Below are 576,716 nucleotides of genomic sequence, written 5' to 3'. Positions count from 1 at the left end.
CTTAGGAAATATAGCGGTGACAAATGTTGACTCAGAAAACCATTGTGTGATTTCAGTGTCTGCCCACTGTGCGTTGTGTAACGACAGAAAACTACTTGATAGTAGGGAGCGATGCTTTTCTTTAAATAGGTACAGATCTTTTCTTTTTAACGAAAATGTTATTGTCAGAACATAAGTACAGAAATTCGTTTCACTTTCCGATATTGTAACGAATATTTCACTTTGAATTAGATTTACGTTGCATACTACACCCCCGTTCAAAAGTTTCCAAATATCATCTCAATTATCTGCATGGAAATTTGTTAAATTTTGCTAACCGTTAAAGACATAATATCACGCGACAAAGAAAACTGTTAACGCGTACGGTGTTAATATGCCAAGAATTTTACTAAAATACGATTTGAATTTCGTAATTCGAATCGGATACTGACGTTTTATTAAGAATAAGAGATCTGCCAAGACTTTGTTAAGGGCTGCAGTATTATTACACGATATAACAATATTAAACGTACAAAGCGTTCCTATTAGCCCCTTGAGCAATATTTGTCAAGTGCGAGAAGCTTCGAGTTATTAGCACGGCATACGCGAAGGTATTAACACACCAACGTCAAAGCCCGAACAAAGAGGCTCGTAAAGCCCAACGTAGCAAGAGACATCGGGGGACATTTGTCCAAGATTCTTTTCCACATCATCAGGGAGGTATTCTGCGGTTCGTATATTGTCAACACGCGATACCCCGTCGCGAGCGTCGCGTTTCTCGATTTTAGGGTGTGCCTGTCGTTGGCCGCATTAAGCTCATCTTGCACGCTCTTGTAACACGCGAGCGTACCCACGCCAACCGACGCGCTGTCACTGCCATTGTGAACGGGGAACGTGTGACACAGGCATGCGACATATCGCGCACACGAGATTTAGTGGTAACACCCACATGGCAGATGCGTTCAACTGCGCGAAATTTGCGACTCGTTTATGTTCCGCGACGAGTGTAAAATGCGCGTCGTTGACAGCCGAGAAGAGAAATTGATTCGTGAAAAATCGTCGAAACGATGCGTAACTTTGTACAATGTAACTTCTATGGGGAAATATTCATATGAAGCTTTTACAGAAGATTCGTTTTATAAATGAGACATTTTGAAGTTTAATCGTTACGACACTCAGCTACTGTGATTATTTTACAGTTTGAAAGGAATCTAGAAATGATTGATAATTTGATGTTATTGTAAGCTGCATTCAGAATAGTCTTGAGATATTGCTTTACGATTATATAAGTACTTAATTAATGCTTGCAGTGAGCTGAAAATGTATTACGAATAGCTGTAAACGGTTTGTTTTAAAAAATGAAGTGTGGTAGGTAATTCTATATAATTTTTGGAGTTCTCGCGGATCTTCTAAAATACGTACCTCGATAAAACATTTGAACCTAATTTTATAAGTTGTAATTAAACTGCAGACGTTTATGCAAATTCGTATTTTACAAGTAGCTAGAAATTTGTTTCACCTTCTAAATACTATAATCCTTTACTTTTGGAAAAATTTCCATATCACGTATACATGTTGCCTACTTTTGCATCTTTAAATTTCCTCTAAATGCATTAACTTCCGCGGTCGAGTTATAATTATAAGGCTCGGTCTAATTGAAGATATACATAGATACAGCATCACGTATCATTTGAGAAATTATAACGATATTTCTAATATATCTGAGCATTCCAGGATTCAACAGTAGCAATTAAGGACTAAGTTGCTTCACTCGCGCCAAATTATGACAGATTGCTGTATGTGTAGGGTGGTCAACGTGTTCGATATGTTACAAATTGTACTTGCGCCTGTCCACTCCCTTTGTGTTTGCCCACTAACAATGATGATAGTGACATTGCTTGACACAGTGCATGATGGATCGTGCTATAGATCAAATCGGTACGGCTGAATGAATCGTGATAGACTCGATACGATACGCGCAAGTGGTTCAAACTGTCAGGTCATGTTACGAATCGAAAGAGTCGATAATGTGCGATTTGTAATATCAATAACGCGTTTCAATTCGCGCAATATACTGCTACCTTTCGATCTGAAATTCAACAGTCGATGATATCGATTAGCGGCCGTAATAATAATCTCGTTTAAACTGGTCTCTCGAAACTAGACAAAGATACGGTAAATGAAAAGCATTCTTAAATGAAACGATCTTTTATCCTCGGCGTTTTTCTAACCGGTCATCTGACTATGGATGAATTATGGGTAACACTTAAAAGAAGATTTGCCAGCCGGTGCAAAAAACTAGAAACGCTCGTCTTAAACGGCAAACGCCGTTTCAACTCGATTACTGTGTCCAGCCACAAATTGGCCGGTCGAGAGCTCCGAAACGTTATAAAACCAAACTGTACGAAAATGACACGTTTGTCCTTTCCTAACTGGCTACGGTTTCGAGAACGATTCCCAATCGGTCATAGAAATCGCTAGAAAGTCTCTGTGGTAGTAGCTCACTGCATCGACGATGCTCGATCCGACGTTATTTACATGCGGACTGTAATTAAGCCACGGCGTGGAATCGACGCGAGTAATGGGATTATAATGACACCGCGTGGATTTCCGCGCCGACATCGGCAACTCGGACGCCGCGCGTTGTAATCCAGCGATACGCGTCGTAATCGTTGCAACGATACGCGTTGTAATCGTTGCAACGATACGCGTTATTACGCTCGAACTTTTAATCGATAAACAGATTTCACGGTTTTCTGCTTTAGTTGACGACGTAGCAAGCGGCAATTATAGCAATTCAGAGGCGAGTAACAAAGTAATCGATCGATAGGATGATTGCACGTTGAGCGTAGCTTTCCTCTCTCTCTCTCTCTCTCTTTCTCTCTATCTCTATCTCTATCTCTATCTATCTATCTATTTCTCCTTTTTCGAAATTGATTAATATGTTGGAAGATTATTCGATCGTTTCGCTTGGATATGAATCGGCTTAAGATCCTGGAATCATTACACAATCGCGTAAAGAGACTCGGGAAGCTGGGAGAATAAAAGAAGAGAAAGAAACTAGTCATCGAAATCGCGGCTTGTTCGCCGTAGAATTATTAGCAGCGTCGACAAGGCGAGTTCATAATAATTCAGAACTGTCGACGCATCGTAGTTTCTACGTAGGAGAATTAACACCTCGTTTCGTGACGGATGGAAACCAAAAACACCCACTAAACATCACTTTGCCAGACGCACGCATCTATGAACGGCTGGGTTGAGATATGTTATTGTTATTATGCGTCATCTAATTTTCCCGCATGAACGCCGCTAATGAATGGAAACGACTAACCGTACATTTTCACGGTTCCAAGACGCAGCTCCGACAAACACATCGATTAGTCGACGTTCTCTTCGAGAACGCGAGATGCATCTTCGTGTTGCCACGTTTAATAATCGACTCATCTTACTCTTTCAAACATGTGATCCTTCACAGCAACTTTCCATAAAATACATTAACATTAAATACTTTCCATAAAGTCGATTACAATTTAATTTTCTCTACGATTTAAGATACTCCGAACGTACGTGTGACATATGGTTATTGTCACATGCTGTCAATTTAAATTCCGTTATTTCAGCAAATGATCCTTCGCTTCTGATAGATATTAGATGATGACAGATATCAGACGCTTTAAAACTAAAATTTAAGCACTGCACATAATTCACTGAACGAACTATAAATTTGCTTTACGAACTTACTGAACTAATCGGTAAGTTACGAATAAAGTACGTCCCTGAAAGCATTGACGTCAAGAAGAAAAATTACTAGTCCTTCGAAGCATCTGTTCGTAAAACGCAACTCAAAAATGAATCGAATCAAAGTGCAAGAAGGGTTAGAGAATACGAAGAACGTGATTATTCGGTATTCGGAAGAACGGTGAAAGATTGATTACTCTCCTTTAACCTTTCGAGGAGGGTGCATCGTAGACTGCCACTAATGGCCCGGAATCACTCGCAACAGCTTCTTCATCGATGTAAACAACCGCTAAACTCACCGGGTGCGGTGTGCCGTGCCAAAGTGCAGTCGTATTTTTGGAACGCACTCAGCGTCATGGCGTCCCACGTCAGCACGCCCTCGCTCGAATCGCCAGCGTGGTAAGTGTTGGCAGAAAGAGTCGCATGAAATAACTTTCGGTGGTCTCGTTCGTCGATCGAGCACACTTTTCAACAATATACGACGATTCTTTGCGAACAGTAACGAAAAACCAAAGAGACAGAGAGAGAGAGAGAGAGAGAGGGAGAGAAAGAAACACGAGCTAGACAGAGGAAGGAGCAGTCAGACAAGACGCAACAAAATTCGTCCTGAGTTCTTTACCATGCTCGTTTCGATTGTCGTGTCCGCGTTTAATCAACCGAATTAAAAGTTGGACACGAGCCGCGTCACGAATTCGTTACGTTCGGCGAATTCGATGTCTCAATAATTTTTCACGATGCCGCGAGACGCGGCTCGACGTATATCTTTCAGTAAGCAGCGCCAGCCTTTTTCCCTCGTAGCGGACCATGTCGCTTTTTATCGGAGCTGATGCGAAGTTAATTGGTTCTCCGTGTTGCCGCGGAGAACGTGGCTACTGTGAAAACCAATATAACGTTTACGAGTGCGCGTATAAGACGGTCATAAATCAAAGCGCTGAAAACGGACGGAACGATACCATTCGTTCTGGCTGTGTCGCTTCTGCCCGGGTTCTGCGGCTGCGGACCTCGCGGCGCGCGATGCGTCAAAAATTTTATATATCGATACGTCGACGGTGGAAACGAAGCAACGAAAGAAGGAAGGAAGGAAGGAAGGAAGAGGAAAAATAACTAACGACCGGTGGACGATCGTTCCTCATCCTAGCCGGGGGAAAAAGCGCGCGCGTAAATCATTTCGCGGGGCCGCGAAATCGCGAGAGGAATGCACGACTAACGAGGCGTCGATTTCAATTTTCCTCTTTCTAAGGACGCGTATAGCCGGTTAACGAGTTAACCATCGATCTTGGTAGCGGCTCTTCGAACGACGCTGACGAATTGCGCCGCGAAATGTTAAAGGTTGTTTAAAGGGCGGCAAATTTCATTTCCGAAGTGTTGCTTCTTACGTAAGTTTTGTTATAAACGAGATTACGTATTACGAGAGATTATAGGGGTGTCTTTTTTGAAAGTGACGGACAGATTGTTAGTTTAGGAGCTAGTTAATTCCGAAGTCGAAGAATTCGGATGCTTGTTGGTTATCAAGTTAAAAAAGGAAATAATTTTCGCTAATAAAAAAGTTTAGTGGATCGGTATAAGTGTCATTGTGAAGAATCACTGGAATGTAGCTTTGTTCTGAGCATAGGAAGATTATGTCTAAATTGGTGCTATTTTTTAAGCTCAGCCTTCCAGAACGTAGCCCGTTGAACCGCCTTCTGACGTTTACGACCGTTAAGAGAGCCATAAATTTCGCGGACGCTTTTTGCGACGTACTGTATATACATTTAAATAAACTTCTTTCAAAGGCGTCCTTTTAACCCCGTGATTTGTTATCAATGTTGCAATCTATTATCCCAAACAACTAGGAGATAACTCTATCAATTATATTTAATATTCCGTGCACGGAATCCGATATTCTATATCTTTCTACCCAAATAGGCATTAGAATTTTCTGACACAAAAATAAACATTTCATTGTGGCATATTATTTTACAAAAACGCTAGGAATTATATCAGGGATTCGTATACTTAAAAATAAACTATATTAAAATTATTAGTCAAATTACAAAATCAATAGCGCGAGTGTACTATAAAAATGAAGTGAAACATTTATTCGACTAAATAATAACAATAACAAATATGCGTGTACCTATAAACGAGGAAAGAACTAAAATAAATGGCATTACAAAAAAAAATTGTAAAATTTCTGATCACCGAGACATTACCGTAAACTTTCAAAGACATCGATGTATCGTATTTTTCTTAATTTTAGATATTCATAATAAACATCAATGAGATATATCAACAATACCATTTATAAGATATCAACTCCCTAAACTACCAAGCAATCCTGAAACCTTGCAATTCCACTAAAAAAAAAAAACGAAGAATCGAAAGAAGCAGAAAGCGAAGAAGTGAAAAGGAAAGTAACCGAAACTCTTCCATTTGGCAGACCAATTAGGTCCGATTTTCGAGCGCGTGATCCAGTGGTCGTCGGTTTGGACGCGGTCGTAGACCACCGGTCCTGTCTATTATTGTCATCGGAGATGCAATAGGAGCGCGACGAGTCCTCCGCGTACATTCATTCGCGTTCAAGAGACCGTCAGCAGACGGTAGCTCGTTCACTGAGACTTGCCATGGCGATTCATAGTCTCGCGGGTGTTCCATTAATGAGGGGTTCCTCGTCGCGGCTAGCCGCCACTGTTATTATAGCTGCTCATAACAGTGAAACGTGTTGACCCGGAGGATCGAGGGGAGACTTCAAGGCAGGCGTGTCGCACGGCGTCTCGCGACTATGAAGCATTGAGCGTCTATTTTCACGCGAGCGTCGCCAACAGCGTCGTTTCTTGTTGCGTGATCCACAAGTATCCAGTCGTGGACTGGTACGTTGCTCGTGACGGCAATTAAAGCTACATAGCGGAAGAAATTTCTGAACCCGAAACAAACGTCGAAATGGTTACATGCTTTCGAAATTACACCGGACAAATGGTTTCTGTGATATCTGGTGTCATTGTTTCGCGATACTCGAGCTTCCCGGAAGCCAAGCTTGGCGCCACTTTTTATTAATTTCGTATGCAATTCTTGAGAAACGGATGACTTTCATAATTTCACTTGTTGTAAGGGAACCAAATTTGCAATATCTTCGCTTCAATTTTCAATTTGCGCTTTTCAATTTACGAGATTGATCGATGTGGTTTCCAAAAGATTCGAATGACACTTAAAAATAACTTATGGGAGCAGTGTATGAATCTAATCTGTGTAGGAGTCTAGAAATTTTTAAACGCCATCTAATGAATAAGAAAGACACTTCGATTGTATGAATTTTGGGTAAAACGATCACTGCAGTTGTAACTCTCGAGGACCACTAAAAGTAACCAGAACAGTCAAAACGATCGATTCGTAATTAAAATTGAAAATTGAGAAATAGATTATAATTGGGAATAAGAGTTTGCCCAAACTCGAATTTTTTTAAATTCCGCAAATCTTCTCTCGAATCAACATAACATGTAGTTTCCGTCGTCACGCGGAAGCACCATCGTTTAACTAATTATTTGCCAAGCTTCGAGGATTCCAACAAAAGTATCCCTTGTTTGTCTAATACAAACGAATTGCTAATTGCAAGGAAAAGGGTCGTACATTTTGTTAATCTGTAGTAACTCCGTGATAATTCTTCCATGTGCGATCACAGCCAACGAAGCGGCTCGTTCGAGCGTAGTCGGCTGTCGTAAGTGTCGTTAAGTGACCGCGAACGTCCGAGGAGTCGAGAGCCGGTTGTCAACCCCCGACGTGTGTCTAACTACACCGCCGCTAATTATACGTCTTTTAATACTTCAATTATAATTTTATTAGCGAGCTCGCACGCTACTACGTTTCTCTTACTCTTTCGCTCCTCTTGCGACTCGTTCCAGCGTTTTAATTTACCGCGTTGAAGCTGGGTGTCACGATGAATTAGAACGATAACGAATCTACTTTACGATTTCAGCCACTGGAATCACGATGTGATACCCTGAAATCACGAGTTTAATGGTTTAAGCAGACAGCAGATGATAAAGACGGGTTTCTTCGTGTTTAATGAAATTATAAATTCCAGGGAGAAAAGTAGGATATATGTAATTATAACATTCCAGAAACTAAGATATGTTCGATGTTGATAGGGCGGAAGTTGGATATTAATTTTACGCGATAAAAAACGATGATCATGTGATCGTATGAGGATATATGAATTTCTTGCATTCATCAAGATCAATAAAAGACAAAGACGTAAAAAGTCGAACCATTAGAATGTATAAAACAACAACCATATTCACGCTTTACACGCGCAAAAAACGGTCAGCTTCTTCTTATTGCGCATATTTATTTTAATCAATCTTGCGCATTACCTGCATCATTTTTTACTTGTTCCACTCGAGTCTCAAATTAACGTCCTTTGCGAACGATTAAAAAATACTGTTACTCATAAAACATACCTGTCAAGCATACACACATATACGTATACAACCCTGACAGCGCTGGTTAAAATGTCAACTCCTTCTACTATCTAACATCCACCATATGTACCAACACCTCAAAGATTAATTCGCTTGTTTTAACAGAAATTCACTGCAACGATCGTGTCGGCAATAAATTCGTCCTTTAACGACATCCAACGTCTTCGTCACTTATTTTCGCGAGTTGATCGCATTAAAACGTCCAAGTCTCAGCCTTTTTTCTCTATCGCTAACATTCCCGAAGCACATCGACGCGCTTTTACTCTCGAAGAAAAGAATGTTTCGAAGCAATCTTCTAAACCGAGACACCGACGCGTTCCATCCTCGAAACGGAGCGTAGAACGAGGCAAAGAAGCAAATTAATTTACCCCGAGGAAGCATTCGCGCGTAATACAACGGCGTAGCGACGAACAGAAGCCGCGAGGAGCGGCGCGTGGCGACGAGCGGAGAAGCAAAGAGAGAAATCCGGCCCAGACAGTGGAGGGCGTGGGAGATACATTTATAAACTCTCCTCCGTAAGCCTTGGAATCGGCTGATTTACTGGCCACGGAAGGAGATCGTCGCGTCGTTCGCTTTAGAGCGCGTCGACGGCCGCGAATGAGCACCCAGGCCAACTGGATCCTTGGCGTCGAATCACGCCTGTTCTCCTTAATCGATCGCCCGTGACATTGAGCGATCAACGAATTATACGCTGCAAACGCGTTTTCAATCTTGCCTCTTAATAGAAACTTTTTGTATGGAGGTCTTCATGCAAATTAATTTGGTGGAAGATATATGTCGGAGGCAACGGAACTTTGTATCTTACTGAGAATTTTAGATTTTAAGAATGTTTGGTTCTGCTTATACGATTCGTATTATTTTTAGCTTTCGAACGAGCTATAGAATGTTTTCTCGACTGAATAATCAGAATACACCTATGATGGCGGTAAAATAACTCGCGATCAAACATATCTTCAAGGTATTAAAATATCAAAGTGTCGCTTGACTTTTGAATAATCTAACTGTAATGTCGATGAACTTGGATATCATTTGATTTCTTGGACTACTGAATTTCTCTCTCTTTGATTTTAATTACCTTGGATATTACATAATTCCTCGTAAACTTAAGTACATCCACGCCTTACACTCGCAAGAATTAAGTTGATCGGCCTATCGGAATTTCTTGCTTCACTTCCAATAAATATCACCTTAATCGTACGTATTGCTTCTAAAGTTGGGAAGATTGTCAGAAAATGAAATTGACTTTTAAATGGTTCGTATAACCATTAAATACATATATATTAGGTTGTCCGAAAAGTGTCTTTCTTTCGCAAATGTGTTTTTTACAGCAGTGCACCTTTATATAAACGTAAAACCAAGTCTGTGAAATGTCGCGGTGTTTATCTCAACATAACAAAATGGATCGTACGCAATTCGACAAAATAATATAAAACAAAAAACGTTGTGCGTCAATTATTTCCTCATAAAACGAAAGAAACCTTCCGACAACCTAATACATATCAGTACACGAGTAAGATCCTTTATAAGAAAATAAATGTCGCCGATAAAATTGTTTCAAAAATCCACGGTAAATCGCGAAGACAAATTACCATTTCTACGATCGCTAAACACCTAACCGCACCAACTTTAAGCTTTTGTAACATTTACATCAAACAAGCCATATCTACCCTCTGACAACATCTGGCGCTCGTCTCGCTCCCAGTAGGCACAGTAACGATCCACGACGGTTGTTTCTAAACTGGTCGACGGGTTCTTTCGTAGGAGGCACCCGGAAGCGACGGTGTCGTTGGATTCCCCGAGACCGGGGGAGTGTCCTCGGCTACGAGAATATGGATATTCTACGCTTGCGAGAAGGCGCGTGCAAGTAGATGGTAGAGACGTGGTCGCTTTGTGCCGGTCGCGTCTCAACAAGCGTACTCCATTATTTTCGGGCGTATTGTAATACACATGTTGGATTCCATTAAGCTAATAAATGTACGCGTACATAATCTCAGGGGAATCCAGGGCGTTGGTGTCTGTTTCTCGCGGGCATTTCTCACAGAGGGATCGTTCTCGATTGTTTCGTCTAGCAAGCTGATTGTTGCGTCTGCCGTACATCAAGTTCAAGCGTTACTCGCTGTTATTCCATTCCAAAACAGAAAGATGAGAATAGCGTTGTTGAAAGGATAAAATGTTTTCTTAAGATGAATTCAAATTGGACAGGATTGGTATGTGCTTGGTGGTATTCCTTTGGCATGGAGAATGAAAGTGTTGGTATTGTGAAGGATAAAGAAAAGGGAATGTAGACCGTTGTCACTGGCCTGGAGAAGCATGAGAAATTAAATATTATGGTCGAGCCACCACTAAAGAAACGATGTCTTAATAATTTGATCATGTGTAGGTATTAAAATGTCGTGACGAATAAACTCGTCATGCGTACCACGATACCGCTTTCGTAATTCTCGGCAGGTTAAACTTTCGCGCACCGTGACGGTTCCATGAAATCATTGGACCTGTTCGCTTTTGCTAAACGAGGCGTTTCACGCGTCTTTCATTGCCAATCGAAATCTCCATTCAAAGTATTGCGTTACAACGTGCACTTTTTCTTTGTAATTCTTCTACGTCATGTCTTGCGTTATCGATGAAAGTATCTGCGTTTAAAAAATCGTACCTACTCGCTCAACTTCGCCTAATAAACTTTATTGCAAATTTATTGCTAGAAAAATTGACAAATAATTTTATATTATCATTCGTGCGTACCAAACTGAACAACCTTACGAATTCACCAAGAACATAAATATATTTTTACCTACTCTATGCATCATATGTCTTTCAACGTAACAATAAACATTATTACACAGCTACCACGAATCTAGACGAATATTTCCTATCCCTGTTCGTCTCCCTGATGGCTCCTTTGATCGCCTCAATCTGCATTCCCGGCAGGCGGCCACGTGATGTTTAATTACGTTGACTAATTTCGCCGGCAGCTCCAGATCCGTTCACTCGATTACCAAGCAAGATTGAAACTCGACGATAAATTCGAGGACGAGGAAGAGCAGGACAAAATACGTAGCAGCGATAACAATTTCGTCGAGGAACCGTTACAGGATGAGAGGGTGTCGTCGTAGCGCGGGAGAACACGTCTCAAACGCTTGTGTCACGGATCGCAGAAATAGCTAAGCACGCGTCCAGCAATGTTAGGGCTTGTGAAATATGTTACTACGTTGACAAAGCGGCCTCCGCGATAGAAACTTCGAAAATTTCGACCATCGTTTGTTACCAGGCTTTCGGTTTAATGCGCCATCGCGTCATCCTTCGCGCGTTTTCGATTCTTCGCCGCGAAACGCGTCGGAATCGTGCCGCACCGCGTATCAAACGCCGCTTCTTGGAAAATTATGACGGCGGATTAGCGTGAAAAATGGATTGTTTTCGGTTGCCGGCGGACGCGTAATTGTGACACGCGACAAGATTATTCATTGTCGCGTGTGCGTCAACGTTGCCAGCGTGGAACGTAAGCCATGGTTTCCGAGACGCATTTCGCTTGTCCGCCCGCGTGATGCGTGCCCTAAATTATGCTGCGAGAAACTGTGATTCAGGGAAAGACAGCGTTTCAATACCAGGGACATTGCGTTGAATAAAGACGAAAGTTATTTCAATAGTTTACGAGACTTTCAACTTCTTCTTCGCAGGAACATTATTCCTTAACTATTAAACGATCTTCTGTATCTTCAAAACTTTACAAAGGATATGTTTAGTAAACAAGAGGAATGCTGCATAATTTTCTAATTTAATTCTCCGATCTATTTTCTCCGAATCATAAATTATAATAAAACATGTAGAAATATAATCATAAAAATAATGAAATACATTTCTAGCAACCGTACGTCCAAGAATTCGAGACATCGTCAACAGCAACACAAACAGGACATTTCATAAAAAAAGTCAAATTTTCCATTCAACCCACTGGGACAAACACCTAAAAAGTAAACCATCGAAGTTTAAATAATGAGAATTTTGATTCCAAGAACAAAATACTGATTCTCTGATAAAACGTCACAGTTTCATCCTCTGGCAAATGCGGAAATTTTCATTCAACTTTCCATACGACCTGAAAAATCCATAAACCATCGTCGTTTCAGCGACGAGTACCATAACCTGAATTCGAAGAACGTCGCGACGCGACGAGACGCGTAGATCATAGAAAACGAAGCAGCCGTGAAATCTCGCACAGTCATCGGTAACGCCTAACTAGGTACAAGATGGGACACCCTCGTTATTATATCGCGGAATTCCTTTCCGCGTTCAGCGCGTCCGCGAGAAGCGTACGGCGGCCGCGATGCGCGTAAATCTTTCAGCGTGGTTACAGCCGCCAGGCATTACGTTGATGCACTATTTATAAACACATGACATCGGGCCGAGTGGTTGGTGCGGGTGGGCCGAGCAGTTTCGTATTCTCGCCTCTTCTCGTCCACCTGCTCGCGTGTACGACGACCGACAGTAGCCTCTTACGTACATATTCTCTTCCGTGCTCATCTGATTCCATATTTTCCTTTTGCCCTGTCCGGCTTATTACATTCCCGACACTGGTGTCTGCTTCCTTCCGACGCGAACTTCTCTCGTTTTCGCCGATACGAATATTTCGAGTGTTTCCTCGGCGTTTCGCTTCGTTTAGAAACGTTCGATCCTCGTTCGTTTCTTATCTCAATTGAACGTGTTGCGATAAATGTAAGGAAACATATATCTGTCGTATTTGCGAGGAAAGAGAATAATTTATTTTTAATTGCTATAATAATAAGAACAGGTGTCGTGATTAGTCGAATTTCGTGTCTATCCTAATAGAATTAATAGGGGAACTGTATCTTTCATCTTTGATACATAGGTTTTCATATTTAACTACGTTATATAGTATTAAAGGAATAAATTAAACGGAGAAAACATGAAAGAGAAGACGCTCGAAAATTGTAATTGTAAAACGAATATCGAAAAGTTGAGAAATCAAGAAAGAAAGAGGAATAAATTCAGGAACTTGCAAAACTACGTCAACATCGCTACGGAACAGACGAGACTGTCCTTCGGCTAATTATCGTATACTTTCTGTACCTTTTTAATGGATTTCGTTCCAATTAGGGTGGTCCAAGAGTAAGGGAGGACAAGAAAGAAAGAGAGAGAGGGAGCGAGACTGGGTTGGAGGACATTAACGCGATCCTTTATCGGCCCACTTTTGCGTCGGAGCTTAGCCCTTCGATACGCAAAAATTATCGCCGGTCGTGGCCGTAATTATCTCGAGGCTACCGCGATACGGTGCCCACACCGTGTAGATCATATTTCTTGTCGGCTTCTGCCTTTCTTCGTATATGTATATACTCGCCGCTCGCGAACGAGTGAGACGTTCCAGAGCCGAGTGCATTAATCTCCGGCGACGGTTGCGTTAATGTAATCGTTTAATAAGTCCGGTTTATTAACTGCGCCCGCTCTCATCGGCATTAATTCACCCTTTGCCGCGAACCTCGTGCACCGAAAATCTGTCTGGTGTGCACGGACGACGAGAAAGAGACAAAGAGGGAATGAGGGAGAACGAGTGGATAGGGAGGATCGCGCGAGCTGTCCCTTTGCTCGCGTGCATCGTCCCACGTGTGTACCGTTCCAGACTCAAAGGCTGCCGTGATCAAAGGACGCGGGAGATTCGAGGAACCGCGGAACAGGTTTAACGCGAGCAAACTGTTTCGCTCGGAGGGAGGAACACTCGACTTCGAAGCTTCGATCGAGCTTCCTTGCCAGATTTTGAGAAATAGATTCGATGAGAAATTTCATGAAATACGGTATTGTAGGTACGAGGAAGAAGGAGAGGAATAGATAAATGAACGAAGAAAAGGAAAATTCCTTCCAAAGCCAGGTACTCGTTTACTTGGATGATTCACGAGGAAGACCCGTCTTTGACTATTAGATGGGCAGTGCCGGGTCAAAAGTTCACTGATAGCACTCTTGCACGAATAGTAACTATATAATTTAATCTTTACAGCTTTGATCGATTTTACGACTACGCAATATCGGTTCCAGTTATAGGAAACGCTTTCGATGACGAGCATGGGAGAACAGTTGTAGAAGAATCGATAACCGTATTTCGCATTGTAACGAGCTCCATTTTCCGCGTAATTGATGTCCAGCCGACAGGGTGAAACGAGCGCAGGAAAAACGGAGCGACAGTACGCTGCCGTGGAATTCCACAAGGTGAAAACGATCGTACGACGATCGACGAAAGAAAAACCAGAGCCACTGGATCCGGCCTTGGTCGCTGGCAATCAATTCGTCTGGTTGCGCGGCCTACCGCGAATAATTTCCTTCGGCACGCCGTGTCTCGGTGCCGTTCCCAACCTTCTAATGAATACAAAACGCGGCGATTTATCTCGGCTCATTCGCGGAATATTAATTATTAATTGCGCCACGAATATTTATAAGCTGATATACGAGCGCGCACCGGCCGATCGATAATTTCTGTCGCGCGGTACCTAACGATCCTGCGATAATATAAGCAAAATGGCGAACGACGCGGGGCAAAAACGCAGCGATAATGGACAGCAAGGCGACACAGGCTCGCCTCGATGCAATCGAGTATGCAAAACGGACAGTTTTCTGTTACGGGTTACGCGACTCCCGGCCACCGTTTGGCGATCGGAAAGGCCGTTAATCAGCCAATTGCAATCATCGCGCGGCACAGGTACAATGCCGTTGATTGGTCGATCGACCAGCAGCCGTCTGTTCGCGTGTCGCCCCTGTACACGCGACAGCCAGTATCCGCTTTTAAATAGAGGCTAAGCCTCCCGGCTGAATATCATCGATACGCGACGGGGGCACCGTCAACTCGTTCGCCGAGAAACAGTTCACTCTCTACTTACTTGCATACGTGGGCAAAGTAGAAAACGCGTTGACTACGACACACGTAACGTCGATGCATACTGTACGTGGTGCAAGAAAGAGAGAGAGAGTACGATTCCTGTGATACGACTGGAATTAAATAAGTCGCTGTAAAATGGCAATCAGCAGCTGGAAAAGAGGCTAAGGTGCAGATGCAAAGGATCTTCGTTTCCTTTTATCGAAGCACGGAACAAATAAACGTGGTATTTGAAAATTGGATGTATTACGGCGCCCGTAACAGTCTGTCCATATATAGGTCAGTATAATTTCCATGATTTTCTTAAATGTACGAAGACGAAGTATGATCGCACCTTGAACTACGATCGTCTTAAAATTCTTACGCGATACTTTTTACCACATTTATAACAGATTTCAAAAAATGGAATCGTCCGCTTGTTGCGGTCACCGCGCATCGTCGTCGACTGTAAACGGTCATAAAATGTTGAGCGTTGAATTGTTTCAGAAGCACGAAATATTAGGATGGAAATGTATCGATCGAATACACGGAGGTGTGCAAGTGGCGTAGGTGTAAAAATAGCGTAGTAGACAATCGTCACGGTCAGTTGACCGCGTGTCCATCCAAACGGACATCCTGCGGCGAAGGGTGATGGCTCCTACATACAGAGGCTACGCTCGAACAGCGGCATTTGCTACGATCGTATCGAGGCCACGAGATTCTCTTTTCTGGCCGCTCGTGACCCGGAGAACTCTCGTGGAAGAGGAGAATTCCGCGCGGTAATTACGTTGACGCGTGACATTTGTTACACCAGCGTCGCCATTGACATGATTCGCGTCTTGAAAACAGGTGCACGGTGGGCATAAAACCGATGGAACACGAGAATTTGCGAGCAGATCGAACACTGTGTACCATAATACCGTACAACAAAATTCTCCACGCGAAGAGGATCCAGTTTTTGTCGGACGCTCCGGTACATGACGCCTCGATGAAGCAATATCTCGCGACTGCCTGGAATAATGTCCCGTGATGACGGTTTTATCGGTCACGGAATGCGGCTGTGAACGTGGTATCGGCTCCAGGTAACAACAAATAGTCCTGCTACGCGGAGATATCAATAAATGCTGGCGTTTCTATTCGTCGAAATAGGATTGTCGCTTGACTAGCTGGCCGCTTGGATGATGCATGATTGCGATGGAACGCGGTATAAATTTCCCTTCCGCGTCGCTCGTAAATATACCGCGCGTGAATTACCGTTTCGTAGGGTTCGTTCAAAAGAAGCTGTCTATGTAGTGGAAGAAAGGGAAGAAAAGAAGACAAGAAAGAAAAAGGAAGAGAGAAAGGTAAAAGGAGAAGAAAGGAGGAATGGTGGCGAGGATGAAATCAGCGCGATGAACGTCGGTGAATCGGAAGAAAAGGGGACGAAAGTGGCGGCGATTACCGAAGCATGCGCTCCGGCTGACGACGATAAAGGAGCGTAAACGCGACGTTCAGCCCGTGGCACCGGCGCGTTCCTCTTGTCTAAGCGCGACGTTGATAAATAATCATTGGTGTATAGACGCGAGCATCTACATGCAGGTGTGCAGGTCCGGGGCGAATGCGCGGCGACGCGACGCGACGCGCGACACCTGGTGCTGATTAACGAATCGGGGAATCGGTTCTGGTCAGGTAGAAGGCTAAATGGTCGGCTAAATTGCCGCGTTATTCTTGTAAACCGCGACGTTCCCGACTATCCAATTACTGGACGAGGTGGCAAGATGTCTCGAGCTGGATACACGCGTTCCAGCCACGGACTCGGAATCGCGGCTTTTTTAACGCTGCCGACACCATTAAGGGCGGCTAATGAGCTCGGGGAAAAAAATTAATCGGCAAATTTGGCGTGGCACCGAGCCGGCTGCAAACTGCCTTCGTTACCATCCGGATCACCGAATTTAACAACTAACGTGTACCGCGACGAGGCCTTAAAGATCGCTCCGCTTGCGCCTCTCTCTCTCTCTCTCTCTCTTTTCAGAAGAGGACCTCGTTGTTATTAATCGATCGCAAAAGTGAGTGCCCGTCGGAGACGCGAACTGGGTGAGAAGTTCGAAAATCGATCGATTAGTGAAAATTACCTGGAGTTGGGTATTTATGTCCGATGCTCAAAGGCGTGAAACGGTCGTTTGTATTCAGTGAAATGCTCGTATTTCGAATTACCTACTTGCAATAACGAAACTGATAGCGTTGTTGACATAGTTAGATCTCGGATTAACATTTGACGTTATATTTTACCTCTTCCTGCGTCGTTGATAAATTTGTAATAAGAAAGCTTGAGATCGATAGTTAGAAAGCGCGACCGCTAATCGACGAAAAGGAAGTGCAATGATTAAGTAACATGACATTAGAACAAAACGAATCTAAAACGGAATTCTTACACTTTGAGATAAAGTGCAATCGAGTCAGATACGAGATACGCTCGACTATTTTAAATTATTATCATTCCCGTTATATTGTAGCCATAATGTATGCTAGAATCAACTTTTCAATTAATTAATCGACACGTCATTCCTGGTGGAATCTAACGTAAAACGATGAAACGTCCAAAGATATGCTTCAAATGGAAGCAAAGAATCTTCAGAAAAAAGACACCTATCGAGAGATACTAAGAGAGGAATTATCCAAAGAACAGCGAGACTCCGGACTGTTTAACGTTAGCGAAGGCGTACTACGCTTATAGAGGTTCGTTTGACAGGCTGCTATCTTTTCGATTTCATTTCTCTTTCCTTATTATTTCAGCCGTGTAATTCGATTTAACAGCGGTGTACTTCGAAAATCCTTGTATCCTCGCGTCAAACAGCTCCACTTTCCCGGTCATCCTGTAGACGAGATAAGCTCGTGTTAAACTAATCTTCGTACTCGTCCAGCCACAAACCACCACGGAACAAGTTCTCTTTTTCTACAAAATTTATATATATGCCATTTTCTGGCAAGTGTGACAATTCTTTCGTTACATTGTATGACGTTAGTGGCGAATGCGATCGTTTTCGAGCGAGAAGCGTGGCGTCTCCTGACAAAATCGAAACGCGGATACCAGAATAAACAGCATCGTCAATTAATTCCTGGATCGCTTCCGAGACGCAAATCGATTCAGGGTCACGATGATTTTGGCATAACTTCTTCAAATTTTCTCGTGATATTAAAATCCTAGTTCAAGAACACTAATAGAGCGATTGTCAAAATTCCACGTGAAGATCAAATGAAAATTACTAGTTTTGAGACTGGAGGTTCCTTCAGAAGTGACCCGAGGGTCAGTGCGTTAAAGATTCGTTCGGGTAAACGAAAGAAACAATTGGAAAATGGGGAAACAGGCGCCGAAAATGTCAGCCAGAGTGGTCAATGCCATTAGAAATCTACGAGAGGCTCACGGTTCCACGTCGAAGGAGATCATGAATTACATCATGTCACAGTGCAACGTCCCCGAGACGACCGTGCAGAGACAGGTATTTTTGAAAAATATACGTTTCTTTAGATGCCATACTTTGTTAACTCGTTGGTCATCATGCTGGTCACCGACGACTACCATTACTAATATCTTTGGAAGGATTAAAATAAGAGTAATATCATCGAGTAAAAATACCATTTATTTCCTATTACTGTGATAAATGTAAATCAAACAACATTGATAATGATATGACTGCAGGTGTTTATGCAAATTGGTATTTTTATGAATGTTAAAGGTCATATCTATGGTAATGAGTACTTCCGTATCTTTCCGCATATCATGCACATGCACTTTGCTCATGTTTACTCAATTCGATTCTCCGCAGACCAATAATAATGAAAGTTTTATCATAATCCATACGGTAATCTCCCTTGACAGGCAATGTCTCCAGCAATCTGAAACTAGTAAACAAAACCAGACTCTATCACCTTATTGTAAATGATGTATATGTTGCTAACAAGATGGAATCATTTGCCAGATGCAAGCAGCGTTAAAACGTGGGTTGGATTGCGGTATCCTGAAGAAGACGCAGGGCCACTACTTCTTGAACACGGAAGTCGAGCCGCAGCTCACGTCGAACCTGACGCCAACCGAAAGGTACGGAAGACGAAGAAGCAGACGACGACGAAGCAGCAGACGACGTAGTAGACGCCGAGGACGTCGACGTAGCAGAGGCAGACGTAGAAGTCGTCGTAGTCGTCGTCGCTCAAGACGAAGAAGACGTGGCGCCACTATGAGAGCCAGGCGAATTGGTTGCACCAGATGCAGGTGTACCAAGAGAACCAGGAACGTGGACGTTCTGAGGAACAATCCAGTGGAGCCACAAGAGCCAGATAACGTGTGCATGTGCGAGAAGGAGAGCAACGAGGAGAACCGAAGCAGGCAGAGCAGAAGTCGTGATCATAGTCTGAGTCGTAGTCGATCATCGGCAAACAGCGATCGAGATGGCGCCATAACCGATCGACGACCGATCCATGATCAAGATTAATCGATCAGGAAAGTCGGTTCATACACTATGATGCGTGTGTGCATCGTTAACGGTGACAATCTCTCGGCGCGTTGTCAGACAACGCTCGGCTTGTCGATCGACATCCCCGTGATGATCGACGCCGAATGGAACCGCTCGCGTCTCGGAGCGTCACCTGTCGTTCATCACCTCTGTCTAAATTGTGTAGCTCACTGATCGTATTACTAGATCTATTGCTCGTGTCAATCATTCTATCAAGTAATAAGTGTACCTTGATTCAGTTTCGTCGTGTAACGTTCGAACGAATAAATGGACACTATGTATCAATAGATGTAGTTTTATTGCTCTATCTTTAGACAATGAAAATTTCGTTTATCCGAACTTGATAGGGATGAACAATAAGTACATGACAATTGGATAATAAAAGATTATACAACGCAAGTTTACGTTCAGATACGAGGATTGTATACTGATAACATGGGTAATCTTTTACAGCTTTGTTAGTGAAAATACCACAAAATCCTTCCCGGATCCTCTGAGTATTCTTACGTCGAAATCATTAAAGCTTCAAACTTATACACTTGTTTCCCATTCAAGGGAAACACTAGCTAATCACTAGCTAAAGTTTCATTTGAATAAAATTCCGATAAATACGGTTCTCCTAAATAGAATTCCATTTTAACTCGAATATACGGCTGTTCTGAATTTTAATTCGCAAGAATCGCAAACGAATCGCATCGTCGACGGTTTCTCTCCTCGACTCTTCAACATACAACTTTTCACGACGTCTGGCGAACCCCGGCTGGGGTTCCAGGCGAGAACGGAGGTCGGGGCCTTGGCCGAGGTAGCCTGAATAAAACCAACGGCCATAACTCTTCCAGCGGTGGGGTCAAGGTGGGTTAGAAAGGATCGAGAAGTGATTAGTGGTATTTACCGGTCCCCACTGAGAGAGAGCCTGCCGATTCCTGGTACCGCTCGGACGTCCCGCGGGGACTCGCGTACGCGTCACAATACCGCGATCTAACTGCTCCCTATTCTCCAGCAGGACTCTCTCGGAGGTCGACGTGACACTACCGGTCAATTCATCGGACGATATTAATGTGCTTCTAACGGTGAGTATCGGTATTGTACGAAAGAGTTTTCCCTCCACGTCCGCGGAGTACACCGTTCGCTTTCCCGAAATTTCTTCGGAGGTCCATCTTCGGTAGCTAGATGAAAAGGATTCGTATCGGAGGATCTAAGCAAGGTTATCTCGATCTCTGTCGATTTGTTTATCGACACGACGGAACCTACTTTTGCGTTTCTCTGCTATTTTCTGTTTCAAATATGCTACACTTTGAAAGCGATCAGGCAGGCACAGTAACATGCCATAGAAAAAGTTGAGGTCAAGAAAATACGAAATTATTAAGATCAATTGAACCGTTTAAAAGCCAAGTATAGAAAAGTAAAAATATAATACAAACACTATTTTGTTAAGTTTACGTTAGAATTTACTATTGCTCGTCTTCTTGCGATAAATGAACTTATCGAGAATTGAACATTAGTCGTTTGCTTACGAAATTAAGGAATAAAAAGAAAAAAAAGTGGAGTTGCTCGATTCGATTTCTGAGAGACTCGATTAATGTAAATAAATAGGGACAATAAAGTTTTGAATATAAAATTTCCACGAAAGAGATAAATCTCAACTGTCGCGATTGAAATCGCAAACAAGCAAGGAAGCTGAGAAATGAGATCGTCCTCAAGTTTCACGAGATGATTACCTGTGTCCAGGAAACAACGGTTCATAAAACGGACAGTAGTTCGCTGACTCATTTTCTCGCTCATTTTCGTTCTCTTATTTCGTGTCCACGGATAACGTAGAACGAACAAGGTCGCGATTGCTTTAAATCGGCCCTGGCAGCCGGTAGTTTCGGGGCTCAGCATGCGACCCATTGTGCGCGATAACGAGTAAGCGCCCGCGCATTATAATCGCTCCCTGTGTGTGCCATAACGTAGCTTATTATTTCGTAAGAGCTACAAGAGCAACAGCAGATCGTACTGGCCTATTCTATTCTCTTAATGAACGGATCGTGAATGAACCTATGGGAGGTCGATACATTGGCATCCTGAGATTACAAGCTTGAAAAGCGTGAGTCTGTGGATTTTCATCAACAGGTGTCGTTATAGCAGATTCTTTGAGATCTTTGAGAAAGCCAGATCAGATTTGAAATTGCCTGTTTCAAATTACGAGAAGAAGCTATGATCTTTGAAGAAGTTAAAGAATTTCGGTTATAGTTCTACTTTTAAACGATGGAACAAGCGTTCATCGGTAAAGACCATTAGTAGTGAAATTCCAACTCACTCGAATTTTTCTAATATTATTCGTTCGTGTCATTTCTAACCACTTATCTGCTTTTTATCGATAACTGTATCGTAACGCACAATTACAGTGAAAAACATACACTGGGTGAAATTTCGCCTATGACAGCAATAACGTTATATCCGTTGATGGTAGTTCTTAAGAGATACGATTTGTACATAGAACAAAACGACATTGAAAAACATTTTCTGATTGCACAAAGAATTCGCCGTGCATTAAAACTTTTAAACCGTCGATATTTCGTATTATCTACGGTATCATAGTACTGATACTCTGACGTGAATTTTCGAAGATGAAATTATTCTTTCTTTGATGACACCACAAATATCATAACATCGTTTATTACACACTCGGTAGAACGTTGCTCCGGCACGAAATCGTTTGTCACGGGTTTTTCACCTAGGAACCTTCTGGCAGATCGTTTCGACTGATGCCACCCTGAGCGGAACGAACTTCTCTTTGGTTTAGCACGACGGAACCTGCGCCGTGCCTCTTCGACGCACAAGCCAAGGGGTCGAGCACTGGTTCGTGATAAGATAACGTCGAGAGAAAGAAAGGAAGAACCTTTCCTTCCTTCGTTCGAGCGTTACACCTTATCTACTATTTAACGAGCGCGACTCCTCGCCTCCGCGTCGATAAGGGGAACCGAACAAATTGAAAGGGGGGATAATTTGCAGAAGGGAAGCGGCCTAAAAATCCACGATACAACCCGCCACTGACAAATTTACGAGTTCCACGCTGAAAGCCCCGTTATCGTTTCGTGTCCCGCCGTATCCCAGGCCCTTCCACGCCACCGATCTCACAATTAGTTCGCAGGAACAGCGTCTCCGGGAAGCAGCGTGCTCGGCCACCAACTCTTTTGGCTTCCTTAGACCTTACACCTGCCAGCAACTCGTGCTTTCTGCGTACACTCCTCTGAAAGCTCTTTCATATTTTTAGCAAATTCTCAATCGGCTCTCCATTCTTATATAGAATTAATTCGTTAATTCTTCGCTTGAATTCTTAATATCACGAATGTAACAATTTGTAACGTAGTGTTTCCATGATTTATTTATTCGAGAATGCCCCATTTATTTCGATGTTTCTCTAATACAGATAACGACGACACAATTTCGCGTAGCTTATGTTAAAATTAAAAAATTCGCTTCATCGAAGCAACGAATCTGTATAAACTATTAATTACGCGATTATTAACTACAGAGTGGATAATTGCTATCAGCAAGTTAATTTGCGATCGAAAGCAAACCAGGATGCGCTGAATAAAAAAGGTCGAGGATCGTGAAAGGGTTTCGTGAAAGCGTCGAAGAGTCGTACAAAGTGGCGAAAGTCGAGATACCATCTGCAACGTGGAGTGTGAAGCAAGCGTACAGAATAGCCGGTAAAGTAAATGGAGAAAAAGTTGAAGGAAGCGCGGGCGACGCGAATGGCCGGCGGATCTCCGAGCTATCTGAAGACAAATCGCGGCTGGAATCATTTCTGGCTGTCTTAAACGAGCAGAAACACGAGCTGGCGAGGAGTGAAAAGGTTGAAAATTTCGTGGTTGAACGGTGCAAACGAGGTCTGGCGAGGTGGACGGGTCATCGCTACGCGAGTTCCCTTAAACGACTACGCGAAGCTAAGCAGGGTAGGGCCGCAGAAAATCTCGACGATACGATCTTTCGCGCCGCAATTCCTCTTACGAAGTGCCGTACGAAACGGTGGATCGAGGTGTCAGCCTTGTTCTTACGTGTATCAACCTGCGAGATAGCGTCACCCTGGCATTACGTGCGATATCATTAAGGTAAATTTATGTTCTACGTAAACGGAGGCAGCTCGAGGTTAGGTTAGGCGTTAGGCTGCACACTGTACGCTGCACGCGAATATACGCGTATTGAAGTAAATTGCTGCCGAGTGAAAAACCGTTCGGTTAATTTACCGAGTACTCCTAGAGAATCGCTATATATTTCCAGGCGTATTTGTAAATGAAATTGAGGTTGCGAAGCGAACGGTTCTTTGCGTTCTTGCAACTTTATTTCTCGGTTTGGATATTGAACTTTCAATAAGGTAAATTAAATTAAGCGCTTCATCCTTCAAATCGCATTTCCTTGAACTTTGCAATCAGGAATAAATCATCGAAGATGCTGTATAGATTAAGCATAGAGATTGACTACGGAAGAAGAAACCACAAGAAACTTAAAGTTCTCTTTCATGACTTGGATAGACACTCGTACGACGCATCAGGTCGATTAACGCGTAAACACGCGCACGTGTACGACAAAGAAGAAGAAAGACAATTGAAAGTTCTCTTTCAAAGAGACATCGTCGCTGGTTCTGATCCGTGCGAACCCATCTAGTCGAACCTAGTTGGAGGAACTTAATTAGTCGCTACCTTCGCGGCTAATAGACCAGGACCACACGCGAGAAACTTTAATTCGAGCGATCTACGCGTTCGATAACTACCGGCAGTGAACTACCGGTTGCTCGAATTAGGCTAGGTCGATGATGCGAGATCAGCAGGTGGCGATCTCAGCGCCCGATTACAGAACGATACCTCGCTTTCTCGCGGCGCGGTAACCAGCGAAGAATCTCACAGCGACGCCACCACGAAAGGTGACCGCGCTTAATTGCGGCGCAGATGCGACCGCAATTACCGTTCTTTTCATTTTATTTCGTAACGGATTTTCTAAATTCCTGCTTTCTAAAACCTTCGTGATACGTACTATACTTATTCGTTCTTCAAATATTCCGCGTACGCTCAAAGATAAACTTTCATCGAGGCAGGAAAATCTGGAAATCTAATCGAACCTAAAATCAATCGGCCACATCTACATTCCAGAATCGGAGTTGAAGATCTCCGGATAATCGTAAGAAACGATGAAATTACTCTCGCTACTGAGATTCTTCTTGTATCAAACACGATTCCATCCACGCCTAAAGACCGAAGAATTTCTACACGAATAGAACAACGGTCCACGTTGCGGTAGAGTTGCATCTTCGTGGCGCAACGAGCGGAAGAAGATTTAGCGCGTGTTCCAGGGGGTTTTTCGTCGACATTTCACCGGACCGCGCGTTCATTACGGCGTCGGCCCGCGTACAGAGCAAGCGTACAACCGCTTAACTGTTTTGTCCCGGCTGATGGATAGCGCGTTCGCACGTTATTACCGGACACTTGGCCAGTTTTATGAGTCTAGATTGGTACACGGTTCTGCAGGCCGGGCAAAGGCTACCAACGGCTGCGTTAATAGTGTGTTTACCGATAATGGTCTCCGGGGCTAGTCGCCGGGGAAATGTCGGCCGTGTAAGCTCAACATTATGATTATTTTCCCGTCCACTTTATCTTACTTGGGACATTATAAAGAGATGAGCAAAGCTCGCGGGCCGAGTGTCGGGATTTGTAATGAGTCTCGCTATTCATTTACGCAGATGCATTTACGCGGCCAGGCTCGCACCAACCCGTAAATCGAGTGTGAGTTCTTTGCTTTAAAAATCATTCTATAGGAATTGACCGTATGCGAAATGAGCTATCTGGTGAATCCTGTTATACGCGGTTCGAACGTTTCTCATAACTAGACTGCGGTTATTTATGCATTTATGGCAAAATTTAGAAATGCGAGAACGTATACAGCGCGTACTTATAGCCTGTAAAAATACACGAAATATTCAAAATAAAGAATTGGTCATAAAGATTGACATAAATCTCCACATGTTCATGAAAATATGAATTTACATAAGTCTACGGCCTACTCATAACTCAAATGTAGCTTCACGAGCGTATTTGGAGCATGTTGATTTGGAAAGTTTATAGCTTCGGTTAAACACGAATGAAACATAAATATTCGTTAGTGATTTTGCCATATGTTCGTCTGGAAATTCAATAATTCTTCGTTTCGCTAATTTATACTCTTTCTTCGATCGAGCCGGATTAATTCTCAATAGGGCAAACGAAGGCAAGATCAGCACAAAGATGAATAATTACCATTCGAGCGTGTTCAAACCGGTAATATTCTGAAAAATCTACACACGTTGAAAATCTTCGTTCCGGTTTGATAGATCGCGAGCAACGACGAGCCGTTAATTCCGATCGGTACGATGATTATCAATGGCTTCGTCTCATGGTCGCTTTTTCATGACCGATTTGTCGAATCGTAGTTTTCTATTAAGGATTCGCATGTAACGAACGTGCCAGCGTCGGCGGATAATATCGGCGCAGGATTTATAGCGAATTAGTGAATCGTTAAGATACGATCAGACGTTTATAAAAATGGCCGATGGGTGAAGGTAAGTCGGCGGCCTCGATCGCGCGTTTTCCATCAAAATGAAAACGAGACGACGCGTAAAAGCTCCGTTTCTCCTCGAATGGTTACCTGGATCCTTATTATTCTTACCATCGATAGCGTGTTCTCTATATAGAGCTCGACAGGGAAAAAATGCGAAACGGTGTGCACCAGATCGACCACGATAAAGCTTCAAGGTCTCATTAACTACCTGTTGAGACTACGCTTCGAAGATAGAAGGAAAGGAACGTCTTTCAGAGCGGAAGCGTTCTCTCACATACTTGCTTTTTCTGTTGTCATAAATGGAAATTGCGTAAGATAGTGTGAAAAGTCAATTCAGTACATCAGATGGGGTGATTTTGTGTAGAAGGTACTGTTTCGAATAATACACACGGCCAATTTGAAAAATTCACGGTTTAACGACCAAAGCATATTTATAATTACTTTTATTTTTCATTGTGAATTCTTTCAACCTGGGTACACTTCAACGAGACACAAAGTAACTGTTCACTGTAGTTATCAGTTCATCAGCTTGATGAAACGCAAACATCGCTCGACTGTTAACAAATTTTTCAATTCTCCGAATAATAATAAAGGTAAGTTTGTTCAAGTCTGGAAAATAGAGAAGGCAATTAATTTCTTACATAGTCACGATAATTTCATAGCGACCTACAGCATCTACATATTTCGATATAGACACAGGATAACTTTATTTTAATTAACTTTCACGACATACTATTCGACAGAGACAATATTTCAAGCTCGCTAAGTATCTTGCTGCATTTAAAATAACAACAAATTATATTCTATAAATACAAAAAAAAGCTCTCCCTTGATAATTAGTTAGACGATACAACGAAGATATACCGAATGAAACGAAAGAAAACTGGTACCACCAGTGTCGAGCTCTCCCAACCCTTCTCCAAAGCAACGGTATAACATTCACCCAGGAAAGGTGCATGGAATACGCGTGAGGCCACAAATTGCGGTACACCCACCCGATTTCGAGATCCAGAAAGGCAGATCACGAGCGAGGGCACGGTGAACGTGACAGCCAGAGATATTTGTCTCTTTGCAGACTGCAGCTGGCACCACCCCCGGATGTCGTGCGTACGCTCGCCGGAAGCCCTATCGATAATTATTTTATCTGGAGGCCTAATTAACTTCGTTTTAACGGTGCTCGAGATAAAATTACGTAGGCTGCCGCGGCGATCGCCGGAGAGCGACGGTCGACCGGAAGGGAAGGCTACACCTGCGATGCAGCCGCGAATACACACGGGTGGCGTTTTTGCGCTTCTAGGTGTAGGCGTCTTCGTCCTGCAGCGCACCGGTCCTCCTTCCGCGTTCTTTCTTTCAAGCGAATTGCATCTGCATCGTCATTTAACGACTGAAATTGGATGTCGTTCGCGATAACGTCGTCGACCAACTCTGTTTTTCAATGATCTAGCACCATGAATTTTAATTACGCGCGTGAAAAATTACTTGATCGCGATTAATTACCGGTTTCGCGTTTGGTCCCTGTTTCCTCAGCTATTCCAGTATTTTTCGGTGAAATTATTGGCTATCAGATCGTGTATCTACATGGTAGACGAGCTACGAGTTATCGATATAGGTAAATAACATTGTATAATATCAACAAGTTTGATAACGAAATGAACGAAATACTGCAAGGGAATTTTACAAATTACAAATAAAATTATAATAATCCCGTGAAGCTAATAATTAGGTGGAAGATTTACGGCAGAACGAAAGTATACAACTGCGGGTCGCGACACACACCGAAGGTAATAGCTATCTGATCGATAAAGCGCAGAGCTCCATCTCGTTGGAGTAACGAGTCGCGTGGACTTGTGTTAGGCTGGAGCCGGTTAATTAAACGTTTAATAAGGCGCATACCAGGTCGATCATGTAAATAAAATCGATACAGCCGGTTTGTTTATGATGTATTAAACCATACTCCGTTTAGTGTTTAGCGAGCTCCTGCGAGCTCGTTTTTCTTCCGCCTTGTTCGTTAGGCGCTGAATACTCCGCGTACGATCGTTTATCACGCGCGACGATAAGCGCAAACTAAAAAGACAGAAGTGTCATATCAACCACCGAAGATTCGCCTATATGTAGTAACTTAACGAAGTGATTTTCAATCAAAGAACAGAAGGTAGGGGAAAAGGATGTATGAAAATACCGACTCGCCTTCCGATACGCGGGAAACGGCAACCATCCGCACGGAACCGCCGGGGTTACCGGTCTTGTATTTATATAAAGTATAAACCAACAGCGAACGCGAGGACGTAACGACGGATGAGAGGAGAAGGAAGGATAGAGGACACGAAGGAGGAGAAGAAGGGACCTGCAGGTTCCCCGGGTAGCCACAATGGATCCGTGCAGCGTACACACGGCTCTATTCAGCTCCAAACAATGTAATCACAACTCAGCGCTTTCCGCGCCGTCTGCGACGTTCTCTTATCGATCGATGAATCGATCGTTGATCGACGGATCCCGGTTTCGATTCAACGTCTCATGGTCCGTGAATCCTCGCGTTAATTAATTAACCGCTTGTCCACCGTCTCGTGCTCTCCGAGTTAGAGCTGCACGTCCGCGATCCCTTTTGTGAAATCGGACTGATTCGCTCGTGGGAAGTCACACGTGGAGGAAGTTCGCAACCGATCGACGTGGGAGATAATGGTGGCGATTATTCGAAGAATAAGTTAAGACTAGAGGCATCTAAAGTTCGCTGGAAGTGTGAAACGATCGCAAGAACCTCTAGCTGTGATAGCTCGTAAGTGCTATCAATCGTCAAAAATTTACGACCCGAACCGAGTTCTATAATGTAAGACGGGATGGAACTAGGACGGCGTAAAATCTAATTAGAAACGATTTCGACGAGAATACCGGTCGTTTTCACGCTTCGCATCAGTCCGAGAAGTGAAAACAGCCGGTCGAATCGAGTCGGATAGCGACGCGTGGGGCGGGGGTATGATGGAAAAAAAAAAGCCGAGGAATTAATACTTTCGGCGCTGGCACGCAACACGAGAGCCGCATACGTAGGCACGCGGCGCGGGCCTTCGACCTCTTTCGAATTTGAATTATCGGCGAGTCAGGTGAGCAAGCTGGCCGTTAATCGAGCCAGGTAGAACAAGCGTAAGCCTCCGGGGAGTTGGTTGACCCGAGATTAGTCCATTTGGTAGCTGAATGATGCCGCGACAACGATCGTTAATGGCCAATAATACCTCGCGATCATTATCGCGAAACGGGATTCGAGCAAGGTGGAAGGAGGAACAAAACCGGGAGGTTCTTTGTTTCGTCGGTGAACGCGGCGACGCAGGCTGCTGGTAAAGTGGTGATAATTTATGGGCCTGTCTTTACGAGTCGCGGAACGTTCGATGTATACGTCTTCAATGTTTTCTGCTGACTGATATCCGAGAACATAATTGCCACTATTACTATTCGCCGCGTTTTTACGTCGGCTCAGTCCTTTGAACTCCGTCGAATCGAATCTGTCGTTCTATAAATAGGTAATTTACCGTTCCCTGTCATAATTTCGAGAATTTTACTCGACGAACGAGCCGAATCAGCGCCTTTAATCGCGTTTCTGATGAGGTATCGTCGTATGTCGGAACACGACATTTCCGAAATTGAAATACGAATATGGATGACCGGGAGTAATTGAACCTTGTAATCTTCGATAATCTAATTACAGATCGATTGATCGGTTGACAAGCGATCGATGAAATTATCGGGACGCTACTCGATACCGTGGAAGAGGAGTGAGACAGTTTCGCAAACGTTATCACAAGGGTTATCGGGTAGAGCAACGTGTCATCCGGGAGCAGGAAAAGAAAATTTACGATCAGGCCAACTTCTTGGTTCTCGGCGCGTTCTTTCTCGGTCGGCGAGTGGCGTGATCGAAATCAATTACTCATTAATCGTCCTCGTTCGCCACGCCACTGCCCCCGCGCCCGTAATTAACGGTGATTAATTGGATTGGATGCCGGTCGGGCATATTTTACCGTGTACGAAATTTGCCCCGGGCAATGGACAGCCTGGTGCTTGCAGTCGAAATCGAAGGAAACGGATATCGCCGAGGGTCGATGCTGACGGGATGCCAGGATTTGAATAATCATTGATCGTCATGCGATCGAGAATTCAGAAATTTTTCCAGGTAAATTTACGTTTTTACGTCGTACGATACGAAGCAATTGGTGTACCTGTGAGATAGATTGTATTATCAGAATACCAAAGGGCGAAAATTGAGAGTTGCACGTTTCGAAATATTTCGTAAGTATTGATACAAGCGTTGATTGTATGATAAAAGACGGCGATAAGAACAATCGAAGTATATGTCCGCATCTTAATAATTTCGATATGCGAGACATAGTGGAATGTCTTTTCCCGAGTGTTTTAATTTCTGAATTCTTCTTTTTATAACGTCAGTGTCTGTCTGACCTTTAAATTGGATAGACATGCTGGTTACATTTGCATATCACTGTTTACTGTCCCATTTATTATTCCAACTACGCAAACAGAAAAATTTCTTTAGCGTAAACGCTACTATGAAGAACAACAAAATTGGTAGAAAAATTATCTTGCAAATTAAAGGCAGTATAGGTACATCTAAATTAATTTAGCCTTCGCTGAGTATATCTTCCAATATTTTTAGACACATTGTCAGTAGTAATTTGTAATCAAAGTTAAAAACAAATGGTACAGAGTCGAGAACGAATATAGTATCATCGAACATTATAACCAACGCCAGCTGATGCAGTTTATCCTGTAGCTACTTTCCTATATCATAGATTATGATTAATACAAATTACGGTTATCGAATAATTCGTATCTTCAGGTAAATATAGAATAATTATATTTCTCTGTCCACAGATCGAGGAGAAGAACCGCCACCGAGAAAAACCTCTGAAGTAGACGCATTAAGTTAAACGTATCAAAAGGTGCGAACGATGCTGTACGTTGTCGACGAGTGACGGCTGCGAATAAAAAAAAATCTCACGTGATCGAAGTTACATGCACGAGGCAATTTTCTATTTGCATGGTCGTCCTTCCGACTTAATCACAGGCTGACAACACGCGACCGACAGGTGACACTTTGATCCTCGTCCTCATTAACAGAGCGCCGATGAAAAATCTGAAACGCCTCTTTGCTCGTCCAATTTATACGAAAAACTAGAACGTTCCACGTAAACACGATATATGGAAAAAGCGAGAGTTCTATGAAACGGGACGACAAAAAAAAACTACTCCATTACGAGAAATAAATCGACAGAGCGCATACTCGGTTATTTACATTTAGAATGCATAAAATTACTTTTGCACATAATTCACGGTGAATGGAAGTAATTTATTATTATTGTAACGCAAAATAAAACTACGATATAATTTTCTGATAATTTCTAACCAGACCTTGATATTATCTTCTTCAAATCTTCAAGAATCGTTTCAAGGTTATACCACTTTACAGAAAAATTAAATAAATCAAGTATCAACTTCCAAAGTATTAATTCAAAGACGCGTTAACGAACAAATGTTCGTTATTTCACCCTATTTCGAAATAAAAAATTGTCAAATTGAGCACAATTATTTAAACCGGCTTTTATCCAGCATACCTCAGCATAGCTTTTATACAGATACCTCAGAGTGAATCGTTTCGATCGGCAGCGAGCCACGAGGATCTATAAGCAATCGCAATCAGCGAGTCGTCCGCACGCAACAAGACGTACGATCTTACGTGGACGAGATGCACGGCGAAAGGGTGGCCTGAAAAAACAATTAGCTGATCGCAGCGCGGAACCAGGGCATAAATTAGCTGCGCGATCGGTCGGCACCGTTGAAAGCCGAACAAACGGGACGACCGGACCGAGCGAACAGAAACACTCGACCCGCCGTGTCTCTCGGCGAACAAGCAAATCATACGTTAATTGCCACAAATCATGGGTCAGGGTACGTAACAATAGGCTGCTGGATAGTATTTATTAGGGCCTGGAGCAGCGGGTGGTGTCAGGAATGCGAGCCACGCACTGGCTTCCCGAGTTCAGCTTGTCAAAGGGAGAATCGTTTCTTTCAATTATTGGCTACAAGAACAACCTAACTTTGATTTCAAAGCGTGACATTATTCGTGTACACTATATACTATGTCTATATATACGTGTCACTATATACTATATATTATATCCTATTAGGTTGTCCGAGAAGTGTCTTTCTTTTACAGATACGTCTTTTACAACGATGCATCTTTATACAAACATGAAACCTAATCTATCGAACGTGAGTGTGTCTTTATTTTGACAGAACAAAATGGATCATACGTAATTCGATAAAATAATATAAAACGAAAAATGTTGTGTATCCACTATTTTCTTATAAAACGAAATAAACTTTTCCGACGACCTAATATTTACCATACAGGATGTTTCAGGAAATTGGAGCCAAACTTCAGGAGCGTGCAGTATCTCGTTAAAGTAAGCAAAAAACTTGTAACGAACCGGCCTCCAAATATCAATAATTATAACAACTTCGACGTTATAAGACGTTTTTACCAGAGAAGCCTTACCTGCTTACCTGATGTTGTATGACAAGAAGACACAAATTAGTCATGCACGATTTTTCAAACGGTGGAACAAAGTTATCAGACTACGTCGTCTCATAATTCTGAGACCGATGATATTCGCAGCCACGTTGCTCGAAACACTTTTACCTGCTTTGATGCTTCTGAAGTTTGCCGGGAACTTTGGAACACCCTATACGCAGTGCTCGTCTATCGATGTATTCGAATGTTCGTTTTTCTTCATCAGTTGCTACTGTACTTGTGGTATGCGTTCAGTGATGGCGAATCGCGAAGAAAATATGTATTCGAAGAATGATGAAAAGGAAAGGGAAAGCTGCAGTGCAGATTGGTAGACGTTTCTTCCGAGATAACGAGGATGGTGACTATTTGAATGACAACGATCGTCGGTGTTTGCATAAGTGGACACTCTATGGCTGGGGGACCGTGACTCGCCAGGCTCAAGATAATAGTTATATTGAGAGTGGGCATCGTTACCGCTGGAAATTGTAACGGGGACCTGGCCGCGAATAACTTTCTATGTCGGATGATCCTGCCGAGGTATAAAACGAATGGTACACCTGTCGATGGTAATTTCGCGCTGAATGTCCAGCTATACGGAATTATTTAAGCGCGTTAATTGACGTTAATTAAAGTCGAGCCATTTGGACCCGCCACCGTTTCAAACGGGCACGTTCCAAAGTAACATTAAATTTGAATAAGGAATGCCGAATATACGAGTGCAAAGCGATCGATACGTATTTAACTGGGAAATTCGCGTAATTCACAGTTGTACGTACATGTACAGTGATACAAATAAACCAGTCTCTTTGATGTTTCTCTAAATATATACCGACGAATTACCACCGGTATCCTAACTCGCGAAATGAAAAGTTTCGATAAATAGAGGAACGATTAGGACTTTCTAAAAAGAGAAATATCCTTAATAACGAAGTATCATTAACTGTTGATAAGAAATAGTTTGCCAGGAAACGTTGTAAAAAAGATTGCGGACTAAGTGGTAGACGACAGTCGATGAACGTGTACGAAAGCGACAATACGCGTTATTAGGCGCATAATCGAAAGACTGATAGGTCAGATCCGTATAAAGCGTAACAGCACGGTTTCGCAACGACGCGACGGGGGCGATTCGTAGTAGATGAAGAAAATCGCCTATGACGTGACCCGGTCGAGACATTTAAATCACTAGACACCCACACGTTCGCACGTGCAATTGAAAACTCGATGAAACATACTCTTCGAACGACTTCGATAAATATAAGGTGAAGTCAAACCGCAGACAAACGTTATCTTTGGAACAATAAAACTGACGACAATAGGTATTATCGGAATATGTATCGGTATCGTTAGCTTAACTCCGCAGAAATCGCAGTCTTAAAAATTGTATCATAGGTCACGGTGTATCTATAGGAACGCAGTGACTTTTAGATCTAAAATCTAGCGGGAAAGTAGAATATAAAAGCCGTACGTCGGACCGACATTAAGTCATCCTTGCTTGAAGCATCGGAGCTTCGTTTTTACCTGCCCTAACCGTTCCTCCTTTCACTTTTTCCCGTATCTTCTTTCCCATTCCTTCCCTTCCAATTCTTAACAATTTCGTCGTATGAAATTGCAATTTTCTCCTTGACGGGACACTTTTACAACATCTTGAGTTAAATGTACACTAGGAATTCCTGGTGCTAAGGACGCGAGCATCGAAGTGAGCCATGAGTGACAGTGTTACACATGTCACGACATCGGAATAATATTTTCCTTTTCTCGTGGCTGAAAGAACTGAATGGAGGTGGACATCTTAAGCATCGAGTTCAACCGCGACACATAATGGGTTACGTCGGTCTTTTCGACGAAGGCACACTTTAAGGCGTGCGCACGCGTAGGCGACACTAAACGCCCACGTAGGCCGTACAAATATTGAACAAATATTAACATAATGTTTGTACGTTAGACTCCAACTATAAATATGAACGACCCACCTGCGGAGGAAGCCGATTCCGAGAAAAGAACGGCGACCAAGCGAAGAAAGAGGACGACCGAATCAGGCAAATTATCACGGTTCGATAGGTTGTCACGTCGATTTTCCGATCAAGAACGTTACTAGCGAAATTTTTCATCCTTCAACTCCAATCCGTGATCGAGTTTCGCAGACAGCCTATCATTAAATTGCATTATATAAACTCGGCTTAATTATGGGATACATAAAATATAAGAAACGTGGCAGGTGACAACGAATACGGAACTACGAAACTAGAAAAAGAATTAATCCATATTAAATCACAACACGACGCGAAGGCGATTAGTTATCGATTAGGTCTTGGAAATATCTTAAACAATAAATTCTGTCAATGTGCGTCATGGCGACCGAACCTATATAATCGTACATGTGAGAACGTGTACGATACAATTATGCAAATATTCGCAAGAAACACGTCTGGCAATCACAATAAACCAGCGATCGGTTTATTGCGAGGAAACTCGTGACAGGGCAGTGTCGTCTGTTCGAGGAAAATTGAATTTAACGGAGTGTGAATATTGGCTATAAACGCGGCTGTCGAACCTATATAGCGATAAATTTAAACATCAGCTGTTTGTAAAAAGGAATATCATAACCCAATAATATCCGCCAGGCAACGCGAACGTAATTTATTATATAACGAGTCGTCAGTTAACTTTTAACGAGTTCGCATTACAGCACAGTAGGCAACCGCGATTTCATAATTCTCTATAATCGTTCGAGCGATCAGAATTAAGCGTTTACGATTCAACGGCATCGATTAACAACATCGGAAACCCGATTTAAAGAGGAAATTTACGTCGGAGAGAGAACCACGGTTATTCTTAAACAAACGCGTAATGCCTCTCGAGCGTTGGCGCCTCTAACGACATCTAAATGATCCCCATGGTTCACGTTCAGTCGCGGCTGTCCTATCAGCTGCGCCATAGTTTTCGCGGAAACAATCATAGAAAGGCTGGCGTGCAAAAAGCCTGCACGGTCACGGTGCTTTTTGAGATTATCCGGTCGCGCCGGAAACGACCGCGCGTCTCCTCATCTGCGTTAAAGCGTCGTAAAAGACGCTAAGTCGCGGCAATACTATCACGCGAGCTACGTACCGGCTATAGGAAGAGGACAGAAGGGTAACGGGAGTACGATAAGCGTGCTGGTTCGTTTCTTCTCGCTTGGCGACTAATGACGCGATATTACACGCAAGAAAACGATCCACTGGCCCATTACGTCGCTCGCGGCAGCCGAAGAAGCTGGGTGAAGACTCTTTAATTTAACGTCCGCCAAACGAAACTCTCCTTCCGCGGCTCGTGGGCCTGTTCGTTAAGAACGCGGGCGAAAGAGCGAGAGAGAAGGCAGAGAAGCGGACGATAAATAAGTAAAATCACAGGCGACGTATGATAAACGCGGAGAAAACGTCCAACACCGCCCTTTCGAGCGATCGTAAAATATCTTCTATGTGCCTCGAAGTCTCGTTTTTCCCGGTTATCGAGGCGGTTCTCTGTCGCGCATTTTAAATACAATATTAAGTGCGAATATATTGAAATCTCGTTTCTGGGCCGCGCGACCACTAATCGCGTCTCGTTAACAGGCTAAACGAGAAATCGCGCGGAGACTGGCATTGCGTGCCGTCGAGAAAACAGAAAAGTGCAACAGGGATCGAACGTACTTTTATCTATAGTTCTCTATCTAATTTCTTCGACTGCTGTTAGAACGCAAGCGTTACTTTCAAACATTCGTAACATTGACGGTTTTCAATAGATTTTCATTTTCATGCGACAACGTTGTACATTTTATCTCTGACTGTGGTTAGTCAAAGCGACGAATTCGTAATTTTTTATCGAAATTCTACGCATTTACAACACTGTGTTTTTAGAAATTTAACTAACTTGTTTCTAAAATATATTTGACGAAAGGCTTCATTTTTCCTTTGCATACATATATCTCTTCATATCTTCATACGTATATTCTTTATTTTGATTTCTCGTGTACAAAATTTTGGCACGGATACTTTAATCATCGGTCGTTACAGCGTTAATCGGCGATGTTTAATCGGATTGTTCGCAATAAACGAAAGGTTTATCTCGTTCAAGGGTTCAAGGCGACGCGATATGTGAACGAGTGATGAAGTCTACGTGTCCTGTCGCCATCCACGTAACGACCTGTAGCGCTTCGGAGAAACTGCCGCAGTAAAAAGGTGTAACGAGGAGGCGCGTAAGCATTCGCACCCTGTACGTTGCTGGTTCATACGTCCTGGTTGAGAGTTACTTGGCGAAACAGCCAGATAATATTCTCGCGTATAATTATAATCACCAAGTTCGCTCGTGAACGTACCCCGCGGACGGACTTTCAACTTGAAAATTAGTGTGAAAGATGATTTCCTTAATTCGTGATTTCGTTGAGTGTTTTTCACGCTGGAACAGATGCTCGTTTTAAGATCTGTCCTCTTTAGAGAAACGTAAATGAGATTTCCTATCATCCATCATCTTGGTTCTATTAAATCAAGGAATGTTTATCCAGGCACTGGAAGCATTGCTTCTTGTCGTAGAGCACTCAACGTATTTATCTTTTTGATTAAGAGATTTATATATTATAAGTGTTTTAACTTCCAGAGATTTTCATGGTACCGTTAGAAGGGAACAATTTGCAAACGGCATTGTAGCCTACAAATATGAAATACCACCGTCAGGTTGCCTTTGCATAGCCCTCATGGCGATGCATATTAATTAATATGTTTGGTATTGTGCGACCGCTCGTCGAGATGCTATCTCGCGCTACGGGTTCCCGCTTGCCTCTCGATGTCTCACGATTCACCAACTCCAGATCCTCGCGATCATAGCGATCGTAAAATGTGACAAGATCTCTGCCAGATATCGCGCCAAAGTAAGCCCTTCGTCCCTAGTATTTCGTACCCCTGTCGCTTGATCCAAGTTACAATCGTACATTTGATTCAGGCAAATTAAGACAATGAAGACTCTTGCAAGGTATGGAATACAAATGGAAAGTAATTTGACTGAAATCCCATGATATCAGTGGAGAATTAAGGCTGGAATTCTTTTAATCTTTGTATCGCGAAATTCGACTTCAACCCAAGTTCCACTAAGGTTTATTCTTATCTACTACGTAGATAGACAACGGTACATATGGTAGTAACATAAAAAGCGAAAAAAGGGAAACGGCGGGAAGAATTAAAAATGAAAAAATCTTTTTTCCTTTCAAAATAGTAGTTGAAGAAATTAATTACGCAACACGGAGACTATGAAAGCCTTGTTGCCACGTTGGTATTTAATTTCCACGTTTTAAATTCTCATTACAACCTCGAAACTCGAGTATTCTGTAAATATACAACTACCGCCTACGCAAGGAAATTTCTTTTCAATTACCAAAGGTGTCGACACACAAATCACCGTTCAAAGCCGCACTACCGCAGGCCGCATTCTGTTCCGATGTTCTCGACGTGGCTGCTCGTCGGAATTGCGTATTCCGACCTGGTCGGCCGGGTCAGGAATGCGGCGTGGGGGATCGTAGGAAGCATTGCGGGTGTACGATGTGGTAAGTTGTGGTCAGCAGGGTCGTGGGTCGTCGCTAGGCCGTCCGGCCTCATGAGAACAGGCTTAAACCCGGTACCATGCGCACAGTCGGCTCTTACACGCGGAGACTAGCTGATGACCATCGTCCACCTGACTCCTCGAGATTTATCGCGCTCACGATGCGTGCGTAGAGAGGATACGTACGAGCGTACGAACGCAGGTGGACCTCCGGTGCCGAGTGTACGCGCCTAATCGACCCTCCCTAAGCCAGCCTACGTGGAGGAAACCCCGAGCTTCTACGTGGATAATTAAACTCTTATCTACCACCGGGCCTGGCCATTTTTTCCTACCTTTCCTTCGCTTTCTCCTTACCACGGCCGCTGGTAATAACGTTCATGATACATTTACCACGGATGATATAATACGCGACGTGGCGTATGAGTAATGCTCACGAATCGCCCTGTTGAACCTTTGTCGTGTAATAAGCGGGATTATCCGCTCGAGGAAAGCGCATTTCACGCGGTACGTCGACCATTTTCTTCTTTTCGAACCTGGAAGAGATATTAAATTATAAAATCCTTTTATCGATAACAAACGCCTACGCTATATGATATCGTTGATTCTAGTTTATATTTAACCCTGCTGCGGTCCTCGAAATTTTTATGTCTCAATCTTTCGCTTTTAGCAGAGCAAACAACTTCTACGTACAAAACTAAGACAATAAATCATACATTTCGATAACAATTCTTCCTCATTCTTCTCAAGCTTAGAAAACTTTCTAACGATGGAAAAATGCAAATTAGATCGAAAATGAGCGTACGAGGGTTAAGGGGAACGATCAACTCCGAAGCGATCACTGAGATAATCCGAATGCTGTGGGATAATCTGGATCTATGAAAGTTGTGAGAGACGTCGATGATTTTAAGAACTTCAGGGTGGTATCCTATACGACCCTCGTTACTACTCCTCATGACTACAAATTACTGATATATCCATCGTACAGCATTCTATTTTCTTTCGTATCCAAGATGGACGTTAGTCACTGCAAGCCCAGGCACCAGCAGCTTATCAGAGTCAGCAGAAAACGTTAGACGGACAAACGTTCCACATTTTAAAGGCTCGTGATCGATTGCCACGGCGACGTATACTATCGACGTGCCGGTCGTATATCTCCGGTGCGTAGGTACCAGGATGCGAGCATGGAAGGTTTTACGTAACCTCCGCAGGTTTGACGACCTCCAACACGCAGGGGAACGTGTTTCGTCGTCTCTGCCGCCGCAATCGATTTGTACACTCGTCAGGAAGACTTTGTTGGCGCGCACCGTTTCTCCTGTCGCGCGACAAACACCGATAGCACCGTCGACAGGGCGAAATAATTTATCGCGGAAGTAACGTTTTCTTCGCGCAACGCGACACGTCCACAACCGTTGCAGACTCCCTCGAGCCGCACGATCTGCGTGACCGTCACGTGTGGGCAGGCCGACACGCATAAATATGCCATATCGCGTCTATTACAGAGATACAACCAAGCAGTCGAATGTGTTGTACCATTATCTGTAACTACTTATTTAAACGACGTTAGTTTAGCAGATATCATTTGGATCTGATTCACTGGGAAATCAAACCGATTAACTCGACTTTCTGACAAATTCTTAATTAATTACCAGGATATGGGCTTCATTCCTTAGAAATCAACCTGTTGGAATTAACAGTTGGAATTAACTGGTTATCACCTAACAATCCTGTTTCGTAATGGTATAAAACAAGCTAATACAGATGATAAAATACTTATTCTTAAAGTGGCTTTGATAAAAATATGTTACGTACATATTTCCGGTTTTCAACATCCTTTGTCGAAGTTGGTTCATTGTTCGAATTCAAAAATGGACATATTGCACGCAACAAGGTAGTACGTAATTACCGCATAAATGTGTAAAGTCCATCGTTGTCTCCTCCCGTTGCAAATTCCAATAATAAGCGACGGTTCGTGTCTCGTAAAACCCGATTTCTCCCTGAATCATACACTTAACGCGAATGGAGGATTTATAATGTATGAAATTAGAAATCTCAATGAGTAAGTGAGTTGCCCATGGCCAGGGTGGAACGGCTTGTCGTTCACGCATCAATGGGCCCCAAGATTCCCTGCCATTGTAAGATACGTCGCCGAACGATGTACAAATAGTAGGACTCTGTCGATCGATGACGATCATATCCACGTTTGATGCACAGTTATTACCTCGTAATGGCATCCTGTCCGCGTTGACGTCCGTGGCTCGTATCAAAACTTCGTCTCGTTGTAATCCTTTTAAAAGGCAATCTTCGTCGATCGTTTTGATAGTGCCGCGTCTATTTTGCATCAGGAAAATGTAAACCGCGATTCGTGGTCACGAATGAGCGTGATGCACGCCCCGCGATTTTTCCTTGCAATTTGCAACAGTCCCGATATCAAGACGTGACATTCTAACAGTGAGTAATAACAGGTTGCACACCGATGGTGTGTCGATGAATGCAAATTTCTCGTCGATACGTTGCCATCCGGTTCCGGGAAATTTTTGCTACCGTACGATTTGAAATTATCGCTGTCGCTCGTGATATAATCGTTGCAATTCAATTCATCCTGCACAAATACGTACTTCTCTCGCGTGAAATTTTTAAGGGTACCTTCATCGAAGAACGGTTAATGGTCAATGGTTTGTGTAATAAGCGCTCGCGTATAAATCGTAATTTTCTCGACTTTTAATGCGCACGGACACGAACAGATACTGCTTTTCAATAAATTTTATTAGAGGGAAGAAATTAATCGACAGCTACGTTGATCACAGCCAACTGCTGAATACAAACGATAAATCATTCACTCATGTGCACTTCGCATTGATTTCCTCTTTTTCATTCCACACTTTCGATCCTCACGCGTCAATTTGTAATTTACGAGATTTACTTTTTTATGCGGCTTTCCCTTAATTGAAGACGAGATTCTCGATCTCGATCTTTTTTTTGTCTTCGTCTTCTGTTTCAAGTTTTCACCCACGGTGTATATATATGAGTTTAAAGGTACATCAGAAGACGACGCAACGATGTTGTCGCGTGTTACAAATCATGTGTCTCACGAGGGTTTACGTTTTAATGTGTAATCTGCTACGTGGTATACATTATACTTACACTGTACTTAATATATGTATAGTTCTAATGCTTCGGGCGATGTACCTTAAAATTTTACACTTTACTTTACTTTTATTATAAAAACCAAATAAGGTTTCCTTATTTATTATGCTATTGGTAGCACACACGATTCTTCACCAGAAAAATGAATACTGTTTCGTACTATTAGTTAAATATTACACGTATCTCAAACTTAAATTATTTAAGTAATGTAGTATCGTACTACCATAATTAGTTTATTTACAATAAATGGATTAAACAGATGTTGATTAAACAGGAAACGATGGTTGTTTAACGTGAATCAATCACAATAACGTATTATAATTAAAACAACTAGATAATTAATTTGCAACTCTCCTCACCACGGATTCAACTTTCTCTCGACAACGCTAGCAACACTATCTCGACAACGGAATTCGCACTCTCTGGCTTCTCAGCTCATACTGCTGCTAATTCGTTTATGTCCCTTAGCAACCCCTTGTCTTTTGTCTTCGCCTCATATCTTTTGTCTTAGTCCCACCACGCACATGCTCAGCAACCGCTTGTTTATAATTCGTACGACGCCCCCCAGGCCCCTCGTCCACGATACTACAGTAATATTTCAAGCCGATCTAATAATTATCGTACGTAAAATAATGTACGTATGTACAATATTTTCTCTCTTTAGAAAACGAAAAGAAAAGAAACCGGAAAACGAGTTTGGCGAAGCTGATGCACGTAAATCAGTAGTTTTCACAGAACAATTTTCAGGTGAACGTCGTCGACAGGACCCAGCGTGAGAGTCGAACGTCTGCGCACGTGTCGCCAACGTGTTTTACGACGATTTACGAAACGTAATCGTCGCAAGTATGAACGCAACACGCGTGACTCCGGTGCGCGGATGCAGCAACCACGACCGAGCAAACGAGAACTTCGCGATGAAGACGCACGATTTTCGTTCGCGAATCCAGCAGGCCGCGTTATTTAGGACGTCATTCGTTATACGTCTGGCTGGGAAACCAACGTGCAACGGAACTGCTCATTGCTTCGAGGAACACGCTCGCTGGACTCGTTAATGGTCAAACCAGAAGATACGATGCGATGGTAATTTCTTTCGCAAATCGTCCACTATTTTTCACTGTACTAAAATGACTGATTACATGACTGATATACAACGCTTCGTGAATTACGCATCAGATAAACTTGAAAATTCTGCTAAACGTTCCTTCCTGATGTGTTCCTTTAAAACAAACACTCTTTGATATTCTTCCTATGGATAATAATACCGTCTTCTTTATTTGTTCCTTTTATTCTTCTTTTCTTTCCATTATATATCCGATATCAAAGAACTTGTGCTGTATAATAAATAAATCGTATACTATAGACAATAATATTTACCTATTCAAGATATATCTACATTCAGCATGAATAAATTAAATAAGTAACATTTGTAACAGATCCATTCTCTTACACGTTACCAATGCTACTAACTTTCTACAATAAACATCCAATAATATAAATAATAATATATTTTACACGAAATTGTAAAATCATAAAAAAAACACGAACTCTATACAACAAGCATTTATAATCTACGTACATTCCTTACTCACCAATTAACTAATGTTATTAATTACTAAATTATTATGCAAACCTAACGAGCTTCAACGAAAATCACTTCCCTCGCCTTATACGCCCGCAGCTTCAAAAAGACGGGCGCGTATCCGCCTTTCGTCGAAACAGCGTGAAACCGCTGCTCCGCAAGCGTAATGTCGGTGACGATTAAGAAACGCGCGAGCGGCTAATCGGCAATTTCCCTTTCGTGCTTTCGAATTACGCGCGTGATTACACGCTACCAAGTTGGCCAGAAACAGATGTATCCTGTAATAAAGCAACGAGATACGCCAAGTCCTCGCTCCGAGGATCGTTTCTGCGATTCGCCGAGTTTAAAGATGATCGAGACTGAAGAGCGACACGTCGCGCGCACAGTTCGGCGACGAAGCACAATTTCCACCGCGCATTAAGGATCGTCCCGAAGGCGCGACAGCTCTAACGAATGGTCTAACCAGTAATTACTAGACATACCGATGGGATAAATACGAGGAATCAAGTGATAGCAGTCGCTCGTCAGAGCACAGCTTCAGGGCGAGTTTCTTCGACTGTAACCCACGTTGGGATTCACCTAATCGTTTGTACAAGGGAGAGACGATCGGACGTCGAATTAACCCTGCTGGTCTCTTCGAGTCAACATCGATGAAGTTTTACCAGATACGAGTAACTCGATTTACATATTGTGTCTCTTCTCGTTACCACGTCAGTCACAGGGACGTGGTCACAAACGAAGCAAATAATCTGTTGTCAAACACAGACACGTATTAAATCTTATCAATGATATATTAAGACTAAACACACGATGAAATAAAGCGTTAACCGGTTTTATATATCATTACTGGAATCAATTACGATAGTCTCTCTATTAATTTGGAAGAACCTCCTCTATCTTATTTATAGCTTGATGTCTAAATTAGCTAAGGATAATGAATTCCTTAAATCAGAAAACTGCTCCATAATGCTTACCACTTATATATGTAAATTATTTTATGGTCTATGAATTTTGAAAAATGAACTTCATCGGCTTATGATATTCTACGGCAGCGCTAATCAAAGACCTCGAGTTCTTCTGTCTGTAATTTCGTAATCAAATTACATTTTTTATTTACGTTTTAAAACAAGCGTACCTCGACATAGTTTTGCGCGGTAGCGTGTACTTAACATAGCAAAGTAATACAGTTTAACAAGATCTAGAAATTACATAACAGTTATAGTATTTTTGTTCATGCAGTTACGGTGACACGAAAAGAGATACGAGCAACCAAGAAGTACAGCAAAGACGAACGAGAGGTATTTTTTCTTCTTAATCAGTAGTTAAGTCTTAGTACGGAATTGATATTGAAGATCGACGATTTCAGCCTGACAGTAAGTGAAGAAGTCTAGAGGATACTCGTAGTTAGTTTAATGCAAAGTATGATAAATCGAGTTTCCACCGCTATCGCTGCATCTGTGCGAGCCACGTCTCGTTATACCATCAGAAGCTAGCAATTAAACTTTATGCACGATTCGATTTAACGATTTCTTCTAGTTATTACCATTCCAACTTTTCCACTAATAAAATCACATTTGCTCTTCTAACTGTTTCTTCCTTCGTACAACATCTTCTACCTAATCGTCATAATAATCTTAATTTTCTCCAGCGACAAAAACGTGATATACAGACATTAAGTACTTTCCACTTCAACTGAAAAACAAACGAAACTTATCAAAAAACTGACCATAATTATCGTCATGATTGCCAGTCGACGCAAGAACTCTGATCACGGTAAAATCGACCGTGACGCTTCGATCGAAGCTCGCGAACATAGAAAGAAAACAAACGAGAAACGAGTAAACTCGATAAATAAACGTGCTAGAGTAACGAGTGGCCCGTTTCGATGTTCCTGCTCGTCGAAATTCGAGCGATCGCGCCGTGTTCCGCATTTGTCACGAGGATCGTTCAGGCTCGCGTGGCTGAGATTAATATCGGTACGTTTTCTCTCTCGGTTTTCGTCTTTCTCGCTTCAAGTTCCTCTTCGTTGCTCCCGTTGCACCCCGTAGGCGCCAAATATAATTGTTGTTCGGCGCAGCCTAGGCAGCCGCGCAAAACCAGGTCATCGGTTGCGCCCGAATTCACACGGAAGGAAAGTTTCATGTTAATCGCCACTGCAAACTGCCCTAAAGTGGAAGGAAATTGGTTTCACCGTTTGCATTCATAGAAACGACGTGCTTTTGCTTTTGTCTTTTCGTTGGAATTTCAATAGTTGACACTTTGAAAATTGTCATGTTACTTAAACGTTTGTAATGGTTTTGAATTTAGTGTTTCGAGTTTTCATTTATAATAAAATGGGATTAGTCTTGCGATGAATTACGACAGTTCAGCGATCGCTTTGAAAGTAAATTACGGAATCTGTAAAATTGTGTTTAGATAGGTGTGAAAGGCGTGAATGTGACAATGATCGATCTTCGCCTGTCAGTTGTACAAACGATTTATAAGTGGCTTTCGCACCGAGTATCAAAACATTCGGCGTACTGTCGCTGAAAGCTACTGTCGCTCGCTATATTCCCTGTCATTCGTCTTTTTAGTCAAGCTTATGCCAATTAAATTCAGAGAGTGTCCGTATTAGTCGCGCGTATATTCATGCTTTATTGGGCTTTCAAACGCGAACATTAAAGGGGAACATAGGTAAAATTTTGTTGATCCCGCTTTTACACGATTTCGGTATAAAAACATTTTAATCTCTTTATTACGACGAGCAATACATCACGCGAGGATAATGGTTTTGCGAATTGACAGGCACACGCTAATGAAGCAATCGTGACGATTACGATTTCGTCAAACAGGCTCTTTTATTTCCGATTAAAATTGGCCAGAATCATCCGAATATAATGTAACAGATAATTTCAGCCGGCGTATTGCAAATTATCGTGCTGGCCGATTCGAAACTCTAGAAAAAAAGATAAAAAAACAGGCTGCTTAATGAACTTGCCAGCTTTGTCGATCAACGTTCCGATCGAATAATTTTAATCGGTCTCCCCTTGGTCGTCGCGTCGCCACCATGGGATCCAGACCACAGACCTCTCACAGCCAGATAATGTTAATTTGCGTTTCGGGGTCAGCAAGCAAGAATGCGCCGCGATACTCGCTTCCTGGTATTGGACAGGCATAATAATGATCATTTGTAGAATCTTAATCTGCGCTTCGAGCGAATCGACCGTTCGCCCATACAACATTCGCTGGTAAAACGATAAGACACCAGACCAGATACGTATTTCCTTTAAAACCGTGTGAACGACGAGCGGATCGGTGGATAAAGAAAAATCTACATACGCCGATATTATGGGAATGCCAATTTCCACCATTTCTATGAATTCGAAATTTTGTGTAATTTCATGTAATTTTCGTGAAAAATGTAGAAACTTAATCTCTTTGATACATACGTGGAATCAATCGCGATCGTGTGATTCAACCATGCACGACTGATCATTTTTTGATTAAAGTTGCGAGATGGTAAATTTATTGTACTTAGGATTGAAAAACACGAGAAGAAAATAACAGGTGCACTCTCGATCTCGAATTCGTGTGATTCACAAACGTAAGTTTCCCGAAATTAGCGATAAATCTATAAAGTTCTGCGATTAATCAGATAGAAAGGTAATATCGCTTAACAATTGTTCATATTACTTAGCTTGACTCGGACAATCCTATCTTATTCTACGCATAAAGTGTAACTATACAATAGCTAATTTACGTATTCTAAATCAGCTGAGAAGAGAGACGAGCTATTATTCTCCAAGTCTCGCAGCTCGGTTTCTGCGAGTCCGTTCAGGACGTGGTTATTACGAAGACTGGAAACGGGTCGGTCGCAAGGGTCTCGTAAACGCAATAATGTTCGCGTTCAACCTGCGTGAACAGCCTGTTACGAGTTGTGGGTGCTATTACTATCATTAGGGACCGGTATCGACCGGTGTCACGTATCGTAGCCCGGAATAAGTTAATAATCCAGAAGCCGAGACACACGATACCCGTCGCACCGAACCGACCGAACTACGCTCAATGGGGGATAAGATTTAAGGCGTTTCGTTCGCCACTCGACAGCCAGAGAAATATGCGACGGCTGCGCCGCTTGCTCAATCGCCGCGCGAAATAATCGTAGAACGATCTATGCGTTCTTTTTTTCAGCGGCGACAGCAGCAGCCTGCACAGCTTGCAACGGCAATTGGCTACGAATTCTTTCCAATGCTGTTTGCTGCTGCCTGATGCAATTGTCCGACGCGGAGTGCGCCGCTCGGAGAAACAAGAAAAATGTTGCCAATTAGGAGAAAACGGACCTTAACGCCCCTCTGGTCCAAATACGCACCTGTGCCCCACGAATGCACGCCGCTCATTGTTCGCCGGACAACCTCGACGCTCAACCAAGAAGAAGAAGCCGGCTGAAGATGGCGTGACTCGAAACAATGAAGCACTTTTACCCTTTTACCGAACCGTTCGAACCGCGACGAGACGTCGAGGTGTCCTTTGCGGCGAAACATTCTTTTACGTCGTACCGCGTGTATCAGCGATCAAGTTCCTAGCTTCCTTCCAATCTGATCGCTGGAATTTTGACGACGAGATAAAGCGACCATTTTTGACGATTAGTTGCTTGGATAGGGGATACGACGGGCGTGAGACTTAAGACTGATTCTGCGTGACATGCGTATCTCCTAGTTAACTGGTTCCTCGATTGATGACTTATCAATCGAGGATTTTAACTATCGGAAGATTTAAGATATTATTCCATTTAATATAGAATCTGATTTCTGTTGTTCGCTACTGCTAAGGCATCTTACTTTTCCTTGTCACAATTAATCTACTATTAAGAGGTAATTCACCAATATGATGGATTTCACCGCCTATGTATATTATAAACAAAACAAATATCGCACACAAATTTTCATCGCAAAACCAACGCCTTGGATTCTAACAACGCAAGTACTGATACTCGAAGAAATAAGAAATTAGCCCGATTTGATTACCCTCATTGTAACCGTACCAGCTGCAGCTAATCTTCGATTAAAGCCCAGTGCATTCGGCCGCGATTTTGTTGATCGAAACAGCATACGAACTCGTCGAAGGGGAAAAAGCACACCAATTACGAATCAAGATGCCAAAGGTAACTTCCGTGGCGGTATACTATGATCGCAGACGTACGAGCTACAAAGAACGCGATCCGCTCGAGACTCGCGCGTTGTTTCCCCGCGACAGTAAAGAAAGAAAGGTGGTCGAAGGTAGCGGGCAAGCCGGCGAATGAAAGAGGAACAACGCGTTTATAGATTACAGCACGATACCGGGTGGCGAATAAATAACTGTATTACCGATGGAGGAGCACGAAGAAGAGATAACATCCGCGGCAGCGGGAGAGAACAGCAGCAGGAGGATCGCAACCCCCTTTCGGGGATTACCCGACAAAGCGGCACGCATCAACGCGCATATTTCTATAATTATTGCCGGCGTCCTTTGATGTGCCTTAAACCGACTGTGGCCTCCGAGTCCCTGCCCTCACTCCTCGCAGGATTCTGTCGCGGTGCGCGTCCCTGAATCTCCGTTTCTCGCTGAAAAGGCTTAACCCGTATCAGCCGCGAGCTCTTGCTCGGTCGCGATCGCCAACCGGCTGATAACGAGATTCCAAGGCACGTCTCTGTGGCGCTATATGCTCCCTGGCTTTAACCAACGGGGCCGACAATGAAATATAAAGTGGCACGACCGTTCCCTGGATTCTCGTCGGTGTATTTCTCGTCTCGTGGATTTATACTTTCACCGATCGCGTTCCTATTTATCACGCTCTCGACCACGATCTGCAGGATGCTGGTATCTGTTGCGCGATCTTCTTCGAGTGCCACAACCTGCGGATGGAACGTAACCGAAAGGGAGAAAGCGTTAATCGTTCAGATAAGTGGAGACTGTTTAATTGCTCGGGATATCGTGACGGAGCTACCAGTTGCTCTCGAATCCGTAGATCGGGACCCGAAGGACACTTTCGTTGATAAAGATTTCAGAAACGGGGAACAGAGAGTAGTATTGGGATGGAATCGGGAGTATCGACGGGAGAGTTGGGTACTTTAGTTTACACGGATGGATCGTGGCCCCGGCTTCGTTCCGTTTCGGGGCAGGTAGCGCATGGGCCAGCGATAAATAACCATCGTACCGCCAATTAAGCGAATTTCGAAGGGACCGTGTGGCGAAGGGGTTGGACGTCATTAGGGGCGCGATGGTGATTAGGTCAGCGTCGCCGACTGTCGAGTCTGCCGTTCGGGAGAGAACGGTAGCAGGATTCACCTGCTCCCGATGCCGGGGAACAGCTGCTACCGATTCGTGCTCGTACTTCCAACAACGTATATTCCCCCAACGCGAACGTGTAGTGTTAATTGCCGATCAGAACTCGTTCGCGTTAATGACGCAGAAAATCCTTCACTGTGGACACCGTCCATGCCCGCGTATTAATCGAGCTGTTTCACTTGTAGCGCAGCAACATAGTTATAAAACGCTATATAACGGTGCATTAAATGAAATTGCATCGTTTGCCGTGACGTCGATGTTGGAAGGAGGAAGGAAAAAGCTCGGAGCTTCGTTTAATGACCGGTCCAGGTCGCTCAACAACATTCGGACGCTTCAATTAATCGACCGGTAACGATGAATGATTATACGCTTACATTTCACACAGTCGCGTACACGACGCGCTTATATATAATTAACGCAGAATTCACTTTTTTATCCACGGCTTCTTTCGCGGAAAGAATGCACCTCGCGGTTGATTCGCCGCCGCACAAATTTCTCATGCTTAATGCATCCATTTTTCTGTCTTTTTCCTCCCTTCTCTCTCTCTCTCTCTCTCTCTCTCTCTCTCTCTCTTCTTATATTTTACTTATTTTATTCTTCTTTTCAACGAACCTACTCGTTCAAGGTCCATATTTCACACAGGGTGAATATGTTCGAGGTCGATTCGTTCGTGAAGTGGTTGGCCGCGTCGATAGACTTAGTCGTAACATCCGTTCCGTTCGTCATCACGCGGGCTCGCGTGACCCGGTTACATCGTTGTACACGATACGTCACGAATGGAAGGGATTACTAGAAAACACGTTTATATTTTGCGTGTGGCGAAGGTGATAAACGACTGACCGCTCCCAACACCGGACACGAAGCTGGCCAGCAACCGTTCAAAGCGCTTCCTCTTCTTGAAACGTTCTCGAAACGCTGCTACGACTCTGCCACGAGTTACCAAGTTGTCCGTCACCTTTTTTAACGCACCTAACAGCTTGGATCGTATATGCACTTCATTTACACGCACGCGAGCATCATTAACACATCCTTTTGACGCTATCTAATAAATGTTACTTGATCCCAGTTTCTTCGTTTTTATCGCTGAAAGTATACGCTATCTGGAAACTTCGTGGAAATCGAGTAAAATGCGTTTAACCGTAAAGGGCTACAAGCTCGAACGATTTCTTTCGTCATAGTTATTTTTCAATTTCGGCATTCAAGGCCTGCGTGTCAACGCGATAGGTCAAGCTAGCAGCGATTCGTGGTTCGGTTAGCATTCTGGCGAATCTATGCGGATTACGTCGATACGAGAAATTCCAGGAGTGTCTCCAAGTCGGTATCCTCGCTTTCGTCCCATGAATATATATTCGTTCGGTGTATGGGGAGCTCTTTAATTTTAATCGAGAAGACATTGTACGCGGACGGTGACCGTGTGCATGGAATAACAGATTGTTTGGTAGTTTATCTGATACTCGTAAATACATCGCACGATCCAAGCTGGACAGGTTGGTCAGATATTAGACGAGCGGTAAATACGTTTTTCTTAGGAAAATGAAAGCGCGTATCTCGTACGGGAGACGTTAAGCGAGTCAGATAGTAAAACGACAAACGATGCAAACGAAAAGTACGAAGAGATAAATTTTTCGTGACTTTCGAACGCGAAACGATCCGTTAGTAGGTTAGATTTAGAGAAACCAATATAGGTGCGTGCATAGGTAGAAGAAGTGGTTGAAAGTCGAAAGAAGTCAGCGTCGACGTTTCGAGCGATGACGACGCGAGAACGCGGTCGTGGCGCGATAATAAAAATGCCTGGGAGCGATATGAGTGTACGAGGAACGAGAGATTTTACACTTGTCGTCGATAGATCTGGTCGTTACGAGCGGCTCCAAGTCGTTATGCAGGTGTATAACGGCGCTAACAACCGCCGAGAGGCAAGGGGAGAAATAAAAGAAACGACTGAAAAAGAAAGAAGACAAATCGATTACCTCCGATCCCTAATAAAAAAAGGAACACGTTCATTGCGCAACGAGGCTGGATCGCGCGTCCACCGTGATCGAAGCGCATAGGTTACGCGTGTCTCTCTCCCCGAGTCTTTCGCCTCACAATTAATTCGACCATTTATATACACGATCGACAGACATACACAGTCGCGGTCGACTGAAGAAATTGATTTTTTTCCATTTGATCGGCGCGGCGTTGCGACGATGGAAGGAGCTCATATGCATACGCGTGAAACGAAACCGACCGCGAGATTCTCAACAGCGTATCGAACCCGTGACCCGAGATCAATTAATCACATTCCCCCCGGGTCGAAGCTTTATGAATTCCCTCGATGCGTGTCGATTCTCTGGCACAACCTATTCGACAGGCTGGCCTGTCAATTAAAAACGAGTCGACCGACTCGCTCAACTAATTCCGTTATTTTCTCGGCAGCGGCCGCTTATTACCCACGATAATGGATACTATATCGAACAATGTCGATTTCACAATCAGCGAGAATATTATGTCCTACGTGTGTATATAATAATATAATCGTGTTCCAAATGTAACGCGACGTTCTTCCAAAAGGAAATTTCCTGCGTTCGAAGGACAGGTAAAAGTATCTTAACAGGTATACAACATCAAACTTCCGTTCCCATTTTCTGCCTACTCTCGAAACATTCTACCACTTTACAGGGTTCTCGAAATAGGTGCGCACCTGCGACCGAATATCAGGTACGCCCCATTAAAGAGGCGCCTATTTTCAAAGAGATGAGCCGAAAGACGGCTTCGACGAACGCCCACGCGTCCGGACCCGAACCAACCAGTCTCGCATAGTTGGCGCGTCTCGTAGAACGATCAAAGCGTTCCAGACGTTTATGGTTTGTTAAAAGTTTCTCACGGTGAAATTAGCTGATCATAACCGACATCGTCTATTCGCGAGAGAATTCGACGTGATTAACAGGCGATACGATCGAAGTGGACTCAAAGCGAAATTACGCTCGTTGAATGGAAAAGAGAAATTCCGCTGCGTCGCTTCAAACGTCTGACGAACGATACGTCTTCTTATTAATTATTTTAATCTTTTATTCCGGCAAGAGTTGAATCTCCAGAAAGAGAGAGAGAAAGGAATAAAGAAACCTTTGATCAATCGTGATTATTGGATCCACGCATCGGGATCACGATAAAATAGGAAATCATCGTTCGCGAAGGAACTTTGAATGAGTTCAAAAGAGCAAAGCCGACCTTGCGTTCAATTGGTTCGTTACATCGGCGAAATTGCGGCACGCCCGCTGTTTTATAAAGTCGCGGCGGCATTAAACGAGTCGGCTGTTTTCCACGAAGCCGAGCTTTCACGCGAAAGCACGCGGGTGGATTAAACGCGATCACGAGAAACGGGTTCTTTCTAACTGTGAACCGGCCCTGATAAATCGGTAAGGTTAAGGCGCAGGTGTGAAGGGCAGACGCCCCCCCGTGGACCGTGAATTCGTGAGTTTCATCGCAAAAATCACCATTAGTTCCGCCGGCGTTCGTCCTTCTCTTTTACTCTATACCCTCCTCGTGTTCTTTCCTCGTCCTCTTTCTCCCGTATGCGTCAGCCCTGACAACGACCTCGTCGCCGTCGTAATTCGCTCGCGTCGTACGAAAATACCGGTCCTTGGCCGGAATTCCGGGAAATTATTATGAATCTTTATCTTTGAATCTTGTACGCTACATTTAACATTCATCGCGGCCTGCGTTTCACTCTCTCGAAGCCCGGTGCTTAATTGCAAAAGCCAACCCGGCTCTAATGACAATATCGACTGCTTTCGTAATCGCCTTTCCAGCTTGCTTGCGATCACGCGTGTACAGGGTGTTTCTGAACGATTCGACGGGTTTCGAAAGCGATGAAATCTTAATACGAAACGTACCATCGTGGAAGGCATTGTCGTTTCGCCTGACAGAAAGTAATCAGGTGCACGACGATATCTTATAACTGAGATCGCGCTACACACGATTCCGCGATTTCTACGCGCGGCGCCATTAGGAGCAACATCCTGCGCGTGCTATATTTATTTCTCGTAAGCTGCAATGATCTACCCTGGAAGGGAACGTAGCACGAATTACATATAATAGCCACTTAATCGCAATCAAGCGTTCAACGTTGGCGGGCCAAAGGACGCACGAGAGTGCGACTGAATGCACGCTAAATAAAGTTATCCAGTCCGAGAAGGAGTCCTTTTAAAGCGGGCAAATCGAGAGAGTACGTTTTCCATGGCTGTCGTACGACAGGGGCCATTAGTCGATGCGGATCAGGCAGAACGTATTGAACGGCTGAAAATTACGAAGGCCATAAACGATTCCGCTGGAACTGAGCAGAAATCGCCCGTAGGGAATCCACCAACAGGCGGTAGCTACTTGGAGCGCGAACCATCGCATGGATTATTCCCGCGTTACCAGCGGCTGCCATACGTCACGATAATGAGTATAGTGTACGTATCTGGACGAGGCGTGCTTCGAGTGTTTCGCTACGAGTCTCCGAGTCGCAATCCCGTATAACGTGTTCGCATGATTTACGCGATCGTGTCCCCGAGGCATCGTCGAAATCAATATCAAAAATTCCAAGAAGGAAGATGGATTGCCTTTAAATCGATTCGATTTCACCGGTTCATGGACTTTTACGAGATACGATCGGAACGAAGGAAAATTTTCCTGCTTCGCCTTTCCCTTACATCTACTAACGAACAAACTTACGCCACGTTTTACACCTGTTTATTGCCACCAAAATTCTAGTAACTTTAATATCTCTGTATATCATAATACTCTTCGCATTACCATTTACCATTTTACGAGCACATAATTCTGGGATTCGATATAATAAAGCGAACGTTTACGAACCCTTCAGCCATACGTAACTAATCGTCCTGCTGCCTACGAAACACGATTAGTAACGTAATTTAATTTAACGATCGATTAATAATTACCCTTAAAACGATTTACCGACGATTCAAAGATACCGAGGACACGGAGAAGACGTTAAACCGCCCTTCGTGCAAACGAATAATTCGGGGTGGTCTTGGTCTTTCTTGGCGAACGCAACCGTAAAACCGCGGCTCTTCTTCGTGATCCATCGCGGCACAGCCGATCGTGCGGCTGTTCACGGGCACGCTTCTCTTCCTTCGGGCCGTGTCCGTTCCGGAGCTCGTGACCTCTTGACCCGAAGGAGGACGCCGCCTGCAGGAACACCCGTGTGGATAATATATTCCGGGTGTATTCCAGGCAATTTTCGCGGGGCGGTGTTGCGTTGATTGCGGTCGTTCATCGCGGCTTCGCCTCCGTTCCTCTCTTTTCTTTCTTTCTCCTTCTTCCTGCACAATCTCCTCTTTCTCTTCTTCCGTTTCTTCTTCCTTCGCCTTTTCTTCTCCGGATCTCGTCGTCCTCTTCTTTCGTTGCTTCCACTACCGGCTTTGTCTCCTTCTTGTTCTCCTTCTTCTTCTCGTATTCCTCTTTTCTTTCACGTCCTCTCTCCGCACGTTCGTTTTCACGAGGTGCAGCGGTACACCGCTATACTCGCAGGTCTAATTTGCGCACAGCAGGAGCGACACGAACTAATGCACGTTGCGCACGCCGGGAGGGAATCCGTAGGATCTTTGTCTTCGCGCACTCCCGCGCTAACGCGCATCCATCATCGTGCGACCCTCCGACGAGCGGCCTGTGTCCTTCGTCCTTTCTAGGACGAACTTCCAACACCAGGGGAACCAAAGTTGACCATGAACGAGACGACGCAAGATTCGAGTCCTTCGGTTCCTCTTTCTTTTCTTTCCGAGCTAGATTTAGATTAGTAAACTTTCAGAGAGATATATATTTCGTTTCTATTATTTAACTGATTCAATCGTAGCCTGAATTTATATTGCGACATGATTGATCTAACAGAGTTGCAGGATTCAAATTCTCCAAATGATCTTCTTCTCTCCGGTTTAATTATCGAACTGAATTTAAATATATAATTCCTTAGGAGAACTTTATTTGGTCCAGTTTATTTATTTATCCACTTTATTTAGTTTCTGTAGGTTGGACCATTTCTTAACTATTACTGAATCAACAAGATTAATGTAAGATTCGGCTCTTTATCAAAATTGAGTTTAGCTACCCAATTTCTTTGAAAATGCTATTTTCTAGTCGTTCGTCACTTAGTAGACTGAATTATTCGCTGATAAATTTATCAGCGATCCAACTTCTCCAAATCGTCTATTTTTCCAAATTCGATACAACTGCCTAATTTATACGGAAACGCCGCATTGTTTACGACTTGACAGATTGAACCGCGTCTTGACGCGTGCAAGATCGATCGAACGGAAACCAATAGCCACGGTATCCGTGGGCAAGGCTCCAGGCTCGAAGAAAATCGGCTTTAATAACGAAATTGCCAGGGTTTTACAAGGAATAATCGTCGAACAATCGCGGCCGACCACGATGGAAAAAAGGGAACAATCACTACCGAATCTTACAGGCAGTTTTGCGGAACGAAGCACGAGTTTCAGAGCCAGAAGAACATGGCTGCGAGGCAGTCTACTACTATGTCGGAGACTCGAAGTAACGCTTCATCTTCGGTCTTTGAATTCTGACTCCTCAAGGTCTGGACAGACAGCCACCTGACTCGCCAGCTCGAGGGTGCAATCATGCGCACGCGAGCCACAAAACGCGACTCGCCCATCCTTCTTTGCTCTTCTTTGCTTACGAACATTTGGTTGCAGGCCCGCTTGAAAATTCGAATTGCATGGCAGTTTAAAGAGCAACGTCACCCAGGGCTATACGTACGAGTTACTAACTTTTGATTTTGTCTCCGTTATAAATTCTCCATTCGTTTCGTTTGATCGTATCAATGTGAAAATTATAAGCCGCAATTTCATCGAGACAATTTATATGCACAATCTAGAGAAAGCATCTTCCAGCTAATTGAATAAATTTTTTTCATCAGACTTTACACCTTGAAATTTCCACGAACGATTCTTCCATCTACGTTTCAATGTATTCGCTGATACGCGGCGAAGAATCAATTAAACTATTAAGCGTACGAAGTGAATGACCAGAAATCTATGCGTGACCAACGCGTTTAGACGGCGAGTAGCGCCGCTGGATGCAACATGTGCGCGAAGCACGGCACGCGAGCACCAGCCCGACAACATATGGTCCCTCGTGGCGTGTATCGTCGCGAAATCGAAGCGTCGCGCGTCCGCCAGCTTATCGCGGCCAGACGAGAAAAAGAACGGTCGTTTGTCGCGTCTCGTGGTCGCGAGAGACGTCTTACTTTCGACGATTCCCATTGAAAGATTTTATCGAGGCGAGAGACAAAATGCGACCGGTCGACTCGACTCACGCGCGCTCGACTTCGCACGCGACTTACCACCATCAGCTTCTACTTGTATGTACACCTGTGATACACCGTCCGTAATAAATATATACTTATCGAATTCACGCACCCAAACACCATCCGGCGCGATTATCGTTATGATCTTACCGATGGTCCTCGTGTGTACTGTGTGCTCGTCCTTGCACATAGCGCTTTGCACACAGCTGCGATGACGTTCGTTCGAAACTCGTCCTTTATTCGCCACTCGTTCTTGTTAATTGATCATCGTTCGTGTCCGTGCCTGTTACGAAACGCACACGGTGCGTCGTTTTCCTTAATTCCCGAAACAACCGATCGGAATTTTTTCTTCAACGCACGTATATGTATATAGGCGTTCACTAAGAGAGAGAGAAGAAACAGCGAGGAAGGAGCAAGAAGCGAAATTAAACGACTCGCATTATCGATGCGCGTAATTTGCAAGAAGAAACTGCTAATTACGAAACGCTGATAACGACGATTCATTTACTTTCCTCCCTTTCGTCCGTTCCGTGTGCAACGTCATTCCTCTCTCTCCCCTTTTCGCCGTGTTCCCTATCTCTTTCCACCAGTTCTTTCTCAACCTTATTCCGGGACAAGGATGATGATGAAGCAGCTGCTACCTGGTCGAAACGAGAGCAGTCCGTGCACGCACCGAACGTCGGGCGCACACAGGTTGATCGATCGATCCACGGATCGACGGATCGTACACTGGGAACAATATTTGCCGGCGTTTTATACCTACCGATAAAGGCATTACACTGACGACTCGGTTCGCGGTAATTAATTACATCGATCCGAAAGAAAATGAATTACCGGTCGCGGCAATAACACCGGTTAATGCGCCGATAATTATTGATGATGCCGCAATAAATGTTGCTTGTCGGAACGGCAATTCATTCGAGATTAATAATCGATCGCGGTTTGATTTTAATCTAAATGTTCTTCTAAACGGACCACTTAATATCCGGCCTGGCCACGAGAGGACATCAGAAACGACTAGCACCTGGCTTACTTTTCGTATACCTTGTGTCTCTGTGGACAGAACGATAATCCCTAGATGGATATAAAGATCATCGTATCGATATATACATAATACGTTTATACGATATTATTTCGCAAAAGAGAATCTTTCATATCTTAAGTGGTTACGATTCACTAACTTTGTCAAGTATAATCCTTTCCGGCGGTGATCATTTAGCGTTTATAACTCGTATCATAAGCTCGATGATTCCATATGTATGTATAATACGCTGTAACACGTAAACACGTACGAAACCCTGAGATATTATTTTCAGCGATCTCTCAGTTTTTAAGAATTCAACGCTAATCGGGTATGCTCGTAATAAAATTTAAGAAGTTACAAAATGTAAGGTAGATCGGCAAGTTTCTGAGTAATTTAATTAAGACAAATGCTACGAAAGCACACTCGGATCGTAAAAGAGCGATGAAAATTCCGAATCACCTGCCCGCAGCGAGCACGTGAACGTCCAGGTAGTAGCACCGTCGCGACGCGACGCGACGTACATGAACTCGCTGCCCACGCCACGAGCACTGTCTAGCGCCGACCAGTCGCGCGTGTACGCCGCTAATTAATACGTGAAAGTCACATAAGCCGTGGGCAGAAAGGAAGATCCCGTTCGGATAAGGTGCGGCGTGATTAAGACGCGATCATTTCCAAGAAAAATCCGAAGTCAGTACAGGCGAACCAAACTGACCAGTGATGGTGTAGTAAATATACGTTCACGTGGTATCCACGGAGACCGAACAATTCCTGACGTTAGATCAGATCTAGCGTCGAATTATGGAGGATCCTAAACCATCGAGCTTCCGCTTCGTGGGGTACACAAGGACAGACATTCTTTGCCTCGCTGTCTCTCCAATTACTGGCCTTTGACATTAATTTGTCGACCGTCTGACCAACGGTGGCTAGAACGCTGCCGCGTCACGGCGAGAAGAGACGGTCGTTCGTTTAACCAGGAAATGGAGATGTCCACGGTCCTCCGGTTAAACATGCTTACTCGCGACGTACTTCATCATGCTCGGTCAAAGACCAACGATATTTTTCTTCTTTAAATGAACAGTCGTGTACGAACGACGATGAGCCTTACTCGCGCACCCGAGCTGTACCGTTCGATATCCCGATTCGACGTCTCGAATGTTTACGTGGCTAAAGATGTAGAGATTTGCATTTTAATAATTCGATAACTCAATGAACAAACAAATAAGATCACGTGAGTTTTCTGTGGTGAATGTTTTTCGTAAAATGGTCGTAAAATTGATCGGATTATAAGACGTGTAAGTTTAAAAACTACGAATAGGTTAAGAGTGATTAAAAGATGGGACGTGTAGTGCTATTTACAATGAGATGATTGCATGTTCCCCAGATTTTCCCCAGTGACGAAAAAAGATACGTATCTGCAATAATCTAGCAATTTTTGTAAAAGTTACTTTCAGATTATATCGTATTAACATGGGAAGGATTAAATCAACAAATATAAATACAGTATGATGCATTTATACAAATAAACGATATGAGTTTCAGTGTATATAATAAATATTGGGCTGTCTGTTTCGCAGAAATCCACCTATTGTAGTTAAGAAGGAGAGCGAGTCGTCAAAGGGTGAGCCAGCAAATCACAAAACTGATGGATCTAAGGGTTATGTCTCAAAAGTGTGCATTAACGTCGATTAAAATATTTTTACCTGAATACTACATGCTCTGGTCTTCCGAGTTTATTGTTATTACGTACTTTATCGAAGATTTTCAAAAGTCAGGAAATATTCTTCGAATAATTTATCGTCGCGTTACCGGACACACACAGCGTTCTAACATTATTCTCGAGGTCTCGGACGGAGAAGTGCAGTGACGAGTTCATCGGTAATCCTCGGTGATGTACGAGCAAGACACGCTTTCCTTGCAATGAGGCCAACTTTTACCGAGAAACTCGGATTTCGTCCCAGTCACGTGGCGTACGAACAGGATCGAACCAGCTCGGCCAGCTCGATGAAGAGTTTTTGTTTGCTCCGCGAAGGATACGGAGGACGAACAAATCGACCGGCGCTTTCTATACGCTGTAATCCGTAAAAATGCGTCGTTGGATTCCTGAACGCGCGCCCCATCCACAGTGTATTCATCGATAAGAGCGTGCCGCGATGAGAAAAAATTAATCTACGAATATAACGTGGAATATTTGCGGCAGCGAACGTGGCCGGTTAAACAAACCGTGAAGAACGAGACAAAAACAGAAGTGAATCGAAGTGGTTCGAAGCACGAAGAGAAAAAAGGAACGTGTCGCGGGGGAAAAAGCAATGACGACTCTCTTTGTAGTCGTACCTCTAAGAAATCATACAAAGAAGCAACTAAATAGTTGAATGAAAATTATTACGTAAAAACCGATTGCAAATACTTGCTGCCTTTATACCTATCGATACTATCGATGTGAACGAACGCGATTAATGGATAAAAAGAAAACGCTTGATGCTAATAAGAAGATTCCGTATAGCAAGAAATTCACAAAAACAGAAATACTTGGAAGGTGTCGCAAAAAGGAGATAATAGAAAATTCGAACATAGACAGATAGTAATTCCTCCGCTCGTAATTACTGCGTTGTCATCTCATTATCGGTAATCAATGGACGTTCGCGTTTCGATTCATATACGTCGACTTAGGAATTACAGTAGACTTCCATTTACATCAATTTACGGGGAAACAAATAGTTTGTATAATTGAAGTTCATATGATAGAAATCCACTGATTTCCCTACTATTATAATTTTTCGTTTATATAGTAGAAGTTCACGTTTATGCATACAAAATATAAGTTGAACTCAACTCACAGGAAATCATTTAATCGGGCATTAACCAAAATTCCGTTCAAATAAATGGAATTCGTCTAAATAAAGTTCTACTCTATACCTAAAAACACATGCCTTTCCGCAATCTGAATATAGGGTGTCGCAAAATACGTGTATATGTGGAAGAGATCCACGAATTTAAACAAATGACATAAAACATGGATAGGATTTCGTCTGTTATATTAGAGCGAGAAATATGAATCGCGAAATAGGTGGTCAGTCCATTCGCTGATACCGGTATATGTATTTCTATCATGAAATGTCGACTGTAATTTGAAAAATAAGCCTCGAACGGCATTTTTGTAGAACTTTTTTCGCTGTTTTAACGTCTGATCTAAAGTCGAGCCCATAAATATCCGCCGCATATTTTATATCTTGTATAAATAATTACCCTTTCTCTGAAAGTCGGATGGAATTCGATCTGGCTGGGCTCGCGTCGGTATGCTCGATGCGGCGCGGCGTAGCACGCACTCGTCGCGGTGGCGATTTTCATGCAAGTGCGTGCGCGCTGCGTGGAAGCCAGTTTCTTCTTACCTTTTAGGTCTACCAGCCGTATAACCCAGGGCTGCGGTTCGCCACAGTATCCAATAGTTACGAGCGCGTCATTATATCCAATCGATATCGAAAGTTTTGATCGGCACGGCAGCTGGGAAGATCGACGCATCGGGGTTCTGCGTCGGATAGAGGATCGGGCTTTTTCGAATGCACACGAATGCACGCTCTATCGAATGAGTGTACACAAACAGGTATACCTGAATGAGGTATATGTATGAGTGTATTGGTATACAAGGCGATTGAATGTGGCCACGCGGCAAGAGAAAGGACTATATGGTGATCGAAAGACGTGTGGCGTTCAAAGATGCCTCTGGTTCGCGTGATTATCTGCCCACACCATCCATTCCGTGCTCGCTTATCCCGCGTAGGTTATTGGTTTTGGATCTGATAGTCGCCATTAAAGCTGCTTTCCTCTCTTCGTCCCTCGCTTGTCCGCGTAACAGAGTATGAGATAACAAAGAAAACAGCGAGTGTCAGAGGCAGCTTGATTACCTGTCCTATTCGTCCTGCTGGAACGAACGATCGTTAAGTGTTCATCGGCTCGATAAACAAATTTAAGACTGATTCAGCTGATGGAATACCTGAGTAGATTTCTGAAAATAGTTTGACGGCCATTAGGAATTTTTGAGCACGCCTTGATGAAATCGCGTACACGTTTTAATCTGCAGTTAGTCAAAAGGATACGGTAAATATGTTAGAATTCTAGCTGAATATTGAAACAAGTTAGAAATACACGTATACATAACGTGTTCTTCCTTGAATCATTTTCATTAGTACTCCACATTTCAAGCCAGATACAGTTAATTTGTGTAACGAAAGAGAAAAACGTGTTTAATAACGTTTCAGCTTCTGCGATTAAGGAAATTAGAGTATCCTACAACCTCTTAAATCTCACTTTATTCGCCAATTATCCCTTTCGTACAGGAACTTTATTGATTTTAACGACTACTACAACAATCTTTTTTTTGTCCATTGGCGGTGTTGAAATAACGCTGAGTTAATACAAGGAGACCAGTGCCATTCCAATTGAAAGTCGAAACGATCGAATATATTCTACTAATCAAACGCGCGCACGTCACTAGTCGCCACTTAATTACAAAATACAACATCCTTGTATCAATCTGTATCCTCGTAATAACCCTCATTACAGGTGGATATCGACTCGTAAGCGGTGGAAACATTTTAAAGAGTTTTAATCATTAGGATAGATCTGACGCGGGCTGGAGACGACGAAATTCGATGAAGATCCCACGAGTTCCTTCTGGTACGAGGGTACGGATGGCAGCAAGTGGGCGGAATGTTCACCAGGCCGTATCGAATCGAGATGCGTATACGAGAACCGAGATCCTATCGAAATGACGCACTGCGTACGCACCTGATACCGGACTGTGCGTACGCGTACGCGAGACGGCGACACACGCGGCCAAAGACTTATTCGTTGTCGGGTTTATTTTAGAAGCCGAAGTGCACGGGACGAAACTGGCCTGTCCAGTTCGATCTCTCCACTCTCGGGGTGTCTCCGACTTTTAATCGGAGCCAATGCTGGACGGAGAAAAGCGAGACCCATTGGCGTAGAGTAAGCGTGGTAGATATGCATGCTTCACATAACCAAATAGGACATTCTTTTATTATTTTCAAAGACTTTTCACTCTTTCCACATATTATTTAAATTCACGTTATTCTAAATATAATTATAGGAGTTCCTGTCCATTTCTATCATGACAATTAAAAATTCATAGATTTTCACGAACTAATATTTGTAACACGTTATGAAGAACTTGGTAAATATTTTTTTTTATCAAAATAAGTTATTTTTAACGTAATATATGAAAGTAATAACGCGTAGCATTTTTTCTGGAACATTTAGAATATCTATTCAGAATAAACATTGTACTGTTTCAACGAAGCCAAGTTGTTCGAAACGACGTTTCCAATTTATACAACGCAATAACGATATCTTTTTTAAGATCGACGTGTTTGATCTTGATCTTCAACATCAGCGTTCAATCTTGTCTTAGTTGCGCGTCTACTCTCATCTACGTCGCCGGAGCGAGAACGGATAAAGGGTAATTACAAGATCGTAACGTTACGATGGAAAACGTACAAAAGAAGAACCGAAATGTTGTTGGTCGTTGGGAAAGTTACGTACCTTCCAGGGCAGTCATAACTCCCGGACGCCTAACGATGTTGATAGATGCCGTTTAATTGGCATCGTTTTAATAGCAGGCTAGCCGAGAAAAACATCCGTTAGCTTAATGCGCCACGTATAATTAGCGACGTATCCAGGGCTTTATCGCTTTGCATGAAACACTCGGCAGGGGAATCCCGCGGCGATTACGTCTTCATAAGTGAATCGCTCCCCTGATAATAACGCTTCTTCGGGCCGCAAGACCGAGCCGATAATTTATCTAGTACATGTGACCGGCTACGAACGTTAATCGAATAATTCCAAGGCATTTATAACATGGGAACCTTTGACGATATAATTGGTTCATTCTTCATTCTTCACCTTGATTTTCTCGAATCGCCCGTTTCGGGACGCGAGGTATTAAGCTCTCTCGTTGTCGAGAAACGTTGATAGAGGAGCTACACGAAGTCTCCGAGGAACTTAGATGTTTTATCTGGTAGCAGCGAGAGACAGTTACGAATCGCTGCTGGTGGTAAACCTGCGTGTTGCGTAGATTACCGCCTCTTATATGGCATTAAACAGATAATGACAGACGAGAAAGGTCAGTTGTAACACAGATGAGGTTTATCATAGATCTCTAACATTCTATGAAATGTTGTATCGCATGAACTAAAATACATAGGTAGAAATCGAGTTTCAACTTTTATTTTCGAAACAAGTACTGTTCATCGTGTCTTCTTTCGATTTTCATCGTAAATAGCGTCGTACGATGGAAACACGTTTATCAGAACAGCAATTAGCAGGACATCGATTAACATAAGATCTAGGAATGGTTCTTTCTTAGAGAAAATTAAGATAAGAGTGGAGATTGAAGAAGATTATAACACATTTATTCCAAAGTGCTTGTTCCTGTTTAGTATTAACGTTTATAAATTAGTTCCAAATTAGTCAATGATCCAAACAGCGTGTGTGATGGTTAGTTTGAGCAATGGAAGTTCCACTGTATTCTCACTTCGTATTCAATCAGTCACTGTGAAAGTAGCAGAAAAATGTAAAGAGGATTCTAGTGGCATTGTTATACCATATGACACAAATATGCATTGCTGTCTCCCGTTTCTCGCCATACACTCTAGCACGATAAGCTAGCTGTCACGCAAACGAAGTCTAGCCTCGGCGACTTTACGGCTTACGATGCTCAGCTGAATGAGTTACCGCGAAGAATGGGCGGAGAAGGAGGAAGAAGAGGAAAATACGGGAAGTATAGTTCGTTTCGGGTAGGCCAGTAAGCTCATCAGGAAGCGAATTAAGTAGATTCTACTTTAGGTGCAAGACACTAATGGACATTTACAAATGAACGATCCTAATTTAACGGATCTTGAGATTGATTCCACGTTTCGTACTCCTGAAATTCTTTCAAAATCGTAAATAACATTGCGAGATAATCATGATGGGCATACGGAACATACGAAACAGAATAGTAATAACGAGGAATCTAGTGAAACCGGCTATTCTGCGAAAGACAGTATCGCAAACCACCGTATCAATCCCTCAAACAGATACCATATCGTTAATGACAAAACCAGGAGCTCATTACGTTTACTAATCCCACGATGGAAGCTACACCATGGTAAGAACACGGTATTAACATTGGTAATTAGTTCGGGCAGAATGAAATTTAAACCGCGGTTCGACCGACGAAATTAGTGACGCTAATCTCTCTGCCGCGGTTGCAGCTCGTAGCTGGATAATCCCACGACGAAGGGTCAGCGTCGTTATACCGACAGTTTCTACCGAGGATTTTCATCGACGGTGACGAATTTCTTCCTTGATACGAAACTGTAAAATAACTTTGCATCGCCAGATTATTCGCGATCCAGCGGCCACGCGAATGATTAAACAGCCGCAAAACACAAGACTCTAAACACATGTATGCATAGGCAAGAAGAAACTAGCCAACTATAAAGAGATTCTTTGTTACATAGTTGCTATATCTCTCGCGAGTCTTCCTTATGTAAGCGCCGATCCAGTATCAATTTTATAACCTACACCAAGCGGCTCTTCGCTTTTTCTCGATTGTCCATGAAGAAACCTGTATGTTACTATAAGAATGCGAGAAGAAAGGTTATATAAACGACGAAAGCAGAGAATCGACGCGACGCGACGATGAGTATCGACAAGGAAGCGACGATCGGTAGCGTGGATCGCTCATTATTATCGAAACGAAGCTACGTTGTAAGCTAGCTTGTAATCGAGGATAACGCCAAGCAGAGGCAGAAGCGAGCCAGGAGGAAGTTTCTGTGATGAAAGTTAGTAGTCCTTTGAATACAACGAAGAAGGTGGAAGTTGATTATTATTTACGCTCGACAAGGGAACGTAAATCGTGGCTGATGATACCGGTGAAACATCGAAACTGCGAGTAAATGTTCTGCTGACTAGTGGCAATATGTTTCGCTAAACCCGAAGACGGACATGAAAACATTCTAGAAACGTCGAGATGCTTGAGATATGTTGAGATTCCTTGATTTCACTAGGAAACGATCTATTAATTCCTATGTCTATGTAACATTTTATGTATGCAACTTGGCTAAACCAAGTAGTAGTTGATGTTGATTATCCTCAAGATAGAAAGACCCAGATATAATAATAAAATAATAATTTTATCGAGCATACTGGACATAATTCAGTTTCATCTAGCTTGTTTATCACTACGCGTTGGAAGAAGAGGATCGTTGACAGGACACAATATGTTGACGACACTTTCATAAATAACGTCATGAAATCGTCTAGAATACCAATCGTCTAGCTACCAAGATACACAACTCTTGGTTACATAAAATATAACCGTGCGGAAGTTCAATCTCGATAAAATCGGCACGCGTGGCGTTAACACCGATTCGTAAACGGTTGTTTATAGAAATGTTAGAAGACAAAAGAGAAAGAAAAATAACTTATATGATGGAAAGCCTTTATCAAATACCTTTATCATACCTTCGCTTTAAACTTTTAATAATAAGGATGGTGTATGCGATAATCCTTCCTCTTGCGTTTTGTCATCCATTTCCACATTCAGTGGAAAATTCCGCGCAATAACGATACGCGTGATAAGTAATCCGCGTGTCTGAATACGTAATACGCGTATCTGAAATTTTTCGTCGAATCGCATTCTATCATCGTATGAGTCAGGAAGATAAAGCGTAATATAAAACCTAGGATAGTAAATGCCAATTCATAAACGAATAGTAGGATATCTAATTTAATTCATCGGGCTGTTCATCGAAAGGCTTTCTTCTGCCGTGATGCGTCGTTACGCATTCACTCTATTTCAGTTTTGTACAATAAACAACGCTTGGTAACAATGGAAACTGGTTACGTTAATTGGACGAGCGATATTACGCATCATCACGCGCACTGAACGCTTCGTATAAAAGTCAAGATCACGCTGAGCTACCTTTAATAAAGTTCTGCCAGTTCGTAACTCTGCAAAGGCCGGTTGCATCCCCTTAATTCCTTCGTTAAACCGATCGATCGTTTCGTAAACTAATTCACGGTTATATTTCCGCGTACCGATCCGTGAACTCGATATCGGTGAGCTTGATCGCATAAAATTTATCTTCGTTATCGGTCGATCCGGCAGTGCATCACAGTTTCGCCCGTTGATAACAGATCCCATCGAACGATAAGCGGACGTTCTTTTCTCGATCTGCCCAAGCGACCACTCTCGATCCCCTGACATCAAGGGACTGACTAAATATCGACTGCTTCTCGCGAAATAGTCGATGCTTCTTCCATTCGAGATTTAGTGAAACGAGTGGATCTTTCGAGCGACGACGATGTTAAGCTGCGGTAAACGACGTCGTTAACTCCACGAAATTACTCCGTAAAATCACACTGAACCACGGTAGTAACGTTAATCCTTATGCCTTTGGTAATCGCGCCTAATACACGATCCAGTGACGCGTCGGAGGCTGCCGCTATATTCCCCGTCTCTGATTTGCAGTGCTAATTACGAGCAACAAGCGACATTCACTTAAATGAACTTGTTAGTTACAACTATTACCGTTGACAAAATATTCGCCGCTTGCGGAGGAATGTTATCGGGAATTTACATTTTGTGTTACGAGTATTTGTGCTACGACGCATTTTGGAGCGAATAAGCTCTTGTAAGACGTTTAAATGAAATTAACGATTCCGTATGATTAGCTGCTTTGGTTTCGGTTCAAGCAAATGTTTCGTCAAGTCGATATTCTTTTTCCATTTCGCCGATTTTTCGTCTTCGATATGTCTGGAATAATTTACATACTCGAACTTATATATTTACAGAAGAAGAGAAACCAAATGGTAAGGTCTGATTCATATTAAACAACCGATGATTCATAAACACAGTTTATCTCCATTTGCCAGGAATTATATCGTTACAATGAAGGAAAGAATTTACGAGATTTAAAAGCCATGGCAACGAGTCAAAAGAAGGAATTATTTGACGCAAACGGCAACGGAGCGTCGATAAACGAATATCTCCGATCGAGGATTTACGTCGATGTCGATCGCGATCAGTCCATCATCCGCGCTTCCTTTTAACCACGCCTTGAGTTTCCAGGTAAGAGCTCACCACGATGGACGATTCATTATGCATAATATTCACCTGCCTGTGCGAGAAAGAGAAAGAGGGAAGCATCACACAACGTAAGGGCATACGTATACAAGCGGGCGACGAGTTTCTAAGGAGAAAAAGAGAAAGTACGCGAGGAGGTGGAGAAAAAGGCGAAGAGGAAGATGATGATGAGAAAACAGAAAGGAACGAGCAAGAAGAATAGAGAGAGGTGGAACGTAGAAGGAGACAGAATAGCAGCCATGCAATAACGAAACGGTCTTTACGCTCATCCTTACGAAATAATTACGACAATACGAGCGTAAATACCCCTTTAAGGTACCTACACCTGTGGGAAGGGGAATTTGCTGCGGTAATGGACTACGCGCTTCAGTTACCTAGCTCGTTCGTTGATGTTAATTATCGGGATAATCGTCCCGGCCTTTTTGGTCCTTCGTCGACTCAAATACTCGTGATACCCTTCTAACGATTACCAGTATCAGTTCTATTCATTTTAAGTTCGTTTTTCCGATTTCAGAATATCTTTCTATGGAAAATGCAATGCAACGATTCTTGCTCTTTAGAAGAACTCAAGAAATCGTATCATTCCTATTCCATAGTTTCTCAACGTTAAGAGTCGAGGTTGATCCACCCTGAGCTTGAGCTGGATCCACCGCGGAAGAATAGCCATGCATCGGATTCGAGCGCTTGTGCGCTCACCGTTTGACGATTTTATACTTTCATGAAGGAAAAACAGTTTCCTGGATCGCATCGAACCGTCACGGGTAAGAAACAATGGTCGATGAACAAAAGACGTATACGCGTAGCAGGTGCGCGGTGAATTTATACGTGAGACCGACGGTGATGAAACTATGAAATTCCAAAGTGGTTCCTCTACCAGAACATGGTCGCATTCTATTGTTCCGAGATCGGCCAATTGCATCGTACGATCAACGGCGAGCATCTGCTGGTCTTAGGTACGAGAGAAGAAGGGGACCACTCGATTTATTAAGTTAACCTGTGGGAACGATCGAGCGTTGTTACAAATATAACTAATCGATAAAGTTTCATAAAAATCCAACATAGATACTTTCTACTCGTTAAACGATCAAAATAGTAATAAAATTCTGTGGACACGGCGAAGGCGAAGTAAAGCAAGAAAATTTATAGAATTTTCGCCCCGAAGATCAAAACTTCGATTACTAACCATCGACTTGGGTTAACGAACCGATCGTCTCACGGGATGTGTCCCTCTTTTGCAAAGTCCCAGAGAGTATTGCAGTCCACAGGGGAACGGCGCCATTATTAATATTTCATACGGTTTATGGACCGCTGAGTGGCAGCGCCCGCTGTTTCTCGTCTTCGTTGTTTTGTCCCTCCTCATCTTCTTCTTCTCCTTTCTCTCCGTCTCCCTTCTTGTCAAACTTGTTCTTTTTTTCTCTCGTTGCTAGTCCTCCTCTTACGGTGTGTCATTTGCAGGTACACGCAAGGTGTGTACAGCACGCGCGTGTTTCGCGTCTAAATTCCTCTTGATGGTAGATACGTAGATTTCTTGCGACAGCTCGGATCGAGAAACTCGTCACTGCTTTGGCAATGGCCTTGCCCACCGTGTGTGAAAACGCCCATTATTTACCCTCTTCATTAGCGAGCGTGTTTCTTTTTTCCTCGACTTCTCCACTTCCCTCTGTAATTTTGTTCTCGTTGAAGCGTTTCTCTTCACGGTTGCGAAGAAGTTGTAGCTCGATATTCATCTAGCTTGTCAGTTCGTTCGGATGCTCAACCATCCATTGCAACTCTAGGCTAAATCGTACTTACTTGCAGAACACGTTATCCGTGCTCCACATCTGTTAACACTTCATCGATAATTATACCGTTGGTATTTTTATTCGGTCATACGCTTGACTAAATCTGTAGCCACCGACCATAATTAAAACTATATTCAAATATCACGCTCGAGTAAAAAGAATCTATCGGGAAATTCAAACGGTGATCTTGCATTCCGGATTTAATAACGCTAGACTTAACGGTACTTGTGTCTCTCCTTTTGTTCTTTCGTATATTATTCGATGCTCAATGTACTCGCGTAAAAATGAAAAAGGGAAAGCGTGGCCGATGATGATGAAATTATTTTGTCGCGCGGTTAGTATGGCAATCTACATTTGTCTCGCTTAATATGCGTAATTATAGCACAGCTATACAGTCGTAGAAACGCAATAGAGTCTCCATAGAAGGGAGTGGATAATGAAAGGATATTTCTTTGTTAATCGTTAACACGAGGTTCTGGTAATGTAGCTACACGCTAACTAATCGATTTAATTGTCTATTCTTTCCATTACTCGTATATCATACTTGTTACGTATTACACATAATAATTTGTAACGTAGATGTATTTGATAGATATGAAATGTTAACAACCGACTGCTTTAACTTCCGGATTAACAAAAGTCTCGGGTAGTAACGTTGTAGCAGCTCTAATATCCACATTTGTGAAATAGGAGGAAGACAAGTTTCCTGTCAGTTTGCCCGCAAGTTTAGTCAATTATGTCCGAAATCGTCGAATGGGAATTCGAGGAAGAATTTTGCAAAAATGAAATTTATATACCAAGAATGTATTACATCGTTTGTTTTGCTCGTATTAGACGCCTTAGGTAATGAAATCGTTGGTGAGGAAAGTAAACGAGCGATAGTACGATCGACGTTAACACGGAAGCCAACGAGCGAGTCGGCATCTCGCCTTTTACCAAACTTTTCTTCGCTACGCGAGAGCCCTTCACTTTGAAGCGAACGCTCGACACCGAGGATAAATCGAACATTATAACGATCATAAAGGACCCACTTTCACCATTGGGTACACAGTTAATGCAAGTCACCCACGCCAGCACTGTTGCAAAAAGACTTTTCCCTCTTTCGCTGTGGTGTAGCAATCAACGAAAGAAAGGCGACCCTCGCTGTGAAACTGCCGAACGAAAGTGCGAGATTCGTGGCCGTGGCGTGATTAACGTTCCGCAAGCAGCTTAATGCCCACTTTGTACATCATCATCGGTACTGACCGACCAAACCGGCCAGAGGACAAATGACCGTTAAATAAAATACACGATCATTATCACAAATCACACCGACAACGAGTGCAACTATGTTACAAGTAAAACGATCGAGAGTTTCTCTTTAATATTCCAGCCGATACTTCCATTTAAAATATCTTGACTAGATATCGATGAAACTTATTCACGATATTCAATAATCAATTAAATAATACCAAATCGCCGACGTTAACCATAAAACTAATCGATGATTAGCATCGTCTGATTTTTCTCTCTCTAATTATAGAAATTGATATATCCCGGAGAACCATAATATCTCTCGCACAAAGTACAAGTTTACTTCGCCGTCAAATTACTTAATTCTAGATATCGCGAAGAGGATCTAAGATTGAGTTGCTATCACAAATAGTATATGACAGATTTTCAACTTTTCATCACCTACACGCAACACGCTGCACATACAGACATGTCTGCCTTACACAGCGATCTCGAGCTATAAAATCCTTCATCGCAACAACCGTTTCAATGTTCTTTGGAATGAGAAAATGACCGATAGATTCTTCTTTAATTGAGTCATCTTAAGTAACTCCGAAAGCTAATTTTTCTACTTGTTCTATTCCTATATCCAGGTATCTACTAATTAGGTACATATTATCCATTTAATTTTCAAAAATAGAAAAATTGCAGGTTCTTCCCTTCGAGTCTCAAAGTCCGAGCGTTGACCAAGGGGTTCAGAGGTCAACGTGCAAGTGGTAGGTTGATGTGAAAGAGCAGAATAGATCATGGAAGGGACGACGAGGAAAGATCGACTCGCATCGATGCGTTTTAAGGCATCAGGGCTCGCGCTAGTGAGGAGAGGGCGGTTCGTCCCATTTACATCGAAGGCGGACCGCGGAATGGCAGTCGAAGGCACGAAGGCCGGCAGCGATAAATAACGTAACTCCGCCCAAAATATAAATTGAACGCTACCGGTGTGTGGTCCCGTATGGGTGCGTCTATACGCGCGCCTCGCAGCCACCTATTAAAACCATGCGATCGTGTGCGCCGGCAACAGCGTTATCGTTCGTCCCTGCTCACTACGCTCGAGTTTATACGAGAATATTAATATCGGTTGCGTTACACGCCACCAGATATATCCAGGGCCTTTTCGTAACCGCAGGACCTGCGTCACGTCGCGTGATCCTTGCTGGCTGCGATATATATGTATATATAGCAAGGTAGGGTTATTCGAATCAGCTAGGCTTCAACATCTCAAAGTTCAATCTTGATTTTTGTACAGAATAATCGAATTTGTTGTATATTATAGGACGTCATTAGTGCTTAATATAATAATGAAAGCATGAAGAAATATAGTGTTCTGGAAGTGCAGCAGGAAAAAATATAAAAGACAAGAAAATGATTGGAATATACCCGTAATAGAGTTATTTGACTCGGCGAGCAGGTATTGTATGAGAAATGATAAAGTAAATAACAAAATAACTTCCAGAAATAAAGTAATACGATACACGTGCTATTGAATTATGTAATTACAATTGAGAATATTAACATTAGTTGAAATTTTCCTTTTCACGAGTAGAAATTTTTATTTTCATAAAATGCTAGTCATCGAATTGTCTTTGTAAGAGCACGATATATTTCATTGTTTCTCAGGCCATTAACAACAAATAAAACAATCTTTTTATTTAAAAGAAAAAAAATAGTTCTTTTCAAACTGGGATCCCTTAAAAGTTGCTCATAGTAATTACACGAATTACGGCTTAATTCGAATAACCCTATCCTTACGCTATGAATAAATTGTCGATGGATAGAGAAATGGCCTGCAGATACATGTGTTACGTACATCACTCAGGATAGATTAGTCTTCATGCTTGTAAATTGAAGAGTTCGTAAGAGTTATAGCGATAGAGATACAGTGATATCTTGATTATTGAAAGTATTTTTGGTATCGGCCGAGATACGAATAGGGTGATATGATATATACATATAATAGATATGAATAAGTAAGTGTATTGTATCGTCATGCTTGAATAAGATTGAGGACTTATATCGTAGAACGCCAAGTAATAAAGCAATTAATCATACGATACACTAACTTTTTAATAAGCATATGTTAGCAGTAAATGTTTGGTAACTTTTATATACATTTTCAGATTGATATCAAGTTTGTTCAAGGTAATTATACAAACTCGTAATATATTCATAAAAATTCTTCGTAGTAGGTGTTCAAATACATTCATAAGTCGCTGCATATCTATATATCTGCACTTGTGGACAAACAGTTCATATAACTGGAGTTCACCTATGCTTTTTCACTGCCTGTAATTTTCTATCGAAATAATAGAATACACTTTCAGATCATCCGATACAATCTATAAGAGTTCGTTTAATCGACTACCAACCGAAATGTAGTTCTATCATAAGTCGATGATCCATAACTTCTATATGTAGTAGTACGCACAGTGTGACCAAGACGCTCCTATTTTCTCTCCATAGTAATCCTGTTGAACGTTGAGACCCATCGTTGAACAACGAATAATAGACAACAATGGTAGAGCATTAAGACGTTCGAACTCTTATTGTTTTGCCACGATTATCACGTCCGCTCGTGGCACTTTTGCATAGCACGAGGAGAACAATGATACTGGTTTAATAAGAGCTGCGATAAAGAAGAAAGTACAATGGTAGCGCCAGGCTACGTAACTGGCTGGCTACAAACCACCGAACCAATTCCGTGTGTGTATCGACTAATAGAAGATAATTACGCGGTACACCTTTTGTTCGCGTTATAGCAGGCCTTTGGGTAACTACGTGTTCAACTTTATGTGGGCGAAAAACGACGATGGTATATCGATGTTCCCGATAAATATCGTGTCGACATAAAATTAGTCTCCCGCAGAAACATGGCTGGCTATCGCTGCGGGGAACGAGCAAAACGTATTTATAAATACTCCCGATACTTTTTCTCCCGGTTGAAAAGGGGAGGAGAGAAAGGACACGATAAAGCGTCGATTCAATGGCGTATTATCTCCTTTGTCACGGACGGGGTAAAACTTGCGGAACGCGTACCGCTAACGAACATTTTTTGCCGCGGGGTCATAAGGTTCTAGACAGCGTTTCACCGGCCGTTTGTTCGTACGATGCAGCGCAGCGGTGCGACGCGGTCAAAGCCAATATCCTGCCTGCCAATAACCGTTTTCTAGCCTCTTTGTCCGCGACGATAGGTATATAGGTGCGCGTACACGGAACCCGTTTACGCGACGTGTTTACAACGTGGAAGTGATTCTCGAGTGATTTTACACGCTGCGAGAAATTCGCGCGACCGATGCCCGGAACGAATTTACGAGTCTCCCATTCTTCGCGAGTTCAGCCTCCTCTCTACGCTTGGCTATTATTTCCTCGACACCGGTAGATTTCCCTTCGATTATACCTGCGTTGCACCCGTGTGCGTGTATCTAGAATAGGAACAGTGCTGTAACACGTTCGTGTAGGTAGATGTATACGTTGCAGTAAGTCGCACGAAACGCGCGAGTGGCTTCTCAACGCGGCACCGCGAAAACCTGAAATCGAGCCGCGCCCCCGTGGATCAAGCCAACGGGTCCCGATAAACTGACAAGCGGGCGCGATCGCGATTAAATGAATCAAACCGTTCGAATTTATAAGTGCTAGCACGCCATATAGACGTTCAATTAAAATCGTTGTAATTTCCGTGACGAGGATTTTTCCCGCGCGTCTATGATTTAGGAACACACCGTTATCAAGTCGTGACGGAGCGATAGCGGCTTCGCAACGTGGTAGCAACGTTAACCATTAACTACCGTACAACACCGGCGATCTTTTAAATCGCCGTTTGTCTTAAATACACCTTGCTCTACCTGTTGAGTGCATGCATCGAGGATTCGATCGAAATAGGAGTAGATATCATCTATGGAAGGTACGAAGAGCGGGCAAACGAATCGAAGCTGTGAAATTAGAAAAGAAAAAATGGGATCATTTACGAACAAGGAAGAACCCGGACAAGAAGGATCGATTTCGTACAAAGGGAATCGAACGATAAAGATCGAGAGGTAGAGAGACAAGTTGAAACGAGAAATCAACTGACGAAGATGAGAAAAGAGAATAAAAGTCGTCCGGTGATCATCGGTTCACCTTAATTACTTCGCTGGGTTATTAGTTTATGGATGTATACATACTCGTCGGTGTAAGTCGGTATCAGCGGCAACCGATAAATGATTTGTATTAAGATCTCGCTAGGCGTGGTGATAAATTACACGGTGACTTACAGAAGGTTGTTTGTATGCAACAAAGTCATGGCACCATTCATGCACAGCCTTCGGCGAAAAACCATCTGCATAAAGGCTCGCGCCGCTCCGCAACTTCAGGTAATCTGCGATAATTGGATAATCGATTTCTACCGTTAGTCTGAATATCAGCCGGACGGAAAAGCTACGCGAGATGATTTGTTCGCGCGATTAATATTCGTTACGAGTGACGCGCGAGTTTGGCTGAAATTTAAGTTACGAGTCTTGACCCGTTCGTTCGTTTCGATCATTTTTCGGACATTTCAATTTATTAATTTCCTAGTTACGCTATATCGTACACAGATTCAAACTCTGGTCTCTTCATTAACGATCTTTGCAAAAACAACGATTAGCTAATACAACTTCGTATTACGAACACACGCTACAACGATCGACCAAACAAACGCAACAACACATCCGTCTTCCTTGTTGGCTCACGATGATCGAAGTAATTAATTCTTGACGACGAGCAAAATAATATTAACAAAAAAGAAAGTGGACTGAGATGAAACGCGAGAAGTCACGGTATCAAGGATTACTTGACCCATGGTTCGAGACTCATTAATAAACAAATTATCAGCGATCTATCGACGCAGGCCGTAGTGGTCACTGACGGCTAGCTAGATGCAGACGCTGTGATCGTTCCCTGTGGCAGGTGCACCGCGTCATAACTTGACGAGGTCTCGACCGGCAGGAGGTACCAGCAGATTACCGGAGGAAGACATAAGCGGCCTGGCACCACTCCGCTTTTAACCACCGTCCACCGCCACCTGGTGCGAGCCTCGTATCTCACGCGGTACCACGGGCTGCATTAAAAGCCTGCTAATGCGAGGTAGCCTTTTTTAAATATGTCGTGCGCGTTTCGCGGTACCGTCTAAGCCTGGTCAATTAGTAGTCACACGCTGCCGGCGTGAAATACAATCATCCAATGGAGTTTCTTACGCTGCATTCGCTTATTTGGCGCCGATAATTCGCCGAGTTATCCCGCCTGTGCAACTAGCTATAAGAAACTGGAAAAGATGAAACTTCCCTCTCGTATCTTGTTCGCTGGGAAATAAGCGATACCTCGGTGGCCGTCGTTACGCTTCATTATCGTCGGTTGTCTTTACATTTGCATAATCCTAATTAAGTAAGAGCATGGTACTTTGTTGCGAGAGAAATTCTGAGCTGAGTTGTCCAATTCTTTAACGATGAACGACGTCGTAGCGCAACGAAAAGTCGACCATGACGTAGAGAGGAATGCAGATAAATCGGCTTGTGTCAGCGTATACACTGCCGTTTATAAATATTGGAACACTCGAGAAAAATTATACAAGTAATAAAGCTGAATAATCACGGAGAAATAATTAAAACCTTGAAGAATTACTATCTCGTTTTAAATCTTATATTCGACCCTCGCGAACAGTTTCTGCCAATTGATATTGTATATTCTAGATCGTTATCTTACGAGAACCAAAAATTCTGATGGATCAATCCTTTTCCTGATGCCTAATAACGAGTATCGCATTTCGTATGAAGCCAACAGGTGCCCTGATACTTATGAACCATGTTAGTTTCTGTGCTTGTCATATCAAAAGTAACAGTAGGTATCAATTCCGAGGAAGTTACACGGGACGAAAGTAATTCACAGAGAGATTATTAGATTGGAACTATACTCTTGGTGACCAAGCCGCCTGTTATTTCGTTCGTTGATAAAATCTATCGATCGACCGGCGAAGAATTTACCACGTATGCGATGCCAGCACCATACACGTACGTCGTCGTTCCAGCGTTGCTTTCGTACGTAGGTGGCCCCGCCTAATGGACGACGAGGCGATGCGTTCCAGGGGCGGAGTAGGCGAAGGTGCAACCAAAGGTTTTCAATTTGGAGCACCTGCCGTCAAATTGTTCCCGAACATGATTGGGGCCGACCCAAAAGGGCAGAAGGAGCGTGGAATATCGATGAGATATAAAATGCACGCACCTTACACCCTTACAACGTATCTCTCAACGTTCTATAAAAATCATACTTTACGACATATTCAATTCAGAATATCATTATCACATCGTCTGAATCGCGAAGCAGTATAAACGTGACATGTAAATCGACTATAAAACGATTTAAAAGGCCATCGAAGAATAGGTTTTCGCGACACGTGAAACTCAGCTCGGGAATCGATTTATCGAATCTTTAATGGCGAATAAATATTTATCGTGGCGCGTGCTCGTACGAAGGGATCGTGATTTATACGTGATAGACGCTTATTAAGTAGCGCCGTTGTCAATAGAAGCAGCTAGATTAACTCCAAGTTAGATTAGCGTAACCGAACGAACGTTGGTGAAACAGAAGGCTGACGTATAGAGTATATGCTATACACGCTTGTCGACTACTTTCATTCCACGCTTACACTGTGTCGGATCAGGACCATGCGGACTGGATATTTAATTAACGGCAACGAGCTAAGTTATGAAACCAGCTGCCGCCTCGTTCGACTGCTCCATTTCGAGTTGAGAGAGGCTGCAAGGGAGAATCCGCTGATACAAACACCGAGGGAAACGATCTTATTCCAATTTAAATTGCATCGTCACGCTATTCCAAAATTAATGAGAAGCACACGAGGTCACTTTCACCGCCTCGCGACTTTCTTCGTCGAGGCCAATCGATCTTCGAATCGTTACGCTCACGAACCTTTCTGTATACGAATCTATTAGCGAGAAGCATCGTTAAAGGAACGGCCAGACAATCATTTCACGGTGTGATTTTCACCCGTGAAAGGACCGTTGTAAAAGGACGCGAACGAGCGTACATGTTCATTCTCCTTGAACGTTTTAATCGGAAGTTCCGCGCCAAAGACTAGGCTCGATAACGGGCAATCGGTATGTGCTTGGTAATTCCACACACGGTGTCCCGATTTCATGCGAAAAAATAGGAAATGAAACCCGTCATAAAGGACGACTTAACGGAACAACGATTCGGCTCGGTTCCGATCGACTCATCGAGCTTCTATCACGCGCACAACCAGAGTCGGTCTCTGAAAAGCACACCTTTATTTCTAGCAGTCGGGTGGACATTAATGAGAATCGGCTGGCAGGAACAGTAAGGGTAATTACATTGACTGTCGGCGCACAGACGCTTCAATGAATTCCACGCGGCAATAAAGCCGCGTTAATACGAGGTCTAACAGCTCGCTATTTTAATTAACGAGTATCGGTTGGCCTCGATGGATCTACGCGCTGTCCCTCGCAATGAGTAAAACACGACGAACGATCGCGCGAATATAAAGGTATACGCGTGGCGATGCGTTTTCAGCGAGTCGAAGGCGCACGTGAAACGCCAGGAACGTGGATTACACGCGGTGACTGAGCGATCGTACGTTTTACGCCAGTCCCATGAAAGTCGTCGTAGAGGAGAATTAACGACATCGCATTCGATATACTGCCGTCTCGCGAAATACATCCTCGATAATTTCGTCTTAATCGCGTATAGAAACGTAAATACTGCGAGGATCAAAAGTTAACTGGTATTTAATGCTTTTTTTCCTGCCAAGGTAATCGGCCATTGCAAAGCAATCTTCGCGTTCTACGATTGTTCGCAATCTGTTCAATGGCTGTTTCTTGCTCGATCGAGACCTTGTGTCGTTGTAATGCGTGAAAATTAGATTTAATTGAATACCAGATTTGACATTTTTCCCTCGTTTATGCAAAAGCTTCGACAGGATTTTCTTTTTTATTCAAAGCTTAGTTAAATGGGTACAATCAGCAGATAAATAAACATATAGTGATAAATGAATGTATGATATCAAGAATCTCTCTTTTCGCCTATCATAGGAAATGCAATTAATCGCAAATCTCCAGGAAGAAACGAATCGAGGTACTATTGGAGAAACACGATGTCGATTAATATTTATTCAAGGAGACGTGCAATGTAATATTTTGTCGGTCAACTTGAAAAGAGTCACACGGCGGAACGCAATGGTCGAGGTTGGCAGTAAATCGTGGAATCGCGGATGCATTCCTATCATTGTATTTGCCCGGGATAAGGCTAGAATTTCCATAAGTCACTCGGCGCGTTGCAGCGATTGGACCTCATTCCTCGAATATTAACCGCACGGATGTTTCTTCTCGACTTGACGACAGGCATTATTTCATTCCGACAGTATAACGACAATTTCGATGTTCGCCTTAAACGACTGGTAGGAATATTTATTCGCTTCCTACGGATCACGCGAACGATATCTCGCGGCCGATTGAATTCAATATACCACACAATAGAGATATTACATTCGGTATAGGTAATTGGAAAATCTACTGAAATGTCTTCATCCTTTGACGTAACATTCAAACGTTGAATGGCAAACTTTGTGTAAAAATTCTGCCAAGTATTTATTCTTTCACATAGCAGAAATATTTCTATCGTATGTATATGAATCATTTATTCGTTTTTTCATTCATTCGAGATTAGCGACATAGATGATATCGATAGAAATTTCCCTTATTTCGCTAGATTTATAATAGAATTCTAAGCTGACATCCTGCCAAATTTCTAAATTCTCTGATAAATTTTATACTGTATAGAATTTGATATTCTACTGAATTCTGTATTCTATAACAGATGTAACGAACTTTCAAACTTTTAGCAGGTAATGTACAATTTTAACTCTTCCCTGAAATGAAAAAAAGATGAAACATAAAATTTATGATCTTCGATTGTGAATTATGTTCGACGACTATATGTTTCCTTGTTCGCTCATAATAAATCACCGAGAAGTGTGGGAAGATGGTTTCGTAATCACGTTGAAACGAATCAGCTGAATTGTTAGAGGAACAGTGGAATCACAAACCTAAATGGTTACATCCGTCGTACAGTGGCATGTGTCGAACGAATGTTCACGCAAGGTGTCTTTAAGGACAATAGAAGGAAAAATCCCGGTTCTATGACGACGGTCTTATATGTGCCAGCTGGTAATCGTCCACGCTTCGATGATATAAACTCTAGGGTAGAAATATTAAAGCCATCGAACTACCTCTAACGTTCTACGAGGGTGTACAGCATACACGTTCGTGTTTTCGTATAGTTAGCACAATGAGACGACAAACAACGACATAGCACGCTGACCGCTTGACCAGCCACCCACGGACATTTGTCAACTGAAAAGTGAGTGTGTCCAAACACGGAAACCCTGCGAGGGTGGTCGAACGTGTTACATCGTCTCCAACAAAAGCTATTGTCGTTAGCTAAGACGTGATTGTAACCAGGTGTACGGGGAAGATTAATTTCATCGATTTAGATCTGGAATCGATGATATTAAACTTTCAATGTACCGTTGTTTATCATCTTTCGTGCTCTTCCATTAATTATTTCATTAAATCTCCTAAATTCTTTTATCGAGTCTTCGATATAAAATATTTTAAATCGTGGATTGAAAAGTTATGAAAATATGGATTCGATGAATCAACAGATTGTAGAAATTTACAATTGGATGTAAAATAAACAATTTGTAAGAAGTAAGAATAATAACGAATCAAACTTGGAGTACAATCATAGTTCTAATATCAAATTATTTGTTACGTCGCATTGAAGGCACAGTAATAGAATGATTTTAGTCTAAAGTAGCGTTTCCTTAAACTTAAACTTCCCTACATTTGTTTTCTTTCGATAAACACATCAACAAATTCAGTAGCAAAATGAGATTTCATTTGTTCCTTTACCGACAGCAATTTAACCATCGAATACGGTTCCCTCGAAAAATATATATATATATATATATATATATATAAATCACGAAGGAAAAGTGACATAGTCGCTTTCTAAGGAGGCCTCCAGGGGAGATTCGAACGCTGTCATTCGTTTTCGGATGACAGCGGGCAGACTACATAGTTCGATACGATCGGGTCAAGATCGGCTGTGAGCCAAGCAAAAGACCGCTTGGCAGCCAAGAGCAAAACCGAAAGCGCAGCTGCAGCTGATCGGGGCCACCTCCTTCTCGCTTAGGTTGGCGCGTGCCATCCCCCTGCCTTCTATCTACCTTTTTTTTACCTTCTTTCCCTTCGAAGGGGCTCCAGGTAGAAGACTCTTATACGTTACTGGGTCTCTTGCATAACGTACGTTTTACGTACCTGCTAGGAAGAAGAACGCACCAAAGCAAAGAAAAGGGATTGTCTATCAACGAGAACGTACCCTTTAAACCAATTATCGGAAGCCGTTGGGGTGGAGCGTTTGAAATTTATCTCAAGTATATCTCACTGCAAGTTGTGATATAGAAGATAACGAGTAACAGCCTGATAAGATAATCGGACGAGTCGCAAGTCAATTTCAGTTTCTTTGATGATGTTTTATTCTACTAGAGAATGGGTCAACGACCTATGACATAAGATTCCCTGTTTCCAACTTGCCTTCAGCGTTAAATGCCTTTAGCAATTTCTTGATACATTTTCAGCCGTTAGAGAAATAGAGTCGTCAGAAATGAATCATCTCTATACGAATTTATTAGAAATTAAATTAATCGATTGCCCTATTTGTAAATTTCTCATTTTTGTTATACAGGTACATGAATAATTTTCAATTGCCGAGAAACAAGATATTTATTTTTATATACGTATCTGTCGAAAGCATGATATAAACAGTAGTACATTCTAAGGAGAATTAAACATATTTTATTTGTAATGTCGTTCTTTTTTGTAATTTTCAATTTGTGGATTTGGTCAATATGGCTCCTGAACGACTCATATAATTTAATCTATATTCTCCTAATTAAAAAGCATGGTTATCAAGTTTCATCATGTTGAGGTTGACTGATAGAAGAACGAGTGGATATATTTGTAATAGAAAAATATATTGAAATAAATAAAGGTATAAGTATACTGTATTCAGATCCAGATCCTCACTCTTACAGTGTTACAACACAATAGAAGAAGCTATGATAGGGAGCACGTTTATATATTTATAACAAAGGGCATTACCAAAAAGTTTACCTTGTAGCTCTAGCTGAAGGCTACAAGAAACAGCAATAGAAATCTACTTATAGCTCTTTTGTTTCTAGACCTTGTAATCCAAAAGATAATTTATATTCAAGAGCACAATAATATGGATCTTTCCTTATTTCGAATTTTTTCTGTTACTAAACTTTATTCTCTTCCTAACAGCGGTTTCCAGATCACGGATATACAAAAGTAAAGATGTAGAGTTTTTCTTGAAGCAATTACTTCAACAATCATGACCATTACTACTTTCGTATTAGCACATATTGAGAATCTACATATACGCGGTTGAGTTTCATTTCTCAACCGTCTCAACGCTTCGCGGGATCCCGAAAAAAATCGACTCGTTCCACGCGTGTTCGAAAAGGTGCTCCGTCAACGGATTTCAACGTTGGCTGGGGACGCGTGCCAAAATCGGAAGTCTGCCGGCCCGAGACAGGACAGAGCCACAACGAAAAAAAGAAGATGGAACGGCAAAGGAGAGAAACAGCTGAGACGCTTTGAATCGCGCCGCGTGTGTGTGCTCAAGGCATTCGCCAACGGTTCAAACTCGAATTCGACGCATAAAAGGATCTTGTCCCGTGCCTTCCTTCCTTTCAAACGATCCTTATATTATATTCCCTGAGCCTGACCGAGATAGAGCCTGAATTTCAGTTGGGCTACCCTCGGTGGACTTACCGTTGAGATAAGTATACTTTCGCAAGGACATGATGAGGGGAAACACGAAGATGCGCGCGTGTCATAGCGCCCTCCAAAGAGAGCATTCAACGTTGAAACGAAACGTTACGCGTGCTCGTGATCGATGATACAACGAATCGGATTACTTGGCTCGGTGAACGTTTGCTTGTCTCACGAAGGAAGCATTTAATTTGCAAGTTAATATTATTTGAATGAATAGCTTTAAACTCGAAATTTTTGAAGTTTTAAACCCGGAATTTGAATTTTTTCATTTGAAAGCTTCAAATTTGAAAGTATTCCATTTCAAAACCGTAAATTTAGAGCCTTAAAATTCGCTTTTCTAAATTTTAAACCTCTAATTTTAACATTTTTTAATTGTTAATTTAAATATCTACATTTAGATTTATATATCTAAAACTGAAATTTCTTAACTCGTAATATTAGGTACCATTTCAATCAATCGAGATAATAATTTGTCAAATATAATTAATACAAATAGCCATATGGCGAACCTCGCAAGGCGACTAGACTCCCACGTCTGACCTTTCGCCAGTCGTGATTAGCATTCACCGCGGTGTTCTCAGCGATTCTTCCTTCTCGAGACTCTCGTTTCTATAGTCATCGAGGAATACAGCGCGTATCTTTCAAATGTTCGTTCAAGTAATTGAAAGTCGCGTGGTCCCCAAGACCGGCAACTCCTATTAATTGGAATGCAGTCATCCTAAATATTCACGGGAACAGAATTAAACGAGAGGCCTAGGAGGAGACATAAACCTATGCGGATCAACTTTATTGCTTGCAGCGATCGCTAACGAGAAGGAAAGAGGAGCAAGAAGAAGAGATACGAGAGGAGGAGATAAAAGCTAGGCTTATTCGAAGTACGTTCGTGCGGTTGGATAAGAAATTGTCCATTCCACATGGAACAGGCAGAGATTCCGATTTAATTTTCATTCGAGCACAGAAAGTGTCGCGAGAGCACGACTCGCGTGTGTCCCTCCTCTCTTACGACATTGTTTCTGGAATATGGAAATCGGTTTAATAGCGTAGTGATTCTTAGATAAGATAACGATCGATGGTAAAAGCATCCAGTAGAACAAGTTCTCGCGTTCGTTCGCTTGTTGCTCGTAGAAAAGTTGTAAACGAGCGACTATCGATAGTCGAAGAAACATAACGTTCGTTTTTAATCCGGTCGTTGCCAAATACCCCTGTTTGACCGAGTAAACCAGGCGATAGACTACGTTGACTTTGCGGAGCATGTTGCGCAAATGTAATCGAAATGGTGTTCGACGTACTGGAATGATGTTTCGTGGCTTGAAATGTCTGTCTAGCTAACCGGGTGTCCTACGCCGAGTGAACGTTGCCACTGCGTGCTCGACTCCTGGAGACAGTCGATCCTAATTGCTAGTAAAACCGGGTTATCTCGGTGATCAAAGAAAAATAACGCCGCTGAGATCGATGGACAGTCATATTCTCGTCGATGGTTCTCGCTGCTCTACAGTGCGGTGTCGGAAACTCGTGTTGCGCCCCGTATTTTCAGTTTGAATATCATTATCATACGAAATGAACTGAGCACGCTCGGAAGAGGCCGCGTTCATCTACCGAACAAATAAACGACCTTTTTCATCATCTCCCGCTGCTTTCCCCTTTTGTACTGTATATCTCACCACCCAGCGATACACAGAATACGAGAGCACTCGTTTTGAAAATCGATCAGGCAGGTACAAAGCAGATGCGCCTAACCCTTCGGCACGATAAAAGCTCGAGAGGAAACGTCTTGATTCTTTGAAGGTTTTCAACATCGAAACAGGTCCTTTGGCATATTTATTAGAAAGCACCGGCTGATACTTGCCAGGAAATCGTACGTGCTTCTTCGTGCATCCAATGCAGGTGATCGTTGCGTTCTAACACCGATTTCCGCCTCATAAATATTCCACGTGTAACCTTCCATCACCCTCTTTGGTTACTTTTGGGTCGAAGATAAACGTGCAAGGATCGTCCTAGTTTGTATAGAACGATCTGTACTCCGGAAAGAAGATACTGTATACCGTGTACTATGGAAGATCCGCTTGATAAAAGGATACTGTACCTCAGAGGTCGATAACAACAAAGAGCAATATCAATTTCCTTATATCAAGCTCCGTAGCTATCAAATTAATTAACACAAGGTGCAAACGAATAACTGCTTAAACTCATTGAATCTTTAACGAGACACCGAACCAACTACCTCTGAGCAACTCTCCTATGCTATTCTCGCAGCATGCACCTCCTTCTCCGCATCTACATATTTGTACCCGTGGCGTATCTTCCTTATCTCCTACTGTTTCGCCGTGTCCCGATGTTATCGCCACGAATTTTACATATCATTCCTACACCCTTATCTCGCGCTGATCTCGATTTATCGTAATTGCTTATACGATCCGTTTACGAACAATAAATAAATACATTATCTCCTATGCAAACAGCCAGCGTATACGCGCTATTAATTGTACGCATATACACCCTAACGAACGAAAACAGCGAAAGGTGGGGTTGCAAGAGATACGGAGGTGGCGGCCGAAAGAATCGAGACAGCACAATGTACGCTTCCTCGTGCGGCGTTGCTCGTTTTGCCGCAAATGAACACGACTGTGCGCGCGAGCATGCGTCGCTCTTTCGAAATCCCATATCGTATATCGAGCCCGGCACCTTCGAAAAATTATCGACTGCACGCGGCGTTACGGCGTTGAAGCCGCGCAGCGATATCCCGTTTATAACCGTCCAATCAGATCGGGATATTATCTCGGCAATATACAGCATCGTGGCCGCCGATTGGAGCGAGCCCACGCACTGCAATCGTCTCATATGCATATCTGCACGCTTAATAGTTAATGGTCCGCCTCGTTGTAACGCTGTGGCAACACTTCCCCACCCTCCAGCACACACGGTTTTGCCCCTCTTCCAGCGGTGCCAACCGCGATTTCCTCCTCCACCGCGTCTCTCGTAGCTCGTTCAACAGTCGCCAGCATCGACGACCGCCGCTTCGAGATCGATATAATCGGGCGTTTGCTATCGCCGGACCACCGTGCCATCGCCATTAGCTTCATTACGCCTTTCCTTCGACTCGAGTCGCGGTACCGCGCCGCGATAACGCGATTCCGTCCATTCCCAACGATCACCCCGAAACCGGTGATCATTGCTCCGACTCCGGTTTTCGATGTTGCACTGTTAACGACCGATCGAATTCGACCACGACGGATCGATACACTTTATCGTAATCGTTAGGCACTACATGTTTGCCTCGTATGAATTATTGCGAAAGCTTTTCTCAAGATTTCTCATTTGTCACCCACGCGCAAACCAATATCGCGAGAATATTGTGAAAATATGTGCCGATACGGAAAGTGAGCTTTTGTTGGAATAATTTTATAGGTTTCAATTGGAATTTCGTGGAAATTAAAAAGAAGTAATGTGCGTATCGAGCGATGGCTTTTTGATTTAACTTTCGAGTCTGGAAAGTTATTTTATCGAAACATTATCTATGTGCGATTTATAATAATTAAAGCTATAAAATATAAACTAGAGATTTTGAAATTAATACCAAGACCGAGACTGCAACTGAAACACGGACTGACTCTGACTGGTACAGATTTGAAAATTATACAGTAGGTAAGTACATCATTCGCGCAATTTATGAAATATTAAAACATTTCCTGCGAAAGACTCGTTAGGGTGATCACGTGTAATCGATTACTAAGTTGAATATTGAGTTTTTTGCCTTGATATAATTTATCTTACGTGCGTGATATCTAGAAAAACGAAATCGTCAAAATATGTGGAGAATTCACACACGGAAAACGGTTTGCAAGCCGATTAGAATACATCCGCGCTTCTATCTTTGTACCACAAAAACGACTAGAGCAATGTCAATTCGGTAGATTCAAATCCAAGCGACTGGCAAATCAATCAACCGCTAATCTACCGTTAACACCGGCCAGTCGTTCTAGGAATATCAGGAATGTCGTTTGATCGGACAAAGAGAAGGAACAACGAGGTAGAAAGGAGAGAATTCAACGGTGAATGGTATCTGGTCGAAATTAAATTCATTCACCCCCGGGGCTGGACCTTTCGCGTTCTACTTGACGCGGATATTCCATGAAACCAATCTCTCGCAAATCACGGTACGATGCACGGTCGGTTGCGAAGCGAGAAGAACAATTAACGCGCCAAAGACTCGACGCTATCCCGATCTTTCGTTGTGGCGCAGCGTGGCCTAATTTTAGCCCGATTCCCGACTTAGTAAAATATCTGCGAACACAATCGCTCGTCTCGGTGGCATCGCTCAATGTCCAACGTTACAAGCCTCGATGGCTAGAACGCCTTCGTCCCTTGTCACCGATGAAAGAGGTTAGCGCGTTAAACGGGGACGGTTGCATAAGGTTGAACCCTAAGTACGTAGCAGCGAAGAGGAGATCTTGGAACGAGCTTAGGTAAGGATGAAAGCAAAAGTGCTCGTTTTCTAACGAGTATAAAGGTTTTCCATCATCGAAGATTACCGTGTAAATGAAAAATAATATTATAGTCACACTGGAGACCGTATTATATTCAGATTAGAAACGTTAAAAAACGAAAGAACTTGGTAGAGAAGCAAGAAGGAATGAAAGCCGAACAGGAGAATGAAAATCGTGAATGAAATTTTTGGTATGGACAGACGCGCCATTTGTACCGTGAAATGCGGTGAAAATTTATTAGGAACTGCATTAGGCCACTTTATGGTCGAGCGTAATTCCCAGGGGATATTCTCATTATTCTCAGGCAATTATAATCCCCGATGCACTGAGGCGTCGAGGCTATATTAATTCGCGGCCGACGCCGTCTGAGAATGTCTCGCGTATTAACTCGTGAGGCCAGTGGACTCGCTAAGTCACAAATTTTCTCCAATGAAAACCTGCGTTCTTCTGTAATGTTCCTTGGTCTGGCCAATTCTGTGACCCGCTCGTGGAACGATTCAAAGATACTTTCGCTTTTCCCTCTTTCACTGCTTTCAACTACTTTTATTTTTCTATTTCGTACTTCTGCAACCGTGTTCGTTCGTTAGCATCGTCGTTCCTCTGTTAACCAATTTCATCGATGAATTCCAAGGAAGATCCTAACGAGTCACATGATACGTAATAAAACTTATCAGACACGCCTTATTAGTCGAACAAAAAGATGAATTTGCCACGTATCAAAAATCAATCGATAGAAATCAATGTGTCAAGATTTGAACGGTTTAGAAGATCGTTTGCGTTAATTCAATAAACGGGAGGACTAGTTTTTACAATAACGATCCCTGATACGATCACGATAAGTAGATACTTTGCGAGGGATGAACATCGCGAACAATCTTCAAAAACAAAAACCTCAGCACGTCATTCACAAGTCGCTAATAAGGCAGGTCATCGTGATAACATCGACACGGAATGTATCCACTCATGATGACCAACTATAATGGGGCAAAAAACAGTCCATCGTAAAAGTATTCATGCAAAACGAGATTGCTTTTCCGGTCCATTGACTTTCACTAAAATTGATCTAACACTCTTCACGCTGGCTACTTTAAATGTTTCATTTACACTCCAACGTAATTTTTGCATATATCGTAATGCACGTGATGCTTAAATTTCTCATGTCGATGTAAACGTACTTGGAAATAGTTGATAGTATTGTAGGCGCGACACAGTAGTCGTTCTTTGTTATAAATCATCTCCAATTAACGGCGACGCACAATTAGCTAACAGCGACGATTTGACTTTTCACATAAATACGTCAAATTTGTCATCCGTTGCCATCAGTTTCGATGTACAGTGTTGCGACGCAAGAATCTAATCTAAAGATCTTCGTTATGAATTACAATCGGCAAGGACCACGAACGATAGCCACGGGCTGGTCAAGTCTCGATCCCATTTTCTGTCAGGCCAGGAGTAACATCCATTCCCGCATGGATAACAGGCGAACAGGATCTGAAACGCATCTCGAGTGTCGTCAGGACATTATCGTTCGTCCTTCGAGCGCTCGTGACTGCTGCCTACGCAACCGAGACTGCCGCCTGTTCACCATTGGACGAACAACCGCTTTAATCGTGGAAGAACCTGGTTCAACGTTATCCCCCCTTTTTCCCCCTGACAAATGAGCAGTACGCCCCCTTCTCGTTAAACATCATTTTCATGCGGGACGAAAAATGCGCGCGCCAAACCGGGCGAGCGTTCGCTAAGCCGTCGGTGTTTAAAGGTAATTAATAATTTCCTTGAGTACCTCGAGTCATCGAGGTTTTCGTTTCGAAAAAAGGAACGAGGCGACAAATTTAAAAATATTCGAACAACTTGCTCGTTAGATAAGCGACAGATAATTTTACATTATCACATCCGGAATATAATTACGATTAATGACTTGCTCGTTCTACTTTTCATCAACGGTTATATCTATGCGTATTTATAATCTACGTTAACACAATGTCCACAAAACAAAAAGACTTATATCTACGTGTCGACTAGTGAATGTAATAGACCATCGACGTCTAGTCTAACAGAATCTAATAATCAATCGAACTAAAACTTTGCTATGTACGCGTTCGAAAGTATACGCAAGACGAGCAACAAATGAGAATCACTGGAATCCGAAGAAGTCGGCTGGGAACAGAAACGGAAGGTACCTCGAGCTGCCGTCCTTAATGTTCTAACGAACTGCGCAAAATGATGTCGCGCGTTAGGCCGAGTCACATATGTGGCTGCACATTGCACGGGCTGGCGGTGCACCGGCTAGTAATATAGCGATGCAGATGCATCGAACCGTTCTCCAATGAGAAAACCGCGAGAGATCGTGTCACGATCCAAGGAGCACGATAGTTTACGCTGTCGCGTTGATCAGATGCCCTGATCCCGGCTTAAAGTAAAATTGCCGCTCGACTTGCAACGTGTCAGTCGCTACTATGCAAATTTTCCGCCAATACGCGTTACGTTTCCACAGTTTGGTAGCCATAGCCTGGCGAACTGACCACTTCGCGAATATGAAAGAAGTATTTGAACGTCTATGAGCGTTTTCGCAACGATGCCTTCCAGATACCTATATCGTATAAAAATAAAAAGTTCCCCGTAGATTTTGCAATTGACGACAGTGAGAAGGAACTCGGTGATACGTAGCGAACAGAGCCTACGTAAAAGTCTACTCGTTAACGCCGACGTTAACCGGCTCTGCTTCCTGAATCGGCGACGATCGTCGACCGGCAATTGGTTTCTCGAAACGTGCACTACGACCAATTGGAAAATTATTCTAATTCGCCTGATTCCCGTAACTTATGCTTATAAGACGACTCAAGCCGCGGTCAACCATGAGAAAGTGGCTAGGAAACACCCTCGACCACTCGAAAAGTGTTTCGAACGATCTCTGGTGTTACTAGCGTTACAATAAGCGACGCGCGGTCTTCTACGATCTTGCCATCGAACCGCCTGTCTATACACACCTTGCGTTTACTCTCCGACCAGTTTCCCAAAGAGGGTCACCGTAAGGACACGAAGTAGCAATCTAGCGAAGAGGGAAGGAACGTCGTCGATAGGTTGCAGGATACTTGGTTTACACGGACAGGGTACATACAACCCGCAGATATGAGGTAGAAGGGAAGGGCTCGCGGTGCAGCAAGTGAGCGAGGGTCGATATTAATCTACATCCAGCGCCGCGGCGAGGGACGGCCGGGCATTCATCATCTTTATTTTAACCATACGACCGACCAGGCGGTATATCTGACTGCGATCTGCACTAATAACATTCGCGTTATGAATGGCGTGCGCGATCCCTGAAACACCGCGAGCATTAATTCGCTAGGCAAAAGCGTATCGAAAATTGCGAGTGACCGACGATGGAGGCGGCCACCGTGGACCGTGAAGCTTCCAATATAGTACCATAAACAACCGAGGACAAGAATTCCCTACTTTACGGAAAAAAAAACAGAGACCAGGTCTTTGGAGGAGTTTCCATCAAGCTGTAAGAACGTTCTCCGTTTCTTTTGCCGCTACCAATGACGGAAGATGGGAATCGTGGAATGACTAATGACGAGTAGCAAGCAAATGGGAGGAAGCCAGGCAAGAATGACGACTCGAGTAATGAGAAAATTATATGCGTAAAGCGATTGACGGAATGGCTTGAACGGAACTTGGGTTAGGTTAGACAAAAGTTCATATGTACAAAAGATACGAAAAGAATCGGAAAAGAGAGAAACTTGCATCACATTGACAATTACTATTCAGACGAACAGATGCGTAGAGCATTTCTACGATAAAAATGAAAACTGTTGAAAACGAGTAGCGGGAAGCTTCGAGCATCAGGCCAAATCGAAAATATTAAAACGTGAAAAAGGAAGCAAACGATCATTGGTTGCCTCGTAATGAGTCGATCCGATGATCATTAATCTGCAGTTATCCGGTGGATTCATCGACATCGATAGAAATTTCCGCGGTTCGTGACACGGGTGAGGCGTGAACAAATCGACTCTCTAAAGTTAGACTGACGCGAACATTGAGGACCAGTGACGGTAATTAAAAGTACGAAGGTACAAACAACCATACATCATATCGACCCTTTTATCGTATATGACCGATAATAATCGTCGAAAATACGTCTTTGTCCGATGGTCACGAACGAGCACTCGCCGACGATAGCACGCGCGAACGACGGATAACCGACGATGTACGTAACATATCGTTCGCTTGCCAAGGGTGTGGTCAAATGAGAAAGGAGGAATACCGATATGGATGGCGTTAATGAGGGGAATAATCGAGCTGGCTTCCACCGTGGAAAAGGAACGAGAAGGAGGATCCGTCGGCGCATAGCACGAGAAAAGGACGATGCGTGACTGAGAGGGAAAAAAAGGGAGGCAGAGTCGAGGAGTCGAAGAAGACGATAGCCTCTACCTTCGTGTTGGAGTGAAACAGGAAAGGAACGAAAGACAAGGACAAAGCGACTGAGAAAAAGAGAGCACACGCACAGTGGCGGTTGAACGCGCACGCGGCTAAATTAGTCCGCAGAAAATCGCGCGATCTATTCTGCCCCGCGGGGCTTTCTTTCCTCACAGCAGCGTGTCCCGAAATAATTGGCAAAAGAAAGCACTGGACTACCTACCATTCCCGACGGACAATGTGAATTATTCGAGTTGGCGGCGTAGGGAGCACCGCGCGTATGTTACGTCGTCGCCGTCGTCCTCCCCCTGTTGGCCGCGTACCGCGATGCGCCACGCCATGTCTAGAGCAAAACGAACAGACGCTATTGAGCAGCCGAGGAAAATCGCTTCCACGCTCTCCATTCAGCCGAGAATGCATTAGGGCCCCTAGGGACGGGACGAACGCGCGCTAGAAGCCAGCAGGAAGCTGCCACGGTGCGCGAGTCGCACTACTCGCGGAATAGAATAGCGTGGAGCGCGTCGAACAAATCGAAAATAGCACGGTTCTTGACGATCGGGCAAAATAGACCGCGCTGCTCCGTCCAACCTCTTCTCCGATCGGAGTCGTGCGACCAGTATTCCGCGAGGATGCAAAGAAAACGATTTACGACCATGACTCTATCCACATCGACGAATAGAAAATAACGAAAAGAAGGAACGCGTAATCTTTAAGGCTTTGAAAAGAGAAGTGGGCTCGCTTTTGTCGTAGAGGAGGTTAAATCTGGCGCTGAATGTGCGTGATTGCGACTTACGGTAAACGGATGGTACATTAAGCGAGACGCACAAGATGCGTCGAACATTGAAGGAAACATAGATATAGGTAAATGGAGCAATAAGAAACGGAGACGATAGTGAAAGAAAAAGGGTTAAGAACGGCAATGCAGCCACAAACAGGAGAGAAGCCCAAGAATTCTCTTTTTGCCGGCAGTTCACTCACTGGAATATTCTGACGTTCCCTTTTGCCCTTCTTCGTACATTTGATTACCCACGAAAGCTATCTCACTTTATCCCAGTCTGTATAAATGTACGCGTAAATAATAGTGTGCAAAACAGACGCGTGCCACGCTTCGTGTTTAGGTTTTGCTACACGAAAGAAAAAAGACATGATATACGCTAGTATACAACAGTTGATCGATATTTGATACAGAGAGTCTCTATTGTGTACATATTGTAACGTATTACATATACATCGTATTACGTCAAAGTATTTTTACACGAATAATAAGCGTTATACGTATTTATTTCATATTACTGGTAATAATCAGTCGCACCAATGATAATAATTGTTCTTGATTATCAATAAACATGTTCGTATATTTGAAAATATATCATTATATGGGAAATTAACGAAAAATAAATTCAAACTCACCGTTCCGATGTACTTCTTCTGGGATGACAATATGGCGTAGAGCTGATTTTCTCCAAATCCAGCAAATTCTTTTGATGCTATCACAAATCGCTACCACATGATATCCACACACACGCGTATTATTAGAATAATATAATTAACATACGATGCACTATAATTAAAACCAAAATTTGACCGATAACCGTACAAAACAAACGAAATCTTACGTTTTCTACAAAACGAGCAAATATTCGGTACCCGAACGTGTCGTATACTAAAGAGTGATCATATGACTATGCGCAGTGCAAACTGACATGTCACGTGACTATAACAATCGCGTCGCCCTTTCGTTAAGCTTCTAAACGAACAGTTATGTTATATATGTTATATAATATATTATATGTCTATTGTGCTACGATACGCATCCTGAGATTATAAACAAATACATTTTTTGTATTCTTTATGCTGGTTGGTGGATTTACTTGAGTTGATTTTCGCTGTTCGTACTTCAGTACTAACCTCGTAACGGTATATCACAGAAATGTATAAACAGTAACAGGGACAGCAGCAGTTTATAATGCATTGTGAGAATCCTCTTTCTTTGTGTGACAATACAACTTAGTTAAACGAATGAAATGTTTAAAGCGGGATCTGATTGTTCAAGGTAATTATACTTAATCTTATCATTTCTGTATAAAACATAATATATGAGTAATCACGAGAATCAAAACGTCATTATCTATACTTAAAAAATAGAGGTTAGAATGGTAACTTCACGCACGAGACAGTCATTTGGATGGTCCATCGCGAATGACTCATCCCGACTAATAATATAATACTGAAATTTAATCGATTACATCACCGTTATATAATATGATTATTTTATGAAGTAATATTAACAACATACGACAGAAATATTGCTTCGTTTTTTCGTGTTATTTTCTATTCCTGAATCGTAAATATTTATTGCACACAGGTGTCTACATGTATAGCACTTGATCGTATCACGTAGTACGACTACCCACCGGACGAATGTTACATAATTGCGCTTACATGTTTATCTTTTGATCACAGATGGGTGTTGTGCATTTCTTCGATCCGATCACGACCATGGAAAAGGGGCTGTTAATTGGAAATCAGATTCAACAATATGACACTGCTCGTGCATGTCTTTTTTGCGAAGAAAGAAGACGGTAGCCAGATCGAAATAGATGGCCGACCCACAATCCATACAGTCACACTGGTCAGTTAATCACCCCGTCTTCGACGCAATTATCTCAAGTAGGCGCGAGATCGGTCAGCACGATTCACAGGAACGTGCGTAACGATTCAGTTTGCTACAATTCTATAACTACACCTCAACTCGCTGTAATCGTATGGAGTACCATCGCCCAAGAAGTTGTTTCGAATATCACACGATAGTGGCTGTACCAGTGTGTCGTGTATCTCGTATCACCGATGGCGTTGCGTGTAATTTTTAAACGAATTCTAAATTCAAAGTAACGCGACACCGTTAAGGGGAAATTTGTTCGTGCTCCGTTGCTAAGCCACGATAAGCTCGCGGACGCATTTGTAAATGTTTAGCATTGACATAATAAATGTTCACTAGCATCGCTGCGTGCCGTATTATCTGTACAACCACCGATTGCTGCTGAAATACGCGATGAAAGATCGTGGCGCCTGTTTTATTATCTTGGCACTGATTGCCCGACTAAGTGCCAGAGTAATTATTTTTTCCCGAATCTAGTTTATCGAGACGCGGTCCGATACCGTATAACGGGTTGATGCTTTTTGTCTTCAATGCTGTATTTCGAACACGTGAAATCTGAATTGGTTCGAAGGGATATATAGTTGCATACGGAAGAGTGCAAATGACGTTGCATAAATTAACTCGGACTAATGATACGTTCAGCACCTGCATTTTATCGAACATTCAAAATTATTGGAGCAACATTGTCGCGACCGTGCTGCGCTTATCAAAAGAAAACAAGATTAAGATGAGAACATTGGTGAAACTGCTTTACTGCTAACTGAGAGAAAGTTGAATATCGTTTAATATTTCATGTACTCATTCCTTCCCCTTGATTCGCATCTCAACATATAAAATTCCGTTTAGTTATTCTTCCATTTATTTCATAAAGCACTTAATTGCCACTAGTATAATGCCGCGAATTTCATTATTTTGTTTCTCGCCAATTACAGCTGCTTCTTTTCTCGCAAGAGAAATCACGTTTATACTTTTTCATTTGTTGGTAGAGAGGCGATAGGGAAACCACGGGCAGTTCCGTTGATAAATAGAAATAGAAAGGATAAGAATATCTTCATTCGAGAACCGGACATCACGGAATTCCGCAACCGGGAAGGAAGCATGAAAATCGCCACGGTAGCGGGGCATTTGAACGTAAAACAACTATTATAGCGTAAGTATAGTACGAATTATCGCTAAAGCGGGAAGGTAGTAACTGTACATCGCACATCAATTCGCGTGACTTTATCGCTAACATTTGTCTTCGTGATACTATTGTGGGACCAAAACTACTGCTTGCGCGGTGCGAGAGGATGGGAAATAACATGAAAATACGTTTGGTCTTGGACGGGAGGTGGGTAAATTAAATTCGCGCGAGATCGATGCCCCTTTTGATATTTCGCGCTTGACAGCGTGTAATGGACTAAGAATAACTAAAAGTAACGAAGGTACGTTTTATTGAAACGCCACGGCTGCGCGATCCGTGTCGTCGAGTTCCGCGAACGACGATAATCCCAGACGCGTTGTTCCACGGTCCATTGGTCGCGTGGAATTTATCATCCTGACATGAAGCCACGGCGACTAAATACCATAATTACGTTCGCAATGACGCGCCGCTTACGCTGACTCAATTTTCGCGTGTTCGCGCTGATCTCTAAATCATAATGATTTCAATGCCAGACTCAAAGTCAAACGCGTGCTATCCGACGCGCAAAACATCCACCAAGACCGCTCACCGGTGTAAATTGTGTTTTCTTAAGCGCGCTAGCGTCTCCCACAAAGGGAGCCACGGTAAAACGAGCATTAATCAAATCCATTGCGAAGCAGCCAGCGAGGGACACAAAGGACTAATTAAGATTTCTGACCGGTGGACCAGCTAAAAACTAAGAAGCGACGACCTTGCGCTCGTTATTTAGTGTTGATTTACGATTATTTTCAATGGGCCACTCCACTCTATTATTTTCGCTTCTCTCGCGGTGGTCGCGCGCGGATTCATTTTATCTCATCGGCCAAGTGGCACGATCCGTCTCCAACGAGCTCGTATCGGATTTTACGCTGTGTCACTTTTGCTGCTCGCATCGGATTGCCGCGCGTTAATCACTCTTCTATCGTGCGATCAAACGCGTTCCTTCGTGCTTCTATTACGATGGCTAACGTTTTCATCGTAGCACGTTCTACGATACAAAGTAAGTTCGATCTCTTTTTCCATCCTGCATAACGTGACAACAGTTTCGAGATGGTGCATACGTAGAAGCCACTGTTACTGGTTTCACACGCCCAATGCGACACAGCCTGAGCGTGCATAATGCGTTAGTGCTAAATTTACGTTCTGGCGACGCGCATCTAGACGTACGTGGGAGGAGTCCGCCTCACCCTCTTTCTCTCCTTCTCTTTCTTTCCGCGAGAGCTCTCCATCTCATTTTCACCGGCCGCTGTTTCTCTCTTTATTCCCCACTTGATCTTGCCTTCGAGCCCCGCTTGCGCAAGCTGCCAACGGTGTTGCCACTTGACTGGCGATTTGTTACTCGCAACCATACGCGATGAATAATTGGCGACGTCACGCCGCCTAGGTGTAAGACGGCGTTTCCACGTTCACGATGGAACGGAACCGTTTCCTGCACGAACGTACGGGGGCGTCCCTCATCCAACGAGCCTCGCATCTCATTTTGAACTGAGACGTCGCGGTTAATCAACCTTCTTCAATAAAATGAACCGAAGGTATGCGGATTTAGTCGCGCGATCCTTTCTCGATCACGTTAATCAATGTTTCGCATCGTCATTCTTGAACTATCGCTAATCTCATTAGAACTGGCTGCATATATAGATAAACACCTATGATTCAAAGTCATCTCATTTATTCCCGATTATCCTATTGCCTGCTAACCGCGGCTTGTTCGACGCGAACGCCATTTCCCCGACCGAATAGAGTTATCACCTGCTACCGTTTTATTTCATCGACCGTTTAAGAACTCATCTAATCGTTTCTATCTACGATCTATCGTTTCGAGAGGATGAAAAATCACGAAACCAGAATCGGCTCGTTTGTAGATCGCCTTCTGCTTGTGAACATTGCCAGACAGATCAACGTCTTTACGCGGCGCGGTCGGTGATGGTAAGCGAGAGCGATTATAAGCCGGTGAATAAATCATGTATCGAGCGACACGACGTGACTAATGCGAGAGAATTATACGCGGTACACGGCGGAACACAAACGTGGATACCGGATTCGTTTAATGCGAGTGACACTCTCTCTTTTCGAATAGAGCCGTCTGCGAGTCGCGGTACGCGAAGAAGGGCCGTCTACATGGTAACCGAGTGTCCGCGAGTCATTAGCCGGGCAAATGGCGTTACGGTAGCTGGAGTACGTGGTATGGGGTATCGTGCTCTCTCCCGCAGTCGCGACCAACATCTCATAATCAGCTGGCTGTGAAAGCGGACGGAGAAATGCGCAGCCCATTAGGCGAACAACGACGGCCACTGTTCCGCGACGGAGGCGGCCGTTTCTCCTGATATCGCGACGGCGGACTCAGCCGATGAGACCAGCATTACAACGCTGACAGAAACGTGATTGGCGAACGGAGTTCGCTCAGTGGAGGTGGCTACGCTTCCATTATATGCTTCTACGAAACTCATTCAACCGTTTTCGAACGCTTTCAATGAGATGGCCGCTGATTCATGGAAATCGTTAACGAAAATCTTGCCATAAATAGGCACGAGAGATAGTCGTTTAGTTGTCGCATTGCTACCAACGAAAATAATAATCTGTTGTTTAATTACCATTGTATATCTCGGCGCATAGCTGTCTCAATTACGAGTTCTAAACCGAATATTAAAGAAACGCGTTCTCATCATCAGATCAGGAACGTTCTGTCTTCCACAATATGTCGTCTGAACTCTTAGATCTTGGTAGATACAGCTATCAGGTTCAATGAAATTATTTCTTCGTTCGTTAGACGAATTTATATAAAATATACAATTTTGTTCTTCAGACATTCAAAGCTTCTTATATTGAAACTGTTACGCTAATACAGTCATAGGGAGCTACCTCATTCTCAAGGGAAATACGTCTGCTCCCTGTTTTTCCCTGATTCTTTCCTCCATTACTCCCACGTATTATCAAGTATCGTTCTCATCATGCTCAGTTATCCGCCACGATGGAACACGCGGCGCCCGCTCGTATGGAGAAGGGCAGAATCGACGAGAGACACACGAGCGACAGGTGGTGTTCTCTCGGTGGCTGGACAAACCGGAAGTTTTCCCTGTGGCTGGCTAGTCGACGATGGAAGTAGAATTTTCGCGTGCTCTCGCCGTTCCGTCTCCCTCTTCCTCCACGTTTGACGTCTACCAGCGATCGATGACAGGTTTGCGGTTGTCCTTATAATAGCGACTCCACACCGCTATGACGAAACCACCATCGCGCAGCCACCGTGTGCACCATCACAGGGCGAACGAGTTGCCCGTCACCGTACGCGATCTATTAATAAGAGACGCGCAACTCGCGCCACGCTCATATTCGAACGTTATTATGCTTAGCTGCTGTATGCGGGTGTCCACTTTCGCGTGCGAAGGACTATAGTTACAGTGAGTGGTAACAGTTCCTGACGGACTAACTTCTTTGTAGCAAATATACGTATAATTTACTTTCTAAAATCATTCTAGACATTCGAAGTCTCTTATATTCATAGAAATCGTTACATCAGACAGTCATAGTCATAGAAAGTACATTGTTCCAACGAAATACGTCTTCTTCCCTTTTTCCTCTCGCGACTCTTTCCTCTAGTACTCTCACGTATGGCAAAACAATCGGATATTGGGTTTCGTGGAAAAAACCTGACAGGTATACTACAAATTTCTATCACATAATGACATTTTGCAACGAAGATGCTAATTTTAGTTTGACTTTTATTCACTTTCGCCACGAATTTTCTGAACAACTTAATATACATGTAGGTTCTTATAAGAATCCGCATCTCGGTCTTCGGATGTCTCATTCGTTGAAACAACAGTTTATCAGAAGAACTGACTTAGCACATGTATCCATAGTCTAACAAACCACGTTTTCATACGGGATATTATTTTCATATTGCGCACCGTCGAGTCGGAGCCGATTCGTTGGGCAGGTGCTACCAGGTTGCGGTGACCACAGGTGAGTCGAAGAGATGAGACCACAGAATGATCTCCGGCCGCGAATTTATTGCCAGACGATTCGCGGAAGCGAGACACGAAACAGGAGTTCGATTTTGATGTAGTACTTGTAATTACGAATGTCTTTGGGGAATGTATGGTACAATGAATGAGATAAGGGAAATCGGACGACGAGGATCGATCGGATATCGGTGATGTCGATGATGCCGCTAATTTGAAAATATGCACCAGATAATGTATGGATACTTACGAAGAGGTCGTAAATCAGCCCGCCGTGTTGGTATGAAATATGCGAGCCGATCGATCGTCGATCGGGATTTCTGTAAATATAAGGCGAAATACGCACATTGCGGCGTCCATTGGTGCGTTAATTAACGCAACAGCTGCGTTTAGTGACGTGAAAGGGTTGTGAAAATTTATAGACTGATCCAAATTATAATTTTAAATTGAAGCGATCGATTAGGAAATTGGCTTTCATCTGAGCGGTGTAAGATATTGGAGGAAAAAAAAAGTTCTGCTTATCTGGAGTATTTGCACCTTGATAATAATAGCGTACAAAGTATTTTCCAAAGTCTAATACCCGAAATGATTCAAACCTGTTATGATAATTACAAATAACAAGCACCTGTGTGAGATTCTGGTAATTAAACGGTTCAGTAAAAATGTCATGGTTCGATAGTCAGTACGTACTTTGTTACTTGTTCGGAAAAATTAGGGTTTGTAAATATATCGTGTTACCGACTTTTAGACTGTTTGCAATTATCACCTCGTGACATAAATCACGGAAATGTTAATAATTCAAGGTAGCAGGCAGAGTGGTTGTTACCGCGAATGGAGTTCACCATCGCTGTCGCAGCTGTTCATTAGCTTAATGGACAAGTGCTTCAATGAGATATGCTATTTCAAGCGGCGATAATCAGTAATATTTTGGTCCAGTTTATCTATATATTTATCTCTATGATTATATCACGGAACCGCTGCAATCAACATTGTCATATTGCACTTCCGATCAACTATTTTCTCTTTCACCCAAAAAATTTTTCGTTAGATGAAAATCTTATCTAGGCTTTGCAAAGCACGGACGATATTAGAAATATAGCTGTTGATCGCTGTCACAGTGCCAGAAGAACATCAACGTTATTCGTTCACCTCCTCTTCGTGGAATGTGCTTTTAAACTACAAAATGCTGCACGGAAATATAGGAGAAGAACGTAAAAATGACAGAAACTGATTATTTATCTACATAACACGGAAACTATGCAACACACGGTATATTTAGCTGACGAATCCGGCTGCGGGTTAATTTGAACATTCTTCTTACATCATTGTACAAGAATGCCGCGAAATGTTCAACAAAAAGAAGAACATTTCCTGCATCAAGCGCGTTGTCTTTGTTCGAGTAAAAAAGTTCCTTTCGCGTAATTAGACAAGCGACCAAAAATACGAACAGACAATGAGTCATAAAGCATAGCATCCGCCACCAAATCCGGAGGATGGCATTCTTCGTTCCCATCGATGCAATCGTACGGTTGAATCATCTCAGAAACCGAGACCCGTCTTCCACCTACACCTCCCACGTTCGAGCCGATAAAGAAACGCGAGTCTCGCTAATTGTTACGATGATGGATCGCCCGAGGAGAACAGGGGATCTTTGTTCCCCCCTTGCTGCGCGATGAATTATGTTTGGTGGGATGGTCACGGTAGGAATGCCAACCGGCCAACTGACACGGAATTCTTGTCGCAAGCAAGAAACAGGTAAACTCGTTTCTCGTTAGATAACAGATAATCGACGCTGGTTTTCCCGGTTGGTTAGTCGCGGTGTGCGTTGTGAAGCAGGCGACAACGAAGACGTCTACCCTCTTCGCCATCCGATTTAATCTCGATCTTGCCATATCGTTCCTTTCTCTTCCAGGCAACCTAACGCTCATCGCTGCTGCGTAACGGCACCGACATTGATACCCCATAAACGCCGTGTAAAGCGTTCGTCGGGTCAGCGACGACAATTTATACGAACGGTATTCTTGCGCCGCGAGATCCAAGAGAAACGTCGAGTTATCGGGCGACATCGCATCGCGGCAATGCCACCACCACTTTTGCGAAACCTCACAGTCACGAATTAACATACTCGCGAGCCGATGTATCGTCGATCATCGGGTCACGATCTCCGGCAAGCTAAAGAGGAGCGGCCTCGCAAGATTCCTTGGCGAAGGAGGCGCGTGGTGTGCGCGTACGATATTCGCGCGCAGGCTATTAATTCGTCGAAGGACAATGGAGATATCATTCCGCGGCAGGGGATCTCGCGGGGCGCAATAATAATTTATTAACGTCCCACGTAATGCGACGCGTTATCTCGCGTCCACCCACGCGTTCGGCTACCTCTGCGCTAGCACCCCTCGCTAACCGCCTCACCCCGCTCGTAGCAACGCAACGGTCTCGACACTCCGGACGGCAGCCGATCGTGTCAGCCGCAATTGTCATTTATCGTCCCAACGATTTACGGTTCCGTTTACACCAGCGCCGATACCAGACCGTCCCAGAGCGTCCCGAAGTTTCAAGCGATTCATCAGCGCGCGATCGCTCGTATATCCTCGCCGACGACAGCGCAGCACACCGCTGGTACTTGCTTACCGCGTACCACCTTTTACCGGACCGCGTATCTCCGGTTACCTCGCGCGAGTGCCGTGCACACCCTTCCTCCTGCGCTCGCTCAGCCCTCAGAGAACACCGCCCTTCGTAACATCGTCTCTGTGCATCAACCACGTTCATCCTTATTTTTTCTTTTCTCTTCTCATATGGCGACGTCGTATAGTATGCAGTTACCAATCGGTAGTGTGATAGGGAATATGTTATCCAGAACAGCAGATTGGAACAGGAAGATTCGAATGATTTTCCTGCGTCGTAAGTCGAAATATTGGAATTTATTTAGTTTATTGTAAATGAATTCGACGAGCTTTCGAACGTTCATAGATCGTACAAGAAGGACTAAACGTACGCACGATAGAATAACAAAGAGACAAAATCCTTTGCACGACTCCTATAACGGATAACAATCAGAGGCGAGTATGTGGTTGACGGTTTCGTGTAACGCAATAATTAAGGTCTGCCAGTTGACACCGACAATCGCGCGATCGAACCTTGTAATCGAGTTGTAATTGCCATGAAGCGATGGAAGTATCCGGTGTGAGCCTCCTCGTTGCAGTTCGTTTCTCTTTACGAGAACCGTACACGCAAACGAATCATACGTATCACTGCGCGATACAACCATCAAGGTTTCAACGAACAAGAAAAGAATCTCAATTACTACGAATCGTTTCTAATCACAGCGTTCGGTCGCTGAACGTATTCATCTTCGAGTCAGCACCGATTACATAAATCGCGATCAAAGGCGGATCAGATTAAACGAATGGAGGAAAAGGTAAGAGACCGCGATTACTCGAGGCGAGAGAAGTCGAGCGAAGTTATAAATTCGAAAGGAATTCTGGCGAGCAACGGGTCGAGAACATGGGACAGCGATACGACTTCGAGAAATAAACCGGGAGACCTCTGGGGCCAACTTTCCTGAGATTCTTACGTCCGGTTATGTCGTAATTGTTTAATTCTCCGCAAGCCGGTGCAGCGGGTCAGATGAAAGGCGACAGATAGGACTTTGCCGTCGTTTTATGGACGGCACGAAAAAGAAGAGTCTCGGAAATGCACGTACGCACTGCAGGCAGACGCCTCATTAACGAACCGCGGCCAGGTAACTGGTTGCGAGTGAGCATTTACACGTGGCAACGTGTTACACAAATATTATGGCAACCCTTATCCACGGTTGGCATGTGGTTGAACAATCTTCGAAGACGCTCCGCGACTAGTACAAGATACTTTTCGCGAATGTATTCCAAGAAACGAACTTATAACTGTCGCAGAAGGGACGAATTATCGAGATCGTTCAGTAACGTTTTAAGGAGAGTCTATATTTCGACAACGAACTCGTTGATAATGGATCGGTAAATTTATTTGTACGATGGCAAGATTCACCATGTTAACGATCGTTCTTAAGATTGCTCTTAATAGATTCTCGATCGATGTAACAAATGATTGCCTGCTGTAATTACCTAACACGGTACATATAAAGAACGTTGATATAATTTAGCTTCGCCATCGATCATCGTCATCTTTTCTACAAACGTAACTTCTATATGTCTTTGTACAACGTCCATCATATGACACGGATCAGAGTCTGTCTAAAAACGAGACCGGAGAAAAGAGAGAAATTCTTAGAAGTAGGGTACAACATCATAGCGGGTAGCATTCGAGGCCCACGCTCGGAGCGAGCGTTCAGACCCTTGCTGTCCGTGTTCTGCTACGATGTCTGACTGGATCGAGTACCACGAAGAACACCATGACCTAGAACCATGAATCACATCACGGACGAGGAACTTGAAGATCTCCTGTGGTATACCTCAGGGAACAACACCGTCTTATCCGCAATGATCTTCGTACCGGTGAGTTTCAAGGAGCGTACTGGTGCTGGTTCACGGCGACCAGCCATAACACCTGATTTTTCTTATCTGAAGAATTAAGAGCTGGCCTCGATGACGGCACAGCCATGCGCCGAATACGCTGCATGGAAGTGATACCCTTCGGCATGGAGCAAAAGGGCCGACCGTACAGGGCGAGGGTGTTAAAATTCTCGTTATGGGGAGTGCAAAGGGCCGTGAGTAAGTTCAACGACCAACCGGATTCATGATCCCATTCCGGATCGTCGTATCAGATTCTGAGAAGACTCGTTCCCTGTCGTCCTCACGATCGCCTTCACCACGAAAATCTGTTAGAAATTTGACCTTTTCTCACGCTCGCGATTACGACAGCAACCGAGCATTTCCTGGTGATAAATTATCACAAGTTTGTTCGCGAGTCTTCGTACACAAAATCAATCGCTTTACGCGAGGGTCTCTATGGTATTCAGATTACCTCTGTTACGTTGCAAGGTATGATGTTTCTGCTCGTTGAAATCGAACGACTGCGATCGACACAAAGGCTAGCGTGACGAAATCTAGATAACTCTCGAATAAATTGATTTGTTAATTGCTCGGAAATTAGCCAAGAAAGTCGGGATGTTTTCGATGTGGAGGTAGATACAATTCGTTCGAGGAAGCCCGTCAGCCCGATACACGTCGTTGGGAGTCATGCATCGCTGGTTAGGATAGCTAGAACGTGGTAGAGCCGATGGAATGAATTCATTTTCGATGGCAGAGTAGAGCGTTCGAGGAACTGCTCTCGCTCGTATAGATCGTATCCTCGCGAGTAGACTGGAGAGGGCTGAGGGAAAAAAACAAGAGAAATAGAACGTCGAGGGGGGAAACGATCTGCGTACGCCCACGCGGCTCGCCCACAACCCCCGCGAGCACACGGAATTGCCTGGAAGAGTTCTCTCGATAAGCCTCCTGTTCATCGGTCACGTCTTAATCGACGCGCGGCTCTCCGACAGCCGCGGTTGGGGGTCGAGCATCGACGTAACCGAATCGTTCGTCGAACCGAACGATGTTTGCCGCTCGTGGCACTCGTGGAATGGACGAAACGAGAGAGAAAGGTATTTAAGAAACGGTCGGTCAAAGCGGCCCGGGCCAAAGGGCAAGGCCCCTCCTTGGTTGTTCTACATGGATCGGCCATCAACGATCGAGTAAGAACTACGCGACGACCACCTGTGTGCGTTCGATTAGACCAGTCCTCTAATTGACGGCATGGCTTATTAAGTTTCAAGGGAAAAGTAATTGGCGATGGACACGGATCGATTAATCGACGAGCAGAAATATCAGAGCTGCCTATAAATCAATTCACCACTTTGCCTCGTTTACCGTATATTCATTCGATACCGACGTTTCAGGATCGTGTACATAATCCACGTATCTAGTTGAAAAAGCGTCGAGTCAGGCTAGGATAAAGCCGGACAGACGATAATCCTATAGCAGTGTAGCAGATGTGCGATTACCGAAACGAATCGTACGAACAGTTAGCAAACGGTGTCAATTAGCTAATCGAGGCTTCCACGTTCCATACTTGTATCGAGATGTACGTTTGTAAATTAATAGGACCGCCTCTGTGCAAGCAGTGAGACCGGGTTCGTTTCGGTACGCCTTTATCGGGTATTATCCAGCCGATTGCTCGTACGATAAAGTTTTTTGTCGCCGGCTGCGTGGTCGCAGTCAGGTAGAAGTCAACTGGACCGCTGCGTTGTTCTTCTTGTTGTCGACCGCGGACCGACCAAGGAAGTCGTGGCGAACGGGCCACGGTCGTATATTTCCTCGGCGGATAAGCGTGGGCCTGCTCTGGACCACTTATCGCGACCGCACCGGCTCGTATTATTAATTAATGAATACTCAATCGGCGCCGATTGACACGCGGCGATAACTGTTATTACGATTTTTACACGCACGGGTGCCGGGGAATACGTGTCCCCGCGATACCACGCGATAACTCATGCGACGTACAAATGGAATCGTGGGACCACTTAGGACTGGAGAAATCTCCAGCACGACCGAATCGGACGACCTAACGATTCCTCGAACTTGATTTTCCATTGCTTTCCCTTGAGAGAGCGTGTTGACGTCGGCTGGCAGTCCACCACGGACCGTTCTAGAAGGAACCGCTAATCGGTGAGAACTGTCAGTTCGTAAAAGCTAGCTAAAGAACGGCCTCTTAATGGCGTGACTTCTCTCGTTATCTGCCTGGAGACATTTCAATTATCCAGCTTGACGGGAAGAGGTTTCCATGTAGTTGATTCCTTCACCGCTTTGTAGTTCCAAGCAAGGCAAACCTTAGCAGTTTAAAATTAATTTCGCATATGAACAGGCGCGTCTGCTCGTCTGAATAAAATTTACGTAAAAAAGCAAGAATACGAATGAACCGATCTGATGGTATACTTAATCTACGTATGTATGTTAGGAGGTAGCCTTTCTCATTACGAATCTCGTTATAACTAAAAATATTAAACGATCATCATCGGAGTACACAATAGCGCCATTCAGTAATATGCAACAGAGTTATTCATCGGTATTCGAGGAACATGTAATAACAAACGAGTAAAAGTTGGACGTGCATCAACCGCACGACTTTTATTAACGATCCGGTGGATCCGGACGGCAGATTTCGTACCCGCGGAGTGATTCATTACAAATCCATCGAAGGTTTCGACATGCACCTCGTAAAATCGATATTCCCTTTCTGGCCGGATCCCCTCAGCGGCGTTTTAACCCCGTGCGGACCCCGTGAAATAATAATCGACAGCTGGGGGCGGGGCAAAGGGGCACCGCTCGCGTGTGACTCGCGTTAATTACGCGCGACCATTAGCATTTAAATCGTTTTTTAATTGCAAACGCCGCTGCTATCTCGCCGATGATGCTCCACGTTACATTTCATACCTGTTCACGAACTACGAGAGCTTGAGAAGGATTTCGTCCGTGTCTTCGAAACCGGCCATCGCTCGATTATTTATGATTCACTACGAGATATTAAGTACCGTGAGACTGTGGCCACTCCGAAAAAACTAATCCTCCTCCGAGTGTCACCATTATTCCCCTCCTCCTCGTTCCTCCCCCTTCCTTCGTCTCTTTTTTTCCAGTTTACACTCTACCATATAGCTACTTCTTTCCTCTTTTCCTCGCATCTTTTTTCTTCGGTCGTCCTTCTTCTCTGAACACGCCGACTGATCATAGCAAGACCTTGATGACAAATTCAAGTATTCCGGATAGAGTCGGCAGGTGCTTTAAACGCGCCTCCACGAGATTCGACATTCCCTAAGAAACTTTCGAAACCGCACGGTGATGTAACCTCGTATAATACAGTCGTTTTTATTCATATATTCTAACGAGCTAAGAATCTAAGGTCGAGGAACGTCCGTGGTTATGCTGACCATTTCGCCTGTACCACCCACCGTCGGTTCACACGTGCGAAATTTCCAACACTGAAAAAGATCAGAAATTTTTCCTCCAGTTTCCACCGTTCCTCACTCGCGGTTGATAAATCAGCCACGTTTCAACTATCGGTCGTTCCCCACGAATTACGTTTCGGTGTAAAGCGCATACGTGCGTAACGATTTTCTCAAACGGCTAATTAATAGCCAACGAGCAAAGCGTCCTTCTTGACCGCGCGTTTCTTGCGGTCAGCGCCTATTATCCGTGGCTCGGCACGGATTAACGCGTGCGAACTTTTTGCGCGCTGCCACGACGACCAATCCCTTTCACCCGTATCGATTAACCGCACCTGTCGCTCTTTCCACCTTCCACTATTCAAAGGGACACCACGTCGTCGTGTTTCGTCCATCGTCAATGATCTATCGTCGAACGATAGATGGTCCCACGTCGAGACCCTTAGACCGGTTTCACACGGAAATACGCGATACTGAATATGCACGCAAATTAAGGGAAGCGTTCACACGACGATTTTCATGAGACGCGATATCACGATAGTTATTTTGTGTATCTTGGCGACGATATTTTTCGTACGAAGACGACAGACGAAAAAAAAAACGGCGTTATTCACACGGTACGCAGCTCGCGATACGCGTATCTCCGTGCAAAGCCGGCTTTAACTACGTTTCCTTCTTTCTGCTTCCCGTATGATCTCTTTCTACAACTTAAAAGCGTAATACGGTGAAATTCGTATACGCCGCACAGAACGAGTTTTTAATACGGCCAATGTGAAATTTAATTAAACGCGAGTTCCGTGGACTCGAGCAAGATAGTAGCGATAAAGGCAAAACGATTAAAACACGATGAATCTTCGATCGACGATCTTAACCACTGATAGTCAGTGAGATGGCAGAATTTCGATCGGTTATCGTTTACGGAATTAGCCGGTTCCTCGCGAGCAATCGAATTGCCCAATCGAACGATTGATCCACGTGCACTGGCATGGTTATTTCCAGGATGATAATTATGATAAGTCATGATCACGGTATTCGTCACCGGCAATTCGTTACTACGTTGTACGACGTTTTCCCGTGAATTGCTTGTCGTCCGTTTCACGCGGATTAATTTCCCGTAACGCAGGTAACTTCCCGCGAATAGACGAGTTAACGCAGCGATAATAACTCCCGGTGGTCAGTTCGCGTTTACACAGGTGCATCGAGCGTGAACGTGACTCGGGCAACGCGATGCTCTGCATGCTCCTTCGGTAGCTACGAAGCCGTGTGCAGGCTGTAACACTAGCTATATTTACGAGAGGCATTACATCGCGATGGATAACGCTGGTCCAGGACGCTGACGATGTTTTTTATATAACACGTCAACCTTTACGTTCCATTTTCGTTAGGTGCGTCGACGCAACGGTGAGAGATACAGTCGCGGGTCGATTCCACATTCCTTAGAACCGATCACCGACGAATCTGCTAATTTACGATTTTGGAATATTAATTCATAGCGTACGCGTGAGATTCATGGTGAAAGACGAAGAACGATCTGTCGTTCTGGTTGAGGTTTCGATCAGATGGTTGAATTATGTCTTCGATAGAGCTAGGAAGCGAGTCGTTGATATTTCGTCGAATTGAGACGAGATCATCGAGATCCGCGTTACGTAAATATCCTGTCGAAGCGACAAACAATCCCGTTGTCGAAGGAAAAATGAAGACAATCGCGGTCGGTGGTTGTTGGAAAAATCGCGACGCGGTGGAATTAGAATCGATGAAGGAACGTCGAGGAAACCACAGCGTTCGATGAAACGCGAGCAAAAAAGGTGGGCGGACACGATTGTCTGCGGAGAATCGAGAGTACACCGACGCGCCACCGTAAAATAATGAAAAATCAAGAAGCGTGCAAGAGCCAGCACGCATATAACTGGAACGAGAGATCGAATCGACGCACAGGCTCCCGAGATGCAAGAAGAAGCTGCATCGCGGCAGGGACCGCTTCTACATAATAAACGTAAAGCAAGGGGTGAGTAAGAGCGAAAGAGAGAGAGAGAGAGAGAGTGGAAGAAACGGTTTAGATTCATCGCCGACAAAGTTGCTACAGTTTCACGTAAAAAAGTCAGCGCGAACGAAGAAAGAAAATATCGAGGGCCTTGAGGCAGGCTTTTACGCTGAATAGACCGATCAAATTAGCGTATCGTTTGATGCTCGATCATTCATCGTGGATCACCAGAACACAACAAACAGGGCGTAACAACAAAATGGAAATTTACGACGACTCATCGTCTCGATATTTACCGGGCTCCATAAAACGGAATGGTCCAAGGAAGAATAAACACGGGCGTGCAAGAAGGCGGAGAATGAGTCGGGCTTGTACAATGTACACGAATCTTGACAGGAACGCGAAGAGAGCGAGTAGCTTGCTTTCTGATAACGGATAGAGGTCCGTGCTCAGATTACGCGAGATAATGGCGATATTTACATGACGTGATTATCAATCAGACTCCCGATGCACCTTCCGCGAGATCTTCCTTTTCCGTAACGGCGTCCCTTCTAAACGTATAAATACGGGCTGGGCAAACCGGATAGGCAGGGGCAATTACGTCGGCCGTTCGAGAAAATACAACAAAATATGTAATGAGCGGCTAAGTGAACGGTTCGCCGGGATTCATCGATCGGACGACCGTTGTTCGTTGGGGCTACGATAAAGTAACCACGAGCTAATGCCTGCTCGCTAGAAAGAGAGAGAAAGAGAGAGAAATGCCACGGCAAACGGTCACTAAAATCGAACGACCGTGCGTACACTGTCTTGATGACGGTATTTATGTGACAGGGTTATCGTGTCGGTCGTATCTATTACCATTGGCGCCTACTTATTGTTCCTCCGTTCTCGCGAAACCTCGAAACTCAGAGATAGCACCGCGACTCTTTTAACATCCGGATCGTGGAACGGATCAATAAACTATCGCATGTCAAACTTTGTACATATCGAGCAACGGGCCGCATCTCGAGGAAGAGTAGAGCCACTTCACGATCGCCATTAGACCAATTTAATATTCACCACGTCGGAAACGAGTAGCCTACCGTTAGATTATTCAAGGAACCTAAAGTAGATACGTATTTATGATCGTCGAGTCAGTGCACCGGCAGCAATGCGATAATCGACGATACTCTACCGGCCATTATCAATAGGACATCCAGGACTTTTTTCCAGGTTACGAGCTACCTGTGTTTCAGACTTATCTCCACCTCAATACCGGTTGTCCAATCTATACAACGGCCGATTATTTCGCGCGTGATCACGTACTCGCGAGCGATACACGGCTCACTGGTACGGGTTTAGTGTCCACGTTCCCTCGTTTCTGATTATTATACCTTGGCCGGACAGAAGACTGGAAACACTATTAAAACGCGCTCGCGCGGCCTCAGTTTCCAATATTGTGGCGCGCGTACACCTGTTCTCTCTCTATCCGGCTTCGTTAAATTCGTTATTTCGCAATCCGCACGCGCCTTTCCCGCGGCGCCGCGCCGCGTGGACGCACGTGCGTCGATGCCGCAACTAACACACGCCTCGCGCCAGTCTGCGCAATGTCGCGGATAATCAACGGCAGGATATACGAATACCTTGAAGCGGGGAAAAAAGGCCAGCGATAGCTATCTCAAGCGACTAAATTGAGGCAATTTTCTGTAGACCGGAGCGGACAGACGTTTTATCGGGATTAATATTTCAGGCGACTCGTTTCTTCTCCGTGCTTTTTCTTCCCGTCTTCCTGCCCGGTGTTTTCATTTTAACGCGGTCACGCTACCATGACCACCGCAGGTACTAGAATTAATTATCGATCTTGGTTCAAGGGTGCTCTATGAACCTCTATGAAGAACTATTAAACATTCTAACTTCACTACGGCTACTAGATCTACCCTGAAGTACGAAATGCCCAAATTCGCATATATTTGTTTCACCTCGACAGCAAATCCGCCAGTACCGGACTTAATCGTCGATTTTGATTCAAGAATATTCTACAACTTCTTCTTTATGGTTGTTAAAACCTAGCTCGTATCACCAAATATTCAAATTGGTAAATATATATCAACTGCTTTCCATCTCCCTTCCCATCTCTTTCCCTGTCTCTTTTTCCATCTCAAGTTCACGGTTCGCGATTTCAATAAGTACAAAGACATCTAGCCCCACCATCAACCACCGTCATTTCAAATTGAATTTCCGCTGGTCAACCCGGTTGCTTCCCGCAACCAATTCTCAAATTCACAAATAGACAAGTAACCAAAGGTATTCCTTTGTTCCCGGGAGCTTTGGCGTTCCATCCGATACAGCCACCATCTCGCGATCGTGGCGGCGATCATCAGCCCCGGTCGCGGGGTTCATAAATCGACGCCGTGATTTCCCTAGTCTCTTTCCGGTCAGACTCTATCCGCTGTCCTTACTCGGACGAAATCAAAGCTTAGATACAACTGGAGCCTGATGCGGCACGATAAAGAGAGGACGTTCTCGCGATGTTAATAAACAACAGGAATCCATTATAAGAAACACCTTCGTGCACAATGTGTTTAATGGTCATAACGATACAACGATGGTGGACACGCACACGCGTGGCTCGCGCTCGTGTATCACGGTCGTGTGTCGTAACGTGGAAACACCGTGCAAGGGCATGTATGGTAGTTTGTGCACCTTATGCTCACTCTCGCCGCATATCTACGCAGCATCGTTCCGCGCCACATACCGGGTGACTTTTTCCATTGGAAGATGCCAGCAGCCGATAACGCGAGCCTCTAATTGCCGCCGCTTGATCCAGGCGCGCTTGTCCCATCCAGTTTCATCTAGATTAATTGCTCGCCATTTAACGAGGCTTCTAAACGAGCCGGGCCCGTAACGCGGTAAAAATACCAGCCTACGCGTGTTCTGGCACGTGTCGTTAAGACGGTGGAGCAAGCGCGAATCCGAGAACCTCCGCTCGCTCTCTGTTCGTTGAACCGGTGTTCGCGATCAAACGAACTGCGTTACGCGGTGGTTTCAATTAAGCGCCACATTCATCCGGTTGAAAAGTAACCGATTTACGATTGACTCTATGGCTTGTAGACTCGTAGAATACCTTGCGATATAACTATACGTGTATAAAGTTACCGGTATGTATTCATTTCTACTCACGTAACGAAAATTGTGTTATTTATACTTTTGTAAAATATAGATTAGAATTCACGTAGTTAATTATCAGGTATTTGTAAACGCCATATGCAACGTAACGTTTCGATGAAAAATGCGTAAAAGAATCGAGGAAAAGTATGTAAGACAACCCGCTTTCCATGAAACAGAAAAGAGCACAATAAGGTTCGTACACGAACACCCGTTAGACGTGGCTCTCAATTCTTACGGTACGCGGGTTAGGTGTATCTACCTGTCCAAGGCCCCTCCCAGCTCACCTGTAGTGAAAAAGGGTCAATAGCACAAGGAGAAGGCGCACCGCGAAAGTCTGGACCGGGATGCTGCCTGGAAAGACTTGCCGCCGGAACAAACCCGGCTAGACAATATTTCTCCTGGCCCCTGAACTCGTGTCGTGAAGAATAATTAAAACGAAAGGAGAATAGAGGGAAAGTGATAGCGGGCGGCAGAAATCTAATTGGGAAATGATCCGTTCGTCTTTTTCGTCGTGTTACGGGGCGACCGATCGCGTCGTTGATGTCATCCTCGTGATTTTTTATACTACGCTTGAGAAGGGTGGTCTATGGTAGGTCGACGATTTTTCGAGATGACACACACCGATAATGTGGCACACTGGAACTGTGGGAAAAGAAATCCGTAACTAATAATATGCACGGATTGCGTAACGGGATAACATTGTAGAAAATTAAAACTTCTGTTCGTGGTGAGCTTGAATTACCATAAACATGGAATTATCTTCCTCCCGATTTCGAGACTCCTCTTTCAGACGGTCTTCCATGCCGCGTCGTGGGCAGTTTACAAGATTCTTTTTCCTGAAAACTTGCTAAGAAGCTGCCTATCTTCGTTTTTATCTTTTCGACTAAAATGTTCGAATATATTTAACTGTTGTACACAGCCAGTGTTCATCGAACGAAGTTAATTAAGATACCGCCCTGTGTTTCGATTTGTTCAGGAGGATTCCGATAATCAGCGTATCGTACGGAGCAAGTTCGCTTCTTGAAAAAGAAGGTTTCGAAGGCAGAAGTGAGAACGGATGAGAGCAACTTTATCGGAGAACCAGTAAGGAAAAGATTATTGGATACTTCGTGACTTAATGCGGGGGTGTTCCTACGTAGATAAAAGAAATAGCCAGGAATGCGAGTTTCTTTTAAGAATAATTTGAAATTGATTCAGATTATAAATATATTTCTTCCTCTTCATACAGATTATCGTGCCTCGATACGCTACAGGAATTTTCTTTCATCCTTTTTTCATTCCAACGCACTTTTCTTAATACAATTGGCAAGATTTTTTTAAAGACACAGAAATAATTTGGAAATTAATATCTGGAAATTTTGTTAATTCTTATTACGATTTCACGCTAAATACGCGTTTCAAATAGAAAATTTAATCGTTTATCATTTTTCAGACGTCAAATTTCATTCTATCTCGTAAAACGCACGTCTTTGTCCCGATGCAAACAATATCATGTTAAAATCGAAGTAAGGAGAGAAGCTGTTAAAGGTTTTCACGACGCGTCACGGGCATCGTTCGCGGCCTAACGGGTCCGCGTACGCATAATGAATGGCCCGGCCGTTATAACCGAGAGCATAATGGACCTTGACCGAATAAATTAGCGCCTGAAAGTTATCAAATTCGTCACGCCGCGAAAGAGTAGCTAATAACGGGTAATAACGTTGGGTAACACGCCTGTCGCAAGTCCGTCCCACGTCTTTGAGCCACGAAGATGCAAGCGTCATTCGCGATACGATCGATCCAGGCAAAAAGCGTAATGATATCGAACATTCTGGGTCGATATGATTCAGGTCACTCGGTGGGGGGAGGATTGTGATCATTCTTCTCGCATAGACTCGCGACTGGAATGCTGCTAAGAACTTATGTACGTAGTTTGTTAATTGAAGTTGCGGAAATTAATTACATTGTAATTCTTTCTAATAATCGTTACTCCAACACTGGTGCAACTTTATCTCTACTTTTACGAATAGGAATACAAACTCACGATTTTATCAAAATACAAGAATAGAGATAATTCTAGAGATTCTAACTCCTAGAGATAATTTTCATGATGAAAAGCTTCGAATCCGACGGAGAGAATCCCGTGTACCGTAAGAGGGATGCATTACGAGTTCAAAACACCTGAACCATGAAGCAACAAGTAATAGCACGATCAATGAATGGGATCTCACTATGGTCCGACACGAGTTCGCTTCCTGCTTTCACCTCGTCCCTCTCGGTTCTCCATCGCACGGCAAAAGATACTCACGGCCGAGGACCACATGAAACGTGGAATTCTGCCGGTCTCCCTTCGCGTTATAAAGATTCGACGATTCTGGACAACTGTACACACCTACGTACTTTCTCTTAACGACCGTTTCGCATACTCCACAAGAAACCAGTCTAACCGATCCGCGTGCATCGTCAGGGCTTCGTGGGAGAACCTAATAACGAGTCAAGATGAACACGAGGAAGAACCAAGAGGGAACGATGAAACCCTGCATGCCGGATTATATAAAGGCCATCGTTTAGGGTTTACGAAGAGAAAGATAACGGAATCGTCAGTGGAACGTGGCCCCGAGTACCGAAAGTAATGCGCGAGCGCCGTTCTCTGGAACGGTGCCGTATTTTCTAACGGCACTGCTCGCAACAAGTGCACGAGGGCGTCACGGGGTCGGGCCCTTGACAGGAACCGAGCTCGACCAGCTCGCGAACGATCAAAGAAGAAAAAGAAAGAAGGAAAAAGGAGGAAAAAGAAGCAACACGATGGCGACCGATCGATTCACCCTCGTCGATACTAATTCGACTCCCCGTTAACAGGCCTGACGTTAACACGGTTCACTTGATCGGGACAACCGGTCGACTCGTCTTTTTTCCCCTCATCCACCTCGTCATCCACGACCGGCAAGATGCTATCGATGCCTGGTATCGACTGCCACGCTCGCCACGAGTCCTTGAACCAGTGGAAGAAGAGAAGGTGGAAGGTGGAGGTGCGTGCAGCACGCAGCGAGAAAACCTGCGTTATAACGAACGCACGATCCATCTTGATTTCTTCGGTTCCTTTCACTTTCGACAGTCTCTTCGGTTCTCTTACCCGTAGCTAAGCATATCGCGAAGAAGAGAGAGATGGAATGGTAAGGGAGAAGAAGACAGCAATGGAGGAGGCAGAGAGAGAGAGAGAGAGAATAAGGATATCACAGATTCGATACGTGAGATGGATCCTGTGGAATTGTTTATACACTCAAACTTAAAACATTTTTTATTTGTTAAGATAACAGTTTAAGATACAGCCTAAAAGGAAAAGGAAAACAAGACGAATTATTTGAGATCGTTGCGTTATTTGTATTCTTACGTGATGAGATAGCTGACTCGTTGTGAAGTTCGGTTTATTCATTTGCAAATAACGAAGGGGAAACAAAATACCGGTTAAGAGACGAAAAAACCGATGTAAGACAAACGTTAAATGAATTCTTTGGAGTGGACCGATCGACCTGTTGAACAAGAACGCGTTCGATTTCGACGGAGAATACACCACCACGTGATGCTTCGCCCATTCGTCTCGGTTTGAATTCAATTCGCCGCTTCCGTTCCGTGCGTGACCGACGCGCATCGGGAAATCCCGATTCGACGTGCTCGTTAAAATTATTCCATTATAATTCGAACGCTCGCCGGATTTCTGTACGAAAGGAAACGCGAACCGAGTACAGAAATCTTGGCAGAATCGCGTGAAATTTGCATGCGCAACAGGTGCTGAAATTCTATCGTCAAATATCACTTCGATCTTGGTAAATGATTTTTATTCGATAACGATTTATCTTCGTCGCTGATTAAAAAATCTATTTCCCAAATTTCTATTCGTAAATTCACAAATTCTAATACTTCTACATTCTAAGAAACACGTAATTTACAATATCCAAAGCTTTCTTACTTCCAACTACCAAGTATATAAAAAAACATAATGTAAGTTCTCCGCCCGTACATTGTTCAAACTTCGAAACCGAAAAAAGTTATCTCTTACAAATCACAGATCTTGCTATCGAGCGGACAAACCCGATTTCCGATAGAAATCCAGCTCTGAGCGAAGAAGGATAACGATCACGGCGATAACAGCGTTCATTACGACAATACCTGTCGTTACGAGCCAGAGCTAGTCCAGGAGAGGTCTTTTGCTTAAGGCGTGCTCTCGCAGTTTCTTGCTCGACCCCTTCTCGTTCGTTCCCTCGGAATCGATTTACGAGCAAACGCGTGTACACGGTGCATTGCGTCAGTCCCGCTGAACAGCGGCGTGGCGGCACACCATTACATCGAAGAGAAGCCCGCGAAACCTCGGCGCAGCGCCACTTGAACGGCACGTGTGCACACGCACACGCGCACACCACACATCGCCGCTTAGACACGCTTCGTACAACGCTAGCGTGCACGCGTGCGCACCACTAGACGGGAGGCAAGTGGCCTTACAAGGACGTGCCGCGACACGTACGGTCTGCAACAGCACGAATGCACCGCCGCTAACGCCACTGCGCATAGTCGATTTACATGAACACCGGTGCGCATGCGCGCTCGCTACCGCCTACCCGGCACGCGCACATGCGCGCTGACTCCACGCTACCTGCGATGCCTATCTGACACCGCTTCTGAAGACCGGAGGAAGTCATCTGTTGCGATGCGTTGCTCCTTTTTTCGTATTAAACGTTGCCCTTTTTTTCTTCCCTACAACTTTTCCATGCACTTTTTATTCGTTTAATGGGCTCGTGTTTTTAAGTAATTTACCAAGTTATCAATGGAGAGATTAATTAAGGAAATTGAAATTAATTATAGCTGGTGATGGTGCACGAACCGAGCAAAATCAATTAGTTTGTAAAAATGGAAAAATGGTATTCGTATGAGGCGACGTTTAAATTATACGACAATCCCGTTGGTAGAAGAACGTTCACATTTATTATACTCCCAACCGTAATAAAAACTTTTTCACTTTTCCACGCATGGACCATTCGGACAATTCGAGCAGGAAGGCCGCCGGCGATTAATAAACTGGCCAATCCCACGTGAATCAGCGTGTCCGTTGCACGGTTCGTCTCAGAGACGCGAATAATGAAGACTTTTCTCTTTAAATGCATTTTAACTACTGTGCACCTTTCTCTCCAGAGAAGGGAGAAAGAAGCAGAAACCAGCAGGCTTTAAATGAACCGTATAATCGGTCCGTTGAACGATGCATCGTGCGATAGGTAGCGTTTTCGTGTCGTGGCGACGATAAGTTAGAATTTTCGCTCCGATTTCGATCCATGTAACGGACATTGGGATTCGCGATTCGAAATTACGTAAATTGCACTGAGCTAGTTATACGAGAGCAGAAACGATTTATATCGCGAAATTACTACCCCGTAGCGGCACAATACAATGTGATAAATTAAACGCTGTACGCAGCTACAGGGATTGGCAACACTTGTGAAAGGACGAATGGTAATTCGAACGTTACGCGTTATCGGCGCAATCGGAACCGTACAGCTCTTGTCTGTTTCTGTCCCTCAGGCTTTCCTGGTTTTCCAAGGGAAAGCGGCGGGTAATTATTAATGTTTCGCCGTTTCGCCAACATCGTGCAGCATCGAGAGCAACGTGCAATTCAGAGCTACTGTTCGTGTTCGGAACGGTGGTTGCGCGCAGATGCAGAAAAACGGTAGCTCGCGTGAAATAGTTAGTAAATGTTCCGACGGTAGAATTATAGGGCTATTGAACCTTCGATGCTAATAAAGTCGATCGGAATAATGGTTCAACTAACCGAGACTTTGCACGCTCGAGTTTCGATTCGAATTGGTAATGTAGAATATATCCAGGTTTTTGTTTCAATTTACAGTTTGTGATTTTCAGTTAGAATTATCATTGAATATCAGGAAATCTTTAAATCGCAATAAGTGCAACGCGGCGCCTTTCGTTTTAATACTTGCCATCATGTTTTTAAGCGAATCGATTTTTGTTCAAAGAAATTTACACTTATGCGGCTCACTATTTTTTATTTCAAAACACACCTCTCGCGAACGCGTTTGCTCGTTATGTCTTCGTTACGCAAACACGAAAATCAGCTTGAAAACCATTAATTTGTTTCATTCGCCGTATCCTACTACGTTCACCAAACGGTTTCCCTCATTTTATGCCCGGAACGTTTAAACAAAGTCAAGCATTCCTGCGCTGAATTTCACAAACGCGCAGGCGTACTCGCATACTCGACAAAGGAATTCTATGCATGTCAATACTCTTCTCGAACGAACGGTGAAAGTATCCAAAGTTTCGCGAACCTTTCATCATTGATGACGTTCACCGTGCTCGCGTACATCGATGTTTGCACAACCGTACTTTATCAACGAAAGAGAGATTGATGTAAAAATGTACTAACTTTTTCTTCTGCCATTCGTTAAAATTTATCTTACATTAATCTTTGCACATACGAAGTATGAGACTGTCGTCTTTAAAAAAAAAAGTCCTCCGCAATGTTCGATGTTATTTCAGTATGAATCAGATTATTTCACGCGATTAACAGACGCGATGTTGCGATTCGATGACCATTTCTGAAAAAAAAAGATAGATCGTACAAAAAATATAATAGCTTTGTAAGGGAAATGATAGGATTCTCTATACGTCAATCAGAAATTTCCTTTCCAGTTATACACTTGAAAAGACTGCCGGCCCGTTAAGGTATTCACGATACCAGAATCAGATGTGAAATTGACGGTTACAGAAAAGAGAGTAGCTGGTTGCAAGGTCCAAAATGCACTTACGTCCTCTTATTAATGCGTCGCCGAGACGTTAATGTTGAAAATAATGCTTTTTCTAGCGAGGCTGATCTGGCACAGGCAAGTATGGGTATAGCAACAGCTATAAATATCTCGTCGAGCGCCGAAAAACGAGCAAACACGCATCCCTTATTATATGCACGTCGATATCCCGTGCAGTTTTGTTTCTGTGTTCACCGATCGTTATCTGACTCATCATTACCATTATCATTATTACTCGTCTATCGATATCCGCGCTTAAAAACTATACCTTCGATCCTGACTCGATCCATTACCACCGAAGCCACTTGTCAGACATGGGCCACCCTGTCGCTATTTCATATGTCCAGTATCGAACTTATTCGATTTATCGCGCCGCAGCGTGAAGGTTCGTTCGAAAGTAAAGCTGCACGCTGTAAGGTTGTTTAACGTCACGTAAAACTTTTCATTTTGAAGTTTTATTCGACTGAATGGCGCGAAACGAGACTAAAGATAATTTAATTAACAAATTTTTTATCCTATTTTGCAATTGTCTCTCTTAATAAATCGCGTAATTTTAATTAATCACGGACCTTTTGTGTTTCACGTGCATTTAGATTTATCTAGATTTTTTCTATCAATATCGAGTTACGTAAAGTATCGCGACATCTACGAGCAATTACACCGGCCACGGTGCTTCTGGTATCGCTCAAAATCGCATTTAAGTCTAATGGCGAACGGCTGACCGTGATTAGGGGGCATTACCGGGTAACGTCGACGCCAGGGCCACCCACGAACCTCAATCAACCTGGAGCAGAAGTACCGGCCACTGCCCCCTTCACATTCTCCGTCGCAATTCTATAGCGGCCTCGAAAAACCATATACTCTGCGCTAAACCACGACAATTGTCACGGTACCGTATATCCTGTACATGATATTTAATGTTTGTTAGTACGCAAACAAGATCATTTTGTATTTGTTTGTATAATTTCAATATTATTCTATTTCTTATTACATAAAAATAACAACGGTGGAAAATGACTACTACAAGCCGAATTTTCAAATTTTCGAACATCTCATCGATCTAACCCTAATATTCAAATCTCTTGAATATGTCATGCTAAACTCTTGAAACTCAAGATCGTTAGGATAGGTCAAGATGTCAGAACCCGAGATACCTCGGATACGATCCACGAAATCTGGGCAAGTTCCAACAGTGTTCTTCGAGTTTAGGTAGATTCCAATTGAATTTCTCACATCTCTGTGAACTGGTCGAGTCTTTCTTGCTTAAGCTTCTAGTGTCTTCGATCGAATCCTTTGAGATAGAGGTGTCAGGATTTGAATCTTCCGAATACTCGAGTCTCTTGACTACAATATCGTTCTAACCAGGCTTCTCAGATCTGTTTCAATTGCACCCAGGAATCAAGATCCAATAACCTTCATTTTTAACATCACAAAAATTCCATAGCTGGTATACGTTATCGATATTACTCATCGTTCTTCGCCAGGTTACCTGACTTAAAAGTTGAAATACTTTTCTAAACCGTATCTACATTCATCTATGACCCTTGTAACCGCATTCTGGGTACCATACCCAATATCGTAGAGATGGACGCAAGTATTCGCAGATCGGTGGAGCCGCATGCAGTCACGCACGCCAGCCAGTTGCCAGGTAATCCGAGACAAGGCGAGTCGCGAGACGTTCGGTTCGCGTACACAGCATCGCAGGTGGTGAAGCTGCGCGAAATTGAAATTGATTCCGCATCGGTAATAAGCGGCTCCCTGCAGCACAGGGTTCCGTGCGTTACAAGTACACGCCTCGGGGTCGTCCGGCACTTCACGCCGTGCTGGTTGGCTCACAAGAACATATCAGACACGTTTGTGTGCGGACGCGTATACCTGCGTCCGTCTAACGAGCCGATCGATGCTCCTCTTCGTGGCTCGTTTCTCGCTGCTCGATCCACCTTGCGCCATTCATAAGTATCGAACTCGCGTCGATCGCTTCGTGGCTCTGCTTTATCGTATGCATGCGTTTTTTCAGTGTCTATGGAATATTCCAAGATGAAGATAATTTTAGAAATGTCCGAATTCGATGGTCTGTTCGTAAGTATCTTCAAAACGCTTGGGAACAACGTACGAAAATAAGAACGATTAAATATTGAGAAAATATTGAGTGAAACGAGCAGTCGTAAACAGGAGGTTGAAACATCAAATGTATTTTCTACGTGAAATTCTTCCTGGCCAATAGATCGTAGATACTCGTACAATTTTATATCATTGTAAATATGAAAATGGAAAATTATTTCATTTACTAGACATTACAACAATCTGAAGCTTTACTTCTTAAGATATCTTTGCTTATTTCATCCGCCGTTGCATATTTAAATTTCCCATAAGAAGTCTACCGATTAGTCCCTCGATATTAGCTCCATTTGTCCAATTTCACGTTATAACTTTTGCATCTAAAGTACAGACATTTATAATTTGTGCGTCATGCATCGCACTATACCGTGGAAATAAATCTACTTATACTTCGATATGCTTGTCAACTAATCAACTGAAAATCCACGTCCATGCTGAAAACGTCAAAACAAAGGACTTTGTAACTCACGGCGAACAGAGTGGCGCATCCCGAATAGCGGCATGTGAAAAAGCTGGCCTCGTCGGTGGCGTCTGAGAAAGTCGTCCACGACGGACAAGATGCGTTCCCACGGGGGTGAGGAGGCAGCCTCGGTAAACCATTAACTTCGAAATGTTCGATTTACGGTCGGTTTCTCTCGCGTTTCAACTTTACGCGTGCGAACAATGGCCGCCCACGCCAGGCATTATATTTATTCGCCAGTCCACCGGTGTACATATAAGTACTCCTCCCGCGTCGCACGCGTCCACGTTACACAGACACGCCGCATCCCTGCGTGTATACAGCGTGGCGTGCATATATCTCCTTCGCTTCCTCTCCGCGGCCATAAACTGTCGGAGCACCTTTCTTACCAGGACACGCCAGAAGCGAAACAGAAAGGACATGCGCGTCGACCACCACGCCGAGCACGTCAGTGTCGCGCGATGTCGAGGCTTCGGAACAGACCACTTTTACCTGCACCGCCCGGGTACTTTGTGCACGAAAAGGAATACAAGGTGGCAAGTACGAATAACGAATCGGGAACACGATGGATGAAAATGAAGAGTGACGCATATCGATAACGTAGAAAGTTCTTTCAAGTAATACACTCTGCGTAGATACGTATAGTTTTTAGAATATTCAAGTAAAAATGGAAATTTATAGTTCGAAATAAAAATGGAAATCTGATGTGAACGTTTATAGTGAGTGACTAAATTCCGAATATCAGAGATACGTATGTATATGTAACATCTAAAGACCTGAGAGCTTGAGATTAGAATGTTAAAGAAGGGATCGTGGGTCATCCAATGTTTTAGCTGAATTTTACGTACGAACGTGTCGCAGGAATATCTTTGTACTTTGCGTGGACTAAGAGAAAAGATTGTACCATAAGGAGAGAGAGAATGTGCAAATGTAGATATGAATATACGTACATATTTTGAAGAAGATACGTCACGGGACGATGTTTGAGCAGAACTGAAAGTGAAAATTAATGTACCTGGTTGAATAATTTTTAGCAGCGAAATTATCTTGTATTGTTTCATACTATCGAGTGGAATAGGTATAATATATAAATCTTCGTCGATAATTTATATCAATATATTTATAATGGAAGAATTTCTTGTTTAAAAATTTACTAAAAATGAATAGAATTTGGAACAACGTAGAGATATTGAAACCAATACATATTGGATGACGAATAGACATTAGAACGATTCTTAGAAACCAAAATACAAAGCTTGAAATCGTGGTTTCAACGATGAAATAAATTTTCGTTGGCGAAACGTCTCGCTGCGCGACCCGTGTGTTTCTGGCGATGCGGCGGCGCGAGAACGGCCAAAACGCCCCCGTTTCATTGTCTAACGCCACAACGGAATACAATACTCGTGGCTGCCTAACATGAATAAATGTATTTACGATTTGACGTAGGTGTGCCCGCATACCCGGCCCCGGCAAAAAATCGAAACGAGCCCGTTGTCGGAGTCCGCGGTCGGATCGGTTCGCCATCCTCCTCTTCGTTCTCCGCTTCGTTCGAGGAAACGCACGGCCACAGGTGGAGGATGAATTCCACGGGGGAAGAAAAAAAAAGTTCGGTATCGACAGCTCGCGATCCTTTTGATCTCGCATAATTGCTCTTAATCGTCCTACGTCCACTTTCGGTTCGAGATATCTCGGCAAAACGTGATTATATTACTAAAAATGAAAACTCGTCAGGTTGCTTCGTGAAAGAGTTGCGAGATTGCAGTAAACGTTAGGAAATTGTTTTGATAAATATTCTTCGACTTTGTAACATAAATTCGAATAGATGCGAATTCTTATTATCATTCGATACACAATTCAATACTGAATTGGCTATATACGCCCACACTATTATTCTACTTGACAGCACAAAACAACGTAAAATAATTTTACTATACGATTACTCGACGACACAATATAGCTTTCGCTCTTACTTTCAATTCAGTTGCTCGCTATCGTTCGTATCAAACGGCTGATTCCACAATTTAACTTTCTTGAAGTATAGAAATCTCATATTTGTAAATTCCAATAAATCAAATAAATTGAGTGTGACGGGCATTCAAATATTACGATTCAAGCCAATGACACTTCTCTAACTTTTATAATTAACAATAAATATTCGAATGAAGCGTAGTTCTCATAATAAAGAGCATAGAAATCGAACTTCTCTCTGTGCTTCCTACGCAAAATCACAACGCAACGAATATATGTATGTGGAAATACGCAGAAGAAGGAAGTTACCTCGGGATATCCGTAGTTTCGCAACCGGGCTGCCGAGACGATCGATGTGCGGAACGTTTAATTGGCAATTATTTGTTGAAGCAGCGAGACCGACACCATAAAGCATTGTAAATCGACGAAGAATAAATCCTCCCTTCGCTGGGACGAATGCCGACGATCCACTGGTGAAATACGTTCGAGCTACGCCGACCTAACTGCGAATCCTCTTCTTCAGCGAGTGTTGGATCGCGTGCGCGCGTAGACACGCTCGAAGAGGTGCATTCTGTTTTCGTTTATATGTAATTCAGGCTATGAATCGCGAGAGAAATGGAAAATGATTTCAGATGGAAGAGAAGGTTCGATATTCGGTTCTCGTCCTGGGATTTTACGTTCCCGGAAAAGGATTCGTGGTGTGATGAATAAAACAGGGACCATCGATGGCAAAGAACCAGTGCGAGAGGTGAGCCTTGAGAATACGTCCACGAGCTTAGAATGTGGGGATGGTTATTTCTGGGAAGGAAGAATATTTTGGAAATCTAGTTGAAGTAGGATCGCTTGTTACGTAGTCTCGTGGAAGTTGCACGAGTAGCTACTTACAAATATACTAGAGAAGATATCGAGAATAAGTTTAGAACGGAATCATAAGTATTTAAAGTAAAATAATTCTGGAATTCCGCTACCTTAGAAAATCTCTTTGACCATACCTTTGTCGAAACTGGAAAATTAATATTCGTATTTGTACTATTGGCGTGAAATTGATAACAAAAGTTAGCAAAAGATTCGTTCCAGATACGACTCGAAGAATGACTCTGCATTTCCAAGAATTAAGTATTAGATATATTAAACTACTAAATAACGTTAAAACTTTCTACTTTGTTTTCTGTTGTTTTCGTTATTTCAAAATAAGAAATCATCGACTTTTCGTATCGCGAATCTAACAGTTCCAAATGACATAACAGTACCTAGGCTATCTCGTAGTCAAACATGGCGAACGATTTCCCACTTCCGTCGATCCGCGCGTGCACGCATTGCAAAACCGCGCGACAAAACCGTGCAACAGGTCGGCTACTTTATTTGTAAATAAGAATCCTATCGACGACCACGGTAATTATAATGACCAATCGGGAACAACAAACAGGCTGGACGTATCTACGACGAGCACGGCGAGCGTCTCCCATCGAGTCGAACGTGGAGAGAAAAAAGAGCAGTCGAGAAGCGTGTAACAGGTCGATTGGAACGGACGAGGAGAGCGTTATTAGTTTTGCGCGATTTAGCAATAAATCCCGGCAATTCCACGTCTCGCTCGCTCGACACGTTGCTTTTTATTCGTGCTCGCGCTCTACGCTCTTCTCGATCCGCTTCTCACCGACGTAGACAGTAATTAATGGGAAAATCCTAGCCGATAGACTGAGGCCTTCCTCTCTGTCTCTTCGATGGAGTTACGAGCGCAGAAATAACGCTTTTTCTCGCACCGGTATCGCCGGTTATATATCGTTTGTTTCATCGAATATCATGAGCGAAAACTTGGAAACTTTGTATGGAAGTGTTCTACAATGTGCGAATTTCGCAGAGTATTGTCTCGTTTTGTCATTGAATGATTACATAGGTATATATAAATTTGTATTACGAGCACTGATTCAAACGATAATACCAGGACAAGGAAGAAAACGCGAAATGGAACAGCGGTGGTCGAGAAACAAAGTAACGCTTTCCCCCGGGGACAATAAACTCTCTCGAAGAGAGGATACGGTTTACTGGACCGAGACTCGGGTCGAGAAACAGGCACCTTCCTTTTGCCAGTCGACTGCGTTAACCAATCGAACTGCCAACTTGTATACGAACTTTTGATTCTACCGATCGCACCCACCATCTACGGCTCAGATTATCTACACCATCGCGCCGTATAATCTACGATCCTTTCGACTATATCACGGAACAGTTGCTACAGTCTATACGACGATCCACGGAAGAAAACCAACCTAACCGAAATCATGTAAAAGATGGAAACATAAAAACAAATATAACGATGAAACAGTCGTAAAAATAGAATATCCATCCACGTCACGATACGATCGATTCCTCTGTCTCAATCTATCGATTTACCAGCCCAGAAAGCAAGAAGCATCCGGAAATGACGCGGAACGGTAACGAGATTCACGTAGCATGGTCATGGTGGTACCGATCGATCGGCCACCGTAAACGTTCTCCAACCGCGTCCTCGAAACGCGGCGAGGAAAAACGCGACCGTTTCTTTGCCGGTGGTGGCCGTTTCTTGTCTATAGGCTCGCGGTTGTAAAGTCGAGTTAAACCGCGCGACGCACGAGAACCACGGACTCACCGGCGAGAGCAATACGGGCTTTCCCTAAAGGGTTATTACGAATATTGCCAGCGGTATTCCCGATAGACACGAGGGCCTTTCTTCTCCAACTCCAGGGGATTTCTTGCCGCGCCGTTGTCATCATAGTGGCTCAGCGGCGGTTTACGGAGCAGTCGGCACGACGGCAAGAAGCGGGCGCGTACGAACGCAAAAGCGTTTAGGGCCGTTGATAGAGCGAGCGATGTTTTATAGATTGGCCAAGGCCTGGCCATTTTAGGCGACCACCTTACGACGCGAACGTTCAGCTCCACATCTGGAGAAAATCAGCAAGCGACCGCGCGCCAACCAACGTGCACCGAGTGGCTCGGGACATTCCGCCGCGGCTCAATAAATGTCGCAGGGTTTGACACACTCCTAATGGGATAGCCAACCAACCGAGCAATAGCCGTCGATGCGTGTGCGTGCACCTATCTACTCCACGCACTTGATGGTCGATCGCAGGAGCGTATCTAGTCACCTGTTTCGTAGAGTTAGATTTTTGGAAATCTGCGATGTTCTACTTTTGGTCGATTAAACTCCTGTACGTTGGTTTGCAATTGAGATGATTCGGTTGGAAGTTTTATTTGTACCGAGTACGTGATCGGTATATTTAATTATACATTTCAAGGCCGATATAGAAGCTCGCAAAAGACTTCGCTGTTCGGTTAAATAAACATCGTGGATAGCGATATACTAAAGTCGAATCTTACTTTCTTACTTTACTGGAAAATTATATGTGCAAGTGTACCGTATATTCTTTTATCATCGATTTCATACGCGTAACAGTATCTTTATAACCTCAGGAACTACCCCTCGGAGACGCCACTGAATTTCCCCAGCCAGAACCAGGAAAGAGTGCACACAACGTCGATCAGAGTCCCCATGGGGCGATTCAGAACAGCGGTCGGAGTAAACGGAAGCGCTGACAGGTATCCCGCGGACGTAGAACCTGGCGTGCCCTTAGCCGATCGGTCGTAAGTAAACCTAATCGAAGCGTACAGTCTCGCGAGAGGGGGCAATGCCAACTTGCCAAATAGAGAATCCAGTCTCGACGTAGGCGGTCCCCGCTCAAGCACCGTCGTTGACGCTGTTCGATCTACGCGGAAGGAATTATCGTCGTTCGGCTCTCTACAACCTGCATGACGATCGTTTGGCGCGATCGATCGTACGACGATCGATTTACATACATGCTTGCCACGAGATGATCGATCGACTCGTCGCGTCGCCGAAGAAACGTCGAAAATGCTGCTTTCTCGCGGTGGGTATCGGTTCGTTTCTCGATAAAAGTCCCCGACCACGATCGGGTACAACCTGTTAGCAGCGCCGTAGCCGCGCGAAAAATTGGCGAATCCTCAGATTAATATCGCCAGCTGGCAAATATTTAAAGCGGCTGAGCGCAGGATCGTGTTGCGCGTCAGTGAAACTGTCGGGGTGCTAAGACGTCGCGCCGATCGACAGCCGGTTGAATTATCTTCCTGAAACGATCGTGTCGCGAACCGTTCCCACAGTCGATGACTCGTTATTTACGAACCGATCTTCGCTACGCATTTTACACGCTCGTATATCGTATCAACCGATACTTGATCTTTTGTTTTTGACTAGAAAGGGGAATGATTTACCGACTAGTTCCGTTCATTTGGTTTAATGCTCGTCTGCGAAAGTGCGAATATTCATTACTTTCGTGAGATAGACACCTTTTTTCCTTTCCTTTCTCGTTTCCACTCATAGTACCATTGAATTTTCCAATATCTTGTCTGGTACCAAAAAGTCAACTATTTTAAGTATATAAAATAAACTGGTACTCGTATTTCGATTAGCCAGTGCCACCAATATGCTATTAATTATAAAGTGTGATATATATTTTTTAGAGGAATAGAATTACGGAGGATGAAATAAAAAATCAAATAGTCGTATACTATCATCGCTCGGCAAATAAAAAGTCACGATCGAAATCAATTTGAAACGAAGAAGAAAAGGAAAGGAAATAAATGGCTCGATTTGCGAGCTATCTCCTTTCACCTGAAACGCGAACTCGAAACAACAAATCTATTTATCGAGCATTTCCTGAGGCCGGTCGATCGCAATCGGCGTCCTTACGACGACAAGCGATCCTGGACCACCGTCACCGGTTCGTTGACTGACGTGGTCGTCGCGCTACTCGGCAATCTGTCCCTGAATGAAAAGCATCCGGTCACTGAAGAAACGCGGGCGACCAGGTAGCTCTTTTAGAACTAACGACCGATGCCTCTACATTATTTATACCCAGGTCTGACTCGCCGATCCGATCGAGTCGTTCCTACGAATCGGGAAAACGAAAGGACGAAACGATCGTATTTTATTAGCCTGTGTACCCGGAGACGTGTTCAGAGTCGGGGCTAGTTCATCCAGCGACGAACATTGGTGTCTAGATCGATGCTCCGTGGTTTCATGTCGCTGATAAACTATCATTATCATTAATGGAGGAAGCGCACCGAAGATGTTACATATTCATTTCGATGGAGTTCTTTGAACGATTCGATGAAATAAATGCCTTTCGTTCGTCTATCCACCAAGTATCATTTGCATATCAATTACCTGCTGTACACCGTACATGTGACCCGAGATATCGAGACAAAGTTTGACTATCTCAAACCTTCCGAAATTTGAGCTTATAAATTTGAACCTGCCGAATTCTGTAAATTTTCTCGCTACTGAAAATTTAAAGAAAATATTTGACTAGGTACCGCGTGTTGCGAATTCTCAACTTACAATCGATCGGTTGTAAATTAAATATACCGAGTAGTAGTATGGTTTGGTTATTTATTTGCACTTTTCAGTATACACGAAGAGTTTGACGTTCTGATGAAAACGGTTGTAAGATTTTGTTGATACTGTCACCAGAAGCTTCGTCTTGTCCTTATATACTGATTTTCCATATTGACTTTTCCATGGTTTAATTGTGTACACTAGTGGAGGCATATCCTCTGGTATTACCGATTGATACCAACTGTTTACCTTTGACCTGACCCATCGGGTACTTGAGGTGTTTTTCAGCCTCTTAACGAGGTCCGCATCGTAAGCTTTACAGCTTGGGAGGTAGGCAATTTGGACTTTCCCGAAAAAGGTTCACTGCGAACCTTTGGAATTTTCGACTTTTTAACTTTTTCGTTGCAGCTTCTCTACCATTGATCTACGAAATAAAAAATTCAAAGTAGCTGCGAACGAACTCTGGAAATAATCTAATAATAATCAGCATAATGATAAAAATTCGTAAGGAAAATTACCTCATTCTGGGAGAATAAATATTTATACACTTTTTCTAGCATTTGTCTATTCGTGGTTCGATTTAGCAACGCTGTCAGGTTATTTGTGTGCATCTGACGCGCTGTCAAGATATAACCCTCATCCTCGACAACTGACGTTTCGCCGGTAATGCAATTAAGGGGGTTGATTTATTATTGAGGGCGCACGTCGTAGAACGGTTCAAATAGGTTCGAATAGTCGGCAACGCCCGCGCGAAATCGGGACCAGGATATTTCCGGGGTCGCCAGAATCGGATTAATTCCCGAGCGACGACCTGATTCCGAATCTCTTGATTGACGTCGGACTACGACGACCAATCGATCCCTCTCTTCCGTTACGTATACGGGACGACGCCGGATCGTGGTTCATTTTGGCAAATGTCCGGGGAGATTCGATTGCATTCGGAGGAATTTGGTTAGCCGCGAGATTAGAGAGATACGTACGGCATAATTTATGCGTCACTCCGGCTTGAAATTCGATTCGACGAGGAACTAGTGCCAGTCCGTTTCCCGAAAATGTAGAAATGACGTGACGGTGTATACGTTTGGAAAATATCTGGGTAAATTTGGCAGGGCGAATAGCTTAATCGTATAAAATTTGTGTCATCTGTGAGATATGTAGGGGAAGTTCGTCGAATTTGGACCACTCAAATATTTTTCGATCTAGTTAGACGATGCAATATTTGACAAATTAATGGATTGAGCGTAAGAGATTTTAACTGGCCAAAAGTACAATGTCGAAATGCAAAATACTTTATTTTTATTTACAACGTCAAGCCAATCGACTGGTTTAAATTCGATTAATTAACCTGTATCATTTACCTCAGACTTCAAATAAAAGACGAAGAAAATTATTCTCTGAACTCCTTCTATATTTCTGATACGACGTTCAGATAGAATTATTGTGTCGTTGTTCAAAGTACAGAAATAGCAACTATCGACTCGTTGCGATGACAAAGCCATGTACGTCGGTGCATACAAGAAAGATACGATATACATAGCGGGCACTAAATAAGAAGGTTCGTAAGTATAAACAAACAAGAAACGACGCGTTCGTTCTAAGAAGCTATTAAGTCTTACGCGCAGACAGTATGTACGAAAAAAACGTTTTCACAAAAGAAAGCCTCACCTGCGCCATAATTCCTTCGATGTTAACTTTAAAAAAACTCATCAAGTCGTTCTCACCGAACGAAACCGAAAACTCGAGTCGATTTCGGAGGACACGCAGAAAGAAGAAGGCGCGCTCCGGACAAAGAGGAATGGGTGGAGTAGGGCATTAAGCCGTATTTACGCCTGACGCGATTTCGCGTGGGCGAGCGCCAGCAGCAATTACGGGCCTGGCGACGAGCCGATGAGCGAAGCCGCCTTAACGAGCGGTTCCTCCCTTCTTTCTTCTCTCGTCCCTTTTTCACCTTCTCCTCTCCATTACCGATCGAAGTGTCCCACGAATTTTAAGGAACACCTTTGTGAGGACGGCAGCCGCCTCTCCTTACGTACGATTTTCCCGATGATTCTCTCGTTCGTGGAGCCGAGGGGGATAAAAAGAGAGAAAAAGAAGAAAAAAGAACGACAAAGATAGAGAAAGAAGGGAGCGAGAAAGGAAGAGAGAAAAAGGCAGGAAGAATCATTCTCGGGAGTAGCAACCTGTGGACCGGGCTTTTTATCGCGCCGGTCGGAGCCGGCTTTACGAGGAGTCCCATAACGGAAATTTACGATCCTCCCTTGCACCCTGCCCTTCCTTTAGCCCTGTCTTCCCGATTCTCTGTCTCGTACGAGCCGGACCGTGTCCCCACCGAGTCTCGATCGAACGTTCTCAAGTCGATCCGCCTTCGACTCGACCGCGATCGCCTGGGATCCACGCCGTACAGCCGGAAAGAATTAACGCCGATTAATTAAGGCCGCCAGATTCGGACACTCTGTGTGGTCCCACGGGAGGACCGATCGAGAAGGCCGAGAGCACGGTCTTTAAAGTACCGGTTATATGTACGACAGCCACGGAAACCGACCGCCTACGCTCCCTGTTTTCGATGATCCTTATTGATTCCGGACGCCGCCGGTTCCGTTAAAAGGGACCGTTCACGCTAATTGGGATGGAAAGCGAAACCGCGCGAATGTTTCGGGATTTCGGAGTCTCGGATCATTCGCATTGATTTTACAAAGGGAAAGTACGAGTATATTGCTCGAATGTTCATGTTGTTTTCGCACTGACATGTGATGTAAGTTGTTGTATACAGTACCGGCTATAAGTATGTCGGAGACGAAAGGCCACCGGAGCCTCCCCTCTGGAACTTCGGGAAAATCCGTAAGATTGTAATTAAAGTTTACAGTTGTAACTAAACAATTTGCCGTCAGTCTGCCCAATTGTACTTGTTGGCGATTGGTGATAATAAACTTGGGCTCAAGGCGACCATCAGCCGCCGAACGTAGCCGCGGTCAACGGGGCGGGCGCTTCATCTAACAAAGGTATGGGGCGATAGTATGAACCTCATTAAAGGAAATACCCATAGAGGTATCTGACAGTAAAACATGCCAATGGTTCCTTCGGACAATGAATACCTGATGTTGAGGCACGTACACAGCACAAGTCCAGTTAGCCCGAGGACCCGCTATAAAACCTGGGTTTTTCCGGCAATTATGATTTTTGCAAACGGGCAGGCAGCTTGTGTCCCAAAATCGACCAATCGACAGCGACGTCGATCCGAGGATTTTGTGTACTTAGACACCCCACTAGAGTTTGTCTCGGTGGCGTCGTTGGGACGAAGATTCATTCCTGATTGAGACCTCATCGAGGAAAGGAATAGCGTCTTACGATCAGTACACGTTTGAGTTAGAGTAAGTATATCTATCCTCCCGTTGACCGTGGATTCGTTATCGAACCTAAGACCATTATCACTAGTATCACGAGTGCCTAATCGCCGCTGTTGATCGTCGAATCGGTAGTGTTCATACTCGTAGTATCAGACCGTACCGTCGTTATAACACAGCGATGGCCATTCCAATGGAGATCTAGCAAATGCCCACAACTCTATTCCTGACGCTTCTCTGACAAGTATTAGGATACCTATTTGTTGTATTTACTGGAGAATTTTGATAAATTTTATTATAGATTTATAATAAAGTAACGAGAAAATGGATGATTTTTTAGATAATTTAATATGTATCGTAATTGAAAAGTAAGGATAAAGTTCGGCAGAAATTTTAATATTTTCAGCGTGTTAATGTCAGTGAATATTACATTCAACTTTTGACGAGGCTAACCGCGTTGGTTGTAAAACATTGGAATACTTTTCTTATATAAAACATTTTATATCTGAAATGATCAGGTTTGATAAATGCTTGATAACTGACAGTTTTATGCTTTTGCTATAATTATATTTCACCGATCCTTAACATCGGGTGAAACACTTGTATCGACTTTCCACTTTCACCGCAGAATCTCTCTGTTTCACAAATATCGACTCCTACTCGTCGACCTCTTCGATTAAATCGCAGTTTTGACTCTTAACCTACAAGCTACTTCGTATTTAACATACAAATCGCCGCTGAATTTTATTCACAAATCTGCTGTACAGGAAGCTGTTGAGAAGGAAAGCACGTTAATTCCCCTTTCACCCAATCTCGATTCTACACGCCTACTTCGCGGCTCTCAACTGCTTGATTCTTGCGTAGTCAAAGCTTCTTCCTTCTTTCGGATTAAAGTTCACTGTGTCGAACTTGCAGGAAGATCACGTTGATAAATTATTATCGTCTTGGTGACAAACGATCGATCCCATAGTCACAAGTACAGCACTCAAGTAATAAAATTAAAAAAAAAATTGAAACAAACTTTTCGTTATTTATCACCAGAAAAATACAAATGAATCGAAGATTCATCGCGGTGTAAATATTCCTTGAACTAAGGCAACGCTGTGTGCAGCTTTGATGAACGTTGGTCGGCAGTTTTCACGTGTCGACCGGTTGATATATTTGCGACTAATGATGATAAAGAATAATTACGACTTCCGCAGCGGAGATTTCATTTGGATGCAATTGACATATGCCGGCGGATACGACGATATATATAACGAGTTGTACTCGTGACGCGCTATAATTCAACCGATCTCCTAGTCAAGAGTTTAATCGAACGGATCGGCATGTCAGATACACGATTGATCTGTTTGGCGACCGACTATTCCGGGAAATCTCCTTTAACGTCAACGTCTCACGATTATATCTTCTCATCTATATCTTTTTACACGTCACGGAAATCATTATCATATCTGAGAATACAAAGACGTCAAGATGGTTAGGGTTTCAATTAGCATCGGCATGAGATAGCAACAGAATCGGAAATCGTGTCGCGTACCTCGATAAGTATCTTTGTTCGTCGATCGATGATACGAAATTAATAATCGGTATGGTGGACCAATTTCGCCGTGAAATTATATGCTTGCTTGTCGTTCGCGAATATACGTAACGAGTGATTATTCCACTTTGGTCGATAACAACCCTCAAAAATTGATACCTATCTACGCGAAACGCCAATCTGTCCGTGCGATCGATATTTTGCGAATGCATGCAGAGTATAGACTCGTTGCTTGGACGCTTCGAGTGGCTGTAGTTATAGAGACGTAGACTTTATTCTTCTCGTCACAGACTTGTCCGTCAGTATGCAAACGCTATACGGGTTGAATCGTAAATTTACTCAGAAATTAAATAAAATAATTTTATAAAAATATTAAAGTTGAGGGAGGTAAAGTTGAGAGAGAGTTAAAAATTTAACTAATGTAAAATTATGGCAAATGACTGTTGCAAACTTTGCTAGGTATATATATAGTGAACGCTCGACAATTGGTGACCAGTCATTTTAACGATGAGAGGGCTAATTGAGTGAAGAGATTCGGGGCGGAGTCATAATTCTAAAAGACACGTGTTTGTTTGACTCGACGTGATCGTTTTGACATGATCGTTTTGTGGAGATATAGGGAAAAATTGACGGTTACACACAGCCTGTGTAGATAAATAATACGATGAAAAATATCCAAAACTAATAAAATAATACACGTAATAATTCGTACATTTCGATAACAGTTCCTCTTCCACAAGATATTAATTGTCGAAAGCAACAGGTTCCCTCGATGGAAATTAAAGAGGATTTTCACTGAAATCGTACACAATAATTTGCATTCGGGCAATTGCTTGCCGATCAATCTGTGCAAATATAATTTGATAAATGATGGTCACCATCGTTATTCATGATCTCAATTTCTTCCCGAATATAAATCCACTTACTGAATTCAGGTGAAACTTCCGCTATAAATTATGAATCTATCCATGAAAAGCTGTCAGAAGTCACGCCGACCATAAAATTCGACTGACATAAAATTTATTTTGACATTTACAATTACTTATACCGTCTTCTCGTAATAAATAAATTTACGACAGCGACTATTTGTTTCTTGACGTGCACCTTGTTAATGAATCGAACGTCGATCAGTTTGACTACCGACAACGACAACCGTATCAACCACATTCATTACCACGTCCCATTACCAAACATATTTTTACATTACTTCGACAATATTTAAAAACTACTTAACACGCGATCAGTATCATTCGCATTTGAACATAAAAGACGTTTCGTTCGTCGTTATTTCTGTCACAAGTAATAAGCGCAACAGTTAAGTCTTTCGATTTCACGCGACTGGCGAACGCACTTACGCACGCACGCGCCGTGCCACGCACCTGTCGCGACATATAAAATTAGCCACGGCGTTTACATTTTTCATAATTAACTCGCCGTTACCGCGATGGGGGAACGGGTTCTCCCGTTAATTTCAGACTCCTGGTCGCCCTACCCGTTCTCCTCGTCCCGACCAAACGACACACGCTTCGCGAACGCGTCACCGCCAGAAAATTAATCGTCTAATAAGAGACAAACCTACGACGTATAGGCTCGTGATCATTGTCGAGATCGTATCTACGACGCCCACGCGATGAAAAATCGTCAAGCCGAAGCTGCCGTGGCTCGATGCCTGTTTTGGAAAAGTTTGAACCGGGTGACGGATCTGGTACACGCCTGGTGCACGCCACGCGACCGCCAGCCACTCGACCGATAAGATCATTGTTCTACAAGCGGCGAAATGCGAAAAAGCCTGTCCGCCGATAGCGGCCGATCGGTTATCCCGTCCGCTTCCTAGTCGGACAGATACAAGCGAGTTTTTCGCCGGTGTCGGCGTAGCACGGGACGCTGGTACTCGCTGTGACGTGAAACTTACTATAAGGCGACTGGCGATCGATTCGCGATACGATCTATGACTACGCCCACACGGTCGTACGTCGCGTTAATACAGGGCAGTTTCCTTTTCGGGTGGCGCGTCAATCGAGGTTTATGCGGCACGAAACACGTGCTTTGTCTAGCGCGTGTACGAGATGTTTGTTTAGCGGCTGTGTCAAGGAATGTTTGCGATTTTAATGAAGCATTGTTCCGGAATTGATCGCTGTAAGAGGTTTATTTGGAGATTGGCTTATTGGAGCGATTGCGTTAGATTTTGCTTTGGTTGATTTGCATGGATAAGTGGTAATGGCTTTATTACGGCTATGGGTAGGTGTAACGCGCTCGTAAGGCGAATGGCAACAGAGATGAGATACTCGGAAGCTAAACTGATTAATTCTAGTTTTTGTGATTTGTGCATTTTATTATGACAATATATTTCTGATTATTCTTCATGGAGATACGATGAAGCCACATTTGTACAAACTCTATTTATTGAAACGAAATGTTAGTTGCTGATTAAATAAACTCCAGCAAGTTGAAGTTACTTATCTGAACGTAAACTTCTATTATGCGAACAAGATAGTTGGTAGTAATTAGTGAAGTTGTACATTGCACAAACCATTTGTCCATCGAAAAATTCATATAAACGGAGTTCTGTCGTAATCAGTTTGTTTCCCGTGTGAAACGAAGATAGAATATAATAGAATAGAAGTGGAAAATAAAAAACAGAAAACAAATATGAAGAATACGAAAACTATGGAAGCGAGCTCTCCAGCTGTACAAAACTTCGCATTATTCATAAATGTTTGTCTCTGTACTAAATGAGATACGTCCTGCCGCCAATAGCACGTCATTTAATTTCAGTTTCAGTCTTACCGTTCGTTTAAAAACGCTTTCAACGTTCCCCAAAATAATTCGCAAATAGTATTCCATCGGTCGTTTAATCGAACCGATTCTCTTTGGTCGTTTAAATAGTTAAAATTCCCGTTAAAGTTTCACGAACTCTTTTTTCATCCGTCTATAAAAGGCGCGGATCGTCGAACGGAGTCCAGCAACCAGTCGTTGGTCCCCGATAAATTCGCCCACGCCACGCCATCGACCGCGTTCCGGCTGATGAATGTTAGTTTTTCCACGTAGATTTTCTTCGTGATTTCGCGTGCGCTCGATCGATACCAGCAATCGACATTCCACGGACAGCTGCCGTCTGCGCAGGATGACGCAGTAAATCTCGACGCGGAAAGAACGCGCTCGAGGAGCCAGGACGAACGTGTCCTGCGAGCGCACACGAGATTTCATATAACGAAGCTAGACGCAAGAAAGCCGTGTGTGTGCGCGTGCAATGCACACTGTGCAATCGTCCCACGTCAAGCGACTGGGTGAAAAACGAATTCTTGCCGCTGGTTTGTTGATAAGTGAAAGATCGCGGATTGATCGTCGTCGAGTCCCATCGGGTGTCTTTGTATTGAGACATTCTAGGTACACGATTTTGTTGTGAACTTTCGATGTGCGGCTTTTGGGATTTCTACCATCAATATCGTTTAACAAACGTCCACAGATTCTCAAATGCTCAAATCTACGAATTTTTAATTTTCTGCTATTGAAGTTCTCACCTATTTTTCACAAGATCTCGCTTCCTGTCTCACAGGTAATATCCTACGTTGGCTTCCTGTCATTCTTTACACCGAATATTTTGTCCTCCCTTATCGAAAGGTCCTGCATCTTTTCGTTTTTCAAGATATACCGAGATACTTGAAGTTGTCGAAGTATCTTGTAAGTAAATTAATATCATACGGGCTGCTGCTATCGACTAAATTTTTTAAATTGAACAAAGACAGAAGGACGACAAACGCAAAGAAAATAATAAAACGTTAATTTTCTTCAGTTCTGAAATAGTATAAAGAATGTTACGAATAGTATGCGAATGTTAGAAACCTGTTCTATCAATACGGTTCTCCCATAACACAATGCTACACAGCATACTATGCACACAGTACCGTACGCGGATCACCGAAACAATCGCTCGGAATCCAAGTCACAGCAATTAGCGTTTCGAGATGGGAAGAGGAAACGAGGTACTCGAACGACCGTGAATCGCCGCTCGGTCCGCTGTCGGAAGGCTGCTCGAGGAATTAGTATCCTCCGGACGTCGGGTCGTCGACAGTCGAACGGTCGTTCCTCGCCGATTACGCCGACCAGGTGATCTATTGCCTCGAGATGCCGCATAACGCCGTGTCCTCATGGCCACCGCAACATACCGAGCTTCTATGGTGAACCGTGCTGGTTGCCGCGTCCACGCCGCGCGCCTTTACTCTGTCCTCCGTTTGTCATGAATGACAATTCATTGGGCTCGCGTATTCAATGGGGTTCTGGCTTTCCAGAGACTCGCGTGGAATCGATGCTGCATGCATCGGGCGTCCGGAATTATTCTTAGTCACGCGTTTTGCCATGACTCTCGTGGAAGATTTTATGTCGAAACAGAGTCCGTTTTTGCGAGTAGTTGTATAAAAAAATTAAATCCCTGTAGAACGAACGTTGTACGAAAAAATTAAACCTTCGTGGCGTTAACATTCGAAATTCTATTCCAATTTTATTATTTGTTACTCGATATCTGTGGAAGCTCGTCATAATTTGGATGTACTCGTACAAACTGTCTTTCAAAAAATTGTAATTGACCAATTCGCATATGTCTCGTTGATACAGAAAATACAAATTTACGATAATACGATGATAAATTTAGAAAGCAACAAATATTCTTTGTAGTGCTAATTTCGCATAATCATATTAAACTTCGTAAACTCAATTTGCAAACTAGCGGAGCTAGATTATAGAACCAGTCGAAAACCAGAGCGACGATATACGCATGATCGTGGCCAATGACGTATATGCAACATGATGATATATTTCTATCAAATGAAGTTATCGAGCATATCAAATGATATATTTATCTTATATAGCGTGAAACTGGACTTAACTATGTAACAGCTATGCAAACTCGTACAAACTTTCTCGCGAAAGCCTAAGATTCTCGATTGCCTGTAACAATTTTCAATTCCGAAAGCGTGTGGACGGATAGCCAGCGAGTTCTGTCGCGGCGTGGCACGATCAGCGGCGGCGTGGCGCGATTCCCGCGAGCCGTCCCCGTCGTTTTCTCGCTTTTTCTCGTATGCACGCCGACGCACGCGCGACGCTGTCCCCGCGGATATAAATTATTGCGGACCGTTCCGGGCCCGCTGCAAAAAATACACCGGTGCCCATTAGAAATTATAAGCGCTGCCGGTCGACGCGGCTTCGAGCAACTTCGCCGACTTCTCTTCGCTCTTTTTTTCCTCCCCCGCGCGTCTCTTCCCCTGCATCGACCCCCGCCTCCACCGACGTCGTCGCTGCCGCCGCCGTCACTGGCTCACGCTCTTTTTCTTCCTCTTCTTCCCTCGATCAGCTCGGTGAACCGGCTGATCGTACTTGTCACTGGTCCTCGTTCCACCCACGCCACGCTCGCCTTTCTACGCCGTGGACCGGTCCAACTTTTTATCGCGACCACCTTCCCCTCCCAAACCCCCACCTGGTCTGCCCCCTTTTGGTCTTTCCCCTTTTTCTTCTCCTTTCCATCGATTCATCCTGACCGACCATCCTCGTGCTTTCGTTCTTTGTCTTTCGTTCCTTCACCGTGTATTCCCTTCTTTCGAGTCGCGAAGATTGAAAAGATCGCGGATTAAATACCGATACGGAACGTGGGGCTGAAACGAGCTGGCCGCGATCCCGCGAATTGGCTATCTCGTTGTTACGCTTCGCGATAACAGTTTTCATAGTTTTGATTATTTCGTCGTGTGACATAGAATTTTAATACATCGAAGAGCGGTTGATATATCGGTGGGTGTTCATTTTGTTTGGTTCTTGTATCGTTAATTATGATTCTTAGGTTTCGTTGTATCGGAGTTTAATTATGTTCGTGGGTTTAAGGGAAGACAACTGGTGAATCGATGATTTTATCCGAAATGTTTCCCAGCAGTCTGTCGACGCTTTGCCATGTCGAAAATTTTCATGTCTAACTGGCTTCTATATTCTCTTTGATTTTGTTCCGATGTTTAGTTTGCTCCGTGGCTTACTAAGTTGCTCTAAATGACATGCTGATATGATAAATTGCGAGATGACTTCAGATTTCCGGTCTTTCATACAATTACATTCAAGTTTGTAAAATGACGAAGAAATCGATATAGATTTGATCGAAAAGTTGGATACTCAAGGAAATTAAATTTTAGTTTCATCTATTAGTCGTGGTATACGTTATAACAAAATTGAAAACATTTTTAATATATTATCAGAAAGATGAAAGGTAGAATGATAGAAAAAATGATATAAAAGTGTACAAACATTCGTTTATTTATTAGCTGTTTAAATAGTCTGAAAGAAATACGGTATCACGAGGAACATAGTTATTTAGGGATAAAAACCTTGATACAAGAAAAGTAAAATTCCATTTCGTTTATTAGCCGTGTTAAAAATTGCAGTAATCTTTAGAGTATTGCAGAGTATGATAGAAAAAGTAGTTGGCGATAAAAAGATATTAATATCGTGCAAAGAAGAGATGTATATTACCTACCGTAAGATTCTGCTGAGGAAAGATTGGAGGTGGATGACCCGGATCGTCAGCACTTTTCCAAGGCGACGTCGTCTCGCACTCCCTCGAACATCGTAATATTGTCACGTTCTTTTCTAAGGTAGCTAGATCCTCTTCTTCTTCGCCGCATCTAATAACGATATCAAAATACCGAAAGCGAGAAAGGCACGCGCAAATCTGTAACCGAATCTTCGTAAACTTGCAAGCTAGAGCACCAGCATATATCAACCGAAATATTACAACAACGAACGACTGTTTAATAGACGATTAGTTTTATTTTTATATCAACCACATCAAGAATCATATATGAAGCATGATGTCAGAGATTTTTAAAATCGAAACGCCGATAATCAAAATCGAAGAATAACGAAAATAACGAAAAAAGGACACTGATATCGGCAAAGGAAAATTCTTTTTGCTTTAAAAGAAGCGTACGGAGCGTAGAATTAAGAGCATAGAATTTTCTTCTAAACCTAACGGAGGAGTAACAAAACGTCGTATCGTAAAATCGTTAGTATCTACGACTTGATCGTTGGCTGTACGAAATGTCGATCAGCAATTTCCAGTCGTAAACAACGCGCAACGCATAAAAGGCGATTAAGATAAGACTGACAATGGTCCGTTAATCCAATTACAAGTTTCTCCCTCTTCCGGTAACCGGTTCGCGGGACGGTCGACCGGTCGCGCGGTGATTCCCGCCGATAGTGTGCGAATATTTGAAAAACTGTGTCACCGGATATTGCTATAGAGATATGGCGCATCGGGATGCCTGATTATCCGAATATCCTTTACACGGAACGTCGATTATTCCATTACCACTTATCCGGGCTATCGATCGGCCGGCGAACAGGATACGAGCGCGCCGATATGCGTGTACAATGTACACACCTATCTCACGTACACCTTGAGCCGAGCGTGCATATAATACGCGGTATAATGAGATATCCACCTGAAATCCCAGGCGTAACGTAAATCAAGCCGAACGTTATTATGCGTTCACGCGATAACAACCTTGTACATCCCTTAATGCCCCCGTCACCTGTGTTGCTTTTCGTAAAATTTCGAGCATCCTCGAGGCTGCCGCGCTGTTCTTTTTTTTATTCCGGGTACGTACACCCTGGTTGCACCCTTTCTTCACTTCCTTTTGCTCACAGTTCTTTTTATCTTTATTGCTGTTACTTGTATTATTATCGTTCGTTATTTTCTATTTATTACATTTATTATTATTATTATTATTATTATATTATTTTGTTAATTCTTTGATCAAAGGTTTTGCATTCATTTCGCACCTATTATGCTTTACTTTGTGGAAGACTTCAAGACATGAGATTCAATGTGTGTAAAAATCGTTAGAGTGCAATTTAGCGTTTTGTTGGACATAAGTATGCTATTATAGTACATACATATATCGTTACAGCAGTCAGCGCTCAAGTTACTTGAATCTTACGTAGTACGTATTTGTCTTTTGTGACATGTTCGTTATGACATTGTCTTACATCGTTGTACAAAGATGCTACAATTTCTTAATTTCGTACTTAGCTGATTTGTATTTTTACGTAGAAATAGAACCAACGATATGTACTGTGAAGTTGTACAACGAAAGCTCCGTTTTGCTTTTGCTTTGTACGCTCGTTTGAACAATTTCATTACTTTTCTTGTATTTTGTTTTAACGATGCATCGTTGATAGCTGTCATTGTATCGTATAATACCCCGATACCTGATATCTAAGTTCTTTATCGCGCACAATATGAGAGTAATCAGCGTGTTAAATAGAGATTCGTTATTTATCTTTACTTGGTTTTCACGAGCTGAATATCGATCGCAAGTAGGAAAGGTTTTTCATGGAGATTAGAATAAACGTCAATGGATGACGCGTTCGAGTTGATCGCGATAGGTGAGACTGCACTTTCAAGCAATAATCACTCCATTTGCTATCCATCGCTCTTACTTGGTGTTTTTAAATGAGATTCGGACAACCGTTGAACGTTGCTATTGATCAAATAGAGCAATCGCGGTTTCTGTCGGAAGTCATGGTCTTGATTTAACGAGAACAGAAAGCCGCTTTGATGAACGAGAAGTCGAGGCTCGGGTTATCGATCGAGATATCTCGCGGCGGCGTAATCGATCCCATAATTAAACGTGTAATCTACCGGCGAGATTTAAACACTGAGGTCGAAAGGTGAATGAAATGCACTCTGCGATTGGGCGGAGATAAACTCGTAAGAATATTTTGGACACGTACGATGAGATTTCTCTCGTTGAAGGTGGAATCAGTGTAGCATTAAATTTACTTACACGCTTCCAAATTTTCAAATATTCAAATATTCAAATTTCTTGCAATGTAAATTTACAAATCTTCTGCTCTTCAAATTTATGTCATCCACTACCTTGTTCGATCCTATCACCGCCACATTTCATGGATTCTCTTACTAATTGAAAGTAATGAAGTCCGACTTACTGATTCAAATACGTCTGACATTTATCCACTCTTCCTACAAACTATGTATATTTCATTCGTACCCTCGTACAAATCAGCAAGGCTATACCATCTCGTTAAATAGAAAAGAAACAAATTGAATCCACCACCGTAACAGATTCGTTGAAGGACCGGATACTATTAGCGTGTATTTCGTCAGACGATTATATGAGATGGGCCACTCGAGTATCAACCGCTTGAGTAACGTATTCCCGGTTCCCATAAGAAAAATAAAAAAAAAAAAACGTGTTCGTCTAACGAATTTCAACGTGGTTACTCGCGCCCCTGCCTTTCTCTCTCGGCTTCGATTTCGGCTCATTGGAGAGTTGGGCGCGGAGAAAATAAACTGCTGCGCGGCACTCGGTGATCTCGTGATGCTGTTCGGTCCCGTGGCGCGTACACGCGAATCACGGCCACGGATGTTCGCGGCGTACAGAGAACATACTACCTGCCGATCGCGTGCATCGCGAGAATTAATCATCGAAAACGCAGCGGAATAATATTTTCGAGCCAAGAACATCCGCGCGTCGTTTTATTTTCATCGTGCGTCCACCTCGGTAAATGTATCGAGTCAGCACGTTGTCGAACGAAATTTTATCCGGCTAACAATTCGCCTCTTGTATTCTTCCTTCACCGATTGTGGTTGGATTTATTTCGCTTCCTTTTATTCTTCTTCTATTATTTCTTTTGCAATTGTAATTCGAAGCATGTTTTTTTTTTTTTACTACATCTACTGGCGTTATTTTGAGAAAATCGTGCGATTGATTTATTAACGATAGGTATGTAATTATTTGGAATTTGTATCTTTTTTTTTTATAAATAGAAAGATTTTTATTTTTCGAAATATGATTGGTTTGTTGAACAATTTTAGTCCGGTAATTATACCGATACAATATTACGATTTTCCAATGACGTTTAGTTTTACAATTGCACTGATATAGTTATGATGTGAAATGAATTAATAACAAGTTTTACTTACGCGCGTATTCACAGCAACTCGTGAAAGCTAATGAAGTTTGGTGAAGTTCGTTGATAAATCACAGTCAATGTAGAAACAATTAACGTGTATATATATTTTCATCGTAAGAGTGCAGCAACATACAGATTCAGTTTGTTGTTCGATGTACAGATACAAGGATTATCGACTCGTGATCGTAGAAACGGGTACAAAGGGAACATCGCAAAATCCGTTCGAGCCCTTTCCTTTAAAAAAGGCCGTGAAGACATGCAATCGTCGATTCGTTTTGCGCAACACCGATCGTACGCAAGCGATAGACAGATACAGTTGCTAAGTTTTTCCTGTATTATTTCACCGACCATGAAAAAATATTTCATTTTCTACGTACGTTCTTACCGTGTATCTTCAGCCTTAAAAGATGATATGTATTCTATGATTCGACGAGGCTCGGCGACACCCCAATCTCTTTCCAAACGCTACAACGATGAAGGCACGGCACCGTTTTCGTGATAATTTTCGGATTAAATAAACCCACGAATAAAAGGAAAATAAATAAAAAAAGAATCGAATGGAAAGACCTAAGTGAAGAAAAACGAAGATGAAAATAAAGAGGGAAATATCGGGGAATACATTGGAATGATTCGTGATGGACTGAATGAAAACGCGCGTGGCAGTTCGTTGAAAAATTATATTTTTTTTCCATTCTGGCACGATTCGTAAACACAACATAATTTATAAATTAACATACACAATCGTCGTCGGCAATAATTTACAGAAACCCTTGTGAGCGCTTTATTTTTATTCTATTTTTGTTCCTTTTGCTTTTGTCGAATCTCTTGTTCGTCGTTATACAAAACGTAAACAGAATGTCACGGAACCGTAAAAATCATCGCGGGAAGGACCGTTCTCGTCGTTCCTTGCCATTTACTTCTTTTGCGCAGAATGTGCAGAAGAGGAAATGACGCGGAAGGGCGGAGAAGAAGCCGGAATACGAACTTATAAATGCGACGGATGTTTGTAATTGAAACCGAGCGCTCTTCTTCACCTTGAAAAGAACGAGAATCGGACAGGATTTTTCGATGAAACGAGAAACAAGGGAAAAAGGGTAGGAAGAATGTAAGAATAGGACGAAAAATAGGAAGCTTGATTTGCGAATAGGATAACAAAATAAATAATAGAAGCATTAAACATGATTAATCACTTAACAACGTAACTAGGCATAATAATTAATAATAATTAATAATAATAATAATAATATAATAATAATTAATAATAATAATAATAATAATAATAATAGAAATAATTATAATCATACGAATGGCTAAATGAGTGTTAATAATTACAAGAACAGGTTGTCTGGCACGGCGATCGCTTAATTGCCTGCAGACACGACGAGCGTGTCGCATCTTTCTTATTCTTTTGTCTTTCTTTTACTATACAATTATGTCCCTTCTATATCGTTTCGTTTCAATCTACATATGTCTCATCAAGCGAAAAAGGGCTCGTTGCGCGAGAGATTCTCTCAGGTTTAAGGCTGAATCGCGCGAAGGTCAGATATCGAATCGGAAGTTTCGATACAACGAAAATTTAATAGATCGGACAACCATTTATGTTCCAATTTATGTCATCCAAATTTATCCTTGTGATTTCATATCGAAAAAAAAAAGAAAAGGAAAGAAAGTAATTATGCAAAAAAAGGACAAAAATATCATTAAAAAAAGAAAAGTAGAAAATAAAAAATAGCAAAAACAAACTGCACAATTTCTCACGATATCAAAATATAAGTTTCTGAATTTACAAAACGTAATTTCAATGTTTCGAAATACGAACAATCTCCGCGAAGAAAACGTCGAGGCCCATCAAACGAAACCTTCCGCCTCGAGGTCTCTCCTTCGTGTATCCTTCTCTTGTCACTCCGACAAGCCGCCTTCCGAGTAATCGTTCGATCGACAGAGGCAAGTTAAAATGGCAAGCAGAGAGCGACAGTTTCCCCTTAACGGCTAATTACACGTTCCGTTCCTTCTCGAAACGCTTAAAACGGTAGACTAATTAGAAAAAACATCGGTATACAAAAATACAGCTATACGTACCTGCGCGTGCGCGCGTCTTTCAACTACGCGCACCTTACCACCGTGTATTTCCTGAACAACGCGTCTATGGATGTACAATATTGTATTCTGTCTCTGTGTCTATGAGCGTGTATATGCAATATCATGTGTGGTCGCGTGTGTTAATACGGATGAGCATCGTGCGTGTTTACACAGGGCGTGACTCGCGATATTCGTCACTGCCCGTTTTACCGTGGTCACGAACGGGAGACACACTGGACAGCGGCCGAGTTATGGCAAGGAAAAAGGCGAAACGGTCGAGGTTGAGCAAGGTTGAAGTATATAGCTGACACCGCGTGTAGTCTCCGATGAAACGTCATACGCGAAGACACTGTGTCGTCGACGCTTTTTTCGACACATCTCTATCACATTTGATATTCGCGACAAGATTATTTATGACTCGCTTTGCGATTTTAATTCTAATTAATTCCGATTGCCGCGTATTTCTTTTCAATTTTAATAGAATTTTTCTATTTTCTGAAATTGTAACAAGCTTTCACTTAAAGCGTCTGTCGACAAAGTGTTCGATAGTCGAGTACACGTTTGTCATCTTTCTCGCGATCGCGAGAACGCGATCCGCCAGTCGAACCAGTGAGTATTTTTTTCGAGGAATCGTCCGCGCCGCAAAATCCCGAACGGTCGAATTCAGACCGCGCTTCGACGAAATACACTAGTTAATGAATTGGTCACCGTGGACCGGAAACGCGAAATGGTCGAAGGCGTTTCGTCCACCTGCTTCGCGAGAGAGCGCCACTTTGGAAGAGAACTCCGACAGTGGGCTAGTCCTTCCCTTAAACAGGAGAATATACCCTTTAAGTTCGATCTTGAATTTTTGCAAATTTCGATACTAAATGAATTTACAGTTAGATAACACGTAGCCCGCGCTCGGTGTTCCTTTTCCTTTACCTCTCTCGCGACCCTTTCGCAAAATTTCTTCGTATAAAAAAATAACTTCCTCTCTTTCTTACGCACGCTTTTCGCAACATTCTCACTCCGAACAGTTTACAATATGAGAATGATGTTAATAATAATAATAATAATAATATTAATATTAATATTAATATCCATAATAATAATAATAATAATAATAATAATAATAATAATAATAATAATAATAATAATAATAATAATAATAATAATAATAATAATAATAATAAAACGCAATAATAATATTAACGTTACCCACTAATTAACGTTACATCTAAACGCTTTTATTATGCTTTAAGTTTCTTTCTTTCTGCAGGTACGGTTACGTTCGTTCTCTTTCTTTTAGTTTTTATTTCGTTTCCTTCATTTTCCTTCGCACACGAAGAAAAATCGTCGCGTCTCGCGGTTCCATCTGCGTCCCTTCTCTCTTCTCGAGACTGAAATCTTCTCGAAAGGCAGCGTTCAAAAGTGCTCGACTGCCTTCCCTTTTCACGCTGTTTTCGCGAGTAACAAACGAATTTTCGATAAATATATAACACGACGCTGTCGACAGGAAGTTCACAATACCCAATAAAGCAACATGCGCACACTCACACATACACACACACACTCTCTCTCTCTCTCTCCTGTTTTAATAGTCGTTATAATAGCTAACAGTGTTGTTTTCTCAACAACCAAACGATAGTCTTCTCAATTGAGGATTTCGTTTTTGAGTAACAACGTTTGAGTTTCGGAAAGATCGTTGTTGACGAATAAATATTACTTTCACCAGCTTTCCTCGAAGCGTCGAATCTATTTTCATGTGTGTCTTACTTCTGAAAGAATCGTTACAAGCCATCTAGTTTTATTTTAAAACCATTTTATGAAAAAATAGTTTAAAATAACCGAGAGTTTAAATAATTAATTTATAGTCGAACCAAAAGGGAAACGAGCATGAAATGATTATGGTATCAGATTCAGAAAGAGACAAGTGTTCCTTTACTATAAAGATAACGAACATCACCAACGATCTTTTTTTCAACGTACTCAACTCGACCGATATGTAACCATGTGAACGAGGCTTAACAACGGATCGACCGTGAAAATTTGGCACAAGTTTCTCCTCTTTTCGTCTCCTTTCTCGCGAAACAACGATACACTTCGATGGAAGATTGACATCGCGAAAAGATCGCGAGTATCTCGAACATACCGAAGTTTCTTGAACATACCGTCATGTTTCGAATTTCGAACCTTCGGAGCGCGGATATGCGTGAATTGCGCGTGCAATTCCCCGCGGGAATGCTTTCAAATCGTTTCCGTTTCGTGCGCAAAAATGTCGTCTGAGAGAGACTAACCATCGTTTAACAATGATCGGTTGTTCGGAGAAATTCCGACGATGAACGATACTCTCGCGGATCAACAGAAAATAGGAAATAAATAAAAAAGTTTGCAATGTCGAAAAGAATCGATCTATTTTACGCGAATAGAAGAATCATTTGACAGTTTGTTAAATTTCCAGATACAAAACGAATATTTCACGCGAGATGACAGTCATTTTCGAAATGATCTCCGAACAGCCAAGTTTTCGATGAACAATAAAGGACTTCGGAAGATGAACGTCGCACGAGTTTCTAGGAGAAACAACGGGGAAGACGAATATCATATAATACTGTTAAAAAACGCGTAAAATTTCAAGACCGATAACGCTATGTATTTCGTTATACGATAACGACAAATTTTACGAAAACGACAAAATAACGAAAAATTTCCTTAATTCTAACCGAATCGTAGGGTCTGGTGAATCGTTGGGCCAATTCCACCCAGACGAATCGATCTTGCCTTCCGTCGTTGTCCTCTGCGATCCTCGTGTCTTGTCATCGTCTCTGTCGAGACCTCGCAACTTCGGCGCCGAAACCGTTCGTCGAAGCTGGTCGAAGCTCACCTTCTCGAAATCCGTTTGGAGTCACGGGCGAGAAACGCGGCGGTCATCCACCTGGCCGTCGTCATTCGGCCTTGATCGTTGCCGAAGGGGAGGCTAGCTCCTGCGCAAACGTGGGGCTATCTTCGCCAGCAAGAAGGCCAGGTTCGCTCTTAGGCGTCTGAACGTCGGGAAATCTGGCGTGGGTCCTCAAGTGCCTGGTGATCATGTCTCTGCGACAGGCGGCGTACGCGCACTGCGGACACTTGTATGGTTTCTCGCCTGTGTGCGTTCTCTGATGGGTACTCAGGTGATCCGACCTGCTGAATACCTGGCCGCAAACCTTGCACGTGTACGGTTTGACGCCCGTGTGCAGTCTCATGTGTCTGGTGAGCATGTCCGACCTGGCAAAACTCCTCTTGCATACGTCGCAGAGGTACGCCTTCGCTGACGCGTCCTGAGGACCCTGTCTGCGATGCCTCGAGGCCATGTGTTTGGCGAGACGATCGTGCAAGCTGAACATTTGCCCGCAGACCGGGCAAACGTACGCCACGTCCGCTCCGGGCGGCATCTCCTCCACCACGGGAGATACCTCGAGGTTGTACCTCACGGCGACGCTCTCCTTCGTCGTCGGCGACGCCACGTCGCCTTTTACTACTGGAACGCTCACCGAGCCCCTCGACACGATCCCCGGTGGGAGTAACTGGAGGGCCGGCGGTCTACCGGAAACTGCCGCCGCGGCCGACGCCATTAGACTCTTCATCGAAAGATCCAACGGCGACTCTTGAGGACTGGTCGTATCGCTCTCCAAGAAACCGCTCCTCAACGGATGGTTGAAGAAGACTGACGAGGTCGAGAGCGGAGGCTTCTGGTCCCATCCTGGCACCAGGTCCGAGTCCGAATGACTGCGTCCTCTGAAGATATCCGGCAGGTACTTGGTGTGCATGTAGTGCTCGAAACTGTACGACGATAGGGATCCCGGCGTCAACGGCGGCAGAGTGAGCGGAGTTAACGGAGTGAGCGGTGTGAGAGGAGTCAACGGAGATGTCGGCGAGGGTAGCACCATCGGAGGGGTGGTCGATTGGGAACACTGAACGCAGGTGCATCCCGCATATTTGGGCACCGGGGATCTCTGATGAGGCGGGTGAAGCTGATCGTACAGGTGATTGGCGTTGCTGTTTCTGTGATGATGCCTGTGCCGGTGACGATGATGATGCGAGTGATAGTGCGGATGATGAGGATGATGATTCTGCTGTTGTTGGTCGGTGGTGTTGGTCTCGTTCGCGTTCGACTCCTCCTCGGTAGACGTCACGGGCTCCTCGCTCTTCAGCCTCAGGGGTAGCAAACTGATTCCGGACGGTGGATCCGTGGCTGATCTCGAGGACGACCTGGGCGAACCGAACACGTCCTCTTCCTCTTCGGACGCTGGTACGCTTCCCTCGAACTTCAATACTTCACCCTCCGATGGCGAACTCCGGTGTTGCAGAATGTCCAAGACCTGGTCGAGTCGTTTCCTTCTGCGGAGGTTCCGATGGTTCCGGTTCGCAGTCGCCGCTAGGGTGTTATTGTTGGTACAGGAGGGCGGTGGCGGCTTGGCCGGACCCGGGGGCGCGGCTGCAGCGTCCTCCACGGCGCTCTCGGCCATCGTCATCGAGGATGCGCGGCACCCGCCGCCTGGGCCCTTTATGCCGCCTACTACACCCTCGGCTACCACCGTACTGCCTCCCACCTCGTCCTGAAACAACGAAAACCACGCCACTCTTACTTCTCTTTTCCTTCCCTGTAATCTCGGATATTGTTAAATTACAGCCTCCGCGGCGCGCTCATTTCCGATTGCTTATGAGATCGCTCTCGACACCGCGTAATTTCGTGAATCATCCTTTTAGTGCCGGACGCGAACGCGGATCTCCGGCATGCACGCGCTACGCTTACGCGACCTTATCTCGCGGTTATCCGCCCGACGATTCGCCATTACGCGCGTTCAAAGGATCCGCGTCATTAGTCCAGAGTCTCGGACAAGACGGAGAGCAACTTCGCCTTTTACGCCTGTAGTTTCTTGCTTACCGAATGGATGCGACGAACCAGGGACGCGACAAGGGAACAGCAGGACAGTTGAGCTTTCGATCGGCCAACAGGTCGATATCGACCTATGTAACGAAAAACAGAACGCGACGTCCACCGTTCGCGAAAACTCGCGTCGCGGTCGCAATAAATCACGATTAATGCGTCCGCGCTTTTTTTCCGCCGACACGGTACAGGTTGACCGCCCGTCATTGAGCTTCGCGTAGCCATTAAATAAAAGGTGAGACGATCGCGCGATCGATCGATTTCGCTTACCGAGATGGCATCGATGGCACGAATCGAGCGTGGCTGCGCGATCGAATAGACGTTACGCCGCACGTGTCGCTGTGAACGATGACGTTCGATTTCTCGCCTCGAACGACTTTTCGCATATTCATTAAAATTGGAAGACACCGTTGAAAGGGGAACTCGTCGATCGCCAGATCGTTCAAGCGTAGTTGGCTAAGTCGATCAAAACTTGTCGAAGGATAAGAATTCGTGTAATTAGACCCCCTTACACGATAACTTAGCAATAAATAATATTAGTCGATTTATAAGTTGCAGATTATAGGTTATGGGCTTGGATTTTTACAATTTTACAATCTTATGTCGAGTCAGGTAACCAGATTTATTTGTTTTTATTCATTTCTAACTTTCCTGATAATAATTTAATAATTCAATGGTGCAAAACCTAGACTTTGTATAGGTTGTATAACTATCGGTTGAAATAATAGAAATTATGTCTCATACGTGGATTCGATATATAAAAATTCACGTCTTCAAAAATGTTAAAATTTCGTTCCGACGAATGGAAGATAATTAAAGATGAATGTGATTCCGACGAGTAAGCGAAAGTTCCCACGCCGCTTACAGTTCCTTCTGCGGTGTGTTTATTTTAATGGAACCATGCACGGACCAGAGGACTCGTCTTGTTCGATGCGACAACGGCACTTTGTCATAAAACCACGTGCAAGTCGAGAGGTGTATCCAGCGGACTATTTGAAATTTAAATGGCGCGCGAGAGAGACAGACGCTGCGAGCGCATGAATCAACGTGTACAAACGACGAATCGAGCTGAACCCCCCGTTTTTCGGTGTAGGCGACTTTCCGTTTCTGACTGGAGAGAAGTTACAGGGGACCCGTCCAGGGACGCCATAAAACTTGTAATATCGCCTGCCGCGCGTCCACTGCAACCCGCCTATGGCGAAATAATTGATCACCACGAAATCATTGTGATCGTGATATCCAGGATGTTTATCGGCTATTCTACGAAATTAGGTTCTCGGAAAGTCTAGCTATGAAATTAACGAACAATGAGAAAGATAAGTTTACGTACAATACACTGTCATTTGTCATCTCTGTCGTTTTTTCTATCACAGAAAAGAGAAACTACGTTATTCGTCAAAATAGTTACTTTCATATGCGCTAATCTCCTCTTAACGACTGTAAAGGACCATTCACAAAGTCTTTTTAAGCCTATACCGTTATCTGCAAAGTAAATAACTTTGAAACACGCACAGAAGCTACGTCAAAGAGGTTTTTCGCCTCACTGGATCGTCATTCTCGTAAAGCTAATATTTAGACATTGGATTTCGATTGACAAGAAATACCGCATAAGCGATCAAGTATTGTAATAAAAGAAATGATTCCTCCGCATATTTTGTATCTTCCATTCGTTGCATGTCGCATCGATACCCGAACGATACAGCAACCTACGTAAAACAAGATTCCGGTGAAAAACTAGAGAAAACTCGTAACTCTATAGGTCGTAAGTAACCTCCCTCTTTACCATTCTTTCCATAAACTGAAACGGCTCGAGCCGCGTCGATTATCTAAATAACCTCCAATAAATTAAACAGGGAACGTGAATCGTTGAAATTTCCAATCTCGATTTATTGCGGCGATTATTCGTAAAATATATACCCGGCGACTAACGCGGATGAAACGTGCCGCCCTTTTACGACTCGCGTAACCTGAAGCATGCATCGGCGCGTGAAACCGACGCGTTTGACGTTGGTAGCGCGAAGAAGACGACGGGAATGACGATTTTCCAGCGCAATTAGTCGCATCGGTGGAATAGAAATTCGCGTTCCCGGAAGGCGAGGCCGCGACACAGATGTCCCGGCGAAGACTTTCCAGCGATTCCAGCCTATCACATTCCAGCGCGTACACGCGCGCAGTTACCGCGCAGCTCTTTCAATTCGATTTGAACCACGCGTGCTCCTCTCGCCGCGGCACGAATCCTTTCATGGCGAAGGCGTGCGAATGCCTCGCAGAGTATTAAGCGCGCGGAAAATCAACTCCGCGGAAACTTGCGGCAATGCCCGCTTCAATTACGCAGAAATACTCGACGGCCAACGCTTGCGACACGCGGTGAGGCCGAATGGCCTTCAACTTTACGCCTCCGCGAGGCTTCTTGAATTTCTTTCCGGTAGAAGGATTGAGTGACGAATGGGTGACGTTCGTGAGATCGTGAGATTAATTCGAGTGTGAAAATTGAGGTTGGAAGTTTGGTACAGAATTTCAACGAAGGTACGTGGGTGCAGACGCGGTTGGTTAAGACCGGAATTATCAAATCTGTCGAAATTACCGGTTTCGGATTTTTAGTTCTTGCGATTGATTAAAATGTAATTTGTATATATTTATTGGGTTCCGTATGATCGCTTTAGTCATATAGTTATTTGGGTATGATGTATTCGTGGTAATATATCATTCGCGGCAAATTAGCTAGTAGATTATTTATGAGAAGTAGTTGCAAGTGGTAAGAAGTTCTAAAAATAATATTGACCGACTGCTTTTATATAGAATAGGAATGTTAGAGATCGGTAGCTGTAACGTTTAAAAGTATTTTCTAATTTAATTGTTCTTTAAAGTATCCCTTAAACGCTGTTCGAAAAGAGTCGGCCTTTCTTCCTCCGACTACTATTCTCGTTAAAATTTGTCGAAAGAAAAGCACGAATTTAGCGGAAGTATCAGCGGAAGAATTAAACAAACACGATCAACCCCTAATTCCTAAAAGGAATCGTCTCGACTAAATCATCTTACATCGGTATATCACAAACAGTCTGCTTGTAATACAATCGTAAACTGCAGTTTAAGAAGATGAATCACGCCCGTCCTATTAATAACATACAAACAACCTTGCTCCATAAGACTACATTGTAGCGTAATATACTTTTATCTTTCGCATCCGACCACTCAAGTTCATCGGTCAGATATACGCGCTGGCCGATGCACGCCGTAATCCCTATCGACGCGATCTCCCTTTATACAGAGGATCGAGCATCGATGCACTTCCATTTTCCATTTCACAGGAAGATATCCGCGATATTCGGTATCGGGCATCGAAAGATCGACGGCGGATAACGAGTCTCACGGCGGTCTTCGGCGTGCCTGTTCTTCCTACCGTGATGATCGTCTTGTTGTTTCCCTGGATCCTCCTTTTTCCCTTCGCTTCGGCCGAGTACGGTCGGTAGAATCTCGCTGAGAGAAAGGGCCCCGATGATCGGTCGTAAAACGTAAAGGGGACTCGTAAACGGAGTGAAAAGATGTCAGAACGTAAAAGCCGAGAACAGGTCCCCGACGAGGAGGTGTGGGCGTGCGTGGCTGCCATCCACTCTTCCCCTTTCCGTTTCTTCGTCTTCTATTTCTTCCTATTTCCTCCTGCTTGCTGCTTCTTCGTTTTTCTTCTTATTCCTTTCCTCGTCTGCGTTTCTTTCGACTCTGCCCATCACGGGACACCGAAGGGTCCTGCTCCGCGTCCAACGATTATATTCCACGCTCGCGAAGCCTACTCGGCAGAGATCGACGCACGAAACGACAGAGAGTTTCGTGAATCTCGAGAGGTCTGCTCGCGCCACACGTCCACGCGCTTCCTTTCTCTCTCGGAGTATCCTGCCTCTCCGGTACCACATCGTCGAAGGGCATTTAGAATAACTTAATGGTCGGCCAATTTCGTTTTGAGACTGATTCGACTGGACACGCGTCGGTGTTCGAAGAAATCACCACGGGCGTCGCTTTGCGTCACCGATTACGCAACGCGATCACCGCGTGTTACGTTAGAGAGAGGAGAAACTTAATCGGCTAGTTAGATTCCTTCGAGTGGCGCATTCGACGCACCTCCGGTGTCTTTGACAACGTATCTCTAAAGAGAATACAGCGTGTAATGGATCTCTAAATAGAAGCGAATACAGAGAATATTAAGGCAAGGGAGAAGGTAAATATTGGATAGGAAGAAGAAGGAGGAAGAGGAGGAGGAATGTTTGGGGACGATTTGAAGCGAAGTCGGTAAGCCGCGACGCAACTGCGTCACGAGAATTTGCAGGAGGCCCGGGAGAAGATCATGGGTGAAGAATTCCAGCAGGAATGCCCTCAGGGAGGCACCTGTAACCGCGGCTCGACGGGAGAAACAGAACAGGTTGAGACATGGGCGTGGGTGTAGCGCTTGATCTTTCTCTCCCGCTCGATCTGTCCATATACCGGGTGCTCCGCTGTTCCGACGATGGATACGAACAGCTTGCGAATCAATTCAAGCACACGATTATATAAAATGGATATATGAATTTTTCTTTCCTATTTCTGCAATTAAATATTTATATATTCGCGGTTTATATAATCGTGATTTCCTGGTCTTACGATGGTCTTTAATAATTAAGTGGTTCTTCGTTATAATAGCAAAATGTCAGCATGTCACCAGACAGATAATGTCAAACTATCAAAAATAATTTCTATATACATCGGTCCGAGATGAAAGTTTCAAATCAACTTTCATATTGTATAAACTGAACTTTGAATATATCTTTGTTAAATTATAGAATCGAACGAGGTATTTGTATATCGTTGGGTTAAGGTTAAAACACCAAGGACAATTATATTCATCGAAGAGGGAATTTTATAGGCAACCTTTTACTCAGCTGGTCGAGCGGTTCGAACAAGACGACGAGACACCTCGTCAAGCAAAACGAAAATCAAAGAAACTTGTTCCGGCGCCCGCATCGAGACACGTTTCTCCCACACCGCAAAGGGAACCCTTCCTATACAACCTGTTGTCGTACATCGTCAAATTAGCTGGAAACAGCTGTAACTTTCCCTTCCATTCTTAATTACCTTCACCGAAACTCACCGCACGATGTACAAGTCATACGTAATAAGTCGATAAATTCGTTCCCTCGCAAATGCTATTTTATTCGTATAAGAATCATTTTATTCGACAAACGTAAGAATAACCACAGACATCTGCTTCGTTATTCCGCAGTCGCTAGGTTAGAGTCTCTAGGGCTCTGCGTTTGATCGAAGAACGTAAACGAGAACAGTTCGAATCCATCCCTACGATCGTCCATCCACCGTTCCTCCTTCGGAAGGAAAGAGTGGCCTTAGGGCAGGCAAGCTGGGTTCGGTGGCGGTGGGACTCCGGCAAACTGCTACCAAAAAACCAGACGGGCTACCGAAGAGAAGCCAATCGTTCGTATCTACATAGGCCACGGGTAGAGAAACCCATCGTCGGATTTTATGTTTCTTCGCGATCAACGTTCACAACCATTGCTCACGATCAATGGGAATTCAGCGAATCAAAGTAAAACAGAGAAAAAAGAGCAACGTTAAAAGTCATGGAACTGGCAGCCAGTTAAGTCGCGCTGCACCACGTTCAATCTCGCTCTCGTTTCCAGGCTATCGATCGTCCGACTTCAGCTGTTCGTCCTCCGAGACGTCAAAGGGGAGTTCCGCTGCTCTATTTTCCGCCGCGAATACGCCCACGGACGCCGCGAAGAGAAAGTGCAGCACACGCGGAAGGGAGAAAAATCTATATGGAAGCAACAGGATCGCTCTTTGATCGTATTCCGCGCGCGTTTTCTCCTCTTTTATACCACCTCCTCTGCCTCCTGCTCGCTCTTCCTTTTTCCCTTCCTTTTCCCTTTCCACAGCGGATCATCCTCTTTCCCCGTGGACAGGGAAAGGGCAAGGAGAAAGAGCAAGATATACCTCGTCACGAATACGCTGCTGCTGTTGGTCGCGGCGTACGCGAGACTCGGTGTCGTGCGACAGATTTTATCGTTGCTGGAAAATTACGGGTTATCGGCGTGGTGATTAATAGCCCCCCTTCGTATATCGGACGGTAATTAAACGCGTGGTAATTTGTGCGCCGCGAAAGGGAACGCGCGCCGCTCGGTTGACAGGCCAACTAGGGTTGATTTAAGGAGCTATACGACGAACCTATCTCCTCTCCCTCCGTACGTACATCGTACATGCACGGAACTAACACATTCGCGGATTCAGTCTCGATCTACCTCCCAGTTTTCCTACCTTCCTGTACGCCTCCTATAAGACGCCAGGACATTTGATCGGCACAAAAGGGTTGCGTCCAAGAAGCGTTCTCTCCTTCTTTTCCCGTACTATAACGCGTTTCGATCGTTAAGGACTCGAAAACTCTGTCGCGAGCTCGCGACAAGTACTTTGCTTGCTTTTTAATCGCGACTACCATCGGCCAATAAATAACGTCCGGCTCGTCGCCGTTCCCGGGAGATGCAAAAACCGACTATCATACTTAACGTCACCCGGGAATGGTTGTAAGCATTTTATAAGGCTCGTAGATCGCCAAGTACGCGCTCTTCTCCAGTGCCTCTTTTCGCGAACGATATATCCCCAAGCGAGGCCGCGAGAACACGAGGCTTCTTTTCCACGAAAACCTGTCTCTGGTCCTTTTTCTCCGACACCGGAACGACGACTTCCACGACGATCAACGACTTGATCCAGAAAATCCACGCACTGCACCGGTTGCGGTCTGCGTGAGCGCAAGAGGATGGTGTCTCTAAGTCGCTCGATGAGTTCTGCTTCGATTTTATGCGCGCGACACGTCGTCACGCCGCGGTAAGGTTATTAATTATCCTCATGCCCGCGCTTTGATCTCGCGGATAGCGAAATTAATTTATTCGCCCTGTAGCGACGATCGACTCGATGGGGTAACAGCGATTATCGAAGCGCTCGATCTCGAGTTCTGCCTCGTTTAACTCTTTCGCTGCGTACAACTTGAAGATAATGGATAGATGGCTTTGTTCGAAGTTGATACTTTACAAATCTTACTTTTATATCTTAGATTTATCGAAGTAGAAACAGATCACTGCGTTGATGTTCGCGATGAATTACGATGAAATATTCGTTACGAATTACGACTTGGATTTACCAAATTTCACCTTCGATTCTCCAAACTGAAGATCTTTGAATGCAAATTACACATACGTACGTATCGTTAGAACGTTTCCATATATCGTATCAGGCACTGCATCGACGATTCATTTAATTGAGATATCGAAAGAATTTAAGAGGTTGGTCAAGAAAAATTTGTACGTTCAATTAAATGTTGTCCAAGTGAAAGCTGCGTGACGAGCACACGCAAAAATATAATACACTGAGATGTCTCGATAATTTACATTTCAATATTTTTTCTTATAAAAACGAGCTGCAACAATATGACTTCCAACGATTCATCTATGAATTCGATCCTCTATTGTCGCGGTAGCCACGATTACAAGTCGATATAGCACCGACCTCCTCTTGCGATCTAGTTAGCGCGATCCATCGATCCGATTGGCGTGTAATCGGTTGACCGGTGCCGTTCTAAAGGGACGCTGGGAATTCGCTGAATCACTCGAGCATCGGGACGACTCGATGATAACGGACGATGCCCTTCGCCTCTGCCTGTTGACGCTCCAAATGACTAGCCGACGTTATCCGTCGCTTAATAAGACGTCAATTCTCCTCTGCTCCCTTTAGTGACGCGACAACTTCTCGTCGCTCTTCTCTTCGTCTTCTTGTTACCCTTCAGATTCGCGACGATTCACGTACGAAGTTGAATTTCTATGAAAACCGGTTGTATATGGAGCATTTTGAAGTTGCAAGTTAGCGATAACCACAAATATTCCTCGCGAATGGAGCGGAATTATCGACGAAGAAAGAGGATGAAAGGAATCGAAGATTTTTAACTTGCGACTCTTTGGATTAAGCGGCGATTACGATATTTTAAGTTAGATTTCTGTAAAATCGGTTGATTTTAATTGCTACGAACTGAAGTAATTTAAGATTATACGATTCAAGCCTAATCGTTACACGTTAGCTATTAAAGTCGAGGGGTATTTTTATCGACCATCGATCGAACCACATCGTTCGCGGTATCACGTTGAAATCGATGCGTTTAGAAGAGGAAGCGGCATATAGAAACGTGTGTTCCAAACAATACGAGAACTTTCTTTTCTAAAACCAACCACGAGAAACGACCAATATCAAAGAACAATGTTTACGATACTTGCTCCTCTTCGAACAGTTCACTTTCCTCGCGCGCTTCGCTTTCTTTCGAGCTGGTTTAAAAATATTATAAAAGAACGTGGACTTTTTGCCGTCTTTTACGACTCTCTTTTATAGCTTGTTTAACTCGCGCTCTGCTTAAGAGCAGACGATAAAACATCGGCAAAACGAAAACTCGTCCATCTAATTTGAAAAGGAAAAAATACCGATCTTTATAATAAACGACTACGCAGCGCAGTTTCTAATTCTATTAAAACAAACTCGGGCCCATTCGAACGCATTACACGAAATAATTTTCCTGTAATCTATCGAAAGCTGTTCGCGTTTCCCGGTATAGCGTTCGGGCCCCTTCTAAATCGATCCATTTACCCGATCCCGACTGTTATTAACTTATCTCCATTTCCGCTGCTCGTTTTCTTCCCCTTAACCTCTTCGAGTAACCGCTGGCTTGTGCGCGTGCACCGATCCTTCGCGCGTTAATATTTAACGCGTCATTTCGTTCGCCGCCATCGGCAAGATAGACGAGCCTGCGTAAACGCGTTCTTATTTAAATACCGACACGCTGAACCGCCACGTAATTATTTAACCGGCGCTCCCTGCCATTAGAGCGAACCATCGTACGAAGATGGAAGACGCGCGAACGTCAGCCATGCGGCGCCGCCATTTGAAAACCCGCGCGCTACTCTCCAAAGCGATCGTTATCGAACTCGGTGGAATCCCTTCGACGGTCGTTACGAACTGGGATTGACATCCGCAGCGCGCCACGCTGCTACCTACGCTCTCCTCTCCCTCCATCTCTCTCTCTCTCTCTCTCTCTCTCTCTCTCTTTGGTAATTAAACTCTCCCGCGATTTTCCCGTCAACTTTTTACGCTTCGCACCTTTCCAACCCTCCTCGCGTCTCCGCGTCGCCGACTTCGACGTCCGACTTCTCGCGCGGGCAGCCGTGAAACCAGCGAACGATCATTAGCGATCCGCCACTCGACCGGAGAATCTAAAAAGGAGCCGGCGAGAAGCAGCAGCTGAGAGACCTCGCGTCCTTCGAACAGCCAACGATTCACCTGTACCGGCTGCGAGAACGTTTCATGCGGGTGGATTTCAGGTCTTCAGGCTTCAGCGAAGCCTTGGAATGTTCAAGCCCTCGGATTCTCCGGATCATATTCTCTGTTCTCCATGGGAATTGTATTGGTGAGAGATGGAAGTTCTCCTACGATGCGACGACCTCGTGCAAATTTCCCTCTTGTTACTTATGATTTATCGTTCTTTCTCGCGTAGATACTTCTCGTCCTAGTAACAACGTATTGTGCTTTTGATTCGTTGCTCTTTGTCGTTATTTCATCGAGAATCTCGCGGATAGGCTTCCCAATTACTCGAAATTCAGTTTATTCAATGAATTCTATCGTTGTTTGATGAACGTGATGTGTTTTCAATGATCGTTCACTTTCAACGAAGACGTGTATCTTCGAAGGCTGTTGCTCACAAGCTTTTAGTTTCCGAGGAGTCCAAAAACGGCCGCGAGTGATGTATCCAGGCCACGAACGTGTCTTAGCATTTTAAACACTTCGTCGATGTTAATGCGTGACATAAGAAACAATCCCGTAAAGAGATAATCTACCATTGTCTGTCATCATTATTTAACATACGTCTCTCCTTCACTTTCAACCACATAAATCTAACAAAATAACGAACCTACGATTGCAACGTTTAACAGTATTGAATTAAAATAATTAACTCGAGGCTTCTAAGAACAATGTATCGCTCTGTACATTTGTAACGATCGAAAATTAAGAGAAACATCAAGGAATGGAAATTAACGAAAGGAAAATAGATGTTAGAAGAAGCATCTCCTTTGTTAACCGAGCGTGGGGCCAGCGTGGTTCGCTGGTCGCAAACAAATAGCTGGTTCGTTTAACATTTGCTCCTGGTTGCCTATTTGCTCTCGATTCTTTGCGTCACGCCAGGCTAGAGGCATTCCACGAACTAATAACATTGACCGCGTAACAAGCAGCGTCGTTTGCAAGCGTTTACTTCGAGCAACGACGTTTGATAATGCGACCACGCTCGTAAAATCTTCTCCGCGTGCAGATAACGCCGGCTGTAATAACTGGAACGCGAAACCCTTGCTCTTCTGTCTCCGTCCCACCGGTTCGCGATGAAAATTCCTGAACCCCGTCACTCCACGCGAAAACTTCGTATTTTATCGAGATCGTTGGAAAATCCTGCGTCGCGATTCGCAGACAAGGGAAAAGCTCTCATACGATGAGTAAGATATTTTTGCACGGGGTTATATTCGATGAAACATTTCTCGTGTATAATATTCTGTAACGCGGCTACCACTGGTAAAATATGAGATTCGACAGGTATCCTGGCAGTATTATTTCTTGTTGCAGCGAAACATTTTTACGAAGATATTTCTTTACGTCTGTTAAGAGCCACGCATCTTTGTGACCAATTTTTCGTTTCAACAAATGAGAAGATTTTTTATGCTTTGAGTGGGGTTCTGGTACGAGATTGAAACGTTGAGAATCAATAACTATTCTTGGAAGAAAATTTGGTTCCTCGACTTAAGTTTGTGATGGAAGTAAAAAAAAGTAACAAGGGATGTCGTAGGAATGGTCACAATTCTCTACATTATATCAAAATTTTGCATATTCTTCCTATTTATTTTATTTTAATTATGTATTTTAATTTACACGTCTATACCTACAAATTACGTAAGTGTAATTTTGTTACATATCGTGATATCGTTTCTGCGTATGGGTAATGTATTAATGTGGTAATATTTGTATTTGATCGAGTGTCCCTTTTAAAAAATTGAAATTCCTGATTAACATTAGCACGCATATATAATGTACTAAAGTGTCCATAGCAAACTAATAAGTAGGTAATGTATAAAGTATAAAGTATACGATAAACTGACAAAATAAGACTTGGCGAGTTCCCTTACACACTGTAAAATTTTCCACAAATATCATCGTAGTGCAACGAACCAACTTCAGCCAGTAAAAAATCTCTTCGTAAACTAATCATTTTTCATGGGACGTTTGAAAGTGGTTGCCAGAATGCGGAGGATTTGTTGCGCAAAGGTGTCTTCGAGCCGCATTGGAAGAAGTATGGCACCGCAGTGCAGCAGAACTGCAGATTCACGGAATACGGATGCACACCGTAACGCTTGTAACGGCGACCTTAGCTTCTGCTGCATGCCAGTACCAGAAAACCAGAGGAAAATCGAGAAAAATCAAGAGAAAGCTAGTTAAAATCTTGATGGACGGGAGGGAATGGACCGAGGAAAGCGGCCGTACAGCCTGCAGCTACGTCGACGATGATAACTAAAAAGTGAAATAAGCTCGGCGTAACATGTCTACACGGTCGTGAAGTAAAAAACCTGTATCGACGTTCGATGTTCGACTTCGTTGAGAAGGAAGTGTCCATAAAGTATTCATAAAGCGTTCAACGATGCAGAGAAATGAAGTTTAACTCCGAAGTTTTTCTGTTGAATGATCTTCGCGAAGAACTGGAATGTCAGAGATTGATGCAAGTTTTCATCGTAAACGCGATGGTTTAAATTAATATATAACACGAAAAATATAATTACTACCGGTTTGTAATTACCGCTTGAATTGAAAGTTTGTATGCCATAAATTTCTATATTAAATACTAAATTTGTATATTTATCAACGTGTGCATCATTTATAAAATCGCACGAGAGATAGTAGATTAGCATAAAAACAATTTTTCTTTGCAAGATATGAATCGATTTTCGTTGTTTCATGCCAGAGAAAAGAAATTCATACATTCGATATTAGAGCAAGAATTTAATCGATTGTATTTCTCTAATCGATCCTGCTAGCTGGATTATTAGCTTTTTTATCGTATTTCGCTATACATGTACGACTGATCCTCCCCTTAATAATCCAAATTAGTTATCATATGCAACTATCCATCCGAATACTTTTAAACGAAGAATTACGTGTCACGCCATGCATCGAAAGAATCTGGCGAGAAACGTTATCGCGTAATTGCGGGTTAATTCGAGGCTGGCCGAAGCGTGGGCAATTCCTCGAGACACGTCTGCAAAGTTTGTCGCCGGACCACGCTTTTGCACGCAACATCTTCTCTGAACAAGATACATACTTCGTAGTTTCTTTCGTGTACCTCCGTTTACCTCTAAGAATCGCCGTATACTGTACGACTGACGTGGATTCTTTCGACGATCGTTTCTTTCTTTGGCACGAACTGTCGAAGCACGGAAAACTGTGGATCGGCGCAAGAAACGCGAGAAAGTACTCAGGAACGCGGTACAAAAATCGTTAATAACGATGAAGAAAAAGGTAAGGAAAAGTAACGCGGTGTGGTTAACTATTTAGTTACTATACCGTTAGACAACGTTCATTTATTATCCAGCCATTCTATCTCCCTTTCTCGCGTTTCGTTATTCGCTGTCTTCCTGCAATTTCCCCGAACCGTTACCGATAAATGACTGATTTAAGTTAATTCCAGCGTAACATTAGGCTAATAACTTATCCGCGACGTATCCGTGATCAGTCGCGCAAGACAGAAACCATTCCTCGTAAATTAGAATAATAACAGCCGCGAGGGAGAGAAACGGCGGAAAAGGTGAAATGTAATCTATGGGACGGAAGCGCACCGGTTTAAATATGTTTCGATGTATTTGATCAGGTTAATGTAGAGTTCAGGTGTTGCTACGTGGCCGTTGAACGCGCGTTACTCCATAGCTATACATCTACATGTCCCTCTAAAACTTTGTTCGATGGTAGATTGGAATAATGGATGGAGAAAATCGTGCTACGCGTGTTTTATGTGACTTTGATTTTGAGTTACGACCGCTTTTAGTGCCACGATAATTTTCACTTTCGACTAATTAGTCGTTTAAACGTCATGCATGATTTTACCACGCTCGAGATAGCGACTTTGCGGCGCTATTGACAAACGTCGCTTGCGTTCTGCACACTTTTCTTGGAGAATTCGTTCGGGCTTTCGGTTCCAGTAACTTCGCTTCGGCCTCGTGTTCGTACCAATCCGATTGACCAAGTCGAAGCTGTTTGACTTTAATTACCTAGAAATAAATACCGAAAATGTTGCAACAAACCGGAAACTAGAATAAAAATTACGGTACTTGTCAATTGTTCTTCCTCTGTTTCCAAATCGAGGAATAGTTGAAAAAACCTTAGTTTCGCTTGAAATCGGAAACGATATTTCAAGTGGATAAAACGTACAATTTCAAGTTACATATATACGTATATAATCAGTCCGAACGAGCACTCGAGAAACTCAAAACAAGTAGGCGATACTCGACGTTTATAAACGATCGAAGTAGATTCGAGAAAAACAACCACACGTCTTTCCTGTGTCAATTAATCAGAAAGAGAAGACAGGAAAGAACGGCTAGGAACGAATAAAACCAAATAAAAACGGCCGTAAAAAGCAAGAAAAAAAAAAAAGAGAGAAGAAAAAGCGACCGACAAAAGCAAGGTAGGTAACAGCCATGCAAAGCTGAAAGCAGAGGGAGGAAGAGAGTAACAGGGAGATCCATGGCTCGGATAGGGCAACGCTTATCCATGCAGGGCCTGGCTGTGCGCCTTAATAGAAACACCCACGCCCTCATTATGCGGATATCGTAAACATTCCCCTCATATGCGAACCGCGCGGCGATCTCCCGTATGCAAATCCTCGCCCTCGCCCTCGCCCTCGCCCTCTCTGTTTCCTTGTTTCCCTCGGCAGCGGACTGCAGGCAGTTTGCACGCCATCGCGTAAAGCAGTCCACACCGGTGTGTATCGGTAGCCCCGGAGAAGTTGGCCGAGTATAGAACGCGGCCAACACAGCTCGGCCAACCGACCACAGCTTTTAGCACTTTAGCCGGCCGTGGCCCTTCTTTGATGTCAGCCCCCGCACTTAACGAGCCGAGCTATCTAGCCAAGCTGAGCAATGGCATTTTCACTCGCGAAAATAATCGCCCCGCTATGATTCGCGAAACGAGCCGCGTCGCCGGCCTGTCCCCCTCGGTCAGACGAATCGCGCGCTTCTCTTCACGCGGATGAATTACGAGCCGCGTGGATACCGGCCACCGATTAAGGCGCAGATTTATAGGTTTCTCGAGCTCTTATACATACAGTGGCTACAAAAAGTATTTGCGTTGCTTATTCGACGAATCGATCAACAACGCGAAATATGTAACGACGAGATTGCGTAAGATAAGGATCGATGAAACGTGTTTTGGTATTAAAATTTCTAAAAGTTCAGTTGTAACCACTTTCACCTTAGGGAACGGCTCATCTTTCAACGAAGCGTTTCTTCATCAGATTCTATACATCTCGTTTTCGTAACAAGAAATTTTTGTATCGATTATACGGAATTATTGGTACTAAATAATACGAAATTTAATATATTTAGCAGCATCTGGTTAATTAATAAGCGAAAACCAAGCCGATATCTATACACTACGAATTTCATTATAGCGTACAGTAAAAGGCAAAGCGTCTTGAATTATCTGACATGCTGAATCTTAAATTTTCTACAGAATTATCAAACTTGTACATCGATATGAGATGTCGTTATTAATATGACAACGAAAGAAGGAGGAAATGTCGCGTATTTAAGGTGTAGCAAGTGCAAAATATCAAAAACGAGAAAATCACTCGATCCTATGGCAAAATTATACGAAATATCGAGGAGGTGCGATATAAAAACTAATAAAACAAACAGCAAAGCAACGCCCAGAACTGAAATACGCTACTGAATTATAATAATTAAATATACTGTACAGATTCTACTATATTAAAGTAGTAACTATATATACGGTATACCATATATATACATAAATAAACGCACGTGGGATCGAGATGAGCCAAATTCGTTACGATCAATCGCTTTCTTTCGAACACGTGCGGTAACACGGTTGAAGAGGACAGGATCGAGAAAATGGCAAGATCGAACCGAGTTGCCTCGGCCAATGCGATAAAAGATCCGATTCGAAATACACGCGACTTCGCTTCTTTCCTCTTTATACTTCACGAGTACAGTCACGCATGAAATTTTCGTTTAATGTCAGAGTAACAGGTAGTCGTTTGTGATTAGCATGGAGGTTACAAATGGAAGACTGTCGTATAATCTGTGTCGCGATGCGGGTTACGTAAATACGTGGCTATTTGTTATCGGCGGAGAGGCGAGAACAAACAGCCGCGACACACCGTGCGCGCACCGGCTCGTTTAACCGAGCCGGTTAATCAAAATTATACCCGTCACGTTCGACCAAAAGGGGGGAACTGCTATACGTGTACACCACGATACGAATCCAGTTCCCTCGAAGCTTAATTGCTCGCGTTGCAGCGGCCTCTCGGTCTCGTCTAATCCCGCTCATTTAATATCCATCGCGGCGCGGGGCTGCCGCGTTTACAAGCCCATTACGCGTTATTTAGTATCGCCCCGCGTCGGTGAAATTTTCCGTCCACTATTCGTCGCGATTAGTCTACAGGACGTAGTTAATAGTTACAGCTAGTAAGCTCCAGCAGCATCGTAGCGACGACTTATTGGCATGTGCCGCGTAATCGCAAATGGATGACGATGTTCTCACGGATACGAAGAAAGAAAGAAGTGGAACTTTGTTTATAATTAGTCGGATACCTGATGATATCGTGCGTAATGTCATACTTGCTAATGAAGTTTCAAAATGTCTTATATAACAGGCAGAAATTTGTATAAACCGTCTGCAGGAATTAACGAACCGAATGATTAATCGTGAGAAACTATTTACTAGAAATGGCGATTTAAAACTTTCGGTTGAAAACTTTCTGATATATTAAATAGAATATTTAAAGAAATTTAACCTACTATCTGAATTTGAACGGTTTGCAGCGTGCATTGAACCAAAATATACGATGAAATAGACTAGAATTAATGAAACTTCATTTATTTGAACTCATGGAGCAAACAATTCGTATAAAAGTACAAGTTCACATGCAGATAAATGAGTCGAGATGCATAAATGAGTTCAAGAAAGTGTCAAGATTGAATAATCGAGAAACGCGATTTAATTCGTTTTTTTTTACACGAAGGACAAATTTAACTCTATTACGCGTAATTATCGAGATTTTTATTATTGCGCCACGCACACGCTCATTCCTTACGATCTAAACTACCCGACGAAACAGTGGTCCTCGCAGATTTGAATTTCATATCAATGTTTCGCATTTACCTCGTTCTTCGTAAATATCACTGCCGATTATAGTCATCGGTGGCCGTCTTTAAGAAGAAAATATTCGCTACGAAAATAGAGAAAACATCTATATGCGACCGAATAAAGGAAAGAAGAAGAAAACGAAGAAGAAACGGGACGGATAAGATGAGAACATGGTAAGTAAAGTTAGAGAAAGATAAGTACGAAGATAGAACGAGAATGGGAGAAGGAGCCGAGTAATAAGCCGGCAGAGGATGATGAGTGGCCGGTGCAAATTAGCCAGCACGTAAAGTAACCACCCCCGACGAGACGGCGGTGAACAGCGGTCGGGAACGAGAGGGGACGTAATATCGCACGGGGCACCGTGCCTTCCAGTAAAAAAGACCCACCTCGTCAGCCGGCCTTGGAAGGCTTAATGAACGTCGCGTGCCGCGCGCCAGATCTATCTTTCGCGGCTGCGGGGCAACGTTAAAAGCTGGGAGTTCGTTTGTGGCTGAATTAACTATTAATTTTCGACCGTGTTGGTTGCCACGTTCTGCGGTCTCCATGACTGCAATTGCTGTCGAGAATATGGACTCGGTAGTTTCGAGAGTTTCTCGAGAGGCCGAAGAATTCACGACGGTCGTAGAAGGGACGTGTCATTAAGATTGATTAGATTAGACCTGCTTATATCTCTTTCGTCTTTTTCTTTCTCTTCGCCTGTTTCTTTTTTGACCTTGGTCGTTTCCGTGTTTTAAGTTTCGCACGCACGCGAATTGTCGGAATGCATACACGCGGAATCGTTGCGATCAAAGTCGTTTGTAAACCGATTCAAGGTCAGCCGACGCACAAAAGTTAGCAAGAAAACGCCTTTCCGCGTAATTCAGCGACTCGATTCGATCGGCAACCGCATCGATGTTGGACGCGAGGCGAGGAGCGCAGAGTCAAGTGCACAGCCGAGACGGAAAATGGAAATTTCCAATTAGAGGCGGTTGTGAACGGGGCCGATTAATTAACGCGACGGAACCACCGATCTGACCCTTTTAATCGGCTTCGGACTTCGTCCGTTCCTTTTCCCCCTCTGCCTATCTAAAAAAAGAACACTGTATCGAGAACGAAACCATACCCGGAATAGAAACTAAATAACCACGACTACGAAATTGCTCGTTTTCCCAGTCCGTGGAATTCAACTGTAACGCTCCCAATACGGATCGAACGGTTATTTTTCAAACCCTTCTCCCTCATCTCCTCATCTCGCTTCTATTTTCCCTTCGAGGAGGACACACCCATCGTCGCTGATCGTTTCGCTCGATAATCAGGACTTCGTTCTCTAATAAATATGGATTTAATCAACCTTCGTGTCGCTAATCAGCATGTTCGATAAGAACGGTAATCGCGATCTCGATTCTCTTTTTCTTCGAGGCACACTCAAGGAATCCTACGATTATTATACACGTGTCGTGAATACCAACGTGCTTGTAACGGAAGGAATTTCTGGTAACGCAATCGTGTACGCACGCGTGCGTATGATAACCGAAACAACAAAGACACGCATTCGATACGCACGCATTTCCGCAACATTGTTATTGTCGCATTCCTCCGTTCGAGCACGAGTCCAACCGCGATGGAACGTCGAATCATCGTTTTTTCGTCACCTTCGACGGTTACGCTTCCTGATAGAATTTCTTCTTTCGTGGCGCTTGAAGCGTTTGCATATCAAGCATTGCAAAAAAAAAAAAAAAGCTACGCGAAAATGGGAAAGAACGTCAGAGATCGACGTCGGTCGAGAAGAATAATAAATGTTCGACGCTATCGCGGCTTATATCGACGATTATAATAGACGCTGGTATAATTAACTACAAGAGTGTAACGTAACTTAACTTCGTTAATGTAATTTCATTGAATTAAAAAGTTATTTCCATTTAAAATATAATATTATTTAATATCTCTCCTGTGAAAGGGAAATATTTTTATGTTTCAAATATGAGGACTAATTAAAATCTAAAGAAATTTTGCTACTTTAAAAATCATTGTATATACACGCGTATAAACATTTTCACATTGTCCGGTTTTCGTCGTCCTGTTGCAAATGAATGTTGACCGACTACCGACTGATATAACGCGTGTTTTCTACGCCGCGGTGCTATTTAATTCTTTTTTTTTTTTTTTCTACTATGCTTTTTTGATGCCACACGATTATGCGCGTAATCGGCACGGCAGCGTAGAAAACGAGCGTTACACCAGCCGGTAATCGGCCAACGTTCATTTTCAACCGGACGACGAAAACCGGATGGCGAAAACCGGACACTGTAAAAATGCCCTGTGACTGTTATCCAACTTATCTGTGACTAGATAACCGCTGGAATCTTCTACTAACAAAGTGTTCAACCTGACTTGTTCATCTCTACTCACTTACATACATCGCTGCGTTCTTTATGCTTGAACTATCACTTCTGTATTTAGATATTATTTAAATATTATGTAAATCAAATTCCTAATTTAATAACATAACTCGTGTGCGTTTGTGTGTATTTTATACTGTTAAACACATAAATAAAAGGCGTCTAACTCGTGCATCGTGAATTATATACCATAAAATGAAACATTTTGAGCGTAGCGATAATTCGTTTAACGAACCACGCTTTCCACCGATTTAACATCGGACAACCTGTTCTCTAATTGATTATTGCCATCCGTGAAACGTTGCAACTTTTACTTAACCGGCTTCTGCTAACTATCCGGAAAATCGAGAAAATTCACGTACAAAATCATCGGAAATAACAACGATCACGATGATATCAATAATAACGAAACAGAATAATAGTTGATGAATATAGAAATTTCAATTTTCTCACAATTATTAAACGTTCTTTAATCGAACGACGATTTCCTTATTTCGAGAAAAACATTCCATTGTTTTTTTAAGCGATGCAGTTCCACGCCATTGTGGGAGAAAACTCCATTTAAAGTATTTTGAAAGAAACGACCGATATAGACGATACGAAGAGTCATTTTTTTTATTTGTGACTCGAGATCTGACTCGATCTCGGACGATCGTCTCTGACAGATTGCAGTATCCAGACATAATCATTTAATAAATTACCAATCATTAATCGTTATTGACTATTTAATTGTTCCCACGGCGTTTTATGTTTCAACGTTGCCACAAAAGGAGGCAAGCAAAATCCATCGAACGGCATACAGACAATTGTATCCAACAACGATGTCTCTATTCGCTGACAATTCTCACGAAACGAAAACGTCCGCGCAACGCGATAAAATAGAATATGCTTTTGGGATTCTTTCCGGCTTTATACTAATCGACGTTACTATGATTTATTCGCGGCACGGAAAGAAACACGAATAGAAAGCGGAAAAAGGATGGAAAAAGGATTGAATGGCACGATAAATATTTGTCGATGCGCTAAAACGCAACGAAGTGTCGAGAGCGGCAGCGGGGACCGTAAACGTGAAATATACCAGAGTTTATAGGATTATCCGCGGCAGAATCGAACCGTGAGTATTGGCTATGCTCGTCGACTGAAACACAGTTTCTGTGCGCAACCTCAACACGCGACGCGTTTCTACATAAATCACCGGCAGACATCGAAAGAGCCTTTTAAAATTATATAGTTCGACCGACGAGAGCATACCCGCGGATTTTCAAAGTTTCTCCGAACGATATCACCGTATCTAGATATCAGATCGCACCGAGTCATTGACTGTATCCCGTTGCCATCGACGTATCGATCTTCTTTATCCGGCTCTTCGTGGTTTTTCACCCGCGACTCTGACCGAGCGCTAGCAATTCCAGGTGTTAGCCACCGTCACTGGACCGGAAACGCGTTGCCGCCGATTACTACGCGTCCTCGACTAGAAAACCTTCCGTCATTATGGACGACGTTCTTTGGATGCCCGAGGAAGGAAAGAAATATCTTTTTTTTCGAAATTCATTTTATTGGATCGATAGAGAGGGTTAGGAGATTGTTTCTCACTTTATGGCAAATGTACCGTAGCAAGAAGAGAGTGGAAACGAAAATATGAGAGTAGATTTTATTTACGACTTAAGATTATACAAACATCTAAATATTAAAATTAATTGGAAGAAATAGAATAACAAAATTGTCAAATACATACGTGAGAAACGTACGAAACAGACTATGGAATATTGAACAGATCCATTCGACAAGCGAAGGAAATACAATATCGAACGTTTTCCCATCTTCCAAGTATTTATATCATCTAAATCCCAACTTTGCTACAATTAATTTCTGAAAAACTACGTTTCGATGGAAGCCAAGTACAAGTTTGCCTTATCGCGTACGTGCACATCGGATTATCGAATCGAGATACGAGCGTGAACACGTCCGAGAACACGTAAATCAATACGGGATAATCCTCGTTCGACATTCGATACAAGCGGCGTGGGTGTCCACGGCATCATTTCGAGCGTATCCTGTCTCCGTTGAAAGCCACACCGTCCACGATACACTCATCACCACCGATCTGCTGTCTTTCTCGAGTAAATAAATACACCACCGTTGTAGCGCAACGAAGTCAAAGTTACGAAATGAAATCTCATGGTGCAGCAAGAAATTAACAGGGGAACCAGAGACGTGACAAAAAGCGATCTGGTCGAACGAAGTGTTGATTAACCGCACGCTGACAGAGTTCCTCAAACGTACCGCCGAAACGACGTTACGGAGACGTTCCGGAGGCTCGTCCTATTACGCACCCGCGCGAAATTACTCCGAAAAAACATCGCCGTGTCCATATTGCAACGGTGGAACGATTTCCTGGCGCCAGACGATACGATAAAAAATTTCAAAGAAATCGGTTCTCGGTCTCCTCTGCGACCACTCGTTGATTTCACGTGCCACTTCGATCGTCCACTTAAAGAAGCTCTCTCGAAAACCGGTGATTTCAACGCCGCTGGTATCTCGTCGCACAATCTCTCAAACGTTTTGTCTCCAACGTAAATTTCCGCTCTCGAATTCTACAAATTGGAATATCGTTAGAATTTTTTCTTTATAGTTGCGTAAAAAGACCAGGAATACGTAATATCGCAATAAATACGGTATATACGACTGGCTACAAAAGGTATTTACACGTACCCTTATTTTCCAATTCTACATTTCACTCTCATAGTATCAAATTCTTACAGCCATATGAAAGTAGTACAAAATAATATGAAATTCAATACGCTTGCTCCTAATTAATTGCTACATAGAAGCCGCAATAAACGAAGCGATGTACAAATACTTTTTATAGTCACTGAACGTAAACACATCTAATACCACTTAACTTTACAAACCGATAACTAGAAACCTACGACTGGACGTCACTTCTATTGGGCTCGTGAATCGAGAAAAATATATTCTTATCTTCGAAAGATCGCATTCCGCCGACGTATCAGCGTGTTCCAACAGTGGCGGCGTGATCTCAGCCGAATTTACGGGAATATCGGGCACGACCGCGCCCGTAGCCGCGCTCCAGCCTGGTTACCGTTAGACAAGAAGGATCGTTGCCCACGAACAAATCAATTTTATTACCGGTGGAATTATTGGAACATGATAAATGAAGGGACCAGCCGCAACGGAGAGGCCTCCGTTAAAAAGACAAACGGTGGCGAACCGAAGCAGATCGAGAAGGACGAAAAGAGAAGGAGCGAGAGAGCGTCCGGCGGGGACGGAGAGGAAGACACGTAAGGATGGATGGACGGATGGAGAAGGTATTATATGGCGAGTACGGGGCCGCGGTAAGGCGAGTTTTTATCGTGGCCGCCATCTGCCGACCGATCGTCATTACCGCGCTAAGTAATCCTTCGTACGATTGTATGTGCCACACCAGGAGCACGCTACGGCCGAGCCGCCACTGCACCTCGTTACGAACGCGTATCCTCTATTTTTTCGCGCTCGCTAAACGCGTCGATCCGTTCTTCTCTGCAACGATCCGCGTATGGACAACGAAACGTATATAGGACGAACCGAGGGGGTGTGTCCACCGTTTTTCGTGAACCGACCGCGCGCGAATTACAGGGAGATACTGACCACGACCGACCGAAATAGGTAGCTGACACGGCCGTGATTAATCGGGCCGGCGGATGCACTGTGAATCTCGGGGAATCAACTGCGGAGAGAGGAGGTGGAGCACTCTGATACGAATGCACACGTTGTATTTTTCGAGAAGCGTACGGTGACTTGATAGCACGCGGCTGGTATATTAAAGTCAACTTTAGGTCGAGGCGACTTTGCGAGTTTACGAGCTACTCGAAACGGAGCACGTCTAATTTGATGGATGTTACGCTGTATAAGTCGAGTTTGCGTGCGAGTTTACAAAGTTGCGATGGATATCGCGAGGTGGTACTTAGGTTAAAGTCTTCTATCTAGTCAATGATTTTATGAAGGAAGGAGAACGATACCTCTGTGATTATTCCGCTATTTGGTTGTTAGTCGAATGGCTCATATAGTTTTCCAAAGAGCAAGGTTTTGTAGCTTAGCTTTTAGTATGATTATTTCGCAAATGACTATCGCTATCCTCGTTAACGCTACACGTAGAAATATTAACAAAGTAAAACTAAAATGTATACTGCTCTCGTTGGTAAAAATGTCTCTATCTTGCATTTTCTCACCTTTCGAGATACGTCGAAATATTCAAAGTTTCCCATGTTTTTCACGTTCCAGGTAAAGTTATATCGTGCAGATTCTTGCGAAATAATGACAAACGATAACGAACGACGTACCATGAAGAAAACGACGAAACTTTGGTTTCCTTCGGTTTCGAAATGGCAGAATATCAGAACGTTTTGATAGAAGATAGTCCACATACGTAACGTCAAATTTGCACAAATTACGAAGTTTTCAAACGATACGCTACTAGCGAACTAAGATTAAATCGCGCAAGAGTAAACGAAGTTGATCGTTCGATGTTACCAAGCAGCTGGAAAAAGGAGGAACAGGAGGCACGGCATCCGCGCTCGATCGGGATTAGCTACGAAGAAAATTTGCGATTAAAGTTTCTTCTCCGCCCACGAGCGTCTTTTCCGGTCGTTGCTTAGCCGTCGACTCACCACGCGGAACGATTAAACGCTTCGCTAGGATCGTATCTGGTATAGGTGAATGGGAAAGGAATGTCAGAAAATCGTGGTGCACGTAGCAACGAGGGAACTTCTTCGCGAGCGCATCGCGTCCATCCACCAGGGCGACGTTCTTGACACGGCACACGACGTCTCGCGAGAGATCCTCGCGTGGAATCGAGCGACGCATAACGGATACCGATTTATGCCAGTCACAGGCATATCCTTCGGACTATTTGCTCGTGACCTTCAAACGTCAGCTTGGACCTGCGACGACCTTTTCGCTTTTGCAGTTTTATTGCATTGCGAATTAACGCGTTTATTGTTCGAGCATTTTAGATTATATGTGCGTATATATACGTCGTATTCGATTCTACTGTCGTACGTAGCATTAAAAACCTAGGTCGAATGGTAAAACAATTACTTTTCATCAGAAAGATCATTATTCTAAGTAATATTATGTATTTCAATATAGTCGTCACTGTTTTGTCTCTCTTCTTAAGTCATTTTATCTAAACATACAATCAAACAACGCACCAGCTACGTCAGCAACAGCATCACTTACACTTAGAATCCATATTTTTATGTACAGGACTATAGGAATAAAATTTAGAGACGTGGGAAAAGTTATAAGCAGTATATATAGCTTACTTTGAATATTCTATATACTTTTGCATACCATATTCGTTTCGCGAATTTTTACGTCTTTAAATTTCGCATAAGTTGAAAGAAGTCGTAGAATATTCATCGATAGTAACGAACATGTTAAAACACGGTGCATGTACATGGTATAAAAATTTCTACGAATTGCATGTGCTGCAGAAAATGCGGATGAAGCAAAGGCTATGGCATCGTATATGATGCGCCGAACGTGTTAATACGGAGTAGTCGATCGGTTTTCGTATGGCCGTATGCTCGTAAGTTTCCGCGCGAAGAAACGCGGTTTGATTGCCGCAATAAAAGCGTTTCGCGTGGTTTCCTTTCGTGGCCGGCTACGGTGTACACCGGCCTCGCTCCAACGACGAACCAAGAGGAAGGAAAAAAGGTCGTGCAAGAACGGGAGGGATCGAATACTCGTGATTCCCCGTCAAGGATCGGTTGGCCAACTCGGGAGAGGCGGCACGGAATTCTGGGCTGCGCCAGCGAGGACGAAGACGCTCGAAACGCGCGGCACGGACGCGCGTTACAATGTTAACGGGAAAAACGCGATCAACCGCGGTACGCCGCGGTGCGCGAAATTTTTGCCACGATAAAAATCAATGGAACAAGGCTCTTCCTCCGACAACACCGACGGAAAAACCGCAAATCGAGATACAGAAACGGATCTTGCTTTGAACGCGCGTTTCCCTGCTACTGAACCAAACAGGACGATTGTTATTTCGTTGCCGAAGGGAAAAAAAAAAGAATTACCGTAATCGTACTTCCTTTACATCGGACGATACCCTTTTACTATAGCAATGGTAGATCGGTAAATGTTTCGGAATTATAGACACGGTGCTTTGTAACGAACAATAAAATAAATTATGGAGAACAATTTTTCTGTTAGAGTAGTCAGATGCACTTGTTGTTAGAGGACTGTAAAATGAGATTCTTATCGAGTTTCGTGCTTATTAATCCTTTAAAGTACGTGATTGTAGTAAAGTATGATTGTATACCTATGTATGTAACGCGTATAGGTGTATGTAGTTAATAGGTAGGTATACGAACATTATGAATCGCTGAGCAGTTTGTTATAGTGACTACAAAATATATTTGCATTTACCATTATACCACTGTATTTATTATAACAGTCAGATGATAATTAATTAGGCCCAAGAATACTAAATTCGATATCATTCCCAGTAATGGTATTCTTATACGATTAGTTTGTCAATAATGGGAGTTAAAATATCTTTCGTAACAACTATATCTCATACAAGATACATCGCGTCAATTAATTATCACTGTCAGCTATTTTCTATCATAAAAAAATTTAATCTTTTTCAACCGCTGAATAATGAAAAGACGTATGCATTAAGGGGTTAAATTGTATACATAAAATACGTTTGTGTTTATCGAACGATGAACACGATAAGAGAAGTATCCGCGCAAAAGACAAGAACAAAACGCCTTCACAGACAGGTCACTCTCGAGTCAATTCTGAAAACAAATTTTCAAGAACGCTCTTTAATACCCGCCACTAACGATTTAACCGCGATAACCGGTATCAGACAGTGGTTAATTATCGCGAGCGACTTTTCGATCGCGTCGCGTCGGCTAAAAGAGGGCTGAACGAAGAAGAAATACGGTCGTGGGCGTAAGTAATTAAGAATATTGGCAGCGTGCTCTGGCGGCTGTGATTTCGTAAGCGTCCAGCTTAATTGACTCGAATTAACGTGTTTTAATTACACGTCGTACGGACTCGTCCTCGCCGCTTCCTTCTCAAAGCCGCCGATTTTTTCGTTCTCCCTTCCACCCAGTTTCGTCCACGGTGGAATACGCCATCGATCGTTCCTCAGGATGGCATTATTTTTAGCCTCGTTCGCTGTCGCAAACTTCGTTATTACTTTACGGCACGATATTCATCGAGTGTGCGTGTATTTTTAAAAATTTCTCCTGCCCTGAACGCACGCCCGACGAACCATCGAATCGACCGGCTAAATGCCGCGACTAATTATCGGCTAACTCATCGCTAATTTACGCTTCCCTTCGGCTCTTAGGACAATGAGACGTCGATTTCTCTGCACAAAAGCATCTAACAGGATCAATAAAGAACGATGTTGTATTGCTTCAAGCGTGCATTTTTTTTTTTTTTTTTTTTTGTTTGCGTGTTGAATGTCAGAGAGCTTGAGCACACGAATAAACAAATGATAAATAAAATATTGAATAATTCGAAGATCCTTTCTTTTGATTTGATAGACACGTTATTTGTCCTGATCACGAAGTGGTTATTCGAAAACTTAGAGTTTATAGCAGCTAGTCAGGATAATCTACGGTGGTTTGCGCATCTATAAAAATATGAAATATGCAAAGTAAATCTTCGTCTAGGCATTACGTTCTCAATTGCGCTCATAAATATCCTCAACCTGATAATCCAAACGCCACGACCTAATCTTTCCTATCTCTATATAGGTACATGAATAATATCATTAGCGATATAAACCATGTCGATTATTTTCACAAGAACAACATTTAACATTTTTACGATTCGTGTGATCGACAACGAATATCACCCCTTAGTCCCAAGACTCGTTCTTTCTTTTCCGATATCCCGTTTTCGTTCGAAAAGTCGCGAGATGCCGGCAGAGTTAACGATCCCCATTCATCGACTTTCATCTCGCGTGCATCCCGAAGGCTTCGTTAATACCGAGGATTTATTGCTCGTGACGAAACGCGGCACTTTCATTCGCGGCGTGAAACGAGGAATGAGAGAAAGAAGAGAATTCCGGGGCGAGTCACCGCGACTTCTCGTTACACGGCAGCCCGGACTTCTCGCACGCAACAAATTAACGCGTTGACTGCCACGGTGGTCATCGGTCAGCTATGTTACTACGTTCTTTAAAACGATTAAAATTGAACGATAAGATAAATTTCATCGACTGAAAGATCATCAACGATTTGAGTAACATTGATAACAATGTCAGTGAAATGTGCGCGAATAAAATATAATATTTCGCAAGAATCAAATGTTGTGATTAGACTATGGATTTTTGTGTATTTACGGCATATAAAGGATTTAAAAGTGGAAAATTGCATGCACGTACGTAATATCAAAAAAATATCTATAAAACACCTAAAGCATAGTGCCATCTATAATAATCGATAAGTAAAACAATTTTCTACAGAAATTCTGTCTTTTTAATTGTATTCGTGCAAATATAAATGTGCACAGAAATCCGCAGTCTATAATATAATTGTGATATTTCAATCTGTTGCAGCTTCCAGGGTAAAATATATAAAATTCGCGCGGCAATCAACGTGTTAAACAGCGGACCGCCTCATTAAGAGACACGGCCTGTTGCTACGCGCCTATTCGCCGCCCATCTGCGGATGAATATCGCGCGGAATTAAAGTGGCACCGCTCGTGTCCGAGTACAATAAGTTTGTTGCGCCGTTACACGGCGGGAAGCCCTCGGTCAATTACCGCGGCGGCTGCCTGTTACCGAGGCCCTGGTAATTATCGCTTTGTTATGCTCGATCGTTCGACTCGATCCGCCTTATCCACGGAATTGTTACACGACATAGAAAATTGGTACAATGGAGATCGAAAATCGCGAGATCGCTATTTCGTTTGATAGTGACTGCTATTTTGAGCTGAAAAGATTTTCTTATCGAGTCTGAGAACGCAGATTAAAACCGTTAAGATGAGTAAGAAAGATACTGAATCTTCGAGAAAAAAGTTCCAACGTATCGTGAAAAAATGACGTAGGGTAGTTTAAGAAAATTAACGAAATTAGAGCATTTCCCTTTTGTAGTTATGAAAAGTATGTTTATTAAAAATACCGATAATTGGTCAAATATTATATATATATTGATGTCAAATAATACACGTTAATTTTTATTTTTTTTTATTTTTTCATTTTTCATTTCGACTATTACTAAAAGTTGTCTTCTTTCTAGCAATATATATCCTGATCCTTTAGAAACTTTCTTGGATAGTATTGATTTGTTCAATTTTTTAAGAATTTTCTAATGTGAGAAAACCGTGTTATAAATGGCTTGGCTGTATTATGATCGCAAGGAAAAATATCCAAGGGATAAAACTATTTTTCTTCACGCTTTACGATATCCTTCGCTGCATCCCTGAACAGCTGGGCTAAATCATCGCTACCTCCAGACCGTAAACCCTTTTACCCTAAATCACAAACCAGAAGATGTTAAACTTCTTTTTTAGGGCCGGTAAGGGCTTTTGAAATTAACTAGACAACGTACGTACACTATCGAGAAATTATAATACTCGCTAACCGAATAGACTAATGGAAACGTTCAATAAACAAGCGGTTTTTAAGCTACACTGTTCCATAAGTCTCAAACGTCCAGCGTGTTTCAATTTCTTGCGTTCACAATTATATCACGTTCTGGTTAAATATCTGCGACCTATGAATACGATCATCGAGGACTCTAGAACTTTTGACCAAAATATGCTATAGATCCTTATTCCAGGTTTCTACACAAATATTCACATTAAACTACTGTCGCGTTAAACTACACCAGAGAAATTTTCCAAAGACAAAAATTCTCCACCCTATAATCGTGCCTCTGTATCCTTTCCCTAAAAACACAGATCGTACATCCTTTTTCCGTACTCAGAAGGAACAGAAAGAAACAGCGACAAAGAACAGATCGAATCGTGTTTCTAAAACAATACAGAGAACAGAGGACAAGGATTGTCGACGGGAGATACGCAATTCCGGACAGGTGCCGCACGCTGGGGCGCCCACCGTAGCCGGTTAATGGGATCTCACTGGTTTCGTCGTCTTTCTACACCCATGAACCGTTGCGATAATTGTCGCATAAAGTCGGCACATTATTGCGTTATAGGTATCCGCGGTGGTATCGCGCGATATTACGGCTGTTCCATGGGGCCACGTAATGGTGGCCCCACGCGACGTCTCGTCTCTCCGTGGAATTCCTTGCCTCCGCTCGTTGTCTCTCTAAATTGGCAAAAATAAGCGCACACGAGCGAAAGAAAAAGAACCGTCATGGGAGAAGCTTAGGACGGCTGAACGCTTAGAATGTCCGCCCCCGTCGTTTACTGTCTCTAGCTCGATAGACCGGCACTGTTTACGACTAATCATTGCGAGGAATTGTCCGTGGTGTTCGTGACAAGTTCGTAAATTTAGGTCCGCTCGTCGAACCAGGCTACGGCTTATAGACGTCAGTATCTATTCGAGATTCCAGTCGTGGTCCGTACAATCGAACGGAAGATTATTAGAAGACGACGGTTTCTTGGAGTAGAAGAATGAAGTTTGAAATGCTTTAATTGTTGCTAACGGATCCTGAAGCACTTTAGATATCGTAAATAATCATTGTTATAGTTTTGAATTTCGAATCGAGCGTCGTATCAGTTGCGAATTCAAATATCTATAATCAATAGCAATAAATCATGTCACTGCTCAAACAATTCTAGCCGATGTAATTCGATATAAATTCATCGTTGATATATCCCAGAACGTTATCTCCATCGCACCAAGTTTAAGGGTTAACTCCAATCAACGCGTCTATTGCAAGCATTTTGGTAATCGAGCTGAAGAGTATCGGAATCAGGCGACACGTTATGATAAGATACGAAAGCTTCGAAGATTTTTAATCGGTTATATATGACGAAAGTATCTCGACGTTAACAAACTCTAAAGCTTTAAAAATCCACGCTAGATCAGATACGAAGCAATTTGATCGTGATTACAATTGAAATCCGATAAGGAGAAGATACGTGACGATCTACTTAGAGAGTTAGCATTTATAAGTGAGACAATTAAGTGAATCACGATTACGCACACGGATGCGTAAAGGGAAGGAAAGCTGGTTAGTTTCGGCAGGACATCGACACCGCGACGCGTAGGACGAGAACTTTTTATCTCGGGGGATCGAGCGCGTATTCGCGCGGTTTCACGCGTTGGCGGACGGCGTAGCTTTCTAAATCACTCACTGCCACTCCATACGCTCGCCACGGGCTTTCTCTCTTTTTCCTCGGCTCGTCCTCGTCTCTCATCACCACTCTCTCGCCCTCGTCGCACATCGAGAGTAGTAACAATGTCCCGAATGACCGTCTATTTTCGAGTGGAGACATCGACCTCCCAGCGAATCGTAAAACCGTCAAAATGAATCCATTAAACCGGGAACAGGTACACCGACCAACTGACTAACAGCGTGGCCAGCGGGCTCGTTCCGTCACCCCGAAGAATGCGGCAGGAATAAATCTTCCCCCGCATTTCTATATGCGAATCCGGAAGTGTTCGCTAGTGAAGGACGAAATTGAGATACGCTATCGGCAATGGTATCTAAGCAAATTAGAAAGCAATATCGGAATTGATGTAAACAGAAATCAGAAGTGCATATAAGGAATGAACATAAGCAAACGACGAACGAAGCGTACGAACGAAGTGTACGAACGAAGCACCTTCTCCGTTGTTCTCTGTGCAACGAAGAAACAGCTCTACGAATCAAAAAGCTATTTAACTGAAATACCACGTCCATGTTTCGTTATCGGTATATTGTAATAAATTAGGAAAAAATATCGAAACGACTGCAAAGAGAAATCAAAAGTTCATGTAAGAATCAGACAGATAAAACACTCGTCACTCTTGACCTGAACGTTAACTGTGAACTGATCGGTAATAAACGCATCTTCGATTTTATGTAATCATTGTACACTTTATTTTCGAACCTTATCGCCCGATTTTATCTTACACTTATACACAAAGTAAATATAACGAGAAAAGGGAATGCTGGCTGGAGAAGTGGCTTAACACGTTTGCGACGTGATCCCCCGGTGTCGCGCTATACATTGTGTATATATACGGCTGCTCGTGACCACCGATGGTAAACTCATCCGTCAACTTTCTATACTATCTGAGATCTTAAAGTTACTAGCGAGACCCTCTATGTTGGTTATATAGTTGTTGAATAGATATGAGTTGATCAATGTGGCATTAATAAATATCCTAGCGTAGACGTCTTCCTCGTGAATGTGCTAAGTGATATATGACATTCATAATAACGTTGTATTGTCGGTACATTTAAATAAATTAGAGAAGGAAAATGAAAATGACCGAACGAACACCAAAAGTTTCATTGTATAGAAACGAGAAATGTAACGATATAGGAGCAGAGCTACCTGGCAAAGTAATCGAACGAGGATCGAAATCTTATCTGAGAATGAACGAGCGAATGAAAAACGTAACGATAGAGAAAGTCGACACGCAGGATGACTGAACAGGAATCAAAATTTCGTGTGGAAATAAAAAGCGTAGCGATAGAGGAAATCTAGTCGCGGTGCACCGTTCGTGCAACAAGAGAAGAGCACCGTGGACCAAGAAGCAGCTTATCTACCGGTAACGAATGGGACAAGCCGCCTTCGACCTCCTAGATGGACTTTCGTCGTAAACCGAGAGTTCAGGAATTTAGGAATTCGAAAGGTAAAAGAATCGGCCGACGAAGAAGATTAGGGGTTGGGATCGAAAGATAAAGTCTGTGAAGATGATAGCACGATGCCACTGCGTAGCTCTCGCGTAATTAGCGACTTCTATGGGGCAGCTGAATGAGAAACTCGATGGTTCTCAAGGCATCGACGAGTCTCGTACTTTTTAGATGATCGGACAACGTTAGTGGAGCAAGTAGATCGACCACTTGATCCATATCACTCGATCATTGGTATAAATGGAACGTTTAACAGACGTTACTGTGATAAATAAATCGAGGCGTTTGATTTAAACTAACCGATAAACCTTTCGCGTTATCTTATGAAGCCACTTACAATTTTCAGGGACATTTCCATAGATTAGGTCGTTCCCAAGTGAGAAATACACACACCCGCAGCACTGATCCGCTATTGTTACGAGTCAACCTATTTCCGTGTCTGGTTAGCCGCTTCCTTAGAGATTACACTTAATTCCGAGTGTAAGGCATTGTTATCGGAGAAGGACGTGGTCGAGAGGCATCCGGAAGACCAACAAAATAGAGGCTTCCGAGTTGATCCACGACAAAATCTGAGATCAACATTGGTAGAGTGAGAAGTGAAAATTTTCATTCTTGCAAAGTCATCGATAAAAGACTGGAGAGAAACACGGCGATACGATGACCGTGGAATCGTAGAAGTGGAAATTTTCCAAGTAGGAAAATCGAGATTTTAGTGTCGATGAACCAGATTGAGAACCCCTTTGGCAGAAGGGTCTCCCAGGATTCCGATGACAACGAGACTTTAGGAGGACGACCTACTTCGCTCGTTTGCATCGGACCCGAGGCGGCGCGTTCTTCTTTTTTCTTTTTTCTTTCTTTCCTGTTCCCTTCAAGACTGCCGGTAGCCGAGATGACGTAATGCAACGGGCCAATCGTTGCAAAGGGCAAAGTCCCGGGTAAGAAAGCCGGGAATGTAACTTTTCTTATTTCGCGACAGTGGACTAGGCGTGAAAGGATGGAAGAAAAAAGGAAGAAATGTTCGCGTGGATGTATATCCTCTCGAAGAAGTCGGAAATTGTATAATATCCGCAATAGCGTATTAGTTACTTGGAATTTCGATTTCGATCGAAATTCGATATGGAGAACGTGAAATAGCGAGACGAACATCGATCGCTGACGAAAAGCAGGTACACGCTTAACCATCATCGTAGCAGATAATCTTTACGGCTTGGTGTGCATGACTTTATGTATGCAGATCCGATTAAAGAAGATCGATAGATGTAAATCATGAACAATAAAGACATACCTATTCACGTATAGGTACGCGGAAAGAGGAAAGAGGAAAAAGGAATATGAAGGAATATCGTATGATCGAATCGATTCAAATCGATCATATCCAATGGCAAGTGATCGAATTCACAGGTTATCTATTCAGTTAGAATAACTCTTACATGTCCTCTTTTGAAAAGAGTACATCCTATCATTTCCTACTCGATAGATTCAATGTATTTATTAATGTTGGCTCTGAACGGAATAAAAGAAAACAAGGCTCGATCACCCTTGTATGAAGCGTATGTAATTAGCGAAACTCTGGGACCGCGTTAAGTATAACGCTCCAGTTGCAGCTTTTTGCTCGCCGGTTGCATCGAAATTCCGAGCAACGAGAAAAATACAAAAAACGGGGATTACACGCGGCTTTACGCGCGAACCTGCTATAAAGGAAGTAGTAAGTAACCGTAATGAACGCTCGTTCTCTGTATCGAACGGCGTTCTCCTTCGATGTAACGACGTGCGTATCGAGAAACAATTTCGAAAGATCGTCGAATAATCGGTACGTTCGATGGGTGTCAGTCACGCGAACGATTCAAAAATCAGGAAAAAGAATCACGCCCGTTGGTCCTCTGTTATTAACGTAACACCTGTTTAGAGAAGTAGCAGGGGATTTTTCAAGATGATTCGAAACCAGAAGAAAAATGTAGAATACGCGTTCGGTTTGTGCATCTGTTCATGCGAGTACCGCGTGTCTCTCGATAAGACTCGCGACTGAGATTCAATTAACGCTCGAATATTCCACCGTATGAAACAAATCCGTGAAATCTGGCGACACGGGAAGGTGTATAGATTCTATACGTTGTAGGTACATGAATTCCAATGAAACGTGTCTCGACGATTAGCGTCAATTGCGCGAGTTACGATGGCGCGTGGTCGGCTCGACTTTGTAATTACCAGACGCATGTAAGTATATAGTGTACGCTAGACGAAAGTCGAATTCAGACCTGGGCTATTCATAAGGCTCTATGTTCTTTCATACGGTCCGTGAGATCATTTTTGTAGCACTGAAAACATTGATATAAATTTACGGAAACTGCACCGTTGCCACGCTATAAAATATTTTAGGCCACTCTGTACATAGATCTGTATCTAAACAAGTAATGAAAAATTAAAAGTTTTCCCACATAAACCGTACAGCCAGAATCAGTGAAACGTGACATAAGTGTCGTGCTACATGTATTATGTAGAACATATACCCAAAGGAAATTTTAATACCTTGCGGTTTTGTATATTTACATATATATTTTTAAGTATAAAGTCAACTGCTTTTTCTATACGTTCATTTATTTAAGAAAAAAATCGCAAAAAATTGAATATTCCCTCAGACGATCGTTAAAGTGATTACTGTCGTGAGATTCGTATGCAGAGTTTACAAAAAATATTTGTGTAACAATTAATTAGGTTCGAGTATATCTAATTTTCTACCATTTAACAGTATCCTCGTGCGACTACAAAAATTTAAAAGTGAGACATAGAATCTCACAAAAAAGCATTGTAAAAATAGGAATACGTGCAAAATTCTTTTTATAACCACTTGATGAATATGTACTAACACCTAACTGAAAAAAAAAAAATAAAAATTTGCAACTCGGACTTAATTCGTCGCGCAAACCGAAAGTTCATTCGAGCAGCTTTTATATAATAACCGGTTGGGATCGGTGTAATTAACGCGGCTATGAGTGGATTCAATCAACGTTCGACAGCATCGTCGCGCTAGCGTTCGAAACTGGTTGTCAGCATTAAAGCTCGATCGTTCTCGTTCATTCATGACGCCGATCGGAAAATCCATCGATCGAAACGACGTAAAAGTGCGAACGGTAGATCGATCGACGCGATAATTTCTGCTGCACGGGCTATTCTCCGCAAAATGACGAAGGAAATCGGCGAAAAGGAAATCGCCAAGGAGAAAAAAGAATGAACTACTTTAATAAACCCTTATCGTGGTGCATGGTGGAACAGGTTGATTAGAGTCAAGTACCGATTATTTTCTCGCGGTCTCCCGATATTTAACGCCTCTCTATCGCGCGCTATCGATCGCAGGAATCTTGTATCGACACCGTCAATTCGAACCGATAATTATCGTTTGATTTGTTGTAGATACCCGCGAGGTTGATTTAGACGCCACGCTGGGCGAACCTCGAATTTCATCGTTGAATAAATCCCGGCAGTTGACAGCTGACGTCAAAGCTGAATGTCCTTCGTCGAGTAACTACGAAAACCAAAGGCGGGGGTTGCAAAAAAAGAGGAATATTACAAACAGATAAGAGAAAAAAGGAAGGAAAGGAAAAATATAGTGACATTGCCTTACGCCTTGCCTGACGCGGTTGTTCGAACCGGTGGCAAGCAGCGGCATCAACGCTTTCGTAGAGAAACTATCGAAGATCGATACCCTTTCGCTGGAGCCTCCGGAGGCGCATGAAAGTACCTTTTAAAGGCGGTGTGTAGCACAATGGAGAGTCGCGGAGACGGAACATAAGGCGAAGAAAAACTGTCGGTAGAATATGGAGGGCCAGCGCGGCGGCGGACGAGGAGAAGAAGAAGGTGGAACAAGGCGAAGAAGTAGCAGCGGAGAGAATTTATTGCCGCGCGAGAGACCGCGGGTCCCCGAAGAGAGAAGGCCGAGCATAAGCAGTTAGGGTACCTGCACGAACAAATAACGGAGAAGTGGGAGGGCCGCGATACCTACAAATGAGGGGCGAGAGAGAGGACCTGAAAGAAAGAGAAACCTCGAGGTCCACGCCGCTCGTAACAGGTGTACCAGAGTGAATCTCGGTGGATTGCCCTCTACGCCACCTGAGCCACGTGAAACTCGGATTTACTCTTGACAGTTAATGGCATAATTTTTTCCGTCCGCCAGGTGAGGATAAGGATTAATTAAAAAAGGAGAGGGATGGAAAGAAAACGCGCATGGATGAGTGGAATAACGTTCCACGTTGTTTTCGCATCGTACTCCAAGGGAACGAATAATCTCGATACGAGATAAATCTGACGTAAGATACTCCGACGGCTTAAACACCGTGCAATTTATTAAGAAAAAACAAAAATCCCAGCTGAGAGACCATCCACGCAAAATTACTGTTTTTCGCGATTATCGGATTTTCACGAGACAGGTGTCGCCACCGATTAACGACGCAATAAAAAACGACATTGGCCAGCTCGAAATAACTTGTCAGAAGTATATACTGCACACGACCATCTTTTTGGGAACCACTGGCTGCAACAGGCCAGAGAGAACGTCGAGCGTAGTAAGCCCACTTCGAGAATCAGCAGAGTACCAAGATTCGATCGTCGATAACGACCTTCTCTCTGTCTCGCTATACACGAGCATATGTGCAACAGCGCGAGGGGGTAGACTGGTCGTTCTTCATTTTCGGCCAAAGGCGCGTGTTGTTGGCGACTATCGATATCTCGATTCGTTTTCATCCTGGCTGGATCTATCTATCTGCCCACGCATATCGGTGGTAGTTCTTCGACGTGAGAGGAAGCGAGACCAAAAACTTGTTGGCGCGCGGATCTTATAAACGCGAAAAAGAAGAGCGGCAAGGAAATAACGTCGATGAAGAGACTCGGAAAACGAAACAGCGATAGTCGAAGGGAGAAGGACGAAGACGGGACGATCGACAACGACAGTACAGGCATTGCGGGGACTCGTTAACTCCGGTAGCCAGCCTCTTTGGCGACTTCGCGATTGCGGCAGGTATGTACACCTACTTAACGACCCGGCCCAACCCAGCTACCTGTTCGACCATAGAAAATGATCGTTTTCCTAGCGCCGGCGATCGTTCAGCGGTCGTTACGGAAGCGAGTAACCGCAACTGAGGAACAAGCACCTCTGCAATAACCGGACGAACACGCAGTCTTCAGCATCCAGACGAAGGGAGGCCAGAAATTAACTTGGAATTACGATTATCGATCGTGAATAGAATAACGATGCTAATCGATCGAAAACGCATTTTTCACCTGACACCCATCATTTTCCTCCCTTCGTGTTCTCCTCCATTTTATACTTTACACGTTTATTCTATACGTATTTTTTGTCGTTACACGAGGAAGATGTTGGTCGATCCAAATAAACGAAGAAAGAAAGGCAGGTTCTGAGAGACGCAGGTTCGACGATGACTCGCGTACGGAGAGCCGGCAACGTAAAGCGAAGGGTTGCACGGGATTGCACGTGTGCGGGCCGCGCGAGGCACAGCCTCTGAAACGAGATGCGCGACCTTGAACTCGAACTCCAGGGTCGATCGATAGGCGCCACGCGCCTCTCCTGACCTATATAAACACGAGGAATTCCGGGAGAGAACACGCCGCCGGGAAAACGTGCTCGTGACTCGTTCTCACGAGCCGCACGAGGCTCTTTCGTATCGTCACCTGATCGCGAGTACGTAAGAAGACGATCCTGTAACCGAATTTAACGCTTTCATAATTTGTTCATAATAAAAGATTTTGATGTCTGGCTCGGCTTCGACTCGTTTCGCGTCTTTTATGATTCTATCGCTCTGTAATATCTTCTGGCGTTGAATATAACGCGAGAATTTGACATATACGTATGTCGGAGAAGAGTCAGGAACAGGGTTGTAGGCGTTTGATAGGCCTCCCTTGGAGTTGGCCATCGTTGTGTGATAACGAAGATACGGCCTGATGCTACGAGTATGGACACTACCGATTCGACAATCAACAGCGGTGGTTGGGCACTTGCGATGTTAGTGACGTTGGTCTTAGGTTCCATGACGAATCCACGGTCAACGGGATGAAAGGTATACTTGCTCTAACTCAAACTCACTGATCGTCAGGCGCTGCTCCCTTCGTCGGTGGGATTTCAAGAAAAAATGAATTTTCGTCCCAATGATGCCACAGAGGAAAACTATGATGGGGTGTGTCTGAGGACACGAGATCATCGGATTCCTCGGGTATAGCCCTCGTTCCGAAAGTAAGGGAAATTGGAAAGTAAGGAAAGTCGCTGTCAATTTATCAGTTTGGGACAAAGACTGTCTGTCCGTTTGGAAAATCTTAATTGCCGGAAGAACCCAGGTTTTATAGCGGGTCCTCGGGCTAACTGGACTTGTGCTGTGTACGTGCCTCAACATCAGGTATTCATTGTCCTCAGGAACCGTTGGAATGTTTTACTGTCAAGTACCTCTATTGGTATTTCTTTTAATGAAGGTCATACTATAACTGCACACCTTTGTTAGGCGAAACGCCCGTCCCGTTGACCGCGGCTACGTTCGGCGACTGATTGATAGTCGCCTTGAGCCCAAGTTTATTATCACAAATCGCAAACAAGTACAATTGGGCAGGATGACGGCAAATTGTTTAATTACGACTGTAAACTTTAATTACGATTTTACGGATTTTCCCGAATTTCCAGAGGGACGGCTCCGGTGTCCTTTCATCTCCGACACGTATATCCAGTGCAATGGTAGAGAATCGAAGTCAACGATAGTAAAAGTTTGAACGGTGAAAACGATTGTGTTGATCGACACGAAAAAAGGTACGAAAGGCAAATCATTCTGTTTTGAAAGCAAAGTCAATCGCGCTTGGCAGCTAACCGGCTCGCGTGGGTGTTAATTACTCTGTTAAAACCGACTCGCGTTAGTGGGTGTATTACACGAGATCGTGAACATGAAACATAGACGGATATGAACGAGTATCGGTTGGCTAACTTATACTACGCGTAAGGTACGCTGATAGATACAGTTTTCGTGATTTTTTCCCAAGTTGATACGAAACCTCCCGCGTCTCTCGATTCAACCTGTCGGCTATATACCGAGTAATATGTACATAGTTTCAAGCGGCCGTCACCCGTGGTACATGTTGCAAAACGGAAATCTACGTCGATTCGATCGTAAATCTTTCGCGAATATGAAATCTCCGTACGTTTGTTTATGGTTTGACGTGGAGATCTACTGCTATATGTAACGTGACCTGCACACGCTACTGTGCGGTTAATCATGTATTTGCAGAGTGCAATAAAGATTTGTTACACTGGCTTCGACGAAATCGTACCACGATCTGCAAATAACATCTTAATTCAAACGATCAGTACAGCGACATAAAGATAAACGAAATTTCCGATAATAACAGACAACCGAAAAGAAAAACAGTCCGTCGATAGAACAATTAATTAAATCCACACGCTACCCAGGCTGTTGTTGAAGCGGACACTTATTAACTGCAAACTACGCTCGTCGTAAAATCTGCATAATAACACGGTAGATTTAAATGCCCCTTCGTTGAAGCGCGGTTTGCCTTCGAACTTGCAACATTAACAGTGGTTTTAAACGACGACAGTTTGTCAACGAAATTGTTAATATCGAAAAATCAGACAGATTACGTGAGTTATACGGATTCGTGGTGGAGATCTATCCGTTTAGAGGCTGGCACAATTTCCTACCGGCAACAAACGAGAACGCTATTGATTTCTAGAGGAGCAGAGCACGAGACGAGATAGCCTCCGGTGTGCATCCTACCGTACGACCCAACCAACCTGCAGGCTGGCTACCGTACGGGGATGATTCACGGTCAAGGACGTCGTAGCAACCCCTCCAGCTTTTCTCTGGCGCAACCCTCGCCTTCATCCACCAACGCCGGGTAATCCCTGTGTAACGCTTCACGGTACGGTTAACAACTCTATCCTCTTGCCTCTGTGCTATCGCCGCTTCCATCTTCTCGAAACTCCACCTCTTTCGCGTACGTACGCCGGTAACGCGTATATACGCACCGTACGAATCGAGAGATCTGAATTTATAAATTGAGATAATAAAATGATGAAAAATATATATATGGAAATACAGGTTTTTATATCGCGGTGAATTTACAAAAGTATATTTAAAGTTTTATCTGTTCGTAGTTTTATCGAAGTTTCGTTTTGATAGAAAGGAAGGAAACAAAATGTACGTGTCGCAGCTGAGAAAGGTGGATTAGCATAACGGTGAACGTTGACGTTGCCTCGAACGAGAAGAAACGAGAATTTATGCCACGTTTCCAGCACAGATTCACGAGGACAATAATTCGACGGCACGGCGAGTCCAAAGACGGGTCCATTCGCTCGAGGACACAGAAATCGAGAGAGAAATAGGCAGCACTTTACGCAAGCCAGTACTTTCCACATAATTCTCGTCGGAGATCGACCAGGGACAACCGGAGGATAATATATCGTCAAAAGGGATTGGTCGTATGTTAACCAGCGTTACACCTGCGAGCCGATGAAGAAACTCCATGGCCAGCCACCTACGCGCGCTGCCTCGTCCGGGTCTTTTACCATCTGACCGACGAATTAGGTAGATAAAGATTCACACGGGCTTCGCTGTATGCTTCTACCTGTTTCCCCGACTCGTTCTTCTGCTTGTTTCGTTTATAACTTTAGATAAACTGTTGTCATCATCGCTGTATCAGATTGCGTTTTGCATTTTACCAAGTTGATATTTAGAATTTTTTATTACTGTAAACGTAAATGTTCGTGTAAATATCCGTGTATTTGGTTATTTAATTATAACTATGTACCATGTTTATACAAACGAAGACCACAGAGGAAGAACATAATAAACTATATTTTCCATTCTTTAAAGGCTAACAGGTTTAAAAGTCAGTACGTTATCATAATTGTTCTTGGTATGTAATTTTCAGACTAAATATATATTTCAGCATCCTCTTCGTAATTTAACAAATATTGCTTGTCATAACGTGAAAACATTGAAAGATATTCAAACATTGAAAGTATTAAAACACCAAAAAGTATTGTTTATCTCAACAATTGTATCCTTGATCGAACATAGCTTCTTTCCAGTTTTAACTATTTTATATGAAAATATTCTTGTTTAGCCGTAAAGTGATATCAAAATAAAAAGGTCAACAAAACTGTATTTATCATGCTCTTTTCCTACGATCTTCAAATGTTTGCTATCGAATACGCGTATTTATATTTATAGATACCGTGTAGGAAATCGTTCGTGCAAACACCGTGCACCACCTCTAACCTAAATTTCGTGGTGGGTTTTTCACCGGCTCCGCCTCATTTCACGCGGGTCAAACGTATCATTCGATCCTTTCTTCCGTCAAGACGTTGTTCAGTTCATTAGACCATTAGTCTAACAATGCAGAGTGTGTCCTTTATGTGGCGTTTACATTTGAAACGTAATAGCCACGTAGCTCTAGCGTGAACTACGAACGCGAACCAGGCTACAATTTGCATGGCATATCTTTCTCTCTCTTCCCGCGATGCGTACTGTCTTTGTACACGCAGGTGACAATTCACCGCGTGTGTATCATCGTGCGAGATTTATCCTCGCGCGCGATTAGCATAATGGTTGATCATTACGACGCCGTTGTCCAATTTCCGTGGGCGTACATTCGAAATTGCACCAGCTACGGGCCAAAGGACAAAAGATCGAGCTGATATTTGCTGCAGATCGAAACTACGATCGAGTAACGCTCCTTATAAATCTTGTATAAAGCATATCCTGTTAACTCTACTTCGTTCTTTCCAGCCAATCGTATATCTTTAACGTTGGAAAAATATCTCTAGTTCGAGCAAAGTACGATAGAATTATTATTGATGCATGATTCTTCACTTCAATCTTATGTTAAACATTTTTCGAAAATTTTTATTAAAAGTCTTTTCAGTTTGAGAGATCAAAGGAAGATTGAAATATACAAATTTAACGATCGCAGCAGGATTAATATCAAAAGAACCAACGAGTCTTCTTTGTGCTGAAATAGACAGAAAACGGGAGGATTTAGAAAAAAAAAGAAAGAAACGTCTAATTTAAAGAAAACAAATCTCTACTTGTATTTTCACAATCTCGAATTCAAGTTTTAAAATCACATCCCTATCTCGAAGGAAGTACATACCAGAATTGTAAGTTCCTATAATTTCAATAAAGAGCGACAAATCGTTCTGATCCTTTTTATTTTGCTCTTGAAGCCGGTTCTCGCGTTAAACCCACTATCAAATTTCCACAAACTACCTTGATACAATCACATCTTTATATAGTCAGACACGATCCAGTTTCAACATCCTGTCCATAGCCGCGAACATACCTACAATTTACCGTAGTCTACCGAACGGGGGTCGTTAAGTCGTTAATCGGCGGCCATTACGATCGTCGTCTTTGTTATCGTCTTCGTCCTTCACAACGCGTCAACGATTGGCTACCGAGATCAGCACCGATACAGGGCTCGGTCTCATCGAATCCACACTCGAATGGAAACAACGATCGTCCTGTATTGCCTGGAAACCCAACGATCGGCATACCCGTGGGGGAACTGCAAAGACCAACAGATATGGTCGAAGCAGGTCTCGATATCGGTCTATGAGTATAGGTAAATGATCAAGTGGATGACTACAGGCGTTTGATTAACCGCGGTAGCCGAGAAATGACCAACCAGCTACCAGGTCATCGCGTCGTTCGCGCAATTACATCAAATGGATTTCCTAATTGCGATGCCGCGCTGCACCGCGAGAGATTGATCATGTTCGACCGTGCCGCACAAACGGAACGCGTACGATTCTGATTCACCAGAATGCGTCTTTTGTTTCACTACGTAAGTCTGCGACCGTTAAAGAAGACATTGTATCATTTTGGTCTGATTCAATCCGAGTTCGGTATACATTTATCGATACAATGTGAATACGTTTCTAGCTTCTATTGTCTATAAATGAAAATACAGAGCTCGATGATCGAAGATGATATCGGAATGGATAACGAGTACTACTCGATACTGGATATACGTTACTCAATTCGATACAGACGAGACTCTAGAGGATAGATCGTCGAATTTCTATCGGAATGCGCGATTTGGTCACGTGCGTGAGGTAATGAATTCGGCAGAATTTTGCGAAGCAACGCGAGTAAAAAACACGGAAACTGAAAAAAAAGAAAAGTAACGTACGTTCACATACCCATTATTCTCAATGTATGTTTCTCGATTCGCATGGTCTAGGAGAAGAATCATTGAATATCTTTGGACGAACTAAATTCGCGTGTCCTAAACGAACGAATCACAAGAATAGACTTTCGCGAACGCAGACACAGCAGCGTCCGAGGAGTGCGTTGGAACGTACGGGAAACAAGAAAACTCGCCACGAACGACAAGACGTGTAATCGTCTTCAGATCGGAGCCGGAGTATAATCTTATCGTGGCGATAGCGCGTACTTTAATCCTCGCTTATTCTATTTCTGTACAGTGACTGCTCCCGCGTGTCGGTGGAAGCGAGATGGCCTGGCAAGCACGATGGAAAAGGGTGAAAAGGGTGGAAGGGGAGGGAAGATTGCAGGGGCTGCGTCAGGGAGCTCACCGAAAGGCCTTGGATCTGCATAGCAAATTGGCGATCGATATACGGTCACCGTACGGCGAATCGCGCGAGCCTCGAATTAAAGCTTATAACTTTCATGTCCGGCGCAATGTATCATTATGCGCAGGGCGGCCCTGGTCTTGATGCAGCTGCCCGCATGCGGCGCGCAAACGCTGCACCGCCAGCAACCGGCGGGCGCGAATATGTGCATAAAGCACGATAAATCGTCCGCATAGATACGGATCGACGAATGACAAGTCGCCCGATGGGCGGCGCTCCGCGATCCTTTTTACACCGTGGCGACCTCTCGAGAAGATCGGTCCTCGAAGAAATTGCGCAATTGTCAGGAAACAGCGAGCGACACGTTTCTCTAACCTAGCTAAGACCCACGAGGGAGACGAAGAGGCGAGGAGGCCCACTTCGAGCGGACAATTAGACCATTAGATCGATGGAATATACCTATGCTATACAATCGTGTTGTGCACGCCTGTCGCACGGATCAACTATGCACATTGCAGTAACGTGGCGCACAAAAAACACTGTCGCGCATATGTTCCCCGGCGTAAACTGTAATAATAGCTCTTCGTTGGTATTAATGATCAACGAGTTCGCGCAAGTTAGCTTGTATTGAATTGTGAATTGAAAAAAAAAAAGAAAAAAAAATAAACAGGGTTCGAGAGCGGTTTACGAAGTCGACGAGCAAAAACAATATTTTCTCGCAGCGGCACTACCGCCGTTCGAGGAACCACCTGGAAAGGAGCACTCGAGAAGGATCGACAAGGAACGTTCTTGTTGTTCGGCGTGTTTGCAAACGAAACCGGACAGCCGTGACACCTGACACCTGGTATACCGTCTCGCTTTTTCACCCGCCGAAAGAGAAACGCTGGACTTCGTCGCTTATCGGTGTACACAGGTCCGATTAAGACAATAGAGCCTACGGTTCGCACGATTTGCGTTCCATTGGCCGCAGCACGCGTGAATAAACTTTGATTACACTCCAAGTCGATGAATACGTCACCATCGGCGATTTTCTTTCACGTGATGGGCTTTAATGCGATTACTAACGTCAATCGTAGAAATGAGTAGATATATTTCTTATCCTAGACTGTATGTTATATGCGTGAATCAGTTACTGAGTGAATTCAATCTACCCGATGTAATATCGAACGTAGAAAAGATAAAATAGTATCGTTGGTGCGATAAAATCGGAATAGAGATGTTATACATTTGTGTATTATATATAGAAGAGCATGGAATAATTCTTTTACGCACGTGAAATTCTTAAACAAGGCAATATTTAGCGAAATGCTCGCACGTTGGCAACATCGACACAAAGGATTAGCACGCGCGCGTCACGCTTAGCACGCGCATCAGAGTCACGAGCCGTGAAGGGACACGCGTAAAAGAGATTGGTCGTAGCAGATCGTTCTACGTGGCTGGGCTAACGCGCGTGTTCGCTCCACTTCCGATATTAAGCCACCCTCGCACGTGACGCTGCTACCTACGCCCGAAGATGGTTAACCCGCGACAAAAAAACTTTTTCATCGACACGTACACGCATGCACGAGTGCACAAGTGTAAACAGGCTAGCGGTGGAAAAAAGGCAAGCAAACGAACGAACGAACGAAAGATCCACGGTTCCATGACCACGTGAAACTTCCACGAGAGAGAAAAAAAAAAAATACATAGTCACCTCGGAACGTGAGTCGCGAGAAGTTTTGATCTGTCGATGATAAAATTAAACGAGCTTATAAATTCGTTGCGACGTTATAGGACGGAAAAGGTCGTGCGTGAAAAGAGATGTTCACGCGCGTCTGCCGTAATACGCGCATCCGCTCTACTTCCGACGCTTAGCGCCGCGACGCTTCAACGAGCTCGACGCGTGGCATTAAACCGCCCTCGCACGTGACGATGAGAGGAGAGTTGTGTGACACGGATTATAAATGTGCCCGACATTGTCGTCGAGGGTGAGAAAAAGCGGCTTTGATATCAATTATTGGTTATCGTATCGCTTCCACAACGTTTTTTACGTGAAATTTATTCTCCTTGGATCGTTACTTTACTGGTGTTCGATATACCCATAAAGGATAGCGAAAAACAACGCTGGAAATGATTTCACGAACAACAAGTGAGGTTACACACAAAAGGTGAAATAATCATTCAACTTTATATAAGTACATAATGTATATGAAAAACTTACATAACCTTATTGCTTGTAAAAGTGACATTCGTTAGAAGTAACTGATCGAATTGTTTACTTTCGAGAATCGGAAGGTATAAATCGACGGAGATGTGCGACGCGAACCTCTCATCGGAAATTTGATAAATACGAACGATTCGTATCGGTAATTACGTTGTACAGATTTAACGATGATCATATAACTCTGTCACATAGTCACTCGACTGATAGATAACGCGTGTATCTCGTGGCCGGCGCGGCGCACAATGTCAACGTAACGATGTAAAAGAAATTCGCCCTTTATGGCTTACCCGGTGATCGTTAAAGGCTCCCGCGCATCCGATGCTTTCAAAATTCAACTCCTTCTGTTCTGACACTTAAACGTGGTGATCTAGTCGACGGTTTCGAGGTATACTTCCGACGGTAGTAATGTCACGGATCACAGAGGCAGGCACTGAACATAATTTCAAAACGAATATCGTTCGTTATCACAGTAGCGATCGTCTCCGAGCCGTCGCAACGAGTTTCTTTACACGGTCGTTAACACAACTCGGGCGGTAGATATAGACGACTATCAAACAACAATCAACACCAGTAATACTACGATGATCGATCGTAGATGGAATATCACACACAATCCACGCTGCGCCCCTGTTATCTTTCCTTTTTCGTTTTCCTATCTAAACGGTAATACAGCGGCACGACACTCGTTTTTCTGTCTCTCACTACTTTAATTTCATTAAACAAAATGGCACTACGATTTTAAAGAGGAAAAGTTCCTCGTTGATCGACGATCAAAGTCGTCAAAAGCGTATCCTTTGCTCGGTAAACACACACGTTCCTGCGAACGCACTTCTTCCCAGTTCTGTTCGTGAGCTGCGCATAAACACGCTACGAACCGATACGTTTCGTAAACAATATACAACCAGGCACATCGAGATCACAGACTTCTTCGGTCCGTCGGTATCCAACCGATCGTGTAACTTCTCTTCTCTAAGATCACACCCCTGGCTCACCGTGTTGATATCGTACTGTGTAAATTGTCGTACAGCGACGCTGTAAATGTATGTGAAAATTTCGATCGCGTGTACTTAACTTTTGGACGCGGTTTGCGAACGCGGTCGTCTCTCCTCTACGTACGAGATGAGAAAAAAAACTGTTTCTCTGCTTCGGTCACTCGGCGAGCGGGAAGGGGTGGTTCGCGACACGCAGCCAACTTCGTCTCTTCTTTCCTCGCGCGTTTTCTCCTATACTCTGTCGTCTAATGGTTTTGTTTGTCGTTGTCGGTATTCTCGTGCGAGTGAGGTGAATATAAGGTGAGTGCGGTGGAAAGAGAGAATCTGAGAGAGGCGTTTGCGTACATTCACATATATGACAACACACCGACCCTTCCAGTAGCGCGGTCTCGCGCCGACTGCGAGACTACGACGGCTCGCGGGTTTCACCTTCGGCCGTGTTCGACTCCCTTCGCCCCTCTCTCTTTCTACACGTGCACAGGCCGCGTCCCCACTGATTTTCGTGTGTGCGAACCTTAACTCCCCTTCTCTCCCCACTGCTCGGCCCGTGACAGCTATCCCCACCACCTTTGTTGTTCGGCCAGACTCGCCCCCCTTCGTGTTCACGTCGGCCTAACCGAGCTCAGTAGGCGCGAGGTGGGCACACGAACACTATCGTTTCCGAGTGCACCTACGAGAATTGAACCACGCCTATCCCCCTACTCTTATTCGCGCGACCGGCCACCTCGTGCTGTTTTTACCGGCAAGGTAACCGATGACGAGACAGAGAAAGAGAATCGTGGTGGATTCGCTCGGCGGAAGAGAAGAACGAGACAGAGAGGGAAGTCTCTTTTACTGGTTTCTCTACTCGGGCCTGCCCACGCGCCGAGGATGCGTGCTTGCGCGCGCAAAAGCTCGTTGATAAGGAACACGTTGCGTTGGATGCTGAGAATCCTAAGACTCGACGGGGATCGATGCCTTCCAGACGATTTGCTCGTTCTTCTTTCCTTCTTCTTGCTGCGACGACGTGAGTAAAACAAGTAGCGTCTATTATTTATTGGCGCGTTCTTTACACGGTGCGCAACAAGTGTGCGCGCGCCGATGGGGATCACGTGACTGCTTTTTCTCCGATGACCGTTCGTAAACGTAAACTACGACGATACTGGAAAACAATTTCTCGCGGAACTGATACCGTGAAACGACTTGGAAAAAGCGGGCAAAAAATGAGCAAGCTAGAGTTCCGGTTTTTGCGAGTCTCTAGTGTTATTCATCTCGTGAAACGGGTACGGTATGTCGTTCGGTGGAACGAACCATGAAACGTATTATGTATACGCGATCGTTGTAGCTCGCGCATGGTAGGCATAGCAAAGTGTTCGGCAATTTCTTTTTCTTCATTTTTCAACGTCTTGGATAAAAATGTTTAACGTGTCTCGCCTCGTCTATGACTTTCGTAAACAAAACGTCCCTTGAGATATTGACACGTGGTTAAGGTTCTAGCCACGCTTTAGACACGTGTCCACTACGTCGAGAGTACTCGCTAAGTGGTCGCTCCGACCATTTGAATTTTTTCTAGACGCTCGTGTTTACCATCTTTTTCCTTTTCTATCCTTTTTTTTTCTTTTTCTTTAACGGAAGAACCGAACGACGCGACGACGACAGTCCGATACCACACGGAGAACCGTAAAGTGCAGAATACTCAAGTCGATTTATTTTAGGAACTCGTGTGCCATGAATATATTCAACGCTCGTCTACTTCCTTTTAAGCGTTACACGCAGACACCATTTGCGACGTATTAACTACGCGTTTCTATATTAATGGACGCGCGACGCGACGGTCCTTTTTACCGGATAGTAGGATCCCGTTTTATTAATTCAATAAGAAGAAGAAGGAGGAATATCGGTTAGATTAATAAAATTTCCGGTGACCCGAGTCTCGTTCGATAAATCATGATCTCCTTGTTGCACGCCCGACTGCCGTGAGACGTGTAATTTGGTAAAAAAAGTCCACAGAAAGTGGAACGTATGCTTCGTATAATTACAATGAATTGATAGGTTCGGGATGGATGAATTACCTCTCTCGTATTAGAATAATTATGCCATCTACGTCATTAGCCTTAATGAGACGCGATCGAACTGATGCCTTCTAGGAAACTCGCACTTTCGAACCTATCTCTGCTATATTTCGCTTCCAAGCTACCCACGCTTCTTCGGCGACTGATCCGTAAAATTTAAACATATGATAATTACATGCTCGATGCTTGGCGCGTGCATAGCTATTCATATAGCTATTCATATAGGCGCGTCATTCGCTTCGTTGTTTCCTGATTTCTTTGCCAACATCGACGTCGCGTTGACGTAACTCCTCTGTGACGTAGCTGCCTCATTCTCTACCTATACGTTTATATTTTATATCCATTGTAACTTCCTCACCACGCATCTGTCTCTTCGTGGGAAAATTGCATAGTTACATCTCTTCCCATTGAAATGTTATTGATAAGTGGATATTAATGAAATTACACGAGAAGCTATCGTATTTCATACGTGGTAGGTAGATTCTTTCTGTTTTTCATGTTATACTGGTCGAAGGGAAGCCGTGCCTTCTTTTTCTTTTTTCTCTCTCTTTTCTTGTTTCGAACGACTTTCACGTCACGACGAATCCCACACGCGCATACGAGCATTGTCACGCACGCCTTCCAAGGTTTCCGAGGTTGCACCTGGGTCGAACGTGTACCCACCTTTTCCGCAAGAAAAAGATCCTTACCTAAAGGTACGCACGCACGAGATGATCCAGCTGTTTGATCTTTGCCACGTGCTCCCTTTTTATCCCGTATCTCGTCGATGGGGTGATGGCTCCTTAACGGCATCTGCGTTTACACAATTTTCACACGATTATTCAATTTCGAATCGCAAGAATCTATCGATCTTCCATCGTGTTCTGTTTACATACGTTACTTCACGAGGAATCATAGATTTTGAGCTTTAAAGGCAGAGATTGTAGGGCTGACGCGATATGAAATTAAATTTTTTGAAGCTCCCAGTTTAACTTCTTCAAGCTCTTCAACTTCGAATGATTAACAATTCAGTGATATATTTTGTCTATTCTTTTTTTACGAAAAGCAACTACGGAAGCTTGAATCGTTGTTTGGTTTAACCAGTTTCTGCTTTTCGTACACAAAAATTTAAACATATTTATTTACAACATCTTTCAGCAATGCGTTCACTTGTCTTTTCGATTCGTACACGATTTTCCACGTATATTTCTAATGAATAATATTTGACATTAAGATGATACTCTATAAGATGATACTTCCTTGTCATGCTCACTTTTCGAATCACGTCTCATTCACGACTATATATATGTACCTATATGCTTATATAGATGTAGAAGTTAAAAACCTTAAAGATCACAATCCGTACACATCAAAATTCGCATTTAGGAAATCCTAACATTTACTGCTTCAGCGATGATCTCAAGCTTGAGATTCCAAGCTTATTCTATCAACGCTATGACAATTGATAAGAAAGTAATATTTAAAGAACGAAGAAGTACGAAGAAGTCCGAAGACTCGTGGAAATACAACGGCAACCTAAATATCTCTAGAGTCACCGGTTTTCCTCTCTTTGACCACGCAATCTCCTAATTATTTCTGGATGTCCACTTTGCAGTGACGGCGAAATTCGAGTTTTGAGAGCATTCCGTGATCATTATAGGAACTGACGCGCAAGCAGTCCGACGAAAGATGCGTTCACGTAGAATCCACACCGTAGAGGGAAGGGCCACAGAGACCCGTACAAATCCCAAAATAAATGTCATCGTGTATCATCGTGGTAACGTAATCCCGGATCGCGAAGACAAATGGCGGCAGAATACGATACGATGCACCGCGGTCGGTCGTTCGAGATGAGGAGTCGTCTCGTTCCACGTATTTACATACCGCGACGAACGAAGGTCCCTAGGACGGGGCTCTGTCCTCCTCCGAAGCCGGGGAGTCAACGTACAAAGAGGATCGAGAAGAAGGAAACGAGACGCGTGTGTCACCAATAGCGTAACGTCCATGAAGGACGGACGATGACTCGTCTCCTGGAAAACTAACAGGATCGGATTTTGAATTCATCGATAACTTGGATATTTGCATATCTAAAACAGTCAGAGAATCTAGAATAAAAAATTGTTCGTTATAATTTATTATCATAGAGAAACACTCCGAGAAGGTTAGAACCTTATATCTTCTCTTCTGTCATTTCCGAAACAATCAGACAATCTACGATAGAAAATTCTTCGTTATAATTTATAATCATAGAGAAATAGCTCAAGAAGGTTAAAATGCTATTCTTTTTCCTCTTAAGAATTTTGTAATTTATTCTCTCGTTGTTAACAGTATTTGACAGATGATTCAAATTTTCACAGAACGAAGTAACAATAACGTATAAGTAATGAATGGAAACTGAAGGTACATATTAGATTCTATAATAGAACGTGTTCGATTAACACCGTGAGTAGCCGCGGCCCTGCGAATGGAAAAACAAATCGGCCGGTCATGCGTCAAGATTTTAAGCAAACACGTGGTGCGTCCGCACGTTCGTGCGTGTCCACGCAGCCGAGGTACCGGCCAGTGTATTAAAAAGCGCGCGCGTTTGCTCTGTCTCGAAGACCACTTCACGGCCACGTATATACCCTAGAAGAGGAGTCTAGCTCCGAGAACTCTCCTCCCGATATAGCCGAACATGTCACCGCGTCTCCTCACCTTGAGAAGGTCTTTCAAGGTTGAAAAGTCTAACGACCGACGATGGTCGAACGTGCAAATCACCCTGAACAGATCGGTCCTTCAAATATCCTACCATCACATTGTCGCTACCAAAATCGCTGTATTATGTTAATTACCGAGATACACAGGATTCATTGGCAACATCGAAAAACCAGTCGCAGATTAACCGACACTGTAACAAGTTCTCAACATAAAAATCTTGCTAGTACGACGTTGCAACTCGCTAACGAAGACACGGTGTCCCGACCCTTTGAAAAATTAATCCTGAATTATGATACCGGCCCGGCCTAATGCGCCCTAATGCAATCGGTTCGATCGATCGAGAGACACGATAAAAATAAAAAGGGAAGAAAGGCAGAGAAAAAAAAGATATATACGAACATAATCTGTCCGCGGGTTTGTAGACTTCGGCAGTATATCAAGAACCACTTTTCCGCGACACGCTCGGTCTGGCTGCGTGGCATGGAGAGAAAAAAAGAGAGGAAAAGAAAAAGACACCCGAGAAACTCGTGGTGGAGGACAAGAGCAAGTGGAAAGCGTAGGCGGGGCGCATACCAGAGGCACCTGCTCATTTACTTTGCGGCGGCCGGTCGGCAGTCTATGGTAGGGGATCCTCATTAGGGTTTGCCCCTACCAACCTATCGCCACAACCACTACCAGATCCTGTTTGTACACGCGACGACTATAACGAGAGGGACGCGGCCGTGCCCGGCTGCCACCACTAGAACGTTTTCCTCGGTTTCTCGAGGAACGGGGCCAATTAATGGCTATCCACGGCTGGCCGCGGGGATGAATACCTTCACGACGAGAACAAGCTTGGTGGGAGTTGACGCTGTCGGAATCGCTTGAAAAAAGACACGAGTTTTCTGAGCGAGAGCTCTTGTAGCTACAAGATCCTTAATGACCGACGATCGTGTCAATAATTGTCAACCGTGAAGATTGGGAGCGAGAGCCAACGATCGTACGTGTATGTCGGGATCGTGGGGAGAAATATGTGGCATGATTGATCTCGTTTTCACGACACCAACAAGAACCAAAGTGGGTCTGTTTTTTCAGATTTCTGGCTGATAGTATTACATATATGATACTTTCCTCGTATCCTCGTTTTGAGAGATTTCTCTTGGTTAATGTTTCTTTTTGATACCAGCGAAAATTGAACAGAGACCAGGTTGTGTAAATTGGAAGAATGTCGGTCGTAACAGTGTGACAGGAGATGAATGGAGATCAAATAAAGGAGATTTGTTTCCGTGATTGATTCTCACGCGGCGGCAGATCGCGTCTGCTTTTCCTTGCCACCTGTTGCTGCTTTCGCTTACGGGACCCTCTCGCCACGATTTCCCTGTACATCCAATGAGTCATCCGTTTCATCGAGATACCACGACGTATGCAAAAACTGTTCAGGATTTTATGTCAGGGATAACCGATTGGAAGAAATCGGTTACGAGGTACCCATAGCCTTCGATAAATTGACGTTAAGTCGGTGTACGTTAAATATTAATTTACGAATACGTTCTTGACAATATCGTAATTTTAAATCTGTAACACACTTTCAAAAATATACAGAAGCGAACGTGGCTGTATCGATTAAATAAAAGTTTATCGAGCCAAAGAAGCCGAACGTTTCTTTTTCGACGTGTTCTCCACCCCGTGGCATAAAACCCGTTCTACGTCGAATGTTTCAACACCTGAAGAGATTTACGAGGCGGCAAAAGGGAGGGAGAGGAAAGGACGAGAAGAAAGATTACGGTGCTCCCGAAGGAGGAAGCAAGAAGGGAAGAAAAATAGTGAAACCACAGCCACCCTCGACGGTATGGGCGTGCGCCGCAGGACCCCATGGGTCTCTCCCGTGTAAGATCTTACATAAAGATCGTCGTCCGTACACAATAATGGCCCTGGCTGCTGGCTGTCCTGTCGCCCGTATTCCCCATAACCTCTTGGACGACCGTTATGACGAGGTTCGCTGTTGCAGCTTGCCTTGTACGTTTACTTCTCGTGTAAACCGAGCGTGTGTGTTACGTGCCTATACGTGCCTTTTAGACCCACGTCCACGTTGCACGTTACCGCGAAACAATGGCGCAGGAATAACGAAACCCGTAGGGGTGCGATGTAACCCTCCGCTGTCACTATTTGTTCTCTTTCGCCCCCGGAAGAATAATGACACCGGGAGTTATATTAAGTTACCCACTGGTCGAGGGTGTCATTCTGCGATCACAGGTTCTTAAACGAAACCGCATTGAATCGTAGAAGAAGTCACCTTTAAACATGTACTTTAATTATGTATGGAGGAAATTCATACAGCGGTGTAATATTACCATGAAATCCGTCAAAAATCGATTGATAATTTTTGATGGAAACTTGACGAAAAGGAACGTATAGTTGAAGTTCAAGTCTTCAACTTGTGCAATTAAATCGGTCCCGACGCCAATGGCAGCGACTAGGAAAGTACAGAGAGGAGAGGTGAAGTTGAAAAAGAAAGCAACAAACACGCGACGCCTCTCCAGGTATACGTACACACAGAGAAGGAACGGGCGTTCCTTTTTGGTCACCGAAGGCATCCTGCAGCGTGACGAAATACGTTGACGGAATTGACACGTAATTGCACGCTACACTTTGATTCCGCGGCTCATAATACACTCTTATTATTAACGATTGCCCGCGGCATCGTTTCGATGGTTTCGCAACCGGAGAGCCTCCCTTTCAGCGCAACAGCAGCACAAAACGCTTCCTCGCCCCTTCCCTTCCTGCCGAACAGTTTCGCGATCCTTTCGAGACGGCATTGAAAGGAAGCCTCGAACCATCAAAGGGAACGTAAATTGTTCTGCCGTTGCGTTACGCGCCCGGTAACATCCAATAAATATTATTATCGGTGGCTTACAGAGGCGGCGCGACGATAATATAACGCTCCGCTGTATGTCAAGAGCTGACACGGAAATTTTACGCAAATACCATACGGTAATTTAGAATAAAATTCATCTCCAACAGGTTGTAATTAATACGTTCGCTGCGTGCGACGTGAATTTGATTGTCGCTATGTATATGATAAAAAACAACAAGTTGTGAAAAAATATATAATAATTCACATCAAATGTAGATCATAGCGAAAACACACAAGTCACATTTTTTCTCTCTTCGTTAAATCTGCCATGGGGCTCTGTTGAAAAATATTTTGGTCTTTTTAATCACCAAATAATCAAAATCAAAAGGCCATTCATATAACCATACCTTTTCCCTATAATCTTCGTACAAAAATTGTACAATATAAAACAGGTATCGGACATCAAACTCGTAGCAAACTGGTTAACCGAAAAAAACGAGCAAATTTAATAATTAAAAAATTAATGGCACATTGCTATCGTTCAAAAGAATGTCAGTTTTTGGGAGTAATTACTAGCGAGGAATATATCTTTGCTATATACATGAGTAATTGCATAATTAGACTCGATCGATTTTCATAGAATATTGTATATGATTATTTATTCACAGAAAATTGCATGAAATAGCTTTCTTTGTGGATCTAGTTATAGCCGAAAACAGAGGATAAACGTGATGAAAGAAGCTCGTAACAGATTAAATGGTCATTCTTGGTACACGTCCCTAAACGGTCGCCAAAGTGAGCCTAACCTGGTTCGAAAGAGGTCATAAAATTCTTTATTCTCTTCGAAAAGCGTTCGATCCGCTTCTTCTTTCTGTTGATGGCGATGAGATACGAGCTTGTATATACCATTTTCGACTGGTCAGTGGTCAGTGGCATTGGTGTTCGTTACAAGCTGAAGGCGTGTTGGCATTGTTGTCGTTCTTAAATGGGGCAAACAGCAGCGGCGGGTGGCCGATTCTTACAAAGCCTCTTGGCACTTTTCGCCTCCCTCTGAAGAAAACTCGAAGGAACTGCGAGTGGCAAAAGCGGTACCCGCTTCACAAGACGCTCGTAAATGGAGTCCCGTGGACTCTGAAGGGCGTGTAAACGGCCTAACTATCCGAAACTTCCTGTGATTTATGTACACGAAGGAGCGTGAAACCGTTTGCCACTGACAAATTGCCCGCTTAGTGCGTGGCTCCCGATACATAAGCAGAGTTTTGAAGAAGCGCCCGCACGACAGACAAGGAGACGAAAGTGTAGTCGATTCTCCTTGACGTTTATTAAAGATCGTTGCCCTTTGAAACATTGAAAACGATTACGAGCGGATGAACGACGAGATTGAAACATCGATATCTCTAATACGATATTTAGAAACTTGTTGCAATTGAGAGGCGGTTCAGCAATTTTTGAACTTTCGTCACTGTTGTCTAAAGTTCAATTATATGACTTGTATCAAAGAAATAAAAATGAAAGCTACTTATAGAAAAAGATACATAATGCAAAAGAAGAAATAAAGCTTTATCAAGATCGTTCGTAAGAAAACTTGGAAAAAAATACCGTGGTACATTTATAACATTTCTATGAAAAATTACAAATTACTCATTTTCAGAGCTTTGATTTTTCTAGTATTAAATCATCGACTGCGAAAGTGAATGATCTTTGCTCGAAAACACGAACAGCTAGTGTCGCGTCTCCTTGTCTCTCCTTTATTTCTTCGTCGTTTCATCCTAATTGGCTGTCTGAATTCGAGAATCAAAAGCCAGAGGTTCGAAGGGCAGACGTTATAACTTCCTGATGCGTGGCGCGATAAAAAAGTGAGAAAGCCGTGGTCCGGGAAGGAAAAAGGAGAAAAAGGAACGAAGATGGAGAGACGTTTGAATCGCTGGCTCTTGGATTGAACCTGGGTCACAAAGAAGCCTGCCTCGTCACGGTCTGAATAGCCACGGCAAGGAGGTTGGATTAGGTTAGGTTAAGTTACGAGGGTGGTTCCCCTTCAACTTGTCTTGAATGGGGCACGTGCTACCGGCGCGGCGTCGTAATCTTTTGGACAACCAGGACCTTCCGCCTGTCAATCTTTCTCTTTCTGTTTGTCTGTCTGCTTGGCCATCTTCCGTCTCCTTATACGATCTAGAATTTAACGTCTAGGATGGTTGTTTCTTCAAAGTCGATAGCAGCTGCTCTTAGGACGATCGAATTTGCAAGTCTGCTTACGTAACATATGCTTCGAACGCATCCTTTCTGATCACCATCATACTGTCATTCACGTAGATATTAGATACCTAATCGGAAAATTAGAAGATCAGAATCTTGAATCGAAAAAAGTTTACCAGTTCAGTTTTTCTGGGTTCAGTTTATCAGTGTTATCAACCGAAATGTTACGACTATCCGACAATGTACCTATAAATATAATGGAGCTTCGTTTATACAAGGATCACCTAGTTGAAAATTAAATTTTGATTAGTGGCTGATTAAATAAAATCATACTGATTGAATCCACTCGTCTGAACGTGAACTTCTATTACATGAAATCCGATTATACGTAAACTACTTGCTCCCAAACAAGTTTATATAAACAAAGTCCTAAGTAAGTTTGGAACTTTAATGTTTGAAACTTTTCTGTGAATGTCGATATAGAAGAATAAGGATCCAGAGCAATAGTGTAACGTCTTTTAAAAAATAAAAAATTGTCAAAAGATGGTCTAACTTTAAGAGAGAAACCTAGCGATCTGTAACAACTAGTTTGTCTGAAACGTATTCCTCTTGACTTTACATCCCATAATCGAAACAAATTCATCGATCTCTGTGTACTCGCCTGTACTTATACACGTTTATCATGAATTTCGTAAATGAATCCGTTCTAAGCGACAAAATTCTTCTGAGGTCCGTTAATTAAGCCAAGAAGCTCGATATCCCGCGCAAACTGATTTCCCCAATGCTAAACAATAGGTCAAGGAGGCTGATCGTAGAATAGAGCCAAACGAGTACTTGCGAAGAGAGTACAAGAGAGCACGTCAATTGGAAAGAGAAAGAGAGAGAGAGAGAGAACGAGAAAAGAATCGAAGGGGTCTCGCGTGTCGAGATGTAAATGCGTGCGCGCTATGCATCTGTCTCCTCTAGGGGTACGCGTGTACACGCACACGCGTTCTTTGCACGTAGCACGCGTGTACGTAACTCGGTACGCGCGAGCCGGTGTGAGCGTTCGTGTCGGTGCAGCTCGCACACGCGTGTCACCGCGACGACGAACGAGTTCGTGCACGCAACAGAGCTGCATAGTGATATACGACGGATATATGTATAAGGTTGGCTACATACAACCACTAGTCACAGCGCTACCGGTGCAGGAAGAAACCAGGGTTACGGCGGCGCTGGAATTTCTTTATGACGCGTTGCCAGTGAAATTCTGACCGCCTCTGTATATACCTATACGTCGATAATTCAGGAATGCTTAATGATTGGTGGCAAAAACCGAAACCCGTTCGACGCCTAATCGCGCACCAGCGTGTATTGTGTATGCGCGTGTTTGCGCGCTGACGCGGCGCACGCGAGTCCGGAGATCCACCAGCGAGCTAAGTCTATCGTTACAGCGAATGCGCGAAGAAGTCGCTGTTCTGATAAATATGACAGGACAATTTAATATGAGTCTCTCGAAAGACAAATTGGCCGACTCCAGTTTTTCTTAATTCTTTAACTTGACTACATAAACGCGCGATTAATATTCAATGTTTAACGAAGAGAATGATAAATTCTGGGGTACATTAGAAAACAGCGTAACATCGCTTTTCTGTACTTCTCAATTTACGATGTTGATCAATGGTAGCTTCTGTACGGTTCGTGTAACACATGTAGATATATAAATAACGTAATCGTGAGCTTGTATCAATTTTTATTTGAGTACAACCGTTCGTGTGTATTTCCTCGCATAATCCGATAGACTGCGGGAACGCGCGTGGAACTATCGCGCGACAAAGTTCGCTCATTTGCATCAGACTCAAAGAACGAACCAAAAAACAAGCTGGCGAGTGAGCATCGTGTAATTATCGCGCGATTCAGCCGCGATCGAGAGCGGCCGAGATTTTCAGGAAGTGTACGATACGCATCTATGTACCTAAAGTAGTTAGGGCTGTTTGCGCCTGCATGCGCGAAGAAATTTTCCAAGCTTGCTTCCTCCGGCTGACGACGCACGGACTCGTCTCATCGCAACACAGGAAACAGGCTCGATGAGTATCTCTAGCCGAGCGTTCCGCAGGAACAGTTGTTATTAACCAATTTTTTAAAGCGGTAATTTCCGAAGTAATTATTACTCGCTTAGAGAGAGGCCGGGCGCCGTGGCATAATTCAACCACATTGCATGTAAAATCAAAGACGCGGACCCTCGCTGTACTTGTACACGCGGGTCGAAGCGAACGACTTCGGGCACGCGAGACGATTCCTCGCGCGGCGCAGCGCGCGTTACGTAGCGCGCGTAATAAATGCCGCTGTCTGTACGCTGCCGGTCACTAGTTGCTATGCTACTGGAATACCAACCGGGGTTACAATGTTACCGTAGCGATGTCAGACCGTGGAATTTCTTTTGCAACGACTAACATGCTGACCGCTCCTCCATGTATTTTAATGCCCGGTTTTCTAACTGTCCTGTCGCGTCTGGATATCCTGCCGCGTACCAAGGATCAAACTGATTACGTACTCGTATTCCGATCAGGTGCTTGCCTCTGTTAACGCTACGTACATTGACAACCCGCTGCCTCGAAAATAAGTTAATTAACGATATTAAGGTATGGGTACAACTTCCTACGCGGGTGATTACGAGACGTCTTACTACAGCGTGTACCTGGCCAACCCACTTGCCAATTAATCAAATTCATTAATAGCTGGCTAACGTTACGGGCTTCGGCTTGTTAATCGACGGTAACAATTACGTTGCTCCAAATGGAATAGGAACAGAGATATAGTTGGGTGAAAAGCTCGATTCATTTGGATGGAAAGAAATTAATTTCTTTGGTCTGTTTGGTCGGAATGAAATATAGATATATACATACTTGGATTGACGTATTGTGAAGCGGCACATAGTAGAATAGCGGTAGTCAGTGGATCATAAGCGTGTGAAAGAAAATCGTAGAATCGTGCGACAACTGGTTTCAATTCTGAGACGTTCCACGGATATTTGCCAGTTACGTAACGTCTGAATCGCGCGCGCACGAGAATTATGAAAGTATCGTTATTATGCGTTACCCGTGGCACGCATATCTGCATTGTACCGCCACTATCTCGCCTTTTACCTTTTTTTCTACTCCACATACCCGGCATGTGATTTGCACAGTAGTCGGTCTGCGTACTGGCTTCGGGAACTTATCGGTTTGGAACTTAATAAAGTACCTTGAGATTTTTCTGAACTAGCCATTTTTTGGAACGTTTCGTGCTCCTCGCACCTTTCGGTACTATACGTATCTCTTCTATTCTTTTCTCTTTGAGAACTTTTACTTGCTGATAATTATAGCTGTGAGATAACTAGACCGCGAATGCTTATGTATTTTTGCGAAATTTAAATACACGAAAATGTACAACGTGCACATAATATATGCGTAAGAATATTGCGTATAAAATATGCAAAATGAAATGCTCGTTGCGATGCTTAAAGGCAGATATTTCTATGTGGGTTTTATTTCTTTGACTCGTGTTCCATAAAAATATGAATTTCCATAAAGATGCGCAGTCTAGTAATAACGAATGAGTAGGAAACAAACGTTTGCTATATAATTTTACGAGGAGCGTAACGGTCGGTGCCTTAAATATAATTCCTGGCCCGATGACCGCGATTAACGCCATCGTTGGAATTAATTATTTCGCCGGTTGCTTATTAAATACTTTTATTACCGCTCGTTAAACGCGCTGCCCTCGATAGAACGCTCCACGGTAAATGATATCACTCTGAAGGTATTTTCTCTCCGCCGAATAGCGTTTTGTGGAAAGGTGTCGTAAAGTTATCGCTCTTATCTCGTTGACAGTTTTACGCCGCTCTTTCTCCCCGTTGTTGTAACGGGGGTTTGCGCGGAGGCAAACGTTGTAGAGAACAAAAGAGTGATTTAATTGCCGACACGGGAAGGAGCACGTGGTATCGATGATCGAAAGCGAGATACCGCGATGACCGTGGCGGTAATTAGCGATTCTCGATAAGTGAAACAACCGTTCGTCTTAATGACGACTTTACTCGTTAAGCCAGACATTCCACCCCCGTCTCGGAGCAATTAGTACGCCATGTCTCTCGATAGTTGGCTCTGATAAGACTACTGACGTATTCAGCAACATTTACACGTCAACGAAGACGATCGCGTGGATCTAGCCTGCGGATTTCTATGTGATCGTGGAACGACTTTCTAAAGGGGGAGAACGTTTTACGATGATTTCTTTGTAACGGATCAATTGGAAGATGGTATTCCGTAGGTTATAATGGAACAACGAGATAGTAATCGAGGCGGCTTAAACCTTAGGTCTAAGGATTAAACTTGAAAATCTGCGAGAAAATGGAGGGAAGTTTATGCTATATAGGTTAAGGGATTTGAATGCAAATGGTGGAATTGTCTCACCTCTTGTGCAGACGGCAGCGTGGATCTGTTAGTCGACGGTCGTTCAATCGTGGCGACGAGAGACGCGTTCGACCAGGCACACGTCACTTCTATCACTCCACTTCACTCGTTTCATCAAACTCGTTTATGTCTCTTGTTCTCCCAAACACCATTTAAATAATTTTATGTCGGTGATCGTGGTTATGTAAAAATGTACGCGCGCAGAAGCATGAATTCGCGGAATTCTTCCATCTAAATTATTTTAATTCTTGATTTCCTGAATCAATAAATGACTAAACGCAACGTTGAATGTCATGACGGTGTTTTTGTGTTTTACGCACAGGCGATCCTCCTCGATCGAACACCACCTTCGTAACTAACTGCCTATTCGTAGTTCCAAGTATCCACACTTTTGTTCATTACCTTCGTTAATGTCCTCATAATATTGTCGGTCACCGTGTCACGAGTTATATGAGCTAGCGAGTAGACAAGTTCCTGGAATTCGATTGATTACAATACGCTACGTAACACCGACGCTTTCGAGCAACGATTCGAACTTCTGTCGTTACTGTTGTCAATACACCACGACCTTCCGATCCCTCTACGTTAATCTACATCGTTCCTTTCAATTAGTCTCTTACTCAAACACCTATCTTTCCGATACAGTCTCACGATATAAATATTCCATCACTTTATCACCCTTCTCACGGATTCAGTCCTCCGTACAAGAAGATTCTTCTTCTCGATCCACCGTCTCCCGTATCACTCACCGGGTGTAGCTCGTTCGAGGCGACCTGGTGTTCGAGAGAAAGTCAACCCCCGATATCCTGCCGATGAAAAGAACATCGGAGAGTAGCGAGATGATCGACGAGATTTCTTGGTACGGTGCGGGGCGGCGAAAATCACGGATTAAAAGAAACGCGCCGCAACAGGTGAGAGAGACACGCGGAGAGAGAACGGAAAAGGACTACAGGAGGAGGCAGCGAGGATAGACAGAGAAGGACAACGATGAGGATGGCGTAACACCGCGCGTAGTAGCGGACAGTCGGCAACTAAAGGCCCCGAGGAGAGTCACCTCTCTCTCCTTCGTCTCTTCTTCTCGTCCTCTCTTCTGCCGCGTGTGTGTCTCTCTCTGTGCGCCACACGTGTGTGGCCGCCAACACACGAGTGCGTGCATGCACCTCGGAACACGTACGATGTTCCTTCTTCTCCCCCTCCCCTTTGCCACCGGTGTGTACCCTCTGCCTCTGTGCTCTCACTCTCCTCTCCATACCACCTTCTTCTCCTTCACCCCTCCACCCTTAACCCACCTACAGTACCCTCCCCCTTTTTTTTCTCCTTCTCTCTTACCCCGGCCACACGTCCTTGTCCCTCTCCAAGCACGCCAACACCACGCACCAACTGCAACCGCTCTCGCAGATGCACACCGACTCTCTCCGTTCCTTTGCACGCGCGCTTGTGTGTGTTTCGCTGATTCGCGTCGGTGTACGGTACGTGTGGTAGGAGGAGTGGGAGGTAGGACACGCGACACAAGCCGGTGGTGGGGGAGAGAGAGGGTCATCGGAAGAGGGGATCACCTCCCCTCGTTCCTCTTTCCCCTACTCCGAATGGTTCACGCGGGGTACCGTCTTCCCCGCGCGCGCTTTTCTGCCCCGGCCACTGGAACGACCGTGTCGCCGTTCTCGTTTTTCTCCAGGCGCTCACTCGGTTTTTCGTCCCGTTTCCAGTCTTGTGACTGGAGCGGTCACTTCCAATGACGAATCGATGAGACGCGAGTATAGGTGGACTTTTTGATAGGGAGATTTGAAATGTTTAAGTTTAAGGGTCGAGGATACGTTTAGGTTACGTAATTTAAGGTTTCACCATAGAAGGGAGTGAATTTCATGGTTAGGCTATGATTCGATAGTAAATAGGGCGAAGATGTTTACTCACCACTTTGAGCCTTTTTTCTTGACTCGCCGCGAAGTACGTCAATTCCACCATTCTAACACCATTGCGAAAATTCTATCACTGATCGTTCACTAATATTCGTTGTAAATTGAACAAACTTTCAAACCTTATGAACGATCACACCGACGTGTCATATGAAAAACACCCCGAGTTAAAACATCCCTCATTCACCGTTTCTTTCACAAAATCTCAAATCACCAGAAGATTGTCCGACAGAATAATCCCGTACGTTCGAATCAAAGGAATCACGTTTCGCGAATCGTGAAAGTTACAGTTTGCTATTATAGATGGCATCTACGAATTCGCGCGCATCATAAAGCCAAGCACATCACTGGTAGCCCACGCAGCGAACGACTACGCAGTAGCAACGGCGATTACTATGGTAAGCAACTGCGTCTCGAAGGTTGCAAAACTCGCCCCCTGAAGGGATCCAAAAAGAGGGGTGGCGAGGCGGTCTCTCCCTTCTGATTCCCACGCCACGACGTGATTCCTCTCCTCCCCTTTTCTTCCTCTCCTCCTCCTCCGCTTCCTCATCGACGTCACCGACGAGGACTCCTCCCTTGAAAGAGGTATTCGAACAGAGGAGACCAAAGACGAGCCCCTGTTTTCGTTCTCTCGCCCTCTCTCTCCACTGCTACACCTTTTTCTCCCCCTTTCGCGTGTCTCGCCAACAGTTCCGCCACCCCTATTCGAAAACGCGAGGGACGCATCGCGCCACGTTGCAAGAAGAAGCGTCGCGCAGCTCGTACGATTGACTCGCTACTCCAACTGGATGCAACTGGTTGCATCGCCGACTACGCCGGGACTACGTACGCGCACGGTTGTTGCATCGTGGCGGCACACGCTCGCGGCTAGGAATCTCTAGTCACTTTTGATCACGTACTCGAGCCTCGGAGGATGTGGAAGACCGTTCCGTCCGTATCGAAGAATTTATGACACGGTGCAGCGGTACGTGTCCCGACACGTACACCGGATATCTTAATTAGTTCTGCGTTAGCGTTCCTTTACTTTTGGTTCGACTGAGAGCTCTTGGGTTTATCTGCGTACACACGTCGAACGGACTTGGTGCAACCCTTGTAACAGAATTTCTTTGATTAAACGATCGTTGGTTCAGCAGCTTTTAATCCGAACTTAACGACGTAATTCAGAGTTTGCACGTTTTGAGACGTATCTCTGAGTAGAGACAGAGACGGACAGCGCAGAATCATCGCGAAGATGCGACAGAGTTGCGTGATTAATTCACGCGGAAGACACGCGCGATCATCGTACACGACACCGGGTAGAAAGCGAGAAGTCGCGGTGGAATGCGAGCGAACGGTAGAAGGAAGAATTCGTTCGGGGGAAAAAGAAAAATTGGTTGCGACGAGGAGAAATAAGATCGGTGGAGTACGAGGGATGAAAATAAGAACTCTTATGTTCGGGTGATCGAGGCTGGGCGTGAGCGCGCTGTCAGCCGCACCCGTGCACCGATGTTTTAATTAATGTATTGATAGCAGCCGAGCACGGATTTATCGAGCTTCACCGAAGACGATACATCGTCTGGGAGTGAAACCCACGCAACGGTCCTTCGATAATAATTAGGATCTTCGTAGCCTTCGTAGCGGGCCGATTTCCTTGAACGAATCCAGCTTACGTCTCGTGCGAATGTTTCATTCTTGTTCGCTTGTCCCTCTCTTGCCTTCGTTCTGACGTGAAATCGCCGCCATCGTCGGACCCGATCCGATTAATTATACCAGAGTAAATATAATATGTTAATCAAACGTATATTGCAGGTGGTAATTGAGTGGTCGGATCGAGTAGCCGTTTCACGAAACACAGCACGCGATCGGCACGCGATGATCGCTTGACGAGTTGTCGAATTCCGTGTAAGGGTTCTTCCAGGTCCGGTTGTTCGTGAGAGAATTCGCGATATCGATTCGATCCGTGCGCTTTGCTTATTTTAGAAACGTGTTAGCGAATGAAACTCACGCTTCGAAGCGGGATAAACGATCGACGAGTTTCGTAAGAGGAAAGAGGTTAGCGCGTCGAACACGGAGATTCCGTTTCCACGTGAACTGGAACGCGTTTCTTTGTTCGGCATGAAAAACCCGGTGCAAGCCGATCAAAGGAATTGTTTAACCCAGCCAGCCGACCGATCTATAAATAAATACCGATATGGAGGGATTATCGTTGTTTGCGTAACTTTCGGTGTGGGCGTCTCAGACGTTGTTCATTGATCGCGCCATTCCCTCGTCGGTAGTAGCACACGTCGATATCGGAACAGAAGAAACGATTTTTTCGTCGTTTCTCTCAAAACTTTTATCGCTTTTGTATGCGAAAAATATGTGTGATTTCTCATTTCAATCGTATCACTTCTTGTTCGTTCTTAAAATGATGCAACGTGTCATCCATTAGAATCACTGTTAGACTCGATGAATCTGTTGTAGTTAAATGAATTTCCTTCTGGAAAGTCACATTATGAAACGCTGCTCTAAACATAACTGAAATACATTATAAACAACTCGTAACCCAAGCATTCTGTTATTTCTCCGATAATAATTCATCGAATCAGCACGGTGCATCGCTTTCGTCACGATACTTGTTTGTCTCTGTCAGCCACCCACTGCGAAAACATTTCTCCCGACAGAAACAGCGGTAATTGGCTGAAATCTAATCAATCCTCCTTGCATCGACCGTGGAAAGTTTCGCTAAAATGTCTCGAAAGATCAAGATCGCCGATCTTCCTAACGATACATCATTTTCTTGCGAATTTTTATTATCATCGTAGTTCTATTTCCATCGATGTGACATTGTCACGGACATCAATGATGATCGATATACGTAATCGACAGTGTTGGTTCTTATAGATACGATTGTGCTTAAAAAATTTCATTGATAGGAAAGAAAAAGAACGCATCGGATCGGTTGAGGTTTAGCGTAGACTCGCGTTGCTTTCGCAAATATTTTGCATCGAGCCGATGACCCGGAACGACCCAGACACACGATTCGAACGATTTTCTCCCGTTTTGTCTCAGTATCTGTCAGTCAACGACAAAAGCTTCGATTTTCGGCCAGTGGAATATTTTTGTTCCGCGATACGCTCGACGCTTGCGTTATCGTGCGTGGGCGTAACGCTTGCCCATGATAAAACTACGCGAATCTCGTAAATACGGTTGTCGGTTCGAGCAAAAAAGAGTTTCGATTTGCTTCGATTTGCTTCTTTGCGACAATATGCCGCTCTGGTATGGAACTACTAAGAAAACAAGACAATAAAATTGTTTCCAATCGAACTTTCTTTCGCTGTTTTCATAGACGATAATCTCCCTGACGCCCTTAAAACTATGACTACGAATTTTAGATTTTCTATTTTTGCAATTATTCACGATACGCAGATACTTTCCGTGCGATTAATGGCGACTTTTATCGAGATAAAATATAATTGCATTTATCTGCTTGTTTTCATTATATCGCTTTAATTAGCGTGTGGTATATTTATCGTAGTAGGTATCTATCTTAATCTAAGTACGCTCGATCGACCACGCGTTTGAACTCGTTGTATTTTCTTACTGTCTATCTTAATCTTTCGTTCAGTCCAGAGAGTACGCGAATGGATTAAACGGACAGAACCCTTAAGCTAAGATCAAATAAAAATACAAAGCTTGAACGTAGAATAATGATTGCAATTTGTTACAATTAATACAAAGTTTGGGTTGGGAAGGCAGTCCGATTCGTTGTTGGGTTAGACCAACAAGACGTTCGAAACACGTCTAACTAAGGGTCTGCTAACTTTAAATCCGATAATGAATGTAATTAGCGAAAATAACATGGAATCTACGTAGGTCTCAGCCAGTCCGCGGCCAGGTATATATTCTCTGGCCACAGCGTGACTAATAATTATACTTGCTGAGAGACCCTCATCTCCTACACCGTCGTCGTTCTCCAGCGAGAACCAGAGTTAAGGTTACGCGGATGAAACGTCGAAAGGACGCCGTGTTCCTTCGACGCCATGTCCTCGAAGCACGCGTCCGGTTTTTCAAGCTCTCATGGCGCCACCTTTCTACCTCGGTTATCGTTTCGTGTTGCGTAGAAAAGGTAGAAAACCGATCGACAACCGGTCGAAAACCGATGTGCTGTTATAATGACTCTCGTTTCTACTCGCATATCGTTCAACTGACCCAAATCCACGAGGTGCGGTCGTCGAGGGTTTCGAGAGTTTCGTCTCACCAGCTGGTCAACGACCGTGACAGAAGAGAACGTATAAATTGTTGTGATCGTCGGAATTAACGCGAGCATCTGAAAGACGCACTTTCAAGCAGATTCAAACTTAGACGAAATAGGTTTGAGTTCTTTCAATCTGTTAGTCGAGTCATTTCTTTTCTAACCGCGAGCTTTTATATTGCGAGATAAATGTTCTTAACGAGATAAAACGTCCATCGAATTGGTCGACTCTGATTCAGCTTCTGAGCACCGCAATCTGTTCATCTCCTGACAGGTTCATACAAACGGAATTGTACTATACAGAAAACCAAGTATCACAAGTAGTCAATACCCAAAACCCAATAAGATGAAACTTTTCTACGAGAATTGACTTGGATTCGTAATCCTGTAAATGTCGATCTTGTTACCATCACTAGCTAGAATCCATTACACCGACGCAATAGTAAGGAAACCAGGCTGAACGCAATATGGAATGGTACCAACAACGACTCTCTCTCTCTCTCTCTCTCTCTCTCTCTCTCTCTCTTTCATCAAGGCGAGACTAGCGTAGCGGTAGTCTTAACTGAATTATTGTTTCGGTTAACATCGAGCATTCATCACGGATGCACGGGTCTCGCAGAGCCGCGTAGAAACACGCGTCCCGCCCAAGGAGCACGTTCGCGAAAGCGTGGAGCATTCATCTTGCGTCGCTGTCGCGTTGCCGGGCCGCGACCAACGACACTGTGTAATCTTCCTGTTGCAATGGTAATGGTCAGGCCAGCGTGAAACAGAAGAGAAGGAAACGGAACGATAGGCCGTGTGCGCATTGCGCGCGTTGCAATGGCAGGCACGCGTGAAATCCATAGAATCGTCCCAGCAGCTAGATGTGTTCTACGGGCCTGGAATATTAATATAATTTGGCCGATATAAACAAACGAACCTCTATACGGCCGGTGTCACTCAGCCGGAGACGTTTCACCCGTCTGCAAATTGTGAATAGAGAAGAGAAGTTCGCCTCGACTGAGCGTTTCCCTTTTGCTTTTCTCTGGCTTAACAGTTTCTATATGTTCTATGGCGCCGCCGTGTACCGTATTCCTCGAATGCGTCGGAGGTAAAAGTCTCCTTTTCTCCCCTTTAAAACATCTCTCTCTCTCTCTCTCTCTCTTTTTGTGTGCTCGTGTCTGCTTAAATTGTTATGGATGAATGGGATTCAATGGACGATTTGAAAAGTAGGATAAGCCTTTTCTCACTTGGTTTGTGTTTATGTTTGACGAGTCTTTCGAAAACTCTGTTTTGAGACAAATATTCCTAGTTTCGCGGAGAGCTGTGAAGCAGCGTGGCGTAATTCATGAGTTGATATGGTAAACGATGCGTGAATGCCGGAAAAGATGAAGAACGATCCTTTTAATAGGAAAACATAAATGTGGGATATAGTAGAAAAAGATATAACTGGTAGAATAATTTATTTCAGTTTCTACGTTCGTTGCAACATAGAGCTATAACCGTAAATGCCAATTAGAATAAATTTAATTAATTCGATAAATTTTTTACTGTAAGGGTGGTAATATTGAAAATCTGTAACGTTCAGGCGCTAAATGACCCAAATGCTAAATGATCCAAAATTAACAGAAACGTATATTTTTATTTCTATTAAAAATTTTCGCATACATCGTTTACCATCCACTCCTCTCCATTTTTACACGAATTAAATAATAGTTATTTCCACCGTGTTTCGTGGTACTGTATAGCGTTAAATCAACTGACGAGTATCGAATCCTTCGTCATGGTAGAAAGTTTATTTCTCATTCATTTGCTGGCTCTTCAGTTAATTAACCATCGCGTCAAGGGAGACGCGGAGCTCTCTACTCTGGGTCAGAAGAAGGAACAGGAGAGAACAAGAAGCAGCGTCCCTCCTCGAGTATGCTCGATGATGGCAATTAAATTAAAGTGAGATCTCACCCGAACGATAGACCGACGATTAATCAGCATCGCGACAATTGGACGTTTCATTAGCGGCTGCGATCGACGTGACAGTTCGAGTGTCCATGGGATCGGAACCAACTTTACTCCCACACTTTTGAACAAATTAATCAATCTTTCCGTTAATAACGTCTATCTAGAAACTATCTTTTCTCACGATCCCGTGAAAGACGAACGAAATTCGTTTTATTCGACGATCGGTTATTAATCAAAACTCGTGTTTTAATTCCATAAGAAGAGAATGCTTAATGTGTTCTTTGACGTCTAAAAATAGAAAATGTTAGAAAAATTAGGAAAATATGCTTATTCAATTTTGTAAGTTATACTTTGTTTCAAAGCTTCAAAGTTTCTAAAAGTATCACTTTCTTACTAAACGATGCTCGCTGTTAATAATCTTTAGCATTAGTAAGTTAATAAGTTAGTGTACTGTTATGCAGTTGAAGTTTTAAGAGTTATTTGTATCTAATTGTAGCTTGCGTAAAACAGTGAAATTTCTCATTTTTTAAATTTTCAATTAAGAAATGTTATAAGATAAAATGAGATAAACGAAGAAACTTACACGACTATCGACTATCACCGACAAAGATAGGGATCGACGACGTTAGATTTCTCGCGTCAAATATTTTGGTGGTTCATGAACGAATTGGTAGCGAGTTCGATACGCATCTATTCGATCTTCCAGTCAAAGTAGGTCCTTGACCGTCTGACTATTATTCGTCTGGGTCACAGGCAAATCGTCGCTGCAAAAATTCCACGACACAGTGTCACTTTCAATTTTGTTGTACTTTCGATATTAGAACCTCAAGCGACAAAGTCTCATGCTTTAAAATTCACCAAAAATTAACAGGCTGATTAATAGCGAACATGGCTGCACATAACTCCAACAACCAGGTGTAATCAAACAGAAGCCTTAATTTTTAGTCGGATGTGTTTATTTAAAGAACGAAATCTCCGGTGAGATTATTTGAGTTTTTAGCCATTGGATAACATCGTGGCAAACGCAATTTATCGTCGGGGAACGAGCACTTGGTACCGTTGCTCGATAAATAATTATCACGACGAGTAACATAGCTACCAATACTTGCCACATTTATTGCGTTTCGCGTGTCGCCACACCACCAGTAATTAACCGTTTTTCGCGTTGCAATAATCCGCTACGGTCACGTAGCGATTAAGTATGCACAGATATTGCAGTTGCGCGCCTTCTCTCGTCACGTTATGCGTATACACGAGAGGGGCTGTGATCAAGATCGATCGATCACCGTGGATACTCGTACGTGTCGCTTATTATGTTCTGCGAGCCTCGTGACAGAGAGATTTCGATGCAACACGTTTATGGGAAACTTATGTGAGCCACAGACTGCAAGGGCGAAGGGGTTCCGAGGTAAAAAACAGAAGAATTAAAAAAAGAAATAGGCTGCCGATGTATTAAACGGTATACATTTGTATTAATTTATTGCCAACGATATCCGCAAAACATTACGCGTATCGTATAAGCTTGAAGGAATTTTTGCCACAGGTGTAAATCGAATATCACGGTTTTTCATTTTTGTAATTTGTTGCAAACCGGTATCGGTTGAATCGATTTACCTCGTGATAGCACTTCTTAAATGCTGTTAAAATGAGGTGGTATGTTGACAACTGGACACTATTCGCGAGAAAAGTCGTTAGAAAATGAACGGTTTCTTGAATTATTTTGTGTTCGTTTTTATCGACAACGAGGTATAACTGCGTAAAATTGTAGGAAATAAAGTTCAACCTGTATTCTAACGGATACACATTGTGCGACAACGAAATGCTCCGACTGCGATAATACACAAACATATATGTAAATACATCAAATAACAAGTTATATTATTTTATGCTTAACAGATATTTGATATAAAGTATGAAAACTTCTTTCGAACCATTCGTTCGGTACGCCGTTTAAAACGTGCGTTGCATTTTTCTGAACGTACGTAACGTCTTACAAAATTTCTCCTTTCATAATAGTCTTTTGTTATGGGTAAAGCATAGACTCCGAGAAGGATCAATTTTACCGAATAAGAAATGTAACCAATCTGTATAATCCCTTTTTGGCTAAAAACTGTTGCGCTAGAATGCCCTTGCGAGCAAAAGCTTTGCGATGCTTTGAAATTTTAGTGCCTACACGTTTCTTTTTGCTTTGCCAAATTAACGTATTTGGCACACAAGCGTCTCAAGTGTAACTCGTAATTTGAAAAATTACGTATGTTTTAAGACAAGTAGAACGAACTTTAGCATCAATCCGGGAACTCTGTCGTCATATCGTGTACGCAAATATTCCTAGAAACGATGTTGGACGTAGAAAGGTGGAGTGGGAGGCAATTGCAAACGGACGAATTGCTATGCTTCGGCATTAGCATCGTTTGCGGAAATCGGACTGCGCCGATCGGCGCGGCCGAATAAATGAATTTCGATACGCGAGTCTGTTCAGTGCAGTTTCTACTCTTGGATGGGACCTAGATTCGCATAGCAACATGCTCGTGTTGCCGGCCACGTGAAAAAAAAAAAAAGAGAAGAAAAAGGTTAGAGAAAGAGACAGTTATCTGCGACTTGTCGCCCGACCACAACAAAGTTAATTGCTCTTGATCGAATCGTGTGTGTGTCGCCGGTCATTTTCCGCCAGATTCGGTCCACCGATTTTTACCACGTGAAACATGACTCGCTAATGCGATAATCAATCACGCTTTTATATCGTTACTGCAGAAACTCTTATTGGTCTGAATACACCGTAACCATATCTCTCATTCTGTTTGGCTTTCAACGATTCTGAATCTAGTTATCGAATGGAGAATTTCTGATACTGCTGACGACAGAAATCATATTCAAGATACACTACATGGTATTAGAGATTTTGTCGAGGGCGGTTTTAAATAGCCCACAATATAAATAACGCAAATAGTATATACATTTTCATCCATAAGTCATCGAACACTTGCTAATTTTAAACCTAAACTTTAATAAAACAAGTCTATAATAAAATCTTCGAACTATAGTATAATTTAAATTTAGTTTTCCTTATTAATACGAGAAGAAGCAATTAATAAGCATCGAGTTCATTTCGTAATTACGTCCATTTATACCTACCCGCTATAATAAACGTATCGTGATGTACGAACCATAGTATATGTTTTGTTATATGATATTTGTTCGATTATCTTTTTCAAACGACGATCTATGCAATACGATTATATGTATCAAAGTATATAATAAGAATGAAACATGCAAATACGATAAAGTTACAATTAGCCATATGATAAAGGGACAGTTAACTATAAGATAAAATAACAAAGTCCATGATGATGATTCGAATGATTCGATGAATGAAATGATTCGAAAAATATATTTGGTCTGCGGAACGACTCGAGCTTCCTAGAATCCGACTCCTAGATTTTAGGTTCTAGGTCAGCAGGAGCGTGCAACACGCAGCGTGTGTTGGTAGAAGAGAAATAAAAAAGAAGAGAAGAAAGAGAGATCGATGCATAAAGAGAGACTGCGAATCGAGTCTGTTTGGATTCTGCATAATTCATTCGGTTGGCCGGCGAATGCATATTACCTCAGGACTATCTAGCCAGGCCAAACAGCGGGATCAGGATGCAAGGACCTCTGCTCTGAATATGAGACCGAATCGCCGAATCGTCTGGAGATAGTTCGGTATCGATAAACGCTGGCCAAAACCGTCGGCCCACCTTGATCAGGATCCAGAGATCCTGAATCGAAGAGGAACGCTTTCTATACGCGCAGCCTACAAAAAAGAATCGTGACGGAATATTCGACGATGTTTCCGCCAGAAATCGGGTTGACCTCGCGAATAACATACAGATCGCCGCGATACATTTATGGAATAGTTCAAACTGCACGGGCTTTGAATTTTTTTGCTGAATTTCGTGAAACCCATTGCGTATCTGAGCTTCGATCCGACTTACGCAATTTTATAGTTTAGATAGATGAAAGTGTTTTTGGGAACGATAACGGTACCAAGAGGACTATCGTAATACAGTATATTATCTTCGTTGGAACACGCTGATATATCGTTATAGAATCGAAGCGCCGCTCATTAAGGATAGGAACATTTGTTTAATCTGTAGATGCAACAGTGCTATTGTGATTCGTTTCATAAGGCTAAGTAAGTATTTTATAAACTGTCTTTCAACCTGCTAACCGGGGAAGACGAGTTAACAATAAGTTATAAAAATGAATTATTTTGAAAAATAAATTATATTTACATTTGCAAGGATTAAAACAAATTTGTTTAACGTGCGACGTAACACTGCAACGTGTCAATTTATAAACACTACAATTTGGATGGATATGATGGAAAAACGATGAACCGCATCCAAGAAATTTCGACCACCCCTCGTGTACTTGCGCGTTTCTCAGGGAAAATCACGGGACGAACAGATGACCGGCCGTCGAGAAGATCGTTCGGATAGTAATTCGCGACAATAAAGTCTTCCATCTAGAAGGAGCATTAGCAACGTTCTCCCCGCGAGGGGTGACATTTCGATTACATCTGCTCCACCTGTCTATCGATTTTTCCGGAAGCAAGAGGGACCGGTTCCACGGTGTAGAAGGAAGGTGCCCATATGGGTGGACCTTCGCTCTCTCCCTCTCCTCCTTCTCGTCTCACGTATACGCTTTGAAGGAGCCACCACCCCGGGCGAACCGGAATCAAGTTCAATTGTCTCGCGATGGCTTTTGGGCGCGTGAGAAATCGCGAGCAGCTGTTCCACGCTGTGGGGTGGTTTGCTTCCAGTGGCGGTGACGTGACGTCACGATTACTCGTCGTTTACTCGTCGGCCCAACAGAGAGAAGGAGGAGGAGGACGAGGACGAGAACGAGGACGAGGACGACGCGGAGAAGAAAACACGTGCGAGAAAAGAGCGGCCGATTGTACCCTGCAAATGCAAATTAGAGAACGTCCACGTCTCGAAGGGGTCGCCGCGGACGTCGAGAAAGGGTTCCTACGACCCTGAAGCATTCACCGCACACTGTTGCTACGTGTCCTGTGTTACGAGAACGCACAGAGTGGAGAGGAAAAAAAAAAAGAGTTTCTCGATATCCTTTTTCGAAAATCCCTTCTACGCATTGACCCTCTCGCGTTCCCACGACCGCCCTCGGTGGCTCCGCTGTTGCACCCTGTCTCGGTCGCGTATTTTAATTAAGTTCCAATACTGTCGCTGTTCTTCGCGAACAATGCGAATTGTAAGCTGTCAACCTTCGAAAGTTGTAATTGTTCCTACTTATAAAAGACGCCGGTAAGGTCGTTGCGGCACAAGGTTACTCAAGAATGGATTCTATTTAGGAACGGAGCCTGTTTTGATCTCGTGTTCGTTGCTCGGTAGTCGTTGTTTAACATCGTGAAAAATAATCTTGGCAAAGTGGCACGGATATCACACGGTACAAATGCAAATGTTATAATGGTCCCGTTATAACTGGATCACGACGAAGACGACGAAAGGGGAATGATGAACTCAAAACGAAATCCGTTACGGTCCGAAATGGATACAGAGTTGGTCAGGATGTCGTAACATCGCTCGATTGGCAACGGGAGAGCTAGCGCACCGGCTGCATCACTCACCGGGACTCCCGCATAAAGGCGGATGTACCCGGTTCGCCGGCGTTGTCGTCGTCTTCGTGGCATTTTGAATTGCAGATAATCAAGCACGATCGACGAGGTTGATAATCGTCCGACGCTTAGACATGCAGTGACTTATCTCCGGGCACCCGAGGGTTACCTGTCTCGGATACCTTTCCCTGTGCAACGAGAGAGTCGACAGGATCGATAAGGATCGGGATGAGTCAGAACCTCGTGACCTCGGATTTATCGCTCGACGACACACGAAATCCACGGATTTCGAGCTCATATCCATGCCTGTACTCAGATTTTGTTCTTACAAATCTATTCGCAATTCATTTATTACCAAGTCCTTGGAGCTATATTGGTCGATCGAAGTTGACATATCGAAGTTACATATACGTAAGTATGTGGTAGGCAGTTGGTTTTGATACGTCACGTTCGCTTTTTTCATCTAGTGGAATGTTATACGAAACGAATGGAAGATGTGATGTTTCTAATAATGAAAATTTTCCTGACTTATCTTTATAATTGTGTGGCAGAGGACAAAACCATCGATGTACTTTAGTTTGGCAATGAAACGTGTCTAAATATCTTCTTCTAGATACCAACACTTATTGTTAGAAGTATGACAAATTGACAATTTACAATTAGACCCCTCTGCTACAATAATTTTCTAACTAATAATATTAGCAAATTACAGAATGTAGGTTACAGACCTCCCATTTTACAATCTTTTTTATTTTACATCAAACAGGAATTTATAAATACCAATAACTTATTATGTCTGACTTATTATTCTACTAGTAATACAGTGTCTATAAAGAGTATTTGCGCACCATTGTACTTACTATAGGCATTTATGTGTTAATAGATTAGCTACAAGTGTGTTAAATTTCCTATCATTTAGCAGTACCTACTTTCATACGAGCACAAAAATTTGATAACTATAAAAATGAAATGAAAAGAACGCTTCATCGGTATGTGCGAATACTTCTTGTAGTCATTGTATTAGATTTTTCGTGCAGGCGAGTCGAGGCATTCAGTAACGAAGAATTTTAATTCGAGTTTCTTCAACCTGACATTTAACGCAAATTCCGAGGCAAAGGAGAGTTTAGTTAGCAAGAGAGGAATCGTTGGTTTTTGTTTGGGGTGGCATAGGCGTGGGGCTCCCACGTTGAAGCGCACGGTGCCTCCAGGTGGCAACTGGCAATATCCTTCCAGTCAGCATCCCCCTCTCTAAGAACACGAGAAGCGGTCGTTCTATTGTCGCCGAGGGAGTTATTAACGAGGAAAGACGTAGGGGATTTCGAAGCATGCAGCCTCCTCGTGTGGGAATCTCGCAAGCTGCGCAGGCGTGCTCCTCTCTCGAGCCAGGACACCTTATTCCTTCCCGCCAAAAAGCCGGTGGAGACCCATTTACGTCATCGTTCCTCGTTACACACTTGCATCGCGTCATCGCTTTTCCCCGAACAATGCCAACGATAGGACGTGTCGGGTCTATTAAGAGCGAAGGTACACGAGGGTGCAGTTTCCCGCCAAAACTTGTCACCCTATGTACACGCGGAACGTTTAGAAACTAGATACACCGGTCGATATTAGGTCATCCAATAAGTTCCTGTTATTCGTTCTTATTACACCATTTTGTTACTTGGATACTTTCAACTTTGATTTTATTCTGGTTTCTTTTCTTTTCTTTTTTTTTTTTTTTAATGTCAATGGATAGTTGATTCACGAATATTCAAGGTTTTAAACATCTCTTGTATCAGCAAACTTTCTATCATACTTAACGGATCATGGCTTCCGTCTATGTTTACTGAAATTTGTTCATCAATAGAGACTGTTTATTTACGAGAAATTGAAAGAGAGAAGAATGCACAGAAAGAAGATACAAATAAAATAGACGAAATATATTACTCGTTATAATAGTTCGTGGATGAAACAAATCTTTCAAGATTAATATTATTTTCGAGAATCATCAAACCATTTTGTATGGTGATAAAATATTTGCATCTCGTAAATGTATCTCGCTCACAATTTTTTAATATATAAAAACCAGAATACTTGGTATTCACCGATTATTTTCTCTCGAATACCATCTGTAGGCTAATTTTGACTTCATAATATATCGCGCATCTCGATCGCTTATGGTTTTGTATTCGTGAAACACAATATAGAAAGAATTTATTGGACGACCCGATATTTATCGGAGACTCGGTGTATTACAAAACGAACACATTTAACACGAATAAGTGAAGATGTTATTTATAAGAGGAATAAAAATCTTATGAAAAGAATAAAAATCTCGAGTACAGTGTCTTCGATACAATAGACATTTAGCTCAGGTATTATGGAGGGAATGCGAAAAGTACGGGCGTAATCCTAGAATGCCTAGAGATTCTTATGGGAATTCAGGCTTTCGCGTTCAAACAATGCATAACTGAACGCGTTACGCGGAGGACAATGATATTTCTTTCTTGGATCCGGGCTCCGTGGGGGAACGAGTATTGTGAAAGAATTTTTCAAGCATGCACTCCCACGTGGGGTATGTCGCTACCCCCAGTATATTCTCTACGGAAGGGCGAGCACGTGTGGGAATGCAAGTAAGCGGCTTCGAAAGATTCGTGCCGCAAACGAAGCCTGACAGAGGTGGCTGACTTTTTTTCTTGGCACACCCTCGTTCCTCCAAGCACGTTCTTACCCTACCGCGCGAGCACCACTGCTGGGAAATCTGTCGTTTACTTTAGCCCGGTAAATCTTCTTCGAAGTAACACCTGCATTTTTTGACATTCGTTGCAGACGATGATTCGTATGACTAGGACTATAAAGAAATAGAAAATAAATCAAACAAGTTCGTGCAACATTTTATTTCAAATTCTTCTTTTTTAGTGGTTATTACGTTCTGGTTTTCAATGTTGAAGTTATGAAAAAGAACTTCAATGGTAAGCTGGACATTCATTTCACTGTTTCTTCTTTTATTAAATCTTCTGAAGTTTGGAGAAGTTCAAATAGTGATAATTTATTTTTCTCTACCAGTTTTAGCTCGTTTTTACTTATCGTTAGAATTTTTATATTTTACATCTAATGCGTTTCATTCGATCAACTGTACTCGAGAGAGACGTGCTTTACGAAACTAAATGAAAGTAAATGACCATATATGTTTACACCGGTATAATAATAGTAATAATGCAAAAAGAACCATAATGCAAAAGATAATAACAGTTAAATAACCAGGTTAACCTTAATCGACAAGTTCCTCGGGAAGAATTCCAAAAGGGACATTCAAATTCCACAAAAACCAACAGAAAACTAACGAATGATTGTAGACGTTGACTCGAGAATAATAACAAGAAGCAAAAAAAGAACTAGAACGATCGCCAGGTACACCGAAACGAATTCTAAAATGACCATATTTAAAGTTCGTATAAATGAACGAGAACAAATTTAAAGTAAGCTACAAAAAAGATCTAAAAGGTACACGCTGGAACCTGCTAAAAGAAACTATAATAATCGCCAGGTATGACAAAAAATTCCGGTTTGTACACGATTGGGATAGAAGCTGCGGGATACGAAATTAACAAGCGGAACAGTCTGTTCGCACAGCGTGCTCTTAAAGCTCATCCTGCGCGTGGGTGGTTGACAACGCGGCGGACACAATGGTGCGTCTGCCACGCATCGGTGTCTCCTTGCGAAAGGACGCAAGCATGAGAAAGAAATCTGTTTACCCACGATCGGAGGTGTCTAACCAGCGGTATACGCGTCGTGTTGCCAACACCATTGTTCTACTAAGAGGTTCCATTATTCCGTCGTTATGGCGTGCTAACCAAGCTCGTTACAACGAGAGTTACACGCGTGCTTTCGTTGAATCGACTCTCCGGTATCTTTAACGAAACGTCGTTGCCAGGGAAATATCGTAGTTGAATAATACCAATCGTCAAATGGCGCGAAATGATCGCGCGGATTAAGATAGCAAGGTGCCAGTGTGTGCTCGACCAAGCAGATAAGTTAATTGGAGGCGAAGGCTCGTTGTAAAGAGAAGAATCGTTTAGTCGTACGGGGCCAGGTTCGATCTAAACCGGATACGAGGCTTATCGAGTTGCTCGTGATTAACGTGGATCGTGATTTTATTCGTGAAGTTAATTGAGATTTGTAGGCGCTCAATCGTTCGTTGGAAATATTCGCGATAAGTACACGTCGCTGGAAAAATCGTGGATCGATTTAAAGTGATATTTCAGGATCTTGTTTGAGATCCCCTCTACGATGTACATACGTTCGTTCGTAATATCTCTCGCTGATCGGACTCAGTGGGCGATGGATGTAAACCTTATAGACTTTCTACAAAAAGCGTCTATTTGCGTTTCATTTTAATTAGCTGTTTGGCCAGAGATAAAGCAGCTCAGAGGTTTGTTGGAAATTGTTCACGGTAAGAAAAATCGTAGACAAATTTTGCACGATATTTCAATATCTTGATTACCCTGTCTACCGTGCAGCTGGTTAATTTTTTTTTACCGATCGAATTCAGTGGACAATGAATGTAAGCTCTATAGAAGTTCAGCGATATACGTTTGTATTTTATATTACACTTTAATTAGCCATTCAATCGGAGAAGGTGTGTACACGGTACCCAGGAATTTGTTGAAAATATTCGCGATAAGAAAAATCGTACACCGACTTTGTACGAGACTCCAAGACTTCGCGTACCTGCGAGACCCTGACAAAATCGTTCAGCAATTTTTCATGATATTTCAGAATCTCGTTTGCCCTGCCCACAGCGTAGTCGGTTGTAGCAATATTCTTTGCTGATCGAACTCGGTGGACGATGAATGTAAACCTTGTAGACGTTCTACAATACGTCTGTACCCATGTTACATTCTAATTAGCCATCCAACATGAAAAGGTGTCTACACGGCGCTTCTGCGTCTTTCATTTGCGAGAGCGAGTCTGGCAAAAAAAGAAATCCCGAATTTTTGCTATCCTGGTCGGCTCGTCGAAGAGGCGTCGCGTGAATCATGCTGAACGCGTGGGCAGCCGAGACTTTGTCGCACACACGAGCTCGACAAGCTGTGTTCCGTGTATAAGTACGTGGCAGCAAACAGGACCTATTTCACGAAGTTGTCGTCGGTACGAAACAACTATTAGCGTGTCTTATGGCGTATTATGTTGCGGTGTGCACGCGCATTAACGAGCTCCTGGGTTTATATCGCGAAAAAATACAAATGATCCTCGTAAACGCCCACAACAAATTTTTCTATCCTCCTTTTTCACGTTCCCTTTTTCGTTCTCAGCCGCTTCCAACAGCGTTGAAAACGTGGGGCGCACGCTCTTATCTTCGCATCGATATCGATTCTTCGCTCTCGTTTGCCTGGCTATGTCCTTTCCCGAGACAACGCATCGGCTATCAATATTCACTTTCCGGTTCCTGCATTATTCAAGCGTGGCCTGTTCGACCACGAAGGACCTTCGAAGGTAGGCAAGTGTTTTAGTCGAGGTCAGGCGAGATAGCAAAGGCTTCGCTCAATTATCGTCGCACTATTTTTAAAAGAGATCAACAACGAGGATCCGAGCGAACGATTCGTATCACGGTGACTGATCGATTCGTAATTTCTAGATAAATTTCGAAACAGAAGCTATATAGATTTACAATGGCAGATTTTCTTGGATTCGATCGATTTCTTGCTAATATATCCGGATTATTCATTCAAATTATTAGTTCAAACGCTGATCATGTTTGTAGAAATTACTTTATTTCAAGTATATATCTTGCATATGATGCAACATTGGCTAATCGATAAAGCGAATAGTTCCTGGAAATACGTTTTTGCTGTCGCAGCGAATATCCTTGTAACTAGGACGACATTGTACAGATGCAGTTATCTTCTTTACGAATTTTCTATTGGAATTCAGCGTCTTGCAAATGGGAAATATTTTGTTTCACACGAGTATGGAATATTAATCACGCACTTACGTAATGAGATTAAAAAATGAATAATCTAGAGGCTCGTATCTATCATATTTTTTCTATTCGTCTTCAATATATAAATCTTATATAATACCGGTCGATAATATTCTAGCGTTAATTGGACACGAAGCAGATAGCTAGCAATAATAGAGAAACGCTTGGACGGAACGCTTCAATTCCGCGCGGCCTAGAAAAACCAAATTCCCCGGTTATCCTTATTGCCCCCCTGCTGGCCTCGATTTCCTAGCATAAGTTACGGTAGGCGTCACGAGCGGTCACGTTCGGTGATCGTTCGATTCCTCTTCTCCCTGGACGATTTCTTCGACGTATCGTCTCTTCGCGGAACGACATTCCGCTTCGTACGAACGTTCGAACGTGCAAACACTTGCCGGTTTTCTTGTAGTCGCCTTCTCGACGTGCAACAGCCAGCCCCGAACGGGCGTTTATCCACGCGATTTAAAAGCGGCAAAAATCCTGACCGCTGCTCGATCAGCGCCACAAGAAACCGAGTCTTCCATCGTTCGTAATCGTTTTCACGGAAGATCGACTGTTTTGGTGTTTCGAACGTCTATGGTAGTCTTTGCTCCCGAGATCGCTTCGCATCGTTTTGGGACAAAGGGTGTTCTCCCTTCCCCCGTGACGTCACCGAAAAGGGACCCGTTACCTTCGTGTACGTCAGATTACGTCACAGCGGCAGATGCGTAAGAACGAGGGAATTTCTGAACAGATGTCCAGGGGTTGTTCTTGAGATACTAGGTTGTCCGATGTTAACCCTTAAACATCTGATCTTTTTAAATATAGTACAATATTTAGAAACTTTATCGATTTATATGCGTAATATACAGGGTGGTTGGTAACTGCTGGTACAAGCGGAAAGGGGGTGGTTCTACGCGAAAAAAGAAGTCGAAAATATAGAATAAAAATTTTTTTCTTTATTTTTTTTTTAATTTTTCCATCGAGACAACGATTTACAGTGAGATAAGTTATAACGTACCGCACGCGTACCGAGCGCAAATTCAAAGTCGATTTTCTCGAAAACAAACGAAAAATGTTTATTCTTTATTTTCCACTTCTTTTTTCGCGTGGAATCACCCCCTTTCCGCTTGTACCACCAGTTACCAACCACCCTGTATAAACAAGTGATGGAATAATTTTGCCGAGGGTACTACGTATAAATTGTTTATCCTGTTAATCATAGGTATACATAGTAAAGCTTTTAATGTGCATTAGCGTAATAATATCTTAAATGTAAAAAAAGATAGCTAATAGTTATGAATGACAATGACACATTCGAGTTGTACTATGAAAAAATTATAAAACGATCGTTCGAGGTTTGTTACTTGTCAACAATATAGTTAGTTGATAAATTATCGCGCAGAAGAATTCCAGTAATATAAATATACAATGTACAGTAATTACTATACTATATATATGATACATTACGAACATTGTCGAGTAATATATTCAAGGGATAATTCATACTTTAGGATCTTCAAGTGGCAAATTGGAAAGCGAAAGACGTTCGAGCGTGGTCATTATATCTTTACATCTTATATAAATTTTCTGTAAAAATGTTAGTAACCATAATCCTATTGCAAAAGTACTATTACCGTATTATTCATTTAACGCAATCGTGTTAGTACGTGCCTACTTCATAACTGTGCAGTAACTATTCTTCGCAAACTTCCGTAGGCGTCTGACATCTTCTTCACAGAGCCTTCACAGTACGATTTCTCGTTGATCGGCGTATCTCTACGATATACGATTACAAATGAAACATCGTTACTCATCAAAACGTCTGCCAAGCAGTTGGGTCAAAGATGTAATTAATTTCATCGGATTCAACGATGGTCTTGCTACGTTGCTGTATTTCGTACTCTGTATTTCCCTACTGTGTGTTCTACCACGAAATTTCTTTTTGATTACGTGTCACGAGAAAGGACCATCAAGAGGGTGAAATACGTGCTCAAAAAAGAAGGGTGAGTTTTTCCAAGGACCACCCCTGGAGGGGGCACCGGTCGTTTCGGGAACCGGACGCAAACAATTGCAGGCATTTACGACTCGTCCTCGATAAATTTCGCGTCGTGAAAACCGACTATATTTCCTCTCAGGGTGGGAGAGAAGTTGCTGGGCCGAGAAGAGGCGAAATTTATCTTTATCCAAAACAACAGTCACCCCTTCGGGGCGAGCTGTGGGAAACACGGACAGCTGAGGAAGGAAAGAAGGAAAGAAGGAAGGAAGGAGGAGGAGAAAGGACGAGTCTGATGCGAAAGACTGGTGCAACCCCAAAATGCTTCCTGTACTTTTCCACCCCTTCCAGTCAAGATTATCCTCCCTGTTTCTTGTCCAGAGTTTAAAAATACCATGTGGTGGTTCTATCTTTAGAAATGAACTCACTGAAGCAACAACGAGGAGCTTTTTATCGCCTATTGTCGCACGTTGCAAACGGTACAAATATCGACTTGTGCAAACATTTTGTGCACATCGAAGTAACGTAATCAAGTAACGACGTTTCTTCCAAAGGAAAATATGTCTTTGACGCGACGTGTTTTGTTTCCTCTTTTTTCACCTTTGTTACCGCGAGAAACGGCAAAGAGCGACTTTTGTTATCAGCCAACAGAAACCTGAAGAAACACGAAGAAGCACCGGGCAACAACTGGCAACATTTTCGAGGAACATGGAATATCGATAAAACGTTTCACGTTGTTACCTCTAAGGACGTAGCTTTCGGGCAACGTCGTTTCGATAAAGATTACCGTGAAAGGACAAACGTCGCGCAGCTTGCCTGCCTTCGAAAAGATCTATCGATACGTATCGAGAGTAGATAGCAGCGAAAACAAACGTCATTCGTCATTCGTTTCAATTTTTCGATTGTTGGTTGAATTGTACGTGATATTTTGACGCGACACGCTACATGGGAATTGATTATCCGACATCAATCTTCGCCAGCCGGCTTATCGAGAGTATTACGCGGTTGATATAGAGATCTTAGCCGGTTCGATGATTGCCTGCTTTCGATGGTCGTCAGGCGTCAACATTGCATCCCGTGGATCATTCGTAATCGAGAACGGAATTAAGCGCTCACCAAGGCGCTCATACTCGCGCCGCTGATTGCAGTCATTAATAGAGAAAATTAATGAGCCGGTAGAGCCGACTCGCTTCGTCTTTGTCCCACGCGATCGTTTCAACGCGCCTCTCTCCTAGAAGCGCGTGTTGATTCACAAATAAATCATCGGCGTTCGTGCCTCTACCAATCGTTGTCCGAGGAAGAAACGAATTTATCCGAGGCTTCTATCCATCTCCTGAGCCCTGTAGCATGGGATCAACCGCTTCATTCGATAGACTTCCGTTTCTATTACTTTCCTTTCCGATATGCAAATATTGTTTTATTACCGAGTTTGCCTTAAGGAAGTAAAATACAAACGGATAAAGGGGAGCTTACAGTACTATTCAACCATTGAAACACGTGATTTGTGATACTTTCGGAGAGACTAAAACCATGATCCTTTTTCAGGACGATGTTACCTTAAATTTTCATACTTCAATCTTGCTTTCACGTTTGTAAACGAAAAGGATCTGTAATATTTGAAGGAGACGATTAACACGCAATTAGATAATAAGAATTATTTCATATTTAAATACGATTGGATAGAAAGTGAGTGGAACAACGCAGCAGGGTTAACTTGGAAATGTGTCTTTTCGTTTGTTTCAAAAGTATATGATCATTCTCGTATTCGGGGATAGTAACTTTGCGAAAATTCTAAAGTATTGTAGAAGTTTCTGCAATTAAAGCAACGACGAAAACTCGAACAGTTTGCTTTCAAATATCATATTTTGTGTTATTTATTATCGATTCAAGAAATCTAAGAAATTTTCCTTTCCTCGGTCATTGGTAATTGGTCTACCTAGCTGCATAGTTCAGTAAGAAAAACACAGGTAATATAACGTAATATCGTTAATATATTAACAACTACATGTTGATTTTTACTAGTACCACAACACTGTTATTGAGCAAGAAGTGACAGGGACTTAATACCATGTAGTATTAATAAAGGATTGTACATAATATGGAAATTATCAATCAAATCTTAAAACCTACGTAACATTCACAAGCATTATATGTGTACAGCCTCGTGTTATGAAAATATCACTATATCGTATGTTGATCGTTTACCAAAATATTCATCTGGCAAAAAATATCCATATCTTAAACAAACAAACTTCTTTCTACATCTAAATTTCCTATAACTTGTAGCGAACCTTCACAAATCTTCCTCGCAAGGTAAATTTTAATCATCGCGCGTATCAGCCAGCGTCATAAATCTCCGTACGTATAAGTCGTCGTACTCGCGCCAGAGATCTCTCGTATCGTAAATTAGAAAAGCGAATACCTCGTAGATCGCTTTCAACCAGATGTTCGTAGCCGGCTCCGTATTCTTTCGTATATATTTCCATGTTCGCGTCGATGAGTTTCTTAGTTACCTTGGAAGGTCGCTCGATGACCTCGGCCTTTGAAGGCTCACCCACAACCGCGATTACAGCGTCTTTTCCACTGGAAACGTCGAAACTCAGTACCGAGGTGGCGGCGGACGAACCGATGGTATGCCTTTCACCTTGCGTAATTATTCACAGTTCATTATTCAGTGTCAGATTATCATGGCGTGACAAGTGTTGCCGCGGCGCGGCGTTAACGGATGCTGGTCGCGAACCTGCCTGTGAACCCGCCTTAAGCCACCGACCGTATCCGTTCGCAGGAAACGCGCGCGTGAGTGATTAGAACAGAAGCGCTAATCAGACGATGAAATATTCCACAAAGGATCGAAGCTGGCGTATACCCTCGGTGTACCCGTGTACCACCGATGGACATACTAAAAGTTGAACGAACATAACGTCGACCGGTTTCAGAAAGCATAAACGATTGGCCACTCGTTCGAAACTTGTCCCGCAGATATCTAATATTTATTTCTTCGCGTTCATGAGTGTTAGAACGCTGAATGTTCGTATAGGAAAGAATTACCGGTTTATAGTAGCGTGGAATATTCACTTCGATTCATAGGAAAGAAGCACAATGTAGGCGAAGCTAGTCGTAAGAAAACGACGACGATAGTTATAACGCGATAAGAAGAAGCTGGAAGATTTAATTAGTCATTAACGGTGGACTAGGTATCGTTGATCGTTTAGCATCGTTTATGAACGACATTTCAAACGGAACGTTTATCAAGCAAGCCGTGGTGATATTCTTTTTGCCGGTGAACGAGGGAGACGCGGATTGATAGTTAGAGAGACCTGCCGCGTCCGTGGGTGTGATAAATTGCGCTCCACGTGCAGCACGTTCCATTCGCACGTTGTAAAAACGTTTTATCGGTACCTCTGAACTCTACGCTCGATTCTCTCCGAAAAAAACGCATCTTGATTCCTGAGAAGTTCGTACTTAGTTATGTTTGACGAGATTCATCTTAATTGCTAAATTACGTGACAATCGAACTTCAATAATATTATTCTTTATAATCGTAACTACGTATGATTATATTTGACATAAGATGACACGTAATAATTAAATAATAATAGTTAAATTGATTTTCGAAAACCTCGTAAAAAGACTAGTTCGTTACTCGACAATTTCTCTAATTTTTACTCTAATTTCTGAATTGCAGATTACTATTACCGGTTGATTAGGAAAATTCTTCCAGACCAGTAGAATATCTCTTCGCGTTAATGTAATCAGCGATGCTTAAATAGCAAATATTTGCGCTATCATGTGTCTTTCGATATGTAATTTAATTTTTGTGGTCGCTTTACGGATATGAAAAGCTAGAAACGCTACTTCTAATTCTCGATTCATCGTTAATTCATGCATTTTGATCAAGCTTGAATGTCGTCATTGCGAATCGATTGTTGGCTACATCGGTATCGTAAAATTTGAAAAGCAGCCAAATATTTCCTATAAGAAAGTAAGATACTTAAAACGAGAATGAGGACAGAGAGGTTACATATTTTGGCTGGAAACAGAAATGTCGGAGACCACCCTGGACACGCGTCGGTATCAACAGGTGTTGGTTTATGACACCGTAGCGGAAACCGTGGGCATGGACATCGATTCCGATGCAATTTAGATAACCGGAACCGATTCGACAACCCTGAAAACCTGAACGCACCGCGATAAAGGCACGGTGTAAATTCGGCGAATCTCGCGTGCACGCGCGGGTGTGAATCGCGTTACCCGTTCGGCCAAAAGTAAAGCTGACTCATTCGTTGACAAAGAGCCGTAACTTAATTACGTACGCGAGGTGACTTTTAAAGCGGCGGTTTCATACGACGTCGCGCTACGTCGTGTATCTCATTAATGATAATCGACGCGACGACACCGTTTCGTACCACGAATTCAACTTAAAATTTTCTTTCGTGATTCCATTTGCAACAAAGTTCATCTTTCAGATTGTTTATCTGAGAATTTATTTAACGGTTTAATACGTGTTCTGCAAAGGTTTCGAACACGTGAGCTTGCGTTATACGTTGCGAAACACAAGAAAATAAGCGTGACAGTGGTAGAGAAACGGTGCGTGAGGTATCGATCGATAGTTTTAATCGAGGGTACGGCCATCGAGGCCTATCTGGCTCGACGCAGTTTATGCGAACAAGAGGATCGCCAACGCAAGACGCATAAAAGAGCACGGGCATTGTCGTTGTTCGAGCAGATATACCCTCCCTATCCTCTTTATTCCGGCGGGCCCATTGTCAGCCGATACGCGTCTACCTCTCCTTCGTTCTTCACCCGAAACTTTTCCATTCTTCTTCAATTTTCCATCCTCCTTGTCCGCACCCCTAAGATCAACCAGCCCAGAGATCATTCCCTTTGAATGATCGTCGCACGCTATGTTAGCTTCATAGTTTTCCTATGCCTGTTCTACTTTCTAAACGGCTCTCGTACGCAATTCTTCGATGCTTCCTTACCGGTATCACACGCCAAGGATCTTTCAACGATTCCTTAATACCGATCATACGGAATGATTAAACTCAACGTATTAATAAGACATTAGAAAATATGTTGTACGCGTGTTCGTGTGGCTCTTAACGTTTCCCGCTCTTTACGAGACGCACGAACGAGCATAAAATGGACGTGACCGCGGCGCTTGTCCGCCAGTGGACGGCAATTCGAATAAATTATTACCGGTACACGCGCGTCAAACGCGTTATTTACGACACACCGGGTAACCGGGCATGATAACGTCGTCCGGATGAGGCGACAATTAATATTCATCGAGCGGACGATGGTCGAGCACGGGTTCGTGAAGACACGACGAGGAACACCGGTCTCCGTGGCTAATTAAGAAGCTTTAATTCTCTTAAAAACCGACGTCCGGCGCGCTTTTAAAGTATCGGTTACACGAAGAAAAGAGAGGTTTCCGTAGGATATTTATCGCGGCGCACGCGTTCACGTGTATCGAAAGACCGAGAGAGGCACGAACGTGACGTGTGGGTGGAACGGAAAGTCACCCACGTGCCCCACCCTCGGCACGCACGTGTAAAGCACGCACGGTTTACACATGTGCTTACCGATGTACCTGCACGCATTCGTCACCGGACCACACGTGTAAGCGCGCCTTTATACGGCCCTCGACGGCCAGCCTATAGGTGCGTGTTGCATATTCATACACGGCCCCGCGGCTCGATGCTCCACTTCGCCATTCGGGAGGTGTAGGAGGACGGGCGTGCATAATTTTTCGAGTGCCTTGAACTCCGCGTTAATCGATTCCGCTTGCGAGCGTTTCGTTGCCAGCCGCTATTGGAGCTTGGCGACATTGCTACGAAGAGAACGATAGGTTTGTACATAACGAGTATTTTAAAATAATGAATTCTTCAAGGGCGATTGCTGGAAATTTCAAGGTGAAAGAACAGTGCACGGAAAATGCAAAGAAGAAAGTTATGTGAATCATCTTGTATAGGGTAGTCGTTATAATAAATAAGACAAATTTTCGGTTAGTTCCCATTTATATAATGGTGCACGTAAGGACATTGATTTGCCAGTATCCACTGTCTTATCACAATTGTTAAGATATGTAACATTGCAAAGGACAAAAATTGCTAGTCTCTTTTAGTTAGAAAGCAATTACTCTTTCACCTTTCCTCAAATAATTGGATTCCTCCACAAGAGAGAATAATATGTTGGAACGTATAATTGTTTGTGTATTACTGTTAAATGCAAGTTCATTTCTTGCTACGCACTCGGTGCGTCGTTTTTACGGTTCATTTTTAAATTACGATACTTTTGCCGACCTGAAAGACATTGGATGACAGGCATTGTTATCAACCTTATTCTTATTAATATTAATTCACCTTTATTAATATAAGTCACAGCATACTATTAAGTATAGCTTAGGGAACTCGTAATAGCAACAACAATAGCGTATACAGGAAGATAATCGTGGTATATCACGATGGAATTTACCGAACTTAATTAACGTACAAACAGTTGTTCGACTTTTACGACTCTTAGCCCTTCCCTTTCTCTTGTTCTTTCCTTCTTTTTTTTTTTTTAACTTTCTTGCCGCTCGTTTTTAATCTTGTTGCACGTGAGAGACGGCGCTCGACGCGCGTGGGAGGGTCGTACGAAAGGGATCCAAGTTCCAGAGCCGAATTTTAATAGCCTGCGCGCCTTTGAAAGTCGAGGTCGGTCGCCAGTTTACTTTCATTCGATTGCCGGACTATTTTTTATCACGTAATATTGCTGCTACCCATCTATCGTAAAAGAAAGGAAAATTATTGCGAAGGCACGCGTTACTTCAGCTGCAATTTGGAGCAAAAGAACTCGAACTTTTCTTTGCTCGTAAGAAAACAAGTTATGGTAAATCATCCTCCATACTGAAGACAAAAACTCGGAGAATTTTTGCGATCACGTCAGAATATTCCTCTCGTGTTACGTTTAAACACTTGCAAAAATTTTTGCAACATTTTTCATCGATAATTTTCAATTTTTTTTTTCTTATTATTAAATACGTTAAAGAATATGATCTATTTTTCCTAAATACGCTGTTTGCCACAGATTGTCCCAAACAATAATACTTGACGCGTTTCTCGATAGCGATCTAGTTTAAAGAACATGTGACGCTGTCGTGAAATTCCCCAGGAAAGTGTGAATATAGAATGAGCCAGCAAAGATAGCTTTTTGCTCTCATTGACGTCATCCTTCTTCCACAAACTATTCATATTCGCAATAAATAACGTTGATGAAAACGATCGATTAAAAAGACACTCGTGGCGCAGGAAATCGCGGTGTAATGTATAGGTCACGGATTCCGGAACGATCTGACAAAAATAACCGCAAATGCCTTAATTACGTCGATATCTTAAATAGAATCGCCGATAAAACGATTCTATCCCCGCTGTGGAATAAAGAAGAGCAACGTTGCTCAAAGTGATCGGTCGCCCAAGATCCGCCGTTCATTAATTAACCTCTCGAAGCAAAGGTTGCCGAAATGCATTTTTATCGGTGCTTCATCGACCATACAACGTCGTTATCCTCGATTTGGCGAACAGCCACGGAAAGGTAAGCCGTGAAGGGAATCTGAAAATCTTGCGGCGGACGCGAGTCATCATCGCCACGGTAGTTTCTGTTGCTGGTTGCTGGCGCCCACCAGCGAGGCAGCCTCGTTACAGCCGCTGGATATAAAACTTAATTTCACTTCGCCGAAAAATAAATCCCAGGTGAGAGAGGGCCCCGCGTTGTGAAACGATGTCGAGTCTCGGCGAAGAGGGACGGGTGAGCGCGCACAGGAAGCACGGTTTCTCCGCGAAACGGCGCGAGAGGAAACCAGCTGCGCCTCTTTTTTATCCGCTCGCGCCCGTAACTTTTCTTTGCACGATCGTTTCTCGCGGAACGCAGTTACCGGTAATTTCGCGAGCCGTATCCCCGAAATCTGCTGGACCAGGCCAGGATGCGAATCGAACTGTTTCGCGCCGCCTCTGAGAACCGGGATAACTTTGCTCTCTGCCACTTTTTCTTTGCTCCCATTTTCTTCCGTTTCTTTCCTCCTTCGACCCTCTTCTTCTTCTCTCCTCGTCGTTTCTTTCGTGCGTACCAGGTGGAATCGGTCGGAGAACGGAGTCGGTTCGACCAGTTTTCGAAACCGCGATATAAACATTCGAAACAGTTCACGGGACGAATAAGAGCTGGTACACTTCGTATCCGGCATTGAAATTACCGGAGCGGCAGGTTCGCATCGTCGAAATTACCAAGGCTCCTCGAGTCGATACGCGGCTCGCGTCGCACTCGTGCTCCTTCATCTCGATTCTTGTTATCGTTTAATTATTGGATCCTTTGATTGACGAAGGAATTTAATCGATCCGTATCGCTGGCGAGGAGGCTGGTAGAAGGAGTCACGAATCTGTTTCAGGCTATCGCGATATATTTTCAAATATGATCGATAACGATGATAAACCTCTGGAATCGACGGATGCTTTTAACGTATTTGAAAATTTCGCGATATCAACGCAGGTTTATCCGATACCTATAAAATACCGCGAAATATAATTTAAGGCGCGTAAACGAAACAAATCGCGCCAGGTGAGATTTAAAATACATGATATATCGCCGAAGTATATCTGTATTTGAAATAATATTATTATATGCACGTAACTCATTTTATATTTCCTTAATAATTCTTTCAGTTATGATATTCCTAATCCACGGATCAATAATATTTCAGAAAAAGCGTTAGAAAAGATAAGGATGGTTTATAGGATTGGTGCTTTTACGATCGCAGGTAACACGCGTTTGAAACGTAGAACCTGATCGCGGCTACCCTACCAACGAGGCATTTTAGGCGTGCGCCAGAAACAAGAAACTCGTTTGCTACACGTCGCCTATATATTATCACTGTCGCTTTTATCGATTCGTTTCGACGACTTCCAGCGTTTCCATCGAGGGAAATCAAGCTACCATCGCCACCAACGTTTACGACCTATCTCTTCCACCAAGATTTATAAAAACCAATAAAACTCGATTACTCCTATCTTACAAATTCTCTCGCATCCGCGAATGAAACTCCCATTGAATGCCACGGACTGCCATTAAAAGCCTGCGCTACCGTGAAGACGTCGATTCCCTGCGGAGAACTCGGTTCATTGTGCAGAATTCAGTTCAGTGTGGAGAGCTCGATTTACCGCCGAGTGTTCAGTTCGGTACAGAGAACTGGCTTTACCGTACAGTAGCCGATTCATCATAGAGAACTCGTTCCACCGTAGAAAATTCAGTTCAGCGTCGAGAGGTCGGTTCACTCTGGAAAATTCAGTTCACAGGGAAAAGCCCGGTTCACCAAGGAGAATTCAGTTCAGTGTGAAGAGCCGAGAAACTGGAGAACCGAGACTCCCGATACGTTGCTCGCCAGAGATAGATATTCGCGGATGGATCGAGGGAAACGGCGGCAAGATGATCGCGCGCGATCGATACCGCGAGAGCGGACCGATCTTGGAGCCGCCAAGGGAAAATCGATTCCCGTGATCTTCCTATCTAAAATCTGGTATCCCCGTAAGAGTAACGTGCGCTGACTGAGCGTTGCGGCTGCCTTGTTACCGAGCCTCTACCAAGCTACTCTCCGTTACTCTGTGCAGCTTCGTCCTTCTTCTGGACCTTCTTCCGAGGCCTCAGCTCCGCTCCCCGTGTCCCGTCGTCCCGCGCGCCAATTCATTAAGCTGTAATTGAGTTTTCAGCCCGGCGATACGAAGACCGAGATACATCTATGTAGGATGTAAGAAAGAGGAGAGGGAGAGAAAGGAAGTAAAGGGACGAGAAACGTACGGATACCGAACGTGTGATAAAGAGACGAGAAGAGGAAAGGGGGGAAAGGGAACGGGCACATCGCGAATTAAACACGACAACGTGTGACCGATGTCCAGGCCGTGATTAACTAAAGTTTTAACAAGCTCTCTCTAGCCTTCGTTCCCGATGACGACGACCACGGTACCGACCATCGTCGATGCTTACACGCACGCCGTACGGATTAATTCTCCAGCCGAGCCGTAGTTGCGAGAGACTTATTTCTCGATGGTTAATCTACCAGGCAGTTAATGTCACTATACCTGTACTTGGGGAGGAGAGTCATTACGGCGGCCAGGCTTCTTCCTTTTTTCCCCTCTTTTTCCGCTTCTATTTACGCGCTCGTTACCCGCGAATTCGCGAGGCTCCTGCGCACTACTGCGCGCGCTCGATCGGAACGAATACATCAAAATATTAGGAGGGGCAAATACGTATCTGGATGATCCCTACGGTTATGTTGGAAGTTTCGCGCGATTTCAGACCGGCCATGGTTTATGAACCGTGTTCGTAGATTTTTCTTCCTTCGATATTTTTTTCCATTAATAACTCGCATTCCTGGCATTCCTATCGTATTAAGATTTTCCTGTTTGGTGCAACCGTTCGTTCAACACTACCAAACACCAACGACTAAGATATAGGAATTCTTTTAACGGAATCAAACCGAAAGAACGCGTTTATACGAAGAAAAATAGAATTCCTGCGAAGAATTACGAGTCGATGTGGATGATCGTGATTCGATCACTCTTGTACTTGGAAAAGTCTTACGAAAAATTGTGAATTCGTTCAATTATATCGATAAGATTCCTGTGAAATATTTTGAATTATTCGATTGTTTTTACTTGCTCGAATAGTTGCAGCATTAGCAAAAGGCTCATGTATGTGCATACTGATTAAAGGCTAATCGAACGAAATTTATGGCGTGGAACATGCATCGTGTCCGCATAATACGGATGCCAGAAAGTGAAACTACTCGACAATGATAGAGGGAGATCACATCTGGTGGAAACTCGTTCCCACGTCGCGACGGCTACGCGTGTCTAGGAAGCGCGTGGGCGCGCGTAACCAAGGGAAGCAAAAGCCGGTCGAACAGTTTTCAGATGAAGCCAGCGCCGTTTGTACTCGGCGTGGGTGGCTTGGAAATGTCCTGCAACGATGGATACCGGCTCTGGACGGGACCGTAATTCGAGCCTCTGTCAGGTGCGCCGGCTCGATTACCTTAATTCTCGAAACTCGTTCTCATCTCGATTTACCGGCCATCCGCGACGCGTTGCCCCGTTCCTTGGAAAGACGACCGGGGTATCCCTTTCTTCTGGTTGCGGTGCCACACCACAGATTTGTCCCTGCGACGCGCCTGCTAAGTTTCCAACGATTCGAGGTCATCGATCTTCGAGTTTTTTGGATCTGTATTTTGATCTTCCAGCGAGATCTTTCTCGGTATTCGGGTTCCTTAAAGCATCCTCGCGTTCTCGTTTATCCTTCACCGGTAATGGACTATTGACCCTTTGGTTTAGCTGAGCGTGATAAAACGAAGAAGAATGTAGAACGAACTATTTAGAAAATAATCATCTTCTGCTTTCTTTATTTTCTGCTTTTCTTCTGCTTTCGAACGTAAGAAAAACATACGTACGAACACACGTTCAAGTCTTTATAGTAAATAAATATTAACAATGAAAAAGCTTGCTGCAAAGGAGGTAGCTTCACTTTCCAGTAATTTGAGTAAACCAATGAACATCGACTCGAAATTGGTTAAAATCAGATTATTTTTACAAACGTGCTGGAAATTCGATGTCGTTTAAAAGCGACAGCATTTTTGCCGAGAATCTTTGCTACTGCTGTTAGATCCTTGGTAAATTAATATTTGCTCAATTGTTATGTTCATCGTGGTTAAAAATCCGTAGTGTTAACTGAGATCGAAAATTTGACGTCGATGTTAATTATGATTCGAAATCCCTCTGAGTTCAATCTCGGTTCGTATTATCATGAACGTCGCCTCAACTAAATCCAAAAAATTCATACAGCAGACAAAAGTCGTCGAGAGCGAGGATCGAAGTGAATTTTTGCGGAAGCCGCCGACAATGGCGAACGTGGGCCACGAATAATCCCACGTAGGTTTGGAAAAGCTGCTTAGCTCGAATCAAGGCGGCTCCATTGCACCCACTTTGTCCGCTATTGTGCGCTATGAAATAGAGAAGCATCGAGACGGACGGCTTGATCCTCAGTCGTTATCCTCGATTGCTCGATCGTCGACCGTATTTACAGACAATTCTGTATTTACCAGTTTCTTCTACATCAAGGCGAGACCTGTTGCGTGTTGGCCGAGTTTCATTACCGAGGCCCAAATGAATCCCCGAGACGCGGCACTAATTAATGACGCGGTACGCTTCGTTCTGGCGAACGCGAGAGACCCGACCAAACGGACGATCTCGTTCGTGAGTCATCGTGAACGAGATTTACGTTCTTCAACGACGCTAATAGAATTCTCGAAAATTTCTGCCCAGTCATTTCGATTGGTCCATTCTGATGAATTTCGGTTTCGCGTCGTGTGCCTTCTCGTTGACGTGTAAAAATAATGGAGGAGGAAATCGGATCTCGTTGGTCGTAGGGAGAATCGAGCGGTCGAATTTTTGACCATTAGCTTTCTTTTCTTTTTTCTTTCGACTTTTCTGCTAGTAATTGCCAGTTGTTCGACAAAATCATCGTCTCAATATGGTCCGCGAAATAATTTTGGGGTTGTTAAATGTTGACTAACAGGCTTGTGTTAGATATCCGTCCTTGGCATTCGAAGAATCATGATGATTACAGTCGAAGGACCAAGGCTATCGCGAAAGTGTCGTCCTTCGTTCATCGAAGCTGGTTCCTCCGCTGAAAAGGAACGACCGTCTCACCTTGGACTCGCTTCAGTTTCGAAGTCCAATCGAGCACTCCGTCTAACTGGTAATCATATCGATGCGTGTCAAACATTGAAACTAAATAGGCATTCTTGTTTCGTTGAGTCTTATACCAGAAACGCTGGGCTAGCATCCTACGACAATTATCTTATCACGAAGAAATTATTAAACGCTGTTATTAACAGAACGGTTAAAATGAGTAATTCGTGATTTTTTATAAAAATTTTACAGATTCATAACGTATCGTACATCACATTTTTACGATCTGGAAGATTTTTTTTTTTGTAAAACATATAATTTTCCATTTTGTTTTCTTCGGTACAAGTTTTCCGCTTTAATTGTCTATAATTCTAGCGTCAGTGTACCTAATATTCATGACGATAAGAAACAAATCTTGCTGAGAGCGATACACGCGTAGTTATAATTCAAAGTTCAAACGTATTCCTATATAAAACATCTTTTAATCTAATCAACAAACATGCAAGAAGAGTGGCTCGCCTGTCCAAACTTCCAATCTAAATTAACTTTAATTCCAATTTAATTTCAGTTTGGCGAAAACCTGAACGCATACATTGAACTTTCTTGACAGCGTGAAACGAACGTTCTTGTGGCGGTACGAGCATAGACACCTGAGGATTCGTGTTGTATCCTGCCGAAAAAGTGTGTAACTCGATCCGGCAAAAAGGTAATAACCCGCTCATGAATTTTAATTTAAAATTAAAGCGATACCGCGCGGGGGAGGGACCCGCGATATATAGCTCATCCGAGAGTGGTTTTGCAGGTAGCTGATACACAGACACAGTCCTCCTCTTCCTCATCCCTGTTTCACTTTCGCTCTTCCTCTTCTTCTTCGTCTTCTCCTTCCTCTTTATCGTTATCTTCTTCTTCTTCTGCTGTTGCTTTGCCGAAGCTGATTCTCTCGTTCACACGCCTCCTTCATTTTCGAACACCATACAACAAGGCTGGCATTCTGAGGGAAGCCTCTAGAATGTGTCTGACGAAACTGTTACCCTTTACCGGATAATAATAATAAAAAAAAAAGGAGACGTGGAAAGAGGAGAAACCTTTGATACGCGTGGGCGCGATAAATACCGGGGGTGTCTTTAAAATTTTTCTGGGATGGAGAGGTATTTGAGATTAAATGAGAAACGAGTCACTTAAGGAATTATCTACTGGTTTGATGTTATCTGAGATTTCTCTTGGATGAGTATAGTCCAGTAAAAGTATAAATCTCAGATGTATATGTTACGTCGTATTAAAACTATCCAAAGTAAAGTAGTCGTGATATTCGGTGGAAAGTATTTATTCAGTTTGTACTTTTCTAATTATTCTCAGGAAATTATGAATTATATATCACATTAAAATATGGATTAAACAAAATGCAGTTTACATAAATACGAAAGTAAATCGAAAGGTAGATTGTGTGTAATATCGGCGGTATCATCTGTAAAATTATTAGTTATTCTTGTTCACAAAATTATACGAGTAACATGTCAATCTATCCAGCCACGAAGCCTACGAAAATTCTTCGATTCTATTCACTTAGTTGATACAATATAACTTTCCAACTTTGCAATAGTAAGGATTTCCTAATCATTTTAAACAGTCTATCAAAATTATCGAAACTATTATTTATGACATAATCCCTTCTTTCTCAAATTTATTTACAAGTTACTTATTCTGGTTACCAGAAATGGAAGAATTATGCTGTATCAAACTCGATTAGATTAATTATCGTCTTAAGTAAGAGCCAAAGCTCTTACAAATTAAATTCTGTTTTATTCTGTTTTATCGAAGAGCTGTCGTCGACTATCCATTGCCTCATAAACCGAGACCAAACGATATCTCGCGATTGATCGCGACGTCTTCAGTATCCAAACGATGCGCATCCTGTAATATTGTCTGAAAGAAAGATACAACAAGGACCACAGGCATGGAGAAGCGGTACGACGGTTTAAGGTGTACGAAAGCAAGATGAAAATCACGAGAGGCCGGTACAAATGTGTGCACGCATGTATGCATACGTAAAATGTACGTTCGTAAAGCACAGTGGTTTATGAATACACGAATTTACTGCTTAATCAACCGAGGCGCTGAGGCAGCGCAATTAAAACGCCATTAAGCGGCCACATAAAAATTCTCGGTAAAATTCGGTGATATCGGGTTACTGAATTTCTCCTTCCAGGCTTCGGGGTTACGATCTATAGGATGCACGGGTTTATAGTCACCTGGATCGTGTTATAGTCAGCCGAGAATTCTCGAAATTGTATATGGGACACTTTCAGGTCCTCTCGTTTGGTTTCCTTGTTTGAAATTTTCCTTGATACACGCGACAGAAATTTATTATTCTGTTATTTAGTTACATCAATTAAATCGGTTAATTAATTGTATTATACGTACGTATGCATAATTTCTTACAACTGTACATTTAGATTAACGTAAGCAACTTTCTTGCTTCTACGACAAGCTGTCCCTAAACGTGTAAATTGCAGTCTCGCAGGAAAAAAAAGAAACGCGTATAAGAACAGGTCGTAATGTTTGATTTTGCGATTACGTATTCTACATATATTAAAGAATAATTGAAATTTTATTCCTTGCAGATTGTCACTTAATTTCCTCGAAATTTTCCTTTCCTATATTTAATGATACGACTATAAATTCGTCAAGGATACTTTACTATTGGAAGTAGGAGCACGATTCATAGCAATTACAGTGATCCACCGTTATCGTAGCTTCGTTGTTTCTTTGGTCTCTTTGATGTTGCGCGGCCATTATGTTCCCAAAATTGTTTTCCACCCGTTAGAAGATCAACGTAGCCCGAGGGCAGGCTTCTCTAACGGTACGTCAGTTCATCGGGAACAGGTGATTAATTATTCGGACGGGTAGGCGTGGGACGTTATCGACAAATTCACCTTGAAGAGTAAAGGTACTGCTAGGGGAACGAACTGCCTTCTCGAGGCTGCGTCGAACGCGCGTATCTAAACTCACCGGCTCTTCTCATCGTTTGATCCAATCTGCTGCTGTTTCTCCACCTTCGTACTTACGTCTAGCACTTCTGTTTTCTCTTAAATAAATAAACACCTCAGATAGATACATTCGCCTTTTATCATCTTTGTATACTTTTTCTAATTTTTATCTCACTCTAATTTTTAAACATTTACTAGCCGTATCGCTATTTAGACAATAGGGTACGGGAAGAAGTTGGCCTGAAAAGTCGGCAAGATCTGCTTCATCATTCGCACCATAGACACTGATGGTTTCTCGTAAATAAATAAACACACGAGATTGATTTATCTACCTTTTATCTCTTAATTTTTATTTTATTTAAATCTTTCAATATTCCACAGTTGCATCGCCATTTAGGCAATAGTTTGTGCAAAGAACAATTAATTTATCAATTTGAAAAATTAGCAAGATCTGCTTTATACTATCATTTATCACAAACCAAACACACTTGTAAATAAATAAACGAAATTCATCCGTCCACTTTTCATCCTTTTCTCCAATTTCAATTTGATTGTAACGTTTAAATATTTGGTGAATGCAGTGCGATTTAGGCAATAAATTAGCGAGCGGCTTAAAAAATGAAGAAAATTTGATTTGTTCTATCAACTATGCGATAAACGTAGACCAAAGAAAAGAATTCTATTCTTTCAAGAAACTTGAAAGAACTGCTAGTTTAAAAGCGATCATGGCGACGTTTGTTCCGAATTCCTCAATCTCGGTGGGCCAAACGGTCTCGCCAAAAATTGATTCAAGTACTAAACCGTACACGGAAATCGAAATTATCGCTGTTTCACGACTTTAAAATTTCGTCCGCCATAATAGAACTTGACAGGATAATCCTGAATTCTCGCAAAGTTACACGCTGGCCGTCGACGTTAAAAAAGATCGGCAAAAATTTATGTCGAGTTTCGTTTAATCGAATCGTTAAATGGTTATTTTCAGACAGGATTAACTCGAAAGGATTTTATCGGTGCTGCCGCGATGTGGATTGGACGTTGGATAGATTCAGCGTTCACAAGTCGGCCGAGCAGAAGTTTCGGGGATAATTGAAGAGCAATTAAAATTCCTGTAGCTCGTAGTCACGGCGATAAACGAAATTTCGCTTCGTGCCGGCCACCGTGATTTACGCCTGCGTTAATAGTGGCTTAATTATGCTTTTTATAGTTCAACGAACCGTGACGGACAGGTTTCGTCACCTTCGCTCATTTTCCTCCCCCTATGGTCCACGAGAAATCCATGAAACTAATGATTATTATTAAAGATGTCTGAATTTTGCGCTTTCTTTTTACTTGCAACAAATTCGTATTATTTGGATCGATTAAGCTTAAAGTTTAATTTTAAACCTTGCACGCAATAATTATACTTGTATATTATGAAACATTATTAGTTTCGAATTCGTAATTGAAGAACGAGAAAATATTGCGTACTTCAGGTTCACCAAGCAAAAATATCAAAGATGAGAAAATGTTTCACATAATTCTACCGTCGAAGATTATTTGGGACAAGCAAAAGCGTCAAGGTCCGACTAAAAAGAAGAATAACGTAAAATTACCGGGTTACATGCAGATTATGCGTATTGTGAGCCGCTGCATCTTCATACGGTGTTTTCACTTTTTCTCTTCCGGTTTGCTGCATGTGCGTAGTTGGCCAATGCGATGTACGATTTTTCTTTGCTCTTACTTCTTGTTAATCATTACATATACAACAAATATAAACCTATCAATTACTTGCAATAACGACTAACGTTTATTTTCTCCTCTCTTCCAATATTTCCTCAGCTTTCATTCAATTTCACGATCTTCGAGATAATATAAGCAAATTACGAAGAAACACGTGCCGTGATCAGCGGCGCGAACGATCGACGTCCGATGGAAATCCACTTTTCCCCGATAGTGATTCTCCCCACTTCTGGCCTCTTCGTCCTTTTTCCCTTCCACCGCTCGTCCTGTGGTGGATCGAGCACCCTTGAGGTCATCGACTCGCGCGGTTCATCCCGAGGTCCTTCACGACGAGCAATCAACGTCATATCTTTCAACGGCTACGAGCCAACGAGAAAGGCAAGAAATTTCTACGACTGCGAACAACCAACGGTCCGGAAGCTTTCCTGATCGATTCTCGATAACCAATCGAGGAGAACGGTAGTCGCTAACGAAATAGATACCCCGTCGATCAATTACGATAGAATCTCTTCTTGGTTTTTTGTCGACGCCAGCGATGACGTCCGGTTCCTTTGACTCGGTGCCATGATGTCACGATCTTGATTCGACATATTTCTAATATCGATCCGCTATTGGTTATGACAATTAATTATCGTGTGTCTGATGTAATGAAAAATCATATTAAGCCATAGAATCAATCAAGATTTATATCGCCATATGTCTGATCCGATCCGATCGTTCGCCATATGCGAATCTTTTCATTCGAAGCTAATATTCACGATAATTATGGAAGGTACGTTTTGAACACAATTTGACGAACTTTGACATATTCTAAACCTTCTGTGAATCAGACGATCTAATCGTTCGCTATATGGCAATCATTTTTATTAGAAGCTAATCATCATCATAATTTGCGAGGTGAGACTCATAGTGGTGTAAGATTTAATTAAGTAGATAATTTCTGCTTTTTGAAATGTCGTCGTTCTATTCTTATCGTGAAAATTTCATAATGAAAAAATATAATAATAAACGCGAGACGTTTCATCTTATAAAAATAACAGTGGATCGGCTTACTCCACTGTGATTCTCAATTCTCGAATTATCACTTTCTGAAGGTAATTTTGAAAAGTGTCTTCTGACAAACGTCAGTATATACCAATTCCTGTGTGAATTGTCCATTGTTAATACGAGAATAATCTGATCCATCGATTATAAAAATTCGAACCTCAAAGGGTTAGTGTCTAATTAACAAGGGATCGTCGAAACCTTCTGTACTTTGCGAAGAACAAAAAAGAGGAAGGAGAAAAGAATCAACTTTTTCTTGTTGGTGGTTAATCGAACGTCGCGTAGCGGGCATATAAATCATCCGGAGTTGGTATTTTTCCAACGAAACAGGCCTGGCTTCGATTCAATCCTAATCTCTGTGCCCCTTCTCCTTCGTTGCTGGTCCGTTGATGAGCTTTTCCGCCTGTCTTGATTGTTCCTCCGTCTCTTTCGTGCAGGCGGCGTGTATAACAAGGCTCACGTAGTAACGCGGTTCATCAGGGCCAGAAAGTAAAGTGGACGATACCGCAGAGAAAGGAGAGAGGAGCTGCTGATGGCCAGGCTCTGGCTACGTCGACGCCGTGACTTTTGCCTCGCGTCCCCTCGAATCGTTACCACGTCCCAACAAAAAGCCCCGCTATTCGTTAGGCCGCGTTTACACGGATGCAACCGTTTCGTTGGTGAATGCACCTTTCACAAACGCAATTTTAATGCGACTACATAAGATGAAACAAGATACGAGCCGCTCTCACCAAACCGATCAATTTCACTTTTTATTAATTCCATCGTTTCGTTACACAAGCATGCAATTAATATCCGATTCTTAAAAAACAAATTACTTGTTTCCACGAGGTTATTCGTCGCAAGTAGATAACACAAATAATGTTTAAACTCTAAAGTGAGTTTGAAGAACAGCGTTCGTAATATCATCGCTTTTCCACTTTTAGGTAACTTTTAATTTACGGAATTGATCGGTATGGTCTCTGAACGGTTTCTGTAGGAGAGAAATCATCATACGCGATAAATCTGAAGTAGATTCCATCAAATTATTACACGCGGTTGCGACAGCATACGAAACACACCGATAACTTTTCTCGCATACGATATCCATTAAATCTTCGATTTAGAAAAGAATCGAATCGACCGAGAAGGATCTAACCGCGTTGTAGCAAACGCTCGCGAACCACCAGCATGTTATTATGTGGAGAGTTTTCGCTTGCCAGGAGTTGAAAGTTCTGGAAAGGATTGAAATAAAACGTTTTACGCGACCATCCGTCGATTTCGTGGCGCGATCTTCTCTTGCGCGTTGCAATTGTCGATAGGAAGCACTTAAAGACTCGGAGGAATACAAACTGATTAAAAACGGCCGTAAAACCGATCGTTTCTGCCAGCAATATGTAGAAAAATTCTTTATTGATGGACAAACGAGCTCTAATGAGCTGGATGAAAAGGGCTTTGGTGAAAAAAAGGAGCTTCGCCTCGCAGAGATTAACCATAACTGGAACGTTACGGTCCGATCGAACGATCATCGGCAAAAACTACAATTATCGAAAGCTGTAATTAAACGCGCTCAGAAACGATTGCTTCGATCCGCGGGAGAGGCCATACGTGTGGTCTAGGCCCTAGGTGATCGCGAGAGGAGGAGCTATCGATCCTTTCCAACGTATCAAAGTTATGGTTTGTTATGTATCTTGATACGTTTCTTGTATTCTATGTGCAATTGTTCGGCAATTAACCTTATTTGTAGCAGGAAATTTGCATTAAATTGCTTCTCGTGTCGGTTATTTTACGTCTGTTTTTCTACTTCTTTATCAACTTTGCATGCGAATAAATTTATTTGTTCCGTCTAATGCATTCGATACGCTCGGTTCGTTTGAAAAAGGTTTGATTAAATTGGGCAAAAACTAAAGCTGCATCATCTCTATACAGGCCATCGGTGATCCACATTACCGAATTTGTTAGAACGATCAAAGCGAGATAAATTTCATGGACTAACAAATTTTTAACGATGCATATGATTAAAATACTCGTAGCTGGAAAAATTTAATGGAATATTTCGAAAAAATTCAACGTTACAGCGTAATAAATTTCAACTTATCGCAATTCCCAGGGAAAGATATGGAAAAAATTCGCGTGTCAGTCAATGTGTTGATAGACGATTCTTCCTCGTTAACTGAACTTAACCTACTCACTGAGAAAATTACGTAAACCATGTATTTTTGTATTGTCTAGCAATTTTCACACGATGCACGACCGACAAATCGCGATTCTAATCAGCGAGAATGGTTTTTGCGCCGGTGCAAGTGTTCCAGCGTCCCGACCTCCTGTTTTCAGAATCCACCATGCTGAACTTTCCTGAAGGTCATGCGCGCTGTTTCGAGAAATGAAATCGCCTATCCTCGCGTGGATCGAGATGCTAAAGGAATCAAATCGCATTCCCCGCGTCGTCCCGGTTTCCCTAGGGAGAGTCCTCCGCCTGGTTCTTCGGCTTGGCGAGGCACGATACGCCACACTGAATCGGGTACTGATCGTGCAACCAGGAGACGTCGATTCCTGGTACAATGGATTCCAAGCTTCCTACACGTCGCTTTCGACCGGTCGCATGGCATCGCTAATTGATGAAGATGTAGTACGCGGTTTTTTTCATAATTTTACCACGATCTAGCCGCGGCGTACGTTCCTGGAATAGACGGACCACGTTTCCCTTTACGTCTTTGCGTAGGCTTGGTACGGGCGAGGGTTGTAACGAATAGCATTCTAAAATGGTTGTCAAATCGAGAGAAGATTAGGTTGAAAATTGATCCGATTATTATTTATTAAAGTAGCTCGTTTATAAGAAAGAAATTTGAGGTGAAATATTAATACCAAATATTAGAACTACTATATTTTGCATTGTAGTTTTTGCAATGGATAAAAGTCCCTTCTGAATTGCGAATCTTCGCGTGTAATGGAAAAGGTATAAAGAAAGGAACAAATACAAAAATAACGAAGAATTATCAAGAATTCTATCATCGTAATATAAAAGTAATCGCTATGTTCGTTACGTAAGGCCAGTTTCTTTGCAATTTTACAGCTAGGAAATCCTTAAAACCACCTCGTTCTTAATGAGTAACGCACAAATAACAATGTCACGAGTAAAATTCGCTAGTACAAACCATTGGACTATGGAACCATTGTGCGTCATTTACTCGTTTGCATCAGTTCTTACTCCTCGCTTCCGCGATCGAACGTCACGTGTGACGAGGATCGAGGATCGAATATCGTTCCTGGTAAGTCATTAGCTTGCTTAGACGGCGGAAGCTGTAATTACGCGGCGTTCGTGCGATGATGACGGTGTATGTACATATATATGTGCAAGCGTAGGATCGTGGCGGGATGAATCGACGGAAATCGGCGAAAAGCCGCTCCAACGGCTTGTACGCCTTCAGCGACCGGTCGACGCCGCGGATCTGCCTCTACGAGAGACTTGGTTATGCTATGTATTAATCGTCGGCTACTGGAAAACGCGTACAATTAGTCGATGATTTGTAAACGCTGTGTAGAAGAGGGCTGCGAGATACGCGAGGGTTAAGTGCTTCTTTAATGGAGAGGTTTATTTGTCGAACGCGTGGTGTGTTAAACGAAGCTGGGTTGTCTGAGAGAATTTATAGGTTGTTCGAGGTGTAAGCCTTTCTCGAAGTCAAGTTTGAGGCGGTTTGTGTTATCCGACGAGTTCCGTGTTACGCATACATATAGGTACATATTATGCGCTATTGGTACGAGAACATAGGGAAATATAATCGGACGAGGTGAGAATTTAAATAAGATGAAAAATGTAAACGGGTAGAGTGAAAATGTAAAGGATAAATAAATCAAGAATGTAGTTGAAGCAAGCTAGTATATGGATGAATAAATTCAAAATGTAAATAAACATAAACTTGAGATTTGCAGGGGCAAACCCAGGATGTAAATAATCGAACAACACATAGCATATAATATAAGCATACATAGTAAACGGGTAACGTGGAATATTAACAAACAAGGATAGAATATAAAGGAATAGAGACAAGATATAAACAGACGAATGAAGCACGTGAAAAATCAGACAGGAAACGTAAATAAGTAAAGAATAATTCTGCATGAAAGATAGGACTATGCGTTGCTGGAAAGACGACTAGCGAAACGGCACAGGAGCAAGGGAGGTGTTGCTGTATCGTTCACCGTCGTTGCTGTACCGTTTTATTTGCATTTGTGAGACTTTCGGCCAATACGCGTATCTATCTTTACGATTGTGTTGAGTTTATACGATACAACTAATCAGATCATCTTTTTTTCAACAATGCTCTATACATATAGCGCAAGTGGTGCACAAAAATTCGTGTATTTTTATCTACTTACAGAATTTTTTACGTAGCTACAAACGATTGATCTAATTAACAATTTATTGAAATTGCAGATTTTCTTCTACCACGTTGATACACTGCTGCGAAGCGTAGCGTCGCAACCCCGTGGAACATCCCTCTGTTTCTCTTCGTGGTCGATCGCGTAAGTCCAGTGAATAGCTGCTACCCCGTAACCATGGTTATCGCATAAAATTTAATCCACTAGGATTTGCTCTCCCTTCTTACATCCCTGCCCCGCGTCTTTATATTCCGTTTAACGAAGGAAAATATGAAGTCTACAATTACTTTCTCAACCTTTGCAACTTCGCCGGAAAAATCACGCTTCCTTATCATGCAGACATTTCACGTTTATTATATTTCAAATGACATTTACGTATTTATTATTCTATCGAACTATGCGAAGGATAGTAGATTTAATTATGAAAATCTTTTCTTCCCTCTATTTTTGTGAAATAAAATATTCGATGCTCGCGATAACAATAATCCAGCCTCTGTTACACTTTTCATATTTGAGGATCGGACGTTAAGTCGTGGAAACGCAACTTTATCGATTAGAATTACGCTCTATCGATCTCTGTGTGAATTAGAATTCATATATCAATCTAATCTGTTCATATGAATTCTAATCCCTATAGCTCACAGTAACGTAGAATCGTAAATATCAAACTAATCAGCACGCATTATGCATCCCTTTCACCACGCGTCCATTCAACGTAGTCCAACTCATCATCAGCCACCGTTCACCGCTCGTACTCTCATTCTTATTCAAACTTGCTCGAAGGATCGTTTCTAACTCATCACGTTCAACGAACGAACGTTTCAAGAATCGACTCGCTCTTCCCACAATTTCAAACGACACGAGCGATCCAATCTTACCGATACGTCCTATTTAGGATCCCTTGACAGGTCCCATTTCGCCAACTTGATCTACATAAACCGCAAAGGTCGGTAAAAACCTGTAGGTGGATTTCCCATAAAGGTCAGGCACGCTTGTACGTACTTTTATACGGAATACAGATGCAATGGAGAAAAGCACGTTTCTGTTATGTTCTAAGCGATTTTCAAACGTCAATTGATTATTGTAGCTTCTTTTCCTTTTTTTTTTTTTTTTCGTTCTCATGAATATCGTATTATTTCAGTTTTCGAGTTTATCGACGAGATAACGCGCATAACGCTCGTTGAAATTTTTTTCCTACGTTTCGTTCTTTATGCAACGACGCAATATGAAATAAACTGTATCATAACACAGAAGGTCCTAGGGATAAATGTGGATTTATCAAACTAAAAGAAAAATACTATAATATGTTTATATAAGAACGACATTTTTGATTGTACCAATTGGCACGTTTAATGCGATATTCTCACAAAATTAGAACATTAAAAAATTGTAACTTTTTTAGATAGATCATTGTTGCTGTAACGAGTGATGAATCTAGAAGCTCGCGTCTGACGCTCATAGCAGATCTCACCTTAAAGAGGTACAAGTTGAGCGAAACAGCAGGGACGCGCAACGAACTCGTAAGACGGCTACCGAGTTACCGGGGCCGCTGTTCCAGGAATAATAACACAACGTCAGAATATAGGGGTATCAACGAGTTTCTCGTCGGAACTTGGACGTAGCAGTCGGCCTCCCTCTATTCGTAGGGGCTTACGTTTTCATCGGACGCTTGATAAACGGCGACATAAATCCAGCGAGCAACGTTCGTTAGAATGGATCTCCCCGAGCGCAGCTTGCTCTTCATCATCGTTCCTCTGCTTACAGACAAGAAGGTCGAACGAAAGAGAGTAAGAAGAAGAAGAGGAGGAGAGAATAGAGGATAAGGTGTTCGTGTATGAGCCGCGTGTAGAAGTGCGGATACCAGAGCGATCGCGTGGGCGTTACACGTTCTCTCGTTATGGGGCCCATCGTATTCTCATGTAGATCGAGTCCTGTCCACACCTCGGTCTCCCGGCATAAGGCCTCCTATAGGAACGTCGATATCGTCCAGAGAGTTCGCAAGGGCCGATACTCGGATAGTCTGTCTGGCTCCTACATGCCCACCTACGGAACTCTTTGCTTGGTGGAAACTCGCAGTGAAACCGTGCAAACTCGTGGAATGTGAAAATGCACGATCCACGCTAACCCAACGATTATACCACTGCAGAGTCGTGGTCGTTGGTGGTTAAGCGTGTGTATCACCGCGAGTCTACGTGATCGTCGTTTGAACGCTGTGTTTCTGGAACGTGGTGAAGAAGCTGTGGCTTTTTCGAGTCAGGGGCATGAGAGAGTCTCACGGGTGCGCGAAGGGAAATGCGTGACTCTGGTTGATGCTGGGTCTTGTTGTTCTACGTTGGTTGTTCCTTTGATCGGTGTGTTTCGTGGTTCCCTTGGCGAACGAGCAGTTTAGTGAAATTCTTTGAGGTTTTTTACACCATGAGTCTCTGCGGAGAAACTATTGTTAGGATTGTATGGATTCTTTCGTTATGATGAGTTTGGCTGTTAGTAAGCCCCACCATTGTACGAGTTTTTGCATCACGAGTATACTTTAACTTCTTCTTTTGGAATACCAACCGAGGATCGTAACAGGGATCAATGGTTTATACGAGCGATCATTTAATTTTATCCATTAAATGATTCGTTTTAATATTCGTACAAAATATTAACCCCAGATCACCGTCGATGACTACGTATAAAGTGAAACGAAGGAATTAAAAAACTAATCGATCTTGTAAGCGATACCTGGACGTTTTGTGACGGTATGAAAGTAATAAACAACAGCAACGATTCAATGATATTATTTTCTCTCGTTTGACAAACATTAGTTATAGTCGTGGTTAAGTAAAGGTTGACCGATTAAATTTTCCGTTTTCTTTCTCTAAAGCTAAGCACAGATGGCCCGAAAAAACGATTCCTACGAGCACGTGCGATTTATTTTTTCGAGGACGGAACCGCAGGTGTTTCCTCGTGGACGTGATCGATCGACACCGCGAAGACGCGACAACGGACGCGTCAGCATGCGATGGGACGATCGTAGGATTTAAGTTGGTCGGTGTCCAGGCTGGACGACGAAAATTAAAAGGCTCGGGACGCCGGCGCCGTTTGTCGTCCTATCGTGTCTCGGTCGAACGAACGGACCAGCTTGTCTCTATTTATTTCCTCGTTATATGCTTCTTCCACGCGTCGATCAACGCCGTGTGCTCGCTCGAACGAATTAATATCGCGGTGACTCGTTGCCCGCATTCTTTCCACCGTTTAAGTTGGCCGCAGGAACAACTTTGTAGTATTTACTCGTTCGTTGACATCTAACTGGCAACCGGTATATCGTGAAAGCTACACAGGTTGCTACTTTGTTCGGATAAGCTTAATAAGTACACCGAAAGTACAACTATTTACATGAATTACATTTTAAACTAATTACCAAACTGCTCGTGTTTATGCAAATTTATTATTGCAAATTTTGTGCAATTAGACGAAGCTTCTATTTAAGCGTGCGAAGAAGAAACATATTTTATTTCTCGCTTCCCCATCTAATAAAGAAATTATTCTATTTAAGATAGTAGTAATTCTAATATCGTCGAATTAACGTCGAATCAACGTTTCTTGTTAACTTCCTCGAGTAACGGGTTGATAAGCTAATGTAATTTCATTAATGCATTTCTAGATACATAAAATTACTTTATCTTAATGCTGACAAAAAAAAAAGTAGAATAATTTAAAATAATTAGGATTCCTGAAACATATTTTGTTGGTTAAAAGGCTTCGATACTATCTTCATTTTTTTAACGCATACTTTCCTAGTTCAATGTATTTTTTATTAGCAATTTTCTAAAGTGAACACGGTCCACAAATTGAATCTCCAAATACTCTTTAGTTCAATATCAATATATCAAAAGGGAAGCATCTTCCGTGCAAAGCGCTATTTTATATATTTTCATTGCTTGATCTTCGTAAAGTTCCATTCGCTCTTCGACATCGCGTCGTTATTAAGTTACATATGTATTTTCATTCATTTTATAGGCAGTAGCAAATAAATATTTTTCTCGACCGTCTCAGCTTCTCGAGAAGCTCGGTTGCCGGGCGGGAATCGATATATTATATCTTGTGACGCCTCCGGTCAGAAGGCGTAGCAACTCGTGATTCAGCGATATCGATTTTCGTTTCCTATGCCTATTCATCTTCGCATCACGTACTTACATGGTAGGAAATGGAACGTGTGTGTACGTAGCCCGCAAATCTTAATATCCTATGGAACTAATTAAAGGCTAAACGATGTCACCCGCGGCGATTCTTCGGCGAGGTTACTCTAACGAGGGAACGGTGGCTCCTGCATCGCTACCGTGGCATCTGATCCTTCTTAATAAATAATTTAACGCGCTCTGATTTTTCTCAACGTCACTCTGTGGTCGTTAAAGGACGCTCGTTACGTTTCTGCTGCTTGTTAATTATTAATAAGCGCAGCCCATTGTCTATTCTTGTGTCTTAATCATCGTTAAAAATCTAATAGCATCGAATTAGAATTCTTCGAAGCTGCAAACATTGATCGAAAGAAATTCGTATCGTTTGATCTTATAATTAATTCGATCGTTAAGTGTATAATGTAGAAATTCTATTTAGCATCATTATATCGATTTAGATGGAACAGGCAGGATTGCGAGATAGTTTACTTTGCAAATAAAGGTATGTAGAAGTATACGGAAGTGTTGGTATTAAGCTAACAATATTAAACTCGATTAAAAACTCTACTCGACCCTAGAAAACGGTTTTCAGTGGAGCTGGAGATACCATTCTGATTGATCAAGTCGGCTAGGTTTCTCATAAACCAGAACGTACCGAGGCACGGTTAATTGCCGGCTGACATCGAAGCAAGACATTTCTAATCGCACGTCTATCTGCGGTGAACGCGGTGGCATCGGGAGCCGCGAGAGCTGCAATTCCGCTGGCTGATAAGCGTTCCCTTCCGACTTGGCGGTCGCGGACAACAAGGCCAAAGGCGGCTTGAAGTCTGAGAAGTCAGGCTAAGCTATGTTATGCTTTGACTTTAAAAATATTTATGTATGTCGCATATACAAATACATATATATGTATTGGAACATCGAAACAAATATCTTTATACTTAACATAGTATAGCATATCTTGGCTCAACTTCCCAGTGGATCATCGGTTTTACGCTTCTCCAGCGGGAGAGAATACGTTCCCACGTGGAAGACCAAGCTACTAGCAGTGCGCTCGGCTACCTATTAGCAATTATCTGCCTACGCGGAGCCGATTTCGGCGCGAACGCCGCGTGAAAATTGCGGAACGCATGACGCTCCTGGCCTGACGCGTACATCCCCCCGGTTCGTGCAGGTTAATCTTCACGATCTTGATTGCATCGAACGATTATACCCTTGCTACCTGTTGCACCTCCTTGACTCGGAGTTACGAGCCCAACATTTTTCGTTCACCGGGTTTATGGTAGTTTTAATAAAGAATCACGAGGTTAATGCTTTGTGGAAGATGCGAGAGAAAACGATATTGAGAAAGTAGGTGTGCTATGAGGTGTGCTTAAAATGTTGTACTCGAGAGTTTGGTCGACCCGAGCTACTCTTTTATTATCTCGTGCAAGGAAACAGTTTGACTTCGATCAGGATGAAATCCCTGTAGGTTTGAAGAACAATCGAAAATGGTAGATACGTATGTGTTTTTTTAAATCGAATTTAAAGGGTGAAATCAGTGTTTGCAGTTTCAACTCTTAAGAGTCAATTCGCAAACAGTTACGGATAGAAGGAAAGTTTGTTAATAAAATCTGAAGTTCCGCGAATCGATACCGCGTGTCGCGACCTCGAGGTCCTAAGGGCTCGATCGCGGCAGGTGCTGCCGGGTCCTGTGGTACTTCGTTGGGTCCCTTAGGCTCGTTTCTCCCTATTCCCCACTGTTCACGACTCCCGGCGACTCGTTCGGCAGATTCGTTTGATCAGCGCCGCTCATGATTCTCCAGGTACATCGGAATGATAATTATTATTCTTGTGTAACCGCCCTCGAGGCGAGATATCCGTGTATTCTGGGTGCGCGCTCTTGAAAATGAATATGCGCTCCGTATGACAAATGCTCGTATCGATATCTCGATCGAGGGAAGCTGAGAAAAATGTCGCCAGAAGATACCTTTTCAAAGTATGAAATATTATCGAGGAACGTTATCCTTAATCTTCGTTAACCCTCTACACTTGGACGATTTTTTACGATACGATAGACTAGAAACTGAAAGATACTTTTGCGATCGAATTGTTTGATAGGAAATGTTCTAATTTAAGAAGAGGAAACTTCTAAATATTCGTGAATTTATTTACAGAGTAGTCTTCCTTTTTTCATTTCATGCTTTCTAGGTATCGCTGAATACAGATAATATCAAATAATTTTCACGTTATAAATAAATGAAATGATGTCAATGGAAGAAGTGTCAAAATATTGAATTACAAAATATTTCTGACAACCAGAATTAAATACCAGGATTAAATACCGAATCGCAAAAACTGTGTCACTCATTCGTATACACTCAATAATAATAATCTGCAGCAATTAAAAGATATTTACAATGAACAAAAAGATTAGCAAGTAAGACCATAAAACTGTCGAATAAATGCAACGACGAATAACATCATACAATACGAGTTTGTTCATTTCTTCAGGTTTCGTTTGAAGCTCTGAAAGAATCTGCGGTAAGTCACCCCGCAGTTTCTTCGTTTAATTTTCGTTGCACGAAATTTATGGCCGATTACCCGAGACGTTCTATATATCGAATCGTTAGAACGATAATGTATTCGATCGGCGGGTATATTAACGATAGTTTATTGCTCCGCGCGCAATGCCCGCCCATACGCGGACGACCGCTCGCGCGCGTCCACCGGAGCGGATCAGCATTCCTGGATTTCCTTCAGGAATATCGCGTATCCGCACGCACCGCACGCGAGCGAACAAGCAAAAATAACGACCGGCTAAACGCAGTGTTCCGGGTCAGCTAACCTAGCGAACATCCAACGAGCCGATACGTTCACCTCCAGATGTTTCTATTCGCGCTATCTCGTAAACGAGGTTATAATCTTAAGTTCAAGTTATTTAGAATTCGTTTAATCCGTGTAAGGCATGGAGAAGAATTTTTTGTTTGAAATGTTGCGAAGTTATTTCATCGTGGAATATTGTACAAGTAAGATTCAAATATAAACAGGTATTAGATGCATTTTTAGATGTAACAAGACGATACGAGAATATGAAGTGCAACGAGATTTCATGTTACTTTACTCGTCGTAGGTTTTTAATTCCGTTTTTGAAACGATATTTTTAGATCGTGCTTTTAACATATATATTTGAATGTGCTTTTAGATGTAACATGATGATAGGAGAATATATAATAAAACGCGTCGAGATTGTACGTTTCCTTACCATTTGGATAGCAGATTTTTAATTTCAACTTCCTAAGATCATTTTCGACAGTCGTGCGTTTCTAACGAGCCCATCAAAATGGATTAGTATCGAGTTTTGATGGAATTGGATACAGTGTACGAAAGTTTAAGATGGTTTTATATTGCCTTTATTATTATTATTATTATTATTATTATTATTATTATTAGTACGAATGCAATTAAACTTATAAAAACTCTACTAGGATCGTAAGTACTTATTGACCTTTGGTGTTAATTACGTACAACTCTATCGAGATTATTATCGTGCAAATTGAGAACGTCCGTAATCATCGTTTGAAGAAATAATAATCTGTATTCAGAAACGCACATAATATTATTATCCTTTAACTATCCAGAAGCTAATGATTTTTCTAGCCACTCCTCCGAGCTATTCAAGATGTCGATATGATAGAAAATTCAGATCGTATGAGAACTCCGACGTTAAACAAATCTTCGATCACAGTCTTCATTTTCATTTTCCACTACTACCTTCTCCGCCAACCTTCTAACGAGTATTATCTTTCAATCCTCGTTAATATCTTCTGATCGATCAATAATACAAAAACCTACTAAATCTGGTTCGTAAAGCAAGTAATTCTATTAACAAGGTCATCGCAAACTACACCATCTTACCCTAAAGCGATGATCGAAAAAAATTTGTCCAGTTCGTTCGTCCGCGACGATGAAACGTGATCCACGAAGGAAGAGACCATCAGGCTGGAAGAAGCAGCCAGAGAAACATAAACGGAAAAAGAATCGAGTACGAAAGGAGTGGAACGGTGGCACGCAGCAGCACGTAAGCTATTTGCAGTCGTCGTCCGATACCTGATGGCCTGAGGGCTGCCGGAAATGGGTGGTATCACCCGCTACCACCGACGTCCGCCTCGTTTCCTCCTTTTTCGTTGGAGTTTGTACACACGCGATCGGGTCGCGCGCACGCGGCTGGTGTACCTGTTGCCCGGCGTGTGCAGCCGGTCCCTGGCTCCTTCTTGCTCGTAAAAGCAGCCGAGTACAGGATACGGCTGAGGAAAAAGGACCTCGAGGTGGAGGATTTCGTGGAAGCCAGGCTGGGGAGAGACGTTAACGTAAATCGTCCCGTGTTTAACTTCTTTTACTTTAGAGGTCGTTTCGTAATTTTCTGGTATTAGTAATTTTCTCTCTCTCGGTCGCCATGAATCGAGGGACGAGGGAGAGAGGGGAGAGGGAGAGAGTAGTACGGTGGCGATGGTTGTGCAACGTGGAACGAGTATGAAATCGAGAAAAGTCGTTCAACGCGACTGCAGAGGAACAGGTACACTCCGCACATTCTGCTTGTCATTTTTTTCGCCTGCGCATACAACGTTTAACAATTACTGTAATTATCGGTATCGTAAGTATCGCGATGGTACAGACGATGGCTAACGCAACTAGGAACCAGACACCGATATACTACTATATCCTAGTTCGCTTTCCTTATCGTTATCTAAATTCGCTAGCTAATAAAATTAGAAATCTTGGAACGTCCCGGCTGGTTACGACTAAATTACCTCGATGAAACTTAGTTACCCTCGAGAAGATTGCCGAGCTCGTAAAATCTACGAGAAGAAGCAGCCTCTCGAATGCAACACTCGTCGATAAAATGTGTACACGCATACTCGTTCTTAGTTTGATCGTCGCCCTCGTACGAACGTTTCATCATCGTTCGTTTCACTTCGATCGCTTTCGAAGAAGCTTCGCGGATGCTTGACTGGGATTGTCGAACGAGAGGATATCGAAGGAAAGGCGAGGGAAAAAGAAGACGTTAATGAAACGAAACGCGGCGCAGTAAAGCTTATCGGTTGCGAAAGAAAAGGTACTTACAGCTAGATAAAGAGACTTGTTGCCTCTTAATCGCCTAATGCATCCGTGAGACAGGGTCGTACATTTATCAGGCGCTGCGATGAACCGCGCGCTCGTCAGTTTTGACAATTGCTTTGCTAATGTCTGACAGTCCCGCAAAGACGTATGTAATCTTGAAAATTGCAATTTAACCTTTTTCGGAATTTTACAGAAGTTGATTTTGAGATTTAAAGAACAATTCTCCTTCCAATATCATTCCCACGATTCGAGTGTCAAAGTTGTTGAACCCTTAGAATGAAGTTGTTCAAATGTTTAGAACGGTAGAGGCTTTTTGACGTAAAAATCAGACGAATTACGTTTATAACGATTTTTAACAGGTAATCCTAAATAAGGTTGAGCGACACTCTTCAATCGCCTTGATATAACTTGTAATGATCACCTACGCGAGTTTCAATCGAGTGATCTTAAAGATCATATTCTTATATATAATATACGAGTACTATCAATGAACATCTATAATCTATAGTCTTTTTCCTTTTAAAAGAAACTAACTCCTAATCAAACTCTATACTCTATTCGCATCTTTTCGATTTACTTCTGTTTGCTACTTTGCTCTCCAAAATACCAACTTCCAAACGTAGTTTTATGCAGGTAAAATAAGCATCCTTGTCATACATTGAAAAAGGTATTTCAAATCAGAATGTGGAATCTTCTCTCTAACTAGAAAGTAATAGAAGATAAGTATTTGTCAAGATCGTTCACACGAGTCTGCAAGATTACTCTTTATCAAGATCGTTCGTATAAATTGTTCACCGATTGCACATGAATTTTCATGAAGCAGCATCCATCGACTTTCCAGCATTCAAGGTCGCAGAAGCAACCCCTTTCGACCATCTTATCCCGCCGATATTCCTTAATAAAATGTCGCGGTATTGCAAACAGGGCTTTAAATCAGACATAATGCTTTGCGCGAGTAAAATTCACGCGTAATAGCACGCACGACCCGACACGGTGGACGTTCACGAAGATGCCAAGCAAAATCGCTAGCCGCGGTGAGAAGCATCTCGGGAAAAACGATGAAGCGGAGGGTAATAAAGGGAAAAGGAAGATCACGACGTCGTTTCGCCGACGAAAGGACCTCCGCGTCCCGGCCAGCATTCAGCTGCTTTGACAACCACCATAAACTTCAGAGATCCTCTGTGGCATGGGTGAATGCACGCCGCAAGATAATAGCGGGCCGCCTCTCGCGGCACAGGCGTTACATCTATGATAGCGAGCCTCTTCGCTTTGCTTCTGCTGTTTTTCGGTTATCGTCCTGACAAGCCATCATTTATCCGCTCGAACGCGGCAATTAATTCGTGCCACTGGCAAGCCCGGATCTTTCCCATAATAGAGCGATAACAGAACAAATTGGTAAGGTGCGGATAAATTTTTCGAAGAATGTTTCTTGGAAGGTTCAAGATCGAAGATTGTTTCGTGTTATCGTCGACGACGATAGTTCGTATAATACGTGAAATATCCAAAGTATAGTGCCCGTTAGGATATCTAACAGGTGAAACAATCCTCTGGCTAGGTTGCCTTTTTTTAATTACGTTAGGATATCAGCAGTCTAGCGATAAGAGAGTATCTTAAAATGTAGAATTTTTTGAGATTTAGTGATTCGAGCGAGCTGTTGCGCGTCATTACATACACAGGATCAATGACGATTAATATTAAAATTAAGATTCAGATATTTTGATAGCCAAAGAGACTATCCATATTGGCATTTGAACAATCTCGGAAGAGAAAGAGCTTGCAGCGACAAGGAGGTAGTAGCAGCAATATTGAAATCGTATTTATTGGAAGAGAAAGTAGGTATCATAGTCGAGACTGCAATAGTTTATCGCTACGAATATCAGTTAGCTATAAATTTATCTCTCCAATGTTGAAATTAAAAACTTTAACATACATCAATCTACTTCTACCAGCTTTAACTCGTATCGACCCGCTTTGACTAACGGCAATTTGTATCAGTCTGCTCTAGTAGAAAAGCTATAAAAATGAGAACAGATTTTTAAACTCACCTGGCCAAAGTATTTCCACGTTGCTTGATTACTGACAGCTGTCATAAAGTTCTGCGATATCTGGTTGGAGCACGCACGTGAAATGCACCGACAATGCTTCTGGATAACGCGAATCTTCTTCACAACGCCTTGGGCGTCGCGATACACGTTTCCTTCTCGCCAACCGCTCGAAGCGTCTCGATTCCACCTACAGAAAGCGTTAATAGGAATGTCTCTATTGGTCCGAGTGGTATCAACTGCGATAATGCGATACCAGCCTGATATCCGGTCGTTAGTAATGGCGTGCCCAGAGGAATCGACTCGGAGAAACGTTTCTATATTCTCGTGTTACCAAGAACGTGATGAGTACTCGAGCGGTGCGATTGAATTTCTAACTATAAAATTTCATTTAGAAGTACTTAGTAATCGAATAGAGTAAATTAACGCCTTCTTCCATAAGACTGTTATTGGACTTGCTACTTTTTCTTGGAATTCGTGAATCAACCTTGATGTAACATTTTATTTCGACGATAGAACAAGCGAAGAGTTTATCTGGTTGATTTTGTCAAAAATTACTTTGAAGATATATAAGGAACCGGTGTTTAATACTTCTTGCTCTTCGAATAATTTTTACGTTTCCTGTTAAAATCGTTTAAACACGATTACGTATTTTCAGTTTCTTTTAGGGAATTACTTTATGCATAACTAATTATTCCTACGTTCGTCATCGGAATCTGTAAATTCGTTATTTGTTGCACTTATATTTTAAAATTCATGTGTAATAATATCTTTATACGCATATCGATGTCTCTCGATGAAACATTAAAGACCGGAAGGAATAAGACCAAAGTTGAGAACAAACTAGGAAATGAATTATAATGCGAAGGGTAGAAATTCCAATGTCTTAGAAAATTCTTAGTACCATAGCCCTATATTATACTGATACGAATGAATCATTCGTAGGAACGCCGATAAGATTAAGTCTCCCGTGAACCACTAACTAACGGTCTCTCGGAGGTGCGAAGGGATAATTAATTTACGATGTTCTAACGGTACCGCGAAGATTGCGACCTTGGTGTCTCTGAGCGAGGCGTGTCCAGCCTAGGAAATCTCAGGAAGCTCGGTAAAAAGGCGGCCCCTACATTAAAGTCGGTGATAATTCTGTTTCTTCGCTAGTCACGGGAACACCACCGCGACGAACCTAACCTGTAAAGCGCCTAATGGTTTCTAATGGATCCCCTTGGTCTAGCCGTGTAATGTCGGTTTCCGCGTCAACCAGCCCGCAAAATAGCCTAGAGCCGGGTTCCCTCGAGAGACGCTGCTGCGTCGTTTCGATGTTAATGATAATGGTAACAATATAAGGTTCTCGGAATAGCGTGATCACGGCCACGCTGAATTCTTCCGTATTGCGCGTGTTCGTGCACGCGCGCGTACATCTAGGCGCGCCAGGAGGATAGTGAACGTTACGTTCCATCGTGTATCTTCTGTCTGGCTGCTCTCCTTTCTATTAGCCTCTTTTTTCGTTTCGTGGACGTGCCTCTTGTCCAGAAACTGCACGTCGAAAAGAGGATAGAAAGAGAAAAGATGAACGAGTCGTCAGGTAGAAAACGTCGGTTTTACGCGCGTTCTCCAACTTTTATACATATATACGACCGGCCGTGCGAATGTGCGTGGCTTGAAGCCGGTATTACACGTCCGTATTACGCGTAATGATAGGCCAGGATGGTTCCCATTAACGCTTGGAGCACCCGCGTTTCTACGGCGATCGACCTTCCACCGAACGGCCACCTAATTACATGGGACAATGTGGAAAGGGGTGGGGTCCAGACCCCTCGTACGTTTGCTTTACTGCCGGCGATTTCTCCAGTTTTATTGAACGAACGAGGACCCCGTCTCCTCCTCTACCGTGCACTCTCTCCTCGTGGAGATCGTTCTCTTCTTCTTCGTTGGGAGTGATGCCGATTCGATGGCACGGCGATCCAAGAACAGGTTGAGCGGCGTGGTTGCAACAGACTCCCTGCAGCCTCGAACTCACGTTTTCGAATACGCCGGTGTAAATATAGCATCTTATACCGGAGATCGTTTTGGTAATTGTCACTCGATCGTCTCGTATCCCGGGGAACTCGCTCCTTTCGGCATCGAAACTGAACACCTAGTAGTTTGTTTTTACGTATTTCGTGGCTCGTGAATTTTCCTAAAGAGCTACTGTAAACGTTCACGCGAGTCTTATACTTTGCAGTCTGCACGTATGCATATTGTTCGGAGAACTATCTAAATATTATTCGATTTTCATTCTATGTATTTAGAATTGTACATTTTAGAAAATCGTAGATACGAAGATCTGGAACTTTATCCGAAATGATTTTATCGGCAGTATCGATTTTGAGAAATTAATATACCATAGTATAATTCCTGATATGGAATTGTTTGATCAAGTTATTTAATTCTTACATTTTTATGTATTACAATCCCTTCCAGAATCCTTGTTCGTGCGATACTTTATCCACAGAAGAAATTAGGGCAGTTCCTATAAAATTCTAGAGGTCTCGGTATTTGAACAGAAATTCTTTCAATTTCTTGCAATCTATTTCCCCCGTCGTTATTATAGATGTATCGAATCTTGCGTAACTACATACGATCCATAGGAAATCTTGTCAGCAAATTACTAACATAAACGCGTACGTACAAAGAAAGGAGAGACAATTCGTATGATGTATGCAAAGCTGGCGTCAGAAATTTACGACGGTCGTTAAACAACGCGAAGTTAATTCTATTGTCTTTTATGATAATCAGCAACTACCCTTCTCTAATGTCTATGATCGATCGAAGATCGTTGGTACATTCGTTCGAAGAGAGTCAATGCTACTCCCTGACCCTAGTTTGCTCTCGCGACGATCATTGTAACCAGGTAGCTTCGTCGAAGACACCTCGGTTATCCATTCATCTTTACACGGAATTAAGCGTTTGCTACGTACTCGAATATTACAATTCGCAACGTTTCAACCACGTTTGACGAGTGAATGCAACAAATGAGACACGTATACTATAGGGCCTGGACGAATCGTCGTTCGCTGACTGTAATAATACCAGAAGCAATATTTCTTCGGGTTTAACGTCTTTTTCGCAGGCGAAAAAAATCGAGCCGTCTATAGGAGTAAAATTGATACACCGATTGAATTTGAAAAGAAAATCAACGGACGACACAACGTGGACGGTCTAGCTACTGGCAAAGGGCCTTCTCCATTCACATGGTCATCATCATTATTATTATCGTCCCTTCCCATCCCCATTCTCCACTTCTTCTTCTAGTTATAATAATTCATCTTCATCTTCCTAGTTAGTATACCGGATTCATTATTTTGCATACTCCGCGCCACTGCGAGGCAATCTATCAAACCGCTAATTAATCAAAGCCCCGTATTATTGTGCAACGCGAAATGACAATAACTACTCTCGAATCTCCATCGAGAGTTGCCTCTTCAATCTTCCACGCCATTTTCTTCTCTTTCCCCACCTATTTGTTCCGCCTTTTTCTTCCTGTCCCGACGCACGTTCCCTCGACTTCCTGCTTACGACCCGACGTCGTAAACAGACGAGACACACATCGACGAAAAGACAGCCAGGAAATTCCAACGACGCCTATTACGAACGACACCGTGGCAGCGCGTACTTTAGCGGACCATTTTTCGCATATGCGAAAAATCGATGCTTTACGCGCGACGCACGAACCAGTCGACTCGTTAAACCGGACATTTCGATAGGCGAATTTATAACGAGACAGATTTCACTTAAAATTCTCCCTTTATCTACGTCGATAAATCTCGCTTCGGCTCGGCTCGAAGGAATAAAGCACTGGCGGTGAATGGGCCGTGTTGCTTTCGCGTATACTACGACTCAACTTTTCCTTCATTCTGTACCCGCTTACCAATGAAAGAAAAAAAAAAAAAGAAAAGTCGATTTATTATACAAAAAGTTTTGAAACTTCCCAGGAGACTTTTAAGTGAAACGTTTAATCATAATAATTATCGAGTATCAAGAATCAAGAATCAATTACCACCTTTCCTTCATTCTAATCTCACCTATCAGCAAAGCCAATCAGCAAAACCGACTTTACGGGAAATTAGAGAATTAACGAGAGAATCACACGTGCACAAACGTTCGATCATGATTATCTTTACCTCGAGATCTTCCCACTTTCCAATAATAAATATCGTCCTAAAGATATTCAAATCGAAGCTATTTAGATCATTAATAGACGATCGTAAATCTCCGTAGGATCTCAGCAGGATATCGGCTTTTGTTTTTTTTTTTTTTTTTTTTGATTAAATCAAATGTTCGAGTAGTCGGGCGCCAGGGTTTCTCTATTAATTCATCTCGCGTCTCTCGAGATCGGTCGAGCGATTCCTCTGGATTTTTGCTTTTCTCTGCACGCCCACGCTTCTTTCATTAATTTCCAAGCTGCGCCAGCCACAGCGTACGTCGCGCCACGTTAGCTGGTCTCATCCACAGGCTCGAGCGGATAATTAATCGCGTATTATTATACGGTAGCTGATGGCAGTCGGTCGAGCGGCGTGTTATTGGTGTGACGGGACGCCAGCACGTTCCTAACGTGGCTCTTCTCCGTTGATATTTCGCATTCGCGTGTTCCGCAAAAATCGTATTTTATGTTCGATAATTGCACACTCTCACCCGTATAATCCCTAACGATATTGCTTATTAATTCCTGCCGCGGAGAATCGTGATAAATGTTTCGCATGCGCGTCGTCGGCGTGCACGTTCCACCGGCAATTAAAGCCGCGAACCTGCTGTGTTACTGCCTCCTCTTTGACGTCGCATGCCACGAATTTCCTGTCGTGCCAAAGGGATCCGAGCACGATGTAACAACAATGGAAGATGCAAGTCTTGCAGAAGTTGAGGCCTCGAAGCTTTAAATATCAACGTTGAAATTTCTGTCTTTCGGACCAACATCGGGTAATGTTTAAGTCTTTGAAGTTTTAAGATTGTAACTTTAACGCTCCAAGTTCCATAGGCATTAGGAAGTGTTTTATTTGTTTTATAATGACAAACTGATAATTTTAATGTTTGATTTTCCCCTATCTTTCAATTGTCACCTTTATTTAATAAAGCAGCGAAGGTTCTTGTTGAAGATTCGAAAAAGCAAGATTTGTATCTCTGGTTTGTTTCTGATTTTCTGCAATATTTTCTGTAATATTATTTAATACATTTAATATAATTTAATGTCAACGTTCGAACACAGAGTCCCACACATCGTTCATAAACATAAACCACGACTGGGGCTTCTAAATCTCCACAACGTCGGATGAAAGTTTTGCGAAATGGAGAATTAACCCCATGGCGCAACTCGTTTCCATCGTTTTGTCTGCGTATGCCTTGCAAGCGATTCCGTCCCCCTTGAGTTAGCTAATTAATCGACGTTTATATTATTATACCGCAGAAGCGATGTGGTAGCGGTTGATTGTTACTGCAAACGACCACATGGGAACGAGATTACTGCAAAGGTTTAATATTCCACGCGTGTATTCCCTCGTAATACCGTGGACGTCCTGTCGACTACCCTTCCTTTCGTGTGTTTCTTTTCCTTATGGCCGAGGTCGATCTGTCCGATGCACCGGTACCGAAGGAGGAGACGGAGAACGGACAAGGAGAACAGTGTTTTACTCGTTTCGTTTGTTTAGTGGCTGCTTAACGACTTGATCATTCGTTAATAGGAATGTGGTAAGATTTTCAGTGTTCTCTTTGTGGCTTCATAAATGAATCCGTAGTTGACAGTCTTAACAGGAGGCGTCTTATGGAAGCGGCTGGCATCGGCGCAGATTCCTGTTCTCCCTTTTATTTCGACGACTTTTATGACAGGCTGAATATCAATTTACTTGTCACGTATCTTTATGTATGAAATTAAATACTTACGAGCGTCCCACGAGAAATATGGTTAATTGGTTATATATTAATTGAAGAGTTCGTAACGATATTTGGATAAGAAAGGCAGCAAACACTGAAACCTTCACTTCTTTGTGTAATTCGAACTCTAGTAGAGAGTATTACTTTCACAGACATCTATATTTAATGTAGATAAATAAAATAACAAAACTGTCCGATTGGTCGCTCAATGCGCCGTGCTATTCAAGGAACATCCATGTACATCGAATGTGCTGAATAAAAGCGGATGAAAAAACAGGATAAATAGTAAGAAACTATGCTAGCGATTCAAGCACCATATTACTCGAAAGTGAGGAATAAACATCGAACAAGAAATAGATAAAGAATTTACCTTATGAAAGTGTCAAGTATATTATTATTCTAATCTACGTATCTACATATCTACATCTTAAAAAGAAATTAGAAAAGAAATCGCATCGTTATTATAGGGATACCTACGTTAAACACAGAAACGTTTCTCTAACTTGCAAAATAACATGACTAAAATGTCGTTATCGGTGACATCTGTCATCGTTATCCTATTTAACGAAACATTATAAAATCGTTAAAAAGGAACGGCTTGTCAATTTATTAATGAATTTGTTGGTGTATTGGTGTGCAACAGGCCTTTGATCGTCAAACCGGCTCTCCCGTTGCCAAAAGTTTGGTTCTCTCAAGGACCCGACGCCTTCACGCCTCAAAAAGCCTGGTAATAAATATTCTTCTGGCCTAACGCGACAAAACGGCCGGCTGTTACAGCCTGAACAGATAAGGATTCTCACATTCGCAATCATCCTGTCGACGCGCCGCGCATCCGGGAGAAATATATCGACCAAGATTTTTGTCTCGTCGTGAGCTGCTTCACCGACGCCGGTACTAGAAGAGAAAGAAGGAAAATAGAGAGAAAGAGGAAGAGGAAGAGAGAAAGAACCGCGCCTGTCCGCCTGTCGGAAGGCGGATGATCTGTGTCGTCCTATGGCAAAAGCAAAACCGTCCCGCGTCCGCAAGAAGAAACGGAAAACGGCCGCTTTGTCGCGAGTTCGCCGATCGCCTTCGGAATGAACGTTTAACGCGTAAAAGGCCACGCACTCGTCACCCCTCTGCGTGTATCTCGGCCGAGAGTTTTCGATATGCGCCACCGATCTCTCTAAGTCGATGGGATTTCTCTGGTTGCGAGATTCTCGATGGTCGATAGACGCGCGCGTCCGGTTCGGTGGAATTCGAGCGGAGCAAACAAACGCGGACCGCCGTGGAATAAAGATACGAGCCTCCGCGAGGGATTTCCTTTTTTACCGCCAACAACTATGTCGTTTCAGCGTTCGGTTTTGTCAAATCGAAATTACCGGGAGCACGTAGTATGCAGTTGACCACCCGTGTCTCGCGTTTTATTCAATGAACACGATTAATTTTTTTTTCTCCATCTTAGGGGGAAGTATTTTTATTTGCGATAATCGCTATTTTTGATTTTTACTGATTTCTATATTCGATGGGTACTAGTAATTTTAGCTCTATAAACGTCTACGTGTTTAAATAAACCGTGTACTTTTAGGTTACACGCGCACACGAGCTACTTAGGTCATCTGAATTTTTTATAAGTTTCTCGAGTTTGTTAGAATTTTATGTCACGATGCTTTGGTAGTAGTAGTTATACTTTTCGAGAATTAAATGACTGATGATTAAGACTACCAAAATTTTCGCTTCAATATGAAAAAATTCGGCTTACGTGCATTCAACAGAATCTATAATCACGTTATTCAAACAAAGATCTTATAGCTGGATCTTGTTTGCAATTGAAAAACTTACCGACTTTTGCAATCTATCTAGCGATTAGCAGCATTCTTTCCTAGATTTTTGTAGATTTTGTAAGAGATACGAAAAACGTACATATTTAAACCATGAACATGCTTTAGTAGTTCAAATACAAAATAATTATTAATGCGTGACATAAAAAACAGTTCATACCGGAAGAGTTAATATACAGTAGTTAAAAACGATAATATTTCAATCTGCAGTTTTTCGCAGAAGATAGAAACTCGCATATCGAATTTACACGTATACGAATACACGGAACTTTATTACGAACAGTTCGATCTACTTGTCGAATGGAGGGTCTCGATAAGAGGTGGTCGGCTCGAAGCATCGGAGAGCCACCGTCACGGTCACTGGCGGCAGCTTTCGACGTACAAACTTCCGAGTTTAACGGTGAAGTTACAAACGGCTCAGTCGGTGAACGAATTTCTGGAACGCGCGGCGGCACGCTCGCGCATCATCCTCCTTTGCTGGAATTCCAAGAAAGCTCGCGCGATATGCAACACGCCCCGAAGAAGAACGTTTCGTTCGAAATCTTGCTGGACGATCAATATCGACCGACTAAAAGAGGGAACGAACGATGGAAAATGGAGGAACAAGAAGAAGAAGAAGAAGAAGAAGAAAAGGAAGAAGAAGAAGAAAAAGAAGGGGAGGAGGAAATAAAAAACGAAGGAGAAGAAAATGAAGAAGATCATGGGCGCATCGGGCACGAATTATCGACGTGGTTCGATTTACTGGCTCGAACCAACCGACGCGACGTAGTCTCCGTGGTCAGTGAAAGACACGAGGGCGATCAGGGAAAAGGAAGACGCGGGAGAGGGTCAGAAAGAAACTCTGGACGCCAGCTGGAAGGGAGAACCGCGATCGTTCGATGCCATAGTGGGGCGTCAGATCGGTTGTACGCGTGGAAAATGGGACTGGTTTTTATCGGAATCGCCTGGTGCACCTCCTGCGGGAGGTATGCCTTAATGTTTAATGCAGGCCCCTATTGGAATTGCGCGTGTACCACGTATAACGAAAGCTGGCTCTTCGGATCGCGTCCTCCGCGTCGACGTCCGCGAGTCTGACATAGCTGAGGTCGCGGCATCCCAGACTCGCCCAGTATCCTGTCCACATTTCCTTGGACGTCTAGTCGCGTGACTCTCTCCGCGATATTTATTAATAGAATAATTTCGAGCGTTGCGCCTCTTGGATAAATAACGCTCCCCTTTCGCCGCCGGTTCTAGCCAAGGAGGCACGAGCGCACGCGATCGCCTCGTAGATTCTGCCCGTTGACGGCTCGCTCCAAGGAACGCAAACACCGCGACTATGTTTCGCGGATAATTCCAGGGGCACGCTGAGTTTTCAGTGGAGTTGCTTATCGTTATACACATTTATGTTTAAGAGATTAACGGCCATGGGTGATTGCGAGTTATTATTGCTAGGTTTAATAGCAGTGACGGTTTCTTCTGGAAAATTTAAGAGAGGTTTTAGTTTCTCTCCCTCTTAGAAAAGAGAATATTTTGAAGATATTAGAAGATTTCGAAGTAATAACGTAATAATAGTATTATTATATGTAGGTATAGTCTTTTGAAGATCGGTGCAGTAAATGCCATGCAAACGAAGTAGAATAGGTACAATAGTAGGACGTAGAGTAAGACGAGTATAAGTAGAATAGGTCAACGAGGTTTACTAGGTATGTTCATAACTAAGATTTGTAACTTTGCTCAAGTAATCGTACAGCATATGGCACACCAATATTTTACTACCAATTTATCTATCGTAGTATCGGTAATGTTGTACCATGAAATCCATCCACATGCCATCATCGTATCGATGCACTCAACTAATCAGAATCTCTAAAATTCTAACACATACAGCACAGCCGACAGAAATTACGTATAAAAGAACGTAAAACGTAGCAAGCTACTACTTGATCGACGCTCGATAATGAAAGACACCGTAATATTATACTACCAATTTATCTCTTCTACCATCTCATTTCTAACTATCCTCAAACACGCCACAATCACATCTACTTTAACCAAAAATTCTAACATGTTCGGTAGGCATAAAGCGAAAGAACGGTTAAAAGAAGAAACAAAGAGAGGAACGATTACGCGTAGCTACCCTTCCGTGGCTCGAACACGCCTTCTGCCTCTTTCTCGAGGAGGAACTCGCGCGGAACCGCTCGGAAGATCGGCCGATAACGGGTGCAGCCCCTGTGCGATGCCTTCGGAGTTGCAGAGCAATACGCGCGTCCCGCTTTATTGCGGAACGCCTCGTTAATAAAGCGGCGATCTTTTTTTAAGAACGGCGCAGCTCGCGAGCCGGCAAGCGGCGGGGCACGAGCGATCGAGGAAGCGGGAACGGGATGACCGAATCCGGGATGCGTTCTTCGCTCGAGATCGCGCCGATAACGTGTTGCATTATTAATCGATCCACTGCGGAAGAGCGATGCAGGGAGATCGATAAAATTAATTTTCTGAACCGTACGCGTGGAGGGCAACGCGAACGCTCGCACCCGAATCGCACGCGATCCTCGCGAGTCCGATCGATCACGCAACGATTTTTGGTGTTTTCGTTATCCGTACAGTCGTTGAGATTTTGTTCCGTCATGCGTGCATTGGGTGTTGCGATTAATGTTTCAGAGGAACGTGCCTGGGGACGACGAGTTCAAGTATAGTTCTGTAAGTATTTCTCAATCAAGAGTCTTCACTTTTTGATCGATCAAGCTATAGTTTCATGAATTTTGTACTTTTATCTTCATATAATTACAATTCATATGAAACGAGACTAATTCGTGTGAATTAGGTGTAGGCCGTGTCCAATAGAAATTATATTTCAAATTTGAGACGATGAGTATCTTCGGATTTCAGAGACGTGTATCTTCCTTTAACTTTCGTTTAAAATGATAAGTTCCTTTTCGGTAACTGTTTCTAAAATGTAAGAACAGTGCACGTATTTTAAACAAAATTATTAAATAAGGAAATTTGATAACAAGAATATTAACAAAAAAAATTCCTAGTACAAAGCAAACGAATGTATGCGTAAACTATCTCGGCCAGTCTACTCCAAACTTTCACAAACATAAAAATTCCCATGTTCCATCCCTTCAACTAGGCAAACACCATCTCTCAAAACCTCTATTCTTTGTCTCAGCAATTAGAAAAATTCACGATACAACAAAATGATAAGTTTACCGGAGGCCAATAGGGACATGGACGAAGCCGAGTGCCGGTTCTGCTCCCGGTGTATTCCGGATCCAGAGGGTCTCGGCGCGCAGCGGAAAAGAAGGGAGGCCATCAGCGTGGAGCGTGGTGGGGTGGGGGAGGTAGACAGGGGGATCACATACTCGTTGGCCCACTACTTGTACCCCCGCGATACGCGTTCCGCATTGATATTATTTCATTAACTTTTTGCCGGTCGCCTCGCTTGTTGGAATAGTGGTCTCGTCGGTCGGCAATCTCCTCCTACGGTTACTCCACCTTCTTCGGCCTCCCTCTGACTACTCTTCGATCTCCTGCTCCGCTTCTCGTGGTCTCTCGCCGACTGAAACAGCCGAGAGAAGCCAAGGAGCATCACCAGTATCGCTCCTCTTTCATCCTTTTGCTGGATTCGAGACCGTACACCTGCTACCACCGCCTCCTCGCTAGATGTCCCGAAACCGTTCTTCCTGTGTTTCTTTCCGTGAAGGAATCTCGGTCCGACGCGACGCGGACCCGTTCCTCTTCCATTAGCCGCTGATAATTGCCCGGACTTAATTGGGGCGTTGTGCACCGTCACGGACGAAATCGGGGAGGATGCTAACCTGGAAACTCGCAGGTTTCTTCTGGCCTTTGGGGAATCGTAGTTTTTGCCCATTTGCGAGAACTCTTTTCATTCTCGTCTTGCTTTTTTTTTCTTTTTAGTAGGGCGTTGCATGATAGCGGATCGATAGTGGTATTTTTGGACCTGTGTTTTAGGTTTCAGTGTTATCTTTTACTTTCTTTTTGTTACATTGTCTATAGTGGTATAATGTATCGAGGGATAGATGAAATGATACAAACACCTAATTTAAGACCTTGCTTTAACGAGTTCTTGCCGAAAGTGGAATTCATTAACGTGTCTCCTCAGAGGCTTTTGACTGCACAAGTATCTAGTTCGATCTACAAATAAACCACGAATCTGACATAATCAAAAGGCAAAGTTAAAGGATAATATTATATCCGTGTCTTCTACGTTTGATCCACACAGCATATTACTAATCTTCAGCTTCGCAATCCAAGAGGTCGGTGAACCAGAAAATTATTTCTACCTGCACTACCTCCCATCTCGAACACCAAATTTCGCAAAAGACAATGACTCCGAAGAATTTCATGCGAGCGAAGATCACGCGGCGCGATTTCGTAGCTCGCGAAGTTCCAAAATTTACCGAGAAGACCATCCAGAATTCGAGTCTGCTAGGGAGTCGGCATTTCAAGCGCATATCCGCTTCAACTCGACTGTCCGTCCTCTCGTGTGTCGCTTTCCGCTCGCGCCTCTGCCGGGATTTATGGGGATTTACACGAATTTATGTGCGTCCAGGGGACATGACGTATCCCTTTGGCCCGCTGGTCGCGCGCGCGCACTGGTACCAACACGAGGAACCAAGCGAACCAACGTTCCTGCCGGTTCGACCGGCGATCCATCATCGTAAAAAGTGTTTCTCTCCTCCTCGCGTTGCGGCACCGCTTGTGTAGATCTGGCTGGTCACGAGTCGACGGTTCGTCTGGGTCGTCGACGATCATCCGCCGATCGATCGATCGATCGTATCGCGTCGGTCAGGTCAGTACGATGTAAAAAGAATTCCACCTCGTCCTTTTCCGATCGCGAGCTTCTTTTGGCTTCGCACCGCCTCCTCGCGATTTTTACCTCGCGTCCACGAGATCTTTGCTCCCTTTTAGATCGCGTCGTTTGCTTCTTAGAGAATACTTTCGAGAATTCGGAGGCAGTGTTTCCCTTCTTTGGATCTCGATAATTATCATGAACTTTGGAACGAAGAAATGAAGTTGTTATTGATTATGTGGGAATACGCGTACCCAATGGAATGTTTGGGTGAAGACGATCAAACAAGTTGAGGGGATTTAAACGTTGGATTTCATTAATAGGTAAGAAATTGTTTTTAAATGTCGGAATATCTTGTAAGAGACTGTTTTCAATGAGCAAAATGTTTGTTAAGAAACTGTTCGCAATACGCAATTTCAATTTTTGATACAATTCTGCTGATCTTCTAATTTTGCAGTAATAGCAAAGTAGTGGAAACGAAGTAATAGCAAAATACGGATTGTGAAGTACTTGAAGATAAAGTAACTTGTGTCAAGAATATCATTGAATAAACATGATGTACATGGATCATTTAACACGTTATAGTTGTAATAGTCGCTCTCCTTTTTTCACGGTCCAATTGCAACCTCAAATGAAAAAATGTCGATATCCTTTCATCGCTGATCCTAAACGATATATCCATGAATTCCAACAATATTGCTTGGGAAATTAGAAAAGAAACAATTGTAAAAATCACAATAAATTACGAATCATACAAGTTCGTAATATTTTATAGCAACTCTCTGAAAAATCACGGCTAAGAAGGTAAGTGTAAAATTTGATTGAAATCGATATCTTAACGTTCTTTCAGACTCAACCAAATTTTTCCTACTGTCATCAGAAGTTTCTACACGCTGCAGCGAATTCGCGGATTTATTGTTGCGATCGTAAAACTGTCAGCCGATTCGCCTACGGGTAAATCACTCGAGGCGATGATCGAAGAAGAGAGAAGAGGAAAGAGATCTATCGGCGGCAACCGTGGCCCTTGAACGCGTGTCTCGTAAAACAGCCACCATCGAATGCTAATGGCGGGTAGCGTGGTTTTTATAGGGTCGATAATTTGGCCGAGGTCGAAGGTCGAAAACTCGCTACGAGGATATACGAAGTGTGAAATATATTTAAACAACCCTCGTGACCGGTACTTGCTGCTGCCGATTATTTATCTCCCTTCCTTCCTCTATCTTTTCTTCTTGAAAATATTCCCGAGAAATTTATTTTCGTCAGCGAGGAAAATCTCGTTATTAATTCAATGAACGATGCTCTCTGGGTCGATGGACAAGACGATCGTATTATATTCTCACGTTCTTGAAACCTACTTCGGCACAGAGGAGATTTCTCGCGATAGCGCCGTGGAAACGACACAATTGATTGTGGAATCTGTTGGATTGGTAACCGTAATTCGTTTAGATAGCGAGATCCGGTTGCTTATAGTTTGAAGAGGGTTCTTAAAGAGCTTAACTTTCGGAAACCGTTTTTGGATAACGGAGAGGTTTTGGACAACGGGAAGTCGACCGGCTCGAAATACGTAATCAGCTGTTCCGAAATGCACATCCGCTCATCCGGTGGAGCGTGCGAACATTTTCGCAGAAACGAGGTCGATGCTTCGAACAGGCAACGGTAGAATCCGTAATATCGATCTATTTGATACGACTCGCAAATATCGTATATTTTATCTCACGTTAGTATAACTTACCATCAATTTCGAGCATAAGTTAGTAAGACAAAAGATCTCTAAAAATCTTCGCAACTGCCCAAGTTTCGGTTTCTTCAATGTACCGCGGAAATTTCCAAATTTAACAAAGAATCAAAAGTATAGTTGTATTCAGCTATAGTAAGTACGATTCGGCACATTATCCGGCCGATCGTCGAAAGAGGTATATTTCTAGGAAATTTCGAACTTCTGTCTTCTGCATCGAGTGTAGGATACGGATATCTAGTATATTTGTTTTTTTTTTTTTGTCGAGGTTGACTGATAGAATAACGAATGGATGAATTTGTAGTAGAGAAATATATTGAAATAAATAAAGGTATAAGTATAAGTATAGTGTAAGCTGATCCAGATCCTCACTCTGACAGTGTTACAATACAATAGAAGAAGCTATGATAGCGAGCACGTTCATATATTTATAGCAAAGGACATTACCAAAAGGTTAACCTTGTAGCTCTAGCTGCAGGCCACAAAAACAGCAATAGAAATCTACTTATAGCTCTTTTGTTTCTAGATCTTGTAAACCAAAACATAATTTATATTCAAGGGCACAATAATATGGACCTCTTTTTATTTCGAATTATTTTTTTGTTTCATTAAATTCTATTCTCTTCGTAACAGCGGTCTTCAGGTCACGGATATACGAAAGTAAAGATGTATAGTTTTTCTTGAAGTAATTTTACATACTGAAAGCTCACTCCACGAAGTGAATTTCAAGAACTGGCAGGAATCGAACGCCAACCAACTAACGAAGTAAAATGCCAGTCTAACCGTTGCAAGTGGAAATGGACAGAAAGAAACAGACAAGCCCCACTAAATATTTAGTCTGCCTCAAATTCGGTAGAAGCTGAGGTACACGCCGGACGCAGTAGAAAAAGAAACGAAAGAGCAGACCTCCAAGACGAGCGTGTGCGCGGCGCGGCGTGAAGGAATTCGCGACGAGGAAGAGGTCGCGAGCCGAGGGCAGCCCGGAAACGCGATATATCCCGAGGGCTGTCTCTCTTGGTTCTCGCTTGATATCGGCCTGGGCCACCAATATGCGGCCTTTCCGGCTCGCGGGAACTTTGCGAAACTGCGCAAGCACGCCGCGCAATTTGATTCGGGGTGGCCCGGCTCTTTTCTCTTGGACTTACCAACATACGTACGCTTCTCGTAACGGTACGCTCTTGAACCTCGGGCCGAGGTAATTGGGTCCGTCTACAGCCACTTCCGGTTCAGCCGCTCGCTCAGAATCGGTACTTCATCAGGTACGAGAATCACGTCCACCGATACTCTTTCTTCCGCTACCTGGAAACGTAATATTGATGCAACAGGTTGATGATAATAATTTGGACGATATATTGATTGACCCAAGTGTTCTTTTGTGATTGATTTATTTGATTATATTCAGTGTATTATACAATTTGGTAAGATTCGAAGAGAATTATTTATTACGTAGGTACTTTCGCAAAATGATACATAATTGGTTATGGTATGTATTTTAATTTGAACATTTATTATGGAAGAATTTTAAGAATGTATTGTGTGTGTTATGCGAAATTTTTGGAAATTTCATTGACACTATATACAGGATGGTTGGTAACTGGTGGTACAAGCGGAAAGGGGGTGATTCTACGCGAGAAAGAAATCGAAAATATAGAATAAAAATTTTTCGTTTGAGGCTTTGTTTTCGAGAAAATCGACTTTGAATTTTCGTTCGGTAAGCGTGCACTTTATCACGTCTCGTTATAACGGATCTCACTGTAAATTTTTAAAAAAATTAAAAAAAAAATTGAAAAAACAATTTTATTCTATATTTTGTTTTTTCGCGTAGAATCACCCCCTTTCCGCTTGTACCACCAGTTACCAACCACCCTGTATAATGAGGCACGACTATCGCGGTTACGCTGGTAAAATTTGAAATCAATTCGATGTATTTAACTTGATAATTTTATTCGATCGCGCTCATGCGTTGTAATATAAGTTATTATTTTACGTGGACGAGATACTTTTTAATCTGTTACGTGGGGACGCAATTGATCTGGAAATAAACGAAGCAGGATCGATTAAATCGCAAGGTAAAATTAATTCGGCCATTCGGACACAGATATTAATCTGTCAAAATTGCATTAAAAAAAGACGATATTATTTATAGCATAGTAATTTGTCGGAGCGCGATTATCGAGGTTTTGTATATGTCCCGATTTCAATCAAAGGGAAAGGAGAGGGGTCGAAGGAATAAAAAGCATATTTCAATGCCCCACTATTTCCGCATGTAAATACTCAATAATTTCTGAAATTTGTGGCAATAAAAATCGTATTTCGTGGACTAATATATTTTATACTTCATATACTTACCAATATATTTTATCACTTTTATACTTATTTTATACTTCGTACATTTCGTCTCATTTTTCTTATAATTTACGTTTATACCCAGAAAAAAGAAACAGTTCGTGCTCTAACGAATTTTAAAGCATATCTATAAATCTACCAGCGATCAAAAACTCTTATTTATTCAGAACGGTAAAATCAACGTTTCATTTGCATATTAACCTCCTGGAGTAATCGAACGATTGTTTCTCGCATCTTTATTACCGTAACACAGAAGTACCGTTGAACGTGTCTCAACATTCACGACGATACACAAGCGATTTATACAACCAATAAATGAGACACGAAGAGATACAGAGAAGAAACACGTGTAAGACACGAACCGTGTACGATTCGATCGATCATTACGAATGAAAACGCAATGGTAACAGGTCAATTATATGGTATCAGGGCTTCTAGTATCTCTTATCGAAAGGATCGTTCGTTTGGCCATTTGTCGTCGGTCGATCCCGAGGCGGGTGTCCCGAAAAGGCGTTACACCGTGTCGCGTTTCAATCTCCCCTCGGATCTGAGAGAAGGAAGGATCCCGCGCGTGCATGTCTGGTATCTACAAATGGCAGAACAGTATCGTACGATCGATTCCTATAGCGGATCGTGCATGCTCGATTCCTCGAAGAACGGCCGCGACTACGTTTTCTCCCTCGCTTTCCACCAGCTGTGCGCCTCTCCCAGTTGGCTAAGAGAGCGAGGGAAAAATCGTCGACACAATGCCGGTGCTTCCCGGAAGGTTGCCAATGCCCGTAAGCATCGCATTAGAAAAATTGGCGGACATTGTTGTGACCGGTCATGCCGCTTCTAGGAATGCGTGTCTCGCAAATTGCCGACCTGTTGTCCACGTACTGTTTCCCCGCCGACTATTCCTCGCCTTTTGTGCTGTCCTCTCCGTGGGATTCGATGGCCTTTTCTTCTTTAAACGGAGATGTGTATGGTATTTAAGTTGGGAAATTCCATTTTTTTATATCGTATAAATTGGAACTGTAGTAAGCGAAGAAGTGGTAAATGTAAGAAAAGAACACAGCGCGGACAAACAAACTGTCGATGTAAATAAATAGCGTTAGGACGTGAACAAACCTAATATACTAATAAATATAACAATTATGTAACTATTTAAAACATTCCTTTGTGGTATACTATTACCAACTTCTACATACAATAAAACGATACTTTATCATAATCCAAAGAACATCCAATACCAAGTACTGAATCATCCTAAAACCTACTAAAATTGACGAAACAATTTTCGAAGAAACATTACAAAACATCGCTTCGCATTTTTACCAACGCTACAAAGAAATTCTTTCAAATTCTCGATACTAAGTCATAGATATCGTCAAGTTCTTACTTTGATTATTCCCTCCAATCGTCAATAGCAAGAAAGCTTCTTCTTAGCCCATATGTAACCTACTCAGTCGCTTCAGAGAACCGAGAAATAGAGAAATAGATTCGTTCGTGAGAAAAAGTTGCGGCCATCCGGTTTCCAGGAAGAAATTAATGAAACACATCGAATAACGTTGCGTAGCGGTTACAGCTTATCGTAAGGCTCATTACTTGGCCGAGGAACGGGCACGAGGACCGACCGGCGCGCCTATTAGATCTGTCGCGTATCTCTTCCGGCGAGCTAATAGACCGTCGAAGGTCGATTCCTGTCCGATTTCGCTGCCAATCAGCTCGTGGACCGAACGGTTCGTCGGTTGACACGACCAGGACGCCGGTGTCCGGTACGATGCTCGTCGTCGAGTGCGCGCGGATCGTAAATCGACGAGAGACAAGAGTGTCGCGGCGAAGCAGAGTCTTGCTCGTCAGCCAATCAACGGGACGAGCACCTCCGATAAGCGATAAATCACGCGGCTTTCGTTCCAACCGTTCCAGCCTGGAACCACGCGTGTTCCTCCAAGTGTTCTCCGCAATTAGTGTCAGCCCCCCTTCTGATCGATCGTTCCGCCGCGGATTCTTCGCGAACGACACACGGCCCTCCCTCCACGACTTCAACGACGCGACGGCATCCTGACCCACGCCAACGCCGCACCTCTGACGACTCTGTTCCTCGAACTCTTTACGATCGGTCATTTCTACGATCGCGAACAAGACACCTGCAAACGTGTCCCGGTTTCTTCTCCCCGTTTCGGCAGATTCAAACTATTGCATCGCCTCGGTATGGAATCTTGAATGTTGTTGAAAGTTCTTGCGATTCAAAAAGTACACGACTGGCAGCGAAGGTTAAACATTTTTCTGATATTATTGGAGATTCGATGACATTAATATTTTTGACTGATATTGTGTGTAGAACTTTATCGATAATAAAGTAGTGACAGTTAAGAAATAATAATAGGGTATAATAAATAATAATAGGTAATTAATAATGGGCGATAATAAAGTAGAGAGGTAAAAAATGTTGATATTTCTGGATACTGTACTTTAATATCTTTGTTCAACGTATATCGATGTATGCCGACAAAGATCAAGTATTTGAAGTTTTCTTTACACCCTTACGATAATTAACTGGTGCATCAAGTTATACGTGGATACAATAGGTATACTTTATTACAATTTGATCGCCTCGGTGACTGGAAAGTAAGCCTTGTCTCGAGAAATTGATGACCTGATTTTTGAGAAACTAAACACCGGTCATACATGCTGATATTAAAAAACTCAAAGTTAAAAGAATATAGTGCTACTCGGTTCCATTGCTGGGCAATTTATTTGAATATGCCATATGTTTCCATTCTCGACAAGTTTACAATAAAAACTAAACTAATGCACGAGGTGAAACGTCGCGGCAATAATTTACACCTTTCCCTTATAATCCCTGCAAAATTCTCGAGAGCGACGCACGCGCTCGTTCACATCAGAACAGCGGCAATTACTCTCGGGGTTCGATATCGATCTAACGATACACGATGTTTTACACTTTTATATTTTCCATGCTTTCCTTCTCCTCTATTATAACTTACATAACGCGATATGAAACATGGCCCAGTTGAAATATGCTCCCGGCGCTTGTTTCTATTTACTCACTACACTCGGTACAGTAATAGAATCACGTAGTCCGTTCACCGATAAAGCAATTTTGTAACGTGAAACGAAAGGGATCGATCTAACGGGCGGTCGAATAATTAAGGAAGCCGATCGATTGGGAAATCGATACGTCTAACGCAGAGACGAATCTGAAACGGTGACTATGCCACCTAATTCCATATGTGGCAATTCACGATCGACAATATATCTGTGGAACGCGATGTATCCATCATGATTCTATCCATTACGCGGTCGCCCCGTCACAAACCATCCGTCTTGATCTATCGCGAACCGATCCAATAGAATTAGAAACCATAAACTGGAACCCAGGCCTGGCCTCTAATCGTGGACCTGTCTTCGATAAAATATCACTGAGATCCCCTGGCTAGGCGTATTATTGATTCAACGACCGCCTGTAAATCTCCAGGCACACGACGAAATTAAGTCATCGTTTGATAAATCGTATCGATTCGCCGCGTCTTATTTTCGGGCCAGAAGGTCCGACGTTCGAATCAATTACACACGAATCTGTAACATTAATTTCTTATGACGCTGTTGGGTGAAAGTACCTGCACTCTACCGATTTTCGTGCCACTGCATCCTCTATATATCTATATTTTTACTTTCCTTTCTATCTTTCGAATATTTTGTCACTTATCCCTACAATATTCTGTAATCAGCTATAATCCATACTTCGTGAGTTCAGCTTCGAATTGATTTACGTAGACTACAAAAGTATATCTATCCTATATGACTTATCCTTACTATTCTTAAATCTCCATAATTCCCAAAAATTGATCTAACATTAAATTTCTACATATTTTCGAAAAATCAATCTGCGTTGATCTGCGTGGTATAAACAAAGTTAGAAGTTTCAGACTATTTAATTTCATTTATGAAGATTCGAAAGTGTAACTGTACAGTCGTAGCGGTCATCAGATGGGATTCATTTCCGTTGGTTTACGGTTCTCATCGGAGGAAACGTTCTTCGAATAGCTCCACGAACCAATGCAATCCGTCGTTCGCGACAAGATTGTCAGACTTGCTGCTGTTTACTCATGAAGAAAGATGACACGATTCGACGGAAAGCTACCGTCGATCTAGTAGGAGGAAAGAAGCGTGACGACCATTAGAATTCCATTCCAATGAGAAGAACGTTTGAAATCTTCAAAGTGTGCTTTTACGATTACGCGTGATCGTTTTCAACATCGCTTCGATTTTTATACCCATTCCTGTATGTTGTTTTTTAATGATTATCTTGAAGCTTACCATATTATCAATATATCAACAATATGTCAGTCTATCAATTCTATACGACTTCTTCGTAGCTGTTCGCTTGGTTTATACAATAGAGTTGATCACAATATCGATCCTCTAATCGTCTCTAGTAGTTCCTTAAAAAGAAATCAGAAAATGTAGTAGAGAATTTGACAGGGACACATCTGTCCATATTGGTATGTTAATTTAAATGTTACTCGAACGTACCATTTTCTCATTGCCTATATTGTAACAAGCAAAACGACGAATAAAAATATCAAGGGCGAACAAAACAAATCAATAATAGGCAAATATCATCTTCTAACCTGAGATTTCACTAATAGCTACATAACATGACAATTACACAAAATTCGATAAATCGCTGCTTGACAAAAACAGAACAAATCAAGACTGGCTCATCTTCATCGACGATCGATTATCACATCTAAATCCCTCAAAACTCTACATAGAAGACTGCAAAATCAAGTTTGACGATTCGATATCGCATGCAATGGCTCTATGAAATCCATCGTTTTTCACTTTTTCCCCAATTTTTTTTTCTCGTTCCTTTTCTGCCCATTTCGCAAACGTACGGACGCGAAGGAAGACCTTTTTCTCTGCCGCGGGCGCAATATCTCGACGTATTACGAATTACGAAGGAACCCGATGCCCAACTGGAGCTCCTCATGCCACTCCCACCATATAATCAGGCTTCTTGGCCCGCCACTGCTGGATGATGGCTTGCGTTCTCTTTCTGCCTCTTTCTTGTCCCCCTCCCCCTCCCCTGAACTCCCCCAACCGCCCCGCGCGAACCCCTGTTTTTCTTTACGTCGTTTCCTTTCCTTTCGCGGCCACCTCGGCCTTCTCTTTTCTCTTCAGTGTGTACATCTTCACGCGCGGTAACCAATAAAAACGGTTTCGGTAATGAGCGGTTGCTCGCATCTCCTGTTCGGGGCCCTTCGCCTCGAATGCTTTTACGCCCCTGAACGTAGAACCCTCCGGGCCATGCCGTGCGCGATCCCGCCGCTGGCTTCGATAATTTCCGGCTCCCGAAAGTGAAATTCGCTGACAGCGTCGATGGACGCTCTACCGAACCTGTGCTCTTTCAACGTCGCGTTTCTTCCATGAGTGTCTTGGTTCAGTTTTGCGTCTGCTTCGAAGGTTATCCTGAGGTACGGTTTGAGTCACCTGAGCTTCGAGATCTTGAAATTTAATCTTCAACTTCTCACGCAATATCAGCGTTTAACATGGCAACGATAGGACGAGAAAATGCTGTGCAAATACTTTGCTTCCAAGGAAAAATATAAAAGAACGTGGAAATAATTCGAATAACCCAGTGAAAGGGTCATTCGTATCAATGAGGAGATGTTATATAAGAACTAGCGAAATGAATGATAAGATAACTTCCACAAATAAATATACACACGCTATTGAATTGCGTATGTAATTACAAGTGAAAACAGTTATTTAGTTGAACAAACCACTCTGCTCTTAATAAGTACGGCGTAATGTATCCTTCATTTACTTTCTTTAGATATTTCTAAAAGATGATAGCTTTCTGTCATTTATTTTTGGTTAATTTTCTAGCTGAACAGACTAAGATAGACGATTGAAAATTATTCAATCGTAAGTTTGAACTTGTTTGAAGTTGTCAGGATAATAAAGTTACATGCCTCGATATGTCTGATTATACGGTTCCTCGGTTGTAGTATTAACGACACGTTAAACATAAACGATGAATCTACGCGAAGCATTATAGAACAAACCAACGCTACATTAACTGCAACTAATATCGTACCAATGCGAACAAGGGCAAAAATTTAACCTCAAAGTGAAATAAAAACACATAGTCTTGATAACGCGTGGTTAGCTAAATACTTTTTAAATTAAAAAATTGTTTCCGCGAGTAAAGTAGTATATATAGCCAATCGTGTTATTGCCCTGCAGCCTTTAAATGACTATTTCATAATACTACACTCTGGCCGGGCTGTGTAAACGCTTCTGAACGTAACGATGCAAACAGGAGAGTGAGTGAGGAATGCGAACGAAATAATCTTCTTTCTTCCTACAAGATTCAGCGTAAGTATCATGCACGGACGGATAAAAAACACGTTTACTGCATGTGCTACAGTCATTCGACGAAGACCTATATATTTCGCATTTATTACAAGCCTAGTCCTAAAGAACTAGCTTGGAAATCGTTGCAATTCAAATTGAGTCGGGTAGTCTCAATTTTCTGATCTAGTAAACGATTAATTGAAAAGTCAAACGGCTTTAACCACGTTCATGTTAGGTGGAGCATGAGCCAATGAGTAATAACTCAACGCGAACGTAAGATAGATTGCCTTAAAAACACGAGCGCCGCACTCGACTGAGCAATATTTTCTGTTGGCTGCGGTCCGCTCGCCGTTTAAACCGAACGGTTTTAACAAATAGACTGTCAGACGAAAATTCAACGATGCTTCAACCATGACCGTAACGATTTTTCTACGCCTTCCGCTTTGTTTGACGTCAAAATTGAGTTTCTGAACGGTACAACTTTTTATCGACCCCTTGACCGGATACCGGCAAGCCGCATATTACGTATCTGACAAAGTAACGTTCAAGTCGATCCAGAAATCGAGTACCTTTACCAATGGCAGATAATTACAATTGTAAGGGTTAAATTGCAACCCCTTTTACAACGATTAATTGTAGAAAGAATTGCTTCGTATTAAAGGGATATTAAAACTGAGGAAGATTTCATCGAATACAACAAGCTCTAACCTCACCTTGCAATAGTACGAAGGAAGAATACAGAACCAGCTAAGGTTTTGGACGACTTAGCTCGATATCTTTTCGAAATATTTCCATGACACGAAGGAAAACAATAAAATTTTAAAGAGCCTATTAAAAAAGAAAATGTCACACGTGATATTTCCAAGCAACAGTAGTACATTAGCGAAATACATCTCAGGTAAAAAAAAAAGGTAATTGAGTATAAGAAATTATGCATTGAACCATGTTCTACTTAAAAGGTGCTTAAACTATAGAAATAAACATTTCCCAGAACATCAGACTAAAAAGAATAGAGAGAGAGAGAGAGAGAGAGAAAGAAGGGTGGGGGAGGGGGAGAGTAAGAGAACAAGATACGTTCCGTGACTCGTCTGAGGTGCACGAGGTTCATCGTGGACGAGCACAGCTCCTCGGAAGGAATATCGCGGGCGTATCACGATTCACGTATTATGGACGCAGTAATCCGATCCGGCCGGATTACCGGTGGAATCCACGGGAGGACGAGGTTTGACGTATCGCGCTGTACAAGGGAAAAATATCGTCCGCCTCCACAGAGCCGGTATCGAATGCTCCGATGCGGCTGTCCCGAAACACCTTACGGTTCTCGAATTACCGCCCTCGGGCCTTCTTAAGTACCCCAGAATCGAGTCCACGGAATGTCAATAAAAACAACGGGGCCAGCGCAAGAAATTTCGGCAGAGGTTGTGATGCAACCCATCATGCACGTTCCGCTTTGTACATATTTGGGATAAAGGTATGTTATCGAGGGGAAAGGATTTTTGACGTATGATTTAACAGAGGCGAGACGATGGTTCTGGGAAATGACAATTAGAGTACAGTGGGATTTCACTTAGATGAACTCGATTTAATTGCATCAAATATTAGTGGTCCGGTGGACTGTGGTTACCTGGAATAAGGGTGAACGATCACGTAACGATTCACGAAAGAAAATGATTTAATGATAACAAAAGTATAAGGTGTTTCTAGGAAATTAGAGTTCGAATGTAGGGGAATTTTCGTTACTCTGCTGATCAAAAGATTGGAATTCTTATTATCTGAATGATTATCGGAATGAATTGTAGTTTGTTTTTGAACAAGTTCGAATAGATAACTAAAAGTGTACTGTAAATAGAAGAAATAGAAAAGCAGAATAAAGTTGTATAGAAAATAGTGTGCCGTTGACGAGCACGCTATTCAATGGTATAGACTATGCTAATCAAAATATACCACACAAACGTTGCACGATTATTTTACAAAGAAGCATAAACAATTTTTTTGCTAAATACATGCCCCTTAGAGGACACAGAAACGAGTCGTCGTATAATCGTCATCACGTATTCCGTATACATTAAACATGATACCGAATGCTCATAATGGACAATTAACCCCGGTAGAAGACATCAATGTCAAAAAACTTGTATTCTAACACAACGTTGAATAGTTATCAGTTAATCGAAGAAATACGCTAACACGTAGATATGATAGTAAATGATGAATCCAACCTTGCCAAGCCACATAGAAGCTCTTGCAAATGAACGTTATTGCCTAGTAAATGGAAATGAATTTTGACGCTCGTTGATATACATGCTGACGTGTATTTGAAACGAAATGCAATAAGGCAGACAGTGAAATATTCGAATCGAACGATCCGCCGGGAGTCTACATTGGTTGTATGCTAATCTAATCCCGATAGAAGCCACAAAGTTACTATCGTCCTACGCTTGACGCTGGGTCATTGAATTCCATGGTGTTTCTTCATTATCTCATTGAATACTAACAGCTTGACGGTGTTTCCTCATCGGCCGTTCTTCCGCCTCCTTTGCATACGCCATAGACGATCGTGGATCGTAATAGCCTCTCTGTATTTACTCGTTAATTCTTCATATGCAAAGCGCGCCACACCTTGGAAAAATCGTCGCGAAAGGTCAGGAACTGGCCCGGAACGACTTTCCGTTGTCGCGATTCAACTCGTGGAAATCGAACGATCATTTGCATACGAAGTGACCTCGTGACTGGCAAGAGTATAATACCGCTCGACGAATTATGTTGAAAATCAATGAATTCGTAATTAAGTATGTGCGAAGGTTGATTGTTTCGTTCTTATATAAGGTACAATAAAAAGCATGACTTATGCTTTTGTGTCCTTTTACTATCGAGTTGATGCAGATATTAATTTGTGTATTGATACGCTATAATTCAATTAAACGGTAAAAAATCAGATCATTCCAACCGCGAGGCAAATAGTTAAGTCACTAAATCGTTCAACTTTGGAATCAAATATATTTTTTATAAACATACTTCATCCATAACTTATACCACGTATTATGATCTACGTGTAAAATAAGCTCTAACAGAAGTTAATTGCAATAATCCTACAATTATCAACCATTCTTATCTCTTCATATACCATAATTAATACAATAACCCATTAACAATAAAGTTCTGTTTTCCAAAAATATTATGTAATTTTGTAGATTTTTAGTATACGATACTCGACAAATTTACTCAGTAAATATTCTTAAAAATCAACTACACCTATATATGTATATCTTTTTATTCAAATAAATGCCCATTTAGAGAATCTATGAAAAGCAAAATTTCTTTTCACAATCCTCGAAATGAGATCGTGGCGTCTAATACGTCGATAGGTTAAATGTAACATTAACATCGGAAAATTCGTAAAAATTCACGGTAAATCTTTTAACGGAAGGTATCGATTCGTTTTCAAACGGTCCGCGACAAACAAAGGGTTCGTCTATCGCGGGAAGAATGACATCGTTGCACGAAGAACACGTGAGTTTCGTACGTGTTCGTGTAATTCGTGACCAACCGTTACAAGGCCTTCCGTTGGACTCGCATCGTAGACTGTTACAACTATGTACAGAGGATGCACCGGCATTCGACCCCGAGAGATGCACTCGGTTGCACGCGAGGGACGATAGTTTCTCAGGTGACTGTGGCTCCCGGGAATTCATTCATGCACGGTCGGGGCCGCTACTGCCGGCTTTGCATACACGTCAATGGGATACCAGCTTCCGATGGATTTCACGCTCTCCGTCTTTATTTCATGCAATTTACGGTTTTCCTTGAGAACTAGATATTATTGCGTGCGAAGAACGCATTTTAATCTTTCTAGCTATGAATAATAATTAATTTTTTTAATCTAGACATCTCCAAATTTTCTCATGTTCTTTAAATACAATTTCAACGTCTATTTGTAACATAGATCGAACATATCGAGTAAATTCTGTATCGTATATTTGTTAATATTTTATTTATTATTTTAATTGTCTAAATAAAAGAATATTAAACGCGAAAGGTGCTGCAAAAGATTATAGGATAGATAAACAGATAAATTATCTCGCAGTCATATTTATGGAAGGATAATAAACATATTCGAGTTAAAAAAATATTTGTAAGCGTTGAAGCTTTCTTAAAAAAATTTCGTTTCGATAGAAAATTAATTACCAATTTAAAAAATTACGTACTAAATAAAGTAGAAGGATGGATGTTAAATTTTTGTCTAATATTCCTGGAATAGTTGATATAATGATTTGCCAAGGGATCGTTATGAGATAATGGAATTGTTCTAGTGTTTCTGGCCTCAATTAATTTCCTGTACCTTACGATTCTCGCCCGTGCAGTCGGGCTATCGGTTGCACGATTCTTAAGGCGTATCCACACGCTCGGCTGCTTAAGGAAACTTGCGCGTGCCTCGTTCTTCTTCCCCTTCAATTAATGTCCACTCATTCTCAATTAATCCGCACTGTCTGTATCGATTATTGCATACCACTTGTCGCTCCGTGGATCAGTTTTACTGTTAAGGCTTGCCCTAACGAACCACCGTCGTAAAAAACCTGAACTTGACGTACCAATACGTCCGGCCGAAGTATAGATTCCGATGTTTTCTTGTCGTCAAGGCTTGTTCGACGAAACGGGCAAGGGAACCGATCCTATTCCCGTCAGGAAATTCGCGAAATTATCGCGTGTTCCGAGTAAAACCGGGAGAACGTTGCGCAGGCGTGTTTCACATGAAAAGGCCATCAATTCTCTCGCGAAATCAACTTTCTTCTCGTCGAACGATCATTTCGTCACATCGATTAACGATCGATCGAATCCTGGATCGATTCTTTGCTCAAAACAATGTCACAGCAAATTCTGATACCTTAGAAATTGTATTTGTTTTTTATAACCTGCGGTTCTAAAAGGAATGATGCGGGACAATTTAGTTTCCGACACTGAGAGACGATCATAGAAAACACATCGATTCAGCCATGCTAAAGTTGCTGTTATTTTACGCTTACTTTATAAAGTTGAAATACTATTAACCTTTGCACGGCGAATGCTGGATCATTTTTTCCCACAGCACGCAATGAATTATTTTATAGATGCTAGTACCGTTAAAAAAGTATTTCGCGAAAGGAATAAAATTCAAATTTAATGTGAACAGTCCGTCCATAGTGTCTACGTTGCAACTTCGATGATAGCTCAAAGTAATCCTGTCGTGATTCTAGATTTGTCATTGAATGGTAAAATATCTCCTATAATCCGCTTGTTGTGTTGCGCGACGACATTCTGTAACCCATAACAATGAAAAATCGAAAAACGTGTATCGAATATCGATGAAAAAGCAAATGGCCATGATCGTTCAAGACCACGATAGGATCACGAGAAGACGTCGCGCGGTCGGGTTGCGTCACTTCGGGCTACGTAAACAGCAGGTGACTGATTCGACGAATCGGGCAGTTGTATTTTTACGAAGCCGACCGTCGACCTGACGAGCGAAATAATTCATCCCTGAAAAGGTTAATCGCAGCGGGACTCGAGCTTCTTTCGCTTCCGGCGAGAGGGTCCGCGAGTGGAAGAGAGGAAAAACGAGCAGCAAGCAAGGAAGGGTCAGTGCAAACGTAGCTGCGGCAACGGCAGAAGAACCAGAAGAAGAAGAAGAACAGAAGGAAGGAGAACGAGGAGGAGGTGGTGGAGGAAGGTGGAGCAAAGACTCGAAAGTTTTCGGTATTTCGCTCACGCACGCTCGCACGCAAGCACGCACGCACTCGCTCACGCAACAAGAACGTTTCGCAAAAGCCACGATCTGCTCTACGACGGAATTGCTCTTATTCGGCACCGAGGTTGCGCTATAGTACGGGCACGTTTCGACCCAGTGCCTTTATTCCAAGCCAGATAAACGGTTGTCGATTAATCGTGAAATTCCATTCTGCCTTTTACTTGGACGCGATGTTGCTCATCGCTATGGAATCCAGGCGAATAATTAAATTCGAAGGAGAAAGAGTTCACGTTCGTCGATGAGAAATATGTATCTGTGTACAGCGAAACGTGAATCGCGTTGCGACCACCGCACCAGCAGCAGATTCATAGAATTAATGGACGCCGAGGCTGGACTTCTTGTTTCGTAGTTGTGTATTGCGAGGGCACTTCATTAGTCAGTTTGTCCGGGCACTTTTTAGATCCAATCGGTAGATGAGTGTATTACAATTTATATGACGGTAGCCTGGCTAAGTAAGAACGAGACACTTCTACAAATGATCGCGCGACTCCCCTTTTATAGAACTCACCCTCGTAGACGCGCATAACACGATCTTTTAAACCCTCTCGGGCACTTAATATCGCTTCACTTTTAAATATCATACACCGCATTCCTTTGCTTTTGCTATGTTAAATTGCCAGCTTTTATGAATGGAGCATCTTTTAAATTCTATACAAATTGCGAATGAAAAAGAAAAAAGCAGTCCCGATCATCGTATAAAGAATGATATGAAAATTCATAGATTTAAGAACAATTAAACATCTTATCAAACGACACCGCTTCTTTCAATGGCTTTTATCATTGGGAGCAGAGAACTTGACTTTTCATGGGTTACGAATACGAATATTTTATTTTCCACTGATTTACTGTAATTTAGTTGTATAAATATCTTGATATCTTAAAATCGTACTTATCTTTTTACCGATTCCGCGTAAATACAAGGATCATAATTTTAACCTCGCTTATCACGAAACACAACTATTCAAATTTCAGTGATATCAGATACGAATTTTATTTGTTCCAAAGTAAAATCGTCTTGTACGAGCCTGGTCTACCATATCCATAGATTCTCAAACATGTTATTAACTGTCTGAAAACTTTGATATTTCACATACGAATGAGTAAGATTCAACAAAGGGCGGCTGATTTCTGCTGCGAATAGTCAGCGCTATCATAAAGTAGCATTATGATCGCGATAACGGTGCATCGAAAGTCGCAATGCCAAGCAAATTAACGGGAGATACCGGAACGGGGTAATTTAGATTAGGAGCGCCGCGAGGCCGCGCAATTAAACATAAAATACCGGCGCTCGCTGGAATTTCAAGCTAATAAGTAATAAGAGACGATAAGGGAGGGCCGTCGGCTCGTACATCAGATCGAACCCACGCACCGCGGAGCAATTTCATTTCCAACGCGCGGCACGTACGAACAGATTATCAGAATGTTGCGGCCAGCATCTCGTGGCTACAATCTCTTTCTCTCTCTCTTCTATCTGTCGCTCTCTTTCGCTCTCGCTACTTGTGCTATCCGGATGGAATATCGTTTCGCGTGATACAACCGCGACCAAACGGATCTACGGTCACCTGTTGCGCCGCCGCGCAAATCTATTTTGGAAATTGAAATCGCATGGAATTACGTCAGGGTTGGTTCAACTCTGGACTTATCGAGAATCAACTGTCCTTCAAAGTGAGATTTGCTATTGCATACATTTGATATTGCATACATATGGTTTCTGAATCCTGCGATTAATTAGTACATAGGTACACGCGAGGTATCGTCTTCTTCAGATAAAACCCTAACTACGTATAGCTTTTTCCAGATACGAAGATCATAAGTTAAAAATATGATAAACCTTATTCGTCGTCTTTTATAGAAGAACGTTCGAAATTTCCAAATATGTTAGTAACCGATCATACATAAGAAGTATGTGGAAATGAATAAATTAAATAAATTAAATTAAATTAAATATTTTTGTCACCTTCTTGGGCGCTTAAAATATATCAAGAACGTTAGTTGCGTATACAGTCTAATATTAACGAAGTTAAGTTAACATAGCAACTGAATTAATATTATTCGTTTCTTACGAAACATCGTGGAATTACCAACTATTTTCAAAAGACAGGAATGATCTGATTATTCTTATCTGAACAGAGTATTTAATAGCTTCTATATCATGTTTAAATTTCAACTCTAATTAAATGACGAATCTGTTTATGTATAGTGTTTAATATTCAACAGCAGCTGTAAATGAAGTATAATATTACGGAAAGACTTGATGGTTAATGAGATTTGTAAGTTTCTACTATTTCAGAATCATCGATTAAGAGAAGGAAGGTACGTAGACGCTGAAGCGAGAACATCATTGACAACCACGTGCTTGCAAACAAGACTCGGCAAGGTTATCGTTCTATCTGCATACATAAGGATTCTACTTACACGCCACACCTAAAACACGAATATTACTTCGATTTTTACAAAACGACCGAATGCTAAAATTGTACCTTCATGTTCTGGAACACATCCAGATAACTTATTTTCTTAGCATCTTAATAAACGTAACTCAACGAATCGTATAACATAAATAGCAGACTAAAATCTAATTAGACTGACTTTAATCCCTTATGTGTGCACACTGATGTCAGGAAGCTTGTTAACTTTCTTATTTTCTTTCGTTTATCGAAACCAATCTCGCCAAGGGATCTATAAAAAGCTATACGTATAATTTACACCCGCTGAATACACCGCATCACGCACAACCATAAACATACGATCAAAAAACCAACAAGAATGAACGACGCATTATTGAAAATCAGAGCTCAACAGACCACATAGAACGTTATAAAGTGAACGAACAGAACCATGGCCGATCCCTGGGATTTAATCAAAGAGCGAGTCTCGATAAACTCGACTCGAGGATCATACTTTCGCATAGATTCGCGAGATCCCTTGCTATTTGCTAAGAGAAGAGAGAGAGAGAGAAAAAAATAAGTTCCAGTACACGATACGGGTTTAGGAGCGCGAACCACACTCTCAGTAGTCTCTCACCTGTTGCGGTGTGCTCGTCGTACCACAGGTGGGGCCGTGGGTGGGAGTGCTCCAGGTAAGAGGCTGCAGTTTGATAAAGAGGAAGATACCCTTCCTCCGATGCTGCAGCTCCACAACGAAGGACGAAGAGGAGAAAGGGAGAAGGAGAACGAGTGAGTACCGCAGAGGGCTCACTTTTACCCGCGCGCGAGGGGAAAAGAGTCCGCGGAGGCTGCCAGGCTGGCTGGCACGCTACGTGAGCGGCATGCACGCACAACCTTTCCTCTGCTTCATCCCCAGCTTCTCCGATCGCTGTTCTCCCTACCTGCTTCATGTTCTTCCTCTTTATTCTTCCTCCCTTTCTATCCTCCTTTTTACCAACGGCTCTGGTCCATGGTCTGTTGACTCACCCGCACCACGCCATCGTACCGCCGTTCACCCGTATACTTCCAGCCAGAGCTCGACGATGCTCGAGAGTTTGGACAGCGAGGAAAAAACGAAAGCTATCGTGAATCGAAGGGAGGTAATTAATTGGCCGAAGGTTAATACGCAACGCTATCTCGATTGACCCGTCTCTTCTTCCAGCGAAGGAGAATAGGTAGAGAGTAGCGAGCGTAGGTGGGTCCCTAGAATGAATCGAGCGCGGTGAGTCTCGAGAACTTCCGATCGGAAAACCAATTTCCTCTACAGACGAAGAGCAGCCCCTCACGACCATGTGTAAATACGTACGATCGTGGCGTGGTAAACAATCGACAGAGGTTAATTCAATTCGGATATCACGATCGACCTTGCACGAACGCGTAGGCGTTTAAAAGGCAGGGACACGAGCTTACGAGCCATGACGGGATAATTCAATAAACGTAGAACCGATAGGCTCACGATCGAGGATTTCGAGGGCGGCGCGGCCCTCGTGGACAATATCGGGGGTCCGATGAACACGAAATGAAATTCAGCAGAATTAATAACCTCCGCGCACGTAGGTATCACGGAGGCCTCGGAATTTATTAGTAGCCGCGGTCGTTGCACGGTGTTCGAGCTCGAGATTACTAATAATAAAACTGCTAATGATATACTCACTGCGAGACAACCGGTACTTGTAGTCGGTCAAAGTACCACCGAACTTATAAACAGCACCGATCCATAACCATAAATAATACCTAAGGCCACGCTCACTGTGTTCGTGCGATCGGCGAAATAAATTGCGAGGCCGGAGCTCGCGCGGCAGCGCGCGCACGCACGCGGGCCGCCCTCACGATCCAGCACGCGTGTACCCGCGCACCTGCACCTACGCCCTGGTGATACTTTAGACTCGCCCTTTTTTCCAACTAGCGTCCACCGCGAACCTCGCAAGACCGAGTATCGACCAAAGTAGATAAATCGGAATGAGGCGTATATATACGGTCAAGAGACCTGAGATACATACGTCGCGAAACCTCGCTGCACTACCAGCGATCTAACCCTGTCCGAAGATGATAAAAACGTCTGCCATGCTCCCTTTCGCTCCCACGATGTTGATATCGTGAGATATTTTATGTTATATTTGTATGTTTATATTTTATGACTGTTTATTCGAGGTAGGAATTTCTATTTACGATACGTTTAGAAACATAACGAAATATGATAACACGAATGTAATTGGTTCTGAAATTTCATTCATCGTAATATTTATTTCAATATGTTTGTTCTCGTATAAGAATAAATTTTGACGATTATAAAACGTTATGATATCCTGATTTCGTTAGTAGAAACATCAATAAAAACGTAGCTGTAGCATTATTCATTTCAGTATACCATGTTATATGTAATGTTATTTTTCCTGCATTCGGTATCCTAAATCGGAAGTATTAATTAAGTTTATTATTGCTGTTTATTATTCATATATAGTTACATCCACCTAAGCAAAAGATTACCGTTGAATGTGATTAACGCTGTCAGAAATCACGAAATAATATTATCCTTCTAGCAGAATGATAAATACATCCGGATTACAGCTTGTCAAAAGAATGAATACGATTCCTCGAATGACCAAGCACGATTTCTTAAAATAATAGAACGACCAAGAACAGTAGCGTATATTCCAAACACGCTGCAATAAACACACCTATTTGAATCATTAACCTGGCAAGCAAGTTGCGCTATCAAAGAAGTCTAACAAGAACGCGTGATCGATGCATCCCTTTCTTGCGTAAATACGAAACTCCCGGAATGGCACAGCGGAAACGGTAAGCATCGATTCACCTGCAGCAGAAAGACGTAGCAGCGACCAATCATCGAGCACAGACACGATCACGCTTTCCACTAATTACGAGAGCTAATCCCGTGTTGCGGCTGGAGATGAGTCACGCCTTTCGCGAGCTCGTGATTACCAGGCTTCGCTCGAGGCGTTCGCTACCCGGCAGCTCCTAAGTTACACGTCGCACCCGGAGGCTCGAGGATAAATCGAAAGAAATCACGAGCCGGCGCGGCGATACGTCACGCGTGCCGTCCCTGAAACTCGCAACTACCACCCTTTCTCCAAGGGAAACGCACACGCCACAGAGACCACAGAGTAGCTCGCGGTGGTGGCTGTCGGTTAATTAAAGTTTCATCGAATATATAACGCGATTGATTCATAATCGTAAATAACCAAGGTAGGCCGCGTTCCTGCGTTCTAACTAATTACACGAAACGGGGCGCAAATCGTGACGCGACACCTGCGGTCGCATCTGCGCCCCGAAGGTGGTAGCAGCCATGGACTTCCTTTTAAAGAGTGCCAGTCGGCCGCGAACCGCCGACAAAGTAGATAAATCAACGAAGACGATCACGACTCGGCGATAGGAACTCTTATCGCGATACACGTATCGCCGTGTGGAAAAAGTCTCGGCGGTGGACACGCGAGTCGCGAGGCGACGCGACGCGACTAAGAACATCATCCTCGCGGCTCGTAACACGGCGCTTGCTGTTGCAAGACAAATCCTCTGGCAACATAAAACGCGATGCTTATGCGCGACGAACCGTGCCCCGCGGCGTTGGCACCCCACGGCCAACGGGGAATTAATTCGAACGGCCGAGTCGATGTAATTAATAATTAACCGAATGCTTAATTAGTAAGGGAGCATTCCGACCAATTAGACCGACCGGCACGGGATGAAGATGTGACTGTCCTTGCGTCCCACTGGGAAAGAAGATCGTGCCACTCGACTTCTCTCCTTCGCCATGGATGTGCACGTCCGCCCCATCCCTTCCTGCCGCGCTGAATCTTCCGACGTTTCGTGGCGTGTAATTGCTGCCTCTTAATTGCACTCCTGTGGAACCTGGCATCCAACGGCAGCTCGATCCGCTGCCTCTCAACCTCAATACCGATGCATCTCCGAAGCTGTGTATTTATGTTGTTTGTGGTTGCTTGGCGTGATCGTATTTGACGCAGGTCTTCAGTATTAATTGTATTATAATAGAAATCGTTCGAAATTCTAGCAAGCATTCGTGTGGCTCGCTAGTTTGATAGCCAAGTAAAGAGAAACTCACTCTCAGTTTTATATGCGGTAGTTTATAAGTATTCGATCGCTTATAAAAAACCGTTTATGAATATATTACGCGTGTTATCTGAAATATTTTCCATTAGCATTATAATTGTTACGCGATTATGTCGAAACAAACCTGAAAACGTACATAGGAACTACAAGGTACGTCGAATACACAAAAATTAACTACGTAATACCAATTACAGGCGAGTTTGTATCCAATAATAATTAATGTGGCAACTTATTCCTAGCGAAATTTCTTAATAACATGGCAGTTAACACAGATTTGTTCTCCTATGCCGTTATTACGCGAAACCGCACAGAATACCTGCATCGAAATATTCTCCATATATTCATAGAAACCTGGAATTTAAATCTCAGCAATCAAAATTCGTTGTATCATATGCGTATCATCGAGAATACTAACTTAATCTAATTTCTCGATGAATTTTCGAACAAATAAAACGGAAATCACATGGCTATGACTGTAACAAGAGTTCCAACAAGAACATTCATCGTGAATCAGTCATCCGCGAATAATAGCTCGCAAAGGATGACAAGAAAAGTCACCGGCTGTTGATTTATCGCGTCGCGGATCGACATTGTCGATACAACTACCGCGTGGAGCCCAATAGTTTGTATCGTAGACATAGGTAGTCTCGACGAGGACCGTGTAGTCCATGTAAGTTATGGTTTAATACGGCATATGCTAATCCAGATTGATAAAATAGCGGTCGACCGGTCGTAAATCTCGACCGGTGGACCTTCGCTCGCGATTGGACCAGCGACGCCTCTTACGAAAGCCTTGAAAGCCTTCGTATCTCACCCTCCGCGTAATCGAGCGAAGCATTGATATCCCGTCGTGTCGTTTAGAACCGAGATAATTCGTACAATAGCCGTGCAATCGTTTCTGTTTCTTGTATCGAGCGAACAAAGTCACAGTCGATAAATGAAAGAAAAAATAAAAACCAGCCGGGGAATAGCAAAAAATGATTTTCAGTGGTTTGGGCGGAGAACAGGAATATTAAACTGGGAAGTCGCGTAGGCTGGTTTTTCTCGCTTCGACGATTCGGAACCATTGAAGCGGTAATGGTTTATCGAACGACTTTCCGCCAGCTGAGATTGATGCGGAGGGCATAAGATTATTGGAAAACGCGTTCGTTAAAATTCCTTCGAGTCGATGTGGTAGCTTGAATTGCTCTCAGTAGGAAGGAATTCGTATTTGTACTAAATTGGCGTATTGTTGCGTACGGAATATCGGTAAGTTTAAAAGATCGTTCGAGAATAAAAATTCATACATCGATGTCCGACAAGTTTTGTCTTGCAGATTTCCATGCAATCGAAGGCATAAATCTTCCCTTGTCTTTTGTAAATTCTTCAAACTCAAGTCTAACGTTAGGCCGGTAGAATTGGCAAGTAATAGTCGAGGTTGAAGGTGAAGTACCGTGTGCGGGAGAAGCATATAGTCATAAGTCTTCGATTTTTTACCGACGATTCCATCTACTGTCGGCTATACGCCATATTTTATCGACTATACGAAGAATTACAACTCTATAGTCATCGTATCCCGTATAGTTTAGCCAAACAGCCTCCAAACTGAAAGCAAACCTATTTAAAAGCCAAGAAACAAAGCAGACTAAAACACCTTATTCGCGATCAGGCCAACAAGGATCGTAAAAGTCTCCTCCGTAATCTTCTGTAAGTATCTCGACTTTCTAAAGTTCGACAGATCGAACACGTCGAAAACAAGCGTTCCGTTTCTGCGTATCCTTGAAAGAGACGCGTACGAGGGTTACTCCGCCGCGAGGGAAAGCAGGACCGGACGTTGGTAGCCGAAGAGTAGCCCCTGTGGTAGCAGCGATGTGGTAGCCCAAGGCTACTAGAAGATTGCCGGCAGACAGGTGGGTGAGGCGAAGGATGGCTGAAGTAAAAGGCAAGAGAGGATGGTGTTGTGTACCCCTCCGTCTTTCCTCTCCTCTTCTTTGTCCTCGTCTTCATCATCATCATCATCATCATCATCATCTTCTTCTTCTTCTTCTCTTCTTCTTCTTCTTCTTCTTCTTCTTCTTCTTCTTCTACCTCTCCTTTCGGGGCTCCTTTTCTCGGGGCCCACTTAGCCGCACGCGAGACTTCCAGTGCTCGAATAGAAGCCGTGCGTTCCCCGCAGTCTCCTTCCCCTCCTGCACGCTTTTTTCTTTCTCTTCTCGCACTCGACTTCCAGCGCCCTGGGGGCGCGAGAAAGCTACGAACGCCACACAGGGACTGTTGCGGAGGAGGAGAAAGAGGTTGAAGAGGAAGAGGACGATGTGATGAACGAAGGAAGAGAGAAGGTTGACGCGAAGAGTGGTAGAGGAAGAGGTAAGCGAGGATCGTAGCGACGAAGAGAAGCGGGTAGGGTGCATTAATCATAGATTTATTCGAACGGGAAGCCCCGAAATTGCCCGATTACGGTGTTACACGCCGCGCTCATAGGAAGAAAGAGAGGTACGTCACGACTCTTGCTCTTCGTTTGACGGTGAACGAGATCGAGGGAGGGAGACTCGCGATGGAAAGAAGAAAAATGGACGCGATGGAAGGTGAAGAAGGAGGGAAAGAGAAAGACAGAAGAGTGAACGAGCGAGCAAGGGGAGGGTGAAGAGGAAGGGAACAGTGACGGGCCCCAGTTGTAAAACCGACTTTGCGAGACGTAGGCGATGCACCGAGCAATCGACCGACTCCTCTCGGCTCCGGCAATGGAGCACCGGGGCCGTTCCTCTTTTGAGGGTGGCAATTTGCGGTAATATCGCCAACGACGAGGTAGCGCCCATAATGGGGCCCCAGGGCCCCCACCGGTAGAACGTGTAACTCGGCCCTCGCCTCTGCCCCGCGGCACTCGACTCTTCTTTTCCCGAGGGGAACCTGCTTTTCGATGACAACCGATCACGATCGGGATCGTTTCGAGCGCGAGCCCGACTCTTCTCCTTCGCTTGTCTTTTACTCCATCTCTCTTCCTATCTATCTCCATCTCTTCGCCATGTGGTTATTGCAACGTGCAAAAAACCATCGCGTTTCATTCCACCTTCCTTTCCATCCGTTTTCGCCTCGAAACGCGAGCGTTTATGGAACGCCTGAGAAATTGTACATTCAGGCTCGCACGACGCCACGGAAACAGTGATCGAAGGATCGTTTGCCTTGCATGCTGGTAGTTAAACGCATTCTGCATCCTTATGGGTGTAAAAATAAATAAGAAGAAATAGAACCTGAGAATGAATCGCGTTTACACATCGGTATACGTTAACGCATTCGTAGACCCGACAATTACTCCTTGAAAAATACACGAAACAGAAATACATCTTCTTCTAGCTGTTCAATAGAGCCATATTTCCCTGTTTGTTCAGCGTTCGCGTAGTTTCACCGTACGGGCTATCCGGCTGTCGACACCAACATGATTCATTGTTTAAATAAGAAGTAACAGCGCGTAGGAATTTTCATGTACGCCCTGTGGCCGACCATTCGAATAATCGACACGCTTCAGAGAGCTGAAACAGTCGGCAGCAATTATCGAACCTCTCGCAGCAGTCCAGTCTAATCGGTCGTATGCCGTGGCACGACGAAAGGAATCGTTTGTTCTGCATCGCGGACTCCTGGAAGTCTCAACCTGTTCAGGTGAGACGGTATCGCGGCTGCTACAGCCTTGCCCTGAGCTATACACGGTATATAAACTCTCTTCGAACGGGTTCTTCCCCTCGGTTACGGCTCTTCATCGACCGGAGAAGTCTTACTCCGCGTCTGACCCGGACTATCCGCATCGAGAATCCTGCATCCTGCGCCTCATCAGCCTTCACCTTTCATTCATGATATTCGTTCCTCCACATCACGCCCGTACGTCTTGCTCCGCGTCATAATTTATACGTTGTTAACTCGAAATACACAACATCCCTTTCTTCTTCTTCTTCCTCCGTTTTCTTTCTTCTTTTTCCGGGTTCCTCTTTTAAGTTACCCTTATCCGCTGCTGTTGAAGAGATTCTTTTTATTCAAACGCGAGTAAGGTATTCCTTGGTAGATACACTTGTAGATAGATATTCAGTGTTTAAGACAGGATGATTCGAATTGATTATAGAATGGAATATTCGAAGAGCCGAACGAAGAGTTCGATAAATCATTATATAAAATTATTCCATGTATTTTTGTGTAACGCGGCGAAAGTATGGCGATACTCATAAAATGCGATAGATATCTCGGAACAGCGTGTGAGATAAATTTTGACACAACTTTCGACTTTTTTTTCGTGGAAATGTATTGCACAGAAAATATTGCATCGCTCGTAATAGAGATACTATTTGATTTTGCTATTAAATCCATACAATATCCTTGAATTTTCTATCGATATGGATTGAAAAAGTCATCAAGCGTAATTATCGCGTACAGGAGGTTTCTGTCGTTAATTCTAGCAATCGCGTGTATCGTGTATTTTAATTATCCGATGTCTGAGAGTTTTGGTTAATTGAAAAGAACGCGAGACCCCTTTTCCCTGGGAGGGGCGTTGCACGTGCATCGAAGAACACGCGTAATACCGTATCGATAACGAGGCATTAAATCGACAATTTTATTTGCCCATATCGATATCTTCCACTCAGCAGCGCCGAAAGGGAAAGCTCAAAATGGAAAACATATGACCAATTAACATCCAAAGTTTCTAATAAAAAGGATGGAACGGGGATTAATGTCATTGGCAATAAATTTCAAACAGAGTCATTGGATTCAATATTAGCGAGCTTCTGCAAAATATTAACTGCTTGTGCAAAATTACGATTATTCCAAACTCCCGGGGAATATTATCTTCTCATTGGCATTTTTATAACTGTTTAATTATCGTACATTCGAATAGATGCCTATTAAATTCCCTCGCTCGTCATTTTCACTTTTTACTCAGGTTTAATGTCGGTGCTCTCTATCTGCCGTATTTATCTTCGGTTTAATTGCCTCTATAGAAGCCGTGCCTCGCGGCTACGACTACGTGAATCACCAAACGAATCGTCGAAAAGAGAAGCTCGTCGCCCGTTTTCTTACTCGTGCGTCGATCCGATTCGCGTATCGATCCGACTCGCTCATTGCGAAACAAGAGAGCCTCTCGTGTGGAACAAATAGCGGCGATCGTTCTCTTCTCGGACCAGTTTCAGTTACGATACGCCTCGATCGAGGAAACATCCAGTCCGACGTAAACCGCAAGGGTAGTATTGCAACTCGAAACGAAGAAAAAACATTCGCGATTATCATCCTTTTTTCGTGAATTTTTAAACTTTCTTCGGATATAGAGAGATATATTTTGTTACGAAGAAAAAGTGAATTTGTATTATGAAATGTACAAGGAGAGATACTTTAGAATAGGATAACATTTCAAGATCGGATATACCGAAGAGAAGATTGTAAATTAGAGAATTTTTATCTACCTTTTACTACGGTGTACTCATTGAATTTCTGGAAATTTGTATGACTTGGTTTAAAGAAATCTTTCAGTCCATATTTCTTTCAACAGTTATCCCAAAGTCAATTCTTATCAATACATCAAAATTATAGAATTCCTTTGTTTTTGTTTGCGTGGTTGTATCAAGACGTTCATAGTAGTAATATATATATATATGTTCTTCGCGTCGAAAGAATCACCCAACTTCTTCAAACATTAAGATACACATTTTATGAAAAACGTGGCGAAAAATTGTATTTGATTGTATTTGAGATTGAGTTTGTGTTGTAAAAAATACAAAGGTGTGCTGGAAGAGAAAAATGCAAAAATTTCAAGGTCAAGGCCAGCAAAGGGAACATTCCCATATGATGAAAGGTATCCTCGAGATATTGGTGGCCCCCGCTGGTCAGGGGCCTTATGAAACCCCATACCACACGGAAGACCCGCCGGCGAAACATCTTGCTGAAGACATTACTTATGGCAGTAATCGGGCTCTTGGCCACTAAGAGGTGATAAATTCAACGGGTTACATCTGACTGGCTCGCGTGAACGTACGGCAAGCAATGGCTAACTTATGGATGGATTTCCTGACGAATGATCCGAAGACCTCTTCCTCGTGTCTTCGTATTACATGCCGACAATTTCGATCTCAAGCTTCTACCTGCGCTTACATCAATATTTTGCGGTTTGCAGAAGACTATCATTTGGTAAATAGTTGTTTAGACCTATACTGTTGCTAAACTATACATATATATGTGTATATATAATATTTCTTATATCGTGAAGAATTAAATGAGAAACTTTGTGAAAACTGTCCGGTTTTATTAAACTAGTAAGTGTCTAGTTACATAACAGCAAGAGGTATTAATATGTATAGCTATTGACTCATTCCTTTTTCAATGAATGTTGAAACCCGATCCAAGTAATTAATTGCAAATCACAGTGTATTTCTTGTAAGATAATTTTTACTATCATTGCTATACAGTCTGCTAAATATAACAACCTGTTGACTAAGAATGTTCGTAATTGTGGCGCATTTGCATCGCATACTTGAGGCACTCGAAATATTACAAAATGCCGACGAAAACGAGGGCAATCAATGAACCAATAAATTTCTGATTGACGTAAGCCAATTCGACGGAAGCCAAACATCGTGTTGATTTGAAATTTGTCTATTTTGTCTATTAATTATTCACGAATGTTAATCTATGCGCATAATTTATTGATAGTGACATTCGGAAAATCTTTGGTCCTTACTTTCACTTTACTAAAAGTATCACTGATAATATACGCAATTTCAATTTCAGACATTCAAATCATCATCTTATCGATTCCCTAAACCTTCAAATCTTCAAATATCCAATTTTTACATTTCCAAACTAAAAATAGTCAAAAATTTCCTTCTTCCAGAAATTTTGCAATTTCCACTTCTTCCTCGATTCTGCTTAGTTCCATTATGAAATTTCTAATCTCTGCAAACTAACCATTACACGCATTTCTCACGCGCATCGCACACATTTCTCAGATCGCGTTGGTACACCTCAATACCAAGGCGAAGTACAAGAAACTGTTTAATCTTTCAAACATAACTCAGCTAGTGCCCTTTCAAAGCTTCAAGTACGAACGTGTTACACGTCCGGAGAGGCAGTACCAGCCGTGATCCTTACATCCTCGACGCGATCCACCCCCGCAATCGGCCGGCCGTGTATCCTAAAACGGGAGCTGTCCATCGTTGTTACGATTAATCTTGGCTGGTCGTAAGGCACAACCGTTATCGTGCATCCAGCCAGCGACTGGTAGCTGAGAGGTGTTTCGTGCCGATCCGCCGCTAAGATACCGCTTGCCTGCCTAGACACGGGCGGATATCTGGTAGGCGTGATAGACCGGCTGTTATGCTCGCTAGACGTTCGAGACTCGGGCTACTGGACAGTACTTGTCCCTGACGAGGCTATACTTCCGTGTACGAAGTTCCCGGAAAACGGCACTTTATAGGCGCTATCCTACGAGTTATTTCGCGAAGGAAATCTGCCTGCGGCCATATCTAATTCTGCTTTCAAGAAGGAAATTCTGTGCAAAGGATCCGTCCATTCGTTGAGATCCTGTCGACGTGGATTTATAGATTCTTAAATGGAATACGAATTCCTACTTGCACTTTGAACTTTCGTTGCTTTATTATTGCCCAGTGCTTGTACGATCGATGTAGAGGTACAGACACTTTTCGCATACTGGCTGATATATGTGTGAAATACTTTAGCGTTTGAAAGACGCAAATGATGATAAACAACAATAGAATTTTCAAACACAATTCGTGGATACAATTATCGTGTCGAGTGCAAGTTTAGCATAACACATTTACTTGAATTCTGTGATTCTAAGTGATTATAGTACTGGATGTGTGTCCTACGATACTCTGTTTTGACGTATAAAATAGGAAGTTTAATTGTTGGCAGTCAGCAAATTCTAACTAAACTCCTGCCTTGCACTTTAACCATCGTATAGTTACGTTACAAGAGATTCCCTTACACGCTGTTGTACAGTTTCTTATATAAGAAACCACCAACAGAGTACCTACATAAATATTCATGGTATCAAATTATTCGAAAGCTACACGCTCGTCTTAAAACATATCCGACAACCCGTCACCTTCCTTTCGTTTACTTCAGAAGTGTATACGTTCATTTTCATTCGGTATAATAAGTTGAATCAGTTAAGAGAGATCGAGATGTGTGTGCATGAACGAAATCTCCGGGGATGATTGATAAGACGCGTACGTTCAAGCGATGGACACCCGGAAAAAGTGGCGGAGGGAAATTAAGCGAGACGAAAGGAGAATGCGGAGTTAGTTTATTGACGAGGCAAAGCGAGACAAGGAGCGAGGCGTACGGTCGAGGGTCCGTTGGTGAACGGGGCGCCTTATGGGAACAGGTAGCAGTCAGCGTTCGAGCCGCTCGCGCCGTGTATCGGGCCCCTTTGTCATTGTCAATATTCCGAGGAGGCAAAGATTATCTGGTGACTGATGGCCCATTCGCGTACCCATTGGATCTATGGTGCATCCATGCGCGAGGATGCGAACCGACGCAACGATCGATCGACGCAACGCGAGTCTCCCTCTTTCCTCCTTCATCCGCGAGCGTCTGTTTACCCTTTCTCCTCTCATTTGCCCGCACTTCTACGCTCTCCTTTGCCGATCGACGAACTCGCGGACTCACCAGGCTTTCCTTTTCCCGTTTCTTCGCCTTTACTTTATCCGCATGACGAGATACCTTTCCCGGCCCGATCTTTCGGATCACGGCAGTGACTAACATCGACTCTTTCTCCCTCCATCATGGTCCACCGCCACTTCCTTTTACGTTTTTCTTCTGGTAACCGTCGATACATCTTTCTTCGTCCTTATCTCTCGCTCGATTCCCTCTCTCTGTTTTGCCCCCGTGTTCTCACTCTTTCAAACGTTTCTCTGTCTATCTTTCTCCATCACCACCAACGTATTGTATTGTTTCGAGATTAAAGATAACGAGATGCCTTTCAAGTGGGCCCAGAGTTATGGTGATTGTCCGATGTGGCCGCACTGGTGCGGCCCTTTTATTTTCGATCGATACCCGGTGCATGTGTATCAGGGACAGGCCTGGCCATGCCGTGGAGGATACGCGTGCATACGCGAAGAGCCGAGCGTGAACGACCTCTCGGTAATCGGTGGCAATGGTATGGAATCGGTGGTATGATTGCTTCTGCGGTATTCCATTCGAATAACGATTCTTCGCGCCTCAACGTCATTTACAACCGCTCATAATCTCTATCCGCACCCTGTAATCTTTTCTAATTTCTCTGCATCAACTGACCAGCTGCAAGATTCCAATTTAGGTTAGAAATTAAATCTTCGTTGAAATTCGTAAATTAACAAATTCTACCGTCCCTTCTTCAACCACGGTCAGTTACGAAAGTATAACTTGCTTCTTGAAGTATAACTTTTTGCAGCGTAATAAATATCTGGGCTTTTCAGGAAGCCTCAATTTCATTGCACAAGTACGCGATTAATATTTAATTCACAAAGGACAAATGATTTATTTTTTTCAATTCATTCACCGCATGGAAACGTCACAGCAATATATTCTAAGGTAAATTAAGAAACAGTATTTTTAACTTCATCGCCTTCCTATACTTTTCAGTTCATGAAATCGATCAACGTAGCTTTCGAACGCCTCGTTTACCAGGGATAAGCTTCTTTCAGGCTTTTTTTTCACTATTTTACACTAAATATTTGTATATGTGATAAATAAATATTTGTGTCGACATCAAATTTTCGGATAAAATATACTAAATATTCAACACGGTTGAATGGTTTTACGACTGACTGTATACGTTCCTATATGTACAGTAGGAAGAATGTTGGCTGTTCCAGTTCCGTGAAAGATAAGGAACGATCGAAATAGTCGGCGGTAATTCGCGATGAATCGGATGAAATCGTCGTTCAATACCGTCACGTAGAGTTCTCGCTGCGGATCTTAAAGCTCATTCGTGCCGATTGCAAGAGCTCGATTACGCGAGCAATGATTTGCCTCGTTTCAAAGATCGCGAGGAGGTCAGCCCACAGCGTGACCCTACGATTTCGCGAATTATTACCACCTGGATCGCTACTCCTTTGTCAGACGTGACGTGGCTCGAATCCAACCCCCAGTATCCGCGAACTACATACCACGTTTCCTGGCATGAGTTTGCTAAACTGAAACTGTTGGAAGTTACCAGAATCGCCAAGCATCTTAAGACCGAAGAGACAAAAAAATGTTCCTCAAACTTAATCGCGAATTACGAAGAAACATCGTCAAATGATATTTACTTTTTGTTCTCCTTCTGTTATGTAGTTCCTAGAATCATTAAGAGAAATAATCTAAGCGTGTTGTTTTTTTCTTCAACAATAATACTTTCCTATAATTTTCGAAGATTTCTTTACAATTTTTATTCGTGCTGTTTTTTTTTTTTTTTTTTTTTTTTGTTTCAAGTCACTCAGTCATTTCAAACGATGTTTGCAATCTTTCCGTCCTCGTAAGAGGTATCTTGTACTTATAAAAAATTATTTTCTCCTGTATTTTAATATGCATATCTCCGTATCACATGTTTCCTCTTATCTTATATTTATTCATTTTAAGAATAATCTTCCTCGAGTATTCAACGTCCATGAAACATCTTTAAGATTACTCCAGTATCTACTATTCCTCCTTCACTTTGGTATACGAATCTCCATACTGTATGTCTTCTCTTATCTTATATTTATTCATTTTCAAGATCACCTTCCTGCGGTACTCAATATCCATGAGACATCTCTACAGTTTCTCCAGTATAAACTACCTCCAGTCTGTTTGACTATCCTTTTATTCTTCATTTTCTTAAATACCATAAATATTTCATACGTATACATTTAGAACAATATAATTCATAAAATTTCCTATTCATCCTCTACATATATTATCCTCATTTAAACCAATTCAGGGTTCTGAAAAAATCTTTACAAGATTTGCATTTCTCCGATGTCCGGAGATGTCCAATGGATCAAAGAACGAAGCAAAAGAATCGTTCAACGCCGGTGTTCCACTGTCCAGTGGAACAGAAAGGAAAACATATCGTTGAACGCGGCGAGCCAAGAACCTCGGTGACGATGGGGCCTTATGCCTTGATGGAACGACCGTCCAACCGGTAGGTCCCACTGTCGAAATCGTCACGTCACTAACAGTTACCTGTGTTACTAGTGTTACTGGTTACCGATACGGATCTTTCTCTCTCTTTTTTCTCTTGTCCGTCACTGGCCACCGTTTCTGCTCGTCCGCCTTCGACTTTCTTGGCCTCTCACAGTCAGCATTCAGATCTCTCCGCTTCGCTCTTCCAGATCTGTGAGCCAGATGACATCTTGTACCGCATAATGGGCTACGTTAGGGGAATAAATTATACGATACGGGGCCCAGCGCAGAGCCGCGTTCTCCACGGGCCCCTGTTTACAAATATATTTGTCTACCGTGACTGATGCTCGTCAATTAGAGTGAAACTTGCGCTGTACTCCGCGTTTGCACAGAATTACGTTGCATTGCACTAGACACGAACGATTCGATGCCATTCTATCCCGCGTGGATCCCGCGAGAAATTATCGTCGATACGTCAGCTCGTTTGTCCGTAAACGGAAAGTTATTTTTGTGTTTACAATCGCCGTCGCTGCCTTATTGGGCCAATAGCGAATGTTTCTGTTGAAATATGGGCTATGGAAAGTATCGATAAGTTTCTTATTTACCGTCTTACAATCAGTGGCAGTTTGAAATGAAGAATACAGGAGGAAAAATAATCCGAGTCCGTCCATTGAATAGTACGAGTTGTCTTAACGCGCGACATTCTTCGTAGTTGTACTTTCCTATTTCTTTGCTTGCTCGTAAAGTTCCATCTTGAATGGATCACAAGGTGGGATTTTATATTACAGCAGGGCGCTGATTAACTGAGCAGATTCTGAGTCTACTTATCTGAATGTAAACTATTACATAATAGCGAAAATGATAAAACAGTGAAAAAAGCGAATTCCTATCATGTAGGACGTGTTCGGACAAACGAACCTACAATTGCACGCGTTTTATTTTATTCTAGTGCGTTCTCGCTGTTGAGAAATTGGATTATTTGCAAATAAACGACTAAATCCAACACTCGCGTAGAGACAATGCAGAAGGCTGTTAGGGCAAGGGTAGAGAGAAAAACGTTAAGGCGGCTTTAAAACGAGTAAATTATTTCAAGGGTAGGAGGATCGTGCGCTACTTAAACAAGGGAATGCAAAGCGACGATTGACGACGTTCTTTCACCTCTCTACCCTGTTCCTTTGCACGCTCTTTGGCGCAGGTTCAAACGATTTCAACGGGGCTTCGGTTCCACGTCGTTGTTCGTCTTGAGACCGTTTGAAAACGCGATTCATTGTCTCGCCCGCTTGCATTATTTACGTACATCAGAGACGACTTAATTTTGACGCGAGGAAAGATTATTTTCGTATGCATCCCATTCGCGTTCGTCTTCCTTTCGGTGTATTAAAATTTATCTTTATGTATAATCGAAAGCTTCGCATGGTTTTGTTTAATCCGCAAATGATATACCCTCTCAAACGTTAAAGAGATTAAAACCATATATAAACGAGGGAATTCTTAGTCTTGCAATGATACATCTACATCCTCTTAAAGATAAAAATATTCGTTTAAAAAAGTATTTATTTCATATATTAAAACCTAATAGCAAAAATTGTGGAAACGAACTGAACATTCGCTACGTTAATACAAACATGAAAAAATAGCATATATTCAGCTGTAAAAAATTACGACTGGCATCGTAAGTTTGCAGTTTTTATAAATAACGTTCACATCTTTAAAAAGAACAAAAATATTTAAGATGGCCAAACGATAATGATACTCCCTACGTATCTAAATCTCAAACTGTAACGTTTAGCTCAAAAAGTTCATTGAACATTTATCTTCAGAACTATTCTGTTTCGCTCGTATGCAGCAAATCTTCTGGACGATCCAGGAAACATCTCAGGTTGGCCTGATAAAATAACCATGGTATCGCTGCCCTCATCGATTTAGATCTAGCTTATCGCTGACTCGTCGAGCTTCCAGCATCGCGATAGATCGCTGGAATTCGATCTTACCGTTGAGGATCTACGAGGAAGAGAAATCGCGCTAGCGCGGTAGCAAGATAAAAAGCAAATCGCGGCCCAAGAGGCTCGCGCTTATAGTTTCGCGCCGACTGACAGCTGGACAATTGCCAGCAGGGAAGAAGGTACGCGGGATTATAGAAACCAAGATTACCGTGGAAACGACGGACTCGGCTACTTAACGGTAATTGCCGAGCCCGAGTAAATCCACTGGGAGTGTGTGCAATTGTACACGCATACGTGGCCTGCGTCGTTCTTTTGCACGAACCAAGCGTCTATTCGTCAGGTGAAACTCGTAGCACGCGCCTGTTCGTGCCATTTTACTTTCATTCGCAAATGAAAAAAGAGAAATGCGGATCTTTGAATGCCAAGGACCATCACTTGAAATTTTCAGCTTTATGTCTTATCATTCAAATACACTGGTTCACGACAGTATTCGAACGCTTACCATAAGAAAACTTTTACGTCCATATTGTATACGTTATGTAAAGCATTTTGAAATTTCATTAGTACCGTAGTGAGGTACGACTCGAATATCATGATATGTGCACTTATATTGGTCAAATCAAATCGGGAGACGTAGTTTGTAAGAATATATCTATATTATAAATAAAAGATAATAAGAGACAATGAATTCGTTACAATATTCAAGAAATACGATAAAGCGCAATTATACACTGAGTCTAGTGTAATTACTTTCTCCATGTTGCATTCGATTACCTACGTATCCCACGATCCCAATGTCCAGGAATCAAATTCGTTCGAAGTGATTGAAAGTCGAACTGAGTGGGTAGAGGGTAGAAGTTAATTAAGTTGCAAAGGATTGAGACAGTATTCCTGGCGGAGGTGATTCGGGATGATGCATGAGGCTCGGCAGTCGAGGAAAAAAGGGCAATCGAACCGGAAAGAAAGCACGCAGAAACGAGAAGGAGAAATGTCCTCCCGATTCAGTAAACTTTGACCCGCGAGCGAGCTCGATTCTCGACAGTGATGTATCGCATCCTGTCGTTGACCCGTATTCCTCGAGCGAGATTCCTTCTTCTTCTTCTTCTTCCTCCACCTCTTCTGCATCCTCCGACTCACTCCGTGGCACACTCATTTTTGCCTTTTTTTCCACTTCCCTTGTCGAGCGTGCAGCGAGTGCACTGACTCATTGTCAGAAGGAGTGAGTGCTTAGTCAGTGGCTGGCATGCGTACACGAAGAAGGAGAAGTAGAAGAAGAAGAAGAAAACAGCGAAGAAGAAGGAACTATCATAATAGAGGGAGCCTCTGGCAGGGCGTAGGCGCTGCTCCTCGATTCTTTTTCTCGATGTCCCGCCGTTCTCTGTCTTTCTGCGTTTGTTACGATTTATTCATTTTTCTATCTATCTTCTTCCAGTTTGCTGTCGCGACTAATCTCCGCCTTCCCCCGTTTCTTCCCCTTCAATTCTTTGTTCGCCCAGTTTCAAAGGATACGTCGCGTTTGCGAGGGCGAAAATAACAGAAGAGAGAATGCCGTGATAGAAAAAGAAGACTCGATTCCATCCGTCCAACGTTTACCAGCCCGGATCGAGAGATCGACTAAATATAAACAAGTCCTCCTTTTATTCGCCACTGCGATTACACTGGGAATTTGAAACGGGCGTCGCTTTTAAATGTTTCGAAGGCACGCCACGCGTTCCGTCCCGGAATCCTCGATCTTTTACGGGGGAGGAGCTCAGACTACCTTTGTTGCTATTCATTGTTTGAAGGCTAATAAAATAAGAATCCTATTAAATAGATCTACAGTGCAACTCCATTTGTCCGAACTCTATCTATTCGAACGAAATTTTATGATTAACTGAACTTTTGTCCATTGAATTCACTTATCTGAACATGGACGTCATTATCAGCTCCTATCTACATAAATTATTTACATAAACTGTTTGCCCCCCGACAAGTTCATCCTGTCATGATCCTGTCATTTATAGAAGAACAATTTTTAAATCCACTGTGTCGTTCATCGTCTCGAATATCTTTCTCAGTTAATATAGCACTGCTATATATCGCAAATTCGTCGAAATAAACAACATTCTAAAACAGGAACAAATAACTTTTACTCGTTTATAACGACCCTTGGCCCTCTTTTCCGGAACCCAGTCATCTCAAATCCAATGTCAAAGGCAAAGTTGGTGGAAACAATTTCAATGAATACTGATGACAGGTGGGATGCTACCCGGCGCGAGTGGACGCGCGCTGCTTCGCTGCCAGGAGCACGGCTCTATAAAAGGCGGCTTAAATCAACGAAGGAAAGAATACGGATCACAGAGGTATTACCTACGCGCGGACCATTGTTCGCGTTCTCATTGGCATTCATGGGGTGCGCGGCCGGCCGTTCTATCAATACCATAATACCCGACGCTATTATGAGTTATCGCGCCATTGTTTCTTCGGAAGCGTATCGGCCCGGTTTCGTACCTCTTAATGCACGTTTCGGCTCTATATAATCCTTTAACGTCTCAGTTTCGTTGTTCACCGCGATACGGTGGCTACTTCCTAATGTTACATTACCAACAAACGTGGAAGATGCTCTTTGACTGATCCAGAGATTTCGAATGTAAGTTCAATAAGATTCAAATTAATAAAATAACTATAGAAGATTTGATTAATTCATTCGAGATCAGAGATACATCTCGAGACTCTGACGATTCGTTTGTTACTTTCATGATGCATCGACGTCAATTTCAATTCTCATGTAAATACTTTCCTATTGACATGTAATTTTTATAACTTTTAAAGAACGATATTGCCCAGGGTATACGAAAATGAAAACGAAAGCGAAAGTACTCGATTATAACTCGCTATTTCAAATAGTATAGAATGACATGAATCCTATTTTACTGAAAAGAGCGTTAGAAAATTCTCTTCAACGCGCAACAATATCTGGCAGAAACATCTAAATTACCAAAGAATTTTCTCGCTGTCAGAGACAACAGCAAGATGAAGAAATCTCCGCCTTCTCTTTCTGAATCGCGTGAGAACATGGTCCTCTCGACACGTGCGATCGTAGGCAGCTTACACTGCCTCCATAGCTTAGGCGTGAGGTCGCTTGCTGAACGACACTTCCCGTGCATATAAATGACACCAGTTCATCCGTCAAACATAGCATACCGTATTAAAAATGATCAATATTCTATACAAAAAATATTGATATTATTATATAAAACAGTACGATATCCTAAAGCTTAGACTGTCAATATATTTTTCTTATAAAATAAAATCATTAGTTGAAAAGAACTAAACAGAGATGTAGGCATCAAATAGATAATTACGACACGAAGGCGATAGACTAGAAAAATTATAGTAAAAGATAGGATCACAAGGAGACTTTACAGACTGAAAAAGAAGCTACAAGTCATTATAAATATTATATAATTTTTATTATAAGTTAAGTTATACATGTGCATTTTGTTCACACTCCTGTAATAAACTTAAAGAAATTCGAACACTATGTTTCTCTGGCAAGTTTCGGTGTAAAAGTGCGTTTTCCATCAACCGAACGACGAACCGCAACGGTTGCGCGTCGGACAAGACGTAAAAGAAAAGCTGACGAATGCAAACGGTGGCTGGTGCGTGCACAGCGCGCATCACAAATTATATTACCGCCGGCGTATGCAGATACACCGCAAACGCAATTGTCTCGACGTCGCGTCGTGGCAAACGACATAGAGAGTGTGGTGAACAGGGGAAAACGTTCAGGCGGAGGGGTAACGCTGTGGAGACGCATTAAACGAATAGAAGACGTACACCATCGTTCATAAGTATATCCGAACACTTTGGTCGATTTGCAGGAACAGCATTTAAATTCGAACAAAGTTGACAATGAATAAATAATTAAAAATAATTAATAACATTTTCATGGAATCAACAGATTAGAAATCTACGTCATTTACTAAAAAGGTTGTCTCTATCATTTTAAAGGAATCTTCTTAATCCGATCTACGATTCAGAAATTAAAAAATCTAGATATATAATGTTTAATGCAAAATAATTCTAATAGGATTTGATTATTAGAGACATCAGTTTCATCGTTGAATAAGTAGCTTCCAAAAATCAATTTAAGCGCGTCATAACATTCCATTTTATATAATTACGGTGATTATAAAGAATACGTTGCAATACAATTTCTCCGTAATTTTGTAATTAAGGTATACGTATGTTGTCAAATGTAAGTGTCCGGATACTTTTGAACTGTAGTGTAACTATAACCGCGTGCATGAAGTTGCGTGTGCCGTGCGGTCGCGAACATTGTGCGTGACCATTTTTCCGGTGTCTACTCCTCTCTCTGGTGTCGTTCTCGTCGCGATTTACGAGTCTATCCTTTTCTCCTTTCTTTCGCTTACACATCGAGTCTCGCTCGTCTACACCGAGATAACGACAGATGCTTATGCATAATGCGTCGTCCCTTGCCCTGTACGCTTCTCCCGTCGTGCTGCCAAGATTCTCGGCTAGGTTTCAGGTAATTTCCGCGTTGTTAGAGTCGCCACGCAACGGTCGTTCTTCTTTCAGAGAAATTTTCTCTGTTAAAAAGGATTCTTTCTTTTGTTGCGGTTCCTGTACACTGACCTTGTGTGCTCAATGTTGCTTTCAAGGTATTTTAACACTTTTACTGCCGTGCAAGTTGGGTTTGAATATAGTAAGGTAGAGTTATTTGAGTCATCTGGGTTTTAACATATTAAATATATATTTGATCATGAATTTTTCACAAAACTAGCGATTAAGCATCATACGAGTCTTGTTACTACTAGAAACGAATGCATTTCTATTCACTTGTATATACTTGTCCCCTGTACCTAGCATCGCTTTATAAATACAAATCATCCCAAATCATTCTAAATCAAACTGGACAGCCATTCCCAGAAAAAACAGTAGGTGTCCCTCCTCCAAAAATTGTTTTCTATCCCGTCACTCTCTGCTCTACTTGCCAAGTCCTAAAAACCTTCATATTCTCTCCAGTTCAATTTAAGTTTTCAGTCCAATCAACCGTTCAAACTCCGACCAAAAAATAATCTAAGGGGTGAAAAACAACGTTCGCCAGTAAAAACATCCCACGCTTTCGAACAGGTTTGCAATTTCAGTTCCAGCAAACCTTCATCTTAAGATCTCTGCTATCTTCGATATATGAAAAAATTCGAAAAAATTCTCTCGGCAATGGTGCGTGACTTTTAGTCGTGGCAGCTGAATTACACGCACGGCGCTAGTTTTCCTATTACATAGTGGCTGCGCCGTCGCAGAAGCCGCCAGTGATAGATCGGCCGATAGAGTGATTCGCAGATAAGTAAATTGATACGTGAGCAGCCAGATAAAGAAAAGGGTGGTAATAAGGGATAGGTATTCCCTTGGTAATGGCGCGAGTTGCGGCGAGATCGTGGGACGGCTGGCTGTTAGCGGTGTAGAACGAAATTATAAGCGAAGAAAGCGTCTAAGGTTCGATGCACTGCAACATCGTTCTAACTTATTACTCCGAGACAAAGGGTGTTCCTGTGTACGATGGTCGGCGTATTATAAACGGCCGTGATTTATTAGACAGAAAATGTACGTGCGAAGCGTCAACCGAACTTCGCTTAAAAATACCTTGGATGTGGTAGCGGCTACGTTATAATTTCCATCGCGGAGATACGATGAAGATACTGGTCGGCAGCCTGTCGAACATTTTGATATAGTTTCTAATGTAGCATTATGAAATTCACTGCTCCCGGGAAGAGAAGGATGGAGGGAGGAAAGGAAGAACGACTTGAACGTGTTTTGCAAAGTAATTTAGATACCATGCGCAGTATTTTATAGAGTAGAATTAGAGACTCGTTACGGAGAAACAAAATTATTGATCTAATGTTTCCATTCTTACTTGTACGATGAAACTTATACGATCACGGAATTAACATTGAATAAAGATAAATCAATTACAGGTTAATTTAAATTTTTGGTAGAATCCAACATTAACGAAAGCGCAGTGACACGTCAAAAGATAGAATGGTCCTAAATAAGGATACTGTCCAGGATACTGACAGTCAAAATGACAAATTAACGCGTCTTCTCCGTTAACAGGCGAAAACCCAGATTAAATTCTATGTACATATATGGTAGAAGCAACACATCGCATTGATACTACTTGTGTAGCACCATGTTAGAATCAAGTTCACCATAAATTGTGTATAACAAACAGGAAAGCCGTATATAACATAAATTCCATGAATGACAAGGATCAGGTTTCATGATCCAAGTGACACGTGTACATGCATCCCGACGCAAATATCCACGTAACCGCATGAAAGAAAAATGTCACACAACAATCCCGCGAAAGTTTCAAGCGCCCTCAATACGTATAAACAAACAGAGAACACAAGAGAAAGCTACAAATGTTCCCTTGTAATTCTCTCATTAATTTCGAATGCGGATCGAACGGGACGCCCACACCGGGTCCCGTGAGAAAACGAGAGAGGAAAAGAGAGCCACGCTTCACTGTCGGCGTGGTGTCCCGCGGCGACTTTAACGAGACAATCGCACGGATGTGCATGAGCTTAAGGAGTCGCCTTAGGAGCGAAGTTCGACTCCTACGCGCTACATGGGAGCCGTGGAGGCGATGGCGGCGGTGGCGGTGTCGACCGGACACGAGGACCGTGGCGTGTCGCGGCCAGGCGTGTACGCAATTTGTCTCGTCCTCGGATAATTACGCCATTATGCCAGGCTTCTTACTTCTCCTCGCCTCGTGGTCTCGCGCTCGCTAGTCCCCCAGCTTATAGGGTCTCGAGCTAGGAACGAACCTGCCTCGCCTTATCCGAGTCGTCCTCGTTCCCTGTTTCTTCGTCTTTTTCTTCTTCTTCTTCTTCATCTTCTACCTGCTTCACCATTCATCCTCTTCCACTTCTCTTTGCTCTTTTTACTTGTTCTCGTACTCTTTTGCCACGTTTCTAACATTCGTCTCAAGAATCACGAAGAATGACAAAGCGTCGCTTGAAATTTACAGTTTTATTTTATAGAGTTTGTTACAAGATAAGTTATCCGAATCAAAGGAATATTTGTGTCAAACTAGATGATTTGTCTTGTAATTCGTCGAATTCGGTTATGAACAATGTTTAAGTGACTTACATTTGAAAACAGTGTATTTAACTCGTTATTAATGGCATGATTAACAGCGAAATGTGTATATTGCGTATAATTGACATTTCAGTAATCTGTGTGTATTATTTTATTTCCAATTATTGTGTTATTTATTTCCTTAATTTTTATAGTTCTTCTTGCTAACACAAATAACACTACCTTAGAATAATTTGAGTCATCCAGTCCAAGAATGAATTTTGAGTTTTGAGATATTGTATCTTAGGTGACTTAAACAACTTTATGTTATTCTAAAATTCTTGCTAGCTGCAGCACGTGAGATCTTGGGCTAGGAACGAACCAGTCTTTTATCCGAGGCATCCTGGTTCCTTTCTAAGGCTTCTACTTTTTCTTTTTCTTCATCTTCATCTTGAACTTCCATCAGCTTGTGTTCCTTTTGCTCCTTCAGCTTCTCTTCTGCCACTTTCGTGGCGCTCGTCTCAAGGATTAGGCTTACAAAGTGTCGCGTGGTACGCGAGGTGACTATCTTAATTAATACGAGGGCCTCTTAACGTAGCGTTGATTTATGCCATCCGGCTCAATCAGAGAGCGTTCCGTCCCATGATTCCTTGACCCCGGGCTGGAGGACAGCAACTTATCAAACGCGTCTTTCCTCACCTACGTAAGTTTATCTGAAGTTCGCCATTCACGATGTCTGTTTTCAACTGTCTGGTAAGTTCTTCGAGGATAGAATTTACATGCGTCGTCGGTGGCTTTCAGTCCTGTTTTGACATATTTCGAATTGTCGCTGATACGCGCACACAATTTTTTCCTTTTTCATAAAATACCGGTGTAACGATAGCGGCATGCTACTCGGCTACTGGTTTGTTGCGATAATCGTCGAAAAATGTGGAAACTCGCCTTACTCGAACAGTGCCAATTAAAATGTTATATACCTACGCCGTGTAGAGATAAGTTTAACAAGCTGGTAATCTTGAAATGCTGCACGACTTTCCGATATTACTGCGTTTAAATATGATCTGCCTAATCTTCCTAAGTTAATCGTTAGCCATGTCTAAACGATTCGGTAAGTAAAAAAATAAATGCATAAGCCAAGTTCTATTTGAAATTTAATCGTCGTCCGTATCGAATCGCCTGACAAGCAAAATCTGTATTAATTCGACGCATGTTTTACAAGCTTGTAAAAGATGGAAGAGACGTTCGAGGGAATCGGATATTCTCGAGTCGAGCGAAAGGGATCCCACGCGGCGATATCGTGGAGAAAGGCAGGCAGGGATAATCGCGCGAATTCCAGCTGCTTCGCAGGATCAAAGGGACCGTACAGGTACAATGGACGTCTCGTAACTCGCGATATCCTGCCACCATTAGGCAGCGATCGGTCATAATTTTACGAGGTGTTAAAACCGGGTGCAATCCGGGCGAACTGCGAGGAGGCGAACTGAGCGGCGAGCAACAACGCGCGACGATAATATGTAAACGTCGTCGTAAAATCTGCTGCCGCGTAGAAGATAGAGCCGTATAAAATCGTGTAGAGACATGTTTATTAGGGGGTCCTCTATGGGCCAGTTAGAGACATCTCCGTGTTTCTCCCTCTGCATAAATACCGGATACGTAAAATTCGTGAAACATGGACGATATCGGCGTTCATCGTAACGATGCCGGTTGTCATCCAGCTTGTCACCGGATTTGTTACGCTTACTAAGCTTATTTTGTCGTTTACTAAGTTCCTTTATCTACTCCGGCTAACAGATTTATTGCGGTTTTCAATTTTAACGGCATTAGATCCAACTGCTGTTTAGACATTGTACGGAAATCGCGGTTTTTCAATTGTATAAATCAAATTGTTAGATTCTTTAAAAGAATTATGAACTATGGTTCGGCTCTATGTTAACTTTTATTGTTAATTATTTGCGGATATAAGGTACACCGATCGAAGATTGAAAACAGATTGTCTCTCAGAAGAAAGAATGGTAGAGGAAGAAGGAGTAATAGCAGCTGAGTTTAACACTGAAACCTGAAAAAATGCAAGTCTAATACAAAAGTACCTGAGTAGGTTAATACTAATCTTAATACTAGTTAATACTAGTCTTAATCTAGTTTTGATAATTCGTAAAAGGAATGCTACTGTTGTAACATGCAACCAAACGAATCGTGTAAAAATTCAGGTCTCTTTAACTCTTCATCGATTCACTTACATAACGGGCGTGTGTAAACTGAGAATTCGAAATAGCAATATACCTATACATAACGATATATCGTTTCGCAAATGTCGTCTCATTTTAAACGCTAAATAACCAATGAAAATTGCAAATGGTACGAATCCTTTAATATCGAACCTCGACATAAGATTAATTCGCTTACAGTTTGCCAAATCGATTACGAAAAATTTCAAAAGCGCGTGACAGAAAGGAGAGGAAGCGAGTTGAATGCGAGGAAGCCTCGTAAATACTGTTTTTGCAGGGGGCAATTACGCGAAAGAACAACGCGCGTCGCCGTTAATTTCCGTAGCGGGCAGCTGTGGCGAGATTCAGTGCAATATGTTATGGTATTAGGCGCGGTATCTGCTGTAATTAGGGATTACCACATTTCGCCAATTACCCTACCACGGTTAGGCACGACCTGTGTGGCGAACCTCCACGGGCGCGATCCTGCCCCGCCAGGATTTATGGTTCTCCGGAGGATGCAGCGCCGCTGCACCTCAAGAGGAACAAGCTTTCGGTGCGAGTACCCTCGTCGTGCACCGAAACTCGCACACTGTGACACCGTGTGTTCTCCTGGGACAAGTCGCGACAGCATTCTTCTACACTGATATTACACGCGTACGCGTTACCTGCGGTGGCGTATTAAAAAGATGAATTCTTCGGGGGTGGATCCGTGTCTCACGCGTATTTTCGTATTGTACGAGGCTTTGAATGAATGGAATGTTCGGACGCAGGAGGATCGTGCGAAGAACGAGTGTTTTTGATTACTTTCTCTTTTATTATTGGATTTAGTATTGTGTAAAAATATTTGATAGAGAAGTGGAGTTTAGTTTGTTAACTCGATCTTCTTAATCTTCGGTTTCAAGGTACAAAACAAAAATTGACAAAGAAGAAGATTAAAAAGCTATTAAGAAGTAAAGGATCTTTGAAAAAATGAACTGTTACAATAAAAATATTGGTAACTCGCATGATGGATTAATTGTCAATCCCAGGCTCTTGGCAGTCCACAAAGATTTCAATTGATATTAGATGTAAAAATGTGATATAGACTTCCCGAACAATATAACAAATGAATGCTATATGCCATAATTACAAAAATATTTGTACCTGGTGATTTTTGCAAGGTTATATCAGTAATTGTAGAAATGTTATTTGATAAAGAGAAATATACTTCCTCATTAAATACCGAAAGGCACAATGTTAAAAGTGTTCCACTTCCATACGAAATACACGGATCCATAATTCTTCTATAATGTAGAAAACATGACCGATGTACACATGTATGTGTATTTTTTATCCGATCTAAAGTAATTTATTTTCTTCAACATTACACGTGTCTGGGCGCAAAGAAAGGTTAACGGTATTCGTGCGAAACCGTGGCTTATCGTCATCATTGATGCCGAGCACGACGTTAATTAACGAAGTTAACGCTTCCTTCGTTATCGCGTTACAGGACACGAAGCGTCTTCGTAGCCTCTTTAAATACATACATGTATACCGAACTTCCAGCGATGACACCGTAGTAACAGTACGAGCTAAAGGTATTTAAACAAGATTCGGGAACATCTGATTACAAAAAGAAAGCTGACATTATTAAATCGATAACGTGTAATGCAGAGGACTTCTCATTAAAATTCAGGGACTGACGGTGTTATATCGATGATTTCTATTCGAAATCGAAAAAGGGGTAGAAATTCTTGACGATAAAGAGAAAACAGGTTTCCTTTGACCGAAGAATTCTTTCTACCGCTATTTATAAAGCTTTCGATTCTCTGTTATGTATCTAATCTTCGAAATAATAAGATGTATGTTCTTGGCATAAAAACATTTGAATAAAATCTACTCGGAAATCTTACTAATAGTTCTTAGGGAATTAATAAAAGAATCGAAAAGAACAAAAGACAAAATCCCTCGAACCAGTTTGTGGACCCAATTTCAGTACAGCTCTCCAGACTCTCCAGCGATATTTTAACAAATATTTCAACTTCTGTATTCAATGCTCAACCGATAAAGTATATGGTAAAAAAGTGAATCTCATTGGTTTTTCATCGAATACCACGTAATGTTGTTCGTCGGAACGACGAATTCACAACAACGGAGATCGAGATCAAAGGGCGATCTCGTTGGCCCCATTAATTCGTCTCGAGGCCAGCAGAGGTCAAGCTTCACCTGCTTGAACTACGATCTCCGTGGACGTGGGACTCGAATCGAATTCGGTTTTGATTTCTCAGGTTTGTGCCGCGTGCGTGGGCGAGGATCCCCGCGGTTCGGCGCGGCTCGTCGACCTCTCGGTTCCAAGAAGTCGAAACGTCCGGTCGTATCTCACAGGTGGAAGGGGGGATTTCGTGCATTTCGGGCCTCTCTACGAATAATGTATACCGTCGTTGGTCATCGCCCAGCCCCACGACCCCTGGGGTACAGGCGATACCACGATTAGTAATCGCGTGTTACCGCTCTCCTTCGTGCCCCCTTCCTTCCGTCGAGCATATATTTCGTGAACGCCCTCGCGAACAGCCACTTCGTGACAAATTGCGCCAAAATGTCGGTGAACCATTATCTCTCGCCCCCATAATCTGTCGATCGCCACTATCGTATATTATTGTTACTATTACTCTTTTCATGTGTACTTCCTTTACTAAACTAAATAAATAATTTGTTTTGTCATCTTAGTTTTAAATACCATGGAATTATATTTTAATATGGAATTATATATGGAACGACGAAGAATTGTGTCCTACTTCAATCGTTATTTAACTTTAAATAGTAAATACCGAGTCCATCATTTTGTCATCGCTTCTTCAATCTATCAATGGATAGTAATCTGATTCATAAATGGTTTGAACAATTGTATACATAAAGTACAGTTTATGGAATAAAAAATGAAACATGCGAAACCTCCGGAAATCTCTATAAAGCTAACGAGAGTATATTCCAGAGGAACATAAAGAATTTCAAGTCAAGAACTGAACTCTAGTTGTTTGTCGTCCTTGTGAACGAACATCACTCTTGATCACTTTTGACCACAGCCGCCATCGATCTTATAATTAATAAAAGCCTTATAGGAGAAACTTATAAATATTAAAGTTGACAAATGAAGGTTAATTATTCTTGTGGTCGCCAGTGTTTGGCTCGTTAAACCCATAATAGTACATTCTTTCACGCTCCACGAAATATCGCTACCTTCAAACCATAATTATTTCATCAAAAAGAAAAATTTGTGGCCGACGATAAAATTCTTCAAACTGCCAGGTTAAAAATTGATTCGTGCCAGCGATCGCGATACGGATGGGTCTTCGCCGTTAACGGCGAAAAACACGAAGAGAACAGCAACTTATACCTCAAGTATGATGTTACAATGTTCGCGATCAATTTCGAAAATTAATTTACAATTTCCCGTGGCTTTTGTGGATTATACGGGGAACCGGGAGGCAAGAAAGGAGGCTTCGTATCCAGCGAATCGCGCAAATAGACACGTTTACTCGGACAGACCTCGTTATTTACGAAAACCCCTTATTAAAGGCTCTAAAGATCGGCGAACACGCATTAAACCGTTGCCTCCGAACTGTTCGCGCGATTATCGTTTCGTCCTTCCGTCGAGAAAGAAGCGGAGGCCGACTACGTTCGACTGCGAAATTCCAGCAGCCCTCGCTGAATCCTGACCTCTTGGAAATCGACGATTAATTAAATACTACGTAGATACCGACCTAACCACTCGTTTTGTGAACTTTCACTATTTGGAATTTGTTCATTTGCCAAGATACAGTAATTGAGAAAAGTATTTGAACAGTATTTGTCATAGAAAAGTTTTATGTATATGTATATCGTGTATGCTATGTAAAACATTTTGAAAATTCATTAATATTGTAATGAGCATATCGGTGTTTGTTAATGTAATGGATAATGACCGTTTAAATAGTTTTATGCTCTCTACGAAATATATACTTGCACTGAATATTAAAAATCAATAGCAACAAAAACTTTGAAATAAGAATACGCTTTAAAGGGAAATTATGTAATACGTATTGTTCCTCGATCTTTCTTACAAAAGATCATCCCAAAATTACCATTATTACTCGGTACTCGAATAATTGTCGTTCCACAGATCCATGTTCTAATATTTATGTGATAAGTTCGCATAATTTGGAAGATTGACATTTCTTATACGAGATATTGTACGGAACATCGATAAACTGGTTATAACAATAGAAGTTTCGTAATGAAATATTACATTTGCGAGTTTCCAATCAAAACGTGATTTACTCGGTAAGTAGAACAATTACAGCAAACAATGCGTATAATTGCAGTTTGCTTTCTCGAAACTTTATTTTCCTACAACTTCTTTTCCTTTTCGAGATACCACGCACAAGAACTCGTGCCATTCAATGGTGATTCTGGCTAATTCTGCGAATAATGCTCGATGAATTCTATTACCGTTGAAAGTGGACATCGAAGCATATAAGGGATCTTTCATCGCCAATTGGAACTAATCGCACCATCTTGACTTTCTATCTTTCAACCAATAATAAAATGTTCCTGAATATTAAACCAGTATCGTTTATTATTTCTGGATCCATTTTCTTTTGCACGTATTATCCAATCATATTACTATATAATCATATTATTACATAACTATATAATTATATCATTAGCTATCAATTGCCGAACTAAATTAGATTACACATCTAGAATATTTATGTGACACTTATATATCTACAGACTGAAGGATGCTTATCCATTTATGGCATATTTAATAACGCAAAAATGTATATCCAAAGTAAAGCATTTGACATGATATTTAAGGAACGACACAAATCTTTATTTAATTTTCATCCCTTTCTCGTCGTTACGATATGAATCTGCATGAATATTTGAAGACTACTTAGATATCCGACTTTATCATTCGACTATTTTCTTCTTCTAAATCTTTTAACCTTCATGAAAATCCAAGAAGCGAGAGAATAGCGAACCTTAGCGAGGTTTAATTTTAGCGGAAGCTCGGTACTCTAGAGAACAGTCTCGAAGAGGTTAGAGATCAATTTGGAGGCAAATTAAACGCAGTCAGGTAGAACAACGTTTAACGGTGGATTTCGCGAAGATTGGGTTCACCTGGATCGGGCAAAAAATCGGTCGAACAGCATCATTCTCAAGACCACACCCGGAAGAGACGTTTCGTTAAGGTTAATATGGATGAGCCGCGTATTCCATTCGGGCTGAATTTATGTCGATGGCTTTCATTGAAATTGAAATCAACGCACAACATACGCCTCGATTTCGAGAGTTTCGTCGTCGTTGGACTAAATTGGAACCACCCAGGCAGATCCTAAATTTACTTTCCGTATACCAATTTGAAACCCGTCGACGGCGAGGTGTATTTCGAAAATTTGTGTCACACCGACACGATATCGTATACATATACGTGAATGAAATTCCTTTCCAGGTGGACCAAGGGGGAAGTCATAAAGAAACGTCTAACGATCCTTTGAAACCATCGATTGTTAAGGATAAGTATCGATCGGAAAGAAGAACGTCTTTCCAGTAGAAACTGAATCGACAACTCACTGAAGGCAAGTCACGGATTTTCATAAATCTCTACATAGTTTTTAACAAGATACCATACAAGAAACGATTTAATTATATTTACATAAATATAAAAAGGAAACATATATCCCTGATAAAGAAGTAGGAACAATGGTATCGCTGTACAATTATCAAAGAAAGCTACGATCCTTAAACCCATTCCCATGATCGTGCTTCACGCTCCAGAACCTCTTAGCGAATTTATCAATTCGATCGCGCGATATCTCGCAACTCGGTCGACTCAGTAGATCCATAACGTTGATTTCCCCTGAGGACACAGAAGGTGGCAAACGTCTCCCGTAGCCTTATTAACGCTAAAGGCGAGGGTGAGGCTCGTGATAGGTAGAGCGTCGTTGGAATCCAAGCAGGTAGGCGCCAACAATGCCGAGGAACTGTCAAGAGGAGAAAACCGTCGACACCGCGTTAACGACTCGCTGCCATGTAGGGCTACGCGGCCATTTCCCGCGCAAAGGTAAAAGAATCTCTCGAGTGACTCTCGAGTGTAACTTAGAGAAAGAGAAGGAAGGAGCAGAGGCAGCATGAGGGTAGGTAGATAAACGAAGAAGAAGGGAAAGTAACGCGGGGGGTGGGAGGAAAGAGAGAAGAAAAGAGGGAAGAAGAGAAGAAGAGGACGATAAGAGGAGAGGCAAAGAGAAACGAGCCCTACGTAGCTCGTTCCAGCATCCACCGCGTCGGCATGCAAAACGGGCGTTGCCGGTCCCAGCGAACGACAGAACAGTAGGTCCGTATGAGACACACGCTCGAACTGGCAAAGAGGGAGAACATGGAATTCCTCCAGTTCCTCTTTAACCAGTACCTCTCTCTAATAACCACCAGGAGGAGTCGTTCAACTCCTTAGAGAAGCAGCGGCCGATACGAATCTTCCGAAGGAGGTAACCGCGTGTCACCAGGGATCCGATTCCCGGTTCAGATACCATTCTCCCGGACGAAAATTAGAAGCCACTTATCGACTACCTAAACTATCCCTTCCCACGGTCTATTCCAATGGGGTACACCGATGAAAATTACGATATTGACAGAATCTTGGAAGTGGAGTTCGATATCGGGGGACAACGACGAATGACGCGCGTTAAAGAAGACAGGTATAAGATAACGTTGGACGGATACAAGTGTACCACAACCTAAGGTGTATATAAGGATCCGTAGAAGGAAAAATCTTCTAAACTCGTAGGGAAACACGGTGCGTTAATGGCAAGTGTATACACCCTGGTAATAGCGAATACTCGGTGTCCCATAAGTCTCCAGTTACAAGACCAACGGCTGGCAGTAAGTAATAACCATCACCTACCTAGAAGAGTTTCCGGAGAGCCAGAACCGATCCGAAAAGCACGAACGATCGTTATCTCCCGTCGCTCGCACGGAATCGATATCAACTTGGTACCGTACGTTACAGAGCACGCGAAGGGTACCACCCGGTGTACCGGTACCCAATAAATATCAGTCCGGGTATACGCACAGGACATATACACTCTGTTACATACACACTCCGGTCCCGTCCACGATATCCCGTGCTATCTACCTGCAAGGTACTCGAGTGTGTAATCGCGAGTCTCGTATAACGCACGAATAGCTGGTCCCAACTCCGAACGATTCTCCAAGACCTCGAAGGCTAGCTAGAGTGCTATTCCTCATCCGCATTATCCGCCAGTTATAAGTCGTTCGACGACGCTACAAAGTCGGCGTGCGTCAACGTGCAAATCGGTGGCCGGTTTAAATAAGTGCTGTCGCGAATCCGAGTCGAATACACCGGTGATAGGATTGGATTGGAGCGTTGTACTAGATGAATGTACGCTTCTTTACATAGAATACGAGACAACACGTGTTCATTGGGATTTAGTAGGAGAAGTTTTGAATAATATCACTATGAATCTGTCAATTTCTATTTGTAACAAGAGAAAAATCATTTTTGTAAATTTCCTGAAGAATGATTAGCATTACGATTAAACAGGAGAATTTCGATATTATACGATTGAAAATGAAAACATCCCGTAAGGTTAAAGGATATAAATCTTCAAAAAATGCGAGCTTTGTGGGAATCAAAGGTATAATTACTAAAACAAGAAGTATTTTAAAAATTTCGTAGAGAATGAGAAAACACGATAAAGATACAATTCTGGCATTGATCGATAACGTACTAAATTTGAAAGCTACTTTCCTATAAAAATAAGAAATGTATTTTATCGTGCTCGCCTCCTATAGTGTTCAAATATTTTAGCTTACAATTAGAGCTATTAAGTACACCTACATCGTGCATTAAACTTTCTCTGTGCCTATCTACCGACCCATTACTCTGTTTGAAAGAGATTCTGGACATGCTTAACACGCCTCACGACACGCCCCAGCAATTTTATTATGCGCTGCTGAATCATGATTACGGCGTCGTCGGCCCGAGTTTCAATATCGGCTAAGTTGATAGACGTTTTTACTTATTCGCGAAATTATTAGCGGCGAAAGAGGCGAGTATCCGACAAAACACGAATCTCTAGATTCTAAAATGAGAATGACGAATAGAATTGAAACATTGGAGTGAAGTAGGATCATAGACGAGAGCAATAAGACGCACTCTCACAGCTATCGGCTCCAATTTAATTAACGGCCTCCGGTGAGCCGTAACTCGCTAATTGCGTAGCTCGAGGTGGTCACAAATGCATCGTACACGTCCGAAAGGGACAGGAAGGGCGGCCCGTCGAAGAGAATCGTCGATCGATCTTCCCGACGCTCGTGACTCCTTTTTTCGTAGGCTTCTCTGACTGGCCCTTCTCTTTCTCTCTCCTTCTTTCTGTCTGCGTCTCCTCTCTCTCTCTCTCTCTGTCTGTCTCTCCCCCCCCTCTCTCTCTCCGTTTCTTTTCGATCGCCTTTTGCAGAGCAAGCCTTTGCAATCGATTGACTCCGATGCTTCGAACCCCCTTCAAATTATGTGAAATTACATACGTCGCCCGAAGGATTACCTTAAAGGCGATTTTTCTTTTCTTCTCTCTTTATACAGTCCTGAATTAGGATCGAATTAGGATCACTCAAAACTTTTAATATTTTTCATTGCTTTAGTATAGTGACGAAGAGTCAACGAATTCTAGTGACAAAGCTATTATACGTAGGTAAATGTTAATGTTAATGTCTTTATTATAATTCGTAGGCAGCGTCTTTATGTTCTCATTATTTTAACAACGATTTTAAACATTTTGAAAGTTGATTTGACCAATCTCTAAACACGGTGATATTCTTGGATATAGTGTAATGAATTAAGCAAATTGTATAATTGCCATTAATACAACGTCTACGCATTTAGTAATAACTTGGACAAGCACGAACAACGTTACTTATATGACGTAGCATGCGCGCATACGACATACCGCAATTAGGGAACGAGTTAAGTACCTATATATCTGTATTTTCTTCTGTAACTGTGTATATCATAAAAACTAAAATTTAATATGGTCACTCTAAAAGAGTTTCAATATAAAAAACACATACATACAATGTACGTTTTGTTCTTTCAAATACCTTGAAATACTTGCCATTTTCTAACATCTTGCCATTTTGTCCGGCACTAGAAAACTGTACAAAAGTGAAATTTCTCCACGTGTCCTGAATTCGATGGTCAAGAACTGTAGCCCCTTTGATCTGTTTTAATCACGGGTCCTCTAACGACTCGCGAGAAACAAAACCTGACTGGACGGTCTCCACGACACCCACGCGCGGCACCTTCATTACCATAACAATTCTCTTACACGGGGACGAGCAGGCGTAGCGGCCGACAAGGCAATTAATATATAAATCCGCGGGCGGCAATAGATCCTGCTCGTCTTCCCTCTTCCTCTCGTTCTTCTTCGCGCTCGGTCTCCCAAAGTACACGGGTCCCCTTCTCGTCCTTTTCTCATAAGTGCCGCCCGCATAAATCTATGAACTAACCTAAAGCGCGCGTGGTTCCGCGAGATTTATATTAACTGCGCCGGCGACCGTGTGCACGCCGCGTGCGTGTACGCGCGGACAACGCGACCGTGCGCGTACCTACACGCTTTAACGCCGCCGCGAATGCTAAATGCCCATGCTGAAGTGGAGGAAGGGAGAAAACGGCCGGCACGCTCGTAAAGTATAGCGATTTGAACGTAGCCACGTAACCGAGAGCAAAGGAAAGGACTTAGAAGCTCATCCGAAGGAAGGGAGAAACTCGCGCGCGGATAGTAATGAGTGGAGTAATGAATTTCGCTAAACGCCACTCGCCTACGTGGGGATCTCGTAAACACCGCGACTTATGCTCGGGACTCCGACGCCACACGGTGCTCGCTTTCTGTGCGAGAATAGGTATAACAGCCACGCCATTTTCTACCACCCACGACAGCCTTCGTATTTCTTAGAGTGGCTGTTACCACGAACTTGTCATAGGATTTGGTACCTTTGGTTGTAAGAGTTACATGTTACATGAAAATATATAACATATCGATATAAAGTGTTATATAATATTTTTTGGGAAGTATTTTTAATTGTTTCGGATAAAGAAAGAACGATAGTTAGCAATAAATTTGTCAAGCTGGAATATGGTATCCTTGGTTGTTAACGTTAAATGTGAGGGGGCATATAGAATATTTGGAAAATGTTTTTGATCGTTTAATACAAAGAAATAGTGGCATGACAGCGATGAATCTATCACAGGATTTGACATTTTGGGTTGTTATTGTTAAATGTAGGAAAAGACGTGTAATATCAATGTAGCGTGTTGTATATATTCATTCAGAGGATAATTTTAATTAATATTTTAAAATAAAGAGCTATTTTTTAATGCTAAAAAAGTTCAGTAGGGTTGGCGATGATCGGAAGAACGCTGCAGACGCTTAATCATTCCTATTTTTTTCCTTCCGAGAAATAGTTTCTTATCTGGAATAACGCAAAAAAGATATCGAGACTAACAATCGATAAGGTAGCGGGATAGTATCTGGCTGCGATCATCGTTGTTTTGCGAAACGCAGCGAGTGCGCACACAGGTGCACGATAAGATAATAAATTTCTTGAAACGTAGCTGGCTTACACGGAAACCTCATAAAGCTGGGATTTAGAGTTAGAACACCGGCGATGCTTCCTGGCAAACACCGTTCACGATGTTCGCTCTGGTCTGAACTGTTCTTCTGACCACCTGCAAGGCGGCCCGATTCAAGTGGGCGGCAATTGAAATATTATAACCATAACACCATAAATAAGATAACCGGTGCACTTATAAAAGGCTGCAAAGAAGTAGCTGCCTATAATAGCTTGCAATGGATTAATCTTCTTTTACACGTCGTCTACAATGCCGTTATCATCGAACGACTATTCGCTGATAAACATATCTCTCAAATACCAGAAAGTAGCAAATACTCTGTATTTGAAAACAACTCGAAAAAGAAGGATTATCTAAGTTCACACTCTCGAAGTATGTATCCATGCATAAGTACCCGAACATCTGATACAATTCGATCAAGAATTAATATTTTTAAAGACCTTTTTTCTTAATTATTTACCCCTTGTCATAGATGAGATCAAATGCTAAAAGTATATATATATATATATATATATCGTTATATGTCGTTCATATTTACCTTTAATAAATAATTAGCACTTCATGGAAATTATACTATAAACGTATACAGGTGTAACATTGAACAGGTACGCTTAAAATCAATTAACTTAGATGTTATCACAGAATAAATTTTTATCCACTTTTGATTATCGCTAATTTTCTATACCGATTAATAGTACCTATTATTTACACCAGTATCTATTAAGTATACGTGATTGTCTGATACGATATCAGTAACTAGAGTTAGATTAAAGAGTTTCATTTGAAAAGTACACTTTATAAATTTGCAATAAATCAAAAGTATTCAAATAATTATGCGCCGCAGTGTATCTAACTTTGAACACCTAACTGACCAAACTAATTATAAAATCAGCAACTCATGTAACGGTCTTATGAATGGAAACGTGTTTGGCTGCAAACGAGCAATTTTTATCAATCCATCAAAAACGTAATAGCTGCCGGATACGATACAAATGGTCGGGAATCGTTCGACAAATACTAGCATTCCATCGACGCCATTACTGTAGTCGGTGTATCGAGAAGTGAATGCGCCCATGAAGGCCTTTAAGGCCGTCACGGCGTAGGAATTAATTCGTCTTAGGGGAATTTCCTGGTGAGCGTAGGAGTCCGAGAATGGCGGTGAAAGTCTATCGGGTTCTAAATCCAATTGATCGATTTCTAATCGATGCACGGTTACTGTTATAAATGCCTATTCACGTACGTGACGCGATTTTTGTACTGATATCGTGGCTTAATGGAATTCAGGGAGCGGTATTAATTATCCTGATTTTCATTGATTCTATCACCTTCAAAATTCACGAATCTTTTGTTTAAATATCTTTGTTGCAATATACTGAATACGTCGTCGATTCGGATTGTGGTCCATTAAGGACATACATTTTTATTTGCAAAACTAACGGAGGTAGTGTGATACAAGGGATATAAGTTAATCATCGGTAGTCAGCTGTACAATTTGTATAGTTCCTACCTACGTAATTCCTTAGGTTTATTTTTTATATATTCATCTCATAAAAAGCCAAGATAAGTTTAAGTATTTTGCAACCCATGCTTTAGCATTATATGTTACGTATTCTCTCTTCACTAAGACACTTTTAAGAGAACAGAATTGTTAATACGTATGCTGAGTATTAAAAAATGAAGTGGGCGATATTTATATGATGTGACTCTGGCATTAAATATAATGAACTATCGTTTGTTTCTTTGCAGTGAAAAACACGTAGTGTGAATGCATACAGAAACGTTCGTCAGCTGATTCATTGACCAACGGCAGCTACGTGTAAGTGTAAATTTCTAATGTAGAATTCGATTGTTTATAAGTGGAGAAAACAGCATCAAATGACATATCTTCGTTGTCTTGAAGTTTGAGATCACACGTTATAAATATTTCTTTCTTTTTTTAGGAACTTGTGTAAATAATTAAAATCGAACAATCACAAATCGTTATGGAGAAGAAATCACGTGCCAACTAGTTCACTATTGTTCCCAAGGAACTCGAGTGTGAGGCGTTACACTTTGTCCGAGAACCGCTCCAGGCAGCAAGTGGTGTCGTTTCAACGATCGCGCACGCGATGTCGAGCGATCATTGTGTCTCGAACAAGAAGGAGGCACACTACCGATAGAGAGACACGCAGCGAAACCCACGTCGCGCGTTATCGTGGTAGAAATATCATCGATGAGAACGAGCGTCGTAATTCGTCGCTAATCACCACGTGCACACGGTGTGGGAGGCGGCACCGCAGGAGAATGTCAGTGAAAGTCTATCTCGGCGATCGTTCCTACGATGATTGTCGTCCCACGTGTTCTCGCCGGCACGACAATCGCTTCCTGATGAAGCGAACGACCCATTCGATACCAACAAGAGAGATTCCAAAGCCTCTAAGAGGATACCCGAACAGTTGTTATGCGTAGTCAACTCGGGAATGGTAATGGAACTCCCTAAACGTCGTTTAGCCGACATTATATCGCATTGCGAAATATGTCTCATAAATTTTAAATTTAAATATCGAACGAGTTTAGTTTCTTTGATTTTCTTTTGTTATGTCATCCTGAAAGTTTCCGCAGTTTTACGCCGTTCATTTGCAAATGATATAACGCGTTTGAAAGTGAACATTTTTACTTAAAATATCTTCCGTAATTTTCAATACATTTTTCTGACAGTATATAATACGATTATAAGCTTCATATACGTAATAACAAGAACTCTTAAAAATCAAGAAGCTATGGAAGGATGTTTTCGATATTCTCCTGTTTTCTAAGTCGTTTAAGAAGATTATTAAGTGTGCAGAATAAGGAAAAATTAGATGGGGAAGTGTGGTGAATGGGGGGTAACATCAATACTCAATTGTTGCAATCTTTGTGGAGTTTGCTACCTCTTGGGTATTTCATTTTTTGAAATATGTTAAATAAAAGATCAATTAGCGGCTATTTTAAACAAAAGAAATACGGCAAGTATAATAAATATTCAAAATGTCCCAATATTTATGTATATATGTATTTAGTATATGTATTTAGTACAAGAATAGAAATGTAACGATTTCTTGGATAATTCGTCGATTTGGAATTTACATTTTTAAACTGACATCGCGTGCAAATTTGATTGTGTTGTAAAATTGTGTTTCATGATAGTACGCGCCATATGTAGCAATACAGGCACGAAAAAAATTGCAACAATGGGCTACAAAGCTTTTCCTCCTCCGCCTTATTCATTGTATCCCTCTACCTCAGATTACCATACGGATCTAAGAATGAGTTTGGCGCGAGTCAATTACATATACCTCGCATTGACAAATGAATACTCAGGCTATAACCTATATCTTTTGTATTCTCACAAATCTATATGCTTAGGAGTACTTGTAACAATTTCCTCTAATCAACTCTAAATATAGTAATGAAGCAATCAACGCCTAATGCTAAAGTATTTTGATAAATGAATATTCAAAAGACTGCGACCTAAATCTTTTATACTAGTTAGAAATCTATATGCTCGAGAGTTTCTTTAACAACTTTCTTTAACAATTGCAAATACAGTAATGAACCAACCAACTCGTAATTCTCGAGTGCAGCCCTATAATATAAATATTCCTATAATATTCATATATCCAAATGTTATGTAATTATTGCGTTATACAACTGCAATTGAATCTCGGCGAGTTTCCCTAAAAGTGTCGATAACTTGTCAGTAGAAATTGATACGTTTCAGACTGGAACACGTCGGACATAACTCAAGCGAACAGATGACCACGACTCGATCGATTTGATAGCATAGCAGCAACGGACCGCGCTGCATTTGCAATCGATCTTGATTTATCGGTTTAACCGATGCGATGGACGCGAATGCACCGCCGCAATTTGCATCGGATCACACTGCGATTTGTAACGCGTTCGCGGCTCTCGCCCGCCTAGGACGTTCTGATTTATGCGAATAATTAGAAAACGAGTTCGCACAGGTACACTCACGAATATTCATGCAAGAATACGAATCTGAACGAAAAGGTTTGATGGTTCGAATGTGGCCTCAGAAATTTTCGCAAAGGCACGTGCACAACCTTGTATCGCATATTGCAAAACGACGAAATTCTACCTAACAAAGTCTCACATATCGAATAGTGTCAGCAGGATGTTGGTCATTAAGGATCACGCTATATCATACCTTGAACCTAACCCCAACCTAACCCCAAAATTCTCTAAATGGAAAATTCAACTTTCCTTACTCTTCAAATTCAATTAACAGTCGCTAACATTAAATATCGAATTTGAAGAATGAAGACAGTGTTCTTCAACTCCAATATTTTCTTTCTTGTTTCTTTCTCTCTCGAAATACAGACGTAGAATTTTAGCGAGCATACCTCTGCAATACCCAGTACCCAAAAACTAAGCTACATATCATAAATTATCACATTTTCCTGTAAATAAATAATTGCCCTCTAAAAGTTGAACTTATCTTTCGTCGAGCCACCGCAATTAAAAAAATATTAATCCCTGTACAAAGCGATTCTCTCTCATTGAATCGTTTTCCTTTGTTAAATCTCCCCTACTTGAAAATCTCGTTGAATCAGAACCTCCTGAACTCGAAGATTTTCGTTCTTTCGTCCTTTGAGATTCGAATTATCGAATTTCAACTCTAATTGGAAAATGTATATACTCGCGAATATTCTTCTCAGAGTAACTTGTGGCGAATCCGGGTAATAAGATTCGATAGCTCGAAGGCGGCGTTAGGAATCAGTACGCGCGACTATTAGCTAGCCACAGCTATAAATAGACGCGTATTAGTAGGTACAACAAAGGGATGCCAACGAAGCGGCCGTGCCCATGCCTAGAGACGCGAGTTTCGCGTGCGCGAGTAGCGTGCACGCGCGCTCACGCCCGCGATTATCTTCTACAGGGGCCGTGGTTCACGCTTCCAAGCAGCGGCCAGGCTACGTTGTGGGTAGGCAGTCAAGGTGGGCAGGGTCAGGAATTCCTAGGCGCGCGAGAGTGTCTGGCACACATCGCCACGTCGCGCAGCCCGGAAACGAAGGAGAGCTTTCTCGAGGCCGTTCACCAACAGCCGCAAGGACGTTCTTGCTCGTTGAAGAGGACTCTCAGCGAGAGCCTACTAGGATCCTTTCTTTCTTCGTATAATTGCATAAGGGAGGGGGGATATAATTTTAGATCGTTGGACAAAGTGGTAAACCGTTGAAGAGTTCTTCCAAGATTAGTCTTAGTCATTCTTATGCATATCAGAAAATTATTTTAGGAAAAGTACCGTGTTCCTGAAGTTTTGGGTAGAATAATGTTGAGAGAACATTCTAAAACGACATGATTGAGCGATGGAAAGATTTTCTCGTGATTGTCATTACTATGCATTTGTTGAGATAATGAAATATGTAGCCTATAAATTAGAAGTCCTCTATAGATTCAAAAATCGCATATTTTTTGCAAATTACTTAATAGTCGGTTCAATTTTGCCCAGATTTGTTAATGAACAATATATCATTCGAATCGCTAATTTCAATTCATATTTTCGTAGAGCCATCTTAATTGATATTCGACACGTTTCCTTGAGAATAGTAATTTTTAAGGTTGCTGAAGATATTTAGATGCTTCGAAGATTATGAAACAATTCGATTTGATATGTTGGGCAAAAATTTTAGTGAAATTCAGCTCTTCCAGTTCGTTCGTTCGCAAATAGCGCCTCTTTGGATTTGCCGCGGCGACATACTGTTGGCAATAAATACCTGGAGGCAACATAATTCTCCGGAAGGACGCCATGCGTCATGCTAGATTGGTATCGGAGACGCGTTATCGCTCGGCGCGACTTTACGGGTATAACCTTATACTTTACACGTGTACAGGAGAAGGCCCAGCCACCCTTCTCGCGTCGTTCCTGGCCGTCGTTCCGACGGTTCCTTAAAATATGTCCACAAACCGATGTATATTTTACAAGCTAAGGCTGGATCTAGAAACTAGACAAAAGACTCGTAACCTTCATCGGAAATTTATTCCTGCGGCCTTCCCTTATCTCATTCATGTAAAACTCATGCCACTCATAATCAGTATCGTATCGAAGTGTCGTAATAAATATTCCATTTGAAATTTCAGTATTCAGAATTTATTGAATTACAGATATCTTGGAATCACAAATTATGAATAGTAATATTTTGCTAATGGAGACTAATCAATCGATTAGCAAGCAGTTACATTAGCAAAATTATAGATAGACTGTGGATTTTTATGTAGCCATGTAAAGTTTGAAGTAAAAAGATACATGTAATATGCAAAGATATACGGTGTCTACAAAAAATGTCTGCGCAGACTCTTATTTTCTGCTGAAGCGTCTTTTTATCAGATTCTATATTTCATTTTCACACTGCACTTATACTGATACAAAATTTAATATGGATCTGATTAGTTAGTTTGTACAATATGCTGCAATAAATACAATGTCGTACTTATGTAAATACTTTTTGTAACCACTGTATAAAATATTCAAAGTCCTGTGCTCCTCCATAACATCTATACTAATTAGCGGAACAAATCTCTATCTACATTCTACTCTTTTACCTGTAACCACGAAAATATGAATTTGCATAAATTCAAAGCACAAAACTAAGACTATGCAACTAAAACTATACAACTACAAAAGACAAAACTAAGTGAAGAAGAATTATCGAGGAAGAAGATTAAGAAATTCCATTAATTATCAAGAAAGTCTAAGGAAATGAAAAAGTTCGCGGAACCAGCGAAGAAACGAAATTAATTGTCCATTTGGGAAATCAAGAGTTTCACGAGAACCAGAGGGGAACCGCAAAAGCGATCCTGCAGGGCACAGGAATTCGAGGAACCTGCTTGTAGCCGAGCGAATCGGCGGAATAGCAAAGGGTACCGAAAGGCGTTCTTCCTCCGACTTTGCAAAAGAAGGGACCGCCGCGCCGTCCGGCACGTTTTTCCAAGTCGCGAAGCCGCGGTTTACAAAAGCCGATGTCAGTTCCGCCGATAGAGAGATTCCATTGGTCGCTCTCCGCTGGCGCTGCCGGCCAATATCGACGAGCGACGATCTACCCAATTAGTAACCATCGCGAATTCCCATTAGCCCATGCAAACTATCAGCCAATCTGCCTGCCCCGAGCTCCTTTCCTCTCTCTGCGTACATTCGTCACCGAAAGTGCAGGCCAGCTCCAATCGATTCTTTCATTAGGTATCTTACCATAGAACCTCGATGAATTAAGAAATTTTACAATTTCTACGAAGAATTTGCGAAGATAAAATAACGAAAATTTCTCATATACATAGAATGTCTAGAGAATTATATATTCCGTGATATTCTGTACATCTGATGCTAATTAAGAAACGTCTACATATGTAAACATATAATTCTTTCGAAGATCGTCTTATTTACGTTTTTACTACTATCAATGTTTGAATAAATGATGTATATGCTTATCGATACGTCACAATCAATCTTCGTACTATGCATAAACTGTCTGTACTTTTGTTAACGAGTATACAAGATCGTGCCCGCGACAATCTGCCGAAACACGCCGTTAGGGTATCTTCATATCAAATATCAAGCTTCTATACCAATTCAATGTATACTATCAAAAAAGTCGTCGTATCATTAAATTCCACATAAAAGAAAAGAGAAGTGGCACATATAATTTCAAGACTTCGTCTTTCGAGGATTTGAAAGGACTTATAGAATTCGATCAGGAAGAGTCACTGTGAAGCAGGCTTAATGCAGTTTGGCCGGCAAAGAAGAGAACTTCTCAGTGTAAGGTTCTCTTCGACGCATCCGTTGGCCTGCTGCCTCGGCAGATTGTTGACCGTGATTGCAATTAGTAACCCGGCGGGGGCCCTGTGTGCCTTGGAAAGGCGCGCCTCCTTCTTTCTCGTTCTCTTTTCTCTTCTAGCTAATACCTTCCTTCTTTCGGCCCTGACCGCCCCCGAACATGTCAACCGGGCAAACGGTGACCGGCAAACGTTCAACGAGGACCAAGAAGACGACTGTAATGGACATTTGTTAAGAGAGAAACGACCGATCGAAATGCTTCGTCCAGGCTGGATTACCCGTCGTCGTCGTTTCTCCCCCCTCGGAGGTAACCAGACATCGAGATACCGAATCTATTCCGCGTAATTACCTGGAAAGACGCCGACTACGCTTTCAGGCCGCGTAACGTCGCTCACGCATGCGGTCGCCGCCGCCGCCGCGGTGAGAAACTCACTGCTTCACCAACACCGGTGTAAGAACTCGTCACATCCGGTCTTGAGGCAGAAAAGTTTTGCGGTGGGGAACTTTCGAAATCGTAATCAGTCGGCCTTGTTTGATGATACGATACTTAAGATAACGTTAAGATCGAGGTTAAAAGTTACGAGGAAAGAAAGTAAACATTTAAGACTATACAGCGGATTATAATCGAAATTAATTTAGAATAGCAGTAAAAATAAATTTCCGATGTTTCCTTTCCTCTGATGCTTTAAAATTGAGATGTAAATATTTTCTATGCGAGTGTCTTTTTAATTTATCAGGTCTAACCTGCACGATATGTTGCCTATGGACAGAAATTTTGTTTAGAATTTTAATCGAAAAATCAACGAGAATCAACAAAATAACGAATGGTACCATTGCCAAATGGTCAAAATACGATCTAGAAAGATCGTTGCGTAGCTGGTTGAACGATCGGATGAGAAATCGATTCGATCTCGATAGGCGTTCGATGGCTCTACCGCATACCGGCCGATGAAATATTGGAACGGCCTTTTATATGCATCGTTCCACGGTAGTTAGCCTCCGTCAGGGCGAACACACGCGTACAACCACGTACCGCAGGTGCACACACGCACCATGCGTAGGCAGCGCTGGTAACGAACAATCAACGGCGCCCGTTACAACCGTGATTTTATGTTCCAATTTGCAAACGCGACGTTAAAGGCCCTCTCGACGTCGGCAACCACCAACAACACACCGCCATCGTCATCGTCGTCATCCAGTCGAGTTCGTCGTTGTCCTTCCAAGATACTTCTCCACCTTCTCATCATTCTCATCCACCTCCTTCTTTTCACTGTGCACGACCGTGAGAAGAGATTACCAGTTGAAGCAGCGTTCTGCCGCGCAAGAAACGTCGTAATGTTCGCGGTGAAAATAATAGCGCGGTGAATTAACGAGTCCGTGGAACGTTCGCGATGTTGATATGGAAACTCGTTTTAAAAGTGGTCCGATTCAGGAGAAGTATGACAAAGGAGGCGTGATCGAGGATATTTTCAGAAAATTATTACGTTACTGCGTAATGTCCGCCGAGGAATTAAAACGTACGAGCTTTTTGTTTGATAAAACAAAATGTACGATATATGATAACGATAATATCATGTAAATATTAATAATACTCGATAAGGACAGACGTCCTTGTAGCAAATATACGTATGTATACCGCTTCGAAGCCCCAATAACCCTACATTTTGTATAATCGAACTGTTTTTCTAAAGGGAACAATCTTACGACGCGATGAATATTCATCGTAGAGTTGATCGATCTGCCTCGGTCCCATCGTACGTAAAATATCAAGAAAAAAAAACGAGAAGAACGTGCTGTCGTTCGAACAATAAGATTTCGCGACACGATGGACGCAAATGAACGAGAGTGGATGATCATGAAGGGGACTTAACCATCCCCCTCCTCTCGTTACAGGATATAATTTACATAAACCATAAACATCAGCATCGGACAATAAACGTAAATAATTACCTATATTCTTAAACCGTCGTAATAAATTTCGCGCATCCATCGTTCCGCCGTGACTCGTTCCGCTTGAGCCCGCGCAATGGTTCTGCTCCTCGTCTTCTATCGTTCTCCCTCAACTCCAATAAGACTCCTTCTTTCTCGGTCATCATTGCGTTCTTTACCCCGCACTCCTGTTTTTTTCTTTCTCCCGCTTCGGTAAATTATATTTTTACGAGGCTGGATCGCGCGCTGATTACGACGCGAATGATCGTGCGCTGATTACGACGCGAGTTATCGCTGCCTCTAATGTAACATCCCGCGAACCAATGACTACGAACTCGACAACCAAACTGGATCACGGAAATTGTCTCTTCGAGAGCTGTCTTAACGAATCGAGATAACCAGCCAATAACATTGTCTATACATAACATTTATAAAAATTTAATAAAAGATACAATAAAAGTTTGTAAATTGATCTTGTTAGAAGAACAGATGGGAAATATTAATTTTTAATCGACAGCTAATTAATTCATCTTGTCAATCAGCAAAACGTTGATTGGAAGGCGCAAGGGAGCAGTAAACGAGGCTGAAGAAATGAAATTTAATGGAAACGAATCTTATCTGTTGCTCTCTTCGGATCACGTACATGATCTGGAACGTACATATGACCGAGGATCTAGGAATTCGAGAAAGAAACTTGAAATGTTGCACGACGAGATCTCGCAGGAGGTTCATCTAGATCAAAGGCTCCGTTGACCCCCTGACTGACGAAACCCTGGATTTATACCGACGTTCTCCACTACCTCCTAAACAAACCAGACACGTAAACCTCGAAAGAACTAACGAAGGCACACGGATTTGGTGAACAAGAGATGAGGAATCGCGTGACAAAAAGTTAGGAAGGCATGAAACAATACTTGAATCAACTCCATCGATGAAACTTTTACTAAAAACATTGGATTAAGTGAATAATGCATCGTGAATTATTTTTAAAAATATTTTTCAATTGTTCTTAGTACATCGTATATTTTATGTTCAGGCTCTATAAAGATATCATTATAAGCCCTAGGTAAATATGAGATATGTATACCTATAAAGAGAAAAAATATTTTTTTCTTTCTACTATAGAAAACTTATAAAATATAAGAACAAAAAGAATTATAAGGATCGACGATATTTATCGCAGTAGGTAGATTATGTGGGGTTGCTTTTACCAAAGACGTTATCAGTCATTCATAGTACAAGTTAGAGGATTTCAACGAGGAATCCCAATCGTGGTCCATTTGCAATTCGGAATTGTTTTGGAAACTAATTTCTACGTAGAACACAGGGAAAACCGCCACGACGTGTCTGCACGGATACACTGTCGTGTACAGAAGCTTCTGGTAAATTAGATTAGTTCGGATGTTCGTTACAATCGCGTCGAGTTACGTTACTTCGTTACTACGACGGACCACGCGTCAATCTCACCGGGGAGTTCCGTCTCGACTCGCGACGAGTTTCCCAATTTTTACTTATTCCTGGAAGTTATTGCTCGGCAAAAGTTTAGATTGCGATAGAAAAAAAAGGAACACCCTCCATTACAAGTTAAATTGTACGCCTAGTGATCGAATCATGAGAAAAATACGACTAGAGATGTAACGACAAACAAAGATGGAATCAAAACATAAAAATAGTAAAAAATAATAAAAAAATATTCAAGAAACAGCGCATAAGTATAGGATAACTATGGCTTTAAAATTACATAGTTTCCTAATAGAAGAAAAAACGAGATAGATTTATCGATAAAATATCATATTATTATCGAAATTGATATTTCCATGGTTCAGAAATAATTCTAAACATAAGTACCTCATACTAACTGACAGTTTTAAGATCTCGCCATACGACGTAATCAACCTCGGGTATTTGACGAGTGCAAATCAAGTGCTAAACTAATTCCGGTCGCAGAATCGGAAGGGTCCACGGTGTAATCAAACTTCCGAAGGTAGAACTCGACGGAAACCGCGAACACGGAATTCAACATCTATCGTGCACGATTCCTATACACTCCACGTTCTGTATTCGACGGTGTACCAACGAGCTGACAATTACAGATGTTGTTGCAGACTTTTCCCTTTGTACGCGTTATCGGGATAAAACGGAACTTTGATCAAACTCTCGATCGCGAAATAATTGCATCTGTAACAAAGCGGAGGGAAGATCCTGTAATCGATGGTCAGCGATAAAAATTAAATAAAGACATAACCAGTGTCGAGAATGCTTTTATTCTGGACCCCATAGAACAGAGCGTGTTCATGTTCTTGTCTTGTCGTGACTGTGCAGAAGCAGAAAAAAGAAAGGGAAGAAAAAGAAGAGGAAAAGAAAAAGAAAAAAAAGAACGACGGGGAGCAGAGTTCGAGATTCGCGACAGCTCGAAGCGCTTACACGATTTATCTGGCCGGTACCGGCCGCGTTCGATCGTAGCCGACCATTAATCGATTAATCAATTAAGCGGTCGATTAATTATCGAAGAGGTACGCCGGTGTGAAGGTAGGACGGGAGAGGGGAAGACGCCGGTAATTAAATCGTCGCGTCGGGACCAATCGGACGCGCTCGAGGGACCCCGACGAGAGGCCACAAATGATTTTGTCGTAACGACGTGGAGCACCCTGGACCGACCCTGGCCGGCTAATTAAGTCTTAGTCGTATTCGTTTGTTTCTTTTGCTGGATGATCGCGTTCGGGCTAACCGGCTCGAAAGTCACCACTTCAAGGTTGATTCACACGAGGCGACACCCTACGCTCCTTCGTTGGCTACCCGCCGGCCAAGTAGGAGTATACTGGTAGCGTACATTGAAATATTATCGCGCTACGGTATCTCGAGTACGCTCTTGTTCTAGTCGGCCATTTGCATGTTTCTCATTTAACCGCGACGCCGATGGTAGCTTTTTCTTCGTCGCTTCTCGTTTCGCTTTCAACGCGCGCTTCGTTACATGCACCGGCTACGTCAAGTGAAAACGGTACGGGTATGCAATTCAGTACATATTAAGAATTATTTTTATATAAAGGGCAACAGAGCGGAATAAAATAAAACTGTATATACTTAGATGCCTGATAAATTAGGTATGATAAAATATGATAAATATATGTTAAACAAGGCAGAGATGTTTTTTTGATCGGTATTTAAAACTACTTTCCTTAACAAGAATACTAAGAATATTCTTTAACCAATATTAAAAATATGTATCACAAAAATACACATATACAATCGTGTAATTCAAATTTCAAACTACAAATAGGTATATGACATAGCATAAAAGAGTTACTTACCTTTTCGGTAACGTCATCATTTCACCTGTTCACAAGAACCGAGGCAACATCCGTAAGAATATGAGAACCCCTGACAGCGAAGAGTCGGACGAAGAAGGACCAATCGTGACGTTGTACTCGCACTCTGGCTGCTCATATCGTCGGAGTCGACTTTCGCGATAAGTACAACGGAGACGATAATGTGAAAGACCGTCGAAAAATCTGTGTATGTGCACGCGTCTGCCATGGGCGTGGGAACCGCAAATAGCAGCCCTTATCGTTCCATACAAAAGAAGATAGTGATTTTTCTTTTTGCACAGTTTCACGATGATTCCGAAGCGAATCGTGGCAACGACCTTCATCGATGGTACCCGTGTGATTAGAAAACCGTGAGAGTTCAAATGTTGCGCTGGTTCCATGCTCCCTATTCGATGACAGCGATTGAAGCGCACCTGGATTTCAAAACAGAAAGGACGCATCGATTAACTTGGATACGGGACAGAACGCTATTGTATTCGATCTTATCGAGTCAAGAATTATTTGTGCATCGTGATTTTTACGTATCAACAGGTCGAGTTGTTTGATCATGATTATTCCACAATGAACCATTTGCATTTGTTAAATTTATCTTTCCGAAATCTCCTCCCCAATGATAATTTGAGAACTCGATATTATAATTCATATATTATATTATAATACATATTATATAATGTTGTTATAACATGTTATATATTGTAATATGTTATAACATGTTATAATAATCCATGACAAAATAATCAGATATATAATGAACACTTGTAAAAGACTTTTATGAATATATTATGTTATGCAAAACGTTTTGAAATTTCATTAGTATTGTAATAAAAACCGACTGTAATTATATATATGTTATAGCACAAATATACATATATTTTACAGAGATCATAAAGTATTTAAATAATCCATCATTATATACACTAATATTGTATTAAATATATATATGTTTGCAATAGATGTCATGTAACTTATATACCGTAACGTATATCGTTGTCGTGTTCTATTACAATGCTATTGAAATTATAAAATGTTTTTATAACATATACAATATATATGTAAAATTTTTCAAAGTGTTCAAATACCCTTGTGAGCCACTACATAACATTACCGTAAAAAATAAGACATACCTTTTAAGTCGATACGTCGATAAGGTTATGGCTAACCTATCTTTTAATAACAATTCCGTACAAGAAGTCGCCTTGACCATCTGGTGTCTGCGATCTTTCTACCGGTCGTTCTAAACCACGACTCGCTGCTCCAAACCGAAGAACGATCGTAAAGACGCGTTCGCAGCCCGAGGGTCTGTGATGAATTTCTCGCGAAATGTCTGACATTAAACCACGACGAAGTTCAGCGCCCAGGGCGCGTGCCGTGTAGCGCGTATATTTGTAATTCTAATGGCGAACCTGCTCGCGGAGAGACTGGAGAAAGCGAGTGTTGTACGCTTCGTAATAGTCGCCGTGGAATTCGGGGCTCAGGGCTCCGGGCCTTCTGAAGAGAAGCACATTCAAAATATGTTATACAGATACCGTACGCAACCGAAAGGAACGTTCAAAATGTCCACACCTACCCTTCATCCGAAAATTCGCCTTAAAGGTAAGCAAAAGCTCTTCATCGGTCACTCATTTTTCAGAATCACGCTACAAAGTTGGTTTTATGACTTTGTAATACTCGTGTAATGTAAATATAACATAGTTGTTAACAGCTCATTTAATACGCGTATATTATTATAAACGATCAATTTTGACGAACACGTGTTACATGATAAGATAATTGATTATACTCGGGATACAGTGGTCTCATTGCATGATAAGAACTATTATGCATTCATATCACGGAAAACGTAATCAACGGTCTGCAACCTAACAGGATCGAACCAAGTGTAAAGTAGAGGATTTTCATGTAAACGTTCAGACTAACACATTCGCGTTCGAAAATGAAGTCGATGTTGCACGAAGTTGGCCGAATCATATCCTGTATACTGTATACTACTTTACGATCTTGACACTCGTACGGCTGTTGATGGCTCACTCTAGATATGATTTAGTAGATTAGACTATCTAATGTGTAATCCAATTCATAAAATCTGATGAAATGTACAAGCATAAGAAAAAAATTTTACAATTACAATCAAGCGCGGAATAAGGAGAGGCTAGTGGGAGGAATGCTATTGTAGGACGAGTCCCGAGACTCTTCTTATTTATGCGTTACGTATAACTCGTTTATATTAAGAAAAATAAAAACAACTCTTTTAAAAATGCATATTGTCTTTCAAACAATTTTAAATATAACTTATTACAAAATAAATTTCATTTCACATTTATGTAAATTTATTTCATCTTATCATTCACCTATCTTTCTATGGGTGGCGCCACTATGTCAATAGATCACAATACACGAATCTCTAAAGAAACCTAGCATCGATCATTCGCGAAAGTATTTTAGCGACGGTCGTACAAGAGTTACATTCGGTTTACCAAGCATCGTATTTGCTCGTGGCATATTTCCCGTACTTACCGAAGATCTTACAGAACATCTTCAATTTTGATGAGAAAAATCGTGGTTTAAGTCGTTGATAAATAAAAGATTGCGCTGTATTCAGTGAGCGGTTGGCCCCCGAGGTTCCCATAAGTGGGACAACTTTACGCAAGTTTTTATATCCTGGGGATTGTCACGGGGCTGGCCCCTTTCTCCCGTTCCCCGTGCACGCATCTTCCTTTAGGCCAGTCATTGATATACGCCGACCGTAAAAGCGCAGTGCCGCTCGCTTGATAATGCGAAAGAGAAAAGACGGAGGAAGAAGGGCGAGAAAAGGGCGACGAAGGAGACGAAGACAACACGCGCGATGGTTACAGGGAACGTAGAAGCGACGACATAAATAAGGGTCGTTGGTACGTGCGCGGATATAACTGTTTCCCAAGTGTATAAGTGTGTAAGCTTTCGTGTAACCCTGTTCCTTCTGTGTCCATGAGTGGTTTCATCGCGCGCTGAGAACGGCCAGAGGCGCCTTTAACGTTGTTAAAGATAATGCTTGCTGTTCGTTGCTACTCTTTCTTTTCCTGTTCCTATGTAAGTATACTTATATTTCCTTTATACAACGAAACGCAACTTTCAAATCGTTAAGCTCAACGCCTTAAAACTTATTCTTTCTCTGCCTATGAATGAATACGATAAGGTTATATAGAATCGTACACTTCATCATTTTTATGACTGAAAATATAACAAAAATATGTTGAATATATCTATTTCTACGTAGAAATATATAATTCTATATATTTCTTGCTTTTTAAACCTAAAGACGATGCACATGAGTATAGGATCTCATAATGCAGGATTCAATTCAATTCACTTCCGCTAGAGGTCCAATAAAATATTAAAGTATTGTTGAGAGCAATCTAGTTATCTTTGTATTTACAGCAGTATGAGGTTGATGTTTGAAATTAGTACTTTCGCGAGTGGAGCGTATACATTTTATGTTATTTAATATGCAAGTGGCGTAAAGTACTTAGAACTGATGTTGATGAAACATTTTCGTAATTGAATATTTAATTAAACGACTTGAATGCATGATAAAGTAGATAGGAAGCACCTCGCGTAGAATGGTAAATGATCAAAGTCAGTAACGTTCTTTGATGGGTCTGTGAAGTCTCGTAAAACCGCAATTTATTCGATTTCTCGGTGACAACTAGCATTCGGTAGGCACGGTTGAGAATTAAAAGATTATTAATTGTATATATCGGGAGATACTCCGTAGGGGGTTCAAAAGAGGAAACATGTAGAGGATAACGAACGTCAAGTTAGATTATCGTCTCCCGTGGATTTTCATCCGATCGGCTTCTTATCGCGCTGACGATCGCTGTAATCTTACGAGTTTTTACTTCAGCTCCCACGGACGAATCCGAGCGTGAAGCTGCGAATTCTATGGAAGTCCACGGGTGGCACTACTATCTCTTTATCTTTTTTTCTTTCCTCCAGAACCTTAATGAGAAACAACGTATTGACCGATCGCAAATGTTTGATACTAGTAAACAGCTACGATCAGCCTGTGGAAACTTTCAAATTTTGTTGAATTCTTCCATTTTAGTTTCGCCAAAAATATAACGAACCATTATTTCGAGTTAATATCGGATTACAATTCGAATTTTTTAAACCATTGAATTAAATCTGTGAATATTTTGCATTGGCTTATTTTACGGGGATTTGTTAAAGATTTTATTTCATTCCTCGATTTTATCAAAGTTTAGAAATCTTTCTTTCATTTCTGCATTCTACAAAACATTCAGATAAACAAATAATTTGATTATTCTGGTAAAAGTATCCCTTGATTACACATAACGATAACAGATGTTCAGATATAACATACATATTTATAATTAGTTTATTTCTATATTAAATCAGTATTAATCATAGTTGTGTTGCCATCTAGTGGCAACAGCTGCAGTTTGTTACCGAAGAGTCGAAAGAAATCAACGCCGTTTTATTCTGATAATTATACTCTTGCGACGCACATAACTGATAAAGCATGTATGTTCAAATAAACTTTACAAAATGCATAAACTTTATGTACACATAGGTTTCAAAATAATGTTCTCCTTAAAACTAGTATATATTTTTGGATTTTACTCGTTCAAATCTATCTTATGTAACAAGAAAATTACAAATTCTCCGAATTACGTGTGCCTCGAAACGAAGTTTAATTTTTAATTTTTAAAATAAAGATCAAAATCGTCTACTTTTGCACTGCATAGCAGGAAAACAGTGCACTGTGGAGGCATAAAATATTAGAAATATACAGCAAGTTACTATTATCAATGAATGATAAAGATAGAACGTTGGATACCATTCCATTGACTAAGAATATTCATCTGTGCCATTACCAATAACTAAGAACGTGATATTACCGACAGAGTAATATAGAGATACAGAAGACTAGAGATACAGAATAGACGTGATATCACCGAAGAGTTACAGGATAGACATAACATTCATTGGCTTTTTCATTTTGCCACAATGATCTGGAACTCATATATCTTCACCGACAAAGACGACACATCGACCTAGAAAAAAGACTAAGTGCGTTTGCTACGGTGAACGTAGGAAATATCACGAACGAGCACAATGAGGATACAGTTATTCAATGCTCTAATCATGCTAGAATCCTATTTATCCTGAATCGATGACGTTAGAAATGACACTAAAATGGAAAAGGGCTTTAAAGTTTTCTGTACCAACAATTAACTTTTAAAATATGTAGTAGTATTTTAAATAATATCTCTATCTGTACTTTAAGTCTAATATGCGAGCATTAAAAGAAATGTTAATAAAGTATGTACCTAATTGATTGTCAAAAACATTATAGAAATGAAAATATTTATACGTCCAGCGAGTGTTTCAGTTCGTTACTAGATGGCGCTCCCTTGCTCTTTAAAAAGTCGAGAAATACATTCAGTAACTCTTTTAGCAACTCAAGAAATTATATTTTGTAACAATTCTCAACATTTAGATAATTTAGAAGAGAAGTTGTGGATGACAGTAAGTTAGTTTTTATAATTTTTTAAGAATAACATAAAATTATATCTTTTACTATCAATCACTTGTACCTATAGATTTATAACATTATTCACGAAATATTTCCTTAAAGTACTCGTTTTCCACATTTATACTTGATATATTTATTTATCATATTTTAATGTCATCGATATGTCATAATTAAATTGAAGAATATATTAAATTATAGAAAAAAAAAGATAAAAGATAAATACGATAAATTTGTTCCATTAGATCGAATAAACGAAAATGATTTCATCGGAAAATACGGTTTATGCATAGTAATAAGATAGGACGTTCTAGAAATAAACTGTTGCTTAATAAACAATATCTGGCATAATGTTGAAACGAACATTTCGAGCAAAGTCAACGTACACGAGCTTTCACCAGATCAGCCTGTAGCCCCCGGCTACAATTCTCGTTTTCTCTTCTTCCAACTACGATTCGCTTTTGCTCTCTTTTTCCAGTAGCCTCTCGGTCGTTCCCGTTTCATTCCTTTTCTCGCGTACTTTTCACCCGCCATTTAGGTAAATTTCGTACGTTTCCTGTCGTCCAGAATTCGCTACTGTCGCCGTTTAAAGCGTCTGTCGTCATGGGAAGGTATTTGATGTTGTAATCGAACGCTTAGGCATACTATTGTTTTCTGGCTCACGTTTCAACCGTACTCTGATTACTACCATTTATATAATTTCTAGCCAGACCAAGATAGTTTGAAACTTGACCTTAAACTCACTGACTTCCGAAAAAAATCAATTCTTTATCAAAACATTATAATTAATCGTTAAATTTAATTAAAACTTAGAGAAAGTGATTAAAATGTTAAGCAATTCTCCAAGAAAAATTTGCAAATTAAAAACTACAGTGGAAGAGGAAGATACGAGAAGATAAAAGAAATAATTAAAAGCAAATGAAACAAACTTCTTTTTATAGATCATTAAAACGTCAATTATTATTCACTTTACCTCGACACGAAAGAAAAGTTCTCTGCAAAAAGAATGGCTTCCGGGAACCGTGCATTGAACATTTTATGGAATACTTTATCAAGATCCCGCCATGCTACACTGCTCAAAACAATGGAAGGATTTCAGACCTCACCGAAAACGCAGCTGATATTAACACCAAAAGAGAATTAGAATACGATCCTTAATAAATTCAATTTAGATCAGGAATATATGTAAGTAATTTCCATATATACGCACTAAATTTTAACGGATAATCTGCTTGTTTTAGATCAAAATGCATTCATCATTTAAATGGAATATTTAACATTACTCAGCATAGTGAATCTCATAAATTGGCTGCAATGGATAAAACATATGATTTATGCAAATTCATATGTTCAAGGATACAAGTAGAATAATGAGCAAGCACGGATTTGCACCATTTACCACATATTATAACCAGTATCCTGCTTTGAATATTGTATCAATTTTTACATGTTGCGTGCATTCTGTGTATTCCTGCATCTTTGAACTTCCCATAAATACAAACATTGCTAATTCATGTTTTTATCGTCGCAACCAACAAAGTAAAACCGAAGGAGAAATTTTTTTCATTTGCTAAGTCTCACAAAGGTTAGTACACTTTAAATGTTTTATATAATTTTTCATATGTATATTCTGTTTCTTCGTACGTGCATTTAGTACCTTTAAATTTTACATAAATATATAGATATTAGCTGTGTGCTTATAGGTCAATAAGACGTCCATCGGTAAGTCATCGTGAACTTCGTAAACAAAGTTCGGTAAGTAAGTACTTAGGTGTATAGACAACGATCACGACGCGGAAAGAGGGAGGTAAAAGAGAGAGGATAGTGGTCGTCAGTAAGTCGGCGACCAGAGAAAGAGGAGGAAGGCCAGCTAGGTTGGTGGTGATCGAGTCCGGATCCGCGACTAGCAGTTCACGGCTGGTAGTCAGCGCACAGTCAGTCAGTCATTCAGGCAGTCGATTGTAGTTAGTTGGTGGTAGAAGTTGCTCCGCTCGCGGAGCCGCGACATGTTCCTTTCGCGTCTCGGTTCGCATGAGTTTCACCCGTATTATTTAATCTTTCATTGACACGGCTTTGTTGCGACTCATCGACCACCACTGTAACCGTTTTCCTCGATCTTTCGCTCGCTCTTTCTTCGTTTCTCTCTTTTTTTTCTTGTACTTCCTTTCCACGAACACGTTGGTTGGTTCTGCGCAGTGAAGTCGATCGATGAAAGTGCAAGTGCCAGTAAGGTCAGTGTGTGCGTAAGGACCTTCCTTTCTTCCAGTGGAACCAGTGATAAAGTGAGAGGAACGTGCGACCTTGAGCAGGATCTCGAAGAGGACCTCCGCGAAGAGGTGACAGCCTGGAGAGGACGCGACGTAAACGCAGCCACGGATGGTTAACGTGAGTATCTTCTGACGTGTTTACTACCTGTGGCTCTGCGATCGAAAAATCTATCAAGAAACTTCTGTAAGAATATCTGAACCTGTGTAATTATATAGAACATCATAATGTCGCACCTATATAGAAATTGCAGAGGATTATTTTGATCAAGTTGTATTTTTGATCGGAGCATATAATGACGTGCAGATAGATTTTTCAATTTATCCTTTAAAAATGATATTTAAAAGAATTTTAGTGAATATCGGGTATAAGAATATGGCAAGTAAAAGCAAATAACATTACAAAAGAACGCTGTAAAAATTCATTGAAACATCGTTTTTGGAATAAAAATCTATGTAACCGGAAACTTGTACGTGTGCTGCATGTATATTCGTTTGATATTCTTCCTGACGCTATTTACGATAATTTCAGTACCATAATTTAAATACATAGTTGCTCACATCTCACGCTGCTCCGCGTCCAATTTCGATGCGATGTAACAAAGGATATTAAGAGAGACTGGAGAAAGTAGTTGGCATTACTTATGAAACCGTTCGCGCCGTTTCCTACACCGATAAAAGAAACGAAACACGAGAAAGGAGATAGCCAAAGGTTTTGTTTCAATAGCACCTGAATATGAACGTACAAAGCTGGTGCAACAATTGCTGGCTAGCTTTTCCTAACTTGTGAACACCTACGATCACGATTTGCCAGTTAATCTTTTACAAGGCGGATCTATTTGCTTGGTTCGATGCGGCGATAAATCGCACTGCTGAAAAGAAATTCTTTGTTTTTCTCCACACTTCGGTAAACATACGAATAGAAGATACTCGTGCGCGCCAAGATTTCCCTCGTAGTAGTAGGTCATTATAGAATTTCTAGCGAGGTGCGCCTCGCTATGTGACCAGAATGATTTCTTTGCGTGAAAGTCACCCTAGAATGGTACAACCGAATCCAGCCAGTGAAATGGAAACTATTTGATCCACGTGGAATGCGAACACACGCACGCAGGACTATGTAGAAACTTGTGGAAATGCAAATGAAGTCTCGTTAAACTGCAACTCCAAGACGAGTGGAAATGTAAGTCATATTAACCCATTAAGAGTCAAGTAGTGAGATATGTATAAAGGTTACGTAAATACAGAATTGCCAGAAAACAGAAATGACTTGTACACTGCTATGTTGAGATACAAAAATATACTAGAATAATAGATACTCTACAAAAGTCTGTTGCACGAGTTAGAAACAGAAACAGAGTTTTTGTGATTTAAAACAGAAAAGCGACATTCGCTAAGGTAAATTTAAAAAATTGGAAATAAAATGTTGCGGTGATGGATTCAGCTTCGACTTGGAGATTTCTTGTGTCGTATATGAAAAGATGCCCTAACACATATTTTTCGTCAAACGGTATGTTACTAGCAATACCTTGAATATAGTTAAAAATATTTAAAAACGTTGAATGCTTTCGAAGCTTCAACTGGAAATATAAAATATCACCTCAGTGCTGTATAATGTACTCGTACAGGATGCTTGTTCTATGGATATTTACATATGTCCTGCCGAGACTTGTATCACGAATACGCTTTCCAGTAAAAGATACGAAACGCTCGTAGTTTGCAGGAGTATCGGCAGGATAATACATGCGATGGAACGGGTGAGGAATAGTGATTTTCTTGTAACGCGGTCCACAACTTCGAAAGCCTGCCATAGGTATACGTTTTATCACTCTGGACACGAGTTTTCGTTTACGTGACCGAACGTAATTTATCCCTTCGCTAAGACGCACGCTTCTCGCTTCCGCTTTTTAAATCTTCCATCGAATAATTCTGATAGCCGTTTCAGCATGTATTAAGTTCGCGTGCGTCCACACTTCGCTTAGATGCGTATAAAACGAACCCGACTCGTTGAAAAAAATAATTCGGCATCCTCTCGCGAGTTGCAATCCGTGAAACAGCCAAGTTACAAAATATTATTAACGTTGATAATTAATTTGATTCAACGCTAACACCGGACAAACGTATTAAATTATCCGCCTAGCCAACAACTAGGCAAGATAATCGACAAGCTAAACGCGTTAGGAATAAATTTGAAAAGAATTTTCCAGCTCTTAGGTCTGATACGCGTTTCTTCGTGTTCATTTTTATTCCTTTTCCGGTGGTATCTCATAAAAATGAACTCGTCTCGACTCGTAATCACGATACATATTAATCCTTATATACATTTCTGCAACGTCTAATGAGTTCATCGGAACGAATAAAATTTATTCGCGGGGGATGACGTTACTTAATTCTTCGGTCGTTCGACCGTCATAATTACGTAACGTTCCGTGAAAAGGAGATCTATTCGTCGAAAGTGATCTCCTCGCATTCTTCAAAATCTTTCTCTCCATTCTTCCAGCCGTAATTTCACAAGTCGAACGCTACGGTGCCTGCATACGATTACGATAAAGTTGACAGTAGGCGGTATGGTACGACGCTCGGAAGACAATGTACTCCGTATATACGTGTCCCTGGAGCATTTTTTACTTTCCCGAGCGTCGCCCACATTCGTGGCATCGATGTCTTTTGTAACGTCGTTGTCTACGCGGCTGGTGTAACCGTACACACGTCTCATACCCGACACATCCCGCATATTCTCCGTTACGTTAGGTCAGTCTTTGTATTTTGCTTCGTCAACTGCTGTTAAAAGACGGGTTAAGGTGGTTCCTTACGAATTTATGGTAAATTTATTATATTATAATTTTATAGTAAATATACTAAATATATGTTGTATCTACGTTTTATCATATTCGATATCCATTAAATGGAAAAATATCTTCACTACGTAAATATATCTTGACTGTAAGTTGGTATATTCGTTGGATTTGCATAGGTACGTGTAGTATCGACTTGAATCTGTAAACTAAAGATTCGATGTCGTGAAATTTTAGAGGAAACTTTCATAGTAAATAGACATTTAGATATCCAAAGATTTCAGATCGGATCGTATAGGGTATTTTAATCAAGGTCGAGTCGAAATGTTGAAAATATTTTAAGTCAATTGTTCTTTGAAAGGTTCAAGTACTAATCACGCAGCCAAGTAACGAAATTAAACAATTTACTAAAAACAGAGTTAAAGTTAAGACGTAACAAATTCTACGATGTGTGCATATACATAGAGAATAATTTCCAAGATGTGAATGTAAAATTAATTAGTGCAATTACAGAAGAGCTTTGATTGTATCTCCAAATTTGAAACGGCTTGTACAAGTTGGATTCTCGACGCTTGGTTCTCCCGAGCGGTCTAGAAATCTGATCTTCCACTTTGTAAAGCGAGTCCAGTTGTAGAACTCATAGTTTCCTCGATATAATTTATTCATTGTTGCTTGTTAAATCGCGAATGAAAAAGCAAGCAACGAAACCAAATCGCGCTCTCGATAAGATCGGAAGTACAACCTAGAGGAACCAGTTTCGCGAATAGAAAATCATGTTGTTACGTTTGCGGGCCTTTATCAGACCGCTGTTAAATTTATTGGCGGCGAAAGTAGCATTTTGTCCAGAAGTAGTTTGCCTACTTTAACAACAGCCTTACGTTTTCAATCCTTCAAACTTAATCGATATTTCTCAAGAACCTCAAGTTCTTCACCTAACGTACAAAAATGATCAGTTTTTCTGTTTCAATTGTTTCTTGACTCTGTAATAACGTTTCTTTTCCTCCTCTAATTATAAGGTTATATCTTATTATTTATGGCAATGAAATGCAAAGTACAATATAAGAAGTGAAAGAAAATAATTACTTCCATGAATGCGATAAACATAATACTTTATTCATATGAAAAAGATAAAAATCCAATTATGTATGATAAACGATCTCATTGACCATCGGAGACTTAACTAAGAAGGAAATTAGTTCTCTGCTAAATAATTAATTCCAATTAATTCTGATTTAAATTCGAGAAATCGAAAGAGTCGAGAATTTGAGTAGCGAGTACATACTTCGTAAAAATCAGATACAAATTTCGGCGATCTTACAATGAAACCTTGGATACACGAAAATCTAGGTCGTTACGTTCGCATTTCACGAATCCTGGAGCAGGTCGCGTTACAATTGGCGCGTAAGCAAGTAATTAGCCAAAGACTAAATTTTCAATCGCTCGTTCCATCGCACTTTCGCGCCTGTCAACCACGACGAACGACAACCAAAGTACTAACTCCCTTACAAAAAAGAAAAAGAAAAAGAAAAGGAACAGCGTTTATTACAGCACCTGTCTACAACAGTTCTTCGATATGGTCGATGTACCTCGAACTCGACCGACACGTTTCTACCTCCGCGAGATTCCCTTGCCTTCGAAACCGGGTCTTCTTCTCTCCACGACCTCGAAACACACAAATTACGGAGGCACGAAGCAATGCGTGCGTACCAAGAGAGCCAATAGGAGAGACTGGTCGTTCCTTGTGCATCGTGTCTTCCTCCTTGTCGTCGTCGACGTTGCCCTAACGAAAGAAGAATTCCCGGAGACGGGATCGTAGAAAGTCCTCGGAGGTTCGAACGCTTCCGATAGTCAGCCTGTTCGCTCGCTTCCTAGAATTTACGATCCCTCCACTCTCCAGAGGATTCGTTCCCTCCCACGAGAGGAAGCGTGGTTATAAATTGAAGGGAATCTCTTGGTTCTTCGTAAGATTTACTAACCTTGCCGTCACGACGAGCCAAACGATCGCGATGCGCTTGGTTTTCGCTTGAATGCGAAAGGAGGGAAAACGAGGAGAAGGCAAATTTTACGAGTACGATGCTAAGGTATTTATATAGTTTCATTCATTTCAGAAAAATCAATCATTGCAACAGTGAGAAAGCATCTTTGATATTTGACCCACAACTGATCAACCAGGGATTAATTTAACGATTATTAGTATATGTATAACGCAGAATCTACTATCTTCTGTAGTAAACCTCTGAATTAGAGATTTATACTTTATTGAGCGTGTTATGCGTTTAAGTAAAAAAAAAGAGGAGTATAAAAAGGAGGTGGCTTAAGAATTAGTTTCTCTAAAAGTTTAGTCATCAGACTGCAATGTTTTGAAATTAATCTTTGAGATTGTTTTTCGCCACCTTTATAAATGTTACACCACACGTGAAAAAGCATTCGCGGGTAGAGGTTTTTGTCGAGTTTGTAGACGGTTCAAAACACGTTCTTCGTGTTAAAATACCAGCTGAGTAACGACCGATAAAGGTCCCTGGCTATCAATTGCTGGGCGAAAGTAAAACTCCGAGAGCGAGTTTCCTGGGTTGGTTCTTCGTAAACTTTACCTCAAATTGTTCCTGTTAAACAATCATCGTTGCTAACGGTTGACAATGATCGACGACAAAGCACGTACAAAAAAAGAAAATCAACGACGAGAAGCCTCAAGGACACGGATGGATCGTCGACTCGATCCATCATTGACCGCAAAGAAGCGAATCGAAAATGTTGGCGAACCGCTAAATCACGATGAATCACCGTTGAATTTCTTTTAAATCGCTGCCGTAGATAATGATTCGCGATATTATGAAAAGTGTAATCGCGGTTTGCGAAAGAGAGAGAATTCTCGTGCAAAAGGCATTTGCAGATTTCCAATATTTTTCTTTCGTTGCTTAACAAGCTCGGTGTGCATGAATTGTGTATGAAACTTACGATATGCGTTTAATATCAACTCGAACGACGAAGGGAAATCAAAACTCATGGAATTTTAAACAAGACTTTCATAATAATTCATACGTTATATATTCATCGTTTATCGTGAAATTTTAAGACATTATGATAGATTTTACACGAAAATTATTAGTAACACGATGGTATTTTCATAATTAATGGAAATTGGATCAGCTAACTTATTAAAATGTTAACCTACGTGCGTTGGATCAATTTCAATTCCTTTAATGCTAAAAGATTTCTTAATTTCGTTATGTCAGTATTATTCTTAAAACATCCAAAGTTTTCTTGTTCAACGGGAGAAGATCAAAATTGGACCACAAAATTTGAAGACTATTTCACGATCGAGAAATGCCTAATAGATTCGACGAAACGTTGCGTTATAGTCGTGATTAAACGAAGAAATACTAACGTTTATTCGTATCGGAGGAACGGTTCGGGAAGCGAAGACAGATACGTTGAACTTTTCGATTCGACACGTTCGACATGAAGTTACGGGGCAACAACCTCGGCGAACGTCGCCAGAAAAACGTCTTAGAACTCGCTGCCGATGAGAAGAAACTCGACTCGCTGGACAAGTCCTCGTAAATCAGAATCTCTTCAAGATGAAATTAGTGTCAGTTAAAGGATTCCGTGGCGCCGAGTCGTTCCGAGTCGCCCACAGCTTGAATAGCGAATTAACGATCGCTCTTCGGAAAACACGAGCAAGAGTTTCGTTACATTCGTAGGAACTTCATTACGATATCCGTTCGTAATAAAATCGAATATTACCAAGCTCCTATTGCTGTAAAATGTTACTTGGTACGTTGAAACATACATCATCGGGAGACACGAGGAATTTAGATCACGTAATGACTTTATAAAATCTGGATTTTCAACCTGTGAATCTCGGACTTTGGAGTGACTTGGAAACTGGAAAACTGTTGTATGGCGTTTTCTAGAGGCGGAGGAATCTTTGCGAATATTCCGAGTTGTAATTATTTTCATACGAAAATTCATCAGGAAAATTCTTAGCATTTACTTCTTTCTACATTGCAATATTCCAATAGTGGTGATTAGATTAATTTTTGATAGACAACAGGAAATAACTTAAGGTCCATTATGAGAGATATTTAAAAGAAATAGGATAGAAGGACACGAAACACAGTTATAAGATTTTAGATGAAAATATCAAATTTATCAAAAGATCGATGAAATTCAGAATCGTAGCAGTTCATAGTGCGTAAAAGGATTGAGAAATCAAGGCTTCAGGGTTAAGGAACGTTCGTCGAAAGGCCGTACAGAAGGTCTCGCGTTCATATCACAGTAACATCTCGTTGAATCACGTCGATGCTCGCTCCTTTCTTTAGTCCTTTTATACTTGGCTAACAATCTCTGAAAGTTTTTCCCACTGTGGTTTCTCGACTCGAGGATTAGCCACAGAAATGATGTGTTTGTATTTACTGAGTCATCCGCAGGGATAAACCTACGATCTATGGAGAAACGGTAAAAGCAATCGGCAATCAACACGACTTACGCGATATTAAATGACGTTCACTGATGTTAATATCAATTAATAAATACATATGTATGTTACATAGAAATCTAAAACACATCGGTGAAGTAACCGTTTAGAAATCAAGAAATTGCGATTATCCATGTGGAATATATCAATTTAAATATACGTTAACACTTTGTGGAGATAAAAGTACAACCATTGATTGAAATTGATTAATTGAAATTCGTTTCTAAAATTGTATTCCTAAAATATATCTTTTGAAATTCCTTTTTTTATTTTTATATTTATTGAAAAAGGTCTTGAACATTCCACTTAACGAATTATCATATGATGTAGTAAATACATTTAGAAGTACGCGAGGATCATTGACAATTTTTTAGGAGCTTAAAATAACAGAAATTGGGTTTGAATATAAACTATCCAATTTGCTTACGAAATATGAGAAAAGACTTTTTCTCACGAGTTGAAGATCATCGTATAATTTTAACGTTAAAATCTTATTTAATCTTTTGACGTTCAACTCAAATTTATTAAAAACTTGTGAGTAACGTTTCTCGGTAAATCGATCGATCTGACGTAGACGAGCGAATCAATCGTTCCTGGAATCAAGATACTTCATCCTAACACCTGGATATCGCATTATCTCCTCGATTACACGAATCTGTTTATTACCCTCGTAGAATCAGGAAGACTCGAGGTCTAACGAAGGATGCGCAGTAAAATCGCGAGTTGGCTCGCTCTTAAGATAAACCGTCAGATAGCCGTTGGCCTGGCGTGCACTGTCTTTCCTCCTCCACCAGAGTTTGCATCTACTAGATGATGCATAGGAGACCAGTACCACGAGCCGAAAGGGAGAAGACGTGCGTGGTAGATCGAGGCTCGTGGTTCCCCCGATCCTCGAACGTGATAGTGTTAAGGCGCTTGCACAAATTTCCGGTATTTGCTAAGGGAGTGGGAGCACGAGCGACTGCTTACAGGTTGTTTCATTATCGTGCGAAGCGATCTCGAGGTAAAACGGCCCGAGGAGAATAAAGAGCGCGGCTCTCTACCCCCGGAAAATCGGCAAGACCTCGCGCGGAACGCGCGATGAAATTTCACCGTGTGTTCGCTGGTGCACGGTGGTCTGGGAAGCGGCACGTCGTTACCAAAATCCAGCTTTTCAGTTTGTCATAGAAAATAACTTCTTCCTTAAATATCACAGTTGCAAAATCGAATTTTACTCGCGAGGTGCCTCTTCTCGGATTACTGTACGGTATTCACCGTTTACAATTCCTCTCGAGCGTATCGCCTTCGTTCTTAATGCGCGCCCTGTTTTCTACGATCCATCGAAGATTAAATCGGTTGTACTAAATCGAAACGGCATTCCTGTTCGGTTGATCGGTTCTTGATTTCGAAACCAAGTAAAAATTGTCGAGTGGACACCGCGGAAATCCTGGCACCGAACTCGAGATATCTGAACATGATATTGCGGGTTACGCAAGCTTCTTGCACCGGAATCTGTATACATAGACAGGAAGTGGTTCGCGACAGACGGAATCGCCTTCTCCTAACGAGATACTTGAGATACGGAACAGATTATGTTCGACTTCCAGGTGCATTCTGATGGTGAATTTCATATTTGTTGCTGTTATAGAAGTGACTGTAGAAGCGTTTTCCGTGTTACAGCATTGTCGTAACATCGGATTGAACGATACGATATTAAGATATTATACGTAGTTTGTACGTATTTAATGATCTTTATTTAACAATCCTCCGTTCGAACATTGAAACTGTAAATCTCAATTCAAGTTAATTTCGTTATGAAGATAATCTATCTTTATTGTATCGCGACAAAATTCACATTAGACAAGTCGTTCAGTCTTATGTTGCGTATTTAACTGGTCGAAGGATCAATATGAATATCACAAGAATATGATACAATTGAACGTTGTCAAAGAAACATAATTGGACTATTGAAGAACTTTTCGAAAGTCATTATGGGATTCTAAAGTAGTCAGAATCGTTTATCGAATTAATTAGCTGTAAAGGTTCATCAATATATCTTCATTTATCAATTTTCGAATATTCAATTCACCAATATTACAATATTTATACGTAAGAAACGAGAGGTGTAGAAGTAGAAATTCACGTAAATCCGAAACAGTGCACACAGCGAGCGCACCGACTGGAGAAAGTGTGCTCAGCGATCGGAACGAGCACAATTCGGCGATTTATTCGTAATAAAAATCAACGGTCGTTTCCTTAACACGTTTCTCGATGTGACACGAATTACCAAGTATTATAGAGATACAAACGTTGGACATTTTTTTTACACCAATGATGACAGAAAATGGATTTTGAAAATGGCATATAGATTGAAAATAGATTACCATTCGCGTTCTAGCTTGATCGACAGATTTCTTGTGTCTGTGTTTATATATATATATATATATATATATATATATATATATATATATCTCAAAGATATGTACGAATACAGGTAACAATTCTTTTAGTACAGCTATTCTTCTAGATCAAAAGTCTTCGAAGCATAAGAATGTATTATTTGTTCGCACACCAGCGTACCATTCTTCAAACAATACAAAGCCAAGGAACGTGGGTCTCCTTTATTCGAGTTACTCAAAACTTGGTCACCGTGATGAGTGGCAGGTGTGTACTCCATTGTTCTTCCCTCGGTCATTAAACGGCGACACGAGTCCCCTTAGCAAACCTGTCTCTATGAGAACTGGAACGAACCTACGAAAACGAAAGCAGACGTTCTCTTGTCTCTGGATAATTTGGAATCTTTGATTATATTAGATCGAAGAAGAATTTTACCAAATTCTTCGTCTAATAAATTACGATGGATTACGATATGGTGCAACGGTGCAAGATAATTTCACTTTCTTTTTATGGAAAAAGGATATCTCCAAAAATTTTTGTTATATTTTTCAGATTTTGAAATACTTTATTCGTAAAAAGTACGAAATGCACAAAATCTAGTAAAATGTACCGTACATATACGCTGCCTAGTAAGTAATATTTAGTAAGTAATATCTATTGAAATATAATTTTTATTCGGGAATTCATATTGACTTGGGAGTTCACAATCTTCCTAATCTACATAATCTCGAATGATTTTAGAAAACATCGGATTGGGGTAAACGATGGCTGTCACGAGAGCGCCTCGAAGGCGATCAAGTTATTTCATTGTGCTTCGGAGGTTGGCTGAACTTCTTATCGTGGCAGAAATAATAGTTACGTGGCAAAGGGTATTGAGCCTGAGGTAGCTATAATTTTCTTGTTGGAAAGCGAGGAGGCGGGCAAAAGGGTAAATAGCAGATAAAGATCCACGCGCGTTCGCGTTAATCATTTCCGACACGTACCACGCGCATCCGCAAGGAAACGCATTTGTGAATCGAACCTCGAGATCGCTTGTCTCTGACTAGCCATATAAAGAGAATCATATTGAACATACACAATTCACAAGAGTGTTCGAACGCTCGTGGACACCTTTTATGAGTAGAATGTTTTGAAATGTCATTAGCACTGTAATGAAACTTGGCCATTACGATTATATTGGTAAAGTGTGAAACAAATCTAAAAATATATGCGTTATATATATAGCAGTTACAAGACATTTATAGTACATGTTTCATAGAGTTCACAAAAATATTGAGACAGTCAAGTATGTATTGTATTAATATTTAGTGGGATCATCTTCAATATTTATTATATGCTTCACATAGTTATCTATGCTATATACTAATTTTTTACTACATATATATTTGAAGTGAATACCTTGTAACTTTTATATAGATTTTCTGATTAATTTCAAACGTTATCAATATGATCGTGGCAGTCGTGTTTCATCATAGCACCAATGAAATTTCCAAATTTTTTGTACAACATCCACAATACACGAATAAATCTTTTCTATGATAAGTGTTCGAATACCTGTGTGAACCACTGTATGTGCTAAAATGACAATTTGTATAACATCTTTGATCTTTAGCTGATAATACATCATTACAGATACATTTTTTTGATAAATATTGTCTAAAATCGGAGGATGATACCTGGCAGCGGCACTCAGAGGAATATATTATATCTGGAGAGTGAGTCAACAAACTGTTAAAGACAGTCAATGCAGGATTATAGTGATTCACTTAGTTGTTATATTAGAATAACGAGAGGTGATTTCTGCGTTTACGGATTAATATCGCGGATCTCCGTTTCCTTACTTTGCACGTTCGTTGCGTCGTTGGTGATGCAGAGACATGGTCTCGCTTCAGGAGTTTGGCCTACCTTGAGCATAATTTGCTTCTTTCTGTAGTGATCGAGTAGTGGAATGCCAGTTGAGAATTTGATTTCGTTTTGCTTGGTTTTTTTGCATTTCATAATTGATCATTCTCGTGGGGTACGCTAGAAAGACGTCTTACTGGTTTATAACCTTGTAGTTGACTCTTTGTGTAAATATTTTTATGCTGGCAAGGAATGTTCGAATAGCAGGTTCGGAGGATTAATATCCTGTTTTAACACGGTTGACGTCGCAAAAATGTTTTCTTCGTGTTATCAACTATCCTCAGATTCTGTGGAACTAGGTTTGTTTTATATTTATTGCCTGTGGAGAACTTCTTCAGCTTTAGCTATTTTTCTAAGGTATTTCCAGTTATAGCAACTTTTCTTAATTGTTTAATTGTTATCTTCATTAGATTTAATCATATTTTGATAATTTATAAGAAAGGGATTTAACTAATCACAGTCTTATAGTTTAACTTGAAACTTGGGAAGCAATTGATCATCATAGACTACCTAGTTCTTATATAATGGTATATTATATTGACGTAAATAGTTTCTACACGGTTAAAGTACAGTCAATGATAAATCCTTCGAAAGAGTGCAGAATTTCTCGTTTAGGTATATTTGAATTAATAACATGTGATACAAAGTATGACGTTTGAAAGCGAACTTTTCAAATCTTTATGTCTTAATTGCAGGAACTTGCAATTTTTTATTTTATAGGACTCTGTAAAATTAAAAAAGTTAGAAGATTATTTAGATGACTATATAAACAAAAAGGATGCTTTTAACAAAACAAAAACTAGCACCTTGCCTTGCCAATATACGTACAAATACAAATTTTGTATGCAAAAATCGTTCGTCTTGTGAAACAATGCGTCGTTCAGCGCAATAAATTATATGCACTTACAATGTCGATCCAGTGATTTCGAAATCATTGTTGGAAGAAGAGACGCGCTCGCAAGGGGATGAAAAATGGAGCACCGTATAATAGAAGGAAGGAAATTAAGGTCGTAGTGCACGAGGTTGCACAGAACTCTCCTTCGTGGTATCCCGTTACGTGAGCAACTTGCCACGACTGCTCTGGCACATCGGAGAAATAATCATCCACGCTGATACACGTTTACAGACCATAACCATACGGTGATAATCGATTGCGTATACCAATCGAAAGGAACGCATTCATTGCGATCGATGTTTCATTGAGTAACTTGTCTATATCTATTCTATTTTTACCACATTTACCACATTTACCACATTGAAAGGAAATGTTATCTTTTGTTCTTACGTAATTCTTACAATTTCGAGATTCTAAAGATGTTTAGTTATATATTTGTATAGCTGATAAAGTTTGTACATATTTATTATTATCTTTTCTTCTTTAAAGTATACGTAACTATGGTATCAAGAAACTATGGAAAGTGTTGAAGTTGTTGATTGAAGTTGCTGATTGCATTAAGTTCTTGGAGCGCGAAGAGTCGAAAGGATTCGTCAGCATAGGAAAGATACGTTTTCATCTTCCGTTTTTATACAATTCTCGTAATTTCGTAATTTCTCGAAGCATTTAGTTATACACCTGTCTTAAAAGATTCGTTGAAATGAACGTGTACGTGGAATAAAGAAAAATGATCGAGGAAATAGAAAGTGTATGATTAGTCATCGAGGACGCAAATACTGAATCACGTTCATGTTGCCAAGTGTTTCCGTGATTTTAAGCTTGTCGATCCAGAAATGATGGATTTCATACATTCTACATTTTTCTACGTTCATATTTACATTTCTTCTGCTTTTATATTTTCTGCTGAAAACATGTAGATACCTACCTTTGATGAAATTAATGTCGATTTTTATTCAGATAGGAATATATCTACCTATAAATGTAGAAACAGGGTAACTTCTGTTTAATATATTTTTTCGAATTACGAATAATTAAGATGATGAATTGTGTGAAAAAGTTCAAATGTAATACAAAACGTTGATAGTTCTACATATTAACCATACTCCAAGTAAACATATCCTATGATCTGTAAGACGTTCTTTCGTCTTTTTATCTTAATCCATATTTTTTTATCGAAATCATACAAAACAGTGTTCCTTAGAAACACTCTTTTATTCGCCCAATCAGCACCTACTAACCCACGTTCCCGCGTAGTCGCGAAATTTTATCATCCGGAGCCACACCTTCCTAGCGGAGGAGAACATTTCCAATCGGTTCGTTTTACCAGCGTGATTCCGCGCTGCAGGCACACCGCAGTGAATCGTCGGTAATTTGCGTCCCGGGTCGGTCGTTTCTATCGTAGAGCTGTATAAAAGCCGTAGCCTAACAGCTGAAATTCCGGAAGGCGGGGAGCCGGAATCCACGTAGAGAGGCCACGACAGGGTCCGACGCAACGTCGTCTCGGGAGAGGCAAAACCATAAAGGTTTTCTCGTCGCGAGTTTGCAGCGGTGGTTGGCGAGCTCCAAGGCCGCTGGAGAACCAAGCGTGAAACTAGTCCGACCGGTACCAGAGTATGGTAGCTATTATACGGCTTAACATATATATAGTGGATCGGAGAGAAGTGTTCGGTTTAGCGGAAGGCGAAGTCGAATAACCTGGCACGTACAATGTAAAATCTTTCTTTCTCTCTCTCTCTCTCTTTCTCTCTCTGCCCGTGGTACGTGCCAGGGGCATCTATCTCTGACGGAATACCAAGCCGCGAGTGTGCTTCATGCTTCCCTTCGTCGAATGATTGCGCCGAGGCTTCGATGCTCCTTACTCCTGCTGCTGACAAAAAAAGATACCGGGCAACCGGTAATTCTGTAAAAGTAAATAAAACGTCCGCGTGGTTTCCTGCGAAATAAAGTTCGACCGGAGGCTTTTTGCCAGCATTTTCGTCTGTTCAATTGGATAATTTTTGCGGAGTTCCGAATCGTTTGGATCAGAATCTTAGAACGTTGCTCCGTTAGTTAAAATACTCTATCTATCGTCTTGGAAAGAGTCTGAGAATAGAGACAAATTTTATGTATATCATTTTCTTTATGGCAAAATAATTTTTCATATAGTAGACTTAAATTCTACGAAATGTTGCATTTTCTCGTTTCATTGTTCTTACTTACAGTTAATCCTTTGTTGAACGCGAATCGGTCAAGGCCACTTGTAACTGCGAACGATGTCGCAAGTGACCAGTTTCTTTTACTATCTCATTACTCGGTTCAACGACGGTAGATTTGCTTAAGGATAAATTCGAATGGTTTGAACAGAGTGAAAGTATTTCGCATGAAAGCGAAGCCAGTTTCGAGAAATGAAATATATCATATCGTACGATTTGTTTTGCGAGAAACGGTAGATCTCGTAGATTTCCGTAAGAAAACAATGTGGTTTTGTGCGCTCAGCCGTCCAAGCTCCTCTTCGTTACTGGTCTACCGAAACACAACTGCCTTTAAACCGGTTTGCGGAATTAAAATTTATCAGCGACAGTCTGAATCATTATCCCGCTACAACGGACGCTTTACCTACGACACGGTTCGACAAGAGGATTTCCTTGCTCATTAGGTTCATTGAACAACGAGCAATTCAATAAGCTTGTCACTAACGTACTCATGTGTTTTGATTGGCAGAATTTATTAATCGTCACGTATTGCGAGAAAATATTATGATTTATAATCAAGTAAAAGACACGAGATATAAAACTCCTATTTGAAATTCCAACGAATGAAGTCGTCGTCCTAAGCATCCCAAATGCAATCATATTCTCTGTAGTTCTAAAAATGTCTCAGGCCAATTTTATGGGAAATTTATATACGCACAGAGTACAAATAACACGCAAAAGTACGTAAAATGTCCAAAGTATATAAATACATAGTATAACTGTTCTGTAAAATAAATCTCTGTTTAGTCTATACGCACACTACTCGACAATTTGTCGCTTACGAGAATGGCATTCGTTTGTATGTTTATATGGACGTGCGCGTATTTGACAACGCAACTACAGGTGAATTTTTTCTTATTAAAAAAAGAAGAAATTGAACTTTTAGTCGATGCCTGCGAGAGCATAGCTTTGCCTTCCATTTCCTCACTTGTATCTATAAAAATATAAATTTCCACAGACAAATATCCGCGCTCTACCTATAATGCAAACTAAGCTGTAACATATGACTAATACACAACCTATTTAAATCCAAATTTCGACAAATTGTTTCAAGAATAGACAGCGAGAAATCGTTATAAATAACGTAACCCTATTGCAAAAGGGATTAATTAAAAAAGCAAACAACATAACCGCACCTTTTGTCAATCAGTATAACAATAGAAGAATGCACGCCTTAACCCGGTATGCCGAGGTAACGACATAACATAACAGAAATTTGTGAACCGTTGAAATTGTTCAATGTGGAGGAGCCTCGAAGGCATTCTAATTAGTCAGTACGCGGTAGCAACTCATTACGATCTTAATTGGTGCACCAGATTGTTCTGCGGACGGATTAGTTGACTGGCTGGAACAATGGTCAGAACGTGGCGGGTCCAACCTTCTGTAATTACCTCTACCTGTTTCGCAACCGTGACGCTTTCACGAGTTACTTTTGCACGCGTGTGCGCACCTTCCCCTTCGCGTTATCGCCTACACGCAGTGAAAATATATTATCAACCGCGCGGCGTTGCAAAATATGATCGTGCGGTGTTACCGCTCGTTCAACCGTGTCGAAAATCCTCCTTTCGCGCGTGCAAATCGCCAATACCTAGGCTAGTTCTCGCATCTCTTCCGTGACGATGATTTTGAGTAATAGCAGACGGACGATTCGCCAAGGGGAAATCGTCGATTCGTTAGGATTCGAAAGCGTTTGTACTTTTGCCTCGAGAGATCGCACATTTCTGCGATCTGCGTTACGATCTTTGCAGAAGAAACTTCGTGTATTATTAGAAAGGGAGGAAAGTAGTATGTCCACGGTTATGTTTGCTGTTACAAAATATTTATGATATAATTTTTGTAGAAAGTTCGTCGATATATAATTATTACGTCCTGTCGTTACGTTTGATTAACAAAATGACAGAGGTGATCACAATATAAGCACCAATTGCATGAAATAATTACTTTCTATTGAAATGAAAGAAACAATTCGTTCATGATCCATTTGCATCATTTTCTATTAATGCTAGTTATGATTTACAACGTGAAAGATATATACAACGTTACATCTAAAGGGTCATATTTTTAAGATAATACAGAATGAAGTTTAGCTTAAAGATGCTCAGGATATAAAACAAGATTATGGTTAAGTTTTATCGTAATAAACTTTCGTGGATGACCCAGGGGAAAAGTGGCGCGAATGACGAAACCTTTAATCTTCAGAAATTTATCGAACCGCTCACAAACTACAGTAATAAAGTCCATAGATTGGAAAGTAGAGGAAATTGACGATGTCATAAACACTGCTTTTTAAATCTACCTTAGAATTTACCATTATTTATATCATCCTTTTGTGATAAATGAGCTTACGAAAATAAGTCATTTGTTTCTTGAGAATCGAATATTAATCATGTACTTATGTAACGAAATTAAGAAATTAATAAAAAGTGGAATTCGTCAGTTTGGTTTCTGAGAAACTCGGATATCGATTTTATGTGTTATTTGTTTTATACTTATCTCATTTTTAATAAAGGCACGTTTGTACCACTTTCCCACTGATTATGACGCCCTCGGATACAAATTGTAAATTGCCTCTTTGTTTTACGGTTAATGATTACTAAAAATATTTTTTCCGCCGGTCGCAATGAGTTTGCTTGCGGTTATAAAGGAAAACGTTGTCTGAGCAACGAAGACTTCCAGCCAGGAGAGAAAGTGTTGACCTCGATACAATGGTTCTTCGATGAGGTCTTGAAACGCGTTATCACATCCTATCGAGGTCGTAATAAACGTTTTTAATGCGCCTGATGTTCACAGTGCTCGCTATCTTACGTAATCTACACGTTGATGTAGCCGACGATAGAATATTAATATTTAAAATTATTGCACGTAACGTTACGAATGGAAATCCGTGGAGGAATTCCATCGTGATAATGATTATAATAGTGATTTAAGTATGGGAAGCGTCGAATAAACGACGTGTACGGTTAGTTTCTCACCTTCCATACATAGCTTGCCATAAATATTAATTAAGAATATAATACACTAAACTAGATTCAACCGTGAAAGACCTACTCGTTGTAAAAATATTGTTGATAAATTCAGATGGACTGTTACATAATAATTTTGCATGCGCGAATCAAAGAACAGAAAGTAAATGCGTGTGGAGATACTAAAAGTCCGAGTAATTACCGTAGCTAACGAATGGAATTCTATTGTTGCAGGACGTAATGAGCGAGTACGAACGAATCAAGCGTTCGTGCTTGAAACGAGGTGAATTATGGGAAGACCCAGAATTTCCAGCCACGCAGACGTCGGTCTTCTACCATCAAACGCCTCCGTTTCAGTTTCAATGGAAGAGACCAAAGGTAATTTTTTTACCTAATTATCATCTCGTATACTTTAATATAATAATTCATTAAGAATAAAAGATATTCCATTCATCTTTCGCAAACTCCACGATCTTCCACGATTTTGATTACAAGTTCAAAGTCATTCGATCTCCAGCTATTTCATAATTCAATACTTCCTTATCTTAAGGTGTTCTTTTGTTCATGACGTCGTTCTTGTTGGTTTACAAGTTCAGGATGTTCTACGTTCTCCTCTACGGTTTCCTGTCATGAGATTTTTAGAGTATCTAGGATGGTAGGTATTATTTGTGTCCAATAATCTGCTTATGAACTTGGGTTAGCTTTATCCAATTCTACAGCTCCAAGACGGTTCACTCCAGTATCCAATGAATTCGTATCAACTCCAGCTGAGTTTCAAGATCTCGTCATGCTTCCTGAATTGAAATATTGTGACTCAAGATTAATTCAAATATACCTTCATAGTCCCACTGCTTTAGGATTTCATGAGACTAAGGAGTTTGCGTGTATGTCTTCCGATTACAATGCCTTAGGTTGCGGTGGATCTTTGAATTGTTACTAATTCTACAAAATTTCTCACCACTCTTATATTAGAATTTTTATACCGTCATTGATGCGGTCTGTACTCAGTGACATTGATTTACCTCAGTTTCTACAAGACGGAAGGACAAAGAATCTGAAATCTAGGAACCGTAACGGCGGCACTATGCAACCTTGACACATAGCGTATGTCTTTACCGTCTCCGTGTTCATAATCGCGCAGTAACATCTTTACTGTACATAACGTATTAACGGTTTCTTGCCAAGCAAAAAGTCGCTACATAAAATTGCTCGATTAATATCTGTAACGCAATTTCCTTAACTACAACTTCAAATGACCAAGTCATTTATATATCAGTAAAACGGACTATAAGAGTAATAAAATTTTTAGTAAAAGGTAATAAAGGATTTTCCGAAGATTTATCGAAGTAGATCGTTCTGAATGAAATATGCGTTTAATGGAAGTATGAGAATTTTCATGGGATCAGTAACTCAGCGGATTAATTACGTAAATTTTACGACGATCCGCAGAAACGAGAAAAAGAGCAAAGAGTATGGTTACCAACGCGTAAGTGGAGTCTATTTAGCCTTTGAAACGAGACATTATGGTTCTCCTTGTTGCGTATAATGATCATAATAAAAGTTACTGACATCGGTGCGTTTCTACAACACAGTCGACAATTGCGTTCACGCAATAGGTATTACGTGAGACGCGCATTTACGTGTCACACTTTGCTACGACCGGAAAGGATCGAAGGTGAGCGTGACACGAGTAGTGAAGAGGAACGACAGGTTAAATGTTCTGTGCTGAAAAGGAAGATCATCGATGACTACCATATAAATTAAATAGAAGTAATATAAATTATATGTATGACGCAATATCATACATGATTTTGCATTCGTTTTTTTGAAAGCTTGTTTTTTAAAAGTCTTTTGATACCTAATTCATAGTATTGGATCGTGGATGTCTACGTATTTCTGTAATGTGGAAAAAGATTTAAAGTTTCAAGATTTAATATGTTTTTTTTAGAACTGTTTTCGTTTTTGACAAGACCTGTTACATATCGTTATCGTTGTTAATTTGTCGAGCGAATTATCGACCAATCTTACGGGATTGTAGAAAAGTATCATTAAGTTACACGTTTGATCGTAAAAGATTTATTCGTTAATAGAAATCGGAAGTGCCACGGTAAAAGTGGAACGAACGTGGCAATGAAAATATAAATGACGAACTGCAAACGCTCGAGTCATGTTAGAGGATTGTAATTAGCGGTAATTAACGACTATCTGTCACGTTACGTTGCCAGTCTAAATCTTACGTCGTGTGATCGCGAGGAATTCTGCGGAAATGTTTCTTCCGAAACCGGAAGCAACGTGGAAACCGTTTCTAAGTTGCAGAAGGGACGACAAAAAACAGCGACGCTGTAAAAAGTTTGCTCCGTAGGTTTCGATAAAGCCAAGAGCCCATTGCGAGTCGCATTCCACGTCTATCTGGGAATAATTATGCGTTGTAGAAGATAAAACGAAGCGTTATATAATTAGCCTTTGTTCTGTGACTGAGTAGGTTTCAGTCGGATAACTTCTGATAAATTAATACCACGATATAAAATAAATTTCTTTATTGCTCTAAACTTTTCGCAGGAATCAATGTGGCATAAAAGTTCTATGTAATAATATTATTATGTACCGCTAAAGATGAAGAATTCGAAGAATTATATATGAAGTAAGGATTTACTATATATACGAATAACCGTATTTCCGTTTTTCTTCTTTTTTAGGAATTATGCAATCGTCCAATATTTGTCAACGACACACCAGCTCAGTTCGACGTAATTCCCGGGAAAATGGGTAAGTTTGGAAATCAAACTTCTATTTTCTAATTTAGATTATCATCATGATTATATAATATTTTGCACGCACCTATCAGTTTATCATAAATCAAAGCGAAATAGTTCCGATAGATAAAATGAACGCGGAAGATATAGAAGCATAATAAAATCAAATCGTTCTGTTTCGCTCTTCCTTCTGGCGTAAAGAATCCTCTCATGATCAAACTTAATGATATGGTTCACATGCGTGCATACGCGTGAATCAATGAATCACTTCACCTTGGTTGATTTCCTAACAAAAACCGAAGCGAGCACGGTTTACAGTATTTTATTCAAACAGTTATGTATGTTATCTTATCTCGTATAAGCTACTCGAATCTTAAATTTGAATTATTTTATATCAATGTTTAACTCTACATTCGTATTGTTTCTTCGTAATAATTTTATTAAACTTTTAAAAGGTATAACGAAGTCACACGTTTTTATCGTTAAATTATGTTTTACCATTTCATGACATCACTGAGACACTTTCACACGTTTCAGATTAGCTACGACTACTATAATTTGCCATTTAATAACGTAACGTTATTATTGTCATAGATATATTACGCGAGTCGACATGCTTGTCAAGTCTTTTTATGAACGACCTCGAAATCGTACAAACCCTGAAAGTGACTCTGGTAACCTTTGAAGAACGTGGGAGATATGTATAGCGTGATCGTTTCTACGGTACTTATGGCTCGAAGCTGTTAGATCCAAACGAACTTTCTTCGGGGCACGACAGTTACGACTGTATACCGGTATAATCAATATTCTCGGCGATTTAATTAACGAATAACCGAACTCATCGCTATTGTATGATAATTGTATGGCTACCTCGTACAGCTCCTTTTTGGTACTCACCCCGTAAAAATGTAGAAGCCAATAACTCTGAATATTAAAAAACTAGCGATTTCATAATTACGGTTTACTTTCAGTTTTCAAGAATTATCGAAATGTAATATTGTAATTATCGAAATGAAAATTATTGGTACATGGAATCTGCACTTTTATTATTTGAGGAATTCAAAGTTTATAAGAAGTATAATTTCTTGAATTATATAAGAATTAGAAATTGGTTGTTCCAGAATTTACAAGAAATACAAAGAACCAGATTTTATTATTATATAATGAAAAGTTGGCGAGAAAAATTCTATCTAGAAGCATTTACGTTTAGTAAAATAAATGCACAGTTTGCTTATTTTCCTAAAAATCAAACTTTTCCAGAAACGTGATATAAAGCATGAAAATTATTTTAAAAATCCACCGCCCAGGCGGATATTTTCAGAAATAAACCAAATATACAATAAAGACAGCAAAGAAAACATTCCACGGCAAATCTGTAAAAGAATTGATTTAAAAAGAGTATAGAAGTCATAAAACGATCGAACATCTCTTTTACATTAGAATCAGCTTATTTCGTAACAGGAGCAATTTGAATCGCCTTAATGTAGGTCAAAAAGAAACAATCACGTGTCATGGTAATCCTTGCCCGCTTGCGCGCGTACTCTTACGTACTTATGCACGATAACGGGACACGGTGCTGTGAACGCGTCGTCTTCGAGAAACGCGTTTGCACGAATTCCCGGATCGCTCGACTTCCGTCCACGATGCTGTTACGATGCTCGTGAATTACCTACACCGGCTCTCCACAAGACGGAGATTAAGTTCACGATGCGTCCGAGTTCTCTTACTATACTTGGCGTCGCAACTCGTCGACCGCGATGCGACACGTCGATAGAACCGAGTATCTTGCTGTTTCACTGTTTCCAGCCATTAACACACGTGTAACGGAGAATAAAATACAAATTGCAAATCGTTGAAAATTCTCCACGGATGATGCAAAAGAAGCCGACTCCTTCATTTAAAAAATGAAGTTTTAAGCTGAACGGTATCATGTTTTGCTATTTGATAAAATTGGAATCGAAGTGCAGAGATGTTATTCATGTATGTGTAATGGAAGATAAGATACAAGTTACGGGTCGTTAAAATTTTTAATTTGGACGATAATACAACATTACAACTTGACAAGTATTGAGATTTGATTGTCAGGGTATAGATAATGGAAGATAAAATATATAATCGCATATACTGTTAAAAATTAATCGACTTTGAATTATTCGCGGACGTAAATGAGATGAATTTAGTGTTCAAAAGATAAATTTTTTATCTAGAAGTTGATACGATTGAATATTCGATAAAATTGAGATTGGAATTTTTGGTCTTTGAGATCGAAGTTTTTATATTAAATGCGCGAATAGTCCATCGGATAAAATATTTTCTTCGTTTTGACGACATTTCTTCCTTTTCGATATAAGAAACGCACTAAATGCTGGAAATTAAAAATTCGTAGAGGTGGTGAGTATTTCGAGAACGTGGAAAGAATTAGAATTCAAGTTTGAGAGAGGCTGGACAATAGAATTACAGGTCTGCACGCTGAATTGTAGACAACCATTCTTTCTCGTTTATTTGAATAATCGAGGCACCTTCTTTTCCGCTCTACAAGCGCTGGCATACATATTTACGTTCCAATGAGAAAAATGCGGGTGTAACGCGACCGTGGTAACAATTATTTAAACGTTTAATATATGAGAAAAACATTATAATAAAAACAACGAATTACGCGCGTGTTGTTATGCTTTATAATTACGATTCGTTGATGATTATCTCTTATTTTCTTACCAGTCGGAGAAAGCCGATTGTTTGATCTTTGCGAATCACTTTCGCGCTATTTACAAATTACACCCCACGATTCAATAAAATTACAAGATTGTCTTGAAGATATCCAAGTAAGTTACGTGAAATGAATGATGGATGTTATAAAATAGAAAAAGAGAGAATGTACACTACCGTTCATAAATCATGGGACACTTGATACAGCTGGGATAGCCATAAGTGGATGTTCAAATCATAAAATGAAATTGACACTTATTAATCACGTGTATAATGAGGAAAACTATATTAAACTCGAATTATATTATAATTTGAATTCCTTATTACAGACATACTTTATTAAAATTCATATTTCGAATTGTATATGTCACGATAGATCGAATAAACGTCACATAGAGGATACCATACCTGAGTTAGCTCTTGAATAATAATCATTAAATCATATTGCATCGTGTGTACTTTATATTTTTAATTACTTTTATTTTAACACGTATATGTCTAATTATATCTTTATTTTCATATTGAAATTACCAGTATCTTTTCGTCCTTCCAAAGATACTATTCCAAAGATAATAAAAATTCCTATATGTATGTAGTAATATTTAGGTATTATTGAACCGCGAATGTCCCTCGTAAAATCCGATTTTAAGCCGTGTACATCTCCATAATCGGTTGTACTCTCTTGCACAATGTATTTCCAGCTCTTGACACCGATGTCAGCGCAAACGTCGAGTCCGACTCGAAGCATAATTACAATGGACCCGGTTTCGTGGGTATTATTCCTCGTCCAAGCTTGCGGGAACGACAGGTTCGAGGAAAAATATTTGTTTACCCGCTGAAAACTGGACACCGGTTAGCTCATCTGTAATCGTTGCGGTTCGGAACCGGGTCTCGTCGTCATCGCGGTTGTGGCTCTAGTGAAAGTGGATCGATGCATTCACCGTTTGAATAGAGACACAATTTAATCGGGTCGTGGCAAAATGTCCGATCGACGCCGCGTTAACGCCAATCTCGTCGGCGTCGACGATGTTAATTTCAAAGAGAAAATCGTGAGAGCCGGACACGCGTGTTATCCTATTTTTGTACCGGTCGGTGTGTCGCAACCGCTCGGAGATTTTTCTCCTCGTCAATCTCAGGATAATTCTGAGGCGTTCTTTAACGGCGGTTTATTTTTGGCGAATCGAAAAAAACTCGTCGATCGATGATATTTTTAATGTCCTCAACATGTACTTACGTGATTCGATATATTTACGAGGTTTTTACCTCGAACCGGTCGTGTTTTCGATCGGGACGATCGACTTTGGTTTCTCTCTCGGAAGTCGAATAATTAAGCTGCTATGCTCTGGTAAGGCGTTGCGTAACAATGCACGTGTGGTTCTTTTCTTTTTTCTTTTTTTTTTCGTTTGAATAGAAGCGAACGTGAGAATGCATGAACAAGAATGTAAGAGAAAGAGAGGCGTTTAAGTTATTCGATAAATTATGGAACAGAGCCCTGATGAACTTCGTAGAGGAGCGAAACAGATTCTTAATCTTCGGTCGGCATGTGTCGTAACGTCGTGAGAACATTTTCTGCGATCGAACACCGCGACGACTTTATTGCTCGGTTAACTTTCGTTTTCGAAGGTCTAATCAGGAATTATGCAGCTCGCTTGTTAAACATTTTCCTGTTTAATTATGAGACACGAGGAAAGGAAAAGTTGTACGTCAATTTATTGCATTTACGTGTATTAATACCCTTTTACTTTCGGTCATTATTTACTATTCTCTAATAAGTTCGAATAATGTAACGAGTAATAACGAACAATGCAATTACAAAGATTTCTCGCGATTCTACAGATGATTAATTAACGATAACAGAGCACTCGTAGCTCGCACGGAATATACTTAAAAAGAATTCATTTGGATCGTAATATGGTTAGTTTCGTGTCTGTTGAACCGATGTGCGATGAATAAAGAACACGTGCAAAGGAGAAAATGCAGTTATAATTTGCCTAGTTCATGAAACACGCTTGTACGTCTGCCATTGTTTAGATACTATATCTTTCGAAGATCAATGCACCTACAATTTACATATAAGTCTTCATTTCCATTCAGTAAAAGTTCATTCAGGATAAGAGTAATTTCGTAAGCCTCGTTAGTCAAACATTCGTTTATATCTTCTTACTTCTGCTTACTTACATAATCATTACGGGGAATATTCGTTATTAATAGCGCAGAAGATGAAGTCCTATACTGTAAAACTTAGCTAAACAATTCTCGAATCCTTCTAGTATATATTTTACAACTAATATCTAGATTTTATTCAAATTACGAAGGGATATCCCACAAAAGACTCAGATATGTTTTTATATTTGTATAATTAATAATATTTTTATTTTATAATTATTATAATTATTTATTTTATTCGTTACAATTATTAGAACTTTCAACACTTTATTCTTAAATTCAGGTGACAAATGGTTAGTTTCTTGCCTGGGCGTTCTGCACTTGAGCAAGGGACTTTTCTACAGGGTGGTACCAGCTGATCAAGGATTCGGGAACAGCGGAGAACCACCTGGGTCACCAACGGCTGAATACGCAGGGGTCTTCAGGTTCCGGTTGTGGTGGTGCGGCGCATGGGTCGAAGTTCTCGTCGACGACAGGCTACCGGCGATTCACGGACGGCTGGCTTTCGTGCAAAGTCGTCACAGTGATCAATTCTGGCCGGCTCTTCTGGAGAAAGCGTATGCCAAGTGAGTACCGGGGCAAGTGCTTCAACTCGAGAGTACTTGCTTATTTATCCATCATGTGAGCGGCCGCGCATGAGATTCTTCTCGCGCCTGCTTCTCTTGTCTTCTCCTTTTGACAAGGTTTAAAGAGGCAAATAGTTGACTCAGAATGTCTATGGGACCTACCTAAAAGGCTTCCCACGATATACGTACGAATTACAGGATTTAGCTAGAATCATCCCAAATCCGTGAATTCCGACAATCTTTGTGGTGAAAACACATCAAACTTACTAGGAACCACATAAAACGATCGTTTTCTTTAAATTTTTTCACGGGAATATGTTCGATATTTACGTATCGCAATATGATTCTTTCTTGTAGCCATTTGGTCAAGTACATGTAAATTTTATTATTAGCTATGATGATAGTTGAAACGTTAAAAAGTATTTCTCCTTTTTTATATGAATAGAACATTTATTCAACTTTTCTAAACGACGAGTCTTTTAATATCTATCTATTAGTATCCCTATTACATAATTAATTGGCCACGCTATGGACATAAATGGTAGGTGGATGATGTCATGAATAGAAAAAACGAGTTTCAAAAATGGGCGTATCTTCGGATGTTATAACATCAAACTGGGCAATTGGCCAGTTTCAATCGCATGCAGTTTTACGTGGGCGTAGAAGGCGGTGGCGATCGAGGTTCATCGATCGATCTGGGTAAGGTCGATCTTCGTGCTAACGCACCATGAACGTCCACCTGATGAACACCCACGCCACCCACCGGAACTTACAAGATCGGCCGTGGTAACGTGAAAGTTATTCCGTGTGTTTGCATATCCATCCGATCCACAACTCTCCATTCTCTCAGGAAATTCGAAAGTCATGCGATGACTACAACTTTCGATGTTTTTCATAAATAGCGTGGGTGCAACGAAAACATTAAATATACTTAAAGAATCATTTTGAGGAAATGAAAATTTTTATACGAAAGAAATTGAACCTCCTTTATCTTTAATTACAACATTCATAATTATTGGCAAATTGCGGATACTTATGCAAATGTATACTTTCATAACTACAACGAAAGAAATGAAATGTAAGCCGAGCTTCTAACTGTCACTAGAGATTTTTTAATATTATATACACTTCCGCGTATTATGTGCATTTTTACTCGTTTAAATTTCTCATACATAGATTCTGCTATTAAACTCGCGATATTTCCAAAGAGATAGATTTATCATTTACTTAAGGAGAAGAGAACTGAATAATTCTGCCCCCTACTAAGAAAATCAAGGAGAGCGTAATTGAAAGGATCGTAGATAGGTTTGCAACTCATGAGCCTGAATGTCGCAGCATTGGAGAACATTTTAATGAAAAGGCAGCAACTTGCTCTAACGGTCGGGAGATATGATCGGTAACGAAGCGGCGTGTAATCGAGCGATTCAAGAACACGGCAAACGAAGCTCGCGTCATATCGCAGAGACATGGAATTTATTCACGGTGTCTCGTAAAATCTACGGAGCAGATCTGCGATGCGAGTAATGGTACCGCGCGATCTCCTCCCCGAGGTGGAAGACGCGTTTACGCGAACGAACGAACAACGATGACCGGTTTTGCCGAAGGTCCTTGCTCCTCCTCTTAATCTTTCCGCTGATGACCGTTCCTCCTTCCTTCTTCTCTCCTTCACCTCGTTATCCGCTTCTTACTCGCGTCCCTTCCTCGGCATCTCTTCGTTTCTTGCCGTCAGAAGGATGTAAACCCTGGCTGGGCGTTGCTCTTGAAACGACTGCAACGTGACGGCCTCGAAGAGGAAGACGACCTCGCGAGGAGCAACTGGCGAAAGAAGAGCAGGATCGCCGATAAGAATCGCCGTGCGACTCATCCTCCGCCTTCTTCCCTTTTTTCTTCATTTTTTCATTTATGAGAACCACGGCCGTAACAAATTTCACTGGCGATAACGCGATATTTACACGCTCGTGAGCGATGAGTACACGTATACACGTGCGTGCACGTCGTTCCTTTAAACGTCGGGGAACACTTTGCTCAGACGATATTGTGCCATTAAACGTATAATGGAAAGGGTTCTTTTCCTCGTTTTTATACGTAGTCTTAATAGAAAGAATTCCGAGGACGCGTCCTTTGAATCGTTGCGAAAAAGAAAGTTTCCGTGGGTAAACGTTCTCTGGCGCTTACACGGGAATGTTTGAAGGTATATACATATATTAACAACGTTCAGAAAAATCTGATACCATGTAATCTATTGTAGTGATTTTATTGTTATACGTAATACGTGTAATTTATTGGTCATTTTATGTAAAATGTTTTTACTTGCCTCGTCACAGCGCACTGGAGAAACTGGAGATTTCAATGCTCGAATAGCGCGATCGTTGCACGGTTTGAAGTCCTAATCTTCCTTTAAATTTTATACAAATTATTTAATTATGTGATTTACAATTTCTATTAACCAAACACATCGAGATACGTCTGAAATTAGTTAAATTCTGATCTGTTCATTCGTAATTATTCGTGTAGATGTTAGTCAACTAAACACGATTTCCATTAACAACTTCGAGTTTCAGCTAGTGTAGCCTGACTATTTACCATTTTCATTGCGATATAAATGCGAACGTATCGTATCCTTGTGCGTTCTTTTCATTTATTTCCAGCAATTAATTTATCAATCCGTTTAGTTAATTCCTTTTACGTAAACTTATCCAATTTTTTCTTACTCGTCAGAGTTTTCTATTTTTGATCATATGCTCTCCTAAAGGCCAACACTCGTAGCACATACCCTTATTTAACGGTCGAGAACACAGCTCGTTATAATTTCATCATCAAACGCGTACATCTTGCATCACAATAGTGTGTGTGTGTGTACATGTGTAATAAGAAATTGTCGTGGTTGCACTGCGTTTTGCCAAGAGAAAGCAGAACAAAAGGATCAAACGTTATAACATACGGTGGCTACGAAAATATTTGACCGCTTACCGCACAACATTTTTACGAATATAATGTACCTACATAGTGTATTCAGAAGACGTTTCTATAAGTGTTTAAATACTTTCGTGAGCCACATCACGATACCGTACGAAAATTAAATAGCCGATTAACAAATTATACCGCGATAATAATGGTTCTACGTGACACGACCATTAAACCTGACACAATCGTCGAATTGAAAAAAAATTGAAAGTGTGTATTTCGTAAGTGAAACACAACTGAGAACACGTAAAAAAGATTCTTGAATCTGGAGGTCACGACTTGATCAAAGGATGAATAAATTCCCCGTAAATTAATTCCAGACGATCGTTCGATTCATCGAGCATTGGTCTTTCTTTTCAATTAATTTGATTCGCTCGATTACATCCACCGAGAGACGGTGTATCGTAATGTCGCTTACAAGCCGTCTGTACGTGGCAACGATTACACTGGTCAACAACTTCGGCAAAGGAATCGAGGTCGAGATTCATTAATAATTGATAGCGTGTTGCTGTCTCTCGATGACTTCCGTTCGACGTTGAATGTACGATGCAGTCGATTAACGCTGAATCGCTTGAAATCAACTGGCTTCCATAACCGATTATGGCCGAACGATGTCTCACATTTGTATTGAAAATGTGATTGATCTTTGTGTCAATCGACTTTTGCGGCAAATTTTACGACAAAAGCTTGAAAATATCTAATCTTCGATGCTATTCATCGTTAATTTTCGCTGGCACGCTGTGTCACTGGCGATCTTCGAGTACAATTACAATCGTAAGAATAATTGAATCATCGTACGGATAATTGAAGAGCTAGACGTGATCATTATCTTGAAATTTCTTGTGGTTCGCTGTTTGTTTAAAAAAAAAGAAGTAGTAAATAGCCAGATTCTGCTAATAAATACTACAATAAAAAATTTCGGTAATTAGGAAAATTCGCATTTTTGTTAACATTAATGAACTTTTCTTAGTGTTGGATTATTGTGCTATCCTAATAATAAACCTTTTTTATATGTTACGTTTAAAAATATGCCGTTTATCGGTATTAAAACGGAATTTATACCTGCTAATTATGGAGACTAAAAGGCACTTTAATAAAAAGTAGCCTCAAGTAGTATAAGTATCTAGTTACTAAATTCTTATCGTCTGGTTGTTAACTTAACACGATGCGCTCGACGTTCTAACCAAATTTTCTTCTAGACAAACATCAATAAAATATCTCCATATCCGCTACTGTATTCTTACTAATTAAATCATAATCGGTGTTTGTTTCTCGTCCGGATGCGAATATTAATTGAAATTACCCCACGATATCACATGTTTTCATTCTTTATTTAATTTCCTGGAATCGTACGCGATAAAAATCTCTCTAGAACATTGTCCAAGCGAACCGTGTCTAACGAAGAACATTTTTCTTTATAAATACATTCATAAAAAATGCACAATTTTATATGAAATCGATATTATCTGGCTAACATTGACCTCAATTCCAATTTCGTTTGACACACGTGGAGATCCCGTGCGGCAGATAACGGCCGAAATGATAAACCGACTGATGATTTTTGCCACGATGACGAAATTAGTATTCCACGCGTTTCGATTCGATACGGACGCGAGATGAGAAGAGGGGACGCGTTCTCCAATCGAGAGAATCTCGCCGATGACACACTTCTTTCCACAGGGAGAGAAGCATTGGTTGGTTGACCTTCCCTCTTTCACGATAACCCCGTCGCATAGATCCCGTCGATCCGGGACGTACCGTGTATCCAGGCTTATTAATCCGACGGCTGTATTAAAATCAGTTAGAAAGCTCGTACATTCGCGTGCCAGCGCGTGCACAACTAGCCAAAGAATTATGCTGGACGCGCTTCTCCGCGATTTCCATTAGAAACCACTGCCTGTTCCTGCCGCACGATACTCGAAGCAACAAAGAATCACTAAGTAACGCATTATGCGTTCACTGGTTACCCCCAGTCCTACGATAACACGTTTCGCTTCTAATTATTTTGTAACTGTAACGATCTCCCGAAGTAATTAACTCTTTTTACTCGCTAAAACCGATTCGGTTTCTCCTCTTTAAGATGGTCAATGCGATTCTCTTTTCGCGTGACTATTAAGAAGAGGAATTTCAGATTGAGTTTGATATGCTAAAGCATGAAACATTTAATAATCCAGCGCCGACAGAACCAGAGTTTATTTTGTGAGTCATAGAGCATTTGATCAGTATCATTTAGCGTCGTTACTATGGTTATAACTGATGCCTGTTCTGACCATCTGAAACAATCAGATATGTATAAAGATTCTTACGAGTATATACTATCTTCATATGTTTAATTCGTCAGACTCGAACGAGTCATCTACTGTAATTATAATTTTACGTGGTGCTACGTAATTCGATTTGTAGATGCGATACTTGCAATTTCGCCAATAACGAAAATTCGTGTACCTTCTCCTCGTGATCTTGTAGAAGATGATGAAAAAACCTATAACGCGTTTTTGTTTGAAAAGAAGGAATGGAAGAACCAATTTTCATCTATAGATACTACCGAATGAAAATTTGGCAAATTCGCGTATCAACACTGATAACGCAACGACGCAATGACAGATAGATTCTCAGAAACTGGACAAATCGAATATTGAACTTGATCGATCGAGTTTGAACTTTGAAATAGAGAAAGCATTCCTTGCGTGCCGTTGCAAATATTCGAAAATGCTTTTCTCCGCAAAACGTACACTCGAGGATAATGATTCACCGCGTTGGTATTCGGATAACAAGATTTTCAACGATGGGTCACTAGACGTTTTGACGCGCGAGCAACGAGAAATCAGAATTCGGCATAGCTTCGGGATACGCCAGTATGCCGGGCTATATTCGGCGCTGTATATTTGTGCACGCACATGCCAACCATGGGTAGGTATACTAAGCAAGTATATCCGCGGATACTTTCACTCGACGAGTAGTCGGTTCGTTGGTTGCCAGCAATGGATCGGAGGTCAGTGCACCGGTGACCACAGTCCACGCTCGTATCTGAGGCCACGAAACTGCTACAACAAACGTACCGTGCTAATGGACGCTCGAAAACGAGCCTCATTAACAGTTCATCCACCTATCTGATTCCTTAATGTTAAAATCTTATCGGTTTATAAACAGCACGGCAGATATAACTTCTCGTTGGAAGTAGTTCTAGCGAATCGTCTCAACGTTAAAGATAATTAAGAGTTTCAGGATACCTCTCATTCTCTGATAAAGCTACTCTACTCGCTGTTCTGGTCTTCTTATGCGAGTACCCAGAACTAATTTTGTTTTCTTACTTTTTTAAATATCTGGAGCAAGTATTCATTTCACGTTCGTTCCTCGTTCCTGCTCATTATTATGTACGAACAATACGAAAGTCTTATGTCCGAATGTGTAGAAATTTCATTCTTTCTTTTTTCTTTTTTCTTTTACTTTCTCTATTGTACCTCAATTTGGCATCAAAGAAAAGCTTAAATTAAGAGAATGAGCAGCGGGTAAGTTATAAATAGTAGTTCGAAGGACATGGTACAGTAAAATTAATCTTTAATTTATTCGATTACAGAACAACGACAATGATTTATACGTCGTGCTACTTATGAGTTTAATAATCGATAATAACCACCACGATGATAATCTTTATAAATCCTTAGTCATGTTTATGTCCTAAATTGCGAAGCAATCTCGACTAGCTATGCCGACGTATACACGTTATGTGTAGCCTGTCGTGTAACTGCATTGTACATTGATCTTGAAATTGTTTTACCGTGTGTCACGGTATTATAGATGTGATTCGAAGTATCGTAATGCGACGATCGCACGAAAGAATTGTAAATGACATTGCACATCCGCATGTGACTTCATCACCCCGTTAGATGGTCATGGGACGGAAGTACGTCAATGGCAAGACTCGTGTTACCGTTGACTCACAAACCGACAGCGGTATTACATAGTCGACAGAATGTTCGCTCGAAAGTGCGCTGACTCTTGCGACAAGCTGCTACATATTTTTTTTTTTTTTTTTTTTCTAGTATAATTTCCAGTCTGATCTATTATCTCATCTATCTTTCGCTAAACTTGGTTTAACACTGCAGCAGATTGTCCCAAATGTCTACAATCTGTCCAGTGCTGTAACAGACTGTTCCAAATCGCTCTTACTGTAAATCAAGAGCGGTCAATTTAACCATAACATAATTCAATCAACGACAGCCATTAACGTCGAACCGTTCATTTCCTCGAAACGTGATTCGATCAGTGAAAATAGTCGAGACAACGGCTCGATCATTACCCTGTTAACTCGTCCCGCTTCAATCTGGTATTCTGGCCGCGGACCAACAACTTCGCTACACCACTTCCGAGTCATTGCCACTTCCGCCATCGGCAAATTGCGGAACACACCGAATCCAAAGACCATACGAGGCACACAATTGAAAAACGGATCTGTCTGTTGGTCGCATTGCGCTCACCTTCCCTGAGAAAATACCCATGTGACTGTTTGAACGGCTCGTGTGAATGGTTACGGTTTAGAGATTAACCTACGTATACAGAGTGTTTCAGAAAGTAGCAAACTTCGGGAGCGTATATTATATACTCGTTGAGAGAAGCAAAAATGACACAATAGACGTGGGTCCAAATATCATTTTCTACTCATCGGAAAAAAAGAAGATCGTCCAACTTAATGTTAATATTCCCAGTTGCGATTATCATAATTCAATAACGCGTGTATATTACTTTATTACTGGAACTTAGTTTGTCGTTTATTTTTTATTAGTTCTTACATATACACAGGGGGCGGTCACATAATATGTATAATAGAAGCTGCATGACGATAAATTTTCAAACTCAATTTTCTCGTAAGCTAAGCCTTAAATGAACAAATTTTATTCCATATTTCGTTCTTATCTTTTCATAAGGAATCTATATATGATATCTAGAATTATTCAAAGCATTTTCTCGCTTTTAATATTTTCTCCTGCCGGAGCTAAAGTACAACTTATATTATTTAATATTTTATCGTTCTTTCACTATTAATCTTCGAATTTTAAAATCTCGATAAGCTTAAGCGACTTAAATAATTCTATCTCATTATATTACACTGTTACAAACTCAGGCTGTTAGAAACGTCTTGTAATTTCCAAACTAACGATACATATTTGTATATCATTTTATTCATATTTTTTGAAGACGTTTTTGCTTATATTTACGAATCGTGCCGCTAAAGTTTGGAACCAACTTTCTGAAACACCTTGTACGCTGGCGTACACTCTCGTGAGTATGGAAAGCTCGCTATCTAACCAGGAGCGAGCATATGTGGACGCAGAAGAGGCGTTGGCGTTACTGGGACGAGTCAGTCCACGAACATAGAGCAAGAGAAAGAAACCCCGTTATCTAGAGAACGCTAATTCCCGCAGGAACGGCACATTCGAGCAGATACAATCGCTACCTTCTCGCCTGTCCTCTTATCAATCCTCGCGAGATCTCGCCTTTCTATCTCGACCGATGATTTCCGAGACGAAAAGTCTTGGTACGCAGGCTTAATCAAACTGGCAGGTTCGCTTCGTGGAACAAAAGCTGCTATTCCGGTAGCATGGCGAGCGAGATTAACGAGCTGTCGACTCAACTTTCTTCGCGGAATCGATGAGGAGCCCGCGAGAAATCGCGATCGCGTGGTATTTCTCCAGAGGTGCCTCATCGTCGACGGGAAGAGGTCGCAGGTCGAAAAATTCTAGACATCCGCTTTCCCTGAGCCGATCTTGACGTTCCTGAATTTAAAAAATACCGCCTGCATGATACGAGTTTTCACTATTATTTAAACAACGCGAGTGAAAATTCCTGACAACTCGTTGGAATTGAATAAATGAATAGGATTTTCCATGCACCTTTAGACTCGTTATGTTAGGATGGTAGTCGTTTCTTAAGAATTCATCAAGAAAAGTTACCTCGAGAAACTGACTTTTTATTATTTGCTTTCAGATTGCACGGATCGTACGAAGCTTTGAAGTATGGAACTCTGTTGGATGGTTTGTCTGACCTTACCGGCGGAATCACTGAGAGTATCGCCATACGCCAAGATCCTACTGCGTGTGGACGAGTACTAGCGAAACTCCTCGATATGACATCCCTTATCACGTGTACAGTAAATAACAATCAGCAGCAGGTAAACAACACGTGACTCTTTTCTTCTTAATTTATTATCGACCGCAGGTATCTTTAATACTTTGTAAGCCCGCTATTATTAGACTATCGGTGTTTGTACATTTATAGAAAATTAGATCTCTCGGATCGTTCGGATCTCTATTTAGATTCCATTTCTCCGATTATACCCATAAAAATATAAAACTGCTTAAACATGGGCGTTATAGATGTTATAAACATTGTGTTATTGGAAAACTAAATTATTTGTTTTTACTTCGTTTAAGATTCGTGCCAGTACAGAGAAACTCGCCAATGGCATTCAGATGGGGATCAATTACAGGCTGTACGCTATTGAAAGGGTAAATACCAGAGATAATAATCGTTCGATGATCTTGATTAATTCTGACTCGTATTTCATGATGGATCGTTGCGTAAAATATAGGTGGAAACATTCAACGGCGAGGCGGTTCAGTTAGTAAAATTAAGAAATCCTCTTGGACCTGGTAGGGAGTATGTTGGCGCTTGGGCAAGAGGTGGCCTTGAATGGGATGAAGTACCTCCAATGGAAAGGGATCGTTTAGCGGTCAGAAATATGGCCGAGGGAGAATTCTGGTGAACTTATTTTAATAATAGCTTAATTTATAAAATAAGCTTTGATAATTTATTTAAGTTATAAGGTTTATTTGAGTACGCATCTCATTAAATTTAGTTACGCGATAATTGCAATAAATGCTACAAACGTGTGAATAAAAATAATTAACAGGAATCGCATGAATCATAGGATATCGTATTCGGATTTCGTGAAGACGTTCACTCATTTAGAAGTCGTACATCTTGATGCCGAAACGTCGAGAGATGAGCCATCGTTGCATAGCAAACATACCTGGCAAATGAAACTCTATCAAGGCAGTTGGAGGAGGGGCGTAACCGCAGGAGGATGTCGGAACAATGAAGGTTCGTACGCGGTTTACTCCAATGATGAACGTTTTACAACGGAAATCCGGTAATACGTAACGTAAGCACTTATTAGAATTACGATAAATTGTTCTACGATTCTATAAATTTATATATGTTGCAGAAACTTTCCATATTAATCCACAATTACATCTAATCCTAAGTGAAATGGAGGAAGTAATTGTCTCTTTGTATCAACACTCTATCATGGAAATAAAAGTAAGAAATACTCTTTATAGCTTTTAAATGTATCCTATTTTAGAAATTTTATTATTAATGACTGTACCATTTGTATTATATTAAGGTGATAGGCTTCACGGCGTACACTTTGCCGAAAAATAGCACAGAATCGATAAACAAGCAATTTTTCAAAAAGAATAAATCTTTGGTTAACTCGCAATATACCAACAGTCGTCAAGTGAGCCACAGATGTCAATTAGACCAGGGTGGTTATTTGTTAGTACCCACTACTTTTGAACCTACGCAAGAAACAAGTTTCACACTGCGAGTCTACAGTAGTAAGCCTCTAAAACTTAAGTAAGTAATTCAATTTTAATATTAACAGGTTACTTGAAAATATAATTTTACTTTATACATATATAATGATTTTATTAGACTTCTCGATACACCGCCATCTTTGATGAAATCGGCCATCATCAAAGCGCCACCCCTCGAAGGCAAAGGTTTCTCACAATATGAAGCCGTGTTTCTGCAACTTGCTGATGAACACAGAACAGTAAACGCTTTTGAATTGCAAGAACTTCTCGAAGCTTGTTTACCAAATGGTAAAAGTTCGCACTATCTAAAATTATAATAAAAAAATTAATTCATCGATTCTTCTAATATTACTTGATAAATTATTGTGTTTCATTTATAGATTATATAAAAAGCTGTGCTTCTATGGAAGTATGCCGACAGGTAGTTCTTACAATGGATGTATCCTTAAAATTAGTTACCTTAACTGTTTTTAATAATATTTTTTTAATTAATAATAATTTACTGGTGATTTTCCTTACATTGATATTAATATAGAGTTCTGGTAGTGGTCGATTAAAATTCAATGACTTTAAGGATCTCATGTGCAGTTTAAAATACTGGCAAGCAGCGTTTAAAAATCACACGAAGGAAAAAACGGGTATACTTAAAGCGGAACGATTGCGAGATGCGTTATTAGAAGTGGGTAAGTATATATTATATATATACATGTTTACCGATGTTTGATATTCACCTATCCGTACTCTTAACGCATGAAAAATATTTCTATTAGGGTTCCAATTAAATACGGATGTACTTTCAATTTTAATCCTTCGCTATATGAGAAAGGATGGGACACTCAGATTTGGTGACTTCGTCTCGGCAATACTGCACTTGAGTGACGCATTTGGTATACTTTAAGTTTCTGACTCCTCCTTCTGTATATTTTAATATTTAAATATTTAAATCGCGCGCTAATATTTACACTTATTTTATAGGAATATTTGAAAGTAAAGACCCTTTGCAAAATGGGACCATAAAATTAAGTTTAACTGAGGTACTCACGTTACATATAAAGTTTGGTTTGATTTAGATATAAAAAATTAAATTATTATTTAAAATATCAATATTTATTTTCAGTGGCTCAGATCATCTTTGATGTGCTGAACTTACTACTCAACATAATTCGTGTACCTTGGAATACTTGTAAATAATGTTTTTTACGTCGTATGTAGACTTAAGTTTTAGCCATATTAACGGTTAATGAACAAGTCTATTTTTTGTGCTGTTTGTAAAATAATGTCATTCTTCCCGCCATTAGCAATCTCATCATTCCTTCATCTGATTAAACATTATAAATGACAATGTATTATATGTTATTTGTATAAGAAATTCATACTGAATAATAAAGTTAAATTTATTTTGTACAGCCCCTATCCACAATAAATAATTAATTATTTGTAAATAGGCTTGTCATCAAATTATATACTTCAAAGTACATATAACTTATATGTATAACAAGTTGTACGAATTACATGCATATAATTTGAACTGAATGATATGAATTTGTTTAAAATAAAATTTTTCACACAAAAAATTATTGGAAAAATTCTTATTGAAAATTGTAAATAATATCAAATACCTAATGCTATTAATTTTTTATTGCAAACTGTATGTATCCTAAATTTAATCGTCAAGAAGTATTTTAAATAATTGAAAAATCGCACAATAAAAAGTAAGAATAGAGTCGACAATCTCATGCGTATGAAGTATGAACGCACATGTATGTATAATGGCGTTCCTTTCGCTGATAAATATTGAGCGTGTTTAATTTATTTAAATTTTGTAAAAATAATGCTAAGGTGGTTATTACAAAATATATACAGTATTCAATATACGGTTTTTATACGGTGACTAGAAATAGTGCTTAGTTGGAAAGTGTCACATCACAATTAATGACGTGGATTTAGGTTAGGTTATGCTTTACAATTTTTACCTGAATCTTGTCGAAATATTACTAAAAAAGTAATTTAAGAGTTCATCGTAAAGCACAAATCGTAAATAATGTTCGAAATTACAGATACGCAAAGTAAGTAATAAATAATTTATGATTTATAAAAAATCTACGATCTGTAACTATTCTCATGAGTACGAAATGAAATGTAAATTTCAAAACACTATATAACAATTATGTATTGATTTCAGAAATAGGAGTCGGACTTGCAGGATTTGGTATATCTTTTCTTTTCCTTGGAATGTTACTACTCTTTGATAAAGGTCTTCTTGCTATTGGAAATGTAAGAACTATTCTCATAGATCTGTGAAAGCATCTAGTGTACATTATTACATTCCTCTGAATTAATTATTTCTCTATAGATTTTATTTATATGTGGATTATCATGTGTTATTGGACCAAAGAGAACCCTCAGCTTTTTTTTTCAAAGGCACAAGATAAAAGCTAGTGCTTCATTTTTAGGAGGAATTATTATAGTACTTATGGGTTGGCCTATCATAGGCATGATCATAGAAACGTATGGTTTTATATTATTATTCAGGTATGTATTCTACATCTGTTTTATTACCGAATATATATTCGTTCTTTATGAAACTAGTTAAAATTTTAATGTTATTAATTTTTCAGTGGTTTCCTGCCAGTTGCCATAAATGTTTTACGAAAGATACCTGGTTTAAGAATTATTTTAAATTTGCCAGGTTTATCTCGAATATTAGATTCAATTGCGGGAGATCCAAATAGAACAACTGTATGATATGTTTCTTGATATGATGGCACAAATCATTGTATATAAGATCCACTATTTTATATTGTGTCCCAAACTTCCTCGTCATTCCCTTCTGAAATTTCTCTCAGATCTCTGTTTGTATTGTATAAATGTCAAGTGTAAACAACAAAGTTCAATTACCTACCCATTTAATCTAGAAATATTGTGTAAAAATAATATATAAATTTCTCATTTTCATATAAACTACTGTATTGCTGCAGAGACTATATGTGTATTTTAAGAGCATTCCAAAATGTTCAGGTAGATTGAGGATCAAAATTAAAATGGGAAGTATTTTTATTTAAAATCATTAATTCACTGTATCAGTAGATTAATGATATTAAGGCTAACACCTACTTTATATTTGGAATGTTTATAATAATGAAACATTGTATGAAACATGAAATATGTAATATGAAATATGATACGTGACTGTCACTACTCCTTAAAAATATAATTTTACTATATAAGAATGCAGACATATTATTTATTTTTAGTATCTATTTAATGAACAAACAATAACTTAGATAATTATCTTATCTTGTATGTTACAAAACGTAAGATAAAGAATTTAACTAAAAAAAATTAAAAAGTTATGTTTAAGGTAAAAAAAGACTCAAAACTATGTTTTGTCATTACTTTTATTGATCTGTTGGTTTCTTTGCACACATCCTAACATGAACACATTGGATGCATACACTTACAAGTAACGCTTCTCATTATCTTACACGTAGTAGTCTGGAGTGTGAAATTAAATTACTGTCACTGAAACTCGATGAATTTCATTGATATCGTTAATATGATCATTTATTATCTACAACGGGCCGAGAGTAAGGGCGGGGGGGCGGCCCAAGTCTACGCGTCCCGCCGTCGCCGCAATGGTATTTCGTCGCGCGTCCTTCTCTTGCTCAAATGTATACGCTTATTTTTGTTATTTTCTTCTTTTTTGTTTAGATAATTATTTTTACTACTTTATGTCTCGACCATCGCTTATATAGTCACATGTATCAAACATTTCACATATCCATTCGTTTTTTTTTTTACGAAAAGGGAATATGAAATATAGAACATGTGAGCTGCAAGAAAATACTGAATCCGGCAATAAATTAAGCGAATTCTCTTCTACAGTCAAGATACATATTCTGCCGAGTTTCATGCATTTCACAAGATGCTACCAAAAGATCATAGTCTGACTGTTCTCAAATTTCTCGACAGTTCGTGTACTGTTTCAGCCATGAAATCACTTGATCTGTTGTTATGTCGGATGGTGAGGGTAATAAAGATGGTACTTGCAATTGTAGTTGTGAAGGTAATGAGGTGAGGATTGTTATTATGTCTTAAAGGAGATTCTTAATTTCATCATAAAGTACCAACACGAGTGCACCACCTGTACCACGAAGAACGTTGGAGAATGCTCCTTTGAAGAAAGCACCACCACCTTCTGACTTATAGATAGTGGCCCAACAGTGAAGGGTACTCTTGTATAACATATCGGATTTAGCGCGACCAGACTGCATCATCATACGCCTACGTACTGTGTCAAATGGATAAGATACAATACCCGCAACAGTTGTGACAACCTGCAAGAAATATTAGATATTAATAAAAGGATTACAGTTGTATCAAGATTTAAAATAGATATTATTGTCTGGTCTGTACCTGAGCAATACCCCATGAAACAAGGAATGGTGTCTTTTTGGGATCAGGCAGCATACCACGGGCAGTATCATAGAAACCAAAGTAGGCAGCACGATAGATGATGATACCCTGGACGGATACACCGAAGCCACGATAGAGGCCACCAATACCGTCAGTCTTGAAGATCTTAGTCAGACAGTTACCAAGACCTGAGAATTCACGTTCACCTCCAGCTTTGCCTACATCAGCAGCCAACCTATAAATAATAAGTGTAAGTAATCACCATATATAAAACTTTATCACACAAGTTGTAATTAAGAATTAATCACAATCGAATACCAAAATAATATATAAAAAGTACCTAGTTCTGGCAAAGTCAAGAGGATAGACAAAGCACAGAGATGTAGCACCAGCAGCACCACCAGAGGCCAAATTTCCAACAAAGTAACGCATAAACTGTGTATTTTTGTCAACACCACCAAGGAAAACTTGCTTGTACTTGTCTTTGAAGGCAAAGTTCAAAGCTTGTGTGGGAAAATATCTGATAACATTGGCAAAGTTACCACGCCAATAACTGAGGAATCCTTGTTCTTTTGGAATGCGCACAAAGCAGTCAATCATACCTGGAATAATATGAATATATATTTACATCATACTTTATTTCAAGAAAGATTATATTTTGCATGAATAATAAGTGACAAGATTAATTACTTTTTCATTTTATTCAAAGTATTAGAATCTTTTCATGAAAATTTTTGAATATCTACATGAAAATATTTCAATGCTAGATTTAGAAATTCTATAAATTTTGTTTTGTCATATATTGAACTGCATGCTGTTATGTAACAGAACATTGTCAGCTATAGATTTTTAATTATTTATAATATTTCATATCTTCAAGTACATAAGATTATCTTTACAATAACTAAGATATGTTAACATTGCAGAAACTTTAAAAATCCGTTTTTTTTTTTTAATACTAAGCAAAGGAAGATACTCAAGGTCATGAAATCGTATTATTTTAGTATAATTTAAATATCATAAATTTTAATGATAACATATCGCGAATGATTAAATATTATCTACTAAATGTTTATCATAAAACTACAATCTAAGATTATGTATTATTAAAACATTATTATTCGTCAGCAAAATAATTCCACGCTTAAATCTGTGCAATTTGATATATTCGTAATTTTCTTTTTTTCTTAAATAAAACATTACTTATTTTTTCATAATTACATCACATCTTAGATATAGTACAATAAATTACATTCTCGTAAGTATGATTTCAATTGTTCATTATCAAATACATATTAAAAAATCTTTAAAATAAAATTTGAGTATATGCTTTATATTATAAAGGCAGCCATATTGAGCCGCATAGTCATCGATCGGCACTTGCGAATCCCGTACAAAGAGCAATGCCATGCACTGCCATCTGGTACCCAAGTCATTTCACCGAATATCGACCCACTGGTTTGTCAGAAAAGTACGACTTCCTCTTCAATCGATATTGCAAAAGTTATGTAAGACCCGAAACTTTATCTTTGTTACATAAAGTAGAAAATTAAAACTAGATAGTACTACTACTGGCGTACTACTAACATATAGTATGAAATGATATTACATAACAGTAATCTCGATCTTAACCACCGTGGAGGAACTTGGCGGAAACGCTTGGCAGTTTCAGGATCCCGATATGAGCGAAATGTTCCTGTCACATGTTTTGTATGTTTCGTTGCCTAGTCTTACGCACAGTGATTTGTGATTCCAGTTACTTGCATGTTATGTATCCTGACACTTTGTCCATTTTATTAATCTCTCATAAGTGATCGAATAAATGTAATTGCCTCCTTAAATAACTTACCTTTGTAACGCTGGTCTTCAGCAATTTGCTTGGAGATATGCTGTACCTGCAGCAATAGCTTCACACGTTCGATGGGAGCAACCGCCGTTTTCGAGATAGCGGCGGCTACACCACCAGCCAAGAAATCCTTGGCGAATGCCACTGGATCCGCAAGACCAGACATATTGATTCAGACAGTTAGTGTGAAAACGGGTTAACAAAATAAAGAGGAGGAACCACTCCTACGTTTCGGACGCGCGCCGGACGACGAGTGACCGAGACGAGTTCCTCTCGTTGAACGGACCTCTGCTAAGAATAGCTGCGCAGGTCACGTGCAGAGTTCTGCGCAGGTTCAATCTTCTGGCACGGCCGCACCTTGAGACCCTGACACTTCATACACTTCGAATGCGTACTCTGTTCCCGAATTCGTGACCTTTCTTTCGTATCTTGCGACACTACGCCTTTCTTCCCCTTTTTCACGGTCACCATGTGTATATCAATTAAATAGAATGCGTTCACGGTCAGTCATTTCGAAATTAGATGTTTAACCGCGCTTATGACGTGTTTCCGGTAAAGAAAATATAGAAATTGTCGCTAGTGTCAAGGTATTCGAAACGCGAAGTAGTTTGGCGGGAATATATTTCTATAAAACGATGAAATATGTATCATATTTTTACGTATTATACCAAGATTTCTTCCGCATTTAACAATAGTGATTAAATGAATACCAAACACGGATATTATAGCAGATTAACAAAAATAATTGATATCAATATCTTTAATATATTTCTACAAATAAAAATTAATTGATGATTGCAACTCAATGTTTAATAAAAAAAAAGAGTATAGTGATATCGTTTTCTTTCTTCATATCTTAATTCAGAAAGAATTGTACAAATTATAGGAAGAAATATCGTAGAGAAGTTGTGTGTATATTTGAAATACCCGCCTGATACACCCATCTTTACTGGTTCTCCAGGTACTAACAGGGTATAATTTGCAATTATTTTCCTATTTCAACAAGGAATAACTAATAACAATTTATCTTTACCTTAACTTTAATGTAATTCATTCCTTAATTATCATTTTTATGTAATCACAACATTGCTTAGTTTTAACATAAACATTCTTATAACTATAATATTATTTGCAACAATCGTTAATGATAAAAATTGCTGGAGCGGTCTATAAAATCGAAGAAAATTACATTGAAGAGAAAAATAAGAAAACATTATGTCAAGGATAATGACCGATCGAGTTTTGTATTATACAATTTGATGTGACCCTATTCGATTTGAGGCAGGTATTACAGTACAGTTCCGTCATACCGATCGATCGTTATCTCTACACTTTGGTAATGGTTATGTATATAATATGAATACATAGATCAAGTTATATCCTCATCAATAAGAACATTTATTATCAACATTTTTTATATTTTCATTTATTAATACAAGCAGAAAATTTTGATAAATACAATTGCGATAAGGTACATGTCTTTGGGGTGGTTTCGAGTTTGCGCTGTTTAAGATACAAGAACGAGATACAAGGTCAATCTTTCATGAAGAAGGAGGTCAACAGGGCGCGACTTGCGTAACCCTGGCGTACGGCCAGTATGTTACGAAGTACAACGCCAGAGTTCAATGGAGTAACTTCAAGTAAAGTATATTTATACACCTTGAAGACACGTACATACGTAGTGGACCTTGTAGAGAATAGACTAATGCTAAAAATGTCCTTTGTCTACATCAAGTAAATTCCACTGCGCGTGCAAGTATTCATAGTGAGAATTAATCATATCAACTGATATCAGCCGAGCATAAACCTATGGATACTGGTACATAAATACTAATACAATAATTTTAATCGTAACACTAGTAATCGACTGTATCTTTTAAATGTTCTTGCACTTCCGTATAAATTTCTGTTTTCGATAACATTAAACATTTAAAGAAATTGTAACTTGTATATAATAATTATCCATTGTGTTTCCAATTGGATGAATAATTGAATGGTAACAAAAAGTGATTGAGGATACTATAAATACATAATATGTAATTGTAATTCATATAATTATAGAGAATTAAGTAAGAGACTATGTAGTATTCGAGAGGTAACATTTTTGTGATAGGACACTTAAAAAATTTCAAGATATATCATCACCTATTTTTATACCAAAATATTTGTCTATATTTATGTCTAATTCTATCGTACCACTACTAACTTATCTTCATCGATTTATACAGACATTTCAGTTATAACGGGAAATTCCACATTTACTGAGTTCAGTGATAATATTCGATATACTGTTGTGATTATCTACACAAAAACACATGTAAGCAGAATGACTCGTGTGGCTCATATTATGCATTATAATCAGTAATTTGACGACTGTGTAGATATATATAAATAAAAATTCAAAATTTTCGTCAATGCATCCATATATTATCCATTACAGAGTACTTCCTAACTTGCAGACGATGTTACGTAACTATTATCAAATTGACATATAATACTAAAAAGAAATTAGAATGAATAGAAGAAAAACCATTAGATACATACGTATATGCGTCATTCAGTTGCATACATAGAAAGTTAACGATTGCAAGCTCTAACACATTACTATATCGAACTTGCAACGTGGAACTTAAGTGTGTGGATTGGATTAAATAACGACCTTGATGGCGTATGCGGCTGTCTGCACATAGTGTAATAACTGAAGTCATGATGGTCAATGCACCTGAAAGCAGTTCGAAGTGGTTTTATTACTTGATAGAGATCTACAGGATTTAAGGTTTTGTAGCGCGACAATACATATCCCACAAAAGTAAAACACCCAGAGAATCGAAAGCCATATTCTTCGCGCATGCCTAAGATTCTTTCTCTATCAGAAAAGGAAGAACTTTCTTGACTGTCTGTATTTTCTGCACGCGTACACTAACAAACAATTCAGAAATCGGCAGAACGACAACTTTACATTATAATAAACACAGCATTTTAGATGCCGAAATTACCAATGTTACATATTTCCGTAATTAATCGAAATGTCACTTTTGCAGAGGCTTACTATAGAGATTTTATGTTAAAACTTTCAACTTTAATAATGAACGTCTTTATTTCGGTAAGGCTAGGTTTCCTAAATATTGAGTCATGTATAGATAATATACTAACGTATCGTATACTTACGTATCGTCAACATTTGAGAGCAATTAAAATTAAGAAAATTAATTTGCGTTACAAATACCTTAAACGTATATAAGATGATGTAAATAATTTATACGAACAATAATATATTATGTGAATATAAATATAAATTCTGATTAAGGGTAATGCTCAAGACATTTATTGTTTTTGCCTTTCGAATAGGACGTCTATTATTAATTACGTAAAAATAAATATGATTGATATTTCTAATTGCACAATGTACCGATTATACATATACGATGTACAAAATAAAATTTTGATGTTTCTCTACCCGATCCAAATAAGGCGAGCTAAGCGAATAGTACGACATTTATTTGTCACTGCAGAACTAATAAAATTTTATATTTCTTTAATTCACTGTAGAAGTACGAAAAGTTTCTAAAAATACTTTTCTCGAGTGATTGATTTGTTAGAATTAATAGCATATTCAAAGTGCTTCATTGCAATGTCAGGGTCATTTTACGCACAGGAAGCTACTAACAATTTACTCTATGGTTTCTGTGGCATTTCATAGTATCCGCCGTTGGTACAGTAGAATAAATCCTATCTAATCCAAACTAAGATCAAACCAAGAGTAATAATAAATAAGTTATTTTACTATATTTTGTAACGTAAAATACAATAAGGTTATCCATGATATACAATTAGAGTATATACCCAAACTTTAAAATTTAGATTATGTAATTAATCTATACTCTGTCTCTAATATATTTAAAAATATTGAAAAGCACGAGTAAACATACATTACACATATTTTATACAGTTCCCAATGAACTTTTTTTTAATTAATAATTAGATCTAACACCCTCTAGTGGAGTATTGCAAAGTATGTTAAATGCAGGAACGTGTGGAATATGAAACTGTGAAGTGACGAATACATACGAATCAAGCCGGACATTTATGAAACGTCAGACTTACAATTAAATTACGATTTTACGGCATTTTACGGTAAATAACATGTTTCTTCTTCACGATTTTCAATTATGTAGTGGTTGTCTAATAATAATGATAGTATAAACTTTTGTGCGAAATTTTTGTATTGTTTCATAAATTTATAATGATGTCACTTTCTGTCTCAGGTTATGGCTTCCTGCAATCTCTCAAACTTTTATTACGCTTTAAATAAACAATTTTTATTTTTCACATATCTCGTAGTATTATTTTGTGCAAGTAAAAGAATTAAAATATTTGAATTCCATAATATATTTATGACAATACGTGGAAATAAAAATATAATTGTCTTATTTTTTAATTCCGACTTGTATAAACATTGTTGTTAGAAAGTTCATATATATTAGCGTCGCCAAGTTAATATATGAATGAATGAAGTAAACAAAGATATATATATATATATAAGTACATACAAACATGTGTGTGTGTGTGTGTGTGTGTGTATGTTTATATATCTCATTCTGCTCCTATATTTTTTATTTTTGGAAAAAGTAAATATTAAAAGAAATATCTTACATAACATAATTTTTTTGCTGTTTTAGAACGAAAATGCTATGTATTTACAGTATGACATTAGTATGTATTAATGTTGCCTGAAAGCAAGGCATTCATAGACAATATGACAGAAGGTTAGTAAATATAGTATTTATAGCCTATTGTTTTTTAAATTTGAATATATATATATTTTTATATATTAACATGTATCTATCTGATTTATATATTTATCAAGATTATAACGAAATGAATTAATTCATATTTTAGGAGGTGAAACTCAACCAACTCCTGGAAATGAGGCACAACCTGGTATGCTGTTATCTTCTTCATTGATTCTTCATATACATTAAATTTTTCAAATTTTAGTGCACTGAAAATGTAGCTATCAAGCTTAATATAATTAAGTTAGTGTTCATTGTGGGCATCTGTTACGTTACAGAATGGGGCTTCATCTATTAGTCTCTACCATCATACAGAATTAATAGTGTTAGAACTGAGAATATTTTTGTAGTAGTAGTTTCTAGACATGATCATACAAAATATTTGTGTTTAAAACAATATATTTTTATACTTCTATTAAATAAATTATAGAATTAGTTAATATATAAATTTCCCAATGACTAAACCTGTCATTTTTATCAGAAGCCTCTGAAGCCAGGGCCGTACATGGCGAAGGATTACATGAAGCAACAGCAGAATCATCTCAAAGTGTACCTGAACCCAATCAAGATTTACTTACTGTTCATGGAGCAACGCAAGGAGAAAGTAGCGATGCTGTTAGCATTCACACTGCCAGTACTTCAGTTTCTGGCAATGGTTAGCACAGAACTCATATAACATTGGCTAAAGAAATATAAATAAATATTGAAGTTTATTGGTTTTCTTAGAATCAAGTTCCAGTAGAGTGAGTGCAATAACTGTTGTGTTACCTTGGGGTGCTCAGAAGGAAACAGTGAAATCACAACAAATAGGAGATATGGATTTAAGACCTGGAGAGTTTGTGATGCGTACTTTGTTTGCGGAGTTCACCACTCAAGCAGAAAAAAAAATGGAAGCAGTGATGACAGAACATGTAAGTAATTTTATTATTTAGACAAGGTCTGTTTTTGACAACAAATATATTACAGGAAAAGCCACTTTCAAAAGTTTTACAAAGAGGAGAAGATCCACAATTTGACCAATTGTTATCTGCATTTGGTTCAGTTGCAGAACATTGTTTACCTTCTATTTTACGAGCACTTTTTAATTGGTATGAACGTCAGTTAGTCGATCAAGGTAGTGATCAAAGAAAACCTGCTCCTGGAAAAGAAGATCAGAAAGGAAAAAGGTAAAAACATGTTTTAAATATCAAAATTATGAAAATTGTAAAATAAGTGTTCTATTTCAGCATTATGTATACAATAGTATCAGGAAGTGTAGAGACAGTTGAAAGAAGTGAAGCAGATTTACTTCAGGAACGAAGAGATCTTGCAGTAGAATTTATATTTTGTTTAATGTTAATAGAGGTTTTACGTCAATTACCATTTCACCCTGGTCATGAAGATTTAGTAACTTACATAGAAAATATAGCTTTCAAACATTTCAAATACAGAGAAGGGTAAGAGCATAATACAATACAAATTTTATAAAATATCAGTCAGTTTTATAGAAGGTTATGATTGTGTTACAGAATACAAAATGAGCCAAATGCAGCAAACATTCATATCATTGCTGATCTTTATGCAGAAGTAATAGGAGTTCTTGCACAGTCTCGATTTATGTCAGTTAGGAAACGTTTTATGGTCGAATTGAAAGAATTACGTGCTAAGGAACCAGGACCTCACACTACACAGAGTATTATTTCGTTACTAATGGGAATGAAATTTTTTAGAGTAAAAGTAATTAAAAAGCAAAAGTTGTTTTTAAATATTTTTATTGTATAAGTTTCTGTATATATTCTGCATATATGTATAAAATTGTAGATGGTACCAATAGAAGAATTTGAGGCCTCATTTCAGTTTATGCAAGAGTGTGCACAATATTTTTTGGAAGTAAAAGATAAAGATGTCAAACATGCTTTGGCTGGACTTTTCGTAGAGATACTTGTTCCTGTTGCAGCTGTAAGCTTATAACATTACATCACTAATATCTATATTAAAATTTTAACATGTATAAGTGATATCAATTTTATATTTCAGGCTGTCAAAAATGAAGTTAATGTACCTTGTCTAAAGAATTTTGTAGAAATGTTATATTCTACAACATTAGATATGTGTACAAAGTCAAAACATAGATTGGCCCTTTTTCCTCTTGTAACTTGTTTGTTATGTGTCAGTCAGAAAACATTTTTTTTGCAAAATTGGCATTATTTTCTAGCAATGTGCCTATCGCATTTGAAGAATCGAGATCCTAAGATGTGTCGTGTTGCTTTAGGTGTGTAAATAATTTCTTATATAAGCAGATTTTATATTATAATAAAATAGTCTGAACATTTCTGTTTATTTTTCAGAGGCGTTATATCGTTTACTTTGGGTATACATGATACGTATTAAATGCGAGAGTAATTCAGCTACTCAAAGTAGATTACAAAGTATAGTAAATTCTTTGTTCCCGAAAGGTTCAAAAGCGGTAGTACCACGTGATACCCCACTGAATATTTTTGTAAAAATCATTCAGTTCATTGCACAGGAAAGATTGGATTTTGCAATGCGAGAAATAGTATTTGATTTGTTATCCGTGGGTAGACCAGTGAAGATAATTTTAACTCCTGAACGTATGAGTATTGGACTTCGAGCTTTTTTGGTTGTAGCTGATAGTTTACAACAAAAAGAAGGAGAACCACCTATGCCGCGTACGATGGGAGTATTACCAAGCGGTAATACTATGCGAGTTAAAAAAACATTTCTCAATAAGGTAAGTATGGCAAATGAATTGTGTATATAATTTAACTAATTAACTGCATATTTCTAACAAAGATTTTAATTTTATAAAATTTAGATGTTAACAGAAGATACAGCAAGAAGTATAGGAATGTCTTCGTATTTTCCACACGTTCGACGAGTATTTGTTGATATACTACGTGCTTTAGATGTTCATTATGGCAGACCTCTTATGATGACAAGCACTCAAAATATGAATAAGGAACCAGATGAAATGATTACCGGAGAACGGAAACCTAGGATAGATCTTTTCCGAACTTGCGTTGCTGCAGTTCCTCGATTAATACCTGATGGGATGACTGGTGCTGAATTAGTTGATTTGTTATCCCGTTTAACTGTCCACATGGATGAAGAACTTCGTGGATTAGCATATCAAAGTCTACAAACCTTAGTATTAGATTTTTCCGACTGGAGGCAGGATGTTGTTCTTGGATTTACACAATTTCTTGCTAGAGATGTCCAAGACACTTTTCCGCAACTTGTTGATAACGGTTTGAGAATGCTTTTGCAACTTCTAACGAGTTGGAAAAATGCACTAACAAGTCCTAGCATAAGATCTAAGGAGCAATCAGTGGATAATGCAAGAACTAATACTCGCGTAGATAGTAACATTAAGAAAAGTGAATCGGGACAAAAGATAGAACCTGTTTCTAGCGTTTTTCATCTAGTGGAAGGATTTGCGTTAGTTATGCTTTGCAATTGTCGCCTTTATCCTAGAAGAATAGCAGTTCATATATTACGTGAAGTTAAACATTTATTAAAAACATTAGGTAAGTTCAATTACATCGGGGCATTTTAACATAAAGAAGTCAAACATTGAATAAGCATTTATTTCATTTTAGGAGGCTTAGAAGATGATCAACCTGTGATCGATGTAATAGACGCTTGTTGTCCAATAGTTTTGGAGAAATGCTATCATATGTTACCTCCTGCTGAAAAAGCAGCAGCTGCTTCTACTTCTAACGTTGATCTTCAGTGGATAGCTGAAAGAAGTAGTTGTGTATGGACAGCAGGTGATGATGACAGTGACATAATCATCTTAATTATATTAGCCAAGCATATAATCTCCCTTAATATATAATGTAAAATTACAGGTCTTCATGATGATACTAGTACAAAAAGCTCTTCTTCTTTAAATTTGAATGGAGCAGATCCATGGGGAAGTTGTTTGTTTGCATTTTTAGAGAAAGATAGAGTGCTAACATTGTGTCCCACTGCTGTAGCACATTCGTGGCCTATCGTTTTTACCCGGATAAATTCACTGTTCTCAGTAATTGATCCCACGTAAGACCATACTAAAGTTTGTAAAAAGTTATATGTTTATAATTGTACAAAAGTAAAAGTCTTTATTTTTAATTTTTTAGACCTGTAAATGACAATAGAGCTTCTCTATTAAGAAGTTCAACCGCAGTTCGGAAACCTGTGAATGAGAGAGATATGTACATGCATGTGTGGAAAAATTATCTAACTTTTGGATACAGAGTTGTTCCACCAGTACCAAGCCCTGTTGTACGGTGTGCTAGTCCAGATCTCAGCCTAAGGTAAGTTCGTGCTTAAATACCTCTATAGGAACATTAGTCTCATAACGTACCATTTTATGTTATTATTTAAAATACACTGAAGACATTATATTAAAACATAAAAAGTCAATAAACATTAGTCGTGTAGTCGTCATATAGTCCTAAACTCACATTATTTGCACAAATTAGTGCCAAATTCAAAATCATAAATGACGCAGTTTATAGCTCAATTGTTAGAGCTTTAGGCACATATAAAACAATGATTATCAGGTGGAATCAAATTTATTTGGTATTAATTGGTGTGGGGTCATGTCTGCTTATGTCTGTTGTATACCTCGGAAATATTTGATATATCGATGTTTATTTCTCATAAACCATTACAATAATAATTAAAGTGTAGAACTCTGTGAATCATATGATTCTTTATTATAACATGTATATCCTGTTGTGGCACGCACGTGGCATCTATATTCCTAACGTCTGATACGTTGCAAGATTGTCTACTCTCACATGAACTATGCACATTATCACCTCTAGGACTCCATTATCGTATTAGTAACAATAAGGTGTTTTATATAAAATAGAAGAGCACCAATTTCTACCAAGGCGCGCTTTGCACTCGGGAGCGGGATTCAATATTGCACATCTTTTTCTTGAGCGCATATCTCTTCGCTTTAGTTTCCTGTAACATTCTTTACCTCGCATGCCATTCGTCACTGTCTCGCACATGTACATCTGGACCTTAGAGTAGTAGTCTCTGAGCAGTAAATAATGTTTGATACAAGGAGCATTGGTGGTACACTGTATTGCATACTCTAGTGGTCAGCATACGGTGGAGTTTGGTGTGTTGTGCATGAGTAAGGAGTTGAGTCAGAGCCTGGAGAATCTCGGTGGGGCACAGACCCTGCCGGGTCGCTTCTCCGTTCCGTCCATTTCCGGCATCTACACCAGGCATAAGCGGACCAGGTGAGCCTAATTAACCATAGCGAACGACGATGCTTCGAAGTCACCCGGGATTAAACGGTCGTTGGTAATTTGCACAATCTTTTTATGAAACTGTTTTCTTTATTTGCAAGTTTTTTAGCTCTCTGATCAAACTGCTGTTGCTAACACGAATATATATTTTTATTTACTCTTTCTATCTAGCCTTACGACCGTTCCCGATCGCTTTAATCGGAAATTAAACTTGTCAGTCGCGCACGATTTACATGTTTGTAACAGTTCAACTTTAAAAGACTTTAATGTATGAAAAATTTGAATATTCTCATAGTTCATCGCCGGATAGTCTATCTGCTGAACGAGGTGATAACAAATCACCTGGTACAAATGCAAGTCCTGCAGCTTTATATAAGTTAACAGTACCTTTATTGAGATGTGAAGTAGTGGATGTTAGAGATGCTGCTGTGCAAGCAATCGGAAAAGTAAATGCCGATGCGTTAAAGTAAGTAAATATATAAATTGTTCAGCATGAAGTATCCTTATTGATGATCATTATTTTCAGAGATTTAATGGAAGAATTAGTTCTTTACATCCGTGAGGCGGTTGATCGTAAACAAGAAAATATGAGACGTAGAAGACGAAGAGATGCATTGAGATTGCAACTAGTGAGAGTATTGGAATTGATTGCTGAATATGGAACGTTCGGTATTTGGTTAGTAATCGATTTCTTTAACATAGTTAATCATCACTATCTCATTCCCTTTATTAAATTTCGTATATTTTTATAGCCCTGCAGTATTAGATCGAGAAACACAATCGCTTCATCCCACATTTGTCGAGTACATCGATGGCGCCCGTTTATACTTAGAAAACGAAACTGATAAAGAAGCTCCTGCAGTTCGTGATATTAAGTTGCATTTCTGTAATTTCATCAGAAAAATGATCAAGAGCTTTTCATGTAAGTATCTTATTCATAGAAACACATTTACAGTAAACATTTGTAGTAATTCATATTTCTTGTACTTTAGTGGAGACATGTCATACATTATTGAAAAGAGACTTGAGACGGAACTTGTTTATGCTATTCGCTAGTTGGTCAGGTCCTTATGGACGACCGCTTGCTAGTACATCTTCACTTCAGGAAGAAGAAAAGTGTTGTACAGAATTACAACTTTCAGCGTTGCAAGCTATGAGCGGTCTATTATGTTGTGGGTCGTGTTTTAATCCACAATCACTTTCTGAAGAAGGAGCAATACTTTATCAATGGCTAGATTTACTACTGGCAAGCAAGGATGAAAAGGTAAATTTCAGAATATTCACGATTTTTACGTTTGATAAGTTGTCTTCAGGGATTTTACATGTTGAAAAAATATTTTAGATCTATGCGCTTGCTCGAGAAACAGTAGTTTTATTGTTGGAATGTAACCCCGATATTGGAACACTTCTCGATTGGGTAGTCGATCGATGTTACACTGGTGCTCCACAAGTAGCTGACGGTTGTTTCCTTGCCTTAGCAACAATTTTTAGTGCAAGGTTAGTGACATATTTATACATTCAAATATTTAGATATCTTAAATTATGAAAAATTTATTTTTAGACATGATATCAAATTATTAGACAGTACAAAAAGATTTGGTCATTTCTTTAGTACATAAATATGACACAAAGTATATTTAATGTTTATAGAGAGTATCCTTGTGATCATTATACAAGCATCATTAATGTTACCCTAATGAGTACGGGTTGTCCTCGTGCTCCTGTTCACGATGCAGCACTCCAACTTCTTCAATTGTTGGATCAAAGATTTTTCGGGAACGTAGGTCCTCTTCCCGCTACAGAACCGGAGACCAGTAAGTTTATAATTGTTCGTTCATTTCAGCCTTCTAACGAAAAGTTAACATTACATTTATATTTGAAATTTTACGTAAAAATATGTTCAAGAACGTAGCTTTAAAAATATTAACTTATATCACTTCTTAGATTATTATAAAGTGCTTTACTCTACATTTAATTCATGAAATTCTTCCCATGGTTCCGTAAATACAATCGCATGTTGACGTGTTGCTCCCGTAGTAGACCGTACAAAATTTGAACCTGAGAATAAATATGACTTTCATAAATCAATGAATGAATTAATATTGTGTATAAGAACAATAGCTATCAACATTGATTTTACGTTATCGATTTCGTATGTACCATTTTGTTTTCCTTGATTCGACACTTGAGTCATAGTCACATTTCTTCTACGGAACCGTCTCAAAAACATGCAGCGTATCGCTCTTCGAAAATTTTGTCCTGTTGCGCAGAACAAGATAAAATTAATTCCAAAGTTGGTATTAAATAATAAATTACAAACTTGTTGCGCCAATTCCACTGATCTGGGTGCGTTGCTTTCCTCCTGAAACTATGTTTTTTACATCCAATATTGATGAAATTACGCTAATACATAGATGCTAATCGTTTCAATTCTTCTTGGTTGTACGTACATGTAAAAAAGCGTGAATTCTGAAAACATACGCAGGTAGATTGAAACAGAGGAAGACGCTAGAAACAACGAGCAACATTTTGGTGATCTTGGTCTGCGCCAAATTGTTCCGGAAACTTTGAGCGTATGGTTGTCTCTCTTTCACGATACGCGGTTCGTTGGTTAGAGATTTTCTAATTTTAATATGTCTATAAATAGCTCGTGCAATCAGCACGTTCAGGATAATGATCACCGTGAACGGTATAGCAAACGTTAATACCGTGTCAATCACGTTGTAAACAATAGCCCAAGATTCCAGTCCTTCGGCCAAATGGCACTCGGTTACGTTTCCTTTTTCATTAGACTCTAATCGCGGCGCTGAAAACCATAAAACCGGACTACACAGTATAAGTCCCAATATGGTCAATATAGCGACTGCCAATTTTGCTCTAGCCACTGTACACATTGACTGACGATACAGTGGATATTCCACGGCAATAAACCTCTCGATGGTGAATGCCACCACGAGCCAAATGCTCATGAAACTGCAAAGAGTCGTTAAGTAGATGAAAAATTGGCAGAAACCTGGCTTATTGAACAGACCAACCTCTACCATATTTAGCCAAACCACGAAAACGGATACCAGAAAACCGGTATCGCTTATGGCTAATGCACCGAGGTAAATGCTCGAGGAATACTGGCAGAGTTTCGTTCCAAAAAACACGATTACCGAAAGGCAATTCCCCAGTGAACCAAAGTAGACTAGAATCGGGGTGTAATATAATTGGACGCTACGTAATATGTTTTCCGTTACGTCGAGCTCCACGAGGTCTCTTTGCACGTGTACCATTTTCGCAAGATGATTTTAAACAAGGGAGAGTGATCGATCTTGATCGTATGCAGGATGCGTTCGCAATGACGCGTGACGCTCGAAAATATTTTTATGTTTTCGTTTTTCATCAATTGACACCCCACAGATGCGAATACATTTTCGCGTGATTTATATTTTCCACGTGCAGCATATTGGACTTGATATTTTTCTAATCGTCTTTTAGAAGAATATTTGGTAATACTATTTTAAATAAAGAAATAACGCGATAATAATTGTTTGGAAATTTCATTTGGAAGAAAATCACTGAATTTTCTAAAATTAATTTTTTATGAATCAGGATTGTAGCGCTGAGTATTCTCTTATATTTTATCATTATCGTAAAATAGTGGTCCTCTTAGTTGCTTCGTAGCACCAACATGTTTTTAATTCATCAAAGAGATTCAACGATTTTTTCAGTTGTTATGCTTTTCCAGTCTTTGATTTAAGTAGATGAATTCTTTCTTAGCTTTTTGAAGCGATCTATTCGATTCCATATCGCGAATAGAAACGTACGGTATTTGTTTAACGTTCTACGAAAAACTGTATTGGAGTGTTGCCAAATTCTCTTGACGTCTTCAAAGGTTCACGAAGAAGTGCATGTCACTCGCGTAGGATTTGCTATAATTTCAAGTTAGAAAATTCAGCGCAAGTTTAAATTACCATTCATTAAACAAAATATTCAATTTTCAGCATTAAAACTTCTCACATAAGTTATGGTAAATAGAACTGAATGATACCGAAACGTTTCAATCGTTTGAACTAACATATTTTATTTTATTTTATTTTACCTTATTTTACAGCACAATTTTTGCTTTAATTAATTCAATGATTTTTCCACTATACTGTAGTGAAAAGTGCGCGCACAGTTTATTTGTTTATAATTTTAATAAGTTATATTCGTTGTTATTATGTTCAGTTTCAAGAAAACTTATGAATAGGAACACTATCTTAAATGCTTCTTTTTATTTTTATAGCTTTTTTGCACGTATTATTGGTACTAAAAATGTTTATCGATGACAGATGCTTTGAGGAATTGTTTATTTAAAAAAAGACTTTTCTGGATAACGGACGGGAAAGTTAAGTAGTATACATCGAGATGCCAGCTCGACTATTTCTGCATGGTGCATCGGCAACCGTTCCTGATAAAGTCCAATCCAGCTTCTGCGCACCAAACCGATATATGAACTCTTACATGTTACGTGGAACACTTTGCAAAAAGATAACATATTTATTATCAAATGCAAGTCATATGATATTAGATATTATATAACTTCTACCGACACTATCGTTAAAAAATGTTACTCTATTTGCTAATTATAATACGTGTAGATTTACACTTATCTTCCTGCAATTATAATATAATTTAATATATAACATAATATAATATAATAAATAATGTAATTATAATATAATATTTGAATTTCTAAATTGTATTGATTCTCTAAGGAATACTTTTTTCTAAATATGATTGAAAAGCTAGCGTTTTTCCTTCGCGTCCTTCAATTAATCAGTTTTAATATTCAAAAAGATTCCACATTGTTTTGAAATATGTGGTTTTAAAGATTGTGGAATATATTTCATATGTATCTTTTATTCTCATAAAGTTTAAAATTGGCTCCTCTTATTGGTTTCATTAAAAGCATCTCTTAGTTTTATTCGCTTCCTTAACGCAATAAAACTGTATTGAACATTAATTATACGCTTCCCCATCAATTTCAGAGTTATTTTGACGCGAAGCACTGTCCTTAATAATTCCACCGATACTTGCTTTAGGTCAGGATGACCCTGTTGGCGGCTCATCAACTACAGCTACTTCTGCACCAGGACAACAAAGTAATCCCATCGGCGGAATGTCCTCGAACGGTACAATTAGGGGTGGCACTCTTGATGTACTTCTATCGACTACATATTGTCGCAATCAAATGTATCTTTCTCGTCAACTTGCTCAACTTCATCCGGAGCTGACGATGCCAATGTTCAGCGGTAAGTTTCTCTTTCATTGTAACAAAAATGATTTTGCAGCTTTACTTTAATAAAAAATTCAGATGTTTTTTAATAAGCATTTCAGAAGAAAATATTGACTATGAATATACAGTTTAAAAAGAACCATCATGCTATTTATATTCTTTTGGAATAATTTGTTATTTCAATTAGCAGTTTAATCAGTTGCCAGACTAAGTCTGTTAATATTCATTTTCAATTGTTATTGTAAGATATGAGAAAGAGAAACGAGATTACTATATCTTTATCCATCATAATTTGTATCATTTATATCCTACATTATAGTTATGTTGATTGCTCTGTGTAACAGATACTCGTATTTTATATAAACTTATTGATACAAATTGGATGATGCATCGATATGATATTATTTATAGCGTTTATTTTCGCAATTATTTCTCTTATTTTTCGTATCAGTGTGAATTTGTAAGTTTAATATTTTTTCATTATTTACGAAATAACGATTGGTACAAGGTGATGATTGTTATTGATCATTGCAATATAACTTTTAGGATCTACATTTATCATAATAATAAACAAAATGCATTCGTTTCTGTTTCTCAGTGTTTATTGTGTACAACATTTTAGGCAGAAGTCCATTAGACAGCTCAAGCCTTCTACTAGCGGACAGCTAGAAATAATTCATCCATTTATAACTCAGCCTAATACCTCTTTCTCTAGTTTACTTTGTATATTTGTACAGAAAATATACGTTGTCTTACTGGGGTTTTGATTAGTATTTCCAATGAACAATGATACATGATATTATCAAAATGAATTTCAAACGATACTTTACACGTTCAAATGTAATCTGTCTTTTGTTTGAGGTGTGTGCGTGTCCGTGTTAATTGTAGATGATGGCTGTAAAATGACACTAATGGGGTACTGCTATTTTTCTTCCAAATTTAGATGCGTGGAAGAAAAATCGGACTCCGGGTCGCCGGGATTCGAACCCGGGTTCCGAACGTTCGTAACTTAAGGCGCTAACCACTGCGCTGCCGTCGTCCGATCCTAGTTAGTGTCGAGTGGTGGTATTTGTTGTTGAGTGCTGCCACATGTTTGATCACGTTTTCTGTGTATACATATATACTTAATAAAAAGCAAAAACAGAAATGCTTTCTTTCTGCACTTCACTTGGCAACATACTTATCAAATAATGCATTGAAGTAATTGTTAAGGACATTTACGTTACGAATTTAATACATGGTTCTTTCAACAGTGTACTTTAATTATGCGTTAATTAAACGTAATTATATGTTATTATACGTTAATTAAAAATGCAATAATCAATATTTCAATCCATTCAGTAAGAAAAGATGAGTAATTTTCACAAAAATAGTCTTGAAATAGACATAAATACTGTACTACGAATTAAATCAATCAATATCTTATTAAAAGAAGTGGTTAACAAATGTATAAGACTAATGTTGTATTATATATTATTTGCAGAAATTACACACAGGTTTCAAACAGCTAGAAGAGAAGTTCGGCAATTGTTACTGCAATATTTGTTGCCCTGGTTACACAACATGGAATTAGTGGACCCAAATGTACCACCACCCTCCAATCCATTGAGTTATTATCAGGTAAAGTTTATAGATTATTTATTAAATAATCTTCCTATTATTTACCATTGATTTAAAATTAATCTTGTAGCAACTTAATCAAAGCTTTAAGTGGAATGGTAACAAAGCCGCGATGAATGTTATTGGTATGCATCTTATCATATATGGAAAAGAGTTTAATTTTTTAATTGTTAAAAAATATTTGGAGGCCCCGGGCATCAATCCCGGTACCTCTCGCATGCTAAGCGAGCGCTCTACCACCTGAACTACCTCTCCTTCAATCCGGTTTATTTCAAGTATTATTTTGGAACAGCAGTGTGATCCAATTTAGTGAAAGGATCGAAAACAAGATTTTGGAGGCGCCGAGCATATATCCCGGTACCTCTCGCATGCTAAGCGAATGCTCTACCATCTGAGCTGCGCCCCTTTTGATTACCTTCCTTGAGAAATTAATTTTTATATCGAAAATAAGAGATTCCTAGACAAGTTAGAATTCAGTAGTATAACATAGGAGATGTCAGACGTCAGCTACGGTACTCGGCTGACTGCCATTTGCTACTCCTATACTACTTACATGCTATTCAGATATTATTGGCGACTAGTTCAATTGGTTTGAAATTCTGTGCGCAATGCACTTTATGCAATTTATATTCAACAAAAATTGTTTATCAACAATTTAAATATCATTTGTATATAATTGTAATAGAATTCATAGGAAGTTCGCGGTATTATACACGAAAGAAACATTTTTGATTTTATAGATGTTTAGAGAAAAAAACGTTATTACACATATATTTACAGAAGGCCATTTTGTGAACAGTTACGAATAACCATAATGATTACTATCGAAATTTAATATTAATGGGATATCTGCTGGAAAAATATTCAGGATTTATAATTAACAGATACTTCTGCAAATTTTCTACTTTACAAAGATTAAATTAAAACCTTTATAGTCAAAAAATTCTTGGAGGCGCCGGGCATCGATCCCGGTACCTCTCGCATGCTAAGCGAGCGCTCTACCATCTGAGCTACGCCCCCTTCACTGTTGATAATTTTCTGTATCAGTTTGCAGTATCAGAGTGCTCCAATTTCGATAAAAGGATCAAAAGTTGAGTCTGGAGGCGCCAGGCATCGATCCCGGTACCTCCGCATGCAAAGCGAGCGCTCTACCACCTGATTTTTTTTTTTATAATGTTTATTGTTCAAGATGAGTATTACATGTGTATGTTATTCACAATAAACAATGAATTGCGGTTGTGGGGTGGTTTAGGCAAAAGTACCGATACGTGACGGTACGACATAGCCATACAATATTACATAGCCATACAATATTACATAGCCATACAATATTGCTCTACCATCTGAGCTACGCCCTCTTTGATCTCATTCCTTTAAATTGTCATTGTAGATTTATAATGTAGTCCAATTCTGGTGAAAGGAGCAAAAATGAATTTTGGAGGCGCCGGGTATCGATCCCGGTACCTCTCGCATGCTAAGCGAGCGCTCTACCATCTGAGCTACGCCCCCTTCGATGTTATTAATTTTCTTTATCAGTTTGCAGTATCAGAGTGCTCCAATTTCGATAAAAGGAGCAAAAATGAATTTTGGAGGCGCCGGGCATCGATCCCGGTACCTCTCGCATGCAAAGCGAGCGCTCTACCATCTGAGCTACGCCCCCTTCGATGTTATTAATTTTCTTTATCAGTTTGCAGTATCAGAGTGCTCCAATTTTGATAAAAGGAGCAAAAATGTATTTTGGAGGCGCCGGGTATCGATCCCGGTACCTCTCGCATGCTAAGCGAGCGCTCTACCATCTGAGCTACGCCCCCTTCGATGTTATTAATTTTCTTTATCAGTTTGCAGTATCAGAGTGCTCCAATTTCGATAAAAGGAGCAAAAATGAATTTTGGAGGCGCCGGGCATCGATCCCGGTACCTCTCGCATGCAAAGCGAGCGCTCTACCATCTGAGCTACGCCCCCTTTGGTCTGATGCCTTTAAATTGTCATTGTAGATTTATAATGTAGTCCAGTTTTGGTGAAAGGAGCAAAAATGTATTTTGGAGGCGCCGGGTATCGATCCCGGTACCTCTCGCATGCTAAGCGAGCGCTCTACCATCTGAGCTACGCCCCCTTCGATGTTATTAATTTTCTTTATCAGTTTGCAGTATCAGAGTGCTCCAATTTTGATAAAAGGAGCAAAAATGTATTTTGGAGGCGCCGGGTATCGATCCCGGTACCTCTCGCATGCTAAGCGAGCGCTCTACCATCTGAGCTACGCCCCCTTCGATGTTATTAATTTTCTCTATCAGTTTGCAGTATCAGAGTGCTCCAATTTCGATAAAAGAAGCAAAAATGAATTTTGGAGGCGCCGGGCATCGATCCCGGTACCTCTCGCATGCAAAGCGAGCGCTCTACCATCTGAGCTACACCCCCTTTAGTCTGACGTCTTTAAATTGTCATTGTAGATTTATAATGTAGTCCAGTTTTGGTGAAAGGAGCAAAAATGTATTTTGGAGGCGCCGGGTATCGATCCCGGTACCTCTCGCATGCTAAGCGAGCGCTCTACCATCTGAGCTACGCCCCCTTCGATGTTATTAATTTTCTCTATAATTTTGCAATATCAAAGTGTTCCAATTCTGGTAAAAGGATCAAAGGTGAAGTCTAGAGGCACCGGGTTTGGATCCCGATACCTCTCGCATGCAAAGCGAGCTCTCCACCGTATGCCTTCTCCCCCTTTTAGTTTAGTTCTCTTCCTTTATTATTTTGTAGTATTAGTGTGATCCAGTTTTTATAAAATAAAAAAAAATGAAATTCCTGGAGGCGCCGGGTATCGATCCCGGTACCTCTCGCATGCAAAGCGAGCGCTCTACCGTCTGAGCTACGCCCCCCTTTGATTTTACTTTTTTTTACTAATACTCTTATTGACCAATATATTTTTTAAATGATTGATGAAGCTTTTTTTGTTAATATGCAATTGTTTGTTACATATTTATATTATTAATGCTAATTTAAAGTATATAAATATTAAAAATTTTCGTTTGTCTAGTACTATGCAACTGATATGTCCCGTGGTGGAGCACGCAGAGAGGGTTGGGGTAGCGCGGAAGCAACGGAGATGGTTTTGAACAATTTATTCTATATAACTGCAAAGGTATCGTATATGAAAGAAAATTACGGCTAATTGCATAACAACAGAAATTTTATTATATAGTTTTCTGATGAGCATCCTAAAGAGACGGAGGAACTTTGGGCAACTCTATGTGGTTGTTGGCCTAACAATTTAAAAGTAATCATTCGTTACTTAATCATCGTCTCAGGGATGGCGCCACAGGAACTGCTTCCATACGTATGTCATTGTTTAATCAGAAAACTCATTACTTTTATCTAAGTCATCAAATCATTAATTCTATATTTTAGGCGAAGCGTGTTGTCTTGTATTTAGCAAGAGCCCGGCCAGATCGCTTAGTTGACGAGATGATGACTGAATTGCAAACAGTCGAGACATTAAATTGTTTAATCGAAAGAACCGAAACTCCACCTTTCTATAGATTAACTAGCATGAGAAAAGCTTCTTCTCACAGCGATGCTCCAGTTGCTGATCCTGGAAATCCTCCGCGTGATTTAGGCGTTGAAAAAGGCACCATTCATACTAAAAGGCACTCGGGCGAAGATCCCGTTAAAACCGGGTAAGTATTATATCAGGCATAATAGTTCGTAATATATTTTTATTAATTTACTTAATTCATATATTTAATTCATATATTCTATTCTATAGTTCCAAATCTGATACTGCGTTGCGGGCACTCGCTGGATTTCAAACCCCAAGGGCGGAAAAGACACGGACTGCGAGCGGTCCGCCAGTTCTTCCGGATGATTTGTCCACTCCTACAACGGAAGCCGAAGTACATTAACTTCCTTATTGACTTTATACTTCAATTTACTTTGCAACTGCCTTTTACTCGATATTTTGTGTTTGATTGTAGTTGACTACAGATGAATCTTGTTACGGCACACGGAACGGACCCGTAGGAGTAAATGGAAAAATTTCCTGCGGTGGAGAAAAGTTTGATATTCCACAGCCACATCCTTTACCAATGCCTGAATATGGTGGATACTTTGCTCCTTTGACGGAATACCTACCAGATAGTTCGCAACCTATAAGTGGATTCCATAGGTAAGGATAGTTATATATAGTTCTATTTAATTTGTACACTAGGGTGACTTTTATATATAGATTCTTATTTTTAAAAATAAATAATCATCCTGTAGCATATTCAAAACATTCTCATTGCAATGACTATTACGATTATGAATTTCAGGTGCAACATTGCCGTTATGCTGCTGACTGACGTCGTTGTCGATGGCATACAGCTTGACTGGGCTATCCATGTTCCTTTAATGTTACATATAGTTTTCCTTGGCTTGGATCATTCAAGACCTCTCGTAAGGGATCACTGTCGTTGTCTTTTGTTAAATTTGTTGGTTGTCCTCGGGGATCATCGAGATCATCTCGGCGTAGCACGGGTACTATTGGCATCAAAAACTGAACAATTGGGCTTAGGTCTCTCTACTCCAGCTTTACCAATACTCGAACACAACTTCACTGAGGTTGATCCAGAATTTGACAGTTATCTGTACGGTCCACCTCCAGCACCACCTTCTACAACACCTCCTCCATCATCTTCACCACCTCCACCGTCATCTTCTCCTCCTCCTCCACCTCCGCCTCCACCGCCGCCGCCCCCACCGCCTCTTCCACCGGAATCGTCTATATTCAATTCAGCTCCTCCACCACCGCCACCTCCTCCTCCTCCACCACCTTTTCCATCTTCTAATAATGGAACACCTACTCATTCACCTATCCCTAATTCAACATCTACCCCTCCGTTATCAATGAATCACACAAATCAATCAGTTGTGGACAACTGTAAAGATTATTCGAATTCTCATGCATATGGTGAGGAGTTAACATTTACTGTGACTGTATGTATTGTCGATAATATAAAAGGGTTAATACAACAATGTTGATTTTACAGAATCATCCGTGTGCAATAATTGGCCTTCAACTTCAAATTCATCGAATACGGTGCCACCTGTTATTGTCACACCAGAAGACGCAAATAACTGGGTTGGTCCACAACCGGGTCCAAACATGCCAATTCAAGATGTAATCAAATCTTTGATCAATTTCTTAGCATCTCGGTACGTTTATAAGTAGATATATTTTTGTAAATATTTTTACAAAATTTGAAAGCACGTTTTTCTATAGAATAAATCAACCATTGTGGAACTATGAAGATATGACTGCCAAAGTATGGTGGGTTCGCAGTGCTGAACAATTAACAGTATTATTGCGACATATATTACGAGTCTTTAGAGACTCCTTACCCCACGCTCTGGTTAGTCAACGTTGGGCACAAACTGCATTACAATTAGGTCTATCCTGTTCGTCTAGACATTATGCTGGGAGATCTCTTCAAGTATTCAGAGCATTACGAGTTCCTATTACATCTCGAATGTTATCTGATATTTTATCTAGATTGGTAGAAACAGTTGCTGAACAAGGAGAAGATATGCAGGTACATGGTGTATCTATCTTTTTATAATATTTATATGATTATTTTTATAATGGCTGCAATTCTGTTTCTTTAATTTGTGTATAGGGCTATGTAACTGAATTGTTATTAACACTTGAAGCAGCTGTCGATTCGCTAGAATCCGACTTCCGACCTTTAGATTTTATGAAAGAAATATTTAAGTCTACTCCAAATCTAAATAATAAAGATCCAGCGTCGGGTGGTTTAATTGGTGGAAAACGAAGTCCAGGAGGAGGTAATGGATATCCAGCAGGTCCACATATGTTCTCTCACTTAAATCAAGGTGGTCATACAAGAAGTACCAGTTACTCAGTCAGTTACTGTATGAAAAAATCAAGTGGTGGTAACTCGGCAGCAAGTGAAATAAAAGGTATGTGACATTTGCATTAATAACCATACATAAATTGTAATATATAATATGTCAAATATTTTTTATAGAATTAGATAACAGATGCAATAAATATCCCAATTCTAATCTTTCACGCTCGAGATCGGCTCAATCTCTTAAATTATTGGGTGATTCAGCAACACAAGATGATAAAATGACTATTTTGGCACAGTTATTCTGGTTATCGGTGTCTTTACTCGAATCAGACTATGAGCATGAATTTCTTTTGGCATTGAGGCTGCTTAGCCGCGTACTTCATAGATTACCATTAGATCGACCAGATGCTAGAGATAAAGTTGAAAAATTACAACAGCAGCTAAGATGGAACTCATTTCCTGGTGTACATGCACTATTATTAAAAGGATGTACTAGTCCCAATACATATGAACCTGTCGTAACATTATTATCTCAGTTCACTCCATTATTGGATTTGCCAGTTGTTGATCCAACCCAAAGCCTCGCGTTTCCGATGAACGTTGTTTCGCTCCTTCCCTATATGCTTTTAAATTATGAAGACGCTAATGAATTGTGTATTAGAAGCGCAGAAAATATTGCACAAGTAAGTATTATTATATGTTATAGTAACTTCGTATGTACTTTTATTTATAAGGAGGATACAATGTTTCTTCATTTATAGGTGAGCGCCGAGAAAGGAAAAAAATTAGAAAACTTAGGTACTGTTATGACGTTATATAGTCGACGTACTTTTAGTAAAGAAAGTTTTCAATGGACTAAATGTGTTGTCAAATATTTATATGATACATACGCTCATCTCAGTTTCAATATGCTTGCTTTTCTGGTCGAAGTATTGGAGAAAGGTCCAGGAAGTGTTGCGTTACCTGTGCTTAGTATTATACATTGTATGTTACATTATGTTGATTTAGCTTCACAAGCAGCACAACCAATCAACACTGAACTTCTGAGAGTGATTTCAAAATATGTTGAGGTATGATTAAAATTCCATTTCAGACAAAGAAATGAAATAAGTCACAATACCTATATATAGCTCTCTCATAAGCAGGTGATTGATAATAATGTATGTAATGTTAGGGTCCCCATTGGAAAGAAGCCCTTAAAATATTAAAGCTGGTAGTAACAAGGTCATCAACATTAGTAGCACCACCTACATCAGTACATGGATCATCTTGGGAATCTTCAATATCATCTCCACATCCAAGTTTCACCGATACCGAGATATTCACCAAAAAAGAATTACCCGGTAAAACGCTACTCTTTAATATACGTTTTGCATGGATGTGGACGTAAAAAATTATTATGTTTTGTTTTTCCTCTTACAATGCGGAACACGCTCACTGCATGGATTGCTTATCTGACGATGCTCAGGTTGCGATAAAAATAATAATAATAGTAAATTGTAAATTGTTTACGAAATATAGTTACTATTTTTTTAATCAAAATTAAATTTTATTACCACATAGCACGCTTCCAATAATTCTTAATTTCTGTGAACTTTTTTATCGATTTATTTTTTTCAAATACATATTTTTAGAAAAGGTAAAATTTATTTGTTAAATTGTATTATTTAATATCATATTAATTATTCTTAATATTTGTTTGAGTTCTTTGCCATAAAGTTGAATTGTTATGTTCTATTCGTAAATAGGAAGGACTATGGATTTCACGTTCGATTTATCACAAACTCCTGTAATTGGTAGACGGTGGTTAATACGTCAAGGAGTTGAAGAAAAATCACTTAGTTCTCCCCGATGTTCATTATCTCTTTCGCCAGCTGACAGTAATGCGGTTTCCGGTTGGAAAAGGCCATGGATGTCACAGGTTTGGCAAATAATATTAAATAACATAAAATTTACAAATTTGATATTTAATAAAATATATATATTCCAGGGTCGTGTTAGAGAATGTTTGGTAAATCTTCTAACAACATGCGGTCAACGAGTTGGACTACCAAAGAGCCCATCTGTAAGTTTATATTGGAGAGAAACTGTTTTCAAAAACTTGTCTGTGCTACATATATTTCATTCCAATAGCTTTCAACCAAATATCATATCTTTTAACTGATTCTGGTTGTGTACCCCTTTTTAGGATGAACACATTAGTTCAATGACATTATATAGCAAGGTAACAGGTTTCTTTAAATGCAGTCTGCACTCATTATCACGAGAGTAAAAAAGAATCTGTTTATTTTCATATGTGATGTCCTATCAGTTATATTCACGCTTTAACATGCTTCGTGCAAATACCTAACTTGCACAAAATTTTGGAAACGGAAGAAAGTCTCTATTATCTGTAGGATTATCTATGTATAGTAGATTTCTGTGTAGCATGTTAATTGTATAAAAAAAATGGTGTATCAGGATGCAATGTACGCGTGCATCATTGCAGTCTTTACGTTATCGCTATATCAGTTGAAATGAAACATATATAAAAGAGTTCATTAATGAACACGTAAATGCACAATAATCGCTAAAGTTCACAGCATTGTCACATAGTAAAGACAGAAATTAAGATGTGTCAGACAAAGTTCCTGTTCTCGTTTTTTTCATGATTCCTTCTATTAACTAAAGATTAAACATTTATAACACAGGTGATATTCAGTCAAAGTTCGGATCTAATGGAAAGACAATCATCTATGGCTTCTTCAACGGAAGAAGTTTCTGGTGCAAATAACGATTTAAGCGGAGGTTCAAGAAGAGACGACGAACAATTTGGCGTATTTAAAGACTTCGATTTTCTTGAATATGAAAGCGAAAGCGTTGAGGCGAGTGTTTCATTTAAACATGTTTATGCATGTATTGTTGATATAAATCAACTTGGTTTTAAAATAAAAAATATCTCATTTATGTATTACAGGGTGAAAGTACAGATAATTTCAATTGGGGAGTAAGACGCCGTCCTCTCAGCGAGGGAGAAGAAAGAGAACCAAGTTTAAGGCAATTTGAAGAAAGTTTAAGTGAAAAGACTCAATCATCTAGTAAACACACCAGTCGGGTAAATAAATAAAATTTTTTTGAATAATTTTAATAAATTGATAAGAATCAGAGTGTACAATATCAAAATTGTAGCGCGGTGTTGCGGAAGAGTCATCAGATGATGAAGCTGGTTCAGAATCACCATTAGATGAAGTACCCGGTGGATCTGGAGCAGGACAGGAAGTAAACAATATACCTGGAATGTTCCCACCATCCTCCCTATCTTTAATACCTAGTCGTACTCGACATGATTCTTCGACAAGGTCTGACACATCGTAAGTTTCTTATTAAACCAAGCAAAAAATTTGTTTTGATGTTCGTTCATATTTCATGTGCAGTGGCTCTAGTGCTGGAGATTTAGGAGATGTGACCCCTTGTAATGCATCACCAAATCTGTCAGCGTTAATGCCTTTTAGACAAGTTGTAAGAGATGACGCGGAAGAAATTTGGCGCCAACAAATTCAAAATCTAATCACGCAATCCCTTTATAATACCTTAGATTTCTTCCAATTATTGAGCAGAATTTTAAGGGTAATTATATTGTTTGTTTGAGTTATATGTATTTTAGTATTGATAAATTAATACCTTATATTATTATTATCAGGATGTAAGCAGTAAATCGGTCACTCTTACAAGAGAAGCTAGTGCCTTATTGTGTAACGGCAGTCCTGCCTCCACTCAATTAGGCTATCATTTATCTAGTCATGCAGAACTACTTAGTTCAAAAGCCGAACCACCTTTAATTTGGTTTTCGATCGCAATTTTCGCAAATCAAAGATTAAATGAATCATTGCGATTTGGAATGTTAGAAATTCAAGAGCATCTTGAGACATTCCTTGATAAGAAAGATCATGCTACCGAAGTAAATAATTGCTTATTAAATATATGCACATATGTAATTATTACTAATATATAATTTTTCAGTGCTTGGAAGCAGCTAAAGCAGCGGCAAAACTCCAAGCATTAGGTAGTGGTCATACAACAGAGGCAGGCCTTGAAGAAATGCTCTTAGACTTAGGCAGAGCACTCTATAAACTTCATCTTCAATTGTTATTATTAATCGAAGCTTCAAATAAGATGCTAGGTACTCTCATGAATGCTGCACGAAACGTACAAATTCCGCTTTTAGATATATCCGCAGAAATTGCGAATATGAAGATTGCTCTGAGTAGAGCACTTGAAGAGAGTACAGAGAGTGAAAGAGGGACACCAACTCCAACGCCTAGTCCTAGTCCTTTGCCCGGCACTGGTGCTGTGGAAGAAGTTGCTCGTGTCGCAGAACTACTTAGAAACGCGCGTTGGTGTCCTGCGCTTGAAGCTGTAAGGCTGCATAGAGCTCAATGGCCAGGAGATCCTTTTCATGATGATGATGACGTAACGACTGCTGTTAATATGTATTGCAAATATTTAGGACAAGATAGATCTGGTAATATACCGAATCACACACTAAATCATCCTAAAATAGATATTATATTTTGTGTAAAATAAAAATCGTTAGAATATTATGTATTTTATGTTAAAAATACTATACAATAAAAATTAATTATCACATTTTTTTCAGATATTTTTGTGGTTACACGAAAGGATGATGAAATGTCAGAAATATTTAGTAGATTGATGGAAAGCTTATTTCAAGTTTTAGCGGCTGTTACAGGTTTGGAAGCATCAACAAAGGCGGCACGGGCTCAGCATGATCATCCTAATAATACGAAAAATGACTGTTAATTTAACATAAATTTTAATGTATCATATATTACAGATAGTTATTTGTCTAAATTCAAGTCTTCGTATAGTTTAATTGTATCGTGCGTTTTATTCGTGTATCTTGTATACAATTATAGACGTATGTATGTATGTATATCGCGAAGTAATCGTATAGACGTTAAAAAACACGCACGAGCGGAAACACCAAATCGTCGATTTTGTCGTTTCTTTTTTTAACACGAACGTAATGAGATATGTAAGTTCGGTGAATAAAATTTTTGGAAACTCAAAGAAAATATTCGTTTCTACAATTTTCACGTCCTGTAAATATGCTTTCACATAAACACTCAGCATATAATACGCTTGAACCTGACGGTCACTTGTATCAATGCTATCGTACTACAACAGACTTTATTAAAAGATTCGTTGATCAGGCAACGTTAAATGCATTCAAGATAATCAATAACTTGGTTTGTAAAAAATTCTTTCCATCTAATTTTATAATGTTGAAATTTTCAAATACAGAATTTAACAGGGTGAACTTACTTTTGACAATGTGACTGGTATAACTACACGGAAATTAGGCTATTTCGGTAATAAATGGCCTACGTGTGGCAGTTTGACCGCACGAAATGGATTAGAAACTGTGACAAATGAAATGAAATCGTGGAATGCATTATCAGTAAAACTTCGATATATAAAAATTTTTATTTATAATAAATCTTTAGACGAATATTTTTATACAGTGTTCCTGTAGGCTTTGAAGGATTGGATGTTCCATGTAAACTTCATGGGCCTTCAATATAAATATAATATTGAAATTTATACATACCAAGTTCTTTGGAGTGTACCCACTCCAGCGTATCCCGAACCTCAAGTCACAGTCAGTGTATTCTTCCACATCGCTTCGAATCACACTTATCCTCCTCATTTTCCCCTCGATGTGAGTTACCTTTACTACGAATAATAATCGAATAAATTTAATACCATACATTTATTTATTCCTAGGTTTCCTACATTTTCGAAGGACATCAGTTTACACATACTTTGAATATGATTTTCAGACCTAAATGGCTTTATGATATTTTAGATATGAAAACAATGATGTTTAAAACATTCAATTTTTAATATTATACATAAATATAAATTACTTCTTACTATGCGATATCTATTGTTATTCTTAAAGTTCAATCGATTTCAGTTGAAATACACTCTGCAATTGCAGTTTAATTTACATTTGAACACGTAAAACTTTTAGCAAGGGTAAACAATAACGAGTTTAAGAGGCATATGCAAAGTATCGTAAAAGTAAGGGTGTCGTATTCCTCGAAAATGGGCACAGGCCTGCTGCACTCTGGTTGAGTGGCAGACGTAAGTTTATTTCAATTGGTCAAGCAGCAAGAGCAGGTGACAACTGCAAGGGAAAATACAACTACCTCGGTCGTTGCTTACAGTTTCACTTACGCCGCTTGCAACTACTGATCAGCATTGATCTTGGTAAAATATAATATTTCTAAGACAGCAACTTTGATTCATTCTTACCAATTCTCAAATGGTCGTTTTCCATTTTTTTGTAATATTATCTTTTTCATAAAAAAAAAAAACAGTAGTTCCAAACAGACTCTCCCACAGAGTATATGCAGGGCACTTGTCGCTTCGAAAGGATCTATTTAAATTTTCATCGAGCACACCGAGGAGGTGCAAACTGTGCGTTGGTCTTTCGGATGGTTTCTCTTTCCCTCTCTCTCTCTCTCTCTCTCTCTCTCTCTCTCTCTGCTTTTTTACATGCCATTCGGTTTCGGCGATACCACGACAAATAGAAGACAATTTCAAAACCTGAGAGGGACTTCACCGAGCTCGCGTGCACATGGTGGTCGGATGACACTGGGAGGTCTGTGTTTCTCGGCAGGAGCCTGGAATATCGACAACCACGTGTCGAGCATATCTGACTCGATCCACGCGTCGTGTACCCCTTTAGTCTCACTAAATTATTTAGTATGTAGTAATGTTTAGCAGTATACGCACTTTAAAAACATTTATACCTTATCGTATTTATGTTATACTATATTTCTCTCGTATCTAACAATAACGATTTCTACGTAGTATTATAATCAACGCGTGCTAAGAGAGTAATATTGACACGGTTATTGACACGAGTAGGTTAGTGTGTTAATAGCTTCATCATTTTCCTTCCGTTTCCTTGTGTTACTGTAACATGAATCGGCACAGTTGTGAAGAGGATCGCGTTCTTTTGACCTAGCAGGTTGCAGGTCAAAAAAGATTTGACTTCCGAAACCCAAGTGGAGACAGGCCAACAAGTGCTGCAGTTCTTTACAGTGATCATATTACCAACGCATTTACAACTTCGTTAGAATCATTATCCTCTTGTCAACCGTGACCACTAAAACATAAGACCTAATTTACCACTAATTTATTAGTATTAGTCGAATGTTAATTTTTAATTAATACATATAATTTTACTTTCTATACCAAAGCCACGCAAGGTTACTATAAAGAAAAAAGAAATACGTGCCTTCATAAATAATCAATGAAAATATGTGGGTCAAAAGTTAAACGGCAATACCGGGACCAACCACTGTTGCCTATTTATACGGAAAGAGTTTTTTGTCCGGTCCATGTCCTAAACATCACATCCGCCGAGGTGCTTCCTCCGCGAACCGTGTTTTACCGTGATCGTGGCTAACTGATGAAGGAAACGCAACAGGAAAGACAGAGAAAGAAGGCGAAAGGAACCACCGCACCGCCTCACTTTCAGCAGCTTCAAACATCCGCTGCACCAGCCGCCGCCAGATCTCGTTTACCTCTCCTCCGTTTCCCCTTTAGCTCCTTCTCAAAGAGACACACGCGTCCCTTCCTCTTCCTTCTCCCTTTCTCTTTCTTCTCTGCCTTTTGATTTCAAGGGTTGAAGAGGCCAGATAGCAATCTCCATCAAAATTGAAGAATACCTTTGAGTAATTAAATACAACGAAATATATATATATTCTCTCACATAATCTTTAATAAACAAAATCAAAAGATTTTACTTTAAAAAATTCGTTTCGATTAAGTATTAAGATATTAATCTTTTCCAATCTAATCTCAAGTCGAACAACCAAAATGACCTCGAAATCGTTCGTCTTAATACCCAGCGGTATGTCTAATATATCGCATGACTTTGAACGTAGCACACATCTGGAACGAAACGAGTGGACACGTCGACCTCCTTCGAAGAGAGGAGAAACAAGAAGGGGGATGTCCGTCGTGCGTGAACGGTGAGACACGTACCCACGTGCAAGGCTACGTCTTGAATCACCAGCTGCCGATTCGCCGACAACTCCAGGAACCCTGGAGACGAACTAAAATTAGCGACCAGCACCCCCGCCTAGCCCTTACATGGCCACGTCACAGACACACGCGCCGCTACTTTCAGAGAAAGAAAAAAAGATAAAGGAAACAATAATAATCACGGTCCGAGCGGCAGGAGTCGATCGTGTGCGAAATGTCACAGCTGGTGCAGTTGGGTGACCAATCATTTGTACGGGTAAGATTGACGATAAACGTATCACCCGTAAGAAATAGTTAACGAGTATGAAATTATGATACAAATATTTTTATTTCTGTTCGATTTTTCTATTACTAGAATTTGCTGTTATCAGCACCAGACCAATATATGTTACGTGTTTCTCTGATTATTCATAAAATTAAAAATGAGCTTAGTATTTTTTAAAAGGCAAGAATGATCTGTTAGTAAGCAATATTTGTTGCTTTGTAAAGTTTTAGTAGTAAATGTTTGATCCCTTTTATCACTCAGACAGGAAATATCGTAGGGTGGATTAAGGAACCACATGGCTCCTGCATGAATGAATACTATAATGAACTTGCTCTACTCGTGATAAGACAATCATTCAAATGAGATTCCAGCCAGAACTGTTATAAATATTGTAGGGGTGGTTAGTTTCACCACTGTTAATTTTCTGAAATGCTTGTTTGTAGCTTTTAAGCCTAAATGTTTAACAATGAAGAAACGGTAAACATTTTGACATTCATCTACATTATAGCAAGAACGATGGTAGTGAAAGTGTATCCAGATGTCTGGAAGTGGTCAAATTCAGTTTAGTTTAGAGTAACGGAGCACCTCGCATTCCTTTCGCGATCGATCTTCCGTCAAACAAGAATCCATGGAATCTGTTTCTATCGCGTACACTTCAAGTTCATTGTCCTCGATATCTGGAAGGGCATAGAACCTCGAAACGAGAGATTCTTTTGGTTTCGTCGTAGTACTGGAACTCCATTCCAAGTACATCTGCGGCGAGCGGATGCAGCCTGCATTTTATAGCCGCCCAATGCAACCGATTCTCATTCGTGCACCCGTACTCACACCCTCCACCACTTTCAGCACGCGGTACAACGACTTCTATAATTAGATTTCCTTCCCTTTAGCTTAGACACCTTCGAGCATGATCTCCATTTGCCCCGCGAATCGCAGAAACCTACCACCTGGGTTGCAAACGTTATTGAAGGTTCTACAATTAACAGGGTCCATTTCTCTCGAAGGGTTGAAAATGGAATTGAAGAAATACCATTGATCATAGAATGTAGAATCTTATCATTCAAAGATCGATCAACCTATGGATAGATATCGTCTGAAACAATATACACCTTCATCGCCAAAGCCAGCAATCACTTGACTTGTGTCGTGTTTTGCATTTGAATGCCGACCATGATGTCGGTATTCCAATACCGATCTACACGTTCAACGTGCTGACATTAACTGCACACACGCAGCTACGTTACAGGTTTCACGCCAGCTATTTCGAACAGGTTGCGCTCGGATCTATTTTTCGATCATTGGCATCGACTGGATCCACGGATCCACGCTTCTGATGACAGGTAGCCAGAAAAATAATTGAAACGACGACGATTAAATCGAGACGCGATCTATAAATGCTGTGTCACGTGCCAAAATGTAGTATCCTCGCAATTATAAATGGTTAATCGTTGGTGGTCGGCCAGGAGTTTGCAAAATGGTCATGGTTTTAATTTCGTGAATTCATGCACATCTAAAACGTCATTAGATGCATCTAATTTATCTTGTTGTATTATTATTTAATTTTATTTACATGCTTCTTTGATTATTCTTTGCATCCAGTTAACAATATTTATCATTTTGATTAGTTAGTTTTTCGTGTACTACTATATTGATAGTGTATCTTTTCTCCTATTATACATTGTTGTATGTTTACAAACAAGACAAAAACCATCTCTCTTAGCTTCACGAAGTGTCTTTCATAAAGTGTCATTAAACGCTCTTGGCACGAGGCTCTCGCTTTCCTCGTTGGCAAATCCTACGTGGTCCTTTAAGAAAACTGATCGATAATGATAACTGATCCTAGAAACCACCTCATATAAAGTATTATAAACTCTCGTAACAGTAACAGAAACTTCTCAATGAGAAATTTTGAAATCAGTATCCCAAAGCCGAAAGAAGGAATTTGATTGTGCAACAATGGCGCTTCTTTCCGAGCATTGCCAAGTTCGTAATCGTCATCGAAGTAGATACAAATGATTGCTGAAACGTCATGAATGAAATTTTTCTATACATATGTAAGAATAAAAAATATAAAAAATATAATATCCTGAAAATAAAATTTATGTACAGATTTTAATACCGAATGAATGTATCGTAACACGATAACGATGATGTTTCTTATTTATAAAAACGTTTCATAACATGAAAAAATAGACTAAAAATTTTGTACTACAAACCTTGTGGACTTTGCACGTTGTAGCAGCTTGGCAACCCAGTACGATCCGTCCCTGATCTGCATGCAAATACGAGCTATACTTAGAGATGTCCGATTTCCCTCGTTACGACAACAGATCGCATTTTCGTCTTCATCGACCTTAATCATTCTTCGTAGAATTTTCATACAGTAATGCTTTCAGACAACGCCAATGCAATGCGATTCGGAAAATGTTTCCCGCTTCGTTATTAAACAAAAATTACAAGTCTCTGTTTCCTGTGATTTCCGTGTAGTAAAACGGTTACTAGTTCTTCCCATGTCATTCATTAATCGCTACGGAAACTGTTTAAAGGATTGAGATAATGTGCAACGAGCATCTTCTTGCGCCTGGATTCTTCAATGAGCCACTAGAAAGAGGAAATCTGAATGAGCTACCTACACGTATACATGTACCGAGCAGACGCAAAAGGTCACTTGAAATATTTTTTATGAGACCAGAAACAACCTGGCGCATGAATTGGCCTTTAAAATTCTACATACTTCACGTAAATGCCTTTTTATAAACTATAAATTTATGAATTAACTAAATGAATTAACTAAATTAACTTATAAAACACTATTTATTTGTATATTAAATGATATTTAAATAATTACCATTAGCATCAGTGTCAAGAACACCATAATGTCTGTGTTACCTCGCATAGTAATACTGATAAACATTTCTCGACTAATTTACAAATTACGCTATCTCAAATTATGTGACAAAACGCCAGCCTTTCATCTAATACGCGCGCGTAAACTCAAGATGATCACGTGTAAGAGATGAATGCATGTGCGTGTGAAGGGAAGCTGCGGTGGAAAAAGAAGCGTAAAAGAAGGGGAAGATAGGAAAGAGAGAGACAGAAGAAGGGCGCGTGTCGGTCGCGTGCCCGTTGCCGCTGGTGACTCGGTGTCTGCGACCCTCCTGCCCTTTAACCCCTCTTACAACTTTTCCATGGACGAACGTTTGAGTGGGGACAATATAATCACTAGACCTTTAAACGTATCCAAGTTTTCATAATCTCAGTATAATATGAACGATTAACACAGGTATCAATCCCAATTATTTTCTACTCTTTCATTTATTCTTCTAATCTCTTCTTCTTTAACTAGCATATTAATTTTTTCACAGTAAATATATGGTATATTATACGTAACTTTATCAGTTTATTAAATAACTTTTTTTTATAATACCGATTAAAAGTGCGTAGAAGGATGAATTCCATGAATCCACCAGCAAACTGTTCAGGACTACGACCTCAGCCCCCTCATCGTCTAGTCCACTTCCTCTTTTTCCGTCCCCTTCATTTTTTTCATCTCTCCTTAAAGCCGTCTGGACGACAGCAATGGAAGAAAGAGAATCAACGAGGGAGGATCAACGTGGCACGTGGTCCGTACGCGAAGCGATAGAAGGAACCACCTACTGCAACAGGAGATGTATCCCATCGGAAAACAGACACTCGGTCGAATAATCATCGAACGGCACCCGTGCGTCACGTTAACGGTTCATCCTTCTTTCTTTTACATCCTAACGCTTCCGATGCTTGATGCGGGAGACGGAAGTCATCAACATTCTCCAGATCTCAAACGGGCAATAATCTACATGATGATTAAGTATATTTCAGTCAGCTCAGATCAATGAACAGAATTTTCTATCTAATATCATTTGTACTAATGTTCGTGCATTCGTCAGTGTCAATTAAGAACACTGATCGCGACAAAGTATTTTTGTAAAACCTCATATCTTGATTACCTTTTTCAATAGAATTTCGGGTGTCCTTATTTTTATGATCATTTAAAGATCTTGTACGTCAGTCTATGTAGATCGGGTGTCCTTATTTTTATGATCATTTAAAGATCTTGTACGTCAGTCTATGTAGATACGTAAAATCAGCTGACTGCTCGATAAATTCCTGTGCTCATACCGGTTGCGACGAATTTAAATGCATCGTGTACGTCATTATGAACCATCGTTGGTTCTTTTGTTGCAAAAAAAAGCTTACGTGAATATAAATCCAGCAACAAGAGGTTTCAAGAATAAGGATATCCCGATCGCTCTCACTCTTATGTGTTTGTCTCTGTTGTCTCGATCAAGATCGCAGACGGTCCGGCCGAGTGTAGAATTTCGTCGTGAAATTTGTGAATGAGCCCTCGTGACTCGCGCATTTTGAATGGAAACCGACAGGCCGGTTTTTACGAAAGCAGCACTATGCTCTGGCACAGGATGCGGGTGCGGACGAAGGGGGTGTATGCTCATTTTTATCCTTTTTAATTCTTTTTTCTCGTCGTTGAAGGAGATAAGAGGGGAAAAGGAAGAGAGAATACCGCCAGCTGATCGCCTCCGTCTTTGAAAAGGTTGTGCAAAATGCGAGCACGTGCTCGTGTGTGTGACCCTTTTTAGATTCGCATGCCTGCTTGCCACCTGCGAAGCCATTTAGTTCTACAGTCTGATCGGCATGCAATTAATCTACGAATTACTATACTTCCGTCCTCTTTATAAATTTCATTATTCTGCATGCTTTCCTAAAATTGATCATTAAATTATTCTTTATTTTTTGTATATACATGTCGGAGATGGAGGGACAGCGGGATTTCCCGTCCGAAATGTTGGGAAAAACCCCAATACCCTAGTCCAGACTTTTACTATAGCTGCACTTAAGTAATAAAAATAAGAAATAGTCTTAATGTTGCAATCTGACTTTATGACGATGGATTCGGACTCGAAGTGACATAGCGGGTCACTAGACGTAGCCACGGTCACGGAAGGGACGTGTACCTGACAGAAGTTTGAAATGATTATACGACTCTCCTTAAAAACAAAGATTGACCCGAGAAGTGGGGACAGGAGTATATAAGGGCAGTTTCTTTTGGATTACGGGAGAGTTAGTTTGTTAGTTAGTCGTTGGACGAATTACTGACTGAGTTATCGAGAAGTTACCCGAATCGAGTAGTACGTTGATGCCCTTGTCCTCCCGTGGACCGTGGATTCGTTATCGAACCTGAATTCGTTGTCACCATCATCTCGACCATCCTATTGCCATTACTCATAGTCTCTTGTAATGTCCACATTCGTACTGATAAATATTAGCTACATTCGCGACGGTAAAGTAAGTAAAGGTTCATCGAACGCTCCAAAATGAATGACTCCGACATACATAATAAAAATATAATATATTATATATTCGCATATAAATTGATTTTCAGATGATTTTGATAAAATTTATAAGACTTCCTTTGTAGTAAAAATATCTATTCATTGATCTTAATAGATAGTAAGTGGCGACGAATCGCAAGAAAAACGATATAAAGAAAGGGAACAAATCTGAGGGGCGAGAAGGGTGAAACAGGCGGCTGTTCGCCGTCGGCGGAAGGAACTGTCTCCCTTTATACCCAAAGACATTCCTCCAAACATGAACCAACGTGCTTCGTATGACGGCATTCTCCCCTTGTAGGAGCACTTCCACGGACATCCCCACCCTGTGTTAACCTCTTGCACCCGAAACTAAATTAAGGGCCGTTCCGGTTGATATTTTTTAACCTTCTAATACTCCTTTCTTCTTTCTTTCTTGTCTTCGCCTTATTATACGTCGAGATTCATAAACTTGCATTTGATTATAGTATTTCACGCAAGTTTACTAAATTAATAATTTAGATTCTTATATTGTAAAGCCACTTTTCTGGAATTTTAAGAATTCATAGAAAACCAACAACTTTACATAGAACAGATATGTGCATACAATGACTCATGTACTGAAAATAGAAAATTGTCATCTAAAACCCGGTGTCATTGCACCCTAGGTCCTAGAGGACGTGTACGGTGGCTAGAAGAGGAGACAGATGAAAGTTGGAAGTACACGTAGACGACTGAAAATCTCGTCTGGCTCGTTGCCAAGATCTTCGAATCTTGTCATCTTCTTCATCCACGTCTTCTATTCTTCAGCACGCACTTCTCCCCGTACATTTGCTGGAGGCAATCAATTAAATAGTTCTCATAGTTTCTATCTTTCTATCTCCTGATGCCTTTTACTATTCCGTACAAAAGTATAACTTCGCGTAGTTCTTACATTGACAAATAAAATATTTTTTTTTTGTTAATACATTCAGCCTTAGTGCGTTTTATTAATTATCGTTTCGATTCTACAGGTAGAAAGAACAACTTTAATCTTAAAGAATGGAAGGTTTTAGAAACATCGAGAAAAGAGAATAACAAAGGAAAATGGTTAGATAAACGAAAATAACATGACAGGGATATCAATTTCGAGAATGGGTAAAACGATAAAACGAACTTCCGGTAATACTACGTTTCTTTTATCGCTATCGTCTAATTTTGGTCAGAATTAGCGAAGATGCGTCATCCTTTACGAATTCTCGAATCGTGAATTTAGAATTCCAATCTGTACGTTCTACCTTGTCCCGCGAGTGACCGTGGAATAGAAGAGAGGTGGTTTACCCGAAGAACACGACAGCTGCATCGAGCCACCGGCCTGAAAATAGCACGGCAACCCCATACTGAGGCCGAAGAGCGAAGTCGAAGCCCTCTCCCTACGTCGGTATATACTTCGGTTAAAAAGCCACCCACCTACGAGCCTTTTAAATAGCGATCGCGTGCTTTTCCCTTTTTTTTTCCAGCAGAAAACTTCTCGCTAAATGACATGGTCGTGGAAAGAGGGAGTGTACCGACGCTGATTTATAAGAAGAACCAGGCGTTTCCGGATACTTTTCGAGACGATACTTGACACACTCGCCGAAACATTTATTTTTTTACCGAACGATCGAAACGGAATAGGATTGCACTTAATGACACTGTTTTCCTTATCGAACAAAAAAACATCCCCTTTCTCAATTTCCGAGGAACTTTTTCTCTTTCCTTCTGGTCTGGATAACCATTAGGGATAGTGTTTATCCGTATCTTCTGAAATACGAGCACTCTGTAATTTTAATTTCCTGCTAATTCGATTGTCTAAACTGAAAAAGATATATGACAATATTTCATTCATTCGATAGTATGTGATGTAATATATGCGTATATATAGTATAGATAAATCTAAAAACGTATAGTTAGCTTCTGTCTCATTTCTGTGAAAAATAGCAACGCACGTGGTTTTGCCTCTAGATCTATCCAACTTCTCTTTTTACTTCACCACAATTTACACGTACTTCCTCCTCCGCACCTGGAGCTTCTCCAAGTGCGCGTTTTACGCGACACGTTCCATCGGAAACGCGTTCAGGCACCTGTAGATGCGCCCCGTCCGCTGGTTTATTAACATAGAGACCACGAGGTAAGTTACATCTTACGTATATTTGATGACATATAGAAGTTCGGATGGACAATCCATCGCTGAGAAAAGCTTCTGCGAGTTGCGTCAGTTGAGATGCTCGACACTCGTGACTTTATTTTTAGGTCCGCCGTCGATAGTACCATGATTGCAATAGAGTTGTCGAGACACCTGTTCTTCGAATCATTTCAAAGACGATTAGGATGTCGAGATTTATTCGATCTGAAAAAATGAACGAAGTATGTAAACTAGAAAGAGAAACATGAAAAGGATATTATCTATACATACAACTATATAATATCTTGTTTCTTAATGTCCATCAATTCCTTCTCCAATACAACGTTAGTCTACGATACTTAAATCTGAACCATTATTCTGTTGCCTCGAGATTTACGAGTGTCGATAAATGCAGCTTACACTTGGCATCGTATTTTCGCGACGAATAGAAGAGAAGCATCGTGAAACATCGACGCGGGACGAAAGAAGGTGGCAAGCAAATAAGAAAACGACGTAGGCTCTCGCAGTTTCATTGGTGGCTACAGGATAGAAGCAGGTTGGTGCGCTGGGTGGTTCTTCTGGAGCGACGCCAGGCGTCCGCCGAATTTAGCACCGCGACGCTGACTAACTCGCGTGGCATTCATTCAATCGCCGACCAAAAAGCCCGCTGCTTGCATAGTCTCTCGCTGCATAGTCTCTATTTGCACGAACGACGCCACTCACACTCAGAAAATCTGGCTTTCCTTTCCATTTTTCTCCTTTTTAAGCGCTCTACGAATCACGTTAAAATTTATCGCGTATGCTTCGATACCTGGAAGCGTGCAACAATCCTTCGTCGTGGTTCATTGTTCAGTTACATCGATAGGAAACGAGGTAATTAATAAAGCCCTTTTCAGCAAAATCATCTGTGATATTATTATACGATCGTGCAGAATATATAATCGATAAAGTGTGACTGAAATAGAAGTGTCATTTTATTAATAACGACTTGTTATTAATAAAACATTGCAGAGTATCTTAAAGTATGATAGTCGCTTCCCATGAAAATATAATGTTTATTTTTAAAAAATTCCACGGAAAAAGCGTGGAAGGTTACGAAGCAAGAGGAAGAAGACGTTTAAGAATTGTAGCTGATTTCTCGTCATTTGCAACGAAAGTTTATAATATTATTAGTGTGGTTTCCATCGTTTTCTCGAAATACTTGTAGCATCGAGTTCGAGGAAATTTCACTCATCTCGTAAGCAAAAAGACTGTGTGTCCCGATGAATCGCGTCTGCCATCTTTGCGCTTTTTCCGTTTCTCCGTCATGACGGTCAAAAGATGCCGCATACTAAACGACACACGTTCCTTTCCCTTCCCTTTCTTCTTTTCTCGGTTCAGTGGCAGTTAATGAACATCGGACGCGTGCCACGGATCCCACAAAATCTGTCTACCAACGGTGGCTTCGCACAAAAATAGAATGCTATCCCTTCATTTGCCAACTGGTAAATATCGTTTCAATAATATGCTTTCTTCCGTTTGTTTCATTTGTTTTTACCGATTCTCTGGATTCGTGCCTTTAAATCTTAAATATCAACACTTCAATGCAGATAAAATTTTATTTGACGACTTAAAAATTATTTTACATTAAAACGATGCTTCGTCCGTGTTGTTAATTGAAATTGGATGTAAATCTTTTTCGTGACAACGCCTCTTAGCACCTCGGTTCATATCAAATTTAACGCACTCTAAATGCACTTTATATGTTTGCACCTGTTCATGTCCATCCGGAAGCAGTTTCATAACTCATCAAGTTTCTTAAAGCGAATGCAGTAATAAGAACACTTTGTTCGATTCTTACTGGTTCATCAATATTACATTAGAACAAAGTGTTCAGTGACCGCACATGAGCTACAGGTCGACATTTCCTACAGATAAACGAATACGTAGGCCTCCAACCTACCTTCCCCCACGTATTTCGACCCACGTCAAAGAAAAAATAAATCTTCGTTACGCTTCCTTACGAACGCGCAACAATTCAGCTGAAAAAAGCTCAGTATAATTTTCCACCTTGAAACCATCTAATATGTCTTATATTTCCAAATCAAATCCAAAAATACAGAATTACTTCAAACTGAAGCTTTAACTACCTATTAAACATTAGAACGAACTTATAAGGATTCAAATAACACACAAAACGATGTTATCAGTCGATAACATTTTGGCGACTTATTAAAACGAAAATTGTTTTCGAAGCTTGAATGAAAAAATCTTAAATTAAGAGACCTATTTTGTTTTCTCTTTTCTCGTAATGATAGTTTTAAACTCAGCCAGTATTAAATTTTGATAAAATATTATGTATAGGAAGTGTTCGAATTTTCAAGAGTATTTTGCCCAATGAATTACATAAAATTTCAATAAGGTAAACATTACAGTTTTCTAACAAACATAACGCAATTTCTAACAAATAAGAGAAGAAACTTCTGGTCGGTACTTAAATGAGTGCCTAAGCGAGTGTAAATAAAAAAATGATAATAAGCAAAAATCGTCATTAGTTTCAATCTAAAGAGCTTTTAATATTCAATCTTTTACGCGTGTACTCGTGCACAACATTGTCCCCGTTCACGCTCGATTGAAAAAGCGACACGGATGTGCATACAGTGGTCGCACACTTCGCCACCACTCAAACAGAAGCAGCGACGACACACGAGCCAGTCGGGCACCCTTCTGAGCGCGTGCAACGCGGTGCGCAGCAGCTGAAGAAGAAGAAGACGATGACGAAGAGACGGCGGAGGGCGAGGGAGGCTGCGCTGCTATATGTAGTCCCGAATCTTAGCCGGAGCAACTATTACGCCCGAAATTCTCGAGGCGGACGCACCCCCGTGTTTAGCAACAGGTAGAAGATACGCGAGAGATTACTTAAAACCGCGCGGCATCATCTTCAATCCGGGGGTTCAACGTTCTTTCGCGGTATTCTTCAACATAAAGTAACACTTGCAATTAGTGACCGTGTGTGACAGTGAAGTTAGATCAGACAGATCTAAGGTATGGTTTGTGTGATTCCAAGAGTCAAATAGAGAGAAGAAGGCAAATTACAATAAAGAAGAAAATGCCGAGGGCATTTCTAATCACCCACCGACGATACAATGGAGTCGAAGAAGAGTTTGATGGATCCGGAAGAGGTACGTCCGCTTTCGTAACTGTCTCTTTGAATATTCCTTGCTTATCCCGTGCCAGGAATTTTTTTTCATCTTCTGCGCTGTATCTCCGTTTTAAAAATAAACCTTAACGCGTCCTCTTCGTCGAAAAACCTGTAAAGATTGCTATTTCTTATTCATCAATTCGATTTTATGTTCGATTTTACATGCAGCTTTACGTTCCATTTGGTTTTGCGTTCAGTTTCATGTATTCGTCAAAAAACTTTTAGTTATGAGAAAACAGTACATTGAAAGTTCAAAGGTTAAGACGAAAGTTCCATTAATGGTAATGTTAGCGCCTCAAAAACGTAAATGTAGGTACTTGAGCCGGAGCAAGCAAAATTTTCGCGCTGCTTACGTCCATCTCGTCAATCAAAGTTTCTGACCACAAGCCAAGAGAATTTGCTGGTCGTTGCTTCGTGATTAAGGTGGTACATCATGCAGATTTAAGAATAGGAGACGCTAGATGCGTCACGAAACTAACACGACGCATACCGTCGCGATGCCGTCAACCCCTCCAGAACTTTCATACAAACGCATATGTATGTGTACATTGAGGTACGCAGAAAATACAAGAATTAAATAGAGAGAGAAGAATAAGTTAGAAGATAGAGAGAGAAAGATAGCTACTCTATTTCTGTTCTCTTCAAAAACAGAGCAGGCGGTATACTCGTGAAGGTGCTTCGTGTTTCACGAAGCGCCTTGATACATGGATTCAAAGTCATAAATATGGATCTCTTTGTTCGGCACGGTTTACGATTTAAATACATAAAGTGTAAGTTAAATTCATAAAAAGAAATTCCAGAAATAAGAAATCCTCTGTTCTTTGAGCGAAATTTTTCTATAAGCTTCTGTTAATATGCGCAGAGCGGTACCACCTGTTTCAAGTTTCATCAAAGAGATTGATATATGATACAGAAACGTCGTTTCCTAAAAACTAGTTATAAAGAATGAGGCGCCAGAACATGATGCATTTCCTCGTTGCACAAGAATGACGCGAAAATGTCACTAATTTCAAAACAGCCGCGTACAACGAAATCAAACTATCAATTGGAAGTTCTTTTAGTTTGATCACGAGATTTCCGTTGGAAATTCGCCAACACGCACCGAAATCGTAGAAATCTCCACTAACAATGATAAATGTTTCCACGTGCGGCATTTTGAACTTCCTTCAATTTTATTATCCGACGTGATAGTCTAGTGGTAATATCTCATATTGTCTAAATGTTCATACTGTTAAACGTAAAATTCGTAATAACAAAAATACCTTGCAGAGGAATAAAAGAGACTAATGATAAATCTAATTTTTGTCGATCTTTCATAGATTTCAGTCCTGAAAGAGGAGTAAGACTGGCCGATTACAGTGGAAACCATCCAACTTCTGACGGCGCTAGCGAATGCGGTAGCGAAACATCGTCAGATTGTCCCGAAGAATTGTACAATCTCACAAAATTGGCAGAAGTGAGCTTAGCCGCAGCCGCTGGTACGTTAATTCATCCCAACAACGTGATTTATCAGCAACCAGCTTCGCCTAGATGTGCTCAATTTTCGGACAAATGCGGCAGAATAATGACCCCACGAGCAAAACAGCAAGAATCGCAATTTCAAGATCACCCAGAGACCCTCGAAGATGAACAGACACTTGGTGAAAGAACGAGACTCTTCTTCGAGAGGATCGAGTGCGAACGTGAGATTTTACAGAATCGTTCAAAGAGGAACACAGTTTTAGGCATCCACGTTTCACCTCATTCTCATCAGTTGCAAGAGGAACGTCAAAGTCTCGAAGCCTCTGAGAATTCGCTCGATAAAGCTGAATTGGAATCAATTCAGTCCACACCCTCGACTATCTGTCAAAACCGAAGAACAACCTCGACTTCAACGGAGACGTCAAAATCCGAAGACAATGAGGATCACGAATGTCCTGACTGTGGAAAAAAGTACTCGACATCGTCTAATTTGGCCAGACATCGACAAACGCATAGATCTCTTGGAGACAAGAAAGCCAGAAGGTGTCCACACTGCGATAAAGTCTATGTCAGTATGCCTGCGTTCAGTATGCACGTTAGAACGCATAACCAGGGGTGCAAGTGCCATTATTGCGGCAAGTGTTTCTCGAGGCCGTGGCTCCTGCAGGGACACATACGTACTCATACAGGTGAGAATTTAAACAAAAATATTATTTTATACGTCGCTGATAGAGTGAATGATGTATTACGTAACCAATAAAATATATAAATACGTCGATTTTTATCAAATAATAATTACCTGCCCACCATGTAATTCAACGACATTTCCCTTTTTGTATACTAGGCGAGAAACCATTCAAATGTACGATCTGCAATAAAGCGTTTGCTGACAAGTCAAACTTACGCGCCCACATACAAACGCACTCGAACACCAAACCATATGTATGCGGTCGCTGCGGTAAAGCATTTGCTCTGAAGTCGTATCTCTACAAACATGAAGAGTCATCATGTATGAGAGCGCATCATCGATCATCTGCGGATAAAGCCGATGGGAACGATCAAAAAGCAACATCGTCGTCAACAAAATCCTGTGCTCCGCTGGCATCTTCTTTGAACAGACTACAAACAACGTCGTGCGTCACGGCATCCCCTACCAGCGTTATCGTTCCTCGCTTGGGTCTCAATCGCGATCAAAATAATTCATCTTCGGCGTTTTCCGCTATCATTAGGCACACCAGGGTTCCCGATGCATCAGTGACACCTCCGCCATCAAAACGTTTCTACAGAGAGAAAACCCCAGGCGAAGAACGAGAGAGGAAAGCACCTGATAACACAACCAAAAATCCAGAGTGTGTGTCCAGAATGGTCATTAGAACTTCCGTTATATCTCCTAATCCGGAACATCTTAGTCGCTTCAACAATGACAGTCAAACCTCTTCTAACAGTTATGATTTTTCCGACCCTGCGAGGTCTTCCGCATTTTCCCAGCCGACAACGATGACACTTAATTTAGCTATTGCATAGAATAACCGCATATCGAAGAAAAGAAGAATATTCGTCCAAAATGCTAGAACAAAACTACGGCAAGTATTTTTAGCGAATAACGATAGCAATATTATCGTACATAGATACACCAAAGATTATTTTATACTCATGAAACGTTCAATCTGGGTTTGAATGTGTATCATAAGCATGAAAGAACTACAATCTACATCAAAAAATATGAATGATTAAATAATCGCTTCATAGAGATACAAAGACGTAATTACTTACTAGCAACTAGTGTCATTCCTATCAATATTAAGATAAGTTCGTTAAGTTTTAATGGGAAACGTTTGAAATTCTATTATCTTACTTACTGACATCTTTCTATGAGCAATGAACACCCATTTCTATATAGTTAAGTATATGGAGTCAATTTTGAGATGAGTTCAACGAGGATAAGAAATATTATAGAGATTACTTATATCACGAATATTATTCCACACACCTTCCTAATTAGGGACCATCTAGCACATAGTCATATTAACGATAAAATTGTGAATTATCAATTCCTAGTGTTGTGCCTTAAATACTATTCGTACGTAGTTACAATTTTTTAAAGACATATCACGCGTATTAAGAAACAAAACTAATTTATTGATTTAAAGTGAAATGCAGTGCCTATATGCATACCTATCTTAGTATTAGTTGCATTGATCAAATTTTCCAAGCTCTTCTAGGCAGCTAAAAATTCCTCGAGGCTTGAAACTAACAATACACTGAAGTGTAGATTACCAACGAATACCAATCAAATTATATGTAGACATTCATATAATTGTGAAATAGTATAAAAATAAGTGAAAAGAATAGAACTATTTTTAGTTCAAGCAATCTGTATATAAGAAATTACATTTTTCAAGAACTTGTAACTTTACAACGTCTTGTTTAAAATGTATGTTAGACGTTTACATTGAACTACATATTTTTATTACGGTGGTCAAATTCAAATTTGGCAAAATTAATCATTGAAGTGTATAAAGTAAAGCGGAAAAATATTGAATAGCAATTAGGATTTCCATTAAAACAACAGATAACGTGGATAAATGTAATTTTGGATCACATTTTTCTACAAGTATATATCTAAGGAAACACATAGTTTTATATTGTAGTACGTTAATCGCGTTTTTAAATACGAACGCGTATTGTCTGTGATTCGAGTTTTCATAAACGGAACCGACGGCCATATGCAATCTAGTAGCCCTCTAGTGGTCGTATTATGTAATTAAGAATTTTTTTTGTTTTCGATACGTTACCGATCATCGGTAACGATCTGAGTGTAAACTAGTCCAATCCGATCTGCTATTCTATGCGCAACCCATCGAATTTTTGTTGATTTGTACTGCATATGTATATTATGTATGAAATGGTTCACGCATATCTTTCATAATCTTTCTAATCTTTTTTCGTAATTACTTACATGGTGATTTAAGAAAAATGAAATTACTTTTCTCGGCTAAAATAAAAACTTACAAGAGGACGGTTGCACAGAAAATCGAATAGCAGCGGTTTTATAATAAAGATTTCACGTAGTTTATCTATTTTTTCACAGTAATGTCATACATTAGAACACGTGTTTGTAATAACCTGAAATCAAAAGCGAGCACAAGTACTTGTATCCTAGTCATCGATCTGTTACGAAGATTAAACACAGAACATTAAATTACATCCCAAAATGTAATGTTATATTGTATAGTTATGTAAAATCACATGTTGTAAATAGCATTCCCTACATTATACATTAGTATATATCTAGAATGTCACAAATAGTCCTAATAATTAACACAGTTGTAATGTATTTTCGTTTTACGTATGTAATGTACCATTTGTACATTGGAGTGCCTAAGCAAACATTTTACCAATTTTTCTACGAATTGTGCAAGTCATATCTATTAAAATGAAAAAAATATACGTATAGCTATATATACTTGATAGTGTGTATAATATTTTTGTAAAAACCCATTCTAATTTTAATTGCTTACAATTTTGCTTATTAATTTTTATCTATATTTTGCTTTTTTCATATTCTAAAATGGAAGAGAAGGAAAACGGAACTATTCAAGAAACGTTAGCTACGCTTTTTATACGCAATTATAGTCGAAAAATTTTCAAAGAATAAAAAATATATTTATGGTAAAGATTCACTTAACACAGCTTCATAACTAGACAGCTATATAGCGCGTATTAATATAATTGCCAAATACGAATAATCCAACTTTTACTCATCCAACTTTTTCTATTGCTGATGAACTATGCGATAGTTTAATAACACTTCGAAGAAGAGCAAACAACGACTTTCTGTATTTACCAAATGGATTGGAGTTTATAATTAGGGCAATGAAGGGGAACACATCTATCTTAGTCAGTCGATGATGGTCACATAAACTGACTTTAGGCGATATCATGCACGATTAGAAAGATATTTGCGTCTTGGAAAGTAAGGCAGCGAAATGGTATGGTGAAATAGATTACTCTTATCCAAAAGTAATTTTGCGTAAATAGGAATATCATCTTCGAAATACTATGTGCGATCAAAGCAAAAAGAAGGTGTCATCTTAAGTTGGCGTTGATAAACAAATAAAAAATACTAAAAACAAAAAATAATGGGTATATTATTTTAACGATCTTTTTTACTATATATGTATTCCTGTATAGCAATACAAGTAGCTTTTTTTAATAAAAGTTTGGTCTAAATACTTGGTAATTGATAAAATAGAATTTGTAATAAATTGAATACAAATAAATGAATAGCTGTTCAAAGAATATGAATTAGATAAAATGGCCTAGATCTGACTTTGTTTGTCTTTTATTTCCATTATTTCTTCATATATTCTAAAGATTCTCCGCACAACTTCATGAATATTGTTATTATAAAAGCATAAAAATGCTTGTGAAAACATGCCGGTAAGGAGATCTGGACATCATGAGACGACATAAGATAACGTGATGCTTATAAGACTGCAGACGCACTTCATATCACGATTTACATACCCACGCTTCTTAGAATTTCCCCTATCAAACTATTCCCCCACCCAAGCTTCAATTCAAATCCTCATACTTCTTGATCTCTTTGCAAGATCGAGTGTAAGTAAGCCGAAGAAGAAGAAAAACAGGGAAGAGGTACTACATATTTGGAGGGAATCGGCGAATGAATTTACTAGAACTACCGCTAAATAGAAGCCAACAGTCGCAGCGAAGGCCTCAAAGTAAACTGGAGCCATGCGACCGATCCTTGTCATCCTGGTTTTCTTCTCGGGATCAGTACTCTCAAAATACTATGTAAGTTGTCATCCATTATTTTTCATTTCAATTTTTTAATTTTTTAATCTTTAAAACATTTGCTCGCAACGAATGAATTTAATCTAAAGCATGTTTAAAAATATTCATAAAAAAAAAGTTATGGATGTCTAATTAAATATATTCGTTTTTAAATTATTTACAAATCAAAATATTGTAGACACATTATAGAGTATATTAATATCTAAGTCAGATAATAAGAAAAGTACGTAATTTATTATAATGAATAATTCATATACAATGAATTTCTTTATGTACCTTTCCCAATTCGAATAAAACTTACTCAATTTTTTAATACAAATTAAATATTAGTGTGACTCTAGCTAGTTGAGAGGCCAAAGATTTGGAGATCAAAGTTCATAAGATAAGTTGGTAGGAAATCAACTCGACCCGTTCCTAATTCCTATATTCGATTAGTTTTCTTTTCTTTTACGTCTCCTTTTATTTTGTTTGTCTTATCACAAAATGTTATCAATTATTATGTATTGTTTAGAAATAAATTTAAGTAATACACATTTTGAAGAGATTAAGATTCGAATATTGTATTTAAAAAGTGTAAAAAGTGTAAAAAGTATAAAAAGTGTAAAACAATTTTTTTAGATTTAAAAATTATCTTATAAAAAACTATATTGTTCGTTTTACGTACTTTTTTAATCTCAATAATTCCCTTAATAATTTTCATTCTTCGTTCATAGGAAAAAAAACGCTTTGACCGCTCCATCTATGATGACTTTGAAATACCGAATGTTAGCAAGCACTTAATAAAGAAGCAATGGACATTTACTGATTATGAAACGGTAATGAGAACTTTTACTCACCGAAATTGTATAAACAATATTTTATAATTTTTATTTCTTACAGCATTTTAGTGCATATAAAGATAGAGAAGAAAACAATTGCTATGTAGAGAAACTAGAAGACAATATCGCTGCAGAAGGATTTTCAGAAAATGGAATTGAACAGAAGCAAACATCAAAAGTTCTTTATGCTCCAAACGAAGTTTTGACAAAATTAGAGGTAACACATTACTGATATTGTTAACATTATTATTACTTATATAATACAAAAAATAATTTACCTTTGACAGGCATGGCAAATTGCAGGGGCTAGAATAGTTGATTTCTGTAATGGCCACAAAATTATTTTACTACAAAAAACTATTCCAATATTCGAACAAACGATAGATCCTTTTTTTAATATACTTCCCCTGGATGAAAATGATATCGTAACAAGAAGAGTAGCTGATATACTTCTAACACCACTGATAAGTCGAGCTAAGAGACAAGTCGCGCTTGAAGAAAGGCAGAAGCTTAATAAAAACTTTAAACAAAATCGTTTGCGTCGTCAAGTACAACCATCTCCAGGAAAATTTCGAGGACAGACACAATCTCAATACTTAAGTATCGGTAATAATGAACAGAAAGAAGGCAAGGCCGAGGCTGAAGCTACTCAACAATCTTCCCGCGCAGTTGTTAGTGCGTAATTAAGAAAACATTTTTACTATGTTATTGCATGATTTTTTGCATTTTTGTTATTGCAAAACATTTTTAGCTGGAAGCAATGGTATGGGGCAAGCACAAAGTATGTCATTGGGTAGTAATGGATGTGAAGATTGTTCCAAATATACTGATGAAAATGTTCCAGATAGATATGTTCAAATTCCAGGTATTGTAAATATTGCTATCCGAAAACACAATTTCGCATACCGTTATATGCACAATGAATAACATATCAGTGAATTTTCATTCTAATCTTCTGAATTTTTCGAACTTTCTATTGTACATTAACTAATGCTTCTTCAGCAATCAAACAGCCAGGAGATAATACTGTTAGACAATCTGGTATGATCACTCCTGGAATGGGTACAACTTATCCTAGTAAAATACCTGCTAGTACAGTTCGAGACCACATGCCTTACCTTAGTGGAGGTGCAATGTATCCTGGACGTATACCTGACATTGCAACTGGTAGTGATGCATCATATCCAACAAGAGTAGGTGGCACAATTTATCCCGGAAATATACCTACTACAATTGATGGTAGAGTAGTCCATTCTGGAAGTGTACCTGGAGGAACTGTACCTGGTACAACAACTGCTGGTGGTGTAGCATATCCTGGAGGAGTTCCTAGCACTATAACAGGTGGTGGTGCAGTTCACCCTGGTGGTTTGCCTGGTACTGTAATAAGTAGGCGTATACCTTATTCTGAAGGTCCACCTCGTACTACCACTGGTGATGGTGTAGCTTACCCTGGAGGTATACTTACTACTACAACCGGTGGTGGTATTGCTTACCCTGGAAATATACCTATTACTACAACTGGTGGTGGTGTTGCTTACCCTGGAAGTGTATCTAGTACTGTAATTGATGGTGGTACAGTTTACCCTGGAGGTGTACCTAGTACTACAATTACTGGTAGTACAGTTTACCCTGGAGGTGTACCCAGTACTACAACTGGTGGTGATGTTGCTTACCCTGGAGGTGTACCTAGTACTACAATTACTGGTGGTACAGTTTACCCTGGAGGTGTATCTAGTGATGGTGCAGCTTATCCTGGAAGCATGCCTGGTACAACAATTGGTGGTGGTGTAACTTATCCAGGAAGTATGCCTAGTACAACAACTGGTGGTGGTATAGCCTATTCTGGAAGCATTCCTGGTATAACAACTGGTGGTGGTGTAACTTATCCTAGAGGAGTGCCTGGTACTGTAACAGGTGATGGTGTAGTTCATCCTGAAAGTGCACCTGGTACAACAACTGGTCGTGGTGTAGCTTATCCTGAAGGAGTGCCTAGAACTTTAACAGGTGGTAGTACAATTTACCCTGGAGGTGTGTCTGGTACTACAACTGGTCACATTGCTTATCCTGGAGGTGTGGCTGGTACTACAATTGGCGGTACTGTAGCTTACCCTGGAGGTGTACCTAGTACTACAACTGGTGGTGGTGTAACTTATCCTGGAGGTGTACTTGGTACTACTACTGGTGATGCTGCAGTTTATCCCGGAGGTCTGCCTGGTACTACAACTGCTGGTGGCATAGCACACCCTGGAATAATTTCTGGTACAGCAACTGGTGGTGGCATAGCTTATCCTAGGGGTGTACCTGGTACTACGACTAGTGATGATGTTACTTATCCTGGAGGAGTACCTGGTACTGTAACTGGTGGTAGTGTACCTTACCCGAGTGGTGTTTATACTAGTGGTACTGTACCAGATACCAGAGATACTCTTCATGGCCAAATTATAACAGACTCAAAAGCAATTGGAGATACTAATGTGTATCCCAGTGGACAGTCCCCTACACAATTTTTTGGAACACCAGGTACACCAAGGACTTTTCCTGGTCGTCCTGCTGATGTTACAAGTGTTTATGGCGGTGGTATTTCACCACCAGCAAGTCAATTAGGAGAAACTGTACATTATCCAGGAAACGTGATATCAGGTAGAAAGATTGATGGAGACATTATACCAGGAATATCTGTCACAGCTCCAAGTGGCGGTATTACCTATTCTACAGGTACTGCACCAGGAACAAGTAATCTTGATGGTACAAGAGATTCTTTTCAAGGAAAATATTCAGAAAATCGTGCAATAATACCGCCGAGCTACCCATTGCAAGGACAATATCCTGGCAGTTCAAGATGGCAAGATAAAGGAGCTTTAACTTCAAGTCTTGTAGGGCATGGACAAGTAATTGAACAATACCCAGGTGAAGGACAAGGTATCAGACAATATCCTGGTAGTATACAGTATCCATCCAACATAAGATCCATAACAAATACTGGAGAGATTCCTCAATATTATCAACAACCTAGTAATCTTTTACCTGTAGAAAATGATAACTCTAATTCTCAAGCATCTAGTTCTGTAAAACAAACAGATTCAGGTACTCAAGCAAGCGCATCAGCTCAAGGCAAGTTTCAACAAGGTACAGCTCAATCTCAAGTAACAGGTACTTATAGTGGTTCTGGATCATTCTCAGCTCAAGCTGGTAGTACTGACATAAATAAAAGTGCACAAGCTGAAATTAATGGTGGTAAAGGAGGTGTAGTAAGCAATGCTCAAGGAGTTGGTGGTTATGGAAAGAGTCAAACACAAGTTCAATTAAATTCAGAATTAGGTGCCACAACAACAGGTGCACAAAGTAGTGGCTGGAATCATGGTACAAATTCCCAAGTACAAGCAAGCTCCAAAGGTGGAATGGCAGATGCTCAAGCAAATGGTGAAGGAAGTACTTCAAGTCAAGCTCAAATTGGTTTTCAACCATATCTTAAGACAGATGAAAAAATTGAAAGATATTCGAAACCATTCCACGGAGGTGGAACAGCCTCTGCTCAAAGTGGAGCATATACAGGTCAATCTCAATCGCAACTTGAAGGATCTTTCCAATATGGAATTACTTATACTGGTGCTGCACAAGCAGGATCGGGATCTGGTGCAGCAACTTCTAGAAAGCCATTCAACTTCAATCTTACGGATAGTGAGCTATTTAAACCATTCAAACCATCTTATGGACCACAAATTGTACAGAAGAATAGTAGTGAAAGGATAAATACAGCCCCAGATAATGAATATAATCAAGACAAACTTCAGTCAGGTTTACAAACTAGTTCTAGTTTCCAAAGAAGAACTTTTACTAAGCCAGATGACAATTCACGAAATATTACTAGTAAACCAGATCAATCTGTTGAGAAGTCCCAATTGGATGATTCAGTATATGATTATGAAGAAGAATATAATGGTGAAGATTATGACATGTCATCATTTCAAACTTCAATGAATCCGAAGATTTCAAAAAGCTATGCTGCAGAACAAAATAATAGTAATTATCAATTACAAACATTACATGTTGCAGCTGGAAATCAGTATGACGTTCACGTGAAACAAGATACTAATGCAGCACAAGTTGGTGATGTCCTCCAACCTGGTCAATCATTACAATCGAGGTACACTATACCACCTGGCTTTCGTGGTAGAGTAATATCTGTAGCTGGTGATAAAATTATTACTCATGGCGATGGGAAATCTCAATCTCAAACAGTTTCCCTGATTCCAAAAGAACCAAATTTAACTTACGAAAATAAATCACCTATTTCAGAAATCAGATCTCTTAAAACTAATCATGAAAGATTAATAGAAAGTCATGCTGCATCTAAAGAAAAGCAAAAAAATACTTTTCCACAAATCCGATATCAAACTTCAACAGAATATCCGAAATACAATTCTAATGTACCAATGAAACCAAGTTATTATACAATAACAAACAGCATTGCTGGTAAACTAGATGGTAGAAATTCACCAAGAAAGTATGAACATCGTTATTACACGAAAAGTTCAACTTGTGGATATTTTACATTCTCTTGCAATATTGTATATGGTTCTAATGGTAGAACAAAAATTTGCAAACCAAAAATGCCGACATATCCCGATGGTACTCCCATGAAATGTTAAATAGTGATTATAAGGTATAAAAACTCTCTTGTATTGTTTAAAAAAACTTAGTTTTTATTCGTAGATTATTTTATACTTTACTAATATTAGAGATATTTTTTTATTACAATTTAGATTATTCTTCTTGTTTATCCTTGCATTAATATTTATGATCATTCATACATCTTATGAATGTAATAATATTTCTATTATTTCTTTCACATATACACACTACATATCATTTTTATTGAGGTACTTGTACTGAGTGTACATTATAAATTTAATGCTGCATCAAATTTTAGTATCTAACCTTTTTTATCAATAAAACATATATTAAACAAATAAAGGATTCTACTTTCTATTCGCCTTCAAATATTAATTACATCAATTAATAAATATATATGACCTCTTTTAAATTCATTACAGTCAAGCTTGAATTTAAATAGTTCTTCTACTTAAAATTAGGGCATTAACTTCCATATAATATAGACATAGGTACATTCACGATTTTTTAGACCTTATTTTACAAACCACGCACATATAAATATCAGGTATCATAGATGGTACAGATAATCTCTCATTATCTAACTTCACCAGTCTTTAGGTAAGAAACAAAATTTGAAATTACATACATATATGTCGGAGAAGAGTCAGGAACAGGGTTGTGGGCGTTTGATGGACCTCCCTTGGAATTGGCCATCGTTGTGTGATAACGAAGATACGACCTGATGCTACGAGTATGGACACCACTGATTCGACAATCAACAGAGGTGGTTGGGCACTTGCGATGTTAGTGACGTTGGTCTTAGGTTCGATGACGAATCCACGGTCAACGGGATGAAAGATATACTTGCTCTAACTCAAACTCACTGATCGTCAGGCGCTGCTCCCTTCGTCGGTGGGATCTCAAGAAAGAATGAATTTTCGTCCCAATGATGCCACAGAGGAAAACTATGATGGGGTGTGTCTGAGGACACGAGATCATCGGATTCGTTGGGTATAGCTCTCGTTCCGAAAGTAAGGGAAATTGACGTCGCTGTCAATTGGTCAGTTTGGGACAAAGACTGTCTGTCCTTTTGGAAAATCTTAATTGCCGGAAAAACCCAGGTTTTATAGCGGGTCCTCGGGCTAACTGGACTTGTGCTGTGTACGTGCCTCAACATCAGGTATTCATTGTCCTCAGGAACCGTTGGAATGTTTTACTGTCAGATACCTCTATGGGTATTTCCTTTAATGAGGGTCATACTACCGCTCCATACCTTTGTTAGATGAAGCGCCCGTCCCGTTGACCGCGGCTACGTTCGGCGACTAATGGTCGCCTTGAGCCCAAGTTTATTATCACAAATCGCAAACAAGTACAATTGGGCAGGATAACGGCAAATTGTTTAATTACGACTGTAAACTTTAATTACGATTTTACGGATTTTCCCGAAGTTCCAGAGGGACGGCTCCGGTGTCCTTTCATCTCCGACATATATGATTTAAGTTATATACATTATTTATATACATACAGTAAAAATATTTAAAACATAATACATTGGAATGTGAATTTTTACAAATAAGAAATATTTAAAATATTCACAAAAGTGTTCATAGTATAAAACATTACAAAAAGAATTATATATATATATACAGTTATATGTAAAATTAATAAGAAAGAGCAAATTATAATACAAACTTGAAAAAATAGTCTAATTTAAACAATAATACAATACTGAAATAGACAATAATATTTCATTATTTCAGTTCAGTTATCAAATAAATAAGTTCTTATACATTTAACAGGGTTTTGACATAATTCAAAAGTATTGCTACATCGACTGGTGTATACATTTTGGAAAATATGGAAAAAATTGCTTTTCACATTCCAAGTTTCACATTTATCATTGCTCGAATTAATTTAATATTATTATTAAAATGAGTGAATACTAGGCCTCCTGTGGCTCATACTCTGAAATAGTATTTATATGATTTATTTATATTTATTAAATTGATACGAAAATCAATATATTGAAACTTACCATTTGCTAATTTGCCATCATTAGTTATACGTAATTTTTCTTCAAGATTTTCTCCTGTTCCTACATCTACCGAATAGGTATCAGTACTGATAACAAATTAATTGTCAATATGAGTTCTATAATTTAATGAAAAAAATGTGGATATATAATATAATCAAGATATTAATAAATATTGTTACCATTTACCTATTTCGAAAATGTTCCAATTGTACATTAGCTGATTTTAACTGTTCTAAGAGATCCTTATTTGCTCGTTGCAATTTACGAACATTGTTAGTTGCAGCATCCACTTCATCTTGAACTGCAGCTAATTCTTTTTTCAATTCCTCTACTCTCGCTCTAACTCTCTTTACTTCTGCTTCATATTGCTCTGATCTTCTCATGGCATGTGAAAGTTCTGTTGTTTTTTCTTCCAGAGATTTTTTCAATATTGTCTAACAATAAACAATAATACAAATGTTTAATTAAATTAGTATAATTATATACTAAACATATATTATATTCAAATTAAAGTGTTAGTACATAGTACAAACCACATTCCTAACTAAAAATTCTTGTTGCAATTGTCTTGTATCGCTGTCTGATGTGGAAACTGGACGTGATCGTCGAGATTCTATCCTTTCTTGTAAATCATTTAATTCATTACGGAGTTGCTTATTTTCACGTTCTAAAGAAATTTTTTCTGTTTCCAAACGTTCTCGTTTTCCCCATTCGGCTGCATTTTCTGCTTGAAGTTTCTCTAACTAAAGTCATATAATCACAAATAATTACAAATATATCAAAGTTTTAAATATATTTCTATATTTATATGTCGGAGAAGAGTCAGGAATAGGGTTGTGGGCGTTTGATAAATCTTCATTGGAATTGGCCATCGTTGTGGTATAACAAAGGTACAGTCTGCTAACACGAGTATGGATACTACCGACTCTACAATCAACCGCGGCGGTTGAGCACTCGCGACACTAGTGATAATGGTCTTAGGTTCAATAACGAATCCGCGGTCAACGGGATGATAGATATCCTTGCTCACAAAATCGAACTCAAACGTGTAATACTCACAGATCAAACGCCCACAATCCTATTCCTGACTCTTCTCCGACATATATTTATAAGATATACCTCAGCCCTAAGTTCACACAGACGACGATTCATTCCTTCTCTACTGGAAGCTTCATCAATTATACCAGCTTGTACATCGCTAAGCTTAATTTGAAACCGATCTTTCAATTCAAGTAATTCTCTTGTAACATCAGCTTTGCTTTCTTCTAATTCTTCACACTGTTCTCTTAATTGTATTATTTCTGCTTTCAATTTTTCCATACTACGATGTAAAGAATTTTTTTCTCTATTAAAATAAAATCCAATTAATTCAGTAAATTGAAGTTAGATATAAACAAATAGTAATTTTTCATATTCTTACTCTCTTTCAGTAGAAATAGTTTTTGTAGCTTCATCCAATTTATGTTGGAGTAAAATTATTTTTTGTGCATATGAATCATCTATACGAGTTAGTAATGAAGACGAATTTTTCTCTACATTATCTTCTACAGAATTAGAATCTGCAACCAATCCTGCAATATCTTTATCTAATGAATTAAGAGGACTCTCTTTATATAATTCTACAGCATGTTTTGGCACTGCACCTTGTAATACATATTCTTCAATATCTCTATCTGGTAAGATACTATGACTTCCTAAGCAAACATTAGAGTCATCAAGAACTTTACAAGTAAGTAAATCTTTCTGAGAATTTACACTTTCACTTTGTTCCACATTATTGTAAAACTTCAATAATTCATCTATACCTAATGTATTTCTTAATTGTGGATCTGATTCTAAAACTGTAAAAATTTGTTGATCAAATTGGCCAGCGTGTTTTAACAATACCATATGTATTTTTTCCATTTCTTTTTTTAATTGTTCATTTTGTAATTCAAGTTCCTGGCATTCGTGTTTATAACTATTTGCATCTTTTACAGCAATTTCTAATTTTGATCTAAGCGTCTTTGCTTCTTCTCTTGCCATATTCCTTTCATTACGTACTTTGCTCCACTTTTCTCGCCAGTTAGCGGTACAATCTGACCACCACCTCATTGTTTTTTCCATTTGTGCAGCTCGCGCTCTTGCTTCCTCAAGCTCTCTTTGTCGTAAAGCCTAAGGATATTGAAAATAAAAAGCTTACTGTAGGTAAATATTATTCTAGTATTAAAATAAATATATGTAATCATTGCTATTGTTTATACAGAAATAAGTAAGAGTAAAATGTTTTTAAAACTTCATATGTATAGAGTGTAATTTATTTTTTATGTAAAGTAACAAGAACAAATTGTTATGGTTCAAAAATAAGAGTAACAAATTTTAACTATTACCTCTTTAGTTTCCCATTCACTATCCACATAGCGTGATGAAGATGGTACATTAACATCGTGTTCTTTCATATATCGTCGAGAAGACGTTCCACTAGCTGTTGATTGTGCCATAGTAACCTAAAATGCTACTATCTTATGAATGAATGTACGTTAAACAGTATATATTCCCTCTCGAATCAGATCACTTAACAAATTTAGAGACAATTTCTGTATCTTATTTATACTTTAATTTACATTATATTTAAGAGAATAGCAATCTGAATACAATACTTGAGTAAATTTGATCTTTATACATCACATAGTATATTTTCTGAGCTGACATTTGTGTTATCTATATATATAAATATACATATACATATATAGCTATAGGTACATATTTCGTAAAAGGAAACAGAATAAGTATAAATAGGTGAGGTGTATAAGTCGTGTCCGTGATGATTGTGGCTGGTGGCTGTAGATGTCGCTGCTGGGGGTACTGCTATATTTTCTTCCTATTTAGAATCGTGGAATAAAAATCTGACTCAGTCGCTGGAATTCGGATCCTGCGTTCCGAACGTTCGTAATCTATTGCGCTAACCTCTGCGCTACCGTCGTCCGTTAGTTGTTTATGTCGAGTAGCGGTATTTGTGCTGTCGAGTGACGCCGCATAGGTATATTCTTTCTATTCACTGTTGGTTTAAGCAGGTATATATATAAATTCAATAAGAAGTTATTGCTAAATTTATTGTGATATTGTAATAATGTGTAACAATATACTGATAATTTCAGGTTATATAAAAGTAATACAAAATTATTTATATGATGAGAAATCGTATTTGATAAATAATTGCAATTAAAAATGAAAAATATTTAGAAATGATTCTTTGTACATCTTAAAATATATCGCAATTATTAAAAAATGTATTGAATCATATAATATTACATTATAATTCTGTATTCATTTGTGTGTAAAGATATTCCATATAAATAAACAAAACAGTAATGAATACTGTGAAAAATAGTTGTGAGATTGGAAATGGTTTGGATGATCTTGGTATACCTGGACAAGGTTTCTTAAGAGATGCTTTAACAAGTTGTACAGACCCGCTAAAAGCAATTGAAGAATTTCAGTTAGAAAATGGTATTTTATTACCATCTTTACGTCCAATGTTACCTTTACTTGATCTTCATGGAGTAAGAAGACTAGATTTTCATGCATCAGTTCTTGAAGAATTAAGAGAAAAATTAATAAAAAGAATTAATGAAATTGGAACAGAAAGAGCAGACAGAGGTTCAGCAGGTGACAGAAGATTAAAAGAATTATTGTCCAAAAGTTTTCCAGCTGTAAGAGTTGCAGCACTAAGGCCAGTTGTTATGTGTATTTTAAGAAATACTCCACACATAGAAGATAAATATTTACGAGTACTTGTTCGAGAAAAAGAATTATACAATGATGCAGACACTGAAGTTAAACGTCAAATTTGGAAAGATAATCAGAGTTTATTTGGAGATGAAGTTTCTCCATTATTTAGTCGATATATCATTGAGAAAGAACAAATATTATTTGATCATCGAAACTTAAATAGTCTTTTCTTTATGCCTTCTCCCAAGGTATAGTATGTTAGAAATAAATATTCATTAAAAAAATTGTGAATTTCTAATTATATAATTTATATATTTAGGTAAGAAGACAAGGTGAAGTAGTACAAAAACTAGCACATATGATTGGACATAGTGTAAAATTATATGACATGGTATTACAATTTTTAAGAACTTTATTTTTACGTACAAAAAATATACATTATTGTACATTAAGAGCAGAATTATTAATGGCCTTACATGATTTAGAGGTAAATTTGTATCATTTTAAATTACTTATACAATATTATGCAAAATGAATATAATATTATTTAAATATTAAATATTTAGGTACAAGATATTATTTCTGTTGATCCATGTCATAAATTTACTTGGTGCCTTGATGCATGTATTAGAGAAAAGAATGTTGACATTAAAAGATCTCGTGAATTACAAGGTTTTTTGGATAGTATTAAGGTATGTAATAAAAATATTTGCATTTAATAATACCTATTTACTTATTGATAGAAACTAAAATGATCTGCATTTTTCTACAGAGAGGTCAAGAACAAGTCTTGGGTGATCTAAGCATGATATTATGTGATCCATATGCAGTAAATTTCCTTGCTAGTAGTGCAATCAAAATTGCACTTCATTTGATAAATGGTGAAGCACTGCCTAGAGAAAATGCAGTTCTTGTATTGTTACTCAGAATGCTTGCATTAGGTTTATCTGCTTGGCAAATGATTGATTCGCAAGATTTTAAGGAACCGAAACTAGATAGTCAAGTTGTGACAAAATTTCTACCTGCACTTATGTCTTTAATGGTAAACTTACATAGGCTGTATATAGTAATACGTAATTTTAAATAAATGTAATAATTAGTAATTCATATTTTAGGTCGATGATCAAATAAGACAATTAAATTGTAAACTTCCGCCTGATGAGAGAGAAAGTGCAATTGCTATAATAGAACATTCTGGTCCTCCTCCTGATGCTTGTCAAGCATATGCACAACTTTCAGGAGTTGCTGCTGTTTTGTCTATGTATTATGCATTACATGTAGGAGGTGGTGGTGGAATAGGAAGAGGTAGAGGTGATGCTAGGGGTTTAATGAGAGTATTAGCTACTTTACCAAATTGTCAAGCACAACGTGCATTTGAAGATCCCTTTTTACACACTTTAGTAAGTACATTTTACTTAAAACTTAATAATCATTGATAGCATAATAATTAATTAATTTGCACATGATTTGCAGGTATCATTATTAATATTAAATATGGCTGATGAATTTCCTAATGAATCATTCTGTACAGTCATCTTTGACGAATTTTTCTTAGCTGGATTAGGCAGAGACAATGTTACACGCCATTTATTAAAGTTACTTTGGTACATCCATCTAAAGTTACCTCCGACTCGTCTTCATACCCTAATAAAAGCACTCCAACCAACTAGTCAGGTAATATATTTTTTTTAAAAGAAAAAGATAAAGTTGTATTATATCATAACTATATAACAGTTTCATAACCTCATGTATGATTTCAGCATAATGAAGCAGTACATAGTCTTTATGAAGCTTTACGTGATAAAATTGGGAATCGCTCCACGGAGGATCAATTAACAACAACACAAATAGATACATTAGGTCTTGAATGTCCACCCTCTCCTCTTACTGGCGTACCTACACCAGCATTGTAAACATAATGTAACATTTTTTATTAATATATGCAAAAATAAAACTTAATTATGAAACTTATGAACAGTTAGTTTTTTACGTTGCACGTTTCTTTAATTTTAATGAATAATGAATGTAAAACATAATAAAAATTTCATATGTATATCTTTATTCTACTTATATTATTCAAATACAATATTCAAAGAGTAGAGATGTTATATAATATGCATGATTTAAACGACATTAGTATTTTTATTATTATACAGGTATTTGTTTATCTGTATTATTAATTAATTCCATTACTAGTCTGTCTAAATAATTTGAATCCAACTTGTATGACATTAAAATCATTGAGATGTACATTGATGCTTGTTTGCTTAACAATACAAATTTTAGCTCAGGATCTATCATGCTCAACCTAAGTAAAATATATTAAAACATTAATCATTTTTATGATAATTAAATATCTACAGTTTATTGAAATACTTACATTTTAATGATAATAAGACCCACAAGAGTCCATTCAGCTGTTTTAAAAATAACATTTGCAGCAGACAATGAGAAAGTGTTAATTAATGCTTTAATTAAAGTACTCTTTTCTCTGCTGTATATATATTGTGGTAATTTATTACTAGCTAAAGCACATAATAGGTCAGGTAATCTATAACAAAAAAAAAATATAAAATAAACATATTTATAAAATTATAAATTAAGAATATTAAAGAAACATAGAAGATCATATTACATTTTATTAAGTTTGTCTAAAAATATTCGACGTCGAAGTATTTTAGGTGCATGTGCTTCTGTTAAAGGTAATATTGGAGTAAAATCATTATCCTGATCAGTAACTTCTGTAGTGTTTTTGTGATTTTCTATAATCATACTCCCTTTATAAAATGCCCGAACCTACAAATGATACTTATGTTAGAAATTCCTTACTTTTTAAATTAAGCTGTACATACTTTTAATTCCATTTTTTCCCCCTCTTCTTGAAGAACACATAAATGAGGTAGTGGTTTTAAAGAATTTGTTGTTAAATCTACATGGATGTCTTTTTCATCTTCCAACTGCAATTTATTTAATTTTTTACACAAATGCATGTATCTATCATATTGAACTATATTTTCTAACAATTGATTTTTAATATCTTCATTTCCTAATAATAAAGAAATTGTATCTTCAGTAATCCAATTCCTTACATTATGTTCAATATGAATTGCAAGATTATAAAATTTATTTGACTGATTTTCTTTAGTAGAATTTTGTTGCTTATTTTTTTTATTTTTATTTTGTTTTATTTTTTGTATAGGATCTTTATTACTAATAACAGTATTATATTTTGAAATAGTTGTATTATCCTCTGTTTCTGATGTTTCAAGTAACTCATTTTGTTCTTTATTTTCTATATTTTGATTTTTGTCTTTATTTACAAGAGTAGCACAATTATTTACATTTATAGTATTTTGAATTCCTGTATAATCTAGTAAGCTATTAGCTTCTATGGTACATATTCTTTTAACAGTATTATCATTTATGTAGTCTTTAGCAGTGCTACCTTTATCTTCTGAATTAATAGATACTTTCTTCACATCTACAGGTTCCTTAACACCATTTTCTGGAAACTCTTTTAAAATACCAGGTTTTTCAATAATATTTTTTGCTACATTTTCACTACTTCTTGGGGACATTTTTATTGTATATTCATCATGTGCTTCAACTTCTGAAGATTTACTGAGAAGTGTATTTTCTGTACTTTTGCATGTTTTATTATTTTGTACATGTTCATCTGTGTTTTCAGAATTCAGTACCATTTCTATATCTCTCACATGAATTTCATCTCTAAGCATACTTTCTTTTAATTCGTCTTTGTTTAACAATATTTTAAATTCTGGTATTTCTTCTTTATCTCTCAACCATAATGGACTCGTGGGCATTTGTTCTAATAAGTAATTTGAAGCTCCATAACAATGTGAACTACAAAAATTTTTACGCCTTGTTATATCATAAACCTTATTTTTTGTTGTTGATATATGGTATCGTTGATCAATTATTTTTGTTAATGCATTACTACATAATACATAGCCACATAATTTGATTATAGCCCTTTCCTCAATTACATCTTCCATGTGACTTTTGTTAATATATCCTAACTGTAAAAAATTGATAATTATTTAAAGTAAATGTCAAATTATTTAAACACATAAAAATATACTTACATTAGTCAAAAGCCATTGGAAATCTATTTTTGGTTCTAGAAGGTGTTCAACAATTCTAAGAGCTTTTGCATCACATTGTTTCTTTTTAATTATTACTAATTGCATTTGTGCTTTACTTAAAAAATGTAATAAATTAGTATATATTACATATATTTTTTATATTTCAATTATATTTTTAAATACATTTATGCAAAGTAAATCTTACCTCATCTTCTTTTTCACTTTTTTCCTTTCAAAAGTTTCTTTTCTAATATTAGACATCTCCATTTTTAAATAATAATTACAAGAAAATCTATTTTTATAGAATCTTTATTAGTCACAACTCAGCCTACTCTTGTGTACTATTGGTACTATTACTCTACTAGTGATCTATTTTATACAATATCTCATTTTAGAAGCAGATATGTCTGGAAAACGTAAGATAAAAAAATTCCTGCATTTTAGGAATAATAAAAAATAATAGAATAACTGAATTATAATAAAATCAAGTTGTAAATCAGATTTTAAAACTATTCTTCACACAAATGTATAGTACCTAATAAAAAGTAGAAAATTTAAAAATATACAAGAATGGAGTGAACATTTTTCATATAATATTATTTATACCAGTTTATGTTTCTACTAAGATTCACTTATATTATTTAGTAGAGCATCATTACTATTTTTTATTTTATATACTTAACGCTAATGTTCGAATGTGATTAAGTAAGAATTTACAATTTTATCATCTCTTGAAAAATATTTTAGTAAATATACATATCTATTTTTCACTGAAATAATGATTATAGTAAAGTTGGTCAACCTGTTTACGTAATTAATTAATCAAAGTCCAAACAAATTTAGTTGTTTTCTTAATCGTATATGATTGTAAAATAAAAAAATGAATTGACATGCTCTTTATAATAGAATTTATAAGAAAATTTTTTACAATTATGTAAAAATTAGTAATATAACATATAAGAAAATGTAATAGATTTTCATTCGAACGTTAACGCTCTCTAGTGACGATTTAAAGAAACATTGAACCGGCTGTCTTGTAGAGGTAGAAGTCTACCGAAGTAGATGGAAAAAAAGACCAGTAAAGTGTGACTGGTTATATGGTGTGATTTTGGAGTAGTGTTACGTTTTGAGTATTATCTTGTTGTGCTCGCCATGACGTTGGTTTGAAATTGTATTTCAAAATATTAATCCCGATGTTGGTCGCAGGACTGTGCCAATGTAGTTTTCATGCTTTTAACGAGGAGAGAATCCGGGGAGGCAATTCGTGGATACCGAAGAAAGCTTCAAACGTGTTTGAAGCTTTCGAGGTCGTATTCATGGAACTATGAACCTGGACTCGTTATCTTTTACTTTGTCACAAATCAGTTATTTGGTTACGAATTTAAATAAGAAAAATTTTCGAGACAGCTGCCAAGAAATATCAGTTGTAAGTAGAAAAAAACCTGTTGTACTACTGCATCTCTTATGTCCACCCCTTCCACCTTCTATTCATCACACGCCGTCCTCGGAACAACGCAATATGCTTCGTGAATATTATTACAGATTCCATTTAATTTCAATTATTAAAGTGAACATCTTCACAAAAAAAAAATAAATGTGGATTTATATATAGATTAATAAACTTATTCTATAAGTAATGGCAATTGAATATTCACGCGGCATGAAATACATCTTGAACTTAGCCTCTTTCCGTAATTTGTATGTATTCCAACGTATTATTTCGAACGATGAAACTCTGTATATTTTTCAATGCTCCCTTCTAAAACATAAATAATAATAATAATGTTTCAGTTACTTAACAAATATAATAGTTGTAAAATACTTATTTGTTTGAAGTTATTTTGAAATATATTATAATCTTTTCTCAGTTTTATTTCTGTTACTGAATATGTGATAATGCCGTAGAGGTCATATCTAATATATTCATGTTTATATACATATTTTATATATGATAATTCATCATTCTAAAATGTATTATTGTATTCTAGCTGGTGCAGTGGAAGGGTTTGGAGGCAGACAGACATTTGCTGCGCTCTTTACTCTCGTGCATCGACTTTTCCACAGGAGAGTCACCAGAATTAAGTGCGAGAGATTACTTTCAAGTGCAACTTTTAAAACAAGAGTGTACTAATCTTCTTAGCAAACCTTCTTTTATTTCTAATCTGTGCTTTGCTATAGACCATCCATTTCATCAACAAAAGGTATATTTTACTTTTTATTTTGGTAAAGATTATCAGAATTGGTGTGTGTATATGTGTATATTTATATAAATTGATATATATTAAACATTTCTTTATATCACATTCTTTTAAAACAAACAACTTTTGTTAATTTTAACTTTATCTTTTAGACTTTGAACCCATCACCAAAGTTTTTTTTACGTTTAAAAAAGGCACTTGGGTTAACTCTGGTACAAGAAGTTGCATTTGCGATTGCATTGCTCCATTCTGAAAATACTGAAATTCGTACATTAGCTCTAGAGCACGTACAAAAACAGCTGCCTGAATTGATAAAAAATTATATTAATTCTGAAACAAGCAACAGACATCACGAAGAAGGATTGCACGATTCATTACCTGAAGTTCTTCATCTTATATTGTCTCAAGCTTTTCATTCAGCCAATCAATTTGGCCTTTCATCTGAAGCAAAAGAAAAATTTCTCAAGAATTTGAGGCGCGATTTTCCCCGTGAGCTGGTACCAGTGGTGCTAGCACCACTCTTGTACCCAGACAACGGGGAAACTCCGCAAACCAAAATCGAACTAAACATGGCTGTTAATCAAATGGTAATACAAATAATAATAACTGTATAATTATTGTAATATATTATATATTAAAAATCTTTTAATACATGTAATATGTCTATTTTAGGATGGGAATTCTCTAGTAGAATTGATTATGGAATTAGGATATGGATTCACTAACAGTGTTGAAGAATGTCGATCAGCTTTGGCTGGTTTAGGGGCTCGAGAAATATCTCCAACATGCGCAGCAAGGGTTTTAGGTCATATGGCACGTAGCTGTAGTAGTCTTGATGATGCTGGAGGATTACAATCATTTTGGGGTAATTCAGGAGCTACACAAGATGCAAATAAAGAAAAATCAAGTGATAATGCTGCTCCTACTACATGGAATGTTGAAGTTTTTGTTCAAGCTTTAAAAGAAATTGTAATCTTTAGTAACTGATATCTAATAACTTTATGTATTAAATTAAGTATTTAATTTTAATTTATGTTCATTGTTAATTACAGCAATCAACATTATCTTGGAATGAAGTGATAGTTAAACTAGATCATGCAGAATTTGTTATCAAAGATAGACAAGGATTGAATTTATTGATCACAGGATTAAGGTTGGGATTGCAACATCAAGGATATCCTCCAGATATGTTTCCTGTGGAACTTTTTTATCGTCATTGGGATAACATAGAAGGACAGTTTTCTTTAGTGCAACAAATTTTAAAGTGCCCTGATATATTTTGTTTCGCCGATTATCCATATCATTCTGTAACTGTTGATGTATTGAAAGCAGCACCAGAGAGTGACAGTAAGGAAGCACAAACTTGGAGGTCCTTAAATGTAGTTGAATTACTCTTGCATATGGCAGAAAGAGGACTGTATGGACCAGTTCAAGAAATATTTAAATGGCCCATTCAACACTGCCCTGATGTTCTTGTATTAGCATTATTACAAATTAGTGCTCCTATTACAATACTTAGACAAGAATTACTTAGTACATTAATGCCTATTTTTCTTGGGAATCATCCAAATTCAGCTGTTATTCTACATCATGCATGGCATGGAAATACAGTTAAAATAAAATCTATTATTATGCATGCTATGGCAGAATGGTATATACGTGGAGATCATGATCAAACAAGACTATCTCGTATTCTTGATGTTGCTCAAGACCTCAAAGCATTAACTCATTTATTGACTGCTCAATCGTATCCATTTGTTATTGATCTAGCCTGTTTGGCTTCAAGAAGAGAATATTTAAAATTAGAAAAATGGTTGACTGATAAAATTAGAGAACAAGGAGAAGTTTTTGTTACTGCTTGTGTAAAGTTTTTACAAAGACGTTGTCCTCAAGTAATGGGACCTGGTATAAAGGAAGATCTTACAGTACCAAAAGCAAGTCAACTTCCACAAGAAACACTAACAACAATGCTTGCTTGTTTGCAAGTATGCGCTGGGTATGTTTTACTGTTTTTGTATTCTAAATGTTTTTAATATAAATAATATTTCCTTATTATTAATATTTTTTTTATTTCCCCTCTTTTTTATTTTACAGAAGTGTATCTCAAGAATGTTCCGAGGCAATAATGACAATGGTACAAAATTGTAGTCTAATGTTGAGTAAAAGTACAATGAGTAGACCTCCACCACCAGGAGTTTTACGACATCGTGGATTGGAACCTTTTAATCCAGCAACTTTGGGAGGACAGGTATCGAAATTAATGTAATTTCTTATATTTACTTGTACACTAATCTTATATATAAATATATCTTATTTAATTTTGTAGTTGTTTTCTTCAAAACAAGTGGATCCGCTTGGAAATTTAAGTTCAAGTCTTGCATCTATTGGTTTGGGTTCCAGTCTTGGTCCACCAAGTAGTTCTGCGTTTAATTTATCAGGTGCACTTGGACCTTTAGTATCAGCACCTGGCTCTCCATCTCGTCTCATGGGACCTTCTCCAAGTCCATTTCCAATGTTACCGTTATCTTCACAGTTGCATTCAGGACCAGTTGGTACACAAGGACCATCTGTTTTACCTGGAAGTACAACAATCGGAGGATTAGGACGACTTGGACCACCAACAGGCATTGAAAAAGCAAGAATACCTGAAGCATCGAACTTATTTCCTGATATGGCACAAAATGTTTCCAAAGAAATTGAAGATGAAGCAAACAGTTACTTTCAGCGAATATACAACCATCCGCCACATCCTACCTTATCAATTGATGAAGTTCTTGATATGTTAAAAAAATTTCAAGATTCTGGTAGTAAAAGAGAGAGAGAAGTATTCAACTGTATGTTGCGAAACTTATTTGAGGAATATCGATTTTTTCCTCAATACCCAGATAAAGAGTTGCAAATTACGGCACAATTATTCGGAGGAATTATCGAAAGAGGATTGATTAGTAGCTATATGACACTTGGATTAGCTCTGAGATTTGTATTGGATGCACTTAGGAAACCAGAAGGCAGCAAGATGTATTACTTTGGCATAACAGCTCTGGATCGGTTCAAAAACCGTTTAAAAGACTACCAAACATACTGTGATCACGTCAGGGCAATTCAACATTTCAGTGAGTTCCCACCACATTTAATTGAGTATATAGAATATGGATTCCAGGGGCAGGAGCCTCCCACAAGACCTCAAGGTCCAGTTCTCCCAAAATCTTTAGCAGCTATGCTGGCACCAGTTACTACACCATATAAAACTATTACAACAACAACAATAACGACAAGCACTACTCAAGCGAAATCATCCACGACTCCAACCACCTCTCTCTCAGCCAGAGTAAGTAAAATATAAATTTGAGAACTGCATAATACATTTTCATTGTTACTTATGATTTTTTCTTTAATTTTAGCCTTCTATTGCTAATGCAACAAACATTGATACGTTATTAGTAGCAACCGATAAAGAAGAAAAGATAACAACACCTCCAGAAGCTTTGCAAGATAAAACAGCATTCATCTTCAATAATCTTAGTCAACTTAATTTACAACAAAAATGTGATGAAATTCGAGAAATTGTCACAGAAGAGTATTGGCCTTGGATGGCTCAGTATTTAGTAATGAAACGTGCAAGCATAGAATTAAATTTCCATGCTTTATATTCAAATTTTCTGGACTGTTTGAAATTACCAGAAGTGTACAAAATGGTTACTAGAGAAACATTTAGAAACATAAAGGTTTTATTACGGAGTGATAAAGGAATAGCGAATTTTTCTGATCGCTCACTTTTAAAAAATTTAGGTCATTGGCTAGGAATGTTAACTCTTGGCAGAAATAAACCGATTTTACACATTGATATAGATCTAAAAAGTTTACTTGTCGAAGCATATCACAAAGGTCAACAAGAACTTCTTTATGTTGTTCCATTTGTTGCTAAAGTACTTGAAAGTTGTGCAAAAAGTCGTGTTTTTCGTCCACCTAATCCTTGGACAATGGCAATTATGAATGTATTAGCAGAATTACATCAAGAACCAGACCTAAAATTGAATTTAAAATTCGAGATAGAAGTATTATGCAAAAATTTAAGCATTGATGTAGGTGAATTAAAACCTGCGCTTTATTTAAAAGATCCAGAAAAATTACGGAACTTAGAATATCAGCTATCACATCCTAATAAAAAGTCTGAATCAAACAACAATCAGCAACAAACACAAGGTCCTATTGAAGAATTGGTTGGTCCTACTACAGCTGGAACTATTGTTCCACAAACAGCTCCAGCAAATACAACACCATCTTTACCTACTGGTCCACCAGAGCCGCGTTTTAATTATATGGATATTTCTGTAACAGGAATTGCTAATATTTCTCAACATATCACCATTAATAATAATTTGCCATTATTCCAAACGCATCCACATTTGAAACAGTTTGTTCGTCCAGCTGTTGAAAGAGCAATTCAAGAATGGATTCATCCTGTAGTTGATCGATCGATCAAAATAGCTCTAACCACTAGCGAACAAATTGTGAGAAAAGACTTTGCATTAGATCCAGAAGAAGTTCGAATGAGAACAGCAGCAAGACATATGGTTCGTAATTTAACTGCTGGAATGGCTATGATTACTTGCCGTGATCAAGTTTTGGCGTCAATTAGTACAAATTTAAAACAAGCTTTTTTAACTGCAATGATGGGCACCACCCCACAACAAAAAGAACTTGCAGAACAAGCAGCTAATGTAGTAGCTGCTGATAATATGGAACTTGCTTGCGCATTTGTACAAAAAACAGCTATTGAAAAGGCAATTCCAGAAATGGATAAACGTTTATTGAATGAAATTGAATTACGAAAAATTGCACGGCAAGAAGGAAGAAGATATTGCGATCCATTACTTAAATATCAAGCTGAGAGAATGCCTGAACAAATAAGACTAAAAGTTGGCGGAGTGACGCCTCAACAAATGGCTGTTTATGAAGAATTTGCGAGGAATATTCCAGGATTCTTACCACTATCTGAACGAGACACACAAGCTTTGTTAATGCCAAAACCTGTTACAGTATGTATTCCATATTCTATATGTCGTATATTTATAATTCTTATATAATATTGTTTATTTAAAATACTTTTTTCTTAAAGGAACCTACTGTAACTGCATTTGCTGCTAATCCAGCAGTTGCAGTAGCGACGGCACAACAAGTTGCTGCATATGCAGCAGCTGTGAGTAACGATGAAGTTGGAGCTATGTTAGAAAAACTTGCAGCTGAAGTTGAAGTATTGCTTGCTGCAATGGGTCCAGTTACACCTCCTCCACAACATGCTGCTCTTCACAGTCTCTTAGATTCTATTATCCTAACACGAAGATCAAGAGATGCAGGCGCTGCTATGACATTACTTAAAAAAGTAAATTATTACAAATTATATTATTTAAGTATGTAATCTACATTATATGCAATCTATATATCTCTAATTCTAGGCTGTAGAAGGTTTATTAGATGGCCCTACCATTACCAGCGGTGTAATAGATTCAGAAATTATATTGCGATATAGAGAACTTCATCTACGTATTTTAAAATGTTTACAAGATCCACGTGCCTATGGCATGCAATGGACAAACAAACACATTACTCGGTGTTTAACTGAGTGTCGAGAAGAGTTTCGATACAACTTCGAAGCTGTCGATTATCTTATCAGGTATTCTATTTTTCATAATATATTATTAAATTATTAAATTTATTTGAGTGATAAAATATAAATAGTACCGTTACTATATTTTTTAGGTCTCATTTAATTAGTCTTCCACAGTATGATTTAGCTTTGGCTCAAGCTATAGATTCTGGAAATTCTATGGCGACAGCATTTGCTATGCAGTTGGTGCAACTTTATTTAATTGATGAAAGACAAACTACACATGTTGCCGAATCTGACCTATTTCACACAATTGAAATACTTGCCCGAATAGCTCACCACAGAGCACCACCTGAAGGGTGACTATTAATATTACGATATTAATTAGTGCAGAATTAATTCAAATAAAACATATATTTTTTTTTTCAGAATTTTACTGTTTAGACTGACAAATCTGATAGAATCATTGCGCCTAAATCATGATACAGGAGTATTAGCAGACAGAGCTCCTGCTGGCCCTACGGCGCATATTCATTCTGGAATTCTACAGGTGAGAGTAAGTAAATTCTGCCAATCTTAAGGCACCAAGAACACACGTTTGTATTTACAATTTATGTTATTTATTTTTTACAGGCTCGTGACTTTGACGATCCACCTGGATTGATGGAAAAGACGGAATATTTGTTACGCGAATGGATCTCAATGCATCATAATCCAACGCATGCTCGTGATCCCACGAAAGCTTTCGGAATGTTTGTCCATCAAATGAACATTCATGGAATCCTTAAAACAGACGATCTCATAACAAGATTCTTTAAGTTGAGTACTCAGATGTGTGTCGATTCGTGTTATCGTGCTTTAGCTGAGACAAATTCTGTAGAATGTATTGTTCGTGCGAAATGTTTCCATTCGTTGGATGCTTTCGTTCGTTTGATCGCACTTCTGGTAAAACATTCTGGTGACAGCACAAACACTCATACAAAAATTAATTTACTGAACAAGGTTTTGGGAATCGTTGCTGGCGTATTACTACAGGATCAGGAAATGCGAGGAACTGATTTTCAACAATTGCCGTATCATAGAATTTTCATCATGCTTTTTTTGGAACTTTGCACCCCTGAACCTGTATTGGAAGCAATAAATTATCAAGTATTAACTGCTTTCTGCCATACGCTACATATACTTAGACCAGCCAAAGCTTCAGGATTTTGTTACGCTTGGTTGGATATAGTTGCACACAGAGTTTTTATTGGACGTACGCTTGCGATTACACCACAACAAAAATGTTGGGGCATGTATGCGCAACTTTTAATTGATCTCTTTAAGTACCTTGCATCATACCTTCGAAACACGGAACTTGCAAAGCCTGTTCATACGTTATACAGAGGAACAGTTAGAGTACTATTAGTCTTATTACACGATTTTCCTGAATTTCTTTGTGAATATCACTATGGATTTTGTGATGTAATTCCACTTAATTGCACACAGATGAAAAATATTATTTTAAGCGCATATCCAAGAAGTATGCGGTTACCTGATCCATTCACGCCGAATTTAACAGTTAATCTGCTACAACAAGCAACACATACCCCCCGAATATTGACAAATTTTGCATCTATGATACAGCCATTAAGTTTCAAAAAAGAACTTGATTCGTATTTAAAAGCGCGAGCTCCAGTTACTTTCCTTTCTGAATTGCGTAGTAATTTACAAGTGTCTCAAGACACTGGTTTTCGCTACAATATTCCATTAATGAACGCTCTCGTACTTTATGTTGGGACACAAGCTATATCTTTTATTCGCAGTAAAGGACATACGCCTAACATGTCTGCTATCGCACATTCTGCACATATGGATATATTTCAAAACTTGGCAGTGGATCTTGATACAGAAGGCCGTTATTTATTCATAAATGCAATTATGAATCAGTTGCGGTATCCTAACACCCATACGAATTACTTCTGTTGTACACTTCTGTACTTGTTTGTTGAAGCTAATACGCAAGCGATACAAGAACAAATTACAAGAGTTATTCTTGAAAGACTTGTTGTAAATAGACCTCACCCATGGGGTCTTCTTGTTACTTTTGTTGAACTTATCAAAAATCCAACATACAAATTCTGGACGCATGAATTTATTCACTGTGCACCAGAAATTGAAAAGTAAGTTATTAATGATAATTGTGTATTTTATTATTTTGATTTCTCATATAATGTATATTTTTTTATTTATATTGTTTCAGGTTATTCGATTCAATAGCTCATTCGTGTAGGAACCTAAAAGATTTAGAATCCATTCGGGAACCGAATATCCCAGAGTGATAGGACGCTTTATTTTTCATTGTCGATTTGTGTACAGTAAAAAAGAAGAACATAAATAATAAGAATCGCGTGTAAAAAGTTGTTAATGTACGGATAGATGTACCATACTTTGGGCTTAACTTTTGGTGGATAGATATTGAATAATCGTATATTAAGTGTATCAATTGAGCTAGAATAAGCGAGATTACTATTATGTTAATATTTTAATAAAAATATTGTTGCATCGATCAGAAAGCAACGAACATTCAACCTCACAAAATGTGTCTTTTGAACAGTGTACTTGAGACAGTGTGTTACCACGACATTGTAATATTATAGCACAAATGTCAGTATAATGCGTATCATAATGAAGAAGAGGAAGTCAAGACAGCAAGGGTGTTCAAGAAGTAATAGTGAATTTTTGTAGGTTAAATTGAATATAAATGTAATATGAATAAGTGGTATATTGAATCAATACCAAAATTAATATGTACTATGTAAGTCATTTAGGGAGTATTTGCAGAATGTATGGTGCACCTGAAAATCTGTAATATAGTATATAATTACTAGTATACATTGATGTAATTTTTTAAGAATTGTAGCTACGAAAAAAGATAAAGCTGATTAATTAAAATGTGGTTTAAGTAATCCTTTGCTTTATATGTTAAGTAGTGATTTATAATTGTCACTTATTAAATAATTTATTAAACTTTATATACATTATTTGTACAAAACTCAAAACTTATAATGTTAGAGTCAAACAACTTGATGATCACGTGTTGCATGGTAAGAATCCCTTTCCTTATCTGGAAATTTGGTTGGTAAATTAGGACTATGCAAATGACATTTTGCGGGAAATTTTATTCCCGCTACATCTACTTCGTAATCTCCTGACAATATATATTCATTTGTCACTTCTTGTGGACGTCCTTGTGAGTCAAAATTTTGAACAAATCCAAGGCAAACCTAAATAAAAATTTATTGATTATTATAAATGTTTATATTTTATGCTTTCAAAATTTACCAAAGTTTTATAATCATATAAATTTAGCAATCTGTTAATAACGTTAAATATGTACCTGCTTTTTGAATGTAAATCCGTAACCTGTAGTAGTCGTCATTCCACAATATTTTCCATTTCTAAAAATAGGTTCACTGCCCCAACACCATGTATCTAATTCGGGATCATGATCGTTTAATAATAGCTGCACATATTTCCGTTTTACACCTTCTTCGCGTTGTTTTAAAAGAGCATCTCTTCCAATAAAATGCACACCTTTCTATTAAGCATATAGCTTTAAAATATTGTTTTAATTAAACTTTAATATATAAATCATGCAAATTCTAAAGATAACTACATCTAATTTTACTCTCCAAGTTCGTCCACATTCCAAAGGAGTAGTAAAGGTGTCTAAATCTTGACCCCAAAATGCGTAAAATTTTTCAACTCGTAAAGCTCGAGTTGCATAGTAACCAGCATGTTTTATTCCATACTTAACTCCAGCATCTACTAATCTTGTATAAACATGTAATGCAAACTACAAATGTGTAATGTGTACATCAATAAAATATAAAATTCATAATTTAGAAAAGATTTTTTTATTAATTTAGGATACTAACTTCATTTGGAATATATAAGACATAGCCAAGTTCTCCAGTATGAGTTAAATTCATTGTGCGTATTCCATTAGCAAGACCAACATCTAACTCCTTTTCAAGAAATAAATGTGTGGTAAACATAATAAAATTAAATATGAATAATATAATATTAAATATACTTATAATTAATAATAAATATAATTAATAATTAATAATAAATACCTTAAAAGTAAAAAATGGAAAGTTTTTGGGATTTAAGTCAGTATCTGTTAATTCTGATAATAATTGCCTAGTAGCAGGACCCATAATACAGATTGCTGTATATGCTGATGTTACATCAGATACTGCTACAGAACCATCTACTGGTAAATGACGATTAATCCAATGCTTACATCGAGTTTGTTGTATGGTAGGTGCAATCATCATATAACTTAAATATAAAAAATCTAATTATATAGCTATATCTTATATCTTATAAGTTGTACAACTTATTTAAACAACTTACTGATTGGGAGCAATACGTGCTAAACTGCAATCATTTTCATAACCTCCACGATGATTTTGTAGACCTGTATGAATAATACCTCCTACTGGAACATCAACATCATTGGAACACAAATATTGTAAAAAATCGACTACTTCCGTTCCATTTGACTAAAACAATACATGAATTGAAAAATCATGTAATGCAATAATATATCCATATATTAGTTACAATAATCTATCATACCCATAAATCAATTTTAGTGAAAGAAGAATAGTCGCTCAGTCCAATTGTTTCTCGACATGCAGCATACTCATTCCAAACTGCTTCAAACCATGGTGGTTTACTGAACGTATTTGTATATGCTATCTTACATCTTTGAAACCCATCAATCGTCTCTAAATCTGTGTAGCAAAGCAATCTGTATAATAAAATCCAGTTTCTTCTTTTATAATACAGACATGTTAATAAATAATGTTTTATGAAGAATTTTATACTAAAAAATATAGAAATATCTATCTTCTAATATAAAATTTTTCATAGAAAATTTGTCTTTTATAAAAGAGAGTGAACCTACCATTATCACCATCTAATTGAAACCAGGATGGTCTCTCGTACCCCATTACTTGACCAAATATGGCACCAGCTGCTCGAAGTTTTGGATAAATTGGAGACATTCTTAAATTTCTACCAGTTTTAAATTCATGATGTGGATATTGTAGAGCATAATGCATGCCAGGAACTTCTTTTACTCGATCACGTAGGAATTTACGGTTGTTATGAAGTCCCAAAAATCGTGACACATCTAATTCATACATATCTAAAGATGTTGAACCATTAACTATTAATTCTGCAGTTGCTCGACCAACTCCACCAGCTGCTGATATACCCACCTATAAAAATTATATTTTTGTATATCTTATAATTTCATAACTTAAGGTAACTTACCGTTTTCATACCAGCAGCAATATAATAATTACGTATTTCTGGTGCTTCACCAACTATCCACTTACAATCTGGAGAAAATGCTTCAGGACCATTACATAATTTTTCTAAAATAGCATTTCCTAGACTTGGAATTCTATAAAGCATTTGTTCAAGTAATATATGAAAATGGTCCCAATCTTCTGGCAAAAATCTTTGCTCTGTACCTCCTAAATTAAAATTTGTTGCATATTTAAATCTATATAAGGTCAATAATAAATAAAAATCTATATCTAACCAGGTATTGTTCCATCTTCAAATGCTGGTTTTGCAACTGGTTCAAAGCCACCAGCTAATAAACTTCCGTTATTTTCTCGAAAATAAATATATCCATCTAAATCCCTTATAACAGGGGTCATAGGATCTAAACCATTAATTGATTTTGTATGCAAATAATAATGTTCTACAGGGTGGAGAGGCACCTAAAAATAGAATATATTTAATTCAGATTATTTATAAAAATTATATTTCTTTCTTATATTCACTAATAACAGTAAAGAAAATATTTAACCTTTACATATGGCTCGCTTAATTTTCCTACATTACGTGCCCAAAATCCAGCACAATTAACAAAATGTTCACATTCAATAGTACCATGTGTTGTTTCTACAGCTGCAATTCTACCATTTTGTGTAATAATTTTAGTAACTTTACAATTTTCAAACACTTTAACACCTAAAAGTATTAGGAGCTAAATGAATTTTACAATCTCATTATAATATGAAATTAAATACATATTCTTATATCCTTTTTTACTTTCATGAAAAACTGTAAACACCTTTCTTTCTTGCCTCTCCTATTAATGTTAAACAAATTTGATATGGATCTCCCACTCCATCCCCTGGGATCCATAATCCACCAACTAAATCATCTACTCGTAATAATGGACATATTTCTTGTACTTGCTTTGGTGTAATCAAATGACATTCAATATTGCGGGAACTAAAAATATTCATAGAATGATCTACATTTAATTAATTTTATATACTACTACAATTAGTAATTGACTCACATAGACTGTGCTTTCATTCGTCTAAATACAGTCATACGATCTCTTGTGCGTGCTAAAGAAAGACTACCACATTGTTTCCATCCTGTTGATAAGCCTTTTTTTTCCAATGCTTTATATAATGCTATGGTATCCTGAGCTAGCTTAACTTGTGCCAAACTTGGTTTAAAAGCTCCTACTAATCCTGATGTATGCCAGGTTGTTCCACCTCCTAATCTAAATTTAGTCAAAGTAAATAAATGAAAATACATTTTTATCCAGTCCAAAATGGACTTACAAAGTCTGCCATTTCATACCTGCCGCTTTCTACAATAACAGTTTGAGATCCTAATCCCATAAGTGAAAGATGATAAGCAACTGCACCACCCATAACACCACCTCCACATATAACAACTTTTGTTTGCTTAGGAAGTGGGTCATCAACATCTTCATTTGTTTCTACAGTAGTTTTTGAACTACTATGTCTTATTCTTTTGTTGTAGTTGTAAAAAGCAAAATTATTCCATTTTGTCACAAATTTATTACAAATTAATTTAGAATGATGCCACATTGTCATAATGTATATAGATAGAACTTTAATATCTTTTACTAATTTTCACGTAAAAACAATATAAATATACATGTATATTTATAGATCATCACGTTTCTTTTAAGGTTAGATTGTTATAGAATGCGAGACTGTTCTCTGAACTATCGTTTCATTAATTGTCTTCAAACACTATCAATTATATTATGTTAACATTTAATTTACAAAATTCAAAATACGTTTAGTCTTTAATAAATGTCATGTTCCTGTAAGTTTTTATGAGATCACTTAGATAAAATCGGTTTGAAAAAGAAATAAGTAGTTATAACCGATTTATATTAAATAAATGTAAAAAATTTTATTTGAATTATAATTTTGATTGTTATATAATAATACAGTTTTGAAAATATAAAAAAAATGTTTAACTAGTAAAAGTCGACGAAAATATGTAAAGGCAGGCAAAAATTACTTAGGACATTAAATTTTATTCATTTTGTTTATAATATTATAATTTTATTAATATAGAATACATTGCTGAACATTTTATATAAAAGCATATATATTACACTAAAGTAATATCAAAAATACAGATGAGTTAATCAAATATGGTTATTTTTACAATTATTGTTATTTATGACTACATTTTATGACTACACTTTTTTTTTTATGACTATTGTAAGAATTAGTCTCTTCTATAAATATACAAGTAAAAATTACTATCTTATTCAAAAATACATTTTTGAGATTTGCTATTAGTATAAATTATTTATAAAATACCTATATTAATTTGTATTTATACATATATAGGCACTCCATTGAAAGGCATTAATTACATAATTTATGGAATATCAACTTTTTTTTACATTAACATTATTAATTGATCTTATTTTTAAAATGTAACTTTTCTGTTATATGTTATAAAGTATTTATTTCTATTTGAAAATATATAAATTTTTATAAGTGATAAAAAGACAGCAGTGTACATTATTTCCAAAAATAGTTATTTTCATAAACTTCTTCATAGACTTCATAAACTTCATAAAAACAGGCACAAATTGTATAAATTTATCATCTTTAACAATTTAAAAAAATAGATTTTTAACAGTACTTGCATACACAATAGTACTTGAATATTACCTCATCTAGAAGTAATTTTATAAACATGTTACATATGAAAATTTATATTATGTACTATTTGTTGTAAACAAAATTATCGATGAACCTTGTTTTCATTTGTACATTCTGCTCAATTACTTTATACTTTTATAATGAAAAAGTTTCCAAATATAACAAATAAATTGAATTCTAGGAACTTTTTCATTTAATATTTAAATCCACGAATATGTTTAATGATTCCCTTTATGAAAGTAAATATCAAATACTTTTTTTATATAATTATGTGCAATCTTGCATTGTGCATTACATACAGGGTGGTTGGTAACTGGTGGTACAAGCGGAAAGAGGGTGATTCTACGCGAAAAAAGAAGTCGAAAATATAGAATAAAAATTTTTCGTTTGAGGCTTTGTTTTCGAGAAAATCGACTTTGAATTTTCGCTCGGTACGCGTACACTTTATCACGTCTCATTATAACGGATCTCACTGTAGATCGTTGTCTCGATTGACGTTATGTTGATAAACACTTCCAATGTGACCGAAGTGTTTTCCTACCTATTAACTTACTATCCGACTTTTATCGCTATCCACTATCAGTACCTATTAGTCTACCATCATGTCTACATACAGCAATCGGGAATATACGGACATGACACTTTCGTTAGGTGCGTGTGGTGGTAATGCATCAGCCGCAGCTGATCATTACAGACACCGGTATCCCAATCGTCGACATCCTGACAAACGTGTTATTCAAAGAGCAGAACGAACCCTCGACGAATATGGTTCTTTTGAAAAACTTAGACGACATGGTGGTCGTCGACGACGCGTTAGTGTAAATGTTGAAGAGCAAATACTAAAGGACGTTTTGGAACATCCTGACATAAGTGCAAGAAACCTTTCTTTGCGGTATAATCTTAGTTGCTTCACGATTCTTCGAATTCTACACGAAAACAACTTACATGCTTATCATATCACCAGAGTACAAGGACTCATGCCTCATGATAAGATTTCGTGAAAGGCATTTTGTCATTGGTTGCTTCAACAGCATGCCAACGATGCAGAATTTCTGTTAAAAATTTTATGGACCGATGAAGCGAAATTTACAAGGGACGGCATGTTCAATGTCCATAACATGCATAATTGGCAAAATGAGAATCCTCACTCTATTCTTGAAACACATTTTCAAGTAAGATGGAACGTAAACGTCTGGACTAGCATAATCGGACATCTAATTATTGGGCCATATTTTTTCGAAGGAAATGTAACGTTAGCAGCATATTTCGATTTCTTACAAAACAAACTACCGGAATTATTAGAAGATGTACCGCTGAGAACTAGAGAAAGTTTAATTTTTCAACAAGACGGTGCACCGCCACATTTTAGTCGTCATGTGAGAGATTTTTTAAACCAACATTACCAAGGCTGGATTGGTAGTGCTGGAACAATAGCTTGGCCACCACGCTCTCCTGACTTAACTCCGCTTGACTTTTATTTATGGAGCCATATTAAATCAATTGTCTATTCTGAAGAAATCGCAAGTTGCGAATAATTGAAAGAAAAGATTATTGTAGCCTTTCATACTTTAAAACAATCGAATACGTTAGAAAGTGTTCATAGAAATTTAATTAGAAGAGCAGAAGTATGTGTTCGGCAGAATGGGCAACATTTTCAGCAATTTTTGTAATAATAAACTTTATGATTAGTTCATATTATTTCATTATGTATTCCTAATTTTCCGTTACGGCAAAAACAAACTTAAACTGCGATAATATCCATCGAGACAACGATCTACAGTGAGATCCGTTATAACGAGACGTGATAAAGTGCACGCGTACCGAGCGAAAATTCAAAGTCGATTTCCTCGAAAACAAAGCCTCAAACGAAAAATTTTTATTCTATATTTTTGACTTCTTTTTTCGCGTAGAATCACCCTCTTTCCGCTTGTACCACCAGTTACCAAACACACTGTATATCAAACTTTCATGTGAAAAATATTTGAAGCTGATTGTTTATGTTCCAAACATTGCAAATATTTGTTGAAGATAAAAACTAAAACTTATTCGTTATATATGTATATATATGATGCAATTTTCAAATGACTTCAAAGTGAAATGCAATAGATACTAGTATTGTGTTATCTTATCTCCTATAACGTCCCAGATAAGCTTTACAGTTAGGGCACCTGTGATGAATATCCATACATTCATCAATACAGCATGGAATTAAACAGCATCCTAACCAACATCTGTTGAAGATAATATACAAAATAGTAATATAATAAATTACTGAATAAATAAATTAAAATACTGAATTGGTAATTGAAAAATATTTTTGTAAATACCCCATTAATGCAATTACAACCCCAGATATATAGGCAATCATGCCAGGTTCTGTCTTTGTTGTAGTATCTATTTCTGCATGGCAATGTGAACAAATTGTATGTGTTGATCCTGGCCCCAGTGGAACAATTGTTGTTACTATAGTTGGTCCAGTTGTGTCTATAAAGAAATAATAAAGTTTTTAAATTTATTTTCTTAATTAATTAGTTAAATTGTAGAGTTCACTATAAAAAAATAAGAATGAGACATACAAGTTTCTGCAGATGTGAAAGGGCTAGCAGGTGGAACACCACCCATTGTTTGTGAATAACCAGGCGGTACATATGGAGGTGATTCATAAGGTGGTGGTGATCCATTATTATACATGATGTCTTATTTATAAATAGTCTATCTATAATTAAACACAATTATGTAACTATGTATAAACGAATAACAATAGTAATAATCCATATTTTTAATCATACTTAGATGCAAATAATTCAAAATTTGTATTGTATTTTAACAAGATGTAAATAAGAATAATTGTATATAATATATGTTATATTATATCTAATATGACATATTTTTGAAAATCACTTAGAAAATTAAATTATAGAAATATCATCACATAATCAAGTGTCCAATTAATAACAGAACAATTTTTACCTTATAAAATTATTAAAAATTATTAAATATACAATTTAAATACTACATTAAGTTACAAATTATAATTATTCATTAAGAGAAATATCAATAATAATCGTATCTTAAATATCAATTAATTGATTGCGAATAATGTCAGGCTGACATTTCACTTTATTTGAGTTAATGTATGACAAGTCGCAATGATCTTTTGTTAATGTTTGTCTAATTACAAAGTACGCCATAGTTCTTCCTACCTTAGTAAAACAATTATAAATTAAACACTAATTATTTGAATAATGTATGAGTAATTTCTAAATATAGTCCATGTGTATAATTTTAATAGGTTTGAAGTGTAAACACGAAAAACGTAACAAATATTCTTATGCACATAGATATATAGATGGCAGGATAGAGGTTTCATGAACATTCCATTGAAATTAATATCTCTACTAATATCGACTATTTAAAATTTTTCAATTCAAATATTGTTTTTTAATCTTTCTTTTATGTAAATTAATTTAATAAATAATGAATAAGGAATTTTTGACATATGTAAGATATGTACATAAGAAGGTGCTAATAATTTCTTCTACACATGTTTTATATATTTTTTCTATTGGTTGAATGCTTAATGTAAGTAAAGCAAACCGTACTATGTTCAACACAATACGATACATGCAATGTGGATAAGTCTTGAGAAATCAATATCATTTTATGGTGCATATCTATGTATATCTACATCATAGATCAGAACGTGGTATTTAATCTTGTTTGACACAATAAACAATCGTTCGCTCAGTGTAAAGAACAGATGTTAGGTGGTTTTATGCATCATAAATTCTTAATTATCTAATTTAAATGAAAAATACTTTGAAGCATTAAAAGGTTATAGAAGAACATAAATTCTTAAATTTTATATTTTTTCTTATTGAAATTTTTTATATTAAATATTTGTTACTTGTAACAATACTCGTATCTCATTTTATATAATATAATGTTTTCAAATATTTTTTAACTTCTTATTTTTTTAGTTTTTGTAAAAATGAAGATATTGATCAGGTAATAGTTTAATTTTCTGTAATCAAGTATTAATGAACATATTTCTAAATCAAATTTTTGTGGTTGTTTTTGACAGAAGTATTTTTTAATAAAATTGCAAAATGGTGTTAAGTCGAAATGATAAAAGAAAAAGGAAAGAAGGAGATTTGGTGGATCTTATGGAGCCACTCTCCGAATCTCCAAAGAGGTAAATAAATAAACATTTTAACATAACTAATGAGTAATTTGCTATAGACTATTTAATATACATTTTTTGTGCAATATATGAATCTAAAGATGTGCAAATATGTTTAAGATAATTATATTCTTTAAATGATTTAAAAGGGATTTTATTTAATTATGATATAATATAGCTTTTATTTTTATTATTTATTTTTTACATATATTGTTTATTGTAGGACCAAAGTACATGCACAAAGAAAATTTGCACAAGGTGCAACGACAGTTTTCAATCCTTCACATACTCCTATCAAGGATAAAGAAAAGACTAAACCAGCAGTTATAACAGAATTAATAACTCACAAACGACCAAATACAGAAGATTTCTTGACATTTTTGTGCTTTAGAGGTTTTTAAAATTTTACTTCATACTTAATTAATTTTATGTATCAATAATTAATTCGAATCTTTATATAGGAACTCCAATTTTACCTCCAAGCTTAAATTTTTTCAATGTTGGAAGTAAAAAGGAAAAGCCAGATACTAAGCCAGCACGTATAGCAACAGATAAAACTATATCTTCAACTAGTACATCTATTGAAAATCAAAAACCAGATTCAAGTCAGAAAAGTATCACAAAAGTGAAACCTATTATTACTGACAAGAAGAAAGTCTCAAATACAATACAGAAAAATATTACAACATTTAAAAGTACTACATCTACAGTACAAGCACTCAAAAAGAAATATCAAGAACAGCGCCTTGCTAAACAAAGAATCAAAAATAAATTTAAAACATCATGTGTTATGAGAACAAGATCTTGTACAGAACGAACGTTATTAAAATCTGTAAACAAATTAGCACCCAGAAAATTTTTACCAAGAGTTGAAACTAAGAGACTTGGTTTACGAAGTAGTGTGCTTGCAGATAAAACAAAAACAGGTCCTTCAAAAGTTAAACCTGTACCATCTAAACCAAAGAAGAAAGTTATAGTAAAACAAAAGAATAGTGATACATCAAATTCTGATTCTACATCTGAAGAAGAAGAAGAAGGTCCCTTGGAAAAATCAGTTCCACAGATGAAACGTACAATTCAAAAGGCTGTGCAAAAAAACATATGTACAAGAAGTAAATCTGAAATGAGAAGAATTACACGTTCTCATAGTGGCACAATTTCCCCCAAAAATCTTTGTAGGAGACCAACAAGGAAAACTAAAGAAGCAGCTGCTGTATATATGGAAATTCTTGGACGGAAACTCGTAAGTCCTGATTTAGAAAATGATGATAATGTTTCTATGGACAGTTTTCCAGAATTACCAAATACACGTAAAACTACTCAACCAGAAAATGAAATCAAAACTAAAGTAAAACAATCTGTTACAAAAACAACTGCTAAAAATAAAGATAATAAGATTACTTCTATTCATAATACATCAAATAAACGATTGGATAAGACCAAAACTAATAAAATTGCTTTTAAAAGTAAAAGATTAATAAGAGTTCACAAGTATTGTGAAATTGATAGTGATGAAGAATCTGTAAGTTCTAATGCCACTAGTAATACAAGACCTGTTACAAGAAGAAGTTTAGGAAAATTAAATAAACCTGTAAGTCGATATCTTAGATCTTCTACTAAAAATATAACTACAAGAATGGAGATTCAAAATAATATAAGTATTAAATCAAAATGTCAAGTTCAAAATAATGCAAAATTTAATAAAGAAAAATTTGTAACTAAACGTAAACGAGAACAAAGCTCTACTAAATCATTACCTGAAAAAGGTAATGGACTAAAGCAAAAAGAATTAAAAGATACTGAATTTGAAGGTACAGATTCTGATGAAGAGACATTAGGAATGTTGCTCAATAAATTAAAAAGAAAGAAAGATGATAATGTACAAAAAGAAATTGTTAATAAAAACAACAATCAAGATATTGAGAATAAAATTGAGCAGTCTTTAAATGAAAATTTTGTAAAAACCGACCTTTCAAAAATATCAGATGACGAAGAATCTTTTCGGGGATTTACAAAGAAAGCAATATCCAAAGTATTAAATTCTTGTCAAACACATGTTAATGTTAATCTTCTGACCACGAAAAAGACCAGTGATAAATTAGAAACAGTTAAAATAGAAAATGAACAAAATTCATATGTAGCTAATAAAAAGGTAGATAAGGAATTGTCGAGTAATGAACCTTTACTAAGCATAAATTCTCCGCCAGTATTAAATATACCATATAATCAGCATCTTCAAAAATCTGAAAAAGATAAATCAGAGTTACCTGATTTAATATCTGATGAAATAGAACAAGAAATATCAACAAATACTGAAAAAGAATGTCATCATAAAACAGAGATTTCATCCACAAATGTTATAGATATGTCTTTATCAACATTGCATGTAAGGAAGGAGAAAGTAAATATGTCGACTGAACAAATTGAAAAATGGTTAAATGAAAGTTCATTTGCTAAAGAGGAAAGTAAGTTAGAAATGGAAAATGTGTCTACTTTTAAATATGATGTTTGTGAAAAGAAGACTGATGTATCACATTTATCAATTTCAACAAAAATTCAACATTTGGTAAGACCAGTTAATGTTACACTTTCTAAATTAGCAGAAAAGGCTAATGTAAAAGATCGCATGAATACATATAATAAATATGCTCCCATTATAACAGGAGAATTACAATCTGAAATAAAACAGCAGAATGAGTTTTCTAATATTAATATTAATATTAACAAACAGAATACATACTTAAAAGATATTAATAAAGGGCGGAACATAAAGTCAAATAAAGACTCATGTCCTGGAGAAGAAGGTGATAGTGCACTAAAACCTGATCAAAATTCTACAGATAGTTCTAATGAAAAAAAGATATCAACAGAGAAGAAAACCATATTTCAACCAAGAAAACCCTTTTTACCAAAAGTTAAAGAACGTAAAACAGTAATTCCTAATGCAAATGCATTTTCTCCAGAAAATGAAAGCAGTGTTTATGCATTTGAAAGTGACACAGAAATCCCTGTTAGTACTCCTTTTAGACGTAAAGCTCGAGAATCTAATAAATCAAACGTGATTCATAATCTATCCCAGATGGATGTAACTAAATCTGAAAATAATACAAATAAATCTGAAAATAATTCAAATAAATTTGATAATGCTCCAAATAAATCTGAAAATAATACAAATAAATTTGTCAATAATGCAAATAAATCCGAAAATAACATAAATAAATCTGTGAGTGAAGTAAATAAAGATGTAGAAGGAATAATAAAAGATAATTGTGAAATGACAATATTTAAAGAAAATTCCATCAATAATTCTGCAAAAAATGAAAATGAAATAGTAGAAATAAAAAATATATCGAATACAACATTAAATGTAAACAAATTTGAATTACCAAAAAATTTTGCAACTTTGGCTAATATACAAGTTTTACCATTAGATAAATTAACAACAACTTGGAGTAATGTAAATTGTAGTACTTCAATAGCTGTACAAGTAAATCTTGATGATAATGCACAAACGCAAAAGCAGATTGGAGAAAGTGATACAAATCAACAAAAAAGTACAGAGATATCTACTCAGACTGAAAACAACAATGAAAATGATGATGAAACTGATGGTCAACTGTTTTACATACCTTTACAAGCTGTCACAAGAAATGGACCAAATTTAGTTCAAGGACAGCAATTAATTCAAGGTGTAGCTGTAAAACTCGGTACTGAAGGACCAAATGGTCCTAATCAAAAAGTTCTTTTAAGAGCAAAATTGGTTACTAAACCTCCATCATCAATTGCACGTTGTCCTCCTGTAGGAACAGTACAGCCTACAACTCGTACTCCACCTAATTCTACTTTAATAACAACTGATCATTCAATACCATCTACTTCTTCAAGTACAGTATCAACTGTTACTACATCTAATTCCGAACTTCAACCATCTACTCCAAATAAAAATGAAAACATGGTACAAATTGCAAATAGGCAAAATATTGGAACTGGATTAAATATAGGAACTGAAAAATTGCCAAAATCACCAAAAACTCCTAGAGAAAGAAAAACCTCAATTGATTCAAATAAGAATGGGAAAAGGTAATACAAGTTGAACGTAAAAAGAATTGCAGCTTCACTTTTCACTTTATTAAATACATTATTATGTATTTCTAAAATTTTAGATGTCAGATCAAAGCAAAACAGAAGGGTTCTGAAATTTATTCTCCCATCAATAATGTGACATTTCCAAGTGCAAAAGATGAAAATAATGAAGCACGATTAGTTGAAGCTCCAACATTTCATCCTACTGAAAAAGATTTCCAAGATCCTTTAGAATACATAGATAAAATAAGGCCAATTGCAGAAAAATTTGGAATATGCAGAGTTGTACCACCACCTAATTTTAAAGTAACATTCATTAAAAGTTGTTGCATAATTAAATGTATATATTTACAAAATATAAATACATTCTTTTCTCTATTTTAGCCGGAATGCAAAGTATCAGATGATATGAGGTTTACTGCTTACAATCAATATGTACATCGTATGTTACATAGATGGGGTCCCAATGTGAAAGAAATGATGGCTATAAAGAAATATTTAGCTACACAAAGCATAACATTAACTCATCCACCTTGGGTACAGTTTCATATTTATGATTTTTTTCTACTTTCTTTAATGTGTTTATTATTTCAATTCTTTTTCTTTCTTATAGATTGGTGGTATGGAAGTTGATTTGCCTCATTTATATCAAACAGTTCAAAGTTTAGGCGGATTAAAGGAAGTGATTGAAAAGAAAAAGTGGCAGAAAGTAGCTGATGGGATGAAAATACCAAAATCTGCTCAAGATCGTGTAACCAAATTGGATGACATTTACTGCAAATACTTATTACCATATGATACATTATCTCCAGGTATTTGTGCATAAATATAGAAAATATAGTAATATAAGAAACTATAATATTTTAAAATTATTTATCAATAAAATAATGCGATTTAGAGGAACGAGGTAAATTATTTGATGAAGTCGAATCTGAGTGGATGAAAAGAGAAAGTAGAGTTTTACAAAGGCAAAATGCACCAATAAGTGAAAATGAAGAAGATGAAGATGATGATAGTTCTGACGAAATTGAGGAATGCATCGTTAAAGTGAGAATTCTAAAATTATAATCATAACCACATAATTTTCAGTTCTTCGTGATTTATATATAATATTGTATATATAAATATTGTATATATAATATTGTATATATAAATATACAATTTTACAGGGTAGAAACATGCCGTTAAACGCTTTTTATCGTATTGCACGAAACACACAACGTATGTGGTTTGGTGAAAATCAACGATCTGGAAACGAAACAGAAGGTGCTTCTGCTGATGAGGTTGAAAGTGCATTTTGGAAACATGTTGCAGAAAGGAAAAGACATGTTTGTGTACACGCTGCAAGCATTGATTCAAGTGGACGCGGTTTTGGATTTTCGGTTGCTAAAAATAGTCCGTTCGCAAGACATCCATGGAATCTTAAAGTACTTACTAATAACGCTGGCTCAGTACTGAGAGCTTTAGGTCCTATAATGGGTATAAAGCATTTCTTTAAATTTGTATAACTAAAACATATGTTATAAATTGATATTTTCTTATTTACAACCGTTTTAATTTTATTTGCAGGTGTGACTGTACCAACACTTCATGTGGGTATGTTATTTAGTGCATGTTGTTGGTACCGTGATCCTCATGGTCTTCCTTGGATAGAATATTTGCATACTGGTGCTAAAAAAATTTGGTACGGTATACCTGACGAACACAACAATAACTTTAGAGAGGCTCTTTCAAAAATGGTTCCACGATATTGTAAAAATAAAACTATATGGCTGCCATCAGATACAGCAATGGTTCCTCCAGAATTATTGGTTAGTAACGGAGTATCACTATGCCAGACTGTTCAGGAACCAGGGCAATTTATAGTTGTATTTCCTAAAGCATTTACATCAAGTATATGCACTGGTTATGTAGTATCTGAAAGTGTTTACTTTGCACAACCATCCTGGTTAGAAACTGCTGAACAAGTATTTAAAGTAAGTGAATAACATTCCTCTATTTTTATTTTACATATTTTATAGAATGGCAAAATAATTTTAAATAATTATTATAGGATATACAAGATAGTTGTGAACCATCAATCTTTTCATTTGAAAGATTATTATTTAATATTATTAATGACTCTAGATCTCATATAGAAGTATTAAAACAGGTAAATATGAGAGCTAATAATTATGAGATAAAAAATGTAAAACTACATATATGATTTATAAATAATTATATTTGCAGATTCTAGCAAGTGTAATTAAAATTCGTGAAAAAGAAATAGATTATCGTAAACAATTAGAATCAGTAGGTCTCATAAACACAGAAAGATTACCCTTACCAGATAGTGGAAAACGAAAGAAAGGAAAAAAAGTAAAAGAAGATGATGGCGACTTTGAATGTGAAACTTGTAGAGCTAATTTGTTTGTTTCATTAGTGAGTAATTCACAAGATGACAGTGTTTACTGTTTACCACATGCATTGCAATTATTTAATAGAAAGAAACAAATTTTAAAACATTGTACTCTAATGTACACATACAACGAGGTAAATATGTTTTTTTTAACTCAAGTGGCTTTTATAAATAATAATTTTATTTAAAATAATTTTTATTTTTGTAATAGGAGGAATTAAATGATTTGATCCATAAACTAGAAGAAAGAATTGAAGCCAAATCTAAAAAGACTAATCAAATCAAACAAACAAAGTAAGGGGTTTACAAAGTTATTTATTAAATTACATACATAACAATTATTTATTAATCTATCTAATAATAATTACAGAATTTTGTTTTATATATATATATCATATTTATTATTTTTCTCATAATAATACAATTGTATAAAAAAATTTGTTTCGTAATTTTAAAAAGAAATCAACTTCATTATTAGTATTAGTATAGTATTAAAAAAATTAAATAATTTAATGTGAACCTCTAATGAAATCCCTAAGTTTCAAAATAAAAAGATTACTTTTACCATCTGTAAATCGTACTTCTAATTGCAAGTACGATACCAAAACACATAGTTTTTGCATTTTATTGTCGTATATTATAATTATAAATATAAACTATATATAAATTATGTTTCAATAGTTTACAGAGTTATAGAAACATAATCTTATTAAATATTTCTTACAATAGACGAATTCCATAGGACTTATTTAAGAATTAAATAAATAATAACATATAATAGCATACTTATGTATACAAAGTTTATTACGAATACTTTAAGATTATAAAATAAAAATTATAACATTCTCAATATGAGAACATACATATTAAATAAATTTCTTTGACAAAATACATTATTATTATCCTTATGCAAATTAACATGTATATCATAAAATCAAATAAATTACCATAAAATTACATAATTATATGAAGCATTGTTTTTATACTGTATAATTAATTTGTATAATATTAACATCAAATTACATAAAATACGATTTATGAATATAAAAAATTAATAATCTCTTTGTCTACTGTAATGTTTTTGTATATTTGTCCTTATAATATTATAAGAATAATATTAAATAACAATAATGGCTGTTCACACAAATTTTGATTAAAAAGTTGTTAATTAGATATACCTTTTTTTTAAATTAATAATAATTTATAAAATGTGCACAGTTTTTCAATGTTTACATTATCATCTATTATTATGCTGTGTATTTCTGGAAGTCTTGTTATTTGTGTATAAATATATGTATATAGCATAAATAAGATCAAATGTGAAAAATACTACTAAATAATAAGGTATAGTTATGCTATTTTTAAGCAAGGAACTAATAACACAGGCTGTAAGTAAATAATTATAAAATAAATTTCCTTTTAAAGTTATTTACTATACATATATGTACTTTGTTTTATATATGTATATTATTTGCACTCTTTAAGTTTTTAAGTGTTTAAATAAAAATTTGTTTGTTTTTCGAAATAATATTAAAAAAATAAATTTATACATAATTTTACATGCATAAATAATATCCTTAAAAATAGGACATAAATAATAATTATTAACATTTTCATTGAAAATTAAGGATTATAAATTTAATAATTAAATTGAGGTGTAAAAATATGTATAAAATGCGGGAAATAGTATATAATTAGATATGGAATGACTTTTCAGAATAAATAAATTTTATGTCCTTGTATATTAATGTTAGAGTTTAGACTTTACTGTTCCCTACGTTGCAATATATTAGATAGTATCTGAGTAGAATTCTCACCATGTTTAACTGTATCATCTTCATCTGAACTGAATTCCGCGTTTAAAAGATTTGTTAGCGATGTTGATTTTTGAGTTAACAAAGGTAAATTTGTATCGATTACCTCTTCAGTTTTAAAATTATTACTTGAAAGAGAATTTACTTGTAATTCCAAATTTTCAGCTTTTTTGTTCCTATTGGATAATGCTTTTTGTATCGTATGAATTGTGATTCCACAAAGGCACATTAACAATCCTACAAAATTAAGATGACTCATTTGATCACCTTCCCATTCAACAGCCAAAATTAAAATAAATATTTCCTAGAAAGACAATAATTTAAAGATTTTTACCCAAATATTAATATTTTACTTATATATTCCAATATTCAATAAAGTTATATAATATTGTTATTTAATATGTAGTTAATTTACCTTAATTATGCCAATAATTGAAAGTGTAAGACTAGAAGTATATGTAACAACTAAAAATTCCATAACTTCCATATGGAAAGCTATAATAGCACTTCCAAATACAGCAATTATAGTCATTGTAATAGTTTGAACATCATTCCAATCTGTATTTTTAAAACTATTGTATAGATGAGATCCTAAAAATAATATATTTTTTTACCTTTTTCAAAAACACAGTAACATAATATTTACATATACAATTTAAAAAAAAAATATAGCTGTACATTTTACATATATATACCTTCAAACCATATCATCACTGGTACAATAGGTAATAACATCCATAACTGCATATAGTACATCATGTCAATTGGACTTTTCATTCCAAGTTTAGATTTTTGCATAACTAGTTGTGTCATAGTCCACCGAATACCACTTAAAAATGATGCTAAGAGGCAAATTACAAATCCAAAAACTTCAAATTGTGTTGATTTATAAGTAAACATAAATAAACCTCCTGATATCATTACTACAATACATGATAATGTCCAAGACTATAACAAAATTATTTCTTTAATATATTATATTTGAAGCATCCATATAGGAAATTAATATTACTACCTTTTTCTCCAACTTCAAAAAGAGTGCAAATCCAAGAATAAAAATAATAGAAGTCGATTTTGTCATAGTATATCTAAATAACAATATAATTCATTAATACTATCACAAAGTCGTAAATATATTTTATTTTGTTCTTAATGTAGAATATTAAATACATACAATGACATAGTAATTAATGAAATTGCCCAATTTGATAGACCTATATCAAGGCCACTAGCTATGCCAATTGGCATAACCATTCCTATTATGCTTTGTAAAGGAAGTTTTAATTGTTGTTTCTTCCAACATGTTTTAATACATCTTATTGAGGCAGAAAACAAAAATTTTATTAATAAGTGACATATCACCACAACAAGTGGAAAATGAAATCCCTAAAAAATGAGTGCATATATAAAATAAAGTCAAATAATAAACCCTTATAAATCACAGATATCTTCACTTACATATGTATTATAAAGCCATTGTACATAAAAAGTTAAACCTACAGACAACACAAAATAGCACAGAATTAATATGATAATTTGAAAAGATTTTTTCCAAAAAGATACTTCTTTTTTAGACAGATTTGGAAACTCTTGGACTGGTTCGAGAAAATAATCTGATGTATCATCTGTATCTTTCGCAATTTGATATTTTATATGTGATCTTGTCATACTTCAGAAAAAAATAATCTGTAATGACAAATTTACGATATTAAATATAGTATTAAAAATGTATAAATAATATATTCATTTACTACATAACACAGTTAAACATAAGAAACAGTGAATTATTAAATGGTATTTGCAGAATACAATTCTTATTTTAAATCAATAACACTTTTAATTAAGATTCACGATTTATGATAACATTATGCAATGTAGTAAAATATAACCGAATGTTATAACAAATATGTTAAACGTACCGTCTTAGAATTCTTTAAATACATAAAAAATACTCATAAATTGTTATGTCTAACTTAGACATCTGTTATTTTAAGTTATATGTTTAACAAAAGAAATAATTGTGTAACAATGACGACAGAATTCACATTCATTCTGTAAATTTATAATGTATTTAAAATTACAAGTGAGAACATTAGAAAGAAAACAAAATTAAAGTACATACATATCGTTATCACTTACTTCGATGTGACATACGATATACATAAACGTGAAGTCATGTATAAACATAACCTAAAAATTATAGTAGACAAAAATGTGGCATATCACAATCTGATAAATGCATATTATCACAGTAATCTTCTTATCATTTTGAAATTTCTTATGGTGGTAAACTTATTTATAGAATTATCTATACTTTGGCTGAGTTTTTTTTAAAAACCTTGACTTTAAAGTAAACACAAATACTTAATATATCCTCACTTTTTAATAATTGAGTTATTTATTATCTGACACATCCATTATTTAAAAAATTGACACCAATTTTAATGTTATAAAAATTGAATTTAATTATGTACAAAATATAAATATTAAATAAAAATAGGGTCAATGTACACAAAATAATTGATAGTTATAAGTAGTAATAAATACTGTACATATTTAGTTTTCTATTTAACGCTTCTGATGAAAATATACAAAGTCAATAATCATATATTTTTATTTTAATGTATATTTACACTGAGTAACAACATCATATAATAAATTCAAATATGTTTTATATTAAATGTTTTGTATACAGATTGAATATTTTTCAAAATTATTTTATCCTTATTTACTCAGTGTAAATTAAACATACACATATTATTGTTCTTTATTTTATAAAATATATTTTAAAAAATTAGCAAATAAAATTATTTATCAGTTAAATGCAGACATTATATACTTTATATATATATTACATTCATTTATCAGAGTAAGAGAAATTTGATACTTTTACTATGATTTGAAGACAAGCTCCAGATTTAAATTAAGAAATGTACAAAACTCAATGATTCCAAATATATGAATTAAAATTAATTCACTGAAACATTAATATATTATATCATTGATGATAGTATTTTTCATCTATTCTACTTAATTGGATTGTCTTCAATTCATGATGTTATATTCTAAGACAAATCTATCGTATACATTAATTCATGAATACACATATACAGGATTATTAAAAAAACAGTATATTACAGTTATCCTAAATATTATATAACCAATTGCATATTTTTATTACACATATATAATTAACCACTTTTTATTTATATGTTATCTACGATCACTGCGTCCACCATTTCTGTACCCCCCACGACCACGAGAATTAGTTTTTGTTGCAACAGATGTTTTTGTTGTTGAATCACCAGAATATCTTGCAGATCCCCCTGGAAGTCCTGAAGTATTACCACTATTTCCACCAGTGCTATTATTATTATTGTTTCCACTCTTTGTTGTTGTTGAACTACCAGAAGTACCACTAGCAGGTGTTGTTGAATTACTTTGAATTGTCTATGATAAAATAAATTAATACTAATATTAATAGAAGCACTAAAAGTAGCTACACTCTTTGTAAAATTAGAAATAAATCTATTATTAATATCTAATTAAAAGCAATGAATATATTGCACAACATACCAATGGTTGCCTTCCAGGTTGGCCAGTGATATTATTTGCATTTCCATTATTTGTAATAGTATTGTTAACATTGCTACCAGGTGGACCAGAACCACTTTGGTTAATCATTTGTTGCGCTAAAGCAGGATTTGGTTCACTCATGTTTAACTGTTCATTTATTACCATACAAAATTCACCAATTTTTTGTATGTCTCCATTTTTTCCAGAATACAAAGTTAAGCATTGTCTCCAAACAGAAGCATAACCTTTTGTTAATCTTACAATATCCCCTGGTACTAAAAGTTGTCCAGGTTCGTCCCAAATTGAAACATTCATGCATGCTGTACTGTCTGCCACTTTAAACGTTCGAACTTCGCGGTTTTCTTTGGTAATGGTAGGATGACCAACTTCCAGAACAATAAACACTACATTAATGTTTTTTTGACCCGGCCGTATGTCTTTTATCAATACGTATTCCATTGTTTTGACAATCAATATGCACTTTACACTAGCACTCTTTACGAATAATCACCTATACGTGTATATTTGAAAATACGTCAGATATACTTTGTTACTTTACGTACTATTTAATTTAACTTCCCTATTATCTTCAATATGTTGTTCGATATCGTATAACTACATCAATTTCTTTCTACCAGTACTTAGAATGACACTAGTGAATGTTCAAAATATTTGGTTGCGTAAAGTAAGAAAGAAGTTCATTAGAAAGGTAATACGGGTGTTATGCTGTTGGTAGCTGGTAGAATGAATATCGGCCATCTTATTTTAGTACGTCATATAGACACTAGTTTCGCTACTGTCCTATAATATGCGCGTCATCGAAATAATCTGGCAGCAGCTGGTTGTAACATGAATGTACTGTTATTACTACGTAGGGTAAAACTGATACATCTATTCGAAACATCATATATGTGTATTATATGCATATATGCAAATACATGATTATCTATACACAACTTTTATACATATATACGTAGCAACTGCATATAGAATTTATGCATACATTAAATGTATGTACTTTAGTTTATTTTTTTTATAAGAATAAAAAAAACAATTTTACTACTATACAAAGTATACATATTGTTTGTTATATATGAAAATTATATTTAAATCCTTTCAATTGAAACTTTATGTTATGTCGATTACGTTATGTTTTTTAAAGAATAATATAGTCTGTTGAAAAATTGCGAATGAATTGGAAACGAAATTATTTTTCATTTAACAATATGTAGAATGTAATTTAACTGTAGACCTATGAAATTTACTTAGTAAAAGATTCAAAATCTATTCCCTGAAATTTGTCATATCAGTTAGCAAGTTAGGTAAACGCGTTCTACTACTACGAAGTTTGTGTTCCATTCGATAATTATTCAAGAAATAAAAATATTTTTAAAGATCTGCTTATTTTTGAATGCCTATCAATGTTAACCCAGGGAGATAATCATAAGTAGTAATATTGAACTTCTTTTTATTATGACAATATTAGTTTAAGAATAAACTAATGTCAACATTACACTTTTAGATAATGGACGTGGACGAATCTCTGGATCCGAAAGAATTGAAAGTTACCCTCGAAACATATAAAAAATTGGCAAATGATTTTGCAAATCATGATACGATTTTGAAGGTAGGAAATTTTTCAAAATTTGTTTATACTTTATTTTTATAACAAGGATTACTGATTTTAGGATAAAACAGTTTTGTCGTATGTAGCGTATGTCTTAGAAGTACCCGATTTTGAGATTGTTAATTTGAGTTTAGATATTTTGGAGTTATTTGTTAAAAACGTGGATAATTATGTACACATAACCTCTACTTTTGGAGTTCGTGAAGCCTTGGACGCAATTATAAATAAGTACAATGTAGATAAACCAAAGATATCTAAACGAGCACAATGTATAAAAGATGACATAGAAAGAATGAAACCACCAATATATAATTTACGTAGCAGATGTAAAAGAGTTATAGAGCCTAAAAAGTTAAAGACTCATGTGATTGTATTACATGTTCAAGGCTTATTACCGGTAAATACATACAGATAGTATGTATGTTTTAATTTTATGTATTTATTATTTCATAAAAATTATATATGCATATGAAATAGGAAACTCGTGCAGAGTTGGAGGCAATATTAATAAGAATCAATGGACTAGTTTCTCTGGTAGTTGATGTAGAACATCAGCGTGTTACAATGCGTACTTTAAGTTATGTTACTGCCAAACAAATTGCAGAAGCTATCCAAAAAAATTCTGAGAATATGGAAGCAAGATTGGTGACACGAAATAAATTCAATCAAGAGTATCTCGTTAAATTGGTAAATATTTGTACAGAGCAAAATTTCTAAATTTTAGGATTAAAATGAGTTATGATTTTTTTATTAACAATATATTTAATCATAAGATTCATACTGGAAATAATGGTGATACTGAAGACATGCCAGACTACTTACCTGAAGAAGATGAACAAGAAGATGAGAAAGAGGGAGTTGTATCATTATTGACTGGATTAAGACAAAGTGCTTCATCATTGTATAAATCCACTGCAGAATTTCTGCACAATTCATTTTATTGGTAAATTTGTAAGCTCTAGTATATTAAGTATTATTTTTTATTCTATTACTAATGAACAACTTTATAAAAGTAGAAAATGTTTGAAACTATAATTCTTCATAAACATGTTTTAATTTTTATTTATTTGACATATAATCTCAAGTTATTCATTTTTCATGACAGTTAATATAATACTCAAATATTCACTATATTTATTAAAATAGACTGAATATCTACCAGAAAGTGTAAATAAATTTAGTTTTATTATATGTAATAAAAATTTGATGTCCACATTTAATGTTTGTCCTCAAGTAAACTGTACATATGTAATGTATTAAATCTTGTAATTAAGTAGAGCTATAAAATATAGAAATTTCAATATGATGATCTAAGTGATTAGAACTTTCACATGTTCAATAATATAATAGAATAAAAAACATAATCATTAATTTGATAAATGTGAACAAGATTCAGATCGCTATTTTATGTTGAATGGATATTGAAACAGTGTTATACAGAAAGAAATTTATTTCAAATTATGTTAAATATATATAATAATTAAAATATTACGTTGTTTGTATGTATAGCAACTTTTATTGCTAGTAAGGTTTTTCTACCATAATAATATGTATACTTTGTTGTTAAAAATAGGCTGTGCAAATATTTATTGTATTTTGATAAGTTAATATATATATACTTACATGTAAAGTAACATACTACCACATAGCATCATTTTTCTTTACAACATTTGCTTTTTACTTAAATAAAGATTTCAGATCATATATATATTTTGTTTTCAAATGTTAATGCATATATAAATAATTAATACTTTATAATTTATATAAAAATAGTTTTATTTTAACAAAATCAAATTATCTAATAAGTTTACAATGTTATTAAGGTTTGTAATTAAATTGCATATACCAATTATTGTAAATCAACTTTATTTGTTTATAACACAAATTTTGTGTACTGCTTCTATTATTAAAGAATAATAGAACTAGTCAGTTTAGCTGCCACTGCACAAGAAGGAACAATTTATGCAACTACTCGCATAAATATAATAGATACAATATGTATGATTATCATAAAGTACATCTTTATATATCTTATTAATTACTTCGTCCAAATGAGCACATGAAAATGTTATATCATACCTTAGCTACTATTTTCTTAAGTTTATGTTGTATTGTCTATATTTACAATAGTATAGTAATTGTCATTAAGGCAATTTGAGTTTCAAAGCAGGTACAATAGATGGATGCAGACAGTACTTTGGACAATTGACTTAACGATGTCGTTTAGTTTTGCATGTGTAATTACGATATTTATTGTTATTAATTTGAGAGAATGAGTATATGACTTTTACATACAGTCCAACACTATTATTGAGTTTCAGTTTGAAACTCAGACAACCTGCATTGTTTTGACTATATCATAATACTACTTACACTAGTTTTCTAACATAGTCATTAAATTAGATTGTTTTCATTTATTAATTGAAAAATGAAACAATAAAATTTATTACATATAGTACATTAATGAAATCTGTAGTAAGATTATTGGTAAAAGTTTTAATGCATCAAAAATATTTAATGACTTTGTTACAGTAAAATAGCCCTCGAGCAATACCTCATGTTATTTATAATTTGATTTTATCGGAATAGCAGAATATTTATTGAATCGAAAAATTATTGTACTGATGTGATCCTATTTTCAGTTGCAAGCTTAATTGCTGTTTATTGCACATTAATTAGATTTTGTTATTTTATTTCAATAATCACTATTTGGTGTACTTTATGAAAATTGCCACAGGCACTTATGTTTTAAAATTTATTTAGTAATTGTCATTCCATTACATATTTTCTAAATCACTTTCAAAAGTATATTTTTCTAATGCAATATTTACTTTTATTTTATTGTATTTATATACAATAACTCTTTGTAAACTACCAAATAATATATGAGTTTATTGATTTTTAAAATTGATTTCTACATTATGGTGAATTTCATCTATACGTACAAGTGAATGCAATTATCCATAACTGATTTTGCATTCATCGTAGGAATGATTGATTTGAGTCTAACTGAATATTTTTTATTAATGATATGAAATAAATGCAATACATAATTGATAATAAGTTCATAATTGATTAGTTGAGAATTCTACATTTACTAAAAGGAACTATAAAAAAAAAATATAAAACATAATGGAATGAATTTTAAGTAATGATTTTTTCTCTTTCAGACGCGAGCATGAGGTGCATGTATTTACAAATAATACTATATAACATGTTTATACACATGTTTGTGTAAATTTTCGATTCTGTTGAAAATATCAGCAATCTATATTTTATATTTTTCTTAGAAAAAATAGTTATTGATTTATGTTCATTTTCTATAGCGTATAATAAATCATATCATAGATAATGATAGAAAACAATTTCATTAAATTAATTCAGTTGTTGAACTTTGTAATAGTTTTCAAAAATAGTAATTTAAATTTTAATAAAGATTTAGAATGTGATTTTTATAAACTTTTCTCAGTAACTGTCTAGTATCTTAATAATATTAATGTAATATTTCATTGATAAATAATGCATAAAATTAATGTACATATATATCTAACATATACCTTAAATTGATAAATATCTACAATATTTAACACAGGATGAGAGCATACGCTACAAAAATGCACTGATTGTTAGGTACTTATATCAATCGTAAATGAGATATAAAAATCCTGTTAATCTACACACTACTTTCTATTTTTAAGTTTGCAACTACTGGTTGAGATGCAATTGTAATCTCACTGACTTCATCTGTTTCCGATTGACTTGATGTATCAGAAACATCATCTATTTCTTTCCTCTAAATAAAAATAGAAATAAAAGTAAAAATATATTGTGTATTATACTGTATATATTTTTACTGTATTTTCAATAATATTACATTAATAATAAGAATTATTTTGACTCACCTTATGAGAATAGTGAATATTACGAAATACTCTTTGCATATCGGAATTACTTTCTAACGTGGAGGATTGACTGGACGGAGGATGTGAATATTCGGAAGTATTTTCCTCATCAGAAGCTAACACTCTCTCTATGCGTTCAGGTGCATGTTTAAATCTTCTTAATCTACATCCAGGACCAATTGGTCGCCTTGCAATACTTTAAAATAAATTCATTAAATTAAGATATGAATTAGATTAATTTCATACTTTTACATTATTCTAAAAAAAATACCTTCTTCTTTTTAAAGAGTAATTATACGTATAACTTGGATCTTCGCCTTCTTCATCTGACCAACTTTCCTCACATGCATCATCTTCACGATCGCATAAAGTATCCATACTTTCAGAACAAGGTCGAGTTTTAATTTCTGATTGTTCATGAGGTGTATTAGTATTGTTAACAATAATTCCACAAAAATGTCCGGACAGGTTTATAGGTTCTTCTTTGCCTCTGAAATGAACAATTATTTATTACTTTTAATTATTGTTGAAGTCCATATATTGATATATGTATATTTATATTAAATATGTTTTACCTGTGTTGTATCACATCATCGCAATTTCCATTATCTATAGGAGAAATAAGACGATTAGCATTAATAATTTCGCTAACTTTTCGACCAAGTGTTTCAAGATTATCGTCATCACTACAGTCCTTTAAACGTTCATTTCCATTTGCACGATTTTCATTTGAAGGTTCAGGACTGGAACAAGGACTAGATTGCATTCTATAATGAGCTTCGGATAAAACTGAATTTCCATTTAAACTTTCTGGTGTTTGTTTATTTAATGACTGTTTATTAAGACTATTTACAGAAAGTTTTTCTGTTGATGAGATTGTTGTTGTATGTCCAACAGGATTAAAATCAGTTTCGTTGATATCCATTATATCTGTTTGTGTTTGATTATCAACAAAACGTGCACATACTTCTGTACTCTGAAAATAGATATGCAGCATTATATTTTATTTTGTTAATTAATAAGTACATATTCTCATGTTAGATACGTACTTTTCTTTCACGATGAGGACTCGATCGTGGGCTAGAATTTACACCACATCCAGATCCTACTCTACGATGCCTATATTTGCGTTGTTTGAAACTATTATTAGGGACTAAAACTGTCTCTGGTTGATTAGATTCATTTAGTTGGGTACACATAGTTGCTTTTATAGGAGTTTGTGGACAGTCTGTTGGAGATGGTGGAGTTGTTGGAGTAGATGATGTTGAAAATTGAGGGTTACGTCTACGATGAAGTCTTTCTTGAGCCTTTATAAGAGGGTGTACAAGTCGCTTCTTACATTGCTTATACCCACTTTGTTGTTCTCGTCTAAGAGAGAAAAAAGATATATTAAAATTACTTACTATTAGCTATTCTAATTTTCTAATTTATTACTTACTTAATTACATCTCGTTCACGCTGTTCCAACTGCAATAAAACAGCGCTTAATTCTAAGTACAAATTATTAGTACGTTCGAGTTTACGTTCATAATGTTCTCGAATATCTTGAGCATGTCTTAATTCATCCTCACGTCGTCGAATGAGATCAGCTTCAAATCTTGGACTACTACAACTATTTGTCTGCATTTGTTTCATATGATCTCTAATTTCTTTTTTCCAAGATTGCTGTAATTATAAAAATTATAAACACCTTTTAATATTTAAATAGGTTTGTTTCATTTTTATTTTTAGGTTTTCAATTTACCTGTGTCTTAAAGTAATCATCAGGTTTTGTACATAGCACTTCAACTGCTGCAATTCCGAGATGAATTTCAATATGTTTAAAGGAAGGTCTATTACGTGGTTTTGCAGCCCAACATTGTTTTACAAGTAACCTGTAACCTTCTGGGCAGCTTGCAGGGATTGGTAAATGAAGAGAATTATTGCCCACGCCCCAAATGATTGCGGAAGAATCCACGTCTTTGTAAGGTATTTCTCCGCTTAAGAGTTCCCATAATACCACACCATACGACCATATATCTACTTTCTCAGAACAAGGCTCGTTTCTGATGATTTCTGGGGCCATCCAGGCAACTGTACCAGCGAAACTCATTCTTGTACTAATTTCATTCCATTCTCTACTAGTTCCAAAATCGCTAATTTTGACAACTTCTCCTTGTCCTATCAACACACTGAAATTGTAAATAGAATTTAGAAGATAAACACGTAAATATAGTACGTAAGTATAGTAAGACAAAGATGCTCTTATTTTATGAGGTAAATAAAAATTTACTGAGCCTAAAAATATATATGAATTTAATTATATTAGATTAAATAACATACTTTGGGCTTTTAAGATCTCTGTGTATAATTTTATGTGCATGAAGATAGGCCATTCCAGCAGCAATTTGTTTTGACCATGATACTAATCTAGGAGGTGGAACTGGTTCTCCAGCCCTAAGGAGGTCGTATAATGGTCCGTATGGACAAAACTCCATAATTATACAGTAACATGGTGCTTGTGTGCAAACACCTCTGAGAATATATAAAGATTATTTATATTATTTTTTATAGCATTTATAGTACAGCTAAAAACTTACTTAAATTGAACAATATTCGGATGATTTAACTTCCGTAAGTGCCGTATATCAGTCTCACGCGGCTCTCGCACCTTTTTTACAGCTACAACTTCTTTATTTAATTTTCCACTAAATACTGCCCCCTGTGCTCCAGATCCGAGCCATTGCAGTTCACTGATTGATTCAAACGGTATTTCCCAGTCATCCGCTAAAATTATTTGATTTCATCCTATAAATAATGTTATAAAGACTATATTAAATCTATAAAAAGTGATTACTTACTTTGATGTCCTTTAATTTTTTCATTAACAGCTGCTTTTGAAAGCATAGTCCAAACTGGACGCATGCACCCTAATATACCTTCCACCCAGCTTGATCTTTGTGCATCTAAAGTTCCAGTACCTGGAGTACATTTTGTTGCAGTTTCACTAGAGTTACTATTGCTTTCTGAATTGCTATGATTGTTATTAGGTAATTGAGCATCACGTGGGTCAGGGATAATAGGACCTCCTGCAATTCCACTCAACTGACCTAATTCTTCTTGTATACATAACATGCTAAAATAAATAATCAAAGACATTAAAAAACTTAATTTCTGAATATGAAAATGTTAAAATATTAATGAAAGAACAAAATTATTTCAATTATTTTGCTATTTTTATTCGATAAATATAATTTTTTACAATGCAGCAAAAATACTATCATGAAATATGTAGCAAATGTGTATTACGAAACTTTATCAAGCAAGAGTTACAGGAATTTTGTTTTTTACTGGAGTTTCTCATTTTGAACTACTGAAAATAATGTAATATATGATATTGTGAATTGAAATATTAACTATAGAAAAAATGTTAGTAAGGAGTAAAAATATTCTTTATTAATTTTTTTGGAAATTATTAATTTAATTTTGAATAAAGCTTCTAATATAAACTAACTGACTAACTCATAACTTTGATAAAAGAGTAAATAATTGTCATGAAATTTTTATTCAAAATGTCAATATATAAATTATTTTTGAAAATGTACCATTTAAACAAATCTCTTTATTAACTCATTAATTTATACTAATCAAATTATCTTAATCAAACAATAATCATATTTTTTCGCTTTATAACTATTATTAATAAACTTAAGTCCCTGACATATCTGTGTTGAAAAATTTCAGAATTTAGACTCCAAACAAAAGAAAAGTGACATTATTTCGGAAAACGCAACAAAGAGATTTGGGCATATCAAATTTTCATGTCTTATTGTCATAACAAACGATTCGTTACATACACAATCAATATGGACATGTGTATGTATTAAAATCGTCATGTTAAAACGTCATGAAATCTAATGTAAGTGAAATTAATAGGAACATTTAATCACTGAGCATCGATTTCCTTAAATGACTTATACACCTGTCAAACATGTAAGCTGTGATCATAAGTCGTGAGTCAAGTAGCTGTTATAAGCAATATCATACGATAAGTGTAAGTATCTGCAATGTACTTTACTTCTGTGTATTATGTATCTTGTGCTATATCATTTAAAAATACTCTTTCGTGTTTATATCGAAGATACTGAAATCGCGTAAGAAAGACATGTTTTAATAACTGAAAAATAGAAATGATAAAAATGACATGGGTCGTGTGATTAGGAATTATGTTTAGGACATAAATATATCTGATAAATAGAAAAGATTGACAATATGAGTTTCTATAGATGTGTTAGTGTGGGGACAAGATCAAAGCCGTCAACGATGGTGCCGTTATGCCGTTATCGGAAGCGCATTCCGACGACTTGGCCTTCGTCCTCACCTCCTCGTACCGACGTTGTTTGGAACGACCACATCGTCGTTCTGTGTCTTCCGAAGGAAAAATCGTGTAAATACCATCGTATCACGCGTAGCATATGGATATAACACGCTTGACCCATACACTGAGAGAAAGTGTCACAAAACCATGCCACTGATTGAACGTTTTCACGATAAACAAAATATAAATACGATGAAACTATACAGGATGCATACGACCACGAGACATATCGTAAACTAACAAGTTAGCCGGCAGAGGGCCGCATTTACCGTTTGCTTTTATGTGTGTATGTACAGTATGATGCATGACGATGTTACGATTAAGTGGTTGTTCGTAATTGTAGTGCATTACAATTTGACAATCGAAAAATATACGATTATTCTACATATCATTTATAGGACAAATACATATGTACAATTGAAACATTATCAGAATTAATATCACGCAGTAAAGTTATATTTTGTGATAATTAAGTTACTCCTAATTTCAAATATAAATTTTAAGGTCTATGACAGATAATTAAGAATGCGCATGCGCAATTGTACGCGCGTAATTTAATGTAAGAAAGCGTGTTATTTCAAATTTATTATATGCAATACTCGTTTTATATTTGACACTGTAAAAATACTACATTCTTACCTGTTAGTGAATATGTGCGCTTCCGGATGAGAAGGTGATAAAACTACTTGATTGACACCCGATGACGCTTCTGTTTCCTGAGATTCAAATTTGTACATCTCAGGTTGCGACAGTGTCTCTGTCCCGGCAGGAGTACGCATGGTTGCTTATTGTTTTGTATTCCAATTCTGTAATATAATTTATCATTTGATAAATAATACAATTTATGGATGTAAATTTCCTTACTAATATTATTTTAAGTAAGAGAACATTTTTGACGCTTGTTACATGCACGTGTATATCGTCAAAAAATGTATTCGTCGCAATGTTACTTTATCAAGAGCGAAGACCAGAGGAAAAAGAGAAAAGACGAATAAGAAATCACCTTTAGCATAACATGGGGAGGCTGGGTTCAATGGAATGCCGATCTAGTAAGAGGCGTGGTATGTGGCCGTCACATACCAAACAACCGTGCTTTTATTTTTTGTGCAGATTCTTTAGGTTAAACCTAATCATACTTGCATTTTTAGCCGATAATTAAAGAAATCACGCTTTCTAACAGAATATTAGCACGAAAGGTAAAGTGAAAGATTTACTTAAAATTTGAGTACTGCATATAGCTTGCCTTTTATTTAATACTTATGAAACAACAAAAATCTTTGCTTTTTTTAAATTATAAAATCTTTGCAATTTTGTAGCAAAAATAATGCGACAGAAAATAAGAGGATTAATTAAAAATCCAACCGGTTTTGCAAAAAACCTTTATCAGATACTGGTTTAAACACAGAACCCTTTCGCGCTACGAAAAGAAAAAAAAAGGATACAGAGTTTTGTATAGTGAGTCATTCGTAGGTGTGTCTTGGATTAATCCGCAGCACCTGTGCTAGGTAAGGTCTAATATACTAGGAACCACCTCCCGAAACCTAGATCTGCTGGGAGAAGGGAGGGGGGCAGGAGGGATATTTCGTGCTTCCAAATATATTTATTTGGGATAAATACAAAGAAAGACGTTATTAATGGTTTTTTATGATTATTCAAATAATTTTATTTTCAAAATTGAATATATGTTCATTTTATTTACAGAATATATTTCTAGAGCTGGAACCTTCACATGATAAAATGAAGGGGTTTCTGAAAATTTTGCTAGAGTTAACAGATCAATGTTCCAAAAGAGTGAACATGTTGCACCCCACGTTTCTTGAACAGACTATTTTCGTGAGTAAAGTTGGGGAAGAATGAATCGTAATGAGTAGGGTGCTTATTGTCTATCCTGATTTGTCGCTTTGTTGACCAGAATGCTATAACTTCCGGGTATGTGTGAACATTACGATATGGATGGTTAATATTAAATTATAATATATTCAGTATATCACAAAGTAGATTAAAATAAGGAATTATGTGTACATGACTAATGTTATAGCGGCAAATTTAATAAGTTAACAGAAAATATTACGTCAGCTTCAAACCTTTATATTTTCGTTACATATACATATACATGTGTGCGTTACATATACATGTGTGCGTGACTTTGTTGCATTGAGAAAAGTTCCATCGTAAGTTTTATAGAACAATCTAAAAATACTTCCAATATCGAGGTCGCGAAACAAAAGAGAAGAGTTTGATAGAAAACTTAAATACGATAAGAAATAGAAATGGTTTATTATGTATAACGTAACGAACAAATTCTGTTAATACATTGAAAGAAGGATGAAATACATATTAATGCTTCCATCATTGCATTCGTTAACATCTTTTTACGAATACACCTCCGCATCCTTCGACGGAGGTGGAAGAAATTTCAGTTTTGCTGTTGTCTGAAACGCACGAAATGCAATGTATGCGATAGAAATGATAACGTGGAAAAATATCCATGAAATGTTTTAAGTAGATCATCACTAGAATAAATTAGAATTTTTAAAAAATTTATTGATTACATAAAAAATGAATGAGCGCTATATGATCTAGTACGGAAGATGTATCAAATAGTCTTAATTCATCGTTTATATATTGCATCATTACTATCAAAAATGAAATTCGACGTGTTTATTATGTATACGTGTTAAATATTTCATTAGAGTAACATGTATAGTATTGGTGCACATCCTAGCGTTGAAATCACCCGATAAATTGAGTGATCGCGATGCTGTTTATAGCATCAGTGATCGGTACACATATTGCTTTAATGCGGTTCTAACTAGACGATATTTTGATAATATTTCAAGAAAATGAACTTCACTACTTATTTTTTAAACACAAGTGAAATGAAATTCAGTGTAACCTATCTGTTCAAGGGCACGTAGTACAATGTAATAAAAGAAATATGTCACCAGAACTTAATAATAACTTTATATACTAATATCTTATATAATGTTTATTGAGAATAAACATCTTTGATATTATTGCCTTTACTCGGCTCAAAAACACAAAAAGTACATGTGTGCATTGCATATATAGTGTATATTAAGAAAAGAAACTTTTTCCGAAATTATAATATACTCAAAAAATAAATAACAGGCAGTTTTTCATTTTATATACCAGTACTCATCATTTTCAACATTTTACTGGTCTTAAAGAAAACCGAACCTTATTAATATTTAAGATAAAAATCCTTTTATTTTAATATGCACGGATTAATTCGAAAAACTTGTTTTTACACAGAGTGTCCTTTCTCATTCATCGCCTTTCTTTAAAAGCGTTCTTTTCTCATTCATACGAAAATAATGGACGCTTTTACTGAGGAAGTAATAAGAGTACAATTCAAAGTGCCGACAACTTGGGCCAAATGACGCTTCAGTGTTTGAGACGAGACGCATGAAATGTGCACCACTACGACGCGACGGACGGAACGAGATTCGTGCTCAGTGCAGAACGATCGGGAACGTGAGCTTTCACTTTCCTCGAGCGGCTTGCACAAGCGAGACACTACCGTGGTCAGGGCGCACGACATTTGGTACGAAAAACTCGTCGAACCATGAAGCGTCGGATATTCAGACAACGACGATACCTAAAAGTTTCCCGTGTTTGAAAACCAGAGAAAAGGAAGAGAAAGAGTATGGAGAAGACGCTTTATTGATTAAGCTCGGGCAACCCCTCTTTTCTTACCTTTATAAAAAATATATCTGCCGACGATGAACGACGACAGTGGCAATCCCCTACCAAGTATCCATATAGTTGTATCTGGCGCCATACATTTGCGAAATCTTTGGAACTGCTAAATCTGACACTATAAGCACGAGAGTCCTCGACTCTTTCAAAAAACGTATCCTCGTGTTGCTCGTCACGATAATCATGCAAAAGACATATATACGTGTCTTCACTGTTCAAATGATTACACTAGTACGTACGCGCGAAATTGTAAGCGAGCTCAAAGAGCCGCGGATTTATTCTCGATTGACGGTCATGAAAACAACCCCACAACACCCCGACGCACGACGCGTCCAGCGGACACTAAACAAAATGGCGCGTACCATCGTCCATGGTTTCGACACCAGAGTGCGCCTGCTTTCTGTGGGAGTGTGTAAAGACGATGGGTTCTGTATCTAGTAGAGGGAGACAAAGTACCGAACAGGTTCGTCTATTCAAACCACGCCTCTTGGTATTCGAGTCGCGCACACGAATACTACTACGTGCTGTGTTCTATGTATCCGTGCGCAGGTTTACAGGGAGGCATGTATACTTTCGAAGAATCCTGTTAATTTGTTGATATCTTAAAATAACATATTTTGATATTCCATTTGTTATAGTAGTTTCAATGATCTCGTTAATAAACGTCGCACAATTAAAAGTGTAAGGATACAGAGCAGATATTGATATATTATTTAGAAATAACCTTACAATTAATAATATACCTTTTGAAGAGGCAGCTATGCGACCCTGTATATGTTAGATGGCGCCACTACTGTACACGCTACTTCCTTCAACCCCACATTATGAAAAATCACTAACTTAAAGCTTTGGAACATTATCTTCTAGATTTTATGAAAGAAGAAGAATAGATAAATTCCATGTTGATTACATATGCCTCAAGATTTATGTAATTAATTCATATTCAAAAACCTTGTCTTTTTTTATGGCAATACATACATACTATCGCCAGATTTAAAAGATTAGTAGTGGGGTATACTTAATCTTAAAGGTGCTCAATAGTTAGGATATGCAGTGGGGGCGATGAAGGGGCAGCAAACGAGTTTCTGACAATCGTAGCTGTACCTGTAACGCTTGACTGATGCTAGAGAACGGTGTGGATAGTGCATCTGTCGTTGTTTATATAGTATTCCCCACGCCATAGATTCTTTTCTTTTTTTCTACCTTTACATAACGCGTCTAAAAGTAAGACCTTGAAATATCTTAGACAACCATAACAGATCATTTTATTTAGAAATTTCAAAATGTCCTATATTGATATAATTATAAAAAATACTTAAATTTGATTGCGCCCAATAATATGTAACATCATTTATATATGTAAAATATTTAAATCTTAAAATAATCTGTAAGCGTTAAATAATCCAATATATTAGTTATTAAATATCGATAATCATGTTTTAAAAATTATATTACACAATATTCTCAAAGTTTAATTATAATTAAAGTTAATCAAATAAAATTCAAAGTTTCATTATATTTTAACAGTGATGCTGTACCATATAATACCGTTCTCCATAAATTTATTCTTTTGATTCTCCCTGGATGAACAGAAGAGGGGAAATAGATGACTACGGTTCTTGGAAATATTTTCGTTGTTTCTTGGAAATGGTCAGAACTTTTTCGTTCTGCATCATTTGGATTCAGCCGCCCCTTCGCACAAGCGCAGAATATACCTTCCTACTTATTCCTAACTCCCACATTATAAAAGGGATGTGTAGTACAAAGATGCTCATTTTCTCATTTACTTTCTCCCACTCTCTCCAAGTTAAACTGAAAACCATTCTCGATTTGTTAAATACGTCTCGTCTTCTCTATGTTAAATTTCTTTTTATCTTTTTTTACTACATTTCTTGTTTTGTCTTTGTCATTGTTGCATTTTAGACGTAGATATCTATTATACCTACATAATATGCAATATACAACGTCGCAAGTTGGTCGATTTTCTTGTGACGTCATAGTTACCCTTCCATACGTGTTTTTGACTCCTACGTACACAATATTTGAATTCGTCACGAAAAATAGCTTGCTTTTGTGATACAAGTAAAAATTTATGAACACAAACAATGTTGTAAAAAGTTTATAATTAACGTTTTATTTATTACATTTCAATTATGAAAACTAATTATGATTTATTATTGCTTTGCATGAGGAACCAATTCTTTATAATCTTTTACAACATTTTCAAGCACTGCGAATGCTTGTAAAAAATCATCTTCTTCTAAACCAAATTGTTTATATTGATGTAAAAATGCAGAATGAACATAAGACTTCCAAGCTTTGTTTAAAAGTATATCCAAAGAATAAGAAATTTGGAAATTATTGGTTATCAATGCAAGAAATTTATCATGGTTTAAGAATTTTCGGTTTTGATGCAAATGAGTGAACCAATTAATTGTATTCCAGTCTGCATATAAATGTTTTTTTTTAAATATGTCTGTTACTATAGGATCTTGTTCTGATGCTATTCCACGAGTTATCAAAACGTTTGATATTGAGCAAGCATATGTATGATGTGTGGTGTTGCTTAATGAATTAGATGGTATTTTTAATTCAACATTAGTTAACTGTGAATTGAAGTTTGATATTCTAAGCGTTTGCTTTAAATGATGTATATATGAATTCCAATTATACACAGGTTCATAGTTTGCGAATGCTGCAGGTATATGTGGGCTACTCTTGATTGTTGCTATTTTATATGAAGGGTGACATGCTATCTGTGATAATAATGAATTTATGTTATGGTTTATACAATCTACTGGTTGAAATACAGCTAGTAGCTTTTCTGAAATAACCTCATTCATATCTTGTAAATTTGTAGGTGATTTCTTCAATAAATTGGTACATATATTATATATCTGTTCATTCTCAATTAAAATATTGATATCACTTTCACTGTAAAGTTTTGCTAAAGTCAATAATGTATTATAATTTTGTGTACATACTTCTCCAAATGAAAATGGTAATATTGTTGTGTTAACAATAGATTTTTTACCATATTCTTTACGCAATAGTTTTGTAATATAACTTCCAATGCCAGATCCTGTTCCACCTGCAGAACTTAGTAACAAAAGAAATCCATCAAAATGATCTAATTTTTCAATTTCTTGTCTGACACAATTTAATATCACATTGCTTAATTCATATCCTTTTATCATATAACCAAATGCCCAATTATTTGCACAACCTCCGCCAGCTTGACAAATTACATTCGTTGTTGAATATGTCCATGAATTACTTTTATCGTTATAAATCTTACTTATTACTTTTTGCTCAGTATCAACAAGAACTGCTCTTGCCAAACGTTGATTACTTTTAGATATACCATTAAACCATTTATTAAATGTGTCTTCTGAATATTGATAATTAGCCTTATATGATACACCTGTATTTGCACATTCCAAATCAGATGATACTTCTGAGAATAATGTATGTCCTAGTTGATTTCCACATTGCCCAAATTGTATGGTAAGCATTATTAAAATATATCATTTGCACAAGTTACAAAAGTAGTTCATTATATTATCAAAACAGAAAAATACATCTTGCTTGTTACATTCGACTGAAGCGTATTTAATACACGAAAATAGATATAAATGTGACTTGATTGAAATGATTTGTATTTAAAGATATAAGATACAGACAGTCATAAAGAAAAGTAAATTAGGTATTAATATTTATACAAAGTATAACATTTTTTTATCGAGGAAATGTGTACTTGTTAAGAAAAAGATTCATTTCGAATGGTTACATAAGTTGTTTTGAAGGTTCATTGACAAAAAAAAACAAATTTAAGTTAGATTATAAGTAGGACTGCTACATGATCAGTAAAAGGTAATGTTTGTAAATAGTTTAATAACTCACCGCGAGATCACGCAATCATAACGCGCAATGGAATTGTTAAAAATAACAATAACGGTTTGTAAATTATTGGTTGTAATGTCTTCAAAAATATTATATTTTATTTTATTTATTATTTATCTATTGGCTTAGAATGAACTTCCGGCTTTATATTTTTTCTCTTATTTGCAAATTTACCTCCCGCACTTTCGCCATCTTCATTCATCTTTTTCATTTATATCATATGCATTCTGTTTACGGACTATAAATATCGTACTATATATTTAAGGGTATATATATAATATAATTACATATATATATATATTATATTAATATTATAATATATTAATTATATATATATATAATTATATTATATAGAACATTTTTGTACATTAGTACAAGATATATTCGAAAATATCTGTATACGATATAAAAATAAATTACAGAAAATTTTCATTGTATGTAAATAAATTAATATCTTGGTAGTTCAAAATGTAGTTCGTATATGAGAATAAATAAGCATACAATAAATGTCATTAAATATTATTTAAGCCTTATTTTATATAAAGACTATTGAAAAGTTTACGACCAATATTATAATTACTAGGTATAATATATTATTTCTAAAGACGGGCATGTGTCATTAGTGATTCTCTTGAATATTAGTTATTTTTATTAAAGATGAAAAATTTTTTTTTATAACATACGGTTATCGCAAATGCTCCAAGAATATGCTATTCAAATCAACTTCACAAAGAAATCAATAATGATTACTCTGCTTATATAAAATAATTAAATTTTTTTAACAAAATTATAGAAGATGTTTTTAATGTATTTAACGTGATTAATGTTTTGATATCAACGTAAGGTAAAGTTTAACATTAACGAAAACCAGTAATGTAGATGTCTTTAACGGAAGAAAGATTTACAGTAAAACATTATGTAACTAAATTTATTTTGTCTCACTTGTCCCAAACATTTTTTTTAGTTACTTAATACCTTGAACTAATAACAAGATTATACATATATATATATTTAAATTTTATGTATAATGAAAGATTCTTTGAAACATGCAAACATATTGCATATTTCGGCAGATAATCTTCAAAACATGAGTGTTTTTTATCAACTGCTATGCTACATATGTATACATGTATAATCGGAGCGTTAACCACTTAGATAACACGAGACTTAAGTGTCAAATAAGAAGTAACATAAAAGTTAAGTAGGAAATGATTATAATAGGTTGCGTGTAATATTATAAAATAAACTCGTGTGTTAATTCATAAAAAAATAAACAAGTACAATCTAAAAGTAGGTATGTAATAATCTATACTACTCTGATTTCAAGCATCATTATCATGCAAACAAAATGTGAGATGAGAAAACACAGTGGGATAAGTTCATTGCTATTATCATATCGTATCTAACTTTACAAAAATAAATATTGCTAGCAGCAAGTTGCACGGTTGAACTCTGGATTTCAGTGACTTACAATTCAACGAGATGTAAGACTAGAATTTCCAGTTGTACACGACGAAAAAAAAAGACGGAGAGAGAGATTGCAAACAATTTTGCGGTTTGGTCGACAAATCATCGACAGTTCGTCATGACGACAAATCACGGATAGATAATACCGACGCTGGACAATCCTATTTAATCAGCTCGCTTTAGTTTTCATTGATTGAGACCTCGTGTCTTATCGTAAAGAGATTCGTGAAATGGTAAAAGTGCTGCTTAACTGATAATGATGAATTGGGCGTGAACATTTCACCAGCTTCTTTTTAAATCTTCCTTTAGCTTCATTTTAATGTACGCCAGTGACGTATCGAATACTTCCTTCTCCAACCGTGTGTGCTAACGACTGTCACGTCCTTCGTGAAACTCGTTGAACGTCACAAAGCAGTGACGTAGAGTTGTGAAACGACGTGAGACGAAGCGAAGACAGTGAACGAAGCGATAGGATGTTAATATTAGTCGAATCGTTTACGAATATCCGCGACGCGTCGGATTACGTCTAATTTTTTTTATGTGCCATACATTTTTACGGGGTGTGAAAACACGAGTTTATCTGTGTCGAAGTTCCAGCTGCGACCTTCGGAGGCGCGTGGTATCACCGGCAATAGTGTCCGACAGTACAGAATCATTATAAGATTAACATTTACTTTATGAACGTGTTTTCATAATTATATCAATTATATATATATATATGTATCGCATGTGTAAATGTACAGTGAGTGGCATGCACAAAGTATTTGGAAACCGTACAATTTTTTAGAGTTCCGTTCATCGATATCTTCCTCTCGAGCAGCGTCGATGAAAATTCAACTATAAAGACGCCATGTTAGAAGCTGATAATAATAATTAGAGGCGCAGACAAAGTGACTGTGGTCGATGGAAACGATGATCTGTGCGAGGTAATTCCATTATGATTCACTTGATACTCACTTGAAACTAAAATTACTTTAATCATTCTTCGTCATTGTTAACTTTCTGCATAATTATTATTGTTATTATCAAACTTCTTGTCATCTTCTGTATCTTTCTTATTACAATTTTCCTTGTAAGTGTTTTCCCTTTGACATCTTCCGATTCTTTAGCTTTGTCATGTTTAGTATTTTATGATTGCGTAAATTTTATAGTATACATTGATCTTCGCCCTATTAGTGCGATTAACACCACTCCAAATACATATTACGATAAGTCATTACTAGCTAGTCATAACTAACTGAAAAATTAAAAAATTAGAATAATAACATAATTTGTTCGTTTTGTTATTAAATTTGTTCAATAAATGGAAAAGAATGGAGCAAATGTAAATATAAATATTTCAAGCCATTCGGTACCTCAAAAATTACTTTGATGATCTAAATTGTAGGCCATTATGTGAATTGATCATAGATTAGTAACTTTCTAAATATGTATCCATTCTACAAGTGATTAACGATAATGTTTGCTCGGAATGTCTTAGGAATAGAAATGTGTTAGGAAAACAAAGGATATAATATCCTACAAAAAATTTTATGAAAGGATTATCCAGTCATTTATAGCATATACGTATTGTTTGTCAAATGATATGTCTAATGTTCTGGAATTCACAAGTATAGATCGGTCATAATGTATGTATATGATTATATGCAACTTAGCGTATTTATTGTTACTGAGATATATTGGTCGAAATATAAGACTGAATCAAATCTCAGCGTAAACGTGAATTATTAAGTTCTATTACCTGCGTATCTTTATCGCTAATCTCTTTTATTATTCTTATTTCATTTTCAAACTCAAATTCTTCATTAATCACATTGTATGAACTTATCATCTATCGTACATGTTCTCCATTCATGCTATACTACTTGGTTGAAGATACCTCATTAAGAAAATAGTTTCATTTGCATATTTAAACTACTTACATTCATAGTGTACAATAACGTAATTAAAATGTATGATAAGTAATTACATTTTTTCGTGAGCATACAAATTTTGTAACGTGTTAAACGGACTCTTTCTTTCTGCAGTGTGTTGGTATGGTGACATTGGTGCAACAGCATCGACAAACGGACGAAAACCAATATCTAAAAGATTCAAATCAAATAAGCAACGCCTCCATTGAAAATCGCGATAACGAAAACTGTGGAGGTGAGATAGTGCATTCTTCTGTTGATACTGTGGTTAGCGTCACCGGAAATGGCAGCCTTGCCGGTTCCTCTACGCAGTGCAGTAACATAGAAGATGACAGTGAGGATGATGAAACGGATATCGATGAAGGAGATTGGGTACCAGACTTACCCGTGCCGGCGGTGTTTAAGCAACATCAAGAAGTGACCACAGTCGATGGCAATGTGGTGCTTCCAAATGCAGATGTCTCGAATTTTGGTGATGTACGCGTGAAGAATTCGAGTAACGTGCATCTTGGTAACAAAACCTTCTATAAAGGTCCAGTAACAATAAAGCAGTTCGTTTACACGAACCCGACTTCGATACAGGAACCCAATACGGCGAAGAGTGATAATGTTCAAGCATCGAATGCAAATACCTCCGATTTGTCGACTACCAAAGGAGCTTCGACTGCGATCTTATCACAAAATCCTGATCTCCGTAACGGTAATTTTTTTTAGTAGTCTGCCCTCGATAGGTACTGTGCGTGTTTAGGTTTCTGTGGATGTTTTTATGGGAATCTGTAAACACGATCGTAACAGACATAGAATCCATTAGGTTTAGCTACATATAAGTTTCATTGGCTAGCTATGGAATCTAAATCTTCTCCATTTTTTTCGATGGATTAATTTTGAATGCACTGAGCCTAAATGCAGACGAGCCACTTTTGTTTGCGCGATATTGTTGCAATCATATTTCTTTCTTTGTTTCCTTAACTAAGAACAACGGAGACAGACATATGATCGCAGCAATATTGCGCGGATGAAAGTCGCTCGTTTGCATCGTGTCTGATACCGTGATTGTCTTCATTTTCTGGAAACTATTTATAGATAGTTGACTATTTGAAATAGTCTTATTTTAAATATAACTGAATGATACCAAAATAAAAGGTGTTGTCTATTGTATTTTATCTCATACTAAACACTTTTTAAATATTTTCTCTACAAATGTTGGATTGATTAATTTTTTATGCGTAAATAAAATTTCTTTTATCTTAAATGCGTAGACCTCTTGTCGTTAATGATGCAATTTTATCATTGCACAGTTATTAAATGGAAATGATACAAACGACAGGAAATAATGATATTTTAAAATCTGCGTTAGGAAATTGATAAAATACGGGGGAATTCCAAGAATTAGCAGAGACAGCTACGAACGATTTTGCAGACCATATTTTTTTCTACACAGTATATAGGTACTTCGATCTAGTTCTATCACTGTACTTTGGGTTTAAAATCCTATCGTTCCCGTCATTACGCTAACAAAATAATGAATAAATCAAAGTCGTGTATTTGTTTTTATGTCAGAATAAAAAGGTATGTGCAGCTTATAATAGATACAATCTTAAATGATGTTAATATATATAATATGCAATTTTTAATCCGCACGGTATTTGTATTTTTATATTTTAATTTTATTTAAAAATATGTTTATTCTGACATAGATTCAACAAGAACAGTGAGTGCTATGAAATTAGAACAAAAAACGCTGGTGACAGATGTAAGAAATTTTTAAGAAAGGATTAAAACGTATAAACTAAATATTATTAAAATTATCTGTATAAATATATTAGTAATAATATTAGTAATGTAATGATTTTTTTCGTCTAATAATACTTTTATGTTATTTTAGTAACAAAATGGGTGTGGACCTGGCGATGCGCAGCATTTTTGTGTTTACTAGCTTTGCTTCTTATAATTGTCGTTGTCATTGCGAATGTATACCTCACGCGCAATTCTACTGCTACAACATCTGTAGGTTTTCCGCAAATTCCAGATTCTGGACTCGGAGGTAATATTCATAACTTTCTTAATCATTATATTTCGTTAATTTTTGTTATACTTGTCAATCAATTAGTAGTTTAACGATAATTGAAAATGTCTGAAGAATTAATATATCTGTTGCTTGTCAATGAGTTGTTTGTAACTAAATTATATTGGTTAAATTACAGATAAAGTAAAAAATGTTCGTTTCATTGAACGAAATGAATGGGGTGCTCAACCACCTACGACAGATTTAACAAAGATGAAACTTCCGGTACCGTACGTGATTATTAGTCATACGGTAACTGAATTTTGTAGAACACAAGCGGGATGTACATTTCACGTTCGTTATATACAAACATTTCACATAGAATCTAGACAATGGTCGGATATCGCTTATAATTTTCTTGTTGGTGGCGATGGATACGTATACGTTGGTCGCAGTTGGGATTTTATGGGCGCTCATTCCTTTGGATTCAATAATATTAGCATAGGTATTTCTTTTATCGGAACATTCAACACCGTAATACCACCTAAAAGTCAACTGTATGCTGCGCAACGACTTATCGAATTGGGCATTGAAAATGGTAAAATTGCGCCGGATTATAAATTATTAGGACACCGACAAGTCTCTCGGACTTTAAGTCCAGGAGATGCATTATACAGTGTCATCCAAACTTGGCCCCATTGGTCACCATCGCCATAAAGAAATCTTTCTTTTTGTACAATACGATGTATCAGTGATATTTCAAATGTATTCAATTATATATTCTTATCGTCCGAAATACAGATGTACATTTGTACAAATTTCGAACAATTAAATTCTGTTTGTATTTATGTCTTCATGTAGCAATTTAGTACGTACGTTACCTTATTGACAAAATTTGAACTATGACATTTTATATAAATTTATTGTAAATTAATCTGCAGATATTTAGATATATCTGATAAAATGTTAAATAAAGTATGAAACTATAAAGGTGTTATAAGGATCTTTTCTTAGGATTAGGATAAGATATTTAAGAAATGTCATATTTTTCACTGTTAATGGTGATATCCGCATAATTTTTTATGCAGATTATTGCAGGTGTATTACAGAAAATTATAAATAATTTACAATACATACTGTGAGAACAAGGAATTGCGTAAAAAGGTATAAAAGAAATAATCATATCAAGTTCTCTGTTCCAAATACTAACTTTTTGGAGGGATTTATTCTACAATTTATTGCTACATTAAATAATACAAGATAGATTGTACCGCCAAAAATTGAGGTAGCAATTAAATTTTAATTCTTCATTGTCAGGGGGCGTTAGAATCGTCTTCAGCGCAAATCGTTCAGTCTTATTTACAATTTTGATGTGTTTTAATTGAGAAAGTTTGCGGAACGCGAAAAGGATATAGATGCTTATGAAATGATTGATTATGGAACACATATTGTTTAAGGCAACTGTTACTAACAGTAACAGCATCCTTAAAGGAAGTAAATGTACAGAGCTCTCAGGGATTGAAAATTTTTATACATGTTTATAATTTTTCGATTTATATATCAATATAATGTTGTTAAAAATGCGAGCCGTGTACTATTTTATAGTTTCGAAGATAGCCATTTTAGCGGGTGACGTGTTTACATGCCGTGTATTGACAGCCATAACATAAATGATCGACGTTGCATGTAATATGGCGATAATTGCTTTTCCGATGTAGAAGAAGCAAAGAACATAGTAATTCGTGGCTGAGTTAGGAAAAGATTGATAGAATTTTTCACAATGGTGAGAAACATCGATGAATTTGAGATTGGTGGAAAGTAAACAGTAAGTAAATGCGTAGATCTCTTGTTGTTAATCCTTTGGCCTATAATCACGAGCGAGACTCGTGGTACGGGATTTGTGCCATAAGCGAAAACCACGAATCCAAAAACACTATTTGTCCTCAAACATTGTTTATTATTTCACAATTCCCTTTGTAGCCCCTAAATATACATGTCATAAGAGGTATACATCTTGCGCCAGTTCGGGCACACGGCTAAACAGATGAATGGCACGACGCGCGACCGAAATTCTTGCTTATTATGGCTCGCGCGATGGGCAGATAGCGTGTAGGCCAAGGGGTTAATTATGCAATTTTATCATTGCACAGTTATTAAATGGGTATGATACAAACGACAGAAGATAATGATATTTTAAAATCTGCGTTAGGAAATTGATAAAACACGGGGGAATTTCAAGAATTAGCAGACAGCTACGAACGATTTCGCAGACCATATTTTTTTCTACACAGTATATAAGTACTTCGATCTAGTTCTAACACTGTACTTTGGGTTTAAAATCGTATTGTTTCTGTCATTACGCTAACAAAATAATGAAAAAATCAAAGGTGCGTGCTTCTTATTATGCCAGAATAAAAAGGTATGTGCAGCTTATACTAGACATAATCTTAATTGATGTTAATATATATAATATGCAATTTTTAATTCGCACGGTATTTGCATTTTCATATTTTCATTTTATTTAAAAATATGTTTATTCTGACATAGATTGAACAAGATCAATGAGTGCTATGAAATTAAAACAAAAAATGCTGATGACAGATGTAAGAAATTTTTAAGGAAGGATTAAAACATATAAACTAAATATTATCAAAATTATCTGTATAAATATATTAGTAATAATATTAGTAATGTAATGATCTTTTTCGTCTAATAATACTTTTATGTTATTTTAGCAAAAAAATGGTTGTGGGGCATTGGATGCGTAGCAATTTTGTTTTTAGTATCTGCCCTTCCTGATATTATCATTCACATTACGAATAAATACCTCGCGCGTAATTCTAGTACTACAACATCTGTAGATTTTCCGCAAATTCCAGATTCTGGGCTCGGAGGTAATATTCATAACTTTCTTATTCATTATAATTCGTTAATTTTTGTTATACTTGTCAATCGATTTGTAGCTTAATGATAACTGAAAATGTCTGAAGAGTTAATATATCTGTTGCTTGTCAACAAGTTGTTTGTAACTAAATTATATTGGTTAAATTACAGATAAAGTAAAAAATGTTCGTTTCATTGAACAAAATGAATGGGGTGCTCAGCCACCTACGACAGCTTTAACAAAGATGAAACTTCCAGTACCATATGTGATTATTAGTCATACGGCAACTGAAATTTGTAGAACAGAAGCAGAATGTGCATATCACGTTCGATATATACAAACAATTCACATAGAATCTAAACAATGGTCGGATATCGTTTATAACTTTCTTGTTGGTGGCGATGGATACGTATACGTTGGTCGCAGTTGGGATTTTATGGGCGCTCATTCCTTTGGATTCAATAATATTAGCATAGGTATTTCTTTTATCGGAACATTCAACACCGTAATACCACCTAAAAGTCAACTGTATGCTGCGCAACGACTTATCGAATTGGGCATTGAAAATGGTAAAATTGCGCCGGATTATAAATTATTAGGACACCGACAAGTCTTTCGGACTTCAAGTCCGGGAGATACATTATACAGTGCCATCCAAACTTGGCCCCATTGGTCACCATCGCCATAAAGAAATCTTTCTTTTTGTACAATACGATGTATCAGTGATATTTCAAATGTATTCAATTATATATTCTTATCGTCCGAAATACAGATGTACATTTGTACAAATTTCGAACAATTAAATTCTGTTTGTATTTATGTCTTCATGTAGCAATTTAGTACGTACGTTACCTTATTGATAAAATTTGAACTATGACATTTTATATAAATTTATTGTAAATTAATCTGCAGATATTTAGATATATCTGATAAAATGTTAAATAAAGTATGAAACTATAAAGGTGTTATAAGGATCTTTTCTTAGGATTAGGATAAGATATTTAAGAAATGTCATATTTTTCACTGTTAATGGTGATATCCGCATAATTTTTTATGCAGATTATTGCAGGTGTATTACAGAAAATTATAAATAATTTACAATACATACTGTGAGAACAGGGAATTGCGTAAAAAGGTATAAAAGAAATAATCATATCAAGTTCTCTGTTCCAAATACTAACTTTTTGGAGGGATTTATTCTACAATTTATTGCTACATTAAATAATACAAGATAGATTGTACCGCCAAAAATTGAGGTAGCAATTAAATTTTAATTCTTCATTGTCAGGGGGCGTTAGAATCGTCTTCAGCGCAAATCGTTCAGTCTTATTTACAATTTTGATGTGTTTTAATTGAGAAAGTTTGCGGAACGCGAAAAGGATATAGATGCTTATGAAATGATTGATTATGGAACACATATTGTTTAAGGCAACTGTTACTAACAGTAACAGCATCCTTAAAGGAAGTAAATGTACAGAGCTCTCAGGGATTGAAAATTTTTATACATGTTTATAATTTTTCGATTTATATATCAATATAATGTTGTTAAAAATGCGAGCCGTGTACTATTTTATAGTTTCGAAGATAGCCATTTTGGCGGGTGACGTGTTTGCATGCCGTGTATTGACAGCCATAACATAAATGATCGACGTTGCATGTAATATGGCGATAATTGCTTTTCCGATGTAGAAGAAGTAAAGAACATGGTAATTCGTGGCTGAGTTAGGAAAAGATTGATAGAATTTTTCACAATGGTGAGAAACATCGATGAATGTGAGATTGGTGGAAAGTAAACAGAAGAAAGGCCGCGTATAATTTTTAGCCATGGTGGGGGGGGCAATGCACCATGGGAACAATTTGCGACAGGCGCATGCGTAGATCAGTTTACAGTTGGAGCTTGGAAGAAAATGGCGTCAGCTAAGTTTCTGGAGGAAGCTCTGAGCACGGACGTCGATGAATCTGCAGTGAACGCGATAGTGGGCTCCCTTGAAACACAACTGGTAACATCTACGCCAGCTGTATCTGGTCACCAAGTAAGTTCTGCATCAGTCAGCCAGCAGAATCATCAGGTGAACAGTGGTATTTCCAACGGGGGCACCATCACCGCGGTACAACCACAGAAACATGGGGTTTCAAACGGTGGCGGTGCTACTACAGTAAATAGTCTGATGAATCAAGAAGTCACGAAGTCTATTACCACGAGTACTCTTCTCCCTGTAAACGTGGTTACCTCAAACACAGTGGCGCCACAGGTTACTACACAACAGCAGCAACAGCAGCAACAGCATACACAGTCAGCAGTCCCCCCTGCTGCTTATATCAATCAAGCTACTACAAACCAAGTGACCAGCAATCAAACGACAAATATACCAAGCCTTACCAAAACACATGAACCTGTCAAAATAATTTATCCTACTGTTGGTCAAGTAATTGCAACCACAGGGGTAGCTAATGCAAATAACAAACTTTCTTTTCCTGCACAAACTGTTGGACAATTGGCCAATGGTACTTTGGGAATAACTTCACCGGCAGTGTTACAGACAGCGTCAAATGTTTCTAATGTTGGTTCTGTCAGTGAAACAGGCAGTCAAACAGTTGCTAGTGTAAATAAGCCGACAGGTGCAGCTTTGGTGATAAAGACTAGTGTAGCACAAAGTGGCATGGTTTCTGTTCCAATGTCTGTTCCTGTTTCTGTGGCTGGCACAGTCAGCACAGCACTACAGGGTAAAGCTGGAGTTACATCTACGATAGTACCCAGCAATGTGCAAATTCTTAATGTTAATGCAATGCGTCCTGCCACACCGGTGACAGGACAACAAGCAGGCAAGCAAGTTGCATCTAGAGTAGTGATTGGTCCACACATGCTTGGAACAAGACCTGGAGGTCCAGGGGTAAGATATTTGTAGTTTATAAACCAATTTTGATTTTATTATTTTATTATCAAGAATAATCTGTGATATTGTATTGAAAAATATTTTTTGATAAATTTTGGCTTCTATTATGTGTGCGTTAATGTCCTTACTGTTTTAATTGTTTTAAAATAAAAAAAATTTTTTTTTAGATAACATTGCAAACATTACATGGTCTTCAACCTGGAACTCAGGGTCATATACTATTAAAAACAGAAACTGGACAGTTTCAATTACTAAGGGTAGGGCCAGCTCCAACAGCAGGTACACCTGGTGGTACTACAGTTACACCAAATAGTATAGCAGGAAATGCAGTGGTTGCTGCACCATCTCCGGGCACTACCTATCGCTTAGCCTCAGTGCCGGCTGTAAGTAGGCTGAACACACAGTTCACTGGCCCACCACTCGCCACGTTAAGAAAATCTATTCAGGTGACGCACTCTTATACCTCTTACAAGACTCGATGTAGTGCAGTAGTAGATTTTTAGTTTGTGCCATTAGTTGGAATGGTGTTATTGGTAAGGCTATGTATTATGTTTATATTCTTTCATTCTATCTTTGTGTTATTTCAATCATATGAAGTTTTCTTTAAAATATAATTAGGTGTACAAATATCACTTTGATATATGCAAAGAAAGAATTTATATCTACATATTATATTATTGATTTAAGGATTTATAAAAATATCCAATTGTCATAAAACAGAAGTTTTATGTAGTATACAGAAAGTTTTATTTTTGTATTGGCTTATTTGCTGGGATGCCTCTTTATTGTAGACAGACTTTCTACATTTTTTAAATATGCAATTATTTTATTAAATTCAATGCTATTATCATTCGTATAGATATTGCATGTTATATTGGTTAAGGGTATCATAGAGTAACTAATTTTTGAAATTTTGGAAAGTAAAGACATTTATATATTTATTGCAATTATTTATAATAGAACAATGACACTTTCTTCATATTTATGTAAATTTTTTATTTTCATTGAAATGAAATTCATATTTACACAACTTTAGAAATTATTTCCAAATCATAGTAATTTATATTCAAGGTAATTTAAAAATTATTAGTTGAAAAAGATAAATATGAAGTTAACATTCTTGATTCTTCATGTATTAATTTTCTGCTAGAATTTCATATATAAAAAATTATATTTTATTAAGTTGATGCATTTATTAGTTCCTTATAAAATATTTCTTCTACAAACATGTACAGTAATTATGTATGTAAAATAAAATCAAGTATATTATGTACAGCTTAATAAAAAACAATTAAAGAATAATATAGTAAAAGAAATTACGAGTCTGTACAAGGTACAAGTGCGTCTTTAATACATAATACCATTAAACTTATTGTATCAAATCACAATATATGTATCTATTGACATCTGATTTCTTAAAATAATAAAAATAATGGAGAAAATCATAAAAATGTAGATTTTGTGTTTGAAGAATCAGAAGTTCAGCATGCATATAGAGGACATATGTAGATTATAATTGTAGAAATAGAAAAAGGAAAATGTGATGCTACGAACATTTTTATAAACTTAAATATAAAAGCATGTTCTATATATAAAATTATTATTCATATCATAAATTTGCTGTTTATATTTTATTTTTAGCAATGCTGCAAAATGCTTCTAAATACTTTTGAATGACATTGCAGTTTTGTAATTCATATAGAATTTTACAGAAGTTACAAATTCATAAATATCATTTAAAGAAAAGTGTATATATTTATTAATTTTTTAAACGTAGAATTATCAAATAAAAGTTTATTTTCTTTGTTTAATTTTAAATATAGAAAATCTTATAGTATCTGTTTATTTGTACAGACTGTGGCTGCAACTATTACAACAGCAACTACAACTCCATCAACAGTAACTGCTGCTGCTTCAAGTACTCCTACTCCACCTGTTACTACTGTTCAAACAGTTCAGACATCTACACCAGTATGTATTACATGCAATTACTAAAAAGAAATGTGTATATTAGTTGTTAAATGTAACCAATAATTTTGCTTATAGTGTATTAAGTTGGTTACGCTGTCTTTTTTTAATTATAGCGTCCAACTACAGATAATACCAAAGAAAAGTGCCGTAAATTTTTAGCAAACTTGTTAGAGTTGTCTAGTCGAGAACCTAAAGCGGTGGAGCGAAATGTTCGGACTTTAATACAAGAGTTAATTGATACTAAAGTTGAACCTGAAGAGTTCTGTGATAGGCTTGAACGATTATTAAATGCATCACCACAACCATGTCTGATTGGATTTCTCAAGAAAAGTTTGCCACTTTTACGTCAATCTCTTGTTACAAAAGAATTGGTCATAGAGGGAATAAAACCCCCTCCAGCCAATGTTGTTTTTCCCGTAACATCTACCACTCCTGTAGTAACACAGGTAAAGTCTCGTATAAATTTACAAACAGTTTGTAGAAATTGTTCATGAATAGTGTGTACAGATTATAAACACATAGTTTACATATAATGTTATCTTGTGTCTACATTTATATGTGTATATCAGTGCTGTATAAGTACTACTTGCGAATAAAGTGGATTCTTCCCATTCTCGTATATTGCCTTCTGCTTTTAGACTCAAATAAGAGAAGAAGAAAATCATATGTCAGACTTGTTGATATCTTTCTAAACTTTCTTCCTTTTATAGCGATAACGCGTGAAGACGAATAAAAAATCGCGTAAGATTCCTTCATGGACAGCACTGATCTATGTTGATATTTCAGAGTTTTAAGTCGTATCACTGAGAGAGATTGTTGTTGAGATTTGTACAAGACATGTATTTTGCAGTTTCTGAAAAAAAAAGGTGATAAAAGATGATCTTTAACATCCAAAGTCTTTTTATGGCAGGTTATTTATAAATTAAACTTGGAAAGTAGTTTTATGTTTAAAAATTTTGTTCAAATGTAAAAAAGAGATATTAAAATTTTATCAGACAAAGTTAAACTGAAAAGTAGAAGAAACCAAAGAGTATAATTAGTATAATCTCAAAAATAATTTTCTGATGTATCTATCAATAGATTAGTGTATTATTATGTACAGTATATTGATGAATTTGTTATTGAAAGTAATTGATAGCAATTCTCAATTTGGTTATACTATTTGCTTAATATTAATGTATTTTATAATATAATGTAGCAGAATCAGCTTAGACCAACTGTTGCTGTGACAGCTGCAACAATTCCTGTAACTGCAGTTACTCCAACTACACAAGTAAGAGTAATGGCTCCACTACCTGCAGCTACAACTACAGTCCCACGACCTGCTCAGCCAGTTCAACAAAGGCTGGTAAGATATAAGAAGAGGTTTAATTTTGTTACATTAGAATATATTATTTGAATTGTAAATATATTGCTGTATATATAAGCTATGTAATTTAATTTCCATAATAGAGACAAATTAATGCTCTGATTCTTGGTTGTTAATGATTGGTGTACTACTTGCTTACGATTATCCATTTTTATAAAATATCTTTTTATTTGTTGTCTTTTTTTTAGACTTATGTAAATGACTAGTTGGATATCATTACACATTTAGAGGACGACGAAAAAATAGATTCTAAAATAAATATATATTCAAAACTATATTATATAAATATAAACCATATATATATATTCAAAACAAGCAATATATAAAAATTATATTTTCATGTATTTGTATCCAAATGTCGTCCGCTGTCTGTGTAGGTACGATCCGAAAAATTCAACTGGCCATTTATATGTTAAAATTAGATTAGATTCCTCAATATTAGATTGAAGTAAATTATAAAGTACTTATTGTTTTAGATACGACCTGTCACAACAGCAGTTCGTAGTCCTGCACCATATACTGTGAAATCAACGGCGGCGATAACTGGGATACGACCTACTGTGCCTACAATTCAAAAACCACCTATTACAACTGTTGTTAAAACAGTTCCAACCATAACGCAAGGCAAAACAGTCAACACAGCCACTACTGTTAATAAAGCCATAGTGCCTTCTTTTGTTCCAAAGCCAGTTACTAAAGAAAAAGAAAAAAAGACATTTTCGTCTGCAGGATACACGTAAGCAACGATTTTTTGTTGTTTGTCATATTGTTTTGTAATGTTTATTCATTATATATATACGCTTATTTTGGTTAAATAGGGGAGATGACGATATCAATGATGTCGCAGCTATGGGTGGTGTTAATCTCGCCGAAGAATCGCAAAGGATTCTTGGTTCTACAGAATTTGTTGGAACACAAATCAGATCCTGTAAAGATGAAGTATTCTTACATATGACACCATTACAGCAAAGAATAAAACAAATCGGTAGTTACCTCTGTCAATTGTTCGATGTGAATACGTGATATAGTATATATAACATATGTGACATAGATATGATATAAACTTATTCTTTAGTTTCCAGTTATGGATTAGAAGAACCTAATCAAGAAGTTGCGGCGTTAATATCTCATGCTGTACAAGAAAGGTTAAAAAATTTAGTAGAAAAATTAGCAGTGGTAGCAGAACATAGAGCCGATTTGATAAAGGTGAAGTTCACAGATTATAATAAATTGAATGAGGATTCAATTTTATATCATAATTGTTAATCAAATCGAGTATTTCTAGCATAAATAATGTATAATGGTTACAGGTGGACCCACGTTACGAAGTAACACAGGATGTTAGGGCACAATTAAAATTTTTAGAAGATTTGGATAAAGTGGAACGTAGAAGACATGAAGAACAAGAAAGAGAAATACTTTTACGTGCGGCAAAAAGTCGCGCAAAAACTGAGGATCCAGAACAAGCCAAGTTAAAGGCAAAAGCTAAAGAGGTACTTTCACAAATATATAAATTTAGAAAAAAATATAGCGTAAGAAGAATTAATTAGCATCTGAAATTTCATATAGATGCAACGTGCAGAAATGGAGGAATTAAGGCAAAGGGAAGCAAACTTGACAGCTTTGAGAGCAATCGGTCCACGTAAGAAGCCTAGACTTGACATAGGGGTGTCTGTCAATAGTCCTGGCAGTAATTCTGGTTTGAACGCTTCAGCGACTGGGATTAACAGACAAATGCCAATGAAACCACGTTTAAAGAAAGTGAATTTCAGAGACTTATTGTTCCTTCTTGAACAAGAAAAAGAAACGTGTAGGAGCACAATGCTCTATAAATCATACTTGAAGTGATGTTCTATAAAGGGCAGGAACTTAAGTGACCCGCCCGATATCTGGCGCTCTATCTACATGGTCTTGTGTGAGCTGGCCTCAATGGACCTTGACAAATCATGTGACGTTAGTGTGCGTTGCATTGTACAGTGTTTCATAAGTTACATACAATGAAATTCATTACGAATCACGTCGGGATTCCATATACATCCAAGATAAGATTATTTCTACCGTGTCGATAGGCTTCCCTATTTGTAAATGACTGAAGATTTTTTAAATGTAATATAATAGATTGTTCTTTATTTTTCAACACAAAATTGCATCATTGGAAAGAGCAATGTGTATAAGCACATGCCTGATGATCAGTCTTGGATAGTCTCTTTATGGAAAGGATGTTGTGTGGCCATATATAAGTATTGTTATATGGTGAATGTATGCCGAATGAATGTGTGTATATTGTCATTTATGTATATGCCTACTATATTGTAACACTTGACCTATACTTTTGGACACTGTAGCGACAGTATAAAGAGTGCGTGTTTTGTTAACATAATAAATCGTATTTTTGCAATCTGTAATGTAATAACATACTGTGAGCACACTGTCCAAAAAGTATGGAATAATTTGTACAATACCTTACGTATAAAATACTAAATAGTGATAATTTCAATGTTGGTACAACAGAATATAGCTACTCTCCACAATAAGATGGAATTGTTATCAGTATATTATGTTGTAATCTACATTTTCAGTGTTTATAAAAGAATTAGCTGTTACGTTTTTTATTAAAGAAATATTTACAAAAGTAAGAATTACGGATATTTCTTCGATTGATGTTAATTTAATCATTTATATTTCCTCTTCGGAATTAGTACAGTTTTTGCTAATCTTCAGAGAAAAATATGCTTTATATAATCGATTGAAAAAAAAGCGTGTACCTGATTTATAATGTAAAAGAATTTGCTGCAGATGTACGTGTGCCTATTATCGAACAGAATATTTAGAAAGATATCAATCTTTCCTAACTTGCTCATCACATGAGCGTCTTACACTACACGTGTCCGAAATAGATTCTTGTGCAACATTAAAAAAAGATAAAAAAAGGAAATCATTGTATATGTCTCATATGCAGAACCATCAATACATACATGTATGCATATACGCATGTATCATTTATTACGTACAGATTTGATTTTTAGTATAATATCAGTTTAGATTTTCCATGGTAACCTTCGTTATAAAAAGGTTTTTAATCTTGAATGATTCATGTTCATTTTTGCAGATTTACGTACGGAACATAGATAGTGAATTCTTGTCTTAAATATAAACATAAATACTATACACTGATGCCGATACCAGAAATCATCGATTTTTATAAGCTGTAATATAAATTTGATATAAGTTTGTTGAGGCAATAATAGAAGTTTTTCTATTGTACTGCTGTAGTTTGGAGTTACAGAATGATACAATACGAGGTATACTATTTATTTTTTTTTAGCAAATCGCGTGAGATAGTTATTTCAGATTATCCGAGTACAAACAGGAATTATAATAAAAAGAAGAAGTCTAAAGTATTCTGATAATCTGGATTAACTGTAATTGCTCGATGATTTTCGTGCTTCCACATTTTTTGGAATGCACGATAACACTTCCTGATAGGCATTCGAAAAGAAAGAAAAGTAAAATATATTGCAAAGGCACGTACACCTGTGAGTCTTCTAGTGTAAATAACGGGAGAATAAAAGCGAGTCTAACGTAACATTTCAGTTACAATTACGTGAAACGTTATGCTTCAACGGTTCAATATCGATTTAAAATATAATACGCGCACAAGACTGATGAATTGCGTAAAAGATGTTAAGTTAAACCGAACTATTAACTTTGACTATCCATAGCGCTGATTAATTATGAGGTGGATCAGTACAAAAGAGGAAAGAAAAAGAAAAGAGGAAAAAATTATTTAAAGCGTAATGGGTGCAAGGATATATGATTGCAATATTGATCTCAGCTACATAATTCTATTTGTTATTGCGTGCACCAAGAAATGATTGCCTTTTTATATATAAATATATATAATAGCAATTGATATAAGTTTTTCATTGCGAGAGCGAGCGAGCGAGCGAGCGAGAGAGAGAGAGCTTATAATTAAAAAAAAAGAAAAAAAACAAAACAGATCGTTGAAGCAACATTATTCGAGTAATAACATGTAAATAATTCGTTTTTTAGTAGCTATATACTTTTATCAGAAAAGGCGCACATACAATTACTTGTACCATACTTTTTGCCGCGCACTTCACAGTGTAAGAAATTTTTACTTAGCTGCGTGTTCCTCTTTAGAATGATTGCATCATTTTTTACGAGCTCGATGAAAAAAAAACGCAAATTTCCGAAGTTAGTTATATTATAATGTTCTCCTAACTGCCACTAGGTGGAATTATTAATATAAATATATAAATAGAGGAATGTAAAGAAACAAAAAAAAAATACTAAAGGTACATAGCAGTTTTGGTACAGTATGATATTTTTACAAATTGTAATTGGATAAATCGTAACCGAGAGATAATAAAACACAAGAATAAGTTTCACCAAAGAATAGCCCGAATTTTTTATTCTTAGGCTTCTAATTGTTTTTTTTGTCATGTAAAAAAGGAAAATGATCTTTATGCGGGGTACGTTGAGTTTTTTCGAAAAGGAATAAAATTCTGTTTTTTCTTGTTATAGTTCGGCTTGTAAGTATAGCTTCCGTGAAATTATAAGTTCATAAAGTTTCGGGCTGTTAATGTATTTATAACATTAAACGATTAAGATACTGGAAGTATAATCGAGTAAATATCATTTTTATTGTACCATTTTTGTTTTAATATATTCATTTGTATTTATGATACATTTTTTTGATGGATGTATTTATGTAGTAAATGTTTTTTTTAAGTTCAATTAAACAATCCATTAGCAAAATTTCAGTAACCATTGAATGACTTATGTAAGATTTTTATCTTTGTTCGTGAAATAAAACACATGTGGCAGGAAGTCAATTATGTAATATAAGCGTGTTAAAAGTTATCAGATTGTGATTATGTATCGCTGGGCTATCATCTCAGGCAATGTTCGGTACAAGATTCCATTTAAAGAAACTGCCAAATGGTCGACCATTTGCACATTTGCTTCGTGTCTTTGATGTTGTCGCGACCATAATTTCTTCTTCGTAACTATATATATATATATATATATATATATATATATATATATATATATATGTACTTTAATTATCGTCGTTATTTAAGTACATAAAATTTACGCTAATCATACAACAAGATATTAGAAAGTAAAAGAATACCCTTACAGGAAGTAAATGAGTAAAATGTAAAAAAAAACAGAAGAAAATATACCGAAGTAGCTTGGGATGACAGATTAAAAACATATCACGATTTCATGGAATTGCGGTTATCGTGGTTAGCGGAGGATTGATATCGTGAAAAATATCGCTCGTTCAGCCTTCATGCAGACAATGGGTAGCGTTGCGTCCCGGCGTATTCTCGAATTTCAAGCCCGTCTTCCATGTTGACGCCAAAGGCTACTTCGCCTCGTGTCGTGTATTGAAGGACCTGGGACTGAGGCGGCCCCGAGGCGATCCAGAAATGGAATATAATCAAGCCGTTGCTCGACAGAGACGGAGAACGTTGGGGTGGGTGGTAAAATGTGCAATAGGTAGCATGAAGAGGAGAGGTGAGAGAGAGAGAGAGAGAGAGAGAGAGAGAGAGAGAAAGAGAGGAAGAACAGAAGAAAGGTGGACAATCGAGGGACAGAGAAAAAGGAGTGGTAGTTACAAAGATATAGAAGAAACTGAGGAAAGGGATGAAAAAAAGTGGAGTTTTGGGGAAAAAGGGGAACAGGATTATAGAAAGGACAAAAGAGGAACGTAGAAAAATGAAGGGGAAAATACAGAGCAGAGAAAAGGGGAGGAGTTGTAGAAAAAAGAGGGGATTGTAAAGAAAATGACGGAAACAATAAGGTAGGATAGATGAAAAGATAAAGGAAGAAGGAAAACAGAACTGCGAACAGAAAGAGATAGGATGAGAGAGAGTTGGGTGAGAGGGTCGAAGCAGAGCGTTGGGCTCTCTACTCGGCAGGTTCGAGGGATGACAGCCCGCGGCCTGTACTACCCCCAGGCATCGCGGATATTGAGTTCACGGTAACCATGGAAACGGGGCCTGAGGCAATGACGTTTGTACGCTTTATCCCTTATTCCCGCGGTTACGTGATCAACGCTGTTCCGAGCTCTTTTGCTCTCTCCTGCTTCTCCACCTCCGTTTCTTCTTCCTCTTGTTCTTTCTCCATGCGCTGCCCCCTTTTTCTCTTTGTCTAGCGCTACGAGGGATCTATTGTTAGGTGGATTTATAAATCTGGTTATTACCATTGTCTCTGTCCTTCGCTAGTTATCAGGGAAGGTTTTCTTTTAGATCGTTGGGAAGCTGGGTGGTTCGTAAAATGATATGGCCAGTCACCGTGTCTAAAACGAATAATAACGCGAACCGGCGACGCAATAATTTTTTACTGCCATCTTCTTTTTTTGTTTTTTATTGTCCGCGGCGTTCAAAAGTCATCGCATCGATTGAAAGTCATCAGAGCGAAAGGTCAGCGCGTGGGACGCTCGAGTTGCTCACAATCAGGTGGAAAAGTCGAAAGCAGATATCGCGTAACCAGTTTAGAGCCTATCGAATTTTTATACCGGAGCGTTACGAAAACTGAATTGTCCGACTAATGGTTTTATTCCGCTTGGTTTCTCCGTCAGATTTTATTTTTCCTCTCGAGAACTGACCGAACCCAGCGGTCCTCCTCGCCGCTTTTACAATTTTTCTCTCTCGTATCGCGAGGATATATCTCTCAAATAAGCAGACATTTAAATAACATCCAGTAATCGTAATCGCTCGTAATCGTTTCGTTAGTGAATTTTAAAATTTAATGCATCGATTGGTGAAAGGGACGGTGACTCGGGTGATGAGTTATTCGCGACCCGCGCGAAATAAAGCACCATCGTTTCCACGGTTTCAAGTAATAAACATTTTATTAAATCAATCGAAACGATAGTTATCGTAGCAAGTGTCTTATCGAAGATTAGAAACTATTCTCCTTCTTTCAACGCGTTAATAACCGGGACAGTCGGTGAAGCGGATCAGAACTCGCGAGACTTTAGCGAAGCTTCGAATTAAAAGAAACGATACAAAGAACTTTCTTTCTTCTCTTTTTTCCTTTTGTTAATTTTATTCGTTCGTTTCTCTCGTGGTAGAAGGTCGCTTCTGTCTAATTTATTTAATTAGAAACACAGCTTGAGTCGATGAGATCAACGCGAATTATTTCGTTGTCGAATGTTCCGCATCTAGATGTCGGCAGTTTTTATATATATATATTTATATATCGATATAGATACACGTTTATTCGCGGTATTTACATTAATTAATATGGCATTTAAATACATATAGGTACACCTTATTAAATAAGAGCAAAGTAAGAAGCGGCACACCCGACGTACTTATATGCATAAGTGGGTCACGAGCGTGCGTGATGATACCGTTCGACGATATACAACCGCGAAGATTATATTTCTTAGCCCGATTTTCTTAAAGAATTGAAACGATTTTAACGGTAATTCTTATAATTATAAATTACACGCCGCACCAGTAGTAATTTCATTAACGTTATGCAGAGTCGAACATCTGTAACGTAAAGACGCGTAGTAACTCAAGGCACTCGATTCATTAAACGTTCGGAATTATCGAATAAAATTCAATGTAAATGAACTTCGATTTTATTCCAAATGATTTCCAAGAATACAACGACTGTTCTTGTTTGACTTCCCTCACGTAATTAAATTAAATTTAAACATCGATTCGATACAAAAGTGTAAATACTCATTACATTTGTCATTCATTATCGTAACTGTAGTTGGAAATCTGGACAAAAATCGAAACCTTCTATCAAGAATATACATACCCTGCAAAACCTAATTATACATATATAATTGTCTCTTTCTACCCAGGTAATAGATTTTTCAATGCTATGAACCACAGTAGTGGTTCATATAATTAAACATCTATCAACGAAAGGAATCCCCGAAACTCGATATATATCACAGAATACAAGAATCGCAAAAGGAAATGAAATTTACGATTACATGGCTGCCTATCCAATTGTCAGAGTCAAGATCGGTCGATTTAACTCATTAAGGACTAAGTAATAATAGTTTATCATAACATTACAAATACTTACATTTCTTTAAATTTTATAAAATCGTAGAATCTAAACGCAAAATCTGGTGGTGAAAAAAGTAACATACTAAGCGAATTCGATAAATGTTGCGTTAACTCAACGTTGGTCCTTAATAAGGATAAAAGAATGAATTAAAATTCGTCGATCTAAAGAACATGGGGAACCGCTATATTACAAGAAAGTACAAACTGTTCCATCACCGACGGTCATCGTATTCCCTCGAACGAAGAATCAACGTACAGTTACGATATCTTATCTTCGCGCAACATCTCGGACACGAAGGTGCTCCGTCCGCCAGAACAATCGGATCATCATCGTTCGTGACGCAGTCTTGAAGAGTTCTCCTGGACAGTTTCACTCGGGATCGTGGTCGCGTTGAAGGCAACGAACCGTCCTCGAGCTAGTCTTCCGCTGATGAGCGGTGTTCCGTCAAGTGTTGATAGCCTGTCGAACGAATAGGTACTCCGAGAATTGTTGCCCTTCCACGCCGCCACCATTGCTGGCTACCACGCGGAATCCCGCGTTCAAAAGCCTGGTGATGGCCTGCACGGAGTTCAGTTTGCAGTAACCATTCAATGGGAACCTGATAACGTGACGAGCGTCCTGTTGGTGCCAAGCAACGCCAGATCGAGCGTCGATTACCGCCTGGGTCGTTTCCGGAAACACCTCGTCCAGTAACGCGCGACCGCCAGACAGCATAACTCGTTCCCCCAGATCTGGGCTGACGTGAAGGGCCACGCACTCGAAGTTACAATTCCCTTCGTTGGCGCGGATTTTGTCAGAGTCTCGGTTACACGGTAGCGTTGTGCATCCTGTGCCACGGTTGCCTAGTTGATTGGTTGGCGGTGGACTCGGGGACGAAGAAGACATCGTGGTGGTCGTCGTGGAACCGTTTTTTATACGCTCCTTTTTCATTTGCTCCAGCTGCCTGCACATAGCTGGAAAAACAATGTAGAGATGAGTTCATTCGGAATTTGGAAGATAAGTGGATAGATATTTAAAGTGATGTGTCGTGAATACGATTTATTATTTTGACAGATTGTCTTTTAACTCTTTTTGTTCGGCTATAGACAATTTCTTCTTTTATCAATTACTGCTAGTCAGACTGCAGATATTTATGCGAATTCAGATTTTTACGAATATAATTGAAAAATGGGATACAGATAAAGAATCTTTTTCATCTATTAGATGTAATAATAGGTAATATGTTATATATTTTTGCGTATTGCATTTTCAAATTTCCCATAAATACATAAAAAATCCCCAGTCTATCAATAATAGAAACACGTTTCATCTGATTTTCGAAGAAGAAATAATGTAATAAAGATCAAGACCAGTTTTACCAGAAACAAACACGCTCGTTATTTAACTACTTGATATAATACGTTAAGGTACAATGTTGAATGTGGTAGGATTGGGAAAGAATCTTCGGAAAAGATATTGTCTCCTTTCTCTTTACCTCGGTACCGAATTCTCGCATATTGATTAATATATTACTGCGCTTCTGTTTACCTTTTTTTCGATCGCACACACTGGAGACAAGGAGACGTGATCGTGATCGAACGATACCGTGAGCCGTTGGGATTTCACGAGTCCCGTGTGCTTTCGCCGTGGCTCTCGTTCATCAAGATATTACCCGTTTTAATGCATTATAATGCGATCTTTTAACGCTGCTGGTATTAGCGGTTAATGGCAGGAAAAATGATCTGAGAAGAGATTCTGCCATGCAGATAACATGATTTATCGTTGGTGAACCATGATCTCTTGTTCCCCTTTTCTCCTTCTTACAGAAGCCAAAGGAAGTTGTCCGTCCAAACCGCAAAGATTTTTATACGAGATTAAGTAATACCGGCTCTTTCGTCAATTTGAATACTTTCTTCTTGTTCGTATTTAACGGTACGCCTCTCCGTTGAGTAATTGAGCGTTGAAAGGACCGTTTGAAAAGAATTAATCGCATGGAAATTAAAGGACTACGTATCAGAGGACTACGACGATCAAAGATAAGACGAGAGAGTTTCTCTTACGCGCAATATCGAAGTATCGTGCTTCTTCTAAAAGCAGATCCAGATCGGCGAAATTGTCTGGTATTAGTAGACGGGAGTTTCTCATGAAATTTAGGATATGTCTGAACATGCCGCCATCCCTGTCGATGAAGTAATGTTGCTTCAGGGAGTCCAGTACGATGGGGATGCTGCCGTTGAATAATTTTGCTAGTCTTGACTCGGGATACCTGAAAGATACACGTTAGAAGAATATTTATTCTGCTTTTAAAGTATCTTTCCTCGATAATTTACGGTTAAAGTGCTTAAGATAACTTTTCCTTATATTAACTCTTTAAGCGATGAATATTCTGGGTATAAATGTCTTCTACAGATGACATATAATGTATTATGTGTCATAACTAATGATTATTGCTGCAAGAACGTTTCACAAATACTTTGTTATTTATGTAAAAGGGTGTGAAACAGAATGTATCTTTTTTATTTCAAGCATATCAATGGTCTATAACAATGAGATTTTGCCGAATACATACATTACCGATCAAAAATTTACAGTCATTCGTCCAATTGTATATATCTAGACACATATCGTATTTCATGCTAATTTGTATTGTTAATTCAGAATTAATATCTGTCCAACTGTATCTAGGCGTACCGAACCACACGCTAGAATTAATAATATGAACATCAGTAATAGCACTTTCCTTTACTTCAATAGATTTTTCACTAAAGAATTTTTTAAAGGAAGAAAATTCGCAATTGACATTATTCTAAAAGTTATTCTTGGATTCTACAGAGCACGGGATGCATTGACGCCTTTAACCATTATATGTATCCGTCTATAATTTATTAATCTAATGATACTTCATTAAAAAGTTTGCACATTCGATATTTTATTCCATCCTGTAACTTAACTCTTTGGGGTACAGAATTTTAATACAAAAAAAGACTCTAATTGCACAGACATTTTATTTAAAATTACGACCACTCTGAATGAGTTATGAACACGTACCGGCTGAATTAATACATGTTCTTTCCTGTACACCTATTAAACGAGTGTTATTCATATCTGTGACAAAACGAAATCAGTTAACCGCTGTAAACCGCTGTGCTTTGAATTATCTTAATATTTCAAAGTGGGATGAAAAACATCCCACTGTGCATGTACGTCATAAGTACTGGAAAAAGATAGGCTACTTTTTATCCTACTATGGTCCAAAGAATTGAAAGCTAAATGTAAAGAGATAAATTCGTTCGACACCCACGTGAGCGGTCTGGATTCGAAAATCTGTTTGCTAAGTTGCCATGTTCCTTAATTTCTCGAATAAAACGATGTCGTTTGTAAGCTTGTTACACGCTTACGGTATTTTGTTTTGTTCGTTTTAAATCTCGCTGATCGACTGACTCGATAAATCCTCGAGCAATTTTACCGAAGGGGGTACGCTGCTGTTCGTACTCGGCGACATATAAATTATACTTTCGCATTGAAGAGGTCTCGTCGAGGCGAGGCAGGTGCCGATATTCCGGTCACCTGCCAAAATCGCTCCGAGTTATGTCGGTAGCGTTGCGACCAAGAGAGCCGCAGCTGTTCCGGGCTAACAATTTTTTTAACCGAGTCACCTCCCTTGGTTCGCTTTAATTGACGATCACCGACGCAGCCGGATCGATTAACGTCACCTCGTAAATGCATATTTTGTCATTTATGCGGCTCGAATGTGCCGCTAACTAAAGGGTATCGGCGCGTTCGGTTATTATTTTATTGGATTAATGAAAACCTAATGGAAATTTTTGAAAGAAACGGCTCATCGGTTATGTGAATGAAAAGCGGTGGTTTCAGTAAAAAAACTACGTCGAAATTGTCATTGTCGAGTCGGTCGTAAACTCAGATGCAACAGCGAGGCGTCTCTTTAATTCTGAAACACGATTCTGGGTACATCTTCCGCCATAACATTTACCATAAGCTTTGACCCGAATATCTGTATATCGATAAACGGCCAACAGCTGCAACATTCTGCCAGAATTTGCATATTACGAGTACTACGAAAATTTGTTCGATTGTTAAAAGAAAGTCCAATATCGATGAGAATCGATAAAATTTACTCGAATCATCCGATCGACGCAATGAAGTCACAAAATAAAGCGAAGATACGATCGAAATTGGCGCGACTATTAAAATATTTTTCGGGGGGTTGCTTATTACGCGCGCGATTTCGATCGCTTAATCCCGTGGCAACCGGATCGATTATCAGCATCGCTCGGCTTCGAGTTTCATCTCTTTATTGCGGCTACTATGCCGGAGGTGAACAGACGTACAACCGCTATCATTTTCGTGAAAGCTGCTGGAACGAATGCCTTCTGGATCGGCCAGGATGGAGAAAGGTCGGACGCGGGATGAATCGGGATAACGGGATAACGTGGCTGGATACGAACGGTTCGTTAAAGGAAAATAAAACACGAACAAGGAAGAGAGATTAAGGAAATGAGTTCTGGTGATCTAGAGGCGTGACGATAACAGGAACACGCCAATGTATGTATATCGAAGAGGCATACGGATGCGGATGCGGATGCGGATGCGATAGCTGCGGTCCAACCGTGCCACCTTTTGCGACTCAGATTTAGAAAGTGCCTGGTGACATTTTCCAACGCGTTGCATCGAGTGTCTGGGAATTTTATCTCAGTCAAATGATATAATAGTCAACTCGTATATTTTACAGCTGCGATGTATCGTTCATGAGAAAGTTTGTTGTTAGATTATTCGTGTTAATTGGCATGGTAACATTTTGTTTTCTTAGTAACTCGATTAAATTTGTTCGCAAAGTAAACGGTAATTTTTATGTGAGGAAATTTAAAGTACAGTTAATTCATATATATAACAGTAAAATAGTACGTAAGTATATAAATAACTAAAAAGAGGCAGCTACTGTTCGATTTGAAAAAATAAAAGTCATCTTGAAAGTTGAAAGATACATCCACCTAGAAGAAACTGCTGTTCATCGTAAGTTCTCTCATTCGAAACAGATTGATCGTGGACTTATTCATTTATTGAAGAAACTCGCTCGAAGAGATGACTTGATCGTTTACGAAACTTTGTAAATTTATTACCTACTTTCAGAAAACTTGCATTTGTGAACCAGACAACTTGTTCAAGATCGAGAAATTACCATTAGAATAGACTTGTCGTGTTCCTCTCGCGTGCTCTTCAAATATATCTAATAATTAATTTCACAGTTTCTCGTGGAAGTCAGTCAAATTAATCGAAGACAATTCGCGCTAATTAATCAAAGACAACAAACCTTAACCCATGCGTTATGAAGAAGCCGGTCAATTTTAAATAACCCTGTGATCCCCAGCTTTCTCAACTTTCGAATTTGTTTCAACCCCCACGCGTGATCGTGTCATCCGGTATCGAGAGAGGCATCGATGCGCTTTTCAATAGCAGAGGCGGTACGTTCTGCGTGCGCGGCCGAAGGTCGTCGTAATTTAGCATATAATAGACGAGTGCCCTGGAAAAAGGACGAGAGAGGGACACAGGAGGAAGAAGAGCGCGCTAAAGACGAAGGCCGCCGGGAGAACGAGCACGTTGAGCGAGATGAAAGAAAGAGAGGAGAAAGGTGGAAAGAGAGAGAGAGAGAGAGATAGAGATAGAAAGGGAACAAGAGCTGGAGAGCTCCGTTCTTCGTGTACCTCGATGGTGCGTTATGGCACAACGAGGGGGAAATACCGACGTAGGTATCCGGTGCCCCCTCAGGCCGGTTCCCATACCTTCCACGGCGATAACATATAATAACGACGGCCTGGTGGAGGCCCGTGGGCGATCTGACTTCAGCGGGGAAGAGAGAAAGAGAAAATACCGCGGGGTAGGTACGACGATAGCGTCGTATAGACGTGTATACGGGCCGAGAGACGATCCTCCGTCTCTTTTACTCTGCCTCGCTCTGTCTCGTTCTTCTCGACGGTACTGCGAAAGTCGAGACCGAAGGATGAGAAGGTTGCTCGCCCGAGAAAATGAAAATTCTGTGAATCCTGGGTCGGAAATTCTCCGTTTCAAAAAGAAGAACATTATCGAATATTAGTTGCTCGTTGCCGCGCCATGAGTTTTATAGCGAACGTCTATCTTTCGTCAAGGAGGTAGAACCGAATGCAGCGTTTTTTTGCGTTCCGACTGCTGATCGTAAACAGGTTGTAACGTAAGGGAGGGTATGTACTAGAAATTCTGCTATGGCAGAATTGTTGCTTTTAGATTATTTCTTTAGAAATTGTAAGGTGTCACACTTAGGTCTTTCGAGTTTGGCGCGATTTCTGTGTATTTTGAATATGTAACAAACTCTGTAAAAGTTCACTGAAATATTTTCGAGTATGCCGTTTAAGGACATATAAGGTTCGGATGGTCGAGAAAGTTAAAGGACCTCCTTATTTTCGATGAAGTTTTACGATATACGTAGTGATCAAAATCGGTATTCTATCGGGGTTACGAGAGACAGCAGCGTCTGTCGTTATCACGATCCAAGGTAAAATCCAATTATGATTCAAACTTCTACTAAATTTCGATTTGATGGAAAATAAAGATTCTTCTGTGCATCGTACGATATAAAACACACGATCGTTTCATAGACGACCACTCCGTTTCCTTATTAAAACGTACAATGGACGATGCTGACGTAGCGAAAAGGAGGCCAGGCTGGAAGATGAACAAGATGACGAAGAAGAGAAGAAGAAACGAAGGTGAAGCTGATGGTGGTGGATAGGAGAGGCGAGGTTGGTGTTGAGAGGTGAAAAAAGCGAGAAAGTACGGACGAGGAACAAAAGGGGAAAGAAGGGCAGGATGTATGTGCCAGAAGGCCAAGAGCGCGTTGTTCGTGGGGATCCTGGCTTGGAAAGGGTGGGTGTGCGGGGGAGGAAACGGTACCAGGGGCGGAGGACGAGCGCCGTGATTACCTGGGGCGATTTCTTGGGCCCACCGACCGGCCGAGGTCCGATCCCGGGTCAGATCCGCTCGCTATGGGAAAACGCTAAACGATCGGCTCACATCACTCAGATTCCTGCTCTGCTTTTGGTATACACACACAACTATAATCTTCTTATGTGCGTGTGTGCGACGTAAACAACCGTGACTGACTTTATACCAGCGTGATTATGTAGATGCGTGAATACGCTGCTCAAATCGTGGCCCCTGAAGCTGTCTTGATCTACCTTTTCTTGATTACTTTCGCTGTGATACTCTGCTTGCGTCTGCGTGAATGTTTGGATAGCTGGAGCTACCGCTTTTGGCGTTTGTTTGATATTTTATGGTAAATTGCGAAGGAAAAAGGGATCTAATTTTAGAGGTTTGTAGTTGTTAGCTAAAACGACAGATATTTAAAGGATATTTAATCAACGTAAATCGCAAAAACAACTCATTCGATGTAAAATCTGTCTCCATAAGTGAGTAGTACTACTACTACTACTATTACTATTACTGCTACTATGTATGATTAAGTATTTTTCGTTGCTCTCAATGAATACTGCAAGCCTCAAATCTTTTTTACAACAAATGTTAAGTATCTGACTTTATAACAAGTTTGGAGCGTAAAATATTTGTAAATAAAATAACAAAATCTATTAGTGTCCAAAATCTCAAGCGAACCAACGATCCGAAGATTCTACAATCTCTTTATTACAACTTTCTTCATCTAATCAAAGTTTAAAGCCTTCTACATACCTCTCTTTTTTAATTCTTTTTCTGTACTATCTATAAACGTTCTTTGTAATACCAGCACGTGATTCGCAAACTCTGCTTTTGTCGACAATCGTTTCTCATTCCTCTCTTTCGTAAATATATTTGTTTTTTTTTTGTATCCGCTCCACGAACGAGAATTCACTTTTCTTTTGTTACAATCAATGGCTTATAAACTTGTTTTACATTCTTTGTTCCAGCGTGGAAAGTTAACAATAAGAGTCACTCGAGCTTGGTAATACTACACGGTTACAAGCTGGTACCAGAGGTGCATAAAATATATGCCGTCGTTCGGTGCATGCGAACGACAATGGACTCAGGAGTTCACATGTGTGTATGTGTGCATGAACGAAACGTCTCGACCAATACAGGATCGCTTTGTCAGAGTTGGGCAAATTGCACGTGCTGGACTGAAGGGCGAGGAAACGAGGACTAGCTGGATCTCTATGGGATAGCCCGAGGGCCTTGCTAAGTCTTCAACAGGACTCTCCGGCCCGGCAGGATGATGGACGATGTTTTAGGGATTACGTGATACCGGAAGCGCAAACTAATGATCGGCGGTTACGTAATTTCTGAAAATATCTGACGGAAAATCATGCTGGCCCCTCGGATTAGTTTTAGAATAGAACGACTTGAATACGTGGTTAATACGATGACGTCGTTGAGTTCTGTTCAGAGTGGATAAATCCTTTGACTTTATGCTGCAATTGATGTTTCATCGTTGAAGAATAAATAAAATTTCCAAGTTTACAAGGCTTTCTATACTTACGTGACTGGATTGCTTTTATAAGAACAGCGTAGAAAAAATGAATATGATAAAATAAAAAACGGATATACAAGTAGTTTTTTGGTTGCGAACTTGTTGTATTCAACGGAGGGAATGTTTAATTCTGCAGAATAATTCATTGAATTTATAAATTGATCGAACGACTATTCAAATGCATTTTAACAGATACATTCTTTAATTTCAATGAACAGTTAAAAATACATGTATCCAGGAGACCTCAACGACTCCGGAGACTCTGAATATCCTAAAGAAGCGAAAGATGCTAGAGTGTGAAGATTTCTGAGACTCTAGAAATAATTGGAACGATCAACCAATTGAGAATGGGAGACCAATGACCTATAATAGATTTGGGAGGTTCCATAGTCACGAAAGATTCTGAATACCTGGAAGATTGTAGGAATTCTAGAAATCCTAAATCCTCCGTGGACCTTGACACTTCTACGGACTCTGAAGGTTCAGAAAATCATGTGACTTCAAAAATCCTGAATCGTAGAGATCACTAGTGGAGGATCCTAAAGAGGAGGATCCTAGAGGATTCCTCTAGAATCCAACAGGCGTCACAACGTCTTCGTATCATTTCCATCAATTGATTTCTATCTCGATTCCGAATATTCTCCATGCTAGAAATTTATCTGAAATCTTTTATGGAAATATGAGATTTTCCATTTTCAATTAAACGCTTCATAAATAAACAGTCGATAGAAGATAAGAGCAATTCCATAGATTTAGTCTCTAATAACTCAATGCTATTCATTATAAATTTCTGAAGGTATTATCGTACATTCAAGAATTCCTAAATTGTTTCCGTAGACATTAAACATAGTATTATGATTAATATAAAGCTTCATTTGATATTTATGATGCCATCAAGAGGAGTAACTTTCTGTTGCAATATCCGACTATAATATGGAATTGTGTGTACATATAATCATTTTTTCCGTCTGTTTCAGTAAAGCTTGATTTAGGAACCATATTCAACGAGGCGAGGGTTTGCGAGTGGTTATCCCGTAACTTGCTCATGGTCGTAATCTTATCTATCCATCATCGCAATCATTATGGTTGCTGTCCATTGTCGTTCATTTCTCGAAGAGTGGCGTATAAATCCTTGTAGGTGTCTCAGGTTGGGAAACGACTATCTTCGATGCGATCTCCTGCGATTCCGTTATGTGTCGACGATAATTTACCTGGCGTAAATCAATTTTGCGAGTAACACAGGGGTACCGGATTATTTTTCACCGTTTCAATATCACTTCTGCGGGATTATTATCGTTAGATATCTTTTCTTCCAATCAAATAGAGAATTTTTATTTTTCAAAAGGAGATATCTATCTTCGAAAGTAATCTTCTTTGAATTTTCTTCTATGAGGGAAATTTCTCGGAAGAAACGTACAGAACAAATTTTTTAATTTCAATGTATACGATGTTAATTTACAAGTTTGTAGCTTTTGTCAATTTTGTACAAAAATATTGTAATAGCTTGGTTCGTATGATCTTTAACTATGTATTTTTCTAGCAAGTTAATGTCGACATAGCAGTCGCTCATTAAAATGTTTCAAGCGAGTCGCGTTGCAGCGTTGAATTAAATCGAGTTAGATGTTTTAAGCGCGATTTGCCCTGCGTTTAATGGGTGAAAGGTGTAACTTACTTATCATACAATGCGCTATGCATTGGAACGATCGCGACTTTTACTGCCTTTCGCTGTTGTGTTCTTCTTTTTTGCTTCGAGCGTATGTAAAATGCATACGATGGTTACACCAGGAAGTGAATAACTTATATCTGCAAGACTAAAGAAAGGATGCTTTCATTTCCTTCTTGTTAATTTTATTTCAATCAAACAACCTTTGTATTTTACTAAGTAGGTACATATTTTGAATTTTTATCCGCTATGAATAAAATTCATTCACGGGTATATTCATTATTCATTTAATCCATCTGAACTCGACGAAGGATAAATAATTCATATAATAGAAGTTCACTGATTTTCCTCCCACGTTCAAACAAACGAATTGCTCTAGCATGAGTCCAGCTAACCGATCTCCAACTAAAATTTCCTTCCAATACACGGCGATTTACTGTATTCGTTAAATATAATTAATAATTCGCTAATCACTTTCCTCGATATCGTATTTTCTATTAACCAGATCGTTCCTTAATTAGAAACTGCTATAATCACGGTCATTGCAAATAAACAAAAAGAAACCATATTCAGTTATGTGTAGCCGTGTCCAATTATGTTTTATAATCTTCCGAACTATAATACAAATTTAACACATATGAAACAACACGTAAGAAAATAGGTGGCCGCTAAACGAGGATATTATGTCGGATCAGTTCTCTCGTATATTTCTCCTCTTCCTCTCAAAACTGAACAGTAAATAATTGCTTCATGCAATAATTTCCATAATTAGGCCGATACATTCCTCGCAGACAAATTGAGTCGAGCAAACTCTGCTCGTATAAAGTGGTAAAAGTAGAAAATACCGATACAAGGTGTTTAAAGAAACGAAATAGAAGAAAAGAGTAACGTGTAACACGGTAGTAGAAATTCCTTTAGCATATTTCCATCAGATCATTCTCACGAAAGACCTTGTCGCGCTATTCTGTCGCGTTCCTATTCTAATAGCGATACGATCGAGTGTACGGTAATCTGGCGATACTTTCGACAAAACAATAAGGTCGACGGCGTATAATGAAGGAGGAAGGTGCAATGGAGCGTGTCGAAGGAGATGGCGGAGAGGTTGCCAGGCGGTTTTCTACGATATATCCACGGGCTGATTGGCCTCACTTCTCCGGCTCTTTTCTCTCGATTCTTGTGCGTCACGTCGCGACACTTATCCTCGCCTGTCGTTTACCTTCGCTTGCAGCGTTCCCACCGATTAAAATCCAAACGAACGATGCGAATCTGACCGCTGATCGATCGAAAACGAAGCCAAGCTACGTCACGACGGTTCGATCAACCGCGAAACCAACCGCGACAGGAGTCAAATCCAGTTTTATCCGTTCGAATCTCGTCTCTTTGGTCTGCTCCTCTTATCTTTTATACTTCATTAACCGTGTTATCGCGTAATTGATACGAACTGGCGGCAAACGATCCATGTTGTTTAATCCATCGCGTTATGACGAGTCGAGTTATGTCCGTGATAAGGATTGTAGTTTTAATTTAATAAAGATCACATGTTCTTACACGTTGCTGGATCGCTACCAAAAAGTCGACATCCACGATTTTCCTCGTTGGTATCGCGAGGACCATATCTCATGAAATTAACAAACGAGACAGTTTGCTTAACGAGGCTCTCTTATGAGCATTCGCAAGCTCATCGCGGTCGAAGAAGGAAAAATCGAGCGCCAGCGACTCGGTTAATGATTCCGTTAACGATAGTAGGCATTCGCTTGCCAATTAGAATTAACTTTGCCATGAATTCGCTCGGTTTCGCTGGATCCTATGCCGCGCGGACGACTTAATGATTCTCTTAACCCTAGCCGAGGCACCGGATATCCATCCACGTCCAGGTTAGTTAGCTTACGGACGGTGGATCGTAACGAGCATCGGCAGAATATCGTCGGACGAGCATGTAACTGTATCGCGGTGCCATTTTATGGTCTACCGTGTTACGCTACCATCCGAAAGGTAACCACCGTGAGAGGAACTAAAGAAAGGCGCGATGCTCGACTCAAATCGAAATTTATTAACGTCGAGTCCGATGAACTGGTGATTTATCACGTTGTCGATCGATGAGATCTGTTTGTGTACTCGTGCGTGTAGATTCAGTAGGTTGATACACTCAACGAAGTAAAGTTAATGGAAAGACGCCAAAGAGCTGTGTTGCACGTCCGTTATACTCAGGTATCTCGCGAAATTCAACATCGATGGAATTGTTTGATTTCTCAGGTGTTGGACTCGAGGAAGATTTTTGTAATCGAGGGATTGGGAGGATGGTTCGAAGAGATTAAAGTCTCTTCTCGGTACAAAGTGTGGTTGTGCTTTCACGTTACGTCTCTTTTATGCATAAAGTACACGGGTATACCGCAAATAGCCTTTGGACACTGTCGAGCATAGTAACGGTGTGCCTGATTGCGAGCGATATGTTCCCTGAGATATTGCCTGCTACGAACATCCTGGAGCGTTGTCGATGGTCACGTTTCCGCGATCCGGACATCACGCTCCCTTTCTACTCTCTCGCGGCGGAATTCTTCGGACTGTGGAAACGGTTTTCGCGCGGACGCGGAGCCGCTTTGATGCAAAACGTTCGGTTTCCGAGGTTTATATATGTAGACAATTTATTCGCCAGTTCTATCCTAGCATTCGCAGTGATATTTGTAAATAGTTCAAAAGGATAAAAATTGAAATAGGATGCGGAAGACGTAATTTATTTTTGAAAAATCGTTCTCTCTAAGAACGATATTTTAAGATTATAAAGTTCTAAATACGATAGGGAAGATTTCACATTATCGAGACCTTAGTATCTCAAGCACAATATTTTATTCCCAAGCGATAAAAGCCCTCCAAACACGGTGGATAAAAGATAACATGTTCTCGAGAGCTTGCTTATTTCATGTACGATATTTATTGCGAAACAATAAATTTCGAAATATGAAATAGAAGGGCTAACTTATTTTCGATAGATCGTTAGTTTAAGTACGATATTTTTTAATAAGAAACGGTAAAAATTCCAAATAAGATGCGGAGCAACTAGTCTACATACTTTCGAAAATTCTCTGTCTCAAGCACAATATCGTATATTGTAAAGACAAATTTCCAAACACAATGGAGAGGTACTAACCCATTTTCGAGATCTCGCTATCTTAAGCACGATATTTTAATGGCTAACGACACACAAGTGTCGATTTCAACTTTCCCGTCGGAATGCCGTCTCGACCGTCTCGATCGTTCGTAAAAATATCTATCTCGCATTCATTATCGCAGATTTCACTTTTCAGCGCGTAATATATTAGAACGACAGCAGCGTATCCGTTCGAAGATCGAGATCTGCGAACTTTCCACGAAATTATTCTAGTCTTCATCCCTTTGCTTCACGCTTGACAGAACATTTCTCTGTATATCAAAGGACAATGATGTTTAAGCTTCTCGTGGTCCTCGAAAACAAACGAGAAAAATATTTTTAATATTTTAGACAAATCTCGAGCGACAGAATCTTCAAATCAAATTCTATCGAAATCGTCTCATACGTTTCTCAAATTTCAGAATTTTTTTAACGATGGAGAAGTGCGATTTAGTTGAGAAACGATCAAAAGAACGCAATTGTATATGCATTGTATCACTAGTCTCGCAAGGATCAAGTAGTGTATGTACTTACTTGGTGAGAGTTTCGAGCGAGGACGTGTATATCGTGCCACCTACGTCGATGTGTACCGGCGCCGTGTATCTGGAAGCGGCGGCCACGCAGGGTATTCCGGTCATCTTCTGGTTATAAGCTGGTGCAGCCGGTGTCGGTGGCGTCGGCGACGAAGAATTCGACATTGTGGGCGACGTGGCCGGCGAACTGCTTGGCGACAGCAATCTGAGAAAGATACTTTCGACATTAGCCACCATCAGGCCGTGTTCCTTCTACGAGGCTTCGAAATTGTTGCCTCAATAATTTAGGAAAGGGTAAGGTTAAGGGTAAAAAATCGCTGTTTTAAAATTTTTGAATATAGGGTGTAGGATATTAATTATTCGTATTAAATTAATTCTAGTTTTTGTAGAATATGTAATGTTTTTAATGAATAGTTTGCAACTAGCTAGTAGTTAATTGCTTGAATTTTTTGATATTTAGACTTTATAGAATACGATAGACTTTTAAAATGATTTCTTATAGTTGCTTTTCTCTAATGTTCAATTGCTTGCAACTACCTTGTAGTTAATTGATTTATTAATAGTTACCGAGAAGGAAGACATTATCGTTTCCATTGTAAAGATTTATGCGTTCGTGTAATTCTCGTTACATTCTACGACCGATTGTTAGATGTTACGTAAGATCGAAGAATTTCAATTGCACGGAGGCGTATCATTTTCTCGATGTTCCACGGTATATTACGCTTTGCTCTTTAAGAGTATAACTTGAACGTGGTTCTATTTACCTCATTTTAATTTGAGCGCTAGGGAACATATTGCGTTGTGCCAGCTCCGCCTTCGCCTCCTTTCCGTCGGCCTCACATTTCCGTCTGTAATTAAAAATCCACGTAACGTAATCTTGCACACTAATACATCTAGCATGCTAAAAAGAAATTTTATGTTACAAAAACCACAAGAGTAGTAAAATCTCTTTTCCTGGAATTATCAAATATTAGGTTGTGTAATAAGCTCATTCACGTTTCCTTAAAAGTGCGCAAGAAGTGTTATTACCTTCCTATGTAGTCTGTTTAATCAAGAAGTATTTATCTCATATCTCTATAAATATATCTTTCATCAGAAAATTAAATATGTGTATCTTAATATACTTTAAATAATTTGCATAATATTTTCCGACATATATATATATACACTAGTGAAGGGAAAACGAATTTATTACTCAACTCAGTACCAACGTTTTGTTTCAAAATCTTTTCAGACAGAATTCTGTACCCGAGCAGAAGCTCTAAAACAGTAGCCAACAGACTTCGTAGTAAATCGAAAAAACGAATTCCAAAACACGACATAAACAAATGGTAACACGTTTCAGCCAGCTTTCTCCGGCGAGGTATCAGCGTTTTCTTCTTCTTTTCCACCCTACCCTGTGCTCTCGCTTATCTCTCGTTCTAAATTCCGACCGATTGGCTTTCCATCGTACGAATCCAGAAACTATCGAGGAAAATGTGACTTTTCCCGAAATCGGCAATAGTTGCTGCGGCGACTATTTTTTAAAACGCGAACTATTTTTTATCTACGAACGATGATGATTTTTGTTATGTTTTTGATTAGTTGGAGTATTTTAATATGAAATAGTTGAAAAGGATAAATTTGTATCGAAAGATACAACTAATGTACGCTATTTGAAACTTTTGAAATATTTAGGAGAATGATATAAATATATATTTAACTTCAAAACCAAATAAATGCACACTTTTGCTAGTATATAGTACATTGACAGTAATAAATGGCTATTCTCTGTATAAATGGAATTTCTCTGCTATAAAAGTTAGAAAATATAATTTATTACTATACCACAGACATGAATCCAAATATGTATATGTATATTTCTATGGACACTAAGAAAATAGAATTTAAATGCAGATACATTTCATCTTCTAAATATAATATCTACCAGGTATTTTGAAGATTTTCTACTAACAATCTCTACACTTCTGTCCGAGCAAATCTCCCATAAACACACGTACACCCGTATTCCACTTGTCATACGCAGACACGTGCGAGTGTGTCTGTGGTTTCCGATCATCCTTTTTCCCCGACGTTGAAACCGCGACGATGGACGCCGCCATTTAGAAGTCAAAACAGCGCTGCACACGCTGACATTAGCGCGGAACTTTCCCTCTAACGAGGTCGCGTGATTCCAAGCGGTACTCGACGCGGCTCGATTTAATTTATTGATCCTCGCGGTTGGTCGCCGACGACGATAACGCTGATCTAGCGGGTCATTGTTTTCGGTCTAGCCGTTGACCCGGAAAGTTTTCGAACGTTACCACACGCGCTACCGAGCCACTACAACGATTTTCATATGTATTAATAAGGCAATTAACGGCGAAACAATATTTAACGAGCACCGTTGGCCGAGGGAAAACCAAACTCGCCGTGGTCCGACGAATGAGAAAAGTGGAAGGGATGGTCGGTCTGGTCGGCGGTTTGCGAACAGAGAACCCTGACTCATTTCCAGCCTATGTACACACTGCGATCCTGCTCGCTTTGTTCTAAAGTTCTCCTCTGTTCGCCGCGCGGAATCCTTCCGGTTCGGATGACGATACGCGGATTCGTTGAGAATTCTGAGTACAACCAGATATATATTTAACAAAAAAAAAATTAATAAATAGCAATCTTTCGATGAGTTTAGAAAAATGTTCTATTGTATTTATTCGAAGCATTTGTCAAATTTCGCTTCGTACTACTTAAAATTCTCTTTAGTCCGTATTTAAATCCAATACTATCACTATTGTGGTGGTAGTGACAGACTGGTTTTTATCTTTTGAAGAGAAATAGCTAGAGAATAAACGAGAGGAATAGACTATAGAGATAGAGTTTATGTAGGTGGTAATGCAACGAGGGAAGGTTTACAAGGTACTAACATTGTCGTTGCTTCGAGAGTATGCAAGTGGATCATGGATTGTTCATTCAGTTCTAAGTTAGTTTAGAAATACGTTTGGAGATATTGGAAAGCGGGGAACAAGATACGAATGAATTTATGGGTGAAATCAACTTAACCGTTTAAGGTTGAGTGTTATCAGAAGTCGTAGGAGGAAATGGTAAAGATACAGTTCACTGTTTCTGGATATCTGTTAGCGTCGTTACACGAGAAATTTATCTGCGTGTATAACTGTGAATCTGTCGAAGTTAAAAAATATTTCGGCGATCTTTTGGTGTGTTTGATCGTTCACATTAATTTTTGTTATTTAGAAACGAATAAAGTTCACGTTAATATTGTTTTACGCAACTTTTGTATTTAGTATTTCGTATTTAATACAAATGATATAAGTTAATGTTATCAGTTTTCATATACTTGTTTGTTTCTTTAACTTCTCACGCAGCAGAAGATTCTGGTATTTATCGTGTACCCCGTGACTGATTGTGTTCCACTGACGTTCTTAAAATATGACTTCACGGTTAACAGGTAAGATTGATTTATTGTACTAAGGCCACACGCTGCAACGTATACAAATCCTTCTCCGCGATATTGGTTTGGTGTTTTAAGTTAAGCGAGTTAATCTTCAATCGGTCTTTTCTTACAACGATGCAAATTCCGAGATAAATTAAAAAAAGAAAACAGTTTTTGCAACATCGTCCCTTTTTCCAGCTTTTCGATCTATGGAGTTGATCAATGTGGTTTCTCAATGCCTCAGCTGCGGCTGGCATACTACTGTGGTAACAGTCGTGCTTTAACTACTCGGACATACAAACGACAGACCGCAAAAGTCTAATTACTAATTACCAACGACGACACAAAACCCTTGCCACAAGGATGGCGCGAGCTTAAATCAACCGCAACATCACCCCGATGTAGTCGCTTGTGTTCGAGTCTCCGCGAGTTCCAGCTCGCCCTCGACGGCATAAATCATTACACGAGCTCTGTAACGTTAACCTCCGCCCGTATAAACACCAATAAATATGAGACTGTGTAACGTGGGGGGGGGGGGGGAGGGGTATTAAAGAACCCTGGCCGAAGTACCATCAACCACGAAACTCGAGAAGCAAAGAAGGTTCTCGTCGTCGTGGCGATATTTATTTTCAGCCTGTGAGCCAGAGAGTTCCTGCGACGTCGATGGGGACGAAGGTAAGGCCAAGGGGACTGGTTTCTCTTTCCACCTCCTCCCCCACCTTTTTCCGCCTCCTCCAACTCTTCGTCTTCGTCTTCTTCTTCTTTTCTCCGCGGTGTACCAGCATGCGCTGCGGCACATCGCCGCAGGGACCACGTGAAACGCGATGCAGCGCGTTTTCTTCGTCGCTCCGAGTGGAAGTCGTCGAGCGATCCGCATCCTCTCGGCGTAGTACACTGTTTGAAAACCGCTGTGTGACAGAGACAGGCTCGTATTTTCCTTTTTTTTAAGCTTCTAAGTCCGTAGAGATTCTTCGTTAGAATATTATTTACCTATAAAATTGCTTAAGTACAATAGTTTCGAAGTCTTTAAGGATCCTTCATTAGAGTATGTATTATTTATCTATCTAATTATTTAAGTCCTTAAGGATCACTCGATAAAATTTTGTTTAACCGTTAGAATGATTTACAAGTAGGATAACGTGTAGATGAAAGATGTTTCTTTTTCTCCTTGCCATGCTGCAATTCGTCATCACCTTGAAACGTAAGTGGGAAACTTAAGTTTAGGAAAAAGTTCGGATTATTGAATTATCGTTGTTGAACTATGTATTCGAATTAGTACGGATTGGTCAAAATTTCGTAGCCATCTTCTTCTGGTACAGCTCTTTGCGCGTTTCTTCGTTGACGGAGGGCGGCTACCATACAACAACCATGCTCGTCGCCCGGAGCGACGATCGACGGTTTCGCGCCTTTGACGTTTATGAATGTAGAGTAACGGTTGAATATATACGGTGTGGTTGTTTGTTTGGACCTGGTTGGTCCATATATTTTAATTGACACGCGGCCGCTGGAATCGGGGCGACGATAAATCCTCCAGGTAGGAGGGAATGCGCAGAGGGTTGCTTGGGGGGCGTGAAGTAACGCAAGGAGAGTTGTTAGCTGGAATAAGTGGCGAAGGTTGATTTTTTGGATGCTGATGGAACTGGTGGTAGATCGGTTGAAGAGATGTAACAATAGGCGATACGCGTTATGCGTACTTTTCTTTGGTTTATGATTTGCGTAATTTATTTTATTTAGAAATTGTTGTGTATCATCGATGTGGTAAGTGCTTTTAGTTGATTTATTCGTAGCGAATCCGAATGAAGATTTAAGATATAATTTATTTAATTAGAGAGTTGATATTACGAGCGTATTTGTTACGAGCTTTCACTTGATTTATCGGTAATAAATTTCAAGGAAGCTGTAATATTCCATAATGTATATAATTAAAAAGCTGTTACCACAGTTGTGATAGGTAATTGCACGTGGTATATCGATCATGAATTTGGGCGAAGATTCGATTTGTTTAATTTAAAATCCATATTAGACGAATGCGATAGATATTCGAGTTTGGTTTAGTGACGATGTTTTTGAAAAACGTAATATGTAATTCACTTCTCTTGGATTTATTGATGACGAATTTAAAAATTGATGGATTCAATATTATACAAATAGTTTTAACACGGTTCGAAGTGCAAAGTAAGAAAAGAAGAACCGATTGTGAGTTGAAGAAGTTTTATGTTAGTGTACATAACAACGATCGACCTTTGAATACCTTTGGGCGATCGATTAGCGTATGCAAATTCTATTAATACAAATACGCGTATGAACGTAGTTGTAATTAACTTCGATCATAATTGCACACTAAATTGCGAATAAAAACAATGCAGAAATAATCAATTTCCTTAGCACTGTGCTCTAAATTTTCTTGTTTTCTAATTTTCTATTTTAATTCGACAGTTATGTAAGCGTAAACATTCAACTGCTCTTGTTTCGTTACGTTGCATAATTAATATTATATACTGGTACATAATCGCGATAAAATATGAACGAAGATAGGCAGAACTAGCCGGAGAAAGTGAAAGAACACCGCAGCAACGATTTCAGCAACAGCTGTCCCGTCGAGTTGGGGCCTTGAATCGCAAAAATGAACTTGTTTGAATATCTATGTGTATATTTGTGTGCTTGTGTGTGCGTGTGGGTGTGTGTATTTGAGTGTAGAACGTATGGTCTAAATGAATGGGTCATCAATATGCATACAAATGTAGAATACAGACATGCATTAGGATAATGAACATGACGCCGCAGGGTGTTTGCTGAAGGACGCTTTAATGCGCCTAGACGACACGCATCATTGCAATACATGGACGACAGGAAATAAGGAAGCATGTACGTAAATTGTATTTGCTTGGTGATAAAATTAAAAGTCCTGGAAAGAAAGGCATTTCTAATAAAGCGAATGGTTTTCTGTAAGTAATATTGGGTTGTTAACATTCAAACTGAACTTACAGCGAAGGAAACGTAAATTAGTAGAAAACACACGTGTTTCTTGGAGAAGAGTTGAGTAAGAAATGTAGATCAGGAAATGGAGGACCTTTTGCTCAGACTATATTACAGAAATTACTTAAAGGAAGGAGTCAGTAAAGAAATTGTAATTTAATTATTTATCTGTACATTTTCTCCGAAGTAATTTCCTTCTTTCGTTTTTCTCTCATTCGAATAAAATATCAAACACACTTTTTCAATCGGAATAATTTTTCCAACATATAATTTCAGATTGAAATACAGAAACCTTCACCTTTAAATGATTAAAAACATGTTTCACGAGTCGCAGATGATACAGCGCTACATAAATATTCATAAATACGATGTATATGTTATACGAATAAATATCTTTCTTTGATCTTACTAATCCTCCGTTGAATTTAACTCGATTAAACTCACCAAGTGTATCCAGTCGCACAATCAGATTAACTCGAGAAAGCGACAAACAAGTGTACACGCGGAAGTGGATTCAGACCGCACAGAGCAGACCGCGATGCAGGAAGAGCGAACGATCTTCTTACGAAAAGATGGTAGTGGCCGCTTTGTGCGACGTTCTCCGTAACATTTGTGTGCACAACGGCGGCACCCTGCTCCAAGTGACCAGCTGCATGCACGTGTGCCAAGATGAGCTTCGCCGGAGGCTTCGACCGAAGAAGGGGTCTAACACGTTCTGAGGACACGCGCGTGTCCTCAGCGCGTGTACAACGTCGCAAACTAGAAGTCTGCCGGTAAGTTTGCGTGGACGTCCGATCGCCTGCAGGCATCGTCGTATGCAAATTCCCCTTGTTGCTGGGCAATCGAGCACGCGTTTCCGTAAAACGTATCGTTGCACGTGGAAATCCTGCCAATGGGACCGACCGCGTCGATACTATCGGCAATCATTACGAAAACGAACTTCTTCCTTTTTCTGCGTTTTCTTTTCCATTCGGAGTCCGATGAAGCGACGATTAACTCTTTTTTATCGAATCGCCTGTGGCCTTTGAGAATTGAAAGAAGAAATTACGACTATCACATCGATACATGTAATGAATCGAGCAGGCTATGTTTTCGTATGGAAATTTCGGGTTAATTGCGATTCGCTGTCGTCTCTTGTGATCGAACGATCGATGATTCTATGGCTCGTTTGTTTCCTTTAGCTCGTCGATGTTGTTACAATCAGTGTACGTATCGAGAAATAACGGAATGACCAACTGCGACATAATTTCGACAAACTGCGATAAAATTGTAAAATGTTGCATTAATTTGGTCGGGATGGTGACCTTTTCTTTATGTGACTTCATTATAAATGATTCATCACCGGTGGGGTGGAACGCGATGTCGGCCTCGTCTGAATAATATTTGTAATGGAATGGTATTTTCGTGATCGTTCGTTACCTGCGACAGCAACATTATCACGGTAATCATTTGTTTGATGACATCGACAGAATCGTAACGTTAAATTAAATAACGTATGTGGTGATGTTCAAATATTTCTTTATATGTTTGATTCACGATTCGTAAGATTAATATTTCTATCGGAAAGAGTAATTGTTAATAATTACTAGTAACAACTATTGTTGCTTCTTCATATTAGATGATCCTTTATATGTACTTCAATTCCTAGAATTGTATCTTCGTCGTCTAATCTATAATTTATTACAACCGATTGGTAATGTTTTCATAGATATTCAAATATATACTTTCTTTTCACAGTCACAGTTTCATAATTATTTTCGTTGATTTGCTTCATAACTAAACGCCTAGTTCTTTCTAGCTACTAAACTATCCTTTTCCTACGTATGATCTCTTTGCATTTTTATTCAGTCTTCAACTCTCAATTTCAAATTTTAACAAAAGTCGTCATTTCGAATCGCGACCACGTCTCCGTCTAGAGTTCTGTGAAAATTTCTTCTCTCTTGGCTAACTACATTCGTTATGACTATCGAAACACCCACAAGGCAATATTCTCGTGTTCAAATATCTACGTGTACTTTCGCCTCACGACTTGTGATAACTATTTTCATCGATCGATTCATATCGTTCTTCGTACTAGATCACTCCTTCTCCCATCTACACTCTACTTCGATTTTTTCACGAATCATGTTCACTCTCTAATTTCTGCCAATAATCAGTTGGAATCGCGCTCACACGTTCACCCGGAATTCTATTACAATTTTCTCTTTGCCGGTTAACAGCGTTCATTACGAGCGTTGAAACATTCACGCGGTAATATTCGTCGGAACAAAGGAATCCTTGGGTCGAGTGAGCGTCGTTTTCGTGGCCCAGAGGAGTCGTGTTAACCCTAGCCGGAGTCCACCTCGAGCTACCGCTTCAGGGTCAACGTCACAGCCACACGATTTGCTGCTAACGTAAGTTTATAAATTCAGGAAACTCGAGGTTCTCGGGTCGCGTATACATCGTGCATAAGCATGGTGGGGTGTTCGGTTCGTTGTGGGGACCAATTGTACAAGAAACAAGAGTCGTGTCGGCTCGTACTTGACTCCGAAAGCGCTGAGGACACCGATAGCTGCGGGCCACGGCGAATGCAAATTCGAAAATGCCTCATTTTCGTTCGCGAATAGCATTATTTTAAACGCCCCGGGCTACGCCGCAGTCAGAAGTCGGGACTTCTCTCCTCTCCGACTGGCGCGGCTACCGCGAGAAACGCTTCCTTTTTTCTCTTCTCGAGGAGAGAACACGTTGGCTCGGGTGGTCTTGATTGAGGGGAATTTATGGAGATGCAAGGATGAAAATGTGGATCGAGAGAAGGAACGTTGCAAGGAATCGGTTGTAATGAATGCGTGTTTGTTTTATGAAGCTTGTTACGGATACGCTGTTGTTCTATGGAACTTGTAGTATTTATGAGAATTGCATAACATGGAGGAACGTTACAAGGGCTGCGAGGAGCGTCGTGAATAATTGGTCGTAATTGATGCGGCATAAAGAATGTCGGTTTGCTTTACGAACGTTGTTATGAACACAGTGTTTTTCCGTGCTGAATTTGCAGTATTTTCGAGAATATGAAAACAGCTGAAACTGACGTTATATAATAAACATACGACGCATAAATTATCTATATACATAGATGGAAAGAGATTTTCCAAGAAAATTTCTGTGCAAATGTGCAAAGTACAAAAGCACGATTTTAAGAGTTGCTAGATACACAGCTTTGTAAATATAGAAAGCATACGTAACACATAAAAAATGTTGTTTAACGTCTCTTATTATTCTTAAGGCATTTTACAAGAAACAAAAATTCCACGTATTTTTCGAGGAATGACCTCCCTAAGAACAGTAATAGTTTCTAAATGTTCTAAAAGAACAGTAATAGTTTCTAAATGTAAAGTAAGTTTCTAAATGTTCAGATTCCCTAAATTCCCTTGTGAATAAATAATGTTGAGAGTTTGTTTCAAGTCGAAAAACGAAGTGTCTTTCTTCTTTTTAAGGAGGCATTTAATATCTTTAAAAAAACATTTGAATAATTCGGCGCTTGGGAAGCTATCTGCGTTAATGCGCGCATCTGTCGTTAGTGCATTTCATTAACCCTTCGTGTTCATAAAACGACCATGAACATGTACCTACCCACGTGGTCTTTGCATTGCAAACACCCGTGGCTCATTAACTTCCTCTTTGCTTTTCGTTTGCATCGATTTTCGGTTCCAACCAGTTAGTACCATCTGGTCGTTGAGAGGGCTTTGCTCTCGATTCACAGCTGTACGTGTATAAGAGCTGTTTCACTGCGAGGAACATTCGATTGTGTCGATTACGATCAACAATCTGTTGTCGTAATTACGCTTGCTCGCTTTGATCCGCGCGTTCCAGAGATTCCACGCATTGCATGTTCTTTCTGTACTTATTAAGAACTTACTTGACGAAGACGTCGTTACGATGAATATGCGATAGCGTTTTTGTCATTAATGAACAGATCCTCTTCATTCAAGGAGATTCAATAAAGAATTTTGTTGATATTTTTCATCTCTATTTCTTTATTCATTTAGATTTTACAATTTTATAGAGTACGAAGAAATTAAGGAATTTATAGTATTTATAGTAGAGTACGATGAATTAAATAATTTGTCTTGAAATTATAGAATTTCTTGTGTATTTCAAACTTGTGCAGTAGGCTTGTATATCGTTCTGATACATCTTTTGCATCTTGACAAAACGATATTATACTTTTTAATAAATTATGTTTGGTTTTAAACGGGTTGAGATGGTCAATTAAGATCGAAGCAATAGTCGTGTCACTTTATCTTTAACGTGTTTAAGTCACAGATTTGCTCGTATTAAATAATTGATTACCCGCAATCGTCTCACCTTAAAACTGCAAGAAGAAAGAAAATAAGAAAGCCTATTTACAAGCATCTCTGCTATTTATTGTCAGCAAAACTTTAAATAATCCCTCATTAACATGAGCTCGATGGTTTGAAACGAGCAAGCATACTGTACAATCACAGCTTCATTAGCCGTACTAAATCCTCGCAAAACAATTGCTCACGCTTTCACCGAGTCGTAAAAGACGTTCAAACAAAACGCCATTACGTTAACTACATACCACTTACGTCACCTCTAATCGTCACTCACGATCGCTTTTCAAGCGTGTCTACGCTCGCGTCTTCCCTGTTGCTCGTCTCGTCGCCGTGCGAAATTATTTCGTTCAACCTTCGAAATCCATTCTCCACGTTCCCCTGTAATTCCGCGCGGCTGGCTTTCACAGAGTCATAAATTTTCAGTACGTGCCACGCGACTATTCGACAGAGGGAAACGGCAGGAAAGACGTTAACGATCCGCACCGACGCCGGTAGGTACCAGCCGTAACTCGTAACCGTCTTTTCAGAGAAATTAGTCGGTGTGACCTGTCGTTATTTAGCGAGGATACCGCGCGAAACGCGTGCTTTAAAGGGAAACCCAGCGTTCTGCTAATATGTCACGTATATCCTTGTGCATTTCCGCCGAGGCAGCACGGATTTTCGCGCTTCTCGCGGCTGGGAAACTGGAACGACGCGATTGAATTCTTTGTATTTTATACAGTTGCTCTCGGGAGCATTTCAACACTTGTAGAAACTTTTTACGAATATGTTACGTGCGTTGTACAAAGCATTTTACAATTTCATTGACAGCGTGATCACGAGTATCATGATGGTATTTGTAAAACTTGAAACGAATTTACAAATGTATAAAGAAGTTATATGTATACCGATCTTTTATTAAGCGCATATTTGTAATAATTGTTATAATTCTATATACATTTTCCAATTGGTTTAAACTTTTACCGATGTAATTACGGAATACAACCGTCTTTCATTAAGTACTAATGATATTTTAAAAAGTTTCATATGGAAGATGTAATATATTCGTAAATATCTTTCGGGGTAAATGTTCGAAAACTTTCGTTTCTGTATCAGAACAGCAGCTAGTTTGTACAAGCCTGTTACACAAGTTAGATACGAAATATAAATTCTATAGTTACAAGAAAAAATATTTGATTTATCGTAATTCTATGAATATTTCAATTTCGCCAAACTCCATAAAAATGATAGAATTTGAGTTAGAGACAGAAACAGTTCCATAGCTTAAACCAAGATTATTTAATTAATCGTAATACCACCGTAAGCGTAATTTCGTTTCTGCAAGAGTAATGTCTTCCGGTAAGAGAACTGCGAGGAAAGATACAGCATTTACATGCTCAAGTACTACTTATGATTGTTCATACGTAAAGATTTCCAACATTATCCGTCACCTATATAATTACGCATTTCTGTCGAGGCTACACGGGTTTTTGCATTTCTCGTTTTCTTTCACGCGACTCGCGAAAACTGGTACGACGCAATCGAATTGTTCGTATTTTACAAGCGTTCTTGCGTCGATCAGCGACGCGTGAAAACGACCGCGTTCTCCATTTTTACAAGTGTCTTTCGCTGGCGTTCGTCGCCTCCGATGAAATTACCGCGTGTCCGGACGATAATAAATCCTGTATTCGATTAATCGAACCGCATACCGATGGAAATCTGGTTTTCGACGATGAAATATCGCTGAAAGGATCGCCACTTTCCTCGTTCATTGGATAAATGAATTTCACTCGACGATCTGCTGGATTTGGAATGATAATGAATTTATCATAATGAGGTGGCACGTTCGGTTGAAAGTGGGTCCTCTATTAGCAAGAAAAAGCAAGTAAGTAAAATATCTCGTTTACTATAATGCAATAGCGACGGCACGATCTCGTCAAGTTGCGTTTTATCAACTTTCATTCGACTCGACTGGAGAACCTGGTTCGTGCAATTATCAATCGAGGACGAATTTGCGACTTGTGATCTTTGCTTCGTATATTTTCATGAAAAATAGAATACGGACAACAGAATACAGGAGAAAAACATTACGCTAATTCGTGAATAACTTTTTGCATTACTCGTATACGGAGAGTTTGTGTAGCTGTGTAAATTTTAAATACGCATTGAACGATTGATGGGAAATTATCATTGTATTATTAGAAAGTTATTATTATTAGAAGTATCACAGGAAACTGAATGAAATATTTATCGAAGATTCTCTTCGTTTAACACGAAATCTTTTCTAACGTCAAATCTCCATCAAGATTTCATAATCCTCTACAACGCCGGAAATATTTGGACTGTAACAACTGAACGAATAAATAAAATTCCGCTAGCAATTCCTAATTCTCAACTTGGAAAAATTCATTATTAAACGGTATTATTTTTATATAGAACTCCCTTGGAAATTAAATCGACAACGATGGAAGATCGAGTATGTCGACTGTGGAAAACCGGAAGAAGGCCCCCAACGCGTATCGTTTCGTTAATTAAAAGATCAAGGGGTTATCGCGATTTTTGTCAGGACGTCCGCCGAAGAGCGTCCTTGACTAACGGTATACTTCCTGCTAGCGAGCTTTCGCACTGACCCACATCCGCCAGTTCGCGAGTAACTCGTTGGTTTCGTTGATTGAGGATCGGTCAGGAATGGCACGGTAGTTATTACGGAGTTTAATAAGCGTCGGTGTGCTTTCACGAGATAGATGAAGCCTTCTTAGTTAATCGTGTGCACGTCAGAAGGATGTGATGTAATGAAGATGAAGAAGGAGAAGAAGAAGAAGAAGAAGAAGATGTAGAAGGGGTAAAGGGAGAAGAACTGGACGGGAATGTGTCGCGTGTAGATCATGACGCTGGCTTTGTGGAGAAAGATGCGAAACGACGATGAGCATGCTGGATTTGTAAACGTTTCTTTAGCGAGGTAATCAAGCAGAAGCAATTTTCCTTGATGAGTAGAGAATTTTAGCATAGAAGTTACTTCAATTCTTGAGGGAGCTTATGGCGAAGAAACGCGGCGGAATTTCCGCTGGAGAATGTACTCGTGTTAGTTACGATTAATATTTAAATCTTGGTTCATTATAATTTACTCGATTTAAAAATCATTATAGTTATTGCATTACAAGAAGCAAAATATATGTTGGGTACTTTGAAGACTTCATAGCGAAGTTTCGAAACAATTTAAAGACAATGTATTTCCATAAAATTAGCAGTTTTATAAATAATGCATAATAATGCATTAGTTATTTTGGTAGGATTCTGCAATTTATCGGCTAGCTTTGAAAGCTTCTACAAGTCTTATCACTTTCTGCGACAATGAATCTTTGCTAGTAATTTTGGAGAATACTCGATTTCTTGTTATTGAAAAGCATTTGTAAGGACCCGAGTAAGTGACGGTTCGGCGAATGGATTTAAACGTAGCAATTAAGAATTCTGGCTTCTTACCTGCTTTCTATTGATACAATTTTGTCCTATTGAAAAGCTTTTTTCCTTTTTAACTTTATCGAGTCCTTTTTAATAGTAGAGTACAACGATGTTTCGATAGGTATCAGAATTGTTTGACAAATTATAGCATTCCAGAAATCTTCCTAAAGGATACTTTCGAACATACTGTCCTCTTAATCTCGTCAGGATACCTTGGTTTCTATCTATGATTAACATTTATTCCAATATAACAGAAATTGATAATATATTCACACGAAAATTGAATATGGATTAGTAGAAAATACCACAGAAAACGAATAACGTTATAAAATGCAAAACGTCCGCTTGCAGAGAGTGTGGCACGTATGTACAAAAACTCTTGACTTCATGCGTCACGTTGCAAGAAGCGGCAAAAAGTCGAAATGTCAATGACGGTGTGTCCGCCAGGTAAGGAAAACATGGCAAAAAGATGAACGCGACAGAAGGAGGTAATGTCGCTGAAGGAGTAAAGCAAAAGAAACGAAGAGGCGATCGTGTATTCATTGTCCCAGCGATTATCCGTGTACGGTTGCGCAAATAAGCTGAAAAAAGGGAAAGAAAAAGGCTGACATGGCGTGAAGAGCAGAAAGCTGGTGGCACGAGGTACAAAAGAAGGCAAAAGAAAGGAAAAAGAAAGACGAAAGAAGAGGAGAACGAACAAGGAGAGTGGCTCCTTTCTTTGGTACATGTACGTTGCTTCGATAGCGGATGGTCGAAGCGCGTGCCGACCGGTTTGGCTTGCGCTCGCAGTTACCACGAACACTTACGTAGGTAGTCTGAAATTTATCGATGCCACGGCCTGGCACGTAGTCTCGCTCATCCTTTCAGAGCACACGCCAGCGTTTGTCGCTTAATTCTCGTTTAGAGGAGCTTCAATTAAGCCGCGATACATCATGGAAGGGTAGGCAGCATCAGCGAGCAATCGATCTTTTATTAAGGAAACATGAAAACGCTCGTGTGCAGTTTTTTTTGCTGCGTGAGACAAGGCGTGTGACAAGTACGAAAGGCTTTATCTTTTAGCAGCATGTAGTAAATGTTGCTTTCCGACAAGATCTTGATTTGGTCATTTCAAAGTCGGGAGAAATAAGTTCGAGAATCGTTTTTGCTTGTACGTTATTTTGTTTAAAGAGTTTCTTCGTTCGTTCGATGATATTCCTGTAGAAACTATATTCTATATCTTTCGTGGTAAAATATGTAAGAACGCGGGTTTTGTCTCATTTTTGTTTACGATTGCAAGTTTGGTTAAACTATCCCGAAATAATTATAGATTGTGATTAATATGCAATGATAGAAATGATGTATCGGTTGAGACGATTCTTGCTTTGAATGGGGATTTTCATTTTAAAATAAGTTCGTCTCGGGACAACATTTATTATGGGATAATCTGATGGAGTTGGTTTTAGTCTTCTCGTAAGTGGGAATGGGTTGTCAATGAATATGCACATTGGGGTATATTTGTATGCAGTCACAGAGACAGAATGTAGTATAGTATTACTCTACAAGCTAAAAAATTTCACTTTGCCTGGAAAGCTAAACTCAATATCAATTACTCAACGCCTGTTTTCAACCAGGCTTACTATTAATTCATTTTACATAAGTCAACTCTTAACACATCCCGTGATCATCACCATCATTAATAAGTGTTAGCGGGTCTTACCAGCTTGCCATGTCAAAAAAAAGAAGACTAAATACAGTGTACGGAACGCTGCAAACGCTATAATTACCTTTAATTATTTCTTGCTAATGATTTACACCAGCTGTCAACCCTTTAAAGTAATTGTATTGCGATAAGGAGTATAACTCGCATCGAACGGCGTTTGTTCAAAGACGAGAGTAAACAAAAAAGTAAGTTGATAGTTAAACCGAGCGTTGCAAAGGTAGCGTTATTAAAAGCTAGTTAGCGAGTAATACGGCCATTATTTTAACTATGTATTCGGTATCGGGCAAAGTTGTTCTAATGATCGACTAACTGTACGCGATAAAACAAATTACACAACTTTCAACGAATCGTTACAGGTAGTTGAATCTCGCGTGCGAAAACAGCTTGTACGATACAAGCACTCGAACGATCGCACGAGTTTAGCGTTACTTTACCAACAGCTAGGCTATTCTCACATCGCGATTGTTTGGACAATTAAAGAGCGACTAACGGTGTGACTCGGTGTCATCGTCGACTTTTTCCTTTATGCAACATTAATCTTCTGTAATCCCATGGATTACGACTACGCATTGAAAGCACTAAATGTTCGTCAGATTTGCACCGTTTCATCCTACGCGTGCTTTACGCGTGATTTACAGTGTACTCGCGGATAAGGTTTAATCGCGTCAACTCTATCTGACAGCGTAGAATTTATCAGCGTCTCGTATTTTTGCCCGAAATCCAGCATCCTAACAGTCCGCTTCGCCTACGGAAAGTCCCCTTTTATTGGCGAATAAATCCCTGTCGGGTTTCTATATATTTTTCATTGATCACGACAACCGCGTACACGCGCACGTGCAGCAAGCAGCCGCGATGTAAATCTTTCCGAGCCTCGTCCATCCTAAGAGATCTTAGCACTGTTGGTATCTAAACGTGTATCCTTGCAGTATTTGTTTTAAACTGTTATTCGATAGACTGTCTGCTCGATTACGAGTTTTGGCGTTCCACGCATTTTATGTTGCATTATGATATTATTGAATTGAAAAATTTGGTACGAAGATGTTTGGTGTTATGTATCGAGTTGTTAGAATATGAAAGGAGATTGGGTCCATGAATTTGGGCACGTTCCATTTAAGCACGTTTGGACGAAACGCGGAGATTAATTCTTTCCATTAGATTTGATGAAAGCAAACGATGCACCGTGAAATTATATCGCTGAATTGTTAGTGATTTGACAGTTTTATATCTCTCATGAATCAATGTATATATTATGATTACTGCTGCTATGTATTATCAGATCCTGTAGTTTCGTAATTAATACCGCGAAATCGTTTGTAGCAATCTTTATTAGACAGTTAACTCACTATCATCCTCTTAAAGAGACGGTATCCATCTATAGAGTAAATTGAATTAACCGCTTGCCTTGTAATATATCACGATACTAATGATATTGTATTACTAATTGATACTACACGCGATATGGATTGAAATTCAAACTTGACAAACACAAACGAGACTCTCGCATAATTCACAACTATAATATATAAGACTCTCGCTATCCCACGGCGAGGGGTTAAGAAACCCCACCAATAAATACAAATTACCTATCAGGAATAAAGTAAACTACCACTCGAGCCAACAAAAAGCGCTTATTATCGCTCAATTATACCGCCAACGCAACATACGTCGTAACATTCTTAAAAACCGATCGAACACGATCCTCGGAGAAAACATATTCGCTCGGCACAGCCACGACCGATTACAACAAATTTTATCGGCCGAATCGGACATAACTTTGGCCAACACTGGCACAAAGCGGCGCGGCCTAAACGCTTGTCGCGAGTCAGGACTCTCCTGCGCGCCTCTTTTATAGTCGAATAAATCCGTCCGTTCGATTTTTCTATATTTTACCGTTTAAAGTCGTCTTAACGCTGGCAACACACGCGGCAGGATACAGAGCTACGAGAAGGATGTTGGTTGGCTGGCGACTCTCGCGGTGTAAATCTCTAGCTTGGTCGTGCTCGTTGTGCCTGGTGGCGATACGTCGTGGTGCAGTCAGATACGACGTAGGTATATCTACCTACGAGGCGGTTGCACGCGTCGTTACTTAGGCTGGTCGACGCCAGGTATTCAGAGAGGCAGGCCACGGCTGCCCACGTAACGCGGCCTGGCTTGTGCACAAGCTCGCGGACAGACTCGAGGAGGCACTCCCGACACGCGCCAATGCATGTCTTGCTCCATTTCATCCTCGCCTATTCCCACCACTTACTCACCTACTTACCCTACGAGACGGAAACTCTGACCGAGACGTGGCGCGTTGTAAAGCCACGGACCGGCCGAGAATGGAATTTCATGCGGTGCAACACGCCTCTTGCAACACGCGTCAAGCGCGATGTCGATCTACCAACTGTATACGCCTTTTATCGCGTTCGTTGATATCGTTTCTGGGTTTCCTCGCGACTTTGCATTCACGTGTTTATTTCTGTTTATGTATTATGTCTACGAATGGATTTATCGTTGAGGGTTAAACATTTTGCGTAAAGGAATTTGTAGACGATTTTATGATAATGTCAGCGATTCTATGCGCACCGGTTGTTTTAATATCGAAAGGTTAAGATTTATGCATTTGCGAGTTTTCTTCACATTTTTGCCTCGTACGTTATAATAGGCAATTCTATTCATCGATGTTGCTTTATCTCGAAGATTACGAGTTTTATGTCGAACAATTGGTTTGTGGTTTTGTTATAACGCGATATAAGTTGAGTACCACGTTGTCTTATCATTACGGGTTAAGGATATCGCAATAAAGAAGCTTTTTGAGATTTTCTATATAGTATAGGCAATTCTATCTATCTACACTGCTTAATCGCTCGGAAACGATGATTTTTCATGTAGCTTCTACGCTCAGGTGTTGCTTCATCATTGAGAGATTAGGAATGATTCGCACAGGAATTTCCTTCAGATTTTGTGCTCATATGGGTAATTATACGCATATGTGCTCCTTTATTGTTGGAGGATTATCTCGAATTTTACAGCACAAATCTTTTTGAAATTCTCCATTCTCATAGGCTATTCTCTGTTTAGGAGTGCTTTGTCATTGATGTTAAGGATTTCAGGTAATGGGATTTAAATGCAATTCCGTGCTCATGCGTGTGGTCCTTCGTCGTTGAAGTTAGGGATTTTGTGAAAAGGCATTTTCATATGATTTTGTGTCTATATGAATAATCCTACGCACACGTGTTGCTTTCTCTAGAACTTAGCATAAAGGGATTTTCTTGAGATTTCGCATTCGCGTAGACGATTCTATACAATACACGCACCTATAGTAGAACTCTGTTTATCTGAAGTATATAATTAGGGTTCGTATAATAGGAATTCCAACAAATAGACTCAGCCAGCAAGAGTTCATTTAATCGAGTCAAAACTAAAATTTCATTCAAATAGATCGACTTCCTATAAACAGAATTTCCATATTGCATTAATGTGATTCTACATAAAGTAAGCTTATTACGATTTCTCATTTTCCGGTATCTTCGTGTTAGATCGCTCGCTTTCAATGGAAATCTTGAAAACCGAGAAAAAGAAACGTGACACGATCTATCATGTAAATCCAAAAATCTCCAGATAAATCTGACACGTGTATCGTAATCCCTGACAGTTTCACGACCCGTACGATTCATCCGCAGATACGTCTGTCAACAACAAATCAAACCGAAAGAGGATTTAAAAATGACCGCGTCTCGAAAGTGACAGAAGTATGACTTGGATGAGATCGATCGATACAAGATCAGTTGGCGGTCGAATGGATGTAATCACGGTAATTAATCGATTGGATAAGACGCGAGGGAATGCTACGCGGTCGGTGGTCGTTATTTTATTGCTTTGGTAATGTGCCGACGATTCAGCCACATGTTGTTGGTTGGTACTCGGCTGTTTTGTAATCCGACATTGCTGTTGCAACGTGCATTACGTAGTTAGATATGCTCTACGATCCTTGTTTGAGGAAGATAGATTGATAATCGTACGGTAACCGAGTTCGACTACTGTAATTAAGCTGATAATTGATTTATTAACGAGCTATGATTATTTTAATTGCACTATTTCATATTCATGTCGATTGATATGGAATTGGACACATAACAATTAGTCGAATTTAGTTTTCAAACCGCAAGAAGCATTACCATCGAACGTTCTATTTAAATCTAGAAATGGGAAACGGTGCGGAACTGTTTGATTTGCCTCGATCGTAAAGTCTGGCAAATATCAAAAGAAATCGGTTTGCTACCGATGATTAAAATCTCTGCCCGATTACAATCGTTAAACGTTTCCAGTTTCCTTTCATGTTGATATTATATTGTTACGTTTAGTCGATACCTTATTATCGTTCATTTCATTCAACTGTTCTTTCTCTGTTTCGTCTATTAAAAAGTTCACCGAATGAAACATCGTGCATAACTCGGAAACTCCAAACATCCAGGTATGCCACTCTACTTTTCGAGATAGTTCTATAATCTCAGGTATCAAAAACTTATTTGTTAGAAAGAATTATTTTGCTTTCATTCACTCGTGTCACAATATAATTAACCTTATAAATTTTTTAAAACGGTATAGTTGCTTTATTTCAGAAACCAATAACTTAGCTAGAAGTTAACTAAATGCAATTAAACGTTTCGTTATTCTTCCAACAGTGTGCAAAACACGGATGAGTTATTCTTTGCAGTTGTTACAAACAACACTGCGATGATATTATTAGGAAGCAATGAGATTAAAACAAAATTCGTATAGAATGAAATATCGCTTCTTATAGCTTTTGAAGTTTTTGGAGATTACCAGAGGCATTCTCAGCCTCTATAAACTAAAAATGTTTTCAATTCGGAAGGCAGCGTAGCGGAAGGGTTAATGTTTTAATTTACTCTCTGGCTGTATCATTTCTATGCGCTATACGTACGAGTATACGCGTAGGTTTGTGCCGCGCGGATCACGGGGCCCGATATCTCGGACAAGGGAAAATATTTACGGGAAAATTTCGCCGTGGGTGGCGCGGCTTCATGAATAATTTCGGTCCGCTGGAGACTCGTCAGCCGTCGGCTAGGTGCCCCAGGCGCTCGGTTCTAATTACGGCAACTGCAGAGCTCGTCTGCGCCTTGGGCGATCCCTCGGGTCAGTTTCCAACCCCCGTTTTCCTACCCCAGCACAATTTCCGCAGAGTCCACATCCCTTCCACATCCGTTCTCTGAAATGCTAGCGGGTGCTGTACCCCTGCCTTCTCCAACTGCCTGCGAACCACCCCTTCCATTACCCTGCTTTTGCTATCGGTATACGTCGAGTACCTCTGCCGCGGCACCGGTAACCGGTTTCAAAAGTTTCCAGTACCAGCGTCTCCGTCGTGTTTTCCAATTTCGTGAGGATCGTCTCACGATTCCGATGTTCCAAACGCTATCGTGATCTGGTTGAATTTCCCGCGGAAATTCGCCGAGAGACGCGTGTTCTTCGGTTTCTACAACCTCCTTTTGTTCGTTCTTCTCTCTTCTGTCGCGTTTTTTGTCGGCGTGTTTTAGCGTCGTTCTTTATCGTGAAAATGTTTGGTTCCTGTGGAAGCGCAGCAAGGTGATCGTAATATTTGAAGTTGCTTCGCGTACGATATATCGATTGTATAGGAATTTAATGGAGTGAGATAATGTAGTGATACGCGCGTGTGAGATCTAGCGTATTGCACAGTCAAATTATCTCAGCTCTGCCGCGGTTCACCAATTTTTATGTAGCGGTATTATCCTTGTTTTTATGTTTGCAGAAGAAGTTTTCACGTTTTAAGAAAAGCTTAAAATATTTGCCTATTGTTACGTTACTACGGATGCGTATGTGGATGTACGAGAGAAAGCAAATCGTTGGAAAGACGCGCGACGAAAGTACGGTAGTCGAACGGAAGAGACAAAACAACCTACTTTATATTCTTCCCTGTTGTTTCATTTGCTTTCAACATCATCACTCTTAAACATTGCCTGCTATTGAAAATTCTTCTCACAATGCCATTCTATATCCACACAGAAGCTGCATCATAAAAACAGATAAATAAGAAACGAAGAGAGAAATCTAGGGTAAACATATGTATCTCCTCTTTATGAATGAAAATTGCGTCACGGTGAGTGTCTAATTAGAATAGAGAATTCACGACAAAGGAGTATCTCACCAACGCAATGTATAAAATACCAGGGCAATACGAGTTGTGTTGGTAATTGAAAGTTAGTTGATATCGCGATTGTCAGACTCGTGACTGATGCGAGTCTCGCCACGGGCTAACCGGATCTTCTCAAGAAAAGAAACGATACTCCCCTGGTTCGATCTATCGAAGAATCGATCGCGCGGAACGGTTAAAACGAAGAAATTTCGAGGCAATAACGCACCAGTTCTTTGAATTGGTAACGAAATTAATGGATACCGGTAAGGAGACACGTGGCGTACGTGGCGAAAGATAAATCGCGTTCACCGTTTCGTCATTTTCTGCCACGGTTTCGAGAGAAACGTGCTTCCTCTAACGTGAATGCGTGGGCCTCCATACGAACCGTTACTTCGCTTTGTCACGGATTGCACGTCTCCGGATGACAGCACGGTAATTATTTCAGATAGCAACGCGTCTTAACGAACTGGAACGTTTTCTTCCACGGTTCGAAAGCTTTTGAACGTTCGACGTTCGATACGGTTCGATCGCTTCCTCGTAACTCTCGAAACGCCTCACGCGAGAAAATTTAAGAGCTCGTCCTCGTCGAGGTGGTTCTCGTAAACTCGAAGACACGAAACGCTTTGGAGAGAGAGCTTTCCTTCCTTTCTCCTCCGCCTCATTCTTATTCCTTTTCCTTTTGTTGTATTTTCTCTCGCGTGTTTCTCTCGCTGGAATAACATCCCACGTTGAACGTGACTGTGTAGGAAAACGAACAGGAATTTCGTTCTATAGCTTTGTTATAGGAGATGATGTTGTGTGAAGTTTTGTGGAAAAGATGTTGAGACTGTACGCGTAATTTATTCATCTAAGATTCACGCGTGCTGAGGAATCTTGTCGTGTTTCGAGAATTATGATGTGCACGGTAAATGATGTTGATGTTTGTTAGGACAAAGAGCAACGATCTAATGTTCTCTCGAGGAATTACGTTATCAAATACTGTTTAACGACATTTATAGAAATATTTTCTCCTTTACTTAGATCAAAAACGAAATTAGTCAAATTCCAAACTGCTATTAAAATTCACACATTGATTCTCACGAAAGGGAAAAGAAAATAAGAAACATAGAAATAGAAAGTGACGTATTAAATTACATATTACAATTATAAGTACAAAGCGGTATTTCAAGCTGTTGAAGTGGTTACCACTTCTAAGAAAACTCTACATCTGGTCTTTTTTAGTTTTCTCAAGCACTGAAGCCATCGACAGCGTGTAGACAAAAGACTGTGACGAAGTCAGGCCATAAACAGTAGACAGGCGACGTTGGCTTCGGGGTTTTCAGTTATTAGGTAACACAGCTAGCGTGCGGATCTGGACCAGCTCAAATTGTATTTTTACTTATTACACTTCTATTTAAATATATTTTCTACCTTACAATTTATCCACGTGTTTTCTCTGTTTACACACCGAATAACCTCAACACAAGCTATTTTTCAAAGCTTATATAATTCAAGGCTTTCCAATTTTCTTTTCTATTAGCTCTTGTCAGACGTTCACAATCTACAAAAAGAAAGAAAACTAAAAACGATGCATTAGCTCTATAAACTGCATTAACTCTCGAAAGCGAATTCCGTGCAACGCGGCACGATATGTCACTGTTGTGGACGCGAGATGCATAATTGATCATAAGTATTGTTCGATGACGCCGGAATGCAGTCAACGATTGAGCAATTTCATTGTGCCTTCGCTACTCTGTCTATTTGTGCATCCGTAGGATACCGTTCAAATATTACGACTTACGCTTTTTCCTCGCATCTATAAAGTCGCGAGATCGTCATCCTATCGACTCCGCATAATTATCCTAATCCATGGACGTTGTTGATGGTTTGTAAGTTGTTCGACGTTCGCATTGTGTAGTGAGTCGCGAAGTAGATACAATGGTTGCAGAAAGTATTTGCATATACTGTTATTTATTAATGAAACATTTTTCATCGGCCTGTATGCTCTTCAGTGTCGCAGTATCAAATTTTTGTAGTCATATAAAGGTACCATTGAATAATTCGGAATTTACTAAATTGGGTCTAATTAATTGGTACGTAAATGTTGTAGTAAATACAACGGTGTGCAAGTAATATTTATAAATATCGTACAATCGGCGAAGTATACTGATATTAAATGTATATAAATTTATGGTTCGCATGAATGCACGATCGATTTATTTTGACTACTACTCAACCATGGACTATTCATTAATTACTTGCTTCAGAAATATCGAATCACATTTACGCTAAAGTAATTAGATACTCTGGATCTAATTCTTTATATTTTAGTTTACGTAGAATCTTCCGAAGAACGTGTTAGTATCGTCGAATAGAGATTAAACCGGTAGCTTATGAGGGGAGAAGTACGTTGTGTGCTATCTGGTAACTGTGTCTAGATAAAATGTTCTGCATCCTATAAATTGTTCACCGGTTGGTTAGTTGCCGTACAGTTGGCGCAAAAGTAAAACTACTGATTAGATAAATCGGGAAGGAGCGAGCGTTCTAGAAAGCATCCTAGCTTCGCACATTGTCTTTTTTCTCCCTTTTTGTAATCAAAGTTTGACAATATGCCAACGATCCGATTATAAATCCGCATACCTCATCGGTACATTTTTCGCATTGAAACATTATGCATTACTCTAAAAAAAACAAAACAATATATATAAAATATATTATTCCTATCCCTAGCAATAGAACTCGTTTTATTAAAAATAGCACCTATAGATTTTTAAACGATGAAAGTCCTAGAAATACATCAGAAAAATAATTCGCCCCGCTTCAAGTTCAACGAATTAACTCAATTTACTTAAAAATATTAAGAAACATTCATACCACTTAATTTTCCTAATAATTCGATATAAATAACCGATAGAAGAAAGCAAGAAAGTAGTTGAACACCCACCGTTTTTGACACGTGGGCTCCAGGTTGACGGTTGTTCTCGTGTCCACGGCGACGACTTACAAAAATCCCCCGACTTTTCACCAGGAAAAGAAAAACTCAACACTTGCTTCGAGCCACCGTGGAGGTAACGCGCGGGAAACTCGTGTGTCACGCACAGATCCACGTGGTCACGATTCACGTGTCTTCTTTCGGGAGGTAAAACGAGCGCGAGCCGCACTCCACTGCAGCTTTAATGGGACTGAAGTGTCTTCGCCGGCGTCACAGTGTTCGCGCTACTTCCACCACCACTGTAACTACCACTACCAGCGCAACCACCACCTCTAGCCACCTCGACGTCGCGTTGGTCTTCCCCTCTCCGACGCCTCTTTCTTCCTTTAATATCTCTCCCTCTCTCCCCCCTCCCTCACACTCTCTCTCTTATTCTCTCGCGGCGTTTTGGTAAGCGCCCTGAGCTTGCAATCCTCTTCACCCTCGAGGTCATCCTACTCTACTGTGTGTCAATTGGCTTCAACCCCGTTGGACGCCCTGCGGTCAATTCGATATTCGCGGCTATCATCGTCACAACTACCATTTACTACATTTTCTTTTACACAACTTCTTTATAGCCAGCTTACGGTTCTCTTATCAGATTCGATCTGTGCGTTAGATTCATCATGACGATCGACATCCATATGTAAACATTTTTATTCTCTATCGTTCATGTATATAATTTCAATTTTATTTGCTCGGGTGGCGAGACCTCGGTAGATAGCCGAGCAACTTTGTTGCGATGCAAATGAAATTTAATCAACGGAGAAACAACTTCATCCCGTTTGCTGCCCGAGGTATCTCCTCGGTGTTTCGATCCCTTAATCCGATGTCTAGCTTCTTTAATTTAGATTATCGCGTTCGTCATCCTGTTCCTCGTTCTATTTCTTCAGTATTCCCCTCCTTTCTTTTTCCCGAGGCGTTTCTCTTTTGATAAGCGCCCGGAGCACGCTTCGGTTCTTCTTATACGCGGACGTAGGTATTCGTCGTCCGTATATCAATTCGTTTCGTCTTTTTTGCACACTTCGTGCTGTCGATGGCTCTTTCACGTTCGTATTTGCCGAGAGACCCTTGTAACAGGCTTAACGATATAGAGCGTACGAGATTCTGCTCGTGTATTTAACGTCTCGATCGACTTTTTCAAGCATAACGTTCGCGCGAGCTCGATCGAACGGGCAAAAAAGAGGCGGAAACGGGAGACTCGCGCGATAAGTTACGTCCTCGTGATTGCGACCTCGGCGTCGTGTAATTTTTCCACCTGGAGAAATAATTTGCTCGATAAACAATTTAGATAAATGGTGCTATCTATGCGCCTCCCGTTTATTACCGCCTCGCACTTAACGTTATACTAATAACAATAATTTGCGACTCCACCTTTAAGTTAACTAATGAGATATTTAGTATGCACGCTATGCCTGGCTCTCGTCGTACTCACCCGTTCATTTACCTTTTTAGCTCGGGCCAGGGGAGTCGCGGTAATTGCACGCTATATAAATTATCCCGCAAGAAGCATTCGACGTCCGTCATTACCGGCGTGCTTGGCGATATTGTCGCATTTGAGAATGATTGGTGTGAATAAAAGCAATCGATGATTTCACGATTGAAATTACTCGTCCGGGAGAGTAAGTTGTCCCGAAGATTTATACGAAAACTGGATCGATACCCTTCGGGGCCGTCTGTAGCGTTTAGTCCTCGGAAGGGATAATCTTCGACTTTCTGTCGATCGATTATCTTCCACTTCCTTTATTAAATACACCTGTGTACGTCTTGTTATCTTAACCCTTTCTAGTCTTCTCCTTTCTTTCGCTAGTATTATCCACGCTACAGACTAAAAAGTTGAAACAAAACTTCTGCCAAGTTCGTTATTAATTTCCAATTAACTTGAGTAAATGATTTTCTGAGGTAATATAGCTATTTTTTTTTTAGTCCAACGGTGTTTTAAGTAAAGAACTTCTTTGAGATAATAGTAAGATAATTTTTGTTAGAGTTTTCTAATTTAACAAAGGGTGCTTCAGACACGTTTCTTTTCCAATGAAATTATATGCTACAGCTGCAAACACTGAGCAAACAATAAGTAGAGAAAGCAAATATAACATTTGCCGAGAATAATACCACGTATATTTTTAACAGATTTTTTTAAAGAGAAAATTTCCTGGCAAAATTCTCAACTGTATGTTTCTTGAATTCTTCGATTCACTGAATCTGCAGTCCTACTTATTGATCACTACTGCATATATTAAGAGGAGTCTAAAAATCGAAGCCTTTCAAGACCTTCTATACTACTGCTTGCCATTTCAAACTGTTTACCAAACACCGTATACAAACGTCATTTCACAAAGCAATTTCCAATTCCTTACAACCAACGATCCATCCTATGGAATTCCCATTTGCGAAATGCCTCCAAAATACACCATATACCTTTGGAAAATCAGCTTCGTGGTCGAGCTAAAATTGTAAAAGGTAAAATAAACAGAATTCCACGTACAGGGCTTTAACGGGTTTCGGAGGCTCGTCGGAGCCGCAGCTGGAGCTTTTCCAAGCGGGCCTGCGATGTCGGGGACTTCGTCCTCGTAAAGTTACAGTTGGTACTTCGCCGATACGATTGGCCATCGGCCATCGAGAATAATGGGGCAGTTGGCGAGGGCCGATATAAAGGGAACCATGCCTCGGCTCGGCTTCGGTGTCTGTCGTATTCGTGTTGCTCGGGGCTAAAACGGCCACGGCCGACAACATCGTTCCAGAATGCCCCGGGCACTTCCAAACCCACCGGACGATGCTGCTCGCATACGTAAACGCTAACTTCGTCAGGGACAAAGTGACGCTCGTGTACGTAACGGTGGACCGAGTCACGATTCTGGACAACGAAATGTGAAGGAAGAAGGGGGAAAGCGGGGAGGAGGAGAGGGTTAGTTTGCCATTTCGAGGCACATTCGAAATGTTCGCCGATCGACGTCCACGGTTCGTTTTTGTCCACGGCTTTTTGCAGTCGTCCACGGCCCTGATTATCCACTGTCGAGACCGCGAAAGCCTGTCGAAGGAGCGCTTGAGAACGAATCGACAGGACGCATTAAACCAACGTGGAGAATCGACTCATGTGATTCCACGTGATGCCATCTTCGTCAAACGGGAAATCGTTCGAGGAAATGGTCCGACGTTTTCAGGATTTTTTACCACGCGATCGAACGAATGGATATTGGCACTTTTGGTTATTCCGAGGTAGTCGCCGAAATACTGTTTCGTTGATAAGAAAATATTTCTGATGTAGAAGTTTGTGGTAGTTTTCCGCGAATTTTTAATCATGCGATTCAGTTGAATGGATATTGCCACTTTCGAGTGGTCTTGTTGAGTTAATCGCTGAAAGACTGTACTGTTGATAAGAAAGATAAGGCTGGCAAACCTGACAAATTTTTGGATCTTCTGGTTGCTAATTAATCATTAATATATACTTCGTAATGTCCGTATGTTTTAATAATGTGCTCGTATTATTTGTTGTTGCATTGTGAGAGATTTTT

General features: G+C 39.7%; 24 protein-coding genes, 4 long non-coding RNA genes and 10 other non-coding genes across 69 annotated transcripts; 16 read left to right on the top strand and 22 right to left on the bottom strand.

Annotated features, from left to right (window-relative positions):
- Positions 1-14,984: 14,984 nt before the first annotated feature.
- Positions 14,985-19,780, top strand: LOC126872205 (serine/arginine repetitive matrix protein 2-like). Its single transcript, XM_050631919.1, has 2 exons — positions 14,985-18,497; positions 18,978-19,780. The coding sequence occupies exons 1-2, from the start codon at positions 18,354-18,356 to the stop codon at positions 19,485-19,487; spliced, it is 654 nt and encodes a 217-aa protein (XP_050487876.1). The 5' UTR covers positions 14,985-18,353; the 3' UTR covers positions 19,488-19,780.
- A 124,245-nt stretch (positions 19,781-144,025) lies between these two features.
- Positions 144,026-197,832, bottom strand: LOC126865006 (E3 SUMO-protein ligase EGR2). 3 transcript variants are annotated; one of them, XR_007689427.1, is made up of 3 exons: positions 196,680-197,832; positions 148,891-150,601; positions 144,026-147,784 (listed from the first exon to the last, which is right to left on the bottom strand). XR_007689427.1 is itself a non-coding variant. In XM_050617020.1 (2 exons), the coding sequence occupies exon 2, from the start codon at positions 150,515-150,517 to the stop codon at positions 148,952-148,954; it is 1,566 nt and encodes a 521-aa protein (XP_050472977.1). In that variant the 5' UTR covers positions 150,518-150,601; positions 196,680-197,829; the 3' UTR covers positions 144,026-148,951. The 3 variants fall into 3 exon arrangements, 2 of the variants coding, with proteins under 2 accessions (XP_050472977.1, XP_050472986.1); XM_050617020.1 differs by having other exon boundaries at positions 144,026-150,601; positions 196,680-197,829; XM_050617029.1 differs by lacking the exon at positions 196,680-197,832 and adding an exon at positions 196,390-196,651 and having other exon boundaries at positions 144,026-150,601.
- On the bottom strand, positions 188,846-457,286 carry LOC126864990 (coiled-coil domain-containing protein 102A). Of its 3 annotated transcripts, none has more exons than XM_050616993.1 (8): positions 456,969-457,286; positions 456,020-456,753; positions 455,719-455,944; positions 455,133-455,342; positions 454,786-455,033; positions 454,600-454,715; positions 453,838-454,529; positions 188,846-189,078 (listed from the first exon to the last, which is right to left on the bottom strand). In XM_050616993.1, the coding sequence occupies exons 1-6, from the start codon at positions 457,077-457,079 to the stop codon at positions 454,697-454,699; spliced, it is 1,548 nt and encodes a 515-aa protein (XP_050472950.1). In that variant the 5' UTR covers positions 457,080-457,286; the 3' UTR covers positions 188,846-189,078; positions 453,838-454,529; positions 454,600-454,696. The 3 variants fall into 3 exon arrangements, with proteins under 3 accessions (XP_050472950.1, XP_050472942.1, XP_050472934.1); XM_050616985.1 differs by having other exon boundaries at positions 454,600-454,685; positions 455,719-455,920; XM_050616977.1 differs by having other exon boundaries at positions 188,847-189,078; positions 454,600-454,685; positions 456,969-457,285.
- On the top strand, positions 189,072-256,639 carry LOC126865105 (uncharacterized). Of its 3 annotated transcripts, XR_007689441.1 has the most exons (4): positions 189,072-189,386; positions 190,322-196,336; positions 246,458-246,595; positions 256,054-256,639. It is a non-coding gene; the product is annotated as an uncharacterized LOC126865105 (long non-coding RNA). The 3 variants fall into 3 exon arrangements; XR_007689439.1 differs by having other exon boundaries at positions 189,072-196,336; XR_007689440.1 differs by lacking the exon at positions 256,054-256,639 and adding an exon at positions 247,708-248,300 and having other exon boundaries at positions 189,072-196,336.
- LOC126865120 (uncharacterized) lies at positions 274,883-283,286 on the top strand. Its single transcript, XR_007689444.1, has 3 exons — positions 274,883-279,807; positions 279,927-280,130; positions 280,265-283,286. It is a non-coding gene; the product is annotated as an uncharacterized LOC126865120 (long non-coding RNA).
- On the top strand, positions 356,005-395,539 carry LOC126864973 (calpain-C). The gene is made up of 20 exons (XM_050616927.1): positions 356,005-356,022; positions 356,345-356,533; positions 374,283-374,426; positions 376,745-376,814; positions 381,957-382,239; positions 391,189-391,372; positions 391,635-391,709; positions 391,793-391,962; positions 392,132-392,304; positions 392,429-392,523; positions 392,609-392,841; positions 392,920-393,089; positions 393,182-393,240; positions 393,337-393,484; positions 393,572-393,688; positions 393,777-393,835; positions 393,919-394,867; positions 394,984-395,075; positions 395,255-395,333; positions 395,420-395,539. The coding sequence occupies exons 2-17, from the start codon at positions 356,525-356,527 to the stop codon at positions 393,943-393,945; spliced, it is 2,016 nt and encodes a 671-aa protein (XP_050472884.1). The 5' UTR covers positions 356,005-356,022; positions 356,345-356,524; the 3' UTR covers positions 393,946-394,867; positions 394,984-395,075; positions 395,255-395,333; positions 395,420-395,539.
- Positions 394,719-396,598, top strand: LOC126865084 (vesicle transport protein GOT1B). The gene is made up of 4 exons (XM_050617199.1): positions 394,719-394,867; positions 394,984-395,075; positions 395,155-395,333; positions 395,420-396,598. Exons 1-4 carry the CDS (start codon positions 394,843-394,845, stop codon positions 395,544-395,546), a joined length of 423 nt encoding a protein of 140 aa, XP_050473156.1. The 5' UTR covers positions 394,719-394,842; the 3' UTR covers positions 395,547-396,598.
- Positions 396,182-399,336, bottom strand: LOC126865055 (ADP,ATP carrier protein 2). Its single transcript, XM_050617132.1, has 4 exons — positions 399,067-399,336; positions 397,558-397,819; positions 397,218-397,452; positions 396,182-397,138 (listed from the first exon to the last, which is right to left on the bottom strand). The coding sequence occupies exons 1-4, from the start codon at positions 399,227-399,229 to the stop codon at positions 396,896-396,898; spliced, it is 903 nt and encodes a 300-aa protein (XP_050473089.1). The 5' UTR covers positions 399,230-399,336; the 3' UTR covers positions 396,182-396,895.
- On the top strand, positions 399,469-401,461 carry LOC126865114 (uncharacterized). The gene is made up of 2 exons (XR_007689442.1): positions 399,469-400,882; positions 401,292-401,461. It is a non-coding gene; the product is annotated as an uncharacterized LOC126865114 (long non-coding RNA).
- On the top strand, positions 402,994-426,912 carry LOC126864909 (protein furry). Of its 6 annotated transcripts, none has more exons than XM_050616797.1 (46): positions 402,994-403,197; positions 403,743-403,829; positions 403,963-404,004; positions 404,341-404,511; positions 404,583-404,767; positions 404,823-405,022; positions 405,083-405,292; positions 405,365-405,572; positions 405,657-405,794; positions 405,873-406,107; positions 406,184-406,587; positions 406,672-407,383; positions 407,456-407,626; positions 407,708-407,897; positions 407,978-408,154; positions 408,953-409,099; positions 409,404-409,574; positions 409,635-409,784; positions 409,861-410,030; positions 410,101-410,372; positions 410,451-410,605; positions 410,759-410,922; positions 414,181-414,390; positions 415,858-415,994; positions 419,023-419,127; positions 419,188-419,322; positions 419,394-419,662; positions 419,752-419,878; positions 419,960-420,150; positions 420,296-420,933; positions 421,013-421,178; positions 421,246-421,555; positions 421,640-421,943; positions 422,012-422,520; positions 422,599-422,907; positions 423,012-423,180; positions 423,586-423,758; positions 423,828-423,902; positions 424,026-424,061; positions 424,528-424,701; positions 424,794-424,931; positions 425,006-425,187; positions 425,251-425,443; positions 425,517-425,774; positions 425,837-426,338; positions 426,474-426,912. In XM_050616797.1, exons 2-46 carry the CDS (start codon positions 403,787-403,789, stop codon positions 426,635-426,637), a joined length of 9,789 nt encoding a protein of 3,262 aa, XP_050472754.1. In that variant the 5' UTR covers positions 402,994-403,197; positions 403,743-403,786; the 3' UTR covers positions 426,638-426,912. The 6 variants fall into 6 exon arrangements, with proteins under 6 accessions (XP_050472754.1, XP_050472762.1, XP_050472747.1 ...); XM_050616805.1 differs by having other exon boundaries at positions 404,338-404,511; positions 425,006-425,175; XM_050616790.1 differs by having other exon boundaries at positions 404,338-404,511.
- LOC126865040 (neuropeptides capa receptor) lies at positions 410,729-414,171 on the bottom strand. Of its 3 annotated transcripts, none has more exons than XM_050617100.1 (4): positions 411,559-414,171; positions 411,269-411,476; positions 411,078-411,166; positions 410,729-410,955 (listed from the first exon to the last, which is right to left on the bottom strand). In XM_050617100.1, exons 1-4 carry the CDS (start codon positions 412,384-412,386, stop codon positions 410,929-410,931), a joined length of 1,152 nt encoding a protein of 383 aa, XP_050473057.1. In that variant the 5' UTR covers positions 412,387-414,171; the 3' UTR covers positions 410,729-410,928. The 3 variants fall into 3 exon arrangements, with proteins under 3 accessions (XP_050473057.1, XP_050473074.1, XP_050473065.1); XM_050617117.1 differs by having other exon boundaries at positions 410,837-410,955; positions 411,037-411,166; XM_050617108.1 differs by having other exon boundaries at positions 410,864-410,952.
- Trnaa-agc (transfer RNA alanine (anticodon AGC)) lies at positions 416,942-417,014 on the bottom strand. Its single transcript has one exon. It is a non-coding gene; the product is annotated as a tRNA-Ala (tRNA).
- Positions 417,431-417,503, bottom strand: Trnaa-agc (transfer RNA alanine (anticodon AGC)). Its single transcript has one exon. It is a non-coding gene; the product is annotated as a tRNA-Ala (tRNA).
- On the bottom strand, positions 417,582-417,654 carry Trnaa-ugc (transfer RNA alanine (anticodon UGC)). The gene has a single exon. It is a non-coding gene; the product is annotated as a tRNA-Ala (tRNA).
- Trnaa-agc (transfer RNA alanine (anticodon AGC)) lies at positions 417,733-417,805 on the bottom strand. The gene has a single exon. It is a non-coding gene; the product is annotated as a tRNA-Ala (tRNA).
- Positions 417,884-417,956, bottom strand: Trnaa-ugc (transfer RNA alanine (anticodon UGC)). Its single transcript has one exon. It is a non-coding gene; the product is annotated as a tRNA-Ala (tRNA).
- Positions 418,035-418,107, bottom strand: Trnaa-agc (transfer RNA alanine (anticodon AGC)). Its single transcript has one exon. It is a non-coding gene; the product is annotated as a tRNA-Ala (tRNA).
- Trnaa-agc (transfer RNA alanine (anticodon AGC)) lies at positions 418,186-418,258 on the bottom strand. The gene has a single exon. It is a non-coding gene; the product is annotated as a tRNA-Ala (tRNA).
- On the bottom strand, positions 418,337-418,409 carry Trnaa-ugc (transfer RNA alanine (anticodon UGC)). Its single transcript has one exon. It is a non-coding gene; the product is annotated as a tRNA-Ala (tRNA).
- Positions 418,488-418,560, bottom strand: Trnaa-agc (transfer RNA alanine (anticodon AGC)). Its single transcript has one exon. It is a non-coding gene; the product is annotated as a tRNA-Ala (tRNA).
- Positions 418,792-418,864, bottom strand: Trnaa-ugc (transfer RNA alanine (anticodon UGC)). The gene has a single exon. It is a non-coding gene; the product is annotated as a tRNA-Ala (tRNA).
- LOC126865002 (zinc finger protein 134-like) lies at positions 438,311-445,780 on the top strand. Its single transcript, XM_050617005.1, has 4 exons — positions 438,311-438,545; positions 439,053-440,833; positions 442,173-443,003; positions 443,159-445,780. Exons 2-4 carry the CDS (start codon positions 440,761-440,763, stop codon positions 443,836-443,838), a joined length of 1,584 nt encoding a protein of 527 aa, XP_050472962.1. The 5' UTR covers positions 438,311-438,545; positions 439,053-440,760; the 3' UTR covers positions 443,839-445,780.
- Positions 445,902-453,842, top strand: LOC126864945 (mucin-19-like). The gene is made up of 6 exons (XM_050616889.1): positions 445,902-447,132; positions 447,846-447,947; positions 448,012-448,167; positions 448,238-448,625; positions 448,702-448,815; positions 448,953-453,842. Exons 1-6 carry the CDS (start codon positions 447,073-447,075, stop codon positions 452,597-452,599), a joined length of 4,467 nt encoding a protein of 1,488 aa, XP_050472846.1. The 5' UTR covers positions 445,902-447,072; the 3' UTR covers positions 452,600-453,842.
- A 200-nt stretch (positions 457,287-457,486) lies between the features above and the next one.
- Positions 457,487-460,281, top strand: LOC126864989 (negative elongation factor B). The gene is made up of 8 exons (XM_050616962.1): positions 457,487-457,652; positions 457,737-458,558; positions 458,630-458,797; positions 458,877-459,002; positions 459,083-459,352; positions 459,426-459,710; positions 459,784-459,984; positions 460,071-460,281. Exons 2-8 carry the CDS (start codon positions 457,950-457,952, stop codon positions 460,221-460,223), a joined length of 1,812 nt encoding a protein of 603 aa, XP_050472919.1. The 5' UTR covers positions 457,487-457,652; positions 457,737-457,949; the 3' UTR covers positions 460,224-460,281.
- A 65-nt stretch (positions 460,282-460,346) lies between these two features.
- On the bottom strand, positions 460,347-462,802 carry LOC126864977 (putative RNA polymerase II subunit B1 CTD phosphatase RPAP2). 2 transcript variants are annotated; one of them, XM_050616941.1, is made up of 6 exons: positions 462,622-462,802; positions 462,417-462,531; positions 461,163-462,350; positions 460,946-461,106; positions 460,691-460,861; positions 460,347-460,618 (listed from the first exon to the last, which is right to left on the bottom strand). In XM_050616941.1, the coding sequence occupies exons 1-6, from the start codon at positions 462,681-462,683 to the stop codon at positions 460,459-460,461; spliced, it is 1,857 nt and encodes a 618-aa protein (XP_050472898.1). In that variant the 5' UTR covers positions 462,684-462,802; the 3' UTR covers positions 460,347-460,458. The 2 variants fall into 2 exon arrangements, with proteins under 2 accessions (XP_050472898.1, XP_050472907.1); XM_050616950.1 differs by having other exon boundaries at positions 462,417-462,526; positions 462,622-462,789.
- A 592-nt stretch (positions 462,803-463,394) lies between these two features.
- Positions 463,395-473,236, top strand: LOC126864930 (CCR4-NOT transcription complex subunit 1). 2 transcript variants are annotated; one of them, XM_050616841.1, is made up of 14 exons: positions 463,395-463,842; positions 464,405-464,617; positions 464,767-465,201; positions 465,287-465,583; positions 465,667-466,610; positions 466,709-466,862; positions 466,941-467,942; positions 468,016-469,653; positions 469,734-469,997; positions 470,071-470,288; positions 470,375-470,581; positions 470,652-470,778; positions 470,856-472,384; positions 472,465-473,236. In XM_050616841.1, exons 1-14 carry the CDS (start codon positions 463,741-463,743, stop codon positions 472,541-472,543), a joined length of 7,209 nt encoding a protein of 2,402 aa, XP_050472798.1. In that variant the 5' UTR covers positions 463,395-463,740; the 3' UTR covers positions 472,544-473,236. The 2 variants fall into 2 exon arrangements, with proteins under 2 accessions (XP_050472798.1, XP_050472809.1); XM_050616852.1 differs by having other exon boundaries at positions 463,396-463,842; positions 470,652-470,772.
- On the bottom strand, positions 473,205-477,302 carry LOC126864954 (pyruvate dehydrogenase phosphatase regulatory subunit, mitochondrial). The gene is made up of 14 exons (XM_050616901.1): positions 476,895-477,302; positions 476,602-476,814; positions 476,368-476,531; positions 476,101-476,264; positions 475,828-476,011; positions 475,554-475,759; positions 475,183-475,498; positions 474,852-475,009; positions 474,627-474,775; positions 474,344-474,551; positions 474,143-474,232; positions 473,881-474,060; positions 473,602-473,802; positions 473,205-473,488 (listed from the first exon to the last, which is right to left on the bottom strand). Exons 1-14 carry the CDS (start codon positions 477,152-477,154, stop codon positions 473,279-473,281), a joined length of 2,703 nt encoding a protein of 900 aa, XP_050472858.1. The 5' UTR covers positions 477,155-477,302; the 3' UTR covers positions 473,205-473,278.
- A 2,532-nt stretch (positions 477,303-479,834) lies between these two features.
- LOC126865089 (cell death-inducing p53-target protein 1) lies at positions 479,835-481,655 on the bottom strand. Of its 3 annotated transcripts, none has more exons than XM_050617220.1 (4): positions 481,456-481,655; positions 480,829-480,968; positions 480,580-480,736; positions 479,835-480,483 (listed from the first exon to the last, which is right to left on the bottom strand). In XM_050617220.1, the coding sequence occupies exons 2-4, from the start codon at positions 480,941-480,943 to the stop codon at positions 480,378-480,380; spliced, it is 378 nt and encodes a 125-aa protein (XP_050473177.1). In that variant the 5' UTR covers positions 480,944-480,968; positions 481,456-481,655; the 3' UTR covers positions 479,835-480,377. The 3 variants fall into 3 exon arrangements, with proteins under 3 accessions (XP_050473177.1, XP_050473168.1, XP_050473186.1); XM_050617211.1 differs by having other exon boundaries at positions 480,829-480,964; positions 481,456-481,635; XM_050617229.1 differs by lacking the exon at positions 481,456-481,655 and adding an exon at positions 481,223-481,449 and having other exon boundaries at positions 480,829-480,964.
- A 236-nt stretch (positions 481,656-481,891) lies between these two features.
- Positions 481,892-489,807, top strand: LOC126864933 (protein Jumonji). 3 transcript variants are annotated; one of them, XM_050616865.1, is made up of 14 exons: positions 481,892-482,086; positions 482,233-482,260; positions 482,337-482,447; positions 482,659-482,828; positions 482,897-486,515; positions 486,599-486,824; positions 486,903-487,055; positions 487,132-487,330; positions 487,417-487,565; positions 487,688-487,997; positions 488,088-488,494; positions 488,572-488,670; positions 488,748-489,050; positions 489,128-489,807. In XM_050616865.1, the coding sequence occupies exons 3-14, from the start codon at positions 482,362-482,364 to the stop codon at positions 489,212-489,214; spliced, it is 5,808 nt and encodes a 1,935-aa protein (XP_050472822.1). In that variant the 5' UTR covers positions 481,892-482,086; positions 482,233-482,260; positions 482,337-482,361; the 3' UTR covers positions 489,215-489,807. The 3 variants fall into 3 exon arrangements, with proteins under 3 accessions (XP_050472822.1, XP_050472833.1, XP_050472824.1); XM_050616876.1 differs by lacking the exon at positions 482,233-482,260; XM_050616867.1 differs by having other exon boundaries at positions 481,892-482,260.
- Positions 489,212-493,326, bottom strand: LOC126865023 (solute carrier family 35 member C2). Of its 4 annotated transcripts, none has more exons than XM_050617076.1 (8): positions 492,853-493,304; positions 492,650-492,782; positions 492,189-492,416; positions 491,905-492,116; positions 491,746-491,818; positions 491,426-491,678; positions 491,146-491,321; positions 489,212-491,034 (listed from the first exon to the last, which is right to left on the bottom strand). In XM_050617076.1, the coding sequence occupies exons 3-8, from the start codon at positions 492,396-492,398 to the stop codon at positions 490,681-490,683; spliced, it is 1,278 nt and encodes a 425-aa protein (XP_050473033.1). In that variant the 5' UTR covers positions 492,399-492,416; positions 492,650-492,782; positions 492,853-493,304; the 3' UTR covers positions 489,212-490,680. The 4 variants fall into 4 exon arrangements, with proteins under 4 accessions (XP_050473033.1, XP_050473025.1, XP_050473043.1 ...); XM_050617068.1 differs by having other exon boundaries at positions 492,870-493,304; XM_050617086.1 differs by lacking the exon at positions 492,650-492,782 and having other exon boundaries at positions 492,870-493,326.
- Positions 493,327-493,840: 514 nt separating this feature from the next.
- On the bottom strand, positions 493,841-495,065 carry LOC126865079 (SOSS complex subunit B homolog). Its single transcript, XM_050617184.1, has 2 exons — positions 494,307-495,065; positions 493,841-494,180 (listed from the first exon to the last, which is right to left on the bottom strand). Exons 1-2 carry the CDS (start codon positions 494,763-494,765, stop codon positions 493,944-493,946), a joined length of 696 nt encoding a protein of 231 aa, XP_050473141.1. The 5' UTR covers positions 494,766-495,065; the 3' UTR covers positions 493,841-493,943.
- LOC126865062 (uncharacterized) lies at positions 494,073-497,242 on the top strand. Of its 4 annotated transcripts, none has more exons than XM_050617170.1 (5): positions 494,073-494,155; positions 495,829-495,933; positions 495,995-496,330; positions 496,411-496,620; positions 496,707-497,242. In XM_050617170.1, exons 2-5 carry the CDS (start codon positions 495,832-495,834, stop codon positions 496,878-496,880), a joined length of 822 nt encoding a protein of 273 aa, XP_050473127.1. In that variant the 5' UTR covers positions 494,073-494,155; positions 495,829-495,831; the 3' UTR covers positions 496,881-497,242. The 4 variants fall into 4 exon arrangements, with proteins under 4 accessions (XP_050473127.1, XP_050473100.1, XP_050473118.1 ...); XM_050617143.1 differs by lacking the exon at positions 494,073-494,155 and adding an exon at positions 495,157-495,316; XM_050617161.1 differs by lacking the exon at positions 494,073-494,155 and adding an exon at positions 495,464-495,753.
- A 2,166-nt stretch (positions 497,243-499,408) lies between these two features.
- Positions 499,409-508,278, bottom strand: LOC126864958 (mitogen-activated protein kinase kinase kinase 12). Of its 2 annotated transcripts, XM_050616912.1 has the most exons (12): positions 507,913-508,278; positions 504,832-504,998; positions 502,676-502,950; positions 502,415-502,601; positions 502,158-502,349; positions 501,580-502,006; positions 501,274-501,500; positions 500,885-501,203; positions 500,411-500,811; positions 500,107-500,325; positions 499,836-500,031; positions 499,409-499,726 (listed from the first exon to the last, which is right to left on the bottom strand). In XM_050616912.1, the coding sequence occupies exons 2-12, from the start codon at positions 504,969-504,971 to the stop codon at positions 499,607-499,609; spliced, it is 2,703 nt and encodes a 900-aa protein (XP_050472869.1). In that variant the 5' UTR covers positions 504,972-504,998; positions 507,913-508,278; the 3' UTR covers positions 499,409-499,606. The 2 variants fall into 2 exon arrangements, with proteins under 2 accessions (XP_050472869.1, XP_050472878.1); XM_050616921.1 differs by lacking the exons at positions 504,832-504,998; positions 507,913-508,278 and adding an exon at positions 504,196-504,789.
- Positions 505,005-507,814, top strand: LOC126865101 (uncharacterized). Its single transcript, XR_007689438.1, has 3 exons — positions 505,005-505,388; positions 505,509-505,697; positions 505,894-507,814. It is a non-coding gene; the product is annotated as an uncharacterized LOC126865101 (long non-coding RNA).
- A 544-nt stretch (positions 508,279-508,822) lies between the features above and the next one.
- Positions 508,823-512,046, bottom strand: LOC126865019 (tubulin delta chain-like). The gene has a single exon (XM_050617046.1). The coding sequence runs from the start codon at positions 511,428-511,430 to the stop codon at positions 510,090-510,092; it is 1,341 nt and encodes a 446-aa protein (XP_050473003.1). The 5' UTR covers positions 511,431-512,046; the 3' UTR covers positions 508,823-510,089.
- A 1,332-nt stretch (positions 512,047-513,378) lies between these two features.
- Positions 513,379-520,906, top strand: LOC126868651 (uncharacterized). The gene is made up of 11 exons (XM_050624379.1): positions 513,379-514,211; positions 515,313-515,898; positions 516,458-516,495; positions 516,661-516,767; positions 516,896-516,951; positions 517,084-517,242; positions 517,403-517,917; positions 519,525-519,622; positions 519,751-519,806; positions 519,939-520,097; positions 520,258-520,906. Exons 2-11 carry the CDS (start codon positions 515,322-515,324, stop codon positions 520,773-520,775), a joined length of 2,283 nt encoding a protein of 760 aa, XP_050480336.1. The 5' UTR covers positions 513,379-514,211; positions 515,313-515,321; the 3' UTR covers positions 520,776-520,906.
- Positions 520,907-521,324: 418 nt separating this feature from the next.
- Positions 521,325-530,741, top strand: LOC126870784 (transcription initiation factor TFIID subunit 4). Of its 3 annotated transcripts, none has more exons than XM_050628832.1 (10): positions 521,325-522,978; positions 523,149-523,427; positions 524,836-524,952; positions 525,066-525,398; positions 526,154-526,300; positions 526,798-527,057; positions 527,140-527,306; positions 527,397-527,527; positions 527,632-527,814; positions 527,891-530,741. In XM_050628832.1, the coding sequence occupies exons 1-10, from the start codon at positions 521,995-521,997 to the stop codon at positions 528,167-528,169; spliced, it is 2,880 nt and encodes a 959-aa protein (XP_050484789.1). In that variant the 5' UTR covers positions 521,325-521,994; the 3' UTR covers positions 528,170-530,741. The 3 variants fall into 3 exon arrangements, with proteins under 3 accessions (XP_050484789.1, XP_050484781.1, XP_050484792.1); XM_050628824.1 differs by having other exon boundaries at positions 521,336-522,978; positions 526,151-526,300; XM_050628835.1 differs by having other exon boundaries at positions 521,376-522,978; positions 523,149-523,364; positions 526,151-526,300.
- Positions 530,742-533,915: 3,174 nt separating this feature from the next.
- LOC126870814 (BTB/POZ domain-containing protein Tiwaz) lies at positions 533,916-573,450 on the bottom strand. Of its 4 annotated transcripts, none has more exons than XM_050628836.1 (5): positions 573,178-573,450; positions 548,991-549,074; positions 548,228-548,443; positions 536,437-536,642; positions 533,916-535,350 (listed from the first exon to the last, which is right to left on the bottom strand). In XM_050628836.1, the coding sequence occupies exons 2-5, from the start codon at positions 549,017-549,019 to the stop codon at positions 534,842-534,844; spliced, it is 960 nt and encodes a 319-aa protein (XP_050484793.1). In that variant the 5' UTR covers positions 549,020-549,074; positions 573,178-573,450; the 3' UTR covers positions 533,916-534,841. The 4 variants fall into 4 exon arrangements, with proteins under 4 accessions (XP_050484793.1, XP_050484811.1, XP_050484800.1 ...); XM_050628854.1 differs by having other exon boundaries at positions 548,228-548,431; positions 573,178-573,446; XM_050628843.1 differs by lacking the exon at positions 573,178-573,450 and adding an exon at positions 555,074-555,281.
- Between the last annotated feature and the right edge of the window lie 3,266 nt (positions 573,451-576,716).

Source organism: Bombus huntii, chromosome 1, assembly GCF_024542735.1.
Source record: "Bombus huntii isolate Logan2020A chromosome 1, iyBomHunt1.1, whole genome shotgun sequence".
NCBI lineage: Eukaryota > Metazoa > Arthropoda > Insecta > Hymenoptera > Apidae > Bombus > Bombus huntii.
Note: the sequence above shows the minus strand (reverse complement) of the source record. Positions and strands in the feature narration are given on the sequence as shown.

Excerpts from the sequence above, each read along its gene's own strand:
- LOC126872205 (XM_050631919.1), top strand. The coding sequence starts at position 18,354 with ATGGGGAAACAGGCGCCGAAAATGTCAGCCAGAGTGGTCAATGCCATT. Across the intron at positions 18,498-18,977 it reads AGACGACCGTGCAGAGACAG|ATGCAAGCAGCGTTAAAACG; the intron begins GTATTTTTGAAA and ends ATCATTTGCCAG.
- LOC126865006 (XM_050617020.1), bottom strand. The coding sequence starts at position 150,517 with ATGACGATGGCCGAGAGCGCCGTGGAGGACGCTGCAGCCGCGCCCCCG.
- LOC126864973 (XM_050616927.1), top strand. Across the intron at positions 376,815-381,956 it reads CGTAATTCCCGGGAAAATGG|GTGACAAATGGTTAGTTTCT; the intron begins GTAAGTTTGGAA and ends TCTTAAATTCAG. Across the intron at positions 393,485-393,571 it reads AGATGCGTTATTAGAAGTGG|GGTTCCAATTAAATACGGAT; the intron begins GTAAGTATATAT and ends TATTTCTATTAG.
- LOC126865084 (XM_050617199.1), top strand. The coding sequence starts at position 394,843 with ATGTTCGAAATTACAGATACGCAAA. Across the intron at positions 395,076-395,154 it reads GTCTTCTTGCTATTGGAAAT|ATTTTATTTATATGTGGATT; the intron begins GTAAGAACTATT and ends ATTTCTCTATAG. Across the intron at positions 395,334-395,419 it reads GGTTTTATATTATTATTCAG|TGGTTTCCTGCCAGTTGCCA; the intron begins GTATGTATTCTA and ends TTAATTTTTCAG.
- LOC126865055 (XM_050617132.1), bottom strand. The coding sequence starts at position 399,229 with ATGTCTGGTCTTGCGGATCCAGTGGCATTCGCCAAGGATTTCTTGGCT. Across the intron at positions 397,820-399,066 it reads TGAAGACCAGCGTTACAAAG|GTATGATTGACTGCTTTGTG; the intron begins GTAAGTTATTTA and ends ATATTATTCCAG. Across the intron at positions 397,139-397,217 it reads TTTCATGGGGTATTGCTCAG|GTTGTCACAACTGTTGCGGG; the intron begins GTACAGACCAGA and ends TATTTCTTGCAG.
- LOC126864909 (XM_050616790.1), top strand. The coding sequence starts at position 403,787 with ATGTTGCCTGAAAGCAAGGCATTCATAGACAATATGACAGAAG. Across the intron at positions 407,898-407,977 it reads TTCTCAGTAATTGATCCCAC|ACCTGTAAATGACAATAGAG; the intron begins GTAAGACCATAC and ends TTAATTTTTTAG. Across the intron at positions 409,100-409,403 it reads ACCAGGCATAAGCGGACCAG|TTCATCGCCGGATAGTCTAT; the intron begins GTGAGCCTAATT and ends ATATTCTCATAG.
- LOC126865040 (XM_050617100.1), bottom strand. The coding sequence starts at position 412,386 with ATGGTACACGTGCAAAGAGACCTCGTGGAGCTCGACGTAACGGAAAAC. Across the intron at positions 411,477-411,558 it reads GAATTCACGCTTTTTTACAT|TTTCAGGAGGAAAGCAACGC; the intron begins GTACGTACAACC and ends TAAAAAACATAG. Across the intron at positions 411,167-411,268 it reads GAATCAAGGAAAACAAAATG|GTTCAAATTTTGTACGGTCT; the intron begins GTACATACGAAA and ends ATTTATTCTCAG.
- LOC126865002 (XM_050617005.1), top strand. The coding sequence starts at position 440,761 with ATGCCGAGGGCATTTCTAATCACCCACCGACGATACAATGGAGTCGAA. Across the intron at positions 440,834-442,172 it reads GTTTGATGGATCCGGAAGAG|ATTTCAGTCCTGAAAGAGGA; the intron begins GTACGTCCGCTT and ends GATCTTTCATAG. Across the intron at positions 443,004-443,158 it reads ACACATACGTACTCATACAG|GCGAGAAACCATTCAAATGT; the intron begins GTGAGAATTTAA and ends TTTGTATACTAG.
- LOC126864945 (XM_050616889.1), top strand. The coding sequence starts at position 447,073 with ATGCGACCGATCCTTGTCATCCTGGTTTTCTTCTCGGGATCAGTACTC. Across the intron at positions 447,133-447,845 it reads CAGTACTCTCAAAATACTAT|GAAAAAAAACGCTTTGACCG; the intron begins GTAAGTTGTCAT and ends CTTCGTTCATAG. Across the intron at positions 448,168-448,237 it reads AAGTTTTGACAAAATTAGAG|GCATGGCAAATTGCAGGGGC; the intron begins GTAACACATTAC and ends TACCTTTGACAG.
- LOC126864990 (XM_050616977.1), bottom strand. The coding sequence starts at position 457,079 with ATGGCACAATCAACAGCTAGTGGAACGTCTTCTCGACGATATATGAAA. Across the intron at positions 455,343-455,718 it reads TGTGTGAACTTAGGGCTGAG|TTAGAGAAACTTCAAGCAGA; the intron begins GTATATCTTATA and ends ATATGACTTTAG. Across the intron at positions 455,034-455,132 it reads AATTTTTAGTTAGGAATGTG|ACAATATTGAAAAAATCTCT; the intron begins GTTTGTACTATG and ends GTTTATTGTTAG.
- LOC126864989 (XM_050616962.1), top strand. The coding sequence starts at position 457,950 with ATGAATACTGTGAAAAATAGTTGTGAGATTGGAAATGGTTTGGATGAT. Across the intron at positions 459,353-459,425 it reads CTGCACTTATGTCTTTAATG|GTCGATGATCAAATAAGACA; the intron begins GTAAACTTACAT and ends TTCATATTTTAG. Across the intron at positions 459,711-459,783 it reads ATCCCTTTTTACACACTTTA|GTATCATTATTAATATTAAA; the intron begins GTAAGTACATTT and ends CATGATTTGCAG.
- LOC126864977 (XM_050616941.1), bottom strand. The coding sequence starts at position 462,683 with ATGGAGATGTCTAATATTAGAAAAGAAACTTTTGAAAGGAAAAAAGTG. Across the intron at positions 462,532-462,621 it reads AAAGTGAAAAAGAAGATGAG|TAAAGCACAAATGCAATTAG; the intron begins GTAAGATTTACT and ends ACATTTTTTAAG. Across the intron at positions 460,862-460,945 it reads TTAGACAAACTTAATAAAAT|ATTACCTGACCTATTATGTG; the intron begins GTAATATGATCT and ends TTTTTGTTATAG.
- LOC126864930 (XM_050616841.1), top strand. The coding sequence starts at position 463,741 with ATGAACCTGGACTCGTTATCTTTTACTTTGTCACAAATCAGTTATTTG. Across the intron at positions 467,943-468,015 it reads CCACCTCTCTCTCAGCCAGA|CCTTCTATTGCTAATGCAAC; the intron begins GTAAGTAAAATA and ends CTTTAATTTTAG. Across the intron at positions 469,998-470,070 it reads CTATGACATTACTTAAAAAA|GCTGTAGAAGGTTTATTAGA; the intron begins GTAAATTATTAC and ends CTCTAATTCTAG.
- LOC126864954 (XM_050616901.1), bottom strand. The coding sequence starts at position 477,154 with ATGACAATGTGGCATCATTCTAAATTAATTTGTAATAAATTTGTGACA. Across the intron at positions 475,010-475,182 it reads TCAATTAGATGGTGATAATG|ATTTAGAGACGATTGATGGG; the intron begins GTAGGTTCACTC and ends TTTGCTACACAG. Across the intron at positions 474,776-474,851 it reads TCACTAAAATTGATTTATGG|TCAAATGGAACGGAAGTAGT; the intron begins GTATGATAGATT and ends GTATTGTTTTAG.
- LOC126865089 (XM_050617220.1), bottom strand. The coding sequence starts at position 480,943 with ATGTATAATAATGGATCACCACCACCTTATGAATCACCTCCATATGTA. Across the intron at positions 480,737-480,828 it reads TTTCACATCTGCAGAAACTT|ACACAACTGGACCAACTATA; the intron begins GTATGTCTCATT and ends ATTTCTTTATAG. Across the intron at positions 480,484-480,579 it reads GTTGTAATTGCATTAATGGG|ATGTTGGTTAGGATGCTGTT; the intron begins GTATTTACAAAA and ends TATCTTCAACAG.
- LOC126864933 (XM_050616876.1), top strand. The coding sequence starts at position 482,362 with ATGGTGTTAAGTCGAAATGATAAAAGAAAAAGGAAAGAAGGAGATTTG. Across the intron at positions 486,825-486,902 it reads TACCACCACCTAATTTTAAA|CCGGAATGCAAAGTATCAGA; the intron begins GTAACATTCATT and ends TCTCTATTTTAG. Across the intron at positions 488,671-488,747 it reads ATATAGAAGTATTAAAACAG|ATTCTAGCAAGTGTAATTAA; the intron begins GTAAATATGAGA and ends TTATATTTGCAG.
- LOC126865023 (XM_050617086.1), bottom strand. The coding sequence starts at position 492,398 with ATGACAAGATCACATATAAAATATCAAATTGCGAAAGATACAGATGAT. Across the intron at positions 491,679-491,745 it reads TTTTGAAGTTGGAGAAAAAG|TCTTGGACATTATCATGTAT; the intron begins GTAGTAATATTA and ends ATTTTGTTATAG. Across the intron at positions 491,035-491,145 it reads CAATTATTGGCATAATTAAG|GAAATATTTATTTTAATTTT; the intron begins GTAAATTAACTA and ends TTGTCTTTCTAG.
- LOC126865079 (XM_050617184.1), bottom strand. The coding sequence starts at position 494,765 with ATGGAATACGTATTGATAAAAGACATACGGCCGGGTCAAAAAAACATT. Across the intron at positions 494,181-494,306 it reads AACCTGGAAGGCAACCATTG|ACAATTCAAAGTAATTCAAC; the intron begins GTATGTTGTGCA and ends ATTTTATCATAG.
- LOC126865062 (XM_050617143.1), top strand. Across the intron at positions 495,934-495,994 it reads ATCATGATACGATTTTGAAG|GATAAAACAGTTTTGTCGTA; the intron begins GTAGGAAATTTT and ends TACTGATTTTAG. Across the intron at positions 496,621-496,706 it reads AAGAGTATCTCGTTAAATTG|ATTCATACTGGAAATAATGG; the intron begins GTAAATATTTGT and ends TTTAATCATAAG.
- LOC126864958 (XM_050616912.1), bottom strand. The coding sequence starts at position 504,971 with ATGCGTACTCCTGCCGGGACAGAGACACTGTCGCAACCTGAGATGTAC. Across the intron at positions 502,007-502,157 it reads AGAGATCTTAAAAGCCCAAA|TGTGTTGATAGGACAAGGAG; the intron begins GTATGTTATTTA and ends TTACAATTTCAG. Across the intron at positions 500,812-500,884 it reads GTCCTCATCGTGAAAGAAAA|AGTACAGAAGTATGTGCACG; the intron begins GTACGTATCTAA and ends ATCTATTTTCAG.
- LOC126865019 (XM_050617046.1), bottom strand. The coding sequence starts at position 511,430 with ATGCTTACCATACAATTTGGGCAATGTGGAAATCAACTAGGACATACA.
- LOC126868651 (XM_050624379.1), top strand. The coding sequence starts at position 515,322 with ATGGTGACATTGGTGCAACAGCATCGACAAACGGACGAAAACCAATAT. Across the intron at positions 516,496-516,660 it reads TGCAATTTTATCATTGCACA|TTCTATCACTGTACTTTGGG; the intron begins GTTATTAAATGG and ends ACTTCGATCTAG. Across the intron at positions 519,807-519,938 it reads AAAAAATGCTGATGACAGAT|CAAAAAAATGGTTGTGGGGC; the intron begins GTAAGAAATTTT and ends ATGTTATTTTAG.
- LOC126870784 (XM_050628824.1), top strand. The coding sequence starts at position 521,995 with ATGGCGTCAGCTAAGTTTCTGGAGGAAGCTCTGAGCACGGACGTCGAT. Across the intron at positions 524,953-525,065 it reads CAGTTCAGACATCTACACCA|CGTCCAACTACAGATAATAC; the intron begins GTATGTATTACA and ends TTTTAATTATAG. Across the intron at positions 527,528-527,631 it reads ATAGAGCCGATTTGATAAAG|GTGGACCCACGTTACGAAGT; the intron begins GTGAAGTTCACA and ends TAATGGTTACAG.
- LOC126870814 (XM_050628836.1), bottom strand. The coding sequence starts at position 549,019 with ATGTTCCCTAGCGCTCAAATTAAAATGAG. Across the intron at positions 548,444-548,990 it reads AGCGCTCAAATTAAAATGAG|TATCTTTCTCAGATTGCTGT; the intron begins GTAAATAGAACC and ends TAATGTCGAAAG. Across the intron at positions 535,351-536,436 it reads ACGATACTTCGATATTGCGC|CTATGTGCAGGCAGCTGGAG; the intron begins GTAAGAGAAACT and ends TTGTTTTTCCAG.